At 43.9% G+C, this 567582-nt stretch overlaps 20 protein-coding genes, 2 long non-coding RNA genes, 2 other non-coding genes and 2 pseudogenes across 76 annotated transcripts; 13 read left to right on the top strand and 13 right to left on the bottom strand.

The window, feature by feature from the left end:
* Positions 1–22030: 22030 nt before the first annotated feature.
* Positions 22031–101531, top strand: Arnt (aryl hydrocarbon receptor nuclear translocator). 9 transcript variants are annotated; one of them, XM_035451943.1, is made up of 27 exons: positions 22036–22183; positions 22705–22815; positions 22974–23242; positions 25051–25202; positions 28519–28550; positions 29902–30001; positions 46126–46237; positions 50988–51032; positions 58980–59024; positions 65519–65563; positions 69805–70018; positions 73340–73553; positions 75138–75240; positions 77838–77903; positions 78885–78970; positions 81498–81574; positions 86269–86403; positions 88686–88760; positions 89774–89925; positions 93445–93555; positions 93720–93798; positions 94152–94275; positions 94466–94568; positions 94946–95093; positions 97760–97919; positions 98564–98733; positions 99614–101531. In XM_035451943.1, the coding sequence occupies exons 2-27, from the start codon at positions 22792–22794 to the stop codon at positions 99701–99703; spliced, it is 2931 nt and encodes a 976-aa protein (XP_035307834.1). In that variant the 5' UTR covers positions 22036–22183; positions 22705–22791; the 3' UTR covers positions 99704–101531. The 9 variants fall into 9 exon arrangements, with proteins under 9 accessions (XP_035307835.1, XP_035307834.1, XP_035307833.1 ...); XM_035451942.1 differs by having other exon boundaries at positions 22044–22183; positions 22450–22815; XM_035451944.1 differs by lacking the exon at positions 22705–22815 and having other exon boundaries at positions 22031–22183.
* On the top strand, positions 59031–60694 carry LOC113833184 (annotated as a pseudogene).
* Positions 101532–101673: 142 nt separating the features above from the next.
* Positions 101674–112597, top strand: Ctsk (cathepsin K). Of its 3 annotated transcripts, none has more exons than XM_027393628.2 (8): positions 101674–103340; positions 105190–105310; positions 105726–105848; positions 105930–106085; positions 107148–107366; positions 110711–110876; positions 111058–111163; positions 112028–112597. In XM_027393628.2, the coding sequence occupies exons 2-8, from the start codon at positions 105191–105193 to the stop codon at positions 112125–112127; spliced, it is 990 nt and encodes a 329-aa protein (XP_027249429.1). In that variant the 5' UTR covers positions 101674–103340; position 105190; the 3' UTR covers positions 112128–112597. The 3 variants fall into 3 exon arrangements, with proteins under 3 accessions (XP_027249429.1, XP_027249428.1, XP_027249427.1); XM_027393627.2 differs by having other exon boundaries at positions 105132–105310; XM_027393626.2 differs by lacking the exon at positions 101674–103340 and having other exon boundaries at positions 104974–105310.
* Positions 112598–129224: 16627 nt separating this feature from the next.
* Ctss (cathepsin S) lies at positions 129225–157386 on the top strand. The gene is made up of 8 exons (XM_027393634.2): positions 129225–129322; positions 131537–131663; positions 140911–141033; positions 143179–143328; positions 147238–147468; positions 149640–149805; positions 154429–154531; positions 156969–157386. The coding sequence occupies exons 1-8, from the start codon at positions 129297–129299 to the stop codon at positions 157066–157068; spliced, it is 1026 nt and encodes a 341-aa protein (XP_027249435.1). The 5' UTR covers positions 129225–129296; the 3' UTR covers positions 157069–157386.
* A 6657-nt stretch (positions 157387–164043) lies between these two features.
* On the top strand, positions 164044–191454 carry Hormad1 (HORMA domain containing 1). Its single transcript, XM_027393512.2, has 14 exons — positions 164044–164079; positions 166526–166670; positions 169131–169194; positions 170185–170221; positions 171978–171998; positions 172438–172464; positions 177175–177242; positions 177978–178129; positions 180840–181087; positions 182212–182278; positions 182357–182433; positions 184295–184378; positions 186768–186839; positions 191374–191454. The coding sequence occupies exons 1-14, from the start codon at positions 164044–164046 to the stop codon at positions 191452–191454; spliced, it is 1179 nt and encodes a 392-aa protein (XP_027249313.2).
* Positions 191455–192738: 1284 nt separating this feature from the next.
* Golph3l (golgi phosphoprotein 3 like) lies at positions 192739–220123 on the top strand. 2 transcript variants are annotated; one of them, XM_027393635.2, is made up of 5 exons: positions 192740–192940; positions 195415–195603; positions 208556–208687; positions 210684–210798; positions 217924–220123. In XM_027393635.2, the coding sequence occupies exons 2-5, from the start codon at positions 195421–195423 to the stop codon at positions 218349–218351; spliced, it is 858 nt and encodes a 285-aa protein (XP_027249436.1). In that variant the 5' UTR covers positions 192740–192940; positions 195415–195420; the 3' UTR covers positions 218352–220123. The 2 variants fall into 2 exon arrangements, with proteins under 2 accessions (XP_027249437.1, XP_027249436.1); XM_027393636.2 differs by lacking the exon at positions 208556–208687 and having other exon boundaries at positions 192739–192940.
* LOC113833221 lies at positions 216461–216567 on the bottom strand. Its single transcript, XR_003480790.1, has one exon. It is a non-coding gene; the product is annotated as a U6 spliceosomal RNA (small nuclear RNA).
* A 4928-nt stretch (positions 220124–225051) lies between the features above and the next one.
* Ensa (endosulfine alpha) lies at positions 225052–262774 on the top strand. 3 transcript variants are annotated; one of them, XR_004771817.1, is made up of 5 exons: positions 225054–225253; positions 227610–227735; positions 229602–229768; positions 260725–260811; positions 262390–262774. XR_004771817.1 is itself a non-coding variant. In XM_027393637.2 (4 exons), the coding sequence occupies exons 1-4, from the start codon at positions 225197–225199 to the stop codon at positions 240814–240816; spliced, it is 456 nt and encodes a 151-aa protein (XP_027249438.1). In that variant the 5' UTR covers positions 225052–225196; the 3' UTR covers positions 240817–240910. The 3 variants fall into 3 exon arrangements, 2 of the variants coding, with proteins under 2 accessions (XP_027249438.1, XP_027249439.1); XM_027393637.2 differs by lacking the exons at positions 260725–260811; positions 262390–262774 and adding an exon at positions 240711–240910 and having other exon boundaries at positions 225052–225253; XM_027393638.2 differs by lacking the exons at positions 260725–260811; positions 262390–262774 and adding an exon at positions 232386–233113.
* Positions 262775–262927: 153 nt separating this feature from the next.
* On the top strand, positions 262928–267497 carry Mcl1 (MCL1 apoptosis regulator, BCL2 family member). 3 transcript variants are annotated; one of them, XM_027393640.2, is made up of 3 exons: positions 263050–263839; positions 264129–264376; positions 264600–264814. In XM_027393640.2, exons 1-3 carry the CDS (start codon positions 263182–263184, stop codon positions 264651–264653), a joined length of 960 nt encoding a protein of 319 aa, XP_027249441.1. In that variant the 5' UTR covers positions 263050–263181; the 3' UTR covers positions 264654–264814. The 3 variants fall into 3 exon arrangements, with proteins under 3 accessions (XP_027249443.1, XP_027249441.1, XP_027249440.1); XM_027393639.2 differs by lacking the exon at positions 264600–264814 and adding an exon at positions 265083–267497 and having other exon boundaries at positions 263079–263839; XM_027393642.2 differs by lacking the exons at positions 264129–264376; positions 264600–264814 and adding an exon at positions 265083–265207 and having other exon boundaries at positions 262928–263839.
* A 12392-nt stretch (positions 267498–279889) lies between these two features.
* On the bottom strand, positions 279890–292000 carry Adamtsl4 (ADAMTS like 4). 8 transcript variants are annotated; one of them, XM_035451018.1, is made up of 19 exons: positions 291774–292000; positions 290729–290862; positions 289302–289397; positions 288891–288948; positions 288241–288578; positions 287491–288112; positions 287214–287316; positions 286204–286340; positions 285216–285420; positions 284826–284998; positions 284593–284704; positions 284307–284492; positions 284010–284139; positions 283527–283731; positions 283072–283248; positions 281448–281651; positions 281166–281345; positions 280781–280925; positions 279890–280643 (listed from the first exon to the last, which is right to left on the bottom strand). In XM_035451018.1, the coding sequence occupies exons 3-19, from the start codon at positions 289319–289321 to the stop codon at positions 280507–280509; spliced, it is 3132 nt and encodes a 1043-aa protein (XP_035306909.1). In that variant the 5' UTR covers positions 289322–289397; positions 290729–290862; positions 291774–292000; the 3' UTR covers positions 279890–280506. The 8 variants fall into 8 exon arrangements, 6 of the variants coding, with proteins under 6 accessions (XP_035306909.1, XP_027249445.1, XP_027249446.1 ...); XM_027393644.2 differs by lacking the exon at positions 291774–292000 and adding an exon at positions 291578–291677; XM_027393645.2 differs by lacking the exon at positions 290729–290862.
* A 4236-nt stretch (positions 292001–296236) lies between these two features.
* LOC113833222 lies at positions 296237–296340 on the bottom strand. Its single transcript, XR_003480791.1, has one exon. It is a non-coding gene; the product is annotated as a U6 spliceosomal RNA (small nuclear RNA).
* A 5391-nt stretch (positions 296341–301731) lies between these two features.
* Positions 301732–319352, top strand: LOC118239223. The gene is made up of 3 exons (XR_004772075.1): positions 301732–303284; positions 304261–304662; positions 319152–319352. It is a non-coding gene; the product is annotated as an uncharacterized LOC118239223 (long non-coding RNA).
* Positions 310462–310784, bottom strand: LOC100763656 (60S ribosomal protein L37a). Its single transcript, XM_027393514.2, has one exon. The coding sequence runs from the start codon at positions 310753–310755 to the stop codon at positions 310477–310479; it is 279 nt and encodes a 92-aa protein (XP_027249315.1). The 5' UTR covers positions 310756–310784; the 3' UTR covers positions 310462–310476.
* Positions 319353–331065: 11713 nt separating the features above from the next.
* LOC107978995 lies at positions 331066–348170 on the top strand. Of its 4 annotated transcripts, XR_004771649.1 has the most exons (4): positions 345035–345191; positions 346229–346409; positions 346494–346568; positions 346995–348170. It is a non-coding gene; the product is annotated as an uncharacterized LOC107978995 (long non-coding RNA). The 4 variants fall into 4 exon arrangements; XR_003480744.2 differs by lacking the exons at positions 345035–345191; positions 346995–348170 and adding an exon at positions 331066–331125 and having other exon boundaries at positions 346494–346636; XR_003480745.2 differs by lacking the exons at positions 345035–345191; positions 346995–348170 and adding an exon at positions 331073–331121 and having other exon boundaries at positions 346494–346636.
* On the bottom strand, positions 336802–343110 carry Ecm1 (extracellular matrix protein 1). 3 transcript variants are annotated; one of them, XM_027393659.2, is made up of 11 exons: positions 342888–343110; positions 341889–341951; positions 341650–341754; positions 341438–341518; positions 341262–341342; positions 340754–340807; positions 340149–340468; positions 339470–339844; positions 338747–338967; positions 338204–338291; positions 336802–337871 (listed from the first exon to the last, which is right to left on the bottom strand). In XM_027393659.2, exons 1-11 carry the CDS (start codon positions 342955–342957, stop codon positions 337638–337640), a joined length of 1692 nt encoding a protein of 563 aa, XP_027249460.1. In that variant the 5' UTR covers positions 342958–343110; the 3' UTR covers positions 336802–337637. The 3 variants fall into 3 exon arrangements, with proteins under 3 accessions (XP_027249460.1, XP_027249461.1, XP_027249462.1); XM_027393660.2 differs by having other exon boundaries at positions 340754–340804; XM_027393661.2 differs by lacking the exon at positions 340754–340807.
* On the bottom strand, positions 343497–361293 carry Tars2 (threonyl-tRNA synthetase 2, mitochondrial). Of its 7 annotated transcripts, none has more exons than XM_027393655.2 (18): positions 361125–361260; positions 360691–360887; positions 358362–358485; positions 356723–356847; positions 355956–356073; positions 355814–355878; positions 355480–355558; positions 354003–354149; positions 353614–353712; positions 353016–353233; positions 352173–352335; positions 351599–351736; positions 351347–351424; positions 346480–346580; positions 346214–346315; positions 346004–346076; positions 344861–344975; positions 343497–343845 (listed from the first exon to the last, which is right to left on the bottom strand). In XM_027393655.2, exons 1-18 carry the CDS (start codon positions 361203–361205, stop codon positions 343697–343699), a joined length of 2172 nt encoding a protein of 723 aa, XP_027249456.1. In that variant the 5' UTR covers positions 361206–361260; the 3' UTR covers positions 343497–343696. The 7 variants fall into 7 exon arrangements, 4 of the variants coding, with proteins under 4 accessions (XP_027249456.1, XP_035306541.1, XP_027249457.1 ...); XR_003480742.2 differs by lacking the exon at positions 343497–343845 and adding an exon at positions 345115–345311 and having other exon boundaries at positions 361125–361293; XM_035450650.1 differs by lacking the exon at positions 354003–354149 and having other exon boundaries at positions 361125–361293.
* A 755-nt stretch (positions 361294–362048) lies between these two features.
* Rprd2 (regulation of nuclear pre-mRNA domain containing 2) lies at positions 362049–423124 on the bottom strand. Of its 8 annotated transcripts, none has more exons than XM_027393648.2 (12): positions 422376–423124; positions 396988–397117; positions 392976–393076; positions 391968–392045; positions 390672–390724; positions 389474–389600; positions 386450–386625; positions 382019–382301; positions 381025–381285; positions 378011–378211; positions 369730–372466; positions 362049–362756 (listed from the first exon to the last, which is right to left on the bottom strand). In XM_027393648.2, exons 1-12 carry the CDS (start codon positions 422578–422580, stop codon positions 362717–362719), a joined length of 4392 nt encoding a protein of 1463 aa, XP_027249449.1. In that variant the 5' UTR covers positions 422581–423124; the 3' UTR covers positions 362049–362716. The 8 variants fall into 8 exon arrangements, with proteins under 8 accessions (XP_027249449.1, XP_027249454.1, XP_027249452.1 ...); XM_027393653.2 differs by lacking the exon at positions 422376–423124 and adding an exon at positions 414491–414635; XM_027393649.2 differs by lacking the exon at positions 362049–362756 and adding an exon at positions 365427–366394.
* A 9711-nt stretch (positions 423125–432835) lies between these two features.
* Prpf3 (pre-mRNA processing factor 3) lies at positions 432836–458892 on the bottom strand. 5 transcript variants are annotated; one of them, XM_027393662.2, is made up of 16 exons: positions 458757–458892; positions 456116–456306; positions 453578–453708; positions 450956–451102; positions 449333–449416; positions 448943–449163; positions 447082–447388; positions 446184–446350; positions 442886–442965; positions 440374–440517; positions 438505–438604; positions 438227–438340; positions 436583–436701; positions 436259–436342; positions 434344–434405; positions 432836–433186 (listed from the first exon to the last, which is right to left on the bottom strand). In XM_027393662.2, the coding sequence occupies exons 2-16, from the start codon at positions 456258–456260 to the stop codon at positions 433040–433042; spliced, it is 2052 nt and encodes a 683-aa protein (XP_027249463.1). In that variant the 5' UTR covers positions 456261–456306; positions 458757–458892; the 3' UTR covers positions 432836–433039. The 5 variants fall into 5 exon arrangements, with proteins under 5 accessions (XP_027249463.1, XP_027249466.1, XP_035306537.1 ...); XM_027393665.1 differs by lacking the exons at positions 456116–456306; positions 458757–458892 and adding an exon at positions 451742–451837 and having other exon boundaries at positions 453578–453709; XM_035450646.1 differs by lacking the exons at positions 434344–434405; positions 458757–458892.
* A 4641-nt stretch (positions 458893–463533) lies between these two features.
* Mrps21 (mitochondrial ribosomal protein S21) lies at positions 463534–471646 on the bottom strand. 2 transcript variants are annotated; one of them, XM_027393668.2, is made up of 3 exons: positions 471507–471646; positions 470816–470937; positions 463534–464190 (listed from the first exon to the last, which is right to left on the bottom strand). In XM_027393668.2, the coding sequence occupies exons 2-3, from the start codon at positions 470896–470898 to the stop codon at positions 464010–464012; spliced, it is 264 nt and encodes an 87-aa protein (XP_027249469.1). In that variant the 5' UTR covers positions 470899–470937; positions 471507–471646; the 3' UTR covers positions 463534–464009. The 2 variants fall into 2 exon arrangements, with proteins under 2 accessions (XP_027249469.1, XP_027249470.1); XM_027393669.2 differs by lacking the exon at positions 471507–471646 and adding an exon at positions 471225–471367.
* A 3530-nt stretch (positions 471647–475176) lies between these two features.
* On the bottom strand, positions 475177–481971 carry Ciart (circadian associated repressor of transcription). Of its 4 annotated transcripts, none has more exons than XM_035450991.1 (6): positions 481726–481971; positions 480910–481295; positions 480697–480772; positions 480304–480382; positions 480081–480192; positions 475177–475433 (listed from the first exon to the last, which is right to left on the bottom strand). In XM_035450991.1, the coding sequence occupies exons 2-6, from the start codon at positions 481252–481254 to the stop codon at positions 475377–475379; spliced, it is 669 nt and encodes a 222-aa protein (XP_035306882.1). In that variant the 5' UTR covers positions 481255–481295; positions 481726–481971; the 3' UTR covers positions 475177–475376. The 4 variants fall into 4 exon arrangements, with proteins under 4 accessions (XP_035306882.1, XP_027249467.1, XP_035306881.1 ...); XM_027393666.2 differs by lacking the exon at positions 475177–475433 and adding an exon at positions 478478–479087 and having other exon boundaries at positions 481726–481969; XM_035450990.1 differs by lacking the exon at positions 475177–475433 and adding an exon at positions 478478–479087 and having other exon boundaries at positions 481810–481966.
* A 2538-nt stretch (positions 481972–484509) lies between these two features.
* On the bottom strand, positions 484510–492447 carry CUNH1orf54 (chromosome unknown C1orf54 homolog). Its single transcript, XM_035451714.1, has 6 exons — positions 492132–492447; positions 490336–490422; positions 489250–489308; positions 488567–488680; positions 485547–485645; positions 484510–484594 (listed from the first exon to the last, which is right to left on the bottom strand). Exons 1-5 carry the CDS (start codon positions 492175–492177, stop codon positions 485550–485552), a joined length of 402 nt encoding a protein of 133 aa, XP_035307605.1. The 5' UTR covers positions 492178–492447; the 3' UTR covers positions 484510–484594; positions 485547–485549.
* Positions 492448–495928: 3481 nt separating this feature from the next.
* Positions 495929–499461, top strand: Aph1a (aph-1 homolog A, gamma-secretase subunit). 2 transcript variants are annotated; one of them, XM_027393673.2, is made up of 7 exons: positions 495929–496253; positions 496799–496969; positions 497119–497192; positions 497425–497547; positions 497701–497828; positions 498224–498347; positions 498678–499461. In XM_027393673.2, exons 1-7 carry the CDS (start codon positions 496141–496143, stop codon positions 498740–498742), a joined length of 798 nt encoding a protein of 265 aa, XP_027249474.1. In that variant the 5' UTR covers positions 495929–496140; the 3' UTR covers positions 498743–499461. The 2 variants fall into 2 exon arrangements, 1 of the variants encoding a protein (XP_027249474.1); XR_003480748.2 differs by having other exon boundaries at positions 495931–496253; positions 498224–498561.
* A 320-nt stretch (positions 499462–499781) lies between these two features.
* On the bottom strand, positions 499782–507589 carry Ca14 (carbonic anhydrase 14). Of its 2 annotated transcripts, XM_035451074.1 has the most exons (12): positions 507317–507589; positions 506205–506301; positions 503874–503894; positions 502807–502986; positions 502286–502428; positions 501977–502072; positions 501781–501847; positions 501359–501516; positions 501155–501275; positions 500915–500935; positions 500712–500796; positions 499782–500189 (listed from the first exon to the last, which is right to left on the bottom strand). In XM_035451074.1, the coding sequence occupies exons 2-12, from the start codon at positions 506257–506259 to the stop codon at positions 500123–500125; spliced, it is 1014 nt and encodes a 337-aa protein (XP_035306965.1). In that variant the 5' UTR covers positions 506260–506301; positions 507317–507589; the 3' UTR covers positions 499782–500122. The 2 variants fall into 2 exon arrangements, with proteins under 2 accessions (XP_035306965.1, XP_027249473.1); XM_027393672.2 differs by lacking the exon at positions 507317–507589 and having other exon boundaries at positions 506205–506392.
* An 8320-nt stretch (positions 507590–515909) lies between these two features.
* LOC103161662 lies at positions 515910–516182 on the bottom strand (annotated as a pseudogene).
* Positions 516183–517177: 995 nt separating this feature from the next.
* LOC103161672 (ATP synthase F(0) complex subunit C2, mitochondrial-like) lies at positions 517178–517634 on the top strand. The gene has a single exon (XM_035450972.1). It carries the CDS (start codon positions 517234–517236, stop codon positions 517576–517578), a length of 345 nt encoding a protein of 114 aa, XP_035306863.1. The 5' UTR covers positions 517178–517233; the 3' UTR covers positions 517579–517634.
* Positions 517635–521391: 3757 nt separating this feature from the next.
* Anp32e (acidic nuclear phosphoprotein 32 family member E) lies at positions 521392–536228 on the top strand. Of its 3 annotated transcripts, none has more exons than XM_027393675.2 (7): positions 521399–521776; positions 524695–524844; positions 525679–525801; positions 527700–527865; positions 528219–528388; positions 533142–533196; positions 534132–536228. In XM_027393675.2, the coding sequence occupies exons 1-7, from the start codon at positions 521723–521725 to the stop codon at positions 534200–534202; spliced, it is 789 nt and encodes a 262-aa protein (XP_027249476.1). In that variant the 5' UTR covers positions 521399–521722; the 3' UTR covers positions 534203–536228. The 3 variants fall into 3 exon arrangements, with proteins under 3 accessions (XP_027249477.1, XP_027249476.1, XP_035306667.1); XM_035450776.1 differs by lacking the exon at positions 521399–521776 and adding an exon at positions 523926–523945; XM_027393676.2 differs by lacking the exons at positions 527700–527865; positions 533142–533196; positions 534132–536228 and having other exon boundaries at positions 521392–521776; positions 528219–528371.
* Positions 536229–567582: the final 31354 nt, after the last annotated feature.

Below are 567582 nucleotides of genomic sequence, written 5' to 3'. Positions count from 1 at the left end.
AGGAAGATCAAGTCTGAGTTACATAGTGAATTTCAGGCCAGCCTGGACTAAAGAGATCCTGTCTCTATCTACTCCCCACTAAACAATGAGTTCGTGGGTTCAGAAAAGTTTTGTCTCACAATTCCCCCTTCATGCCATCTTTTACCCCTTCACTCCCCAGGACAAAGGAAGGTTTCTGTATGAGCCAGGATTCCTAATTTTGAGCAATGGAAATAGAGTCTCCTGTAATTAACAGAAAAGACATTTATTTATTTACTTATTTTTTTTTTCTGAGACAGGTTTCTCTGGGATTAAAGGTGTGGCCACCACCGAATGGCAAAAAGACATTTATTGGGAAGAAATAAAGTAGGTTTCAGAGAGATAGACTTATAAACACGTGGAAGCCAAGACAAGCCAGATGTGAAGAAACAGCCAGTGTGAGCACAGAAAGGGTCTGGTTAGGACAATGTCAGCATTAGGCATTGTTGCCTCCAGATAGCATTGGTTCTGAGGACTGCTGTTATCTTTGGGTATTGCTGCTGCTGCCAAGGCTGAATTATGAATTATTGTTATCTTTGTGTCATTTGGCATTTCATTCTGGCTAGGGCATTACACTGGCCAAGGCCAAGTCGTAAAACAGCATCTTTTCTGCCAAGGTGTACAAGAGGTAACATCTGGCCTCTGTAGCCTTCTAGAGAAGAAATGAGGTTTTGTCTCAAAAAGTCACATGAAGGAAAATCTCAATAGGGAGGAATTTTGGATGTCACCCCAAAATAAAACAAACAAAACAAAGGCCCCAAACAAACAAAAGAGGCAGGAGCTGTAGAGATGGCTCAATGGCTAAGAAGAGTACCAGCTCCCACAGAAGTCCTGAGTTTGATTCTAGCACCCATGTCTGGTGGCTAACACCTGCTTGTTACTCCGTATGGGGGGAGCTTTGACTCACACAGCACATTGAGAGCAAACACACACACACACACACCACACAGTTTCTCTGTGTAGCTTTGGAACTCACTCTGAATATCAGGCTGGCCTTGAACGCAGAGGTTCACCTGCCTCTGCCTCCCAAGTGCTGTTGTTAAAGGCATGGACCACCACCACACAACTGAATTATTTATTCTTTATTTTAGCAATAGTTAATATTTCTATAACTATGACTAATTTAGTTTGGGGTAACAGAGACCAGCCTGGTTTACATAGTGAGCTTCAGGACAGGCAGGAATACATAAAGAGACATTGTCTCAAAATAACAAAAACAAGCTGGGCATGATGGCCCAGGCCTTTAATCCCAGGACTCGAGAGGCAGAGGCGGGCAGATCTCTGTGAGTTCGAGACCAGTCTGGTCTACAAGAGCTAGTTCCAGAACAGGCTCCAAAGCCACAGAGAAACCCTGAGGGGGCGGGGGAGGAAAGTGAACTAGGGTCAGGGAACTGAGGGAGAGGGAAAAGAAAAGAAAGACTGAAACCCTGCAATATCCAGAAATGAGTACTGGGATCAAAGAGGTTCACCACCACTGCTCAACTAAATAATTTTTTTAAACACACCATTTCTTTTATTTTTTTAGATTTATTTATTTATTATGTATACAGTGTTCTGTCTGCATGTATCCCTGCAGGCCAGAAGAGGGCACCAGATCTCATTACAAATGGTTATGAGCCTCCATGTGGTTGCTGGAAACCGAACTCGGGACCTCTGGAAGAGCAGCCAGTGCTCTTAACCGCTGAGCCATCTCTCCAGTCCATAAATAATTTTTGAAGTGGTAAAAAAAAACAACAAATTGTTGGAAGCAGGTCCTGGGTGTGGCGGTGGCCATGTTGGAGGAGCTGCAGTCAGCGATGGAGCTTATGGAATACAGCTCATCTGATTGTACAGCTAAAATGAAGTGTACCCCAGAGAGGCAAAGTCCTGGGGTTTGTCTGCAGAGTTCCCCTCACCCTGCTGTGCCTGCTCCTGTGAGCTGCTACTGTGTTTTTACTGCATTTGGAATGATGTGGTTACTGTGCGAAGGGATCCCACTGTATCTAGTACAGTGTGACTGTTTATTGGGAAAATCCCCCTCCTCACTGGACAATTTACTTGCAGATCATAATGAAGATGATTTGTATAGAGCAATGATGATTATTTAGGCCTATGATTTAATTGAACTTTCTGAGTCTGCCTAAAGGATACAGTAACACAGTGATGATGATTAGGGAAATGGTTTAAGCTGCTCTGCTAGTTGCTCCAGTGAGAGATACAAAAGACAAGTATAAGAAGTCACTCCCTTTTTGCTAGATGTGAGACTTGGCCAAGGATGGAAAATAAGAGCAAGGAAATTTTATGCACTATAGACCCATGAATTCTGTCTGTGGAAAAACAGGCTGATGACCAAATCAAACAATTATGTCCCTACACCCAAAGTTAGGTCTGAGTTCCTTGGTCATGAAACTCACAGAGTTAATCACAGGTTTTGGTATGCACCTTGAAAAAAAAGTTGGGGAAGGAAATTGAATGGCTCTATTTCGTGTAAAGAAAAAGGAAAAAAATAGAGAGTTAGCTGGACCACTTGGGTAAAGCTTGGTAGGAATCTACTGCACTGAAACTGCAAACAGCCACCTACCAGAACAAAAGGAACTGAAATATACTTGGCTTGCTTAGAATCATTGCTTAGGGTACAGATGTTACGATGGGAAAACTAACACAAAAGAAAATGTTTAACTACTTGTGGGCGTCTAAGAAAATTCAAACTTGTGGACTACTTGTGGTCATAATATGATTTCCATATATATATATATGTGAATATATATATTGGTTTTTTGGAGACAGGGTTTCTCTGTGTAATCCTGTGTGTTATGGAACTCGCTCTGTAGACCAGGCTGGCCTTGAACTCACAGAGATCCACCTGCCTCTGACTCTAGAATGCTGGGATTAAAGGCGTGCGCCACCATTGCCTGGTTTGTGTAAAGATTTTAATTTGTTTTTGGGAAATGTGTAACTCGTGGTTGTGAGGTAACCTCTTTTGCATATTCTTTTGTCTTAGGTGGTATAAAAGGGATAAGAGAAAAATACAGGAGAAGAAGAAAGAGAAAAATAAAGACTTAGGTTTTGCCCCTCACATAAGCCTCCTGTGGTTTTTTTTTTTTAAGATTTTATTTATTTATTATGTATACAACATTCTTCTTCCATGTATATCTGCACACCAGAAGAGAGCACCAGATCTCATAACAGATGGTTGTGAGCGACCATGTGGTTTCTGGGAATTGAATTCAGGTCCTCTGGAAGAGCAGGCAGTGTTCTTAACCTCTGAGCCATCTCTCCAGCCCCCGTCCTGTGGGTTTAATAGTGCTGAGCACGTTTCTCTGAGCAGCTGAAGCTGGACTTCAGCATGGGGGATCATGTTTATATTTTTGAGATTTACTATTTATTTACTTATTTTATGTGCACCAGTGTTTTGCCTGTATTTATGTCTGTATGAGGGTGTGGAGTCCACGGAACTGGAGTTACAGGGAGCTGTGAGCTGCTTTGTGGGTGCTGGGAATTGAACCCAGGTTCTCTAGAAGAGCAGCCAGTGCTCTTAAATGCTTCAGCCCCAGGTGGCCATGTTTTTAATCACGCATTCCAAAGGCAGAGGTAGGAGGACATCAGTTAGTTTTATAATCGAAGTTCTAGGCCCGTGTGGGCTACAGTGTGACGGCTTATTTCAAGGTAAAAACAATTATTTTGTTTTTGGGTTTTCAAGACAGGGTTTCTTTGTGTAGCCTTAGCTATCCTGGAACTTACTACGCAGACCAGGCTGGACTTGAACTCAGAGAGCCACTTAACCCTGCCTGCTGAGTGTGGTGATTAAAGGAGTGGTTTACCATAGCACGGCTTGACAAGAAAATCTTTATGCCAGGTTCCACAGTGAAGAAACTGTGACATGACTGCTCTATGATATAACTAAGGCTTATTATAAGGTTTATGAAGAATGAGAGAGAACAACCAGAGGCATCTGGAAGAGTCCAGAGGAATGAGAGAAAGTAGACTGAACATGGCCAGCAGACTGGACATTGCCAGGGCTAGCTAGGGAAGTGGGAGTGTTATTGAAGGAACCAGCTTCCCTTTTGGCAGCCATAATGGCCGAACACGTGCTTCTATGACCTTGTCCAAAACTAGAAAGTCAGATGCCTGTCTCGTGACAAGGAGACAATCAGAAGTTAGCTGGTAGCGCTATGCTTTACGGACAAGCGCACAGCAATGACACGCAGAGCATAGCAACCACCCTGGGAGGGCCTATGGGCCATAACAACCAGTTGACCAATCAACACAGGGCAAGCCCTCCAAGCCTGGAGGCACACCAATCCTGAGCCTGTTCGTACCCCTAGACACTCCCCTTACGCTGCCCTATAAGATCTTTCCGGAGACCCTAGGAGCCGTCTTTTCTAGCTGTCCGCCATGGCAGGTGGGTGAAAGACCCGAGCTAACATGGGGTTAGCTCGTTAAATTACAATAAAGCCTTGTGCAGTTTGCAGCAAGCTCTCGAATCCGCCTGGTGATTGGGGTGACCGCGAACATGGCCTGGGACCCCGGATACTTGAGTTTTCGGGGGTCTAACATTAAGATATGGTGTGAGTAGGACCTTGGTGAGTTGGGTCCAAGCCAGACATGCCATGCAGACAGCACTCACCTGGAGAGTTTTATTTGTGGTGGATGGTGGGTTGGGGATGGGGGAGGATGGGGGGGGAAAGGAGCAGAGAGGCCTCATGGGAAGACGAGAGAAGAGAGAAAGACACAGAGAGAAGAGAGAAGAAAAAGATGAAGAAGAAGAAGGAGGAGGAGGAGAAGGAGAAGAGAAAATAGCAAGAGGTAGTGAGAGACAAGAGTGAGACTGCAAGAGTAGTTGTGTTATAAGAAGGATGAAAGCCGGGCGTTGGTGGCACACGCCTTTAATCCCAGCACTCGGGAGGCAGAGGCAGGAGGATCTCTGTGTGTTCCATGCCAGCCTGGTCTCCAGAGCGAGTGCCAGGATAGGCTACAAAGCTACACAGAGAAACCCTGTCTTCAAAAACCAAAAACCAAAACAAACAAACAAAAAAAAGTAGGAAGCCTGAGAGGTGGAGAGAGTTTAGAGTAGAGATGGAGAAGGGCTGGACACTATCGTGGATTTTGAAATGTATTTCAGGTACTTGTGACACTGGGGGAACCTGGAGGGCAGCGTGGGCTTTGATATGCTGATAGGTGCCACAGGCAGCCATATGTCCCTTCTGCCAGAGGGAAGGGAAATGACTCCATTTGGCAAATGGAACCAGTTTCACAGGTTCCTGTGGAATGCTGGCTCTTTTTTTTTTTTTTTTTTTTTTTTCTTTTGGTTTTTCAAGACAGGGTTCCTCTGTGTAGCTTTGGAGGCTATCCTGTAGATCAGGCTGGCCTCGAACTCACAGAGATCCTCCTGAGTGCTGGGACTAAAGGCTAAAGGCGTGAATCACCGCTACCCGGCTATACCTTTTCTTTTTTTTTTCCCTTAAGATATGGTTTCACTCTGTAAGCCTCACTGGCCCAGTACTTGATATATAGACCAGGATGGCCACAAACTCTGGGTCAACCTCCTACTCTGCTTCCTAAGTGCTAGAGTACAGGTGTGAACTAACATGCCTCCAAAGCCACAGAGAAACCCTGTCTCGAAAAACAAAAAACAAAACAAACAAACAAAAAAAGTGGATTTTCTTGACAGATACAGGATCAAAAACAGTACAATCCAAGTTTGTTTTCCAAATAGAGGGCCTGTTGTAGATTTTTTTTTTTCCTTTTTGTAGTTTCCTGTTTCATTTGACCCAAGTAGTACTGCTCAGGACTTGCATGGGGAAAGGAAGATGAAATGTGAATCTATTAACTAGTGTTAAATTTGGTTCTTTAAAATAAACAGAACAGCAGCATTTACAATCTTATACAAAGTCAGCCCAGCTTTGACTTCTAGGAAGATCAGTCATTTCTTTTTCACATGTTTTCTTCCCAAACCCCTTCATCCTTCTCATCTGCTGTACCCTACCACTCCTAGGGAGGGGAGAACCCAAACTAGAAAGATCCTGTTCTTCTCTCCCAGGTGTAACATAAATCTGTGGAGGCAATGGTGAAACAGTTGCTAAGACTTTGGGCTTGTATTTTGGTTATAATATGTAGCCCTGGCTCATCTGTGATGTCCAGGCTGGCCCAAAACCTGAAGCAATCCTGCTGCCTCAGTCCCTTGAGTGTGGGAATACAGGCACGCTACATATTGTCCAGATAATGAAAGTTTCTTATAACATTTCCTAAAATAAAGAAGCTATGCCCAAAATGATCACCCCCTCCAAGGACGTTTCAGTTGCTAAAACTTAACTTCTTAACTTCCTCTAGTCGTTTCTCCCACATTTTTAAGCTTGTGAGAGGTGCTACTAAACTCAGAATTACTGGAATTTTCCCCAGTAAAAATACCACTAAGAAGGCAACATGGGCAGTCTCCTACCTTTGATCAATCCATTGGAGGCCAGGCTTGTCTGTTGCTGGGGCAGTCTCCTCCTATTCAAGCACATCTTTTGGCAACCTTTGCTCTTTTTATCAACCCCTCTTAGGAAAGCAGAGTGTTTTGTTTGCCCTGTCTGACTTGCACCCTGAACGCAGAAGGTTCATGAATACTTCAACTAGAACAGAATCAAGTTTCAGACACTCCTGGGTGAGTAGGAAAATGATCCACTACATTGAATTGGAGCCCGTATCAGCAAAGAGCTATTTCTGAAACTCCTGCACAGCAGTGGGGGCTTGAATAAGAATGGTCCCTGTGGGCTCATATATTTGCATGGTTGGTCCTCAGTTGATGAGCTGTCAGAGGAGAAATAGGAGGTGTGGCATTGTGGAGCTGTGTCACTGGGAGTGGGCTTTGAGGTTTCAAAGGCCCAGACTAGGCCCAGTGACCCAGTTATGTCCCACCTGTGTTTCCCGCCCCCCCATCCTCCACCCCCTAACCCTGTTTATCTCTGCCTGTGAATCAGGATTTCTCAGCTGTTCCTCCAGCACCAAAGCTGCTGTGCTTGCCACCACCATGACAATACTGGACTAAACCTCTGAACTGCAAGCCAGGCCCAATGAAACGCTTTCCTTTATAAGTGCTGTGGTAAGCTGGGCGTTGGTGGTGCACGCCTTTGATCCCAGCACTGGGGAGGCAGAGGCAGGCGGATCTCTGTGAGTTCAAGGCCAGCATGGTCTCTAGAGAGAGTGCCAGGATAGGCTCCAAAGCCACAGAGAAACCCTGTCTCGAAACCCCCCCCCCAAAAAAAAAAGTGTTGTGGTGGTCATAGTGTCTCTTCACATCAGTAGAACACTGACTGAGACAACAGCCAAGATAACACCTCCTAGGAGGACCCATGAGTTGTACCAGCCTTTTGGTCTACACAGTGGATCTCTGAATTAGCCTCACTGGGGAATTTGTTAAGCCTTGCTTTAATGAAGAAGAAACCTCAGGGGTGTTAGCTGCTGGGATTTTCTTTTCTTTTAACATTTACCTTATTTATTTGAATGAGGGTTTCACTATGTGGCTCTGGCTGGCCTGGAATTCCGTATATAGACCAGGATGGCCTGGAACTCAAAGATGATCCAACTACCTCTGCTTCCCAAGTGCAAGGATTAAAAAGTCATGTGCCACTACTCTTAGCCTAAAGTTTATTTAATGTTTATTTATTCATCTACTTTTTTTGAGGCAGAGGCTCATGTAGCACAGGCTAGACTCAAACTTTTATATGGTAGAGTCTGGCCTTGAACATCCCATGTCTCCCAAGTACAGGGGTTATGGGCATGCACACTTGGCATCTGGGATTTTTTTTTTTTTTTTTTTTTGAGGTGGGTTTCTTTGTGTAACAGTCCTGGCTGTTCTTGAACTCACCCTGTAGACCAGGTTGGCCTCAAACTCACAGAGACCCACCCGCCTCTGCCTCCTGAGTGCTGTGATTAAAGACCACCACACCCGGCTGTGTTTCTCTCTCTCTCCCTGCCCCCCTCTGTTTTTAAATTTTTTAGAGACAAAGTTTCTCTGTGTATCCCTGGTTGTCCTGGAAGTTGCTCTGTAGACCAGGCTGGTCTTGAACTCACAGATATCTACTAGCCTCTGCCTCCCACTGCTGGAAATAAAGGCATGTGTTGCCACCACCACCTGGCATCTTCTTAAATTTTTTAAAAAATTTATTCTTTGTCAATCTAACACATGTATGTAATATATTTTGACAATATTTACGAGCCATTCCACTGTCTGCCTTTGGAACCTTTCTTTCTGACACACCCCTTCCTGATTTTTTTGTTTGTTTGTTTTGTTTTTTTAGAAGAAAACTATATTCTTTTAAAGAAAATGCAAACATCCTGGGGGGGGGGGGACTTAATTTAAGTCAAATCACATGGTTTTGTGGTGGAGCTTGCAAATGCTCCCCGGGGTCTGCAGGGAGCCGCTGTGGGCCCTCTCTCTGCGCCTGGGATTCTCTCACGATCTTCTGAGGCTGAAGGGTGCTAAAAAAAGCAGCATCCCAAGCCGGGATCTAAAAAGGCAGAGAACTGTGGCTGAAAATGCCCATCAAGGCCAAATCTCGGTGTTTCCCAGGCTGTCGCTGCTCCTTGGCTGTGAGTGCAACACAAGTAAGGCACCCTTCCCCGACAGCACCAAGGCCCTCCAAGCCCTGCCTCTGGGAGCTGAGGCCAGGCACGGGAAGGGGGCCCTGATTTTGTTTTTTGAGACAAGATCTGTAGCCCTGTTTGGCTTTGAACTCTTTCTATGTAGCTGAGACATGCAGAAAACTCCTGAACCTTCTAACTCCAATTCCCAATACTGAATTTACATGCTGTGCCATACTGCTCTATTTACAACCAATTAGTTTCTTAATTTTTTTCCCCCTAGACAGGGTTTCTCTGTGGCTTTGGAGGCTGTCCTAGAGCTAGCTGTTGTAGACCAGGCTGGTCTCGAACTCACAGAGATTCACTTGCCTCTGCCTCCCGATGCTGGCTTAGTTTCTTGATTTTTAAATTATTTTTAATGTATGCATGTGGGTTTTTTCCTGCACGTATGTCTATTTACCTCTTGCATGTGCCCATGGAAGCCAGAAGAGGGCACTGGATCCCCTGGAACTGGAGTTAATGAGGGTTATGAGCTGACATGTCAGTTCTGTGAGTTGAACCTGAGTCCTCTGGAACAGCAGCCAGTGCTCTTAACTGGTATTAGCTAGGGTCCTTGAGACTTCCCATGAAAGACCACCAGCCAGGTATGCAATCAGCAAGAGTGCTTATTAGTATTTCCAACATGTTGGGGTGGCTGCTTTTAAGCAGGGCTAGGGGGGAATTCCAGGGAGGAGAAATTGGCTGATTGGTGGGCTTAAACAAAAAGGCCATAGGATTGGTAGGTGGCTCTAGTGGTTAGGGATTTTACAGCAGCAGCAGGTTAGGGAATCTATCTTCAGCTAGCAGAAGGCTGTGGGGTGCCTGCTTATTACCAAAACTAAGTAAACCAAAACTAAGACCTGGTCCCTGGCAGAGCCTATTAGAAACCTGTCATGGCTCTGGTCTGGCTCCCTCTCAGTAAGCTCTCTCTCTAATTTCTTAATTTTTATCTCTGCTTGTTGTGTAGTAATTTCTTCTGATATAAACCATTCTAAAGGGGCTGGAGGGATGGCTCAGCAGTTCAGAGCACTGGCTGCTCTTCCAGAGGTCCTGAGTTTGATTCCCAGCACCACTTTGGGCTTTGGAGGTATCCTTACTTTGGTCTGTCATTGGTTCCCTATCTGGGTGAGAAGACAACACAACAAAACTGGAAAACTTGATTTTTTTTTTTTTAAATGGTAAGGAGTGCTTTATTTGCTACCAGGTAACTGTGAATAGTTAGAGCTAACAGGAATGGACAAGCATGGACAGGTTGTTATTGTTGTTGTTGTTGTCTTGTGGAGGTAGGGTCTCATTGCATAACTCTTGGCTGACCCTAGAACTCACTATTTGGTCAAGCTGGCCTTGAAGTCACAAAAGTTCACTTGCCTCTGCCTCTCCACTGTTAGGATTAAAGGCATGAGCCACCACACCAGGCAAATCACAGCCAATTTGTAGTTGAAAACAGCTTTCTGGAGTTTGTCATGTTCTAAGTGAAAGAACACAGAGTAACCTCAAAAATTGAATCCTTCAGCTTGAGAAGAAGCAGAAGTTGGCCTCAATTGTTGGGCTAAGTGCTGGAAAGTATTTCCTCATTGTGTTGTAACACTTGGATGTCGTTTGAAATGTTTTCAGTAATGTGTTAGTCATTTTTTTTCTGATGAATAGTGAAAATTATCATGCATGAGAAAATAAACTCTAGATGATCAAGGTATTTATAGCAGTTTGGTCTTCCATAAAATCTTTAAAAATCTATCTATCTATCTATCTATCTATCTATCTATCTATCTATCCATCCATCCATCTATCTTAGGTATGTATGTGCTGAGTGTATGTGTGTGTATCACATGTGTTTTGTGTTTTGGGGATCAGTAAAGGAGGCATCAGATCTGGAAGTGGAGTTACGGACAGCTGTGAGGCACCATGTGGATGCTGGGAACAGACCCTGGTTGCTCTTAACCACTGAGTCATGGGGCCCCCTCTGTGAAAATACTCATGATCTTCCTGAAAATTGTGGCTTTGGAGTTAAAGAGATGGATCAGAGGTGAAGGCTACAAATTTCTGCTCTCCAGAACTCTGAGAGGATACATTTCTGTCCCTTTATGTAACCTACTAAGGGAACTCTGACAATCACAGGAAACCCTTTATGTAACCTACTAAGGGAACTCTGACAATCACAGGAAACTTACTGATAATGCTGATTACCATCATACGGACACAAACACAGACGTACAACAGATTGTCAATAGGTGAATGCAAACACCATGCCATTTTGCAGAAGAGACTTGAGTATACATAGATTTTGTTATCCATATATACTGAGGATAATTATTGAACTATTGTCTATAAATGTTAGTTATTTTTTTGTAACTCTTTGCGGGGGCTACCACCCTGCTCCCAAATATATACATGGAGCATTATTCTTACTTACGAATGCCTTAAATACAAGGCAAGCATTTACCATGGAGCTACATCCCCAGCAGTAGACAGTGCTTTTTGTAAGTACAAAGGCAAACATTCTCAGCTGATAGATGGCACTGTTGTAAGGAGTACTTGTAGCTATTAGAGAGGACCCAGGTTTGGTTCCCAGCATTCACATGGTAGCTCACCTCCTAACCCTTCCCTAAACAGTGTAATAACTAGCGACCAAACATTCAAATATATTAGTTTATGTGGGCCATTCTCATTCAAATCACCACATGTGGCTTCTAGGGATGCAAAAACTCAGGCTTTTATTGTGGAACAAGCACTTTCACCCACTGATCCATTTCCCTAGCCTATCTCCCCCCCTCCCCCCTCCCCTGTTTCCCCCTCCCCCTTGTTTCTGGAGCTGAGGACCAAACCCAGGGCCTTGCACTTGCTAGGCAAGTACTCTGCCACTGAGATAAATCCCCAACCCTGCCTGCCATCTTTTTAAAGAAATTATTTTATTGCATTTTTTTTTTTTTTTAGTTTGTTTTTTGTTTTTGAGACAGGGTTTCTCTTTGGCTTTGGAGGCTGTCCTGGAACTAGGTCTTGTAGACCAGGCTGGTCTCCAACTTACAGATCCACCTGCCTCTGCCTCCTTAGTGCTGGGATTAAAGGCATGTGTCACCACTGCCCGGCTTTTATTGCATTTTTTTTTAAATGACAGGTGTCTGGGCTGGAGAGATGGCTCAGAGGTTAAGAGCACTGGCTGCTCTTCCAGAGGTCTGGAGTTCAATCCCCAGGAAACACATGGTGGCTCACAACCATCCATTATGAGATCTGGTGCCCTCTTCTGGTGTGCAGATGTTGTATACATAATAAATAAATAAAATCTTCAAAAAAAAGAAAATGTATCCTTGTGGAATTTTTTTACACATGCATGTATGTATTTGTGTGAATGAACATTCAGGTGTAGGTGTGTGTGTGTGTGTGTGTGTGTGTGTGTGTGTGTGTGTGTGACCTCTGTTATTATTCTCTCCTTTAAGGGAGAGTCTCTCACTGCCTGATCTCATCAACTAGGCTAAGCTGGCTGGCAAGCAAGCTCCCATCTTCCCAGCCATGGGGTTACATAGATAGGCCTGGCCTTTTTCTGATCTTGGGTTCTGGCTCCTGAACTCAGGTTCTCATGCTTGTGGAGAGACTGAGCCATTTCACCAGCTTCCACTTGTTTTGTTAAACCGATGAGGCGATTGAGCCAGGGCCTCCCTTTTACCTAGCAAGCACCACGCCAACTAAACCATAGCTTTATCACCTTTTGCTATTTTTCTTAAAACAGATAAATAGTATGTCATTGTTTGAGTAAGCCTTGAAATTACAAATTTCTGGAAACAGAAATCTACATTGTTTCCAAATCTTCCCTCATCTCTTTTCCTCTTCCTTTGTAAGACACCCTGGAAAACTCAGACCTCCAGGATCTCAGCCCAGGACCTCCGTCACCCCAATCACCAGGCAGATTTGAAAGCTTGATGCAAACTGCATGAGGCTTTATTAAAGTTGTTTAACGAGCTAACCCCATGTTAGCTCGGGTATTTCATCCACCCGAGATGGCGGATGGCTAGGAAAGACAGCTTGGAGCGGCTGCATAGAGATCTTATAGGGCAGCGTAAGGGGAGTGTCTAGGGGTATGCACAGGCTCACAATTGGTGTGGCTCCAGGCTTGGAGGGCTTGCCCTGTGTTGATTGGTCAACTGGTTGTTATGGCCCATAAGCCCTCCCAGGGTGGTTGCTATGCTCTGCTCATCATTGCTGTGCACCTTTCCATAAAGCACATCCAGAGCCGTAAAGCATAGCACCAACAGCTAACTTCTGATTGGTTCCTTGCCACGAGGCAGGCATCTGACCTCTTAGTGACCAAGGCAAGGTCAGACAAGCACATGTTCAGCTATTATGGCTGCCGAAATGGGGAGCTGGTCCCTTCACCTTCTCTTTCTTTACTTTCTTCCTTCCCTCCCTCCTTCCTTTCCTTTTTTCAGTTCCGTGAGAGGGTCTCATGAAACTGGTCTTAAATGTCTGATCCTTTTTTCTCCCCCATCTCCAGCCTGGCCTCAAACTCAATAGGGAACCACAAAGCTAATGTTCAGCCATTTATCTTCCTGTCTCTGTCTCCAAAGTGCTGATATTATGTACATTGGTTATTGTGCTCCACTTTGCTTCCTACCGATATGCCCCACTGTCCTTTAAAGATACAACTACTCTTGCATAGGACTTGGGTTTGGTTCCCAGAACAAACACAGCAGCTTGAAACCCTCTATAACTCCAGATTCAGGGGGATCTGATACCCTTTCTGGCCTCCACAGGCACTGCACATGTGGTTTCCATCTGGGTGCCAGCTTCCTTCATCTCTGCATGTGGCCTGTATGAGGCCAGGGTAAGGAGGAGAGTGCTTGCTTGAATTTCACCATCTGCAAAACTGTTCTTTTGCAATGCCTAATGTTAAAACAGTAGGAGAAAGAAACTAACTAGTTCTGTACTGGAAGTGCTTGCATTCATAGATGATTAGGCAGAAAGAAGTGAAAAAGGAAGCAAGATGAAACCCCACACACACAAAAAAGGAAGGAAAACCCAGAAGATGTCTGAGATATCTGAACCAAACCTTGACGAAGATCCAAAGCCCAAGTAAAACCAGAGGAGAAAAAAAAAAATCCAGGAAAACTTTTAAGGAAAGGCTAATTGTGTTAGACCCACGGAAAACTCAGGGCTCCAGGGTCTCAGCCCAGGACCGCAGTCACCCCAATCACCAGGCAGATTCGAAAGCTTGATGCAAACTGCATGAGGCTTTATTGTTGTTTAACGAGTTAACCCCATGTTAGCTCGGGTCTTTCACCCACCTGCCATGGCGGATGGCTAGCAAAGATAGCTTGAACTGGCTGCAGAGAGATCTTGTAGGGCAGTGTAAGGGGATTGTCTAGGGGTACGCACAGGCTCATGATTGGTGTGGCTCCAGATTTGCAGGGCTTGCCCTGTGTTGATTGATCAACTGGTTGTTATGGCCCATAAGCCCTCCCAGGGTGGTTGCTATGCTCTGCGTGTCATTGCTGTGCACTTGTCCATAAAGCACACCCAGAGCCGTAATGCATAGCGCCACCAGCTAACTTTTGATTGGTTCCTTGCCACGAGGCAGGCATCTGACCTCTTAGTGACCAAGGCAAGGTCATGGCGAGCACGTGTTACTGTCATGGCTGCCGAAATGGGGATCTGGTCCCTTCAATTGAAGATCTTCAAGGAATTAAAGAGGACACACAACAGACATTTAAGCAACGAGGCTATGTTGAGAGAAGCAGATGAAACACGACATAAGGAGCATGCAAAACATACAGTAATTTCTTGGAAGGTTTATTGAAATCATTCTTACTCCATACATAATGGGGAGTTCACCTTGATTTCTGTTTTATCTTATATTACCATTGTCGGGAGCCTAGAACTGATTCTATTAGGGAATTTCGGGAGCTCTGGTCTACATTGAATTGCAGATGATAGCCGATTTGCTGTTAAATAGCATATCCTCAGTGGAGAATGTCCCCTAGTTTGCATCTCTACAGAACTAAGCATTTGAATAGGCCTGCACCAGGGCAGAGGGCTAAATCTACTGGACAAGTGAGGGCAAATGGCTAGGAGGTATTGGTCTACAGGAAGAGAGAGATTGGCTGATAGGGTCTAAGAGAAGCAGTCTCAGGGTCAGGGAAGCACTGTTAGGAAACAACCAGGAAGATGCTGAATAAAGAGACTCCAGTTTTGCAGCATGGAACTGAGAGCTCTCTAAAGATGACAAGATGCCTATGTCTGGTCTTTATCGCCATTGGGTTACTAGGAATTTCCAAGTCCATGTTCCTCCACTCAGGCTGAACGTCATGGCTTCTGTGGTTTGGTGCTGAGACATGCTGGGCCACGACATACCACAGGAATATTGCTGTTTTTATTAGCATTTTCTTCACATACTTTAACCTACTTTGAATCTGTTGTTGTTAATGATTTTACACATATCTCTTTTTATCTTGTTGGTTTTTATTATATTTGGAATCATGGGCTGGAGAGATGGCTCAGAGGTTAAGAGCACCAACTGCTCTTCCAGAGGTCCTGAGTTCTATTCTCAGCAATCACATGGCGGCTCACAACCATCCATTATGAGATCTGGTGCCCTCTTCTGGTGTGCAGAAATACACATAAGCAGAATGTTGTATATATAATAAATGAAATCTTTAAAAAATAATTTGGAATAGATCTGCAGGTTTCTGGCTTTTCATAAGAGAACATTACAGATTTTTAAAACATGAGCTTCTGATGGAATATGTAATGAGATAGGTTACAATGTGAAAGACCAGCTCGAAATGCCCCTGAGCCCCCTGCCCCGAAGCTGCCGGGGCCTCCCAAGCCTTCACCCCGGCAGGGCTCGCGCCCCCGGCCCGCCCCGCCTGGCACCGCGCCTCGGGGCTGGGGCCGAGCAACGAGCACCAGATGGGCAGGCCCGAGAACGAGCACCAGGTAGGCTGGGGCCGAGCAACGAGCACCAGGTGGGCCGGAGCACCAGGTAGGCTGGGGCCGAGCAACGAGCACCAGGTGGGCCGGCACGAGGGCGAGCACCAGGGCCGGCACGAGAACGAACACCAAGAGAGCCGGCCTGGAGCCCTGCCCCTGAGCCCCGCCCGATGAGAAACACTCCGTCCCAAGGTCTCCGCCCCCAAGGTCAGCCATCAGGAAGGGAGGGGGAATTGAGTCTGTTGTACCAGACACCAGACCTTGAGAATATGCTGATCTGGAATGGCTCTGTGTCTTATTTGAACCATCCAATAGAAATGATTCTGTATTTCGCCTCATTTGAAAGACTCTGTGTTTCACCTCATTTGAATAACTCTGTACTTTGCCTCATTTGAATAACCCTGTATAGCGCCTCATATACATTGACCAATGGGAATAGCTCTGTACAATGCCTCATTAGAATTATCCAATAGAATCCCTGCTCCTAGCTTGCGCCTTTTTCCCTATATAAGGACCCCTTTCCCTTGGCTCGGGGCGCTTAGCCACACAGAAGCTAAGTCGCCCCGGGTACCCGCGTCTCCAATAAAGCCTCTTGTTTTTTGCATCCAGTTCGTGGCCTCGCTGATTCCTGGGTGTGGGTCTCCCTCTACGAAAGTACCTCTTCGGGGGGTCTTTCAAATGTACTACAAAATATTTGTGAAAGCCGAGTGGTGGTGGTGTACATCTTTAATCCCAATACTTGGGAGACTGACGCAGGCAGATCTCTGTGAGTTTGAGGTCAGCCTGGTCTACAGAGCTAGTTCCAGGACAACAGGGCAGACAGAGAAACCCTTTGAGACTGAGAAACCCTGTCTTCAAAAATAAATAAATAAATAAAAAATAAAAAAAATAATCTGTTGAAGACAAGAGGTCACTTATATATTACATAAGTGCCCATAAAAACTAGTTAACAGCTGGGTGTTGGTGGCACATGCCTTTAATCCCAGCACTCGGGAGGCAGAGGCAAGCAATCTCTATGAGTTTGAGGCCATCTTGGTCTACAGATCAAGTTCCAGGACAGGCTCCATAGAAATATAGAGAAACCCTGTCTCTAAAAACCAAAACCAACCAAAGAAACAAAAAACAACAAAACAAAAAATCTAGCTAACAACAGATGACTACACAATCTCATTGGTAGAATTATGAATTTTTCTGTTTTCTGTCCTAAAATGAACTCATATTGTTTTTGCTAAGGATAATGTAAGTTTTATAATTCGGGTTGGAGAGATGACTCATTAGTCATAAGCACTTGTTGCTCTTGTGGAGTGTAAGACCCCCCAGAAGCTCAGGCCTCCAGGATCTTTTCCCAGGACTGCAGCCACCCCAATCACCATGCAGAGGCAGAGACTTGATGCAAACAGCAAGAGGCTTTAATGAAAGGTAGACGTTTGTACAAACAGGCTCTCTCAGCATGCAGGCTAGAGAGCAGTCCTGTCCCCCAGGCACAGGTGTTTTTTTAAAGGCAAAAACCACAAGCTTAGGGAGGGGCCTCAACTCTCTGTCCCTTGAGTATGTGACCAGAATCATGGGTTCCTAGGAGGCCCTTTGTCTTGAGGGGAGGGCTGGGAATTAGATGGCCTCCTGACCCACCAGTTGTAAAATCTGCAGACCTCAGGATGTGCTAACTAATCTTGCCTGAGCAAATGGTAGCTATCTCTTTGTTTCATAGGGACCCTTAATTGTTAATTATTGACACATTGGCCGGTGGGGCAATCTGTTTCCTTCATGAGCCCCTCGGGGAGGGTGGCCATCTGGGAATTCTTGGTACCCAGTTATCTTATGGCCTTGAAAGGGAGTAATTGTTGGCGGCTGGTAAATTACAGGCACTAAGTCATAGTAGTGGCCTTAGTCAGTTTCTGGGTTAGGCCACCCTACATTCTGTTTGGAGAATTTCCTTATCTGGGCTATATTTCTTTGCTAATTTTTAAGTCTTTCAGGAAGACCTAGATTCAGGTCCCACACCCATCTGATGTCTCACAAGCATCTATAGTTCCAGTTTCAGAGTATTCAATGCCCCCTTTTGACCTCTGTGGGCACCATGCTAGAGTGTGAAGGGACCTGCTCCCCTTTTGGCAGCCATAACAGCCGAATACGTGCTTGCCATAAACCTGCCTTGGTCACTTAGAGGTCAGATGCCTATCTCGTGACAAGGAAACAATCAGAAGTTAGTCACTAGAAAGTCAGATGCCTGCCTCGTGAAAAGGAACCAATCAGAAGTTAGCTGGTGGCGCTATGCTTTACGACCCTGGGTGTGCTTTACGGACAAGCGCACAACAATGACGCAGAGAGCATAGCAACCACCCTGGGAGGGCCTATGGGCCATAACAACCAGTTGGCCAATCAACACAGGGCAAGCCCTCCAAGCCTGGAGGCACACCAATTGTGAGCCTGTGCGTACCCCTAGACACTCCCCTTACGCTGCCCTATAAGATCTGTGCACAGCGCCTTCAAGCCGTCTTTGCTAGCCATCTGCCATGGTGGGTGGATCAAAGACCCGAGCTAACATGGGGTTAGCTCGTTAAACTACAATAAAGCCTCATGCAATTTGCATCAAGCTTTCGCCTCCATTCTGTGTTTGGGGTGGCCGCCGTCCTGGGCTAAGATTCTGGAAGCCTCAGCTTTCCGGGGTCTTACAAGTGTAGTATGCAGATACATATGTAGTGTGTTAATCTCACTGACTGAGAGTAAAGACCATTGTTATGTTTTTGTTTAAATTAGATATAAAGAAAAGGAGGAAAGTGCGCAAGATGAGACATGCTGACTAGTTTATTATATGCCCAGCAGAGTCGGGAGACTAAGAGAGAAGAGGAACAGGGGTAATGGCTGACCGCCATGACCGGTAACCATAGAGACAGAGTGTGCAGGTGGGAGAAGAAATAGTGAAGCAGAAGCAGAGAGAGAGCAGAGAGTAAAGAGTGCAAGCAGCAGGGAAGTTGCAACTTTTAAAGGGAAGATTGTGCATGTGCACTGAGGTTCCATGCATGCCCAGAGTCCTCACACAGGCTGCAATGTGTGGCGGGTGATGTGGTGATGATGTAGTACGTTTTCCTGTGCGTGCCCTGATGTTGTCAGGGGGCGGGGTCTGTCTCTTAAAGAGGTAGAGCCCATCAGCATTAAAGCCTGAATCTTTCAACCATCCACATTTTTGGTTAAATTAAGCAATCTTTATTTTCTGTCAGATAGGGCTATCTCCCTAATTTGTGGTTTGAAAAAACAGCAATGAACACACAAGAAAGTTGGGTTGGGAGATATCCATAGGAATTTTGCCTTTGTAGTAACTTGGCTGAACTTCTCAAAATTATTTGGCAGATCATGTTATCTATGTTGTGGAGATTAGGGTATAGTGTGTAGAGCATGTCATTTCCAGAAGATGGGTCAAGACCTGGTCAAATCCAAGTTTTACAGAAAACAGGAATGAATTTATTTTGACCTTGTAACAATAACAATTAAAAGCATGCAATGCCGGTCGGTGGTGGTGCACGCCTTTAATGCCAGCACTCGGGAGGCAGAGGCAGGCGGATCTCTGTGAGTTGGAGGCCAGCCTGGTCTACAAGAGCTAGTTCCAGGACAGCCTCCAAAGCCACAAAGAAACCCTGTCTCAAAAACCAAAAAAGAAAAGAAAACAAAACAAAACCACACATAGATATATAATTAAATAGATAAATTATATAAAAATAAAATTTATAACATACATGTATTTTTTTTCCCGAATCAGGGTTTCACTGTGTAGCTCTGGCTGTCCTACAACTCACTATGAAAGACTTAAAAATTAGCAAAGAAATATAGCTCCCTCCCATGCTATCAGATGGGATTCTGGCACCTTGAGTTGAAAGTTGCCTACTCCTAGCCAAACAGGCATGGCTTTGTGGTATAAAGTTACAGCCTGTGGATGCTAGGGTCCTGTTATGACACTGTAGCCGGATTTCCCTCCACTGGGCTGCTCTGGTCATTCAGATTCAAGAGTTGATTACAAATTATTATGGGTTAGGGTAATAAAAATTGGTACATATTATTAATTAAGAGAAAAGGAGAGCTGGTAGGCTAACATAAATAGTAAATGGAACAAGCAGTTAAGAGGGTGCAGAGAGGCTCAGGGAAAGGTACACTCAGGATTTAGAAAAAAATCAAACGATAAGGCATTCACTTCAGCCAGGCACCCCTGAGTGAGAGTCACTGATAAGAGGGGAAAAGAAAGAGACAAAGAGAAAAAGAGAGGTTTGTCTAAGATAGGGATGTCTGACGGAATCAGAGAAAAAGAGTAAGGTAATAGAAATTTAAAGAGGGTCAAAGAAAGTCGTAAAAGTGTCAGAGAAGAATGTAAACTGTTTGCTAAGGGCTCTCATATCTACAAATACTAAGTTTATAATGATAATATAGATTAAAATTTTTTAACCATACCAGGTTAATCCTGTTTAAAGTTTTATGCCCCAAAAGAAAATTATATATTCTTGTTAAAAGGTTGTATCTGTGTTTTCTGGTATAAAAGTAAATTTTGGTACAAGCATAAAGCTAAAACAAAAGTGGTTTAAATATTTTTGCTGTCTAATGCTAACAGCAGCCAATCATTTAAGGACATAGTTCAGAATTTATCTCTGAGCTCTAGTTGGGTTATCAGGAATTCAGATGTCTTTCTAGTAAAGACTATATTAAAACTGTTTTATGGTTAAATCGGTCAAAAATTAAAACTAGTTAAAAGGTTAAAACTAGTAACACTGGGAATTGACAACATAAATTTAATAATCACCCAGGTGATAATGGTTTTAAACACATCAAGGGTGCTTTATTTTTGATATTATAACAAAAAGACATTAAAAGATTTTTAATTGTTCAAATTTATAAGGTTATAAGATATTTATGCTTATGTTATATTCTTAATGTTTATGCTTAAATCAAAGAGCTAAAAATTAAGATCACAGCCATAAGTTCCATATGCTAACAAAAAATTGAGCTGTTTATTTCTTATGGTACAGTAAGACAATGACCTAAGTTTAACAAAGGGCTTAAAATAACTTCTAAACCCATGGGTCTCAATTCTTTGGAGGTTTAAAAACAAAACTCTTTTATATGGGTAGCCTAGAACCACCTGTATGTTTATATTGATAACAAAAAAAAATTGTAATAAAAATGAAAACATCAAAATTTTAAAGATAAACCCGACAATATAAAGTCTTAGTTTTATAAAAGCTACTAACCTGTTGTAAGATATTAAAAAATACAAGTTACTAGCCATCCCTATAAATAAAAAAGTTCATTGGTTATGGTTGTTAGACCCCCGAAAACCTCAAGTATCCGGGGTCCCAGGCCACGTTAGCGGTCACCCCAATCACCAGGCAGATTCGAGAGCTTGCTGCAAACTGCACGAGGCTTTATTGTAATTTAACGAGCTAACCCCATGTTAGCTCGGGTCTTTCACCCACCCGCCATGGCAGATGGCTAGCAAAGACGGCTCCTACGGGCTCCCAAAAGATCTTATAGGGCAGCGTAAGGGGAGTGTCTAGGGGTACGCACAGGCTTACGCACAGGCTCACGATTGGTGTGTCTCCAGGCTTGGAGGGCTTGTCCTGTATTGATTGGTCAACTGGTTGTTATGGCCCATAGGCCCTCCCAGGGTGGTTGCTATGCTCTTCGTGTCATTGCTTGTACGTAAAGCACACCTAAGGTCGTAAAGCATAGCGCCACCAGCTAACCTCTGATTGGCTCCCTGTCACGAGACAGGCATCTGACTTTCTAGTGTCTAGGTCAAGGTCATAGAAGCACATGTTCGGCCATAATGGCTGCCAACAGGGAAGCGGGTTCTTTCAATGGTCAAGCTAAGTACTTATGATTAATAACAGGGATAAACCTGACTCAGTCCCCGGTATATGACTTCTAATACTATAGAGATCTGCAGAGTATGGCATTTAAAGTGCTAACTAAAAAGCTTATAATATCAGACAGATAATTCCAGATCCTGACAGTGACCCAAGGTCTCTAAAGAAGATTATGGGGCTCCATGGACTGTGACAATGCTGACCAATGAGCATGATGCTCAGATGCTAAACCTGCTGCCAGACAGGACCGGGCTCAGACTGTGGACAGGCTACAGGACACTGGAGAATTGATTTCACCACCTTTGCCTAGACAAAATAAGGTCAGTCTTTTCCATGTCCCTCTTCCACAGAGAGAAAAAACTCTCACTATATGGACCTGGCGAATATTTATTACTGCCCCCAACACTATTGAGACTTGGGTATGGCTAACTTTATATGGAATGGACCCTGTCATTTTTAAATAGATTCAGAAGTTACACAGAATTTATCCTTCTCAGAAGTCTGATAGTATTAATGATTAGACTAGCTATACACGCCGGCTTGACGCATGCTCAATCTTAGGTTCCCACAGTCCTTATTCTGCCGTGCTGGGCAGTAAATTTGACCCTGTCCGGCTACCGTTGAGCGGCCGGAAGGGCGCTCGATTTTGCTTCCGGGCCTTTTGCTTTTCCCTCTTGATCCCTCACGCGCCTTTCCCACCCCCGCTCTCTCTCGCTCTCTCTGGGTTTCTGTGTTTGTGGGCGAGGCCGAGCCCTGGAGTCGGAATCTGGGGTCCTCGTGGTTGGGAGCCGCAGTGGTGAGGAGGGCTGGCTGAGGTAGGCTGAGGCGGGCACCCCGGGGGTTTTCTGTGGGAGGCGGCAGCTGTGTGTAGACACCTGGCGGAGAGCGGAGCCGGGCGGGGGCGGGGCCGAAGGGGGCGGGGCCGACCGGGTCGGCGGGGCCGAGGCTCCTTCCCTTGGTGGCCGAGCCCCGAGCGCGTGACTCGAGTGTGGAGGTTGTGTGGCCTCTGCTGCAAGCTGTGCTCTGTGCAGGTAGCAAAGACCTCGTGTTTCCTCCTTTCCTTCCCTCCTGCTGGACGCAGACTCCGGGCCGGGTGCAGCCGAGGACCCCTTCCCTGTGCAGCAACCCCCTGCCTGGTCGTAGGAGTTACTTCCCACGGGGAAGCAAAGTAACGTAACGGGAGAAAAGGAGTCAAAACCCAAGATGGAAGTAGTTAGTTACGGCCCAGCTGTGTCCAGGTGGACGTGGTACTTCAGCTGAGACACAGCGCAGAGACGGATTCGTCTCCTTGATAAACAAGGAGCACGTTAGCTCACAGAAATACCTTCCTTTGTAGACAAGCACGCTTCAGTTTTGCGAATCATTGTTTTGGGCAGCTCTCTACTGCAGACCGGTGTTCTGCAAGCCCTCCAAGCTGTTCCTCATGCCCGTGGGTCTGTGTGAGAAGGTGAGTTTCCCCAGAAAATCTCCGGGTGGCATTCTGGTGAAGGAGGAGAGAGAACAGACTATGAACAAGAGCTTGCAGGATAGGAGTGCGTTTTATGATGAGGCTGAAATTGCCGGCTTGTTGATGTCAGAGTCATCGTGGTTCCTTGTTCTGCACAGGGCAAAAGCATGTCCTCCCTCCCTGGGTGCGTTAGTTTGGATGCAGCAACAGCTGCCCCTGACTCTGAAGACATGACTGAGCTGCAGCAGGCAGTGGTTGAAGAGCTGGGTATCTCTATGGAGGAACTTCGCCAGTTCATTGATGAAATGCTGGAAAAGATGGACTGTATACAGCAGCGCAAGAAGCAGCTAGCAGAGTTGGAGACGTGGTCGCTACAGAAGGAGTCTGAGGTGGCTTATGTTGACCAGCTCCTTGATGATGCATCCAGGTAAGGATTCATGGGAGCAAAAGTACCGTCCGTTTGCAGGCTTGTTAGGGTGATTGTTCATAGCAGAGTTCAGCCATGTGGGGCCTAACGCTTCCTTGAGATTCGCCCGCCTCTGTCTCCCTAGTGCTGGGAGTAAAGGTGTGTCATCACAGCCCTGCCTTCCTTAGTGTTTACAGTGCAGAGTTGCAGCATACACTTTTCACCCATGTGTATGGTAGCTGGTACACGGTCAGCAGTAGGGAGGTTAAAGGTTTGAATTCCTTTGTCTTCCTCCTCCTTTCTTTAGTAAGATGACCAGGAAGTGAAGATAGTAGAGTTGATGTTTTCTGTTTTTCCTTTTCTTTTTTTTCCAACGTGGGGGTGTGGTGGGGGCTGTTTTAAGACAGGATTTCTCTGTGTAACAGTAAGATCAGGCTGGCTTCGAACTCACAGAGATCTGCCTGTCTCTGTCCCCTGAGTGCTTGGAATGAAAGGCACTTAGCACTACCACCCAGCTCTGTTTTTCATTTTGTTGTGAGACAGAATCTCAATGTGTAACTTTAGCTGGCCTGAAACTTGCGGAGATCTCCAGAGTGAGTGCTGCAGTTACAGCACCCCAGCTTTGGTTTGGTTGGTTTTTTAGGGTCTCACCACTAGCAGAGTGTAGCCTTGAATTTGCTTGGTCATGATCTCCACCCTCCTGATGTTGCTCTTTTACATCCGCAGTGTTGGGATTATAGGTGTGGGCCAGCATGCCCGAGTTACGGGTTGTGTTTGGGATTGCACCAAGGGTTAAGCAATCATTCTGCCAGTTGAGCTAAATCGTCAACCTCTCAACTTGCTGTCTTTAACTGTGAAACATTAACAAATTCCAATCAGATTGCCACAGCAACTTCAGTCAACCAAGTAGATGATGTTAGTATTGCACTCAGGTGAATTTTGGATTGTTGATAAACTAGTTGAAAACTGTTGCAACTACTTACTTGTTTTGGTTTTTGGTTTTGAGGGAAAGTTTCTCTATGTGTCTTTGGCTGTCCTGGAACTCTTTCTGTAGTTCAGGTTGGCCTCAGCAGAGGATCACTCGGAAAGATCCTCCTGCTTCTGCCTCTTGAGTACTAGGAGTAAAGGCATACATCACCATTGTCCAGCTTATGTATTTTCCTTTTTTTTTTTTTTTTTTCCCCTTGGATGTAGTGTCTCTTTACATGACTCTAGCTGCCTTGGAATTCACTATGTAGACTGACTTGGCCTGGAACTCATAGAGATCCCCCTGCCTTTGCTCCTGAGATTAAAGGTGAAGGCCTGTGCCATCTGTCCTGTTGAAATTAAGCCACCTTTAAAAACCTTATTCTTAAAAAACAAAACAAAGAAACAAACAAAAAACCTTATTCTTAGTTCCCAAATCCATATAGATAATTGGTGCCAGGTCTTCTGACTTCCAGCAGGTACAAAGATACAACTGTGCCAGATTGTTTCATGAAGAAACAAGAAGCATTATGGAGAAAGCATTCTAAATAGATACTTTGGAACATGAAGTGCAAACAGTCTCTCTCTCTCTCTCTCTCTCTCTCTATATATATATATATATATATATATATATATATTTTTGTTACTGTGTTGTTGTTGCTGTTTTCAAAGGTTTCTCATTGCTGGCCCTGAACTCACTGTATTGTCTAAGCTGACCTCAAACTTAGGCAGTTCTGGTACCTCAGGCTCCTAAGTACTAGGATCATAGGTGTGAGCTCCTAGGCTTCGTATTGCATTAATGTGTATAAATTCTAACGCTTTCCCCACTGGCTTTGATCTTTTCTAATGTGTTCCAATATTAGGGCAGTGATCAATTGTGAGTCTTTGGTGAAGGATTTCTACTCTAAGCTGGGACTGCGGTATCATCACTGTAGCTCCGAGGATGAAGCTTCCCAGCCTACAGAAATAATTGAGATTCCTGATGAAGATGATGATGTCCTCAGTATTGATTCAGGTAAATGATGAAGCTTTAGTTAAAAATTCTTAGAATGGGCCAAGTGTGGTGGCATGCGCTTGTAGTCCCAGCACTGGAGGAGGCAGAGGCAGGCAGATGTCTGAGTTCCAGAACAGCAGAGCTATGCAGGGAGAGCCTGTCTCAAAAAGACCACAAAAAGAAAGAAAGAAAAAAAGTTCTTAGAATGGAAGGTGAATTATTAGAAGATGAGCAGGTAGAAAATAAGGAAACATATTGTCAACAATTCCTCATACCCACTTGCTGGGCTTATTTATTATAGAAAAAAGCAAGTTCCGTAAGTGCTATATCCTGATTGCTTCCTTTTCCCATTTCATGGATGAGGTATATTTATTTTCTGTCTCCCCCCTCCCCCCATGTTTGTGTGTGATTTACCTATCTATGTCTAAATTTCTTTTTCAGTTACTATGATAAAATGTTCTGACAAAATCAGTTAAATGGGAGCTAGGTGTTGGTGCATAACTTTAATCCCAGCACTCGGGAGGCAGAGACAGGCTGGTCTCTGAGTTCCAGGACAGGCTCCTACCCATTACAGAGAAACCCTTTCTTGAAAAACAAAACAAAAACAAAAACAAAAACAAACATCCAAAACTCAGTTAAAGGGAAAGGGACTTAGTCTGGTTCACAGGGATTCATAGTGGCAAGAGCCTGGAGCATCTGGTTCCATTGTATGTGAAGTCTGGAGACAGACTGCCTCATGCTGCCTGCTCAGCTAGCTCTCTTTCTCTCTTTATGAAGTCTAGGGAATGATAACCACCCACAGTGGGCAGGTCCTTTCACCTCTACACAATCAAAATAATTCTCCATTGGCTTTCACAGAGTTCCATTTCCCAAGTAATTTCAAATTTTGTCAATGTGACATTAATGGTCACAGTGTATGCGTACATATGCATGTTTTGGATGTGTGTGTACGTGCATGTATGTAGGTATGTATGCATGTAGAATTCAGAGGTTTACAGCTTTCTTCCTTCACTTTATTATGGAGGCAGATTCTCATTGAACCTGGAGCTTGCTAATTCTAGCATGTATAGATAGCCAGCTTACAGTGTGTCTCTGCCTTGTGAGTCCTATGATTACAGGTTTAGGATCCAAACTCCAGGACTTAGGTCTTGTGATGTAAACACTGTATCCATTGAGCCATCTCTCTAGAATTTTTATTTTAAGATAATGATTTTACTGTATCTGTGTGGTGTGGAACTTACCACATAGTGAATACTAGTCTTAAACTTGTAGCAATACTCTTGCTTTTTTTTTTCTTTTTGAGACAGGTTTCTCTGTGGCTTTGGAGATTGTCCTTGAACTAGCCCTTGTAGACCAGGCTGATCTGGAACTCACAGAGATCCACAGGCCTCTGCCTCCCTAGTGCTGGGATCAAAGGCATGCGCTAACAACTCCCTTTTTTTTTTTTTCTTTTTTTTGAGACAGTGTTTCTGTGTAACTTTGGAGCCTGTCCTGGATCTTGTTGTGTAGACCAGGTTGGCCTCAGACATACAGAGATCCGTCTGTCTCTTCCTCCCCAGGAACCACCACTGGTCGGTAGAATACTTCTGGTTTCTAAAAGCTGTGATTACTGACATAGGCCAACATACCAGATTTATGCTGTATCTTATGGTTTACCTTAGTAGGTAAATTCAGCATTTATTTGGATTCCCTAACAGTGCTTGCTTGTTTGCTTGTTTGTTTTTAGTTGTTACAGGTTTTCTCTTAAGTGTCATGCGTCTGTTTTTTACCTTGTATGGATATCTTGCTTACAGGTATGTATATCTACCATGTCTACTCTGTGTGTGCCCAGTATCCACAGAGGCCAGACGAGGACATAGGATCCCCTGAAACTGGAGTCTTGCCTGGTTGTGAGCTTCCTTGTGGGTACTGGAACTCAAGCTGTGTCTTCTGGAAAAGCAGCTGGTTCTCCCAATTGCGGAGCCATCTCCCTAGCCTTTTGTTGCCTGAGGTAAGCATTGGAAGGAATTTACTATTTTTTTTCTTTTTTTTTTTGGGGGGGGGGTTGAGACAGGGTTTCTCTGTGTAGCTTTGGAGCCGATCCTGGCACTTGCTCTGGAGACCAGACTGGCCTCGAACTCACAGAGATCTGCCTGCCTCTGCCTCCTGAGTGCAGGGATTAAAGGCCTGCGCCACCAATGCCCTACGGCATTTACTGTTTTTATCTCCTCTTTCACTACTCCTTGTCTCCAGTCCTAGAAATGGAGCCTAGAGGGACTCATATGTTACCAGAAAATGTGATCTCTCCTATATTATTCATTTAGTTGGTTTGGGGGTTTAAAAGTTGCTTTGCTCTTAAGCAATTTATTTTTATTATTTTTTTAAAACTATGTGTTAAAAAAAAGTGTTGGGAGCGATGGCTCAGTGGTAAAGAGCACTGGCTGTTCTTTCAGAGGACTCAGGTTCAATTTCAGCAACCACATGGTGACTCACAACCATCAAAAATGAGATCTGGGGCTCTCTTCTGTAGTGCAGGCATACATGCATACATAATAAATAACTAAATAAATTTGTTTTTTTTAGAGGTGTGATGTCTGTCTGTGTTTGGGAATGTGTATGTGAGTATAACTGGACTCAGCTCAGAAGAGGGCACCAGATTCTCTGAGATGTATTGTGACCAGTGTAAGCTGCTGACATGGGTACTAGGAACCATTCCTGGGTCCTGTAAAAGCAGACCTTGTGGTGCTGGAGAGATGACTCGGAGGTGAAGAGCACCGACTGCTCTTCCAGAGGTCCTGAGTTCAAATCCCAGCAACCACATGGTGGCTCAAAACCATCTGTTATGAGATCTGGTGCCCTCTTCTGGTGTGCAGATATACATGGAAGCAGAATGTTGTATACATAATAAATAAAATTAAAAAAAAAAAAAAAAAAAGCAGACCTTGTAACCAACCACTAAGCCCTCTCTAGTCCTTGGCTTGTTTGTTCGGTGTGGTGTTTCGATTATGTGTTCCTGATATGTAGCTCCCTGTGTAAACTAGCCTCCTGCTATGCAAGCATTCTACCATTGAGCCACATCCCCAGACTTGTTTCTTTTCCATTGTTTTGTTTTGTTGAGACGGTATCCCTCTGTGTATCATTGGCTGTCCTGGAACTCACCCGTAAACCAGCCTGGCCTCAAACTCACAGAGATCTACCTGCCTCTGTTGGGATTAAAGATGTTTACCACCACCACCCAGACTTTTAAATTGCGTTTACCAATAAAGTTTTCTTACTTAAAATTTGAGTTCATTTATTTAATGCTTCATTGAAAATTCCATTGCCTACATCTATATACTAAAGTTCTTTTCTTCCATAGGTGATGCTGGAAGCAGATCGCCAAAAGACCAGGTTAGTTGGGTTGGTTTTAAAAAGTTAAGAAACATGAAATTGGCTGGGTGGTGGGGGCACATGCCTTTAATAAGGAAGCAGAGGCATGTGTACCTCTGTGAGTTCAAGGCCAGCTTGGTTTACAGAGTAAGTTCAGGACAGCTAGGGTTGTATAGAGAGACCCTGTCGGAAAAAAAACCAAAATAATAACAGAAAACAATAAGCATGGTAGTGCACACCTTTAATCTCAGCTCTGAGAAGACAGAGGCAAGTGGAGAGGTGGATCTCAATGAATTTGAGGCCAGCCTAGGCTACATGGGGAATTCCAGGACAGTGAGCCTCTGTCTCAAAACTTTAGTAATAATAATAACAATAACAATAATTAATCTGTGGCTAGAATTTCGGCTTTGTGTAAAAGTACTCACTACCTTTGCAGAAGACTTGGGTTCAGTTCTCAGCACCCAAATGATCTCTTATAACCACTGTAACTCCAATTCCAGTGGATCTACTGTCCTGACTTCACCAAGCACATATGTGGTACACATAAATACAGGCAAAACACTAGTACACATAAATAAATCTAAAACAGATATTTTTAATTGTCTAAAACAATTGACAGACTTGTTTAAAAGAATATATATGAATTTGATAGGCTACAAATGTTGGTTATTTGGCACAGTGCTTGCCTGGTTTCAGGAAGCCTTGGGTTCAGTTTCCAGTACTGCACCATCAGATTTGTCCTGTTGCATGCCTATAATCCTAGTACTCAAGACAGGCAGGCAGAAAGATTAGAAATTCAGGGTCATCCTCCACAGGCCTGGACTATAGTTGACCCTATCCTTTTTGTTTCAGTTTGTTTTATTTTTTGAGACAAGGTCTGTCTATATAGCCCTTACTGTCCTAGGACTCAATCTGTAAACCAGGCTAGCCTTGATCTCTGATTTGCCTGCCTCTACCACCTGAGTGCTGGGATTAAAGTTGTGACATTACCACCTGGCTCACATCGCCCTATCTTTAAAAATGGAAGAAGCAGCTTTTGAAAGTGGGAATAATTTTGGTCTGAGCATACAGTCAGTTTAATTTCAATGTGTAATAGGCCCCATTAGTTACAGTCGTCTTGTAGATATTGCAAGAAAACAGAAAAATTGAGAAGTTGCCTCTCCCCGAATATCCAAATATAATTGAATTTGGTTTGGTTGTTGAAGACAAGTTCTTCCCAGGTAGTATTCTTTTTCCTATTTTATGTTTTTTGTAGCATTAGGAGTCACTCCTCATGTTAGGCAAGTGCTGTTTTACTGAGTCCCTGGTCTTCTCATTGTGTCCTAACTCCTAATATGTGCATCCCTCCCTATCCCCTTCTGTTTTCCTACAGCTCCGTGAAGCTATGGCTGCCTTAAGAAAATCAGCTCAAGATGTCCAGAAGTTCATGGATGCTGTCAACAAGAAAAGCAGTTCCCAGGATCTAAATAAAGGTTAGTGTTGAGGAGTTGCTAGATAGAGAGAGGTGAGTTCTTTCTGAAATGTTACTGACAATCAGCTTTGCGTTTCAAATCCTGTTCTAATTGTCAGTTTCTTTTAATGTTGTTTTTATGGCCATAGTCACTCTGAGATTGTTCGATGTGGTGACTCAGGCTGTTCACTCTGGTTCCTGTTGCTGTTAATAGGAGTTCAGAATTGTTGGTTGCGGTGGCTCATGCTGGTAGGGTATGCTGAAGGTGTTCTGTATTCAGTGTTCTGTTTCTCCTCTTAGCATAAACAATTGCGTCGTCTTGTGTTTCTGCCTTTGTTCAAGAGTTCAGAAGTGGCTAATGGTCACAGGATAACTCAGCTTTTGTTATTTCTGCACTACCTTCTTTGTTTGCTTTGATAGTGTCTTCTGTATCCCAGGCTGGCCTTGAGCGTCATATTTTTCTGAGGATGACCTAAAATTTGTGATCCTCCTGCCTTCCCTGCCTGGGATTTTAGGCATTAAATACTATGCAAGGTATATGCAGTAGCTAGATTGAAATTCAGGGCTTTGTGGATGCTAGGTAAGCACTCCCCCTAGCTGAGCTACAGCCCCACCCTACCATACTGTTCTCTTTACCTTTCCTTTCCCTAACCTATGATATCACTCTTTATACCAACTCTGTGCCTGTAGGAACCTTGGGTCAGATGTCTGGAGAACTGAGCAAAGATGGGGACCTGATAGTCAGTATGCGGATTCTGGGCAAGAAGAGGACTAAGACATGGCACAAAGCACCCTTATTGCCATCCAGACTGTTGGTATGTTTAAACTAGAGGAAGGAAAAAGGAAAGGAAGCCTGTGTGAGTCCATTGCTGATTCTTTTCCCCAGAGCCTTTTCTTTGGCTTCGTACGTTGCACCCAGGACTTACAGTTGTGTTGTTGTTTGTTTGTTTCAATTTTGTTTGCCTTTTCCCAGGGCTGGGAAAGAAATACAAAGTGAAATTTGACAACAAAGGGAAGAGTCTGCTGTCTGGCAACCACATTGCCTATGATTATCACCCTCCTGCTGACAAGCTGTTTGTGGGCAGTCTCGTGGTGGCCAAATACAAAGATGGAAATCAGGTCTGGCTTTATGCTGGCATTGTAGCTGAGACTCCCAACGTCAAGAACAAACTCAGGTACCTGGACAGGATTGTAGATTGTAGGGGAGTGGGAGCCGGAGCACATCGCCCACTCTTCATACTGTGGCCAAGATTTCATTGTCAATCCAGGCTGTGGTGGTGGATGCCTTAAGTTCCTGCACTCGGGAGACAGGGGCTGGTGGATCTCTGTGAGTTCAAGACCAGTCTGGTCTACAAGAGCTAGTTCTAGCACAGCCTCCAAAGCCACAGAGAAACCCTGTCTCAAACAAACAAACAAATAAAAAGATTTCACTGTCACAGTCGTTTTAAGGAAAAAAAATTCTTCGTGGAAAGAGTTTTTCTTTTTTTTTTTTCCCGAGACAGGGTTTCTCTGTGACTTTGGAGGCTGTCCTGGAACTAGCTCTTGTAGACCAGGCTGGTCTCGAACTCACAGAGATCCACCTGCTTCTGCCTCCCGACCGCTGGGATTAAAGGCGTGCGCCACCAATGCCCGGCTTGAAAGTGGAAAGTTAATCAAGATTTATTAATGGTTAGTGAATGCAGAGGGAAGAAGTGGAGGTTAAATGGTATCATAGCAATGTGATAGAGCAATCCATACTTGGGGACTTTGTTTTTGGGACAGGTTTCTCTGTGTAGTTCTAGCTCTCCTGGAACTCACTGTGTAGACCATGGACTGTCCTTGTACTCAGATATCTTCCTTTCTCTGCCTCCCTAGTTCTGCGATTAAAGGTGTGCATCACCACCTCCCAGTTTTGGGGTTTTTTTAACACAGTGTTTTACTATTGGCTAGAGTTGCACCGTTCTCGGTGTGCTGGAACACCTACATCAGTCATTAATTAAGAGAATGCACTACAGATCTGTCTACTGGCCAGTGTAATGTGTTTTGCAATGTTTCACTCTTGGGTTTTTGGGGTGCTCGCCATCCAGCTCCTAATTAAATCCCACATGGAGGCTTATTCTTATGCCGTTTACCTCTTGATTAGTCTATCAGGTGTTTTAGACAGGCAAAGAATCACAGCTTCATAGAGTTAAACAAATGCCACATAAACAAAAGTAACACACCTAAAATAATATTCTACAACAGTAATAGAAGTATTTTCTTCCTTTTTTCTTTCTTTCTTTTTTTTTTTTTTTTTGTGACAGCATCATGTGACTCTTGGTAGCCTGGAACTGAGTATATAGACCGGCCTGGCCTAAAACTCATACAGAGCCACCTGCCTTTGCTTCCCAGGTACTGGCATTAAAAGTATGTGCCATACTGCCAGGTTAGAGGCATTGACTTAATTGACATTTCCTCTTCTCAGATGATCCTTGATTGTGTCAAATGTACAAATTAAATAGCTAACTTGAATTTATAAAATTGTTTACCAGACATGGTGGCAAATGCTGTTAATTCCAGTATTTGAGAGGCAGAGGCAGGAGGATCTCTGTCAGTTCGAGGCTAGCCTGGTCTACAGAGTGAGTTCCAGGACAGTCAAGGCTATACAGAGAAAGCTCGTCTCAAAAAACCATAAATAAGTAAATAAATAAATAATTTAAATCTTGCTATATAACAGGCAGGGTGAGTCACATCTATAATCTAGTAGTCAAGGAGCCATGGAGGATCACTTTAATTTTGAGGATATCCTTGGCTACATGGTGAAGTCCAGTATAGTCTACGTGCCGTTGAGATCCTGTTAGCAGGTTGTGGTTGCAATTGCCTGTAATCACAGCACTTTGATTTGTGCATGCTAGGTAAGCACTCCCCCAGCTGAGCTACAGCCCCATCCTACCGTACTGCCCTCTTGATCTTTCCTTTCTCTAACCTATGACATTACTGTTTATACCAACTCTGTGCCTATAGGAACCTGAGGTCAGATGTCTGGAGAACTGAGCAAAGATAGGGACCTGCCTGATAGTCCTCATGGGATTGTGGGCAAGAAGAGGGTCTCAGTAGTTCAAGGTCAGCAATCTTACATATTGAGACCCTGTTTCAGGAAACAAACAAAGGGGCTAAAGACTGTGTTTAAGAGTATTTTCTGCTGCTACAAATGACCTGAATTACTTTTTCCAGCACCCATATATGATGGTTCACAACTATCTGTAATATTATCTCCATGGGATCAGACACCTCTGTCTACCCACCGGCTTGTACTTATATACACAGACTTAAATGTAGACAAAGTAGTACAGATTCACATAGGGTTTGAGTAACTCTTGGTTACTCAAAAATTCAAGAAAAAAGAAAATTTAAAACAAAAGTATACAAAACCTAAAATAAACCAACCATTCAACAAAAACAACTGAAGGCAACTCACCAAACTTGAAGTCAACATGGTATTTGTCCTGTCACTGTACCTCTTCTTAGTGGATAATTTATTAAATTTTTATTTGTTTGTTTATAGTTATTTATTGTGTGTGTGTGTGTACGATGTATGTATTGGGGCCAGAGGACAGTGGTAGAGTTAGTTCTCTCCTTTCACCTTTAAGTGGCTTTTGGAGGATCCGACTTCAAGCGCCTTTAGCTCTTGAGCCAGCTTGCCAGGTCTACTTATTTATTTTTCCATGTTTTTTTAAGACTTCGTGTATGTGTGTGGGAGTGCACATGCTGTAGTGTGTGAAAAACTGAGGGCAGAGCATTGGAACTTGGGTTGTTAGCCTTGGCTCTTTGTGTGCCTTTACCAGTGGAGTCATCTTCATATCTTAAATATTTGGTGAATTAGACTGTAAGACAAGGGTAGTACCATATGCTTGTAGTCCCACTTTGGAAGAGCAGTCAACCAGGAATTCAAGATCATTGTCTTCTACATGGTAAATTTGAGGTCAGTCTGAGTTACATGAGACCTTGTTTCATAGATCAGAATTAAACAACCCTTCCTCCTGCCCCCATCCACATATACATGGGAATGAATGTAATAGGTTTTGAGTGTTAGTTTCTTTCAATTTGCTTCTCACTACTGGTGTCCTTTCTGTTATTTTTTTATTTTTATTTATTTATTTTTTTTGAGATAGGGTCTTTCTACATAGCCCTGGCTATCCTGGAAGTTACTTTGTAGATCATGCTGGCCTGGAACTCACAGAGATCCACCTGCCTCTGTCTCTTGAGTGCTGGAATTAAAAGTGTTCACTACTGTGCTGTTTCAATTGTGTTTCTTGATTGGTAAAATTGTAGTTTTTTCTCATGGTTTGTGAGAAAAATGCAGTGTCTATTCTGAATTGCCTAGTTCTTACAATTAGACAATAATTCTGTGTGGATATCAACTTGCTATTTGTAAAAACTTGTCACTTTGTCCTTATCATTGACATAGGAGTACTAGTTTCATTTTGTAGTACAGACAAGACTCTCCTGAGTGCTGGTATACATGTCTTAATAATAAAGATACCTTAATTCATTGCCTCCAGTTTTGCCTGTTGACATCTTTAATATCAAGTGTTGATAATCACCAAATTCCTTTTATCCTACCAGGTTCAGAGCAATCTTTAAAAACTTATTTACTGGACTTTTACTAGGACAAAGGTCCCTTAAAGGACAAGTCTAGAAAGTATTAGAGATCACTGTGTGAAGTTGACGTATTGGAATATATAAAGAGGGCTTACATAACAAATCATCTGTAGGGAGCTTATGCGGAGGAGCCCACTGGGAAAGTGAACTTTTTAGTAAAATGCTCGTTTTCATTGCATTTTAGTGACGTCAACTTGGTCTTGAATCTCTGACGCGAAGGAGGCAGGATTAGGGAAACAGCTGGTAGGCTTCCTAGCTCCCGGGTCACTGGACTCACTGGCCTAGTCATTAGGCAGGCCCCTCTGTCGACTTGGGGTTTCTATTGGTCAGTTCTCCCTGGGAGGCAGTCTGCAGACTGACCGCGCCCATGGTACGGGGCGTGTCTTTTCCCCGGGGATGCGGGGGCTGGGCGTCCGCCATCTTGGATTCCGCGGGAGCAGTGGCGGCCGTAAGGTGCCGAGTCTGGAGTGGCTCTTCCCTCCCCTCCCCCAGCTCGGTGGCGGCTGCCCCTCCCACTGAGGGTGGCGCAGCGACGGTGCCATCTCGACCATGGCGGCGACTGCAGCTAACCCAGGTGAGGACACAGCAGCGACTGACAAGTGCGGAGAACCGGGGCTGAGCAGCCAGCCGGGCCTGGCGAAGGGTGGTGGGGGAGGGGTGTGGGGAGGCGCCTTGCCCGGAGGAGATGTGGAGCCGGCGAGGGGCGTTTGGGGGCTCTATCCCCAGACTCCTGGGGTAGCGGAGGTGCTGGGCTGGGCCTCTTCCACTCTGCTGGTGGCGGTCGGGAGTGGTGAGGTCTTCCAGCCCTGTGCCCGCTGCTGACGTCCTCTGATGTCTAGTAAGTAACTGGGCAGAGTGGCTTGGTTTGCTGAGAGTAATCTCGGCTGTAAACCTGGGACCACGCTGATGTTTCTTAAGGTCTGGATTCCAGAGTTGGAAAGGTTTACATTTAAATATAAAACTTGGGTCTTTAAGTATCTGCTCAGATTCTGGTGGGTTGCAACTCCCACTGGCCACCGTCGCCCTCGGGCTGTACTTTGAAACTTGGGGTTTACGTTTTTTCAGTGTAGTTACAGTGTCTGCTGCTGAAGGTAGAGGTTTGGGTAATGGTTGTATTTCAGGACAGGTCTTTGTCCCAGAACCCAGGTTTTTAAATCTTGCTAGGTCCAGATGGAACAATTCCTATTCTTTTGGGAAAATGTCCCATGCCGTTTGTGGATGGCCTTTTGCTTTTTTTTTTCTTTCTGTTATTTTGAGACATAGTCTCACTCTAGTCCCAGGTTGGCCTCGAACCGCTGCTGTGTCTTGTCTCAGCTTTCTCTCTACTGAAATTGTCAGGCATGACCCTTCATCACACTTGACTGCCAGTCCTCTTTCTACTATATTACAGTTATTTCTCCTTCTGAAGTATTTCATTTTAGTAGGCCTGATTTACCTTGCCATTCTCTGACAAAGTGAGTCCCTAATTCCCCAGAAATTTTATCTTCACAGCCTTTTAGAAAGTAAGGGTTTTGGAGGGAAGGGTGTGCGTGGTGGTGTTGGTTCCTGCTATCTGACATTGAAATTTATATTTTATTTCGTTTTTGCCTGTGAAAAGCAGTTGTATTGCAATAGCTGATTTGTATACAGTGGTGAGTCACTGAATAATGTACTGTTTCCATTATTTCTGGAAATAGCATTTTTATTTTTGAGACAGGGTCTCTCTTTTTTAAAGATTTATTTATTTATTATGTGTACAGTGTTCAGTATCAAATCTCATTACAGATGGTTATGAGCCACCATGTGGTTGCTGGGAATTGAACTCAGGACCTTTGGAAGAGCAGGCAGTGCTGTTAATCACTGAGCCATCTCTCCAGCCCCTTCTCTATTTTTTTTTAAGTTTTAAAAATTATGTGCATGGGAATATTTACATTGTGTGCAGGTGTGGGAGGAGTCAGAATAAAGTGGTGGATCGACTGGAGCTGGAGCTGTAAGCCATGTAATGTGGATGCTGAGAACTGACCTCAGGTCCTGTTAGAACAACACACACCCCTAACCACTGAACCTTCTCTTCAGCTCCTTAACAGCAGTTTCTTAATCCTAAATTTTTGTTTTGTTTTGTTTTATTTGTTTTTGGAGACAGTTTCTCTGTAGCTTTGGAGGCTGTCCTGAACTTGCTCTGTAGAGCAGGCTGGTCTTGAACTCACAGAGATCCATTTGCTTCTGCCTCCTTGGCGCTGGGATTAAAGGCCTGTGCCACCAACACCTGGCTCTATCTTAAATCATTTTTTACATTAAAAAAAAGTGAAATAAACTGTCAGGATTCTATTGGAGTAATTGCTGAATCACAGAATGAAAGTATGTAACTGGAAAATGTTAGGGAAAACCAGACCTGGTTGTAAAGTAGCTGATGTCTGATTTAGAGAATAAACAAGATTTCATACTGATCACACATTGCAAAATCCTTATGTAACTCTTCAGAGTGCAAAGTGTTTCTCTTGCTAAGAAGTGCCACAGATAAACAGATTTTAGTGTATAAGTCAGGATCTTTTCCAGCTGTGTGGGTGGAGCCGCCTTATTTGTTCTGTTTTTAAACAAGTCACCAGAAAGACAATCTCTTGACCAGATATTCATTTCCTGATCAATATTAGCCTAAGTTTCTAAGCAGGAAATAATAATTTTTTTGTTCTATTATTGTTATTTTTCTGAGTATTGGTATTTGAGAGGCTGTCCTGGAGCTTTCTTTGTAGGTCAGGCTGGCCTTGAACTTTCAATAGTCCTCTTCTGTCTTCAAGTGCTAACACTACAGGCATCTGCCACTGTATACAAAGTTGCAAAAAAATTGTTTTAATAAGGTGAAGAAACTCTTTTAAAATGAAACAGTTGTGGGTTTTTTGTTGTTGTTTTGAGGCAGGGTTTCTCTGTGTAGTCCTGGCTGTCCTGGAAATTTCGCTATTGATGAAGTTGGCCTTGAACTCAGAGATCTGCCTCCCTAGTGTTGGGATTAAAGGCATGTGCCACAACCACCAGGCAGAAACAGTTGATTTTGTTTACTTTCAGTTGGTTGCTTTCTTTTGAGCGTGCGTGTGTGTGTGTGTGTGTGTGTTTGTGTGTGTGTGTGTGTGTGTGTGTGTGTGTGTGTGTGTGTGTGTGTGTGTGTGTGATGCCATCTCCCTTGATGCAGGCTAGAAAGATGGAAAATCATGGGGTCATGGGAAGGGAAAGAAGCCCATTCACAGTCTGTCTGAAGATATTATTAACATTTGCTAAGACTTTTCTCCTTCCCAACTGTAAAACTGAGTTTTCTAGAAGTTTCACCAGAATCTGCTTTTGTAAAACAAGGGCATGTCCTGAACCCCTCATGTACCCTATATGGCTCCTGGTGTTGAGTCATCCTATAATTGTGTTTACCAAAAGAGGAGGGAGGACTTGTGAACTCCTTTAATCCTTGTGAAGGCAGGGGATATCTGAGTTCAAGGCAATCCTGGTCTACAAGTGAGTAAAGGCTAAGTAGTGAGACCTTCTCCAAAAAAAAGGCCAAACAACAGAAAATGGGTTCTTAGCAAACCTTTGAGATGTAACCTTTGAATTACAAGAGACTTCTAAGACACTTAATTGCTGGTCTCCTTTAGTAAACCCGTACTAATACTTTAGGATGTCTTCTCTTTGCTGAGCATCTTTTCTTTTTCTTTTTAAACTTTTGTGCTTGAAATCTGTATTGTAATTTCTTTTAATAAACTTTAATTTTGGCTTGTCCTGAAATTCTTCTCTGAGTAAAGATTTGCCTGAGTGAAGTTCCTTAAAGAGAAAGGAAGCTCTCCAGGCTGATGTCAGGGAAAGCTCTAGAACACAATCTTTGTTCCTGCTACAGCTGACGTCCTCATGAAGCCAAGGCTCCCTCAGCCTCTGGAGTGCTGGGGTTATAGGCACAGCATAGAACCACCACACCACACTGAGGTTGACCCCCTGCTGTCTATGTCACCTGTCCTTTCTGCCTTTTCTTAGGGCTACATTCCCAGCTCAAAATTGCCTTTTTCCATGCTGAGAATTTGTCCATCTCTTCTAATTTACTGATTCCTTGTTTGTTAATTCATGATAATTAAGTCAGAAAACAATGCCTTTTTGTTGCTGTTTTTCCAGCCCCTTTCCCTTTTGTGTCAAATAGAAGATGTGTGGTGGAATTTTTATTAAACTATTGAATTTTGGAAAATGAGATTCTTGACTGAAGGGACATGCTATGGGGAATGTATTATGCTCAATGAAAAGAAAGTAAATGGTTCTTATGTGAAATTTCCCCTCTCTTGAGATCAGGCTAGCCTGGAACTCAATGCTTACATAAGCTAGGTTGTCCTCAAACTTACCTTGATCCTTCTGCCTCTGCTTCCTTAGTTCTAAGATTATAGGTTTAATACCAGCCATCATGCAATTATCATGGCTTATTTCCTTAGATCAATTTTAGCGACAAGGGACATCCTTTGAATCTCCGCTCCCCCCCCCCCCAAGGTTTCTCTGTGTAGCCCTGGCTGTCCTGGAGCAACTTCTGTAGACCAGACTGGCCCCTAACTCAGAGATCCACCTGCCTCTGTCTCCCAAGTGCTGGGGTTAAAGGCATGTGCCACCATGGTCTGGCTCTTTGAAAATTTTCTATTCTATTTTTGCTTAATTGAGTTTGATTATATTTCATTGCAATTCTTGTTGGTTTTGTCTTCAAATGCCTGAAAAAAAATAACTTTTTGAAAATACTGTTGTGACCGGGTGGTGGTGGCACATGCCTTTAGTTCCAACATTCGGGAGGCAGAGGCAGGTGGATCTCTTTGAGTTTGAGGCCAGCCTGGTCTACAAAGCTACACACAGAAACCCTGACTTAAAAAAATCAAAAAAAAAAAAAAAAAAAAAAAGTACTATGCTGGTGCTGGAGAGATGGCTCAGGAGTTAAGAGCACTGGCTGCTCTTCCAGAGGATCCAGGTTCAATTCCCAGCACCCACATGGCAACTCTCTGTGACTCCAGTTCCAGGGTATCTGAGACCCTCACACAGACAATGCAGTGAAACAACAATGCACATAAAATAAACAGTTGTTTTTAAAAGTCTTAATTGTATGTATGTGTATGCCGCTCTTTCTGTGGTTTGCAGTGTGGAGGTTAGAGAACAACTTTCTAGAATTGATTCTCTCCTGTTCGTGCCTATGGTTCCAGTCCTTGGGAGACTTCTCTCTAAGCTTCATTTAAGTTAATACTTAGGGTTGGAAACATTTTTGCGTGTGTTAATTTGTGTGCTAGGTGTTGCTGTAGTGGTTAAGAGCACTGGCTACCCTTGTAGAGGATCCATTTCAATTCTCAGCACCTACATGACTTCACACAAACATCTCTAATTCCAACTCCAGGAGATCTAATGTCCTCTTGTGGCCTCTGGGCACCAGACAAACATGTGACATACAGGGACACATATGGGCAAAGCATCCATATTTGTGAGATCTTTGCGAGATGGATCAGTGGGCTAATCATTTGCTGACAAGCCTGGCACCTGAGTTCCAGGTGTGGACTCACATGGTTGCAGGAGAGAGCTGACTTATGTAGCTCCTCTAACCTCAGATATATGCTGTTTTGTGCACACACATATAATGTCTTCTAAAGTCTGCTAATGATACTTTACTTTCTTTTGGCATTAGTAATTGAACTTAGGGCCCCTTATATGCTATGCAAGTCTCTAACATTGAGTTATATTCTCAGCTTTTCTTTGTAGGTGCGTGTGTGTGTGTGTGTGTGTGTGTGTGTGTGTGTGTGTGTGCATTCACAAACAGGCCTGTGCTTGTCACAGTGTATCTGTAGTAGTCAAAAGACAATCTCCAGTTTCCTCACCTTCTGTCTTGTTTGAGACAGGGTCTCCTTTTCCTTCTTTCTTTCTTTCTTTCTTTTTTTCTTTCTTTCTTTCTTTCTTTTTAAGACTGGGTTTCTCTGTGTAACAGTTATGGCCATCCTGGAACTTGCTTTGTAGACCAGGCTGGCCCTGAACTCACTGGGAGATCATTCTGCCTCTGTCCCCAAGTGCTAGGATTAATGGCGTGCACCACCACTGCCCTGCTGAGACAGGGTCTCTCTATTGTTCACTTTTTTTTTTTTTTTTTTTTTGAGACAGGGTTTCTCTGTGGCTTTGGAGGCTGTCCTGGAACTGGCTCTTGTAGACCAGACTGGTTTCCAACTCACAGAGATTTACCTGCCTCTGCCTCCCGAGTGCTGGGACTAAAGGTGTGTGCCACCACTGCCCGGCTGTTGTTCACTGTTAAGTATACCAGACTAGCTGTGGCTTCCAGGGACACTCCTAGTTCTGGCTTCCACTTCACATTAGAAACACTGGTTACAGATACACGGTACTGTAACAGGTTTCACGTGAGTTCCGGAGATTTGAGTTTAGGTCTTCATACTTGTGCTACCTGTGTGTAAGCCATCAGCAAACCCACTCCCACCCCATTGTATTTATTTATTTGTACCTTTTTTGTTTTTGAGACGGTCTCACTATTATGTAGCTCTGACTGGTTCAGCGGTTAAGAGCACTGGCTACACTTTTTTTTTGTGGTTTTTTGAGACAGGGTTTCTCTGTGTAGCTTTGGAGCCTATCCTGGCACTCTCTCTGGAGACCAGGCTGGCCTGGAACTAACAGAGATCCACCTGCCTCTGCCTCCCGAGTGCTGGGACTAAAGGCGTGCATCACCAATGCCCAGCAAGATATATGCATTCTTAGAACTCTAGTTTTCTTGTCATCTTGAAGTAGCAATCTCTTTGTTTAGGTTTTTTTGTTTGTTTGCCATTTAGGCTTTTTTGGAACTGGATATGTGGATTAGATTGACTTCAGTACAGAGGTTTGCCTGCCTCTGCTTCCTGAGTGGTGAGAGTAAAAGCATGTGCTACCAGGCCCAATTTCAGCTCAGTCTTTTGACATTAAGTCTGTCTTAGTATTTGGCGAAAGCCTGGAGATTTGGATGAACCACAAGACTCCTAGTCCTTTTCTGAGAGAATGTCTCCCACCTTTATTGTGGAGCAGCCTTATATACAAACTTACAAAAACCCCAGGTCAAAGGGTTCACAGCAGGATATTGATTCCAGTGGGGTGAGGTCAGGAAAACAGGAGGTACCTGTGGTTATGCTGGAAAACAAATCTTAGAGACCCCATGGGGGAAGAGACCATAACCACAGCAACTCTTTTTTTTTTTTTTTTTTTTTTGAGACAGAGTTTCTCTGTGTAGTTTTGGAGCCTATCCTGGCACTCTCTCTGGAGACCAGGCTGGCCTCGAACTCACAGAGATCCGCCTGCCTCTGCCTCCTGACTAAAGGCGTGCACCACCACTCCCGGCCATATTTTTCCCCCTTTTAATTGTGGTAGATTTTATAACATGTTTTGCCTATTCTTGTTTAGTTTATGTTATTGTTATTGTTGTTTATGTTTATGTTATTGTTGTTGGATTATCACTGTGTAATGTCCTGAGGTGTAGGGGTAGATAAATTTTATTTGCTGTTTTATCAGATTTATGTGTAATATAGCCATTCCTGTAACCAAATATTGTAGGACTAAAGCTTGGGCTCTCAGTGTCAGCTGGCTAGGCTCAGTCACCTTTCACAATACACAAATTAATTGACAAATAATGATGAAGAAGCATACTTATTAATGTGGCCACTTTGGGAAAATGAACAGATAAAAGGGTCCAGTGATCCCTGAGTGTTTTTCACTACACTGACATGAGCTTTAGGTTTAAATAGAACAGTTAGGACAGTAGGCAAGAGGTTAAGCAGTTCTGGTCAGTGTCTCATTGTCTCAGATCCTGCCAGGTGGCAGAATTAAATTGTTGGTGGGCAGGATCAGTGTGACTCCTGCAAGGTAGTTTATTCTGGGTGTAGCCTCTTCATCACAGGTAATCTTTCTCATTTGGTTGGTGGTCTACCTTGTTTCAGCTTAGGGATAGTTTCAGTTCTTTATCATAAAGAAATGTATCTTGTTTTTGCTGGAATCCAACATTACTCAAGAGGACAGATTAAAGACAATGACCTAGCTCTGTGTCCTTAGCAAAGTAAGGGAGACAGAGAAACAAAATGAAGGCAGAGGCGCTTTTAGGTAAAGCAAGGGACCACATCAGCCATTGCAATATTAATTTCTAAGTATTTTAGCTTATATTTTCCTATCCACATCACAGTCTGTCACTGAAGGAAGTCAAGGCAGGAATTCAAGCATAGCCACTAAGGTGTCCTGTTTACTTGCTTGCTCTCCCATGGCTTGCTCAGCCTGTTTCTTTTAACACCTGGGACCACTAGCCCATCATTGCCTGCAGTGAGCTGGGCCCTCCTATATCAATCACTAAGACAATGCTCCATAGGCTTGCCCACATGCCCATCTAGTGGGGCATTTTCTCAGTTGAGGTTCCCTCTTCCCAGTGATTCTGGTTTGTGTCAATTTGACATGAAGCCATCTGGCATAGCCTGTAAGCCTGTTGCAGTTCTACTTTCCTTTGATTAATGTGTACATGACTTTTTTTTTTTTTTTTTTTTTTTTTTTTAGGCAGGGACTCATGTAACTGGGGATGACTTTGACCTCCCAGCCTCTGAGTGCTGGAATTATGGGAGTGTATCAATACACCCAGGGCCTCTAGCATGCTAGGCAAGAACTCTACTGGCTGAGCCATACCCCCAGCCATGTGTGACACAGGGTGGGTCCCTTTAGCAAGGACTCATGGGTAAAAAACTCAAGAGTCTAGAGAGATGTCTCAGTGGTTAAGAGCATGTATTGTTCTTACAGAGGAACTGAGCTTGGTTTCAGGTACCCATATCAGGTGACTCAGCTGTCTGTGACTTCAACTACAGGGCATCCAACACCCTCCTTTAGCATCAGCAGGCAACTGCACTCACATATGCACATATCTCCCCCTCCAGTGAAAACAAGTCTTTAAAAACATGCACTCAGAAGGGATAATTTATCAGAGTCAGTAAGAAAGAACAGGGCAGGCAAGCTGCGGATCTCAGCACTGCCAGGAGGAAGGAGATATGAAGAAGACAAAGAGGAAAAAGTCATATCCTTAACTAGAGCAAGAGGAAAAAAAAGACACCTTGGAGGACAGATGGACACACCAGAGGACTGGGGTGTTTAAAAACCATGGCACCAAAATGTCCTTTCAGAGCCAGGAGTGGTTTGTCTGCAGATTTATTTATATATTTATCTCTTTTTTTTTTTTTTTTTTTTTGGTTTTTCGAGACAGGGTTTCTCTGTGTAGCTTTGGAGTCTATCCTGGCACTCGCCCTGGAGACCAGCCTGGCCTCGAACTCACAGAGATCCGCCTGCCTCTGCCTCCTGAGTCCTGGGATTAAAGGCATGCATGCACCACCAACGCCTGACCTGTTATGTATTTATGAGACTGTTACGATAAATCTTTCCACCAAAAGCCGCCTGAGCGCTACCATCACACGGGCAGTCTCTGCCAGCCGCCTGCCCGAGTTAGGCCCAAATGAATACTCAGAAACTTGTATTAGGTACAATGCTGCTTGGCCAATGACTAGGACTTCTCATCTGCTAGCTCAGTCTTAACTATCATAAATCTATATATTTTATAAGACTTATCTTATTGGACTCCATATTGGCGTCCCTCCTTGCCGGTGGATCACATTGTGCCGCTGGAGCAGGAGCACAGAGGAAAAGAGGCACGCTTTCTCTTTCCTCGATTAGATATGAGTCTCCTTGCCATGTCACTTCCTGCCTGGATCATCACTTCTCTACTACATTTTCCAGAATCCTCTTTGACTCCTAGTCCTTGCTTGCCATTGGCCAAACAGTATTTTATTCAACAATAAGATAAACATACAAAGAAGTACATTCCCCATCATCTCCTCTTTTCTTTCTAAATAAAAAGAAGAGTAACTTATCTTTTATAATAACTGAAGAAAACTATAACCATAACTATCTGTCTTTAACTCTATCAAAGACCATAGAAGGATAATATATAAACTCTAGAATCCTCTAGTCCCGTCTACTTGCTGTCTCATTGGCCAAACAGTATTTTATTCAACAATCAATAAGATAAACATACAAAGAAGTACATTCCCCATCATGAGACAGTCTCACACTGTAGACCAGGCTGGCCTAGAACTAACTCACTGTTAGTCTAAGCTGGCCTGGGATTTGTGTGGCAATTATAGGTAGCTGAGAGTCCTACATCATGCAGGCAACAGGAAGCTGACTGAGACACTGGGCAGTATCCTGAGCATAGGAAACCTCAAAACCTGACCTCACAGTGACACACTTCCTCCAACAAGGCCACACCCACTCCAACAAAGCCACATCTCCAAATAGTGCCACTTCTTATAAGATTATGGGGGGCAGTTACATTCAAAATACAACAGTGGGTTGGTAAAGGCTACTTTGGACTAATTTTGAAGCTCATGTCATTTAACATTTTCTTCACATTTATGTGTGTGTGTGTGTATGTATGTATATATGTATGTGTATATGTATATGTATGTATGTTTTTTTTGAGACAGGGTTTCCCTGTGTAGCTTTGGAGCCTGATCTGGAACTAGCTTTTATAGATAGATCACTCTGGTCTTGAACTCACAAAGGTCTGCCTGCGTCTGCCTCCTAAGTGCTGGGACTAAAGGCATGTGCCACCACTGCCTAGCTTACATTTGTTTTTTTACAGACCATGTGTATGTGTGTTTTCTGGCAAGTATATAGAGATAGAGGACAACTTGCCTAGTTGGTTCTGTCCTTCACTTGAGTACCTAGCTCAGGTGATCAGGCTCCTGGTCAGCCTCTTCCCCAGGCTGCTCCATCTTTCTTGACTAAAATCCTGTTCTGTGTTTTCAGAAGTGTAATTATGATGTGTGCTAGAGTGGGTTTCTTTGGATCTTTCATTTTTGGAGTTTTTGCACCTTCTTGATTCTGTAGGTTTACATTTGTTGTCAAAATTAGGAATTTTCCACAAAATTCTTAGCCCTGCTTTCTTTTTCATCTCTTTTTATGACTCTTATGACTCATGTGGGCCACTAAATCCACTTTGTATAGGAAGATGACTTTGAACTCTTTTTGGTTTATCTAGACAGGGTTGGTTCTCTGTATAACAGCCCTGGCTGTTCTGGAACTCACTCTGTAGACCAGGCTGGTCTTGACCTCAGAAATCTGCCTGTCTCTTCAGTGCTGGGATGAAAGGCGTGGGCCACCACTGACCAGCTGACTTTGAACTTTTGATTTTCCTCTCTCCAGTCTTCTGAGTGCTGGGATCACAGATGTCTGCCTGGCTTGAACATTTCTTTCTTTAATTTTTAAATGTATTTATTTATTTGTAAATGTGTCTGGCTGTGGGATGTCACAGTGCATGTGTGGAAGTTAGCAGCCACCTTATGAGCCAGTTCTCTCTTCACCGTGTGTGCTATGTATTGAAGTAGTCACTGGAGTTAGCAGTAAGTACTTTTACCTGCTTAACTGTGTGATGACCCCTGGTGTGAGTATTGCTTTTAGCCAGCGTCATGATGATAATTGTTGAGGATATTGATGATATTTATTATTTCCTGACAGAAATGACATCAGATGTACCATCACTGGGTCCCACTATTGCTTCTGGAAACCCTGGACCTGGGATTCAAGGTGGAGGAGCTGTTGTACAGAGGGCTATTAAGCGACGATCAGGGTAAGTTTGAATATATATCATCAGTGTCTGTCTTGTGAAACCAACCTGACTTATTTTCCTTCTACTTGTCTATTCCTGAGCTCACTTTTTGATTACTTACTACACTGCTGTCACATAGCTAATTATTAGTCCCTGGATTTTTCCTTTTGTAGGCTTGCTATTTTATGTACATTTCTTTTAAATATGTCTATATAATTTGAGTAGATACATAGGTATAAAGAAAAAGATGGAACTGTTGTGCCTATTGCCTGTCACTTTGCTCTCATCTTACCTCACTCATAGAATCGTTTCACACATAGTGTTGGCTTTAATTACTACATTACTTTTTATATATTTCACATGAAAATTTCTAAGCAGGTTGTAGCATGAATTCTAATAGACCTCAATAACAAAAACCCAGAGTCAGATATTAGGGGGGGAAAGCTGAAAGTCAGAGAAGCAAAGCAGCCATCCAGTAGCTCTTACCTCTCCCTCAGACCAAATGGGTGATCCTGTCTCCATAAATCTCAGACAGACTGCCTAGACTGCTCAGACTGCCTGCTGCTCAGACTGACTGCTTCAGACTGCACTGAGCTCCTGTCTCCTCCCACCTTATTCCTCTTCCTGTCCAGCCATATCCCTTCCTGTCTCCACCTCCTTAGTGCTGGGATTAAAGGCGTGTAACTCCCAAGTGCTGGGATCACCTTTGTGCCACCACTGCTTGGCCTCTGGTTAATTAGTGTCTTAGCTTTACACTCTGATCTCCAGGTAAGCTATATTTGTTAGACCTTAAACAAAATATCACCATAACAGGTTAAAATTTTGTTTCCATTGATGTATTTTTTGTTTGTTTACTTGTTTCCAAGACAGAGTTTCCCTGAGTAGCACTGGCTGTCCTGGAACTCACTCTGTAGACTAGGCTGGCCTTGAACTCAGAGATCCACCTACTTATGCATCTAGAGTACTGGGATCAATATGTACACCACACTGCCCAGTGGTTTCTGAACTTTAAAGTTTCTCTTTCAATGTCTCTTTATTGATAAGCAGACAAAAAACCAAAACAAAACAAAACAAACAAGCAAAAAAACTAAAACACCCACCCACACCAAGAAAACTAAAAATCAAACAAACAAACAAAAAACACCTGGAAGGTAAAGGACTATGGCAAAGGCCAATGATTTCACTGTTGTTAAGAAAACTGTTGTCAGTTGGGGACAGTGGTGGTGCACACCTTTAGTCCTAGAATTTGGGAGTCATAGGCAGGCAGATCTTTGTGAGCTGGAGGACAGCCTGGTCTACAGAGCAAGTTCCTGGACAGCCAGGGCTACACAGAGAAACCATGTCTCAAACAATCCCCCTCCTCCCCCCCCAAAAAAAAAAAAAAAAAGAAAACCGTTGGCTTTCTTTTCTTTTCTTTTCTTTTTTTGGTTTTTCGAGACAGGGTTTCTCTGTGTAGCTTTGGAGCCTATCCTGGCACTCGCTCTGTAGACCAGGTTGGCCTCGAACTCACAGAGATCCGCCTGCCTCTGCCTCCCGAGTGCTGGGATTAAAGGCGTGCGGCACCAAGCCCAGCAGCTGTTGGCTTTCTTTAAGATCTGTGTTTGTATTCTCGAATCCATTTTGTTAAACCTACTTCTTTCCTAAGTTATTGATACTTTCTTTGGCTTGGAATGCACAATCGTTTTAGTTCCAAAAGTATTAAGTGCCAGATTTGAATGTGGCATTATTGTGTGATTGCTAATAGACTCTAAAGATGGATAGTCATTATATGTGTGTTTGTATATATAGATATATACACATATATGTATGTACACACACACACACACACACACACACACACACACACACACACACACACACGTATATATATGCCATGCAAGATAGCATATAACAAACCTAAGTGAGGTGTGGCGATCATACCTGAAATCCTAAAACTCCCTAGGGCTGAGTCAGGAGGATGTAGAATATGAGGCTATCCTTAGTTGCATAGTGATACTCTATCTCAAAACAAAACTAAAATTACAGAAAATTAACTGAAATATACAACAGAAAAAAGTTCATTATTTTTTTTAAAGTGTAATTTTGGATGGAAACAATTGGAAATAGTTCTTGAAGAAGGCTGCTTTAGGACAGTGGTTCTCACCCTTCCTAATATTGTGACCCTTTAATGCAGTTCCTCATGTTATGGTGACCCCAACCAAAACATTATTTTGTTGCTACTTCACAATTACAATTTTGGTACTGTTATGAATTGTTATGCAAATACATGATATAAAAAAGCAGTAGGATAGAACTGCTGCTTTAGGACCAGTGAGATAGCCTAGTGGTTAAAGGCACTTACCTATGAGCCTAGTTACCTTCACTTGATCCATAGAACTCACAAAAGGTAAAAGGAGAAAACCAACTCCACCAAGTTGTCCCCTGACCTCTACATGAACGTGGTACCCATATACACATACACTCAAACACAAAAAGTAGTAAACTTAAAAGATACAAGGTTCCTTTAGAAGCACCCAGGACAGTGAGTACTATTAACCACTTTTTGCTACTAAATTGTGTGTGTGTGTGTGGGGGGGGGGGGGGTTGGGGCTCAAACACACGGCCTTGTGCATTCTTGGGCTAGTTTGCCTAGCTATTTTTTGTTTTGTTTTGTTTTGTTTTTTGTTTTTTGAAATAAAATCTAGTATCACCCAGGTCTGGGACTCATGATCTTCCCCTGAATGCTAGGATTACAGTTTTGTATCACCATTTTTTTGAAAAAAAAAAAAAATACCTGAATGTGAATCTTCCCCCACCCCCTGGTTTTTCGAGACAGGGTTTCTCTGTGTAGCTTTGGAGCCTATCCTGGCACTTGATCTGGAGACCAGGCTGGCCTGGAACTTATAGAGATCTGCCTGCCTCTGCCTCCCAAGTGCTGGGATTAAAGGTGTGCGCCACCAATGCTTCTCGAAAGTAAATCTTGAGTTCCAGAAAGATGACTCAGTAGTTAAGAGTGCATACTGCTCTTACAGAGAACCTGAATTCAGTTGCTAGCCCCTCCTTTTGATGGCTCAAAACCATCTATGACTCTAGCTCCTTCTGGACTTTGTGAGCACCTGCATTCACGTGTGCACATTCTCCCAAAAGACATGTAATAAAACCTTTTTCAATGTCATGAAAGATATTCTCTTCAATAGTAAAAACACACCTAAAGAAGTGTTTGCTTTCTATTTTCTAACAAAGTCTGTGTAATTTGTTTCTGTTTTTTTGATACAGCTTTACAGCTGGTCTGGGCTCCTGTTCCTTTTGGTTCCCCTTCTCAAATGCCTGGAAACAAAAATATGTGACCACTGTACCTAGTTTGAGGCAGTCCTGCTGTGTAGCCATGTTGGCCTGGAGTTCACCATGTAGCCTAATCTGGTCTCTTACTCATGGTCCTCCTGCCTGCCTTTGCCTCCTGTGTTCCATGGGTACAAACAATTGCCACTACATCTGGGTGTGATGGCACATGTCTTTAATCTCTGCTCTTGAAAGAGGCCAGCCTGGTATACATAGTGATTGCCAGGTCTGCCAGAGCAATGTAGAAAGATCCTCTCTCAAAAAGCCAAACCACATTCTCTCTCTCTCTCTCACTCACTCACATACATACATACATACATACATTCATTCATTCATTCATTCATTCATTCATTCATTCACTCTGTGTGTGTTTAGGTCAGAAAAGAACCTGTGGTTGTTATTTCTTCACTATTTGGGTCCCAGGGATCCAATTCAGGCCTGTAAGCTTGGTGACCAAGTTCCATAATCTGCTGAGCTATCTCTCTGTCCCTTCATTTTATATTTGCAATTGTCTGGACTGAAAAGTTCCCAAAGGGGAGTTTTACTTTTACCACGTGTCCCACAATATCTGGTGTGCATGTGATCTTGTTTTCTTCTGTCTCTCACAGGGTCTGGCTATGTAGCTTAAGCTGGTCTTGGATTTATCATCCTTTTGCTTCACTTGCTGAACACTTTGAGTTAAAGCTGTGTGCCGCCAAGGCTGGCCACTTAGCACAGTGACTTGAATATAGTGTATATTTCAATTTTAGACTAACAACTTGCTGTGCCTTCTTTTCTTTATGTAGTATCATTGCTTTGAAAAATGTTTCAGAAAACTGGTAACAGGGCTTAGATTAGGCCATAAAAATGGAAAATAGATCTTAGGACTTGTTTTTTTCCAGGCAGGGTTTCTTGTAGCCCAGGCTAACCTTGAATTCAACAGTATAACCAAGGTTGACCTTGAGTTCCTAATCAGCCTGTTGCCATCTCGCATGTGACAGGATTATAGGTGTGTGCCACCTGCCCAGATTGATGCTATAAAGGAGACTTCATACACTACCAGTTGAGCTGTATTCTTAGTTGGTGAGAACTATTTATAGGTCTCTTGTATCTTCCTGGTTACAGTACTTGCCTGGTGTATACAGATCCCAGCTGGAGGGATCAGTTGTGCTGCTGCTGCTTTCCCCTGCTCCTTCCTTTTGCTTTTGAAGCAAGTTCTAATTTATGTAGCCAAGACTAGCCTAGAGCTCACTATGTATCTGAGGGTGGCCTGTGATTGTAGGCATGTGCCGCCATGGCTGTTTTCTGGGTCCAGTTACGACACGATGAAAAATATGCATCGTAGACTTTTTGGCTCCTGTCCACTTCCTTCTATTTGGGTGAGCACACAGACATCTTGTGTCAATATATTTTACTTTCTTAAGATCCTATATTACCAGTAGACTCAAGAATGTTTTTTGTTGCCTTTCTCTAGGCTGGATTTTGATGATGATGGAGAAGGGAACAGTAAATTTTTGAGGTAAGAGTTTTGATTTTTCTTTTTGTTAAAAGACTTCTGATAAAGTGACCTCTGGTCAGTGGGCTAGAGGGCTGGGTTGGCTGGCTGAGTGGGTAACAGTATTTCTACTAAGCCTATAATCTAAGTTTGATTCCTCAGCACCCACTGACTGCTGCAAATTGTCCTCTAACCTCCATATATTGGCTGTGGCACGAGTATCTCTGACCCTAACAAATAAATAAGTAAATGTCATAAAATTATTTAAAATCAGTGGGCTTGGAATGTAGCTTGCTAGAACGCTTGCCTCACATGTGTAAGGCTTTGGGTTCAGTCCTTAGTACCAAATAAGTTATTCAGGTATACTTATATGTCTTCCTGTAATGTTTTTGTTTGTTGGCCTAAAGAATATGCTTCATCCTAAAACTGTACATCTCTTCCTATTATAGGACAGTTTAGGTGTTATGTTATTTTTAGAGATAGCACCTCAGAGAGGAGGGCACAGAAAATTTAGGAGACCACCCACAAGCCAAGTTGTATATTGATTCATGACTTAAATCGAATAGCAGGCTGGGAAGATAGCTGTGTGGTTAAGGATTTGACATTGCAAATCTAAGAATAATAGTTCAGATTCCCAGAACCCACATAAATGCCAAGTAGGCATGGCGTCCTGCTTGCAATCCCAGCCTTGGAAGGTGGACTCAGCATATCCCCAGAGTAAGCTATCATGGAGCCAGTTACATTTGCAAGCTCTGAATTTGATTGAGAAATCCTGTCTCAGTGATAAAGTGGTAGAGGGATGGATGGATGGAGAAGGATTCCTGGCATTAACACATTCTCCATACGTGTGTACTCACATGTATATGTACCTATACATTCGAGTGCTGAGTTTGTTGTTATTCTTTTCCCTCATGAGCTGTGCGCATGATGAAATAATTCTGCCTCATCTTGTAAGGCAGAAGAGAGACGAAGGATCATTCCCCACATCAACTTTGGGCCTCTCCTGCATGCTCACCCACATGCATGTGTACCCACACAGACCTATGCCTATACACATGCAAACATGCATATACCCACAAATGGAGAATGAAAAGAATTAATTGATTAATTCTTACAAGTCAGTGGATTGGCTGAATCTTGCTTGAATTCCTGGTAAAACTGTGCTCAGCCATCTGGTTGATTTAAAGTTGTGCTCAGCTGGCATAGTTGCACTTCTCTCTCTCTTTCTCCATCCTCCCCCCACCCCATCTGCCTTCTCTCTTTCCACTGTCTTGTCTTCAAACAGAGCCGAGTGTGTCTGTAATACAAAGGCCAAGTTTCAGTGTGGTAACAAACCTCTGCTTCTGTGAGCAGCTTGTGTATACATGCCCTGCATCACTGTTGGAGAGGGCTTCAAAAGGATGTGGATGTTGCAAGGTATAATTTGATGATGTTCTACTCTGTCACACTCTAGTACCTGTTGACTCATCTTTTAAGTAACAGGAATTAGAGGTTTTGGTGTACATGTGTGTATGTGTGTGGTAGGGGATGGCAGAATTCAGGCCAGCCTAAAACTTGGAGCTTAAGAAGGTATGATGGTTTGAATGAGAATGTTCCACATAGGTTTGTATGTTTGAATACTTGGCTCCCAATTGGTGGACCTGTTTGGGAAGGGTTAGGTGTGGCCTTGTTAGATGAGGTGTGTCACTGGGGCATTCTCTAAGGTTTCAAAAGACTTATACCATTCCCAGTGTACTCACTCTGTCTCTTATCTGTGGAACAAGATGTGAGACATCAGCTATTCCTGCCACCATGCCTTTGCCTCTCTGTCAGATGTTTCTAGAACTGTCTGTCCAGGGGAGGCACTGCCCACAGTGAGATGGGCCCTCTTTATCAATTATGAATCAAGAAAATATCCTACAGACTTGCTCACTGGCCAGCATTAATGGAGACATTATCTTATTTGAGATTCCCTCTTCTCAGATATGTCTAGGTTTGTGTCAAGTTGACAAAAAGCAACCAACACAACAATTGAAAGTAATTCTTCTTGACATTTATTGGAACTTAATAAATGTGAAGAAGGGAAAAGATTTAGCTTTCTGGAAGTAGACAGACTTATTTGTTGTTACTTCTACATTTATATCTTTTAATGTTAAGTGCCTGGATGTTTACCTGCAAGTATGATTGGGGCACACATGCACATGGTGGTGGCAGAGTCCAGAGAGGGCATTGGATCCTCTGGAGCTGCAGTTACAGATGATTGTGAGCTGCCATGTGGGTGCTGGTGTGTGGGGTATCCATCCACCAGAGAGGATTGCTTGGACATGGATTCAATCCAATAAAAAGTCTTTATTAGCTGGCTGAAAGCTACACTGGGTATTTGGGATCCCATTGTAGCACTGAACCTTTCTCAGGGTGAGATTTTAAGTACAAAAATCTGGGTTGGCATACTTCAGTTAACAAGAACAGTTAGTCAGAAATAGGAGCACAGGAGCTGAAAATTTAGCAAAGTTAGTACATTTATAGATTCCCAAACTATGGACTTTGATGGATTAGGCCTTTGTTTTAGTTTTGGCAGATGATGCTGGCTGTGGACTAAGTTTTACAGCCTGAATGGTGCTTCCATTATGGAGTCAATTGTGCCAAGGTCTGGAGGCCTACCAAGGTTACAGTAGGAACTGAACCCAGGTCTTCTGCAAAAGCAGCAACTGCCATTTTTCAGTTTCTCCATCCCTAAGATAGATGTTTTTCAAATAGCTCTATTGGGAATTCCTTTATTAGAGAATTCTCTCTCTCTTTTTGCGGCAGCTGGGGGTGTGGGGATTCAAGCCAGGGTTTTTCTATGTAACAGCCCCAGCTGTCCTAGAACTCACTTTGTAGATCAGGCTTGTCTTGAACTCACAGAGATCCGTCTGCCTCTGCCTCCCAAGTGCTGAGATTAAAGGTGTGCACCACCACTGCCTGGTGAGAATTCTTAATTATAGTGCCATGCTATCATGAACCATGTCATATGTATGAATAGTTTGGAGGTAACTAGACTATTTTTTCTTGTCAGATGGTTTTTCCTGAGTCATTGCTTCCACAAAATCAAGTAATCATAAGTTTTGTAACATTTTGGTCCTTAGCAGATCACTATATGACTGTGGTCTCAGACGATTATAACGGAAGCTATAAAATGATTACCTTGTGACATAGCTATTATAACTTCAGAGTGAAAAATAATTCATCTTTCATGTTTGTGGTGATGTTGGCATGTTGGCCTTGCTAATCATTAAAATGTATCATATGCATATGTATAGTTAATAACACTTGATTATAAAAAATCACTGTCACTTGCTTATGTATTTGCTACGTTGTAGTGTTTATTCCATTTTGCACTGTTAGTAATTGATTATAGTACCTACTGAATGCTAGGCAAGCACTGTACCATTTAGTTATCCTAGCCCCTATTATTATTTTAGAGTGTGTCCTTTCTTATTGAATGACATAGTTTACTGTAAAACTTTGTATCATTGAATTGCCAATTTTATTAGACTTATTTAATTCCTAATAGTTCTTTTTGCTTTCTATAAAAGAAGATGAAAAACAAACATCCAAGCACAGTGTGGTGGTAGATACCTGTAATTTCAGCACTTGACGACAAAGGCAGAAAAATCTCCAGTTGGAGGTGACTTAGTTAGTTCTACTTTAGTGGATTACACAGGTGGTAAAGTGTGTGCTAAATATCATAAGGCCTGAGTTTAATTTCCAGCACCAAATTTTACTCATCCAGTTGAGTTAGTATCCACAGAGAGACAGTGAATAGTAACTTAATACAGGCATGCCTTTGTTGCAGATGTAGGGGAGGAAAGACCTTCCTTCTCTCAGCATTTTGATGACTGAGTTGATGAGACAAACTGGAAACAGGTAAACAGTAAGAGAGGCAAGCATGTACTCTGAGAGTATCCTAGGGGCCCACAGGAAAACAAAGCTGCAGTCAGTGAATTTGAGGAGTTTATATGCTCTCCTCGTAGGGAGATGATTTAAGGATAAGATGAATGGGCATTTGAACGTGGTCTTACATGGGTTTACATTTGTCTCTTGATGTCCTGTCCTATGGTTTAGTTCCTCTTCCCAGGTTGATAAATCTTCCTAGAGGGGATTTGTGGCTATAAGAGAAGTTGCCAGCAGGGGTGTATGACTGGGTATTTTAAACATTTATTTCTTTTGTGGGTATGTGGACACGTGTGCTATAGCAAATGTATGAAGGTCAGAGAATAACTTGCAGGAATAGGTACCCCACTACCACCACCATGTGGGTTCTGGGCACTGAACTCAGGTCTGCAGGCTTGGCAGCAAAATACCCTTATCTACTGAAACATCTCCTCCGTCCTCTTTTGTTTGCCAGAGCTCCACTTTGCAGTCCAAGCAAGTCTGGAAAAAATTGTGTAGTCCAGGCTTTACTCAAACTCACTAAGAGCCTCTTTTTCCAGTGGTGGGAGTACAGGCTCAAACTTGCATTCCCTACTCTGTATTTGTTTTTGTTTTGTTTTAAATAGATCTGGTTGTGTAGATCTCTGACTGGCCTGAAACTTCAGAGGTCTGCCTGTCTCTGCCTCCCAATTCTGTGATGAAAGATGTGCCCTGACATGCCTGGCCTTCCAGGATTTGTTTTCATGCTCCTTCTGATCTGAGTTGTCAGTAAGATAGAGCACTGTGTTTAGAGTGGCGTTTCCTAACTCATTTGATTTATGGTCATTTCTTTATGAACTGCCCTTCTTTCTGGGAAGACAGTAGACAGGCAAACAAATGAGATTACGTCAGTTGGACTGTGGTAGTGAGACTACTGCTATATAATTGAGGACCAGTATTAGATTGAGAATCTCAGGGGCTTTGGGGGAGGACACATTTCATCTTGAGACTGAAATGGTGAAAAGGAGGGGAAGTGGGATATCTGGTTTGGCAGAGTGGCTCAGAGCTAGACAGCCTTCCTAGCAAAGGAAAGGGAAGTACAAAGATCTGGAAGCAATATGGGAGGCATATGGCTATTGTTGGTATTATTAAAGTCCATGCTTGTGGGCCACAGTATGGGAGGGCAGTAGAGGAGGCAGTAGCCAGGAACTTTGTAACCTGTAGAAGCTTTAGGGAATAGTTTTGTTTTTATTTAATGGTTTATTTTTTTAAAAAAAACAAACATAGATTACTTTCAAAATCAGTAAAAACAAATTTACAAGTGAAAGGGAAAAAATGCCTAAAGGACATGGATAGACATTTCTCCAAAGAAAAGATATAAATGGCCAACAAGCATATGAAAAATCAACATTACTAATCATTAGGAGATAGATGTCACAACTTTACTGAGATGTCATTTTATATCTGTTCCTATGATCATTATCAAAACCAAAACAAAATAGATGCTAAGTATGGAGGCTGGGACCACCCGTTTCCAGTGGGTAGACGGAACCCAATAGCCAGGGCTGTGTAGTGAGATCTTGTCTCAGAAACAAGCAAAAACCCAGAAAATAACAAACATCACTAGAGATGTGGATGAATTGAAACAGTTGTACGCTGTGGTAATGTAAAATGGTAGTCACAATGGAAAACAATGAGCTGCTTTGAAACTTAAGCTGTTGTTAGAGTTCAGGGTCAAGCACTGGAAAGCTCAAAGCTCTAGGTTCTAGTCTTCATACCAAAAAAAATTTTTGTTTGTTTGTTTTTTTTTGAGACTGGGTTTCTCAGTGTGGCCCTGGCTGTCCTGTAACTTATTTGTAGATGAGGTTGTCTTTGAACTTACAGAGATCTGCCTGTCTCTGCCTCCCTAGTGCTGATATTAAAGGCGTGCACCACCACTGCCCGGTCCCAAAGTTTTTGTATTAGCTGTTTTGGTAAGACTTTTTTTATTTTTTTTTTGAGACAGGGTTTCTCTGTGGCTTTGGAGGCTATCCTGGAACTTGCTCTGTAGACCAGGCTGGCCTTGAACTCACAGAGATCTGTCTGCCTTTGCCTCCTGATGCTGGGACTAAAGGTGTGTGCCACCGCTGCCCTGCTAAAATAATTTTTATATTTATGTTTTGCTTACATGTATGTATTGCACTCTGTGTGTGCATGGTTCTGAAGAGGTCAGAAGATGTCAGATACCCTGAAACTGAAGTTAAAGACAATTGCAAGTTGCCATGTGGCTTCTGAGACCTGAACATGAACAGCATATGTTCTTAATCATTGAGCCACTTGCTTAACCCCTAAATTAATTAGTTTTGAGCTGGGTATGATGGCATATGCATATAATCCCAGTACTTGAAAGGCTGTGAGTTCAAATCAAGCCCAAGCTGCATAATAAGATGCCATCTCAAAAATCTACACTGAGAAGTAATGCATAGAATGCTGTCAAGATTTCTCATTGGCAGAGGTGCTTGCTGCTAAAATCAGTGACCCGAGCTCCATCTCTGCAACACGCGTGGTAAAAAGAAAGACCCAGCTCCTTTAAGTTATCTTCCAACCTCCACATCTGTCCTAACACAGGTTTGGTTTTGATGGCCTGAAACTTGATGTATCAGCCATGCTGACATTCAACTGTGACAGTCCTCTTGAATCTGCATCCAGTATGCAGGGGGTCAGTTTTGCTCCATTTTATATTTTCATACATGTGTATAAGGCATTTTGAATGTATACTCCTCCCCTTACCCTCTGTCATCCTTTTCCTAGTAATCTCCTTCCACTTCCCAACTAGTTCCTCTTAGACATTCATGACTTTGAAGGGGGAGGGCTCCGCATTTCATCTGGGTTGCTTTCCGGTAGCATGTGTGAGTGGTTATTTACGGGAACTCCTTCCCTGTGGCTACACCACTGAAGAAAATCTTTCCTAGCAACTACTAATTGGTTATAGATCCTCAAGGGGGGTTGAGGCTTTGTGAATTCCTTTCTTCTATGCTAAGATGTTGATCAACTCAATCTTACGTAGTTCTTGTAATCTCGGCTACCATGAATTCAATAATTCATTCGTCATGTTATTTCCAGAAGTGTTCCACAGTAGTCTGTCCCCTTCTCTTAATTCTAAAATAGTTTCTGTCCCCTTATGGAATGGTCCCTGAGTCTTGGAGGCTTTGGCTGTCTTCTTTCACCCCCTGTGGAGTCTTGCTATACTACTCAGATTCCTAAGTATTCTGGCCAGTAGAACTGCAAGCACATACTACCACCCAACTTAAAGCAGACTCTTTTTTTTTAAGGTTTATTTGTTTATTTATTTATTTATTATGTATACAGTGTTCTACATTCATTATCTCCATGCCAGAAGAGGCACCAGATTTCATTACAGATGGTGTGAGCCACCATATGATTGCTGGGAATTGAACTCAGGACCTCTGGGAGAGCAGCCAGTGCTCTTAACCTCTGAGCCATCTCTCCAGCCCCCCTAAAGCAGACTCTTAAGGACTTGTTTGAATATCCATATTTTTGACCCCGGTTTTCATAGAACAATGGACATTGGAAAATGCACACACACACTGTTCTGTTTTTTTTTTTTTTTTAAGCTACATTAAAAAAATGTGAATCATTATGAGTCAGGCATAGTGATTTACACTTGTAATCCCAGTATTTAGGATACAGAGGCAAAAGGGTCTCTGAAAGTTCCAAGTGAGTACCCAGGCTAGCCAGAGCTGCATACCTAAGACCCCATCTCAAAAAAAAAAAAACCAAAAAAACAAAAACAGCAACAAAAATGATCAGCAACAAACAAACAAACCCAAATATATTCCCAACTTTAGGGCAATCATGAGACATTTCATGTTCTCATCACATCATTTTTTTGTGTGTCTGATAACTTAGAAACATGACAGGTAATGGTCACCAGTTTTAAAGTTCTGTGAGTTGCTGTTAGGATCTGTTGCTTTGTGATACTTGCCCATTGGCTCTTGCCCTGTTGCATATTTTTTTACTTTTTTCTAGTTTTTATTTCAGAGAAGAACAGATAAGTCCAGTGGTTTGAATTAATCTTTTCCCTGCCTTTTCTCTTTTTAGATGTGATGATGAACAGATGTGTAATGACAAAGAGCGCTTTGCCAGGTAATATACTAGAATTTTTGGTCCTGGTTATGGAATCAAGCTGTCTAAATGTTGGATTTAAATTTTATCTGCATGAAAGTGAATTTCTCTGTTTAGTATCTTTCCTCTTCTGAAAAGTGTTGAAACTGCCTGTAATTTATGCATGTTCAGGTGAACTAGTGGTGTATTTTTTTTTTTAAAGATTTTATTTATTTATTATGTATACAACATTCTGCTTCCATGTATATCTGCACACCAGAAGAGGGCACCAGATCTCATAATGGATGTTTGTGAGCCACCATGTGGTTGCTAGGAATTGAACTCAGGACCTCTGGAAGAGCAGTCAGTGCTCTTAACCTCTGAGCCATCTCTCCAGCCCTAGTGGTGTATTTTTACATAGTGTTTTTCCATGTATGCGAAGTATAGTGGTATGTTTATTGTAACTGTAGGAACACAAACTACCAAGTTCTTGGATTTTTTTATTTATTTATTTTCAAGATGGGGTTTCTCTGTGTAACTCTGCTTGTCCTAGAACTCCCCTTGTAGATCAACCTGGCCTCAGAGATCCACCTGCCTCTGCCTCCTGACTGCTGGGATTAAAGGCAAGCGTCACCACTGCCCAGCTATAATCAAAGGATTTTTATAGAAAATGTTTTTTACTCATTTAAAGGAGTTTTTTTAGGTAATAAACTTAAATTTCTTTAAATAAGTTTTAGAAGGGGTGGGGAAAATAAGTGTTAGAAAATTATGAAATATACTTATTTTACTTTTTATTAAAGAATAATCTTTCTCAGCTCAGTTACTGGTTTTACTTTTAAAATGTTCTTGCTATGAGTTACTCTTAAAAAGATAGATACATAGAATATGGGACTGGTGAGATGGCTCTGTGTGTAAGAGTGCTCTTGCTCTTACAGAGGACTTGAATTTGGCTTGGTTTCCAGCATGCACATGATGGCTCATAACTGCCTGTAATGCTTGCTCCAGGGAACCTGACATCCTCTTTTGGCTTCTGGCCACTTCCAAATGCACACGATACATACAGACACACACACATGCACATAAACAAACAAACAAATACTTGGGGAGCCACGATGTTGGATTCCAAGTATAAGCCTGAGCCCCTGGCTACTCAGTACCCTTTGACCCCGCAGAGTATGACGTGTCCCCGGAGATGAGAAAGGTTCGGGTCAAGCCCTTTAGTAAGGGCCCAGCTTAAATGGGGTATCTGCTTCAGTAGAATGACCCCAATGCCAGATGCACATTGAAAATTCTATCTTGACTCATTGGACCTAAGCAAGATCAGCAAATGGTATCATAAAAATTTCAGACATATTCCCAAGAGCTCACTTTCAGGAATGGTGGCAGGATTTGGACCACTCATCTTCTGGTATTGTTTTCAAAACAAATAGGACAGAAAGGAAACACTTATCCGGGAGGAAAAATTGGACCTAACATTTAACCTCTCCTATTATGTTAGGCAAGGATGACTTTTATAATGAATACTTTAAACTCAATCCCTAAATCCAACTGAGGAAGGAAAGGACTTATTCCTGAACGTTGCCCCCCTCCACACACATAGTGGCACTCCGTTGCCTGTACTTGTACATGTACATCATATAGACACACACATAATTATAATAAATAAAAATTTAGAAAATTTTAGCTGGATGTTGGTGGCTCAAGCCTTTAATCCCAGCACTCGGGAGGCAGAGGCAGGTGGATCTCTATGAGTTCGAGACCATCTTGATCTACAAGAGCTAGTTCCAGGACAGCCTCCAAAGCCACAGAGAAACCCTGTCTCAAGCAAAACAAAACCAAAAAAACAGAAAGAAAATACTGAATTTTTTTGGCTGGGGAGATAGCTTAGGGTATAAAGTACTTATCCCCAGAACCCACATAAAATCTTGATACGGTATCCCAAGAGTCTGTAATCCTAGTGCCTCCTTAATTGAGAGACAGAAGAATGAAACAGGAGAATGAGAGAAGCTCATGGCTTACCTAACTGATGTGTGCAGCAGTGAACAATAAGAGTGGCTATCTCAGACCACAGGGAGGTATAGACCAACACTTGAGGCTGTCCTTTAACCTTCCTGTCTTGTCTGTCTGTCTGTCTGTCTGTCTCTCTCTCTCTCTCTCTCTCTCTCTCTCTCTCTCTCTCTCTCTGTCTCTCTCTCTCTCACACACACACACACACACACACAGTTGAGTTTGTAACACCTCAAAAACGAGCAATTTTATTTATTTTGGTTTTTTGAGACAGGGTTTCTCTGTAACGGCTGTCCTGGCACTCACTCTGTAGACCAGGCTGGCATTGAACTCACAGAGATTCTCCTGCCTCTGCCTCCAAGTGCTGGGATTAAAGTCGTGCACCGCCACTGCTAGAAGAGTAATTTTAAAAAAAAAGTTATATTTGAGTACTTCAAAACTATTTTTAATTATGCTTATGTGTATCTGTGTATGGATGTATACATGTGAGTGTGGGTGTCAGAAGAGGCCATAAGAAGACATCAGATTCCTGTAAGAGCTGCAAGCACACTTAACCATTGAGCTATTTCTGAAACCCAATAAATACTGATTTAAGATTTTATCACATCGATTGAGTCATTAGTTGACAGAGAGTGAGCAAGAGAGAATACTGCATTCCACATGTGGAGCCTAGAGGACAACTTCTAGAGGTAGATTGTTGCCTTCCACCTGTGAGTCCCAGGGATCAAACGCAGATCTTTAGGCTTGGCAGCAAAGAACCTTAACCCACTGAGCTATCCTGTCAGCTCTTCTGTGAGTACTTATTAATAGTATTTATTCATTTAATCATTGCTGATTTTGCCTGTCTAGGATCCACTTTGAGGCTGCAGATCTAGAGAACCAATAAGTATCAGGCAGAGTAGTTTAAAACTCTTAGAAACAGTGCTGGCAGGATATATAGTTTTTTGAAGAAAATAGGTAGATAGGCAGGAGGTAAGTAGCAGGTAGAAAGAGGGAGGGGGTAGATAGAAGCTGCTGAATTATATGAACAACTAAAATCATGAGTGCCTGGGCACAGAAAAGTGGCCTTCATACTAGACAAGGTATTTATTAAAACCCTTTGAAATAAATAAAATCTTAAGGATGCAAATAATCTCCAAAGTGAAAAGTTAATTATTAATTTTGTGGTAATAATCATTCAGATTCTGTTAGAAACTCAAGCCATAAAGCTAGATGTGGTTGTGTACACTTATAATCTCAGTTCTGTGGAGGTGGAGACAAGAGACCAGAAGTCCTAGGTTAAGGACTGGAGAGGTGCTCAGCAGTTAAGAGCACTGGCTGCTCCTTCAGAGGACAGGGATTTGATTCCAGCACCCATGTGGTGGTTCACAACCATCTATGAATGAGTCCAATTCCAAAGGATCCAACACCCTCTTCTGGATTCCATGGGCCTTGCATGTGTGTGACACACATGTATACATATAAGCAAAACACACCTAAAAATAAAAATAGTTAAATCTTTTTTAAAGTAAGTTGTTTGGCAGCACATGCCTTTAATCCTAGCACCTCAGGTAGGTCTCTGTGTATCTGAGGCCAGCCTGGACTACAGAGCAAGTTCCAGATCATCATTAAGGCAGATAGTATAGGTCCATAGTCTCTTGATTGAAATTCCAGAAAGCCATAACACAACTTGAGTGTTTGATTCTGCCTGTGTCCTATCCTATTCTGTTCATAAATACTGTAGTAGACAAGAGATTATGACTATTAATACTTAAAGGAATTTTAAAACAAAAATTCATTTCTTTTTTTAATTTGTTTTTCAAGACAGTGTTTCTTTGTGTAGCCCTGCTACTCTCTTTGTAGACCAGGCTGGCCTTGAATTTAGAACGCGGAGATCCACTTGCCTCTGCCTCCTGAGCACTGGGATTAAAAGTGTGCCACCACCACTAGGCAAAAAGGCTTTTCTAAATAATTTTAAAACATGACCTATTAAGATTCTGTTTTTAAACATTAGTTGATTGTGCCATATGTTTGTGGGTACTGCATGTGGGTGAGGGCATGTGCCCATAGAAGCCATAGATTCCCTGGAGATGTTTTTAAAAGGCCGTTGTGAGCTGTTAAACATGGGTGCTAAGAACTAAACTCAAATCCTCTTCCAGAACAGTATGTGCTTTTAACCTCTGAGCCATATCTCCAGTCTCTCTCTGTCTCTCTATCTCTCTCTTTTTGAGTTAAGGTCTCACCAGCCCTGACTTTCCTGGAACCTACAGGCATTATTTTGCCTCTGTTTTCTGAGTGCTATAATTAACGTAGAACACCACCACCATCAGCTTCTTTTTCTACTGGTCATTTTTTGAGTATGTATATGTGCATATAGAGACCAGAGGACAAAACAGGGTCTCACTTGTCTGTCTTGGAATGCACCAAGTTGGCTAGGCTGCTCTTTAATGAGTCCCTGGGAGCCTCCTCTCTCTGCCTTCCCAGTGCCAAGATTCCAAGTATTTTACGTTTCTATTTTACTGGAATTTTCCCATATACTGCTAAAATAATAATTGTTACTAAGCTCATTATTATTTATTATTACTATTATGCTCAAGTTTTGCTCTTTTGCAAATTCCTAGATACAACAGTTCTTCTGTGTCATTGTCCCTAGTAGCTGGCACTACAAGGCACCTTCTTCCTCTGTGTCTATCCTAAGGCAAAGTCTTAATAAGTTATTTTATTTGCATGGCTGGCTTTGTTGTCTTTGTTCATATGAGACAGTCTCATGTTCATTTGTCTTCTACCATTGAGATATATATTCCTTGTCATTATCTTAAAAATTTTTTAAATTTACCTATTTTATCTATGTTTCTTTTGCCTGCATGTAAGTCTCTGCAGGCAGCGTATCCATGTCTGGTGTCTAGAGGACAGAAGGGGGTGTTATATCTTCTAGAACTGGAGCAAGAGACTGTTGTGAATTGCCATGTGGGTCCTGGGAACCGATCCCAGTTCCTCTGGGAATCTCAGTGTTCTTAACTGCTGACCCATCTCTCCAGCCCCATTGTTATCATTTTTGACAGCTAAACCTTTTTTTTTTTTTTTTTTTTTTTTTAAGATTTATTTATTTATTATGTATACAGTGTTCTGTCTGCATGTACCCAGGCCAGAAGAGGGCACCAGATCTCATTTCAGATGGTTGTAAGCCACCATATGGTTGCTGGGAATTGAACACAGGACCTCTGGAAGAACAACCAGTGTTCTTAACCTCTGAGCCATCTCTCCAGCCCAACAGTTAAACCTTTTTGACCTGTTAATATGCTTTACTTAATTTATTTATTTATCTCTCTTAAAGTAAGTACTTACGCAGTAAATTAGGTAATACCTTATTTTTTCAATTGCTATCCCAACCCCCTTTTGGGGCGGCGGCGAGTGAGGCTTTTGAGATGGTCTTTCTATGTAGCCTTGGTTATTCTGGAACTTACTATGTGGACCAAGCTGGCCTTAAACTCCTCAAGCACTGAAATTAAAGGCATGTACCACAATACCCAGCCCCTGCCACCCATTCTTTTGGTTTTTTGAGACAGGGTTTCTTCTCTGTGCAGCTTTGTAGATCAGGCTGGCCTTGAACTCAGAGATTGGTTTGCCTCTGCCTCCCAAGTGCTGGGATTAAAGGCATGTGCCACCACTGCCCAGCTTCTGCCACCCATGCTTAATATTATCTTGATTTTTCTTAAAAAAAATTTAGTGGGGTTAGCTTTTGTCTTTCTTCAAGGGAGAAAGAATTGATACTGGTTAAACTAAGGAAAAAAGTGCTTAGGTAATTAAACCAGAATTAGTTAGATTAGGAACATGCCAATGATAGAGGATATGCAAGAAACATAGCTCTTGTTTTAAAGATATAATTTTATGAATAACATCTGGTCACAGTCCAGCTAGATGGCTCAGCATATAACCCTTGTCATCAAGACTGAGAACCAAGTTCTAGCTTCCAAATCACATGATGAAAGGAGAGAACAGACTTCACAAGTTGTCCTCTGTGGCACACAGACACACTTAACTATTACAATGGGAAAAACAGATATGGTCATATTTTTTTGTGTGCATATGTATGTGTATGTTTATGTTAGGGAATTATGTTCCTGTTTAGTTGTTTGAAACTGCTTAATTTCATCATTGTAGAATATTGTGTGTATGATTTTCTTCCCAAATTGGCAACAGCTTGGAAGAATGATCATCCCTGGTGGCTCTTGTTCAAATTCTGTATCTTTGGTCTCTATAGAGATTGTTTGAGAAAATGTTTTTTTGTGTGTTGAAATTATAATAGTTGATAACTGGCCTTGACTTTTGTCTTATAAGTTACTTTTTTTAAAAAAAAATATGGTTCTGTAGATTATAGGCAAGGTTCTTGCTTGGATTGCCATTTCCTCCCTTTTCTCTGTATCCATTTTATTTTTTTCTTTCTTTCTATTTGCATTTCATTTCTCCTTCCTCCCTTTCATCCACCCCTTCTTCATTCCTTTCTTCCTTTTTATTTTAATTTTCGCTTAGTCCATCAATTCTGTTTTTAGGTCGGATGATGAGCAGAGCTCTGCGGATAAAGAGAGACTTGCCAGGTAGGAACCATATTGAGCATGAAGCAGGTGCCGCTGCTCTTCTTACCCTTGTCTTACCCATCTTTTCTTCCCCTTTCTGTATTTCCTCTTATCTGTGGCAAAAAAAGGACATAATTGTTTTTACAAGTTTGGGTGTAACAGACACTTTGGCTGCTCCATCATAAAGTGATTGAGTTGAGTAGTGGTGGGGACTCTTTTAATTCCAGGTGTGGTGACCCATGCCTTTATTCCCAGCACTTGGGAAGCATTGGCCAATGAATCTCAGTGAGTTTGAAACCAGCTTGTACTACTGAGTGAGTTATGCGACAGCCAGAGCTGTTACACAGAGAAACTCTGCCTCAAAAAACCTAAAAGAAAGAAAAACAACAAAGAAAGAAGAAATTGCTGTGTTCATTATTTTAAATTTCTTATTTTCTCTTGATCCCATCACTGAATTCACAGATTGAAAAGGATTTAGAAATAATGTGTCAGGGGCTGGAAAGACGGCTCAGAGGTTAAGAGCACTGGCTGCTCTTCCACAGGTTCTGAGTTCAATTCCGAGAAACCACATGGTGGCTCACAACCATCTATACTGAGATCTGGTGCCCTCTTCTGGCCTGCAGGTGTGCATGCAGACAGAACATTGTATACATAATAAATAAATAAACCTATAAAAGAAAAGAATGTAGCTGTGTCCACTAGTGCTTTAATAGGAAAACAGATTACCTATAATTGCTATAGTTCCTAGTATTTAGGACATAGCACTTACTCTGCACCTCCCTATGTAGACTTACAAACTAGATTACTCTGTCAGAACTGATTGAATTCTTATAATTTCTGAGGAAAGTTTTAGCTGCCTTCGTATGGCTATTTAAAAGGTGAGTTTTCTATGCTAGAGAGATAGTTTAGTCTGTCAAGTGCCTGTTGTGCAAGCATGATTACCGGTGTTTTATCCCAAGAACCCACTAAGAAGGAGGGTGTGGGTTTATCATTATTATTATTATTATTATTATTATTATTATTATTATTATTATTATTTGGTTTTTTGAGACAGGGTTTCTCTGTATTGCTTTAGAGGTTGTCCTGGAACTCTCTCTGTAAACCAGGCTGACCTCAAACACAACAGATATCTGCCTGCCCCTGCCTCCCGAGTACTGGGATTAAAGGCGTGCACCACCAACGCCCGCCTGGGTATGGGTTTATAACTGCATATGAGTGTAATTGTAGCACAAATAGAGAAGCAGAGGCAAGCAAATCCCTCAGGTCACTGGGCAGCTTTGCTAGCTTAGTAGTCGAGCCCTGAGTCCCAGTGAGAGATTCTGTCTCAGAAAACAAGTGGGAGGAGGGTGTCTTAAGGACTAACACCTGAGATTGACCTTTGATTTTCACACACTTGTGCTTTCCTGCTCACTCATGCTCAGGCAGTGTGCACATGCACACACATTAATTTTCTGGATATCACTCTCAGATTTGGCACATACAAAGAAAATGGGTACTTTAAATTTGAGGGTAATTTTTTTCCTATATCTCAGGCAAAGTAACTAAATATAAGCCTATGAAGTGGGATTTTTTTGTATTTTGGAAAGAGACTCTAGAATCAGTCCTTCTTTCCTCTTTCAAGTCAGGGTCTCATGTACCTGTGCTGGCCTTTTACTCATGATTCTCCTGCCTCTGCCTCCCAAGTACTGGGATTGCAGGTACGTGCCATCATGTCCAGGTAAATAATCTCTTCAATCAGATTTTCTTTTGAGGGAGTACTAGGGCTTGAATTTAGAGCTTTGTGTGCTGTGGGTGAGCACTGTGCCACTCCCTGTGTTAGTTCTCTTTAGGCTACTGTCCATGGTACAGAATACTGCTTTACAACCTAACTTTTCTGTTCTGGTCTTTGAGTTGGCATGCCTTACTAGTAACTGGATCGTTAATACAAATACTTTTGCTATTTTTCCCCTGTATTACTTTTTCAAGCTGGGCCACAAATTCATTCTGTGGCTGTTTCAACCCATGTCTCCTCCTCCTACTAATGCTTCCGTCCTTCAGACACCTGATTGAGCATGATGGTAGTGAGGAAAGCACTGCACTGGGGAGGAGGACAGCTCTGGGAAAGCCATCTAATCCTTTGACTTCATTTGGCTCATTTTATAACAAGGGTACTGGTGTGCGTGCGTGCGTGCGTGCGTGCGTGCGTGCGTGCGTCTGTATCTGTGTGTGTGTCTGTGTGTGTGTGTGTGTGTGTGTGTGTGTGTGTGTGTGTGTCTGTGTGTCTGTGTGTCTGTGTGTCTGTGTGTGTGTGTTTCTCTACAGAATAGATCCCTAAGTGGTGAAAGAAGTACATAAAAGTGGTAAGGCTCCTCAGCTAGGAGTTAAAATGCAGCCTGTTCAGTTTTCTCTTCAAGGCAACCTATGCAAGCCACTGGGCAGCCTTTTAGCTTCTTAGAATTCCTGATTCTGCCTCAGTATTAATACCTTTATTATCTCAGTTGAAATCTCCATTCTCTTTGCATGCTTTCAATTACATGTCTCCCTGCCCAATTCCTGCACCCTCCATACATTTTGCCCAGGCTGAGGACCCACGTGATAACTTGTGCTCTCTTCAGTTCAGTGCACTTCCAAACCAGAAAAGAAGGTAGGACTTTTGTGCATTAGCATAACAAATGAAATTCCAGAGTCTTCCAATTCTGCATTTTAATGTCATAAGAAACTTACAATAAAGCAGCATTTAATATGCTAAGAGAATTTATACTATCATGTCTTCCTTCTTCCTTCTTTCCTTCTTCCTTCATTTCTTTCGTTCTTTTTTTCTTTTTGGGACAATGTCTTACTATGTAGCCCTACCTGTCCTGGAACTTACAGAGATCTATCCACCTGCCTCTACTTCTTGAATACTGGAATTAAAGGCAGACATCACCATACATGTCCTCCCTTTTCCCTTTCCCTCTCTCTCTCTCTCTCTCTCTCTCTCTCTCTCTCTCTCTCTCTCTTTCTTTCTTTCTTTCTTTTTTTTAGGACAGTCTTATGTATTCCAGGATAGCCCCAGACTTGATCTATAGCCGAAAATGAACTTAAACTTTTAATCCACTCAAGTGCTGGGGTTACAGGTTTACCAAATTACACCTGTTTAATGGGATGCTCAGATAAATCCAGAGCTTTGTGCATGCTAGACAAGCACTCTACCAGCTGAACTAAATTCCCAGTCTGAGGTAGTAGTTGCTACTGCTTTTTCTTCTCTTCCTTTAAACAAAAGGGGCAGGGGGCAAAGGTAGTTTTGAGACTGATATTGCTATGTAGCCCAGGCTGGTCTTCACTTTGAAGTTCATGATGATCCTTTTGCCTTAGTCTCCCAGTTGCTGGGATTATAGATAGGCTTGGCCTCATTTGTTTGTTTTTTTTCTAAGACAGGGTTTCTCTGTGTAACAGCCCTGGCTGTCCTGGAACCCACTCTGTAGAACAGAGTGGCCTTAAACTCAGAGATCTGTCTGCCTCTGTCTCCTGAGTGCTGGGTCCAAAGTTGTGAGCCACCACTTCCCAGCCTTATTTGATCCTTTAGAATAGGATATCGCTATGTAGTGCAAGTTGCCTTGGAACTTGCTGTATAGCCCAGACTGACCTCAACCTTAAAATTCTTGTGCCTTTAGTCTTTTAAGTGCTGGAATTGTACGCATGTGTTATTCATGTCTGACCTCTGTACTATTATTTCTTTCATAAGCTGTAGATCCACTTACTTAAATTGGCAAAAGTTGGTCATTTTATTTTCTAGCCTTTAGGTTTTTTAATTAGCAAACATTCAGTCAATGAAGCTGAGATTTACCCCCTTAGGAACCTAAATAATGAAATCAACAATTATTCTTTTTGTTTGAGGCAGGGTTTCTCTGTGTAGCCCTGGTGGTCCTGGAACTCACTCTGCAGACCAAGCTGACCTTGAACTCAGAGTTGTTCCAGCCTCTGCCTGGAGTTCTGGGATTAAAGGCGTTCACCACCACACCCATCTTTAACTATTATTTTTTAAAACATTTCTTTACTCTGAAGACATGGTAATTTAGAGGAAGTGGAGAGGCATTATGTACTTTTTCTTTGTCTAGACTTTGTTAGTTTGTTTCATGCTTTCTCTGCATGAGGTTGACCTGCTTGGCTTCTGAGACTTGAACAACATCAAACCTAAGTACTACATCTTTCAGCAGCTGACCTGGTATCCATATCACTCTCCTGATACCAAAGGACCAGATGTGAGCACCTAGAATGGAGCTTCTCTCTCTTTCTCCATGCAGGGAAAATCATAGTGAAATAGAACGGCGAAGACGAAACAAGATGACAGCTTACATCACAGAACTGTCAGACATGGTGCCTACCTGTAGTGCCCTGGCTCGAAAACCAGACAAGCTAACCATCTTACGAATGGCCGTTTCTCACATGAAGTCCTTGAGGGGAACTGGCAACACATCCACTGATGGCTCCTATAAGCCATCTTTCCTCACTGATCAGGTCTCTGGAACTTAAAAGTGACTCTTGTATATATGTCTAAAGTTTTATACTAATTTAGTGGTGGGATTTATTTATTTATTTATTTATTTATTTATTTATTTATTTATTTATTTATTTATTTATTTGAGACAGGGTTTTTCTGTGGCTTTGGAGGCTGTCCTGGAACTAGCTCTTGTAGACCAGGCTGGTCTCGAACTCACAGAGATCCACCTGTTCTGCCTCCTGAGTGCTGGGATTAAAGGCGTGTGCTGCCACCACCCGGCTAGTAGTGGGTTTTTTGTTTATTTTTGAGGTAAGGTCTCATGTAGCCTCCAACTCACTATACTGTCAACAGTGAAATTGAACTCATCTGTTGTCTCCACCTCCCCCGTGCCACAATGACCAGCTTCAGGAGTTTGTTTCTTGAGGAAATATCTGACCACATGGAAAAATGAATTTCAGTTCTTGACTGTTGGGGTATGGGAAGTAGACAAGAGTTGTAAGAACTATTTAGCAAGATTTTAGGTATTTTAGAACTTGAGTTGTACATACAGCCTGTAATGTGAAAGAAGGAGGCAATTTCAGAGAGGTTACCACATGTATGGAACCAGGATTCCTTGGGTTTGGATTCTGGAACATGGAAGAAATCTGTCTCAGCCCTGAAGCAACTTCCAGTTTTAACAGGAGTCTAACAGACAATCCCTGTTACTCTGTGATATGCTCTGTTACATTTGATATACACATGAAAACAGAAATACTTCCTAGAACCCCGGAACTCCATCTAAGAGCTATGGCTGTAGCTCCTTGGTAGAGCACTCACCTCCAGTGCTGGAGGCCCTAGGTTCAGTCTCCACTACTGCCAGAAGAAAGATTAAATTTGAACATAGTAAATATGTGAGTGGTAACATACGTAAATGCAAAATGATGGAAAGAGGCATATGGAGAGCAGATGGCTTCTTTGTCAATATTTTGTGTGTGATAACTATGTAACGGTGGGATGTCTAAATTTATTTAGTCTCTACACTTGAATGAGAGTGCCTATGGCTGACAAATTACATTTCAATTAAAAATCTGTGATTGGCCAGGGCATGGTGGTGCATGCCTTTAATCCCAGTACTAAGGAAGCCAATTCCAGCCTGGTCTACATGGAGAATTCCAGGCCAGCCAGAGCTACATAGCAAGACCCTGTTTCAAAAACAAAAAAGATACATGATAGTTCATACCTAGAAAGCATAAAGCCCCGAGTTTGTTCCCCCAACACCATATACAACTGGATGTGGTACCCCATAACCTGTAATTTCAGCACTAGAGTAGGAGTAAGAAGTTGAAGCCATCTTCCTAAGGGCTAACCTGGTATACATAAGACCTTCTCCAAAATAAATATATATACACATGCAATGTGTGATTACTGTGGAAAGTTTTAGAAAATACAGGCATTGTAAAGAATAAGGTAAAGGACATTTACTGTTATATCAGCATGTTCATCTAAGAATTATAGGAATATGGCTTGAGAGAAAGGAGTAAGTTCTCCAAATAAGGTGGTCTATTTGCTAGCACATGGAGCACATTTAATAGCTATGCACATAAACATACTCAGTTTACTTCCTTAGAATAGGTGCAGGAATTGATTAAACAGACCCCAGGTATGCTGCTTTTGTGGCAAATCAGATACTTTGTGATATAAGAAATATAAAGAATGGTAAAAGATCAGTGGTAGAAACAGATATGTAAATTGATAACTCAGAGCAAAGCTAGTGTTACAACAGAGGAACAGTAAATGAGCCTTACAGGAACATAGATAAAGAAGGAGAGGAATTAGGTGCTGGGCATGGTGGTACACTGCTTTAATCCCAGCAGTCAAGATACAGGCCATCTCTGTGAGTTACTTTCAATTAAATGATACTTGGAAATTATTGGGGGAGGGGTGTGGTGGCCTGGTGGGAAGATTCAGAGGTGTGAACTTGTTTTTTTTGTTGTTGTTTTGTTTTGTTTTGTTTTTTTTTTTTGAGACAGGGTTTCTCTGTGTAGTCCTGGCTGTACTGGAACTCACTGTGTAGATCAGGCTGGCCCTGAACTTGCAGAGATCCACCTGCCTCTGCCTCCCAAGTGCTAGGATTAAAGGCTTGCGCCACCACTGCCTGGCATGGATTTGGGTTTTATTTAATGGTGTAGAAACATGAGTATAGATTGTGAAGAGAAGATGATCAGAGAACAGGACTTAGGAAATGTCTGCATGTAACATGTGAACAAAGGGAGAGAACTTGGAGCAGAAATGGAGTTTCGGAAGATGCTAAGCAAAAAGGAAATTTATAGAGTGCAGTGGGTAGTATTATCAGATTGTGGAGAGAGATTGAATTTAAAAAAATGATGAGGATCCAGGAAAGGGACCCGAATTGGCAATTAAGAAGATGCAAGTAAGTAAACCCCTTAAAACAACAAAACAAAGATGGTGGTTTAGAGTGAAGATTGAGGAGTAATTGACAAGCAAGAGAGAATAGAACCATTGAGTGTAACATGCTCTCTCTGCTTTTATCCTCTTTAATCTACCCTCAAAATGACAGTAGTCTAATTATGTGTTTATGGTTCATTACTGCCTAAAAATTATACCTAAATCCTTTAATGATAACAACATACCCTGGACAAGCTGAGGGAAGATTTATATAGAATTAGGAAATTTTTGTGTTTATAAGCTTGAATGGAAACAGGGAAAGTGAAGTGATCCTAAAAAGAGAGCACAGAGGATGGGACCAACAAGTCTACTGTTAGAGGCTGGGGTGTACCTCACTTGACAGAGTGCTAGCTAGCGTGCTCAAAACCCTGGTTAATTTGACATCCGTACAGTCGGGGTGGTGCTGGCCACCTGGACTCCCAGGACCTGGTGGAGACAGGATGACCAGGAACTCACGGCATCCTTCACTAGGTAGCAAGTTTGAGTTCAGACTGATCTACATGAGAACCTGTCTTCTTGTGTTGTTTTTAAGCCAGTTATTAGCTATATGTGTTAGTTCTAATTCCAGTTCTTGAGAAGCCAAAGCTAAATGATTGCCATGAGTCCAAGTCCCCTGCCCCCTTCTAAGTGTCTCATTATTGTAAGCCTTTTTATTTTCCCTTGAGTATTAAAAGAAAGAGGTGTCGTGTCTAGCAACTTAGAGAAATAGAATACTTATTGTAAACACTTTGCCAGTGGATATTTAGGGTGGGAACCCGTGGCTTGGCTGAGGTATGACCTTCAATTCCTAATGGAGCAATGCATATATACCAAAGAATCTTGCTGCTTTCCATGACTAGAAATACATGATTTTTCAGAGTTCACTATTAACTTTGAAATATTTTCTTGACCAGGAACTGAAACATTTGATCTTGGAGGCAGCAGATGGCTTTCTGTTTATTGTCTCGTGTGAGACTGGCCGAGTGGTTTATGTCTCTGACTCGGTGACTCCTGTTTTGAACCAACCACAGTCTGAATGGTTTGGGAGTACACTCTACGATCAGGTGCACCCAGACGATGTGGATAAACTCAGAGAGCAGCTTTCTACGTCAGAAAATGCTCTGACAGGTGAGAGTTGGGTGGATAGCAAATGAGTGGGGGAAAAAAGTCTTCATTTTGCTGAGGCATTAGAGACATTTAATTCCTTTCATTGATTTGTCGAATCTGGCAGAAGCTTATAAAAAAACTTCCCTTAATGAATATACTTGTTAAATTTTATTCACATGCAGAATATCCACTGTGTGGCTCATTCTTAGAAAATGTTTCATCAGTGGTTAGGTTAATTTGTATCTTAATTATACTGTAAATAAAATAGGGAAATTAAAATGTACAGTAGTTTCTTTCCCCTGTGTTCACATAATAAAACAATTATGCATGTATTTCATCTGTTACCTGGCATTTTTTTCATACACACTTGTCCTTGACTTTCTGCTAGGTTCTATTAGAGAATGGTTATCGGTCAGTGTATAAGGTACTTGGTTGTTGTCATTGTATGTTTACTGTGTCATTCTCCCCTCCACCATTTAAATGAGATTCACTCCTTTGCCAACATTTGGGTTAGAAGAATAAGTGACATTTGTTCTAGGCAACTCTATAGGAAATTACAAAGTGGAAAACAACTGGTAGTCAAAATGCAAGAAATTCCAATATCTTCACAGTGGACATGTTCATATTTCAGTTTTTAGTTTTTCCCTTTTGCGATTTTTGTATATTTCATTTCTCTAGTTTTCTGTTTCCCCAGAGGTTACTGCTGTTTTGTTTTGTTTTGTTTTTTTGATAAAGGAGAGGATTTGTTTTCAGACAGATATGTTTCTTCATGTAAAATTACTTGTTTTTAAAGCCAGATTCCCAACTCTCCAAGCTTGAAGATAGACTGGCTAGATTGCTTAGTCGGTAAAGGAGCTTGTCATGTGAACTCAGCAATCTAAACTTAATCTATAGAACCTATGTGAAAGTGGAAGAGCAACTCTACAGAGTTGTCTTCTCCCCTCCACGTATATTAGTGGACATATACACACAACAAAAAAAAATAAAATTTTGTAAGAAAAGAATATCAAAGATGAAAATACGCCTTGCTTGGCCAGTCATGGTGACGCATACCTTTAATGCCAACACTTGGGAGGCAGAGGCAGTCAGATCTCTGGGTTTGAGGCCATCCTGGTCTGCATAGTGAGTTCCAGGACAGCCAGGGCTACACAGAGAAACTCTGTTTGCAAAGGCAAAACAAAAAACAACAACAAAAAGGACTGGAAAGTTGGCTCAGTTTTTAAGAGCACTGGCTGCTCTTCCAGAGGACCAGGGTTCAATTCTCAGCACCCACATGGCAGTTTAGGAATATCTGTGACTCCAGTTCCAGGGCTTCTGACACCTTCCCACCAAGTTAAATAAATTATTTAAAACAACAAAAAGATAAACTTCGCCTCTTGCTTCCTGGAAGTACTTTTCACTCCTGTCTTACCCAGAGACATTTGCAGTGCCATTATAGAGCTAATAGTGAGATTCCTAGAGGAGGATGGAAGTAGTTTAGGCTCAAAAAAGCATCTCTGTCTTGAACAGGAAGGCTGGGAGCCGGGTAGACACTGACGTCCTGTGTCTCTTCCCTTTCTTATGCGCAAGAACTAACTTGAGTTTGCTCTCCACATCCTTCTCCAGGGCGAATCCTGGATCTAAAGACTGGCACAGTGAAAAAGGAAGGTCAGCAGTCTTCCATGAGGATGTGTATGGGCTCAAGAAGATCCTTTATTTGTCGAATGAGGTGAGTGTGAAGCTTGGGATTGTGTTGGGGTGGGGACAGTGAGCAGCTGAGGCTTTCATTTCGGTCAAAGGCATTATCATTTAATTTCTAGATCTATATTTCTGGATACAATTGGATTACATTTAATTCTCAAGAACCAGATGTTCTGTCTGAGTTCTAATATAGTACTTAGTAAGAGAAACAACACTTAATGAATTACTCTTATGGCATAGTTGGTAGGCCTTTTGTTTCTTCCTATTTCTGTCTTCTTTATTTTCACAACTGTATATAGGGTAAGATTCATGGTTTGTATTTTATTGATTATAAAAAGGGGCTTAGAGGCTTCAGCACTTTCTGCTATTCCATCCCCAGTTTTTTGTTTTTTTTTTTTTTTTTTTTTTCTTTTTTTGTTTTTCGAGACAGGATTTCTCTGTGTAGCTTTGGAGCCTATCCTGGCACTCACTCTGGAGATCAGGCTGGCCTGGAACTCACAGAGATTTGCCTGCCTCTGCCTCCCGAGTGCTGGGATTAAAGGCGTGTGCCACCAACGCCCGGCTCCATCCCCAGTTTTATTACCCACACCACATGGTAGCTTACAACTGTCTGTTAGTCCAGTTCCAGGGAACCTGACACTTCCATTTGGCTTCTGTGGGCACCAGGCATGGAAGTGGTGCACAGACAGGCAGGCACAACAGCACACACATAAAAATGCTTTAAATGGATTCAGGGGCCTGGAGAGATGGCTTTCCAGTTGAGAGCACTTGCTCTTCCACAGGACCCAGGATCGATTCACAGTACTCACATGGAGGCTCATAGCCATCTGTGACTCAAGTCCTCCTCTAACCTCCTTGGCCAACAGGCCAACTACGTGGTGCACATAGGCAGTACAGGAGAAGCACTCAGACACAAAATAAAAATCTTTTTTAAAAAATGGATTCAGAACTTAGGAGATAGCTCAGTACTCAGTGTTTGCTGCACACACATGAAGAACCTGAACTCAATCCCCAGAACCCATAGAAAAAGCTAGACATGGTCTTTCTGCTTATCCCATTTCTGGAAAAGCTTAGCCAAATTGGTGAGCCCCGGGTCCCATTGAGAGACCCTGTCTCAAAAATCAAGGTTGAAGGGGCTTGAGTTAAGACCTTACCCCTCCCCCATTTATACATATTCAGACATCAAACTCAATATTGACATGCTTCAGTGTCTAAGTGCTGGGATTATAGGCATGTTTGTTGTTTTGTTTTTTAGAGTAAATAAAATACCTTGTGTGTGCATTGTGTATATGAATGTGGATTCATGTGTGTGGAGGTTGGAGTACAAGTTGTTGTTTGAGGTGGTTTTCTCCTTTGACCATGTGGGTTGAGGTAATTCAAGTCCGAAGGCTTGTGTGGTAAGGTAAGTGCCTTTCTCCAGTAGGTCATCTGACTGGCTATGTTTTTCAGAGTTTTGTTTTTTTTTTTTTTTTTTTTTTTGAGATGGGGTTTCTCTGCTCTGTAGACCAGGCTGGCCCCAAACTCAACAGAGATTTACCTGCTTCTGCCTCCCAAGTGCTGGTATTAAAGGCGTGGGCCATAGCTGCTACCACCACCACCACCAGACTCACAAAAGTCTTAATATTCTAAGAATTTTTAAAAAAAATTTATTTATTTATTTATTTATTTATTTATTTATTTATACATTTATTTATGTGAAAACAGTGTTCTGCCTGCAGGTATGTCTGCACACCAGAAGAGGACACCAGATATTATTGTAGATGGTTGTGAGCCTCCCTGTGGTTGCTGGGAATTGAACTCAGGATTCTGGAGGAATCATCTCTCCAGTCCCCCCCCCCACCAATTTTTTTTTTTTTTTAAGTAGTTCCTAAAGTACTGTTGGCATCCTATCACTTGGGAGTTAAAGACAGGCACATAAGGAATTTGAGATTATTCTGTGCTACGTGAGATCCTATCTCAAAACCTAGTTTGGGTTGGCAACCACAGAGATAGCATAGCAAGTAAGGAAACTTGGAAAAAAGCCTGACAGTGAGTTTGATTACTGGAACCCACATAGTAGAGAGAGAATCAACTGCACTAAGTTGCCTTCTGACCTTCACATGTACACAGTGACACACAGATCCCAAATAAATAAATTATATTTGCGCGCGCGCGCGCGCGCGCGTGTGTGTGTGTGTGTGTGTGTGTGTGTGTGTGTGTGTGTGTGCGCGTGCGTGCGTGCGTGCGCGTGCGTGCGTGCGTGCGTGCGTGCGTGCGTGTGTTTAAATGGGGATATGGCATTTTTGGGAGAGTGCTTGTTTACAATTCATGGAGTTCTAGGTTTAATACCTAACACTATATAAAAGTGGTATGTTGGTACATGCCTGTAATACCATCACTCAGGTACTGGTGGCTGAAGGAAGGGTGGTCAGTTCAAGGTACTCCCTAGCTACATAGATAGTTCCAGGCCAGCCTAGGCCTGAAGGTGCTGCCTCAAATTAAACAAAACAAAAACAATAGAAAGTTTGACAAACTCAGCTTGATTGCCCTGTTGTTCCCAGTTTAACATGTGTAGTCGGATCCTCTTATCCTACTGCTATTATTTATTATAGCCCCACAACCTTTATTTTTTGTTTGTTAAAACAGGTGTGGCAATAGCTCCGTGGACCCTGTTTGCATGAATAGACTGAGCTTTTTGCGGAATAGATGCAGGTAAAATCCTAAGCCATGAAAATCAAGAGATGGAGTTTTTTACTTTCTCTAACACCTCTCACTCTCTTTTACCTCACTCTCACTTATTTTCTGGCAATGTTTCCAAACTTTATTTATTTACTTAGTTTTGGTTTTGAAGAAAGGGTTTCTCTGTGTAGCCCAGGCTGTCCTGGAACTCGCTTTGTAGACCAGGCTGGCCTTGAACTCACAGAGATCCACTTTCCTTTGCCTCCCCAGTGTTGGGATTAAAGGTGTGTGCCACCATTGCCCTGTGGTTTCTGAACTTGAAAAGCTTCTCTTGCTCATTCTGTTTAAGAAAACTGCCTACTACTTTACCTATTTTTCTTTGTGTGTGTGTGTGTGTGTGTGTGTGGACTAAAAGCTTGGCTATTTTTTGGATGGGAAGGGGCAAGCAGTGATTAGTTTTCTGAATATTTAAGAAGCTAAAGTTGAAGATTCTTAGGCTTTGTTTCCCTTTAAAATTTGCTTTGTGTGGGCTTCTGGGGTTGCTCATCTGACAAAGGTGATCAATGCCAGACCTGACAACTGAGTTTAATCTCTGGTGCTCAAATGGTAGAAGATAAGAACTGACTCCCATGGGTTGTCCTCTGACTTTCACACACCCAACCACATACATACATAAGCAAACAAGCAAATGTGGAAAAAAAAAAAAAACTAAAGGAAAAAACAAAACAAAATACTTTGGGGCTATCAAAATGGCTTAGTAGATAAAGTCACTTCCTTTGAACTGAGTTCAGTCTTCACAACCCACAAATTTTGTGGATGGGGAAAACGGATTCCACAGAGTTGTTCTCTTCTCTGACCTCCAACCTCCACAGGTTGAGGGGGTTCATGCAACCCCCATATCATACACACATGTAGCAGTAATAAATGATTTAGATAAATAAGTGAATGAATGAATGCTCTTAAAAGACAAGTTTACTTTGTAGAATTTCCCCCTGATTAGTGTAACTCTTGTAGGAATGGACTTGGCTCTGCGAAGGAAGGAGAGCCTCACTTTGTGGTTGTCCACTGCACAGGCTACATCAAGGCCTGGCCTCCAGCAGGTAGGGATTCTCTCCTGATGTACTTCATGACTTACAAATTTTCAATACAAAGGGGTTTTTTTTTGGGGGGGGGTGAGACAGGGTTTCCCTGTGTAACAGCTTAGTGGGGGATTGAGACAGGGTTTCTCCGTGTATCAGCTCTGGCTGTCCTAGAATTTGCTTTGTAGACCAGGTTGGCCTTGAACTCATAGAGATCCACCTGCCTCTGTGCTTGGAGTGCTGGGATTAAGAGAATGCACCACCACCTCCTGGCTTTTTGTTTTTTTGTTTTTTTTTTTTAGTGGGGGGGGGGTAATCATCATTGGGGGCTGGAAAGAGGGCTCAGTAGTTCAGAGCATTTGCTACTCTTGCAGAAAACCCAGGTTCAGTTCTCAGCCATATGTTCTGGTAGAACCACCTACAGCTCCAGTTCCTTGGGATCTGACACCCTCTTTTGGCCTCTGCAGGTTTCTGTACACATGTGGTGCCCTAAACTCACACAGGCAAACACACACACACACACACACACACACACACACACACACACAAAAGTTTTTAAAGTATATTGCTAATATTACCCCTAAATATTTACAGTATGTAATATTGCATATAAAATAGATAATTATTTATTGCTAGTATGGAACTCCCGAATTCAAGCAGTTTCCCCACCTTAACCTCCTCCTGGAATTGCCAGACATGAATTAACATGGGTGGCTTATAATTCAGTTATTAGGGCTAGGAATATAGCTCAGTAGTAGAGTACTTGCCTAGTACATGTAAGGACCAAAAAAAACAACAAAATGAATAAGAAAATAACTATCCAAATTCATAATAATATTTTATACTGAATACTATGTCTTTAAGCAGTCGTGGCAAAGAAACACTGGAATTTTATTTTATTTGAGACAGGGTCTCTCCAAGTAGCCCTGGCTGTCCTGGAACTCTTTATATTGACCAAGCTGGCTGAAGATTCACAGAGACCCATTTGCCTTTGCCTGTTAAATGCTAGGATTAAAGGTGTGCCACCACTATGTCCAGCCTGAAACATTAGGATTTAATGCAATTTAATTTTGGAAAACTGAAATGGGAGTGAGGCTTTGAGGGGTAAAGGAAATGGCTTGATTGCAATAACTTGAAAGGGGGCTTTTCTCCTGAAAGTCTAGATGTAAGTAGAGTAGTTTTATTTGGATTTGGGATTAAATAAGGGATGCAGCAAAGGTGGTAGGATGTGTGAATCAGATTTTTGCTTTGTTTTAATACCTTGAACTCAAGGCAGCCTTCTACTCAGCCTCACAGCTGCCAGGATTACAGACTTGATTCTCTATGCCTAGCTAGATCAGCTTTTTAAATTGCCTGTAAGAGTTTCCAAATCTTACCTTATTATTTTCCCACTGGAAGAGTATTTTTGGGAAATAGGGATTTACAGAAGCCAGAAATCCAGAGAAAAGAGAGACAAGTTTTATTATTTATTTTATGTGTATGGGTATTTTGTCTGGGAACCACCTGTTTGCCTGGTACCCACAGAGGCCAGAAGTGGGTGTAAGATCCCCTGGGACTGGAGTTACATACAGTTGTGAGCTGCCATGTAGGTGCTGGGAATTGACCTTGGGTTCTCTGAAAGAGCAGCTTAACCACTGAGCCATTTCTCAGCCCCCATTGATATGTTTTAAGATGAAATTAACACTGATTTGGGAAATCCTACATTTGCTTTCTGACATTATAGTAATAATTTAACCTATGGTACGTTACTTGATCTTTACATCAGTTTTCTCATCTATAATTTGAGATAATATATCCTGTATATCATTATTGAGAGAATTAGATTTAGTGTAAGAAAAGCACACAGTCTCGTTCCTGGCACATACCATGTAGCTAATAAATGGGAATTAATATAATTGAGAAGTTAATCTGAATTATTGTTATGAATAATGATACATAAAATTTTTAGTCAACTTATATATAAATCATACAGTTAATGTATGTATGATCCTTATTTCTAAATAGCTATCAAGAAAATGTTTTTTCTTAAATAAAAATGAGAGATAAAGAAGTTGTAAGGGATGCACTCTTCCCTTCTGTGAATATGAATATCTTTTAGTGTTTTGGATAATTTATTTTTTGTTAATTTTAAAAGTCACAGGTAAGGCAGGAATGTTTACTTCTGTGTATAAACACACAGCATTGTAAAGTTTATGTTTTTAGATGACTTTGGCTGGGACTTGTATTTCCCAATTTGTTACAATTAAAATATTGAAACCAGGTATGCTGGTTCATGCCGGTAATTCTACCATTGGAAAGCAGAATGAACAGTCAAGGTTACAGATTCAAAAGTTCCATTTAAGACAGTTATACTCTGTCTTAAAAATAAAAATAAAAAATACAAACACAAAACAATGACTGACAATAAAGAATCTGTATAATTGATTACCTTTTTAAAAATCGTTTTATACTTAGCATCTTCATACAGAAATGTATTGGTGAGCTTGCAGTCACTTGCCTTTAAAGGGATTTGGGTTTGAGATGTCTCTGAATCTTTTCCTTCATGAAGGTGTGTCGCTCCCGGATGATGACCCAGAAGCTGGCCAGGGAAGCAAATTCTGCCTAGTGGCCATTGGCAGGCTGCAGGCAAGTATGAGTCTTCTTATCTATGTCCCTTTCAGATTAGGAAAAAAAAAAATCTTTCCAGGACTTAATTTTCTTTTACTCTGTGAATACATAGGAAAATTCCATAAATCTAAAAACCTGAAAAAATGTGTTATTTGTAGTAAACGTTGCTATTCTCAGACTTGGTAAAAATCAAGCTCATGAAAGAGGATGGTAATCTTTTTGTTGTTGGTATTGCTTCCCTGTGTTTCTTAGGTCTCCAGCTCATTGATTCAAGGTGTCTCTCACTTCAGCTTTCTGAGTGCTGGGAGTTTAGGCAGACAACCCATGCCAGGCTCCCCTTAACTCTGTTATTTTTAGCTTTGCACTTCTTACTTTTCCATTTCCAGTTAATTAATTTTGTTCCTATGCAAAGTAAAAACAATTGTTATTCTTTTGTTATTACATGCTTTATGATATATTTTTAAATTTTTATTTTATGTTTATGGGTGTTTTGCTTGCGTGTGTGTCTGTGCACAACTTGCATGCCTGGTTCCTGAGGAGGCCAGAAGAGGACATTGGATGCTCTGGAACTGCAGTTATAAAAATTTATGACCTGCCATGTGGATGCCGGGACTTGTGTAGGTGGACTTTTCTGTCCCACCAGCTGGTTCCCAAATAACTGCATAGAGACTCAATATTAATTATAAATGATCAGCCAATAGCTTAGGCTTGTTTTTAGCTAGCTCCTTTATTTATTGATTTTGCTTTTTCGAGACAGGGTTTCTCTGTATTGCTTTGGAGCCTACCCTGGAACTTGCTCTGTAGATCAGGCTGGCCTCCAACTCATAGAGATCTACCTGCCTCTGCCTCCCGAGTGCTGGGATTAAAGGCATGTGCCGCCAATGCCCGGCCTAGCTAGCTCTTATAACTTAAATTAACCCATTTCTATTAATCTATTTGCTGCCCTGAGGCTCGTTCACTTCAATTTAGGTACTTCTCATCCTGCTTACTCTGCAATCTCATGGCATCTCCTCTAACTCCACCCTTATTCCCCACATTCTCCTAGTCTGGGTCTCTCTCCCAATCTCTTCCGGCCCAGCCATAGACCAGTCAGCTTTTTATTAACCAATGTTTTTATTAAATTAATTGATTTAATAAATGTTAATAAAAATATGTTTTTATTAACATATTTACAGTGTACCAACATTGTTCCACAGCATTCCCCCCTTTTATGTAATTAAAAAGAAAGGTTTTAACTTTAACATAGTAAAATTATATACATCAAAACCAGTTAATCAAGAATTAGAGTTAGAATATACAGTCCATTTGTATTTGGCAAGATTAAAGAAAATACTCTATTGTTTGTCTTATCTTTGTAAGTATAAAGTTTTATACTTAATTTGCCTTTTATCATCATTAAGGAAAACTTTTTAAGGCTAATTATTTAGTCTTTAACTCTGTTACCTAACAACAGGGACACCTGGCTGCCTGGACAGATACTCGTCTGTAATGTTGGGACATCCACTTTAGGCCTACAGGCCTAGAATATCTGACAGACATTTCTGAGAAGCAAGAAATTTTGAAGGACTGGCCCACCCTGTCTTGGCAAAGTTTGGCCGTCCCCTTTTTTGTGTCTTGCTTGTCCAGTTTTGACAGTACACTGTCAGCAATTGAGGCAAGGGCAGTTTCTTGCCCAAATGGTTAGCTCTTTGCTGTAAGGAAAGCAAACTCCATATGGAGTTTCTTCGATGGCCATCATCTTCTTTTGAACTAAATTGGTGCTTGTCTCATTGTCAAGAAAAGTCTTACCAGGCGGTGGTGGTGCACACCTTTAATCCCAGCACTTAGGAGCCAGAAGCAGGTGGATCTCTGTGAATTCCAGGCCAGCCTGGTATACAAGAGGTAGTTCCAGGACAGCCTCCAGAGCTACAGAGAAACCCCGTCTTAGGGAGAAAAAAGTGTTGTTATTAAAACATCTTACATGCTATATTCTGTAGGTCTTTGAAGTATTTGAAGACCATTTATCTATATATATCGGTTTAACCTTGTAAACATACCTTATATGACTGCAAGCTTGATTATTGTAGATGACCAACTACTAACCTGTCTTTATTATCTTAAATAGCTTTCAAGGACTAAAACTTTACATTTTTAAATTAGCTGCATAGATACCATACCTTAAACAAGAGTAGAAACATGTATACATTATAACAAAAGTAGCATTAAATTTGTATCAATATACAAAAATCCATACCAATGAAAAATATTTGAGACTAATGGTTGTTCAAAAGTAAACTCAACAATCCACACCTTTTGTCCCATCATTTCTATGCTATATCCCCCCTTTTTCACTTCAGAAAGAGATTCCTAAATCTAATCTCCTTTGTTGAGCTTTTTTTCTGACCATGACCAATAACACCTTGTAACCAACTTCCCTATACAATGACAAACATCCATAACTCACCAAATGACCAAAGACCACCCACCCTACCTCTTGGGAATGTGGGCATCGTGTTTCCTAGACTGCTTCCTGTTTTCTGGTTGTGACAGCATCCTAGGGGACCCTGAAAAAATTAGGATAATGGTCAAGTCCTGGGAGAGCTAGTTGCATTATTTTTTGTTTAGTTTCTTTGTGATGGGGAAGTATAAAACTTATCTGGTCTTGGCTGGGTAGTCTGTGAGGCTGAACCATCTTAGCTAGCAGCTTTGAAGTTGTTCTGGATGCAGGATTTTGAGGAAACTGGAGCAAAAGTATTCTGAGAGTCTGGATCACCTGGACATCTTGTCTTCATTGGTGTCTGGTCCTTTTTTTCTGAAAACATAAACTTTTTTGGGGGGGGGGTGGGGGATTTCGAAATAGGGTTTCCCTGTGGCTTTGGAGGCTGTCCTGGAACTAGCTCTTGTAGACTGGTCTCAAACTCACAGAGATTCACCTGCTTCTGCCTTCCGAGTGCTGGGATTAAAGGTGTGCCACTGTCGCCCGGCCTGAAAACATAAACTTTTAAAGATAACATATATATCTGTATTAACACAGGTATGGACTATGTGGTGTGCACAAGTCAACTAAAAATGATTTTTTTCTTTGTAAGTCCATTTGGACTGTATAACTAAACCTCCATCCAGGCCATATGAAATGCCATATGTAATAATAAGTCATGAAGACTCTGTAGTCAACAAAATTTATGTCTCATCTAGTCTCAGAGCTATTTCCACAGAAGAGGGATCAGCTGTGTTGTAGTCTTTCTTGGTTTCTCTCATCATGTATGTAGCCAAGATTTTCAGGAGATCTTCCCCAATCAAACCTGATCTTCATTAATTTCGAAGAGAAGCATAACTTTTTGTTTCCTGTGGGAACAAAGGCATAACCTCTTTCCCAATGCAATACATTTCCCAACTTCCATTCTGAAGCCAAGACATCTCTACAATATTTAGCCTGGTTTAATTAAGCAGTCCCTTTCGTAATCCAATGTCTCTCAGCAGTTGCCATTCACTTATCAACATTAACAAAAGTGAACAAAGCACCATACAGGATCCAGATTCTCTGTGTATTTCCCATCTTTACGTGACTTTTTTCTTTTTATATTACTTTACGCTTTCTTTAAAGACTTTTTTATTTTTAAACTACTTGTTTTTTCTGACTGTCCATACCCAGTTTTTTTGCTTTCTTCCTTCCTTCCTTTCTTCCTTTCTTTTTTTTTGGGGGGGGGGTGTTTTTCTAGGCAGGGTTTCCTTGTGTAGTTTTGGATCCTGTCCTGGAACTAGCTCTTGTAGACCAGGTTGGTCTCAAACTCACAGAGATCCACCTGCCTCTCTCTCCCAGTTGCCCTAGTTTTTACTGTATCTGTTTAAAGGTTTTCTCAATGTGGACCACTTTATTGTGTACCTGCTGCCTTCTCTGACCATGTGAGCCAAACTTTAAACCCACCTTGTGGCTCTGCACATGGAGCTGGCTGACTCAAACCTGCAACCTCATCTCTCTACACTGCAGCTTGCCTGAGAGACTACAGACTAGGAAACTGTATATGGCTCTGTGTTTCTGTGTGTTTGGAACTTTACTTTTTAAGCTTTCTCAGGTCCTGTATGGAAATATGTGCCCCCATGTTGGGCACCTTATGTAATGAGTCTTTTTCTGTCCCATCAGCCAGCTCCCAAAAAATGACACAGAGACTTATTATTAATTATAAAAGCTCAGCCAATAGCTTAGGCTTGTTTTTAGCTAGCTCTTATAACCCATTTCTATCAATGTGAACTGCCTTGTTTGTACTAGATGGGTCACATTAACTTAAATTGACTTAACTCACTTGTATTAATGTGACCTGTCATGTGGGTGCTAGAACTTGAACCCAGAACCTCTGGCAGAGCAGCCAGTGCTCTTAACCACTGAGCCATCTTTAGCCCCTTGATTCTGATTCTTTTCCTGGACACAGTTAAGTTTCTCAGTAACTTGAACCATTCTGAATAATGAACACAGACTAACCAAATAAAAAGTAGGTTGTTTAGGGTTGCATTCATTATTTTCTTACTTTACTAACTTGTAGTAAAGAGAACATGTGTAGGAGTAGAGCTAGAATTTATGCCTCTCATTGGGATTGCCATTTTCATTTCTGGGTGAAACACAAGTTAAGTTCCTAAATTTGAATTTGGTAGTCTCATATATACGCAGATACTCATGAAGAAAATGTTTCTGTAAGTAATGGGATTATTTTGGCTCATTTTTATCTCTCCATTCTTAGGTAACCAGTTCTCCCAACTGTACAGACATGAGTAACATTTGTCAACCAACAGAGTTCATCTCCCGACACAACATTGAGGGCATATTTACTTTTGTAGATCACCGTTGTGTGGCTACTGTTGGCTACCAGCCACAGGTGAGAGTGGAGTTACTACAGTGTTGATACTTGGGCTTCTGTTTTCTGTTGCTAGTGTTGAGGGCACATGGATATTTAATTCCAGGGATGACCAAAATATAGCAGTCCAGTTCAGAAAAAAAGAGATGCTCTTATTTTGCTAATAGCAAAATCTAGTTTCAACTTCTACCAAGGCTATCACCCTATATAGAGAAATATAATTTGTGAAACCACATGGAAATAGTAGGTATAAATATATGCTTACTTTGGTTTTTGTTTAGGGGTTTGTTTGTTTTTTTATTTTTTTGTTTTTTGTTTTGTTTTGGTTTTTTGTTTGTTTTGGTTTGGTTTAGTTTTTCAAGACAGGCTTTCTCTGTGTAGTTTTGTAGACCAGGCTGGCCTTGAACTGATAGAGATCTGCCTGCCTCTGCCTCCTAAGCACTGGGTTTAGAGTTGTACACCACCACTGCTCGGCCTTTATACTTACTTTGTATTTCTGACATTAATATAGATAATTCAAAACTACTTATTTTAATTATTCTAATGTAACAACCCTTATTTAGGTTATTTATATAATTTACTAATGGAATAAAGCCTGTAATAAATGTAAGTATAGTGCTGGTTATTATAATGTTCTCATGCAATAGATCAAGTTAACTACCCCTGATGTACATGACCTCTGTGATCTGTATGAGCCTGGCTATAAGTATTTGAAATGGTCAGTGAAGAAGTCTTGAAAATGAAGAATTAAGTTACTTACATTCCTGATCCACCACTTTCTGTAAAGTGTTAGTGGACGAAGTGAGGTGTTAATATAGGGAGGCGTTAATTTACTGATCTATTCTGATGAGTGGCCAGAAGGGAGCTTTTTTTTTCCATTTATGGTCATTGGATTTTCAGCAAAAGATCTGACAAATGTTAGTGTAGGTATTAGATTCCATATGCATCACCACCCCACTCCCTAAAAACCATCCTACCATAGACAAAAATTAACTCAGCCCTAAATGTATAAGTACTAAAGTTGGAAATAAGCTTCTAGAAGAAAATCTTTGTGTGTGCACATAAATAGGGCCAGGGCATGATCTTAGCGGTTCACCAGATTCCATTTGTCTATTTATTTTGAGGCAAGATCTTTCATCTTGGCCTGGAAACTGAAAAGCAGTCTAGGCTTGCTGGCCCCTGAACTCCCATAATCCACCTGTCTCTGTTTCTTCTGGGATTGTGAGAATATACCACAGTTGACTTTATTTTATTTTTTATTTTTATTTTTTAAACAGTGTCTCACTATGTAGCCTTGGTTGTATTGTAACTCTCTTTGTAGACCAGGCTAGCCTCAAAATCAGAGGTCTGCCTGCCTCTGCCTCCCAGGTGCTCAGAGTAAAGGCATACACTCGAATGCCCTGCTGTATTTATATTACGAATATGTGTGAGTACTTGAGTATATGTATGTGCACCATTTGTTTATCTGGTATCACAGAGACCAGAAGAATTCATTGGATCCCCTGGAACTGGGTTCCATGTGGTTAGAACACTGTCTTGATAGCAACTGCTTTATAGGAAGTCTTGGATCAGGGATTATAAATCCTCCAACTTGGTTTTTCATTTTTAACTGCCTAGTATATGGTTTTTTCAAGAGCAAGAAGTGTTCTTAAGGGATTAGCTATTTCTCCTGCCTCACCTGGATTTCTTGAAAACATATATTCTAACAACCAAACTTAGGTCCTCATGCTTACAAGGTACGAATGTTATCTTTCTTTCCCTGTCTTTTTTTTTTTTTTTTTTTTTTTTTTCCCCCTTCATGAGATAGGTTTCTTCCTAGGCTAGCCTCAAACTGGAAATCTTTCTGTCCCAGCCTCCTGAGATGCTAAGATTTATAGAGTATGCCTGGCAAAAATTGCCCCTCTTAGATTAAAAAAAAAAAAAAAAAAAAAAATCCCCTCTAAACTGATAGTAAGAGAGCTAGTAAGATGACGTTGTGAGAAAAACTCTTCATTTTTAATTGTTCTGTTACAGTCTACAAATACAAGTGTACATGCATGTACCTTTGAATGCAACTGGAGTTAAGAGGATAACTTGCAGGAGTCAGTTCTCTCCACCATGTGGCTTCCAGAGATGTGGCTTCAGGGCATCAGGCTTTGTGCAAAGTACTCATTGCACTGTCTCACTGACTGTGGCTCTGTCTTCTTTTGTTTGTTCCCTTTTTTCTCCACACACCTGTTTATAGTAGGATAAAGAAAAGAAATAATGTTTACATCTGTAGCTGACAGATGTAAAAGTGTGTATTTTACTTTTCTCTCCCCTAGGAGCTCTTAGGAAAGAATATTGTAGAATTTTGTCACCCTGAAGATCAACAACTTCTAAGAGACAGCTTTCAACAGGTAACCTTTCTCCTGGTTTGGCCTGAGTACATATTTTGATCATTTCCTTATTCTATACACTTACTCATCAGTGTTCATTTAAGCACTGTGGTGGATACTATACTTTTCTTTATACTGAGGTTGTAGTTTAAGAAATAGAAAATGATAATACTTTGAAACTAGATAGAGTCCAAGGTCTACTGGGCTTTAGCTGCTTAATGTCTTCTATTCAACTAAATGTATCCAAGAAATTTTCTTCAAAGCGTTTAAAGTATTACCTGTTTCCCTGATCTTAGACCACAGCAGGAAATTTTCCTCTGAATTCTTTATAGATAACTGAAAGTTAACTCACTTGTAGCTAGTTGTAATTCTCAGGCCTGAGCTCCTGGAAGTACTTGGTGAAAATAATGGACGTGGCTTTAGATAATTGCTCTTTATATTTTATAAGTTAATTCCGTCCTATGGGTATAGTGACACTTAAAGGTAGAACCCCATGGGAGGGTTGAACAAGATAGTGCCATAAGGTAGTGCCTGTAGCCCAGTGGTTGGCACATAATAAAATAAGCGTTAGTTGCTAATATTCTCTATTATTAGTCTTCTGTTCCAGGAACTAAAACATTAATAAAACTAAGGCTTCCCATAGGGGTTTTGTGGAAATTAAGATTCTCAAGTTTTGAGTAAAAGAGCTGGGATTGATAAGTAATGTATAAAATGTATTTGGTGTCACCAAACTGGAACTCCTTGTAAAGACTTGCAAAGCCAGTTCATTAACTATGTCTGCAGCAAACTTCAAGGGAAACACAGAGACAGTCTCTGTGTTCCATCTTGACTATACAGTCATACATACAGTCTGCAGCTTGGGAAGGTACTTGATAGATAAATGTCCCCTTAATTTCCTCTCTCTCTTGTTTGACCATTGAAAAAGACTGGTGCTTAGAGGGCAATAACACAAGAGTCCTGAGATTCTGAAAGTGGGAAGATTATTACTTAATTTTCTTTGTTTTATGTCCACTGATGTCTGAAAACCCTTTCAGGTGGTGAAATTGAAAGGGCAGGTGCTGTCTGTCATGTTCCGATTCCGATCTAAGAACCGAGAATGGCTTTGGATGAGAACCAGCTCATTTACTTTCCAAAACCCTTATTCAGATGAAATTGAGTATATTATCTGTACCAACACCAATGTGAAGTATGTACTCTTCTGTCTTTTTCTCATGTTGGGTTTCTCCTGTGGCCACCCCTGGGATGGGGTGCTGGGTGGGACAGGGCAAGTCTTAGTGTTATCAGGCTATCTCCTCTTCAACTTTGACTTATGAAATACCATCAGTTTGAGATTCCTCATTTAACAGATTTCTATAGGATTTGATATAGTCAAGGTAGAGAGTAAGGTGGGTTTTGTTTGCTGTTGACATCTATTTAATTTGTGTCTATCATGCTGGCATGTAACAGAACATGTATGAACATCAGAGGAGAACCTGAGGGAATGGTTCTCTCTTTACCAAGTGGGCCCTAGGCATGGAAATCAGGTTGTCAGCCTGGGGACAAGTGCCTTTTCCTACCAAGCCATCTCCCTGGCTCACGGTAGAGCCAGTTTTAATAAGCAGTAGCAGTGCATGCTATGGGCAGTGCCCATGCCTGCTGCTGCTGCAGTGTCCTCAGTAAATTTATTTCTATAAGAGATTGCAAATAAAATTAAAACAGTAGTTTAAAGATTAGTTCTTGAAACGGAAAGGTTCTCATTTTAATTTTCTAAATTTGATTTACTTAGTAACAATTTTATGTTGTCTTAATTAGTTAATTGCTTACTGTTCTGGTTAAACTCAGGGATTTGCAGAAAGTAGGTAAAGAGCTGTACCACTGAACTGTTTCTCTACCTCAGGATTTTTTAAAGGGTTTTGTATTTGTTTGTTTTTGAGGCAGGGTCTTGATATGTAGTCCTGGCTGGTCTGAAACTCTTTTTGTAGACCAGGATGGCCTTGAACTCACAGATACCCATCTACCTCCCTAAGTGCTGTGGTTAAAGGTATGCTCCACTTGACTCTGCCAGTGTTTTGCTCTAGTCTAGGAGGATTTTCATCTAAAACAAAGTTGGGCAAACTTTTCTATGAAGGACAGGATAGTAAATATTTCAGCCTGGTCTAGACCATATGCTCTTTACTGCAACTACTCAGCTCTGCTGTTGTGGTATTAAATCAGGCACAGAAATGCCATGTCTGTGTCCTATAGTTTTTAATGTATATAAAACTGGTGATGGATTAAAGTTGATCCATGGATCAAGGCTTACTGCAGAGCATAGTAACATCACACTCTTATTAATTTCTGTTCCTTTTTCTGAGCTTGATTTTGTTGTTGGTCTTGTTTGTTTTGTTTATGCTTTTGCTTTTTGTTTGTTTGTTTGAGACAAGGCCTCTCTATGTAGTCCTGAATGATCTGAAACTCATTAAGTAGACCAGACTGGACTTGAACTCACAGTAGTCATTATTCTTCTGCCTCATGAGTTCTAGAATTACAGGTGTGCACTACCATGCCAAGCTTCCATCCAGCTTTATTATGAGTGTTCTGCCTACATATATGTATGATGTCCTCAGAGGTCAGAAGGGGACCAAATTCCCTTGGAACTAGACTTGGAGACAGTTGTGAGAAGCCACGTGGGTACTGGGAACTGAACCTGGGTCCTTTGCAAGAACAGAAAGTACTCTTAACCACTGAGCCATCTCTCTGTCCCCTAGCTCTCGGCTTTTTAAAAAGTTTGATTGAAATACGTTGCACAGGGCATATATCCCACCCATTACACAGGCACTGTTTTTAGTTTGGTATGCAGTTGTGCAACTCTAAGAACCATCTATTTTCAGAACATTTTTATCCCTACTCAAACCCTGAGCCCACTAAAATTGTGCATTCTCCCCTTTCCTCTGAAGTCTTAAACATCTAATTTAGTATCTCTATAAATCTGCTTATTTTGGAGATGTGTAAATCACAAAATGGTTCCTTTGTGAGTGGTCTCACTGCTTCCTGGGACAACCATGTGGTAGTATATATTAGTACCTCATTTTATTGTTGGTGCTGTGCATTAATACTATATTCTGATCACACTTTCTCCCTCTCCAAGCTCCTTCTAGCTCCTTTCCACCTACCCAATTCTCTCAACACACACACACACACACACACACACACACACACACACACACACACACACACACACAGAGGGGAGGGGGAGGGGACCCAAAACAAAATAATATAGCAAAAGATAAGGCAAAAAAAAAAAAAGATGTCCAAACAGAGCAATATGAGACAAAAAGTCTTCAAAAATACCACTTATGAACGAGTACACTTATGTTGGTCAGCTACTCATAGTCAAGGGTCCTACTTTGAAGTAAAATGAGGTTAATACACCTAGTGAGACTCCATTGGAGAAAACTAATTTTTCTTTTGCAAGAGAGTATCAGTTGCAGATAGTGTCTTGGTTGGGGTGATTTACTAAATAAGGAGACCCATTGTATTCATCAGGTGATGGACATTGGGTTATTTATATTGTCTGGCTATTCAGAATGAAGCACAAATATTCCTATGTTTTGTGTTGTCTTGCAACTCACCATGTAGACCAAGGTGACCTCAAACTCACAGAAATCCTTTGCAGACCTCCAAGTGCTGGGATTAAAGATGAGCATCACCATGCCTGACTTGAGATTACTTTTTAAATAGCAAATTGTTATCAGGGTATAATGGTGCATAAGTGGATCCCTGTGAATTTGAGGCCAGCCTGAGCTACCTAGAGCATTGATTCTCAATCTGTGGGTCATTACCCCTGGGTCAAATGACCCTTTCACAGGGGTTACATATCGGATATTTACCATACAATTTATAAGAGTAGCAAAATTACCATTATGAAGTAGCAGCAATAATAATTTTATGGTCACCACAACGTAAGGAACTGTAGTGAAGAATTATAACATTAAGAAGGTTGATCACCATTGACTTAGAGAGTTCCAGGACAGTCAGGGATACAGAGAGATACCCTGTCTTTAAAAAGACCAAACTGTTTTAATGTATACATTCATTTTAGGGCAAAAGCTCAGTTGGTAGAGTGCCTGTCTAGCATGCAGGTGACCCCGAGTTTGGTCCCTAGCACCTCATGAACTGAATGTGGTGGTGCATGTTTGTAATCTCAGTCCTTGGAGGTACAGACAGGTGATCAGAAATTAAAAGTCGCCATACTTCGGAGTTTAAGCTAGCCTGGGCTGTGGAAATCCTGTTTCAAAACAACAACAAACAGAATGAGGGGCTGGAGAGATGGCTCAGTGGTTAACAGCACTGCTTGTTCTTCCAGAGGTCCTGAGTTCGATTCCCAGCAACCATATGGTGGCTCACAATCATCTGTAATGAGATCTGGTGCCCTCTTCTGGCCTGGGTACATGAAGACAGAACACTATATACATAATAAATAAATAAATCTTTAAAAACAAACAAACAAAAAACAGAATGAGCCCTTGTTTCTTAGGACATAGTTTCAGTTGGTACTATGTTGTCCGTAGCGCAATTTTTTTTTTTTTTTTCTGAAACCAACTTCATGGGTTACCTATGGGACTGTACTTTATAAAGAAAGATCTGTTAGTGATTGCCTCCCTTTACAGGTCAATATATGGAGTTTATTTTATTGAGTCATTTCTTGTTTCCTCTCTGTGTGTTCTTGTCTACTTTATTTTCCTAGGAACTCTAGTCAGGAACCACGGCCTACACTGTCTAACACAATCCAGAGGTCACAGCTAGGTCCGACAACTAATCTGTCTCTAGAGATGAGTTCAGGGCAGCTGGCATCCAGGTGAGAAATTGTGAAGATAATAAGTTTTGTGCAGTCACCAGCCAGAATGTGGTGATTTTTTTTTGTTGTTGCTGCATGCGGTTTATGTTTTTAAAGGCCCTTTCTCCAAATTCTTTGTTAAAAATCCTTTTTATTGCTTTCCACACTGATTATTTGACATATAGGCAGCAACAGCAGCAGCAGCAAACAGAATTAGATATGGTTCCAGGAAGAGATGGGCTGACCAGCTATAACCATTCCCAGGTGGGTGTGTGTCTTCTTCTGTAAAAGGACAGTGAGCATTTCTTTAAAATGAATCTCGAAGCTGGCATGATTGGTTAGTAGTTAAGGAAGTACTGCTTTTGCAGAAGACCCAAGTTTAGTTCCTAGTACCAACAGTGGATGTCACAACTACCTGTAACTTTAGTTGCAGGTCTGATGCCTCTGACCTCTGTAAGCACTGTATTCGTGTATATATACACACACATAATTAAAAAGATAAAAACTAATCTTAAAAACTCCCAGAACCAGTGAGAATGTGTGTTTTATGTGAAATTGAACATTATTGAATTGCTACATCAACCATTACTGATGGTTTCCATTATTTTATTCCCTAGGTTTCTGTCCAGCCTGTGGCAACTACAGGAGCAGAACACAACAAATCCCTTGAGAAGTCAGATGGTCTCTTTGCCCAGGACAGAGATCCAAGGTTTTCAGAAATCTATCCCAACATCAGTGCAGGTACAGCTTTCTTCCGCAGACTCCTTTTCCAGTCTGATTTTGATTATCACTGATTGGACTGCTTCTGCCCAATTGGTAGTCTTCCAGCATACTTCCACGTAAATTACGTGCTTCATGAGTAAATAGGAATTTATTTAACTATATACTACAGCCCCTTGATGGCCCTCCCCCAACTCCTTTTGGTCCACAGATCAGAGTAAAGGCATCTCCTCCAGCACTGTCCCTGCTACCCAACAGCTATTCTCCCAGGGCAACTCATTCCCTCCTAACCCCCGGCCGGCAGAAAATTTCAGGTGAGCCCCATATGTGTGTGCTGCTTGACAGGGCTCTGCAGGATTCAGTTGCTGAATCCTCGTGCCATTCTTCCCTTGCTTTCTCTGGTCGTTTCAGACAAAGCAGTAGGACTTAACTGGACCTAGGGTGAGATGAGGAAGCTGCTTTTTTTCCTCCTATTTTTTGCACCTATTCTATTGCCTTGTTGTAGGTTCCATCTCTCTGTGTGGTCAGTGTGTGACTGTCAGTCTTTCTTATGTTTTTCAAATTTATCAGGTTTTCCTTAGCTCCAAGGAAATCGAAGGGATATAGGGATAGAATTTGGTTGTCCTTTGATTCTTAGCTTCCTTGACAGAATCACCTTTGAATCCTTTACCTCTCTATTTGTTCCTCCTAGGAATAGTGGTCTGACCCCTCCTGTAACCATTGTCCAGCCATCATCTTCTGCAGGGCAGATGTTGGCCCAGATTTCTCGTCACTCCAACTCTACCCAGGGAGCAGCTCCAACTTGGACCCCTAGTACCCGTCCAGGCTTCTCTGCACAGGTAAAGCCTCTTATCTGTCTGACCTGTATGTTGTTTTTTGTTTGTTGGGGTCTTTTTTCCCTACAAGTAAATTTATTATTGCCATCTTAGATGATACCTCCTCTCCAATTCCTGTTCTTGATCTTACTTATAATTTTCATGTTTGTTGAGAGCAGCCAGATAATTAAAATACCAGAGATACTTCCAAAAATCTCATTGTTGCCTCTGGTTTTCACATAGTCACCTTAAGTCAGAACTGCTCATTAAGAGCAGTTCAAACAGCTTTGATTTCTTTAGAGTAAATTCAAAGAGTTGTCTTTGTTTAGGACTATGTAATATAGTACCAAAGTAGAAAATTAGTAATTATATTCATTGACTATTTGTTAAAATAGTGAAAAATCTTGGTATAGTATCTATGCATATAAAATTAGGCTTATTTCTCTTGTGCATTTCTCTTGTATAAATAATACTTTAGAAAAGGAAAAAAATGAAAACTCAAACCATGCTCCAGAATTGTTCCATATATATACCTTAATTGTATAAAAACACACAGAAGGTTATCCATTTCTCCATGGCCAGGATGAGCGTTGATGCTGAAGACAGTCACTAGCATCATTTTCAGTGCTTCAGTATAATCAAGCATGCATATATTGTCTCCCTAGGAGTTACTTTAAAGATTGTAGTATTTATGAATGTCTGTAGAAATTATGATTCCACCTGGGTGGTGATGCACACCTTTAATCCCAACATGTGGTAGACAGAGGCAGGCAGATCTCTTTGAGTTCAAGGCCAGCCTGGTCTACACAGAGAGTCCCTGTCTTGAAAAACCAAAGGGAATAAAAAGAATTTATGAGTCCATAAAAAATGTTGAGGTGGTGACTAGTTTCTTAGTTCAGCTGGGTGTGACAGTACACAGCTTTAATCCCAACATAGAAGAGGCTGAGACAGGAAGATGGTGCATTCAAGACCTGCCTGGGCCACCTAGTGAGATAAACTGTCTCAAAAAAGGAACAGAACAAGAACAAAAAATACAGTGGAAAATAAAAGCATGAAGATGTTGTCCAAAGTATCAGCCATGAGTCTCTCCTGGTGAGGTTAATAATGAGGCTTCATTTCTAGTTTTTTAGTTTAGGTTTTTTGTTTTGTTTTTTGTTTTGTTTTGTTTTTTGTTTTTTTGTTTTTTGTTTTTCTTTTCGAGACAGGGTTTCTCTGTGTAATTTTGGAGCCTATCCTGGCACTCGCTCTGTAGACCAGGCTGGCCTGGAACTCACAGAGATTCACCTGCCTCTATCTCCCAAGCGCTGGGATTAAAGGCATGCGCCACCAATGCCAGGCAGTTTGTTTTTTGTTTTGTTTTGGTTTTTTGGGGTTTTTTTTTTCCATTTTTTTCTTTTCTTTTTGAAGCAGATCTAGAGTTTTTATTAAAAGACTCTTTAAATATAGAATTAAGCTGAAATTCAAGAGAAACACTCAGAAAGACATATCTATGTGTGGGCATGAACTTTCCTAAGAGTTGTCATCAAACTCTTTTGTATTACACATATGTTCCACTAAAAGGGAAGATGGCACTCTTTAGGGAGAAGAAGCTGGAAATGGAGGGAAGACAGACTGCGTAGATGATGCAGTGGTTTTTCTTTTATAGAACTCTACTTTTGGGACTGGGGAGATGACTCTAATTAATGATAAAGTGCTTGTCACTCAAGCCTTATGACCTAAGTTTAATCGACAAGACCCACTTGGTGGGAAAAAGAGAACCAACTCCTGCATGTTGTCTTCTGACACCCATGCTCATGCATGCATGTGTTCACTTGTGTGTGTGCAGACTCATGCACACTAAGTAAATGTGAAAAAGGAAAGAAAATTAAATCAGGTGTGGTGGAAAGCACCTGTATTCCCAGGACTGGGAAAGTGGAGACAGATGGCTCCCTAGAGCTTGCTTGCCAGATGGGTGAGCTGCAGGGTCAGTGAAAGATTCAGTCTCATAAAATAAGGTGGAAGCCAGGTGGTGGTAGTACATACACCTTTAATCCAAGCACTTGAGAGGCCAGAGGCAGGTGGGTCTCTGTGAATTCCAGGCCAGCCTGGTCTACACAGAGAAACTCTGCCCCCCCAAAACAAAACAAATATTAGGTAGAGAGTAATAAAGGAAGACACCCAACATAACATCTGGCTTCTATACATGCGTGTACATGCACCCACTTACCACAGATATATACGTGAACATTCACATAAGGTGGAGAACAACTGAGGAAGACACATTGGTCTTTGGTTGCTGTGTTTGTGTATGAGCTCATTGTATATAAGAATGGGTTTGTTATACTGTTTTCATGTATGTCTATAATGTATTTTTACCATAACCTCTTGTTCTACTCTAGACTCATTGATACTTCTTCCTCTTATCAACCAGCCCTTATTCTACTTTAATGTATTTTTTTTCCTTGTTTCATGACCCAGTGAGCTTAATTAACTAATTGTTATTATTTTTATTAAATCTGTAATTCTTTGCTTTTTGTACTTTTAGTTGCCTAAAAAAATGGTTTTAGCAGGAATTGGGAGTTCATCAGAAGTATACAGTTAGAGACAGGTGATGAGTTGGGTTTAGAAGAATATAGTGGTTAATGAGTATTGACTCATAGAGATGAAGTACACAATATTTCCCTTATTCTGTATCCCTCTTTCTTCATCAGGTGCCCACACAGGCTACAGCCAAGACTCGTTCTTCCCAGTTTGGTGTGAGCAACTTTCAGACTTCCTCCTCATTCAGTGCTATGTCTCTCCCGGGTGCTCCCACGGCACCACAGGGTACTTCTGCCTACCCTACTCTCACCAACCGTGGATCCAACTTTCGTAAGTTGAGATGAGAAGAAAAGTAACAGGAAAATCAACTACTAAAGAAAGAGGATTTGGTAGTTAGCATTGTTTCCCTGTATTCTTTATGTGCTGGCATAATTATAAGAAAATGCAGTCTGTTTGAAATTGAAAAACCTTGCACATGGAATGTTGAAATGGCCCATTGGGCAAAGTGCTTAACTCACAAGCCTGAGTACTTGAGTTTAGTCCCCAGAACCCATGTGTAGGAGGAGCTGACTCCACCAAGCTGTCTTCTGACCATCAATGAGCCACAACACACATGCTCACAGGTGCTATACACAAAACAGTAATAACTTTTAAAAATCCTTATACAAACTTACTATAGGAAAACTATTTCAATATTTGTAATAGAAGCCATATGAATTATTATAATATTTACAACAATCATACTACAAAAACCACATACATGTAGTGGAATGCATACTTAAATGAACAAAGAATTCTTTAGAAATGCTATCTTGGGAATGAAAGTTAATTTGAGAATGGGCTTTGAAATAGAAGCAGATAGAAGAGCAGAAGGTATATACGTAAAATTACTGACTTACATGTAGCTGTGTGCTGGTTTCTCCCCACCATTGAAACTAATAGATTCAAACTGTTTATTCTTACTGTATTTCTAGCTTCTGAAACTGCAGGACAGACTGCAGGACAATTCCAGTCCCGGACAGCAGAGGGTGTGGGTGTCTGGCCACAGTGGCAGGGCCAGCAGCCCCATCATCGGTCCAGTTCTAACGAGCAACATGTTCAGCAGACATCAGCACAACCGCCTAGCCAGCCTGAGGTTTTTCAGGTGAATAGATAAAGACTTCAGGAATAGAGAGAGGGTCAGGGAAGAGAAAGACTCATACGTTGTATTGGTTGGGGTAGTATGAGATGAGACAGAAGGGAAGACAGGATACATAATGTCAGTAATTGACATTATTAATTTAAATTATAAAGTATTATAAACATACCCATTAACCAGACCAAAGTTACTGATGTGAAGCACCATGTAAAGATGCTGAAGAAAGTTATTTTAATTATGTACAGGGATCCATATCTCAAAGTAGCTTTGGATTTAAATAGGATAATTAAAAAGTACTTGAAATAGAACATACTGATTACAGCTATAAACATCTGTTTTCACCTGAGGGGACTGCAAGATTGAATTTGATAATCTTAGACAGAGAATAAATTAGTCAAAAACAGACTAAAAAGAAGGCAGATAGGGTTTGGTCAGAAACAAATGTGATTAGACACATTTTAGATATGACTGTAGGGGTAAATGAAAGGTTGGCATGCATATTTTCTTTTAAAATGTCAAAGAGGGCTGGAGAAATGGCTCAGCAGTAAAAGAGCACTGGCTGATTTTTCCAGAGGACCCAGGTTCAATTCCCAGCACCTATATGGTAACTCACCACTGTCTGTAACTCTAGCTCCAGGAGTTCCAACACCCTCACACAGACACACATTCAGGCAAAACACCAATGCACATAAAATTTAAAGGAGAAAGGAAATGTCAAGGCCTAGGTAAAAGGAAATAAAGGAATTATAGGAGGAAGATGGAGAAGAGACTAGGAAGAAGGCTATGAGGTCAAGAATGGTAGCTTGGGGGAGTGCTGGGGGGGGGGGCGGCAGCTCACCATCAGAGTAAGGGTATGTAACCCAATCTAATCTTTTTTCTTCATCAGGAAATGCTGTCCATGCTGGGAGACCAGAGCAACAGCTACAACAATGAAGAATTTCCTGATCTAACTATGTTCCCCCCCTTTTCAGAATAGAATTATTGGGGTGAGGATAAGGGTGGGGGAAAAAATCACTGTTTGTTTTTAAAAGCAAATCTTTTGTAAACAGAATAAAAGTTCCTCTCCCTTCCCTTCCCTCACCCCCGATATGTACCCCCTTCACCCCTTGACTCTGAAGTAACATTTATAGAAGAAATGGACTGAATTCCCAGACTTTTAGGTCTTCTGAAAATCTGAGGACAGGTGAGGTTAGAAGTCCTGTTTATGTCTTCTTACCAGAAGTGTCACAGAAATGACTTGTGCTGGAGACAAGGGGCAGAATAGATGAACTGGAGACAAGGGGCAGAATAAACGACCTGACAGCCACTAATTGCCTTGGAGACTGTGGCTTGTTCTGGGTAGATATTCTGAATAGAGGAGAGGAGAGGAGAAAGACCCTCATAACTGAGGATTGTGAAATATGATAGGTGTATGTGGAGCTTTCAGAAATGAGCAATCCTTGGAAAGAAACATGGAAGAGGATGAACATGTGTGAGTGAGTGTGTGTGTGTGTGTGTGTGTGTGTTTGTCCTTGTCCTTGTCCTTGTCCTTGTGTGTACATGTGTTTGAGCCCCTCTGTTTCGTTCTTTCTCCCATTAGGGAGTTTATGCAAAGTTTGTCCCAGATTTTCTTTGTCTTTCTGCTTGCTCTTCAAAGAGTCCTAAGAAATTAATTTTTCTAGGTATTTTTGTATTTAGTATTGCAGCCAAAGAGTATTTAAATTAAGTCTTTGCTGCACTTAAACTCATGCCCATGTTGATAGGGCTGGTCTCCTACAGAACACAGTCAGTGATCAAGCAGGATTACTCGTGCTCTTTGGTGCTCTCAATTTATGTGGAAGAGCTGCAGATATTACCAGAATAGGCTGGCTAGATAAACACTGTCAGAAACCCCAGACCTGCCCATAGGATAATGCTGCATTTTTCTGTCAGAGTCACATGTGTGTTCTGGAGAGGTTATTTCTGCATGGAAACTCAACTTCTTGGATTAGCTATCTGAGTGGAAGTCCTCACCGATGAGGGAATAAACCAAATAGAAAGCCCTCCTATACATGTCCCCTCCTTCCTGTTGTCAAAACAATATTTAGGTCTTCCTGAAGTCTATCGTTCTTTGCTGCCTCTCCAAACTCAGATTTGGGTTTTGCTTTGGAACATAAATGTGAGTCTCTTTGTTAGTTGGGTCCTGGACTCAAATTTCCACAGGGTCACTTGATAATTATAGCCATAGAAACGCAGATATGAGCTACTGCTTTCAACCTTTACTGTCCTCAGGTGCATCTCACATATATGTAGCCCCCCCCTTTTTTTTTTTTTCTGGCTCCTGTCAGTATCTAAGTGAAAGATTAAACTAATATGGAAAACATCTATTAAGTGTATTCATAGGGAATGAGGAGCCAGGATGGAGAGACTCATGGAGAGGCTGAGGGAATGTTACATTCTAAGTTTCCCTTCATTTGTCTACAGTCTGGTGCCAGTCAATAGAGTGGAAAGGGAGGCTATTTTTTTATTCTAAGTGCACACATACAGTATACATTATATATTTATATCACAATTTACTGAACCAAAAAGTTGAGTTTCCAATGAAATATTTGTTTTTAATAATCAACTTGTTTTTAAATGTGATCAGAACTATAATGTACAGTTATTACAGGGCTTTTGAAGAAGGGGAGGGAGGGAGAAGCTACTCTGAGGGTTTTTTCTGCTTTTCCTTCAGGGTTTTATTTTTGATTGTTTTTTCTTGTCAGCCATATGTGCTAAGCCTTACAGTGGCAAAAATAATGACATGTAGCAAAGATTTTAAAACAAAGTATTTTTTCTTTTATAAAGTTTATCGTGTTGTGTGATGTTGATTGCGGCTTCCTTATCCCTGTCCAGTCCCTAGATAACATACATGCACAACTGAAAGAATCCATAATTGGGCTCAGATACACCAGCATAAAGCATGGTCGAGTCTTGATTTCGGGAATTAGAGATCATAGGGTCCTGATCACTCAGCACCCTGTTTCTTGCTTACTTACCCTCCTGATCCTGACACATCGTGAGTAAAGTCAGTAGACACACTCTGGTCACACTGGGAGTGGGGGTTGTCTAACCTATTACAAGATGCTGGGAAGAGCTCTTGGAATTTGCAACCACTTGGGGACATGTGAATGTCTTACCCCCTGTATTTCCTCCCAATTGAAAGGAGGTAAGGGGATTGTCAACTTTAAGCTGTGCAAATGTGGATCTGAGCTTCCTCTACATGCGTGACGGGTCATTGGTACCTCTTGAAATCCAAAGGCGAGCCTGGACTCTGGAATTGGGGTGTTCGGAATCCAGCTAGAAACTGAATCTGGATTTGCGGCAATGCCCTTTCTATTCCAGGGTTCCTCACATCTGTTTATGGAATTCAGAGTCATGGTTGGCTGAGCTGGAGTCTTATGATGTGCCACATGCATGGATTTTGGGGAAGTGTTTGGAGATGATCTTGTGACTGGACCTAGTTGGGGATTTTAATGATTGAGATGCAGTGCTCATCAGATTCTACCATCTGAGAGTTTAGTGGAGTCACATGTATATCCGTCAGCCCGTCGTGGTTGATCCAAGGGTTGTAAATAATAGATGTTACATTGGGTGGCTTGCTTTCTTTTCTTAATGCTGCATTTGGGTCGTGAGCCTTGGGCTGCATGACGCTAGGCAAGCACACCACCACTGAGTTATGTTCCTCAGTCCTCTTTTAACTTCCATTTTAGACGGGAGCTCACCAAGTTTCCTAGGCTAGGCTTGAACTTGTAAGTCTGCTCTTCCTTATTCAGAGACAGCATCTCACTATATAGCCTTGGCTGACTTCAGACTCACTCTGTAGAACTGGTCTGACCTTGACCTCCCCTGCCCCTGCTGCCTTGTGCCAGGAGTGGGGTAAAGGTGTGCCCACAGCCAGCTGTGATTTGGCTTTAGATTCCTGACTGCCTGCACCATTACACACCTTCAGCTTTCTGTTTACTTTAAACCATTTCACCCTGACTTTCTGCACAGCCATAATGGGTTGGAACAGCTCCTCCCTGCCCAGAAACAGTAACATTAGCCAGCAGTCACAAAATTTTTTTAAAATGTTTAAATTGGAGCCTTCTATTGCCGTATATTGCTCTTTGGTGTGTCTCCACCCCCCCCCCACACACACACCATGTGCACGTGGCTCTGTGCCCCCTATCATCTCAGAAGAGGATCTGAGACAGAGTTGAAAATGGTTCAGGGGTTGGGGTGGGGGTAGGCCATGACTAAAAGGGTAGAAAACGATGGAATTCTCCAATAAGACATTCTGAGAAGGGGTGGAGACAACTAGATCTGTGTCTTTTTCATTTCCTCACCAAAGCCTCAATATGAATAATTTGCTGTCATATTTTTCCCCCAAAGAGTCAGATGAAACTGAACACTTAGCAGCTCTCAGGAACTTTGTGCAAACGTGTGTCCATCCTTCCACCCTAACCCCCCTCTCATCCTATCCCTGCCTCCCTCCCTCATCCAAATTTTCCAGCCATCGCTGGAGTTGACTTCCGCAATCCTGATGGAATAAATCTAGCCACCCTTAGTCTCCCACTCACAGTAGCCACACTTGCTGTCTGAAAGGAGCCTAGACAACAGATTCTCAACAACAGGTATCGTTTTTAACTTCTGGATCTTTCTGCATCTCATTCCTACCAGTTACCTTATTTTAAGAAGAGAAGGGATATAGTTGGTTGGGGATGCCTGAATAAAAAAATTGTATTTAGTTCATTTTCAGGCTAAATGCAAATCTTTAGGATTCTATGTATGACTGTGGATGTGAATGACGATGTGATTGTTGGTGAGAGATGAGGATTCTGTGAGCCTGCCTCCAAAGTGGATTCTTTCTGCAGCTCTGCTTAACTAAAGGGTTAACTGACTCCCTTGCTCCTGAGGAAGAGGAATAGTTAATGGCCACCTCCAAGCCTGTAACACTCTGCTATTAAATGCTCTGCTGGATATTTTATTGCTTTGCAAAGAGTACATAGAAGTGTAGTCAGTGTTGCACAAGTCATATGATGTGCTGGAGACAGGAAGTGGTTTTTAAACTTAAGAATTTGCAATTAAGTCACTGCAAGAAATTAATGAAGCCAGAGCAAATTCCTGAAAAGTTGTGAATTGTGGACTTGGTCATTATAGAATATTGTCCTTCTGTCTTGCATTTTCTTCTTACACATCTGCGGCTTTTGTCCTGTGAAGCAGCCACGTCTCTGAAAAAAAAAGAAAAAAAACCCATGGCATCTGGTTAAGATTAGAACCATTTCCTGCCTAAAGAGGGAGAGGATTGAGGAAAGGAGAAAATGGATAGGGCAAATGACACAGTGAACATATCTTAGATAAAAACTGCAAATTAGCCCTGTTCTTTCCTGGCAAGATCTGGCAAAGGAGGAAGGATGCCATGAACAAAGCAGGAAGCACACTGTAGATGGAACTGTCTCTAACCACGTTCACACTGTGCTTATTCTGTCCTCACTGGGGGTATTGGAGAAGAGCAGTGCCCAGCCTTTCCCAGTCACCGGCTCTGGTTGTCTGCCATGTATGCAGTTTTGATGGAACATCTTTGAGTTGGAATAATTGAAATCAGATGTCCCAGCACCCCACCCCCACTTCTGCCCATTATTGCTTTATCATGAAAATCGCCTGCAATTCTTTGTCTGTTTTCCACATACAGCCAACATTGCCAGCCTTATAGTTCAAAAGAAGGGATTCTTAAGCTAGGCATACTAACTCATGCCTTTAATCCTAGTGCAGGGTGGAAGAGGGGACAGACCTTTGAATTCAAAGCCATCTTGGTCAACATAGTGAGCTCAAGGCTAGACAAGACTTAGAGACTTACAAAGCAAAACCATATCTCTAAGAGACTTACAAAGCAAAACCATATCTCTAAAATCACGTTCCTGTGTGTGTGTGTGTGTGTGTGTGTGTGTGTGTGTGTGTGTGTGTGTAGTTCTTTTGGGTTTATGAATCCCTTAGGATTAATGCATGTATGTGTAATTTTCTGGTAGACAGAACTCATTTTTATAGCTCCTAAAAAGTTAAAAGGCACCTTTGTTGTGACTTTAAAAAAGCTGCTCCAGAGAGAATGACACCATGTGACAGAGTTCAATCAGAATGGTTTCTTTATTAAGGGAAAATGATTGTAAAAAGGGAAGGGGGTGAGGGGGAATCAGCCTCCATGGACAGGAGCAGTGGGCGAGAGAGGAGGGGAAAAGAGGGGAGGGGAGGGAGGAACAGCCAGGCGGGTGGGATAGGTGAGCAGGGCCCTTTTAAAGGGGAACATAGTGAACAGGCACAGATGGTGCTCTTAGTGGCAGCCTCTGAGGCATATACTGTCAGAACCCCAAAGGCAGGCCAGTACAAATGCCTTCCTGGTAATGTGTCTGCCATCATTTCCACACCCACAGGCTGGCTTAGACTGAACCTCCTGTCGATGGAAGTCTCCCCTAATTATTCCTCTCACAGGATGTGGGTGTTCAAGTTTCTGCTGCTACCCATGTTGAGCTTCGCTCTGTACCCTGAGGAGATGCTGGATACCCAGTGGGAGCTATGGAAGAAGACCCATAGGAAGCAGTATAACAGCAAGGTGCCTGGGGCCTGCAAGGGAAGCAGGGAGGAGGGCTGGGGCTTGAGGCCTCTGCTTTAGTTTTAGATTCCCTTCAATCAGAGTACAGTGCTTTGCCCCAAGCAAGCAGTCCCTATTGCCTAACTCTCCAGCTGGCTTTACTTTTGTGCGGCAGGCCCGCTGGAGGGATGGCTCAGGAACATCACTGAGTCCAGTACCCAGCACCAAAGATGTGTCTGTGCCGTGTGTATGTCTCATTATAATACTATTATGCTATGGTATCTCTAGAACTTTGCATATGTTTTTTGTTTTTGTGTGTGGACCTTTAAGTTCCCCAGCTAGATTGCAAACTCTTTTTGGTTATGGTACATTTTTCTCCTAAAACCTACCTATATAACGACACACAGTCAATGAATTTATTGACTGTTATATTTAGGTGGATGAAATCTCTCGGCGTTTAATTTGGGAAAAAAACCTGAAGCATATTTCTATCCATAACCTTGAGGCCTCTCTTGGTGTCCATACGTATGAACTGGCCATGAATCACTTGGGAGACATGGTGAGTTGCCTCTGGGATCCAGGCCCACCCACTGTTTTTACCATGGTCCCTGCTAATGCTTGGCCTTCTGCTTTGTCTCAGACCAGTGAAGAAGTGGTTCAGAAGATGACAGGACTCAAATTACCACCTTCTCACTCCCACAGTAATGACACTCTCTACATCCCAGAGTGGGAAGGCAGAGCCCCAGATGCCATCGACTATCGAAAGAAAGGATATGTTACTCCAGTCAAAAATCAGGTGTGCTTGCTTGTGTGTGTGTAGGTAGTCTGGCCTGAACTGAGGTATATCTTATGCTACAAGAATACATCATATTCTATTATTTAATCATTACCTATTTTGTATATATAGGGTTTTTTTCTGCTTTTAAAAACTTACAGTATTACAACAAGCATCTGATGCATATATTTTTGTGCTCATGTAGAAATATTTGTGCAAAGTAAATTCTAAAATTGTAGTTACTAGGACATAGAGAATTCTCCCCCCAAAGGTTTTTACAATATTAGATTCTTATCTGCAAGAGAATCTCAGTTTTCCTAGGATCTTAACAGCACAGGGCTGTGTCGTCAGTAAGATGAATTATTGATATAACATTCATTCTACAAATACCACCCTTCTCCTAGAACCAAGCAAGTAGGGTGCTAGCTACCTGGTAAAGAGTCAAGACTTCCTCCTCAAGAACTTCTTATTCTTAAAAAACAGAAAATCTGGGAAAAAGACAATTGTGCAGTCGAGGAGAGTAGACACTAATAATAGCTGACGATTCCTGAGAGATCTCTGTGCACAAGGAGTTTCTGTGATTTACATGTCAGTGAAGTCTCTCACTGCTCACAGGAGTCAATACATTAACTATAATACACTCCCTTTTCTGTTCTCACATTGCTCAGGCTGGCCTGCATCTCAGTATATGGCTGAGATTCACCTTGAACTCCTGATCTTCTTGCCTCTGCCTCTCAAGTGATGGAATTACAGGTATGTCCAACTAAGCCCAACTTATTCTCATTTTTAAAGGTAAGGAAACTGGGACACAGAGAAGTTCAGTAACAAATCAAGGTCACAAAACTAGTGTGCAAAACCAGGGTTAGACTTCAGGAGAACTGTCTCCAAAGCCACAAAGTACTGTACTTGACTCCAGTTAAAGGAAACAGTTATTACAGTTGTTATCATGGGGAACGACAATAAGGTTCACAACAAAACCAGCATTTGTGTTGAATTCACAAAATGTGTGAACATTTTTAGGCTGGTAGAAAGATGCACCCATGTGAAAATCCATGACTGACAGTTTTTCTGTATGTCTCTCAGGGTGAGTGTGGTTCCTGTTGGGCTTTTAGCTCTGCAGGTGCCCTGGAGGGCCAACTCAAGAAGAAGACAGGCAAACTCTTAAATCTCAGTCCTCAGAATCTTGTGGATTGTGTGTCTGAGAATTACGGCTGTGGAGGCGGCTATATGACCACTGCCTTCCGGTATGTGCAGACGAATGGGGGCATTGACTCTGAAGATGCTTATCCATATGTGGGTCAGGTGAGATGACACCCACCACAGTGTGGAGGCTGTGCGGGCTCTTCCCCCAGCATAACTTTGTTTCCTGTTGTTGTATCTGCTTCCCTCCCTCCCTCCCTCCCTCCCTCCCTCCCTCCCTCCCTCCCTCCCTCCTCCCTCCCTTCTTCCTTCCTTTCTTCCTTCCTTCCTTCCTTCCTTCCTTCCTTCCTTCCTTCCTTCCTTCCTTCCCCATCTCTCTCTTTTCTTTCTTCCTGTTCCTCCTTCCCCTTCTCTTTCTTTCCCTTTAATTTTTAGACAGTATCTTACTATGTATCCCAAGCTAGCCTAGCTTGGTCCCCTTTTTTTTGAGACAAGATCTCATATAGTCCATGTTGGCCTTGAACTTACTAAGTAGCTGAGGATGACCCTGAACTTGTCTTGCCTTGAGCTTCCCTGCTAGGATCACAGGCCTGGGTCCCACACATGGCTGTCCCACTTTCTTAATAGAATTGTCTTAGAAAGCCAAGTTTCTATAATATAGGAAAACTTTGAGCCATCTCTCCAGCCCCATTGGGTTTTTAATATAGTTGGGACTGATAGGCAATAGAATTCTTTGTGATATGGACCATTGAGAGAGGACCAGCAAGTTTTAGTGGTAAAAATGTTGGTGACTATCTGCTAAGGTGTGTCCTAAGCATATTTTCTTAAAAGGTTGGCTTATCCTTGATATTTAAGGAGATATCACAACATACTCAAATTCCATACTGCAGTCTGTAATGAAACCAGTATTTTATAAAATGTATTATTGTGTGTATTCAGCATGTTTGTATGTGCAGGTGGGCTGGTGCTATCTTGTGCAAGTAAAAGCCAGGGAAAACTTTCTGGATTCTCTCCTTCCACCATGGGCCCTGGGGGATCAAACTCCAGTTATCAGGCTTATTAAGCAAGAATTTTACCCACTATGACATCTAACCAAATGAGATTTAGCCACCAGGCCTGCTAATCTGGTGCATGCATGCACTCATGTAAGACTTAGAATACGGTATGTTTCTTTGGAACAGAATCACCTGGGTTTGAAGGCATCTGTATCTTAAAATTTACTATGTAATGTCCAATTGTTTTCCAAAACTTCTAACTCCTACCTACAGTAAGTAAGTGATTCACAGTCACGTCTTCAACAGTATATTTCCCTGGCTATTTGTGTTTCTTCTTGTAAACTGCTACTTAGGGGCCCAGTGGGCATGCTGTAATGGGAGGTGGGGGCAAGAGGATTAGGAATTCAAGATCATCCTAAGGTACATGGTGAATCTGAATGTAGCCACCCTGAGCTACAGGAGCTCCTATGCAGGGAAGGATGGGACAAAACACCAAAAACCAAAATAAAATGGAAAAGAAGGAGAGACACTCTATATAGAGTCTAGTTTGTTGTCTGTTAATTTACTGACATTACTTAACATATTTCCCAGTCACCAATTAAAGGATATATTTGAGAAAAGTATAAACTAAAGAACTAATTGACAACTTGCATCTTTTTAGAAGATTTTATTTTACGTGTATGAGTGTTTTGCCTGCATGTATGTAGATCATGAATGTGCCTGGTGCCCCAGAGGTTAGAAGGACATTGAACCTCTGGAACTGGAGTTACAGATGCTTGTGAACCACCATGTGGATGCTGGGTGCCAAGCTTAGGTCCTTTTGACTTCTGAGCTGTCCTTCTAGCCTGGCTTACATGATTTATCCAGCTCTATATTAATCATTTGTTAAGATTTTTTTTTTGTCCTGGGGTTTTGTTTGTTTGTTTTGAAATTGTGGTCTAGACTGGCCTGGGTGCACACAGACTCAGTCTCTCTGTCTCCTGAGATGGGTCAGAGTCTGGGCCATGGCAGGTCCTGATATTCTCTGAGTCCATTCACAAGACACTTCATTTCATTTGTTATTATTATATTTCATTTGCACAAGATCTTCTCTCTCCTTTTTTCTTTCTTCCTTCCTTCCCTTCTTTCTTTCATGAGATCATGCAGCACCAAGGCTTATCTAGAATTTGAGATCCCCTTGTGTCGTGCTGAGATCTCAGGGATGTGCCACACAATTGTGTCCTGTTGATCTGAGAAGTGTAACACCAGAATCACGTGGCAGAGAACAAACAGGTTTTGAGAAATTAAGGCAGTAAGTCACTGTAACCTTAGACTATCACATCAAATGCTGACAGTACTTTTGGTATTAAATCTGTGTTCTTATAGATACAACCTTAGGGTGTTAAAGGACTAGTGTGTAGCGGATTGCTGCCACAAAGAGCATCACCTTGACAAGACCTCATATTGTTAGCGAGGCTTGCAAAGCTTGCATGCTCTTAGAAGGTCAGAAGTTAAATTACTTAGTTATCAGTTCATTTTCATGTCATTTTACATACTTATTTCTATCTCTGATGAAAACATAAGGTCTAGCTAAACTCTTTACCCCATACTAGCATTCCTAAGTTGTATACAGAGGGTCAAGGCCATCTCTTGAACTGGGCTTGTTGTTGGCAAACTCCCCACAGAGCAGCTGGTACCTTCCTGCCCACTGAACCTTGCATATGCTTCATAGGCAGAAGATAATTTGCATTTTAAAAAAACTCTTATTTGAAAAATCTTTTCCTATCCTGCATTAGTAAAAACAGTCTCTTGAGATGGGAGAGGTGGGACATGCATGTAATCCCAGAACATGGAGGTAGAGGCCAGAGGGTCCAGTGGTTAGGGTCATCACTATATAGCTATGCACTGGGTTGAGGGCCAGCCTGGGCTATGTGGTACCCAGTCTCAGTAAGAAAAAGAAGATGGCCGGGCGTTGGTGGCACACTCGGGAGGCAGAGGCAGGCGGATCTCTGTGAGTTCGAGACCAGCCTGGTCTACAAGAGCTAGTTCCAGGACAGCCTCCAAAGCCACAGAGAAACCGTGTCTCGAAAAACCAAAAAGAGAGAGAGAGAGAGAGAGAGAGAGAGAGAGAGAGAGAGAGAGAGAGAGAGAGAGAAAGAAGATGGTGATGTGATGACAAGGGGCTAGAGAGATATCTGAGTGATAAAGAAAACGGTCTCTTTTGGAGTTGATTTTTGTGAGTGCTAGAAAGCAGGAAACCACTTCCCCCCTGCATTTTTTGTTTTTAGTTTTTGAGACAGGATCGTACTGTGTAGCCCAGGCTGGCCTTGAATTCATGACAATCTTCCTGCAGCCTCTTGATTTCTGGGTTTACAAGTGTGCATCACCAAACCTGGCTTCTTTACATAGTTTTCTAAAATGGTAAGACCCAAAGACTAGTCCATTACCTCTAACATTGGTTGACTTTCTTACCAACTTATTGCCAGTTGTTTAACTGCAGTCCTATTCCACCCTTGATTTTCTTTTTTCCAGGATCAAAGTTGTATGTACAACCCAACAGCAAAGGCAGCTAAATGCAGAGGGTACAGAGAGATCCCTGTGGGCAGTGAGAAGGCCCTGAAGAGAGCAGTGGCTCGGGTGGGACCCATCTCTGTGTCAATTGACGCCAGCTTGACCTCTTTCCAGTTTTACAGCAGAGGTGAGAGCCTCTTCCTGTGCAGCCCCCTCTGCTAGGGTGCGGGTGTGCTTGCGAGAGAGAGGCTTGAGTACTTGGCCCCTGCTGCAGCGCAGGGCATCTCAGTTGTAAGCCCCGACTGAGACAAGGGAACATGCAGGACCCCTCAGGTTGCAGAGAAGCTCACCCACAGTTTGTTTCGTAGGTGTGTACTATGACGAAAATTGCGACGGTGATAATGTGAACCATGCCGTGTTGGTAGTGGGCTATGGCGCCCAGAAGGGAAACAAGCACTGGATAATTAAGAACAGGTAACAGTGAGAGAGAGCACTGCTGCCATCTGACCACCTCTGCAGATCTGCCTCCCACTTCAGTTTGTGACAAACCCTGTTTTCTAACCACACTGTCCTAACACATCCCACTTTCCCACCTACCATCAATTTTACGTCCTTCTGCCTCCTCCCACGCCCACAAAGTGCATTCGTCCCTCACGTTCAGTCTCAATCACCACCTGTCCGTCACGTTTCCTCCTCTTTCACCTCTCCTCCTCTGGAGACCGGGTAATGTAGCTCCTGCTGGCCTGAACTCACTGTGTAGACCAAGCCAGCATGGAACTCGCAGAGAGCCACCCGCCTCTGTCTCCCAGGTACTGGGATTAAAGGCCTGCGACAACACACCCGGCAGTCTCCACTGTCTTTAAAACCTGTCTTAGTTTCTTCTGTTGCTGTGATAAAGTATTCTGACAAAGTAACCTACGGGAGAAAAGGCTTATTTCGCAGTCCCAGGGCACCGTACATCAAGGCAGGGGTCTAGGCCATCAGGGTTTGAAGCTGCTGTCACAGCACAGCCGAAGTTGGGAACAGAGAGATGAGCACAATGGATGCTGGTGTTTGGCTTGATGTCCCCGTTTTCTACAGTCCAGGGTCTGTGCAAGGAATAGTCTCCCATCACTTAACATTGTCGAGATTATTCCCACAAGTCCATCTCCCAACTGATTCTAGATTCTGTTAAGTTGACAATTAACACTGTTACAGAACCAACCTGGGTAGCACACCTTCTTTCCACGTCATGGCTTTAAGACTTACTCAGTTTTTATATTATTAGTGAACTACAGTAAGCGTTTTAAGGACTATATAAATTAAGGTGATAAGTATCTTTCTCCATTGGTTCTACAGCTGGGGAGAAAGCTGGGGAAACAAAGGATATGTTCTCTTGGCTCGGAATAGAAACAACGCGTGTGGCATTACCAACCTGGCCAGCTTCCCCAAGATGTGATTCCAGCCAGCCAACCCATCCTGTTCTCCTGTTCCTTCTTTGATGGTGCCATGTATCTGTGTATTTTGGAGGGAGTTAACAAAGCACTCCTGAAGCGGATTGTTGTCACGAAGACTGCTTAGTTTCTCTTCATTGGTGCTCCCAGTGACACCTCTGTAACTTTGCTTCTCTCCACCCAAGCCCCCTTTCTTTGTGGACACAATAGGAAACTCTCTGAGAGTTATATTTAGACTCTTAAGCTCTCTGGCCACAGACTCACCTGATGCTGTGCAGACAGACACTGGAGGTCCCCAGCAGGCTGGAGGGACTTCCCAAGTCCCTGTCTCCCATATGCTCCAGGGCACATTTCTGTTTTCCACCAAGATCCACAAACTGATTCATAATTCTTTGACAAATCTACACAATAAATATGTGTGCTTTTCTTTCTCTGAATTTAAAATAAAGTATCTCATTTACAATTTAATAAGTGACATTGCATCTACACTGGTGTTGGATATGGTGCTCACCTGCATTTATAATGTACTTACTGTATCATGAGAACTGTAAATTTCTGGCCCTAAGAAGATCTTTCAATATTTAAAACTGCCATGAAGCTGGACATAGTGCACTGTGCCAATGGTACCAGTACCCGAGAGACAGAGGCAGGGGGATCACAGCAGTAACTGACATGTATACCTAAGCTTTCAAAAATCAGATTTGGTGGTGCACGCCTTTAATTCCAGCACTCGGGAGGTAGAGGCAGGTGGATCTCTGTGAGTTCGAGACCAGCCTGGTCTACAAGAGCTAGTTCCAGGACAGCCTCCAAAGCCACAGAGAAACCCTGTCTTGAAAAACCAAAAAAGAAAAAAAAAAAAAATCAGGTTTCCTGAGGTTGTTTTATTGTATTTTATTTTTGAGACAGAGTCTCAGTTAGACAAGGCTGTCCTCAAACTCACTATGAATCTGAGATTGATGATGAAGTGAATTCCTGGTCAGAGATTTTTTTTTTTTTAAGAAAAATAAACCAGTCTTATATGTAGCATATGCTGGTCTCAGACTCAAGATCCTCCTGTCTCTACCTCCCAGAAATGGGGTTGTAGTCTTGTGCACCACCATGCAGGACTGAAGATGCCTTATAATAGTTTTTAGGTTGTATTGCTGCTAGAACAAGGGTTCTCAGCCTTCCTAATACTGCAAGCCTTTAATACAGTTTCATGTTGTGGTGACCCCCATTCATAAAATTATTTTTGTTTCTACTTCATAATGTAAATCTGTGTTTTCTGATGGTCTGTGATGACCCCTGTGGAAGGGTCTTTCAACCCCAAAAGGGTTGCAACCTACAGGTTGAGAACCACGTTCTAGAAGAATAAATTAGCACAACGTGTTTTTCCATTTTCCACAAAATACTGTTATATCGTGACAAAGGTTCACAGTTGGCCAGGCTATGGTGGTACACGCCTTTAATCCCAGCAGTCAGGAGGAAAAGGCAGGCAGATCTTTGTGAGTTCAGACCAGCCTGGTCTATAGAGTGAGTTCCAGGACAGCTAGGACTGTTACACAGAGAAATCTTATCTTGAAAAAAATAGTGTTCATAGTTACTGAATATTCATATTCATTGTCATGCACTCTGGTTTAAAATATTTTTAAATTTAGCCAGTTGGTGGTGGTGCATGCCTTTAATCCCAGTACTCAGGAGACAGAGGCAGGTAGATCTCAAGGCCAGCCTGGTCTACAGATCAAGTTTCAGGATAGCCAGGGCTACACAGAGAACTCTGTCTCAAAACAAAAACCAAAGAAACACAAAAACTGAATATGCATTTTGAATTATTTATTTTATATATATGGGTGTTTTGTCTGCATGTATGTCTGCCATGTGCATGCCTGGTATCTACACAGGCCCGAAGAGGGTATCCGATCTCCTGGGGCTGGATTGTGAATGTTGAGAGTCAAACCTTTGGTAGAGAGCTGCTAGTGCTCTCTGTAACATGACAAAAGACCCAGAGACAGATAATGGGGTTCAAAGCAAAGCAGCCACCAGCCACCAGCTCTCACCTCTAGCTCAAGCTGAAAGGGCTGTTCCACACAGGAGCACTTCACCAAGTCTCAAACTGCAGTCGCTCCTCAGTGCGGCTGGAGAACAAATGCCTCATACTGAATCCTTGCTCCTGTTTTTTATTCCCCACTAGTGCTGGGATTAAAGGTGTGAGCTATAATTCTCTTTTAGACTGATTCAATCTTGTGTAGATCTGGGAGGTCTTGTACTCACAGAGATCCATCTACCTCTTAACCCTGAGTCCTAGGATTAAAGGTGTGTACCACCACCTCCTAGCTTCTGGCTGCTGGGATTAAAGGTGTGTGCCTAGGGGCTGGAGAGATGGCTCAGAGGTTAAGAGCACTGACTGTTCTTCCAGAGGTCCTGAGTTCAATCCCCAGCAACCACATGGTGGCTCACAACCATCCCGTTATGAGATCTGGTGCCCTCTTCTGGAGTGCAGATATACATGGAAGCAGAATGTTGTATACAATAAATAAATAAAATATTTTTTTTTAAAAAAAGGTGTGTGCCTAGTTTTCTATGGCTTATGGCTGACTTTGCTTTCAGACAAGCTTTAATAAATCAAGTAATATATCACTACAGCTCTCAACCTCTGAGCCCTCTCTCCAGCCCCCAAGTCACACTTCTTTCATTCTTGGCAAACCCCTCTTCTACTTTTTTGGCCTTTAGGATATGCCAGGTACATATAGGGTAGCATATGCCTCTGTGAGTTTGAGGCCAGCCTGTTCTATATAGTGAATCCCAATTCAGCCAGCCTACATAGTGAGATCCTGTCTTAAACCTCCCCACCCCAAAATACATGGACGTGTAGCAAGCAATATTTAAGCTTAAAGCAATGGAAAAAATCAGTTCTGCCTTGAAGCATGTCATAGATCGCTACATATGGTCATGCCATGCGCCTGCAGTTTTAACTCTTTGAAAATCACTTAAACCCAGGAGTTCAAAGCCTGATGACACCACAGCAAATGTTTCAAAAAAAAAAGTCCAGAGAGTAAAAGATACTGAAATGCTAAAGTAGTTTGTGGTAATGCATACCATTAATCTCAGCCCACAGGAGGCAGAGGCAGGTGATCTCTGTGAGTTTGAAGCCAACCTGGTTTATGTAGTAAGTTCCAGGACAAACAGGTCTATGTAGAGAGAGATAGTCTCATAAAAACTAAAAAAAAAAAAGTTTAAAAGCAGGAATGTAGTAGGACATTAATAAATATTTATAGTGTAATAAATACAACCAGTGATTGTGAGAATGAGATACTGCTCATAACTACAGAAGTAAGTAATGTAAGTAATGTATTGGATTTTAGGTGGTGGCTTTAGTGACAGCACGAGGGGTGTGGCAGGGTGAAAGTTCACACAGCCGAAGGTTCTGGGGGAGCTGAGGCTGGCATGGCTCACACCCAGTGCGGAGTACATAGTGGAGCTAAGATGAGAGCAGAGGAGGTGGCTCCTGGGAGCCTCACATGTTCAGTGTGTACCAGAGACTCACCGGCAGGTAGTACATATCAAGCATTTTTTGAACAACTAGAAAAAAAAATCATGACCAGATCTGTACTTTAATAATATTCTTTGTGTAAACAACAAGTGATGAACAAAATGAAGAAGCAAAAGACTAGAGAAGGCCTTAGTGTGGGACACTATTCCAGGGGATGTATAAATATCTCACCCTAAACAGACACAAGTACTGATACCAAAGTTCAACTTGGTGAGCCAGTGAGTTTTATTGGGGTTACTTAGAGGACCATAAATGACTCAAAGGCAGTTGCACCACCAGGTCCCACCTCAGAATGGGTGACAGCTCATGAAAGGTGAAAACCCAGAGCTCACCGCTAGAATGTTGGTAGTGCTTTCCAGGCGGCTCGGCTTGTCTCGGTGTCTCCCATCAGTCTTTGCAGCATATATGTGCTTTAAAAGTAAGGGGCCTAGCAAATCTGGTCAGCTTCAGTGTCTTCCTGAAACTGGTGCTTTGTTCACTTTCTGAGCCAGTAGAATGGGATGTTTTACCTCCTTTAGATCATCTGAGTCTTAAGGAGCTTTCTTCCAAATAAGGTTCTAATCCCAGAGAAAACTGCTGCATGAGCCTATATTTCATTGTTCTCTACATTTGTTCTGTTGCTCCTCAAAGGGGGAATAAAATCCTTCACGGAAGAACAGATCCAAACCTTTTCCCAAGTTTAAGTTTAGCAGACAGGGAAGAGACGAAATTGCACCCAAGATGAAGCAATTAACCCCAAGTGTGTAGGTGTGAGAGCACATTGAACAATCTACAAAGCTTTACAGTGTTGGGGATCAAACCTGTGGCCTCACCATGCAAGATAAGCATTCTTTTGATAAGCAGTGTTCTCAGGCCAGCAAATGTAAACACACACACACACACACACACACACACACACACACACACAAGATATATATGTATATATATAATCTGAATACTCTTATTGAGTGTTGAAAGGACCAAAGACAAGCTAATAAAATATCTGATTCCCTATTGGATGACTTTGTAAAGAATTCTCTTGCTTTGTTGTAGAATTTACTTCCCCATTTCTGTCTGCCTAAAGAATATCCTTTAGATTTCTGATTTTTGAAGTATGTGTATGTCTATGTGCGACTATGTCTAGGGAATCAAACTCAGGGTCTCTCTCTCTCTCTCTTCCTCTCTCTCTCTCTCTCTCTCTCTCCTCTCTCTTTCTCTCTCTCTCTCTCTCTTTTGGAAACAGGGTTCTGTGGCTTTGGAGCTATCCTGGAACTAGCTCTTGTAGACCAGGCTGGTCTCGAACTCATAGAGATCTGCCTGCCTCTGCCTCCTGAGTGCTGGGATTAAAGGCATGTGCCACCACCAACCCAGCCAAACTCAGGTCATTTTACTTGGTAGCACGTGGTTCTGGGCCATCTTGCAGGCGTCTTGCTAGTTTCTTGATAAGTGTTTTTCAGGGAAGTTTGCCTTTTATTACATTTTGGCAGGTTAAAATGGGGTTATTGGGGCTGGTGAGATGGCTCAGAGGTTAAGAGCACTGGCTGCTTAGAGTTCAACTCCCAGCAACCACATAGTGGCTCACAACCATCTATAATGAGATCTGTTGCCCTCTTCTGGCATGCAGTCAGAACACTGTATATATAATAAATAAATAAATCTTTAAAAAATATGGGGTTATTTCCAATACATCTTGTAATGGGTTTATTTGTATATATGAAAGATACTGATTTCTGTCTCATACAGCTACCTTATCTTGAATTTTTTCTTTGAGTTTTTAAATTGATTCTCTTTAATTTTTTTGAGTATGTAAGTGTATAAACACACAGAGCTAAATCTTATCTTTTTCTTTCCAATTTTCTCTAGTTTATGTTTTGTGTATTTGCATCTCTCCAAAATGATAGTAAGTAATGGGAATCAACAATCTTGATCCAGAAACATAATGGTTTTGTAGTGCAATGAGTCCTACTGTGGAGATGTGTAGGAGCCATCACCCCCAATGATTCAGATTCAAGCCTTGAGACCCAGGTGACGGAGGAAATGACTCCCTCAACTTGTCCGACTCACACACATACATAATGAACCCATAAATGTAAAAATACACATACTTATTTAGCTCCCATTAAACAAATGTTACTCTCAGTGTTTTAGGTTATAACTAACATTGCAATTAGTAGTTGATATTTTGACACAGTTTAAAATGATTAATTTGTCAGTCTTTTTAGTGCTTTGTGGGAGTGCACACATATGTTTGGATGTGCTTTCTTTTGTGTATGTGGAGGTCAGAGGTCAACCTTGGGTGTTATTCCTCAGATGCTGTCCTTCCTTTCATACAGTCACTCACTTGCCACAGACTTTCCAAGTAGGTGAGGCTGGCCAGTCAGTAGTCACTAGGGAGTCTCCTATTCTTCTTCCTTAGCCCTGGGATGACAATCATTCATCAATACCCTAGCTATTTTTTAAATATTAGTTTATCTGATTCATTTCCCTCCCCCCCCATGTATGTGTATGCTCTATTTGCATTCTTGGTACCCAGGGAAGCCAGAAGAAGGTGTTGGACCCTCTGGAGCTGGAGCTAGACAGTTGTGAGCAGCCATATGGGTGCTTGGAACTGAATCAAGACTCCACAAAACAGCAAGCATCTCAACTACTGAGCCATCTCTCCAGGCATCACAATTGTTTGTTAAAAATCATTTGCTATTTAATCCAGTTGCTTAAAGAACCTTTTCACTGTTAGTTACTTCAAGTCTGGACCAAAGCAGCTTTACACACTGGATGTTATCTAGTATACTGCAGGGTCAGCAAGATGGTTCAGCAAGTAAAGACACTTGCCATCAAGCCTGGGTACTTGCGTTCCATCCTCAGGACCTACATGGGGGAGGCGGGCACTGACTCCCTCAAGTTGTCCTCTGTCCTCCACACATATTTTGTGGTACGTGCACGCTTGTGTGCACACAAACAATAAATACATGTACTGTTCGAAAGGTATGCTTTGTTCTTTAACTGTCACCCTTCCTACTCCCATCCTCCTCATACACATACTTTTTTTCTTTAATTTGTTGGGTGCACAAAGGTGCTTATTCTCACGGACAAGCACTCAGGAAAGCAGGAATGTTGAACATGCAGATTGTCTTTTCAGTGAAGAAATGTATAACCTGTTTTTCCACCCAGAAGGCTGGGAATGGAGTTGATTAATAACCAAGCTCCCACTAGCAGGACAGGAGATACTTAATAGTCTAGGTGACATTTGCATTATCTGTATCTCCAGGTTCCCATAACCAGGACCATAGGTGGCTGATATCCCAGATGAGCTTCATGCTATCTGTATGACTGAGAACACACAAGATCCACCCCAGGTCCTTGACACATGTAGCCTTTCTTTAGAACCCATCTTCATGGAAGAGGTGGCATGTACTTTGAGAAGTGTGTCTCACGTGCACAGGGGATTGTGTTACACCAGGAAACTTTTTCCTAATTGTACCATATTGAAATATGCTTACAATAAACTGCGTGAACCGACATCGGCTAACTATGTTGTGCTGAACCGGATTTCCTTCTTGCCCATGTGGACCATTTACTCTGCCAACCCTGGTGTCTGCAGTAACCCATACATTCATTGATTTAATAGCTCATCAATATTATTGATTCAGTAAAGTGGTTTGATTAATTGCTTCCTCTCTGTGCCCAAGGTCCCAGTGCTCCCATTACTGAAATCGATACTGTTTCTCATAATCCTTCACAGACATGGTGAGAAGGATTAACACCTTCTCATCATGGTAGGTCTGGTCAGACCAGCAAGCTCCATTCTCTGATCTTCAGTCTTTCTTTGTACAAGCAAATATCACCACAACCCGTTCTACTGTTTTTGTTGTTGTTTTGGTTTGGTTTTTCAAGACAGGGTTTCTCTGTGTAGCTTTGGAGCCTGTCCTGGAACTTGCTCTGTAGACCAGGCTGGCCTCCAACTCAAAGAGATCCGCCTGCCTCTGCCTCCCAAGTGCTGAGATTAAAGGTGTGTGCTACCGCTGCCTGGCTGCCTTTTAGTTATATGGGCATTATTGAAACCAAGAGTTCTGTGATAACTTTCATATTGTTTATGTTTGACTGCAGTGTCATTGGAAAGCTTCCTTGAGTCATTGACAGGCTTTGTATTTACAGTCCACTTGTCAGGGACTTCAGTAATCCAGTCCTTCACTTTGTTACTTTAAGACAGTCTTAAAGTCTTTATTTCCTGAGACTCTTAAAAAAAGACTTCTTTTTATTTTATTTTAGTGGAGGAAGGAGGGAGGTGAGGAAACGCAGTGCCCTCAGAGGCCAGAAGAGGACACAAGATCTCCTAGAGCTGGAATTGCAGGCATTTGTGAGCCACCTAATGATAGAAACTGGGATCCAAAGTCTGGTAAAGCAATTAGCCCTTCTGCTAAACCATCTCTTCAGCCCCCTGAAGCAATTTCCATGGATAAATTTTCTTTTTTATTGTAAGATAGGCTCTCTCTCTAGCTTAGACTGGCCTGGAACTTACTCTATAGCCCAGGCCAGCATCAAACTTGTGATTCTCCTGCCTCAGCTTCCCCAGTGCTGTGATTATAGGCATGCATCATGATATCTGGTCTATATATGCTGGTATTTTCTCTGTGTGGCCAAAAGACCTTATGTATAGGAAATTCATTGAAAAACAATCAGAACTAATGAAATGAGCTTGACATAGTTGCAAAACACAAAATCAAGATAAGAAAGTCAGTCAGGCATAGTGGAACACATCTTTAATCCCAGCACTTCGGAGGCAAAGGCAGGAGGATCTCTGTGAGTTTGAGGCTAGCCTGGTCTACAAGGTGAGTTCCAGGACAGCCAAGACTGTTACACAGAGAAACTCTGTCTCAAATGGAAGGGTTTGAACTTTCCCATTTTTACAACTCAGTTCTCTGAGAGGGGCAAACAGGTGTCTTTCCTAACAAAGGGCCATTTATCAACAAATTACCTCCAGGGATGAGAGAGAGAACACAAAGAAGGCCTGGGTCAGCCCCACAGTGTCTCAAGGACAGTTCCTGCAACCCCTTGAAACTTACCCAACTATGTCCAGAGATAAAGCCTCAGCCAATTAAAAGAATACTAATGTAACTGCTGCTTGCTTATCCAAGTATGCTTGAGATGACCTAACTGTCCCTGAATTTCCACTAGCTGTGTGTGCTAAAAGGAGCCTGCACCTCTCAGGGTCATCACTGTTTTATACAGGTGAACAACCCCACGGATAGTGGTATAATAAACGCTGTTTTCCTCTTACATACTATTTGAGTCTGGAGTCTTCGGCATTTTCTTGGTCTCCTACAAGACAGACAGACAGACAGACAGACAAACAGACACACACACACACACACACACACACACACACCACACCCACACACACACACACACACACACACACACACACACACACACACACACCACACACACACACACACACACACAGACACACACACTGGTTATTTCCTTATTAACACACTGAAAATGACATTAAGAAAACTATTTAAAGTAACATCCAAAAGAATAATGAAAAAACCAAAAAGCGCAAAAATTACATTCTGCAAACCTCCAAGTTTTGTTTTAAAAAGTTAAGAAAGGCTGGGTTGCACACACTTGCAATCTCAGCTCTCAGGGGGCAGAGAGAGGCAGGAGGGTCAGCATAAGATGGAGGCCTGGTCTTTATGGTGAGTTTATGGCCAGCCAATGACACATAGCAAGACTGTCTGTAAAAGTGAAATAAAAAATAAATATAAGGAAAAGGAAAACCTAACTAAACTCTAGGTATGGTAGTTCATATGTGTACTTCCAGCTCTTGGGAAGCTGAGGCAGGAGGATTGCTGCAAGTTCAAAGCCATCCTGGACAGAGTGAGTTTCATGTCTATCTGGGTTAATAATGATATCCTATAACTCTCTAAGAAAAAAAGGAAAAAAAAACAAATGGAAAGGTGTGCAAAATTTGCCAGGCATTGGTGGTGCATGCCTTTAATCCCAGCACTCGGGAGGCAGAGGCAGGTGGATCTCTGTGAGTTCCAGGACAGTCTACAAAGCCACAGAGAAACCCTGTCTCGGGAAAAAAAAAAAAAAGTGTGCAAAATTTAAACAACGAATTATCAGTGACTTGATAATTTCACTCTAAGATACAGATCCAAAAGAAAGCAAGAATTCAGACAGAGAGTTGAACACCTGTATTTTAGAGGCATTTAAAAAATAATAAAAGTAAGAAAACAAGGAGCCGTCAGACAGATGAATGATCAATAAACAGATGAACTACTGTTCCAAACACTGAAGTCACTGTTTCAGTCATGAAAAATGCTGAGCTGGGAATGACACATGGAGGTGACACACACCTACATTCCCACAGCAGGGCTGAGGCGAGGAGGACTTCTCCAATTTCAAGGCTGGCTTGAACTAAGAAGTGAGTTGGAGGCTAGCCTGAGCTATTTAGCAAGATCCTATCTCAAAGAGAGAGAATTCTGCTGTATTCTATCACGTGTTTGAACATTGAAAACACGTAAGTGAAGTGCGCAAAGCAAAACGTTCCCATGGTATGCTTTCACACACTGGAGCGATTTAATACGGTCAAGTCAGAGACATGAAGCAGAACAGAACGCACAGGGGTGGGGGGTCAGTGGGGATCATGGCTCCTGCTTAATAGGAACGCAGGAGGTGGGAAGATTACAGAGAGGGAGGAGCATTGCCTCGCAAGTGCTTGGATTATAGGAGCACTCTCCACGGCACTCATTCCCACATAATTTAATGCTACGTTTATCAAAGAGTTTCTTAGCGAACTACATGTTAAAATTGTCCTATTTATTTATACTATTTACTCTGCGAGTAAATAGTATACTTTACATTTTAAAGATGTGTCTTTGCCATACACCTTCTGATTGGTTTAATAAAGAGCCGAACAGCCAATAGCTAGGCAGGAAGAAGGCTGGGTGGGGCTTCCAGGGAAGAAAAAGGACTCTGGAAAGGAGAAAGGCATACCCAGATGGGATGAGCAGTATGGAGATGAGGTAATGAGCCTCGCAGAAGAATGTAAATTAAAAATACGGATTAATTTGTTGGGCATTGGTGGCGAATGCATTTAATCCCAGCACTTGGGAGGCAGAGGCAGGCAGATTTTCTGTGAGTTCAAAGCCAGCCTGGCTTATGGAACAAGTTCCAGGACAGGCTCCAAAACAATGCAGAGAAACCCTGTCTCAAAAAACCAAAACCAAAAACCAAAAATCCGGTTTAATTTAAGTTATAAGAACTAGTTAGGAGCTGGGTGATGGTGGCACATGCTTTTAATCCCAGCACTCTGGAGGCAGAGGCAGGAGGATCTCTGTGAGTTCGAGGCCAGCCTGGTCTCCAGAGCGAGTGCCAGGATAGGCTTCAAAGCTACACAGAGAAACCCTGTCTCGAAAAACCAAAAAAGAAAAAAGAAAAAAAAAAAAAAGAAAAAGAAAAAAAAAGAACTAGTTAGGAACAAGCCTAAGCTAAGGCCAAGCTTTTATAATTAATAATGGTCTCTGTGTTGATACTTGTGAGCAGGTGGCCCAAAGAAAAATCCAACTACATGTATGTTACATGCATGTGATTTAATATGTAGGGACATGTATACATGCACACGTAGAGGATGACACTGTGTGCCTTTCTCTATCTTTAATTATAAACTGGCTGATGGCTCAGGCTTCTTACTGACTAGCTCTCTCTTTATTAACCCATAACTATTAATTTGTGTATTTCTATATGACCTCATCTTACCCGAGAATGGCTGGACCTCTTACTCCTTGGACAGCTACGTGGTGTCTCTCTCGAGGCCACCTTTCTCTATCTTTATCTTCCATATTCCTTTAAAACAGGTTATCTCATTAAACCAGAAGCTAGGCTAGCTGGCCAGCAAGCTCTTGGGATCTGCCTGTCCCCACCCCGAAATTCTGGGTTACAAGGACATGCAGCCGCACCTGGCTTGATACATGGGTGCTGGGATTCAGACTTGGGGCCTCGATGTCACAGAACAAGCCCTCTTACTGTGCAGCTCCTGAGCCCCCCACATCATCCTCCCTAAATCCTCTATGCTAAGCCCACTACAGGCCCCCCTCACTTCGGAGGGCTGCTTGGAGGGAGAATAGTAAGTGGGCTGTTTTACGATGAAAATACTATCTGCTATTAAATCTCCAGCACAATCATGTAGATTAAGAAGCAAAAAGCAGCCATTGTGTCATCTTAAAATTCAGAGCCTTTTAACATTGAGTAAGAAAGTTCCTCAGGAAACCTTGGAGCAGCCATTTCAAGGTCATGAAGCAGAGGGATGATTTCAAGTCAGAGAGGACAAGGCGGCTGCTGTGCAATGCTTCCCCATTCTGCTTTCATTTCCCCCTCCCAGTCATTCTGGGATTTTGCCCTCATCTACAAGGTGCCAGTGTTCTAGCGGCCTGCCTCACTCTTTTCATTACTCTAGACAAATCAACATGGAGTGTCTGGCATGCACCATTCCAGGGGAGATCTAGTATACAAAATCCAGTTTGCTGTCTTGGAATGTTCCAGAATGATCCTTTCTTTCTTCTCTTACGCCGCCGGAATGTGATACCCCTATAACTAAAGACCTTAATCAACATATGATCGTAGTTATTCTGAATTCCCTTATTTGACCACCCACCTCAGCATGGGCTTACTTTATTTCCTCCAATTCCCAAGTGCTGGGATCACAGCTTTGTGCTGCCATAACCACTTCAGATCTTGTATTCTTTAAGTTAGCTGGAAGGATTAAGTGATGGTAAGTGACATGGTATGGAACGAAGTCATAACTTTGAGCTACAATTTGTGGGATCACAATACCACAGACAAGGAAAAGTGAGTGGGGGTCATCTGGGACGTTGGAAGAGGCTTCCTGCAAGTTCTCGAAATGTGGAGGTCAGGGAATAGAGGAAGCCACCCTTCCGGAAGGGGTAAGAGTGTCTGGACAAGGAGCAAGGCCGGTGAGAGCATGACTACAGCAGATGGGGGTTCCCAGGAAGACCTGCTCCATGTTGAGTACAATACTCAAGAACGGGCAGTTTGTGGCGGAAGAAGCCTTAAAAGCATAAAGGACATTTGCTGCCCAATCATGAGGACCTGAGTTCAAATCATCAGTCAGCTCCCACATGGAAACCCAGGTTGGGAATGTAACCCCAGAACAACCAACTGGCACAGACAGACCTAGTGCCGGGACTCCCTGGCTCAGTGAGAGACCCTGTCTTAAAAGAATAAGGTGCACTTCACATCCTCCTCTGGCCTCCATAAGCACAACACACACAGACACACACACACAGACACACACACACACACACACACACACACACACACACACACACACCACGTTACATGAGTAGATTTAAGCCACACATGGTGTCTCATGCCTGTAATCTCAACACTTGAGAGGCTGAGACAGGAAGCCCAGACGGGGCTAAAGGCAGAGTGACACCCTGTCTCGAATAAGTAACAAATAAAAAAAGATTTCCTGCTGGCCCTGGGAAGCTGCTGAGCAGTGAAAAGGACTTGATGTACAAGTCCTAGGGTCAGAGTTTAGAGCCCAGTACCCAGGTGACAAAGCAGCCATAAAAGCCTGTGCCTTCAGCTCTAAGGGACCCTATGTCATCTTCAGGCTTTCACACGGGCACAGGTGTGCTGAGCTTGACCTAAACCACATTTAAATATAGAAAATAATTTGAGCATGTGGAAATTATGATCAAGATATTGCATGAAATTTTTTCCAATTTTCTTTCTCTTCCTTCTTCAGAAGAGTCTCATGTGCCCAAGTTGGTCTTGAACTAACTGCTCAAGACAAAGAATGATCTTGAATTCCTAATCTTCCTGCCTCTACCACCCAAGAGGTAAAATTATAGATGTGTATCACCAAACCCTATTTGATATTTTTTTTATCTTGTTATCTTTTTTTTAAGACAAGGTTTCTCTGTCCCTGGCTCTCCTGGAACTTACTCTGTAGACCAGGCTGGCCTCAAACCCAGATCCACCTGCCCTGCCTCCTGATTACTGGGATTAAAGGTATGTGCCACCACCACCCAACAGAAATGATTTTTTCTTTTAGCCTTGTCTTGCTTAGTTTTTTGTCAACTTGACACAGGCTAGAGTCATTCTGGAAGAGGAAACCTCAACTGAGAAAATTGGCATGCCTGTAGTGCATTTTCTTGACGGATGATTGATGTGGGAGGGTGTAGCCCACTCTGAGCAGTGTCACCCTGGGCTGGTGGTCCTGAGAACTATAAGAAGGCAGGCTAAGCGGGCCAGGAGGCAGTATTCAAGGCCATGCACCAGCTCCTGCTTCCAGGCTCCTTTCACGGTATTCCTTAGTGATGGCCTGTGCTACGGAACTGTAAGCTGGAATAAACCCTCCCCTCCCGAGTTGCTTTTGCTCATAGTGTTTTATCCCGGCAATAGAAACTCCAAGACAATGCTCATTTCCCACTGAGGAAACTGAGCCATGTATGTTTCAGAGAGCAAATACATATAGAGGGAATAAAAGCTAAAACACCCTCATCAAAAAAAAAAAAAAAAAGTGTAAAATCAGATATGTAGGGTCAGGTGGTGAAGTGCTTACCTTACAAGCACTAGGAACGGGGATGGATCCACAGAGCCAAGAACAGACTCCAGGCATGAAGGCATGCCCTCGGAATCAGTGCTGAGGAACAGAGACAGCAATATTCCTGGGCTCACTGGCCAGCAGTCTAGACTTATTGGTGAGAACAAGCCAGTGGGAGACCAACTTAGAGGACTGTGTCTCTGTGGATGGCACTGGAGGTTGTCCTTAGGCCTCTGTGCACACACTCATGCATGCACTCCTGCACACCCATGAACACACACACATTAGAGCACAACAATCTGACATATAACAGAAGAACAGAGAAGGTGGGGGGTCTGTGGTTACTGTGGATTTCACAATTATTTTCTCCTTATACTTCCTGTTTGTAGCCTGAGAGCAGCAATTTCCCAGTCTGCCCCTGAGGCCCAGCTCTTGTTTTGCTGCTGTCAACACTCTTTCGGCTATCATTTCTGACCTATCTATTTGGGTACTACAGTTTCTTTAAAAGTTGCAGAGAGGGGGCCGGAGAGATGACTCCGAAGTTGAGAGCACTGATTAATCTTTCAAAGAACCCAGGTTCGATTCCCATTATCCTTGTGGCAGCTCACAATTGTCTGTTACTCCAATTCTAGAGGTCTGATGCCCTCTTCTGACGTCTTTGGGCATTGCACACACGTGGTTCACATATATACATACACACATGTGGACAAAATACCCATACGCATAAAATAAAAATAAAGCTTTATTTTAAAACATTGCAGAAGGCTTCCAGAATCTTTGGGAGTCCAGAGTCAGTCAACCACAGAGAATATTATGTAACTGTGAGCTTGTTATCCAATCACAGAAGGAAGGCTGATGCTCCAGCCATGATGTTGACATGAACACTAATTTGCACAGTTGGCTCCAGGAGTCAATGCCAGAGCTGCTGCTACACCACCCTAACACAGCCCTCACCAGAGAGGGATTTCGTGGTTCTAGTTCCTTACAGGCTGATTTGTAAAATGAAGTCTTTTTATAGAACAAAGCCTACGTCATGCATCTGAGCCTGAACTGAGTGGGGCCTTAGATGTAAGTTCTGACCTCAACATGGAGGAGTAAAATTTGTAACATGGGAAATTCTCCAGATGGAGGCAGGAGGATCAGGAATTCATGAGCAGACCACTGCATGGCACGGCCAAGAAGAGTCTGGGCTAAGGAGACCCTGCTTTCAAGGGCCAGGAGAGATGGCAGTTACAGGAGCATGGGCAGCTCCTTTTCAGGACCTAAGGAGATAATAGCCATCTATAACGTCAACTCCAGGGGATCTGACACCCATTTCTCGTCTCTAAGGACACCTGACTCATGTGAACACAACACAGAGATACCTACAAAGAGATTCCAATATATCCATAATTAAAAATAAAATACATCTTTAAACTAGAAAAATATATTTAAAAGTGACGTTCAGGAGCTAGGCCTTGGCGGCGCATGCCTTTAATCCCAGCACACAGGAGGCAGAGGCAGGCAGATCTCTGTGAGTTCGAGACCAGCCTGGTCTACAAGAGCTAGTTCCAGGATAGGCTTCAAAGCCACAGAGAAACCCTGTCTCGGAAAAAAAAAAAAAAAAAAAAAAAAAACAACGAAAAAGTGACATTCAGTTTAGATGTCATCATGGTTTGTGCTTGTATTTCTTTAGTATATCTCTCTCAAAAATATATACACTAGGCAAAGGCACTTGTCACCAAGTGCCTTTTCAGTCCCTGGAGTAGTCCTCTGGCCTCCACATGCACACTATGACACAGGTTCACCACACACACACACACACACACACACACACCTAAAAAGGATAAACACTTGAATCATTTCACAGTACAGAGGAAGCTATGACATCCAGGAGTTTCAAAATAATCTGGGTAAAGAGTATAAATGAAACAATTTGGTCAGTTACTGACAATTGTTGAAACAAAATAATAGTTTCAGAGGGACTTTCCTGTTTTACATTTTGTAGACAAAGTTTCATGTGACCCAGGCTTGCTGGAGACTGGCGATGGGTGCAGTAAAGGCTGATCTTCTTTCCTCTGCCTTCAAAATGCTGGAATTATAGGCATGTCACACCATCTGTGGCCATATCTCTATTTTTACATATTTGCATCATTTTAGATTTAAAAAGTTGTTTTCGATAGGCTATCCCAAAATGCACTATGTAGCCCAGGCTGCCTCTGTCAATCTTATGACAGTCCCACTGCTGATCCTCCTATGAGCCTCCACATACATGGCTTATTTGTTTTCAATGTATGTATGTATATCAGATTCATACCAGAAGAGGGCATTGGATCACCTGGAACTGGAATTACAGATTCACCATGTCACCATGTCACTATGTGGATGCCGGACCCAAACCTGGGGCCTCTGTCAAATCAGGGAGTGCTCTTAACCACTGAGCCCTCCTTCCAGCCCTGCTCATTTTGAAACAATCTCTTGTGGCTTGAGTTGGCCTTGAGCTCCTTAACTTCCTGCCTCCAATTCTAGAATTAGAGGCATAGACCACTATACCAGGCATGAGTAAAATGTTCTATTTTAACATTTTAAATTTTCAAATAGAAAAAAAAATCAGATAAGCAAAGTTAAAAGACCAGTGGAAGACTTCGAGAAGGTGGGATTAGTATATAGCCCTGCCAGGGATCGCTAGCCAGAACCTAGTAAAAATAGTCCCTGCAGACCGCTGAGAAAGGAGCTGAGATTTGAGAAGCCCAACCCCAACATCTTTATAACAAAACTGTTCCATTTCAGAGCCAACTGACACTGTGAATTAAGTGGATCATGAAAATGATGCAGGGTTGAAGGATAACCTTGTGCTACTCTCCACTGAGGGCATCCAATTGATGGTCTCTCCGCAGCCCACTGTGGTCACGTGGCTCTAAGGTGAGAGGGAATGAGCTGGAGGCAGCTAGCTCGTCACGTCAGGGTTTATGTGAAACCGAAATGAAAGTTCACTTCCTCATTGTGGATGCTTCATGTGACAGGCTCCAAGTTCTTTTTGAAGTCAGTCCAACCAGCCTCCTGCTGCCTGGGACATCTTTGGAGTGAGGACCACGTTTCAGGGTGACCATGGGGACTCCTGCCCATGCTACCATGTAAGTACTGTCTGCTTTGTGATTTGTTTTGTTCATATATTTGGTCTTAACAGTTCTCTATCTTCTCATCAGCCGGGCGGCCAGGTTTTCAAATCTTTGCTTTCAGGAAGTAAGCTGAAAACAAAAAATCGTGTTGCCCCCACTGGCCTCTGATTAGGGAGCATCTGTGTAAGAGGTTCCTAAGGCCTGGGTTTCTGTGAAGTGTGAACTAAAGGCTCACCTGGTTAAAACCCAAACTGTTCTGAATTTAAAAGATCCAGTTCCAGGTGACTACTGAATTTCTGTCAAATAAAGAAACAGAGTGAGTGTTGGGTGTGCTATTGTTTAGAGACGGTCTCACCTCTTAGATCTGGCTGCCTTGGAACTTGATATGGCCTCAACTGTGTGGTGAGTGTTTTCTGCCTCCCCTCTGCCTCCACAGTCCGGGGGTCACAAGTATAGTTTCTATGCCTGCTGAAAAAATGATGTTTTGGGGTACCTCCTTAGAAACAGATATTTGATTTGTTGAGGAGAAAAGTGAAAAAGGAAAATAACCTAAGGGTGTACAATCGAAAAACTGAGTCGTCTTTTATCTATCTGTAAAGGTGTCTAAACATTTATTTTATACTGAAAGCTTATCTGTTGGGTTGTTTGTATTTACTTTGGTGTTCAGGGTCTGGCCAAGGACTTTGCACCATCACTGGACAAGTACTGTGAGGTAGAGCACTATTTGTTGCTTTTGGAGATTTGGTCTATCTATATTGACCAAACAGGCCTTGATGCCCTTTTGCAAGCAATCCTCCTGCCTCAGCTTTTTCAGAAGCTGCCTGCCATTGCACCTGGCTTGTTTTTGAAATTAAATATTAGTGAGGTACTAATACATGCAATACATGCACACACTGGGTTGTCGTGATTTAAATATTTAAATGGCTGATCAAGACAGAGGCATGTCTTCGTAAGGAAGGTTTCTTTGTTTTGTTTTTGTTGTTTTTCAAGACAGGATTTCTCTGTGTAGCCTTGGCTGTCCTGGAACTCACTCTGTAGACCAGGCTGGCCTCAAACTCACAGAGATCCACCTGCCTCTACCCTCCTGGTGCCAGGACTAAAGGTGTGTGTGACTGCCTCCCCAGCTAAGGAAGTTTTCTTTAAGAAAGGAGAAAGGAACCAGGTGGTGGTGGCACACGTCTGTAATCCCAGCATTCTGGAGGCAGAGGCAGGTGGATATCTGTGAGTTCGAGGCCAGACTGGTCTACAGTGTGAGTTTCAGAACAGCCAGGGCCACACAGAGAAAGCCTGTCTCAAAAAACAAACAGGAGGAGAAGGAGGAAGAGGAGAAGGAGGAAGAGGGAAGGAGAAAGGAGGAATTTCCTTGACTAGGTTTGTTGGAAAATCCTGCAGTCTTTGATTTTAACTATCTGAGTATGTTTGGGGGAATTTTTTTTTAAGTTTTATGTGTATGGGTATTTTGCCAGTTATGTGTTGTATGTGCACCAAGTGCGTGCAGTACCCATGGAGACCCAAAGAGGGCGACAGCTCTCTCTGGAACTAGAGTCACAGAAGGTTGATTGCTGTGGTGTGGGTTATGGGAATCGAACCCTGGTCCTCTGGAAGAGTGGCCTCTTACTCAAAGAGCATCTCTCTAGCCCTGCTTGAGAAATTCTGAAGGTATTTCCTTTTCTTTTTCAGACAGATTCTATCTACATTGCTCTGGCTGTACTGAAACTTGCTATGTAGACCAGGCTGGCCCTTGAACTCCTAGAGATCCACCTGCCTCTGCCTCTGCCTCCTGAGTCTTGGGATTAAAGTCATATGCCACTGCCCAGCTGTGGTCCCTTCTTAAAGTATTAATATAGTATTAAAATATTCAGAATAGTATTTTGGGCATAATTGCTTCTTCCTCCTGAACATTCCAGGAAGTTTCGTGTATTATCCTAATTTACAGGAGTGTGTTCCTTTGATAGATGTTGCATTGTTGCTTTCTGTTTTGAGACCACATTGCCACATTCATGGTGGTGGTTCATACCTGTGCCTGTAATCCCAGCACTTGGGAGGCAGAGTCAGGCAGATTGTTAACAAGGTCAAGAGTAGCCTAGGCTGTGTGGTGAGTTCCAGGACAGCCTGGGCTATAGAACAACCTATCTTTATAAATTAAAAGCAAGCAAACAAAAGGAAGCTGGATGATCAAAATACACGGAGCTAACTGCTATGCTTCCTCTGCTCCCTTCCCGTAAGCAGTACAAGATGGCTGTTCTGGGTGCCCATGGTGTGCTGCCTGGCAGGAGACCAGCTGCAGAGAGACCCGACCCTGGACCACCACTGGGATCTCTGGAAGAAATTCCATGGCAAACAATACAAGGAGAAGGTAGATGGGGTTGCTTCAAGAGCAGCGTGCTTTTGCGGTGTTGTTTTCCCCAAATGACGTTTGGACAAGCAATGCTTTCTAGAAGTACTGTATACTTTTTTTCCAGCAATATGCTGCTTTGAGTAGAAACACAGCACATTCTTGTTGCTATGGAGCTCATGTTACAGTGTGAGAAACAGTCAATAGGCAGACATAGTGCCAATGGTGACAGACAAAGCTCATACATGTAAAGAAAGGCAGGGAAAACAGGGGGACCCAGAGGACGGTGGAAATGTGGTAGGAGGCTGAGGGAAAACCCAACAGAGAATGAGACATTTTAGCAGAGGGCTGATAGAAACATGGCAACAGACAAAATGGGCGAAAGACAGGAACGGTCCTGAGCCAGGGGAATGAGTACAGGGTTCTGAGGAAAGCCCACATTTGGCACATTTGAGGAACAGAAAGTCTTGCTGTGGAGACAGCTCAGTGGGTAAAGTGCTTGTCATACATATGAGGAACTGAGTTCAGATATCTAGATCCCAGGAAAGACTGGCACAGTAGTGTGTCCTCCTAATTTGAGGTGGAGAAATAGCTTAATGAGCCATCAGCCTGGCACATGTGTTAGACTTTTGCTGCAGCTATCGGTGGAGAGAAAAGAAGCTACAATTGAACAACCCACATGGAGTTTATCGACAAGAGAAGAGGGCAGGATGGGGCTGGATTGTCAGCCAACCCAACAAGAGACGGAGAGAGAGAAGGGGGCGCTGGACCTTTCAAAGGGAAGACGGCGCATGTGCACTGAGGTTTCACGCATGCACAGAGTCCTCATGCAGGCTGTAATGTGTGGCGGGTGTACGTGTGATGACGTAGCACGTGTCCCGCCCGTTGTTAGGGCGCAGGGTCAGCCAGGTGTATATCCTAACAAGATGAAGGGTCAAAAAAGAGACCCCGTCTCAAAGTGTAGAAGAGGAAAACCTCTGACCTCTACATGAACAATGTGGCCTAAACACACACACACACACACACACACACACACACACACACACACACACACACACACACACACACACACACACACACACATTCACAGAGAAAAAGTAAACATTTAAAAATTTATGTGGATGAGTGTTTTGCGGCGTATGTCTGTGCACCATGTGTGTAGTCCCTGTGAAGGACAGAAGAGGGCGTCAGATCCCCTAGAACTGGACTTTCAGGCAGTTGAGATGCCAAGTGGGTGCTGGGAATCAAACTGGCTCCTCTGTAAGAACAGACAGTGCTCTTAACTTCTGAGCTAGTCCTCCAGCCCGGTTTTTTTTTTTTTTTCCTGGTTTACTAATTTTATTTTATGTGGATGAATGTTTTGCTTTCATGTATTTACATGCACTGCATGCACACCTAGAGGCCAGAAGAAGGCATCAGACCCCCTAGAACTGAGGTTTGGGTAGTTGTGAACTGCTGTGTGGGTGTTGGGAACCAGCCCTGGGTTCTCTGCTGGGGCAGCAAGTGCTTTTAACCACTGAGGAGTCAACTCACTAGCTCTATATTTTTAGGTATCTGCTGGTGTGTCTGTCTGTGCGTGTGAGTGTAGGTGCCAGGAGACCAGAGGCATTGGGTCCCCAGGAGCTGGAGTCACAGGTGTTTGTGAGCTGACTGATTTGGGAGCTGGACCCAAACTTGTGACCTCTAGAACAGCAAGTGCTCTTAACCGTTGATCCATCGCTCCAATTCCATAGGGAATAATTCTAAAACTCCTCATTGTGGTCCCTGCCCACCAAAGTGCTTCAAGATAGAATTTTTTTTGACAGGGTCTTAACACGCAGCTCCAGCTGGCCTGGAACTGGCTATGTAGGTCAGCTTGGTCTCAAACTCATGGAGATTTGCCTCTGCCTTCCTAGGGCAGGGATTGGAGGCACACACCATCATGCTCAGCTAGATAGATAGGGTCCTGAATCTCACTTCTCACTCCGGTTTTTGGCTTTTATTTCAAAGCATACTTGTTGGTTGTTCTTAAAATGTTAACCATAACTTCAAATAAGTAGGTCCTGTAACTGTGGGATGTCTTTTGCAAATTAGCAAATTAAATCAAGATATGTAACAGTTTGTCATTATTCTAACTAGCAGCTGTACAACAGGCAGGTCACGGCAACTGACTCCTCCCACTGAGAGTCCATGCCCTCGGATCCCCCAGCCGAGCCTACCCGTCATGCTACTCTCTACTTCTATGAGTTTGGCTTTTTATTTTTTTGTTTTATTTAATCATTTATTGGTGCTGTAGATAGAATCTAGGGCCTCAAGCATGCACGGCAAGTGCTCTATCTGTGAGCTACACTCTGGGTGACTTAGATGTTTGCAAATCCTACATATCAGTGAGATCTTGTGGTTAAGTGTACTTCTGTGCCAGGCTTATTTAGCATAATGTGCTCAGACTCACCCATCTTGTTGTGTATGACAGGGTCCCTCCTTTTAAAAGACTAAAGAACATTAGATTGTGTATATATACCCCATTCTCTTCATCTGTGCCAAGACTTATGGGTTGATACTGTATCTCAGCCATTGTGAAAGGTGCTGTAGTGAACACAGGAGAGAAGATCTCTCTTCCATGTCCTGAATTTGTTTCCTTTAGATGTTTATCCAGAAATGGGTTGATAGGACATACGGTAGGTCTGTCTATAGTGGACTAAAATATTTGTGTTACATTTATTTATTTATTTATTTATTTACTTATTTGTGTGTGTGTGTGTGTGTGTGTGTGTGTGTGTGTGTGTGTCTACCACTAAGCCATTCCTCCAGCCCTTTATGTATTGTTTTCTTCTTATATACTTTCTAAAGTTGTGTTGATGGTGTGTGTCAATGTCTGTGTGTGAGTGTGCATAGGTGAATCCATGAGCAGGGCATTGCATCACCTGCAGCTGGATTATAATTAGCTGTCGGTGCCCAGTGACACCGGGAACTTAACTGGGGTCCTTTGCAAGAGCAGCAAGTGTTCTTAACTGCTGAGCCTCTTCTCAAACCCAGTTTGGAAAATGGTTTTCTTTTTTTTAAAAAATTGTTTTATTTTTGGTTTGTTTGTTGGCTTTCTTAGTGTTTCTGAGACGGGATCTATTTTCATAGCCCTGGCTGTCCTGGAACTCTCAGTGTAGACCAGACTGGCCTAGAACTCACAGAGATCCATCTGCCTTCAAGTGCTGGGATTAAAGGCATGTTCCATCCCACCTGGCTTATTTTTACATTTTTATTGATTTATTTTCTGTGTTATAGCTCCTCTGAGACACTCAGAAGCAATCTGGGGGAGTTCTCACCTTCCACCATGTGGGTTCTGGGTTGTCACACTTGGCTGCAGGTGGCTTTGCCCACTAAGCCATCTCACCAGTCCTGTTTTTCATTCTTTAATCAATTGTGAATGATTCTTGTACAACCAGGTTAGGGCCCAGTTTCATACTTCTGTGTGTGGATTGCGATTCCCACACTGTTAGAGCAATGAGGTTGTTCTATCCCTTTCTATGCCATCTGTATTTGCTGAAAATGGACTGGGCATGAATGCATCTGTTTGTTTCTGATCTCTCTGTCGTGTTACACTCTCGGCCTGTGTGTGCTTTGGTCACTGTGGCTTGTGGCGCCTTGTGAGATCAGAAACTGTCCGTGAGGCCTCCACTTCCGTTCCTTTCGCCCACCACTTGAATGTTTGAGGTTATCGGCTCCACATAAACTTTCAGGATTTTTTTTTCTGTGTTTGAGAAGAATGCTATTGGAATTTTTACAGGGATTATGAGTCTCTAAATTGTTTTGAATAGTTTGGAGATTTCAATGATCTTATTCTTCCAATCCCTGGATATGTGCAGTGTATCAATTTGAACTTCTTTCACTACCATTTTACAGTTTTTAGCATACAGCTGTCTCTCCCAGATCTGCATGTTCTGAATTTATGGATTCAACAATCTATGGACTGAAAATATTCTTTTTATCTGGGCATGGTAGCACACCCAAGTACTCAGGAGGTAGAGGCAGGAGAATCAGGAGCTCCAGGTCATCCTTGGCTACGTAAGGAATTTGAAGCCAGCTTCAAATTACCAGATCTCATGATGGAAGGTGGAAACCAACTCCACAGAGTGGTCCTCTGGCTTCCACACCTGTACTACACACACACATACACACACACACAAACACACACACACACAAACACACACACACACACACACACACACACGCACGCACGCACGCACGCACGCACGCACACACACACACACACACACACACAACTAAATGTTAAAGATTGAACAAAACAAACACATCTCACCTAAACACATGCAGACTTTAAATATTTACGTCTCTGTGTATCTATGTATGGGTGGGTGTTTGTGAATGCAGATGTGTGAGAAGGTGAGAAGAGGGCACAGAGTTATAGGTGGTAGAGTTACAGCCACCCAACACGGTGTGCTGGGAACGCAACATGGGTCCACCGCATGTTCTCTTAACAGTCCCATAGACTGTTTTTTTTTTTTTCTCGTAACATCCCTACATGCCAGGCGTTGGTAGCTCACGCCTTTAATCCCAGCACTTAGGAGGCAGAGGCAGGCAGATCTCTTTGAGTTCGAGGCCAGCCTGGTCTCCAGAGTGAGTGCCAGGATAAGCTCCAAAGTTACACAGAGAAACCCTGTCTCAAAAAAAAAAAAAATCCCCTACACAATACAATATAGCAACTATATTATAATCCTATACCTACGTAGGTAGGTAAATTATATGAAAGTACTTCACTTTTTGTTGATTTTCTTGAGGCAGGGTATCACTGTGTATCATTTGTGAATTGCTTTTATTTTTATTTCATGTATATGGGTGTTTTGACTGCATGCATGGCTCTGTACAACGTGCATGTGGTGCCCAAAGAGGTCAGAAGGGGGCATCAGACCCCTTGGAACTGGAGTTACAGATGGTTGTGAGCAGTCATTTGGGTGCTGGGAGTAGAACTTGGGTCTTCTGGAAGAGTAAGTAGCCAGTATCCTTAACCACTGAGCCATTTCTCCAGCCTCTGCACTGTATCTTAAGCTGGTGTGAAAGTCACTGTGGAGTCCAGGCTGACTGTGAACTCTCAGATGCCTTCCTGCTTAACCCCGAGTGTGAGTCATTATATTTAGCTTACAACTCTCAAGGGATTTGAGCAACCAAGGATATTTGCATTCTTGGGAAACGGGGTCTGATTCTTCACGGTTCCTCACAGAGTTGCACTGAGCCTTCACTTCCTTGACTGAATTTATTGCTAAGTATTTTTTTGCATGTGTGTGGGTATACATGTATGTACAGGTATGTATGTTATACACATACATATGTGTATGTGTATAGAGGCCCAACCTGGACATTGAAGAGTCCTCCTCAGTCACTCCCCACTGACTTATGGTTTCTCAACTGAACCCAGAGCTCGTCAGTACAACTAGTCTAGATAGGGAGCTTGCCTTGGGAATCCCTGCTCTCTGCCTTCAGGATACTGGAATTACAGGCAGACTGACATGCCCACTTTACATGGGTATTGGACATCTGAACTCATGTATGAATGCTTGCATGGCAAGCACTTTATCCATTGAGCAATATGCTCAGCCCCCTAAATATTTTATAATTGTTTCCTTGATATCTTTTTCAAAGTGTTATTTAAATATACAAAATGCTACTAATTTTTGTAGATTGGTTTTATATCCTGAGACTTCTGAATCTGTTTATCAGTTTAACAGTGGTGTGTGTGTGTGTGTGTGTGTGTGTGGTTTTGTGGTATGTGTGGTGTATGTGTGTGTATGATGTGTGTATGTGTGTGTGTGTATGTGGTGTGTGTGTGTGTGTGTGTGTGTGTGTGTGTGTGTGTGTGTGTAGGCCAGAGATAGACAATAGATTTTTCTTTCTTTTTCTTTCTTTCTTTCTTTTTTTTTTTCAAGACAGGGTTTCTCTGTAGCTTTGGAGGCTGTCCTGGAACTAGCTCTTGTAGTCCAGGCTTGTCTCGAACACACAGAAATCCACCTGCCTCTGCCTCCTGAGTGCTGGGGGCAATAGATTTCTTTCTCAATTGCGCTCCACTTATTTTTTTGAGGCAAGAGCTCAACTTCTGGAAGCAAATCCTCTTATTTCTACTTCCACAGTGCTGTGATTACAGGTGAGTGCCTTTGTGTTTCCCATGGATGCTATGTTTATAAAGCTGGGCCCTCATAATTCAGCACCAGCACTTCACTGGTGAGCCATCTCTCCAGTTCATGGACATAGGATTTATGGGTAGCTTACCTCAATATCTAATCTCTAAATTAGCTTATTCTTTTTTCTTTTCCTATAGTTTTTAGATTTATTTTTACTTATTCCAATTTTTTTCCTCTAGAGTTTGGGATGTGTTCATCATGTGTGCTCATTATGTCTATCTCCAGGGTTATTCTAAAACTCGTACACGGGGAGAGGGGCTGTGCCAAGACTGAAGCAGGACAGACAATCCTGAGTGTTTCTCACTGGGGCGGGGGATGGCTTTGTAGATCTCTGGAAGGGTTTCAGCTAACAGGGGAGGCACTGGTGTGGAATATTATTCTAACTAGGCAAAGAGGTGTTACATTTGTGTATGCTGCATTGTTTAATGATGTAAGGATGTGTGTTTAATTATATATATATGAGTTTCATTTGTTGCACCTTGCCTGCCTAAAGCACCTAAGTAGTCTAATAAAAAGATGAATGGCCAATAGCTAGGCAGGAGGAAGGAGGGTTGGCAAGGAGAAAGGATAAACAGGAGAAATCTAGGCTGGAGGGGAGCGAGAGAAGAAGAGAGGAGAGAATGAGGGAGAAAGAGGAGAACATGCCCAGGGCAAGAAGCCAGGCAGCTGCCAGTCTGACATGAGAAGCAGTGAGGCAAAAGGTAGATGAAGAGAAGCAGAGTAATTTAAGTTAAAAGAGCTATCCAGAAATGAGCCGAGCTAGGCTGAGCATTCAAAACTAGTAAGAAGACTCAGTGTCATGACTTGGAAGCTGGCTGGTGGTCCAGAAGAAAAAGCTTGATACACAGCCCTCTGCACATTGAGTACATTGTAGTCTGTGGAAACCCATCTCTGAGAGGACAAGAAAAGTCAATAGTTAACATCATAATTACCTCTAGATATATTACAATAGTAGAACCCAAATGACTGTCCTTAGTCAGGAGTTGTAGCACACACTGGAAATCCTAGCACTTGGGAGGTAAAGTAGAGGAACGAGAGTGAGCCATCTGCAGTGAACTTAAGACCAACCCAGCAACGTGGAACCTTGTCTTAAAAAAAAAAAAAAACCTAAAACCTACAACAATACAGAAAAAAAGCAACCATGCCAATGTAAAGTGTGTGTGTGTGTGTGTGTGTGTGTGTGTGTGTGTGTGTGTGTGTGTGTGCGTGCATGCGTGCCAGAGAGTACTGCACTACACGCATGCAGGAGCCTCTGAATGTCAGAAGAAACACTGAATCCCAGGAACTAGAATTACAAATGGTGGTGAGCTACCTTGTGGGTCCTGGAGCCAAACCCAGGTCCTCTACAAGAATAGTAGGTGTTGTTACCACTAAGCTGCCTCTCTAGCCCCAAATCAGTAATCTTGAAAATAGTTCTGAGACATCCACAAAGAAAGCAGCATACAGAAGTAAAATGGAGCAGAGTGCACGCAAACAAAAGCTGGAGACATGAGAGTTTGAGGCTCCTGAGTGCACCTAAGAGTCCAACAGAATGGTGGATAAATGATGCATGAAAAGATGTTGTTAAGAATTTTCAGCTATAAAAATATTCCTGAGTCATCAAACCAAGCTAACGGGGAAAAAATGTAAAGCCCCACACCAAGACACACATAAGGAAACACAAGACTTTTAAGAAAAAAATTACAAATGCCAATGAGCCCAGTTAGAACAGCAGTACTGTAGCCAGGTGTGATGACACATTTGTACAACCCCAGCACCCAGTAGATAGGCATAGGAGGACATTGAGAGTAGCCAGCATGGGCTACACAGCAAGTCTGAGGTCAACCTAGGCAAGAAGAATTAGGACAGCCAGGGCTACTTTAAAATATCTTTAAAATAAATAATAAGCTGGGTGGTGTTAGCACCTGCCTTCAGTCCCAGCACTCGGGAGGCAGAGGCAGGCGGATCTCTGTGAGTTTGAGACCAGCTTGGTCTTTAAGAGTTAGTTCAAGAACAGCCTCCAAAGCCACAGAGAAACCCCGTCAAGAATCATGAGTGTTGTCCCTTCCAGCACCACCACCACCACCAGAGACCACCAGGAGTCCAAGTTCATATGAAAAAGCAAAGAGCCTTTATTGCAAGCTCCATCTTGGACTTTCCATCCATTCCAATGCAGCCAGTGGAATGGAGAGCCCCAAGCTCAGTTGTGGCAGGGTTTTTAAATAGTAAAGGGTGGGGAAATAGGGAATTCTGAGTTCAGATGGGGGTTGAATTCCTGATTGGGCAGGAGTAGGGCAACAGGAGTCCTGTCAAACAGGGATTGGTGTTGGTATTGCTACAAGGAAATTGGCAACCTATATACAAGTTATGCTAGTTATCTTTAACGTTCTGGAACATCTGGCACTTGTTTGTCTCAATCCTGATTGGTCCCTGGGTTTGGAGCCATTGTAAGGGCGAGACCTAGTCCCTAGCCTGCAGCCTGTCATGGCTGTACTGATGTTAAGTTAGGCCTCCTCAAAAATCTAGAGGGATTAGAGCATGTTACCTGTAAGGGACACACATCAAACAAGTTTCTAAAGTTTGGAGCGTTAAGAAGCAACTTCACAATAAGTAAAGGAGGAAAAAGAGAGGAAAATTCATTTGTGTATATCATATATTAATAGGCACCTACAAATTAAGAGCAAGAATTTAAATTAACATGTGAGTTTAGCAGTTGTTTTGAATGTAGTCATTTGTTTATACACTTCTAGATATATCCACACTTAGTGGAATACTATCTGGGACACTGGAAAGATGACCCAGCAGCAAAGAGCACCTGATGCTCTTGCAGAGAACCCAGGTTTAGTTCCCAGCACCCACTTCGGATGGCTCACAGCCACCTGAAACTTTAGTGCCACAGAATCTGATGCCCTCTTCTGGCCTCTGTGAAGACCTGAACCCACACACTCATACACGTGCATGTGCGCGCGCGCGCGCGCGCACACACACACACACACACACACACACACACACACACACACACACACACACACACGGTGAGACAGAGAGAGACATGTGCACAGAGAGAATTTTTTAAATTAATAAAGTAAATTCCTCTTGCATTCATTTTCCTTCTGTTTCAGAATGAAGAAGAAGCCCGACGCCTCATCTGGGAAAAGAATCTGAAACTTGTGATGCTTCACAATCTAGAATATTCTTTGGAAATGCATTCATATAGCCTGGGCATGAACCATATGGGAGACATGGTAGGTAAATCACAAACAGTCCTTATTTCATGACTGGACAAGTATGATTTCTGTACCACCAAGAGTAATTTGAAGGTCTATTGGGACGATAATAAAACCAAAGGAGACTGTATAGCCAGGGCTGCAGTGTGGCCTAGTGGCAGAGTACACTTCTCCCCTGCATTCAAAGTCCTAGGTTTCATCCCTAACACCACCATGAAGAAAGAGAGATCAGGAAGGTGGTGGCACAAGCCTTTAATCCAAGCCCTCGGGGCAGAAACAGGGGGGTCTCTGAGTGAGAGGTCAGCCTGGTCTACAGAGTGAGTTCCAGGACAGTCAAGGCTACACAGAGGAACCCTGTTGTGAAAAACAAACAAAAAGAAAAAGAAGAGGAGGAAGAGGAGGAAGAAGAGGAAGAAAAGGAAGAAGAGGAGGAGGAGGAGAAAGAAGAAGAAGAAGAAGAAGAAGAAGAAGAAGAAGAAGAAGAAGAAGAAGAAGAAGAAGAAAAGAAGAAGAAGAAGAAGAAGAAGAAGAAGAAGAAGAAGAAGAAGAAAAAGAAGAAGAAGAAGACTGGAGATATGCGCTCAGGGGTAAGAGCACTGGCTGTTCTCACAGAGGTCTTGAGTTCAATTCCCAGTCGCAACATTGCATCTCACAACCATCTATAATTGTAGTCCCGTGAGATCCAATGCCCTCTTCTGGTGTGCAGAAATACATGCAGACAAAACATCCATATACAAAAGATAAATAAATATTTTAAAAAGTGAAAAGAAAAAGAAAGATAAGATGAGTGCTGGAGTCAGTGAGATGGCTCCAAGATATAATTGCTTGCTGCCAAACCGGGCAGCCTGAGTCTGAAAGACACTGAAAAATTCTTATTTAGTTTACTTTGGCTGAATTCTTAAAAAACAAAACGAAACAAAACAAAAAACTCCTCTTCCATCTTTCCCTATCTGATATGGTCTCATGTAGCCAAGGCTAGAACAGTCTGTGTAACTGAGAATGACCTGGAACTCCTTCTTCTCTTGCCTCCAGAATGCTGGGGCTATAAGTCTGTATTACCACATCCCACCTGCCAAATCCCTTCTTTACAGAAAATTTAAAACTTACAAAATACTGAGGCCAGACTGGTCTACAGAGTGAGTTCCAGGACATTAGGGCTATGCAGAGAAGCCCTGTCTTGAAAAACAAAACAAATAAACAACAAAAACGAAAACAAAAACCCCAAAATAAAAATGAAAACCAAAAACATTACCACCAACAAAAATGTACGATGCACTCAAAATTAAGAATCACAATACTTAAAAACAAAGAGAAATGTCATACCTGGGATATATTTCAGTGGGTAAAGAGCTTGTGTGCAGGGCTGTGGAGACATGGATACCTGCGGCTTTGCTGGCAGGTGGTGTAGATGAAATAGAGTTCCAGATTTAGTGAGAAACTCTGTCTCAAATACTCAGGTAATAAGGTAGAAAGTGATGGGACACAGAAAATTAGCTGGTAGCCTAGTCTCTCTCTCTCTCTCTCTCTCTCTCTCTCTCTCTCTCTCTCTCTCTCTCTCTCTCCCCCCCCCCCCCCCCACACACGGGTTGCTGGAGGAGAAAATAAAAACAAGGAAGAAAATAATCTTAGTGCTTTGGGAAGGGACATCTTGGCAACCAATTTCTACTTAGATGTAACAATATCCTTTGTAGTTCTCTCGATCATACATGGCTTTGTAAGATTCTGCCTTTCAGCCAGGCAGTAGTGGCGCACGCCTTTAATCCCAGCACTCAGGAGGCAGAGGCAGACAGATCTCTATGAGTTTGAGGCCAGCCTGGTCAACAAAGCTACACAGAGAAACCCTGTCTTGAAAAATAAAAAATAAAAATTAAAAAAATATATTCACATTACAATTCTTAGGATTAACAAAAACAAACAAAAGGAGCCAGCATCGCCAGGTGAAGGCACTTGCGGTGGAAGCCTGACAACCTGGATTCGATCCTGGGTACCCAGATGGTAGAAAGAGCATACTGACTCCTTCAAGTTGTCGCCTGACTTCTTCCACATGTGAGCCATGGCACGTGCGTCCCAGCCCCACAAACACGTGCACGAGAAAGGAAGGAGTAACCGAAGGGTATAGAATTAAATGTTCTAAGAGAAATGTGCTGTTTTCTTGCTTTGCAGACCAGTGAAGAGGTCCTTGGTCAGATGAGACCCCTGAGAGTTCCCAGCCAGCGGCATAGAAACAGCACCTACAAGTCAAACCCTAATCAGAAACTGCCCGATTCTATGGACTGGCGAGAGAAGGGGTGTGTCACGGAAGTGAAATACCAGGTGAGCGTCACAGCCACTGAACCCTGGTCCGAGCACTCCCTTCCAAAGTCTAGCTGCACATGCCTGTCGTGATACTCACTGTCTCTTGGCTACTTTCTGGTTGTTTTTATTATCCTCTCTTTTCAGAAAGTTCTTTTTTTTTTTTTTTTTTTTTTTTTTTTGAGACAGGGTTTCTCTGTGCAGCTTTGGAACCTATCCTGGCACTCGCTCTGGAGACCAGGCTGGCCTCGAACTCACAGAGATCCGCCTGCCTCTGCCTCCCGACTACTGGGATTAAAGGTGTAGGACACCACCACCTGGCTTCCAACTAAATTCTGAGGGATTTTTGTTGTTTGTTTGTTTGGCTTGGTTTTACTTATTTATTTTGGCTTATATACATAGCCCAGGCGGGTCTCAAATCCATCTTAGCCCCTTATCAAATATGTAATTTGCATGCTCAGTCTGTACAATATTTTCAATCAAAAATTATTATTATTATTATTGGTTTTGCAACACATAGTTTCTCTGTGTAGCCCTGGCTGTCCGGGAACTCTCTCTGTAGACCAGGCTGGCCTCGAACACACAGAGATCTGCCTGCTTCTGCCTTCTGAGTGCTAGATTAAAGGCATGTGCCATCACTGCCCAGGTGATCAAAAAATTCTAAGCACAGAAACTAGAAAGTTGGCCCAGCAGTTGAGAGCACTGACTGTACTTCCGGAGGACTTACGTTTGGTTCCAACACCTACAACAAGCAACTCACAACTGACTGTAACTTTGGCCTCAAGAGATCCAATGCCCTCTTTTGGCCTCTGAGGGCACCTGCACATGCATGCATACATACGCATACATGTATGTGTAAATAATAAAACAATTTTTTTTAGCCGGGTGGTGGTGCACGCCTTTAATACCAGCACTTGGGAGGCAGAGGCAGGAGGATCTCTGTGAGTTCGAGATCAGCCTGATCTACAATAACTAGGTCCAGGACAGACTCCAAAGCCACGGAGAAACCCTGTCCTAAAAACAAAAAATAAAACAAACAAAAAAAAAACAAACAAAAAAACCCTCAAATTTTTGAGACTCTTTGATAATAATGTTTGAAAACAGTTTTCCTAGGGTTAAAGCCCTTTTGTTTGAGGCATCATTTTGTGGCAGAACACTGGAGTTCAAGAATGCCGAACATCACAAATGTCAATGAACAGAGATAGGAACTGAATCTTTTAAAATTAAAATTTTAAAATTTATTAATGTGTACACATTTTGCCTCTCTCTCTCTCTCCATCTCTCTGTCTCCCCTTCCCCCCCCCCCGTGTGGGTGTGTGTAGGTGTGTGAGTGTGTGTAGGTGTGGGTGGGTGGGTGTGTAGGTGTGTGTGTGTGTGTAGGTGTGGGGTGGGTGGCTGGGTGTAGGTGTGTGTGTGTGTAGGTGTGTGTGGCATATGTGTAGGTGTGTGTGGTGTGTAGGTGTGTGTGTGTGTGGTGTGTGTAGGTGTGTGGTATGTGGTGTGTAGTGTGTGTGTGTGGTGTGTAGGTGTGTGTGTAGGTGTGTGTAGGTGTGTGGTATGTGGTGTGTAGGTGTGTGTGTGTGTGGTGTGTAGGTGTGTGTGTGTAGGTGTGTGTGTGTATGTGTGTATGTGTGTAGGTATATGTGTGTGTGTGTGTAGGTGTGTAGGTGTGTGTGTGTGTGGTGTGTAGGTGTGTGTGTATATAGGTGTGTGGTGTGTGTGTATAGGTGTGTGTATGTGTGTGTGTGTGTGTGTGTGTGTGGTGTGTGTGTGTGTGTGGTGTGTAGGTGTGTAGGTGTGTGTGTGTGGTTTGTGTATGGTGTATGTAGGTGTGTGTGTGTGTGTGTGTGTGTGTGTGTGGTGTGTAGGTGTGTGTGTATATATAGGTGTGTGGTGTGTGTGTATAGGTGTGTGTATGTGTGTGTATGTGTGTGTGTGGTGTATAGGTGTGTGTGTGTGGTGTAGGTGTGTGTGGGGGGGGTGTGTGTGGTGTGTAGGTGTGTGTGTGTGTGTGTGTGGTTTGTGTATGGTGTATGTAGGTGTGTGTGTGTGTGTGTGTGTGTGTGTGTGATGTGTGTGTGTGTGTGGGGGGGGTGTTTCTACCACATGCACGGAATGCCTGCAGAGGTCAGATGAGGGCATCAGGTCCCCTGGAACTGGAGTCACTGAAGGTGGTGAGCTAACACATGGGTGCTGGGCACCAGAACCTGGCCCTCTGCAAGAGAAGCAAGGACTGTTAATCACTAAGCCGTCTCTGCAGCCCCAGAGCTGAATCTTTAGGCTGCGTTTTCTTCTGTGAATTGCTGGCCTGAGAAGGTAGCAGGTGGACATTCTGGAAGTCTGTCTTGCTTCTCATCTCTGGCAGCAGGCTTTATAGGGAGTGGAAATGAAGCAGTCAGTCGTTCCAAAGTTGAGCCTTAGCCTCCGCTCAAGTGGTCTGTGAGACTCTTGGTCTTAGTGCCTCCTCCCTACCACCTTCTGAGCATGTCTCATTATCACCTCTCTGGTAGCTGGTTTGCCTTCTTCCCAGGCCACTGAGCCCTGCTGTTCTCCTGTGGTGTCACCTGGGCTAGTGCACTGACTCAACAGCTAACCATTCACTGTGTGCCCTGGCCACACTGTTTACAATGTGTAATGAAGGCTCCTTTCTACAACATGAGGTCTGAAGAATACAAAAGTGTGTTGTTTTAACTTCAGCACAGTGGCTGTCCCTTAATCTAGTACTATCTCAGCCAGCAGTGACAACTCCATAGTTACCAACCCTCTTCTCTAGCAGCGTCCTGACTGCTCAGGCTACAGTCTGTTGGGAATTCTGTTCCATCAGGCACCAGCTCTGTGGCTGCCTCTAAAGGTAGCTTTAACTAAATCTCTGTCGTTCTATTTGTAAATAAGACTCAAGCATCAAAGGTTGGGGTGAAAACCTGCTAGCTCAGAGAGACTGAGTTGCAAATAGCTAACCTTCTCTCCTTGCTGGAGTCTTTGAAAGACCCATGCTCCTTTGCCAAACCAGAAAAAGCTACAAATCCACTCCAAATCCTCCCTACTACTTCCTGTGTCTCTCTGTCTCTCCTGGAGGCCCTTAATGCCCCATGATTACTTTCTGTCAACTAGTTGCTAATGCATCCTCCTGACCCAAGGTTAATTTTATTTAGTTAATGCAAATGCAAACTCGGGGTTCACAGTGTGATCAAATATCCCCCAACTAAAGTGCCTCTCCCTGTCCCTCCTGCCTGGCTCAGTTGGCCCCGAGTTATTCTGTCTCCTCTCAAAATCGTTTTCCCATTGAGTGGAAAAAAGAATTTAAAAAGGAAGGACATGGCTGCTCCTAGGTATGGAGGAGGAGAAGGTTTATTGTAGATATGAGGGAGAGCATAGCCAGAGGCAGGGACATTTGGGGGGGGTCAGAGTGCACATGATCCTGAGCCGGACCATGTGAGGAGAGGAGGGAGGGGATAGGCGAGAGCCAGGAGAGTCAAGGGTAGTCTAAAAGGGCCAGATACCCAAAATAGCTGGAATATATGAGAAAAGGCAGCTGGAGGAATGGCAGCCCAGCCTCTGGGCTGGAGAAATTTACAGTAGGGGATGGGATATGCCAACCCCATACCCTGTAACAGGTAGGGACTGGGGGATGCTGGGAGAACCTGGTGGCCAGATCTGCTTTGATATGTTAACCACTCGTCCTGGGTTTAAGATCTGACACCTGTTGCATCTGTTTGCTGAGAGGAGAGGATAGTTGGGACTTTGAACATGTTTGGTGTGTACTGTCAATGCACTCGAAATGCTTGCTGTAATTTAACCTCCTCCACCAGGGCAGGACCTTGCCTGGACAATGAGAGACAATGCTGGAAGGAGCTTTTCGTGGCAGAGCTGGAGCCATCTGCACTGCGGAAGCTATCCTTACTGATTCTGAGACTGACTTCTCTGTTTCAGGGTTCTTGTGGGTCCTGTTGGGCTTTCAGTGCCGTAGGGGCCCTGGAGGCGCAGCTGAAGCTGAAAACAGGGAAGCTGGTGTCTCTCAGCGCACAGAACCTGGTGGATTGCTCTACCGAAGAAAAATACGGGAATAAAGGCTGCGATGGTGGCTTCATGACAAGGGCTTTTCAGTACATCATCGATAATGGTGGCATTGACTCAGATGCTTCCTATCCCTACAAAGCCGTGGTACGTCACGCATGTCTCCTGTGAGTTCGTTCCCACCACTGCCACACTGGCACCGACAACACAACTGCTTGACCCCTTCTAGAAACTCTTTTCAGTAGCAGGAGTTCTCTTCGACATGCCCTGACCATCTTAATCTACCCGTGGGTTTTGATGCTTGTTTGTTGCAGTCCAGGCTGGTCTCCAATTCACATCATAGCTGAGGAGATTCTGAATTTCTGTACCCTCTGCCTATACCTCCCAAATGCTGAATTATAGGGGTTAGCCGCCAAGCTCTAAGAAGAAAATATTTTCAAACAAGAAGGTAGCATTCATATTTAAATACAGGCTTAAAGAAAACATTTTAAAAAGCTTTCTGTGTATTATCTGATATTTAGCTTTTTAGTCCTGCAACCTTCAATGCTTAATGATATTCTTGGGTCATCAGCAAGCTTGTTCTCCCACTTGAAAGGCTCAATAATGTTATCCTCGTTGCTATAAGACTTTCATTTTGTTTTCTTACAAATTCTGTTGAGTAATATAACAAAAAAAAAAAAAAACGGAAAAGAAAAATTATCCCTCCAGGGCTGGCAAGATGGCTCATTAGGTAAAGGCACCTACTGAAAGGTTCAGGCTTTAATGCCAAGTCTGACAACCTGAGTTTGATCACTGGTCCCATGTGATAGGAGAAAACCAAGTCCTGTAAGTCATCCTCTGACCTCCACACTACATAAATAAATGCAATAAAAATCACATTTTAGGGGCTAGAGAGGTTGTTATGATAAAGCGCAGGGGTAACCATGTCGGATTCCATGGCAGGTGAGGTTGACTGAGGAGGGACAAACATGCCAGGCAGACAGCTTAAGTGAGAAGTTTTATTAGAAAGGGGAGGGAGGGGGAAGGAAAGAAAAGAGGTAAAGAGACACAGAGACAGAAACAGAGATAGAGAGAAGAGGGAGACAGGAAAAGTCTTGTTTGCCCCAGGGGAACAGCAGGAAAGAGAGAGCGTAAGTGGGCTGGGGGGTCTGGTTTTTGTTTTGTTTTGTTTTGTTTTGTTTTTCAAGTCAGGGTTTCTCTGTGTAGTTTTGGAGCCTATCCTGGCCGTCGCTCTGGAGACCAGGCTGGCCTTGAACTCACAGAGATTCGCCTGCTTCTGCCTCCCGAGTGCTGGGATTAAAGGCATGCGCCACTAACGCCCGGCTGGGGTCTGTCTTTTAAAGGCGTCATTTGCACCTGCGTGCAGACTAGTAGCCATGGAACCCTGGGTACTGCTGAGTGCATTCTGCCAGGTGACAGGGCAGGCCAGCATAATGCCTAAAGTCTTACAGAGGTGGCTCAGTGGTTAAGAACACTGGCTGCTCTTCCAGAGGACCTGGGTTCAATTCCCAGCACCCACATGGCAGTTCACAACGTTCTGTAACTCCAGTTCCAGGGGATCTGACACCCTCACATAGACAAAACATCCATGTACATGAAATAAAATTAGATAATTAAAAAAATCACAGTTTATCCAAGCAGTGGTGCCTTTAATCCCAGCACTTGAGAGGCAGAGGCAGGCGGATCTCTGAATTCAAGGCCAGCCTGGTCTACGGAGCTAGTTCTAGGACAGCCAGGACTACAGAGAGAAACCCTGTCTCGAAAACATAACCAAACAAAATCACATTTTTAAAAAATTATCATTTGAAAACTTCCTACCTTGGGCATTATTACTTTGGTTTATTTCTTTCAGTCTCTTTTCTGTTATGATTTTAGGGATAAACACAATCATATATTTAACCAACAGTAACCTCCTGGGTTTTTTTATTTGTTTTTTGCTTTTGAGACAGTCTCACTACATAGCTCTGGCTGTCCTGGAACTCACTCTGCGGACCAGACTGGCCTTGAACTCATAAGAGATGCACCTGCCTCTGCCTCCTGAGTACTGTCTCTGGGGGGTTATGTTTGTTTTGTGCTATCTCATATAGCTCCAGCTGGCCCAGAACTTGGCTTATAAGCCTATGCTACCATTCCCAGTTTGACACAGTGTTTAAACAAACAAACAGAAAAACCTGGAGCAAAACAATAAAGGGGGTGGAAAGAGAGGAACAGAGGGAGAGAGGATCTTAGCGGGTTTAAAGGGGTAAAGTGGAGGGTGGGGAGGAGTCATGTTTGAAATCCAGGAAGCTGAAGTAGACTTTATGCTTGTTTATTTGCAGGCTGAAAAATGTCACTATGACTCAAAAAGTCGAGCTGCCACATGTTCAAGGTATATGGAGCTCCCTTCGGGTGATGAAGAGGCGCTGAAAGAAGCTGTGGCTAATAAAGGACCTGTGTCTGTGGGCATTGATGCCAGCCATCCTTCCTTCTTCCTCTACAAAAGTGGTAAAAATGGAGGCGCTGGCCTCTTGTTATTTGCTACGCTTGGGGTGTAGACTGAGCATCCCACTGGTGAAAGCTTATTAGTACCCCTTCACTAAGTTCCTCATGTATCTTATTCCATCCACTCAGTAACCCTAATTACATGAACACTGCTTGGCAATACTAATCTGCCTCAGGGCTGAAGAGTTGGCTTAGTGATTAAGAGCAAAGGACCCAGATTCAATTCCTAGATCATACCTCCTCAGGCACCAGGCAGGCATGTGGTGCATATCCAGGCAAAAACACTCATACACGTAAAATAATAAAAATAAATCTAAAAACAAAATTAAGGGGGGGAAAAAAAGGTTAGCCTAAGCCACTCAGCCTGAAAGTGGTGCTGGATTAAAATGTATGCAATCTAAAACCATGAGACAGGCTACACAATCCATACATGAAAATAAGTTGTGGCTAGGGTTGGTGAGTGTGTCTGTAATCTTAGCATTTTTGGAGACAGAGGTAGAGGGATAACAAGGTTGAGGCTTGGGTTACACAGTGAGACTATCAAAAAAGCAAAAATAAAGCAAACAAAAAAATTAGTTTTTTTTTTTTTAAATACACCAAGAGTACATTATATGAACTAAAAATCAAAAGAGGACTTCCACTTACAACTGGGGGTGGAAGTAATGATAAATTTATCTAGAGAGCAGAAGGTGCTCTAGTGAGACTCCAAAGGATACACCCAGAGGTGAAAGCTATACCCTCTGTTTACAGAATGGACCTAAATATCAATCCAATTCTTTGCAAAACTAGATAGAATAATCCTAAAGAGTGTATGAAACCGTGAAAACCCTCAATAGCCAAAGCCATCTTAACAAAGGGAGCAAGACAAGAGACTGCATTCCTGAGTTACAGCAACCAAACAGCATGGTGTCAGCATAAAAACAGACCCCAGACCAACAAAACAGAACAGCAAGACCCTCTCTCAAAAACACAGCCTGGCATGTTAGCACATGCTTGTAACGCTAGCCCTTGGGAATCAGAGGCAGGATTACCTCAAGTTTGAAGCCAGCCTGACGAGCCTTGTTAGGCTTCTATTGCTGTGTTAAAACACTGACCAAAAGCAACTTGGGAAGGAAAGTTTATTTGGTTTGCAGTTCACAATCCATCTTCAGGGGAATCCAAGGCAGGAGCTGAAGCTGAGCCAATGGAAGGCATTGCTTACAGGCTTGCTCCCTCCTCATGGCTTTCTCAGTTTGCTTTCTTATTCCACCCAGGAGAACCTTCCCAGGCAAGGCACCACCCCCAGTTGGCTGAACCCTGAACCCTCCCACATTAAGCATGTTTTCAAGAAAATGACCTACAGATTTGCCTCCAGGCCAATCTGATGGTTGCTGGGAGCCATCCCCAGTGGTGGACAGGTCCCAGCCAAGGATGTAAGGAGTTGGCAAGGGAAGGAAGTGAGCCAGACCATGGTGGTCGGGAGAATATTGCAGCCAGAGTGCTTCTTTATTTATACAGAATTTAGTAAGTAAGGATACATTCATGTTGTTCCAAATCATAGGTCATTCCATTTTTGGTTTTGGACATGTGTTTAACATTTTCTCTCATTCATCTTTTAGTCATCATTAATAAACTATGACAGAACAGAGTTATCATTTCCAATCATTTTCCCTCAAGTTTTGACATCATTGATAAACAGTTATTTTTCATAACCATTTTTACTCATCAACCCCATAACCCAATTTTTAAGAATCTAGAGGCAGCAGGTAGTGGTGGGGCATGCCTTTAGTCCCAGCACTTGGGAGGCAGAGGCAGGCAGATCTCTGTGAATTCAACACCAGCCTGGAGGTTCTCCAGGACAGACTCCAACGCTACAGAGAAACCCTGGCTCAGGAAAAAAAAAATCTAGAGGCATATGACAGCCTGTTTTTAGGTTGGTAGCTTTTGTAGGTACAAGGACACTGGACCAAAACAATCTTCAAGCCATCCCAGACATGCTGTCATATCCCAAGCGTGTATTATTAACTCTTTTTTTGTTTGTTTGTTTGTTTTTGTTTTTTTTTGAGACAGGGTTTCTCTGTGGCTTTGGAGGCTGTCCTGGAACTCGCTCTTGTAGACCAGGGTGGTCTCGAACTCACAGAGATCTGCCTGCCTCTGCCTTCCGAGTGCTAGGACTAAAGGCATGTGCCACCAACGCCCGGCTATTATTAACTCTTAATGGTCAGAGTGCCCAGGGAATATCCTCAGGCCAAAGCTGCTGCAGTTATTATTCAAATTCTGGCATATTACAATGTTTACATTTTATAGAATATGTTTATCATCTTTCTACATCATTCTTTGCCCATCAGTATAAGTCTCCGTGTAGGATAGATATAACTTCCACTAATCTAATTTTGTTGTTGTATATGCCACATAATCACCTGAGTGTACAGTGGAAAGAGGCTTGCAATCTGAACTGTGGCTGAATCTTGTTAACCTTTTTGAGTTTACTGTGTTTTGAGTATCTTGTTCCTGTGTAAGTACAGGGACGGATGCTCCAAGAATGTCTCATAGTCTTCATAAAGAGACCTCTGACTTCTTTATGTGTGTCACAACCTCCAAGGCATAAGAAAGACCTTCAAATAAGTAAGGATATCTTGTAAAAGTGGGAGTGGTAGTGTGTTCAGGACTTTCCTGGGGAAGCTAGCAAGCAGTACTCCCGGGAGAAGGCATAAATGATTCATAAGAAATTTTCCATCAATCCAATATTTCTAAATTGTACAAATATTAAAAGTCTCAGCCAAGAAGTGGTGGTACACACCTTTAATTCCAGCACTCAGGAGGCAAAGGTAGGTGGATCTATGTGAGTTCAAGGCCAGCCTGGTCTACATAGCTACACAGAGAAACACTGTCTCAAAAAAAAGTCTCCCAAGTATACAACAGGTGGAGATAAAAACCAAAGTTAGCATGGCAACCATCATGTGGCTCAGCTTGTTGGATTTTGTCAAACAGCTATGCTGGTCTTATGACTTTTGCTGTTCCCATCAGATATGGCTGTTCCAGGAGGAGGCATTTTCTCAATTGAGGTTCCTTTCCCCCAAATAATTTAGCTTGTGTCAAGTCAATGAAAAACTCACCAGGACACTGACTAGATAGTGAGGATTCCTAATGTGTGAAATTATCAATACAGAGTCAGGTAAAAATACAAGGGAATTTAATTGGGAAAAGCCTTCCTTACAGAGCAATCTAGCCAGCCAGCAGGGCAGCAGTAAGTACAGCAAGCCGAAGATGAAAGCGAAAGCAGGGCCCCATGTAAGCGTCCCTCACTCTTAAACTATCTCTATGTCACCTTGGCCATGCCCTCACAGGCGTGGTCAGGCACACCTGTAGCCAGCCCCTAAGCAGGTGTGGCTACAGCATCCCCTACAGATTCCAGACCAGCCAGGACTACATAGAAGAACATGTCTCAAACAAACATATAGATAAAAGATAACCTAATGCTGGTGACATGGAGAAAACAGAACCTTTGCACACTGATGATAAGAATATCAATTCTTATATAGAATATATAGAAATTCCCCAAAAAGATAAAAAAAAATAGAGCTATAATTTGACCCAGCAATTCCACTGCCAGGAACATATCCCAAAGAAATCAAATCAGTATAATGAAAAGACATCTCTCAAGTTCATTGCAGTACAACCTAAGTGACCACCAACTGATGAGTGGATAAAGGAAAGATGGCACATATACAACGTCGGATGCTATTTGGCTGTTAGAAAAAAAGAATGCAGGAATGGGAACGTGGCTCAGGTAGTAAAATGTTTGCTCACTATACATGAAGCCTTGGGGTCAGTGCCCAGCACACATATATACTGGGCATAGTGGTACAAGCCTGTCGTCTCAGCTCTTGGGAAATGCAGCCAGGAGGATCAGAAGTTCGAGGTCATCTCTGACTACTTATCAAGTTTGAGGCCTGTTAGGGGACCTATGTGCCACCCTGGCCTTAAGCACTATGGAAACTTAAAGGAGGGCACATAACACTTCTCTAAGGTTGACACTTAAAACTGTATACACCCTCATAAAAGCTCAATGACACAGTCCCCGAGAGTCCAATAAATACAGAACTCTGTATTATACACAGTAGAAAGCAACAATAGGCACTAAGGAGAATTTAATAGAAAAGGCTCAAAGGGGACAAAACAATTTATGAACTTATACAAAGAAATACAACTGATTATATATAAATTAGGAGAATTAGAAAAAATGTGCTGGCCAGGGCTGGAAAGATGGCTCAGAGGTTAAGAGCACTGGCTGCTCTTCCAGAGGTCCTGAGTTCAATTCCCAGCAACCACACGGTGGCTCACAACCATCAGTTATAAGATCTGGTGACGTCTTCTGGTGTGCAGACATACATGGAGGCAGAATGTTGTATTCATAATAAATAAATGAATCCTAAAAAAAAAAAGAAAAATGTGCTGAATGAATATAATAATTTTTTTTGATGGATCAGTCTCAAACTTGTCAGGGAAGCAGTATCAATGTTAAACAACTGTGATGTCTAAATCACTTTGTCATATCTCCAAGATCCTTATAAAAAGTAGTTGAGTGTCCATACGTTGTGTTATCCTGTAGCACTTGCCTCTTTCTCATCTGTGGTTTATTCTCAGGTGTCTATGATGAGCCCTCCTGTACTGAGAACGTAAACCATGGTGTACTAGTGGTTGGCTATGGGAACCTTGATGGGAAAGACTACTGGCTTGTGAAAAACAGGTAATACATTTGCACATCAGTGTCAGCTCCATTGTCAGAACTGTGGGGGGCGGGGGCATCAACAAATGTACTCTTGCTGTTAGGATGCTGGTCACCATAGCAACAAGGATGAGCATTTACTGGGGTGGATTTTAATAAGAATGGCCCTCATAGGCTTAGTCATCAGGGAGTGGCACTATTGGAGAAGTATTACAATGATTAGGAGGTGTGGCTTTGTTGGAGGAAACGTGTCACTGGGGGTGGGCTTAAAGCTTTCAAAATGCCAGGCCAGGCCAAGCCCTCCCTCCCTCCCTCCCTGTCTGTCTCTCTCTCCCTCTCTCTGCTTGAGGGTCAGGATGTAGCTTTTGCCTACTGCTCTAGCATCATGCTTGCTGCCATGCTCCCTGCCATGATGGTAATGGACTGACCCTCTGAAACCGTAATCAAACTCCTAATAAAATGCTGTGGTCATGATGTCTCTTCACAGCAATAGGACAGTGACTAAGGCACCCACCTTCATCTTTATTTTTACAATTTGTCTTCTATAATACTTTTCATTCTATTTTATATCATTTGGTGTTTTGAGATGGGGTCTTGCTATTACTCCTAGATGACCTGGAACTCACTATATCTTCCAGTTAGCCTTGAACTTACGGCCATCCTTTGTATCTGGCTCCTGAGTGTTGGGATTACAGATGCACACTGCTATTCTCCACTTGCTTTTCTTATCACTCCAGCACTTAGGAGGTGGAAGTAGGTCATTGTTGGCTACACACAAAATTCTAGGCCAGCCTGAGCTACATGTGACCTGTCTTCATGTCCCTCAATAAAATAAAATACAGACTTAAAATATCCAAAATGCAATTAAAAAAAAAAAAAAGACCAACCATATGGCTCAGTGGGTAAAGGTACTGTTGTCCAGCCTTACAACCTGAGCTTGATCCTACATCCTGCATGGTGAAAGGAGAGAGAACTGGCTCTTCCAATTTGTCCTCTGACCTCCACTAACTCAAGCCTCCCCCATAGAGAAAAATGTAGTAAAAATATTTTAAACCAAAGCAGCTTGAACATTATCTATTCTGGAAAATAAAATCTCTGAATGTTTGGAATAAGTAAAATGCTTTTTTTTTTTTTTTTGAGATTGGAACTTACTGTGTATACTAAATTAGCCTGGAACTCACAGAGATTTGTCTGCCTCTGCCTTACAGGTGCTGGGATTAAAGGCGTGCATCACTTGTATGCCTGTTGCCCTCAGAGTTTAGAAGAGGGAGGCATCAGCGCAGAACTGCAGTCAAGGATGGTTGTGAGTCACCATGAGGGTGCCGGGAACCTAACCAGGTCCTCTGCAAGAGCAGCCAGTGCTCCTAACCATTTAGCCATCTCTTCAGCCACTATGCTGCCAAACTATTTTATAGATTCAGAGCCAAAGAATTTTCCAACTTGAATATAAGTTGGGTGCTTATGAGTAGTTGTGGTAGCCATGAAGACAGACTTGATTTTCATCCTCAGCCCCGTTCTGGCTCACAGTGACCCCCTCAATACTGCACTGCAGTGTATAACTCATAAGCAAAATGAGTACAACTTTCAGAGGGAAAAGGGGAAAGAAGAGGCTGGAGAGATGGCTCAGCAGTTAAGAGCCTTTGTTGCTCTTGCCCAGGACCTGGGTTCTGTTCCTAGCACCCAATCAAGAGGCTCACAGCTGTCCTAGACTACAGTTCCTGGGGCTTTGAGGCCCATTTTTAGACTCTGTGACACTCATGTGCATATAAACTAGCAGGCACGCATAATAAGACATAAATTATTTTAAGATAGTTTAAAGCTTTATTTCTAATTATGTGTGTAGGTGTGTGCACAGGAGTGCAGGTGACCAAGATGGCCCGAGGCATAGGATCCCCTGGACCTGGGTTACAGGTGGATGTGAGCCTCCTAACATGGGTGCTGGGACTCAAACTCAGGTTCCCTGGAAGTCCAGTATGTGTTCTTAACCACTGAGCCATCTCTCCAGTTCCTGAATCTTTCTGCTATGGGAGGAAATATGTAAAGCCAAGACTTTGAAGCACAGTTGGGTTTTCCCACATGGTAGCTCACAACTCTCTGTAACTCCAGGTCCAGGGGAATCTGACACCCTCACACAGACATAAATGCAGGCAAAACCCCAATGCACATAAAATAAAATTAATTAATTAATTAAAAACATATAAGTGTTTTAGGGAGAAGCAAAAAGATAATTTTTTTTTTTGTTTTTTCAAGACAAGGTTTCTCTGTGGCTTTGGAGGCTGTCCTGGAACTAGCTCTTGTAGACTAGGCTGGCCTCGAACTCACAGAGATACTCCTGCCTCTGCCTACCTCCCAGTGCTGAGATGAAAGGCATGCGCCACCAACACCCAACAAGATAAAATATTGATAATACTGTTTTGTTATATTAATTTATAATTTTGTGCTCTTTCTCTTTTTATAGCTGGGGCCTTCACTTTGGTGATCAAGGATATATTCGGATGGCAAGAAATAATAAAAATCAATGTGGGATTGCTAGCTATGGCTCTTACCCAGAAATCTAAACAAGGTCTTCTCTTTCTAACAAGCCATGAAGATGAAATGCACTCTCTTAATTTAATTTCACCTGCTCTGTCCCGAAGAAACAAATGTGTCATGACCAATTTGTATTTAATGTTCTAACTAGGTTATAGTTCGTTCACTTTACAACTTTCTCTCTGAAAAGTCTGCGAACAAGAATGTACTGTAGATGGAACTCTATCAGAGTCCATTCCTGGGATATTCATGTTTGTTCTTTCTACCCCTTACACCTTGCTATCTTTATGTTTTCTAATAACCATAATATCCATGAAGTGCTTAATAAATCAGTCATTTCAAATCTCTGTTTTTGTCACATACCGTTTTTTTCAGGTTGTCCTTAAGTAACCTTTATACCTTATCATAAGCATGGCTATGTTAGTGATGAGCTATAGCCACTGTGATAAGGAAAATGTTATAAAAACTAAAAAATGCTGTGTGTAGTAGCTCACGCCTTTAATCCAAGCACTTGAGAGGTAGAGGCAGGTAGATCTCTGAGTTTGAGGCCAGCCTGGTCTATAGAGTGAGTTCCATGACTACATAGAGAAACCCTGTCTTGAAACAAAACACTACAAAATGTTGTTATAAAATGTCCAGAAGACGAAGTTGTATTTTGATTCATACAATTATTTAATAAATGTTTTAAATTTGAAGCACATAAATGGTTAAAAGTAAAGCTTTTTTGTTTTTTGTTTTTGTTTTGAAAATGACTCAGTGGTTGAGCGCACTTGCTCCTTTTGTAGGGGACCTGGATTCATTTTCCAGAACCCACATGGTGGTCCCTAATTCAGTTCCAGGGGTCCACTGCCTTCTTCTGGTCTCACTGAGCATCACACACACACATGATGCACATAAACATACACAGGCAAAATGCTCATAAAATTAATTCTTCTTTTTCAAAAAGCAAAGCTGGTTTTGAACACCTTTGAAGAATTAGTTACTTATTTCTGTGGTGTTGGTGATCAAACAGAGTCTTCCATATGCCAAGTAATTTCTCTACCAGTGAGCTATGCCACTAGACATGGGTCTAGGGAGGAAGGATTTGTAACAAGCATAAAGATGGGTTCTATTGCATGAGAGACAATGCTCAGGATTTTGGGGGGATTCAGGTGAAGACTGGCTCCAAGGGATATTGAAAGATCACCAGGTCGGTAGACAACATCCACTCCAGCCTTCCAGGTGTACGGGCATTGTTTCCTTCCTTTGAATAAGAAAGCCTGCTTAACTAGCAATCCTGGTTTCTCTAGTGCTTTCTGTGTGTCCTTTACACTCACTAAGCCCTGGGATCTATTCCCAGGGCTCTATAAACTGTGTGGCCACATGTGGAGGTTAGAGGATGACTTGCTAGAGTCAGTCCCTTCTTAATATGCTGGGCTATATTGGAAATTTAATATGCCATGTTTCAGTGGTATAGTGGCCTCCTCTGTCCACACTGATATTTCTTGTGATCTTGGGAAAACCAACTGTGCCTAAGTCTATTTCCTCATCTCTTAAACAAACAAAAACCCCCAATGATTAAAACCAAAAAAAAAAGGGGGGGCAGGGGAGAGGTAGAGAGGAATGGGGGTGGGGAGAGGAAGAAGAGAGAACGCAGGAAGTGGTGATATCTGTCTCTCTTACAAGGCTCTTATAGAAGCAATGTAATACTAAAACAATGAATTTGAAAATTCTTGGAAATTTTTAAATGTGAGAAAAAAAGTGTGGTAAACGTTAGAGCAAGATTTTCACCATATCTTTTATTCTGAAAACAAGATCCTAGTCTTCATTATTCTTCATACATCTGAATGTGGGGGCCTCTGAGACCACCAAGGCCAGCAGAGTGTTGGTCCATGAAAGGAAAGAAGACAGTTTGGTTCAAAAGACTTAGTAGCTGGCATTGGTTTAAACTTTCAGAGTCTGATACCAGGTCATTTATTTTTAGGCATATTTAAGTACAGCACAATTGGGAACAAAGTTTTCTGGTGATAACTAATCCGGTGTACATAACAAAGCTTAAGACATGACTACATTAAAACTCTTTGTAAAGTACAAGTGACATCTTCCACAAAGATAGATTGACTGAGGAAATGAGCTCAAGATAGCAAGCTTCTAATAAGGGTCTGGGGGAGGATAGCACTACAGATTAACTGAGACAACCTCAAGATAAGGTCTGGGGAGCTGGTGTGGCCTGGCCACACAGATACTGCAAAGGTCACCACATCTGTTCTCAGATTTCTGGGTGGAAAACAGGTCTGCACACCTCTCCCTTTGAAAAGACAGCTCTGTGTGTTTAACATTCTGTTTTCCCTAGTATTTATCTGTGAGCACAAGGACCTACAGGCCTCCTACACTGATTAACTTTGGGCAGGCCTTTTCCTGTCTGTGGTTTCCTCTTGATGAAAATATATCAAAGTCTATGAAACAGTACACAGTAAAGGAAGAACCGTCCACTACCATACAGTCTCCAACTACCTTTCATGCTGTTTTTCCATGGTTAAAACTGATCTGTTGGAGTCTGGAGAGAGATGGTTGACTGGTTAAGAGCATTTGCTGCTCTCACAGGGCACTGGGGTTCACCTCCTGACACCCACATGATGACTCACAACTATCTGTAACCCTGGTTCCCAGGGATCCAAAGCCCTCTTCTGACTTTCAAGAGTACCAGTCATACACCTGTGCACATACATACATGCAGACACTTTTTTTTTTTTTTTTTTTTTTTTTGGTTTTTCGAGACAGGGTTTGTCTGTGTAGCTTTGGAGCCTATCCTGGCACTCACTCTGGAGACCAGGTTGGCCTGGAACTCACAGAGATCTGACTGCCTTTGCCTCCCAAGTGCTGGGATTAAAGGTGTGCGCCACCACCGCCCGGCACATGCAGACACTTATACACACAAAATAAGTAAATAAATAAAAACTTCCAAGTCTGTCTATAGATGGCAGCTAACACTAGTCAATAAGCACTGTACCCCAAAGAAAAGCTCAGTGACAGAGATTGCTGATCCACAGAGAAATAAACCTGAACAAAGCCACGACTGTGATGCCTGAAGCCAGCCCTGCTTCCTGCAGAATAAAACCACAACTGACTGAGGCACGACACATGCTGCTGCATCACTGTGAGAACCACAGAACCTCCATGTAGAACATCCCACCCACACACTCCCCGGGCTCCATTAGCCTTCTCAGACAGCTTTTTTCCCCTCTAGAATGGTGTTGTCTTCCCTAATGTTTATTTATTTATTTGCCTATGTGGGCACATATGCTAGGGTGCACATGTGGAGGACAGGGAACATTTTCTAGGAATAGTTATCAGTTCATCAAGCTTGGTAGAACCTGCCTTTACCCACTGAGCCATTTTGACAGCTTGGTGACTGTGTTTTCAAGATAGTTGTGTGAGGCAGTGCTGTTGGTGAAGGACCAGCAGTTTGGCAACCACCCACAAACTTGAGTGCCAGTACTGATAATCATCACTCCAGGGGAGGGAGTGGGAACTTGGATTGGCATGTAAAACAATCTTGTTTCTAATTCAAATAAAGAAAAAAAAGTATTATTAAAAAAATCTCAAAAAAAAAAAAAACAAAAGAAAATCACCACTCCAAAAATAGAGCTTAATTTTGTTTCTAAATGAGACAAATTGTTTTCAAAGCTACCCCCCCTCCACTGTCCCCAGTTAGTAGAAATAGCTAAGTAAAATGGTGACATATGCCTGTACCTCTAGTGTGGGGGCAGGGTAAAAGCAGGGAGGATGGCCGTTCAAGGACCAACTTCAGCTAAGTAGGGAAAAGAAGATAGAAGTATTGGGGCGGATGAGACGCCTCAGCAGATAAGAGTGCCTGGCAACTGAGCTAGGAGAGAACCGGCTTCGAGTAGCCTCTGATTACCAACCACAGGTGCTGTGGTGTGAGCATGCCCGATATTGTCCTCTGGCCTCTCAATGAACGGCACAGGGCACACACACACACACACACACACACACACACACACAAATAATACTAAAAATTAAAAACAACCTAGTAGCAGAAATAAAACACACACTCACCACACACACACACACACACACACACACACACACACACACACACAAATAATACTAAAAATTAAAAAAAAAACTAGTAGCAGAAATCACACACACACACACCACACAAATAATACTAAAAATTAAAAACAACCTAGTAGCAGAAGTAAAGCACACACACACACACACACACACACACACACACACACACACACAAATAATACTAAAAATTAAAAACAACCTAGTAGCAGAAATAAAACACACACAGAGAAATACTAAAATTAAAAACAACCTAGTAGCAGAAATAAAACACACACACAAATAATACTAAAAATTAAAAACAACCTAGTAGCAGAAGCACACACACACACACACACACAAATAATACTAAAATTAAAAACAACCTAGTAACAGAAATAAAACACACACAGAGAGAAATAATACTAAAATTAAAAACAACCTAGTAGCAGAAATAAAACACACACACAAAAATAATACTAAAAATTAAAAACAACCTAGTAGCAGAAATAAAACACACACACACACACACACACACAGAGAGAGAGAGAGAGAGAGAGAGAGAGAGAGAATACTAAAAATTAAAAACAATCTAGGAGCAGAAATAAAACATACACACACAAATAATACTAAAAATTAAAAAACAACCTAGTAGCAGAAATAAAACACACACACAAATAATACTAAAAATTAAAAACAACCTAGTAGCAGAAGTAAAGCACACACACACACACACACACACACACACACACACACACACACAAATAATACTAAAATTAAAAGCAACCTAGTAGCAGAAATAAAACACACACACTCACACACACACAGAGAATACTAAAAATTAAAAACAATCTAGGAGCAGAAATAAAACACACACACACACAAATAATACTAAAAATTAAAAACAACCTAGTAGCAGAAATAAACCACACACCACACACACACAATACTAAAAATTTAAAAAAAACCTAGTAGCAGAAATCACACACACACACACACACCACACACACAATACTAAAAATTTAAAAAAAACCTAGTAGCAGAAATCACACACACACACACACACACACACACACACACACACACACGCACGCACACACACACGCACGCACACACACACGCACACAAATAATACTAAAAATTAAAAACAACCTAGTAGCAGAAATCACACACACACACCACACACAAATAATACGAAAAATTAAAAACAACCTGATAGCAGAAATAAATGCCTAGGTAATCAGACCGTAGAACAACTGATTTCCTCAGATCATCGACTGGACAGCGGGACTAAACAACACGGAAGACGGGATAACAAAATCCAAAGCCAGAAAACAAGCAAAGCCAGGAGGAGCCAGCGGCGCCTGGAGACGCGGCGGTCTCTAAGGAGCGGCGCGCCTGCGCGTTGGAAGGTTCGGGCCAATCAACGACCGGCCTGAGCCTGCGGGAAGAGCGCTCCCGGCAGGCCTTGCGGCGCAGCTTTTGGCGGGAACGCTGATCTCGCCTGCAGGTCAAAGGGCGCGCTCCTCGTGCCGGCGACAGTTGGCGCGCGTGCGCACTGGGCGCGCGTGCCGCAGCGAGTGCCGCACTTCGCGCCTGCTTCCTGTCGCTGTCGCCCGCGTCTCCCAGGCGTTGCGTAATATGTGTTTCCTTTGGGGTTGGGTCTCGTAGCGCGGTCTCTGCCGAGTCTCCTTTGTGTGTCCCCGCGCGCGCGCTCAAGGTTCCCGTGGCGTGAGGGGCGTCGACTGAGAGGTTTTGTGCGTTTGTGTCCCGGAGTTCGCTGAGGGGCGACGCCGCCATAGTGCCAACGGCTTCTTCAGCCGTGTTCGCGCACTCGCTCGCTCGCTCGCTCGCTCTGTGGCGGCTGGCTGCTGGTTGAAGGGTGTTAACAGATGACGCGGGACCAGAGCGCAAGGAGATTTAAATTTAAAGACAGTTGGGACTTGGGAGTCAGTCGTTAGAGGAATTTGAGAGGCGGGCGGGTTTGAGGCCGCCGCCGCCGTCTACACAGCGAGTCACAGGCTAGCCAGAGCTACGCAAGGAGAGCTTGCCCCAAAGTATAAGCAAAAGTAAAATGTTAGAATAAACGAAACTGGTGGCGCTGGGGAGGTGGAGGCGGGCGGGGAGTTCCAGGTCAAGCCCGGTGTGGTGGTGGTGCACTCATTTAGTCCCCGCACTTTGTTCCAGGTCAGCCCCGACCTCGAACTAGCCAGAGGTGCATAGGGAGAGAGCCTGTGTCAAAAGAAAAGTTCAGTATGATTCTTGCTTGGAGTCCAGCCTGGGCTACATGAAAGCCTATCTCAGAAGAATTTTTAAAATCTATTTATGAAAAAAATCAATTTATGTTGCCTTAAAAAAAAGTTTACATTTTTTCGGTCGGGGGGAGTGGCATACATTGTACTGTGGCACTTGTAGAAGTCAAAGACTTTGTGGGAATCTATTTTCTCCTTCCACCATGTTGGTCCTACCATCTCGGATCAGCAGGGTCTATAGAAGGCAAGCTCCTTTACCAACGAGCCGTCTTGTGCCCTCCCCGCTTTGCTGTTATGGTTCCAGAGTAGACAATGTATACTGAGCCCTGATAAAGGAATCATCTGATTTGAATGAATATTTTTTGATATACATTTTTTTAATTACAAGGCAGACTCCCCCCAAAAAAATATCAGAAAACAAAACAACAACAAAAACCCCAGGGTCTCAGGTAGCCTAGTCTGTAACTTGCTAACTAGCCAAGGATAAACTTCAACTCGTGATCTTCCTGCCTCAGCCTCAAAAGTGTTAGAATTACAGCATGTACTACAAACTGGGACTATACATTGTCATTTTTAAAGATTCTATTTTATGTAAAATTCTAAAATTTTATTAAGATAAAAATTTGAGTAATAAGAGTTTTAGGGTTAAAAATGAAATCTGAAATTAAAATTTGTATTTGTGTTACATGGTTGAAGAAAATGGCCACTATGCAGTTGCGGAGGACGGCTTCCATGGTATGATTTCTTTCTTATAATTTAATATGTATTAATTTAACTGAGTTTCTTTATTAATTTTTTTTTTTGAGGCAGGGTTTCTTTGTGTAGCCCCAGCTGTCTTGGAAATAGCTCTGTAGACCAGGCCAGACTCCTGACTGCTGGGATTAAAGGCATGTGTGCCACCATGGCCCACCTTAGCCATAATTATTTTACTGTTTAAAAGTAACAAGTATTTGAGGTTTTAATAATACCAGGACCCCGCTGTACTTTAAGGAAAGAAGTAATGTAGAGTTTTTTTAGACATTGGTATGTTACCATAAGCTGTTCATTCAGTGGCATCTGCTCTTTTCCTTGGAGCTCTCATCAGCCAAATGTGACAGCTGTAAAGTGCAAGCAAGAAAGTAAGGTTTGTCCTGTTTGCTTCCACTGGGCCATTTGTGTATAAGCCTGGTGCTTGTGCTTTGTTTCAGAGGATTTTTTTCTTAATAATGGTGTTTAGCTACTGTTAATGAAGAGAGTGAATATTTAGAACTGTGCCACTAATGAGAGGAAATTCTATATAAGAGAGTATTTCTTTGTTGTTGTTTATTACTATTATTATTGATATTATTATTTAAAGATTTGTTTATTATGTATATAGTGTTATGCCTGCATGTATGCCTGCAGGCCAGAACACCAGATCTCATTACAGATGGTTGTGAGTCACTGTGTGGTTGCTGGGAATTGAACTTAGGACCCCTGGAAGTGCAACTCTGAGCCATCTCTCCAGCCCCCACTATTGTATCATGATTTTAGACATCATCTCACTACATAGTCCTGGCTGGCCTGGAACTCTCTATGTAGACTAGACTCTGCTCACAGAGATCCACCTGTCTCTGCCTTTTGAGAACTGGGATTAAAAAAATGCATATGCTACCACATCTAGCTCAAAGTACATCTCTTTCCTATTTATAATGTATGGGTTGTTTGTCTGCATATGTCTTGTACTATGTGGAACTAATGTTATCGACAGTTGTGAGCCACCATGTGGATGCAGGGGATCAAATCTGAGTCCTAGAAGATCAGCCAATGCTTTTGACTGCTGAACCATTTCTCCACTTCTTAAAGTGCATTTCTTTATAAAAGTTTTATTATACATTCCTTTGAACCCTTTGCTTGAAAAGCTAAATCAAGTCTCATATAATGCTTTTTCACTTGTATCCTGAGTACTCTAGCTGTGGGCCGGTAGTGTATTATACCTCTGTGGATGTAAAATAGCTGCACCTGCTATTACATGACCATGGTTTGTTAGAGCTACTTTTAACAGTGTTACTCAAGATGTCTTCTTTGCAGATGATGATTGAGAAGCTAATTTAAAAGAAAAAATATGGTGCAGGGTACCACAGTTAGAGAACTGTTACTTTCTGAAATTTCGTTTTTTACTTTTTTTTAATGGACATGCTACAATTTTCTTTGGATGACTACAGAACCTGTGAAGTTCTTGCTACTTTTGGTGCATAACATACCACTATTATTTATCTTTTAATATAAATATTATTATAATTATAATAATACATATTAGACTTTTTGAAAAATTTGTCTGTGCTGTCAGCCTCAGAGAAAAGCATCCCAGTTTAATTTGTTTTTGTTGTACAAAAACTAACAAGCTGGATTGGTCTAGAATCACTGATTTTTTTTCATTTGTACAACAGTAATATTAAATATGTAAGGACTTAATTACATTGGTTTTATTATAGAAACTAGTAAAATATTTGCTAAATTTAAAATGCCCATTTGACTAAGTAAGCATGGTGGCACATGCCTTTGATCCCAGCATTTGGGAGACAGAGACAAGTGGATCTCTATAAGTTTGAGGCAAGCCCGGTCTTCATAGAGGGCCAGCCAAGATGACATAGTGAGACCCTGTCTCAAAAAACCAAACCAAACCACCATGGTCATTCACATTTAGTTTACATTAGCTATTAATGAATGTTATTCCACTGCTGTTTTAAATCTTTTTTATTCCACTGCTTTTATGAAATTGTTTATAGAAGTTCATACTAGAAAATGTCTGTGACTCAGAGACAAAGAAATTATACTATTTGCATAGAATCTTGCATTATATTTAATCTGTGTTCATCCTAGTCAATGATTAAAGAATTAATATTCTCTGTTATTTGCATTTTTAGTTAATATCAAAGATTCTTTTGTTTTGTTTTTTTCAAGACAAGGTTTTTCTGTACAACAATCCTGGCTGCTCTAGAATGCTTAAGACGTGTGCCACCGCACCCTTCAATCTCAAGGATTCTTAAGACTGTTAAACACATTTTGCTTCATTTTTGGACTGTTACCCTAAACACATTTTAAAGACTGCAGTGACTTTCTGGGGATGATGATCTTGGAGAATTGTTTGGGAAAGCGCTTATCCAAAACTGTGTTCTCAACAAATGTCAATTAAGATACTTTAATTTCTCTTGAATTTTAGAGTGCATTGGTGTTCCCCAATAAGATATCAACTGAGCATCAGTCTTTGATGTTTGTGAAGAGGCTCCTGGCAGTTTCGGTATCCTGCATCACCTATTTGAGAGGGATATTTCCAGAACGTGCTTATGGGACAAGATATCTGGATGGTAATTTATAATATTTGAGATCTTCTTTGCTTTTTTTTTACTTAGAGAATGTGTTTTGGTAGTAGTTTCATTGATGTAAAGTGTACAGTTCAATTATTAAGTGCTCACAGCAGCATGCAATTACCACCATAATTTTAGAACATTTCACCACTCTCCAAAAGAAATACATCTATAATAAATCATTCTCCTCTCCAATCTTTCTAGTTAGAGACAACTACTTTCTGTTTCAGTGAATGTACCTACTATTCTGGATATTTTTCATAAAGGGAATCATGTAGTATGTTCTTTCTAACTGACTTATTTAATTCACCATAATGCTGTAACAAGAACTAATAATTGATTTCCTTCTCACTGCTGAATAATATCCCAGTGTATGGCCATACAAGCCAACTTAGGTTGTTTCCTTTTTTGTGCTCTTAATGTGTGAAGCCACATTCATATGCAAGTTGTGGTTTTTCTTTGTTTGTTTCTTGCTAGACATCAAACCCAGGGCCTTATACATGCTTAGAAAAGTGCTCTTTTACTGTGCTATGTTTCTAACCTTCAAAAGTTTTTTAGGGATATCGAATACTTTAGAAACCACTTAATTATAATTTCCCCCTCAATTTTGCAAGATATCTTCACCTGACATAAGACCTCTAATAATTTAAACAGATCTAAAACCCTGTTATACCAGGCAATGGTGGCACACATCTTTAATCCCAGCACTCAAGAGGCAGAAGCAGAGTGTAACTACATTGTAATCCCTGTATTACCTGAAAAACTTTATTGGAATAGATAAGCTGTAAAAAAAAGTATACAGTTGAAAGAACATGAAAAGAACAGAGAATAGGGGCTGGAGAGTGGCTCAGCGGTTAAGAGCACTGCCTGCTCTTCCAAAGGTCCTGAGTTCAATTCCCAGCAACCACATGGTGGCTCACAAACATCTGTAATGAGATTTGGTGCCCTCTTCTGGCCTGCAGGCATACTAGCAGGCTGAACACTATACACATAATAAATAAATCTTAAAAAAAAAAAAAAAAAAAGAACATAGAATAAAGGAGGGAACCATCAAGAGAGCATGAGTGCCTTTTCCCTAAACCCTCTCAGTTAGAAAAGTCTTAGCTTACAACACTGTAGATTCCTTTCAAGGCCCTGTGCTGCTGGAGGCTGACCCCCAGACAGCAGTGATTATCCCTGTTTATTAGATGAAGAATCTAAGAGTGATGTTCTCAGTCCTTTCCAATTGTTACATGTTGTGTCTCTGCAGAGTCTTTATCTTTGAGAGTCAAATTTTGGCCCAGTTACACATTTTTCAGTAGAATGAGTTCATAGCGAACATTCTAAGACTGTTGGAAAGTTATTGTATGAAAATATATCTAAATTTTATTTAATTTATGATTGTTTTGCCTGCATGTATGCATGCATGCTATATGTATACTTGGTGCTCTTGGAGACCAGAAAGGGTATCAGATCCCCTGGAACTACAATTAGCATGAGCTGCCCACTTGAGTGCTGGAAATCTAACCTAGGTCTTCTGGAAGAGCAGACTATACTCTTAATCCTGAGCTATTTTTTCTGCCTCTCCCTGCCCCATTTTTTTCAGAGTATTACTTAGGTAATCCAGGCTGGCCTTGCACTGGTTATATAGCTGAGGCTGGTCTACAACTCTGGGTTTCTACTTCCTCTACCTTCTTAGTACTGGGACTATAGGCATGCACCACTACACCCAGTTTACTTGGTGCTCAGAATTTAACCTAGGACTTTGCAAGCCATTTACAAACTACTTACCAACTAAGCTACAGAAATAGGAAAAAATTTATTCATCAACTTAAATTCTTAATCATTATTATGGCATTTTACAATGAGTACCAATTATTTCAAAGCTGCCACTAATAATATTCATATAATGAGCCAGGTGGATGGCACACACTTGTGTAATCCCAATACTGGATAGGTTAAGGTAGGGGAACTGTTGGGTTCAAGACCAGCCTAGGCTATATAGTGAGACCCTGCCTCAAAAAATAATATACCCATAATTTATAGCTAAAGAAAGTAAAAATAATTTAAAATTTACTGTTGAAGCCGGGCATTGGTGACGCACCCTTTAATCCCAGCACTCGGGAGGCAGAGGCAGGCGGATCTCTGTGAGTTCGAGGCCAGCCTGGTCTCCAAAGCAAGTGCCAGGATAGTCTCCAAAGCTACACAGAGAAACCCTGTCTCGAAAAAAAAAAAAAATACTGTTGAGGCTGACAAAATGGCTTAGCTATTGAAAGGCACTTGCCACCAGATCTGACAATCTGATTTGGATCCCCATAACCCACATGGTACAAGGAGAGAACCAGCTCCCAAAAGTCTGTGGTTGCCACACATATGTGTTTTGATACATGTGCACCCATACATATTCTCATGTAACACAAATAAATATGATTGATTAAATCAGCTATTTCTAAGTACTTCTATATTTCATTTTTCATTTAGATCTTTGTGTCAAAATTCTGAAAGAAGATAAAAATTGTCCAGGTTCTTCACAGTTAGTGAAGTGGTAAGTTAAAGAATACTTAAAGGAAAAATAATCACTACATTTTTTGGTACTACTTTTCTTTTTTCTTTTTTCTTTCTTTCTTTTTTTTTTTTTAAGACAGGGTTTCTCTGTGTAGCTTTGGAGCTTATCCTGGCACTCCCTCTGGAAATCTGCCTGCCTCTGCCTCCCGAGTGCTGGGATTAAAGGTGTGCGACACCAATGCCTGGCTGTACTACTTTTCTAATCATACTTTTTGTACATTGAATACTTTTCAATGTATAACCAGATTTTAGTGACTGACCGTTTAGTCCAAGTACCATGTTTTTAGGTCTTTGGATTTATGTATTTTTTATTTCATGCTCCATGTAAATAGGATTCATTTTCCTATTTATAACTCTACAAATAACTATTAGATTTTATAATTTTCCTTCCATCCTCCATATCCATATTTCTGCTTCCTTGTTATGGTTTTTCTTTTTTCTTTCTCTTTTTCTTCCTTTTTTTCCTGCTATTTTGACACAGGGTTTCTCTTGTGTAGCCCTGGCTGTCCTGGAACTCACTCTTTAAGCCAGGCTGGCCTCAAACTCAGAGAATCACCTGCCTCTGCCTCCCAAGTGCTGGGATTAAAGGCATGCACCACCACTGCCTGGCTGGTTTTTCTTTTTCCAAGATTAAAAAAAAAACTTTAATGTGTGTGTGCCTGAATGCATGTATGTGTATCTTGTGAGTTCAGAAGCCATAGAAGAGCAAAAGAGAGTATAAGACCCTGCAACTGTAGTTGTGAACTGCCTTGTGGGTGCTGGGATCAAAGCAATAAGCACTGTTAACCACTGGGTCATCTCTCCATACCCTGTTTCATTGTTTTATTTTGTTCAGTTTTAAGCTAGTTAATAAGAAAGATGCTTTAATTTAGTTAATTTTATTTTATAAGGGTAAATATAGAGATTTATGAAAAGAACTATTTTCTGAAAATGCATTGAATATAAAAGTGAATTTTTGACTTTTTTTTAGGATGCTAGGATGCTATGATGCTTTACAGAAGAAATATGTAAGTCTTTAGACATCTCTTCTTCTCTTCCCTATAGCTACAACGGGAGTTACCATTAGTAATTTAAACTAACTTGATATAGATCAGTCTCAATTATTACAAAAATTGAGCATTTGAATAGTTTAAAGATTTATTTTTATTTATTTATATGGATATACATGTGTGTGCTCATATCTGCTGGTGCTCATGGAGTCCAGAAAAGGATATTATATATATATATATATATATATGCTGCCCATTATGGCTGCTGGGAACCAAACTCTGGTCCTCGAGAACAGCAAACACTGTTAAATTTTTGAGACAAGATCTCACTACATAGTTTCAGACTGGCCTGGAACTTGCTATGTAGACCACACTGGCCTTGAACTCACAAGAAACCAATCTACCTTTTCCTCCCCACTGCTAGTATTAAAGACATGGGTCATCATACCTGGCTGCATTTGAATATTTTAAATACCAGTCTTAAGTTCATCTAAGCTAATGCAATTAATACTAAAAAAAGTTGCCAAACTATGTTTTAACAAATTAGCATGCACTCATTAGTATTAATAGCACATATTAACTTACAAAATTGAATTTAAATGTTTTTAAATATTGTATTAGTTTACATATATTCCACAGCCATGCTTATGCTAGTATTTTAATAATTTGTTCTTTTTTGAAACAGAAAAAAAAAACAAAAAAGAAAGAAATATTTATGCACACTGTTAATCCTAGCACTCTGGAGGCAGAAGTAGGTAGATTTCTGTGAGTTCAAGTCCTGTCAGGGATACACTGTGAGACCCTCTCTCACTTGATAATAATAATTATTATTGCTTATTGCTAGTCATGATGCTACATGCCTACAAACCTAGACTTGAGAGGTAGAAACAAGAGGATCAGGAATTCAAAATGTTTTCTACCATGTAGTTAATGGCAATGTAGGATACAACAGTATTTACTTCTTTACTGTTAGCTATTGCTAGTTTACCAATGCTCCTGTGTTCCAGAATGTATATAGTGTTTCATATTTACTGTCTTAGAGACTAGGCATAAAAATTATGCTAGAACTGGACTTCTTTGTATATATTTCTTAAAACAATAACTATGTTAAAAAAGGCTTGTAGTCTATTATAAAATCTTAATTAAAATTAAACTATTGCAGTACAGTAGTGGTACACACCTTTAATCCCAGCACCAGAGAGACCGAGGCAGGCAGATCTCTAAGTATGAGGCCAGCCTGGTGTACAGAGTGAGTTTCAGGACAGCCAGAGCTACACAGAGAACCCCTCTCTTGGAAATAAGAGAAGGGGGAGAAGGGTGGGAGGGAGGGAGGGAGGGAGGGAGGGAGGGAGGACAGAAGAAAAAGGAAGGAAAAAAGAAAGAAAAGGAAGACATGTTGAATGATGGCTATGCTAGTATAGGCCTTTAATTTTAGCACTTGGGAGCAGAAGTCAGTGGATCTCTATAAGTTCAAGGCCAGCCTGGTCTATATAGCAAGTTCCAAGACAACCAGGACTAGTTAGTAAGATTCTGTCTCAAAAAGCACCACAACCCCTCCACACACACAAAAGAAATTTTGAGATAGAACAAAAATTCTTCCTTGGGGATGGGGAAACACTAAAGGTTGAATTCAGGGTCTTGCATGTGCTAAGTGGGTGCTCTACTGCTGAGCTATGCTCCAAGCCCCTGAATGAAAACAAAGAATTTTTATGATCCATCATGAAAATGCATTTTATAGAATGCAATTAAGATTTTGTTCTCTGTTGTATTTCAGCTAAGGATGATCATTCTAGCTGTAAGTACTTTTATATTGTATCTTTTAACACTTAAAATTTTCCCTTATTAAATGACACTGAAACTGTGAGATGATTTATGTCACTTTATTCAACTAGCTGATGTATCTAGTGGGGGGAGTTAACTTTTTAAAAAGATTTATTTATTTTTATGTGCATCGGGGTTTTGCCAGCATATATGTCTGTGTGAGGGTCTCAGATCCCCTGGAACTGGAGTTTCAGACAGTTGTGAGCTACCATGTGGGTGCTAGAAATCGAACCCTGAAGAGCACTTCTAACCACTGAGCATCTCTTTAGCCCCAGAGAAAATGAAGAAAACTTCTTATTGGGAGAGTCATTCTGGTTTTTTGTTTTGTTTCATTGACCAACTCAATACTTTAATGTCCAATTTTGTTCTTTCTGAATACTATCCTCACTTAATTGTAATTCGTTTCTACATAGGTATACACCAATCCAGAAGATCCTCGGGTAAGTGTGCTTGAGTTAGAAGTGTTAGAAATGTAATGCTTCTAATATCTAAGTTCTTTTAAGAGTTAATGCTTCTTGGGTTTTTGTTTGTTTTTCTTTGATTTCTTTTTTGAGAGAGTTTTTTTGTGTAGCTCTGGCTGTCCAAGAACTCACTCTGTAGACCAGGCTGGCCTTGAACCCAGAGATCCATCTGCCTTTGCCTCCTGAGTACTGGGATTACAGGTGCATACCACCACTGCCCAGCATGCTTTTGTATTTTAATCAATATACTTCTATATTTTTTTCATGTTTGAAACTTGTAAAAGTTTTGAGGTGAGGCATGGTTTGTATTGTTATATTTTAAAAGATGCATATACTCACTGCTAGAGATTTTGTAACTGATTTTAGCCCATGAGCCCAATAAACTATTAGAAATAACCTATGTTGCTTGACTTCTGACTCCATACAGTATTCTTTTACTGTTGAGACAAGGTCTCCCTGTGTAACCTCGGATGGCCTCAGATCTGCTGAGTATCTGAAGAGGACCTTGAACTTCTGATCCTCATGCCTCCTGAGTGCTGGGATTTACAGACTTGTGCTATCAAGCCAGATTTCCTGTATCATAGGCAAGCCCACTTCCAATGAACTACAACTTCAGCACCTTTCCCAGACAGAGACTTCTTTCTTAGCATAGACTGGTCTGAAACCCACTATGAAACCCACACTACCTATGAACTCCCAAAGATACTACTGCCTCCACCTCCTGTGTTACAGGCATGGGTCACCACACTCAGTTTTGGGGGGATTAATATTATTTTTATTTTGTTGTTTTACTAGAGATGAATCTTGAGCCTTGAACATGCTAGACAAGTTCTCTATTACAAACCACACCCCCAGCCTTCAGAAGATCTTGTGTGCTTATTCTATAATAGACTTTATTTTTTAGGGCTTTATGGACATTATCCCTCATCTATTTGCCATAACCTAATTAGAATTATCATCACTACTTTACAGATTAGGAATGTGTGTTTTGTGTATCTGTGGTGCATATATATACAGGTGGTGTATGAATACATGTTGGGTGTCCTGCTTTATCCTTATTCCTTTGAGATAGATTCTTTCTCTGATCCAGGAGCTAGGCTGTTGGCCGGCAAGCCCAGTGAACTTCCTGTCCTGCTTCCTCATGCAACCACACTCACCAGTTTTTACATGGGTTCTGGGGATTTGGAATCTATTGCTCATACTAGTGTACCAAACTCTTTTACCAGCTGAGTAAAATCTCAGGATTCAAGGTTTCTTACCTAAGGTTGAGTGGCGGACAAAACAAAACCAAATTTGAACTAGGAAAACCAGCTCACCATGTGATGGTTTTAACTGTTAATTAAAATGTAACATTTCACTTAGTCCTGGAAGCATATTTAAACTGATCAGGGCTGAGGATGTGGCTCAATTGGTAAAAAGCTTGTTGAACTTACACAAAGCCCTAGATGAAAAAATAACACTAGGTATAGTAGCATACACCAGAAATCCCAGAACTTGGGAATTACAGTCAGGAGGATCAGAAGTTCAAGGTTATCCACTACATAGAGATTGAGGTCAGCCTGAGATATACAAAACTATTATAAATAAATGAAATTATTTTTAAAGAGAAATTATCCTCTGTTCCAGAGTGTGTACTGATAGGCAAAGAAAGCAAAGTATTTCCAACCTTAGCTGAGGCACTATTGGTAGTAAATGGTTGCTGGGAGAATAAAAGTCATTTTCTTCAGTGGAGTAACCCATGACTCCTAGTTAAACACAGTGGATTTTTAAAAATTATTTAATTTTTTATGTTCATTTGCTTTTGCCTGCATGTGTGTCTATGTAACAGTGTTGGAGCTCCTGGAGCTGAGTTACAGTGGTGAACTACCATGTATGTGCTGGGAATTTGAACCCAGGTCCTCTAGAAGAGTAGCCAATGCTCTGAACTGCTGAGCTATCTCTCCAGCCTCATAGTAGATTTTTAAGCTAAATATTCCAAGCTTAAGGAAGGCTGACTATGAGTCTTTTCTTTGAAACTCATGCCAACAAGTAATGTTTAATATATGTCCATAATTACAAAGGGGACTGTTTGAGGGAAAGGCTATGGTTAATTTTTCAGAAAATATTCATTACTGGGTGGTTTTTTTCTCTTGAAAAAAAAGGTATTTTCAAAGGTATGCATTTTTCCATTAGCAGGTAAACAGTCTTATTGTGCATTAGTGGTACTTATTAAATATTGTGTGATATCAACTTTGTTAAGGACTCTTATCAAATTAGCCATTTGATAATAACGTGGAATTTTTAATACAACTCCTTTCTTAGCTAGGGAAATAGAAAACTTAAATGGTTTGCATGTGGTTATAGCATAGCCAGGGTTAAAAACCTCCTGAATACCAGCACTCAGGAAGTAGAAGTAGGCAGATCTTTGTGAGTTCAAAGCTAGCCTGGTCTACATACCCACTTCCAGGCCAGTCAGAGCTACATAGTGAGACCCTGTCTTTTAAAAAAAGTTTTGTTTTTTTTTTTTAAGCCGGGCGCTGGTGGCGCACGCCTTTAATCCCAGCACTCGGGAGGCAGAGGCAGGTGGATCTCTGTGAGTTCGAGACCAGCCTGGTCTACAAGAGCTAGTTCCAGGACAACCTCCAAAGCCACAGAAGAAACCCTGTCTCAAAAAACCAAAAGTTTTTTTTTTTTTCAATCTGTTTTTACTGGATGTGGCAGGGTGTAGGGAGACACTGTAGCCCCGCCTCCTAGGAGCTAGGTACAGGTGTGCTTGACTATGCCTGTCAGGGCGTGGTCAGGGGAGGTTCAGGATGACGAGTGGGGAGTTCTTAAGGGGGCAGCAGACACGTGGGAGCCTCTCTCTGGCCTCCCTAGCCTGCTATCTCTGGGTACGCTCTGGCTTATGCTTGGCCGGTGTTTATATGAATAAAGATATCTTAACCTCACGTATGTATTGTCTTCGCTCACGCTATACCTGGCACCCAATGTGGGGCACAAACCCACAACTCATGCTATAGCGGGGCATGGCTGCTATTACAGCACTTAGGAGGTGGAACCAAGAAGAATTAGAATTCAGAGTCAGTCCTTGGCTACATAGTGTGGTCAAGGCAAACCTGGACTCATGACAAAGTAATAATGATGAAAATTATAATAAGCTGGGTGCTGGTGGCTCACACCTTTAATCCCAGCACTGGGGAGTCAGAAACAGATGGATCTCTATGTGTTCAAGTCCAACCTGGTTCACAGAGCTAGTTCCAGCACAGCCAAGGCTACACAAAGAAACCCTGTCTCAAAAATATCCAAAACATAAATAATAATGGAAATAATAATAACAAAATAAATCCTATGCTTAGTATCTGTCTTAGTTCCTTTTCTGTTACAGAGATTTGGCAACTTATAAAGAATAAAGGCTTAATCCATTTATGATTCTGGAGGCTAGGATCTAAGGTTATGAATTTATTCTAGTTGTAGAGGCTGGGCTTTGTCTCTCTCTCTCTCTCTCTCTCTCTCTCTCTCTCTCTCTCTCTCTGTCTCTCTCTCTCTCCCCTTTTACACACACACACACACACACACAATGTGGAAGTGGAAGATAGAGACATCTTTTTTTAAGGAACACACTTGCACAATATTTGACTACTTCTATTTAATTACTCATGAGGGCAGGGTCTCCTTAACCTAATGGCTTTTGACCAGTTCAACACTTTTGGGGGTTGAACGACCCTTTCATAGGGGTTGTCTTAAGACCATCAGAAAACAGATATTTAATTTTATGGTTGCAGAATCACCGCAACATGAGGAACTGTATTAAAGGGTCCAGCATTAGGAACGTTGAAAACCACTGCCTTAACCTAATTATTTCTTTAAAATCTCCTTCCTTTCTTCTATATAGTCAATTATAATATAGCTGTGTCAACCCAAAGCAGCAACTTTTGTATTTGATTGCCCTGTCTAGTGGGCTCATTTAAGTTAATAACAAAAATGCTATAGATGTGATGGGAGTCTACCCAATGCAGTCTTTTTGCTTTTGTTTAGCACTAGTTGATCAAATTGGCTTCAACTGCTTTTTCTGATAAAACAAACATCCTAGATACTGTGCAAAATCAGTCTCAAGAATTATGACTTCAGCTTGGTGGTGGTGGTGGTGGCAGCAGCGCACACCTTTAGTCCCAGAACTCTGGAGGCAGAGGCAGTCGGATCTCTGTGAGTTTGAGACCACCCTGGCCCTCAAGAGCTCATTCCAGGACAGCCTCCAAAGCCACAGAGAAGAAGCCCTGTCTGGAAACCCCCCCCCAAAAAAAGAATTATGACTTCAATTAAAAGATTCATCTTTTTTTTGCTTCCAGAAAAAAATTCCATTCCTCAAATTGTTGCACTGGGGACTTAAGTTTCCAATACATAAACTTTGCAGGCAATTCAAACCACAGCCCTTACCCACTCTGCTGAGATGTGGTTCCTCCCCAACTTGCCTGCTGAAGCTTTCCTACTATTTAGCATCAGTAACAGGCATTTTATTGAGTCAGGCACTCTCCCTCTCCAAAACTAAAGCACCAAATCCCAGACCATCAGCATTAACTATGAGAACTTGAAAACTCCAGTGAACCAATAGGAATTAACACATTATAGAAAACTGCATGTTTGAAGTCATATAAAAGCAATGGCAGTGAGAACTGTGCCTGAGTTACATAACTGTAATGTTTTCTATTTAAGACAATTTCAGAATGTTACCAGTTTAAGTTCAAGTACACAAAAAATGGACCAATCATGGACTTTATAAGGTATTGTTCTATAGTTTTATTTTTATATTATCAATTGCTGCTTATTGATGCTATTTAGCTAGACTCCAAGGTTATTTCTGAAACTTCTCAATCTCCCAGTTAGCAATTTTGCTTTGCAAAATGGAGTAGTGAAATGTGAGGTCAATGTGGTTGTGATATCTATCACCCGTTGTTGATCCCCAGCATTTATTTGACTATTCTGGCTGCCTAGAGTGGTGCTTGCTCCCTTCCCTTATCATCTGTCCAAGTGATTCCTTCCCAATGCTTCACACTCAGTGAAAGAGGACTGCCTTCCCTGATAGTGGAGGACTGTTCTTCATTCAGGGATTATGAGTAGCTGTGATTTTTCTGCTAGAACCCCCAGACAAGCTCTCAAAATGGAGCAAAACTTAGAATGCCACAAGACAAGATTATGTGCTGAGTTTATACTATTTAAATTACAAAAAAAGGGATTTGAATGGTTAGAAATGTAATTATAATCTATCATTCATTTCCTTTAAATACTTATCTATAAAATTTGTATTTGTTTTGCTTATGTAAAATTTATATTTAACTTATAATAATGATGTTAATAGTGATACTAAATTTTTATAATAGTGACATTAAAGTATTTTGTGGTAACTTTCAACCTAATAACAATGTTTTAAAAGAATAAAATCTCAAATTGTTAAAATGTGGAATAATATTAGAAATCATAAGTCTTAATGAAAGAAATTATTTCTGATTCTTTTCTAGCAAAAATCAAAACAATAGATCTAGTGCAACATCTGCTGACACCAAGAAAGCAAGTATTCTCCTCATTCGGAAGATTTATGTCCTAATGCAAAATCTAGGACCTTTACCCAATGATGTTTGTTTGACTATGAAACTTTTTTACTATGATGAAGGTACTACTTGCAGTATGTCTTGTTTTAGTTTTATATTTCAAAAAATTGGTTTCCACTTTCAATATTTTTGCACCTAAATTGTTAGAGTCTTTGAAATTAGAAAACTTGCATTTAATATGAGTATTTGAAAAAGAAACATTGGGGACTGGGGAGATGATTAAAAGGTTAAAAGCACTTGCTGCCCTTACAGAGGACTAGAGTTTGTTTCAAGAACCAATTATATTAGGCTATAAAATTGCCTGTAACTCCATGTCCAGGGCAATTCAATGCCCTCTTCTGGTATTCCCAGACACCTGTGCACCAAGATAGACAGTCAGATAGACAGGCAATCATACACACAAAATGAATAAAAATCAATTATATATTGAAAAACAAAAATGTTGCTGGGTGGTGGTAGCACATGCCTTTAATTCCAGCACCTGGGAGGCAGAGGCAGGTGGGTCTGTGTAAGAGGCCAGCCTGGTCTACTGTTACAGAGAGAAACCATGTCTTGAAAAACCAAAAAGGAGGAGGAGAAGGAGGAAGAGGAAAACTAAAACAAAAGATGTTTGCAAAAGTAGGATTTAAAATGCATTTCTTGCCGGGCAGTGGTGACGCACGCCTTTAATCCCAGCACTCGGGAGGTAGAGGCAGGTGGATCTCTGTGAGTTCGCGGCCAGCCTGGTCTACAGAGGGAGTGTCAGGATAAGCTTCAAAGCTACACAGAGAAACCCTGTCTCGAAAAACCAAAAAAAAAAAAAAAAAGCATTTCTTGGGGCTGGAGAAATGACTCAGCAATTAAGAGCATTGGCTGTTCTTCTAGAGGACCTGAGTTTAATTCCCAGTAACCACATGGTGGCTCCATCATCTATAGTGGGATCTGATGCCCTCTTCTGGCCTATAGTCGATAGAGCACTTATATACATAAAATTAAATCTTTTTTAAAAATGCATTTCATTTCTCTAGTGATAAAAAAAAATCTATAGGAAATGTAACTTACCCATAATTAAAGAAATGAAATAGTGAAATTACCATATTGGTAAAACTTGTGAATTTCCCATATTTTCTCAATATGTGCTCTTAGACCTTCTTGAGAGAACACATACAGGAGCAAAGTTTTCAGAAGACATGTCAGTATCAAAAAAATGTTGGCTTTCAACATTGCATTAAGGATCTGGGCAGGTCAGCCAGGCTACATTTAGAGTGACATTCCAGCTACTACATTCTAATCATCAGCCCCTTGTTTTGCTCTTTTCTCCATTAGTCATGGTGCAACACCAGAGGGGCTTACCCACAGAGATCCTTCTGCCTTTGCCTCCCGAGTGCTGGATTTAAAGGCATGTGCCACCACCGTGCCTGTGTTCTTACCTGCTATATAAGGATATAGTTGTCTGTTTCCTTTCTAATACAATTGTGTTTTGATTTTAAAACTATTTTATATCATCTTTTTATAATTTTGTTATAGAGAACAGGAAAAGAAATATACAGTGTTTCTTTCAGGTGTATATAATGAATAAATACCTCATAACTGGGGGGAAAAAGGTTTTGGTGGCAGTTGAGTGGTGGTGGTGCTCACCTTTAATCCCAGCACTCGGGAGGCAGAGGCAGGCAGATCTCTGTGAGTTTGAGGCCAACCAAGTCTACAGAGTGAGTTCCAGGACAGCTAGGGCTGTTACACAGAGGAAACCCTGTCTCAAAAATTTAAAAAAAAAAGTTTTAGTTTTGTGTTGCTGGGGCTTGAACTTAAGGCTAGACAAGCATTCTACCATGAAGTCATATCTCTCCAAATTTTAGTATTTTAACTTACAAATTATATACCTAGAAAAATATTTTGAGAATAGCTTGCATGAATATTCAAGATTATATATTTATAAGACTTTTCATTATAGCAGTGGTTAAAATAGGAACAAAGTAAAAACAAATAGAGTGTCTCCCTTGGAGACTTGAGTGATTAAATTATGTTGCACCCATGTTAAAAAAAAAAATACTAATGAACCTTTAAAATCACAGAGGGGCTGCAGCAGTGCTCTTGTTACTGACTAGCCGTTTGCACTTGCAAAGTAGTGAAAAAAGAACTAGGCATGATCTCCCTGAATTTTTAAAGAATGTTTAAGGATATATTTTATAAAACATATACATACACGTGAAAGATTACTATCATATGTTCTATGTAACCATAAAACATTGTCATTTTATTACATGCATGGTATTTTTTAGAACATAAGGCAACAACAATAACAATAACATCTTTTTTTTTTCTGGTTCTTCGGAGCAGGGTTTTTCTATGGCTTTGGAGCCTATCCTGGAACTAGCTCTTGTAGACCAGGCTGGTCTCAAACTCACAGACATCCACCAGCCTCTGCCTCCCAAGTACTGGGGTTAAAGACGTGCGCCACCACCGCCTGGCTCAATAACACCTGTATGTGCCTGTTCAGTTCTGAACATTTTACACTTTACTATTTTATATCGCAGCGACCTCTTGTGTATAGATTATTATTATTTTCCCCTTTTGACAAAGAAACCAAACCAAGAGTGATAATTTGCTCACAGTCATGCAGCCAGTAAACAAAACGAATGTTACCCTTAAGGAATGAGGACTTTGATATAGGAGGTGCATCTCTACATTTCAGCTTAGGTTTTTCTATCTGAATTTAATCTTGCTGTGTTCTTATATGACTAGCTCAGCTTTTTGTTTTATAAATGGTACAGTTTTATACTTCCTTTTTTGCAGTTACACCCCCAGATTACCAACCTCCAGGTTTTAAGGATGGTGATTGTGAAGGAGTAATATTTGATGGCAACCCTACATACTTAAATGTGGGAGAAGTCCCAACACCTTTTCACACCTTCAGATTAAAAGTGACCACTGAGAAAGACCGAATGGAAAATATCGATTCAACCATATTAACACCAAAACAATCAAAAATACCATTTCGAAAAATTCTAATGGACAAAGATGATGGAGAAGATGAAAATCATGTAAGTGTGAACATACTTAAAGAGTTATAAAATACAATGGTAGCAAACGCTGACTTTGATAGATCTTAATGTTTCTATAAATACTGTAGTGAAATCATAAGGTTGGAAGAACTTTGAGACAGGATCAAATGGCTGCTATACAGGAGATCAAATTCTGATTGCTAGGCCTGTTCCTTGAGCACCTTATTTGCTGTGCCATCTCACAGGCTCTTATTTTTAAAAGACAGGGTTCAGGGTAGCTGCTGAGTTGCTGTGTAGCAGAAGCTATCGTTGAACTCCTAATCCTCCTGCCTCCACCTCCTAAATGTTGAGATTGCAGTTGTGAACCATTATGCCAGCTAGGATCTTTGTAGCATTCTTTAAAATATTTGAGTCTATCCGGGCAGTGGCGCATGCCTTTAATTCTAGCACTCAAGAAGCAGAGGCAAGCAGATCTCTGTGAGTTCAAGACCAGCCTGGTCTACAAGAGCTAGTTCCAGGACAGCCTGCAGAGCCACAGAGAAACCCTGTCTCAAAAAACCAAAATAAATTAAAAAATAAATAAAAAAAAATATTTGAGTCCCAGGATGAGAGAAATTGTTCAGTGGGTAAAGTTCTTGCTACACAAGCATAAAGATGTGCGTTATCAGTTTCCCAGAACACATGTAAAAGCTGCGTATGATTACACAAATCTGTAACCCTTGCACTGGGAGGGTTGGGGCTAGAAACAGGAGGATTCCCGGAACTTGCTGGCTAAACACTCAGCTCCAGGTTCAGTCAGTGATAGACTCTGTCTCAAAAATACATAAATAAGCTTGGCATGGTGGTACACACCTTTAAGTCCCAGCACTCAGGAGGCAGAAGTATACAAATCTCTGAGTTCAAAGCCAGCCTGGTCTACAATACAAACCAAGTTCCAGGACAGCCAGCGCTGTTAGACAGGGGAACTCTGTCTCAAAAAAAAAAAAAAAAAAAAAAAAAAAAGGTTGCCTTGTGGTAGTAATTCTAGCATCATTTGTATTTCTAGCAAGCCTAAGATAGTTGTATTTGTCCTTTACATAAAGCAAATGTGTTCATTAATATTCCTACCTAATTATTTTCATTTACTCCTAAAATGTGTTCAATTTTTCTTCATATTTATATAGAATAATTTTGACATTAAAACTAAAATGGATGAGCAGAAAGAAAACTTGGGAGCTTCTGAAATTAAAGGTAAGAAGCTAACAAAAAATGTTTATTAACTACCAATTTCAATTTTATACCATTTTAACTGTCTTTTTTTTTTAACAGAACCAAATTTAGATTGTAAGGGAGAAGAAATTATGCAGCTCAAAAAAAACCCAAGTCCTTCAATTACTCATTGTCAGGTAAACTTGGTAGTTCCAGCTGGCTTTCAATTTTATTTCATCTTGTGTTACCTTGTTTGAGACGGGTTCTTAGCTAGATGGTAGTGGTGGCACATGCCTTTCAGATGGATCTCTGTGAGTTCAAGGCCAGCCTGGTCTACAGAACAAGTTCCAGGAAGCCAGGACTGTTACACAGAGAAACCCTGTCTCAAGAAACAGAGAAAGAGACAGGATCTTACAATATAGCTCTAGTTAACCTAGAACTCTCTATACAGACCAGACTGGCCTCAAACTTGCAGCCATGTTCCTACCTCTGCATCTTGAATGCTGGTATTACAGATGTGAACCATCACATCTGGCCTTAAATTATTTTTAAACTTGTTTATGTGCATGAGTATTTTGCCTCTGTATATTTATGTGAACTATATGAATGTCTGGTGCCCATGGAGGCTAGAAGAGGACATCAGATTCCCCTAGAACTGGAGTTACAGCCAGTTGTGAGTCCACTGTGTAGGTGCTAGGATCACTTGTCTTCTGTAAAGAGCAGCCAGTGTTCTTTACCATAGAGCCATCTTTCCAGCCCCTGTGTTAATTCTTTTGATTTGGTTTGGTTTGGTTTTTGTTTTTCGAGACAGGGTTTCCCTTTGTAACTTTGGAGCCTATCCTGGCATTCGCTCTGTAGACCAGACTGGCCTGGAACTCACAGAGATCTGCCTGCCTCTGCCTCCCGAGTGCTGGGATTAAAGGATGCATTAATTTTTTTAAAAGATGGTTGCTTATATGCTTATTTCACTAGTCCTCAGATTTTCTTATGTGTTATAGAATGAAAATATTTAGATAAATTATTATAGATAAAATTATATATTTAAAAGGTTTTTTATTATATCACTGTGAATTTAATTAATAATAAACCTTAAGATGTTTGTAGAGGGCTGGTGAGATAGCTCAGAAGATAAAGGGACTTGCTACCAAACTGTATGACCTCAGTTTGATTCCCAGGACTCAATTCCTTCAAGATCTTTATGTTAAAGTCCTCTGATCTTTAACATATACGCTGTGGTTGTGGTGTACATACTTCTTTCCCCAGTAAATAAGTAAAAAAAATTTTAATGTTATAGACCCTAAGAATTTCAAAACTAGATATAATCTTACATTTGTTTTTTTGGTTTGTTTGAGGGATTGAGAGAGGGTCCTATTGTTATGATAAATCGAGATGGGAACCTTGCATGAGGGACCTTGGCAGATTCCATGTGGGGCAAGGGTGACCAAGGTGGGGAGACAAACATGCCAGGCAGAAAGAGCTTAGTGAGAAGTTTTATAGAAAGGGAAAGAGGAGGGAAAGAAAAAAGAGGTTAAGAAACACAGAGACAGATGTCAGAACAGAAGAGGGAAGCATGAAAAGTCCTTTCTGCCACAGGGGAACAGTAGAAAAGAGAGGAGTGGGAAGGAGTGTAAGTGGCAGGGTCTTTCTTTAACTTGGTCCTTTGCACCTGATCTGACCAGGATACTGCCTGAGTGCACTCTACCAGGTGACAGGGGCAGCCAGTATAATGCCTGAATCCTTATACCTATTATGTAACCTTAGCTAGCCTGAAACTCACTAGACTAGGCTGGTCTCAAATTTATGACAGTCCTCCTTCTGCCTATTATTCGTGCCAGGTAGTGGTGGCGCACGCTTTTGATCCCAGCACTCAGGAGGCAGAGGCAGGTGGATCTCTGTGAGTTCCAGGACAGCCAGGGATACACAGAGAAGCCCTGTCTCATAAAACCAAAAAGAAGTATGAGCTACTATCCACCACAAGATACTAAACTTTATATGATTAATATTTTGGGCCCCACTTATTATGGTATGCTATATGGTTTTGTGAAATATCTTTTCTAGGTTGAACAGTTAGTCAGTAAAACATCTGAACTTGATGTGTCTGAAAGCAAAACAAGAAGTGGAAAAATCTTTCAGAGTAAAATGGTAAATACTCTTTGTAATTCCCCTTTCATGTGTGAATTTATTTTTCTGTATTTTTTGTTTATTTGGTTAGTTGGTTGGTTTTGTTTTGAGATAGGATTAAAGTGTGTGCTGCTACCACCTGCCTGTTATCTAGACTCTTTTTTTTATTTTTTTATATCTAGACTCTTAAGGGAAGTATTCTAGAATACCAAAAGGTTCCCATGTTCTAATTTGTAAATTATTTACAAAATTGATTACATTACAAATTGATCTTTTGTAGATTTCTTGCATAAAATAAACATTATTAAGCAAAAATAACAGTTTTAGTTTCCATAACTAATTTTACTAAATAGAAGTTCATATTTGATTTGGTTTTTCAAGACAAGGTCTCAAGTAACCCAAATTGGTGTTGAACTCACTGTGTAGCTGAAGATGGCTTTAATTCTTGCTCCACCTGTTGCCTTCAGTGAACAGTGACTATAACTGCATACTCCATGCCTAGCTCATATTTTATTTTAGACATTTATGTTACTCTCAAAGATTCAGGAGTGGAGAAAAAGCATTCTATAAAATATATGCAAAGTTAAGGGACAAAGAACTTACTTTGTCAGTGATATGCTGGAACATAGCTTCCTAACACCCTGTTCAGTGACATCACGATGGCAGTTTGAAATTGGACATTAGGAATACTCACAGCATAGAAATCAACAAATGCCTCAGGATGTCTCCCATAGAGCTGATTGTAAAAAGAGTCTCAGTGATTATACTACCTTGCTTATATGTCTTTTTCTTCCCCACATTCTCAGGAAGTTAAAACTAGCTGAAGGCAATAATCAAGCTAGTATGCTGATGAAAGCATGAAAGAAAGAAATGTAAGCTGGGTGTGGTGGTGCACACCTGTTATCCACCTGTTAGGATGAATATCTTTCACTAGGATATAAGAAGAGAGGCAGGGGGCTGAAGAGATGGCTCAGAGGTTAAGAGCACTGACTGTTCTTCCTGAGGTCCTGAGTTCAATTCCCAGCAACCACATGGTGGCTCACAACCATCTATAATGAGACCTGGTGCCCTCTTCTGGGGTGTAGACATGCTGGAAGAACACTGTATACTAAATAAATAAAATCTTTAAAAAAAAAAAAAAGCCGGGTGGTGGTGGTGCACGCCTTTAATCCCAGCACTCGGGAGGCAGAGGCAGGTAGATCTATGTGAGTTTGAGGCCAGCCTGGTCTACAGAGTGAGTTCCAGGACAGCCTCCAAAGCTACACAGAGAAACCCTGTCTCAAAAAAGAAATGAAGGAAGAAAGAAAGGGGGAAAAAAAAGGATGTTAGCAGTGTTGGGAATCCAGGGCCTCACACATGTAAGATACTGAGCTATACCTTCAGCTGAAAGGGCAATTTGAAGCATAAAAAAAGATGTATCAGGTACAGTACCAGATACCTATAATCTCAGCACTCAGGAGGCAGAAACAAGAAGGTTGTCAATTTTCAGCCAGCCTGGGCTACATGTTGAATTTGTGTCTACATAGTAAGATACTGTCCAAAATTTTTTTTGAAAAAATTCTGTTAATAATATAAAACAAGAAGTATGTCTTTTTAGAGAAAAGTAATATTGACAATTTTCCACTTTCTTTTTTTTGGGGGGAGGGTTTTCCAGACAGGATTTCTCTGTATAGCTTTGGAGCCTATCCTGGCACTCGCTCTGGAGACCAGGCTGGCCTCAAACTCACAGAGATCTGCTGCCTCTGCCTTCCAAGTGCTGGGATTAAAGGCATGTGCCACCAACGCCCAGCAATTTTCCACTTTCTAATATTTATCTTAATAATTATGCATATGACATTAATTGCTATTGTCAAGAAGTAGAAAAAAATAGCCATACAATAGAATCAGCCATAAAAGGAATAAAACATCAATATACCTGCAACAACCACTTGAAGGCATATACCAACCACAGAGGCATATACCATGATTTTACTCATATGAAAGTCATAAATTACAGAGAAACCGTGTCTCAAAAAATCAAGTCAGAATTTGAGGTCAAACATGATGGTGCATGCTGTTGTTAATCCCAGTACTAGGGAGACAGAGACTGGCAGATCTCTGTAAGTTTCAGGATAGCCAGGGGGAGGTAGAGGGGCAGCTATTGAAACAGAAAGTGTTAGGAATGGTAGGAGATTAAGAGATAAAGAGACTGATAGCTAAAGGTGGGCTTCCAGAGTGATGAAGTGTTCCAATACTTACTATACTGGTAAATTATGCAATTCTGAATACTCTTAAAATTATTGAACTGTACGCTTAACATAGGAAAATCATACGGCATCTGTATTGTGTGTCAGTGCATACGGTTGAAAAAAATCTGTTGTTGCCTGTTCCTTGAGAAATAATGAAAGAGTAATTTTTCTGTGTTTGGGAGGTAAATGGAAGTCAACAAGGACAAACTTCTAAAGAATATCGAAAGAGAAGTCTTCGTCAGCCAGTGAAAACAGTAAGTCTAATGGTAGTGTATGGATTGAATAAAATGGCAAATATCTGAATGACATGACTGTAAATTAAATAACTGAGCATACTTCAAAGCTCTGATACTCAAAACTTGTTCAAATATCTGAGGCTTCTGGATGTGATAGGTCCTTCCTGTAATCCTAGTTCTTGGGAGACTAACGCAGAAGGATTGCCAACAGTTCAAGTTCAACCTGGCCTACACATTAAGTTCTAATCCAGTTTGAGCTTTAGTGTGAGACACTGTCTCCAAAAAATAAAGGGCTTTTCTAAATGTGAGTAGCTCCTGCCCATTCCATGAGCAAATCAGTTATTAGAAAAATTTATAAAATAAAAATCTGTATCTGAAAAAATATAAGTACAATGATACAATGACCTAAGAATATTCAGGACATTTGGGCTATACAATTAAACAGAACTTTCTGGAGATCAAAACTAAGAGAAATAACAAAGTTGTCATTATTCACGTTTCTTAAAAATATAATATCTCGGGGCTGGAGAGATGGCTCAGCAGTTAAGAGTACTGAGTGTTCTTCAGAGGACCCGGGTTCAAACATTCCCAGCACCCATATGGCAGCTCACAACTGTCTATAACTCTAGTTCTAGGGGATCTGATACTTTCACCCCAGTGCACATAAAATAAGGTTAAGTAAAAAAAATTTATATATATACACACACACACACACACACACACATATACTGTAGTTTTTCTATTCTTGGAAACTTACTTTACTGAATCTGATGATACATTTGTCATTTTTAAAAATACTTATATTTTAACTAGGATGTAGTGTGAATCCATGAGAAAGAATTTATTTAGGTAAAGAATAGGGACAATCACTCACTGATACAGAACCAATTAGACACCACTGCTGATCCAGCTACCTTGTCTATTTCTGTCCAGGAGTGAAGAGCACAAGTAGCAAGCCACCTGCTCCACTCCCACCACCCAAGAGAGTGCAGAGCAAGAGAGAGCTCTCACACAGCTTTTAAACTGCCACATAGGCTGCCCCAAATGTCATTGACTAAATGGACTGAAATCTCACAACACTAGGGTTTGAATATTATTAGACAACTGAAAAACTGGGATGTTGGTAGTAGAGTGCTTGCTTAGGTACTTTGAATTTGATTTCTAAGAACAAAAAGAATTTAAACAACTGAAATGTTTGAAACATCCAGGTAGTGATGGCACAGCACAAAGGAGGCAGAGACAGGTGGATCTCTGAGTTCGAGACCCACCTGGTCTACAGAGTGAGTTCCAGGACAGCCTCCAAAGCTACACAGAGAAACCCTGTCTTGAAAAACAAAACAACACAAAAAAACCAACTGTTTGAAATGTTTAAAGAGAATCTAAACTATATAGGCATTTAGTTAATGTTCTTTTGATTTAGAAACAGGTCTATGTAGTCCAGGTATGACATTAAATTTCTAGTCCTCCTTCCTCCATCTCCTGAGCGATGGGACTATAGGTATGCACCACCACAGGCAGTTTATGCAGTGACTATAGAACCCAGAGCTTCCTGAATGTTGAGCAAGCACTGTATTGACTGAACCATTCCCTAACTGGTATTTAAAAACAAAATAAAAAAGGTTCTATTACATTTATTCATTCATTCATTCATTCATTCTGCATATATTTGTACATATGTATATGTGTGTGTATTCACTTGCCACAGTACACCCATGTGTAGGTCAGAGGACAACTAACTTGCAAAACTTGGTTTCCTTCTTCTACCATGTGGGTTCCAGGGATCAGACTTAAGTCATCATGCTTATTGGCAAGTGTCTTTACCCACTAACTCATTTCACCAGCCCTCCAGTTAGTTTTCTTTTTTTTATTATTATTTTATGTGTGTGGGTATTTCACCTGGATATATGGCTATACACCACATACTGAAGTACTGGTGGAGGCCTGAAGAGAGCATCAATCTCCTGGAACTGAAGTGTAATAGACAGTTGTGAGCCTCCATGTGGGTGCTAGAAGTCAAGCCAGGGTCCTCTAGAAGTGTGTCCAGTGCTCTTAACCACTAAACCATTTCTCCACATCCCCTGTTTCTTAGTTAGGGTCCTATTGCTGCAATGAAATACCATGACCAAAAAAGCAAGTTGGGGAGGAAAGGGTTTATTTGGCTTACATTTCCACAGCATGTTCACCATAAAAGGAAGTCAGGACAGGTGCTCAAACAGGGCAGGAACCTCTAGGCAGGAGCTGATGCAGAGGCCATGGAGGATGCTGCTTACTGGCTTGTTGCCCATGACTTGTTCAGCCTGCTTTCTTTTGGGTGGGTGGGGGGTCTAGACAGGGTTTCTCTGGAGCTTTCGAGCCTGTCCTGGCACTCACTCTGTAGACCAGGTGGGCCTCAAACTCAGAGATCCACCTGTCTCTGCTTCCCAAGTGCTGGGATTAAAGGCATGCGCCATCACCACCCAGCCATCCTGCTGTCTCATAGAACCCAGGCCACCAGCCCAGGGATGGCACCACCCACAGTGTGCTGGGCCCTCCCTCATTGATCACTAATTGAGAAAATGCTTTACAGCTGGATTTCATGGAAGCATCAACTGAGGCTCCTTCCTCTCTGATGACTCTAGTTCGTGTCAGGTTGACACACAAAACCAGTCATATCCTGCCAGTCATTATTTTTAATATACATCATTTCAGAAGGGAATGGAGCAGGATGAAGTGACATATTTATGAATTTCTCAGCAGATGAGTAGATAAATCAGAAGGATGACCATGAGTCTGGGGCTAGTTTAGATTTCATAGTGAGTTCCATGTCCTGAGCTACCCAGTGAAAAAGAAAGAATGGAATAACTTTACATTCCACTAAGACATTAGGTTTCGGGGGCTGGAGAGATGGCTCAGAGGTTAAGAGCACTGGTCCTCTTCCAGAGGACCTGAGGAGTTCAATTGCCAGCAACTACATGGTGGCCCATAACCATCCGTTATGAGATCTGGTGCCCTCTTCTGGTGTGCAGATATACATGGAAGCAGAATGTTGTATACATAATAAATAAAATCTTTTTTAAAAAAGACATTAGGTTTCTTTCATTTCTCCATTTCTTAAGATTTATATGGCAAAGTGGTGGTTCACACCCTTAAGGGAGACACCCTGTCTCCAAAAACCAAAAAGAAAAATGTTAATATGTGTGGATGTTTTGCCTCCATGTATTTATATTCACTGCATGCATGCCTAGTGTTCTGGAAGTCAGAAGAGGGTGTTGAATTCCCTGGGACAGAAGTTATAGATGGTTATGAGCCATCTGGATGCTGGGAACAGAAGTACTCTAAACCACTGAACATCTCTCTAGCCTCCCAAAGATTTATTTTTTTGTAAAACGTATATGTATGTATGTATGTATGTTTGGCCAGGAGTAGTGGTCCACACCTTTGATCCCAACACTCAGGAAGCAGAAGAAGAACTCGAGTTCAAGGCCAGGCCAGTTTACATAGTGAGTCTCAGGCCAGCCTGGTCTATATAACAAGTTCCATGCCAGTCAGGGCTATATAGTATATCCTGTTTCAAAAAAAAATGGCTGGACATGGTAGCACATGCCTTTAATTCCAGTACACAGGAGGCAGAGGCAGGTGGATCTCTGTGAGTTCAAAGTCAGCCTAGTCCACATTATGAATTCCAGGACAGCCATAACTACGTAGAGAGAACCTGCCTCAAAACAAAAAAGGATGTTTATGTGTTTGTGTCTCTGCATGGATAAATGCACCTATTGTGATTAAAATCTTTATTCCCTTTTCATTTCTCCAATTTTTTTTACTATTTCAATGATACAATGTTTTTCCTTCTATCTACAACAACTCAAGTGAATATATTACCTTTTGTGAGTATATACTTTTAGCAGTTACTCATGAGTAACTTGTATGCCAATAACGTACTCTACTTTAAAAATATCCTATTTTAGTAGAAAATACCTATGTTGAGCTGTAGTTAGTAGAATGCTTGCTTAGCATGCATGGAGCACTGTGTTAGACCTTCAGCACCACATCAAACGGTATGTAGGAGCATAACCCTATGATCCCAACACTGAGTATATGATGAGAGACAAGAAGTTCAAACCAACTCTGCTATATAGTGTCTAGGAAGCAACTCTGGGCCACATGAGACTGTTGTAAAAACAAGAAAGAACAAGATAATGGTGGCACCTGTAATCCCAGCACTTGGGAAGCAGAGGCAGGCAGAGCTCTGAGTTCGAGGCCAGCCTGTTCTTCAGAGAGAGTTCCAGGACAGCAGGGCTACACAAAGAAAACCTGTCTCAAAAAAGGGGTAGGGCTGGAGAGATGGCTCAGCGGTTAAGAGTACTGAATGCTCTTCCAGAGGTCCCAGGTTCAATTCCTAGTACCCTAATGGCAGTCCACAGCTGTCTGTAACTTCTGTTCCAGGTATCTGATGCCTTCATACAGACATACCTGCAGGCAAAAACACACCAATGCTCATAAAGTAAAAATACATAAATTATAAAAAAAGAAATTAAAACTAGAAAGTCTCTAAATAGTTGTGTTCTTTTGACAGGTCCTTCATTTCTCGGAATCTTCTAGTGAAGAATCATCGACAAAAAGAAAGAGAGTTAGTGAACCAAAGGAACATACCTAAAAATTCTTTTTCTTATGCATATTTGCAATTCTCAACATTCATACTAAAAGATGCTGTATTATTATTTGAAAGTGTGCTTTCTGTACCTCTGAAAATTATTTTGTGGTTGACACAGTTATTACACTAATGAAAGTTTTAGCTATTATATTGTGTCTACCTGACCTATCCAAGGGAACTTTTAACTAAACCAAAGTACAAATGTCATCATTGATTTTGCTCATTATTCACTGAATCTGCCTTTCATTTTAAAGAAAGCTTTTTAAAAATATGTATTAACTTTTAAGGCTCTGCATTTCTGAAATGTTTATTCTGGCATTTAAATTTTGTAAGGATTCTCTTTTTACTTATGTTAAAGCTGTAGCATTTAATTGGTGTTATTAAAATTATGTTTGATATTTTGATATAGTGTTATTAGCATGATATATAACATTCAATGTATATTTAGGGCAAAAAGATGACTGAAAGCAATGGCTAATAAAAGACTGGCATTTTACTAGCATGATTAAGATACTCGGTGTTCAGGCTCTTTCATGGCTTCTAGTTTTTAATTAGCAGAAAGAAAGTGTTCAGCTATTAATTTTGATAGGATTTAGGTAAGTATTATCTTGCAAGAGTTGAACACACTTAGAACTTCTGACGAGAGACCTGAGACCTAGTCCCAGCCTTGCCATTTATTTCCTTTGCTTCAGAAAAGGCAAACCTAAAACTTGATCGGTTTGTGTCTTGTAGTTTCAGCAGCCATATTCCAAAACGTCCAGTAGCCACAGGATTATCAAAGTGTTCCATAGGGATGTTATGTGTGTGGTGGTAGGAATGTGCCCATGCTGTTCAGTGTAAACCCGGTAACGTCCACAAACTGAGTCAGATCAGGTTTTTCTAGAGTCCAGATATCAAGCGGGGTGGGGTGGGAGGGGAGGTGTTATTTACTCTTAGCCTTATTGCTTGAATGCCAACATTTCTTACCCATTCGTGCCAATACAAAAAGCTACAAAACACACCTGCTACACTGAAATTGGCCAACAGAGTCTTTCGTGATTGGCAGCATTTGTTGTCTCACGGGATACTTTGATTGGGTAGTTTCGTTGGGGTGGGGCGCAGCCTTTTCCTGGCCTCCACGGAGGTTCCTTCATTGGATTGACCAGCTGTCAGGTTGAACGCAAACCTGCCTCCTTTTGGTGATGTTTGTCTGGATCGCAACACAATAGCCGGGAGGGCCTCCCCTCGTAAGCTCCGATTGGTTAGACTCAACCTTGGGGGGTTCTGATTGGCCCACTGAAGAAACACCAAGGTAGGTTGCCTAGTGATCCTGTGGAAGCTGATGTGTTATTCCCTCTCTGCATCGAAGGATCAGGAAGTTTGTGCTCTCTGCGTAGCTGAGAAGTTTTTCACCTACTAGTACCGGGCTGGGGTAAGGGAAACAGGTGCCCTTCAAAAATAGAGTGCGAACTGCAGCCTGCGTCCTACTGCAGCCCCGGAACAACGTCAGGTAAGGAACAGAAAATAACACTTCTTAACGTCCAACAGAACTGCTCAATGTTTTACTTTAGTGGTTTTTACTTATCTATTGTTGGTCTTCATGTCTTCAGATAAGGTGTTTTAACTAATAAGTGTCCTCAAAGAAAATTGCCTCCATTCCCCTCGAGGGTGTAAAGTTTCTTGGATTGGGTTTGGAAATAACCCCGACTCAATGCCAAGTAGAATTAGTACCCTAAGGCATTGTAACGTGTTCTGCTCTTTCTTCGCTTTTCTTACTTCCCACAAAAAAATTATATTTGAAATATATCCTTGTATGAATTATTTGTAAGACACTTGGTGTGTATTTCTATTTTTAATGTTCACATGCTTTCCTGAATATCCATTTTAATGAGTATATATTTATTGAGCAATTACAATGTTAAAGACACTGTGCTAGTTGCTATGGAGAACATAAAAACTCAAGATGACAGTATTCCAGTCCTCAAAAAGTTTAACGTACAGCCATAACAAAATAGGGACTATAGTGAATATTTAAAGGGAGTAAGTATAAATAAAATTCTGTTAAAGTATAGCTGAAAGAAACCAATTCTAATCATGGGACATATGCATAATGTAGAGATAGGAATTCACCTTAAGGCTTCACAGTCTTTGGTAGGCCTTCAACGACTGGGCAACATTTAGGGAGGAAAGTGAAAGGGAGAGAACCCCAGAATAACAAAGATCAGAGGCAGAAAGAAAACAAGACATGTTTGATAAAATTGTTGCACGTTTTTAATACCAGCACTCGGGAAGCAGAGGCAGGAGGATCTCTATAAGTTCAAGGCCAGCCTGGTCTACCGATCAAGTTCCAGGACAGGCTCCAAAACAATACAGAGAAACCCCGTCTCAAAAGCAAAAAAAAAAAAAAAAAAAAAAAAAAAAAAAAAAAAAAAAAAAAATTGTTGCAAGGTAGAACTAGACGAAGCCATAGCACCTTTTATATACTACTCTTTTGATCTCAAGAATATATAATTGCTGATACTAAGTGCTTGTTTTTAAAGATAGAAATTGGCATTTACATTTGTGTAAAATGTGCTAACTTTAAGCTTTATCACAGGTGATTTAGAGTGTAATGCTGAATAAAAAAGGGTGTATGCTCTGATTTTTTCCCCCATTGCTGGGAATGGCACTTAGGCCCTTGTACATACTAACACAAACTGTAACACTGAGTCACATTCCAACCCCGTTTTCTTTTGAGAATTTAATAATCTTTTAACAGTCTTGTTGGGGTTTTTGTTGTTGTTGTTGTTGTTACAGCTTTTTGTGTATTCACAAGATAGCCAGCTAGAACAAGAATGCTAAGTTACTATACTTGATATTCACTTAAGTGTTATACTCTGGTGCTTTCCAAAATGAATGCATGAAATGAGTTGTTATGATAGAAAAAGAGAAAACACTGGGCTGAAAAATACTGGCTCAGTGTTAAGAGCACTTGTTCTTACAAAGGACCCAGGTTTGATTCCCAGCATCCCACCATGGAGGTTTACCACTTCCTCACACACCAGGCATGCATGCAGTACACAGACATGCATGCACGCAAAAAACTCATATATACAAAATAAAATACATCTTTTAAAAAAGAAGGAAAATGTTAAAACATGGGCATGGAGAGATGGCTAAGTGAGTAAAGGCAATTGCTACACAAGCCAAGCAACCTGAGTTCAATCCCCAGAACTCACATAAAGGTAGGATAGAGGGCCCCAAAAAGTTGTTCTCTGCTGGACAGTGGTGGCGCACGCCTTTAGTCCCAGCACTCGGGAGGCAGATGCAGGCAGATCTCTGTGAATTGGAGACCAGCCTGGTCTACAAGAGCTAGTTCCAGGACAGCCTCCAAAGCCACAGGGAAACCCTGTCTCAAAAAAACAAAAAATACAAAACAAAACAAAAAGCTGTCCTCTGACCTTCACATGTGCACACGTCATAAGAACCCACAAATATTATACAAACACAATAATTTAAAATATTAAAATGTGTTCTTGTCATGTATAATTTTTGTTTCATAATGTGCTATTAACTATAGAAATTATAAATTGTCTGTACTCGGGCACATGCTCGTGAAGTTTTGCTATTCCATCTTACTTAACTTGGGGACCCATTTTAAGAAAGAGAAGTAACAGTGGTAGAAATTCACTCCTGGGTTGTAGGTGAAATAAGCACACTAAAAAGATGATCATTTCTAATGAACTTTTAAATTACTGATCACTTTTCATTGCTTTCTGTAATTTAAGCTGTTATGCTTTGAAAAAGAGAGCATGTTATCCAGTGTTTCTATTTACTACTTTCTGTATTTGTGCTTATACATTTTCCTGTGTATAGAGTGTCTGTGTGTGTGTGTGTGTGTGTGTGTGTGTGTGTGTGTGTGTGTGTGTGTGTGTATAGGTCTTCTGTGGACTTATATTTACTTACTAAAACACACACATATTTTTCACATCTCTCCATAAACAGGTGAGAATGACCACATTAACTCACCGTACCCGTCGAACTGAAGTCAGTAAGAGCTCTGAAAAGAAAGTAGAAAGTGAGGAAGACACTAATCAAGAAAGGAGTCCAGATAATGAAGACCCTGGAGACTCTAAGGATATCCGACTCACTCTTATGGAAGAAGTATTGCTCCTGGGACTAAAAGATAAAGAGGTAATGATATTATGTTTGCTAAGTTTAGCTTGAAGACACAAATCTTAGAATGTTTTAGGAAGTAAACTACAGCCACATTGGAGTTGGAGGAACATGGGAAAGAGAATATCTGCAAGGTAAAATCCAGAAATATAAGTTTTTGATTTTTGTTTTGTTTTTTGAGACAGGGTTTCTCTGTGGCTTTGGAGGCTGTCCTAGAACTAGCTCTTTAGACCAGGCTGGTCTTGAACTCGCAGAGATCCGCCTGCCTCTGCCTCCCGAGTGCTGGGACAAAAGGCGTGAGCCACCTCCGCCCGGCTGAAATATAAGTATTTTAAGTATAATTTAATTGCAAAATTATGGAGGACAAAGATGGATTAGCATAGTGTTAGTACTTGTAGCTTCCCAGCTCAGTTTGATGGTGGAGTAATGATCTCTTACTAAAGTAAGAAAGAGGCCCATTCAGTCAAGTCTTCTTGAGCCTGGAAGAAAAAGTCTTTTGTTGTTGTTTTGTTTTGTTTTCTGAGACAGGGTTTCTCTGTGTAACTTTAGCTGTCCTGGAACTCTCTCGTAGGCCAAGTTGGCCTCCAACTAGAGATCCACCTGGCACTGTTCCCCAAGTGCTGGGATTAAAGGTGTACATTACTATTCTGTCTAGAAATCTTAAGAGACAAGAACAACAGCAGGTATGGTGGCACACACTTATGAGCCAACTATTCAGGATATAGGGGCAGGAGCATCTCCGTGAGTTCAAGGCTAACTTGATCTACCTAATGAGTTATAGGCTAATCAGGGCTATATAGCAAGACCCTATCTCAAAATTAAATAAGCAAATGCTAACAAATAACAAGGAATCTGTATATGGCTATCTGTTTACTAAAACAAATAATGACTGAGTTTCTTACAGTAGAAATAATATTTTTCAGCCCAGGATTTATGATATACATCTATAATTCCAGCACTAGGGAGTTGGGGCAGGAGGATCAGGAGTTCAAGGTTATCTTACACATATACTGAGTTCAAGACTAACCTGAAGTACTTGACAGTTTGAAACCCTGTCTCAAAAAAAAATCATAGGGGATCCAGGTGTGGTGGCGCATATCTTTAATCCCAGTACTCTGGAGGCAAAGGCAGGATGATGATCTTTGTGAGTTCGAGGCCATCCTGGTCTACAGAGTGAGTTCCAGGACAGGCTCCAAAGCAATACAGAGAAACCCTGTCTTGAAAAACCAAACCAAAGCAAAACAAACAAAAAAGTTTATTATCCCAACGCTTGGAAGGCTAAGCGTAGTTAGAAAGTTCAAGGCTACCCTATACTACATAGTGAAGCCAAGGCTGCCTGGATACTTCAAGACCCTGTCTCAAAAGCAAAACAATAATTTTTCTTTTCCTTTCTTTTTTGTTTTTTGTTTTTTTGTTTTGTTTTTGGAGACAGGGTTTCTCTGTGTAGCTTTGAAGTCTGTCCTGGAACTCTCCTGGCTTCATTTCTTTATTTCTGAATTTCTCCTTACTCAGAAAATTTAGGCCAGGTTATGTTATGGTTCTGGCATTCAGGAATCTTAAGGCAGTATAGTCAAGGATTCAGTGTCAGCGTGGGCTACATAGCAAGTTTGGGGACAGCCTGGATTACATGGTGATCCTGGTGAACAATTTTTTTTTTTTTTAAGTTTTTATTTGAATCTCATGTAACTTTGGCTGTCTAAAAAGACTCAACATGCACAAACTGGCCTTGATGATCCTCCTGTCTTCACCTCCAGAGTTCTGGGTTAAGGCATGTGCCACTGTGCCTGGTTTATGAATGCTGGTGATTGAACCCAGGGCTTCATACATGCTAGACCAGTACCTTATCAAATGAGTGACATTTTCCAGTCCAACAATTTTCTTTCATTGTTTTCTATTAGAAGCAGGGTTTTGCTATTTATTCTTAACTGTCCTGGAACTCACTAGCTAGACCAGACCCTCAAATCCACAGCAATCCTATTTCTATCTAGAGAGAACACTTACTTTATAGTAGAATTGGTCTTGAGATAGTTTCCTGAGTGCTGGGATTAAAGACGTGTGCCACCACCACCTGGCTAAGAGCTCTGATACCTATAAGAGTCCTGGCACTTGAGAGGCAGAGGCAGGCAGATCTCTGTGAGTTCAAGGCCAGCCTGACCTACAGATCTAGTTCCAAGACAGCCAAGGCTACTCAGAGGAACCCTGTCTTTAAACAAAGAAAAGAAAAAAAACATGTAAGAACTGAGCCTATTAATTTTTAACTTGGTGATAATTTATTTATTTATTTATTTGGTTTCTCAAAGCAGGGTTTCTCTGTGGCTTTGGAGGCTGTCCTGGAACTCGCTCTTGTAGACCAGGCTGGATAATTTTTTTTTTTTAATTTTCACAATTGTTTGTTTGAGTTGTGTGTATATTGTGTGTGTGTGGATATGTAAGCATGCCACAGTGTACATGTGGAGGTCAGAGAATAATTTTTGAAAGTTGGTTCTCTTATTCTCTGATAATAATTGTAGGTCTACAAAAGCTAGTTCTAGGATAGCCTCCAAAGCCACAGAGAAACCCTGTCTCCAAAAACTAAAAACAAAAAAAAAAAATTGTTTTTTAAATTTATCTAGAATGTGTGTGGTTGTCTCCTCCCACTATGTGGGTCCCATCGATGAAATCTAAGTTGTGAGGCTTCATGGCGAGCACCCTTACCTGCTGAGCCATCTCACCACCCCTTTTGGTGACAGTGTTTTAAATTTACCTTTTCAGAGTTAGGTGTAGTTGCTCACACCTATAATTTCAGCACTTGGAAGGCTAAGACAGGAAGATTATCCTAAATTCTTGGCCAGCCTAGGCTACATAGCAAGACCTTGTGTCAGTTAACCAAAGCATGGGCTAGGAATGCAGCTCAGTTAATAAAGTGCCTCCTTAGTATGCAGGAAGCCCTTGGTTTGACCCTAAGCACAGATATCCCAAAGCCCTCTAGAAGGGGAGTAAGGAAGATCAGAAATTTAGGGTTATCCTGGTCTCCAGAGTGAGTCTGAGATCAGCATAGGCTACATGAGAACATGTCTCAAAAAAATTTTTTTTAATGAAAATTTTTAAAAATTTGAAGGTCTAATTTAGGTCACTACTTGCGTTTTCCTTCTAGTTTCTTGATGATGCATAATGAACACTGAGTCTTTCAGCCATTAGCTCATTGTGAATAGTGCAAGTATATTCCTTTGCATTTGTGTGTGCACTTTATATGGGCTATTAAAAAAGAAGAACTTTGTCTTGTTCGTTATTATATCCAGCTTTACGCCCAAAGAAATGAGCCAGAGATCAAAGTCCTGTTTTGACAGCAGGAAAATAAAACTTTAGCTGCTTCCTTAGAACCTCTCCTGGTTCCTCCTAATTCTAAAATGCCCATTGTTCTAAAATATATGATACCAAAATTAAGATAAAGCCACCTACTACTTAAAATTGAGCCTTTGGCTATAACCACTGAGCCTATAAATTTACTGTGAGCCTTTTGTCTCCTTCATAGTTTGACTAGATTGAGCATTTTTTAAAACTTTGTACCTTTCCTTGCTTGATCTTGCAAGGCAGAGAAAATGTTCCCTTTATGGGAGTCAAAGCAAGATTAACTATCTGGTAGTTTATTGGTGGAGCTTACATTTAAATTTACCTTAAGGTTAACAGTGGAGCTTGAAAACAAATATCACACAAACACATCAAAGATTTATTTGTTTATTTATTTATTTATTTTGGTTTTTTGAGACAGGGTTTCTCTGTAGGTTTGGAGACTGTCCTGGAACTCTCTTTAAAGACCAGGCTGGCCTTGAACTCACAGAGATCCACCTTCCTCTGCCTCTGCCTCCCAAGTACTGGGATTAAAGGAGTGTGCCACCAATGCCCAGCTTGAAAGATTTATTTTTATGTGTATGAGTGTTTGTCTGCATTTATGTGTACTACATGTGTGCAGTACCTGCAGAGGCCAGAAGAAGGCACTGGATCCCCTGGAACTGGAGTTACAGATGATTAGCTGCCATATGGGTGCTGGAAGTCACAGAGATCAGCCTGCCTCTGCCTCCTGAGGGCTGGGATTAAAGATGAACACCACCACCACCTGGTGGTTTGGGGTTTTTTAAATGGTCTCACTGGTCTTGGAAATCACCATGTAGCCCAGGATGGCCTCCATTGTTTGGGGTAGTTGTTTTTGACACAGGGTGTCTTTTATTGTGGACTGGTGTTGATCTCTAGCCATGGATGACTGTGAGCTCCTGATGATTCTGCCTCCACTTCTCCATTGCTGCTGGGGTGACAGATGAGCACCACCACCATCCTCAGCTGGATGCCTGGTTTTAAATGATGCTTTACATTTTCTTTTCTTTCCTACCTCATTTCTATTTGCCACCCTCAGCTGCCAACTCTAAGATATTTAACATTTGTGGTTGTTTTAAGGTGTGTCTTCCAGGATGTTTGACTAAGGAAGGAAGGGCACTTTGAATACTTGACTAATTGGAATTCCATATAAAAGTGACTCTTTGTATATAATGAACGCTTATTGCTCAGGCTCTTTGACAGTAGCAAAATTATAATAAATATGTATAATCTTTAACTAAAATGTTTCTCTTAGGGGTTTATTTAGAAATATACTGGCAAAATGATATTAACTTTCTTTTCATCTTTTTTTTTTTTTAAGACAGTTTTTCATTTATACCAGGCTGGCCACAAAATCATAATGTAGATGACCTTAACTTTCTAGTCATTCTGCTTCTATTATCCCAGTGCTAGAATTACAGCAAGAACCACTATACCCAGTTTGTTTTTTGTTTTTTATGCTGGGACTCGAACTCATGCTAGACAAGCACACTACCAAGTAAGCTACATGCCTTGCCCTCCTTTTTCTTTTTTTGTTATAAATAAGCATATGTTAAGTTAGAAAAACTGGGGGCTGGAGAGATGTCTTAGTGGTTAAGAGCACTGACTACTCTTCCAGAGGACCAAGGTTCAATTCCCAGTTCCCACATGACAGCCCACAACTGTCTGTATCTCTAGTTCCAGGGAACCCAACACCAATACATATAAAATAAAGGTAAATTTTAAATAAATAGATAAATTAGAAAAATTACCTACTAACCTATTTATAGTAATCATCTGAAAGAAATTCTGTTTTGTTTTGTTTTGTTTTTTTCAATACAGGATTTTTTTAGTGTAGTCCTGACTGTCTGGTTGTCTAGTTGGCCTGGAACTCACTTTGTAGAGCAAACTGGCCTCTAACTTAAAGATCTGTCTATCTCTACCTCCCAAGTACTAGGACTAAAGTTGTGGGCCACCATACCTGGTTTAGGCTTTTACTTTTAAAATTATAGGTTTTCATGTGGGCTTTTTCTTTTTCTTTCTTTCTTTTTTGTGGTTTTCTTTTCTTTCTTTCTTTTCTTTCTTTCTTTTTTTTTTTTTTTTTTGTGTGTGTGTGTGTGTAGTTTTTCAAGACAAGGTTTCTCTGTAGCTTTAGAGCCTGTCCTGGAACTCCTTCTAGAGATCAGGCTGGCCTTGAACTCAAATAGATCCACCTGCCTCTGCTTCCTGAGTGCTGGGATTAAAAGCTTGCACCACCACACCCCTGCCAGGCCTGAGACTTTTTTTTTTTTTGGAGTGGGGGGTACCTTTTCTTTTTAAAAATTACCTACTTTTATAATCAATACAAAACAAAACTACTATTCAAAATTCTCATTTGGCCAGATATTGTGTTACGTGGCTTTAATTACAATACTCAGGAGGTAGAGGTAGCAGGATAGCTTTCCATTGCAACATGGTCTGCACAATAAATTCAAGGCTAGCCTGGGCTACAAAGTAAGACCCTGTCTCAACCCTTCACCCAAAACGAGTTTTAAAAGTAAACTGTCAGTGGGTGGTGGTGGCATAAGCCTTTAATCCCAGAACTTGTGAGGCAGACACAGGCTGATCTATGTGAGTCCAAGGCCAGCCTGGTCTACAGAGCAGTGCCAGGATAAGCTCCAAAGCTACACAGAGAAACCCTGTGTCAAAAAAACAAAAACAATAAAAAACAAAACAAACAAAAAGCTGTTATCCTGCCAGGTGTCCAGAGACAATCCCCCAACTGGTACTGAGGTAGTGTGCAATTCTGTCTCTTTTCTCTCAAGCCCAAAAATGTTTTCTTTTTTCTTCCTCATATGTGTAGCTTCTGGCAATATATTTTAGTGATTCAAAGGTGACCTTTGTGTGTGGTAGCTCTCCCTGCTTGGGCATACCAAGGTATTGGCCCTTTAACACAGTCTTTAGTACAAGTAGTTTGAGATTTCACCAAACTATTTATATGAAGAGAAAAGAACCTTGGCAATGTAAGGAGTGATATTTTCCTTCCCCCCAGGCTACTCTACATCTGATTATGACACAAATGTACTCTTTCAAGATTCTACCCTAGTAAATGATATGATGGTCTGTGTTGTCATCTGTGGTCTTCATAGATGGGACATATGCCTACCCCTTTACTTTTCTTCAGTCATTATCTTTTTAAATTGATGTTATAGTTCCACAGGTGCTTTTAATTTTTAAGCTAAGTATGTTTTTACACTTTTTTCTATTGCATATTAGTAAGTTTAATGACTCATTTGGAGAGTTTTTTACATGTCTTGAGATGCTGTGATGGGAAAGAGTAATATTTAAAGGATTCCTATGAACCTAGAGTATAACTCAGTTGGTAAGAGTCCTTGCTGAGTATTCACAAAGCCGTGAGTCCAGTCACCAGTAAATAGTGGTGCACATTTATAATCCAATATTCCAGAGGTGTAGGAGTAAGTAGTAGGTTCTGTTCAGAGTTACCCTTAACTATAGTGAGTTCAAGGCTAACCTGGACTTTATGAGACCCTGTCTCAAAATAAAAAATAAAAAATAAAATCTACATTGGTCACTATAGTGTCTATATTTACAGTGCTTCTTTTATATAATTCTGTTGGCAATATGAATTGTCCTTGAAACAGACGCTACATATAGCAAGGAAGAAATGGAAAAGAAAACTTCCCTCCAGTTAATTCTAACCATGATGTTTGCACACCTGTTGGGGTTATATATGCTGTGCCTGATTCAACTGTCTGTTCTGAAGTAAATTATAATTTAACAATCTAATTGGACAACTAAATTGCATAAAAATCAAGTATTTAGCTAAAAAACTACTCTATACTGTCCTTAAAGAGGAATCAACTGTGTCTGTCCCTGGAGTGGGCATGGCTTGAGCAGGAGAGGAAAGTATAACCCTGCCTTGGATCAAAGATCTCAGGCCCTCCGGAAATTTAGAAATGTCTCATGAATGTTTATGACCCTAGCTGAGGTTTTTGAAAGCTAACATATTTGGTTACATGCTTTTTCCTACTTCAGATTTTTGAGACAGAATCTCATATAGCCTGGTCCGGCCTTTAATTCCTGTTGTTTCCACTTTCCAATGCCCAACAAACATTTCTTGAATTCATAAATTATGATTGAAAGTTTGCTTTCATCCCCACCACTACAGGAAAAATAATTTTATTGAGTAGATAATATATGTCTGTCATATAGGGTATCATTCTCTTTTTTTTTTTTTTTTTTTTTTTTTTTGAGTTAGGGCTGGCTTTATACTTAGAGATCCTTAAGTGCTAGGATTAAAGGCATACATCACCATGCCCAGCAAAGATATTCTATTCTTAAGATGTAGTGAGAACGAACAAGCTAGTCATGATATAACAGAGGTTAGAAAAGGAGTGTGTATATAGGCACACTCTGGAAAGGAACATAACCCAGATGATGGAGTGGAAAGAGAAACAGTGTTAGAAAATGTTATACAGATGTGAGCCCTGCACTCAATCCTGAAGTGCAAAGAGAAGTTGGAGAAAGAACAGTATTGGCTCCGAGTGTACAAAGGCATTTAGAGCACTTAACAAGAAGGGGTAGGGGCTGGGATATGATACAGTTCAGTTTCCAGTCCCCAGGCACATAGACAACAAGCATAGTGATGTGTGCTTGTAATTCCAGTACTCTGGGTAGAAACAGGAGGATCAGAAGTTCAAGGTTATCCTTAGCTACATATTGAATCCCAGGATAACATAGGCCACCTGAGATCTTGTCTAAAGAAGAAAGAAAGGAAGGAAGGTAGGAGAGGGAGGGAAGAAGGAAGGAAGGAATCAAGGAAGGAAGAAATCCAGAGCACTCAATAAAAAGTGGGGTGGGCCTGGGTAGGTAGCTTAAGTGCTAGAGTGCTTGCATAGGTTTGATTCCCAGCACTACATATACCAGCTATGGTGCTGAATGCCTGTAATCCCAGCACTTTCAAGGCAGGAGAATTGCCTCAAGGCTAATCTGAGCTACCTAGTGAGTTCAAGGCTAGCCTGGTCTGTATAGCGCAACCCTTTCAGGGGAAAAAAAAAGTCAATTGATAAATAAAAATAAAATCATTTAAAAATTTATAACAGGGCTGGAGAGATGGCTCAGAGGTTAAGAGCACTGACTGCTCTTCCAGAGGTCCTGAGTTCAGTTCCCAGCAACCGCATGGTGGCTCACAACCATCCATTATGAGATCTGGTGCCCTCTTCTGATGTGCAGATATACATGAAAGCAGAACGTTGTGTACATAATAAATAAATAAAATCTATAAAAAAATTTATAACAAAAACATGGGGTTAGAAAGATGGCTCAGCAATTAAGAGCACTGACTACTCTTCCAGAGGTCCTGGGTTCAATTCCCAGAACCCACATGGTGGCTCACAACCATCCAGTTCTACCCTCTTTTCTGGCCTCTGTGGGCATCAGGCATGTCTGTGGTATCCAGACATGCATGTAGGCAAACCACATACATACATACATACATACATACATACATACATACATACATACATACATACAGAAACACTTAAAATAATTGGTGATAGCTAAAATATAATGATCCAGAAGAGAGAGACCCGAGAGCAGCTGGTCTCTTTCTATAGCTCTGTTGGTAGGAATTAAGCCCTGACTAGATCCTCAGGACGGCATAAACTGCATAAAGCTAGGATGGTGGCACATACCTCTGAACCTGGGAGCAGGAAGAAACTTTTTTTTTTTTTGAGACAGGATTTCTCTGTGTAGATGAGATTAAAGGTGTGTGCTATCATGCCCAGCATAGGAAGAAACTTTTTTTTTTTTTAATTTTTTTAGGAAGAAACTTTTTTCTTTTCTTTTTTGTTTTTTATTAATTTTTACAAAATTATAATTTTATATATCAATCCCTTCTCCTCTTCTCCCAACCCCCCCCACCCCTCACCTCCTCCTTCCTCCTCCACTCCCCATGGAGGATAGGGCCCTCCACAGGGGTTCCCCAAAGGAAGAAAACTTTGTTTTTTTTTTTTTGGTTTTTCTAGACAGGGTTTCTCTGTGTAGCTTTGGAGCCTATCCTGGCACTTGCTCTGCAGACCAGGCTGGCCTCGAACTCACAGAGATCCACCTGCCTCTGCCTCCCGAGTGCTGGGAATAAAGGCGTGCGCCACCAACGCCCGCTAGGAAGAAACTTTTAAGCTACATAGTTCGAGGCCAACCTAGGCTGCATTAGTCCCTATTTTAAATATAACTAAGTATGGTTCAGTCATTAAGAGCACTTGTTGCTTTTTCAGAGGACTCAGTACCTACCTCCCAATCATCCATAACTCCAGTTTCAGGAGGTCTGACTCCCTCTTCTAACTTCTGAAAGCACCAGGGATGCACATAGTACACATACATACAAATAAGCAAAACACCAAGAGACATAAATAAATCTTTGGGTTTTTTTGGGGGGGTTGTTTGTTTGCTTGTTTATATTTATTTTTGTTTTATGTGCATTTGGTGTTTTGCCCGCATATATGTCTGTTGTGAGAATGTCAGATCTCTTGAAACTGGAGTTTCAGACAGTTGTGAGCTGCCATGTGGGTGCTGGAAATCAAACCTGGGTCCTCTGGGAGAGCTACCAGTGCTCTAACTGCTGAGCCATCTTCCCGGTTTCTTTTTTGTTTTGTTTTTTGATTGGTTTTGGGGGGCTACTCTACATAGCCCTGGCTGTCCTGCAACTCACTTCTGTAGACCAGGCAGTCCTTGAATTCAGAGATTCACCTGCCTATGCCTCCTGAGTGCTGGGATTAAAGGAATGCACTACCACTCCCTGGCTTTTCACATAAATAAATCTTTTTTGTTTGTTTGTTTTTTGAGACAGGGTTTCTCTGTGTAACAGCCCTAGCTGTCCTGGAACTAGCTCTGTAAACCAGGCTGGCCTTGAACTCACAGAGATCCTTCTACCTCTGCCTCCCTAGTCCTGGGACTAAAGGTGGGCACTACCACCACCCAACATACATTAAAGTAAATAAGTAGAGGCTAGAGAAGAGACTAGCAAGAAACTCCTTGGTTTGAATGTTATGATAAGCCATTTAGACTCAATCCTGAAAGCTAAGTAGAGCAATTGAAACATATTTAGACATGGGGACATGCTAGTCTCATATCTGCTATATCGATGAGAAATGGCCTTGAATACCTGATTTTCCTGCTTTCAATTCCTAAATTCTGGGATCACAGTTATAGGACACCATGCCCAGCTTTAAAAGTTTTAAAATAAGGACCAGCAAAGTAGCTTAATAGATTAAGCACTTGCTATCAAGCCTGATGGTCTGAGTTTGATCCCAGGTTCCCATAGAGAGGACAGGTGATTCTGAGAGTTATCCTCTTCTTAGGCATTATTGTATGTGTATGTATGCATATGTCCACGCACACAAATATAGTCAAAATTTTTTACATTTATTTTAGCATAAGAGGTACAGCAGTCAAAAAACAACCTTTGGGAGTTGGTTCCTCTTCTACCACATGGGTCGTGGGGCTGGAGTTGAAATCATCTGGCTAGGCAGCAAGCACTCCAACCTGCTATAAGCCTCTTGCCAGAACACTGAGCAGTTTACAATAGTTAGGTCTTCCGATACTGGCCATAACTGCTCCATTAAATCCATCATGATTATTTGCCTTTTGTTTGGAAATTCAAAGCCTGACCCTATCCATCTTGAATCTCAGGATTTTTCTTTAAAACTTTGCGTTAAATAATCCCAGGAGATGGAAACAAGATTAGGAGTTCAAAGCCAGCCTCTGTTACATAAAAGCAATCTCAATAAACAGCAGCAACAACAAAAACAAAGCCCTTGAGCTTTATCTCCTGAATATATCTGAGATATCTGATATTTATAGCTAAGAACAGAAGTTGGATGATTTTCTTCTCCCAGAAAATTCTCAGTGCAAATTAAACCTATCCTTCAGTCCCCCAGCTCAGGCCCTGTAGAGGTATGTCTGTGCGCTTAACACTGACTTAAAATTGTAGGACTGTTATACAAACTAAACTTATCAGCTGTTTGAGCCTATCTCTTCATCTCTTTCAGTTCAGCTTTTATTTAAGTTTCCATCTAGATTCTTGGCTCCTTTAGGTCGTGGCTGTCTTACCTCTTGGTGTATCCCCGTGTCTCCTGGGAAAGATGAACGTGTATTTTTGTAGTCCAGGCCCTGTGCTCAGCCCTTCCTCATATAGTGCATTATATTGAGACATCATAACAAATTACAAAAATAGATATTAGTGTCCCCATTTTACCAATAAAGACATTGGACTTAGGAAAGGTTAAGTAACAAGCCCAAGGTCCTTAACTAATCAGTGGGTTTGTCCTGTGCCTTTTGTGCATCAGAATAGTTTGTTCAGGTGGAGATGTGGCTTAGCATGTACACAGCCCTGAGTTCAGTCACAGTACACACACATAAAAAGAGACACAGAAAGTTTGTAAAACATACATACCTAGATGTTATGGGATATTTGCATACTGTGTGAAAATGTATTTTCTGTGATTGGTGTAACAAAAAGTTAATAGGTAGGCAGGAGGTATAGGCAAGATTTCCAGGGAGAGAAAAGAAGAGAAGGAGAATCTAGGTGCACAGGATGCCAGGAGACGTGGAGAGGAAACAGGAGGTGCACGATGAAAGAGAGGTAACGCCACATGATAGAATGCAGATTAATATAAATGGGTTAATGACTTGTTATACCTAGATCTCTAGGAAGAGCAACAACAACCAAGCAATAGATATAGCTTATACTTTCATTTATACCTTTTCCATACACTGCTCTGCAATTCAGAGCATCTTACAAACCTTTCCAAAGGAAAGCTCCTGCCATGGAGATGGCTGAGTGTGGAAAGGCAACTTAGTACCAAGCCACATGATCCTCAGGACTCAAGTCGTGGAAGGAGAGAACCAGCTCCTGAAGGTTTCTTGCATGACCCTACCTCACACCATAAACAGATAAATAAATGTAAGAAAAGTATTTGTTTCAAACCAGAACTCAATTGAAATCAAAATCTGACATGCCAATTTTCAAGTAATAGCAAAGTAATAGGGCCATGGTAGCGCACACCTTTAATCCCAGCACTTGGGAAGCAGAGGCAGGCAGATCTCTGTGAGGCCAGCCTGGTCTACATAGCGAGTTCTAGGACACAATCCAAAGCTACACAGAGAAACCCTGTTTCAAAAAAAAAATAAAAAAAATAAAAAAAAACTCAAAAGTTCAACAGAAAATAGTATTTTGGTTATTTAGATTAAGGCAATTATTACTGGTTAAATTGTTCAACATGGTGGAAGGAAAGAACTGACTCCTAAATTGTTCTCTGACCTCTGTAGGCTCACCATGGCACTAATGTAGAATAAACTGTGTGTGTAAAATAAAAATTAGATTTCAGTGACTAATGAAACATTCTAGTGGTCAAGGGATGGGGCTCAGTAGTAGAGCACTTATTAGTATGTATAAGTCCCTATGTTCTGTCCTAAACACTGCTGAAACAACACAACATGCCCTCATCTTATTCTGTACCTTGCTTTGAGTTCATGCAGTGTGATGTGAAAGTAATCACAAAAATATTACATCTTATTCTTAAGGTACTGACTGGAAGTCAGTATTACTTTAAGAACATCCTTTGTTTTCTTTTCCCTTTCCTAGGGCTACACATCTTTCTGGAATGATTGTATATCCTCTGGGCTTCGAGGAGGCATCCTGATAGAGCTGGCCATGCGGGGTCGAATCTATCTGGAACCTCCCACCATGCGTAAGAAGCGACTCCTAGACAGAAAGGTACAATATCCTCTGAATGATGGAGAGTCAAATACCAACAGTACATTTCAGAAGAATAAGAATATTTGAGGACTGAAGAGATGGTTCAGCAGTTAAAAGTTCTTGTTCTTGCAGAGGACCTGGATTTGGTTCCCAAACCCACATGATGGCCAACAACTGTCTCTAACTCCAGTTCCAGGAATCTTAGTTTCTTATGGCCTCCACAGGCTTTGGTCACCTGTGGTGTACTGCTGTGGGATAATCCTTCTGTGTGCCGTGAATGTTTTACTCTCATTGGTTAATAATAAAGCTGATTTGGCCTATAGCAAGACAGAATGAGGCTAGGCAGGAAAGCCAAACTGAAAATACAGAGAAGGATGGAGTTGGGAGATTGGAGCTAGCCTCCAAGGAACAAGATGAGCTAGAGGACAAGTAAAGCCATGAGCCATGCGGCAAAATGTAGATGAATAGAAATGGGTTAATTTAAGTTGTAAGAGCTAGTTAGTAATAAGCCTGAGCTATAAGCCAAACATTTTGTAATTAATATAAACTATTGTGTGATTATTTGAAACCATGTTGTTGGAACAAAAGAAAAACTCTGCCTCCAAATACAGTGCACAGAGTACATACATACAGGCAAAACACTCATATACATAAAAAAAAGAAAATTTGAATAATATACACTGGCTCAGTTGTCCTATTGTCTAGTTGGTTTAGTTATATGGAAAAGAATCAGATATCCTTAAAGAGTCATAGAAGCATGGTTTTGTATTTTTTCCAACACAAAGTCACATTTAGGATGCTATTGATTATCTTTCCCTCTCTGTGTATGAAATAAAATATAATGTAGACTAAGGAAATCATGAGTCAGGCCTGTCTTAATCATCCCAAGATATTCTCTGATAATCATTCAGATCTATTACATTTACTGAAAATCCCCTTCCCCAGGCAGTGGTGGCTCAGGCTTTTAATCCCAGCACTGGGGAGGCAGAGGCAAACAGATCTCTGAGTTTGAGGCCATCCCGGTCTACAGAGTGAGTTCCAGGACAGCCAGGGCTACACAGAGAAACCCTATCTCAAAAACACAAAAAGAAAGGGAGGAAGGAAGGGAGGAAGGAAGGAAGGAAGGAAGGAAGGAAGGAAGGAAGGAAAAGAAAATCCCCTGCAACAGATGAGCTGTCTCTTAGATAAACATTTCTTAATCATTTCTTTTCCACTCACAATACCTGCCCCCAAGTACTCTATTATATTCTTAGATAGAACCATCTTTTAATACATATAGTATTTGGCACTTTTGTTTGTGACAGGATCTCACTGTGTAGCTGTCCTGAAAGTCACTTTGTAGGCCAGGCTGGCCCTGAACTCTCACAGATCTGCCTGCTCCTGCCTCCTGAGTGCTGTGATCAAAGGCATGTGTCACTACACCCTTTGACACTTTTTGCCACTCCCCTACTTGACATTCTTGGCCTTTTTCAGATTATATTTTTTCTCTGACTGTATCCTGTTTCCTTTAATTCCCTATTCCCTTATAGCTAAGTCTCAGTTTGTATTCTGTTAGGTGATTTTTCTAGCCTTTTGGAAATGCCACTCACCTTTTCAGCTGTATTACCTCCAGGAAATTCACTTCCAAATTTGTAGACATTTCTTTAGCTTTAGCTTCCAGGAACATGTTAACTATTGACTAGACATTTCAACTTGGCTATCCCAACACAGTCAAAAGCCAGGCTTGACAGGTTCCCCCAAATTAACTTCTGATTCTCCTGCCTTTATTTGTGGTTTTACCAGGTGGTTTTCCAAACTTAGAAAGATACTATGAAATCTTTTGTCCATAATATATATATATTTGCTACTAGGTTCCACTTGAAATGTAATTTTGCCTACTGTGAAGTCATACTACATATTAAACTTTTCCATGACATGGGCCATATATTCTGCTTCCTCACACTCCTAACCAGCATATTGTACACTAAAGGATTTGCATTTGAGTAAAGCAGTGTCTTCTGTTTCTTTCTTTAAGGTCCTGCTAAAGTCAGACAGCCCAACAGGTGATGTTTTGCTGGATGAAACTCTCAAACACATCAAAGCAACTGAGCCAACAGAAACTGTCCAGACATGGATAGAGCTACTCACTGGTGAGATGACTGAAAATAACACCCAGATTCCACCCTTGGTTATCTTAGACTGCTTGTAAGGTTAGAGGAAAAGTAGAGAAGTGTAGCATGCTAGGTAAGGTTAAACAGCACCTAAAGCTTTCCAAACGAGTCAGCTTATAATCTGCAATCCTACTCTGAAAGGTTTTTTATTTTCTGACAGGATCTCATTTAGCCCAGGCTTGCTTTCAACTTGCTGTGCAGCGAAGGATGACCCTGAATTCCTGATCTTCCACCCACTGGGACAAGCATGTGCCATCACATTCAGCCGATAAGAGCTCTTGACAGTTTTACTTTGTTGGGCTTTTTGAGACAGGTCTCACTATATAAACTGAGGTGGCTTGGAACTCTCAACCCTTGTGCCTCAGACTCCCTACTACTGAAATTACAGGTAGATAGCATCCAGCTTAACAGTGTTCTTCAATGGGACTTGATTTTGTTGTTTTTGTTTGTTTGAAACAGGGCCTCAGCATGAGAACTTGTAGGCCCCAAACTAATAGAGATCCTCCTGCTTCTGCCTCCCAAGTGCTAGGACTAAACCTTTAGTGTGCACCACTTTATCCAGGCAAGGAGCTTTTTTTTTTTTTTTTTTTTTTTGAGACAGCATCTCATATTCCAGATTGGCCTCAAACTTGCTATGTAGCCAAGGATGACCTTGAAGTTCTAATCCTATTGCCTTCACCTCCCAAGTGCAGGGATTATAGGCATAAACCATCACCCTAGTCATGTGGTGCTAGAGATCAAAGCCAGTACTTCAAGGATGAAAGGGAAGCACTGGACCAGCTGAGCTTCATTCCCCAGACCTCCTCAAGAAACTGTGTGTGTGTATCCTTTAGGTGATTGACCAGTATTCGCTCAAATTGTTAGACTTTTTGATTAGTGTTTCTACCTGCCAAACTATTTCACCAGCCCTTTTTTAAAAGAAACATTTATTAAAGCTTATTATTCTTGAAAAAAAAAAACTTTATTAGCCAGGAATGGTGGTATACATCTGTAATCATCCTAGCACCTGTGAGGCTGAGGCAGAATTACTGATAGTTCAAGGTCAGTCTGGGCTACATTTGGAAACACTATCTTAAAAACACACACAAAAAAAGGGACTAAATCCCCAACACCCTCCCCCAAAAAGTATGTACATAAAAGACTAAGGTAAAAACTGGAGTCCTGAGAGATGGCTCAATGGTTAGAATGAGTACTACTCTCAAAGAGGATGCAAGTTCAGTTCCTGAACCCATGTCTAACGCTTACAACCCCTGTAACTCTAGCTCCAAAGAATCTGATGCCTTCTCTGGCCCCTTTGGGAATGTACATGATCACAAGAGTGTGTGTGTGTTCTTGTATTCTCGTGCACACACACTAATTTTTTTTTATTTAAAGTTAAGCCAGCTATAATAGCAAATGCTGGTAATCCTACCATTTGAGAGACTAAAGAAGAGAGGTTCAAGATGAGCCTTGTATTCATAGTAAAACCCTATCTCAAAATAGTAATAATATTTATTGAGATGGCAACCAGGACATTGACATAGATAAAATCTTTCTATCTTGAATCTCCCAGAATTAGCTGTTTTTACAACTAATATTTTATGAATTTATGTATCACATTTGTTTGGCCATTTAGCTGATGGATATTTTAGTTACTCTACTTTTTTGGCTATTGGGACCAAGGCTACTGTAAACATCTGTGAACAATTTAAAAATTTTTTCAGCTGGGCATGGTGGTGCATGCCTTTAATCCCAACACTCAGGAGGCAGAGGCAGATGGATCTCTGTGAGTTTGAGGCCAGCTTGGTCAAAGTGAGTTCCAGGACAGCACACAGAGAAATCCTGTCTCAAAAAAATATTTTTTTCTTGCTATGTTTTTAATGCATGTACATGCCCCTCCCCCACCCCACCACCATAGTGTATATGTGAGGGTTAGGGGACCACTCTGAGGAGTTGGTTCTCCTGTTTTTGAACTGAGGTAGTCAGGTTTGGTTGGAAAGTGCCTTTGCCTATGGCCCCATTTGTGGACCACCTTCTGTGAGTTCAAGGCCAGCCTGATCTATAGAGATAGTTCCAGGACAGCCAGGGCTACACAAAGAAATGCTGTCTCTAAAAATAAAAAAAAAAAAAGAAAAGAAGGCTCTTGTTGGACAGTTTTGTCAGTCTGTGCTTTGAGCTAATCATTTTACTTCTGTGGACTCCATTTCTTCTTACTTTAAGTTGCTGTTGATCTCAATGCAGCTCTGTTGTGAAAGTCATTTTCTCAGGCCACCTTCCAAGACTGCCTCTTAGTACCTAGCGTTAGATTACATATTTTTCCTTTCTCTCTACATGTATCCTATGTGGAGTTCATTGAGCTCAAAATGTGTAGGCAGATGTTTTTCATGAAATATAGGATTGCCTTTTTTTTTCTCTCCCTTTCTTTCCCGTCATCTCTTTCTGTACTTTTTACACATGTGTCTGTCCTCAGGGTACCTCACATTTCTTGGAGGCTCTCTTTAGACTACATAATCTCATTTTGTATTGTTAAACAGATTTCACATAGCCTTGGATGGCCTCAGACTAGCTCAAACTGCATAATCCCTACTGTCTCAAAGATTCACAGTGCCTAGCTCAAACTGCATAATCCCTACTGTCTCAAAGATTGCTGATTCTTTCCCTAGCTCAAGTTTGTGACTGGTTAAGTACATTTTTGTTTTGTTTGTTTTTCAAGACAGGGTTTCTCTGTGTAGCTTTGGGGCCTATCGTGGTACTCGCTCTGGAGACCAGGCTGGCTCGAACACCTGCCTCTGCCTCCCGAGCGCTGGGATTAAAGGCGTGCGCCACCAACGCCCGGCTGTTAAGTAAATTTTTTATTTTGCTTTTTTTTTTCTCTCAAACTCCACAATTTCTGTATAGTTATATAGTTTCTGATCACTGTTGAAATTTTTTTCTAATTTTTATTTTAATTAAGAGTCTGTGTCTATATGTGGAAACATTCATATGACTGCCGATGCCTGCAAAGGCCATAAGAGAGTATAAGACTCCTCCACCCCATAGTAGCTGTCATTATAGGCAGTCATGTTTGACATAGGTGCTGGATCCTCTGTAAGAGCTATGTGTATTCCTAACCACTAAATAAAGCATGTCTCCAGTGTTCTCTCTGTCTCTCATATTTAGTCTTAACTTTAAGTCTTAAGAATTAGAATAAGCCACTTCTTAGTCAAAGGTTTTGCCAAATACATGGCAAGAAGTAATTTAAGAGAAGAGAATTAGGCCAGGCATTGGTGGCACACGTCTTTAGTTCCAGCACTCAGGAGGCAGAGGCAGGCAGATCTCTGTGAGTTGGAGGCCAGCCTGGTCAGCAGAGGGAGTTCCAAGACAACCTCCAAAGCCATGCAAAGAAACCCTGTCTCGGGGGGGAAAAAAAAAATGAATGAAGAGAATTAAATTTGGTGCAAGTTTTGAGAGTATGCTACTGTCTGTCCTAGGAGGGGAGACATAGCATTGGAAGTGGGAGGCAGGAAGCAGAGGGATGAATGTTGGTGCTCAAAAGGCTTTCCTTCGTCTCCTTCTACTTAGTCTAGGTACACATCCAATGTCTAGATTGGGTCTCTCCTTCTCAGCTAAACCTTACAGACATACCAGAGGTGTGCCTTCTAGGCAATTCCTTTTTATTATTACTAAATTTTTATTTATATAGTTGGTGTGTGGGGTGTGCACAGGTCAGAGGCAACTTATAGGAGTCAGTTTTCTTCCACCATTCAGGTCAGAGTCCATAGATTGTCAATCTTGGCAGCAAGCACCTTGACCTACTGAGCCATCTCAAAGGTGTGTATGCACATGCTAACATGCCACTGTACCCATGAGGAGGTGAGAGGACAGCTTTCAGGAGTTGATTCTCTCCTTCCACCCAAGGAGGGATCAGCCTCAGGTCACTAGCAAGCACTTTTTACCTGCTGTACCTTCTGGCCAGCCCTCTCCTGGGATTCTAAGTCAAGTCAGCAATGAAGAGTAACTGTTGCATCCCTTTTAGACAGTTACATGTTGTTGTTGTTTTTTTTCTTTTAATGTGTATGAGTGTTTGCCTATTTGTATATTACTGTATTACATGTGTTCAGAGCCTGTGGAAGTGAAAAAAGGGTATCAGATTCCCTAGAACTGAAGTTTCAGACAGTTGTGAACTGCCATTGTGGGTGATGGGAGCCAAACCCAAGTCCTCTGGAAGAGCAGCAAGTCTTCTCTATTTTTTTGATGTTTCATTGTTATTTAATTGTTGTTTACTGATACAAGGTCTCATATTGCCTAGGCAATATGTATAGCTGAAGATGACCCTGAAGTCTTCATGTTCCTGCTCTGCCTCCCGAGTGCTGGGATTTCTGGCATAGGGCCACATTTCTGTCCCATTTAAATGTTATTGTTCTTTCTTTGGTGCTGGGGATTCATTTTAAGGCCTCACACATGCTAAGCTTCTGAGCTGGACTCCAACCCCACTAATTAGATTTTTTTTTACCTTTTTACTGTTGAATATGTGTGATACATGATTTTAACAAAGGTATCACAATTCAGAAAGTTTACCTTTTTACCTACCTATATAAGAATATGGGTTAGTAGCTTGGGAATTCCTTTTCTGTTTTCTTTTCTGTTTTCTTCTGGGGAAGTCTTGATTATGAACACAGCTTGCCCCTTCTGGTGCAGAACTTCTCCTCAATGTTAGAATGGGACAATTAGGTTCCCAGTGTTGCTAGCCTACCACACTGGGAATCCAGCTTCTGTCCTTTAAGCAACGGAGGCAAACATCAGTCTTCTCAGCTTTACCAGGTCAAACAGAGCTTCTGCAATATAGAAAACCAGCATTCCAGGAGAACCAGGAAGAGTCTACCAGAGATGCATGATTAGATTTTAAACCTAGCTTCTTAGAGTTATAGCAACCTATTATCTAGGCATGGGAATGCACACCTGTACTCCTAACACTTGAGAAGCTGAGTCAGGAGAATCACTAGTTTGAGGTCAGCTTGAGCTACATAAGGAAATCAAAGCTACCAGGTATATGCTGAGATGCTGTCTCTGGGAGTATATTGGTTACTGTTATGTGTTCTGTCAGAGGTTTTGCTTAAACCCCTGGGGTCAGTGACATCATCTAATCAAGTCCCAAATTCTGTTCCAATTGCTCCTGAGTGTGTGCATCTAGTACAAGCACACACCCTTGCACCCACCAGGGCTGACCATGATGCCAGCAGGGTTTTCCTGCATTTTCCTCTGGTTACTGTTAAATTCTAGGAGGTTTTGCCAGTTGATATTTGCTCTCAGTATCCTGGCAGTTGTTTTGCACCAAGATGCCCATGGTTTTCAGTAATACCTTTAGATTTAGGATTTTCTATACTTGATCAAATGGACTTCTCAGGTACAGCTGTGGAACCCTTCCTTCAGGCTTTTAGTCCACTTCTCCTAGTGTGATACCCTCTTACTGTGTTTGTAGTGGAGGAGTGGCAGCCTCTCATCCTCTTGGCTCTCCTTTTCTAGTCTAAGACCTCTATTCTTCAAAGAAGTTAGAATGGGACAATTTGAGCCCCAGTATTGCCAGCCCACCACGCCTGGATAGGCCTTCCACCTGATAAGTAGAAGAAGGGGACTTTAGTCCCCTTATGTGTTATTTTTATAACATATAAATTATATGTTATTTTTAAATATGGAATGCTTCATGAATTTGCATGTCACTCTTGCTCAGAGGCCATGCTAATCTTCTCTGTATCATTCCAATTTTAGTATGTGTGCTGCTGAAGCAAGCACAGTCTTTTCAGTTTTACCAACCCAACTAGAACACATTTGATATGGAAGAGAAGTCATCCCAGAAAGACTGGAGTCTTGAAGAGAATGGCAAAAAAATAAAAGAATAAGGGCTGGAGAGAGCCCAATCGGTAAATAGCTTGTATTGCAAGTATAAGGACATGAGTTTGGTCCTCAGAACCAGGGGGTGGGGGGAGGGAGGGAGAGAGGAGAATAATCTAGGCCAAATGTCTGCATTTATGATCCAAGTGAGGAGGCTAGCTTGATGGCCCACCAGCCAGTCTACTGAAACAAGCTGTAGGTACATGAGAGACCCTGTCTAAAAAAGGGGGGAAGGTAGGGCTGAATGACACCTGAGGCTATTCTCTGATCCATGTTCTCTCTCTGTGTCTCTCTCTCTGTCTCTCTCTCTCTCTCTCTCTCTCTCTCTCTCTCTCTCTCTCTCTCTCTCTCTCACACACACACACACACACACACACACACACAAATCCAATAATGATGAACATCATAACAGAGAAACCAAATATGAACTGAAATAAGGGGCCAGAAAGATAGCTCAATTGTTAGGAGTGCTTTTCTGCTTGTCCAGAAGACCTCACCCTACATCTGTGTCTGGTGACTCACAACAACCTGTAATTCCAGCTTCAGGATATTCAACACCCTCTTTTGGCTTCTGTGAACACCTGCAAACATACATAAATACAAATAATTTAAAAAAAAAGTTTTGTTTTTGGACACAGGGTTTCTCTGTGAAACAGTCCTGACTGTCCCAGAACTCACTCCACCTCAGACATCTGCAAAGAAAAACTGCCTCCCAAGTGCTGGGATTAAAGGAGTGCACCAACACCACCCAACAACAAAAAAATTTTTAATGACAAATATAAAAAATCTGGAAGACTGTTTTATCAAGCGAAAGTACTTGCTGCCAAGCTTCACAACCTGAGTTTGATCCCTAGAAGCTACAAGGTGGGAGGAGAGAAACTAGTACCATAGCACACATGCTTTCATGCATGCTAAATCATAAATAAGTATAAAAAAATTTACTCCTTGAGCACTAGCATGGAAACCCATGGTGATATGTGTGCACATGTCAGTACACGTGTGTGTGTGCATGCAGATATGTGTGTCTGTGCATATGTATATGTGTATGTGTGTGTGTGCCTGTGTGCATTCATGTATGTGTGAGAACAATTTTTGAGGGTTGTTTAATGTAAAATATAGTTGGAGTCAAAACCAACACATAAAGCACAAAGAATGGTTTAAAAAAGAATTGACCTTGTTCCCCTATGGATGGAGATCATGCTTTTAAACAAGGTTCAAATAAAAAACTGACTATTTGTTTTCCTCTGTTTACCAAAGGTGAGACATGGAACCCCTTCAAATTACAATACCAGCTGAGAAATGTGCGAGAGCGAATTGCCAAGAATCTAGTAGAGAAGGGTATTCTAACCACAGAAAAGCAGAATTTCCTGCTATTCGATATGACCACTCATCCAGTGACCAATACAACAGAGAAACAGCGACTAGTGAAAAAGCTTCAAGACAGTGTGCTAGAACGGTGGGTAAATGACCCTCAGCGCATGGACAGGCGAACACTGGCACTCCTGGTGCTGGCCCACTCCTCCGATGTGCTAGAGAATGTCTTCTCCTGTCTGACAGATGACAAGTATGATGTGGCAATGAATCGAACCAAGGACCTAGTAGAACTGGACCCTGAAGTAGAAGGGACAAAGCACAATGCCACAGAGATGATCTGGGCTGTGCTGGCAGCCTTCAACAAATCCTAAAGCTAGCAGGCGGGTTCCTCCTTTCCCCTGCAGGCTGGTGACTGTCAGAGACCCCATCACTGAGTTTTGTCTAATGAGATATTGTCATCATTTTTTCCTCTTTTTTGAATCAGACTCATAACTTGGGAAGGACAACCTCAGGGCCTCTTCATGGGCCATGACCATTCTAAGCAGACTATTTCTCCTCATACTTCCATTCCATACCCGAATGAAAAGGGGTTAGCCCATGCACATTCAATAAGCATCTCCTGTTTCTGGGTTTAGTTTCAGTGTGCTCTTGGATCAATAGGAGTATCTATGAGGAGGTTAGAGTTTTATAGCAACAAAATGTGAAGATGAAGAGCAAACAGTATATTCATTTATTTTTCTCCCTGATTCTCTCTGACTCTGCTAAACAATGTTGCTTAACGACACATCACTGTCTCTTTGAATGAAGGGCAGTAGAAAAAGGCTAATCTTTGGAGTAAATGGTCCCTGAGATTGTATGTCCTGCCTGTGATTTTTTTTTTATCCTTATCTAATGAAAACACTCCAAGTTTGATGACCTGAATCCCATAGTTGTAGAAGCAGAAATATATTCCACACTCCATTTTAGCACTATCCTGCTTTCACAATCATTAAGACAAAGTTTGAATTTAAAGAGCAATGTGCCTCAATCACCTCCTTTATACAGCAGCATTAGAACTTGTAAAGGGAAGCAACAAAATTCACATCTTTGAAGCCAGATGTTGGGGGACATACCTGTCATCCTAGCACTTGGGAGATCGTGGCAGAAGGATCTGGAGCTGAAGGTCAATCCAGCTAGATTAGTAAGTTCAAGGCTAGCCAGGGCTGTATGAGACTATCTCTCACTCAAAAATTAAAGAATTTTCAGCCTTTATCATGTGACTGTCTTGTTTGCTCCAGACTACTTCAAACGTCTCTACTCTGATTAAATTAAGGGAATTGTAGCCAAACTCCCTATCTTCATAATCTCCATTTTTATTTCATATATAAATTGATAAATTCTCACTATTTAAGGGCTTTGACAATAATTCTGTTTATATTTAGTCTACAGATACCCTCCAAATTGTGTCTTCTTTCAACACAACCATCATTCTGGCCAAATCTCTTTAAATGTTTTTGCTTTAGTAGTGAGGGTGAAGAGAGACTTTGATAGAAGAGATCCTATTTAGATGGGTTTTAGAGTGTCAATGGCAGCTGATACAAGCCTATGTTTAGGGGCTCTGAAGAGGCCAGCACTGCTTGTGCTGATTCTAAGTACCTTGTTGACTACTGGGGAGAAACAAGCTGCCAGACAGCCAATAGAGATGACTTGAACTCATACCAAATCCTGCTCATCAAAAGTAAATTGCTCTAACTTTATCCACTCCCCTGAACCTACCTAGATCCATGGACACTCTCCAATTCATCATTATTGTTTTCATTTCATATGTCTCTTAGATAAGTTGTAATTTGAGAAGCAAGTAGAGCCTTAGCCTGGCTCTCTAGAAGTACAAAAGCCAGCCCATGTGCTATCTAGCGGCTTAGCTTGTCTTCCCATTGGAAAAATTCGGCATGAATTGAAACCAGGTTTTCCTGTGGAAAGCTTCGCTCGATTAGGGGAATAGAAGTTGAGTTCTTTCTTGCAACTCTCAGTGTTTATTTTTATATGTCCATAAAATGAGGATGTCTTCACTTCAAATCTGTGTAATGTTCACTGCCAAACACTCATTTAGTGTATAATTGCTGTCACATTTCTGTACAATAAAGATCAGTAGTTGTGCCTCTGGTCTCTCTGTACATTGTTTATAACTTGATTAATTGTGATATGTATTGACAGGGCACAGCAGTGCTGACCTGGGCTCCAGCTAACATCCCAGTAGGGTCTCCATCTCAATCAAAGTAAGTTTCTCAGTAATACCATATTACCATTGAGGAGAATAGGAATGACTTCTGTGAATACATTTCAGATGACACGAGTTTATCTAAGAGATGAACCTAACAATGCACTTGATAGCTAATAGACCAACCAGCTGTAACCATTAGCTTATAAAAATGTAACTGTGCCTATGATTGGCTTATTGTTCTTCCCTCCCTTAGAATGTCTACAGCACAAGGAACAGGAAGAAATGTATTTAGAGTGGCTATACTTTGCTGTGTAAAATGAAGCATGTGGGCCGGGCAGTGATGGCACACGCCTTTAGTCCCAGCACTCAGGAGGCAGAGGTGGGTGGATCTCTGAGTCTGAGGCCAACCTGGTCTACAGAATGAGTTCCATGACAGCCAAGGCTATGCAGAGAAACCCTGTCTTGGGAAAAAAAGAAGAAATGAAGAGAGGAGAAGGAGGAGGAGGAGGAGGAGGAGGAAGAAGCAGCAGCAGCACCACCACCACCACCACGTGGGAACCAATTCTCCTCTTAATACCTTATGAGTCCCTGGGATTGAATTCCTGTCATCAGGTTTGGCCGCAAGTGCCTTTATCTGCTGAGCCATTTCTCTAGTCCTGGTTCCTTGTTTTTTAACTTACTGCTTGTACAAATAGTCAATTGGAGAAACATAGCTTCCTCACCCCTGTATTCAATCTACCTCTAAAGTAATAAATCACACACATGCACACTCACACATGTGGCCGTTGACTCCCAGACCCTCTTTATTATCTTAAAGTCTTTTATTTTGGCTGGGCAGTCGTGGCTCAAGCCTTAAATCCCAAAAGGCTGATCTCTGAGTTCAAGGCCAGCCTGTTCTACAAAGCGAGTTCCAGGGCAGCCAGGGCTACACAGAGAAACCCTGTGTGTGAATGTTTTGTCTGCATGTGTACCACATTGATGTAATTCCAGTGGAGACCAGAAGAGGGCCTCAGATCCCCAGGAACTGGAGTCCCAGATGGTTGTACATCTTGTAGGTGTAGAGAACCAAACCTGTGTCCTCTGCAAGAAATACCAACACTCTTAACTCCAGGCTTCTCCCCATTATTATTTCTCTTTTCAAAATGTTTTTAAAGACAGGGCCTAAGTTTCCCAGGCTGGCCTTGGATTTGTAATTCTCCTGTTTGAGCCTCCTGAGTTTCTGACCTTAGAGGCCTCCTATACCAGGTCCAGCTTCTCATGTACTGCTGATTAAGGTTTAGTTTTGTTGGGTTTTTTCGTTTTGTTTTGTTTTCCTTAATTTCTCTCTTTCTCCTCTTCTCTGTACCCCCACCCCATGCAGTACTGAGATTAGGGCTTCAGCATGCTAGGCTAGTGCTCTACCACTGGCCTGTGTAAGCACAGCTCTGTTTTGCTCTTAACCACCACGTTTCTAGGTCTCTCACCTGATGATGGCAGTAGACTGGGGCTAGACTGCCCCTCTCTAGTGTCTTTCAACCTAAATTTCTGAACATTTGTATTCATCACCAACAAATTAACCCTGCTGAAGATTCAATTAAGAAAGCATTTCACTGATTTGTCCTGTTGTTTCTAAGTGATCTTTGTCAGGAACACTTTTTAAAATTCCTACAGAGCTTTATAAACATTTCTATTATGCTTATCAGACTTTGCCTTGTATAGTAATAATCTGTGTTTTCCAGTGTTTCTCAGAGAAATAAACCTAATGCTATGACAAATGAACAGGTAGCTCCCAAGCCTATCTGTCACAAGAAGTTACCAAAAAACAATTTGTTGTGGCATGCCTTTAACCCCAGCTCTCTAGGGGTTCAAAGCCAGTCTAGCCTGTCTACATATCGAGTTAAAGCCAGTCAGAGCTACACAGTGAGATCCAGTTTCAGAAAAAGAAAAAGTGGGCCTGGGCTATGGTGGCACAGGTCTTTAATCCCAGCACTCAGGAGGCAGAGGCAGGTGGATCTCTGAGTTTAAGGCCAGGTTGGTATTCAGAGTGAGTTCAAGTACAGCCAGAGCTACACAGAGAAACCCTGTCTGGGGGCAAGGAGGGAGGAAAGGAAAAAAAAGAAAAAGTGAAGCTGGCAGTGTTGTTATTGTATAGGCTCTGATTTTGGAAATTTAGTATACAACAAGAGAACAGTGGGTTTTTACTATCTAGACAGTGCCTGTAGCCATTATTCCTTGTTTTTATTTGTTTGTTTTCTGCTTTGTGGCAGGGTCTCCATATGGCTTTGGATTCACTATGTAGCCAAAGATGGCCTTGAACCCCTGATCTCCTTGCCTATGCCTCACAAGTGCTAGAATCACAAGTGTGGTCTTATGCCCAGCTGTTAGTGGTACACTCTTAGTTGGGAGCCAAGGAATACGACAAAATCACCCTAAGAGTAGCAGCCCTGCTGGAGGCAAATGTTTACCGAGTGTAACAACTCTGCTCCAGCAGGGGAGGGCTTCCCCAGCGAAGTTATAGCTCTGCTCTGCTTGGACTTCCTTGAGCTCTGGGGAAAGTTGTTAATTTTGTGCTTCACTCCACTCCTACAAAAGGAGGTCATCACCCAAACCTCATTCAATAGAGTCACCAGGAGGGTGGCTGCCTACAATGATGGCAGCAGCAAACTGAACTGGGCACAGAGCTTTATATAGAGTTCCTTGGACAGCAGTGGAGCTTTCCAGGGTGGCTTGGGATTGCTGGGGTTTTGTGCTCAGGGATTGGTGGAGTTTTGTGCTGAGAGACCTCAGAGATTGGTGGAATTTCAATCCTTGTTTCCCAAGTCAGGGTGTTTTTCCTTGGCCCTATTCACCCTACAGTTAGATCAGTTATTCAAAATATAAATATGTAATACTTTTTTACGAATACTCTTTGAAGACTTGATCCTGAGAATTAAAATGCTTTGTAGGGCAGGGGCTGCCTTTTGTATGTATTCCTATAAAATAATGACAGATGCTCAAGAACTATTCTATTTCTTTGGTTGCTTTTGGTTTTTGAGACCAGGTCACACTGTGTAGCCTAAGTTAGCCTCAAACTCAGGAGATCCTCCTGCTTCAGCGTCCTTTGTGTGGGTATTACAGACAAGAACCACCACACAGGTTAAGAACTGTTGTTGAACTATGATTCTGTTTGCATTAACAGGTCAGGTGTAGAGGAAAAGGACCAGCCAAAACAAACATACCCTGAGCAGAGCCAAAGAAACACACTTGGCCCTTCAACAAGAGCCAAATGCACCCTGACCCTGAAACTAGTGCCAAAGAAACACACTTTGGCCCTAGAATTGGAGTCAATGAAAGAAATACACCCTGGTCCTAAAATTAGAGTCAAAGGGCTAAAAAGGACCAGTGAAAGAAACACACTTTGGTCCTGAAACCCCTGAGCACGAAATCTAGCCAATCTGAGCTCAGGGATTGAAATCTGACCATTCCCCACCCTGGAAATCTCTTCCCTTGGAAAAACTCTGCCCCTAAGAAGTCCTATATAAACCCTGTGCCTGTTCAACTTGTGGCTGTCTGGCTGTCCTCTTCCACCCTGGCAGAGGCAGCCACTCTCCTGGGTTCTTCCCTCCCAATGAGTCTCAAGTGAGGTTTGGGTGAGACCTTTCTTTGCCTGAATGGAAAAGAGAAATAACTTTCTACCCGAGACAGCCTGGGCACAGAGGAGCAGAGCAGGGCTGTTAACACTTTTGCTGAGGGAAACCTTCCCCTAGTGAGGTGGAGTTGTTATACTCTGGGGGACTGGAGCCAAACTATAACAACTTGGCTGCTGAAGCCCTCCCTTGTCTGAGCAGAGCTGTAAGCGGCAACACTGTGACCTGTGGTATTCCTTGGCTCCCAGAGCTGTAACATCAGTAGTTGTTGGCTCCTGAGTGCCAGAATACCTTTCCATCGGAGCTACCATAATGCTTAAAACAGGTATTTAATATATGTGCTAAATGGCCGGGCAGTGATGGTGCACGCCTTTAGTCCCAGCATTCGGGAGGCAGAGGAAGGGGGATCTCTGTGAGTTCCACACCAGCCTGGTCTACAAGAGCTAGTTCCAGGACAGCCTCCAAAGCCACAGAGAAACCCTGTCTAGAAAAACAAGCAGTATGCATGTACGTATGTATGTATGTATGTGTATATGTACTAAACATTTACCATACATCTAGGACTGCACTGCTAATTTCAAGGATTTACATCTCTACAGAATGACTTTGGTTGGTTGGTTGGTTTTGTTTTTTCGAGACAGGGTTTTTTCTGTGTAACAGTACTGGCTGTCCTGGAACTCGCTTTGTAGACCAGGCTGGCCTTGAACTCCCTGAGATCCGCCTGCCTCTGTCTCCCAAGCGCTCGGATTTTATAAAGGCGTGCAGCCACCACCGAGCCACAAAATGACAATTACAATGCCTACATAAGGACTGAAGTGTAGAACGAAAGGCATACAAGCCAGTCTGGTACAAGCTCGCACTGAGTCCCCGAAACTGCTGAATATCAGTTTGTCCTCCAGTTTTTCTTTCTGGACGTCTGAAACTTCCTTCGTTAACACCGCTCAACGCTTAATCCTTTGCACCAGGGTTTCCATGTTGGCCCTCCAGCTTGACATTCGGAAACCAGACCAGGACCAAGCGAAGAAACCGAAGGAAGCTTCTGCCCACTCAAGAAGCAGAAATACCAAACCTAGCGGCCCTGCCCCTGAGCTCCCCGCAGCCTTCTAATTGGCTCTCGTGGCTTGCTCTCTCCCAAGCCGCGTTCCGGCTGGCCTGTCTGCTCTGATTTCCCCCACCCACCCCCAGCCAACGCTTATTGGTGTGTCGTTACGTCATTGCCCCATCAAGCCCTCTCTCATTGGCTCCCACAGGAGGGGGCGGTCTCAACGTCACGGGCTCGGGCCGCCATTTTGACTGAGCAACCATAGTGACAGGAGCCGAGGCAGCAGCTCAGGTTGTCCCCGTTTCCCCTCCCCCTTCCCTTTTCCGGCTGACTTCCCCGGGCCCTGCACTGCACAGTCCCGGTCCTGCCATGTCCCAGAAACAAGAAGAAGAGAACCCTGCGGAGGAGACTGGCGAGGAAAAGCAGGTGAGAGGAAGGGGGGGACGGGGGTGGCCGCGCGGGCGGGATCCGCCCCCGCCGCCGCTGATTGGCCGCCTCTGCCTCGGGCGCCATAGGGGTTGGCTACTGCTTATGTCGCACAGGCTGCATTTCGGCGCGGCCTGGTGCCCTAATGTCTATTAGTCAAGCTGATTGTCATTCTGAGGGATCCCCTTCCTGATTGGCCAGGAAGCCTTTTAGTCAGTCTGTGGAAGCTGTTCCGTAATTGGCCGAGCTCTGGCGTGGGCGGGTATTTGGAAAGATGAGGCGAATGAAAGGGGGCTGGCTGGTGGTCCTGGGTTACAAATGGTTTGATTATTAGAGGTGAGTGACCTAACCACCAGCCTGGAACTCATCCTTCATCCACAGAAAGGTACCGGTTAAAGGTACCTTTAAAATAAACCAGACATTTAAAATAAACCAGAATTGGGGGAGGGGAAAAGGGTCATTATTACCTTGGATAAGTTCAGGTGGCAACCTTCCTCAGACCTCTTTTGATAGGGATGGTTTGTTGTTCACTGCCAGTCACTTGCAGATCCCCTTGAATTCCTCCTCAGTGGGATACAGTCTACCCACCATCGCATGATGAAACCACTAATGCCAACTTCTGCGGCTCTATATTTGAGTTCTTAACACTTAACTCAAGGATTCATTAAATACACTTTATGTTCTGTCAGTACCTGATTGTCAAGAGCAAATCCACTAGCCAGGCGATGATGGTGCATGCCTTTAACTCAGAAGGCAGAGGCAGGCACATCTCCGAGTTCCAGGACAGCCTGGTCTACATAGTGAGTTCCAGGACAGCCAGGGATACACAGAGAAACCCTGTCTAGAAAAGCAAAAACAAAATAAACATCATTAAAGAGCAGCAATGGAAGCTGGAACTATAAGTAAGGAGTAGGCTGTTTTGTTAGCATAGGGAGGCTTTTGGGCCCAGTACCGAAAAAGAAAGCAGCCAAGTGTGGCACACCCAAAGGCTTGTGATTCCAGCATTCCAGATGCTGAGGCAGAAGGTTGCTGCAAGTTCCAGGTGCCTTGGGCATTGGAGTGAGACTCTGTCTCCCCAGAATAATAATAAACAAATAGATGTACACACAAGAAGCAAGAGGCCAACCAGGGGCAGCACACATTTTAAATCCAGCACTAGGGAAGCAGAGACAGGAAAATCTGAGTTAAAAGCCAGCTTGGTCTACATAGAGAGTTCCAGGCTAACCAGGGCTACATAGTGAGACTCTGAGGTGAGAAGCTCTGTAAACAATTTGAGCTTTGATGTTTCCCTAGACTAGGGTAGGCATTAATCTTTTTATTTATTTTTTTATGAGACTGATATATGAATACCACAGTGAAACTAGTTTCTTTTTGAGGTTAAAACTAATGTCACGTTAACTGTTTACCGATTGCCTGCCTACATTTATGGAAATGGATTACTCAGATGGATATCTTTGGACTAGACCACATGCCTAGCATCCTCCACAGTGAGACCAGATGGCTTCTTAGAGTCTGAATGAGGAGGGAGCCTCTCAGAAGACTCAGGTCCTTTGACCTGTAGGACAGCCAGAAACTCTCCTACTTACCTGGTATTGCTAAAAGGCCTGGCCAGTTCCTTTTGTGTCTTGCCTACTATTGTTGCTGAGTGAGCTGTCAGTACTGAGTAAGCTCATGATTCAGGAATCATGTTTAGATATCACCTTTAGCCTAGTACGAACAGGTCACTGGGGTGATTCCCTGGGTGTAGTGTAAGAACTAGCTTGTCTTTGTCTTCACTAGGTACAGTTATTGTAAACCTTAGGGAACTGAACAAAGGTCTAACTTTAAGATCTGAGGAGCTGGAAAGATGGCTCAGTAGTTAAGAGCAGTTGTTGCTCTTTGTTTGAGACAGGGTTTCTCTGTGTAGGCCTGGTTGTCTTGGAACTTGCTCTGTAGACCAGGCTGGCCTTGAACTTAAAGATCCACCTGCCTCTGCCTCCCAAGTGCTGAGATTAAAGGTGTGTGCCCCCACTGTTTGGCTGTACTTGTTGCTCTGCAGAGGACCTGGGTTTGGTTCCCAGCACCCATGTGGTGGCTCACAACCATCTGTAGTTCCAGTTGTAGGAGATTTGATGCCCTCTTCTAAATCCTGAGGGCACCAGGCATACATGTGGTACACATACATACTTGTATGCAAAACACATACACATAAAAGAAATAAGTCTTTAAAACATACACACTCTAAAAAGAGCAGAGTGGAGATGGCATGTTTACAAGCTGATAAAATATCCAGAAAATAATTGATAATTTAAAGGTTATCAAGTATTAGAAGTCATCATTTTTCAGTCTTTAATTTCAGTTGGCTTGTTTTCTTCAGGACACACAGGAGAAAGAAGGTATTCTCCCTGAGAGAGCTGAGGAGGCAAAGCTAAAGGCCAAATATCCCAGCCTAGGACAAAAGCCTGGAGGCTCCGACTTCCTCATGAAGAGGCTCCAGAAAGGGGTATGGGGCACCTTTACTGTGGCACCTTGGGCAAAGTCTGTAGAGGTTCTGCTGCATGTCTTCCAGTAAGGTTGGTTATTGGGTGGTAATAGAGATGACTTAGAAACTTGAAAAGAGGAAAACAGATTATTGTGAATCTGTGGTTATAGGAAATGAAGGTTTAGTGTTGGGCATTTGGGTGGGTGGTAGACAGGGGCTGCAGGAAGGGTGCTAGAGACTGGAAATGAATTTGTGCCTGTGCATTTGACTGGTTGAGTGGTGGTAAGGTGAAGAGTTGTGTCCTCATTAAGACTTAAGAGACAAATTTAGAGCGATTCATGTCAGAAGATCCAAAAAATCTTCAACTTGAGCAGTAGGTTTCTTCAGACTATTGATACTAGCATTAGACATTAACTATACTCCCAAGAAACTTACATTAGCTGGGTATGATCTCAGTACCTAAGCTGAAGCAGGAAGATTACCAAAAATTCAAGAGCAGCATGGTCTACATGGTAAGTTTCAGGACAGCCTAGGCTAAAATGAGACCCTGCCTTTAAAAAGAAGAGAAAAAGAGGGCCAGCCAGGAGGTGGTAGCACACATCTTTAATCCCAGCACTCAGGAGGTAGAGGCAGGCGGACCTCTGAGTCTGAGGCCAGGCAGGTCTACAGAGTGAGTTCCAGGACAGGCTCCAAAGCTACAGAAAAACCCTGTCTTAAAAAACAAAACAAAAACCCGGGCTGGGTGAGCAGTTAGAGAGCCAAAGCTTCATTCCCAGCACCCATGTCAGGCAGTTGACAATTGCCTGTGACTTCAACTCCAGGACAATCTGACCCCCTCTCTGGCTTCCATGGACAAGTGTACATGCATAAATAATTTTTTTTAATGTTTAGAAATAAAAAAAAGTACTTGCCTTTAATCCCAACACTGGATAAGTAGAGACAGGCAGATCTTTGTGAGATTGAGGCCAGCCTGATCTAATTGTAAGTTCTAGGACAGCTGAGGCTACATAGTGTGACCCGTCTTCAAAAAATAAAATAAAAATAAGAAACACACAGTTCTTTTTCATGTACAGAATGATAAGATATGTACCCCAGGGGAATGCCCTTGTTCAGCCTGGGTTCAACCTGTAAGATCACAACAGTTTATTTAACAAACCAACCAGAATGGCCTTCCCATCTACCTCTTGATCAGGTGTCTCTCTACCACAACTGACAGGCAGACTACAGGGATTGAGCTGGGGTGTATGGATGGGATGGAGAGGGACGTGGCTTCCTCTGGAGAATCCCAGGAGCTCTGTCTTAGTCACAGATGATGGTGTGGTGCTGATTTACATCTTATCTTCCTCAGGCAAGCCAGGCGTAGGCAGACTGTCTCACCATGGGACATGTGTGGGAGTGGTGCGAGTCCGGAAAGCACACTGCCTCATGAGCAAGCCCAGTTCCTATTCCTGGTCTGGGAGAATCATTTCTAACTCTGAAAGCTGGTTTTTGACTGGCTCTGGTTGCAGGTAGCCCCAGATTGACCCTTCTTTGAATCTTAGTTACTTGTTCCCTTTGCCACCTAAGTAAGGTCCTCATGAAACTGTTGTGAATGAAGTAAGTGGTTCTGATTGAACCACCCTTTGCCCAGTAAGGTACAAAAGGATAGGAGCTGTCAACCAGGTTCAGGAACAGAACTGCCCCTTAAGCTGCAAAGGTATGTGTTTCTTGTAGGAAAAGGTCAGAACGTGCTAGGAGATGTCAGTCCACGTGAGTATTGTGGACAGTGTGCATGAAGAACTTAGACAGCTGGGTTGCATGAGAGCCTTGCTGATGCCAGACCTGAGTTTCTGTTTGTGAAGAACACCAGAGTTACACATTCATCTCAACCTCCCTCTTGTCTCTTAGCAAAAGTACTTTGACTCAGGAGACTACAACATGGCCAAAGCCAAGATGAAGAACAAACAGCTGCCGAGTGCAGGACCAGACAAGAACCTGGTGACCGGTGACCACATCCCCACCCCACAGGACCTGCCCCAGAGAAAGTCCTCGCTCGTCACCAGCAAGCTTGCGGGGTAACCTGGGCCCCTCTCTTCCCCTTCCTCACCCACTGGACCTTTATATACAATAGGCAGGGAATGGGCACCTAGTCAGAGCTCAGCTTGCCATCCAGGGAAGACATTCTGCTGGGGGCTTAGGTTGAGGAGGGGCTCTGAGTTCATTTCTTTGGGTAATTTGAAACTTCTACACCCTCACTGTAGCCCAGTAGAGACCCAAAAGTAGGAAAGAGAAGACTGTATAGCACTGCAGCTATTTCTGTGCTGAGAAATGTGAGGCCTCCTTTGGGAGGAGCAAGTCCTTGGACAGGCTGAGTCTAGAGCGGTGTGGTAGGTTCAGTGTCCCAAGGCTGAGCTGACGTGTTGGAAAGGTAGAGTGAAGGAGACGCTCTCTGTGCTTCTAAGTGTGTTGTCCCTTAGGCTCTGTGCTTCGTGTTCCCATCGTGGGTGTTTAGAGAAACTTCAAAGAGGAGAAGGGATTTGCTTGCCTAAAACCACAGTGCCCACCTAACCTCTGCTGTGTCCCTCCAGCTATTGCCCTGCTTCTCAAGGAATGTAAAGTTTGATGAAAGTTACTCATAAAACATTGGTGTCTTTTCTCTTCCAGCATGTTGCTTTAGAAAGTATTATGGGGTAGTGGGAAGAGTTTAGGAGTCGAAATACCTGGGCTGCAGTTCTGCCCATGCGCAGCAGCACTGGTCTGTGAGCTTGGCTGGGTCATGTGGCCTCTCCGGATTGTGTTCCTCATCTCTAAAGAGAAGGGAACATGTAGGCTAATTCTGACTCTAAAATCCCACACCTGCCGCAACTGCTGCTCATCATAAAACCAAAACTGAGGCAGGCCCATTGCCAGGCCTCAGCTCTGCAAAGCCAGAAATACAGGAGGCAGGAGGGATGCTATGTGGGAAGAGAGAAAGTTTGAGATTTAAGGGCCATCCTTCAGAATCTCATAGGTTTCATAGCCTTCTTGAGAGAGGATGGGGAGAGAGAACAAACCTGAAGAAGCTAGCCTTGGAAGTTTTTTGACTCTACCCGTTTTCCTGGGTCTACAGTTGACCCTAGCTGCTACAAAGCTGCTCTGGCAGCAGATTGGATGGGCCTGAGGAAATAGGCTCAGTCATGTGGCATTCTTGCTTAAGACATAATCAGATGCTAGGTGTATGTAAGGCATGGAGGAGGAAGGGATGAACAGAGTTGGCCCCCAGGAGTTAGTGCTCCTACCAGCTGGAGCAGCTGGTCCTTAGCAGATGATTCACTGGTGGAGGCTGGAGAGAGGGTGTGGGGAGGGGAGGCAGCAGCCTGTCTTGCTGTGTCATCACTAGTTTGGCCTGGATCTTACTGAATACCACCTGCTTGTTATCGAGAGGACCTGAGTGAGAACTGCTAAAAGAGCAGAAGATGCAGTCAGTCTCCCCTTTACAGATTCCAGTGTTTCCGTAGAATGTCTGGCGAGTTTGTTGCTGTGTGTGTCAGGGAAGAGCATGTAAATATGCTGTCCTCCTGACTGGCCGCACTGGTCTCTGACTCTCATTCAGATTGGATAGGAGCAGGTTGGTGAGGAAGGAGTGGAGAGAGCAGGATCCCTGGTCTCCCTGGCCCCTAAACTCCTTGACTCTCATTTGTAATTGTATATAATTTTTGTGTTTTTTGCTCCATTTTCTCATGCTGTCATCCTCAAGCTAAAGTCCATGTGGGGAGGGGACAATGCTGAACATCATTGTATAGTTTCTTCAGTGTCCCAGCCATGTTGTACATAGATATGTCATGTTATTATATATATAAATATATATATAATTTTGTACGTTTTCTTCATCTCCGATCTTCTCGAATTCTGTACCTTTTTCTCTTCTGTCTGAGCTGCCTTCTCTATTGGTCAGTTTTGTGTCTTCAAGGTTGGTGTTCACGGTGAGTCTGGTTTTTAGGAAGGCACAGGAGGAATAGGGAAATCAAGCTAGCTTGTAATCCCAGCTGTTCAGAAGGCTGAGGCATGAGAATTTGGTACTTCAAGGCTAGCCTGAGCTACAGAGTTGAGTTCAGAGCTGGCCTTGAGAATTTAATAAGACCCTGTCTCAAAATAAAAAAGCCAAGAAAGGGCTAGAGAATATAGTTCAGATGCACAGTGCTTTCCTGTCACACAGGAGACCCTAGTTTCAGCCTCCAGTAATATACACAGTAGCTAGTGGGTACACACACGCAGACACCCACTCGTGAGTGCACATGGGGGGGGGATCAAAATCAGACTATCACTCTCACTCTTCCATATTCTGAGGAAGAACGGTCATTGCTGTTTAGTTCCTCTCGACAAGTGTGTGGTCTGCCAGTCACCACCTCACTGCTGTGCTTCCCTCTCCACCGTTGCCAGTGGCTGTGTTGGCATGGCCTCTGAGACAGGCATCCTCCCCCTTGTTTTTCTGGTTTCCATGAGTATGTCAAAAAGACAGAAAGCATTCTGTTTATGGATAGGAAAAGACAGTTCCTTATGATTAATATGCAGGTATATGTCAGGTAGCCTAATGAAGTACTTGGAGAAACTGTGGGGTCGACACTGGGATGGAAATCAAGAGGGTTTCCCCTTTTTACTTGACAGTGTCTTTTTGTTTGTTTGTTTTTTGTTTCTTTTTGTGTTCATCCACAGTGGCCAAGTTGAATGATGCTGCCTGGGGCTCCACCAGATCGTGAGACGCTGCCCTCTTGGGGTCCTGTGCTGGCTCCTGCCCCTCCCTGCTTTTGCAGCCAGGGGTCAGGAGGTGGCCCAGGTGCAGGCTAAAGAGGCAGAGACCCCTGCCCACTGGTGTCCCAGCACATGGAGCCACTGGGCTGAGCACCAAGACCTTGAACTTTTTTTTGTTTGTTTGTTTTACCTTTTTTTTCCAAATAACTGTTGAGAGAAATTTCATTGAAATCTCAAGGGTGGGGTTGAGGGGGTGGAGTGAAAGATGTGGGGGAAATGTCTCGGGTTTGTAGCTGGTAAAAAAAGACAATTTCCTATCATTCTCCTTAGCCACAGGTTTGGGATGGAGGTAAGGTGAAGAGATTTTCACAGACCAATGACAAGGGCTTGAGTTCAACTCTGAAGAGAGATGGCAGTATTTGAATGTGGCTAGTGACCTGGAGTCAGGAAAAAGGAGTTGTGCTCATCACAGTAGACGCAATTTCTCTGGTTCTGCAGAGCAAGCTGAGGTTTCAGTGTGAATTGTTCCTTTAAGAAAAGTGCTGTCCTTGAAATAGGTTTGCTATGGGGAGAAGGGCAGTGAGTGGGGAGCCCCACAGAACCCTGGGGAATTTTTTCAGTATTTAAAATAAAATAAGAACAACAACAACAAAAAAAAAAAAAACACCCATGGAAAAAACCAAACCCAGAAATACTCTGAAGCAGTTGGTGTGTTTTATTGGGGTTCGGGGGGTGAAGATGTGATTGAGGGGGGAGATGGGTGTGGTCCCTGAGTTTGCAAGAACACAGGGCTCTCTCGGAGTAGACAGTCTGCGCTCCTGATTGTCACTTGGGAGAGGGAGCCAGAATGTTGGTGCACAGACCAGGCCTTTGCTAGCCACTGACCATCTCTGTAGCTAATACAGAAGTTGCAGCACCCTATAAAATGAGAGGTTCGGGGTACGTGATTAAATGGTGTATTACCCAAAGCTGAGTCCAGACTCAGCAGAAATGGGGCCCCATTCTTCTTTTCCCCTTCAGTTTCTATTCCAGAGTTCTGTGTCTGTGGAAGAAATGCAAGTTCTTAGTAATAAGCAAAAGAAGCTGGCCTTTCTGTCCTGGCCAGCAGAAGGCAAGTGACCCATCCCCACATGATGTCCTAGCCTGCCCTCCTCAATTCCTGCCACTGAAAGCCACTAAAGGGAAGTGCAGGAGACAGCTGAGTGAAATCACCAGTTTTCTGGGCTGGGAATGGGTCCACTAGGAAAGAGACCTTGCTCTCAGTATCCATGACATTGTTTTTCTTAGTTGAGCTTTCCAGGTAAATTTGTAACTGCTTGAGATGCTCTGGCTTTCTCTTCTGACTCAGCCAGGGGATTGGGAGGCATCCTAAAAGTTTGCGCTGCTGAACAGTGAGCCCGGTTGAATGAAAGAGCATTAAAAAGAAGTGTGCTGAGCTGGTGCACTGGCGCACGCCTGGATCCCAGCCCTTGGGAGACAGGCAGGGGGATCAGGAGTCCCAAGGTCATCATCAGCTGCATAAACATAAAGCCCTATTTTGAAAAAAAAAAAAAAAAAAAAAAAAAAAAAAAAAAAAAAAAAACCAAAAAAACAAAGTTGAGCAGTGCAAGTACATGCATTTGACTGCTAAGCCACACATGGATCTTCATCATGCTCTCCCAGATGTTCATTCCCTCTTTCGATCGATCGATCGATCGGGTTTGCAAGAGGCCAACTGGTCAACCTCCACCTGGACTTGGTGGTGCTTACTTGTAAACCTAGTACTCCAGAAGTAGATGCAAAGAGTCGCATGTCAAGGACATGTGAGAGGACTCTGTCTCAAAGCAAAAACCAGTTGGTTAAGGGCACTTGCAGCCAAGCCTGAGTTTGATTCCTGGAACCCACAACAGGGATGAGAACCTATTCTAGCACCCAATAGAGGGCACTGTCACATGCAGGATGACGTGTACACCCAACAACAAAAACACATGCAAAAAAAGTTTATTGTGTACCTGAAACAATTAAAAAAAAATTCAGTACTTTGACAGGAATAAACTGAAAGCTGTGTATTCCTGGTGTAAGCAATGGTGCTATTGCATGGAGACCATGACATCTCTTAGTTCCAAGCCTTTTCCCAATGTCCACCAAATGTGTGTGTCTGAGGCGTGGGAAAGCAGTGTCAGAGCATCCAGACAGTGCAGGTTCATTTCCATACAAGTGAGGAAGTTGAGGTATGGAAATAAGTTGCTTGGAAAGCAGCAGGCCAAGGAAGAGCTGGTGTTTTTTAGTATCTAACTGTGGTGGTATAACCTCCCTGCTGTCCAGGAGTCCCTGGACCTTAGTTACAAGCATTGTAATGCAAGCATTACAAGCATCTCTGGGTACTAAGAAATGGTTTTGGATACTTACATATCAGTTTTAAAATTTGCTATTTGGAGCAGGGCAATGATAGCACGCACCTTTAATCCCAGCACTCCCGGAGACAGAGGCAGGCAGATCGATCTGAGTTCAAAGCCAGACTGGTCGACATAGTGCGTTCCAGAACTGTTGGGGCTACACAGTGAAAACCTGACTACAAAAAAAAAAAAAAAAAAAAAAAAAACAAACAAAATTGCTCTGTAGGTAATGCACTTGCTGCACAAGCCTAACAACCTGGTGAACTCCCAGAACTCACAGAAAGGTGGGGGCAGAGACCTGACTCCTCAGAGTACAAGCACATACATGTAATAAAATTGTTTTAAAATAGGGCTGGACTTTGGCATGGTGGTGGCACACACCTTTAATCTCGGCCCTTTGGAAACAGAGACAGATGGATCTCTTACGAGTTTGAGACCAGCCAAGGGATACATAGTGACTCCTGTCTCTAAATAAATGAATGAAAAATAGAGTCTGAAGTGGTTGTGTGGGCTTTTAACCCTTCCCTGGGGAGGTAGAGGCAGGTAGACCTCTGAGTTCAAGGTCAGCCTGTTCCACATAGTTCCAAGACTGCCAGTGAGACTCTATCACAAATATCTTAATTATTACCATCTATTCTTTATTCATGCAAGGACTCAAGCAAACAAAGTAAACAAATTCTGTAACCAACATTTTTCTCAAATACTTTCCTTATGTAACCTGGGCTGGCCCCAAACTTGGCTCCTGCCTCTTCCTGTGTGCTGAGGTTGAAAGCAGACTGCCACACCTGCACTTGGCTCTGCTGATTCAGCCAGTTTTCTGAAGTTTTTATCACACAAGAATTGGGTGAAGGTTGTGATGATTGTGACAACAGACCTGTCTGTCACCTGAACCTTTGTATGTGCAGTGGCAGGAATCAAGTCACTAATCCACCAGTATTGACTTTAGTGTTCCTACACATAGAAAAAATAGATGCCTAACAAGGTGGCACACACCTGTAACCCTAGTAGTCAAGAGACTGAGGCAAGAGGATTGCCACAAGTTCAAGGCTAGCCTGGGCTACATAGGCCACCACCACCCAAAAAAAGTAATGGTACACACAAAATCTTAGTACTGAGGAGGTAGATCTAGAAAATGAGAAATTAAAGGCCAGCCACATGCCAGTTCTCAAAGGCACAGGTAAGGATGGTCTATGTAGCTAGTTCTAGGCCAGCCAGGACTGCATAGCAAACTGCACCTGCTCATGCAGCTCTTATGACTGCCCTGGAGGAAACCAGAAGGTGGAGGAGAGGTCTCTACAATAAGATGCTGCCATGCTTATGATCCAACAACGGGACGGAAAACTCGAGAAGGCAGCATAAGCTCACCGGGGTCCCTGTGCATAAGGCCAGGCAGGGGACTAGGCAGTTCAGCCCCCAGGAGAGAACATCCAGCTGAACATGCGTGCTGGCATACAAGCTTGAGCCTTGAAAGGGAGGGAGGGTTTCATCGGTCCAGCTCAGTGGCCATTTACTAAGTGTTGAGAATATGCCAGGTACCATGCTAAAACATAAGGTGGATGATCCATGCCACTGCTCTCAATGAGATGACGCTGATAGGGAAATTGCAAGGGAATAAATGCCATGGTAGCATCACATTCTAGCAGTCATGGTCCATCTATGTGGGGATAGAAAACAAAAAAAATTCCTGAAGCAGGCTTTCTTGGACCACCAGCTCCCAAATTGTTACATGGAGACTTAACTATTATGAATGTTCAGCCTTGGCTTAGACTTGTTTCTAGCTCTCTCTCTCTCTCTCTCTCTCTCTCTCAACTTAAATTAACCCATTTCTATTAATCTGTGTGCCTCAAGGCACATTTACCTCATCTGAGTATTGTCCATCCTGCTTTCCTTTCCTGCTTCCTAGCTGGCTGCTCCCCATCTCTAGCTGGCTGGCTGGCTCCCCTTTGCTCTCTGCCCTCCAGCCTTGCCTACTCCTCTTCTGCCTAGCTATTGGCCATTCAGTTTTTTATTAGACCAATCAGGTGTTTTAGGAAGGCAAGGTAAAACAGCAACACATAGTTAAACAAATCCAGCATAAACAATTGAAACACATCTTTACATTGTTAAATATATATATATATATATATATATATATATATATATATATCCTGTTACACAACAGTTTCCCAAATAGTTTGAGCAGTGTTGTCAAGCGCCGTGCTAAACAGATAAATAGGATCAACTTATTCAATCCTCAGCTCTGTAATGTAGGTTCTTCTGTTTTGCCTTGTTTGGGAACATCTCCTGCCCTGGTCTGTAATTCCAGTTCCAGGGGATCCTACACCGTTTTCTGGCTTCTATAGGGATCAGGCACACATACAATTCACATACATATGTACAGGCAAAACACTATAGACAAAGAGGAATGGGGGATACAGGCATGGTGGTGCATACTTGCAATTCTAGTGCTTGGGAGGCTGAGGCAGGAGGATTGAAAGTTCCAGGCTAGCTACGATGTATTAAGACTCTCCAAATGAACTGTGTGTGGTGGCAAATGTTTGTATCCTAGCACACAGTCACAGAGGCAGGAGGATCACCACAAGTTTGAGATCGGCCTGGTCTACATAGATGTATAAAGGGAAAAGGGGAAACTGGTCATGTGTGAGCTCCTGGCACATGGGTCTGAGAGTAGAGGTAGAACGCACTGAGGTAACAGCAGAGGGAGCAAAGACTTCGTGACGAACTTCTGACAGAGAACAGCTTCAGGAGACCAGGATGAGGAAGACACTGGCAGAGGCGCAACCCTGGAAGGGTGCAATGGCAGGGACAGAACCAAGCAACTCTGCAGACTCTGGGCCAGACCGGGCTATAAAGGAGCTGTCGGCTCCCAGAGGGTGATATGTGTGGCAGGTATAGGAGCCACCAAGGGGATTTCAAGCAGGGGGCTGCTCCTGTCTGTTTTAGATGGGTTTATGCCAAATTGTGGAACAGGAATTTATTTTTTGTTCATTTCATCAAGATGCACTCACCTGTGTGTGTGTGTGTGTGTGTGTGTGTGTGTGTGTGTGTGTGCAAGTGGAGGGCAGAGGTCAGTTGCAATTGGATCCGCCCCCATAATAATAATAACAATAACAATATTATAACAATAATAAGTTTTTATTATTGTTATTACATTTTATTTATTTAGTGGGGGTTGGTGGGAGGAGGCAAGTGCCACTCTACACTACCAGAGGTCAGGGATAGGCTGTGGGAGTTGGTTCCCTTTCTGCTTAGCTGGTCTGGAATTTGTTAGGTAGAACAGGTTGGCCTTGAACTTTCCAGAACCTCTGCCTCCCAACTGCTGAGATTAATAGGCATGTGCCATTGTGCCTGGCTAAAGAATGGATTTAATGGCAGCATGACGGCTTAGTTTTAACCCTGGTTTTGATATTTTGATTTGGGGGCAGAGGTGATGTGTGACTGCAGGTGTGCATGTGTGTGGAGGGGGTGCATAGGACAACCTCAGGCATCATCTCTGTCACTCAGGCACATGCCACCACACCCAGCATTTACATGGGTGCTGGGAATCCAACTCTGGTCCCCATGCTTGAGTAGCAAACACTTTATGCACCATGTGCCTAGCTGGATTTTTTTAACTTTTTTTTTTTTAAAGATTTTATTTATTGCCGGGCGTTGGTGGCACGCCTTTAATCCCAGCACTAGGGAGGCAGAGGCAGGTGGATCTCTGTGAGTTCGAGACCAACTCTGGTCTACAAGAGCTAGTTCCAGGACAGCCTCCAAAGCTGCAGAGAAACCCTGTCTCGGAAAAAAAAAAAAAAAAAAAAAAAAAAAAAAAAAAAAAAAAAGATTTTATTTATTTATTATGTATACAGTCTTCTGCCTGATGCCAGCAGAGGGCACCAGATCTCATTCAAGGTGGTTGTGAGCCACCATGTGGTTGCCGGGAATTGAACTCAGGACCTCTGGAAGAGCAGTCAGTGCTCTTAACGGCTGAGCCATCTCTCCAGCCCCCTAGCTGGATTTTTTAAATTTAATAACATATTTATTTTTATGTGCATGAGTGTTTTACCTGCACGTATATACATGCACCACCTTTTTGCCAGATGACTGGGAGGGGGTCAGAAAAGGGCATTAGAGTTCCTGAAACTGAAGTTACAGCTCATTATGAGCCAGCCACCTAGTGGGTGCTGGGAATGAAGCCTGATTTTGTTTACATTTTATTTATTTGTGTGTGGAGTGTGTGTGTATATAAGTACCACAGCATGTGTATGGAGGTCAGAGAACAACATTTGGGAGTTGGTTTCCCCTCTACCTTGTGAACACCAGGGATCAAGCTTAGGTAGTAAGGCTCATCCACCAGCCCAATCTTTTAGTTTTTGTTGTTTTGTTTTATGCTACTCTAGGCAAGTTTCTTAAACTGCCTCACTTATGTGTAGTGATGTGCGTATCTACCATACGGAGTGCAAAGCACGTGAGACCCTTCAAAGGCCACAGCAGTGTACAAATATGGCTCGGTCCTCAAGGGGTTCCCTGTCTATGGGAAATAAATAGACAGAGCTAAGCTGGGGATATAGCTCAGTGGTAAAGCACTATTCTAGCATACACGGAGTCCTAGGTTCAATCTCCAGTACCGTATACACATAGGTAGGTAAGTAAGTGGGTAGGAAGGTAGAATAAATGCAGGGATTCTGGACTGGAGAGATGCGCAGTGGTTAAGAACCCTTGTTCTGCAAGCATGAGAACCTGAGTTCAAATCCCCAGGCAAGGCTGTGCTTCAGCATTGGAGGGCTGAAATTGGCAGTCCGCAGGAACTCACTGGCCAGCCAGCTGAGCAGAAATACAACCCACTGTTTCAGTGAGAGACCCCATGTTGGCCCAATAAGGCAGAGAATGAAAGAAGAAGACACCCAGCACCCTGCTCTTGCCTCCACATTCGCGTGCACCATGTACACATGAATAAAAAAAGAACACAGAGCTTCCATGCTAAATTTGAAATAAAACAGCTTGCTCTGAGCACATGTAGAGGCAGGCGCCCTCTCAATCTGAGAAAGGCAGAAAAATGGTTTTTAAAAAGCAGGTCTTTAAGCACTTCGGGCCAAGTGCTGAGCTTCCAGGCTCAAACTATATACAGGATAGGAACTTAAAAGTTGAAGAACTGAGGCAATGAAGATTTGGCCTGCCTATGACTGTATGTCATGAGCCAAGAGGACTAGTAGTGCTGAGTGGGAGGGGAGACTAGACCAGCAGAGCTTCTTGGAAGAGAGCATTGGAGCCACTTGAAGAATGAACAGGAGATGAGGTGAGGAGAAGGTATTCATGGAGGTTGCAGTCAAAGTGTCACACTTTGAGGGATCTCTGTACGTGTCAGCACACATTAGGTGAGGTAAGATTAGTCATGGGGGGGTCACAGGATGGAGGGGTACACAAAAATGTGACTGCACGCTCACCAAGAGCTCACTGGCTGGCCTTGGCTGGTCCTGGCTGGCTCTGAGCTCCTAAGTCTTCTTCCTGTCTCTGCTTCCTGGTCCTGAGCTTACAGGTGTTCACCTCCACTTCTGGATCAGGAACATCCTCTCACACAAGGCCTATTGTAGCTGGTGATGTCACTCAGTGAGTGAGTGCTTCTCAGCACAGGCCCTGAGTCTGATCTCACAAGTTCCAGTTCCCCCTTGGCTACACAGGGGGTTCAAGTTCAAGAACGGCTTAGACTACATGAGATCTGTCTTAAAAATGGTTTTCTAAGATGAGATGTAATGGTGGGGTAGAATTTTTATGTAGACATTAGACTGGGAAAGTCATCAAGGAGGGACAATGTAAAATGATTCAGAGATACTACCTTCTGCAAACTAAAAATAATTCATACAAGGGTGAGGCTAGAGATGGGAAGAAGGAAGCAAGAGATGGATCATAAATGGCCCTTTGAACTTTACCCTAGAAGCACTAAGAAGCTATCTGAAGATTTTGAGCCAGATGTGGCACACGGGCATGGAGGCCGAAACCAGAGCATCAGCTTCGCAGGGCTGGAGAGAGGCTCAGGGTAATGGCCCTGGCTGTTCTTGCAGAGGACCTGAGTTTGGTTCCAGGAAACTTACAACTGCCTGTCACTCTAGTCCCAGAGATGTGACTTCCCTGACCTCCTGAGGGCACATACACACATGCACACCTACATAGAATAAAAGATCTTTTAAATAAAGAAAACTTAAAAGTTGTCTTAAAGAAGCCAGCCTGGCCGGGCGGTAGTGTTGCACACCTTTACCCCAGCACTTGGGAGGCAGAGGCAGGTGGATCACTATGAGTTCAAAGCCAGCCTGGGCTACATAATGAAACTGTTGAAAATACAGCTTACCTGGTAGAGTGTGTGTCTAGAGTACACAAGCTCTAGACTCAGTCTCCAATACCATATAAAGCTCTGTGTGATGGTACATGACTATAATCCCAGCATTTGGGAGGCAGAAACAGAGGATCAGAAGTTCAGGGCAGGCCTGGGACACATGAGACACTGTCTCAAAAAAAGAAGAAAAAATTGGAGGACCTAGGCATGGCGGTTCATATGTGTTCACATGTGGAATCCCAGTACTTTCAAAGGTGAGATAGAATGATAGAGTTAAGAGTTAGCCTGGGCTGCATAGCAAGGGAGTTAGGGATTTAGCTCAACAACAAGCACTTGGGTAATATGTACCAGCCCCTGGGTTTGATTCCGTGTGCCCTGGAGCTCGCTCTGTAAACCCTGCTAGGCTCAAACTCATGGAGATCCACCTGCCTGACTCCCAAATGCTAGAATTAAATGTGTGCACCAGCACACCTGGCTCAGATTTCTATTTCTTTTTTTTATTTGGTTTTTCAAGCCTGGGTTTCTCTGTGTAGCCATGGCTGTCCTGGAACTTGCTCTGTAGACCAGGCTGGCCTTGAACTCAAAGAGATCCACCTGCCTCTGCCTCCCAAGTGTGGGATCAAGGGTGTGTGCCTTCAAAGATTTATTTATTTATTTATTGTGTATACAGTATTCTGCCTGTATGTACATCTGCAGGCCAGAAAAGGGCACCAGATCTCATTACAGATGGTTGTGAGCCACCATGTGGGTGCTGGGAATTGAACGCAGGACCTTTGGAAAAGCTGTCAGTGTCCTTAACCACTGAGCCTGGCTCTGTAACCCACCACCACTTATTTTTATATATTCTTATATTTGTATGTATTTTATAAAAATATATTTTTAGCCAGGTAGTGGTAGTGCATGCCTTTAGTCCCAGCCCTTGGGAGGCAGAGGCAGGAGGATCTCTGTGAGTTCAAGAGCAGCCTGGTCTTATTATAAGAGCTAGTTCCAGCATAGTCTCCAAAGCCACAGGGAAACCTGCCTGGAACACCCCCCCCCCAAAAAAAATATATATTCCTACTCAGAACTTTGGAAAATGTAAAAATAGTGATAGTTTCTTTAAAAGGTAAACATCCAGGCCAGTGTGGTGGTATACACCTATTATCCCAGTACTCAGGAGACTGAGGAAGGCGCATTGCTGCAAGTTTGAGGCCACTCTGATCTACAGTTAGTTCTAGGCCAACCTGGGCTCCAGAAAATCCTTTCTGTACATATGTACATAGTACATACACTTTGAATTTACCATGCAATGTAGTTTGCTTGTTTGTTTTATTTTAATTGTTAATTATATGGGGGAGTGGTTAGTATATGCATGTGAATGCAAGCTGCCTGGAGCTGGGGCACAGGCAGGGGAGGAGTCAGACCCGCCTGGAGCTGGGGTCACTGGCAGTTGTGAGCCTTCCCATGTGGGTCCTGAGAATAAACTTGTCTTCTACAAGAACAGTGTGTACTCCACTGAACTGTGTCTCCAGCTCCTCTCTGGCTGTTTTGGGGTTGGTCTCTTATGTACCACAAGCAGGCCATGAATAGTAGTGATCTCCTGACTCTGCCTTCCAAGGGTTATCAGCCTTCACCAAAACATCTGGTAAATTTATAGCTGTAGCACTAATTAGGGAAAACAAGTAAATACTTTCACACTCAGCTCAAGTTGTTAAAATGCTTTTTGTTTATTTCAATTCATTGTATTTATTATTGTAGAGTGAATTTAGCCATACACATTGTTGTAATTTAAGAAAAGCAGCTTTTACCGGGCATCGGTGGCGCACGCCTTTAATCCCAGCACTCGGGAGGCAGAGGTGGGCTGATCTCTGTGAGTTTGAGGCCAGCCTGCTCTCCAGAGCAAGTGCCAGGATAGGCTCCAAAGCTACACAGAGAAACCCTGTCTCCAACAAACAAAACAAAACAAAACAAAACAAAAAACCTTTTGGGTTTTTTAACCTCAAACTTGCTGGCCTGGAACTCACAGAGATCCACCTGTCTCTGCCTTCCAAGGGCTGGGATTAAAGGTGTGTGCCACCACACCTGGCTTTTAAATGCTTTTTAAAATTTATGTGTGTTTGTGTATGCATACAGCATGCATTACAGGGCTAGAGGAGGCTAGAAGATGCAACTGGAGCTAAAGGTGGCTGTCATCCACCTGATGTTCATGTTGGAAACTGAACTCAGGTCCTCTGCAAGAGCAGCAAATTCTTCTAACCACTGAGCCATCTCTCCAGCCCTTAAATGATTTTCAAAGTAATAAAGACGAGGTCAAGGACACCTTGGGCTGCCGAGACCCTGTCTGAAAGAAAGCATTGAAGATGAGCCAGCAGGGGTGGCAATGGCTGCAATCCCAGGCACTGAGGTAGGAGGCTAGTGAATTTACATAGCATGAACTGCAGAGTGAATTGGGGTCAGGGTGCAGAGAAAGCTCAATGGTTGAAAGTACTGGATGTTCTTCCAGAGGACCTGGGTTCAATTCCCAGCACCCACATGGCAGCTCATGACTGTCTTTAACTCCAGTTCCAGGGAATCTGGTACCCTCACACAGACATACATGTAGGCAAAACACCAATGTACATAAAATAAAGATAAATCTTTAAAAAGATGAAAAGGACCTAGGTACAAAAGCATGTTCCCCCCACCATGTCCAGCTGCAAACATTCTTCCCTTAACTGCTGAATCACCCGTATCACTCAGTACCACATGCAAGGCTTCACCTTTGCCAGTCGATTAAAATTGATCTTAGGAAGGCTAGAAGTTTCAAATCAAGTAGATACTCAGTCCAGGAGGCCGAAACCAGGAGATCTCAAACTGAAAGCCAATCTGAACTTGTTAGCAAGTTTGAAGCCCGCCTAGTATAAAGGGGGTGGGGATAGACACATTTGAAGGGTTGAGTGGAAAGGATAAGTAGGCATTGAAGCCCATTCTGCAATGATAGTAACTCTAAACCTGGCTCTAAGGAGAGCGTGGGGGTGAGAGCCCAGGTGCCCGTGGTTCAGTTACATAACAGCCGCACTCTGCAGACAATTGCTGAGCTCTCACTGTGTGCCAGGCTCTTCCAGATGCTCCATTTAGTATGGGTGGGAAACCAGCAGAGTAAGAAATTAGTTTTAAGGAGACGGTGTGACCCTTATCTTGTCTGGACTGACAGCAGTTTTTGATTGGAGGTAGGCAGTTGATGGCTGTCCTTCTCTGGCCACCACAATTTTCTTTATAAAGAAGGCTGTAGATGGAACTTATCCAGGCAAGTTACTACTGAGCTAACATCCTTCCAGCCCTGTAAAGTCATATGTTCAAGTTGCTAGTTGAATTGCAGTGGAAGTTGTGTGGGAGTTTTAAAAAAGCAGCTAGAGAAGGATGCAGAAGAGAAGACGAATGGGGGAAAGAGCCAAGCAAAGATGCTGGGTAAAAAGGACAGAGGAAGCCAGGACAGCGAGCATGGTGTCAGTGCTCTGGCGGCTGAGACTGCACATGGAGACGGTCTCCCTGAACAACCAAGGGCTAAGGGACAGACTGGAGAGGAACGCGTTAGTTCTCTGGCAGTATTCAGCTGCCTGGGCAAAAAAACGGATTGGCAAGAGAGCAAAGGAGCAAAGTTCCTTGTGACCGGTGGTTTGAAGACTCCACCTGTTCTAGATAGATAAGCCCAGGAAGTCATAATCAACAGCTCAACAGAAACCTTTACAGGTTAAAGAATAAATGATTCAGAAGTGACGGAAGTGAGTAGCCCGGAAGTGCCTGACAGCATCACCACTGGTGTTGAAATTTGAGTCTGATGGGCTGGGAACATGAGGTGCAGGAGAGGCCCAGCTTCCCGGGACTTCCCACGTAAGGCCTGTGAAGCTGAGGATTTGTGTATCTGAGGGTTGTTCTGTCATTTTTGGAAGATGCAGTCTTCTTGGTTTATTTTGAGGAGGGGTGTCCTGAAGCTGAGGCTGACCTGGACCTCCTTAAATTTGACCTTGAATGGTTCCCTCCCCACCTTCCCCCTCCCCCACTCCACTGCCCCGACACAGGCTTCCAGCCACAGCAGTTTTGTTGGTGGTAGTTCCCCAAGAACACCAGTAAGATGTTGAATTGGGCTGGAGAGATGGCTCGGCAGTTGAGAGCACTGGCTGTTCTTCCAGAGAATTGGTTTCAATTCCCGGCACCCATATGGCAGCTCACAACTGTCTGTATTCGAGTTCTAGGGGCTCTGACACCCTCACACAGACATACATGTGGGGAAAACCCTTAATGCACATGGAGTAAATAAATAAATCATTTAAAAAATTAGCACAGACACTTTTTAAGTTTGTTTTTGTTTTTCGAGACGGGGTTTCTCTGTGTAGTCCTGGCTGTCCTGGAACTCATGCTGTAGACCAGGCTGGCTTTGAACTCACGGAGATCTGCCTGCCTCTGCCTCCTAAATGCTGGGAGTAAAGGCATGCGACACCACCGTCCAGCATAGTACAATTTCTAAGAAGAATTAATGAACTGGAGAGATGACTCTTGCAGAGAACCCAAGTTCAATTCCCAGCATCTACATGACAGCTCACAGCCATCTATATCTAGTTTTAAGGCACCAGGCACATGTGGTGTACAGACAGACATGCAAACACTCACACACAAAATAGTATTTTTTAAAAAGTTAAATATTCATAGATACTATGTCTAAAAAGGAGAAAAAAGTACATCGGCCTGCTAATCTCTGGCCTCTGGTGGAGTCATCTGGGTCATAGAGTAGTTTTCAAGGTAGGATCTTAATCTCATTACATTGTTGTTATTAATGCATGTTAATGATACATAATAGTTTTGTTATGACACTTTATACATATATGCTAATCCTGAAATTTGAGTGAAGCCAGTTCTACAATTTTGAGCCAAATCTGAAGCAAGTTTTAATTAAATACTGGCCAGGTTGATGGACTCTGGCCAGGACTGCACATGCCATCAGCAGAGTCTTTACCCAGGAAGGCCCTTGGTTCAGGCTCCAGGGCACCCAACAGATAACAATATGCGGAAGAGCCACAGGGTGGCTGGCGCTTCTGTAATCCCACACAAGGACGGATAACGGAGAAGGGTCAGCAATCCACGGCCATCTTTAGCCACATGGCAGCTTTCAGTCATCATGGGTTACATAAAACCCACCTTAAAAAAAAATTTAAAAATCAGAATGGAAATCCAAGTGGCTAGGAAATTCTATATGCCGAGCCCAGAGACTTCAAGGGATGGGGAAAAAAATTGAGCGAAATTAGCCTAAATTTTCGCAAATTTGTAAGACTATTTCAAGCAGAAGAGAAGCCAGGGGCAGGGCAGACTTGGGGAAGGGCCTCCACACAAGTGGAACTGAGAAACCTGAGGGAGTAAAGTTGCAACTTCCTCCTGCTGAATCCACCCATGACCTCGGCCCCGCCCGCTGATGACCTCGGCCCCGCCCACTGGTGACCTGCGTCTCAGCCACAGGAAAATTCTAGACCTCGATAACAGCCTTTTCCACCCTGAGCTAAGTGAAGCGTAGCCTGGAGCCAAACGTACATGCAATAATCAGCTCCCAGTTGGGTGCTGTGGTGTGTGTGACTAATCCCAGCTACCACAGGAGGATGCCGGGAGGGGGCGCACTCAAAAGTTGGTTTAGTATTAGCCAAGGAGCCCCTTGGTGCTTGCCTCTCAGAATGCTGAATGGTAGCATTAAGTCCCGCCTCTGAGAAGATGTTGGAAAAAAAGAAAACAGACTAGAAGTTTAAAGAAAAAAAATAATAAAAGGAGGTACAAAGAGCATGTTAGCCAGACCAAAACAAATGGAAGAGAACTTTTATTCAATATTCAACAAACACTAATTTTTTAGATTTTATTTTATATTTACTTATTTTATGTGTGTAAGTGTTTAGCCTGCAGGCATATATGTGTGGCACATGTGTGCCTGGTACCTAAGGAGTCAGATTGTGACCCTCCATGTGAGTGCTGGGAACCAAACCTGGGTCCTCTACAAGAACAAGTGCTCTTAACAACTGAGCCATCTCTCCAGCTCCAAACACTAAATTCTTTTTTGGTTTGTTTGTTTATTTGGTTGGGTTTTTCTTTTGGGGGGTTTGGGGGAGTTGAGACAGGGTTTCCCCCGTGTAACAGCCTCGCTATCCTGGAACTAGCTCTATAGACCAAGCTGGCTTCAAACTCAGAAATCCACCAGCCTCTGCCTCCCAAGTGCTAGGTATTTGGTTGATTCATTTAGTCTTATTTTATGTGCACATTATTTTATGTGGCATTATGTAACTTATATTTATTTTGCCTGCATGTGTGTCTGTGTGAGGGTGTAAGATACACTGGAACTTTAGTTTCAGACAGTTGTGAACTGCCAAGTGGGTGCTACTATTTGAACCTGGGTCCTCTGGAAGAGTAACCAGCTCCCAAACACTAAATTTTTAATGCCAAACATTAAACTACTGTGTGTGGCTTCCTAAGTCCTTATAACTTTTGGTTCTTCTGTCCTGGGTTTTAGTGTCTATCTGAATACTAACGTGCAATTTTGTGTCGCAAATGACTGAGTTTTATATTCTTGGTAGCTTTTGGTTTTTTAGATAGGCTCTCATGTAGCTCAGGCTGGTCCCAAGTCCCCAAGTGGCTAGCAATGACCTTGAACTCCTGGAGTTAGCACAGGAGGCTGTTCCTTTAGGCCAGTCCCCCAGCCTGAACCAGGGCTTGCTTCCTGCAGCTGTGTCTGGGGCAGGGAACTAAGGAGCAGTCTTGTGATGAGCCAGCTCTTGCTTTAGGACACCTGGCTCCTCCACGCCCTTTGTCATCGTATCTGCTGTGCTGAACCCAATCACATGAAGCAGAACTTTCTACCCTTCCTGAAAGGCTTTAAAAGCTCAGATCTCACCTTTGTTCTGGGGATTTTGGTTTGGAGACACTTCAGGGGGATTTTGCTTAGGGAGGCACTCTGAAAGCCCCTCTCTGAAGAGATCCATCCCCATGCCACCCCCTCATGGTGGTACTCCCCCTGCCCCGCCCCGTCTCATTCTCACTTTTTTTTTCTTTTTGAGACAGAACCCTGGCTGTCCTGGAACTTGCACTGTAGACCAGACTGGCCTATGTAGACCAGGCTAGCCTATGTAGACCAGGCTAGCCTATGTAGATCCACCAACCTCTGCCTCCCCAGTGATTGATTAAAATCATGTACCACTCTGCCAAGCCTTCATTCTCACTCTTTCTTTTTAATTAATTCTTTGAGAATTTCATACAATATAGTTCAGTCTTATTCACTCCAGCTCCCTCCCCTAACTCCTCCTAGATCCATGTCCCTTAGCCCCCTTCCTTTGTGTACTCTTTATTTCACTTTATATTATTGCTTGGCTGTTTTGTCTGCATGTTTGTGCACCATTTGTGTGCCTGGTGCCGAGAGAGGCCAGAAGAGGATGCCAGATCTCCTAAAACTGGAGTGACATGTGGGTACTGGGAATCAAACCCAAGTCTTCAGGAAGAGCAGCAAGAGCTCTTGATCACTGAACCATCTCTCCGGCCTGTTTATTTTTGTTTCTTTTTTCTTTTCTTTTCTTTTTTGTTCTTCTGTTTGTCGAGACAGGGTTTCTCTGTGTAACAGTCCTGGCTGTCCTGGAACTCACTTTGTAGACCAGGCTGGCCTTGAACTCATAGAGATCCCCCTGCCTCTGCCTCCCAAGTGCTAGGATTAAAGGCATGTGCCACCAATGCCTGTTTTTGCTTTATTTTTTAAATAACCCATCAACTCTACTTTGTGCTGTGCAGTTATGCCTGGGTGTGGGGCTGTCCACCAAAGCATGGTCAACCTACCAGGACCACTTAAAGAAAGCTGTCACTCCCTCCCCAAGAAGCTGGCAGTTGTCCGTGTAGCTCTCCGTTTAGGGGTGGAGCCTATTATAACACCTTTCCAATCCTTGCTAGATTCCTAACTGGCTTGGTCTTAATGAAGGCAGCCACATGCTGATGTGCATTCATGAGGGCAGTGGTCCTGAGGACCACCCAGGTGGTCCCCACCCCCACCCAACCTGTGGCCGGTACACTCTTCCCTAAGCCTTGGGAAGGGGGTATGGTATAGATGTCCCCATTCGTGGCTAATAACTCCACAGTCACTTATTATCTACTCTTCGGTCACTTGTGAGTTTGTGTATTTATTAACCACCATGCACTGCACAAAGTTCTCTAATGAGGTCTGGGAGCTGCCTGCACGTATCTATGGCTATGAAGACATGAATCTTTGAGTAGTTTGATACTATGTCCATTTAGCAGAATAATAGTTGTATGTTCACTCCTGGGGCTTGTGAGCTCCCAAACCATGGGTTCTTAGCCAGGTTTATAGTACTAGGCACGAGTTTCCTCTTGTGAAGGAGGCCTTAATCCAGTAAGAAAGTGGTAGGTTACCACATATCACTCATGCCACTATTGTGCCCGTCTCGTTACACTCTTGTCTTTATTGCAGGTCACGAAGGTCAGGGCCTGGTAAGGCTGTTGACTCCCCACCCCCAAAAAAAGAAATATGCTAATGCTAATGCTAATAAAAATATGTTTTTTAAAAGACCTAAAGGCCCATGAATAACTGTTTCTGGTCTTGCAAACAGTAGCCTTCCACATGGTCCCAGGATCTAAACCAATGCCCCAGTTGTGGGAATGCCCCGTGTTGCTCACTCACCTTTGAAAACCTCCAATGACTAAAGTGTGAGCTCTCTGAGAAGGATGCTAGCTGCAGACATGGTGCTGCAGCGCTCACCTTCCAAGCAAGACTGGAGAGTGGGTTTCACCTGGGAGCACGGGGTGGAAAGACTATGCATAGGAATGAATGTCTGTGTGGCCCAGCTGCATGCTCCTGAGCATCCGCTCCAGGGGACCCACGCTGGTGTCCAGACACCATGCCCTGCTGCACTAAGCACTCGCCAGGGATGGGAACAGTCCAGGTGAGCGCAGAAAGAATGGAGTGTATATACACAGAGTGGAGGTGACTCAGCCGTAAACAAGAATTAAAGCCACACACACATATTTGATGTGGAAGCAGAAAGAGACTGTTGTTTTGTGCAATGAATCTATGCTAATCATTTTATTTACATATTTCTATTTATTTATTTTTGAGACAGAGTTTCTCGGTGCTAATTATTTTAAAAGAAGAAAAAAATGGGGGGAGGGGCATGGTCTTATGTATTCTTGCCTGGCCTAGAACTCACTATGTAGCCAAGGATAACCTTAAATTTCTGGTCCACCTGCCTCTGCTTCTCAAGAGCTAGGATTACTCGTGTACCACCATGCCGAGTGTGTGGTACTTGAACACAAACGCAGGATTTGTGCATGCTAAGCCATCACTCAACCACCTGAGCCAGAGCCGAAGCCTCTGTGAACGCTTGTTTAATCTATTAGAAAATTTAGCTGGGAAAGACTGAGATGAATAGAATTTACACAGAACATCAACTTTCCTCTCCCCGCTCCTGGACTCCCTCCTTGGTTCACATACTAGCATCCTTTTGTGTATTTGAAACAAAATTTCAATATTAGCTCAGGCTGGCCTGGAACTTCCTGTTCTCCCACCTCTGCCTCCTGAACGCTGGAAGGGTCACGTCTATGCACCAATAGACATTATTACTATTTTCAAAATGACTTTTGCTTTTAAAATTATTTTTCGTCTTTATGCATTCATTTTGGCAGGGGCAGGGAGCACATTGCAACGGTTGTGTGTATGTGGGGGGCCAGTTCACTCCCCCCACCAGTTCAGTCCCAGAGACGGAACTCCAGCCTTCAAGCTGGAGGGAGGTGACCTTACCCTGCTATTTTGACCTATGCTTATGTTTTTAACTAGAGCCAAAAGTCAGATAACAGGACTTCAAACATCAAAGTGGGGCGTGGTACTGCACACCTGTAATCCCAGCACTTGAGAGGTGTAAGCAGGAAGCTCAAGAATTCAGAGGCATCCTTGGCTACACAGAGTCTGAGGGCAGCAGTCTGGGCTACGTGAAAACCTGGAGGGAAAGAGATTTCAAATATCAACAGACTTATGAGGGAGGGTTTTGTTTTGTTTTGTTTTGTTCTTTTGGCAGAGACAAATTGTGACTAAAGCCACCCCATGTGAATACTAACTCAGCTTCGTAGAGGAAAGTCCTGGCGAAATTCAATTGTCATGAGTCTTTGACATTAAGGGTCATGTCAAAATGCTTTTTATGATTAGGAAAATCTTAGTCATTCTCCAGCTTCCTCTATCGGATTTCTGAGTCACTTCCTCTTCTATTGACCCAAACTTACAAGAAATACCCATGATGGGTGTGGTGGAGCATGCCTGTGGGACAGCTACTTAGAAGGCAGAGGCAGGGGAATGACTTGAACCCAGTGTGAGGTCCACCTGGGCAATACGGTGAGATCTGAAAAGGGAGGGGGAGGGGAGGAGAGGGCAGGAGCAGGGGAGCCACTGATGGCTCTGTGACATAGTACTTGCCTGGCATGAATGAGTCTCGAGGTCACTGCCCCGGCTGGACATGCTGGAGATGTGTCCCTGTTGGTAGACTGCTTCCCCAGCACACAGAACGCCCTGGCTTCAGCCTCCTGCACCATACCCTGGAGGAGGTGGCACACCACTATCGTCTCAGCACTCAGAAGGTGGGTGCAGCTGAACTCAGAAGTTTAGCTACATTGTGAGTTCTAGGCTTGCCTGAACTATTGAGACTCTGCCTAATATAATAAAAGAGAGAGAAAAAGGAATATCCGAAAGTTCAGGTTTTTTGAGAATTTGGGAACTAGTAGGGCATCAGAGATCAGAGTTCTGTGTAGTCACTACAGATGACGTAAACAAGGTTGAGAAATCACTCCATCTTCGTGGCTGCATGGCCTCTGTCACGCAGCTTCTAACCAGACCCTCTCCGTAGAACAGCTGACTTTTTTGTTGTTGTTTGTTTTGTTTTGTTTTCGGAGACAGGGTTTCTCTGTGGCTTTGGAGCCTATCCTGGCACTCGCTCTGGAGACCAGGCTGGCCTCGAACTCACAGAGATCTGCCTGCCTCTGCCTCCCAAGTGCTGGAATTAAAGGCGCGCACCACCAATGCCCGCCAAACAGCTGACTTTTTAAAAAGATTTTTATTATTTCAATTATGTGTTTGCATGTGTGTCTGTGCTGAGGATGTGCACGTGAGTGCTTGTACCCGTGGAGGCCAGAATAGGGCATCAGATCCCATGAGCTTGAGTTGCTGGTGGTTGGGAGACACCAGACATTGTGCTTCAAACCATACTCACGTCCTTTGGATGGAGCAGGAAGTACCCTTAACCACTGAGTTAGCTCTCCAGCCCCTGATTGGCTGATTGATTGATTTTTGGTTTTTGAGACAGGATCTTGCCCTGACCTTGCAATAGTCTTCCTGCCTCAGCCTCCAGGTGCTGGAATCACAGGTGTCCACCGTTGTACCCCAGCCCTGAGTGAGTGGATCCAAGGCAAAGGTGGACCCCGATTAGATCACAGTGTAGACCCCAGGCTCCAGTGTAGAGTACTTTTATTAGAAGTAAACTACAGACTACTCAAAATGCAGAGGCAGGAGGATCACAAAGTCAGCCTGGACTATGAGGCCCTATTTCAAAAAAAAAAAAAAAAAAAAAAAAAAAAAAAAAGGAGAGAAAGAAAAGAAACCTCACAGAGCAGCATCTCTAACTGAGGATTGGTCAGTCTTTCTTTTGAGCAATGCGATGTAACTTTTGTTCTGAGGGCTGCCCTGTGTCTTTCAAGATGTTTACTAACATTGCTGGCCAAGTGTGACTACTCACACCTGTAACCTCAGTACTCTGGAGGCAGAAGCAAGAGGATTGCTGAGTTTGAGGTTAGCCTGGACTACCACAGTACCAAGCCAGCCATGGGGAGAACCACAAAAGCTGTCAAACATTGTCACATGTGCCCTGGAGTCCCCTAGTAAAAACTCCAGGTGCTGTCTTGCAGAGGGAGACCCTGCTCTTCACCCTGTCCTTGTGCCCGCCTCTCTTCCCACTTCCTCAGGGGCTACCACACCATCAGATGTTGTAGATGTTGTAGAGTTCCTGCAACTCTAGAGGTTGCAGGAATGGCTTCCTGATTAAGAGCACTGAGGACTCTTCTAGAGGGTCAGGGGTTAATCCCCACGCCCACACAGCAGCTCGTGTCTGTGACTCTAGTCCCGGGGGACACCATGCACTGGTCTGGCTGCTGAAGAGCACACTTCCAGACACACATCCAGACAAAACACCCCTACAGAGGAAAAAAAAGGTGGAAGTCTCCCCCTTTTCTCCCCTCAGTGGGTGGCCTCGAAAGTGGCACCTGGGGTGAAAATGGGAAGCCACAGCTTCTGCCCTTCCTCTTGCTCACGAAGGGGATCCCCCAGTTGGATAAAAGTTTACATAACTGGTAAAAATAACACAAAATATTTGCAAAACTTAGCTTTACCCATGAGTGCTATTAAATCAAGGTCAAGGCCTTGAGCCTCTTCTGCGCTAGGGTACTTAGGTCATAGGTCAGTAAACAGTGCTGGCCTAAACCAGGAGCTGGCTTATTTATGATCCCAGGAATCAGGACTCAGAGGAAGGATAACCAGGAAGGAGTTCAAGGCTGCTTAGACTTCATGAGATGCCATCTTCCCCCACCCCTACTTCCAAAAAAAAAAAAAAAAAAAAAAAAGAATTAAAGAGTGTCTCCCTGAGGCTCTGGGTTTGATCCTCAGAATCAGCAAATTTAAAACAAAGCCCTTTCTTGCTGGGGCCGTGGAGGCAGGCAGGAGGATCTCTGTTAATTCAAGGCCAGCCTGGTCTACAGAGTAAGTTCCAGGACAGCCAGGGCTTTGTAGGGAGACCCTGTCTCAAACAAAACAAACAAAAAAAGTCCCTTTCTTGCCGTGAGAGGCAGTAAGGATAGACAAAAACGCTGCCTTAGACTGGGAGGTTATATGAAGATGTGTGTATGATTTTTTTCTTTTTGAGATGATATGTCATCATGCCAGGCAAGATTTGTGTTGTTTTGTTGTTATAGAATAAGATAGGATCTCACTGTGATGCCCTGGCTAGCCTGAAACTCAGAAAGACCTAGGGTTAAAGGTGTGCAGCACCTCGCAGGGCTCCTGAGGTCTGTTAAGAATTTCCTCCTCTGAGAGAGGAGGAAAGTGAGGCTGGCAGAGCCAGAATGCAGGCTCCTCTGAGGTGCAAACACTGTTTGTCCTGCATGATCATCATCCTTGACTTGGAGGGACCACTTATTCTCCCTAGCCTATACTTATTTAGGTCCTTGACCACACTTAAACTATTCAAACTGTGTAGTCATAGGAAGGCAGGAAACAGATAGAGACTTGTCTAAAGCCACACTAAAACATGCACCAAGCTGAAGAGCAGTTTTTGTTTTTCTGCTTGGACTCCCCCCCCCCTCAATTTGCTATTTTTCTGTTCCTTCTCACTTTTTTGTTTTGTTTTGGGTTTTTTGTTGTTTTTGGTTTTTGAGGCGGTTTCTCTGTGTAGTCCGGGCTGTCCTGGAACTCAGTCTATAGACTAGGCTGGTCTCAAATCCAAAGATCTGCCTGCCTCTGCCTCCTGAGGGCTGAAACGAAAGGTGTGCGCCACCAACGCCCAACTTTTATTCACATTTTCATCCTTTGCTCTCCTGCTTCCCTGTGCTGGTTCCCAAGTCACTAGCACTGATCTGAACCACTCCTTTTCCTTAGGGAATTCACAGTTTAAACAGAATCACTGGAGGATTGGAGGAGGGAGATGAATAACAGCTAAGTATAATGAAATAAATGTATGGAAACAATGAAATCCATTAACTTTGCATGGTAATTAAAAAACAACATTTGGAAGCTGGGAGTTGTGGCACTTGCCTTTAATCTTAGCACTTAGGAGGCAGAAGCAGGTGGATCTCTGAGAGTTCCAGGCCAGCTTGGCTCACAGAGCAAGTTCTAGGACAGTCAGAGCTATGTAGAGAGATCCTGTCTCAAAAACACTTGGGCTAGCTATCGAAGCACCTTTAATCCCAGCACCACAGAGGCAGTCTGCATAGCAGGGTTCAGGCCAGACAAGCCTATATGATTTGTTCCATAAAAACAAAACAAAACATGTTAATTAGCCAATAGTTGTGGTGCACACTTTTAATCCCAGCACTCCAGAGGCAGAGGCAGGAGGGTCTCTGTGAGTTGGAGGCCACAAAAGGAGTTCCAGGACAGCCAGGGCTACATAATGAGGCCCTGACTCAAAAAACAAATATTAGGGAACTATTTAGCCTTCCCTAATAGTGGTTTTGACTTTATAAGCCTCTGACTAATGTAATTCACAGCATTCACTGGGGATCCCGATGGACCAGCATCCATCATCCTGATCAGTATTTAATAAAGTTTGCTTCAGGTTTGGCTAAAACATGCTACATAGAGAATTTGAGACTAGTTTGGGCTACATGACCTTGTCTGAAAGAACAAGTCATAAATACCATACTTGCCTGCCTATGGGAGAGGACGAAGGGAGCATAATTCTTGTGGGTTTTGCCCTTTGCACTGTACAAATCCTGTTCAAGAGGCTGACTGAATGCATAATATGCTGTTACTGCTACTACTGCACGGTTTGTGTGACATCCATGGGAGTTCTTAGGAAATCACACACACACACACACACACATACACACACACACACACACACACACACACATTGTATTTTCTTCCTTTGAGGGGTGAGGTGGACAGAGATGTTTGTTCCTGCTTGACAGGGTTCCACATAAGCCAAGCTGGTCACAAACTCAATGACCTGGAGCCCCTGAGCCTGTGTCTCCCTCTCACCAGTCCTGGGATTATAGACATGTGCTTCCATACCTGTCTCTGGACTGCTACAGGTCTAACCCAGGGCTTCCTGGATGCTAAGTGAGCACACTGCCCCATGAACTGCTCTGTAGCCCAGCCCTTGTATTTCATAATCCCAGAGGATAGGTGATTCCACCCCAAAAGTAAGTAAGATGGTCTCTTCTTTAATTTGATGACCATTATAATGACTTGGCCTATAAAGCATATAGACACCAGATGAAGGACCAGGGAAGGGCGGGAGGTAGGCCAGTGGGGCCTTTCGCATGTAAAAGCACTTGCTGCCAAGCCTAACAACCTGGGTTTGAGCCCTGGGACCCACATGGTGGAAATCAAGAACCAAGACCCACAAGTTGGCCTCTGTGCACAGCCCCCATATATTCATACATAGTATAATAAACTTTAAAACGATAAGCTGGCTGTTTCAGCTGTGTTATCAAGACATATAGACACGATTTCTAGTGGGAAACATCAACAATAATGAAGATTTGTTTGGTTTTTCGAGACAGGGTTCCTCTATGGCTTTGGAGGCTGTCCCGGAACTAGCTCTCGTAGACCAGGCTGGCCTCGAACTCACAGAGATCCGCCTGCCTCTGCCTCTGCCTCCTGAGTGCTGGGATTAAAGGCGAGCGCCACCAACGCCCGGCTCAACAATGAAGATTTTTATGACAAATTGTCAAGAACTAGTTCCATAACTCCTGAGCCCTTTCATCCATTTCAAAGGATTTGGTTTTTGTTTTCTTTTGTTTTTTTCTTTTGAGACAGTATCTCACTTTGTGTTCACGCTGGCATGGAACTCACAATGTAGCCCAAACTAGCCTTGAATTTTCTGTGATTCCATTGCTCCAGCCTCCTGAGTGCTGAGATTATAGAGAAGAGCCAACCACCAAGCTTGGGTCTTGTGTTACAATCCTGTAACCCTAGCACTTGGGAGACTAAGGCAAAGAATTCAGGGCCAGCCTGTGCTACACAACAGCCAGACCCTAACTGAAAACAAAACAAAAAGTTCAAGGGTTGAGAGTGTAGGACTAGTAGTAGAGTGCTTGCGTAGCATGTTTAAATCTCTGGGATCAACGGCCATCATGTACACACATGCACACATGCACACACAGCTCCCCTACAGAGAAAACAAAAACTACAAGCATGCACTTAGTCCCATCTAATCCCTAGGAGAAGCACAAAACAATGCCTGAGACTTTCTTCTTCTTTTTTTTTTTTAAGAGACATATTAACCAGTTTATTATAGGCCCGGGAAAGCTGGCAAGAGAGAAATAGAAGAACGGAACAGGACAGAGAGTGTGGAGAAGAGAGAGAGCGAAGAAGAAACAGAGACTGAGACTTTCTAAAAGACTAAGAATATGGGAAGTCCAAAATAAAGGCCAGATAGCAACAGAGCTTAGGTAACAAATTAGAGTCTGGGAATGTACCTCAGTTGGCAGAGTGCTTGCCAGTGAGCATGAGGCCTAAGAGAATCAGGAAGTAGAAAGCCATCCTTGGCTGCAGAGCAAATTCAGAGCCAGCCCTACAACCAGATTGTGCCAAAAGTTAGAGGGCCTATGCCAGAGCATACATCCGTCTGAGAAGAGTCCTCGGCCACTGGGGTGAAGTTCACAGAGCCGGGGAGGACAAGACTAGAGCCTGATTCCTGTGGTATCACTGAGTCAACACTTAAGCATTCTTAGTCAGAGCCTTGAAGGACATCTGCTCGAAGCCCCCTCCCCAGGCAGTCTCCCACCCACCCCGGGAAGACAGCTTTATGAGATTTCTCTCTGACCAACATCCCCACAGCTTTTCCTGCAGTGTCAAATTATTTATCTTCTTTGCATTCGATTCCCATGAAATCAAGATCATTCCTTTTACTCAACAGTATGCCAAGGCACCTTTTCGTTATATCTGCCTCCTAAATAAAACAGCTTAAAAGACGGACATTTTAGGGAGTTAGGACTTGTCAAATATGGCTAAGGCCCAGGGAACTGAAAACAGACTCCTACAGTTAGGTGGGGCCCTGAATAAATAGTGACATTATTTACACGAGGAAGCCAGCTCATCTGGAGGCTTGTGCCTAGAACAGCACACCCAGAGTGTTTGCATGACGCTCTGTGCAACGTCGACAGACGAAACAGCGAGGTAACGTGCCTTCTTCAAGGACATCATCAAGCTTGCCGAAGGCCTCCTCAGAAAAGCTTTGGAACATCCTAGCTCTTTAAAAATTCCATTTAATCAGTATGCTTGAGTCCTGCCATCATCATCATTGCTTGAATAGCCTTGATCAATGACCTGAGCTCCCCATTTCTAGCATAGTTGGAGGATGCAGTCCACAGAAGTCTGGAAGGTCATGCTGCGTGTCTCAGTGCATCTTTCCACAGCGTCCACGTCAGGTGATGTTTCCTCTCAACATCACCAGCATCTTAAACTCTCTTCACTTCATTATACCCTCAGGAGTTGAAGGACCACTTCTCTCAACTTCTCATCTTGATAAAGCTACTACTTCCTTCTACTCCAGACCAAGTGGAAACCTGGTGTCACTCTCACTCATGTCTAGACACTAAAGTGTGATCCAGCTGTGACCTAAGCCGGCCAAGTAGCGCTAAGCCATCACTATCTCGTACCTCCATTCAGATGGTTTAGAACAGGCTAGCCGTGAACTCACTGATCTCCACCTGCCCCTGTCTTCCAAGTGCTGGGATTATAAACATGATCTTTATTTAAAAGAAAGAAAGAAAGAAAGAAAGAAAGAAAGAAAGAAAGAAAGAAAGAAGAAAAAAATCAGAAAAACAAAACAGGCTGATCTTAAATTTGCTATGTCACTGGAGATGACCTTAAACTCTCGACCTTCCTGCCTCCGCCTTTCAAGAACTGGGATTACTACTATGCCTGGCTATACACTTAAAATTTTACCATATTGAAAATTGTCCTAATGTAACTTATACTCCCATCCATCTAGTTTGAATGCTGTAGGAGCTAGGCTTGGTGCTGCAGGCCTGTGAGCCGTGTTACTATAGTGGCTGAGACAAGATGGTGGAAAGTTCAAAGTCTCCTTGATCTATAATGTAAATTCAAGACCAGCCTAGGCAGTTTATGAAACCTTGTCTCAAAAACCCAAACAAGAAAGTTGGATGAGACTATGTGGAGTCAGTTAAAGGGGACCAGCAAAAGTGGGCTAGAATGAATGGGGGAGGAATAAATAGAATGATGGGCTGGAGAGATGGCTCAGTGGTTAAGAGCACTGGCTGCTCTTCCAGAGGACCTGGGTTCAATTCCCAGCACCCACGTAGCAGCTCACAGCTGTCTGTAACTCCAGGGGATCTAATAACCTCTTCTGGCCTCCATGGGCACTGCACACATGTGGTGCACAAACAGGCATGCAGACAGAACATCCATACACATAAAATAAAAAAAATGTTTTAAAAAGGAGAAATATAATACATATATGTATAGAAGCATCCCAATGGAAACCATTACCTGCCTCAAAAAGTTAATTTTAAAAAGTGAGTATCCCTAAAAAAATAAAATAAAGCCGGATGTGATGGCACACACCTTTAATCCCAGCACTCAGGAGGCAGAGGTAGGTGGATCTTTATGAGTTTGAGACCAACCTGGACTACAAAGCAAGTTCCAAGTCAGCAAGGACTGTTCCACACAGAAACCCTGTCTTGAAAAAATAAAATAAGCCAGGCATGGTGGCCCACATGTGTAATCCACAGTGTTTCTTTCCTGTGGGGGCTGTCTGACATGGCACCCTGTGAAGGCTGGAGAACAACTCGGGGAGCTCTTCTCTCCTTGTCCGGGTGGTAACCACCCTGGGATCCAGCGTAGACCCTCAGTCTTGTTGGCAGCCATCGTCTTGTGTTTCTAAATGTAACTTTCCCATTCCACCTCTCATTGTAGGTCCCTGGCGTTTCTCTTTCTGGTTTTGCTTTGCTTTAACTTGTGGTTACTTTGGTGTTTGAGATAGGATCTCGTGGAGGAGCTGGGAGTCATCATATAACAAGATGGTCTTTGACTCCTGATCTTCCTGCCCTCTGCCTTCATGTGACAGGCGTAAATCACCACTCCTAGCACAAGCATTTGTTTTTGTTTTGTGGTTTCTGTTTCTGGGAGACAGGCCTTTCTGTGTAGCTCAGGCTAGATTTGGATTTAGAAGCCTGTCTTCAGAATCCTGCTTACAGGTGTGTACACGACAGCCATGCAGAGCTTTACTGCTTGTCTCCTGTGTTGCAGCAGAGTCCTCGTATGTCCCTTTGCCTCCAGCCCCGTCTGTCGATTCATCCTAACCCCACAGTTAGAATAATGAAACTGAAGCAGAGCACACACTAACTGTGGTATTTAGTGTCATGTTTCCCAACTGCCTACAAGAGTCCAAATCCACAGTAGGCGAAATCACAGCAGAATTAATTAGCTCAAAGCTGTCCTGAGCTACACAGCAAGTTCGAGGCTAGCCTAGGCTACATGTGACCCTGTCTCAAAAAACTTTAAAAGGAGGCTGTTGAGATGGCTCAAGGGTTAAGCCAGCATGCTGCTTTTCCAGAGGACCCAAGTTTGGTTCCCAGCACCTAAGTTTAAGTTTGGTGGCTCACAAACCCCTGTAATGACCCTGATGTATAAGTGCACCTTCACACATGTGCACATACACACCATTAACAACAATAAATATATGTTTTTAAGCTCAGGCTGAGTGTGGCATCTCATGTCGTGACTGTACTCCCAGAATGTAGCAGACGGAGGTAGGAAGATGGCCCCCAGCTGGAGACCAGCTGGGCAAAACTGTCTTCCCTAACGCTCTCCTTCACCCAGCCCAAATGAATTTCTCTAATTCTATCATCATTCCAGTTGTTGATGCCTCCTGTGTAACCCATTGCACACTGTGATCAGCTACCCCGCTCCACACTGTGATCAGCTACCCCGCTCCACACTGTGGTAAGTTGTTGTGCATGATTAGAAGTTTCTTACAGAAATATTCCTTAGTCACTACAATTCAAAATGCTTCTCTCCATACTCCCTGCCACATCCTATAAAACTGGGACTCTAAGCCAGGTGGTGGTGGTGCACGCCTCTAATCCCAGCATTTGGGAGACAGAGGCAGGTGGATGTCTCTGAGTTTAAGGCCAGTCTGATCTACAAGAGCTAGTTCCAGGACAGCTAGGCCTATGCAGAGGAAACCCTGTCTCAAAAAGACAAAAACAAAAAACAAAAAGCAGGGACTCTAGATCCTGCCTTCAAACAATCCCTGTCTCCATACTAAACTGTGATTTAATATTTATATATTTAATGCAATTGTGTGGAAGGGCAGAGGACAACTCTCTCTGGGATCAGTTCTCTCCTTTCACCATGGATAGTACTCAGGTCCTCAGGTTTGGCAGCAACTGCCTTTACTCACTGGGCCATCTCCCCAGTCCTAATTTTTGTGCCTCCCAAGTTCTGAAATTAAAGGTATGCAGCCATTTTATAGGGTTTTGAACCCAGGATTTTATGTTAGGCAAGCACTCTACCAATTAAGCCATATTCCCAGCCTGAAATTTTAGTTTTGTTGTTTTATTTGAGATAGGGTCTCACTATGTAACTCTGGCTGGCTTGGAGCTTGCTATGTAGCTCAGGTGTCTTTTTTAAAAAATTTTATTTATTATGTATACAACATTCTGCTTCCATGTATATCTGCACACCAGAAGAGGGCACCAGATCTCATAACGGATGGTTGTGAGCCACCATGTGGTTGCTGGGAATTGAACGCAGGTCTTCTGGAAGAACAGTCGGTGCTCTTAATCTCTGAGCCATCTCTCCAGCTCAGGTGTCTTAGTTGGGGTTCTATTGCTGTGATGAAACACTATGACCAAAAAACAACTTGGGAAGGGTTTATTTGGCTTATGCTTCTACACCAGTGTTTATTGAACACACCAGGAACCTGGAGGTTGCTTTTGCTTGCCTCCCCTGGCTTGCTCTGCTTGATTTCTTATAGAACCCAGGACTGTCAGCCTAGGTATGGCGCCACCCACAATAGGCTGAGCTGTCCCCCATCAATCGCTAGCTAAGAAAATGCCTTACAGCTTGATTTTACATCGTCGGTATTTTCTCAATTAAGAGTCCCTCCTTTCAGATAACTCTAGCTTGTGTCAAGTTGGTATTAAGACTAGCCAGCACACTGGTCTAGCCTCGAACGTTGATCCTCTACCTTTTTATGAGGTGCTGGGGATCAACCCAGGGCTTCCACAGCGGTAGGCGAGCTCTCTAACAACTGAGTTATACCCTCAGCCATTATAAATTAGTTTTTATTCAGCAGGTTCACTATGTAGGCTAGGATGATGCTAGCTTCTGAATTCCCTGCCTCTACCTCCCCAGGGCTAGATAAGGACTCTACCAACTGAGCTACAGGCCCAACCACCATAAATGATCCATTTTTAGACTTTATTATTTGTGTGTGGGGAGGGGGGGTGAGGAGCTGGACTCTAGTGGCAGCCATTGGACAACTCTGTGAAGCTGGCTCGCTCCTTCCACCTTTAGGTGTGTTCTGGGTATCAAACTCGGTCTTCGGGTTTGGGTCTCAGTGGCAGAAGCCTTTTGCCAGTTGAACCTTTGCACAGGCTCCACTCCATGAAGCCGCCTCATTTTGAAACACAGGTGAGAGAGGACACCAGTCTCCAACAGCGCGCTCCTGCTTACTCAGATCCTTTACTACCACCCCCAACTTTCCCCTCGATTTTTCAACAAGGATCAATGGTGATGAGTGGTACAGGGGGCTGGAGAGACGCCTGGCGGTTAAGAGCCCTGGCTGCTCTTCCAGAGGACTCGGGTTCGACTTCCACCACCCACATGGGGCTCACAACTGCAAATAATGATGATGATGATGATGATGATGATGATGATGATAATAAATTTTTAAAAAGTGGTGTGGCATGAAAACGCGACGGGTAGTGCAAGCCCGTCACGCCGGCAGCACGAGAAAGGCTAAGCCGGCACCATCTGACGTCCGGGCCAGCCTGGAACTCGGAAATCGGCCCAGTGCAGGCGCTCCCGAGCAGGGCCGCTGGGACTGAGGTGCCGGAAGGAACGCGCGCGCCGCCAGCCGCGGCGCCGTTAGGTAACCGGCGCGCACACCCGCCGGAGCCGGCGCGGCACGTCCGGTCCGCTCTCCGGAAATCACGCCCCTTCCCTTTTACGGGAAGTCCTGGCTTGCGTCAGAGCGGCCCTAAGGCGGCGGCCGGGAACGGCCTGCCCCACTCCTGACTTCCGCCTGCCTCGAGTCTGGAGTCCCGGCCTTCCCAGCTCTCGTCCCTCAGCCTGCGGCGTCCCAACATGTTTGGCCTGCGGAGAAACGCGGTGATCGGCCTGAACCTGTACTGCGGCGGCGCCAGCCTGGGCGCGGGCGGCGGCTCTCCGGCCGGGGCGCGCCTCACGGCCGAGGAGGCCAAGGCGCGGCGCGAGGGGGGAGGGGAGGCCGGCCTGCTGCCCGGCGCGCGGGTGGCCGTGCGGCCGCCGCCCGTGGGCGCCGAGGACCCCGACGTCACCGCGTCGGCCGAGAGGCGGCTGCTCCGGTCGCCCGGCCTCCTCGCCGTGCCGCCCGAGGAGATGGCCGCGCCGGCCTCCGCCTCCTCCTCCACCGCCGCCGCCGCCGCCATCATGTCCCCCGAGGAGGAGCTGGACGGCTGCGAGCCGGAGGCGCTCGGCAAGCGGCCGGCCGTGCTGCCCCTGCTGGAGCGCGTGAGCAGCGAGGCGGCTAAGAACCCGGGCGCCGCCGGCTCGCTGCCCTCCACGCCGCCGTCGGCCGAGGAGGAGGAGGACGAGCTGTACCGCCAGTCGCTCGAGATCATCTCGCGCTACCTCCGGGAGCAGGCGGCCGGCGTCAAGGACGCGAAGCCGCTGGGCGAGGCGGGCGCGGCGGGCCGGAGGGCGCTGGAGACCCTGCGGCGCGTGGGCGACGGCGTGCAGCGCAACCACGAGACGGCCTTCCAGGGTAAGCGGCGCCCGGGGCGGGCCGGGCCGGGCCGGGGCGGCCGTGCGGGAAGAGCCCGAGCCTGGCGCTCGGCGACCAGAATGTTCTGGCCGTGAGTCATTGTTTCCGCCCATCTGGCAGTTGGGTTCAAAAGCCGGAAAGGGTGGGATGTCAGTGTCGGCGTGGGGTCCGCCCGAGAGCTCCAGAGCCGGCCCAGCCGGGTCCCCTCGCCGTGGGTGGGCAGAGAGGGGGTCGTGCCCCGCAGCAAGACAAAGGAGGCCATGAGGTTGCATGCTTTTCTTCTTCTCAGGCATGCTTCGGAAAATGGACATTAAAAACGAAGACGATGTCAAATCTTTTTCTCGAGTGATGGTCCATGTTTTCAAGGATGGCATAACAAACTGGGGCAGGATTGTGACTCTTATTTCTTTTGGTGCCTATGTGGCCAAACACTTGAAGAGCATAAACCAGGAAAGCTGCATCGAACCCTTAGCAGAAAGTATCACAGATGTTCTTGTAAGGACAAAACGGGACTGGCTTGTCAAACAAAGAGGCTGGGTAAGTTTGCCTTAACGGTTTAAACAGTGGCTGTGGAGTGGAAAACGGGGTGCGTGCAGGATCTTTATTTACTCATTTATTTTTTAAACAAAGCTCTCCTCCCCGGCCCCAGACCTAACTTATGTATCTCTGGTTGCTTGATGTTGGACGTTGTAAGTGGTAGGTCCAGAGAAAAGGTGCTATGACGGTCTTGAATTGTACCAAAAGGTCTTGTATTCTGTAGGTTGTTCTTCTAATTCAGTTGGATAATCTTCAGAGCAGTGGATTCAAACCGTGAAGAAGTAAGAGTCACCTGTGATGACTAAATTACATCCCCAGTGGGCCCCTCATTTTAATCAAATGGAGACGGGGTATAGCCTGCATTTTAGAAGTTTTAGTACCCAAAGAGCTCAGGTGTGAGGTGTACGCAGCCTCATTAGGAAACACCGACCCACGGGAGAAATACTACAGGGGGATCTGAAGAGAGTGGTTAGGGTTTTTGTCTTCTACCATGTCATGGGGGCCCTCAAAATTCTTATGTTCAGAATTAGTGTAACTTGTGAGTGGTTACTCACTGAAAAGAAATGTCTGTCTTGCATCCCAGGAGTATAGAATAATTGGTTCCCCATTGTTTTGGGGATGTTTTAATTCACCCTTTCTCTGTATTTAGTGTTACAACAGCAGAAACCCATACTTGAAAAATGTGCTTTTCTTTTTTGTTTTCTAGGATGGGTTTGTGGAGTTCTTCCACGTACAGGACCTAGAAGGCGGCATCAGAAATGTGCTGCTGGCTTTTGCGGGTGTTGCTGGAGTAGGGGCTGGTCTGGCATATCTAATAAGATAGCCTTGTGAGTGCAGTAGGGGACTCTTAACTCCAGCCACCAAACCACATGCTTCTGTGAAAACAAATGTATTTATGAAGTTGGACTTGAAGCTGCCCGGGCTTTAACAATCCAGGAGTTCCACTCTAGCAACATAGCCAGAAAGAAAGCAAATGGCTACAGGATTGTGGCTAACAAGAATAAATACATGGGAAAAGTGCTCCCTCTTGAAGAGTTACTATCTGAAAGAAGCCAAGTTTTCACTCAGCAAATTTTGGGAGGCCTTGGAGGAGGACTTGTAGATTGAATGGAAGTGGTAGGTGGACAGACTTGATTTCCTTGTCTAGAAGAGTGGCCAGTCCTCAGGCTAGTCATAGAGCTCAATAAATGTGCAGAGTCCATCACTCTCCTGTGGTGTTGAAAGAAGCACTAATGATGGCGGTGATCTGTGTAAGATGGATTTAAGCTACAAGGAACCAGGCCATGACTAGAAGCCGCAGTACTGTACAAGAATGTGAAAGGAGGCTCTGTGGTGAGCTTTCCCAGGTGTACTTCTTGACAGAGTCCAAGTGCTCAGGACGTGTAGACCTGTCTACTTTGGCTTGGTTTTGTGATAATCTTAAGTTTATTAGCCTAGTAATGGCCAAAATACTTGACTTAAGGTTCACTAATTAGTTACAAAACTGAAAAGCCTCAATTTTTAAGGTAAACAACATATAAAATGTATTTGTCTGTAAAAATTGTATATATTTTTACAGAAAATCTATTTCTTTGGATATAAAACGAGGGACTCCAATTTAGTTTTTCCATACCCTTTTGAAATTTGCAACTTCTCTAGTTAGAAATCTATTTCTTACAACTTTTTAAAACTTTGTCATGATCAGCTCTAGAGTATATACAGAACCAGTTGTGTGCGTGGACTGGTTGTAGTGAAACAAATCGGATTCATAACTATGCAGGCTTAATTTTCCAGTCTGATTTTGTATGTGAGGATCACAGATAGATGTAAGGAATTTGACCCCCTGTTGACTTTAAATTGTAAAGTGGTTTGGTAACACAGGCTAGACTCATAACCATGGTGCTATTGACAAGGTTTACTTGTTTGACACAAGTTTAAGCCTGGTGGTGTCAATAAAACAAATATGTATTTCTTTTCTACTAATGATTGCCAAGCTTTGTTTTGAATTTCTGTATTAGTCTGTAAATGTCCCACCTGTTGTGTTAACCTTTACTTCCTCTCCTTTCTTTACATACTGGCTTGTTACAATCCTTCTGGTCCCTCTAAATATAATCCAAGTCTACATTTCCTCCCTGGAACCCCTACCCCTACCCTCCAACTAAGAACTTAAGTGATCTCCCTCCCATCCTATCAGTCAGCAGAACTTTGTCTCCTTAGAGGGTAGTAATACTTCCTCTTTGAGCCCTATGACCAACAGTAACGGGTATGGGGGTGAAACTCCCTTTCCTTGGATTGGTATCTTCCACTGTTTATCCTATTGGGCAAAAGTCCCCTTGGGAATTTCAGAAGTTGGAGTGAGCTGCATCATACATAAGCTTTTTCTACAGTTTGCTCCTAATGTCAATATGCTCGCTTAAATTTAGAGAAAGGTTTTTTTTTTGAGCCTCAGTTATATAATAGCCACTGGTAAACTGAGGTTTCTGTTTGAGCTAGGATCATTTGAAAGCTTCAGTCTCAGAATGTGACCTTTAGTCAGGACTGCAGATAAAAATAGTCATGAGTCAGATGACTAAGAATGTACTGGGGAAGAAGTGCCCTGCCTGCCCATCTCAGCCACAGGTCATCTTGCTGGAGCCATTTGTACCTATGTATTTATCCTTGGTTATAAATTGCTTATTTATGTTTATCTCTTGGACTTACAAGCACTTTATGTAGTTTAATTAACCCTACAGGTTAAGGTGACTAAAGGCTAGTGCCCCGTATCCAGTTGTGCGAGTTTGTGTTTATACAGACAGGTGTTTTAGTGCCAGGGCCATGAAGACTTGCAGAGCCCAAGTGGTTGAGAAAGGGGTTTTTTATTTAGAGAAGAGGCACAATGGTCTGAGTGCTGACTAGCTGAATAGTTGAGACATCCTCCAAAGTGAATAGGGAGAGGCAGCTTGGAAAGATGGTTCTCAGCAAATTCTGTTTGTCTTACACTTCTCTCAGGGAAAAAACCATACAGTCTTCAAGCATCCATGTACATTCTACCTGGGGTGGTGAATACCTTCATTCTGGTAGAACCAGCATTTTTAACATCTGTTCCCGAAAGGGTTAGGACCAACTGCAAGTTAATGTGGGTTGTAAAAAAAAAAAAAAAAAACTGTGTTTCCCTAACTTCTGTTTCTTCTCCTAAGGAAAAAAAATAAAACCTTTTTTTTTTTCTCCAAAGTAAGGTGTGGTGTGGGTCTTTTCTTATCGCCTTCCTTCCCCCCTTATGCAAGTCTTTTTAGGGAAGTCAGCTGAGCAAATACATGTAAGTGAAGTAAAAGTTGATTTGCCTTACAGCAAAGTAATAAGAGTGTACAATGTAAATTTGAAGTCTTGTGTTTAATGTATTGCTGCTTAAAGTAGTTCTTTGCTTTTTTTGGGTGGTGGAAGAGAATGATTTTTGGTTTCCTTTGGGACAGTCTCAAAATAGCCCAGGTTGGACAATCTTAAACTCTGGCCTCTTTAGTGCCACACCTGGCTTCCTTGCTGACAGGTTTCTTGTGTCTTAAGTTTACTAGCCAAGGTGATTGACCTTGAATTTTTCTGTTCCTGCCTCCACCTCTGGTGGTTCTCTGCTTTAGCTGAGATGGGTGTGTGCCTGCCTTGGGGTGTGTTATCCCAACCTACCCCTGTAAGGAGTGTACTTGGAAAAGGCCCCACCCTACCCCAAGTGCTGAGAGTCAAGCTCAGGACCTTGTGTGTAGTAAGTTGGCAGGCTCTTAAGACCCTGAGCCACACTCTTATCTTAGTTAGGATGTGACTCTGGGCCTAGTGGAACCCAGGGTTTGGTGCATGCTCCATGGTCACTCTCCAGCCGAGGTACAGGCACTACCCACCAGTCCTTGTTAATGCAGAAGTCAAAAGCTCCTGTTCATGAAAATAATTTTATCTCCTGAGTTGTATCTAGAGGTCAGTTCAACTTGGAAGTCGAGGTTCTCCTTCCACGGTGGGACCTGGGGGATCAAACTCAAGGCTTTGGTAGCAAGTGCCCTTTCCCACTGAGCCATCTCACTAGCCCTATTTGATAGAGTGTTGTGTTCACTTGTTTTTTTAATGTAAAAGGGTTCACAAAGCAGTGACTCCCACACCCACCCCTTCTGAGATGAAAAAGATTAATAATCACCTGAGGTTTTAGTAGTTCTTGGTATTTGTCGGTGCCTCTCCTTCCAAGAAGGAGGTGAGAATAAGCCAGTTTGAAGAACTATCCTGCCTTTGTTGTCAAATACCTTGAAAGGGAGCCGAATCACCATGGAAATGTGCAAATTTGAGGTTTGCATAACTGGTTTTCAGCCACAAACACCAAACGCTAATCATGCAAAGAGCATCCTGCACCGTCTCCTACTCCGTTTTGTCTGTTTAATTATCTGTCCCATCTTGCATGAATTTCATTACCAGATGACAGTAAATTTTTATTGGTTTGTCTTGTCTTTCCCCACATACACAGGGTTTCACTGTGTAGCCCTGGCTGTCCTAGAACTCTAGACCAGACTGGCTTCGAACTCAGAGAACACCTGTACCTGCCCTCTGAGTAGTAGGATTAAAAGCATGTGCTGCCAGCGGGCACTAACGGAAAGCCACTTTGTGCTGGGCATGGCGGCTCATACCTGTGACCCCATCACCCGTAACCTTTCCCATAACCCTGTCAGGCTGAGGCAGAAGTACTGCCTGGAGTTGAAAGCCAACGTGAGCTGCATAGTGAAATTCTTAAAGGGGTGGGGGAGGGTTGAAGAGTTGGCTCTGAGATTTGGGGGCACTAACTGGTCTCCCAGAAGGCCTAGATTCATTTCCCAGCTTCCATGTAAGGCAACTCGGAAAGTTTTGTCACCTAAGTAACTTCAGCGCCAGGAGATCTGACTCCTTCCATCTTGATCCCTGTTCACAGGGACACAAAAGGAAAAGAAAGGGATCCATTTGTTGGGAATGTGGTTCAATAGCTGTACAGAGGCATGTTGGGACAATGACACTCAAGGAAGGGTAACACTTAACATGCTAAAGCCCGGCACACACCTGAGATCCCAGCAGGATTACATCAGATCCAAAGCAAGCCTGTGCTATAGAACAAGTCACTGGAAAGAGACAGGCCCCCAATTCTTGGCCTGGGTTAAGTTACACTTAATACTGTTTCGGGGGTTTGTTTATTTTTAAGTTATTTTTGATACAGGGCCTAGGCTTGAATTAAACTCTGGATTCTCCTGCCTTGGCTTTTAGGCTTTTATGCCACCGAAATGGGTCCCATTGATGCTTTAGGACATGAATCTGTTCATGCACAGTCCCTGTACCTTAAAAACTTGAATCAAAGCCGGACGTTGGTGGCGCACGCCTTTAATCCCAGCACTCGGGAGGCAGAGACAGGCGGATCTCTCTGAGTTCGAGGCCAGCCTGGTCTACAGAGCGAATGCCAGGATAGGCTCCAAAGCTACACAGAGAAACCCCGTCTGGGGGGAGGGGGGACGACACTTGAATCAAGCCAGTTTTCCTACAACTGCCCCGGGGGAGTCTGAGGCAATGCTGTGACTTAGAGATTGGTCAAGGTCATCACAAGGTTCTGTTTCCAAGAAAATATCTTAAAAGTAGATGTAAAGGCTGGGAGTGGTGGTGGTACACCCTCAGGACGCCTAAGACTGGAGAGGGCGCCTTCAGGATCACACATTAAAGGTCAGCCTTTGCTTCACGATTTTGAAGCCGGTTTAGGCTGACTGAGAACTTGTTTGGAGAAAATAGTAAAAAATGGATGTGGTGGCACATATCTTAATTTCACGAACACTTAGGAGGAGCTTAAGGCCAACCAGGACTTGAGGAGACAACCCACCCACCCGGTGTTTGACACAACTAATGTTCAGTTCGCTTTTTTTCCTGCTGTGGAGGTCCAAGTTGTGGCCTCCTGCCTCTGCCCCTCAAGTGTCAGGTGTGTGCCTGTGCCAGCTTCAGAACCCAGGACCTGCTGAATACTAGGCAAGCTGTTATTAAACAGCCACCAATCCTTTCATTTTCAATTCTTGTTTTGTGATTTTCCGGTTTTTCCCAGTTGTGCTGGTAAGGGTGCTGTAGTTTAGACCAAAGCCTCCTGTGTTGGCCTGTTCTTTCCAAGGTGGGGGTGTCACTCATTTGTTAGGGTGTATATTTAACCTTTGCAAGGACTTGGGTTCAGTCTTGTGTCTCACTGCCACCCTGCTCCCCCCTTTTCTTGAAACTCGGTAGCACTCTAGCCCAGGCTGGGATCGAACTTGGGATGATAGTTTTGACTTAGCCTCAAAAAAGCCCTGGCATGAGGTGGCCATAAGGCCAGCCTAAAAGATTTCTCTAAAACAAGTTTTGGTAACTAAAGGATCTTACAAAAATTAGAGTGAAAAGAGTGCCTTTAGTGTGTAGCATGGCTACTGCCAGCCAGACAACCGAAGCACGAGCAGTCCCTGAAGCAGAAGACTGCAGAATGAATGCTCTAGTCCTTCTGTGCTTCAATTGTTCAGTGACTTCAAAACTGCCTTCGTGGACCCCGGCTCCCAACCCCCACGGAGATTTGAAAACTTGGTTCTATCTTAGTTCACAGTAGTTACAGTGTTAGTTCAGCTTATCTCAGTTATGTGAAGCTTCTGGGAGGGGGAGGGGCACCGCCAGGAGCCTGATGATGACTCATACAATGCTTGACTATTGAGTGGGTCTCCCCCAGCCCCCCCCAGCCCCCCCCCCGCTGGGGGTGGGAGGTGGGGTTTGGAGACTGGATTTGTCTGTGTTATAGTCCTGGCTGTCCTGGAATTCCCTCTGTAGACCAGGCTGGCCTTGAACTCAGAGATCTGCCTGCCTCTGCCTCCCTAGGGAGTGCTGGGACTAAAATCCTGCGCCATCACACCCAGCTTTTTTTGTTTTGAGATCAAGAGTCACTGTGTTGTTCAAGTGGAACCCAGACTCTAGTAACTCCCATACCTGTGACAGGAGAAGGGACTGACATCCAGTTAATAGTTCTTTTTTTGTTTGTTTTTTGAGACAGGGTTTTCTCTGTAGCTTTGGAACCTGTCCTAGAACTCACTCTGTAGACCAGGCTGTCCTCGAACTCACAGAGATCCGCCTGTCTCTGCCTCTGGAGTGCTATGTTGGGATTAAAGGCGTGTGCCATCAACACCCAACCCAGTTAATAATTCTTTACTAGTGATTTGAGACAGGGTCTCATGTACCCCCCCTAGGGCTAGCCTTGAACTCTCTAGTTGAGGCTTTCTGGTTTCACCTCTCAGGGGCTGAGACTAAAGGCCTGTGCTATTGCACCAGGCTATGCTATAATAGTTCTAAGGAGGTGGAACTAGTTTGGCTTTTTCTGAAATGCTTTCTATAGCCCTGACTGGCTTGCAAATCTGTGTGTAGACCAGATTGGCCTTGAACTTGCAGCCATCTTCCTACCTCTCATGTCTTGTAACTTTGTGTTTCTACAAAATAGTAATAGTTCTTACAACTGGGAAATGTGTTAGAGCCCGTTCTAAGTACCATTGATCCTTAAATTACCACAGCCAACTTTACAGTGTTTTGAAAACCATGAAGGTTTTTTTGTTTGTTTCCTTGTTCATTTGTTTGGGAGTAGTGTTTTTGAGACAGGGCCTCACTATGTAGCTCTGGCTGGCCTGGAACTTGCTATATAGACCAGACTGGCCTCAAACACAGTATCACCTGCCCCTGCCTCCCAGGTGCTTTCTCTCTCTTTTTGGTTTTTTTGAGACAGGGTTTCTCTGTTTAGTTTTGGTGCCTGTCCTGGCACTTACTCTGTAGACCAGGCTGGCCTCAAACTCAGAGGAGATCTGCCTGCCTCTGCCTCCTGAGTGCTGGGATTAAAGGCGTGCGCCACCACCACCCCCTCCCCGGCCATCCCACTCTATTTTGAAACAAGGAGGTTTCTCTTTATAGCCTTAGCTGGCTTGGAACTTGCTATATACACTGTTGAACTAGGCTGGCCTCAAACTCCCAGAGATCTGCCTCCCAAGTTTAAAGGGATTAAAGGTTTGTAGCCCAGCCTGATTTTATTTATTTTTAACTACCTGTGTATGGGAGGGGGTTATGTGCATGTAAGTGGGTTGGATCCCTTGGAGCTGGAATTATAGGCATTTGCAAGCCACCTGTTATAAATTCTGGGAACCAAACTCTGGATTTCCACAAGAACTCTTAACAAAGTCTAGTCTGCAGTTTTACTTTTTCTTTGGGGGTAGTCAGCCCTGTACTTTAGGAGGGGAAGAACTGATATGACCCCCCACAGTCTACTCAATGGACTGTGGGAGTGCAATATTACAAGGTATATTAAGTGCCTTGTCTTACTTGAGACATCCTTATTCCATGGGCTCAGTCTTCCAAATGTTGGGATTATTGCCATGTCCTTATCCAAATTTACTCAAGAATAACCTATAATACTAGAGCTCAAACCTCACAGCTAACTAACGTTCTTCACCTTCCAGACTTTCACAGCCAGGGAAAGCACACATGTTTTTGATCACAGGACCACCGAGAGCTACGCTCTGCAGAACAAAATTTAGTAAGAACAACCCTTGAAAGTTACTAAATGCATGGTGTCTCTACTCTAAATCTTGTTCCCGTGGGAGACTCAATTGCTCCTCTTCCCATCCCGATTCAGAAAACCAGTTTGCTCTGGCTGCCCAGACTTCCCCACAGACTGCATTTTTCTTGCCCATGAGCTCATTGTTTTGGCTCCTTTGCTGGTATAAATCCACCCAGACTGCTGGGGAGATCTCAGCTTCTGGTCCCCTGACTGGCTGGGGCTGCATTCCATTCAGAATTTCACCACCCCCCCCCCCACTTGATGTGGTCACATGTGTATGTTTGTTGATTCAAGTTAGCCTGGGACAAGGTGTGCTGGGAAAGAGACCAAGAAAATAGTCACGGGAAAAGCTTAACTGTATTGTCTTGGGAGAGGTTTGCAGCTTTTGTGAAGAGCACGGTTTGCTTGCTGTGTAGGACTCAAACCTGTAGCAGTCTCCTGCCTTAGCTGCCAATTCATGCCAGAATTATAGCATGAACTACCACCATGCCTGGCGTCCTGTACATAAGTTATTCCTGAACCCCCTCTACCTATAACCTGGCATGCATTCTTTGTTCTGCTCACGTCTCCATTCCTTAGTGTGCCTGGAGCAATCTTTGCCTTGGAAATGGGGTGGGGGTGGGACAGCTGGGCTGCAGCAAAGAAGCAGCTGTTGGGTTTGTTGTTCACGTTTCCTGAGGAGGATGATAGTCTTGTTTATTTCCTTTTGACCCTGAGAACCCAGATCTGAGAAGTGCAGTCCGCAGGTGAGGGCTGTGCAGAGGGTGTTTCTCCTAGTGTGGATTAATAGTGGAAGCTTGAGATGTGTCCTCTTGCTCTCCCTCTGCCATCTCTTCATTTAAAAGAAAAAGCCATAAGTTAATGCCAAAATTCCAGCACATGAGAGGCAGACACAGGCCAGCCTGGGCTATAAGGAAAATAAAAAAAACAACCTGCAGACAGCGGCTGTGGGAAGTGAAGTTTTGTCATTTCTCAGAAATCCCTCATGAGGCAGTGAAACAGAAACAGGGAAACAACTGTGTTGAAATGAAGAGAGAGAGAGAGAGAGAGAGAGTGTGTGTGTGTGTGTGTGTGTGTGTGTGTGTGAGTGTGTGTGTGTAGATCATGTGACTTATTTTGAATGTTTCTGTGTGTGTGTGCTGGGGATCCTTGGACATATTAAACACAAACTCTCCCACCAAGGTGCACCCCAGCCCTGATCCAACATTAGCTGCAGGAACAGCCACTCTGCAGAACACCTGGGTGATGCTGGGTGTAGGGAGCCCTGTTGCCTGCCCCCTCCCCCACCTCACTTTGGTGGTTAAAGTCTGGTCTGAAATGGAATTTATGCCTCTCTGTCTGTGTTGTGAACTATAAAGCACATAGCAGTTCATCCAGGAGTGGTGGCGGCACATGCATTTAATCTCAGCACTGGGGAGGGAGGCAGAGACAAGTGAAGCTCTGCCCGGGAGGCCAGCCTGGTCTACATAGTGAGAACCTGTTTTAAAAAAAGGAAAGAACTGGGGTCTGGGAGCTGGAGATGTATCAGTTAAGAGTGTTAGCTGATCTTGCCGAGGCCCGTAGAGTAGGTTCAGTTCCCATTACAGAGTTGCCTGTTGTTCCGGCTTCAGGGGATGCAATGCTCTCACCAAGGTCTCTTGCAGTGGCTTGTATATACACATGTATACACACATGGCATACGTAAATTAAAAAAAAAAAAAAAGAAACTTCAGGAGAATTAAAAGAAGAATGCATCAATGCTGAGTGGAAGAAAAACATGTAGCATAAGAATTTGACCAAGCCGGGTGGTAGTGCACGCCTTTCATCCCAGCACTCAGGAAGCAGAGGCAGGCCTGGTCTACCAGAGCTAGTTCCAGGACAGCCTCCAAAGCCACAGGGAAACCCTGTCTTGAAACCCCCACCTCCCCAAAAAATGAATTTGACCAAAAGTCCCAAATAACAGTTATTTTCAAAAGAAATGTCATTCTATTGCTTTTAAAACAGCATACTGAGGGAACTGAGCAGTGAATTTGTAGGGCGGGGTGTCCTTTTTTTGTTTGCTTGTTTTTCGAGACAGGGTTCAACTCTAGCTGTCCTGGAACTCCCTTTGTAGACCAGGCTGACCTCTAACTCACAGAGATCCATTCCCCTGCCTCTGCCTCCTGAGTACTGGGATTAAAGGTGTGTGCCGCCACCACCTAGCTGGAGTCCATAATTCTTACTGCTTACAATAACAACAACAACCTGGCCCAGCTCCCACATCCCAGGGCTACTGGCAACAGCCTGCATCATCAACACCTGGCTTGCGTTTTAAAAATCTTACATTAAGTAATTACTACCTTTTTTTGTGTCTGTCAATGGAAACACCTATGTGCCACATCACACAGGTAGAGAACAGAGGTCAACCTTCAGGAGTCAGTTCTCTCCTACCCTGTGGAATCTAGGAATCAAACTCCAGCAGTCATGTGTGGCAACAAGCAGCACCTTCACTCACCAAACCATCTGGCTCGGCACATGGAGGTAGGGGAGAGGCGCAGGTGTGAAGGTCAAAAGATAACTTGTAGGCCTTGATCCCAAGGGTCTATCTTGGCATCAGTTTTGGTGGCAAGTGCCATGACCCCCTCAGCCAATTTAATAGCTTGACTTGCATTTTTAAAAATGGTTAGTAAAAGTCTGAAAAGCATTTTGTGATGTGTGGAAATATTATGAAATTGAAAGTTCCAGTGTCCTAGATTTTAATGGGAACACAGCTTTGCTCATGTGTCTGTGTTCATCACTCCTGTAGTGCAACCCACAGAGGTGCATAGTGGCAGCAGAGGTGATGCAGCCTGCAAAACCTAAGATTGACCATCTAGTTGGATAGAGAAAAGGTTGCTCAACCTTGGACGGCACAAAAAACAAGTCTCATTTTGAGAGAGGCTAAGCATGGTGGCACATGTCTGTAATCTCAGCATTTGGGAGGTAGAGGCAGGAAGATCTGGAGATCTGGAGTTAAGTAATGCTTAATTTATAACTTAAGCTATAAGAAACCTTGCCTCAAAAACAACTGGTGCATGCCTTTAATCCCAGCACTTGGCAGGCAGAGACAGGGTGGACTGTCTCTGACTTCTAGGCCAGCCTGGTATATAAAGCAAGTTCCAGGATAGCCAGGGCTACACAGAGAAACCCTTTCTTAAAAAACAAGAAAAAAAAAAAAATGGAGAAATGGCTCAGGGGTTAAGAGCGCTGGCTGCTCTTCCAGAGTTCAACTCCCAGCACCCACATGGCAGCTCACAACTGTCTGTAACTCCCAATCCAGGGAATCCAACACCCTTACATAGACACACATGCAGGCAAAACACCAATGCACATAAGATAAAAACAACAACAAACAGGTGAGCAGCCAATGATCAGTCCTAGCGAGGGCAGGGCAGCTTTGCTGTAAGAGAAAGTAAGGTAACCCCGGGGCATATGGACACACCGCCTCCCTTGATAGGTAAGCCCATGCCGCGCCTTTCCCTCAGCACAAGGATCCAGGCATACAGTGTGCTGCTGCTCTCTTATGGCAAAGCCTACAAGAATCTAATGTGGAGCCAGGAGATGGCTCAGCTCAGCAGGTAAAGGCACTTACTGCCAAGTGTGATGACTTGAGTTCTGATCCCTGGACCCACGTGGTAAAATAAACTAACCCTGGAAGTTGTCCCTGACTTCAGCTGTGGGGCTTGAATGCTCCTCCCACACACAAATTCGGGGTGTGGGGTGGGGTGCTGAGTCCTTCACAGCTGAACCAACAGGTTTTGGTTCTCAGACAGGAAGTGGATGCCCCATCTATCTGTTTCCCTCTTGTGGGAGTGGAGTGAAGGGGAGGGTCTCTTTCCGTAGCCCAGCCTGGCCTAGAACTCTTGATAATTCCCAGCCTCAAGTGGTGGTGCAAAGTGGTACAGCAGGCCCAGCTCTCTGGCTTCCAAACCTTCCACCTCAGCCCCAAACACCCGCCTTTGAAGTTTCCCCCCAGCTCTCAGGTGAAGGAGCTGAAACTCAGATTGGTGACTGGTGCTGAGGCTAACCCAAACTGTTTGTGTCTTGTCAGACTTAGGTACTTTCCTGAGACTTTTTACTTCCTGTACAAAGGTGCTTTTCTCACCTCCTCACCTTCCTGCAACAAGCAACCCTCTGGGAAGACACCCTCACTCAGCCCAGAGACACGGTGGGTTTGAAAGGTGCTGGGTTTCGGAAAGGGACACTCCCACCTCCATTCAGATCTCTAGCACAGTGCTCAGAGCTGCAAGAGAAGCCCCCCTGATTCAGTTCACTGGTAGGAGAGGAGAAAGCAGTCTGTAAAACGTTGGCTTTGGCATGGTGGCACGCCCAGCACTTAAGAGGCACGGGAAACTAGGCAAACCAGAGCTGCAGAGGGCAGGTAAGAAAAAGGAGGGCCAGCTGAAGAGAATCCAGGAGGTGGCTGTGGCTCCTGAGTTTTCTCCACCCACATCCTTGATCTTTAACGTCCACTTGGTCCTCAGCTGTAGTCTTCCTGTGGGTTTCTTGAGAGAGAGAGAGACTTGTGTCAGACATTCAGGCACTGGGCAGCAGCCTGATATTTTGTGCTCTACTCCACTCCTGACCAGAAAGTGGAGTCTCCATGAGTGGACATGAAGGGAATGTTGAAACTCCATCAGGCCCACCTTTGCAGCTGTGAGCACCTACCTGCTTACAGGGTGGCCTAGCCAGGTGGTGAAGTCTGGTCGATAAATTTAGGAGAAAGGCTACAGCTTAAAATGAGTGGGTATTTACCCCAGGAAGTTGAAGCAAGGGGGAGGGGAATCCCTACTCACTGGAGCTTTTAAAAAATAATGCATGACCCAGGACTTCATGCATGCAAAGTAGACTCTCTCCCTCAGCTATGCCCCAGCACAGCTGAGTTGAGAACCAGCTCCTCCCCCAGCAGACACTCAGCAATGAGGCTATGTGTTGGCCTCTGCATGCTTGAGCTCTCTGCATGTCATTTGCCCCTGTCACCACCACTCCCATCTTGTCTCACAGGTCCAGTTCCTCTTAAGTCCTTCCCTAAATTCCCCTCCTGCATCAGAACCAGGGGCTTCACCACACCAATCTGCCCTTTGGGTTTTAACTTCCTTACTCAGACCCTCTAAGGGTTCCAGAGGTCAGCAAAGCAGTGTCTGGCCACACTGCCTTGTAGGGTGCGAGGGGAAAGGTTGCTGTAAGTCAGGTTCCTTTCCCAGGCATGTCCGCTTTGACGCCATACTGCGCTCAGTGACCACAGGACCATCCTTAGGGCCTGCAAGGACCCTTCTTCTTTACAGTGAGCAAGAAGAGGGCAGGACCTCCCCTCTCCAGAGTAACAGGCAAGCTCAAAGGCTATCTGGAAAAGAAAGGAGGTGTTCATGATGTTGAATGAACCCTAGAGGGCTGTGGCTGTGTTCTCCACCTGTGATTGGCTGTCAAGTCCAGACCAAACTCTGAACCTGCCCAGCAACAGCCCTAAGAGGCCTGAAAAGGGAGGGGAAGTCAGCTGAGCTGCGGCCTCCACCCCAGCAAGCCCTGCTTCCAGGAACTGATGGGAGGGCCTGGGACCACAGCCACCCTCGCTTGCCCTTGGGACTCTGCCTTCACTGCCTGTGTCTATAGTCTGGTCCCCACTTGGTGGGCCCTGCATCTTTGACTTCCCTTCCAGGCTCACCAGAGAAAGAAACACATCTGACATCTCTTCAGAGCAGGGCATTCTTTCTTTTTTTTTCCAGACAGGGTTTCCTTGTGTGCCCCTAGCCGTCCTGGAACTAGCTTTTTGTCTACAGGCTGGCCTTGAACTCACAGAGATCCACCTGCCTCTACCTCTTGCCTCCCTGAGTGCCTCAATACCTCCCAGCCGGCCAACGCAGGACATTGTTGTAGCCTCCTTGCTTAAGCCCTGCCTTGAACCAAAAGTCAGTTGTTTTTTTTTTCACCCCCTGGTGTTTTGTTTTGTTTTGTTTTGAGACAGAGTCTCACAGTATAGCCCAGGCAGGCCATGTGACCCTCTTGCCTCAGTCTCCCGAGTGCTGGGATCACCCTGTGGGTACATCTCCCTCCCCTCTTCCGCACCCACTGTCCTCCCACTATGCTGTCTTCTGTCTGCTCAGCCACACACAGCCCAGGACAGCCATGAACTAAAGGGCTTCGCTACAGTTGAAGCTCCTGCTTCTAGGGAATCTAGACATGATCAGGAAACAGCAGTCACCGGGTGGAACTGTCTGCAGGCCTCTGCTAATGGCCAAACTCAGTGTGCTGGAGAGGCAGGGGCGGGATGGAGCTACCTCCAGAGGCACGAACTCAGCTCTCAGAACTATAGCGGTCCGGGAACGGTTTGCACGGTGGAAAACGCTGTCCCCTTCCCATTGCCTTAGAAAGTTATTTACTTTGAAAGAAACATGGGGAGGGGAGGAGGAAGGAGTGATGCCTAGTGAGGCATCTCTGAGGAATGTGTCTCTGGCAGGACATCCGGTACTGCCTTGGCCACTCCCCCCTCCTCCTGCAGTCCCGGGGAACCAGGCTGGGCTCGGATTCTGCTGAGCAAGTCTCGGCCACGAGCACCCATGGGAAGCAATAAGCCAAGTATTGAACAGGGAAGTGGGTAAAAGAAGACAAGCCAAGGCCCAGGCGAGAGGACCCCCACACGTACACTGAGCCAGCCTGCTTGGCTCTGAATTGAAAAGTCCTTCTGGGTTCCTGCAGACCACCCACCGGAAGAGCCTACCCGAAAGCCCACCACAGACTCTGCGGTGATCCAAGCACGCACCCATCACTACCCCTAAACGGGAAGAGGTAGTGGCCTCTAGTGGCCAGTGAGCCGTCTGCAGTTCTGGGGCCGCACAGGATCCCCAGCCTCTGAGCCAGGCGGCTCTGACGCACCCTCCACAGCCCTGGGGACGACCCTTCCTCCCGTCCCTCCCCACACCAGATTCTGGCAGCGCACTGCTCAGATGGCAGGGTCCTCGTGAGGATAATGAAGAGCAATGTTTGTCACAATCAACTTTAATAAAAAATAAATTAGTTCTGGGATGGGCGTCACCAGTGTGAAGTGGGGGCCGGGGCTAGGGTGTCTTAATGCTGACATCTCTCTTTTTCATCCTCCTCACACTGGTCCCTGCTCTGGAGAGGTGTGGTCCTTCCTGGGCAAGGTAGGGTAGCAGGGGTCCCCTAGCTAATGAGGGAGGGATGAAGGGGTAGGAACAACAGGGTAGCTTAATGGTGTGAGGCCTGGCCTGGAAATGAGGATTGGGACATAAAATTGGAACTTACAGGGCACATGCTATGTAGCTCAGACTAGCGTGGAAAAAGAAGGCATCCGGGAAACAGGTGTTGTGCACTTCCCCCTCTTCCTCAGTTTGCTTTTTTGAGGAAGTGACACATACACAGGGGCAAACACCCAGGCAGGCCAGGTACACATCCCAGGGTGTCACATTGTAGTGCAAACCCAACAGCAGGTCAACAGTCACCTTGTCCTCTCCCCCTAGAGGACATCCCTGGTGAGACCCAGACCAGGTGAAAAGCCAGAGGATACAGAGTGGGATAGTCAGCGGGTGGCCAGTGGTGGCATAAGAAACCCATGAAGAAAGGATCTCTTGGACCCATTTCAGGCAGGCTCCAGCTGGGACCGGTCCAGGACGTGGGCACATGAGCGGCAGCAGGTAGCTGTGTAGTAGGGGTAGACGCAGAGCCGGGCCTGTACCACCAGGGGGCAGTGTGGAGAGCTGTCCTTGCATTGGTCATCTGGAGACAGGTCAATGGCACAAGGCAGCGCTGACATCATCCCTCTCAAGTGTTACCCATTCCCACCAGCCCGTCTCACATCTGCCCACATCCCAGCCAAATCCCCTCCACTACGGGTGGGCCGGGAAGCTCTTTACCAGGGCGCTGGTTGCAGGGTTGGCTGTTACAGGACCGCTTCCTGGAAGGTCGCAGGCGAGGAGGACATCGGGTGCTGAGAGTCTGATTGGCACTCAGGCACTGGACGTCCCTCGTCTGCATGCCTCCCTGGCAGGAGCGAGAACACTGGGGAGACCATACCCATCAGATCAAATCTCTAAAGTTTCCAGGGCTGCTCCCCTCCCTCTCGGAAAGATAGTGGTGGGACATTGTAAAATCCCAAATAGAAAGGGTCCACCAGTCTTCCTAGTCAACAGGAAGTGGGACGGCATGAGAGCTCAGCCGAGGTGCCCAGGGCAGTGCACTGAGAAAAGCCCTTCTTGTTAGAGGCCCAGGTGGAGCAGGACAAGGGAGCCAGGCACTCACCGGACTCCAGGGAGTAGAAAACCATCGGTCCTCACAGGCCTGCCCCTGACATGGCTGCAGGGCAGGGGGCCTGGGGAGGTGGGAACAGTTGCTGGGAGACGTCACATTGAACTCAGCTCCCAGTTTGGACACACAGATGATGTCTCTGTGCTGTGTGCCAGACCCACACTCTGAGGAACACTGTAAGGGAAGGGAAGAGAGACCACTCTTAGTCCCGATGCGGGACTCACGGGGACTGACTTCCCTCCTGTCCCCCATCTCCAAACCCTCAACTCAGCTGACCTCACTCCAGGGCCCTGTGTACCAGCGCCATGTCCTCTCACAGGGCCCTAAGCTGCAGGCGCGCATGTCAGGAGGGCGGCTTCTGAGAGGGCAGCCATGCTCAGTGCTTCCTGCTCCTGCTTCCTGGTCCTCCTGGAGGGTCTCCCCACTCCTAAGGCAGACCACAGAGCGTCTCTGGATTCCTGTCCCGCACTCAGCTGAGCACTGTTGAGAGGGAGAGTGGCCTGTGTGAAGGGAGGCTGCTGGTGACTGGGACTGAGGTGGGCAGGGCCCACATCCCAGGAGTTCAGGAATGCCCTGGGGTACCAGCCTGGAAGGGGAGACAGACTGCTGGACAGTTTCCAGACTGTCCTTAAACTTGGTATGAAGCTGAGATAACCTTGGATCTCTGATCGTCTTGTCTTTACCTCCTGGGTGCTGGGATTACAGGTGTGTGCCATTACACCTGGTTTATGTGATACTGGGGATCAAAAGCGGGGCCTCACACGTGCTACACAAGCACACTACCAACTTAGTTGCACCCTACCTAATTTTTTGTAAAACTCTATAATTACTGTATTATGTAATTATTAATATTTATTATTATTACTTTAATAATCAGGTTCTCTTATGTAGTTCTGGCTGTCTTGGAGCTCTCTTGAAGACCAGGCTGTCCTCAAACGCACAAAGATCATCTTGCCTTTGCCTCCTGAGTGATGGGATTAAAGGTGTTCCCCACCACATCCAGCTACTGTGTGACGTGTGATGCAGGTGCATAGGAGTGGGCTGTCTTTCCACTGTAGCCTCCAGGGACCTCCTCACTCAGGTCGTCAGGCCTGCCCAGCAAGTACTCTTCACCTACTGAGCCATCTCGCCAGCCCCTCTACTGTTCTACTTTGTTATTGTGCCTGCGTGCGTGCCTGCGTGTGTGTGTGTGTGTGTGTGTGTGTGTGTGTGTGTGTGTGTGTGTGTGTGTGTGTGTGTGTGTGCCACAGATGCCCACAGAGGTACCAGATCTCCTGGAGCTGGAGTTACAGGTAGCAGTAAGCCACTTGATTTGGGTGCTGAGAACTGAACCCAGGTCCTCCAGAAGAGCAGGAAGTGGCTTAACTACTGAGTTCTCTCCAGCCCGTTGTTTTTTTTTGTTTGTTTGTTTCTTTGTTTGTTTGGGACTTTTTGTTATTGTTGTTGTTGTTGGTGGTGGTGGTGTTTTTTTTGTTTTGTTTTGTTTTGTTTTTTGAGACAGAATCTCATTTTGTAGCCCTGGATGGCCTAAAACTCAGTATGTAGACCAGAATACTGGCCTCAGACTCACAGAGATCCAGCTGCCTTAGCTGGGATTAAAGGTGTGCACTGCCTCACCCAGCCTGTTTTTATTTATTTATTTATTTAAGACAGGTTCTACTACATCTCATGTGGCCTGGAACTTACTATGTAATCCAGGCTGGCCTTGAACTTGAGCCAGTTTTCTCACACCAGCCTCCCAAGTACTAAAATGACAGATGTGAAATGACTCACTTATCTCTGAGTTCCTAGGTCAAGAAAAACAAAAGCTTATCAATCCATTTTGGACAGGCTGTGCCAGGGTGGCCTGGAACATGGTCACCAGGAAAGCCTGACTTGCACAAAGAAGTGTGGGGCCCACCTTGGAACTCCAGTCACTGTAGAACCAGGCTGTGGTACAGGGTCCCATGTCACAGGCCTCTCTGCTGGGCGGTGGGGGGGGGCCCGAAGCACACTCCTGCTTGCTCACTTCGTCACCATTGCTTCCAACGCACCGAACTTGCCTGCTCCTCTGACCCCGACCACAGCGCACAGAGCACTGAAGGATGAGAGAACAGAGACTGGGCATCAGCCATCGTCCTCCAGTCCTCCTACCCTCATCCTCCAGCCTTCCTACATAACCAGGGCTTTGCAGACTGAGGGAGCGGAGCACAGGGCTCCAGGCTGCCAACCCCAGTGCATCTATCTGAATAATGTTGGGCTATATGTAGGCCTTGTTAATAAAGTTTCTGATGACAAGGAAAATGGTGGAAAAGTCACTGCTGTAGCTCTTTGGGGTCCACTTCTCAAGGGTCCTCCTCGCCTTCACCCATTCACCTGGCTCCAGGGGGAGCTAATCTCCCAGTGGCCACAGAGGTGCAGCTGACAAGGCTGAGTGACATTGGGCCGGGGGAGATGTCCACAACGCTCTGGGGGCACAGAGGAGCCACCGTCTCCAAATTCTTGTCTGCAGAGCAGCTGGCGGTGCTGGGTGCCAGGGCCGCAGGACTGGCTGCAGGAAGTCCACTCACCAGCCTCCCAGCTGTGGACATAGGCAGGGCAGGGGGAGAGATGGGTGGAAACGTGTGGGCATGCCAGGCTGGGACCTTCAGAGGAGAGGGGCCATATTTCTAGCTGGGAAGGAAGCTGCCAGGGTTTCCTTACAGTTGAGGGGGGTGGGTGTCAACCTTTTCTAATCTAATGTCTCTGCAGCCAGGAACTATGATATTGCTACAGAGTCCAGGTAAGAGCCTGAGGGTGGGAGCAAGTCCAGGGCCATTGTGTTTTAAGTATCTAACCTTCCCTGTGGACCATACTCACTATGGGGGACACGGGGGCCCATGGCAGGGTTCAGGGGAAGCTGGGGGTCTGGCACCCATGGCACAGTTCTGTTCATCCAACTCCTCTCCTGACTCACGGGAAATGCAGAGGAAAATGGGGTGCCAAACACCTGAAGGGAATAAGAGGGCAGCCAAGGGAGGCAGGAGCTCAGAGCCCAGTTCCAGTGAGGTTCCAGACACGGTCCAGTTCAGACCCACGATCCAGGATATAGACTATATAGATACACAGAGTAGGGATTTGGGCTGAGGTGCCAGCAAGACAGACATGAAGTCTCACCTTTGCCACAGGATGCCGAACACTCAGAGTGCCCCACCTGCTTCCAGTATCCCGCTGCAGTGCCCAGGGATGTCCTGGTGTGAGTCACAACAGGCACTTGGGGAATCCGCACCTGACGCTGGAGGGTGCCTGGTGCCCGAACTGGGCGAGGAGCTGAAGCAAGTAGGGCTTCCCCGCTCAGCATCTCTGCAAGGGAGTCCAGGGGCCAGGTCAGATGCCGCCCTGCAACCCCGGAGCCCCTTCACAGCCGCGCCCTCCTCTTTTGGTCTGAGGATCCTAGTTTTACCAGGCTGAAGTTGGAAGGCTGGAGGCTTCGTGGAAGGGCTCTCTAGGACTGCAGGAGGGGAAGCAATGACATACTGATAAGAAACACCTGGGTTGTCCTCTTGAAAGATCATCTGAGGAGAGAAAATAACAAATGTTTGGGGCATACACCAGGTTTTCCCCCTATTTGACCCCCACTGCTCTGCCCTAAGGGGCCTCCCACTCCAACAGCCCCATCTCCTGCCTCAGGCTCACATAGACATCCACAGGCTGGGTGGTAGGGCCTTCAGCTGACATGCTCTCCCCCTTGCCTTCCTCCCGAGGAGGACGGTTATACTGGAAGACAGTCCCGACGGCCGAGTAGGACCCTGGAGGATCCACAGCCCAGTTTCCATTGATAATGGAGCGGCCCCCTGGCCCTCGGAGTGCTGAAAGACAGACCTGAGCTGAGTGACAGTGGTGTAGTTTCCACCTGCCCAAAGCCTAGGGACCTCAGCCATCCACCTTCCTCACCCTCTCCACCAGGCTTGGGAGAAGGCCACCAAACTCTTCCTGTTTGGCCTTTGGCTGTGCTGAAGAGGGTGTGGAAGGCAGATCAAAGAAACAGGGTGGACCAAGACTTAGGACTGAGGGCCAGTTTCTCACCGAGGTAATTGGAACTGGGTCGGAGCTGGGAAATCTTCAGACGGGAAGCTCCTGCAGGGATCCACAGAATCTTCTGGTAGCCCAAGGGGCCCCCTCGATCAGTGAGGTTTCCCGAAACGAGATGACAGGTAGAGCCATCACCTCCACAGACTCCACAGCCATCTGGACGCCTGCCAGAGCCAAGGATCCCATCACAGCCGGGGCTCTGGGAAAAGTGAGGTGAGGCAGGGGCCACACAAAAGCCAGGCACACCTCACACCTGGCCCTACTCCACCCAGGGCCCCCAGCGCACCCCCTGCCCTGCTTGACAAGTGAGATGTTCTGTGAGCTCCTCCAAGCATAGCCATGTCTGGTGGGATCCTTCCTACAACACACCCCTTGCTGGACAGCAAGAACCTTCCCTTTGGCCACCTCAGTCTGGTGTTTTCACTGTTGTAATAATGAATTAAAGGAGGGTGTGTGTGTGCGTGCCCATGTGCAAACCAACACCCTGCCCTCCTCACCAGCACCCTGCCCTCCTCACCAGCACCCTGCCCTCCTCACCAGCACCCTGCCCTCCCTCACCAGCACCCTGCCCTCCTCACCAGCACCCTGCCCCGCTCACCAGCACCCTGCCCTCCTCACCAGCACCCTGCCCTCCTCACCAGCACCCTGCCCTCCTCACCAGCGTCCTGCCCTCCTCACCAGCACCCTGCCCCTCTCACCAGCGTCCTGCCCCTCTCACCAGTGTCCTACCCCCTCACCAGCACCCTGCCCTCCTCACCAGCACCCTGCCCTCCTCACCAGCACCCTGCCCTCCTCACCAGCACCCTGCCCTCCCTCACCAGCACCCTGCCCTCCTCACCAGCACCCTGCCCTCCTCACCAGCATCCTGCCCTCCTCACCAGCACCCTGTCCCCCTTCACCAGCACCCTGCCCTCCCTCACCAGCGTCCTGCCCCTCTCACCAGTGTCCTACCCCCCTCACCAGCACCCTGCACCCCCCTCACCAGGCAGCGTCCTGCCACACAAATGTCTAGGGATCCAGGCTGACACAAGGTCCCATCCTGGACCTTTTCGGTGTGATGGACATAGAATCGGAAGCCCCGGGGGCGGCAGTTCAGTTCACAGCGCTGGGAACCCTGAACTAAGGGATGAGATATAGGATAGTTAGCTGGGGTCCCTGAAGGAGGAAGCCCTGGCAGCATTCTGCCTTTATGGCATGTGGAGCACCCTGAAACTGCTGTGGAGGAAGAGGCTGGGAGGGGGGGTGTTCCCACGCTTAGGGTTTTTATTATGCTGTGTGGTCTCAAACTTATGAATTTTACTGATTCTCTCACCTTATTTTCCTAAAAGGGGGAAGTTCTGCACTTGGCCATCAAGAAGGTTTGTTTTTTTGTTTTTTGACTGTGTGTGTATGTGTGTTTTTTTTTGTTGTTGTTGTTGTTTGTTCCTTGTTTGTTTTTTGGTGGTGTTGTTGTCTTATTTTAAGTGTGTACAGGAATGGTCAGTCATGTATGAGTCAGAGAACATCTTGCAGGTGTAGGTTCTCTCCTTCCATGATAGGTCTGGAGACCAAACTTGGGTCATTAGGCTTGAGGCAATCTCCTTTTGCCCACTGAGCCATCCTGCCTTTCCTTAAAAGGGTTCTTGACACCTGTGATTATGAGTTCATAACCCATGAAGGTTTGTCTTGGTGTCAAGCTGACATGGACCCAAGTCCAAGTGGACAGTAACTTGGGAGCAACTGTTATGATACCATAAAGATAGTAGCTCTCTGTTGGAACCAGTGAACCAGTCATGTTCACACCCGCTCCCGGATCACAGCCAAAGGGCACCTCTAGACAGCCCCCTCTCCCAGCCCGTCTCCTGTCCTGACCACCCACCCATCATTTTCTGAAAGCTTTTCTCCTTCTCTAGGCTGCTTTGTCTCTGATGTGTCCTGAGAATTAGGACACAGGAGGAAAAGAGGGGCCACCCAAACTTGAGTCAACCCTGCCAGGGGGACTAGAAACTGCACCTTCAGTGAAGGGCTCCCACTGGTACAGCTGGCCCATGAATTCCTGGGAGTCAAAGGCTGCACATTGCAGGGCCCTGGGGTCTGGCTGCTCAGGAGGGCAAGGCTGAGGAGTCAGATACACAGACATCAGCGCTGGAGAGGAAACGTGGGGTGCAGGCCAGGGCTGGACTGGGGCTTGGGGACATCTCCACAGACCAAGGCTCCTGCCCTGAAGTTAGATAGACCCACCACCTTTAGCACAAGCTGAGGACTCAGGCTGGGGACCCAGAGATCTCACCTCCTGGCTGCAGGCTCTCAGCTGCTCATTTTCCCCAGAACATTTTGGAACAGGGCTACTGGGAGCAAAAAGGCTCCAGAGGGGGCTGGAATCTCTTGTCAGAGGCAGCCAGCCATCTGGGGACCTGTGAAAACTCCCTCGAGGTCTCCCGTGTCCCCTGCTCTGCTGGCCTCTACTCCGGGGGACAGAAGGGAAAGGATGAGGGTGCCGCTCTGTTCCCTGGGGACTGTTCCAACCCTGGGAAGTAGGCATTCGTGGCCCAGGGGATCCCTGGAAAGACCTACTGTCTCCAAAGAAGGACATGGGTGAAGGAATCCCTGTGTCAGAGGGAGCAGGACTGCTTCTGGGGGGCACCTCTATCTGAGTGCTTCCTGTCCTTGGGGTTTCCGCTTCGGGGGAGCGGGAGGGGGCATGCAGTTCAGGCAGCTGCATTTGAGAGCTGTGGTTTGCAGAAGCCAGTTCTGTGCTTGGAGGCTGGGATGGAAGGGCCTCTGCCCATGTAGAAGAGTTCTTGGGTTGCTCGGGTCTGCTGGGATGCCTGCGGCTCCGGTGCAGTGGCAAGGCAAAAGGCACTCTCCCATAGCCAAACATCCCTGGCTTGATAGGGTCTCGACCCCGGGACCTGAGAGGATGGTGCTGACTCAGAGTCGACTTTTAGCCTGTCTTCCCCAGTCCATGTCCTAGAAGGTCAGCCTGCAGAGGCGAAGCCCCCGTGCCCCTCCCTGTTCGGCTCTGCCCTCAGGGCCTCACCTCTGGGCCCCTGGAGTCTCCTGGGTCTTTTCTCTCCCCAGATGAGAAGCAGGACCTTGAAGAGGGCCACCCCTTCCCCGAGGCTGTGGCCTGTGCAGGGACTGGGGACCCCGGGAAACCTGGGGTCTAGAGCTCTGACCCCGGGGCCGGAGGGCTTCTGGATGTCTTGGGGGTCGGGGAGGGAGGGGTAGGCCTGGGCGCAGTTCACATGTTCGGCTCCTGCGCTGCACTCCCACCCCACAGGGCTGGGAGCAGGAGGCCCACCGGCCCCAATGTCCCCAGAGGCCCTCAGGGGCCTGGCCCTCCTCTGCTGGTGTCTGAAGAGAAGGTCCAAAGAGCTACATAGGAGAAAAGGTTAGAATTAGTGTCGAGGTTCAAGGGTTGTTAGTTGTCCAAGGTCACATGTACCGGTAGGGCTGGACTCCAGCCTTGTGTGTGTGTGTGTGTGTGTGTGTGTCTGTGCGCGCGCGCGCGCGTGTGTATGTTCTTTGACTAAAAGAGAGGAAATTGGCAAGGGAGATGGGTGGGCCAAGCCTGGTACACAGGGCTGAAGTCTCCCGTGGGAATGTGAAGCCTCCCGATAGGGCAGGCTAGGGTAGAGTGGAGGGACCCTGAGCAGGGTAGCAGCCGATCACTTAGCTAGGGCTCACCTCCTGATTCCGGCAGAGCTGAAGAAGAGGCAGAAACAGCATTACACATAACCAGAGCCTGCACACCAAGGGGGTGGGGGACTTTAGAGGGAGCCAGAAGTGTTACAACATAGCCCTCCCCCACCCAGGCTCCCCACATCCTGGCTGCCAACTTCTCAGGAAGCAGAAGTTCCTTGTCACTTGCCAGGCCCCTTCTAACAATCCCTTACCTTCTCTTTTTCTTTTTTTGGTTTTCCAAGACAGTGTTTCTCTGTGTAGCCCTGGCTGCCCTGAAACTCTCTCTGTAGACCAGGCTAGCCTCAAACTCACAGAGATCTACTTGCCTCTACCTCCCAAGTTTAAAGTGTGTGCCACAACTGCCGGGCCCCTTCCCTGCTCTTACTATTAGAGACTGACAGCCCTTGCTCTTACCTGCCCAGCCAGGTCTCCATTGCTCTCCCTTGACTGCCCCTGGGCTGGGAGGCAGGGGCAGGTTAGCTACTCTGGCATCTGGGCACGGAGGATACTCTGAGGAAGAAGCACAGTGGTTACCCCTGCAGATTGCCGGAAGACTAAAGGGCTGTCCCAGCACAGCACCAGCAGAGTGGAGGGAAAACTGGTCCACCCCTCTAGGACCTAAGGGTGGGAGCAATAAGGAACACTGTCTTTGTCATCTGCTGAGTCAAGGGTGGGGGTCTGACCTCAGCCTTCCAGTTCAGTTTAGTTCCCTCCCTGTGGCCCAAGATGGACTTAGCTCCTCTGGAGGCCCGAGGAAGGGCAGGGTGGAGGAAGGGGGAACCAGGAGGTTCTTCCTCCCAGAGCTCCAGGACCTAGAGGAGGCAGGCTATGCCAGGTACCCCTATGAGGTACCAGAGGGCCCTTGACACCAAGTGTGGGGGCAAAAGCCTTAATCCCACCATTTGAGTCGGGGAGCAGAAGATCCAGCCTGGGTGATGCAAGACCCTTATCTCAAAAAAAAAAAAAACAAAAAAACAAAAACAACAACAACAACAAAAAAAACTCTTTCCCCCTTAAAAAAAAAAAAAGTAAAAATAAAAATAAAAAACCCGAGTATTTGTTTCCTACCTGCCTCCCAGACCTTTCTCCCTCTCTTAGATAAAGCTCCTTATGAAGGAACAGCCAGGCACATCTGGGTGACCACAGGCACTTTTTTGTCCAAGGGATAAACTAAGTGGGCTAATGGCTTCATCTTTAGAGAAGAGGCGGTGACTTAACCTCCCTGTGGGTGCCAGCATCCACGAGGCCTTGGCTCGTGGCAACCTAGTTCATGTACAGCTAGTTTTCTTCTTCTTCTTTTTTTTTCTTCCGATGTTCAGCCAAAATGGCTGGGCACTTAGGAAGGAGAGAGATGCAGCCATAGCTGCTCATCCTTCCCAGTCACCAGCTTCGCCTTCTGGTATACCCGGGAAGTCCACCCTGAAGTCTAGCCTTGAATGCTGTAGAGAGGGGCTTCCATAGCCTGTCTCTCCCAAGGCCCTGTCCTCCAGCCCCCTCCTTCTCTTTGAGGCCCTTCCCACCCACACCCCTCATCCCATCTCAACTCTGCTTTCCAGGAAAAACACTGTTTCTGTTGGATCTAAATGGCACCACCAGAGGAATCCAAGCATTGCTGGCCAACACAGGGCCAGCTCAGGGCAGGCAAAGAACAGAGGGAAAGCAAAAGCTAGCCAAACCCCCACTCCCGGGACCCCAGAACTTGGGAATTTGAAGACAGGAACAAAGTGGCTGAGCCCTCTCCTTCCCCTTGCTGGGCCAGCCACTGAGGTCCACAACAGCCCTGGTGGAAAAGGAGCCATGTTCAACCCCTCGAAGTTGGAAGAAGGAGTGATGGGCACCACCTGTCTCTCTCTTGTCCGATGCTGGTCCCCTCTCCACCTCCTGCTTCTCTCTGCTCCCCCAGGTCTGTCCCTGCTGCCTCTCCGTGGTCTACCCAGTACACATAATCCTGTCCTGAGCTGGCTTTGGCAGCTCCCTGGAGAAGTGAGGGGTGGGGGGTGATGAGAGCTCCTGGGGCCAGGGCCAGGCCTGGCTCCCTCTCTGGAAAAGTCCACCCCACCCTCCCCTGCATAGGGAAGCAGGAGACTCCCCCTCCCGGCACAAATGCATGCTTGTTGTGCCAAGGGTGAGGAAGACAGAAGTTGGAGGTGGCCACCCTGAAGTCAAGGTGGACTCTGGTAAGGACCAGCCTAGGCTGCTCCTGCTCACACCCCACACTGGGCCGTTGACAGCAAGGAAAGTGACCTGTATGGAGCTAACCCCTTCACCCTTGGGCTCGCCTCGGGCAAATGAGCTAGGAAGAAAGGAGCGCTAGTAAGGGCTGGACTGGCAAAGGGGAGTTGCTGTCCTGTTAGAATTCCATCCCAACAGGTGTCTGTCTTTCCCCCCAACCTCTCCCAAAAGGCTGTGCTGTGCGAAGAGCCCCACCCGCATCCCTCCCGGACACCCTATCCCTGCGTTCTCGGAGTCAGGCGTAGGGGTGCATCCTCCCGAAGCCCCTCGGGGAGGAGCGGGTGGCGCCGGCTGCAGGGAGGTCCCGTATGTTTTCCAACTTCACTATGTGACTTAATAGGAATCTTGGCTCAAGCCCTCGCCCGGGTAATGGGACCAGACCCCCTCCCCAGGAATTCGGCCCAGGGTCCGCTGTTCCGTGACCATCAGAGCCCAGGCGGGGGTCGGGGAGGCTCTACCTTCTCTGCGCCCGCTCTCTCCAGCTGCCCTCCTCGGCCGCCACCAGGGCCGGGAGCCCGGGGACAGCGCCGCCCGCCCGCGGCAGGCTCCTCCCCGTGCCGCCCGCGCCCCGCCCGCCACGCGCCGGCCCCCGACGGCTAGAGGCCATGCGGGCATCGTTCCCGCCCCCACCCCAGGGTTTGGGACCCCACCGACCCTGTCAGAGCAGCCTTCGGGTGGAGCTTGTACACGAAGAGCACGGGCAAGGGGGATTTACAAACTGGACCCATGTGGCCCTCCTCAAGCTGAGATCCACCGAAGCCGAGGCCCTCTCCTCCACGCAGCCCGTGCCATCTCCTCCTCTTTTCCCATGCTGGGCAGTGAACCGTGTGGCTCTGATGGCCGAGGATGTCTGTGAGCCTCGGTTTCTTCATCCATAAAATTTTACACCCCGGAGCTTAGCGGAAGGAATGCACGTTGAATTATGAGTCAGACAAATTTGGATTTGAATTTCAGCTCGAGAGCTTGCCAGCTCTGTGGTCTTTCACTAGCACTTCAACATCAGTGCGGCAGCAGTGTCGTCTGTAGAATGGGAGACTTTGATGTGTATATTAGGCTTGGAAATGTTTGTCCATCTTCATGTGGAATAATGACTCAGAAGGAGTGCCCGAGTGAAGAAGAAGGGATGAGAAAGAGTTTTACCTTTTTATGCTTTTTATTCTATTTATATTCTGCTTGTACGTCTTTTCGTAGGTAGATGTTTGTTTATTTGTTTGTTTATTTATTTTGCTGTTGTTGTTCGTTTTGGTTTTTCTGAGACAGAGTTTCTCTTTGTAACAGGTCTGGCTGTCTTGGAACTCACTCTGTATACCAGGGTGTCCTCGAACTCACTAGATTCTCCTGCCTCTGCCTGTGCTGGGATCAAAGGTGTGTGCCACCACCACCTGGCTTGGTTGTTTATTTTTGAGGCAGGGTCCTACTATTAAGTCCTGAGCCACCTGGACCTCACTATGTAGAGATCCACCTGCTTCTGCTCCTGGAAGTGTTGGAATTAAAGTCGTACACCACCATATCAGTCCAACCTTGTAAATTTTTTTTGAAAACATACTGGGCATGGTAGTGCATGCTTCTAATCTCAGTTCTTGGTGGACTGAGGCAGGAGGACCACTGCAAGTTCAAGACCAGCCTAGGAAACGCAGCAAGTTCTAGGGTAGACTGGCCTACAGAGTAAGTTCCAAGACAGCCAAGGCTATTACACAGGGGAAACCCTGTCTTGAAAAATCTAAAAAAATAAAGCAAAAACACCCAATCAAGGTTAAAGAGATGACTCAGCCATTAAAGGCCAGGTTCACAACCTAAATGTCAAAACACACAAATATAGAAGTTTTAGCAACATTGTCTTGTGACCCCACAAAACAACAGAGGCCCTTGGTGCCCCGCCTAACACTTCTTGTATAGCTCTTGCTGAGGGCATAGAAGTTAGTCTCCATCCCGAAAGTGCTCAGTCTAATAGCACAGACCCTGCCAGTGAACATTGACCACTTTGGAGTTAATATGGGGCTCTGTGGACGCAGGAGCTATCTCAAAGATGATGGGTGTGTCTATAAAACAGTCCTGGGGCTGGGGATGTAACTTAGTGAGCTTTACACGCAGGAAGCCCAGTTTCCATTCCCAGCCCTGAAAAAGGCAGAATGCTACTGTTTGTTTTTGAGACAGGCCCTGTGATAACAATAGGACAGGTTGATGGGAACTCACTGTGTAGCCCAAGCTGACCCCAAACTTGAACTCTGGCTTCAGCCAGCTGAGCATGGGATTACAGTGTTGGGATAAGCCAGGATTTTTAACCTTATTTGAAATTTAACCTGCATATTTTGTTTTCTCAACAAATCCCTACATTCCTTCAGGACAAGTGCTGCTTACACATTTTTATTTTTCAGGCTCTGTATCATGGTTTGCAGAGTTACAAGAAATATGTGAATTGGTGGCAATAAGTGTGATCCTAGCATTAAGGAGGCTGGGGCCTGCAGAAGCATTGTGGGTTCAAGGCCACCCTGGAGAAGGAGGCTCAAGAAAGGGAAAAGAGGTTTGGAGTACTTGCAAGGTCACTGGGTTCCATTCCCAGCACCCACAAGGTGGCTCACAAATGTAGTCCAGTTCCAGAAGATCCAATGCCTTCTTCTGACCTCCCTGGGCACCAGGCATGCCCATGGCACATTCCAGGTGGTTGTTGGGAAACAAACCTGGGTCTTCTGCACAAGCAGTAAGTAAGCACTTTTAACCACTGAACCATCTCTCCAGTTCTATTTTTTAAAAAAGGTTAAATAGAGCCGGGCGGTGGTGGCACACACCTTTATTCCCAGCACTCAGGAGGCAGAGGCAGGCAGATATCTATGAGTTTGAGACCAGCCTGGTCTACAAGAGCTAGTTCCAGGACAGCCTCCAAAGCCACAGAGAAACCCTGTCTCAAAAAACCAAAAAAAAAAAAAAAAAAAAAAAAAGATTAAATAAATAAATCGAAATTAGTAATTTTTTTGGGTTTTCGAGACAGGGTTTCTCTGTGTAGCTTTGGAGCCTATCCTGGCATTCGCTCTGGAGACCAGGCTGGCCTTGAACTCACAGAGATCCGCCTGCCTCTGCCTCCCAAGTGCTGGGATTAAAGGCATGCGCCACCAACGACTGGTGAAATTAGTATTTTTTTTTTAATGAATCACCTTGAGCTAATTTTAAAGATTTTTTTATTTTAGATTTGTTTAGTTTGTGTGTGTGTGTGTGTGTGTGTGTGTGTGTGTGTGTGTGTGTGTGGGCACGTGCGTGCGCACGCGCACATGAAAGCCAGAAGAGGGTGTCAGATCTGTTAGAATTGGAATTGGAATTACAGGTAGTTGTGAGTTGCATGATTTGGGAGCTGGGAACTGAACTCAGGTCTTCTGCAGAGCAATAAGCACTCTTTTTTTTTTTTTTTTCAGGATTCTATGTTCTATACATACAGGGTTCTATGTATAGCCCTGGCTGTCCTGGAACTCACTCTGTAGACCAGGCTGGCTTCAATCTCATAAAGATCCACCTGCCTCTGCCTCCCAAGTGCTGGGATTAAAGGCCTGCACTATTAAAGGTAGCTATCTTCCCAGCCGAGCCCCCTACCCTAATTTTTATTGAATTATAAAATACTCTAATTTAGAATTTTTGACAAGTCACTAAAAACACCCAAAACAAACTTTAAAAACATAAAGTGTGTTGGATGATGGTGGTGCACACCTTTAATCCCAGAAATTGGAGGCGAAGGCAGTGGCAGGTGGGTTACTGTGAGTTCGAGGCCAGCCTGCTCTACAGAGCAAGTTCCAGGAAGACTAGGGCTACACAAAGAAACCCTTTCTGGAAAAACAAAACAAAAAACAAAACCCACAAAATAATACCCAAAACCAAAAACCAACCAAACAAACTACCAAAAACAAATCAAAAAACCCACAAAGCTATCACAAAACATGACAACAGCCTCCACTGGAGCTTCTCCTTAACACTGCTCAGATCCTGGGTTTGCATTCCTTCCTGAAGAGCTTGGGAGGGCAATGGTTAATGCCATCTCTGGAGGAGTGGCTTCTCCAGGACTTCTGTGGACACACAGTCCTGACCTGGAGAAGTATTTATAGAGCTGTCTTCTCCGGGAAAGCCCCTTTGCCCAGGCTGCAGCAAGGGCAGAGGATCAAAGTTCTGCCTCCCCTCAGGGTACAGGGTGGGGAAAGGGTTTGAGGACAGGCTCTTTCAGTGGGGACCCTGACTGTCCCAGCCCCTTACCTGTGAGGACACTAACTGCAGGACAGGCAGGCTTTACCAACTGAAGGGGAGCTGCTGGAGTCAGGAAGGTCCTGCCTTTGACATTTGTAACTGCTGAGAGCTGAAGGTCACAAATAGTCCTTTCCATTAAGAGATGGCCAAGCACCAAAGAGATCCACAGCTGTCACCTCCCTGGACTTGGTGGTCTAGGGAACTTTCCAATGCCTCAGCAACTGATGAAGGCTAAGATTAAATTTGTGGATCCCATCTTGAACATAAAAAGTTTTTTTTCTTTATTTCTTTTCTTTTTTTAGAAAGATTACATAAGGGCTGAGCCTAAACCAGACATGGTGGCACACTCCTTTAATCGAAACATTCAGGAGGCAAAGGCAGGTAGATTTCTGTAAGTTCAAGGTCAGCCTGGTCAACAAAGCAAGTTCCAGGAAAGCCAGAGCTACACAGAGAAACCCTGACTTGAAAAACCAAAAAAGGAAACAGAAAAGGGCTGGGCCTAGTGTTCATGCCTGCTATCCCAGTGTTTGGAAGTTGGAAGCAAGAGGATTGCTCCAAGACCAGTCTAGGCTACACAGTGAGTTCCAGGCCAGCCCAGGTTAGAGATGAGACCCTGTCTTTAAAGAATAAGCTAAGGAAATTATGCAAGAAGTAGATGTTCACTCAAAAGCATCTCTGGAGCAGGGACAAATAGAAGACAAAGAGTGCTGACCAAGCTGGGCATGGTACTGTGCTTGTAATCCCAGCATTTGGAAACTGGAGTCAGGAAGATCCAAATATATAACATAGCCAGGCTAACCAAGGCTGTCTTATACCATGATAGGCACAAACAGACAACAAAAGCAAATCAGACTTTGTGTTCAAAACAGAACATCCTCTCTCTTTTTTTATTCTTCAAAAATAAGGAATGCTTCATGAATTTGCATGTCATCCATGCACAGGGGCCATGCTAATCTCTGTATTGTTCCAATTTTAGTATATGTGTTGCCGAAGTGAGCACGGAAAGTCCTCTCTTTGCTGGCGAGCTTTCAGATAGCGCCACGAAGGCTTCTAGGGCAGAGACAACATCAGTGTGCCCAGTGCCGAATGCATAGTCTGCATGTTACATGCCAGGCCAGCTCTGCCTACAGGTGCAACAGCAGGGTAAATAACAGCTTCCTGGTGGAAAAACCATGCATCCAGGAGGCCACAGGCCCTGCTGTGGAGCCTGCTCTTATTATTCTGCTAAATGGCCATGCTGTCAAATTGCCCTCTGGAGTTGTATGTTCGCACACAGACTTGGGCTGATCTCAGCCTTCGTCAGAGATCAGTGGATCAACGGCAGTAGGCAGATGTCAGTGCAGAGATAAACCTGGCCAAGGTGCTGAGGATGGGAGACTGAGTGAGGGCTCAGCACTACATGTCTCATCTTTATTAAGCTGTCCCTCCAACCAGGGCTCCAGCAGGAGGAGAGGGAGTAGTGCAGTGAAATGCTGTCTGCTGGGTGTGACATGGCTGTCAGTCATGAAGTCAAAGCTTGGCTACCTACACAAGATTAAGTCATCTAAAATTCTAGTATAGATGCTGTGTGTGCATGTGTGTGTGTGTGTGTGTGTGTGTGTGTGTGTGTATGTGGTGTATGTGTATATATGTGTATGTGTGTGCATATGTGTGTATGTTTGTGTGAGTGTGTGTGTGCATGCGTGGGGTGTGTGTGTGTGTTTTTGTGTGTGTGTGTATGTATGTGTCTGTGTATGCTTTCCAGACCCTACCCCAAAGGTGTTATATGCAAGGTTATAAAAAAAAGCCAGGTGTGGCAGGGCGTTGGTGCCACATGCCTTTAATCCCAGCACTCCGGAGGCAGAGGCAGGCAGATCTCTGTGAATTTGAGGCCAGCCTGGTCTACAAGAGCGAGTGCCAAGATAGGCTCCAAAGCCACAGAGAAACCCTGTCTCAGGGGGTGGGGAGGGAAGCCAGGTGTGGTAACACAGGCCTTTAGTCCCAAGATTTAGGAGACAGAGGCAGGCAGATTTCTGAGTTTGATACCAGCCTTATTACCAGGACAGCTAGGGTTACACAGAGAAACCCTGTCTCAATGCTCCCCCCACACACCACCAAAAGAGAGAGAGAGAGAGAGAGAGAGAGAGAGAGAGAGAGAGAGAGAGAGAGAAGAATACACACTGCTCTTGCAGAGGACTTGAGTTCAATGGCCAGCACCCACATCAGGCAGCTCACAATCTCCTGTAACTTTAAGGAATCCAACACCCTCTTCTGGATACTGAGGGTACCTGTACTCACCCGGGCACAACCCTACATGCGTGCACAGACACACACTACACACATAATTAGAAAGAAAATAAATCTGAAGAAGAAGAAATGAAGTTGGGTGAGAGGGTTTCTCTGTGTAGCCCTGACTGTCCTGGAACTCACTCTGTAGACCAGGCTGGCCTCGAACTCATAGAGATCCTCCTGCCTCTGCCTCCCGAGTGCTGGGATTAAAGGCATGCACCACCACCTCCTGGCTAAGAAAAAATAATTTTTAAAAACCCAGAGCATACTGGTTCAATAATGAGTTCCAGAGGTGGCTTGACAATTAAGAGCACTGGCTACTCTTGCCTGAAACCAGGGTCAGTCCCACGTGGTAGTCACAACTCTCTGCAACCCCAGGTGTAGGGGATTCCATGCCCTCTCCTGGACTCCGTGGGCACAGACACCATATGGTGAATTTACATACATCCAGGCAAACATTCAAACATAAAATAAAAATAAATCTTAATAATAAAAACAGCACACCCGGGGAGCTCTTGGTCCCCAGACTGATAGCTGGGGTACCAGCATGGGACTGATCCAGACCCCAGGAACATGGGTGTCAGCGAGGAACCCTTGGAAATCTACGGGACCTCCTGTAGAAGTTCAGTACTTATCCCTAGCATAGGTGTGGACTTTGGAGCCCAATCCACATAGAGGGATACTCCCTGAGCCAAGACACACGGGGGTGGGCCTAGGCCCTATCCCAAAGGATACGATAGACTCTGATGACACCTTATGGAAGGCCTCACCATTCAGGGGGAGCAGAAAGGATATGTGATAGGTAGGGCTTTAATTGGGGGGGGGGACCCAGCACACTCTCAGGGTATACTCAGTGTCCAAGCTGAGTGGTAGGGCTTTGCAAGTCCCCATCAAAGCCCTGGGTTTGACCCCCAGCACCTAAGCAATAATTTAGTGACAGACAGCATGTACTCTGCCTGGGGCGGTTGCGAGGATTTTGTACACATATGTAATTCTGTCCTAGTTGTAGCCCAGTACGATGGGGACTGTTAGTCTATTTATAGATACACAAACAGAAAGTCCCAAAGCCAACTATGATGGCCTGCAGGTGCCCTTCTTCACGGGAGCTCAGAAGCTTGAGAACACCCTGAAAAACTGAAACCCTGCTTCTGGAAGAAGAAGAAAAGACAAATAAATCCAGTAGATTTCCCTCAAATCTTACAACTACAAAGAGAACCAGTTTGCAACCCCTCATTCTCCTTCTCGGCTTTCTTTTTCTTAAGATTTCCTTATTTTTATTTTCTGTGTATGGGTGTTTTGTCTGCATGCATGTTGTCTATGCACTATGTGTATGCCTGGTGCCTGAAGAAGCCAGAGGAGGGTGGCAGACTGGGACTAAAGCTACAGAAAGCAGCCACATGGATGCTTGAAATCAAACCTGGGTCCCTCAGAAGCGCAGCCAGTGCTCTTCGGCACTGAGTCGAATCCTGGGCCCTTTCTCCTTGTATTTCTAGTCAGGTACTGTTATCCATGAGTATGTGTTTGTCCTAGGCCTCAAACTTGCTGTGTAGACAAGAATGACCTTAAATCCCTGATGTCCTTGTCTCTACCCTCCCAGTGCTGGGATTACAGGTGTGGGCTATCTCAGCACTGTTACCTATGTGTCTTGTGTACAGGAAAACTGAGAGATTCTGATAAATTTACTCAAAAGATTCTTTCTTGCCCAGAGTATCTAATCCCTGCACTGACTGAGGTCCCAACTTGCCTGGGCTACATAATAAGGTTAAGTCTGGTTGGGTGTTGACTTAACAGCATGTTAAACTGAGTTATGCTGTGACATGTTGTCCTTAAAGGAAGTGTATTAAGGCAGAACCCAGTAAGGAATCCGAAGCTGTCTGTCTCTGGTGTGTCGTCATGGCAACCATTTCCTGAACGTCTGGCCTTTGTCTTTCCTCCCCTCAGATTCATGGTTTACTCATCTCTGTTCCATTCACAACTGTTACACGCCTGGCTGGTCTCTAGACATCATTTCCTGGTCTGTCACATTGTCCCACACTGTCCTTTCTCATTGATGATGCCCTTCTGACCTTTAAACTTTGACTTGGCTTTGCTCACTCCCACACTGTTCCTGAGGGAACTTCCACCTCCCGTTCTCATCCCAGGTGCCCAGAAGGTGGACACTCTACCACGTGTACTCTGTGACTACCCACCTTACCTTGCACATAGTAGGTATTCATTACATGCTGTTGGATGAGCCCATAAGCAAGACGTGCTGAGCACCGCCTAAACAGCTCTGGCTACATTCCAGCACTTTCTGGCTGTTGTCTCTTGCCATCATGGGTGAGCTGGTTCTTGGGTATTGAGACAATGAAGAAACAGGACATGACCTACTGGGTAAGATGAAGACTGAGATGTGGCTGGGCACTCTGGACTCTCAGACCTGTGCCCTGTGAACTCCAAACTTAGTCAGAATCTCCAAAATCAGAACATTTCCTGATTTGATTATTGTCTCCCAGCCAAGCCCAGGGGTCCCCATGCTATGTGTGTCTGCTTGCTGTTCAGGGCTCTCCAAACAGGAAGCACATACCTATGGGATTGGACGAACTGATCAGACATGACTTCGAGAGGCATTAGGGTTATGCAGTCATCAGTACTATGATAATTATGTTAAGTATGTTTGAATGTCTATAAATCTCCCTACATCTCTGCTTGGGAAACAGGACCACTAATTAGATCTAGCTTCTGTATTAGGCTTCTAGAATGTTCTCTGCTGATTGGAAAGGTTTCTCAGGTGATGTTCTTTGGTATTGTCTTGACATAACCATTTTACAGGTTTTTGAAAATGTATGTATTTATTGTATGTGTGAGTGTTTTACCTGCATGGATGTGTACTTGGTGCCCAGGGAGTTAAGAAGAGGAATGCCCTGGAATTGGAGTTGGCCACCATGGAGGTGCTGGGAAGTGAACCCAGGTCCTCTGCAAGAGGAACAAATGCTCTTGACTGCAGAAACATCTCTCATTCTAGCCGGGTGGTGGTGGCGCACGCCTTTAATCCAGCACTCGGAAGGCAGAGGCGGGCAGATCTCTGTGAGTTCGAGACCAGCATGGTCTACAAGAGCTAGTTCCAGGACAGCCTCCAAAGCCACAGGGAAACCCTGTCTCGAAAAACAAAACAAAACAAAAAAACAAAAAACAACAAACAAACATACAAAAAAAACCAACCAAACAAACAAACAAACAAAACCTCTCATCCCCCATTCTACATATTTGATCAAATGGTAGCTATTATAAGGGAGGAGAATGAGTAACTAGGGACCCCCCTCCCTCAGACACAGCCATCATGGAGCCCTGTCCTTAGGGTCTTAGGTACCAAGTAGCCACAGATGTGGTTATCTGGCTGGGAATCGCACAGTAGGACCCAAGACTGTTGCTACTGGATGGGCAGAGGGCCTGGAGACACAGGGAAAGTGCACCAGAGGCAGCTTTGCCTTCTGAGAGGCATGCGACCTTGAGCAAATTAAGCTTCAGCTCTCCTCTCTGTGAAGTCTGCACTAAGAACCCAGCTTATCTATTCATAGGTTGTCATAAAAACTAAACGAGAAAGCACGTGTATGAAAGCTGTAGTCACATACAAAAATAGCACAATGTTATTGTTAATGATGCTAAAAGAAAGAAATTATTTTTAGCTGATATGCTATTTAAAGTTACCTGTCTTATGCCTGGTGGTGGCGCAAGCACTTGGGAGGCAGAGGCAGGTGGATCTCTGTGAGTTAGAGGCCAGCCTGGTCTACAGAGAGAGTTCTAGGACAGTCAGGACTATTACACAGAGAAACCCTGTCTTGAAAACAAAAACAAACAAACAAACAAAAAAGTTACCTGTCTTGATGCCTGTGGGTTTGGTTGAGGATGCTTCGAGTCCAGTAGGACCCCGTTGGCCTTTACTCCTGACAGCATATTTATATTTTCAGCCTGGGTGACCTTGCTAGTCAGTAACGGTCACACCTCGTACAAGAGTCTCTAGGAGACTGCGTGTGGCTATCTGGATGAAACCCCTCTTTTGTTTTTATTTGTTTGTTTGTTTGTTTTTCTGAGACAGACCAGCCTGACGGTAGACTTCTCCAGCCTCTGCCTCCCCAGTGCCGGGATTAGGGGCATCGAGTTAGGACCTCAAGCATTGTGGCACCAGGGCTGAGCTCTGTGATCTCTTCTCAACTCAGCAGCTTTCCTGTGCCACGAGGATTCTGGCCTGGAACGTATACTGAGGCGTCTCCCTGGCTTTTGAGGGAAGATACACTAACAGAGAGGCAGGACCACTGAAGGATGGTGGACACTTGCCTAGAGGTGGGGACTCAGGCTGCGGCCCCAGAGTGTGTGGAGAATATAGAGAAACATATTGTCCCATCCTTCAGTCTGGAACTGCAGTTAACTACTAACCACAACTGAACTGTGACCAATCCCCGATCAATGGCAGATGCTGGAGTAAGGGCAGGAAATAATGCATTCTGTCTGGAGTAAGGAAGGTTATATAAATCCACCTTCCTTCGCAAAGTGTGTTCTGGAAGAGCAGGATAATGTTGTGGTAACTGGGCCCGACACTGGGCCTGTCCAATCATCCAAGAAAGTAAACCAAGTATGCTCCATGCAGGGTCCAGGCACACAGAGAGGTCAGCCCTGAAGGTGACAAGGGCCCTGCCAGTCATTAGAGGGTGGTGTCTCCTTAAGAATTAGGGAGAAAAGCAGGGAGATGGTGGAAATGAGCAAAACAAATTATTTCATCCCTGATGCCTCCAACAAGGCATCTTTTCATCCTGGGCTGTGGCAGCCTGAGCCTCTGGCCACAGGTCATCCTTATCATGGGAATCGTCCCACACAAGCTTTGTTCTGATGCCTAGACATTTCCTGTGTTTCCAGAGAGAGCAGTTCAGTGTCCAATTAATCTTGACAAATTGCTCCGAAGCTTAAGAACAACAGACACAAAAAGGTAGAAAGAGGGCACAGCATTCCACTCCGGCCAGATGTGGGCCGGGCAGCCACAGGAGAGACAAGAATTTCATACATACCAATGGCTTGAAGTCAGAAGTAAGAGAGTCTCAGCCTGCTGTGAGGGAAACAGGCTGAGGCAGGAGGTAACTTGTTTGGCCTCTGACCACAGGCCTCAGCCCATCGAAGTGGACAAAGGGTGGACCAAAAAGGGGCCATGTCTGCTCGGTGCAGGACCTGTCTTATTTGTTCACAGCCTTCCTTATCCTGCCAGCTGTTGGATCTTGCCCTGGCTCTTGGCCCCATAGCTCACCACAAAACTCCTTCCTGCCGGACTCTGCCCCCTTTGCAGTTTTACCATCCCAAACGGACTGAGCACCCCAGTTAGGGCCCAAATACCCTCAGAACTCTCTGTGGACACAAAACTCAGTCACCAAAGAACACTGTCTTCTCCTTGGTACCAGTCACTCTGCCCAATCCCAGGGGCCTCTTGTCCACCCTAGGACACCTCTCATTGTGTGTCTGACTGTTCCCCTCAGAGAACGTCCTGCTCACACACATGAGAGAGACACCTGGCTCTGACTCCTGAGGGAACTTTGCTGGGAACCAGACATTGGTCTGCACCACAGGCCGAGATATTCCAGACAAGTCCACTTTGATCTGTTTCCTGTAGCAACAAATTTCCCACCCAGGAGCTTACTGCTCCTTTTGTTCCAGGTAGGTTTTTCTTTGTTTTTTTGTTACCTTGATACAGGTTGGAGTCATGAGGGAAAAGGAACCTCAGTTGAGAATGTGCCCCCATCAGATTCCCGTAGGTCAGTCTGGGGGGCCGTTAATGACTGATATTGGAGGAGGGCCCTGCCCATCTCTTGTGTATGGTGCCACCCCTTGGCTGATGGTCCTGGGATTGTATAAAAAAGCTGGCTGAACAAGCCAGTGGGGACAAGCCAGTAAACAGCACTTCTCCGTAGCCTCTGTTTCCCTTTCTGCCTACAGGGGCCTGCCTTGACCCTGTTGATGGACTGTGACCTCTATGTCAAATAAACCCTTTCCTCACTAAGTTGCTTATGGTCATGGTGTTTACTAGAATAATAGAAAACAAACTAAAACAGAAATCGGTGCCAGGTTTTCGGGAAATTGCTGGGACAGACCTGCCCACATTTTGAGGAGGATTGTGGAAGGACTTTAGAACTTTGGGATAGAAAAGCCACGAGCGTTCAGAACTTGGTGGGCTGTTTTAGGAATTAGGTAACACTTTGAGCAGTGTGGCAATGGGGACCTGGCTTGTAAAGTTTCAGAGGGAAATAAAGACACTGTCAGGGCCACCCATGCGCCATTTTATATTAAGAACCTGTGGGTCTAGTCACCTGGGGCTGAAGAGTCCTCAGTAATTAATAAGAGACCAGACCACTGAAGTGAAAGCCTTTACTTTACAGGGACAACTGACACTGGTTAGCCAAGGCTGTGATTAAATCAGCTGTTATTGAGAAGAGACCAAGGCCGGGCGTTGGTGATGCACGCCTTTAATCCCAGCACTCAGGAGGCAGAGGCAGGTGGGTCTCTGTGAGTTCGACCAGCTTGGTCTACAAGAGCTAGTTCCAGGTCAGCCTACAAAGCCACAGAGAAATCCTGTTTTGAAAAACAAAGAGACCAATATCATTGAGGTAAAAATCTCCTGGGAATATTTCCGCAGAGTCGGTACGTGGAAGCTGTGTTCCAGAGGGGGGCCCTGGCTGCATCACAGCTGGACTTGGTAATGTGTAAGAGTCACTCAGGTGATACTGGTTTTGAAGATATGAAGAAGTCATGGAGAGCAGCTGAGGCTTGGCACTTGGGCTGGAGTCCCTGAAGATAGTCCCTGATAGGCCATTGGTGAAGGCATATCCTCAGTTGGAGTGGAGATCCTAATAAATTGGAGATACCAGGACTGTTGAATGACCCTGAGGACAGCAGCAGCTGTGGTTTGGAGCTGGCCTGAGCCTATGAGAAGTGCTACAGAGAACAGAGCCAGAGAAGTGGAGCTGTCCAAGTCCTTTGGAGCCCAGAAGATCTTGAATGAGTCCCACACTGTCCCCTCTTAGCTAAACAGTCTCCTGTAAGTTATTTAGCCTGTTGCTTTCCCCTTTGGCCCCTGGGAGGGACTGGTAACCCAGTAAGACTACCTCAATAGAGATAGGTAACCATTTTTAGAAGCACGATGTCACATGTCCAGTGACACCTGGGCAACATCCATAGATAGAGGTTCAGAGAGACCCATAGTCAATACGCTGCCTAGCATGGCACCTCACCAAGTTCCATGCCTACCCTTCCTCTGTCTTCTCACCAGCTCTGGGGATGGAGCGCTGAGTCTTGCTCATACTTAGGTACTGCTCAGCCACATACCCAAGCTGTACAACGGCACTCTAGCTTCACCATGTAATTTTATTATCCTCAAGACATTGTGAAGTAGGGTCACAGATTAGTGGGGTGAGGTCTGCCCATTTCCAGCCCAGCACTGCCACCACCTGCAGGGAGCCCAGGATCCAGGCAGCAGGGAGCAGATGCTTCTATTTCATTTTTATTTAAGTGTGTGTGTTTGTGTGAGTTCATATCGTATGTGTGCTGGTGTCCTCCAAAGCCAGAAGAGAGGCCCTGGAACTACAGTCAAGTAGTTCTAAGGGGAGTGAGGGCTGGAAGGCAAACCCAGCTCCTCTGGGAGAGCAGCAAGTACTCTGAACTGCTCAGCCATCTCTCTAGCCCATTTATTAACTTATTTATTTACTTACTTACTTTTGTTTCTTGAGACAGGGTTTCTGTGTGGCTTTGGAGGCTATCCTAGAACTAGCTCTGTAGACCAGGCTGGCCTCAAACTCACAGAGATCTGCCTGCCTCTGCTTCCGAATGCTGGGGTTAAAGGTGTGTGCCACAACCACCTGGCTCTATTTTATTTTTTTTTAATTTAAAAATTTTTGGATTTTTGAAATGGTATGTTGGTGTGAACGGATCAGATTGATCTGGTATGGAGCTTACCCTTGATTGCCTTTAACTGGCAATCCTCATATTTGTCCTCTAAGGGCTGGGATGGCAGGCTCCTGGCATCACACACACTCCTGCTTCAGCGGATGTTTTCCTCAGAGTGGCCTCCAGCATCTCAGATCAGGGAGGGGCAGGCCTGAGTTCAGATCATCCCCTTCTGACACACAGGAAAAGCTCTGAGATTGCAAGGTGCTCCAGGCCACAAGGTCCATCAATGAGGTCCATCAGCACGTAGAGGATTAGCTTCCTTGACAATGTGTGCAAGGTGGCCTGTCAGCATGCATGTCTGATCTCCAGTTGCTGCGTGCAGATTGGATCTGGGCAGTGAGTCCATGAGCTCTGACAGTCCCTTTGGTTTTTTTTTTTTGTTGTTGTTGTTGTTGTTTGTTTTTCCAGACAAGGTTTCTCTTTGTAACTGTAGCTGCTCTGGAATTCACTGTGTAGACCAGGCTGGCCTTGAACTCAGAGATCTGATTGCTTCTGCTTCCTGAGTGCTGGCATTAAAGGTGTGCACCACCACCGCCTGCCTTGGGTCAATTTGGTTTTTGTTTTATGTGCATTGATGTTTTGTCTGCATGTATGTCTGTGTGAGGGTGTTGAATCCTCTGGAACTGACATTACAGTTTGTGGGTGCTAGGAATCAAACCTGGGTCCTCTGTAAAAGCAGCCAATACTCTTAAACACTGAGCCATCTCTCCAGCCCTCAAACTCACAGATCTGCCTGCCTCTACCTCCTGGAGTGCTGGGATTAAAGGCATGCACTACTGCTGCCTGGCTATCTTTCTCTCTTTCTCTTTTGTTTTGACAACAGCCTTTCACTGAATGGGATGCTCACTAATTGGTTAGATTGACTGGCCAACGAGCTCTCAGAAACCACTTATCTCCTCACCCTCTATGTCTAGGTTACAGGTCTATGGCATCACACCCATCTTTTACAAGGACATCTGAGATCTGAACTCAGGTCCCCATGCTTACACAGTAGGCTCTTTGCTGAGCCATCTCCCCAGGTTCCATTTGTTTTGCTGTGACAGAGTCTTGCTATCTCCTGACAATCCTGCCACAGTTTTCTTGAGTGTTAGGGTTGTAGGAATGAGCCACTCTCAGGTTAGTTTTTAATTTAGATGTCAACGATTTAATCACTTTGAACTTTTAAAACTTTGATCTTATTTATTTATTCTGCATGTAGCCTTGACTTTAAAACACTTTGTCTATACAGTTTGAGGGACCTGTCAATGACTGATTATATCTCAGTCCTGGCCTAAGGTTTCTGGAGGTTTGAATACCAAGCAAGGCTGTGGCTGCTACTATGGCTGCTACTAGCTGACGGCTGACAACAGGTGAGTCCTCAGAACTGGCCAGAACCAAGCAATCCAAGCCAAGATTCTAGAGAGGCTGAAGAGAACATTCCCTTCCTCCTCTCCACCTATGAGGAGGCTGGGTGTAACCTTAGGCAGAGCCTTTAAAGAAAGCAAAAAGGACTGCCAAGCTGGGCACAGGCCCTTCACAAAGCCACCGATGCTCTGAACTTAGCCAAGTGTTCATGATGTCTGACAGCGTGCTAGGCCAGTCAGGCCTGGCTTCTCTCCAAGAAGGTGAGGGCTCAGTGGAGCCCAGGGTGTAGGCAGAGGAGGACAGTGGCTTTAGTTACCTGAGCAAAGGGCACTATTGTGTAGGGGTCTCTCCAAGAGCTGTGCAGCAGTCTTCTGGGAAGTTAGCCAGGGCCTTGGTGAGGCACAGGCCTCCATAATAAGTTCCCTGGTGTTGAAGTGAGAGAGCAGAGGTCAGCAGAGCTGGGGGCCACCCAAGGACCTTGAGGGAGGTGTATCACTGTCCCACCTGGAATAAGAGTTCAAGACCAGCCTGGTCTACAAGAGCTAGTTCCAGGACAGCCTCCAAAGCCACAGAGAAACCCTGTCTCGAAGAAAAAAAAGAAAGAAAGAAAGAAAGATTAAGGATACAGAGGGGGTCCCCGCAGAGCCTGGGAAGACATCAGCACTGTCCACCACCCATCTCTTCTCCAGTGAGTCCTTTATAGGGGTGAGATTTATTATTCTCTTGCTTTTGTTTGCTTTGAGACAGGGTCTTAACTATATAGCCCAGGCAAGCTTGGAACTCACTTGGTAAGCCAGGCTGGCATTAAACTCATGGCAATCCTTCTGCTTCATCCTCCCAAGTTTTGGGGTTATAGGTGTGAGCAACCATGCCCAGCTTATTCTTTTGTTTTTCCCCCTCATTTTTGCTTGTTTTCTTTTACAATGCTAAGCCTCTAAACCAGACTCTTGTTCATATTAGGCAATGTTTACTGGTTAACAGTCCTGATGTTGCTTTCAGGTTTTTTGTTTGAGACAATGTTTCCCAGGCTGGTTTTCGGCTCCCCATCCCCACCCCCCAGGGGTCTGCCTCATCTTCCCCAACAGCTGGGACTTCAGCTCTGTGACACCCGCTATTCTTCTGTTCTTTACTGAAAGCATCAAAACAGTCCCACCTCAGGGCCTTTGTTTAAGTTAAATTTTTCAACAGCTGTACTGCTGACTCCTGGCCACTCAGTGCAAATATTATTTTCTTGAGAAAGAGCCCCAGCTATCCTTTCTAGCTTTGGGTACCAACCTATTTCCACATCCTTCCTATTTCATCATCTCCTTTTCTTTTTAGAGATTTATTTATTGTTGCCTGGTGTGGTGGCCTATGTCTTTGTCTTCAATCCTAACACATTGGAGAGGTGGCGGCAGGGATGTCTCTATGAATTTGAGACCAGCCTGGTCTGTTTGGGTGTTTTGCCTGCTTGTGTAGCTAAGCACGATGCAGTTCCTCAAGAGGCCAGAGGAGGGCGTCAGATCCCCTAGAACTGTAGTTAGTTACAGACTTCTCTGCTGCCTTTTGGGTGCTGGGAATCAAACCCTGGTCCACTGGAAGAGTAATGTTTGGTCCCAACCTCCAAGGCCCCAGTATGGCAGCTAACAATGACCACAAATGACAGTCTGGGCTCAGCTCAAGCTGGACCCTGACAGGGTAAAGCAGAAAGTTTGCCTTGGGATAGACAAAAACTTACACGCAGCAGTCTCCTGAAACCTATGAATGAGTTTCTGTCTGCCAGGAAGAGCCCTTTCCTTACCTTCCCCTACCAAATAGAGAGAACAGGGCATCTAGTTCCCTATTAGCACACAGCTGTAACACTATCCCACAACCTCCGAAACCATCACCTGAACATCTAGGCTGTTCTGGCTTGCACACCTCCTCCCGGAATCTGCCCCTCTCTTTATAACTGGCAAGGCTTCCCTTGCCTTTTTGCTGTCCCCTCCGATCCCTGAGAGATGGCCTTGGCTTCACTGCACCCTCGGGTGCAAGCAACAAGGGCTCATTAACTGCTGAGCCAGCCCTCCAGCTTCTCTTCATTTTCATTTTCTTTTCTCCATGGGGCATCTGACGCACTTTGTTTTTGTTTTTTGAGACAGGTTTTCTTCCTGTAACAGCTCTGGCTGTCCTGGAACTTGCTTTGTAGACCAGGTTGGCCTCGAACTCATAGAGATTCACCTGCCTCTGCCTCCCTGGTGCTGGATTAAAGGTGTGCACCACCACTGCCTGACATCACTTTTATTTATTTATTTTCTTTTACTTTTATTTTTTTAAGACGAAGTTTTATTGTGTATCCCTGGATGACCTGGGACTCAACATGTAGCCCAGGCCAATCCTCCTGCCTCTGCCTCTGCTCTGCAGTTCTGGGACTTGAAGGCATGAACCAGCACTATGGGCAAATTCCTTTGCTTTTTAGTCATTTACAGTTTATCTTCATTATCAGGGGTTGTTCCCCAGACTTTGCCCTTGCCTGACACATTTCTCATATCTTTGAACAGGCTTGGCTCACATTACACTCAGCAACTACCCGGGGTACCGCACAGGGCGGCTAGATCCCACCAAGCCCTGCTGCTCCCAGAGGCTGGCACCAGCCGCTGCTCCGGGAGGCTCTCGGCAGCTCCAGAAAGCCCCTGGCTCAGTTTGCAGAGGTCCGGTCTTTCTCTACGCAGCCTGGCCTCCCATTCCTACTTCGCCTAGCCACTCCTTCTGTAATCACCATCTAACAAAAAGTCTTTTGTGATTTTCTGCCTGGGGGATTCATCTGAGTCAACTGCCACAGCTATTCCCTCGGAGCGAGTCCAAAGGTCTGCTCAGCGTTTCCTACACTGAGGCCAGAGCCCCGCCCTAAGCCCCGCCCTAAGCCCCGCCCCTCACCCGGAGCTGGCACAGCTCGCGTGCCCTGGAGTCTGGGGAAGCCGAGAATCACGAGACCAAATAAGCAAACTTAAGGCGGGGTACTGTGAGATCCCGGGGGGCGGAAGGCTGGACCTGAAACCAGGAGGAGACTGCCGGCACTGGGCTATGGCGTGCAGCCTGTGGGGTCCGTCTTGGCTTCTCTGCTCCAAGTGCGTCAGGTAGTTTTATCACCGACCATTTCAAGCAGAGGTTCCAGAAAGATTACGGATAACCTTGCTCGGCTTTTGGGCATCCCAGAAAGGATACTCTTCTGTCTTGGCAAACTACTTCCTCATTGCCAAGCTCCTCACCCCATCCCTATAAGCAGTCCCAGCCAGCTCCCCCAAACCCCTGCAGAACCCCAATATCCCTTGGGAGAGAGGCTGCCTCTTGCTGAGTGAACTAATAAACACAGCCCCAGCTGTGTCAGGCTCCTGTGTTTTCTGTCGCCTGTCCCTTTAAGCTGTCTCAGAAATCTTACAGCCCCAAGAGATGGCCTTTTGGCCTCCTACAAGTCTGCCTTCTTTGCAGACATGACAGGTTGCCCTGGCTGCAGGTTGCTAAACACATTTGTAATTTTTTTTTTACGTAAATTAACCCATTTATTAGAATCTAGCGGCTAGGCAGGTCTCAGGCAGTCACACTTCTACTGGTCTTTCAGTTCCTTCAGTCTTCTGATGGCAGACTTCACTGTGAAAACAGATGCAGTGTTGTAGGTCCAGGCCCCACCAGCCACTGTTTTCATGCAGGAACCACAGTGCCAGATGTCAACAGCTCGTCTCTTCATCTTGGTCTTGCCACAGAAGGAGCAAGTATACTTGGCGTGCTGGCTGATTTCAATTTTCTTCACCATTTTCCGGAGGGAGGCACCATAGCTTGTCCCGTATTTCCCAACGATCCCGACCTTCTTGGTGCGTTTAGCCATGTCGCTGGAACCTAAGCCCAAGCCCGGAGAGCACATTTGTATTTGTGCATTTGTACTTGCACACTCAAGTTTTTTGTTTATTAGCATATTTTAATTACCTGTAACAATAGGCTTCATTATATTTTCATACGCAAATATAATGCATTTAATCATATTCACCCCAATACTCCCTTATCCTAGTTTACTTTCTGTTGCTGTGATAAAGACTATAACCAAAGCAACTTGGAGAGGAAAGGGTTTATTACATCTTACAGGTTACAGTCCATCACTGATGGACATCAGAGCAAGGTCAAGGCAGGAACTCTGTGGAGAGCTGCCTTTGTCGGCCCAAAAGATGGCGCCGGCTTCTGCCTCCCACCATCCCGAGGGTGAGAGGTCTTTGTGCTGGACAATTTCTTATCTGGCTAAGGCTGGGTTTCAGGCCTGCCTCCCTGTATGTGGACCTTTCTGCTTTCACCACGTGGCAGTCTGGGGTGGGCTGCCAAGGGCCTTTTAAGCAGAGGGTCGGGTTTCCTCGGGGGCCCCCAGAAGAAGATTGTACAAGGCTCCTGAAATAAACTGCAGGAAGAAGAGTTCCCGAGTTGTGTCTTTCTTGCTGGTCAAGATAGGCGCAGCAGAACCCGAAGCAGGGGCCGGCCACTGAAGAACACTTGCTGTGTTGTAGCTAGTCTTTCTCTGTCCTGCCTGCCAGCTATCAAATCACGATGTGCAGACTTATTTGTTACTTATGAAAGCTCAGGATAGGATAAAAAGAGTATTAAATCTACTAAAAAATCAACTGCTAGCCAGGCAGTGGTGGTACATGCCTTTAATCCGAGCACTTAGGGGGAAGGGCTGGCGGATCTCTGTGAGTTTGAAGCCAGCCTGCTCTACAGAGTGAGTTCCAGGACAGCCAGTGATGTTACACAGAGAAACCCTGACTCAAAAAAACAACAAAAAGTTTACATTGGTATGGATTTTTGTAAATTAATACAAATTTAAGGTTATTTTTGTTAGAACATACTGTACATGTTTCTACAATTATTTAATTGTACCTATGCAATGTACAATTTCTAGTCCTTGAAAGTTATTATTACAAACTATTTAGGATAATAAAGAAATGCCGGTGAGTAGTTAGTCACCCGAAACAATCAAACTTGTAGTCATGTTAGGTATGCTTTCAAGGTCAAACAAATAAAGACAGACAGATGGTCTTCAAACACTTCAGAGTTCTACAGAATATGACATTTAAGATGTCTTAATAACATAAGTCTTTTCATGACAATGAGACATGCCTGCTCCTGGTAGCACCAATTTACTTCAAAAAAAAAAAGGATAATGGGGCTTGGCAGAGATGGCACATGCCTTTAATCTTACTTAGTACTTGGGAGGCAGAGGCAGGCGGATCTCTGTGAGTTTGAGACCAGCCTGGTCTACAAGAGTTCCAGGACAGCCTACGAAGCCATAGAGAAACCCTGTCTCAACAAACAAACAAACAAACAAACAAAAGCAAAAAAAAAAAAAAAGGATAATGGGTATCTGTAACGTGAAGGTTTCTGCCCCAAAGAAATACACAGATGCTATATTAGTATAAGGCTGTTGGCTGGTGACTTGGGCTTCTTATTCTTTGTTTTTGTTTTTTGATTTTTTGTTTTTGGTTTTTTGAGACAGGGTTTCTCTGTGTAGCTTTGGAGCCTATCCTGGCACTTGCTCTGGAGACCAGGCTGGCCTCGAACTCACAGAGATCCACCTGCCTCTGCCTCCCGAGTGCTGGGATTAAAGGCATGTGCCACCAACACCCGGCGGGCTTCTTATTCTTAACCTATAACTACTAATCTATGTACTTCCACATGGTCTTGGCTTACTAGACCTGCAACTCCTTTGCCTGCTACATGAAGACTGCTCAACATCTCTGCAGAGAACAGAGCGATTTCCTGCTTGTCCCTGTTTATATTCTGATTCTGCCCAGCTATGTCACTTCCGGTCTATCTGTACAGACCTCCAGACCTCTAGTGGCAGTTTCTGTCCAGCTACATCACTTCCTGGGATCACATGACAACTCCTCTCTGCCTACACTTCCCAGAATCCTCCTTGTCTCCTAGTCCTACCTATCATCCTGCCTGGCCAATCAGTGTTTTAGTCATCAATCAATAAGACAAACATATACAGAAGAACATTCCCTATCAGGTATCAAACAACCTCCGTATGGAGTTTGCTTTCTTTGTGGCAAAAGTTAGCCACTGGGCAATAAACTGCCCTTACCTCAACTGCTGACAGTATGCTGTCCAAACTGGATAAGCAGGACACAAAAGAAAGTGACTGCCAAACTTTGCCAAGACAGGGTAGGAGAGTCCTTTAAAAAATTCCTGCATCAGCCGGGCAGTGGTGGTGCATGCCTTTAACCCCAGCACTCAGGAGGCAGAGGCAGGTGGATCTCTCTGAGTTTGAGATCAGACTGGTCTACAAAGTGAGTTCCAGGACAGCCAGGACTACACAGAGAAACCCTGTCTCGAAAACAAAAAAATTCCTGCTTCACAGAAAAGTCTGTCAGATATTCTAGGTCTGTAGTCCAAAGATAGATGCCCCAGTGTTTCAGAGGAACCCTGGGGTGACTGTAGATGGAGTTTCTGTTCTGCCTGGTCCCACAGCTGCTTTAGCACCAAATAAACACACCGAGACTTATATTAATTAGAAACTGTTGGCTGATGGCTCAGGCTTCTTGCTGGCTAGCTATCTCTTAATTATTAACCCATTTCTATTAAACTATGTATTGCCACAAGGCTGTGGCTTACCCTTAATTCAGCACATTACTTCTTCAGCATCTACATGGCTTCTCCCTGGTGGCCTCTCTCTGCCTCTTCTCCCTAGAATTCTCCTCGTCTGGTAGCCCCACCTATACTTCCTGCCTGGCTACTGACCAATCATTGTTTTATTCATCAACCAATAAGAGAAACCTATTACAGAAGGGCATTTCCCCCCTCAGGTGGCTGTCCAGGCAGCCAGATGTCGCTGCCCTTTCACAGTGTTGTAACTTGTTTGCTCTGCACTTCCTGTTTACTCCAGTTATATTATATCCTTCTCAGCTCTTTGATAGGGTTGAAGACTAGATAGTTTTTCTTAGTCATAACAGAAAGTAAATTAGGTACAAAACCCTGGACTCAACAAGATAAACTAGACAATGGAGTATTTTCTCTGAATTTGCCAAATGCAAATGGACAGGACATTGTGAATGTAATTCTTACCTGATAATTGTTCATATCATGTATAGTTTTACTGTGTTGCCTTTTAATTTAGACAGAAAGGGGGAAATGTTGCACAATAATCTTTGTACACTGTGAAGATATGTCACTCTGGTTGATTTAATAAAAAGCTGAACGGCCAATAGCTGGGCAGGATTTCCAGGCAGAGAGGACACTGGGAGGTAGAAGGGCAGAGTTGGGAGGAGGGAGACTCAGAGAAGCACAATAGGTAGGAGATGAGAAACAAGCCATGAGCCATGTGGCAGCCCATAAATGAATAGAAATGGGTTAAGTTACAAGAGCTAGTTAGAAACAAGCCTCAGCTTGTTTCTATTCCTATTTCCCCTTTTTTCTTTTCAGAATAAGATCCCTGAGTCTAATCTCCTTTGCTTAATTTCTACCCTTATTATGAGCAATAACTTGTAACCACTCCCCAAATGATAGTAAATATCCATAATCCACTGAACAAACAAAACCATCCACCCCACCTCTTGTGAATGTGGGCATCATGTTTTCTAGAGTGCTTCCTGTTGTCTGGGAGCGATGACATCTTTAGAAAACACCGAGAAAGCCAGGCTTTGGCGGTGCATGCTTTTAACCTCAGCACTTGGGAGGCAGAGGCAGACGGATCTCTGTGAGTTCGAGACCAGTCTGGTCTACAAGAGCTAGTTCCAGGATAGCCTCCAAAGCCTCAGAGAAACCCTGTCTCAAAAAAGAAAACACTGAGAAAAGTAAGATAATGGTCAAGTCCTGGGAGAGCTTGCAGTTGTCTAGTCTTGGTGTGATAGGAAAATGTAGGGTTTATCTGAAGTCTTGCTGTAGTAATCTATGTGGCTCAACCATCTCAGCCAGCAGCCTTGAAGCTGTTCTGTATGCAGAACTCTGAGGAAACTACAGCAGAGGCATTCTTCGAGGCTAGTGTAGACAGAGTTCCTGTTCTGCCTGGTGCCACAGTCATTTAGCCCCAAATAAACACACAGAAGCTTAGATTAATTATAAACTGTTTGGCTGATGGCTCAGGCTTCTTATTGGCTAGCTCTCTCTTAATTATTAACCCATTTCTATTAAACTAAGTATTTCCACATGGCCTTGGCTTACCAGAGAATGCCCGGACCTGTTACTCCTTTGGCTGCTACATGGTGTCTTTCTCAGCTTCTCTCAGCCTTCCTTTTCCCAGAATTCTCCTAGTCTGGTAGCCCTGCCTATACTTCCTGTCTACTGGCCAATCAGTGTTTTATTCACCAACAAATAAGCAAAACATATATACAGAAGGACATTCCCTCCTCAGGCTAGATCACCTGGACCACTCATTTTCATTGATGTCTGGTCCCCTTGCTCTGAAAACACAAAAACTTTCAAAGGCAGCATACATATCTGCATTAACACAATTATGGAATGTGCAGTGTGAATAAGTTAAAGATGATTTTTTTCTGTTTGAACAGGTAAAAAGCATCTGCCAACATTCTAAGTTCATTTGTACTATATAATTAAATTGTGAAATAGATGCTATCCATGCCATATGAAAGGATGTCATGAGGACTATGTAGCCAACAAGATTTATCATGTCTCATCTCATCTCTGAGCTGTTCCCATGTCAAAGGATTAGCGTATACATCCCCTGTCCCGTCCCGTAGTCTTTTTTGGTTCTTCCCACAGGTCTGTAGCCAAGATCCTCAGGAGGTCTCCCCCAGTCAAATCTGATCTATTAACTTGGAAGGAATACACAGCCTTTTGTTTTCCATGGAAGCAAAAGCATAACCTCTTCCCCAATAGAATACATTTTTAAATACCATTTCAAAATTCAGGCATTTCTAAAGTATAAAGGTTGGTTTAATTCAGCATTCCGTTCTACAACCCAATGTCTCTCAGCAATTGTTGTCTGTTCATCAGCATTCAAAAAATTCAGAATTAACAAAGCACCATATAAGGTCTAAACGTCCTGTGTTTTATTCCCCATCCTTACATGGCTTATTTTTTTATTTTACTTCTCTTTTGGTTTATTTTTAAACTGTTTATTTCTTACGACCATCTATATTCTTAAGCCTACCCACATTGTTAAACATACTGTAACCCGTTTAGAGTTTTTTTCCCATCTGAACCTGCTTTACTGTGTATCTGTAACCTTTTCTGTCTGCATGAACAAAATGTAAACTGCCACACAGCTTAGGCAGCTCAGGCCTGCAAGCAGCTCACGCCTGCAGGCAGTGGCCGGGAGATGTGTCTCTGTACAGTGGTTCACATAAGAGACTGCTGGACTAAGACGCCAAGTTTGCCTCCATTTTTGTGTTTGGAAACTTTTTTTTTTTTAAGTTTTCTCAGGTCTTATGTGGAAATACTTGCCCAGACATTGGATACCATATATAGTTAGTCTTTCTCTGTCCCGCCTGTCAGCTCCCAAATAATCACACAGAGATTTATTATTAATTATGGAAGCTCAGCAAATAGCTTAGGCTTGTTTCTAAGCAGCTCTTATAACTTAAATTAGCCCATTAATTTATTAATTCACATGCTGCCACGTGGCTCATGGCTTGTCACCTCATCTCCTACAGGTCGTGTTTCCCATGCGTCTCCTCAAGGCTCTGCTCTTCTTGCCAGTGTCCTCTGAGCCTGGAAATCCTGCCTAACTATTAGCTGTTCACCTTTTTATTAAACCAATCAGAGTGACATTATCTTCAAAGTGTATAAACAGATTATCTGACTGACAACATTATGTAGCCTAAAATGACCTTGAGTTCTTGCTCCTCTGGCCTGTGTTTCCTAAGGCTGGGATTACAGAGGCCACTGTAGGGACGTGATGATGGCTCTGTTATTGCCTGCCAGAAATGAACTCCTCTACTGAGGTCATTGTAGTGCTCAGACCTGAGTAATAAGTTACACAGACCTGAGTAATAATTTACACAGGTCCCCTGTGTTGGCTATAGAAACTTAATATTAACCTTTTTGCTCTGGAATGCCTGGGAGAGCCTAGTGGCCTGCAGGCTAGATAAGGACAGGGTAATGGGCTGTGAGGTGTTGACAGCTGTCTTTGCTTCTTTGGTTTATTGCTATGGGAAAGGGATGAAATGGTCTTTTTATCAGTATATATCAGGAAAGAAGAAACAACTAAGCAAAGGAATACAGTTTCCTGCCCAGTATGGACTCCGTGGACAGTTGTAATACACACCTTCCTGGTGTCTGCCTTTAAAACCCACCTTACCCTCTTCATCTTGGCATGCTGTTTGGATCTAAGGCTGCTGTCCTTCTGCTAGCAATAAGAGTAATTTAATTTAATTTAAATTTGAATAGAGTCCAAGTCTTTGGTCTTTCCCAGTGGATTTGAACAAACACCACACCACACCACACCTAGTTCATCTCCTTTCTTTCATCAGGGGAACTTAACTCAGGGCCTCAAGTGTGTTCTACCTGCAAGTTGTTCCTGGTCTCTCTGGGTCATGAACCTTCTCTTTCTGTAAAGGTGTGAGTGCCAGGAAATCTCTGACTCACGGAATCCTTCCTTTCCTTCACTCAGCAGCTTTCTGTCTTGCAAGCATTTCTCTGCAGGTCTGCTTTCAAGGCCTGTGATGGCTAAGGCATCCCACTTGGTACCCACCAGCCTCTGGCTATGACTCCAGTCCCTGTAAATTCCCAGTAATCCTGACCAGTGACCCCCCAAAAAATGTGCTGTCCTGACTGTCTACTTTTTATGATATGACTACTTGCCTTTTCTCTTTGCTTCTGTAACTCACTTACACAGATACCCAAAGATTGTTTTGAGTTGTCCTAACCACTTAGTTTGCCAGAACAGAACAGTTTTGCTTGTTTGCATAGATGTTGAAAGTCTTCTGTGGTTTTCCCCTTTAACAGTCCTTCCCCAGCCTGTGGTGGCACACACTTTTAATCCCCAGCATTCGGGAGGCAGAGACAGGCAGATCTCTGTGAGTTCAAGGCCAGCCTGGTCTACAGAATGAGTTCCAGGACAGCTAAGGCTACACAGAGAAACCTTGTTGTCTCAAAAAAAATTTTTTAAACCTTATTCTCCAGCAAGTTTAAGGTTAGCTTGAGCTACATGGGACCCTGCCTCAGAAAACAAAAACAATTGCCTGGAGAGTTGGCTCAGAAGTTCAGAGCCACGGCTGCTTTTTTAAAAGACCCAGCACATACACATGGCCACTCACTCCAGTTCTAGGGGCCAGATTCTATCTGGCCTAGAGACACACGTTGCACAGTCATACATGCTGGCAAAATATCCATACATGTAAGTTAAAATAGTTTTAAAACATAAATCAATCAGTAAATGAAGAGCATGACTGTGGGTGCTGTGGAGGAGATGTCTGTCTGACATAGTAGCCATGGTGATCCCCATTTCACCACTCCCAGGGCTTTGTGACCCCAAAGTGAAATATCTGTAGAAAAAGAAAGCCAGGGATTCTTGTCAGGGAATGCCAAGAGGAAGGGGACAGGGAAGAGCCCTGGGTTTAGTCACTTCCTCTCTCTGTGGCTCAGTTCTTCAGTCTGTGGGCTGCGGTGAGAGACACGTCTGTGTGAAGATGCTTTGTAAGCTGAGAAGTTTCCAGAAGACTCGGAGGCAGTGGGAACCTGGTGGAAAGGGCCTGACTTCTTAAAAAAAAAATTAGCCCCAGGGCAGTGACTGTAACAGAGCTCCATCTGGGAATGTGAGTCAGCCACCAGAGTCCTCAGAGAAAGCCTAAACCATCACAAAGCGGTTGCTGTTGTCACCAATTTTATTTTGTTTTATGGAGATGGGAACCTTGCTGTGTAGCCCAGGGTAGCTCAGACTTACAGCAACCCCTCTGCTTTAGCCTCCCAAGTGTCAAGATTAGCATGTGCCACCATGTACCTCTCTCTTTCTTCTTCTTCTTCTTCTTCTTCTTCTTCTTCTTCTTCTTCTTCTTCTTCTTCTTCTTCTTCTTCTTCTTCTTCTTCTTCTTAATCTAAGACAGTGTTTCTCTGTGTAGCTTTGGCTGTCTTGGAACTTGATCTGTAGAGCAGGCTGGCCTGGAACTCACAGAGATCTGTCTGCCTCTGACTCCTCAGTGTTAGGATTAAAGGTGTGTGCCACCATCACCACCACTGCCTGATTTATCTATTTCATTTTTAGAGATCAGAAAATGAGGCTCAGAGTGATCAAAACCCGGCAACAATAATATTTTTACATGTTTATGTATTTTGTGTATATAGGTGTTTTGTCTGCCTGTATGTCTGCATACCAGAAGAATAAATCAGAATCCATGAGCCCACAGCTATAGACTGCTATGAGTCATCATGCAGGGAATTGAACTCAGGACCTTTGGAACAGCATCTAGTGCTCCTAACCACTGAGCCATCCCTCCCTCCAGACCATTAGTAAGAATTATTAACTAAAAATAAATGGTAGCTGTAAATCAAGACCCTGTTTTTCTTTTTTATCTCCTGTCTCTTAAAGAAAACAAAGCTGCTTTGTGTGTGAATGCTGACCCTGGCTCCTCAGTGCTGGTCATACACACCTTGCACAGCCCATTACATGTTAGCACCTCCTTTAACCGTTAGGCCCCCGAAAGAAGAAAAATCCCCAAGGAGCCAAGTCATCTCCTCAAGGTGCCACAGCCCAAACCTGTGGGCCTGCCGTCTTCCCCTCCGCCTGGGTCACACTCCGGCATGAGGACAAGCGGGATGTGCCTGCCCTTCAGTCAAGCCCGACCCAGGGCCGCGGGTTCTGGATGATTGACCTCTCTAGAGTGTGCGCGCGCGCTCTGTTACATCCTAGGGAATTCGTGGGCTCCCTTTAAGCTGTAGTCTAATCCTAACTACTGGGCACCTAATCGATGAGGGACACTTCTAGGACGGTTGCTGAAGTCTAGGAATAGTGTTCAGTCTGCAACCAAAAGACAAGCCATGGGGCTGAAAGAGTTCATTTACTGGGAAGAAAAAACCCACACTTGCTTCCACGCGCTCTGTCTAATACAAAGCAGCCTGCTCACAAGCCCTCGTTTCTGGATTAATCTAATCAGCTTCTCTCCCACACCCAGGGTACTGCGGGGGAAATCTCATAATTTTGCCGGTTTCTGCCAAATCACATTTATGGTTCCCAGGCCCAGTGCAGTCCGTAGGCTACTTGGCAGCTCTTTCCTGAGCAGAGCGCACACACCCAGTCCCCACAGCGGCCACCTCAAAGCCCTTCTGAGCGATCAATTAAGTTTAAAGGTTTTTCTGTCGTTGAAGAGGCACAGTGGCACACACTCTAATTGCCACCTTCAGTATTTTTTTCCCGATCCCGCCCACCTGTTTTTTGTTTGCTCAGAGAGGGTCTCCTGTAGCCCAGGCGAATTTCAAAGTTGTTATGTGGACCAGGCTGACCTTGACTTTCCCATTCTCCTGGCCTTCTTTAACCAAGTGCTGGGGTACTGCCTTGTTTCAGCACACTTGATTTGTTTTTCCTTTTCTTTGTCTTTTTTTTTTATGCATTTTTTTTAAAAGAGCTGGGTGGTGGTGACCTTTAATCCCAGCACTCAAAAGGCAGAGACATGTAGAGATCTGGGTTCGAGACCAGCCTGGGCTACATAGAGGAACCCTGCCTTGAGAAAATAAATGAATGAATAAATGAATAAATAAATAAATCATAAAAAATAAAAAAATATTTTGGGAGGGTTTCAACTTGCACTGCAGACTTGAACTGATAATCCTCCTGCCTCTGCTTCTCAAGCTGGGATTACCATACCCACCAGATAGATGATCACCTTTATCTTTTCATTCCTGGGGTCTCTTACCTGACACTGGGGGTGGGGGGGATGGGAGGTGTTAGGACATTACACTCGATGCTGCAGACATTTGAAGAAGTAAAACTGATGCACTAAAGGACTTACTAATAAACCTGCCCAGGAAATATTAAGTTACCTGAGGTAGAATTTAGCTAAAGGAAGGCTGAATCCAGTGACTGGAGTCAAGCAGCACTCATTAGAAAGTGTATTAACAGAAAATTTGTACCATCCTCAAATCACAGAGCATGCCTCTCCAGAGCAGCTCGGGGAAGTACCTCAAGGTCACAACCAAGTCCTGGCTGCCATCAAATCCTCTCACTCTGATCAGGAAAGCATAGCTCTACAGATGGGCAAGATGGACCTTGGTAACAACTATTCAACAAGAACAACATTGGTGCGGCTAGAGAGAAGGCTCAGTGGCTAACAGCACTGACTGCTCTTCCAGAGGATGTGCGATCAATTCCCAGCACCCACATGGCAGCTCACAGCTGTCTGTAACTCCAGTTTCCAGTTGCAGGGATCTGACACCCTCACGCACAGAAAACAATGCACATAAAAAAAAAAAAAAAAAAGAGTACTGGCAATATATTTGCTGTGTCAATCTCTCCCACTGCTCCAGTGTCCAGACTTGCAGTCTCCCTCTCAGGGACTTTAAATTGTTCAAATTGTAGCCTGGGGCCAGGACCAGAGCGAGGTTTAAGGGTGACAGTTTATCTGGAATGCAAAAAGCCCATGGTGTGTAGGTGGGGATTTCTGTCCCACCAGCCAGCTCCCAAATAATCACACAGAGACTTACTATTAATTATAAATGCTCAGCCGATGGACTGGAGAGATGGCTCAGAGGTTAAGAACACCGACTGCTCTTCCAGAGGTCCTGAGTTCAATTCCCAACAACCACATGGTGGCTCACAACCATCCCTTATGAGATCTGGTGCCCTCTTCTGATGTTCAGATATACATGGAAGCAGAATGTTGTATAGATAATAAATAAATAAATAAATAAATATTTAAAAGAATAAAAATAAATGCACGGCTGATAGCTTAGGCTTATTACTAGTTAACTCTTACATTAAATTAACCCACATAGTTATTGTTGAGATTTTGTAAAAGTTTAAAAATTACAAAAATAAAGCCTCGAGATGGGGGCCGGCGCCAGCGCGATGGAACACGAACCATGGAGTACATTAACCATAGAGCTTATTACAGGTAGGGGTGGGGGAAGAGGAAAGAGGGAGAGAGAGAGACAGAGACAGAGACAGAGACAGAGAGGTAAGAAGAATTAGTGAAACAAAGATAGCAGAGGAGAATGATGCGAGCTAAAAAAAAAAAAAAAAGGCGGGGGAGCTCGCACACACGCAGTCCTTATGCAAGTCCATACTGTGTAACAAGTGACGTGGCGATGACGTGGCACGTCACTGTGCATGCCCCACCCGTTGTCGGGGCGGGGTCAGCCTGGTGTTTTAGTCCCAACAGTTACTATCTACACTCTACCATGCGGCAGTACCTTTTTTCAACATCTCCTGCTTCCTCTGCGTCTGGTTGCCGCCCCCCCCCCGCCCCCGCCTTTCTTTATGTCCGAAAGTCCCAACTAACCTCTACCTGCCTAGCTATTGACCATTTAGCTCTTTATTTTATTAAACAAATCAGAATGCACCTTGGCAAAGACACGTCTTCATAATGCAGAAAAAGATTATTCAATAACAATGGTGTGTTTAAGTTAGTGAAGCCTTCTATTCCTAGCCAGCTCCTCTTTGAGCCAGAGCTGGACGCAATAACTTCTTCCTTTATTAACCCCTAAGTGGACCAGGTGATTTCTCTGTAAAGAGGCAGGTTAATCCTGTAACAGTCTACCCTTCTAGAACCAGAGACAAAGACAGCTACTCAACAAACAATTATAGTTATAATGAGGAGAACTTGAGGGAAAATAGAGAGGACTCTAGAATGCTGTGATATGCCGGCTTCAAGGATGTCTCCTTGAGAAAATGACATTAAAATGGACTCTTGAGAGACATGATAGCTATAAATGCTTGGAGCACCTCCTGGGAAGAGAAAGCTTAAGGATAAATGTGTCTCCCACACCAAGACAGCCTAAGGATTCTTGCCATTTCCATAGCACTGGAAGAGAGTTCCAGGATATAAATACCGACTCAAGAATACCCAGAGCCAGTTTTTGAGATAGGACCCACAAGGTAGAAGAAAACAAGACTCTGAAAAGCTATCCTCAGACCGCCCCCCCCCCACATATACGTGTTTACAAAATAAGTAAATAAAGATGAAATAAAAAAAATATCCAAGGCCATCAATTGACAACTGTAATTTCTTTTTCTTTTGGTTTTTCAAGACAGGTTTCTTTGTGCAGCCCTGGCTGTCCTGGAACTACTTTGTAGACCAGGCTGGCCTGGAACTCAAGAGAGATCCATCTGCCTCTACCTCCTGAGTGCTGGGATTAAAGGTGCATACCACCACCACCTGGCTTCTTCTTCATAAAAAAAAAAAAAAAAATTCATTACTTTATGGGTGTTCTGCCTTCATGTATGTCTATGCACCATGTATGTGCTGGCTTCTGTCACCCATCAAATTTAACCCCAGGCTAGGTGGTGGTGGCACACGACTTTAATCCCAGCACTCGGGAGGCAGGGGCAGGTGGATCTCTGTGAGTTCGAGGACAGTGGGGTCAGCAGAGCTAGTTCCAGGACAGGCTCCAAAGCCACAGAGAAACCCTGTCTCGAAAAACAAAAGCAAAAACAACAAAAACAAAAGAAGAAGAAGAAGAAGAAGAAGAAGAAGAAGAAGAAGAAGAAGAAGAAGAAGAAGAAGAAGAAGGAGAGGTAGAGCCTGGTCTACAAGAGCTAGTTAAAGCCACAGAGAAATCCTGTCTCAACCCCCTTCCCCTTCCCCGCAAAAAAGAAGTGGAGATAGAGTGTAGGGCAGAGCAAATTTGGATGTAAAAGATTTGGGGTCATTTGTACTGTGGCAGATGTTTCCAATCGTGAGAATTTGGAAATCAAGTGCGCCAATTTTTGGCCAGTGATCTGTGCTGAGGCCGATCTGTTTGCAGTCTGAGGAGACAGAGCGCACGTCGGAAAAGGGGAACTCCACATAGGGAATTTCTATAAGCTCCAAGAGGGAGCCCAGAGAGTATGCAGTGGCTCGGAGGAGTTGCAGGAGGACGATAGTCCTGGGAGATTCTGGGGAGAGGAAGCAGGCATCTCCAAGGGGGGTTGGGAGTGGTGGAGGACTCAGCAGGAGCTGAGGAACTGCAGTTCCTGCGGGGCTAGGGCAAGAGAGAGTAGCTGAACTGAGGTGGATAAAGTGTCCTTATGACATGGATTTACACCCGGGGTGTCCCCGAGTGGAATGGGAAACTTGTCAGAGAAAAATGTTCCAAATCAGAGAGGAAACCCATCACTTCCCCCATGACCAGGGCCCAAGAAGGGTGAGAGGAGCTTCCTGGAACATCAGTGTGGCTTTTGTAGACAAGGCCAGCAGTAGAGGAGAGGAGAGGGCGGCTAAGGCTTCTGGGGGAAGGAGCGGGGTGGTGTTAAGTGTCTTTAGCCGAGCAGGCCAGCATTAAGAGATGTAAGACAAGCGCTCAGGTAGGTGTCCTGGCGGGGTGTAGAAGATTCTAGGAGTCAGAGAGACACCAACAGCATAGACAAGAAGAAAAATGGTTAGAGCACGTGGAGGGGAGAAGAAGCTGAGAAAGCAGACTCTAGAATTTGGAGTTTTGGCTGTTTTATTTGGTGTTTCCAGACTTCAAGACAGGATTTCTCTGTGTAGCTTTGGAGCCTGTCCTGGAACTCACAGAGATCTGCCTGCCTCTGCCTCCCGAGTGCTGGGACTAAAGGCATGTGCCACCACTGCCCGGCTTCTACCTCCCCTTCTCTATTATTTCTCAGTGCTCTGCTCTCAAAAATCTGCAAAGACTATGCTGTAGACTCTGTCTCAGGATTTGTTGGTTTTTTGTTTTATAATAACTTACATATTTTATGTGCATTGGTTTTGTGCCTGCATGCATGTCTGTGTCAGATTTTGGAGTTACAGACAGTTGTGAGCTGCCATGTGGGTGCTGGGAATTGAACCCAGGTCCTCTGGAAGAACAGCCAATGCTCTTGAACACTGAGTCATCTCTCCAGCCCCCTTTCTCAAATTTACTGGAAATGGTGAAAAAAAACAAACAAACTAAAAACCTAAATCATATTTACTTAATAGATATATGGTCCACAAACTCTATAGAGATGTGCTGAATATGGCATTTAAAATGTATAATAAAGTTTCCCATAATATTCAACTCCTAATGGGAACCCTGAGGTCTCCGAAGAAGACTGATGGGCACGATGACTCTACCTGAATTGTGGTACCACTAACCACTGGGGAAAAGTGCCCGTGCCTTGCTGGTAACCAAGGCTCTGCCCAAGCTGTGGACACTTGTGGGTGATTGCCCTACTCTGCATAAGTTCAATGCCCCAAGTTTTTCACAGGAAAAATATCTTAGACCTGGGTCTGGCAGCTGAAGGCTGATGCTGCTCTGTGTGGTAGCTGTCCCGTACGACAACTGAAGACCAATCACTGCCCCCAGCAAAGTCCTCGGGCCCGAGGGAGCCCAGGGCCACAGTCTAGGTAATGGGTAAGTCTCTGTGATTTTACTTGTTTCTTTTTTTTTTTTTTTTTTTTTTTTTGGTTTTTTCGAGACTGGGGTTTCTCTGTGCAGCTTTGGAGCCTATCCTGGCACTCGCTCTGGAGACCAGGCTGGCCTCAAACTCACAGAGATCCACCTGCCTCTGTCTCCTGAGTGCTGGGAATAAAGGTGTATGCCACCCACGCCCGGCGTAATTTTACTTGTTATGTAGACCATGTGCATTATACCTCCAGCTATAGTTTATACTTTTCAGGTCTCTGATGCTATTGACTGTCTAACTGTAATGCTAATGGCTCCCCCAAAGTTACAACTGCCCTCACTTCATGTGTGAAAATCAGGCCTTGGCCTCACTTTCCTAGAGCTACTGCGTCTCCAGCTGAGAAAGACAAACAGTTTGCCTTGCTACCAGACTCTGAAATGGATGAACCTGCAGGTGCTTTTAACCAAGAGTCAGTTTTGGGTCCCTAAGTTTCTACTGTGACTCAAAGGCATGGGTCTCTTGCCCTTTCTACAATTCAGAGTTCAGTATGGATTACAGCCAGTGGTAATGCTAACATATCTAAGACTTTTATTTCTTTTTTGTAAAGTTAAAAAAATTCATGTAAGCTTCAGAGAATCTACTTGGATCCAGCTGTTCCCTGTGTGTTCCCTCTTTCAACAACCTCTCAAGACAGAAATTATTTATTTGATTTTATATGCATGAATACTTTGCCCACATGTAATGTTTTCCATATGTGTGCCTTGGAACTGGAGTTACAAATGGTTATGAGCCACCATGTGGGTGCTGAGAATTGAACCTGGGTCCTCTGCAAAAGCAACACATGCTCTTAATTGTTGAGGTTTTTTTTTTTGGGGGGGGGCCGTTGTTGTTGCTGTTTGTTGTGGAATATTAGTTGAAGATGTGTTACATTCATTCAGGCTGTGGAATAATTGTTTAATGATGCAAAGATGTGTTGCATTTGTTTAACTCTATGAAGCTGTGTTACTTTGCCTGCCTAAAATACCTGATTGGTCAAATAAAGAGGTGAACAGCCAGTACCTGAGCAGGAGAAAGGACCCGGGGCTGACAGTCAGAGAGAATACATAGGAGAAAAAGAGAAGAGAAGCAAGAAAAGGGGAAGAGGAGGAGGACGGGAGCCAGCCATGCAACCACACACAGAATAAGAAAGAAAGGAAGGAAGGAAGGAAGAAAAGATATACAGAAATAGAAAAGGTAAAAAGCCCAGAGGCAAAAGATAGACAGGCTAATTTTAGTTAAGAAAAGCTGGCTAGAAATAAGCCAAGCTAAGACTGGGCAGTCATAAGAAAGAATAAATCTCTGTGTGATTTATTTGGGGGTGCGGTGGCAGGCACCCAAAGAGAAAAGAGTAAAAAAAAAAAAAGAAGGGAAAAAAAAAACCCAACAGCAATTGGTTTTTTTTTTTTTTTTTTTTTTTTTTTTTTTGAGACATTTTGGTTTTTCTGTATAGCCTGGGCTGTCTTGGAACTTGCTCTGTAGACCAGACTGACCTTGAACCAGGGTGGCCTTGAACTCATAGAAATCCAACTGCCTTTGCCTCCCAAGGGCTGGCATTAAAGGTGTGGGCCACCACTGCCTGGCTGTTTTTGACAGGGTTTCACTGTGTAGCCCTGAGTGGCCTGGAACTCACTGCATAGACCAGATTAGTTTGAACTCACAGACCTGCCTGCTTCTGTCTTCTGAACGCTGGGGTTAAAGGTATGCACCACTGGGCCTAGATAGAAAACAATTTTAAAAGAATCAGAGACTTCAGGGCCTGGAGAAAGGGTTCAGTGTTCTACTCTTGCAAACCTGAGTTTGTTTCCAGCACCCATATTGGAGGATGGTGCAGGTGTACAAGCCCCCAAAAGTGCAGCTGCAGGAGATCTGACGCCCTCTCTGGCTTCCATGGGCACTTGCATTCACATGTACACCCCCTGTTTAGACTGAGGATTTTGGCACCAGATATATAAACTAAGGGCATGGCCACGCCAAGGTATGGTTGAGGAGAAGGTGTCTACTGTAGATATGAGGGAGAGAGCAGCCAGAGGCACCTGGAAGAGTCCAGAGCAGGGAGAGGAGTAAACTACACATGGCCAGCAGACTGGATCTGGCCATGAGAGGAGAGACAGAAAAGGAGAGAGAGGAAGACAAAGAGTGTGGGCAAAGGAGGCCAAGGGAGGAAGAGAGGGGCGAGAAGAGGGAGCCAAAACAAGAAGACAGGAGTGCCCTTAGCTAAAATAGGATTATAAGGGACTGAGAACTGGGGCGGGAACTACAGAAGTTTAAGGTAGTGCTGAGAAGAACCATGGGTATTTGTTTTGTTTTTTAAAGGAATAATAATAATAATAATAATAATAATAATAATAATAATATAATAATAATATTTTTTTGTAGTTTCAAGACAATGTAGGCCTGGCTGTCCTGGGCAGTCAGTATACATACCTGTGAGCTCAGCCCTGGGCAGTGAGAGGCAGGGGGTTCTTGAGTCTGAGGCTTAGACTGATACACACAGCCAGAAGCTGCTCAGGAGAAAAACAAAACAAGTCTCCCTGAAGGAAGATGATACTGCCTTGGGCCTCACAGAACTTTTTTTCTTTCTCCTCTCTGTCTCCATGTCTCTCTTTCTGATGAAACCTTATGTAGTGTGGGCTAGGCTCAATAGCCTATGGGGCAGAGGGTAATCGTAGATTTCAGATAAGCCTGTTTTCACCTTTCAAGTACCACCATGCTCAATTTAGTGAATTTCTCCAGTTTTTCAAAAGCAAAATTTTATTATTGGGTTTTTTTTTGTTTGTTTGCTTGCTTTTTTCCCCTTTTTTTGTAGACAGGTTCTTACTATTTGCTCTGCCTGACCTGGAACTCACTATGTAAATCAGGCTATCCTCCAACACAGAAACCTGCCTGCCTCTGCCTCCACAGTGCTAAGATCAAAGGCATTCTCTACCACTCCTGGTCAAAACCATTTTTTTTTTTCACTAAACCTGGATGTGGGGGACTGGAGGCATGGGTCAGTGGTTAAGAGCACTGGCTGCTCTTCCAGAGGACCCGAGTTCAATTCCCAGCACCCACATGGAAGCTCACAATTGCCTGTAACTCAATTTAGGGGAACTGACACCCATGACAAACATCAATGCACATTAAAACAAAAACAAAACAAAACAAAACAAAACTGGACACAGTGGCATCTATCTTTAGTTCCAACACTCAGGGGCAAAAGCAGGCAGATCTATGGGAATTCTAGACCAAAAGGGAAAAAAAAAATCATGCCTAGTAGGCCGGACACCTGAGTTCAATCTCCGGCACAACCCGGGCATGGTGACGTAATCTCAGTACCCTGGAGGTGGAGGCTGAAGAATCTGAGAACCAGGTGTTGAAGGTCATCCTTTTGAGTTCAAGACCTGTGAGTGTGTGTTTCTAGACAGGGTTTCTCTGTAGCTTTGGGGCCTGCCCTGGAACTAGCTCTGTAGACCAGGCTGGCTTCAAATTCACAGAGATCGGTCTGCCTCTGCCTCCCAAGTGCTGGGACTAAAGGTGTGAGACACCACCACCCGGCTGTCTAAGTCTTTCTTAACTCGATCCATATTCCAAGCCTTTCCCTCAGGTCAGAAGCTCAGTAGCTATAGTAGGCATGTAGCTGTGGGCCACGGAATCTCATTTTCCACCCAAGGAATTTCAGGGGATGGTGAACTACGTCCAAGTTCATCTGAAGGCATGCCCACAGAGAGCGAGTGTGACGGCCTCTTCAGGTCATACAGGAGTTATTTATTTTAGATTCATTTTTACTTTAGGTCAATAGGTATATTGCCTGCATGTATGTCTGTGTGCCATGTGTGTGCAGTACCTGGAGGTCAGAAGAGGGCATCATATCCTTTTGGACTAGTTATAGACCATTGTGAGTTTCCACAGGAGTTTTTGAAAAACTCCATAAGCCATTTAGAGGTCCTGGAACAGCCCCGGGTCTGTTCCTGAGTCGGGGAGTGTGGATGACGGAAGGCTACCTATAGACATTAAATGAAAGATGGAGACATAGGATAGTGTCAGGAGGGTCCTTACTGAATGCCTAGTTTATTCATGTATCATCTTAAGCAACCAACCATAGGTGGGGATAATGGCAGAAGACTTCTCTTATCATATATGAAGGGCAAATAGCAATTACTTCTCTTAATCCTGCACATATCACTTGGCATTCAGGCAAGTGATATGTGCAGGTATCACCTAGCCTCCAGGGAAGAGTGTAAACTCACCTGGGCCTAGGTCTATTGTTATTTAGATGGAAGCCATTCACTACCGAGGCTAGGGCATTCTGCAGTCAAGAAGCTAATATCTTAAAGACAATAGGAGTGACTTGAGCTCTCTGAACTCAGGATGGAATAGATTCCCAATATATGGGAATGTGGTGTGTGTGTGTGTGTGTGTGTGTGTGTGTGTGTCCTGGGATTCACACCAAAGGGTAAATGTGTGAATCAAACGCTCTACCATTAAGTTACATCCCCAGCTGTATTTGCTAGTATTTTCTGTTGCTGTTGTTTGTGATTGGTTTTGTTGTTGTTTTGGTTATTTTCAACTTGACACAAGTCAGGCTTTTCTGGGAAGAGGGAACCTCAACTGGGAAAATGCCTCCATCAGATTGGCCTGTAGACAAATCTGTAGCATATTTTCTTGATTAGTGACTAACGTGGGAGGGTCCATCTCACTGTGGGCAGTGCCAGCATGGGCAGGTGTTCCTGAGCTGAGTAAGGAAAGAGATCCAAATCTGGGCGTTGGTGGCGCACGCCTTTAATCCCAGCACTCGGGAGGCAGAGGCAGGAGGATCTCTGTGAGTTTGAGGCCAGCCTGGTCTACTGAGCGAGTTCCAGGACAGGCTCCAAAGCTACAGAGAAACCCTGTCTGGAAAAACAAAAACAAGCAAACAAACAAGCAGACCCAGCAAGCTTGAGAAGAGAGTAGGTAGTGTTCCTCCTCTGTCATCTCTGTTTCAATTCCTGACTTGAATTCTTGCCCACAATTTCCTTCTCTGTGGACCTTAAGTTGTAAACTGAAACAAGCCCTTTTCTCCTCAAGTTGCTTTTGGCACAGCAGCTAGGATACTTGTTCATTTTCATTTTTTGAGACAGGGTTCTGCTAAGTTACTTGGTATGGCCTGGAACTTCTTCTGTGGCCCAGTCAGGCGTTAAACTTGTGACCCTTCTGCCTCAGCCTTCTGATTAGTTGAGAGCAAAGTTGTCCGATGCCCAGTGCTCTGAACTCCTTTTATCGTGAGTGATCTCAACCTTGGTCCTGCTGCCTGGACCTCAAGTGCCTGGGTCACAGATAAGCACCAAATAGGTTTGGCGCTGTTGTCTCATCGTTGTTGTTTTTCTTTTTGTTTGTTTGTTTCTTGAGACAGAGTTTCTCTGTGTCCAGCCCTAGCTGTCCTCGAACTCTCTTTGTAGGAACAGACTGGCCTCAAACTCACAGAGATCCACCTGCCCCTGCCTCCTGAGTGCTGGGATTAAAGGCATGCGCTACTGTGCCAGGAACCTCGTTGTTTTTTCTCTTTCTTTTAAAAAAGTTTGAACATGTACATATTGTATGTTGAGCACATTGTCTGTACCCTTCCTCCCCCTCCCCTCCCATTAGTCCCCTTTGTCCCAAGTTTTCTTTCTTTCATGGCTCATGCCAGCCCCACCCCCACCCCACCCCACCCCCCACCCCTCCCCCCAGGCTATCTATGAATCAGCTGCTACTCCATCCCAAGCCTGCCTACTTCCCAGCATGGACTGACCTGTGAAACTGTAAGTAAGTGCCCAATTAATTTATTTCTTTTATAGAAGTCAGCCCTAGCTATGGTGTCTCTTCACAGTAATAGAACAGCGACTAAGACACTAACTTGATATGATTGTCTCTCATTGAATCCACTTTTCTGAAAATGGAAAATAAAATAAAAACCCATGTGGGGGCTGGGAAATGGCTCAGTTGGGAGACTTGACTTTATATCTCTAGCAAGCATGTGCACACACACACACACACACACACACACACACACACACACACACACGAACACACATAGGCACACAGGCACTTGCTCTCTCTCTCTTCTCTCTCTCTCTCTCTCTCTCTCTCTCTCTCTCTCTCTCACACACAACAACACACACACACACACACACACACACACACGAACACACATAGGCACACAGGCACTTGCTCTCTCTCTCTCTTCTCTCTCTCTTCTCTCTCTCTCTCTCTCTCACACACACACACACACACACACACACACACACACACACACTCACACACACTCTCACACACATGTACGAGCATGGTGCCTTGTGCCTGTAGTTTCAGTTTTAGAAAGGCAGAGATGGGAGACAGGGACCATCTAGAGCTCCTTGGCAAGGCAGCCTGGGTAAATCAGTGAGACACCCTGCCTCAAAAAGTTAAGTTTGCTGAAGAAGCTGATGTCTCCTCTGGCCTCTGTGTGCTAGAGCACACGTGTGGCCCTCACAAGCACATTCCATGTTTTCCTTATCTAGTCCTCTGTTGTTGGACACCTAGGTCGGTTCCATCACTTGGCTATTGTGGACAGTGCTGCAATAAACATCAGTGAGCAAGTATCTCTGACGTGTTGAAACACCCATGAGTATAACAGCTGTGTCATAGGAAGAACTGTTCTCACTTTTCTGAGACTCCTCCGTCCTGATGTCCACACTGGCAGGACTAGTTTTCAGCTCCACCAGTGGTGTATAAGGTTCCTTTCTGTCCACATCCTTGCCAACACTGGTATTGTTTGTTTTCTTAATGACTACCATTCTGACTAGGGCGAGATGGAATCTCAAAGTGGTTCTGTCTTGTGTTTCTCTGATGGCCAGGAAGATTAAGCATTTTCCATATTCTTGGGCATTTGTGTTCCATGAGACCGGTCTGGTCTGTTCATTTCACAAGTCCATTCCTTGGGTGGGTTGGCCACTTGTTTAGTTCCTTGAGTTCTTTGTGTATTCTAGATATTAATCCACTGTCAGATGTATAACTGGAAAAGACTCTTTCCCACCTGCAGGCTGTCTCCTGACTCTTTCCTTTGCTCTACAAAAGCCTTTTAATTTCATGAGGTTTCCTTATCCAATTTAGACTTATTTCCTGAGTAACTAAAGTTGGGCTCCTTCCTTCCTTCTTTCTTTTCTTGTTTGTTTTTTTTGAGACAGGGTTTCTCTGTATAGCCCTGGCTGTCCTGGAACTCACTGAGATCCGCCTGCCTCCTACCTCTGCCTGAGATTAAGGCATGCACCACTATGTCTGGTTAGTCCATAACATTTAAGAAGAAACCAGCCAACAGTGGCAGTGAATGCTTGCTATCCTAACACCTGAGGGTGGAGATGGGAGTTAGGATTTGAAGTTGGTTCTCTCTGTGTAGCAAGCTGAGGTTAGCCTGGTTTACATTAGAGTTATCTCAAAGAAAAAAAAATCAAGAGATGCTGTGAACTTCAAGTTAAAAGCACTTTAAAATTTTATGAATATTTGTAAATTCCCACAGAAAAAAATTTTTTTACAAAAACCATAAAGATTAGAAATTCTGGTTAAGGGGCTGGAGAGATGGCTCATTGGTTAAGAGCACTGGCTGCTCTTCCAGAGGACCTGGGTTCAATTCCCAGCACCCACATGGCAGCTTGTAACTGTCTGTATCTATAGTTCCAGGGGATCTGACACCATCATACCAATGCACATAAAATAAAGTTAAATTATTTTTTAAAAAAGAAATTCGGATTAAACAGGACTTTTAAAAAAACAATTATGAAACAGAAGTTGGTGTAAACCTTTAATCTCAGCATTTGGGAGGCAGAGGTAGGTGGATCTCTGAGGTTGACAACAGCCTGATCTACAGAGTGAGTTCCAGGACAGCCAAGGTTATATGGCGAAACCTTGCCTTAAAAACAAAAAACAGAGAGCCAGGCATGGTCCATACTTAAAATTCCAGCTCATATGCCCTTTAGGCTAGAGGATCACAAGTTCAAGGCCAGCCAATCTTAAATAGTTAAACTGTCTCTAAGTAAAATAAACTTAAAAGTAACAAATACATGAATGTAAAACCTTCAGTAGGTTTGTGATATATTTTGAAATATTTCTATGTAGCTAATCAGCATAACTCTAAGTAAATGGAAACAGCAAAATGTTACTGAGATTAGGTGCTTGGGAATTTTGGAAGTGGCTTAATTGGATCAGGCTCAGGAACCTACTACAATGTCTCCTTGTAAGGGAGGCAGGGCGGTTGCCTGGTGTCTGTGCTGGGCTCGGGCAGTAAACACCAGCTTCAGGCAGATGTGATGCCACGAGCCACACCACCAACCCTTGGGTCTCTTTCCTCTTCTCTTCTCTTCTCTTCTCTTCTCTTCTCTTCTCTTCTCTTCTCTTCTCTTCTCTTCTCCTCTCCTCTCCTCTCCTCTCCTCTCCTCTCCCTTTTTTTCTTTCTTTCCTTTCTTCATTTTTGTTTTGTTTTGAGTACCTTGTCTTGCCTCAAACCCACCTTGTAGACCAGGCTGGCCTCACACTCACTAAGATACACCAGTTTCTGCCTCCAAATGTTGGGACTAAAGGTATGGGCCACCACTCCCTGACCTCTTTATTTTTATATTATTATTTATTTGTTTTGGTTTTCAAGACAGGGTTTCTTTGTGTAACAGCTTTGAATGTCCTAGAACTCACTCTGTAGACCAGGCTGGCCTTGAACTCAGAGATCCGCCTGCCTCTGCTTCCTGAGTGCTGGGATTAAAGACATGCACCCCCCCCACTTTATTGTATTATTATTGTTATTTTATTTGTTTATTTATTTATTTGGTTTTCAAGACAGGATTTCTCTGTGTAGCTTTGGAGCCTATCCTGGCACTCGCTCTGTAGACCAGGCTGGCCTCGAACTCACAGAGATCCACCTGCCTCTGTCTCCTGAGTGCTGGGATTAAAGGTGTGCTCTACCAAGGCCGTTTATTATTATTATTATTATTATTATTATTATTATTATTATTATTATTATGTGTCCATTTTATTGTTCTTTGCTTTATTGCATTTCATGAATACTTTTTTTTTGAGACAGGGTTTCTCTGTGTAGCCTTGGAGACTGTCCTGGAACTTGCTGTGTAGACCAGGCTGGCCTCAAACTCACAGAGATCTGCCTGTCCCTGCCTCCTGAGTACTTGGATTAAAGGCGTGTGCAACCACCACCCAGCTATTACCATTTTTTTGAGCCACAATGTTTTTTTAATTATAAAAATGAATTTTATTCAAATTTAAGCATAGATCTCATCTTGAAACAAAGATCTGTGTGCTTAGGATCATGGAACCCATCCTCTATTTCTACCTAGTAGACATGAAACTAATTTCCAAGTCTAGTGGATAATTGAGGCTTAGATTACTTTAATGAACTATTAAAATTAAAAGTGTTAGGCTGGGCGTTGGTGGCGCACGCCTTTAATCCCAGCACTCGGGAGGCAGAGGCAGGTGGATCTCTGTGAGTTTGAGGCCAGCCTGGTCTCCAGAGCAAGTGCCAGGATAGGCTCCAAAGCTACACAGAGAAACCCTGTCTCGAAAAACAAAACAAAACAAAATTAAAGTGTTAGGCTGGAGAGATTAAGAACACTGCCTGCCCATTTGGAGGTCCTGAATTCAATTCCCAGCAACCACATAGTGGCTCACAGCTATCTGTAATGAGATCTGGTGCCCTCTTCTGACCTGTAGGGATACATGCAGGCAGAACACTATACACAATAAATAAACCTTTAAAAAAATTAAGTGGCCAAGTGGTGGCGCATGCCTTTAATCCCAGCACTCGGGAGGCAGAGGCAGGCAGATCTCTGTGAGTTCGAGACCAGCCTGGTCTACAAGAGCTAGTTCCAGGACAGCCTCCAAAGCCACAGAGAAACCCTGTCTCGAAAAAACAAACAAACAAATGTAATTTAGCTTTTTTATATGTTTTGTCTGCATGTATGTCTGTTCTTTGCATGTATGCCTAGTATTCATGGAAGCCAGAGAGGGTATTTGATCCCATGCAACTGGAGTTACAGACAGTTGTGAGCTGCTGGGAATTGAACCCCGGTTCTCTGCAAGAGCAGTCAGTATTCTTAGTCACTGAGCCTCTCCCTAGCCCCTTAAGCTTTAACTGTTCTGTGGAATTCAGTTCTCCTCAAGAGCTCTCCTGTGTCTTCCATAAACTTAAATTTTTTTTCTTCAGTTCTTGAAGACAGGGTTTCTGTGTAGTTCTGGCTGAACTGGAATTTGCTCTATAGCCCAGGCTGGCCTTGAACTCAGAGATCCACCCACCTCTGCCCTCTGAGTGTTGGGATTAAAGTGTGGACCACCACCCTGTTTAAATTCTTTTTTTTTTTTTTTTTTTTTTTTTGGTTTTTCAAGACAGGGTTTCCCTGTGACTTTGGAGGCTGTCCTGGAACTATCTCTTGTAGTCCAGGCTGGTCTCGAACTCACAGAGATCCGATCCACCTGCCTCTGCCTCCCGAGTGCTGGGATTAAAGGCGTGAGCCACCAACGCCCGGCTAAATTCTATCTTAATAGTTTATTTTCACATCTAATTGCTTTAATTTTAACACTTCCCCTTTTCCTTGGTAACAGCAACTTTATGCTGTCCAAACTCACTGCCTCGTTACTAACAAGGCTTGCGTCTTAGCCCTTATCTGGTTCCTTCTTCTTACTATTCTTTCTACTTCCCTTCTCTCCTCCCAACACACTGTGAACCACCGCGGGCGGCCAGGGACTTCGACATGGAGCTGTGCTACAGCCGGCTAAAGACAGAAGTGTCATCAGGTGTGACTTGGTTTCCCCAGCTCACTCACTCACTCTGGTCAGAATGCGTGAGACTTCTGAGCAGGCGTACTGGAGCTCTTGAGTTCAGGACAGGGGCTGGGGTGGGGCGATGAGCAACGACTGCCTGCTTATTGGCCCTAGCGCTGACAGACAGGAAGGATCTGCTAAGTAGTTGCTTAGGAACAACCACCGACCAAAAAATAAATAAATAAATAAATAGAAGGCTGTGGTGGGGCAGGAAGCGGCTGGTGTGGGTTGGATCCTAGCCAGGGTGCATGACCGGCCGTGGTGCACCCTTTCTGCCAGAACTGGGACTCGGAAGTCTGTGGCTCTGGAAAGATGTGCTGCCACCCTGGTCACAGAGGACCCCTGTCCCCAGGAGTATTCTTTCATTCCCAGCCTCAAGGCTCAGGGTTGTGGGGCAGCTTCGGAGGGTTTGGAGGTCCCCGTCACTGCCCTTGTCTGGTTCATCATCAGGGCACATCCTTTGCTCTGAACTCCCAGTGGCCTTGTATCCAGCTAGCCAAGGAGGACCACCAAAGAGTAAGAGACTATGCCAGTGCCATGGGCTGTCTGAAGCTCAACCCCACCCCACTCAGAACATACTGGCACCCTGTACAACACTTGTCATGAGTACGAACAGGTTCTTGGACTGTGAATGATCAGGGCAGAGGCTGTGTTTTTAAAATGTGTATTTTCCAAGTCTTACATGATCATAAATGGTGGTTCAGCAAATTGATAATGAGCCAAAGTGGGAACTCTTAAGGGTTGAAAGTGATTTAAAATGCCAGATTGGGGCTGGGAGATGGTAGGTAAGTGCTTGCCACTGAGATGGGATCTCTAGCCCTAAATGAAAGCCAGAGGTGCTGGTGTGGGCCTGTGAGTCAGTGGGCAGGTGGACCCTTGAGGAGCCTCAGAGCTCAGCTGGGTCAGCTCGGAAGCCACTGAATGAATTCCAGATTCAGTGAGAGACCCTGCCTCAACAAGGTGACGAGCATAGACAGACGGCAGATTAGGACATCTGGCCTCCCCACCATATGTCTGCACGCCTACATGCACACGTGCAGAGAGACCACACAACCTGAGCTGGGGACATGGGGACATAGCTCTGTGGAAGAACATGTTTGGTTGTCAAGAGGCCGACTCCATCCTGAGCACAGCAAAATTAAAATGCCAGTTGGGCTGTGGCTCATCAAAAACATGGACTCCATCTTTTTCACTTTGAATCCCAACAGCATGTTACTGGGGTGGTATTCTTTTAAAATACTTGATTAAGGTCATGATGACGAGTGAAGGCAAGCCTTTTAGCTATGGTCCGACCGCCTGAGGAACACCTCCTGTTCAGAGTGGAGACAAGGCACTGGGCTAGGCTTTGGGAGTTTAGGAGGGCGTGTTTGTGCGTTAAGGACAATGAGGATGCCAAATCCAAGAGGCATTTATTGTAATGAGTGTTCAAGGAGGGTGGAGTAGGGTGGGGTTCCTCCATCTAATCCTCCGAGGCTCAGGGTGACTCATTTTTCTTCCTTGGACCCAGGGGCGGGGTTGACATTTGTTTCTCCAGTTGGGTCCTGCTCCCTCTGGCCAGTGGCATCCCCAGTGTCTCCAGACACTAAAGCCACATTTCTCAGGTAGTTGGTATTGAAGCAGTTGGCTTGTTCGTCCCCAGGAGACAGGTTACAGCAGAGGGCAGGATCTTTCCAGGAGTTCTTTCGGGGACCACAGAGATCCTCTATGAAAGCTAGTTTCTGAAAAGGGAATGTAAAGCAGAGATAATTGGGGAGGGGGCCCTAGATCTTCCTTTGGTCATCGTCTGCTGCTTGCTTGCTGGATTTCCTCCTGAAGCCTAGAGACTATGCAAGCTTCTCCAGCACAGCAAGATTCCTTTTGATGGACAGATGTGCACATCTGGAAATGCCAGACATTTGAGGCCCAGGGCAGGGATCAAGGTCAAGTCAGGAGGGAAGGCATCTGGAAGGCTGAGAAAGGCCTGGTTCTTTCCTCCTCTGACCTCTGTGACAGGGTTGAAGGACTAAAAAGAAGGGCCACCTCTAACTCAGCCTTCTCCCCACACACTGACCTCTTCTTCGCCACAGCAGGCCTGTTCTGGGAAGGGCAGAACACAGCAGCGGGCAGTCATGTTCTGGATCAGTCCAGGGATCTGTTTACTATGGTTGGTATGAGAGAGGCAGGAGTCAGGGTCTGGGCAGTCTGTAGCATCCAAAGGCTCTCAGGGCCACAGACAGTGGCTTATGCCTATTACTTGGGGTACTGAGGCAGGAGGATTGGTTCCGTTCAAGACCAGCCTTGACCTCAGAGTGACAATTCTTTTAAAATACTCCCCCACCCCACCCCCACCGGGTGGCGCATGCCTTTAATCCCAGCACTCAGGAGGCAGAGGCAGGCAGACCTCTGTGAGTTCCAGACCAGCCTGGCCTACAGAGTGAGTTCCAGGACAGCCTCCAAAGCCACAAAGAAACCCTGCCCCAAAAAACCAAATAAATAAATAAAATACCCCACACACAAACTATCCAAATGGTTCTGGGAGGTTATGATTTTGTTTTCCCCAAGAGCACCCCAGGAGGGAGGAGGTTTGGACAGTCAAGAGTTAGGTAAGACTCACTGCTTGGTGAGAACTCTTCTATTTCCACAGAGATGGCCCATGAGATTAGGGGTGACTCGGCTGAGGTCAAGAGTCAAGATATCCCGGTCATAGTTGGGATAGGGAGCCCGGCGGGAGAAGCACTCATCACGGGCTGGGCTAGGAGGGTAGTGGCAACATGAGTGGGGGTGGGTCTTTATAGCCAGCTCCCGATCACAGTATTCATCCAGGGTATCTTCCCACTGTGGACCAGAGAGAGAGAAGTCAGAGGCCTGGCTATGGACCCCTTCCCCTCACCACACCTTATCACTGTCATCTATGAGACGAGGCCCCAGAAGGGTGGGTGAAGGACTAGAGCGCTGGAGACAGCTGCAGATGTGTGGCCTGGGACGGTGGGAGGGAGGGAAGAACAGCCTAGTGCTTAGTTGGCCACTGGAGATGAGCTGCAACAGTAGGTACAGAGGGCAGCTGGGGCCAGAGCTGGACGGCTGGATGGAAGGCAGACAGATGCATGTGTGGGGTCACGGGTGGGCGAGCCCAGGATGACAGCACGAAGACTCAAGGTGAACAGACTCAGACGACAGACACAATGGACGGACGGACGGACAATCACAAGCAGACGGATGCAGATGTGCTCATGGGGAAGAACATGGATGGATGGATGGCTGTAGAGTCAGCAGTCGGAGCTGGGTGGACAGGTGGGCAGGCAGACAGGCTTCTGAGGTGGCTGGGATGCCCACTTACAGCATTCCGCAGGCAGGTGTGGTTGTGGCTCTGGCGGCAGCAGCGCTGGAACGCCATCTCCAGCCGGGTCAGAGCCTGCAGCTGCCTCTGGATGGGGTCAGTAGCTGGGAGGTTTCGTGGCACAGAGCGGAAGCGTCTCAGGAGACAGATGTTTTTGACATTGTCCAGAGTGGGCAACCCCGGGGGGAAAGGCAGTTGGGGCCCCGAGGACATGCCAGTCTGGTGGGTGGGGCAGGGCTGGCGCAGGTAGTGTGGTTGAGGAGCCTCCTCCTGGAAGCAAGAGAATCGCTCCTCCCCCCGCTGTTTGCAGCACCGGTGGGGTCGGGTCTTGACAGAGAACTCGGCCTCACAGAATCTGGTCATTGTGTCCTCCCACTAGAGTGAGAGGGGCAGGTCAGCCCAGCAATCCATCGTCCATATTCTTGCCTTCCTCCCAGGTTCCAGGAATGGGACCCCAGTCAGATAAAGAAAGCAGCATGGCTGTCCCGTGCTCTCCGGACATACCGGGGAGGCCTTTGAGGTAGAGCCAGTGAAAAAGACCCGAGGCTCCTCTGCAGCCAGGGTGAAGTGTCTAGCCCTTAAGCACGCACGCAGGCAGTTACACATGCATGCACACACACACACACACACACTGTCTGGAGGCTGAGACAACCCCCGGCACCGGCAGTCAAACTCTTACCACAAGCTTTGCACAATCTAGGCGGTTAGTGTGGCTGCGGCAGCGACAGCAGCGGGAATATCCAGTCTCCAGCAAATTGAGGGCCTCTCCTTGGCGACTAAGGTGGGAGTAGCCAGTCTGTGGCAGGTTCCAGGGACCATACACCACGTGTTGACGCTCAGAAAGGCAGATTTGGTTCAGATTGTCTGGAGAAGGCCGTCCAGGAGGGAAGCCATCCAGCCGGTAGCCCCAGCCACCTCTCCGACCCTGTTGGCAGTGCTGGGCTGGATTCCAAGATCGAGGTCCTGGAGAACCCTGGACCACGGAAGGGGCTGGCTTCTCTAGAACAGGGAAAACAGTGGGGAGGGGTACGCTAAGGTTGGATGAGCTGGAAGAATTGGAAGACCTTGGGTTGAAGAGAAAGGGTCGGGAGCATGTGTGGGAAACAAGAAGCTAATCTGGGCTCCTTACCGTCAGTCACTGAAAGGGGAAGGTAACTACACCACGAACCTGGAGTGCTCAGGCTGCATTAGCTCCTTCCTGAGGCTCAGGGGCTGCTTCTCTCTCCAGGGGTCTGAGCCTGAGGGCTAATGCGCAGGGAGGGACAGACAAGTGCTATCACTCACCCTCTTTCTGCCCGGTATGGATGAACTCTTCCTGCTGTTGGGCATATGGGTCTACTTGGGTAGAAGGAGATGTGTGTAAGCAAAAGGTGTGTTGGGATGGGCACCTCCTAGTTCCCATGCATGAAGAAGCTCGGTAGAGGAGCAAGTAGAAAACAAATGCTATTTTATATCATTTAATCCTATACCTATGGAATAGGCATTACTTCCTACCTTCCTTCCCTTCTCTTTTTAAAGAAAGGCTTCATGTACCCACAGGCTAGCCTTGAACTCTGTATGAAGTGGAGGATAACCTTTCAACATCTGATGTTCGTGCCTCCTCCCAAGAGCTGGGATTACAGGCCACTGCTGCCACAACCATTTGTTGTGGTGCTGGGGAACAAACCCAGGGCTACGTTGTTGCCAGATAAGGCTCAGAGCTCCCCACCCCGCCGCCAGACAAGCTCAGAGCTCCCCACCCCGCCGGGCCTCCAAGGCCCTCCCTCGCTCTGGAGCAAAGCGGGTCACTTACTTTCCTTCTGTTCAATCGAGACTTGGGGAGGGGGCTGTTTTTCCTGCAGGGGGATGGCTTCTTGAGGGGTAGGAGGACCCACTGCAAGACGGGTGAAGGCACAAGGGAATGGAGATCAGACAGGTGCCAGCAAGAAGAGCACGGTGGGATGGGCAAAGGGCTAGGACAGCACCCACCTTCACTTTTTACAGACTTGGGGGAAGCCGGCCACTCTTCTTCCTGGACAAAGGGCACTTCCGGAGACGCAGGGGGCTCCACTACAGAATGGGCAGTGTGAGCAGTCTACCCCTTCTAGCCAGACAGCAGTGGGGTGGGGGGGCCCTTCTTCCCCACCTGAAGAGTAGGAAGTATGCCGCTCAGGGCAACTGAGGGCTTGTGGTGGCCTTACCTTCCCTTTGTCCCTCAAAGAGAGAGTCATGAAGAGAAGTTTCAAAGTGGTCATCCACTCGGAGTCCCCGTGTTTGTGGTGGGGAAGGGGGTGCTGCATAGCCCACTAGAGACAAGAGGGCAGACAGTCAGAGCCTGTAACTCCTCCTAGACCCCCCCTCCCCCGCCACGCTTGTTCCCTCCACACTACAGCTTCTGTTGTCATTGGACCTGGTTAGTTCTTGGGCAGGAGGCTCTCACCTTCATGAAGGTGCAGGAAGAGGTTCTCTGGCTTCATCTCTCTCTGCTCTGAAGGCTTGGAGGCTGGAGGAAGAAAGAACAAGTCATAGGCAGTTTTGAGAGGTCCTCTCTTGGTCCTAAGCAGGATGGCGGGGCCATGGGGGCCGAGAATGTAAAAAGCCCACTGTGTGGGAGCTACTGTGTGACCTGTTCCCTTTACTCCCATGCCAACCTTGATGTGAGTGCCTGGGCTCTGAGAAAATCTGAGTTTGTTTCTAAAGGGAATGTGGCGTGTGGCTGGGAAGGGAGGTAAATGTCTTCCCTCACTATCTCCTTTGGTTGGGGCTTGTGGCTGTCCCCCCATAGCCACTGCCCTGATGCTCCTCTAGCTTTCAGGGGACCCACCTCTCCCCAAACCTCCTCCTGCAGGCCTTTCAAAAAGGGACTTCGAGTAGAAAGCCCAGCTAAGTGTTCCTGAGTGTGTGCTGATCAGAGGACCACTGTGGAAGTCAATTCTCTCCTTCCTATGTGGGTTACTGGCATTGAATTCAGGTCACCAGGCTTGGCAAGTGCCTTTACATACTAAGCCATCTCACTGGCCCTCCTTTAGCCATCTGACTTCCTATCTAGAGTGGGCATTCCATTTTGTTCATGCTCCAAAGCAGTGTGTATATGCTTGGTAGAGGGTGAATGTGGATATCCCTAACTCGACTTCTAACTAGTGAGTCAAGACTCCCTGGGTCAGTAGACTGGTTTTGAGCAGCCTGAGGGCCTCTCTTTCTTCCTCACCTGCCTCACAACTCCCTCCTCAGACATCTCCAGGCCCCTTAGCCTGTAAATTCACCTGTCCTGTGTTGTCTATTTGGCTCCAGTTTTTGTATTTCTTAGCAACTATCTCCAGCCATCCCTCTTCTGCCCTAGCCCCACTGTGAGCATGTCCATAAAAAGGCTCAGAAGCCAACTGGTGATGAGCTATTTGGAGCCAGGCTCCTAAGCAACTGCTACCCCACCCTGACTCACCTCCTGCAGAGGCAACAGAAGCAAGGGCCAAAGAGGCCAAGATCAAGGCTGCTCTGGATATGGTCCCCATCCTGGGGCAAGAACTGGTCACTGGTCACCCAGAAGCTTGTCACAGGTAGATCTGGACTTGAAGGTTTGGGCCAGTTGCTGCAAGCCTGCTCCTCTCAATGCTGCTACTGCTGTTGTGAACTTCAAGGCCTGCTGTCGCCCTTTATATGCTATCTCCCGCCCTCCTGTTTCCTGCCATGACTCAGTACCAGCTGCTCCTCCTCTCACAGCCACTCCCCTCAAACTCATCCTGGAGCCTCCTTGGAAGACTGGGAGTAATGGAGGTGATGGGAGGGAGCATTCACGGGACCCCAAAGCAGATGCAGAGAATCATGGAGCAAGCTGACATGTGGATCCTTAGTCTGTGCCTCAGCGCTACATGTGTACACTGTCCTCTGCAGAGAAGGGTCTGACAGACTCCTCAGCGGGAGTGGGTTTACTCTCGGGTGGGGAATGGCTGCCTCAGGCAGTTCCTCACTATCTCCTTTTCCTCAGCCTTGGGGCAAGAGGAAGACAACACAGGAGCCCCCTTCCCATTTGGAGTCAGATGAAGACACAGGCTTGGCTTCAAGTTTATTTTTTATTCTCCTCCTATGTAAACAGTACAGCATTCCTTCCAGTGCACAGCCCCTCAAACCAAGTGCATTTTCAGGAAAGCTATCTGAGGAGTCTGGGACATTCTGGGCTGCCAGTTGGGCTAGGAACTCCTATGGTAAGGGATAGGCAGCTCTCATGAGTCTATGCCTCACCAGTGAACAAACTCAGAACATTTCTTCGGCATTGGGGACCCTGGCGTTCTGTAACTCCAGCAGCCTCTGCACAGACTCGGCCAAGCCTCGCTCCCCGAGCTGCCGGTTCTCTCGAGTCCGTATGTTCACAGTTCTCTTACTCTGCTCTCTCTGGCCAACCACTGCAGGAAGAGGAAAGAACTGTAAACCAGGAGGAATTCACCCCATGGAGGATTTCCTTTTGCTTTCCAGAAACTTCAGAGTCCTGGTCTTTAGAAAGGGTGGGAGTAGAACCTAGACATGGCTTAGAGAAGTCTACGTTTAGTTGTGCTTGCTCTGCTGCTGTCTGTCCATCGTGAGGAGGTAAGGGAATGATCTAGACCCCGCTCCCCTTACCATTACGGGTCAGGAGACCAGGGCTGGAGAGTCAAAGACAAACAGATGCAGAGCCACACACAAAGAAAAATGTGTGTGTGACCTGGGGAGGGGTACAATACAGGAAGGGGAAAACGGGGTGTGGGGGGAAGGGGTCAGGGAGGGGCTGTGGCAGCTTGCTCTTAGTGTGGGCAAGACAACTGGCATCTGTGATTCCCAGTCAGGCGGTCTGGCCGGGGAGCTTCTGCTTCTTGCCTTCAGATACCCAACAGCCAGGAGCCACTTCCTTCCTCAAGGCCTTTCTTGTCCCCTGGAGCTGCCTCCACCCACACAACAATAAACAAGGCTAATTCATTAATGCCTTGAATGGTTTTTGGTGCTGGGATCAAGCCCATGCTTCAGTACAGAGCTACAAGCCCGGCACTTGGTTTACTGATAATCTTCCTACATATAGTGCGGACCAGCTTCAAACTTTTGATCCTCCTGCATGCACCTCCAAAATCCTGGGATTAGAGGTGTGCCTACCACGCCTGGCTTCAATTAATGTCTTCCTACCCCTCTGCTGTCCCTTTCTCTCTGAGGTTTGCTTGGTTAATTAACTTAACAGAAACATCCTACGGGAGGGTTAATGAGAAGAAAACTGTTGTGAGGGATGGAGGAGGTTGTGGGAAGGAGCAATGGAAGGGAGGCAGGTTAGTCAGGCTCCTACCCAGCGCAGGTAATGAGCCCCAATTAATTCAATGTACACAGAGCCAAACAATAGATTTAATACAGAGAATGCAGAGCCTGGGGCTCTGAGGTCCAAAGCTAACCTTCTCTTACCAAACTGAAAATTGTAGTGGGCAAGCTGGGCCCGGCGGATTCTCCTGCTGAGGGTCAGTCCAGAGTCAGCATCGAGGTCACTGACGAGCCCTGCAGCCTGTAGACATTGTTGTACCTGGAACATAGGTTTTGTGATGGGTAAACTTATTTTTTTCTTTTCTGTTTTTTTTTTTTTTTTTTGGAGACAGGATTTCTCTGTCTATCTCTGGCTGTCCTGGAACTCACTCTGTAGACCAGGCTGGCCTTCGACTCACCTGCCCCCCACTCCCCCCAGTCCTGGGATCAAAGGTGTGTGCCGCCATCACTCGGCTGGTGATGAGTCAACTTCAGTGTAAGTTTGAGCTATGACAGGTGGCCACTATTCTTCTCAGTCACTTGCCTCGTCTCCCACCTCAGCTCTCTCAGGTGTTTGCCGACTCTCTTCTGAGACACTGAGGCCTCCTTCCCATCCCTGATACACAACAAATTGTGAGCTTCTCACTGAATGAACCTTCAATTATTCTCTGGGCTCTGCTTGCTGTTAGGCAACCACCGTCCCAACCAGCTGTTTAACTAACTCTAGCACTTTCCATATTCTTAATTTCCTTAAAAGACAACTTCATGCAGCTCAGGCTATGGACCCATGGATGAACATGGACTTTTGGATGCTTGTGTTTCTGCCTCCTAAGTGGTAGGATTGCAGCATGCACCTGGATGGTGTGCTGGGGACTGAACTGGCTGCTTTGTGCATAGCAGATAAATATGCTACCATCGGAACTACATCCCTAGACCCAACCTCTAACTTTTGAAAAAGGGTCTCACTATGAAGCCCAGGCTGGACTCAAACTTGTGACCCTTCTGCCTCAGTTTCCAAGCACTGGTGCTGTGTGTGTGCTACTATTCCTGGCCAGCAATTCTCTTTAGAAAGGAAAACTAAATCAACACAGTTGTGCTCTGTTGGCAATATTAAGCATCTATTAACTGCTTTTCACACATCTGTACAAGGCAGGAATTGGCTTTGTTTCTGAGATACGGAATGTTCAGCACACAGGACAGCTGCCACTCAGGCCCTTCCTACTATCCCGAAGAGCCTCTCCTGCCCAAGGATGGGGGTCAGATGCCCTCCTCTTCCTGTTTTTGCTCTCCCCCTTGTCCTCAACTCACCTGCCTGGCATATTCCTCTTGCTCTGTCCCCACAGGGATGACTACCACCTGGAATGGGGACAGCCACAGGGGCCTGTTGGGAAGATACGGGAGGAAATTATTCACTGACTACAGGGAGATGTGGGAAGGAAATGCACAGGATAAGGCCAGAACCTAAGGCGTGAACTGGGTGGCTGGAGAGAGGACAGAACTCTGGTGTCAGTGACTCACCACTTTCCCCCACAGCTTTCCGCCAGCACTCCCAACATCCTCTCCACAGAACCAAGCACTGCTCGGTGGATAAGGACCGGATGCTCCAGGGCCCCCATCTGCCTTGGAAGGAAAAGGGGAAGGAATGGAATGCTGGAGTGCCACAAACTGAGCATCCTGAATCATCTTTCAGTTATCAGGAAACATCTCTGATGCGGTAGGGTGTGGGGCAGGGGTTGGACCAGTCTGGGGAGTGGGCAAAAGCAGAAAGGGCTGAGGTTCTATACCCCTTGTACTGTAGGTTAAATCTCAGCGGCAGTTGGAAGTCAAGCTGGATTGTTCCACATTGATGGGGCCGACCCAGGGCATCATGGAGGTGCACATCAATCTAGAGGAGAGGGAAGGGAGAGGGAGAGACATCAGACCCAACAGCCTCCAATATCTTCAGCAGCTATCGCCTCTACTACCCATGTCTCAGGCTAGACGGAGAGCTGACCTGATGACCCACACTGCTCCCCTCCTCTCCACCTCCCCAAACTCTTCATCTTAGAGACCTACACCCGATATCCTGCCATCTCCCTCATGGCTGACTTCTGAGTCTATCGCTCAGTCTGATCACTCAATCCTCCACCACTGGATCTGCAGCTCCTTTTTTCTCATCCACAGGCCCCTCCATGCCCCCCATTCTCCGCTCTACTCAGCTGTGACCTCTTCTAGTTCCCTTCCTTTCCCTTGCTGTTTTGCTGTCAGATCAATGTGGCAAATTCTACCCACTAAGTCTTCTATTCTCCTACCTCCTTAGCCTTACAGAAGAACTGCTCAGTGCCACCCAACATGTCACAGGCCAAAGCAGAGACTGATGCCACTACGGAAATCGGTTTCAAGATTCAGCTGGTCTTCTACAATCCCTTGGCTGCCCTCATCAGCATTTTGCCTATTCTCCTTAGGGATTTTCACATTCTTTCCTCTCTTGGCCATAGTTTTTCCTTTTTCTTTTTTTTTTTTTTGAGACAGGGTTTTTCTGTGTAGCTTTGGAGGTTGTCCTGGAACTCACTTTGCAGACCAGGCTGGCCTCAAATTCACAGAGCTCCATCTGCCTCTCCCTCCCAGCTGCTGAGATTAAAGGCGTGCACCACCACTATCAGGTTTCTTTTATCTGTGTATGCCTGTGTACACACGTGTGTGCACGGGGCTATAGAAGCTTACCCTGGGTCTTCTATTGTTCTCAGTCCTTATTCCTTTGAGGCAGTGTAATGGTCACTGTCAACTTGACCGGCCTAGACTCACCTAGGAGATGGGCCTCTGAGCATGCTTGTGGGGGACTATGTTGCTTAGGTTAACTGTGTGTGGGACCATTCCCTGTGAGGGGGTCCTGGATTGTATAAAATGGAGAACCTGAGTTCAGCACTGGGTCCATCCATTGCTCTCTGTTCTTGATTGTGGTGCAGTGAGATCAGCTTCATCAGGACTATACCCCTGAACTGTGAGCCAGGATTCACCCTTCCTCCCTTAAGTAGTTTTTGTCAAGAGTACCTGATCACAGACAGCACAGGATAAGAACCTAAGACAGGGAGGATCTCTTCCTGAACCTGGAGCTCCTCCGCCCCCCCAGTGATCTTCCTATCTCCACGCCCCACAACACTAGGGTGAGATCACAGGCATCTTAAGTGTGTGCTGGGTTCCAAGCTCAGGTCCTCATGGCTGTATAGCAAGCCCTCTAACTCAGAACCATCTTTCCAGCCCCATTTTAATAAAACACTATCTTAGATTTAACAAAATTCAAAGTTTATCACTGACTGCTAACTTTATAGCCTGGGTGCATTGTTGAACTTTTTAAATTTCTTAACAAAAAGAAGTGTCAAGCCCTCACTTAAATGCCTCTGACTTAAAATTGAAAATAAGTTTTTTTCTTGGGGTGGGAGGGAGAACTGTGGTTGGAATGTAAAATGAAATTAAAAAATTTGTTTTAAAAAAGTTATTATGTTCATCCAGGCATGTTGGTGCACACCTTTAAAAAGAGCACTAAGAAGGCAGGTGGATCTCTGAGTTCAAGGCCTGTTTGGTCTTCAGAGATAGTTCCAGGACAGCCAAGGCTACACAAAGAAACTCTGCCTCCAAAAAACAAACAAAAAAACCAACATCAGGGGCTGGAGAGATAGCTCAGGGGTTAAGAGCACTGACTGTTTTTCCAGAGGTCCTGAGTTCAATTCCCAGCAACCACATGGTGGCTCACAACCATCTGTAATGAGATCTGGTGCCCCCTTCTGGCCTGCACTGTATACATGATAAATAAATAAATGTTTAAAAAACAAACAAACAAACAAAAAAACAACAACAACAAAAAAAGATTTATTATCTTTATTTGTGTGCATGTACAGTGAATGCCATTTGTGTTTGTGTGACCATGGAGGCTGGGAGAGGGTGCCAGATCTCTTGGCACTGTAGTTTGGCAGTTATGAGCTGCCTGATAGGGGTACTGAGCAGCAAACCTAAGTCCTCTGCAGGACCAGCAGCTGCTCTTAGCCACTGAGCCATCTCCAGGCCCAACTCTGTTTTGTGTTGTTGTTTTGTGTTTTTTTTTTTTTTTTTTGAGACAGGGTCTCACTGAGTAGCCCCGAATCCACAGAGATCTGCTTCATCCGCCTCTCAAGATTAAAGTGCTAGGATTAAGGCATGCATTGCACCACCAGATCAGGCCCCAACTCTTCTGAATTTTTAATTTTTTTGATTTTCAAGACAGGGTTTCTCTGGGTAATAGTCCTGGCCGTCCTGGAACTAGCTCTTATAGACCAGGCTTTGAACACACTGAGATCCCCCTGCCTCGGCCTCCCAAGTGCTGGAATTAAAGGTGTGAGCCACCACCATCCAGCCTCCAACTCTGACTTTTTAAGAGCCAAATTCTTTTTCCCCTAGTATTTTGAGACACGGTTTTGTTATATGACTCAGGCTGGCTTGGAACTCAAGATCCTCCTGTCTTAGTCTCCTGAGTGTGGGGTTATAGGAATGTACCAAGATTATTCAGTATTTTTTTTTTACACTTATTTACTGTATGTGTATGCGTATGGGATGAAAATGCAGAAGGCAGAGGACAACCTTTGGAAATTGGTCCTTGCCTTCCACCATGCAGGTTCCAGAGGTTGTTTTTGAGACAAAGTCTCACTATGTAGCCCTCACTAGCCTAAACTCAATATATAGACCTGGCTAGCCTTGAACTCACAGATGTCTACCCTCCTCTGCTAGTGGGATTAAAGGTATGGGCCACTATGCCTAGCTATAGATACATCTTTTTTTATTTTATTATATTTATTTATTTTTTTTATTATTTTGGTTTTTGTAGACATGGCTGTCCTAGAACTCACTCTGTAGACCAGGCTAGACTTGAACTTACAAAGATCCACCTGACTCTGCCTCTTGAGTGCTGAGATTAAAGGTGTGTGCCACCACTACCACCGAACTTAGATAAACATTAAAAATTTTTTTTAAAATAATTTATTTAACTTTATGTGCTTTGGTATGAAGGTATCAGATCCCCAGGAACTGGAGTTACAGACAGTTGTGAGCTGCCATGTGGGTGCTGGGAATTGAACCTGGGTCCTCTGGAAGAGCAGCCAGTGTCTTACCCACTGAGCCATCTCTCTAGCCCCTTAAAAATTTTTATTTTTATTTATGTGAATCCATATTTTACCTGCATGTATGCATGTGCACACATGTATGACTAGTGCCTGCAGAGGTCAGAAGAGGGCATTCACTTCCCTAGAACTGGAGTTATAATGTACGATTGTGAGCCAACATATGGGTGTTTGGAACTGAACTCAGATCTTCTGCAAAAGCAGCAAGTGCTTTTAACTGCTAAGCAATCTCTCCAATTCCCATAAATAATTAAATCTTTAAAAAGAACAACACAGGGCTGGAGAGATGGCTCAGAGGTTAAGAGCACCGACTGCTCTTCCAGAGGTCCTGAGTTCAAATCCCAGCAACCACATGGTGGCTCACAACCATCTGTAATGAGATCTGGTGTCCTCTTCTGGCATGCAGATATACATGGAAGCAGAATGTTGTATAAATAATAAATAAATCTTTAAAAAAAAAAGTAAAATAAAAAGAACAACACAAACAAACAAAACTATAAAAACAAAACTGAACAAACCTAATACCCAAGCTGGGTGTGGTGGAGCTCACATGGAATCCTGGCACTATGAAGGCAGAGGCAGGATGTTGAGTTGGAGGGCAGTCTAGCTACACAAAAAGTTCCAAACAGGCCAGGCAGTGATGTCATACACCTTTAATCCCAGCATTTGGGGAGCAGAGGCAGGTGAATCTCTGAGTTCGAGGGCAGCCAGGTCTACAGAGTGAATTCTAGGACGGCCAGGGCTACACAGAGAAGCCCTGTCTTGAAAAAACAAAACAAAACAAAAAAAAAAACAACAAAAACAAACAAACAAACAAAATAAGTAAATAAAGTAAGTTCCAAAGCAATCTGTGCTCACATGAGACCACCCAAGAAAACAAAAAAGGTGTCAACACATCTAAACTCACAAGGCAGTCTCACTGCCTTATCTTCTTTCTTGTGGTGCTGGGAATCAAGTCGAGAGCCTATGCAACTTGTCAAATTGTTCTATCACTGAACCTTATTCCTACTGACCTGGTATTGAGATTAGTCTTTTTTTGCTACCCTCAAATTCCAGGGTTCAAGTGATCCTACCTGAACCTCCCAGGGAACTGCAAGTACAGCTTAGTGTCCACAGCAGACTCCTAACAGCCTTTGTGGTCAATTCAGCAGACACACACAAAGGCCTTTTTGCCCTATACTTTTACATTTCTTCTAACTTGCTATGTGGATTTGTACCCCACCCTCCACCCTCTGACTATACCATTCCCTTCCAGAGAGAGCTCTTCATGAGTAGACTGGAAACCGATTCCTACAGAAGGTCTTTCCTAGACTAAGAGTAATGCTACACCCCTGGCCCTCTCACAGTAGCTGTACAGCACAGGTCCACTAGGCTGACAGGGCCTATTTACCTACCTCAGCCTTCATGAAACTCTAAGCTACACAGGGCAGAAGTGTACCGCTCTGTTTTATATCCTACACAAGTTTTAAAACAGTTCTTTGTAGATACAACTTAAACAAGCAGACTAAGTACAACTCCAGCTTGCCTTAGGTCCATAGAAAGCGCCATCTCCAGGGTTAAGGTCCCAGGGTTCTCCAAACTCCTCCAAGGCTTGTTGTAGGACCTTAGAAAGAACAAGATGAGAAGAGCATGCAGGAACTAATGAGCAAGATATCCTGCTGGTCCATGAAAATTAACACCCATACCTTGTGCCTTTATCTGAAGATCTTGGCTACCATATCCCTCCCTCTCTACTGTAGACCAGTTTATCTGCTTTGCTTCCCTTTCTCCTACTCACCTGCTCAGCCTGGTCCCACAGGTGAGGCTCCCCTAGGAAACCAGATGGCCGGGTAGATAAAGCCAAGTGGAAGGAAAAACCAAGAACAGCATAAACAGATCGGAGAAAATCAAGGCAGCCTCGGATCTCTGCTTCCAGCTAGAGACAGGAAGTCAGGATGTCAGTTGTATGCCAACTAGAAATCTGAGGTGATGGGTAGTTTTGGAAAAAATGGAGACAGGTGGAAAAGTGGGACATGAACAGACGGACCGACCCCCACACATGACATGACAAACAAGTCAGGACCAGAGGGACAGCTATACTCCAGTATAAGAAGGCAACTGGAGCCTTAGATGCAGCTTGCTTGTTGCTGGAGATGCAAGCTTGCTAGCATGCACGAAGCCCTGGGTTTGATTCCTAACACCAAATAAACCAAGCATGGTAGCACACACCAGCAATCCCATTACTCAAAGGCAGGAGGACTAGAAGTTCAAGGTCATTGTCAGCTACATAGTACATTTGAGACTACTTAAGACCCTGTGTTAAATTTAAAAAGGCAAAGGAAGTCAGCCCTTTGAAGAACAAGGAAAATCACCTGATTTGGTGCACAGAAGATGTGAGCATCGTCCTGTTGGAAGCGCCATAGGCGTGTTAATCCTCCCAGACTGCCAGAGGCCTCAGCACGATGCAGGACTCCAAAATCAGCCAGCCGCACAGGCAGTTCCCGCCAGGATCTGGGCCGGTGGGCGAACATCAGGCTGAGGTTGGGATGGGAAGGGGTTAGGGCCAAAGGGAAAAAGACCTAAGGCCAACTGTTATTTTTCCTACTAGGCCCATTTTCTTTGAGACAAGGTCTTAGTATGTAGCCTAGCCTGGCCTTAAGCTCATGATCTCTCTGTCTTTGCCTCCCCAGTTCTGAGCTTATCGCTGTGTGCCACCATGCAATACTAGCCATCACCATCTCTTAGCACACTCTCCCACTAAATCTTGCCAATCCTATCATTAGTGTCAGGTCAAAGGTCAAATTTCAGCAGGGTATGACAGCACACGCCTTTAATACTACCAGGCAGAGACAAGTGGATCTCTGAGTTTGAGGCCAGCCTGGTCTACATAGTGAGTCTGGGGCCAACTGAAGCTGCAGTGAGACCCTGTCTAGAAAAAAAAGTTAAACTCTTAGTCACACAAGAGCAGGTATCATGTACTGTGCCCATATTCTGTGATGGGTACAGAGCCTTGATATTACCTAATGAAACAAAGGCCCAAGAAATGGACTAATTTCCCAAAATTCACTTGGGTAAACTTGAGTCCACTGTAGGTAGATTCAAGACCCAAATCAGATGCCTCAATATTCTTTCCAAGGTACTTTCTACTAATTTACATTTTTGTGACCTGTTATCCCAGCCCCAGGAGGAGCCAGGCTTCCAGGATCCCAACTCACCAGTGTGCAGGACAATTCATGGGCTTGAGAGCAAGTGCGTCTTTGGGACACCTGGCAGGGTGGCCACTCTGAGAGATGTCAGGACCATTAGTGCCTGGGGGCTTCAGGGAAAACATGTCTGCCCTATAATGCTCCCAGTGCCCTGACTGTTCCCAGAGTTTTGTAGAAAACAGCGTGGGAGTTTTCACCTCTGAGAAACCACGTTGGGCGTACTCAGCCTGCAAAGGTGGATATAGACACCAAAAGTCACTGTAACTGGAAGGAGAGGAGACAGAGCTTTGTGATTCTCTTGGGGACTCAGATCATGCTGACCACAGCCACAAACTATTAAATGCCATTTCAACTGTCTAAGCTGCTTCACTGTAGACCACACAACAGCAATACTTTGTTAAAAGTCACCAGGATTATGAAACGTTTCTGTTCTTTTCCTCTGACACAGAATCTTGCTGTGACCCAGGCTGTCCTCAAACTCATGATCCTTCTGCTTTACTCTTTTATGCTGGGACTACAGTCATGTGCCACCATGCTTGAGCCAAATTCAAACACCTTGATTTGCCGTGGGCCCCATTCCTTCCCCCTGCACATGTGCCCTGCTTACCCTGATGAAAGTCACCAGGGCATTATAGACTCTTGTTCCTCGTGGCAGGAAAAAGCAGCTCCCAGGGCTCAGTTCATGGAAGAAGAAGAGCTCCTGTTCCTGGGGAAAGGATATTATGTGTCAATCAAGAAGGGGAGGGCTTTGGAACTAAAGAAGCAAATGACAGAGCTGCCCCCTGTGTTAGCTGAACCTCTGGGCAAATTCACAATCACATTCTTTGCCCAGGTGTTTGGCTATAGCAGGAAGACAGCCCAGGCTACATGAGACTCTGTCTAAAAACACCAAAACTGAAACAAAAATCAAGACAAAAACAACAACAAAAAGTCCACATCCCATTCCTTCATTTTTCACCCTCAGCACCAAGTTTCCCATTCTTCTGTGCTCTGTACCTTCCCGATGCGCCTGTGGTCTCTGAGCTCTGCTTCCTCCCTCTGTGCTTCCCAGTCCCTCAGTAACTCTGTGTTGGGGAAAGAAATGCCCGACACTCTCTGCAGTGTCTCTGGAGCTGCTGAGGACCTCCACAAGGCTGAGGAGTTCTGTGAGGGGGCAGAGGCACGGAAGATGAAGAGCACTGGAGGCACTGGCCTTTCTGTCAGGCCTCTAGGATGCTCTTGGTTCAGAGGTACCCTCACTACCAGTAGGATGGCATCTTCATCCGTTGCATCACCTGGATCCTATCTTTTGTGCATTCTGGTCAGATGCAATATCACACAGCCCACTTTTTCTCTACATTCTCATTGCCCCACCAACACCCTTATGTTTAGTTCTACTTCCTAACTAATGACTGCTTAGGAGAAAAACTAAACTATGGTCAAATGTCAGTCTGTCCACCATTCCCTATTAATATGCCATTCAGCTGCTAGAAAAGTCAACCTTCCACACCCCATCCTACTCCTAGCCATATGAAATTCAAATACCCACCCCTGCTTGCTCTTTAACTATTAATAAGAACCTTTGCTGTTGTTTTTAAGACAGGTCTCGCCAGGCGGGGGATGGCACAAGCCTTTAATACCAGCACTCGGGAGGCAGAGGCAGGCAGATCTCTGTGAGTTCGAGACCAGCCTGGTCTACAAGAACTAGTTCCAGGACAGCCTCCAATGCCAAAGAGAAACCTTGTCTCGGGGAAAAAAAAAGGGGGGGGAGGGGTCTCAAGTAGTGAAAGGTGACCTCAGATGTGAGACATCGCTCAAGGATAACCTTCAACTCCTAATCTTCCTGCCTCCATTTTCCAAGTGCTGTGATCATAGGCATGTACTAGCATGCCTGGCTTGAAAGAACTGACAATTTATAGCCTTTTCTTTAAACACTATCTTCTGTGCCTGCTAGCTGGCTTTGTTTCTATGGCGTGGCTTTACCAGTGGTACAGGAATAGTCAGTCTCGATTTTATATATAGAAACAACAGGTAAGGAGATTTGGCCTCATTAGTGCCAGAATGAGATGCTGCTATGGCTCAATTTTCAGGAGGTTTTTTCCTACACGTCTGCCTGTTTCTTGCTACCTTCCATTCCATCCAGTAACACAATGTCTAGGAAGAGCACTTTCATGGAAGGCATGTCCTTGCCTTGGGTGCTCTCCCTAGTATCTGTCAAACAGGGGCACCTGTCCTCCTGGACATGGTCCTCTCTACACATGCCTTCCTCGTATCGTGATCTTGCTTCATTTCCTTTAATCCAGACCCAGACTGGGGAGTCTAAATTGAATTCTGGACCCTGCCATGAAACTTTAAGATTCCAGAAGGGAGGAAACTGTCTTTCTCCCAGATGCCCTCATTAGCCATGAGGGCAGAGAAGGGGCTTGGAGAGGGTCTCTTCCACTCTGCAGCTCTCTCCTGAGAAACAGGAGTATCTACTACACCCACAGCTCACCGTCAGCAGCTTCAGTGCTCCAATCTGTCCGGTGTGCCGAAGATGGGGTCCCCGGCAAAGATCAACTGACATGCCACACCTGAGACAGAGAGGCTAATTAGTGCTCCCCAGGTTCTCCTGTTTATTTTTCTCCCTTTCAAGGCCTTCAACTGACAGACTGAGGTGTTGAGGAAGAAATGTTTTGCTGATAGAGACAGCAATGACAGATAAAAGCCAATTCCTCTTCCAATGTCTTTTTCTAGAGCAGTACAGATTGTCTGCCATCACCCTCCCTTTACCCCAGCCTCGGCCTCCGTATAGCTTCCCTGTTTTCCTCACTGTTGACAAGGCTCACCCATACACTGTTGCTGTTGGGCCAGTCACTTTCTCCTCGATCACATGAAGCTTAAAGTGGTTATCCTAGACGAAGGCAGAAAGGGAGCATGAAGCTACAAGGACATCCTAGATGTTATTTCTGTTGTGCACTGCCAACTCACCTTGAAGAGCTGGCGAAGCTGATCCCGAGAAACTTCTAGCCTCCGGAATGGTTGTGCAGCAGCTATGATCTCCTGGCAAATCCGCTCTAAAAGGGGCAACTCTGAGCTTCGGACTGTCCTGGAAAAGGGAATTTGTGGACTTGCTTCTTCAGAGACAACCCCTGAGTGATGCACATTAGTTAGGAAATAAAATTCTTCCCTTTGACAAAGAAATGTGCAATTACTAGCAAAGACAAATCTCAGAAAAAACAAATAGGAAATTAAATATAATTTTTGTTTTTCAAGATAGGGTTTCCTCTGTGTAGCCCTGGATGTCCTAGAACTCACTCTGTATACCAGGCTGGTCTTGAACTCATAGAGATTCATCTGCCTGATTGCTGGGATTAAAGGCCTGCACCACCACACCAGTATAAATTTTTTTGTGTGTATGGTAATTGAGGATTGAACCCTATGAACCCTAGCTCATGCTAGGCAAGCACACTATAGGCAAGGCAGGAGGATCATGAGTTCAAGACCAGCCTTGCCTACAAAATGAGAAAGGGAGAGAGGGAGGAAGGAGAGGAAGGGGAGAGGGGGCAAAAAGAGTATGTGTAATAAATTCATGAGGATTTGAAGAGGTAAGTTTCATCAGAGTCAGAAGAGAGCCCTCCTAGGGAAGGGATGCCAACCTCTGGTTAACACTGAGACCTCTTTCCAGCCTCTTTAAACTGAAATTACCCTGAGACCCTGGAAACCACCCCAGAATAAATCTTCTTTGGACTGCTCACCGCTCTTTTCCCAGGAAGAAATCATGGTAAAAGCCAGATTCCGTACTTGGACCTCGGCAGAGAACAGCACCCATTTGTTGCTCAGCTGCTGCACCCAGAACATGGGCACTAGAGTGCCAGAGTACCTGGAGTCACAAGAACAAAGTGAGCTCACCAACTGCTCTCTTGAGTCCCAGCTCTGGCACTTTTTTCAGAGCTGGCTGGGAAGTTGCTGTGCTTGTGATAGGACTGACTGCTCCAAAACGGAGAGCCTGGAGTTCTAAGGATGACTTTTACACAGTAAAATGTTGTCTTCAATGAGGGGTTGGAGAGATGCACCAATGGTTAAGAACACTTGTTCCTGCAGAGGACCAGGTTTGGTTCCCAGCACCCATATCAGGTAGCTCACAACCACCTATAACTCTGATTTCAGGGGATCTGACAATCTCTTCTAGGCTCCACGGGCACCAGGCATATATGTACACACACACACACACACACACACACACACACAGAGGCACTGAGGTGTACACAAAATATAAAATCTTTAAAGAAAGCAGAGAGCCAATGTTGTTTTTTCTTCTGCGTGTTTCCTGAACCAGGGGTACAGAAGCAGGAGGCACTGGCCTTCTTTCCTACTCCCGTAAGCATTAGAGCTTTATCAATCACTACTTATAAAGAATGTGGTTCTAACTGGCTGTGCTGGCACACACACACACACACACACACACACACACACACACACACACACACAGAAGGCTATGATTGGAGGCTGAACTTGGGTACATAGCAAGACGCTGTCTTAAAAACAACAACAATAACCAAACAGCAGTTCCTTAAGTTCTGGTGTTGCTACTGTTGTTATTGTTGTTTGTGTGTGTGTTGCTACAAACCAGGACCTCACCCATTTAGCTATCCTCAGCTTTTGTTTTGCATTTTAGTGACTTTTTTTTTTCCCAGTCAGGAATCTAGTGTGATGGAACTATTCTTGGATTTGTTCACTATTCACATTTAGATGATAAAAAAACAAAACAAAACAAAAAACTGGATTCTAATAAACAAGCTCTGTGATACCTGAGCTGACATGAAATGAACAAAACAGAAGGCCCTAGGTTTTGTTCTCAGTTATGGAAACCTATGAGAACTGAGTGCATGTCATGGGTGACTTACACTGTATGCACTCAAGAGCTGAAGAGGTTGAACAGGCACGTTATCTTATATTTCTCAGCTTACTCTCTCCCTTTCACTAGCACACAAGGTATTTGCTTAATAGAATAATGCTAAGTAAATGCCTTGATCAACACTCCAGCTTCATCAGAATTAATCAGATGGTCAATTCAGTCTGCCATAAGTCTCCCTCTTAGTTTCAAATTGAGAAACTGAAGCAAAAAAAAAAAAAAAATTTAGAATTTCCCATTTAAAGATCATTTAGCACCAGGTGGTGGTGGTGGTGGCTCTCGCCTTTAATCCCAGCACTCGAGAGTAAGAGGCAGGAGATCTCTGTGAGTTCAAGATCAACCTGGTCTACAAATCGAGTTCCAGGACAGCCAGGGCTACACAGAGCAACCCTGTCTTGGGAAAAAAAAAGAAAGAGAGAGAGAGAGAGAGAGAGATCAGTTAGCTAACTAGGTTCTGTACTTGCTATATGTAAGAAACTTACCGATTTGCCTTCAGGGGAATCAAATGTCAGGAATCTGACGTGACAGTCTGTTTCCAAGGGTCGCTCTAGATCATAAAGTTCTCCATTTACTTCAGCAGCTACTGCACTATCAGCCAGTGTTGAACTGTAGTAGTGAGAGGACAGCAGTGATGGGAAAGTGACAGTTACAATCCACAAGGACAAGGGGCTGATTGATACCTAGCAACTGTAAATTTGTCATGTGGAAATAAGTTTCCAGAATAAAACGTTATTATTCCTTTACCCAATGGATAAAGAAGGGCAGAGACTCTGAAACTATAAAGATAAATCTTCAAGGAACTTCCCCACTTTTAAAGATAGGTCTTGGGGACTGGACAGATGGCTCAGTGGTTAAGAGCACTGGCTGCTCTTCCAGAGGACCCAGGTTCAATTCCCAGCACCCATAGGCAGTCCACAACTGTCTGTAACTCCAGTTCCCAGGGATCTGAAACCTTCATATCAATGCACATAAAATAAAGTTAAATAAATTATTTTAAAAATGAAAAAATAAAGATAGGTCTTGCTACATGGCCCAAGCTGGCCATGAATTCTGGACCTCTCGTCTCTACTTTCTGAATGCTAAGATTTCAGGCCTGCACCACCATGCTTGGCAAGAAAGGCTATCCAGGTATAGTGGCCCACCCCTGTAATCCAGCACTTGGGAGGCTTTTCATGAGATCCTCTTGATAAAGGGAGGGTGGAGCATAGTCCTTATGAAACACCATGAGGTTTGACTGGGTCTCGTGGCTCTTCTGTAGCCAGAAAGTAAGAATATTCTTTCTGATTTCCATTACAACTTAGCATGGCCTTGCCCATTCTCTCCTCATTCTCTTTAGGCAGCTGGTAAGATTTACAGCTTTTGACCACCCTGGATGTTTTTCTCTGCCCCCCCCTCCTTTTTTACACCCCCCCATGCCCAAACAGGTTTCTATGCATGGCCTGGGCTGTTGGGCTGTCCTGGAACTAGACCAGGCTGACCTCAAACTCACAGATCCACCTGCCTCTGCTTACCAAGTGCTGGGATTAAAGGATGTGCCACCACTGCCTAGTAGATGATATTTTTCTTTTAAAGTCAAATAAAATTGTCCTTGAACTTGAAAAGAAAAAATATGGGTAGGATAAAACCTAACTTAATCTTTAGAGTTCTTGTTTAGCATGCAAAAAGACGTGGGTTTGATTCCCAGTCTGACATAAACTAGGAATGGTGGTGCACACCTATCATCTCAGAACCCAGGATGTGGAGGCTGAAGGGTCAGGATGTTTGTGAGATGGTAAGGGTGCTTGCTGTCAAGTCTGACGAACTGAGTTCAATCTCTGAAATCCACACAGTGGAGGGAAAGAACTTATTCCTGAAAGTTGTTCTCTGACCTCCACACACACAAGCACTAGGACATTCGGACAGGGACAGGGACACACACACACACACACTAAATGTAAAAAAAAAAAAAAAAAAAAAGACAGGATCTCTCTACACAGCCCAGGTTATCCCAGAACTCACAGTATCCACGGGGCTGGCCTTGTACTGAGAGGTCCACCTGCCTCTACCTCATGAATGCTAGGATTAAAGGTTTGCACCACCACACCCAGCAAACAAAAATTTCTTTTAAAAAATGCTTTCTTGCGGGGTGTGTGTGTGTGGGGGTATAGGTGTGTATTCACCCTTGGGAGTCATTAACCATGTTTTGAGAAACAGGGTCACTCATTGGCAAGCAGGGAAGGCTGGCTGGCCAGACAGTATGGGGATCTGCCCGTCTCTGCCTATCCACCACTATACAATAGCATGTCACCACACCTACCCTTTTTATTTTTAAACTTAAAAGACTACTTCATTTGCCGGGCGTTGGTGGCGCATGCCTTTAATCCCAGCACTTTGGAGGCAGAGGCAGGTGGATCTCTGTGAGTTCGAGACCAGCCTGGTCTACAAGAACTAGTTCCAGGACAGTCTCCAAAGCCACAGAGAAACCCTGTTTCGAAAAACCAAAAAAAAAAAAACAAAAAAACAACAAAAAACTACTACTTCATTTATTTATTGGGGGGCCATGCTACAGTGTATGTGGGGGTCAGAGGACAATTAGCAGGAGTCAGTCTTCCACTTACATGGACTGCAGGGATCGAAGTCAGGTCTCAGGTCCCTATGCTTGTGTGTTATTAAATGACTGAGTTATTCCCCTCTCCCCGAGCAAAAACTACCTTTCTGACAGGAACCAAAGAAAAAGAAACACTTAAACAAGAGAGTGTTTTCTTTTCCTGACCAGGTGCAGAGAAAATAGTGGACAGAAAAAATTATTTTAGGTTGAGGATGGTTTGATACCTGATCTGCTGGGCCAGCTGGTAAGGGGTTGTGTTCCACGCAACAGCGTCTACCTTCTGGCCTTCAGGAAGCGATATCTTAATAGCCCGGGGTTTCTTCTGTGTCATGCTTGCTAACCTTTTCACCTGAGCGGTCCATAGCTCCTCAAAAAGGCCAAGTCGCTCTGCCAACCAATGTGGAGGAGTCGGCACTGACGCCTGAACAGAAAGGCACACGTTAGGAGGTTATGTCGGGCCGTTTTCCCACCACTCCGCCATGAGGGTGCTGGGGGCTGTGGATGTCTAAGTAGTGTTGGTCCTAAGGTGACACTAGGTCTTAGGTTGGGGATTCAAGGGGACCGCACATTTCCGAGTGTGGGGCAGCAGGGTCCGGGGGAGGACAGACAGCCCGCTCCCGGGACTCTGCTGGGCTGGACGGTTGGGAGCTTTGCGTACCTCATGCACTGTGTGCAGCTCGCAGCGGCGGAACCCCGGGAGCGGGAGCCCGAGCCCGCGCCACCTCAGACAGACACCCATTCTGCCTCAAGTCGGTACTTCCATGCTCAGATCACCGCTTCTTCCTCACCAGACTCCTCATTGGCTTCTGAGTCAATACTGTCCCTTCCTATTGGACAAAATACCCGCCACTCTTGTCAGGTACCACCCCCAAGAACTCCACTGAGGTATGTCCCCCTCACAGCAGCGGTTGCTTTGGGAAAGGTTCCGGTTGACCGGAAGGTGGAAGCTATTGCACACACCTGCAGCCCGATGCCCAAAAATGGCAGGAAGAGGTGCAACTTTGAGGGCAAGGGCAGACCTCCTGAAGGAAGGAGTGGAAAAAAACAAAACAGGAGTGGAAGTTAGTCATTTTTCTTTAACCATTTCTTAAACATCCTTAAAGCAGGTGGGAAACAAGAGCATAGAATCTACTGTAAATCCTGGTGTGGCATTAACTAAGTAGTTTTTGGCAAACCGTTTCTGTAATCTCAATTTTCTCATTTATAAAACGAGAATAAAAGTATCCGTTCCAGCTGGGTGGTGATGGCATACTCCTTTAATCCCAGCATGTAGGAGGCCGAGGAAGGCAGATCTCTGAGTTCGAGGCCAGCCTGGTCCAGGGCAGTGAAGAGCTGTTACACAGAGAAACCCCGTCTGGAGGGGGTTAAACAAACAAACAAACAAACAAAAACTATCCGTTCCCATTGTTGAGATGCATCTGATGTAAATAGTTCAAGTCTCAGTGCTTGGTATATGGTAATGAGCATCAGCAGCAAGATGCTGTTAATACCATTGGCTAGAACAACTCTAGTTAGTAAGACTGCTTCTAACTGCCAAGGCATTCCATGGATCCTTCGTAGTCATGGTAGAGGGGCTTTAAGAGACATTTAGAAGTGGATTTTATTTTTTGTCACTATTATGGAGGTGTATGAAGTATCTTTGTGGGTGTGGGCAGCACAGTTGTGGAGGTCAGGAGCCGACTTTCCGTCCTTTCACCTTATGTGGATTCTAGAGATCGAACTTAGGTTGCCAGGCCTTTACTGGTTCCAGATATGGAATTTAAAAATCACAGAAGATAGCTTAAGGTCAAAAGTGCTGATGAATCTAAGGCTTGCAGTCTTCCAGCATACCAAGTCATTTCTATAGTTTACTCCCAACAGACTCCCTGATCACCTTAGAGGCAACTGACTCTGCTCCTTACATAGGCTTTGTTCCTCTCATTACTACTCCAGCCTTCATCTTCCTTTATTCTTTCTTTTATCCTTCTCCATTAACTGTAGGATACAGGTTTGGCTATATTTAATTAGCTTTACACAGTAAAAACAGAATCATGGTCAGATGTGTGGAGAAGCATAAGGGAAAGCGAACTTGTTAGCACCTGTTGAGGTTCAATTAATCCCCTCACCTGGGGGTAGGGACGTTTAGTCCATTTCCAGATTTCGATGGTGATGGAATCAAGGGGTCTCGTGGAAGAGTTGTCAGCAAAAACTGCTTAACCTAGGCTTCCACAGAGGCCCAAAGTTCTGTCTGGAGAGGGCAGTTGACTTGAGTCATACGCCACTCTGGGGCTCCATCTTCTGATATGACATCCTGAAATACAAAGAGAGAGACAAGGCTGTGGGGAGGAAGATATTATGTGTATGTGTGTTCCTATGGTCAGTGCACAGTTAAGTGTTTTAACTAGCATTCAGAAAGAGGAGGCGATGGCAGACCAAGATTTTCTTGTGGCGATGTAGTAGAGGCAGGGTAGTGTCATATGCAGGCAACAAAATGGTAGGTGCTCAATAAATAACCTGAGTTAAATATGTACTGATCACATCCTGACTGGAAATCATAGCTTTTGACACCATTTTAAAATTATTCCAGTGTTCTCCTAGATCAGAGGGATGCCACCCTGTTTGACAGCTCCTTACAACCATCCTTCAACACTGTGTGCAATGTACTTGGCTGATGTTGATTGGTCAGCTACCACATCATCACATATGTAATTTGTGTTGCAGTGGAGGAAGGAATGTTGTGTTATTCCCTCAGCCATTGTAGCAAACCAAAGCAGCTAAGGCCAATGCATTAATTATTGGCTCTTCTAGTGTATGCCTTGGCCCTGGGAGGATTTTTAAGTCTTTAGTCTACCTGGATAACATCTCTAAACTTTTTTTCCCACCCCACTCCTGTCTGAATCCTGAGGTGCAGCACTATTTCATAAGTCCACCTCATTCCTAGAACAACCTGGAGGCAGAGTTCTTACACTCCCTTTAAACCATGGAAAATGATCCCAAGGCCAAGTCCTAGTCTGTCCAAACCCACAGCCTGAGTTGCTCACACTGCCACAATGACTCTCTAAGGCCATATTACTCATAATGGATCGTGCTTGGTAACATGGATTTGCTTCCTTTTCTTTCCTGACTCACATGACTCAGACACTTGTGACCAAAGAGCACTTTTAGTGAAGAGGTACTTTCAAGAAAAAGTCAAGAAATGTGATGTCTCTCAACTTGCCTCTATGGACTAGTTACAGAAAATGAGTGGTCCACAAAAGCACAAGAAAAGTCTGCAATAAAGAATGTTCTAGAACCTTAATCAAATTTTAGGCACTCAGATTTCTTCTACTCTTAGACCAGGCATCCTCAGTTGGCTGAAGTTTGTTAAAGGCAGGTATTATCTTTATAGCTTTAAACAATTTACAACCATCCCCAATGAGTACTCTTCATTTATCAGGATCAGTACATAGCCCTCAAATCCATTTTAGCTCTTGGAAAGCAAATTCTACTTATGGGTACCCAAAATGTAAAAAGTCTTTGCCACTTTTTTTTTTCTGGGGACACGGGGTCTGAGCCTCACAAATGAGAACTCTGCTATTCTTACAGGTCCAGCTCATCAAGCAAGTGCTGGGAAATCAGGTTTAGATAAAGGATTCATTAGTAATGTCTGTGAAGGTCTGACATGGGACCAGTTTTGTACTTTACTAACCTCTATCGCCCTCAACAAGGACTAGCTGCTCATATAGGGCACAGGCTCTACCATATGAAAGGGGAAGGGAACAGATGAATGCCGTCAATGTCCTTTCTTCCCATTCTCACAGATACGCCCCCCCCCAAAAATAGTAGTCATCAGGTTCTTTCTTTTCCACACATCAGTTGACAAAGGACTTCATCATCTTACAAATACAGAAGAATACAATGAGATAAACGAAAATTTTGAGAACCTTTAGTTTGCCATGAACCCAAACAAATCCAGGGTAGACTGGGTTAGCCAACATCCTTTTGAGTCAACCGTGAACAGATGTGGCTTTGGTTTCTCAGTTGGCACTACAGATCTCCTTAGTGCCTCCACCTGCCTAGGTGAAAACAAAGGGACAAGGAAAACAAAACAAATAAAAAAGCAGAGAGGCTGGGATACAGTGTAGTTCTTAGTATGTATGAGGTCCTGAGTTCAATGCCAAGTGCGGGTACTCACTGGAACAGGAAAAAATCCAAACCAAATTCCATCTCAATCCCCATTGCTCCTGGCCCAGGGCCTTTTAAATCCTAAGCAGCGCCTGTACAAATTAGCCTGTAACCCCCAACCCAAAAAAAAAAAAAAAAAAAAAAAAAGCCAACTTTGTAACTAAGGAAAGCTTTCTTCTTTTCACAAGTAACTCAGATGTCTAGTTTTATATCACACTTCTTCCTCTCCTTTATGTTCTCCCCTTCAGAACAGGATGTTTGTTTTAGAGACAGCTTCCCGGTGACTGTCTTGAAGCCTTGTCTTTACAGTCTCAGTGAGTTACTCCTCAGCAATTGTGAACAGTAACTGATCAGACTTGTCTATAGTTAGTTACTCATAAGCAAGTATGAGAAACACCCTAATACCCCCAAACTCATTCTGATGATGTTACTAAGTCTACACACAAGAGGAGGTAGCTCATTCCTACTGTGTGTGATTGGACAGAATAAAACAAGCTGCAGGAAGGGAAGAGAAGCCATGTAGTTTTCAATACCATGCCCAGAGGCCAATGAGGAAGTCTAAAAAAGGTTGCTCCTTCAGGGGCAGTGTATTAGGGTGACCAATTGCACTCCTAAGTGGAGACAAGGATGAATAGGTGAGCCAGATTCCAGAATCAGTATAGTGGTACACCCTGGCAGCTGGGTGTGTTCCCTAGACTGCTGCCATTTCTGAGGTCTTATGACACATGGAGCTTCATGAAATTGGGGCTGCTATTCAAAGCCTTCTACCCTGCCAGTGACCTAAGCCTGGCCCAGATGAAGTGACTATCCCTTGAGATCCCTTTAAGGAAACATTCCATTTATTAAGCCTCATTGGGTTATGAAAAAGGATGGAGTAAGAGAGAAGGGCTAAGTATGGTTTCTGCGTGACAGATCAATCATCAATATGTGACGAAGGACAGACACAGTTGACCAGAAGGACCCTTTCACATATATTTCCCCCAATTCTATGCTTGCTTTAAAAACGTTCTCTGAAGACTAGAGATGTGCTTCATTGGTAGGATGCTTGCTTACAACGCACAGACCATGGGTTTTATGCTCAGCACTGCAAGCATAACCACGAAAACAACCTTTTCTCTTGGTTCACAACTGTACAATATTGGGAAAAGACACAAATAATCTATACAATATATCCCACTTCAATAGCAGTCACTCCCTCAGCACCTTGATCTCATCCCACCCATTACAATAATACCGAGGATCAAACCAAACACCCACAAGGCCACGAAGATCCTAGAGGCCCACAGAGACTTCAGTGACCACAAGTGCACAAGGCAACAGAGGACAGCTGGGAAAGTTCAACGTGAGAGGGGAAAGTTAACCACACAACAAAGAAAACCGTATTTTATTAAACTGGAAAACAAAATATCGGAGACAATTTCCCCCCCCCCAAAAAAAAGCTGGGCGAGGTTAAGTGCAAGTGGCTATAAAGAAAACAGACGGTTGGTCTGCGGCACATATGGTATGTGTGGGCACACACACCACTTTCTGTCCTTCCCACACACCCCAGGTGAAAAGCCAGTACAGTGGCATCTTCAGGGCTATCCCCCAGCTTTTCTTTTCTGCATTCTGTAGCCTGTTTCTCCTTTGGCCCTGGACAGTCATGCTGCATCTTCGACGGAGGAAATACAGCATCTCTAACCACAGGTCTGTGCTACAAAGCTGCAGTTTTGGCTTCTGGAGAAGAGAAGTTGTTTCTGTTTGCATTCACCAGAGAAGCCAGGGGCCCTTGTTCAAAGCTCCAGTCTCAAAAGAAAAATATCAAACCTTTAGAACTAGTTATTTTATTAAATGATATTAATACACATTCCAAAAGGATTTCATTGTTGTTGTCTCTAAAGCATGTACTTGTTTTCCACACTGAACACGTGAGAATATCAATCCAACATATCTACTTAAAAAAAAAATCTTAACAGGTAACCCCACCAATTAAAAATATGGAGGTGGGGAGGGGGGAGCAGTAATTTACAGCCGCTTCAAAACCTAACAGCTGAAGCCTAACTGCATCAACAGTAACAACAGGACTGAGTGGATATTCTGCAGTAAGAAAGCTGAGCCTATTCACATTGTCTAGATAGACTTGCCGTACCTTACATATCTGTTGTTTCTGGTATCAGAAACGATAAAGGTCCTCCACTGCTCACAGCACCCTCCAGGGATCAAACCCAGTTCTGTTGACCTCAGTTTTTGAGAGGGCAGAGAGGTGCAGGGAGGAGCTCCCACCTATGCTGACTAGAAAATAAACTCTCAGAAAACCTTTAAGGATCCTATTTCTGGTCTAGCATCACTGAATTCTGTGTGATACTAGCGTCTTCATAGAATTCTTTGTCTGTGGTTTTACAATGAGCACCAAGAACCTTAGTGACAACTACGCATTCTGCTTCATATGACTCATGTCCTTGCTAAGACACACTATATTGTGCATTCTTTAAAAAATATCTTGTTTATTTTTTATTTTTTTTTTTTGAACTCAGGGTGAAATACAAAAGTCAGAGCATGGTACGGAGTTTAAATCACAGACACAGAAAGAATAAAATCCCTTGTTTTTATCTTTATGAATAGCAGAAATGTCTTTTGTTTCACTATATCACATATATACAGTTGTCTTCATTTAGTATTGTAGACAGATTTCCTTAAAATATCCGACAGCATCATACAATTCTCACTTCCACCCTGAAACACACTGAAGATTTTGTGGCAAAAACAAAACAAAAAATACCCCACAAAAACCCAACCCCCATAAAGTCCACTCCTGAACTGGACAAAGTACTCCTGTCATGGATTGGCCACTATGCTTCTATGCTTTTGAGGACAATTATCTTGCTCAACATTCCAGAAACCACTTTCCTTATACTCCCATATTTTCTTAGAAAATTAAATGGTCAGAGAGCCTTTTCAAGTAAACAGTATGTTTAGCTTAAACAAGAGCGGTAGAAATAATTCACATTCTTTTATTCTAGACTGAAAAACAACCCCACTTAATTTCTGGGGGAAAAAAAAAAAAGGATCAATTCTGAAAGTCACAATTCCCTGACCACCCGCCCCCATTCTGTTTGATGCTTTTTTACTAAACAAATGTCTTAAGACTCAATATTTAACTACACTTCCTTTACTTTGCTATGCTATATACCCAATCCCCTTCACAAGCTCATGGTATCAGGCATTTTTGTGGGGAGAACTACAGGGCAGAGAGGCTTGAGAAAGGAAAAAAAAGGGGGAACTGGCTCAAAATGGGAATGTGAATGAGGATGCTGTCTGCTGCACGCTTACACAGACCCAAGATTAGGTTGGACAGCTTTTCTTCTGAAAAGTGGTTTGTTCTGAGATAAAGGACTGCCTTCAACTGTGTGCCCCACTTTCTTCCATCTTTACTCCCCTACTAAGGAATTCAAATACTTCTTTACTTCCTTATGTTCTATCTTAACTTGTTAGAATTCCTTCAAAAGCTCAACACATCATTTTACACACCTACCTGGAGATCATCAGCATTTACCTTGGTGCAAAACACCAACAGAAATTGTAGTAAGCAGTATTTGCTTCCCAGATAAAGATAAAAGCACTCCAAGCACAGTGATTGTCTTTCCCCTAAGTATTAGATGCAGAAACACAAACCTTTAATGCAGGAAAGAAAGCTCTTCCTTCCATAGCAATGACCCAGGCAAAACATCTTATCAGCTGACATGAGGAGGGGTAGGAGGTGGGCACTGAAAAGATCAAGTTGCTATCTCTGAGGGCCAACTTGGCTTCATCAGGACCCCACTTTCTATACAAAGATGGCCAACAATACCCACCTGTCTCTAAGACACACCTACAGAGTAGCATGTAAGGATACCACTCGTCTCCTCTGAAACAGTAAGAACAGGTGAATACAGGACTGAGAAGAGGGAAATGCTAAAGACAAAATATTTCCCTTTCTCTAAAGTTAATGTTTACAGAAAACCACCAGTGAGGCAGGTACCATAGTAAAATAAGTGTCTACTTATACATTTAAGAAGGCAGGGATATTTGACCTACACCTGTTTAACAATATAGTCAGAATTAACAACTGAGGGAGAAAAAGTCAGGGAAAGCAGGGGGCAAGGGCTTAGGACAGATATGTATATGTATTTATATCCAAATGTTTCCTACTTCCTTGCTTACAAATGATCCCGTTCCCTAGCTTTACATACTGTGATCACTGCTAATTTTAATACTGAAATTATATTCAGCTTTTTCATTTAAGGAAGAGACTTTTTTCTTTCTTTTTGGGACAAAGTTCCACTATATAGCTCAAGCTGACCTCAAACTTGCCGTTGTCTTCGCCCTGCCTCCCAGCACTGAGGTTGTGGGTGTGGTGGCACCCAGAAAGAGAAAACTTTCTGTTACATACAATAAAGTTTGTGCTGTCTCAGATTTACTGCTTGGTAATAGTTCAGAGGATGATGCTGAAAAAACAAAAGATAAAGAACTCTGTTTCAACATGCCTTTAGAATAAAGCAAATACACCTGGCAGGCCCAAAACTGCCCACATTTTGTCCTTTTGCAAATACCTCTTGGCCTTCAGCAGGGCAGAGAATTCAGAGAAGGGAGCCAAGCCAGTCACTGGAGTTGCTTAGCTGGAGAGGGAAGGAGACAGGGATCCTCCCACTACTGTTAGCAAGGCCAAGACCCAAATGACACCCCAACATTGCACATACTATTACCTCTACTGACCGAAGTTTTATTTCAAATGTAAGTTATCTGTCCAATAGATGAGATAAAATATTGTTTTCTTCCCCACTCCCGAAACCCCCAGCCAAATGAAATGGCTTTGGTTATGTTTACCTTTTTTTTGTTTGTTTGTTTAAGGAGAAAAAAAAAAAAGAAAAACACAAACAACTTGGGGAAGGTCCTAATCGCAGAGAGGAGGGGGAAATAGTAAATTGTTACCATGTATGTTTTTTGAATTTGGAAGGGAGGCCCTTCGTTAAAAAAAACAAAACAAAACAAAAAAAAAAAAAAACAAAAAATCGAGAGGAAACAAATAAAAACAAGAAACCAAACTGCTACTTCCAATGCTCTCTAGACTGTTCAAAATGCCTTTCCCTGATTTCCATCAGTACCTGGGAGGGAAGAATGGGCGTTTTGGTGCAAAGAACGGAGGGCCTCTAACAAAAGGTGGCCGGGGTCTCTTTAAACTGTGGAATGGATCTCTGCCGAGAAAAGCTTCCCTAGGCCGAAAGTCTGGCCGGGGACTCCGTAAAATCATACCACTCCGGCCGATGGCGTCTCTGTGTGCAGGACCCAAGGGAAGGCCACTGCTGCTGGTGTTGCCTCCCCCACCTCCTCCAAGGGCAGGGCCCAAGTGCTCCAGAGGGTGGGAAGGCAGGCTCAGGCTCTCTCGTGCACGGCTAAGACCAGGGCCATTGAGGTCCCTGGGTCCTGTGAGGACCCCAAAATGCTCAGCCAGGGTCCCTTGAAGGAGGGAACTATGGTCCTTGGGAAAAACTGCCACAGGCCCAGTCACTCCATGCTCTGGCAGTGGTGGAGTTGGGAAAGGTACAACCCCAGAGTGGTCAACAGGGGGAGGAGGAGGGGGTGGAGTAGCAAAGGGAACACCAGTCCCTCCACTGCTGCTAAGTTCCCCCGGGGGTGGGGGAGGGGGTGGGGGAGGGAAAGGAACTCCGCTGTGCTCTCCTGGAGGAGGTGGTGGGGCGGCATGGGCCAGAGACGCCTCCTTTGGAAAGGGGTTCGAAAGATCCACAGAGGGCAGATGAGTGGGCGCCTCTCGGGAGAAGATACCACCGTGATCCTTAGGAGGAGCTGGTGGGGCAGATGATGGCCCCACTGGCTCTCTCTGAAAGGGTGTCCCGTGTTCCAAGGGGGATGGGGGGAGATGATGCTCAAATGTTGAGTTGAAACTGCTGGAACGAAAGCTGGCGACACTCTCCTGAAACTGGGGCGCCCGCTCCTTGTATGGCGTCGTCTTAAAGCCAGTGAGGCCTCCGCTGCCCCCACCCCCAAGGGATGCCAACTCAGAGGCACTTGAGGGGCCATTGTCAAAAGAGCTGCCTGCTGTGCTCACATCAAACCAACCTACTCTTGAAACCTCCCGCCCATGTCCTCTATTTCCCTTCCCAGGAACTCGTATGGACTCTACTGTCTGTATTGGCTCCCCTGACATCCTCCTGTTGGCTGCATTATGATAACCCAGAGTTTCTATGGGGGCCCCCTTTTCTTCTGTGCTATCAGGCAAGTCTAAACAGGAGGAAGAGACTCGGGTTTCTATGCGATAGTGTTCTTCCTGTTGCTGTTCAGTGGTAGGCAAGCTGGGCTGGGTGAGGTTTGACAGACTGACACCATCACTTGAAGTACCCTTGTTGGGGGTCTGGCCAAAATGCTTATCATCTGAGGGTTTTCGAGAGGCATTTTTAAGCATATTCTTAAACTCAATCGTCGATGTGGTAGAAATGGTGGAGGCCAGGACTTTCTCCATGCCTGAAGTGGGTGGGAGGCCCGTTGGAGCGGCAAGGGTATTCTGCGAAGAGAAAAGGGAACGATGGGGGACTGAGTGAGGAGAGTCTGGGTACTGCTTCTGTGGCAGAGTGAGATGGCCAGTGGTGGACTGAGACAAGCTACTGTGGTTGGAGTCAGGGGTGAAAAACGAATCATTCTTACTCGGTGATGGTGACCGGTCTGACCCAGGTTCATTCCCTCTTATACTGAAGGCACCAAATAGCCCAGGGGGAGATGAGAGATGGTCACAGTTCTCACTAGAGTCTAGGAGTGCCCTTACAGATGGAGGAAAGGCAGACTTTACCCCAAACTCTTGGGCCCTGTGGTTATAACTGGACATGATTGGCTGGTAATCGGCGGTGTCAGAAAGTTTGCTTGACTTCAGGATGGATTTGGCTGGTTTCTTCTCTAGGTTCATCATGGCAGAGGGTGGAGGCCCTGAATATTCAAAATCTCGATAATCCTCATCTTCCTGGAAAGAAGTGTCAGGGAAGAACTTTTCCTGTGAAGAGTCCATCAGGGAAGATGGTCTCTCGACTCCCTCAGGTGGCTGCTTGTAGGAAGCATCACTGGCCAGGCCGAAGGGCCGATATGTAGACACAGAATTGGGGAGCTCTTGGGAGTAGCTTTCATCTCTTCCAGGGGGTGGTGATCTTGTACTGCTTGGTGTTGAGGAACCAGGACTGATGATCTTAGACAGCAGGGACATGGTGTCTACACTGCTGGATGTGGGCTTGTCCATCATCTCATCCTGGGTGGGTGTCCCACTCCGTTCATCCCGAACAGGGGTGCCATCGATGTTGTCAGCTGAAGTGCTAGTAGGACCACGCTGGAAGTCTGAGGAGTGGCTCTCTGATGGGGCACTGGATCCCAAGCTGCTCAGGATTGGGATGTTTAAGTTTAACCCACTGAAACCAGGGTTACCTTTTAAGAAGTTGTGGATCTTCATTTCCAGGCTTGGGGAAGTGGACTCTGATTCCAGCTTTGGCTTGGAGACTTCTGAGGATTGGCACATGGCAACTTCAGTAGGTGGAGCAGCAGGGCTAGTATTGTGGGTACCTGTAAATCCTAAAGAACTGGATGGTAATTTAAAAGTAGTGCTTGGGAGCACTGGGCTTTGCCCAACTGATGCCTTGCTTGCTGAAGTCGAAGAGACTTCAGAAGTTGAAGAATTGGGGGAATAGCCGAAGCTTTTGGAAATAAAAGACTGGGTACTGGAGAGCACATTTCTCCCCTTTATGGCAGAGCTGGTGGTGCTGGCAGGGGAGGCCGTAGAGCTCTGGGATGTAGCTTCACTGGCTGGCACTGGGTTCCCAGTAACACTCTGAAGTAAAGATGACAGGCCTGTAGAAACACAGATTAGAGGGGTTAAAAAGAACAACTACGAACATCAGAACGAAAACAAGGCAGGCTTATTAGATACTATCATTCACTCTGGTGGGAACCAGATAGACTTTAAAATATGAAGTTAAAAGGAATCCAGACTAAACAGGCAGTGACTACATGTCACAGAAAACATCAGGACAATTTATCAATTTAAAACAGTGAAGCATTCAGAGAGTCCCTGAACAATCCAGACACAAGTCCAGTACTAAAAGGTCACAGGAAAGAGGGATTTTGCATGTCAGAATCATTCACAGCTTAGCACAGCATTCTAAGCAGTATCTGTGTCTGAGCTGTGGAGTCGCTCTAAACACAGATGGATGTTCCCACCCTCCCACCCATCACAACTTACTCCAGTGTTACCATGCACTGCTGTTTTCAATAAGAACACATACAAAATTCAGAAATCTGCTTCAACATTTTTTCAACAAGTCTATCTCTTGCAGTTTTACTGTCACTTTTAAAATTATTGTGTGTGTGTATGGTTGTTTTGCCCTCATATCCTCATATATGTCTATGTACACTTGAATGCCTGAGGCCCAAAGAGGCCAGAGAAAGGTATTGAATCCCCTAGAACTGGAGTTACAACACCTATAAACTACGCAGGTGCTAAACATCATCTCTCCAGTCCTGTCTTTTTAAATTTTTTTATTTTTATTATTTTTTTATTTTATGTGCATTGGTGTCAGATCTCATGGAACTGGAGTTACAGATAGCTGTGAGCTGCCCTGTGATTGCTGGGAACTGAACCTGGGTCCTCTGGAAGAGAAGTCAGTGCTCTTAACTGCCGAGTCATTTCTCCAGGCCCAGTCCTGTCTCTTTATGAGGGGCGTAGGGTTCTCATGTAATACAGGCTAGCCTTAAACTCTTAATCCTCTTGACTCCACCTCCTTAACGCCGAGATTTTAAGTGTGTACCATAACACTTAGCTCCCCCCCCCCCTTTAAAATTCAAGGTTATTTAATTATTTATTTTTGAGGCACGGTTTCAACTACATAGCTCTGCTATGTAGACCAGGTTGGACTTGAACTCATGGAGCTCTCCCTGCCTCTGCTTTCTGAGTACTGAGATTATAGGCACATGCCACTACAGCCTGGCTCTTTTATTTTTTCTAAATTATTTTTATTTATGTGTATGTGTGTATATTGTGTGAATGTATGCCATATGTGTTCTGGAGCCTGGGGAGGACTGAAGAAGGCATTAAATACTCTGGAGCTGGAGTCACTACCAGATACGAGTGCTGGGAACAAGAGCAAGACATGGTCTTAACTGCTGGGCCACTGTTCCACCCCTCTTTTGGTTTCTTTCCAGTTTTTCTGAGACAGAATGTTGCTATGTAGGCCAGGCTATCCTCAAACTTTCAATCTTTTGTTCTCTTAAAAAATGTAGGGATTACAGGCGTGCATCACACAGACAATGCTTTCAAGACCAATTTTGTTTGTAAAAGACAGCAATGATAAACAGAAAAGCAGGAACCACAAAGTCTTACAAAGCCAGATCAATAGAAGTGCTGCTCTTATTATACAAAAATCCACAATTCCTGTTTTATACCTAGGAAAGCCCAAGAATTATTGATCAGTACAAACTGACAATGATGAGATTCAACCCTGTACACTGACAAACCTCAGAATCATGGAAAAAGAATTCATTGGTTCAGGCTGAAGTTAATGAAATCAAAGTGCTCCTGAAAATAAAAACAAACCCCTGGATCTCCTTATATAACCAGAGTGGGCTCAACCCAATGATATTCTTGTCTGCCAAAATTACAAATGTATTCTGCCATGTCCAGGCAGAAAAGTCTACAAGACAAAAAACTGAAAAGTAACATAAGATCCTCTTAAGCAAGTCATATTTTGTCAAATCTACTTACTTTACAGTCATAAATGAAAATTTCATTTCTTACTAAATCAACCAAAACTATCTTTTGGTAATGAAACACCTAAAGAAAATATTCCTGATACTTCAGTAAGTGCTTCTTCAAAATATCAATTTAAAATCATATTTACTAAGGGATTTCAATTTTTTCAATTCTCCTTGATTTCCATTTTTTATAATTCTGTATGGTCACATGCACAAGTGGACCTATAAGTAGAATCCAGAGGTCAACTTCAGGCATCAGTTCCTCAGGGGCCATCCACCTATTTTTTGAGGCAAGGTCTCTCACTGGGAACTGGGGCTAACTGATCACGTCAGTCAGCTGGACTGCAGGCTCCTTTTGTCCCTGTCTCTCTGGTGCTATGACCACAAGCACATGACACCATGCCTGATTTTAATGTGGGTGCTGGGGATTGAGCTCAGGTCCTCATGCATGCAGACAGCAAAATTACCACCCGAACAAATCCTAAAGTTAATCAAGTAAATGAGCCTCATCATACCATATTCACCTAACACACGTCATTAAACTTCATGGTCACCCTTCTCTCCTACCGTCCTCCCTTTTGCTGGTCACCTTCTTCTCTGCAAACAGTAATTCCATCTGCTTTCATGGCACATTTATTTCACCCCCAACAAAGATCTTTTCTTCACCTCTCATGGATTTCTAGTTTAACATCTACATAGACACAGACACAATTTATTATGCCTTTGAGAGAAAATATGGTTATTTGTCTTTCTGTGTCTGACTTACTCTGCTTAACACAATGATTTCCAGTAACACCCAACTCCCTGCAAATGTTGGTTTTCTTATGGTCTTCATAAAATTAAATTAAATGTGCATATGTACACATTTTATCTATCTGTGGAAGGGTGTTTAGGCTGGTTCCATTTCTTGACTACTAAAAGTAAAGCAAAATTAACTAGGACACAGAAGAATCTCTATGGTGTGTTCATTTCAGTTCAGATGTAGACCCAGGAACTATCATATCTGAATTCAATTTTCAGACAGGAAAGTTCATTCTGGCTTCCATGGTGGCTGTGCCAGTTTACAAACCTACAGGCCTGGACATAAATTTTACTATTATTATTGTTTTTGCTTTCAATGAACTAAGAGAGTGCTCTACACTAAGCTACACTCCTGGCTCAAGTCTGTCTTTTGGAGGCACTCTTGCATCATACCCCAGGATGCAGTAGCACTTGCTCCTTAGCCTCCACTGGCATAAATTGTGATCCTTCTGCCACTGCCGCCCAGGTAGGGGTCACATGCACTGTGCCTGCCCTTTGTTTATGTACTCTTTTGTTTTTCAAGACTGGATGTTCTAGAACTCACTATATAGACCAGACTGGCCTCAGACTCACAGAGATCCACCTACCTATACCTCCCAGGTGCTGGGACTAAAGGCATTCGGCACCACAGCCCATTATTTATTTATTTTGTTTTCTCAAATAGGCATTTGCTACACAGCCCAGGCTAGCCTTGAACCCATGGCAATCCTGCTCAAATGCTGGGATTACAGATGTGAAGTGTTATGATTTTTTAAAAAAAGAGATTCAATATCATCTTTCAGATAATGTGGACATGTTCTTCCACAGACCAGTGTTTTGCAGGTAAGGCACTTGATGCCAGGCCTGATGACTTGAGTTGGATTTTCAGCACTCAACATTGTAAAAGTAGAGAACCAATTTCCACAAGTTGTCCTTTGATCTCCATAAGAAGTGAAGCTCATATATCCCCATAAATAAATAAAAATGTAGATATTAGATTTTTGTAATATGTAAAATTCTTTTTTGTCACTTAACTACATTTCTTTCATCTCAACACGCCGTGAAATCTTTCTTTTGAAAATTTGTCAACAGGATTATGGATGACAAAAACAGAATAAAGTTCTAAGAAGTTTCTTTCCTTCCTCCTTTCCTTCTTTCTCTTTTTTATTCCGAGACAGGGTTTCTGAACTCAGAGAGACACACCTGCCTCTGCCTCCTGAGTGCTGCGATTAAAGGTGTAAAAAAAATTGTACTCTGTGGGCAGTGGCGTCACATGCCTTTAATCCCAGCACCCAGGTAGGAGGATAGCCTGATTTGCAGAGCAGACAGGACCTAAAACACAGTGATGCATCTATGTGGAAAACTAGTATGAGTGATTTAAAAATTTTTACTGTATCTGCAGCATAGCAGTAGAAAGGGAGAACTCAAAAGCACTGTAATCTCACTTGAGCTACTGTTGTAGATTATCAAACTTTTTCTGTGCTTAAAAAAAAAAAATCTCCGGGCATTGGTGGCACACATCTTTAATCCCAGCACTTGTGAGGCAAAAGGCAGGTGGATCTCTGTGAGTTTGAGGCGAGTCTGGTCTACAGAGCAAGTGCCAGGACAGTCTCCAAACCCACAGAGAAACCCTGTCTCAAAAAAACAAAAATCAAAAACCAACTAAACAAACAAAAAAATCAGCATAGGGCTGGAGGGATGGTTTAGAGGTTGAGAGCACTGGCTGCTACTCTTCCAGAGGTCCCAGGTTCAATTACAGCACCCAAATGGCAGTTCACAATTGACTGTAACTCCAGTTCTAGGGGACCCCACACCCTCACACACACATACATGCAGGCAAAACACCAATGCACATAAAATAAAAATAAATTACAACCAACACACAAAAAACAAAAACAGAATCGCATCATTTAGTGGCTGGAGAGTATTCTATGCATTATAGGATATTTAACAACATCTGTTTGACCAGGAGTTACAATGCTGACACTATTCTGGACTTTGTAATTAACTGCATAATTCTGAGATGCTTAAGAAGGGCTGTGTAGGTACCTGGAAAGTAAGAATTGAAAGATCAGGGTTGATTCATGAAAAACTGAAGCAGTTTTATGTACAAGACATAACTGGGAAAGGCAAAAAGAGAAGTTTAAATGAGGCAGCAATAAGAGAAGAAAAAAAAAAAAGGATGTATTATAGGTCAACATTAGACATCAATACACACCATGAGGTGGTGGCGAATTCCTTTAACCCCAGCACTAGGGAGGCAGAGGCAAGTGAGCAAGGCCACCCTGGTTTACAGAGTGAGTTCGAGGACAGCCAGGACTACACAGAGAAACCCTGTCTTGAACTCTTGAACACACCCCACCCCCCCCACCCCCGGCAAACAGGCTCGAGGGCCCGCGCACGCGCGCGCGCACACACACACACACACACACACACACACACACAAAACAAAAACAAAAAACCAAAAAACTTAACACACACTAACCTATACTAAGAGCTAGGATTAATTGTAACCCCCAGTGGTGCCATGGTACAGATCAGAGTATTAAATAATCATGAAATCTGGTTTTTAGTTTCAGCTCATCACAGATCAGATAGACTTGTGACCTTAACCAACCATATCACCTCAATGAGCCTAGTTTTCTTACCTGAATGGGAGCATAATAGACTAGATAATATTTAGTCTGTTCTAGTGTTGGCATTTTCAATTCTGTAAATGCTACCTCATAAGTGATAACTAAAGAGGCACTGATAAATTAACTATATTGTACATTTCATGGCTTTGGATGCCTGAGAACTAGAATCCACGGCCACACTGGAGGCAAACATTCACTATTCATGTCCCTCTGGCACATGTCAGTTTACCTTGAAGTGCAGGGGCTGACTGTGTCTGCGTTTTAGAAAGAGCAGAGAGAATGCTCTCAGGGGTGATCTCCACCTTTGAGAGGATATTTGCCAGAGGGTTGTGAGGTGTTGTTGTGGCAGGTGTAGGTGTTTTCAGGCCACTGGAGAGGTTGCTGGGACTGGTAGGCGTTCCTGGAGAAGGTCTTGATGCAGAACTGACACCTGGTGGCAGAAAGATGAACTCAAGAAAGTGCAAAACTCAATCCATGACGCTTTCCAAACTCAATGAATGAGTGTTTAATAGTAATTCTTGTGACTGATCTACACAGATAGTGCCCATTTTGACGCATACAAAGAAGAGCATCTGAAAATATGACTGTTCTATTAGGAATATTCTTAAAACAAACAAACAAACAAACAAACACATACTGGTTTCTGGAGCAGCAAACAGGCAACCTACTTCTATCCCAATGGTATGACTAGGTGTGTGGTGGGGTATGGTGGTCGAGTGTGGGGGTCAGGAACCAGGGCCTTGGGTTGGGGGTAGTTTTGATCAGAGGCACTACCACTGCGGAACACTGTCAGTACAAGTCTATGTTATTGACAAGAGTTTTTCTTCTGAAACAGCCTTTAAAATGACATTATACAAACAAACTCCTTTACACTTTTACACTTCAAAACATTGGGTTGTTATTAACACAGTAAAAAGGTAAATGCAGACAGGACAAAAACATTTAGATTTCTTACAAAATGACAAAAACCATTATGAGCAGGTGTTTTACAAAGAAATATAAATAAGCAAATGGAAAAAAAGCCTTTAATTAAAAGAATAGATATTATCTTTTCAAGACTGATTGTGACAATGGGAAGGATTAGGAACAATTAAATTTCCAAATACTAGATATATAAAACAGTATACTCTCTTAGATAACAATTTAGTTCTAACACATGAAAATACTTCCAGTTGTGCAGTGGTGGCATACACCTTTAGTCCCAGCACTCTGTGGGCAGATCTCTGAGTTCAACACCAGCCTGGTCTATAGAATGAGTTCCAGGACAGCCAAGGCTACAGAGAGAAACCCTGTCTCAGAAACAAAAACAAAAACCAACCAAACACACACAGAAATAGGGTCTCACAATATAACTAAGGCTGGCCTAGAATTCTCAATGCTCCTGCTTGGTTTCCTGAGTGTCAGTGTACCGTCTAGGTCACATGCTAATCACCCCACCCCCCAAATAATAAAGTAGGCAGTGTTCAGATGAAAATAGTATTTGTAGGCCGGGCATTGGTGGCACACCCCTTTAATCCCAACACTCGGGAGGCAGAGGCAGGCGGATCTCTGTGAGTTCAAGACCAGCCTGGCCTCCAGAGCAAGTGCCAGGACAGCCTCCAAAGCTACACAGAGAAACCCTGTCTCGGAAAACAAAAAACAAAAAACAAAAAAGAAAGAAAATAGTATTTGTTTCCCTATCTTTCTGCAGCTGTGTTATACATATTCACATATTCTTTCTTTCTTTTTTTTAAAGATTTATTTATTAATTATGCGTATAGCATTCTGCATCTATGTATGCCTACACACCAGAAGAGGGCACCAGATCTCATTATAGATGGCTGTGAGCCACCATGTGGTTGTTGGGACTTGAACTCAGGACCTCTGAAAGAACAGTCAGTGCTCTTAACCTCTGAGCCATCTCTCCAGCCAGTACATATACTTTCATTGTTGTTGCTGCTAATGTGTGGATAATGGAGGAGCATGTGGAGATCAAATGACAATTTTGTGGAATCATATCTCTCCAGCCACCTTTATAAGATACTGAGAATTGAATGTAGGGCTCATCAGGTTTGCACAGCAAGGACCTCAGTATTCTTTATAAAGCAAAAAGCAGAAAACATGGTAATGTCTAATAACAAGGATTATCCTACATTATAAGTTATTAAAGTTGACGTAAATGAATTTTAATTTCTCGCGCGCGCGCGCGTGCGTGTGTGTGTTTGTGTGTAGACCAAGTGACACTGGGTGTCTTCTTCTGTGACTATCTAATTTTGGAAGATGGTGTCAATCGTTGAATCTGGGGCTTGAAGTTTCTTCTAGACTGATTGCCAACTCCCCAATATCGACTTGTCTCCACTCACTCCAAATGGGGCTATAGGCACACGTGGCTAAGTCAAGTGTTTATGTGGGTGCTAGTGATCTGAACTCAGATACTCATACTTATGCATCAGGTACTTCACTCAATGAACCATTTCCCTACCCACTTTCATCTTTTTTTTTTTTTTTTTTCCCCCCAGAAAGGGTCTCATGTAGGCCAGGCTATCCTTGAACTCCTGATTCTCCTGCCCCTTCTTCCAAATGCTGAGAGTATAGGTGGGCACCATCACAACCAGCTGTTTAGATGAGTATGTAATAACATAAAAATGTGCGATATATACTTAAGTTTTTAAATAAGCGGGCTGAAAAATAACATATAAAGTGTTTATTTTTTCTTAGGTTTTTGAAACAGGGTTTCTCTGTATAGCTTTGGAGCCTATCCTGGAACTCACTCTGTAGACCAGGCTGTCCTAGAACTCACAGAGATCCACCTGCCTCTGCCTCCCAAGTGCTGGGTTTAAGGATATACGCCACTGCTGCCCAGCCAATGTTTCGATTACTAAAAGAAGTATTACAAATATCTAATCCATCAAATCAGCACCCATTCATATGTATGGGTGGTTTGCTTTGGTGTATTAAGATTACTTTTGAGCTTTTATATGTCTATCCATTTGTTTATGGTCTGGTTTTTTTTTTTTTTTTTTGGTTTTTGAGACAGGGTTTCTCTGTGTAGCTTTGTAGACCAGGCTGGCCTAGAACTCACAGAGATCTGCCTGCATCTGCTGGGACTAAAGGCATGTGCCACCACTGCCCAGCCCTGTTTATGTATCTTCAATGAAAAAAATTTAAAGAAATTTCACCACCACCACCAACAAAACACCTTGATGGTTCAATTAACCCAAAGACAAAAATCCATGTTTTACTGTCCTCACTGGGATCACTTACCCGTGTTCTTCATGACTGATGTTAAGCTGCTAAGGATGGAACTGATTTTTGCCAGATCCACATTTGCCAAGTTTGGTAAAACCAAAGCTGGGGAAGGGGACAGAAGAGAAGTGTTCATGGGCTTTGGAAGAGGTGGAGTTGCTGTCGTGGGCACAGGTGCTGGGGCACACGGTGAGGCCTTTGAGACACTTTCTGTTGACTTTGTGGGTACAGAAGTGGAGACAGCTGGTTTTTCCAGAGGTTTTTCTTTCCTGTCCTCCACTGTTTGAGAAAACAAAAGAGCATTCTTTCATAAGATAGAGATACACAGATTAATAGCTATGGGTTAAGGCAAGAAGTGGTGGCACATCCCTTAGGCCCAGCGCTTTGGGAGGCAGAGGCAGGTGGAGTTTGAGGCCAGCCTCGTCTACAAAGTTACACAGAGAAACCCTGACTGGGGGAGGGGAGGGATTATGGGTTAATAATTAAGAAACAGCTAGCCAATAAGAAGCCTGAGCTGCCAGCCAATCAGTTTATAATTAATATAAGCCTCTGTGTGTTTATTTGGGACTAAAGTACTGGCGGGACAAAAACTTCTGTTCACAAAAAAATCTTTAAAGTAATAAATTCTTGGAATATATTTTGTTTATTTCAATATATCCATTTTTTGTTTTGTTTGTTTAAGACAGGGTTTCTCTGTGTAACAGCTCTGGCTGTCCTGAAACTCACTCTATAGACCAGCCTGCCATTGAACTAGCAGTGATCCACCTACCTCAGCCTCCTGAATGCTGGAATTAAAGGCTTGCACTACCACCACCTGGCTTATAGCCAAAGTATTTTTATTTCAGTAAGGTATAAAAATAATTTATGAACACTGAGCATACAGCTCAGAGCTAAGTCCTTGTGAAAAGCTCTGGGTTTGATCTCCACTACCATGGAATAGAAAGCCTGATTAATTAGCAGGAAAGCAAAGTCAACACCGAATAAGCTACTTAATAACCATATCAGGACTTACCAATGATTTTTGATCCATCATCTTCCACATCTGAGAGTTCCATGTCTTCCACATCACGGTTATCTGTCACAGGCTCAGGTGTAGCAGACTTGTCACTCTCCATGGTTGGTGACTGGGATTCCTCACCTCCCATTCCCTGAAATGGAGACTCAGAACCAGTTGGGGAAGGAGCATCCATACTTGGAGAAGGGACTGGTGATTCCTCAGGGTCAGGAAGGGTTGACTTCAATTGATCCAACTTCTTCTTTAAGTTGTTAACTCGGTTAGCGAAGGTTTTATAAGCCTAAAAGAGAAAAAAGAAGAGCTTATTTCTCAGAGAAAAGGAACTCCCAAGCACTATTTTTTTTGTGTGTGTGTTTGTTTTTGTTTTTCGAGACAGGGTTTCTCTGTGTAGCTTTGGAGCCTATCCTGGCACTAGCTCTGGAGACCAGGCTGGCCTCGAACTCACAGAGATCCGCCTGCCTCTGCCTCTGGGATTAAAGGCGTGCGCCACCAACACCAGGCTCCCAAGAACTATTTTGACTATGATCAGATTTCCTCATTATTATTAAAAACAACTAGCACAAGAGTATCACCATCTGCTGAGCCAGAGTAGTCTGGGTATCCTCCTTGTGTTCAGTGAACATTACAACCCCACAGTCGTCTGAGTGAGAAATCTTTTAAAACTTTCTTTCATTATCATTGTGTATGTGTGTGTACAATGGATACAGATGGGCAGGCCATGGTGTGTATGTTTAGATCACAGAAAAGCTATATGAAGTGAGCTATTGCCTTCCATCTTTATGCAGGTTCCAGGGATCAACTCAGGTCTCAAAAGGCTTGTCTACACAGTGCCTTTACTTGCTGAACCTTTGCCCAATCAGTTAGAAATGCTCGATCAGTCACATTCATGAACCAGTACAGTGATTATTTACTAAAGTGTTTACTTTAGTCAGATTTCCTCTTTTTAGCCCATTATTCCTTTTCTAAGTGAGTATTGTATTCAAGATCCCACAGAAGTTATGTTTTCCTGGATTCCTCTTGTTTGTATTAATTTGTTTGAATTTCTTTGTTTCTTCTGACCTTTGTGTATATTTACCCTAACAATTCTGATGAGTCCTGTTAAGGTCAATTAATTTCATCTAGTAAAAGCGGTCAAAAGTTTTTAGGAAGAGGACCAGAGTTGTCATCCTAACATACTCATCAGTTCACCACTGTTAATGTTAATGCCAATAACTTGGTATAAATCCAAGTATGTCTCTCCTTTTCCTTATTATTTTACTGTGTGTATACATGTGTGTGAATAAAACATGCAACACGACATGCAACTTTTGGAAATTGGCTCTTTTCTACTAACCCAAGTGTTCTGGGGATCAAACTCAGGCCATCAGGCTTGGCAGCAAGTGCCTTTATCTGCAGAGCCATCTCAATGCCCGCCCCCCTTTATCCCTTGATTATCTTAATTGCAAAAATCTTAAAGCTGGGTACTTTAAAATATTATTTTGTGCTGGGTGGTGGCGAACACGTTTAATCCCTGCACCCGGGCGGCAGAGGCAGGTGGATCTTGTGAGTTCAAGGCCAGCCTGGTTTACAGAGTGAGTTCCAGGACAGCCAGAACTGTTTCACAGAGAAACCCTTGCTCAAAAAACCAAAAATAATTGTGTGTGTGTGTGTGTGTGTGTGTGTGTGTGTGTGTGTGTGTGTGTACATGTTGGAGAGCATGTGCAGAAGTCAGAGAAAAAATTGTGGGAGTTTGTTCTTTCCTTCCACTGTTTAGGTCCCAGAGCTCAAACTCAGATCTTTAGGCTTGGTGGCAGGTGCCTCTACAAACTGAGTCATTTTCCCCTGCCTCCTTTTGCTTTGAGTGTTGAACCATCATCACATTATAGGTATTACTTTATTGTGGCTAGAGTATAAACAGAAGGAGAAATGAGGGAGCAAGAAAGCAAGAGAACAAGGAGAGAAGCACTTAAGGGGTCAGGCACCCAGCCAGCCATGAAGTAGGAAGGAAAGTAAGATATACAGAAGAAAGAAAGATAAAAGCCCAGAGGGAAAAGGTAGACGGGGATAATTTTAGATAAGAAAGCTAGACATTCATAACGAAAACTAAGCCTCTGTGTGTGACTTATTTGGGAGCTGGGTGGTGGGCACCCCAAAAAGCCAAAAGACCAAAAATAACACACTATAACAAACAAACTAGGGGGAAGGGAAAGACCCCTCAAAAGCAAAACCAAAAAAGGCCCCACCAAAATAAAAAGAAAGATAAAACCCAGAAGTAGGGGACAAGTCTCCGGTACAATGTTTGCTGTGTGAGCCTTAGTACCAGGGTTCAGAAACCCAATACATACTTAAAGATTGGTGTGATGCCTGTAACACAGTGCTTGGGTGGGGGTTTGTCCAGCCAAAACAGGAAGACCCCCCCACCCCAAGGACTTACTGGCTAGCCAGTCTAGCTGAAACAGTAAGACTCAGGGTTAGTGAGACAACCTGCCTCAAATAAAGAGGAGGGCAGCAGAAAAGCCTTCATGATACATAAAACAGACTGCTTTTGTAGAGGACCCGGGTTTACCCATAACCTACAACATGCACATGGTCCACAGACAGACATGTAGGCAAAACACATAAACCTGAAGTCAACAACCTTGGGCCACCATATGGAAAGTGTTGGAGCATCCAAAATCTAAGTGAGGAATACTAGTAGGAAGGCCATGAGGAAAGCTAAGCTCTCATGTTAGTAGTGCCCCTTGCTCTGATGCTCTGATTTTGGGAAACAGTGTAAAAGGTTGAATATCCAGGCAAAAGGACACAAAGTGAAGGTACACAAAGCTGTAAAACATTTAACAGTCTTTTTAGCATAGGAAAACAAAAACTGGACACACAAAAGATAACTACTTTGACAAAGGAAGGATGAAATTGGCTCACACTTTAATTTTGTTCTCCTCCATGGTATTTTCTGAGGGCCTGGGAAGCTCAGTAGATGAAGGCGCTTGCTGCCAAACCTGACAACTAAAGCTTGCTTCCTGGAGTGCACAGGTAGAAGAGAACCGACTCCCAAAAGTGGTCTTCTGATGTCTACGCATGTGTCTGTCCATCAGCTCCCCCACCACATCACACCCAATTAAGAATAATGTTTTGTTTTTTCTTGGGGGGGGGGTGTTGTTTGTTTTTCAAGACAAGGTTTCTCTGTGGAGCCCTGGCTGTCTTGGAACTCACTCTGTAGACCAGGCTGCCTCTCGGCCTCCCAGTGTTGGAATTATAAAGGTGTGAGCTACCACTGCTCAGCTTTTCACACATACTCCCCCCTCTCTATACGTACGTATACATGCACATATATAATTTATATTATATGTATTTTGAATAAAAAATATACATGTTTCATTAAATAATATATAAATTATACACATTAATTTTGGGGTTAGGCATATGGGTGTGCATATGCCACAGTACACATATAGAAGTCAGAGGAAAATTTGTGGGAAAGCTGGTTTCCCCCTATCACGGTAGTTCCAGGGACTGAATGCAGTTCATCAGGTTTGGCAACAAGTGCCTTTGCCCTCTAAGCCATCTCACCAGCTCCCAAACTATTATATTCTATGTACAGAGTCATATTATGTTTTCACCTAGTCTTAGTTTTCATTTATAATATCGTGAACTTCTAAAAAAGACGAAAAGAAACAAAGAGGAAAAAGAAACATCAAGGCATGATAAGCAAACAATCAAAATCGGAGGAATTGTTACCATGAGTTACTATAGTAACCAGGCACGTCCAGAGGTTGGAGGAAATCACCTCATGTTAGATGAAGCCGAAACCTTTAATTAAAACATTCTAGGAAATGACTCCAGGCTGTTCTTAAGGTCTATCCCCTATGGGAATAAAGTCCCCATTTGTGTCTTCTGTTGACCACTTGCATGTTAAAATTACGAGGGTACCGCTAGTCATTCAGTGTAAAAAAAAAAAAAAAAAAAAAAAAAAAATGTGTATAGCCTGGTGGTGGTGTATGCCTTTAATTCCAGCACTCAGGAGGCAGAGACAGGCAGATCTCTGAGTTCCAGGCCAGTCTGGTCTGAAGAGGAAGTTCCAGGACAGGTTCCAAAGCTATACAAAAAAAACCTGACTCAAAACAAACAAACAAACAAACCCTTTAATAGTCCAAATGTATAGGGCACTATAGAAAGAATATAAATATCACACACACACAAAAGGAAAAATGGGAGAAAATGAAATACTAATGCACAATGGTTAGACTGTTCATGAGTGTCTGAAGGACCCCTGTCTTAATCCAATCAACACCACTTTTTACCAGCTATGTCTTGAATAAGGACACTAACTATTCAAGAGTAATTTCCTCATCCATGTCTAACGTCTAATGCTCCTCAGTGTTAGCCACCCTATGTAAACAGTGTCTGACACACACAGTAAGCATTCAATATAAAATAGCTGCAATTACTTACATTGGCCACCACTTTCACTTCCTTGTACTGTGCTTCATAGAAAATTCCGGCGTTTTCCAGTGCTTCTGTTAGTGAGGGCCCATGTCTCACCTGCTTATCTAAGCCATTCACAAACTCCTCTAGCTTTGAACTTGCCTCTTCAAACTCTTTGGAGAACTTCTTTCCCCCTGTTTTATCTAAAAGAATGGAGAAAGTATTTATTTCAAAATTAGAAAAGTAAAAACATTAATCTTAGCTAGATGGTGGAGGTGCACGGCCTTTAATCCCAGCACTCAGGAGGTAGAGGCAGGCAGATCTCTGTGACTGGTCTACAGAGAGTGAGTTCCAAGACAGCCAGGGCTACACAAATAAACCCTGTCTGGTAAAACAAAAAATCCAAACATTTATTTTTAAATTTTATGTGTATGGGCAAGTGTTTACATGTATGTACACTACATGTATGCCCTTGGATGCTCTGGAACTGGAATTACAGTTCAATGGTGATGAGTCACCCAGCATAACTGCTGGGAACTAAATCTAGGTCCTCTGGAAAGACAAGTGCTCTTAACCATGAACCACCTCTCTAGCCCCATTGGTTACTTCTTTTAGCTATACGCCTCCTTAGGAATATCAGAAATATGCTCCAATCTTCTTTTTTTTTGGGGGGGGGAGGGCGGCGAAACAGGGTTTCTCTGTAGCTTTAGAGGCTGTACCGTAAAGTAGCTCTTGTAGAGCAGGCTGGTCTCAAACTCACAGAGATCCACTTGCCTCTGCCTCCTGAGTGCTGGGATTGAAGGCATGGGCCACCACCGCCCGGCTAAACTCCATTCTTTTTACTTGTATCTACTTTCTGTAGTGCAGAAGGTTCTAACATATGTCTCTTCATGAGAAACTAAGGTTCAGAGAAGTCAAGTTATGGGCATTCACTCTGTCTTTGCCTTTCATCAGCTACACAACTTAAGCTACTAATCTCTTCATGGGGGTCTCAGCTTTTTTATAGGACACGTCCAGATTATAACTGGGATTAAATTAGATGGCGTATGTTCAAGTTGAAGTATGGTACAGTGGACAAGGCTGAATTCCATGGATAATATTCAAGTCACTCCAATCAGTAAGTGCATTCATTATCACTTACTCTATTCTGCCAAGACTTTTTGTTCTTACTCAATGGATACACCCTTAGAAACATTACAGAAGAAAAGCCCAGGCATCCTCATCTTTGGTGACTACATGCACATTAGCAAATTTATGTCACTGTTGTAAAACATGAGCAGAGGCTAGAAGCACCATCTAGGTTGCTGTAAGCTGGGTAAAAAACAGTGTGTCCTGCTTTCATTCTTTTCCCTATCATGGTTTAAGCACAAAGCACTGTAGAAGGCAGATGTTAGGGTTAGCTACAAGAGTATGGCTGGTTTTGTTTTAGGGGGAAAGTAGTCTTGTTCTAATTTATGGTCAACTTCCTTTCCCCTTCTTTATAGGCCCTAGCTGCAGTGGATAAACACAGCCACCCAGTTGTTTAGACTATGTTCTCTAGCCTAGTCTAACTTAATGTAAACAATGTAGGTGACAAGCTTGATTGTTAGAACCAAAATGGGAATATTAAACACCACTGCCTCTCACTAATAGCGTTATGGCTTTACTATCAAATGTAGATTTACCTCTTGGGGGGAGCGACTTATGACTATTTTGTATGGCTTATCTGGAAACTTCTCTAGATCTTATGTTCTATGACTTTAATCCCAGCACACCAGATGCAGAAACAGAGACAGGCAAGTCTCTGAGTTCGAGACCAGCCTGGTCTACAGAGTGAGTTCCAGGACAGCCAGAATTACACAGAGAAACACTGCCTCGAAAAAAAATCAAAAAGCAAACAACCAAAAAATCTTATGTTCTAGTAAAATATTGTTATTCTATGAATAATTAAATAAAGCATAATACAGAAGCAAAACAGACACAAAAAAGAACAGCTAATTGTCATTTATTCACTATTTTAAAGATATACATCAAATGCCCATAAATGTGTATATTTGTTCAAGCATTAGAGTATAGAAATAGTCAAGTAAAATATAATCTCTAATTGAAGCAGGCTTATCTTCTAATAAATTATGAGTATAATTATATACAATTCATACTATAAAAAAGGAGAGGAATTGACTAGATTTTACAAGAGAATAGATTAACCTTACTAAAGAATATACTCAAACCAATTAACCACAAAGGGGTAGCAAATTTGTTTATACATAGCAAGAAAGTGAAAAGAGTAAGAATTTATATACAAAGCCAGGTGTGGTGCACAGGAGGCAGAGGAAGATAGAATTTTTAGTTCAAGCCTGGTATACAGAGTAAAACCCTATAACAACTCCCTGACTCCAAAATGAAAAAATGGGCTAGAAAGATGGGCTAAGAGCACTTGCTGCTCTTGCAAAGGGCCTGGGTTCTGTTTCTAGCATTCCATGGGGCTTACAACAATCCTTAACTCCAGTCCAGGGGATCCAATGCCCTCTTTTAGCCTCTATAGGCCCCAGGCACAGATGCCATGCACATATAGACATTCCGGCAAAATACTAATAAAGTAAAATAAATAAATCTTAATCCCCCTGTCCCCCCCTAAAAATCCACAAAACCTATCCCCCTCAGGGGAATTTATTTGTTTTTGAAGTTTATACAAATCAAACTGCTACCTCAATGGAACATAACTGCTTCTGAAAATGCTTTACCTGAAGGGGTTGGGGAAACCCTCCCAACTTCTCTTTAAATACTCAGCTGGTGATCCCACCCAGAACCATGGCTGAAGTTCTTTTCATGGCACACACCAGTCTGAGTATCTAAAAATCAAAGATCTAGAAAGAAAACTAAGCTAATGGGGTGGGGGTGAGGGGTTACAAGACAGGGTTTCTCTGGGTAGTCCTGGAACTCACACTGTGTAGACCAGGCTGGCCTTGAACCACAAAGATTCAACTACCTCTGCCTCCTGAGTGCTGGGATCAAAGGTGTGCACCACCTGGCTACTTTGAGCTACTTTATTTAAAAGGATGTGTTTGTTACCTTTTAAACACTTCAGAGTTTCTGTGCTGCAAACATCCACTCTCATAGTTGACAACTGTTTCTCCTTCAATTCTATCTGATCTTCTGAGCGTTTGTACATCAATAATTCTTCAATGAGGGCCTGAGACTGAACACAGAGCACAATCAATTTTCATTCATAAGATCAAATATTCTCTCCCCTAGATATGTAAGACTAATAACTAGCAAAGCCCTAAGAGGAAAAAAACAATTTTCTTTTACATTTACTCAGACCAACAAAAAGCAATGTTCAATTCATGCCAAAATTATATTCTGAGTTACACACTTATTTTAAAACTTACTGTTAGGTTTTTTTTTTTTTTTTTTTTTTTTTTTTTTTTCCGAGACAGGGTTTCTGTGTGGCTTTGGAGGCTATCCTGGAACTAGCTCTTGTAGACCAGGCTGGTCTCGAACTCACATAGATCCGCCTGCCTCTGCCTCCCGAGTGCTGGGATTAAAGGCGTGCGCCACCAACGCCCGGTTTACTGTTAGGTTTTTTAAGACAGAATCTTACTATGTAGCCCTTGCTCCAAAGCCCTTGCTCCAAAGGCTGGCCTCAAATTTGTCCTTGCCTCCTGAGTGCTAGGATTAGCCTTCACAATCACAACCAGCAAGTTATAAAAACAAAACAAAAACCCTTTTATTCAAATTACCAATGTTCTTAACTTCTGATTTATTTTTATCATCTGTACATGTGTGTAGGTACATAGCATGAGCACGTGTAAAGGTCAGAGGCTAACTCCTGCAGAAGTCAGCACTCTCAATTCATCATGTGGATTTCAGGAATCATACTCCTGGTGGCTGTCTCCCCAGTCCCTATTATTCAATTTAATTTACAGATATGGGGTTAACACTGAAAAGAAAAGCCGCTTACAACATCTTTAAATTTAATTAGGTCTATAGTCTTGTGCTGTTCTAAGAAAATTTTAATTTAGTAGCACTAAATTTAAAAAAGAAGGCTCCCTAGTAACATGAACTAAGCAGAGAACTCAGCTGGCAACAGATGTTATAGAATGTTATTTCTCCACTAGGGAAACACACAGAATTCAAATGTAATCCTATTCCTAATCCTATTCTGGATTCCCCATGTACACATGAGCAAAAATAAATATGACTGGGAATTGTGGTTTGCAAGGTAAATAAATGGTCTTTGGTATACTTAACAAATTCTGGAACTTACCCGAAACTCAGCAACTATCTTGGATTTGAGAGCAGCTTTTGGATTCGTAGATGCTGTTGAATGAAAAAGAAAATCATTAATAATACAGCACAAAGACTTGACCAAATCCAGGATTCTGAGATGTAGATTTAAGGGTGTACTCTGCAAACATACAGCAGCCATGCACACATAAATCATAATATAATCCACAGTAAAATAATTGACTATGAAATTTAAGTACTCCTAAATATGGCCAACAGAAAAATAAACTATTTAGACAAGTCTAACAACTTACCTCCAACAGACTTGTTAAGTCCCAGAATTCATGATTTGGAGACACCGAGGTAGGTACATGAAGCACCTCCTTCTCCTAGTCTCATCAAATATAAGAAAATCTCAGTATTTCAATGTAAGAGTGTCCAGGAACAAAATATCCAATTAATCCTGAGCACTGGCCGAAGAAAATTATTATCAACTCCAATCTGGTTAAGTTTGGATTTTATTTATTTATTTATTAGCTGACTCAGTTCATGGCAACAAAAGGCTAAATGAATTATCACTGCAATTGAACTTTGGCCAAACTGATGGCTCCGTTGTTCCTAAGCATGCAATGAATGACCAAAAGGATGCCAGAGGATTCCCTTAACCATGATGAGTATCAGATGCTTGATGGAGCAAAACATCCCAACTCTCTTGTTTCACCTCCCAATTCTCCACTGTCCTTGACCTTGTTCCCTCCAAACCTTCCAGTCTCTCGACATTCCTCAGTTTGCCCACAACAGTCTAAACATGCAGCATTCCACTCCCTTGGTATCATGCTGGGTAAATACGACAAAACACACCAGGAGCTCCAGATAGAGAATGAGTTTCTGGCCAAAATTGGAGGCCCATGTCTAATCTGGTAGTGTATCCCCAAATCTGAAGGCTTTCATGGCTCTCAGAGAAATGCTTCTCAATGCCTAGTCTCCTCTTCAGCTCTGTGGTGTAACACCAGCCGCCTCTAACTTCGCACATCTCTGAATGTGGAAATTAGCCTGGGTACTAGCAAGCTTTTTTTTTTTTTCTTCTTTCAATCCCCCAACTACTCTTGGATCTTCGCTCAATTAAACCCTTTTTCTGCATTTCCTCTGTTTAAAAGTAGTTTTTAAAAGAAGTAACTTCATGCTGGCTTGATTAGTCTAAGTCACTGGGAATCGCCCAGGCCTGGGAATACAGGCTTGCCATGGTTTACGCCAGGTACGGTGTCAAATGGTCTACATTTTCTTCAGCTCCAAGAGGAGGAGGTAATTTTATATTAGTTGAGATTTTGTTCCTTACTTTGTGATTTCTTCCACTGCTTATTCGGTTGTTTGTTCAGATTCTCTTTCAGCTGCTTCTGAGTTTTGAAAGTGGTACCTGGAAAACATTGCAGTTTTTGCAGTCTGGCATTATGGGAAGCTGTTCTGTCTGTCCACTTCAGTGCGAAAATTGTGGCATGAAAAAAGGCAATCCAAGACTGTGTAGTTTCTTTCATTTTCTTTTATTTTTATAAAAACAAAAACAGAAAACACCCACCAAATCTAAGAAGCTATTAAATAATGTAATTTAACAATTAATGGAACCTCCAGTTATGAAAAAGAATTGGCAGAGGCTTAAAATAACAATTACTTTTGAACATTTTGAACAAAACACAAACTTATATGAAGGATTCAATAGCTTCTTAGACGGTGTTCTTTTAAAAGTAAAATTCTAGTGAAATGATGATCATGGCAATCATTATCATCAACTTCTATTTTGTGATTTAATCACATAAATGTTACATGTAAGAACTAATGTACTTAAAACATATACACACACGAGAGAACACACACACACACACACACACACACACACACACACACACACACACACGTGCAAGAATAGATACTACAAATCTAAGTCAAATACAGCTTAGAGATTATCCAAGCATTCTCAGCACCAAACAACTTAAAGATGTGAAACCATGCCCCAACTTTTCCCAACAGTAAGAAGGCAAAGCAGTATTTATTAAACACAACCAATGAATAGTTTTAAATACTTAATGAAAGCAAATACAGGAAAATAACCAGATGACTATCATCACTTAACATGCTTGATGTTTTTAATCAGCACAGACAAAGATCCAACTACCTATCCCAGCCAATTCTATTTTCAGTCTAGATATTCACATTTTTATATATTTAATTTTAAACAAATAAGGCCAGATTCTCTCAACCGTTTAGTATTATATAACAGGACTAGATCTATGGATGGAGACAGAATTGTAAAGACTGACTTAAATTCTTTTAGGAAAGAAGAGGAACTTACTTAAAGCTTCTCTCAATGCCACAATCATGTCTTCTGGGTACACATTTCTATCTTCCCAGATTTTAAAGATTCGCTCTATTGACTTAGAGACAGATGGATCCCTGGAAGAAAAGTAAATATAGAAATGAGGACACACCCTCAAACTAGTAATCTGTGAATAAAGTTACCAACAACTTCCTATTATGCAGATTTCTTGTGTTATATATTTTTTAATTTTCAGAAACAATCTGCTTATTTCTTTTATGTGTTTTATCTGCATGTACACACATGTGCCATGTGCATGCCTGGCACCCCAGGAGGACAGAAGTAGGTGCTGGATATCTTGGAACTGAAGCTAGGGATGCTTGTGAGTCACCATGTGGGTGCTGGGAACCAAACCTGGGTCCTCTGGAAGACTAGCAAGTACTCTTAACTGAGCTAATTCTCTACCCGTGTGTATGCCTTTAAATATTTATTCCTACACTGTTTATTGTTAAGGAAAATTTCCTTATCCAACATTTTATCAATGACTAAAATGAGGTTACAGGTAATAAACCTTAAGATGCTTGTGAAATACAAAGAGCTAATCAACACCTGGCATTACAAAGGGAAAGATGAATCTAAAGAACTAAAAATATGGACTAGAAAGATGGCACAGCAGGGCTGGAGAGATGGCTCAGAGGTTAAGAGCACCGACTGCTCTTCCAGAGGGCCTGAGTTCAATTCCCAGCAACCACATGGTGGCTCAAAACCATCCCTTATGAGATCTGGTGACCTCTTCTGGTGTGCAGATATACATGGAAGCAGAATGTTGTATGCATAATAAATAAAATCTTTAAAAAAAAAAAGAAAGAAAGAAAGATGGCACAGCTATTAAGACTATGCACTGCTTTTGCAGAGACCCCTGGGGCAGCTTAAAATTGCCAGTAACTACAGCTCCAGGGATCCACACCATCTTCTGGCCTTTAGGACACCCCACACATGTAGCATATACTCACATAGACACTTACATGGAGAGGGGAAAAAGGGGGTATTTATTTTTGTTTTTTGAGACAGGGTCTCAACTCTGTATCCTTGGCTGGCCTGTAACTCGATATGTAGACCAGGCTGGCCTTGAATTGAAGAGAGCCACCTCTGCCTCCCAAATGCAGGGATTAAAGTACATACTACCACCGTCAAGCATTTAATGCCAGCACTCAGGATGAAGAGGCAGGTCAATCTCTATGAGTTTAAGTCCAGTCTGGTTTACAGAGTGAGTGCCAGAAGAGGCTCCAAAGTTATACAGAGAAACCGTGTCTCAAAAAAAACAGACAAAAACAACAACAATGTAAAAAACGTACATATCACCATGTTTGGCATAAAAAGAAATTTGAGTTGGATATTGTCAACACACACTTTTAATCCCATCACTTGGGAGGCAGAGGCAGGTGGTTCTCTGTGAGTTTGAGGCCAGCCTGTTCTACATAGTGAGTTCTAGATCATCCAGGGTTATACATAGAAACCCTGTCTCAAAACAAACAAATGAATAAAAACCAGAACAACCCCCCAAGAGGAAAGAAAAATTAAAAAACAATTCTGTTTTAAGGAAGAGCTTGATAAAAAAAAAAGCAAAAATGGCCAGGCAGTGGTGGCGTGAACCTTTAGTCCCAGCACTTGGGAGGCAGAGGCAGAGGCAGAGGCAGAGGCAGAGGCAGAGGCAGAGAGGCAGAGGCAGAGGCAGAGGCAGAGGCAGAGGCAGAGGCAGGTGGATCTCTGTGAGTTTGAGGCCAGCCTGGTCCCCAGAGCAAGTTCCAGGACAGCCAGAGCTACACACAGAGATACCCTATCTCAAAAAACAAAAGAAAACAGCAAAACTCAATGGAGTTATGGTGGGGTGGTCCTGGTAATGCCAGCATAGGGGAGGCTGGGACATAAGGACCTTGAGTGTGAGATCATGCTGACCACTGCAAGAACCCACCAAGCCTGATGAACTGAGCTCTACCCATGGAACCCACATGGTGAAATGAGAATTAACTCCTGAAAACTGTCATCTTATCTGACCTCTACATGTATGCTATGGGATATGTACACACATACACAAGTAAATGTAATAATAAAACAAAAACAAAACAAATGGTGCCACAGAGAGTTGAGCAGTTAAAAGCACTTATTGCTTTTGCAGAGGGCCTAGTTCAGTTCCTTTCACCCATACGGAGCTTACAATTGCCTGCACTTTCAGCCCTAGAGGATCTGATGACCTCTCTAGCCTCCACTACCACCAGGAATGCATGTGGGGTGAGTGTGTATGTGTATGTGTATGTGTGCATGTACAGGAGCACGTAACATTCATATGCATGAATAAAACTTTAACAAACCAAAACAAAGAATGGCAGGTAGCATAGTGACAAAGCACTGGCCTAGCAAGTGCTCATATGGAAGACTCTGACTTCCATACTCAGCACAAAACAAAACAGAATACAAAAACCAAAATAACTGCATTAGGAAATACTGGGTTTTCTTCTTTTTAAGGTTTATTGGGAAAAAAAACAAAAACAAAAAAAGCATCAATCAACTCCATACTACAGCACATGTTCTAAGAAGAGGATTCCACCCCTAAAAAAGAAGAATCAATGAGCTACACCTGGTGGTATATGCCTACAACATCAGCAACCAGGATGCTCATTTCCACTTAAAGGCTAGTCTGGGGTACATAGCAAGACTATGCCTTTAAAAACAAAACATGGGCTAAGCATGGTGGTACACACCTTTAATCCTAGCACCACAGAGGTTCAAAGCCAGCTTGTTCTATAGAGTGAGTTCCAGGACAGCCAGAGCCATGTGGAGAGACTGTCTCAGAAAAACAAAACACACAACCACAAAATAAAAATCCAAAAGAAAAAAAGAGAGAGAAAAAGATAGGGTAGAGTAGGAAGAAGGAAAGAGAAAAGGAGGGGTCAAATTGGTATGATCTCAAAACTTAAAATAAGGACAAAAGAATGAGAGAATATTCTAACATTCTAATATATTCATCAAAAGACAAAGTAGAACCATAACTTTTTTGTTTTGTTTTGATTTTTGAAAGATTTTATTTATTTATTATGTATACAGTCTTTTGCCTGCATTCGGACTAGGCCAGGCAGTGATGCTTGTTTTGTTTTTTGAGACAGGGTTTTTTTTTTGTAGCTTTGGAGGCTGTCTGGAACTCACTCTGTAGACTAGGCTGGCCTCGAACTCACAGAGATCCACCTGTCTCTGCCTCCCAAGTGCTGGGATTAAAGACATGCGCCACCACGGCCCTGCAAGAACCATAACTTTTTAAGCAAATCTATCAAACTATATGGACACTAAAGTGTAAGATTAAAAAACTGCAGTTTTTTTGTTTGCTTTTCAAGACAGGCTATCTCTGTGTAGCCCTGGCTATCCTGGAACTCTCTCTGTGGACAAGGCTGGCCTCAAAATCACAAGAGATTTCCCCCTGCTTCTACATCCCAAGTGCTGATTATATTCAACTTTTATAAAACTCTAACTCTGATGTTTTCTAAAGGTTTATTAACTGGAACAGACAGACATATTTTATTTCTTCTCATATTTTTATGCTGAGATTCTTCCATTGCTTAAAAAATGTGTAAACTGGCCGGGCGTTAGGGGCCAGTGAGTTTGAGGCCAGCTTGGTCTCCAGAATAGGCTTCAAAACTACACAGAGAAACCCTCTCTCGGGGAAAAAAAAAAAAATGTGTAAACTGAAGAACACTAAAAATTAAACTACAAATGAGCACAGAGAAAGAAATGAAAAATAGAAATCCCCACACCTTGCTTTGCTTTTTTGAGACAAGGACTCATTGTGTAGCCCTGATGGCCTCAAATTCAAGAGATCTGCCTGACTCTGTTCCCCAGGTGCTGGAATTAAAGAACATGCCACTACTCCTGACCATGAACAAAATAGTTTATTTGGATATTGAAATATGCACAATTATTCAAGTCCTTGCTAATGGGGGCGGGGGAAAGAAAAATTTGAATTTTCTTAAATCCCAAAGCACAGTAAGGATTTACTTACTTCACCAGAGCAGCCGCTTCGGGAAGGACATCAGCAAACGATTCACGGAATATGATTGCATTTTTCCTTTTACAATTCTGTATGACGTCATTGGCAAGGTAAAAGAGATTCAAACGGTGGGGATATGTAGCTAGAGATGAAAGACAAAAAAATTACTTTATACTTAGTACAACCTATTCCAAATATATTGTTTTCAAACAGCTAACGTTTTTAAAATTACTTTTTATTATTTTAAGCTTATGGGTGTTTTGCCTGCTTGTGTATCACATGCATACAGTACCCATGGAGACCAGTAGAGGGCATCAGAACAGCCAGTGCTCCCAACCTGTGAGCATCTCACCAGCTCCAATTAACTGTTTTTATATGAACTAACTAATTATATGGATGGAATGGTGAATAAACAATTAAGTAATGGATTAATTTATCAAATGTACTAAAACCCTAAACCATTTGAGGTTAAATTTCTGTTCAAGGAACTCTTCAAGTACATTATCTCACTCTGCAGATGTTTGGCACTAAATCCTTTAGTGGCTTTAGAGAGGCCAAGACAAAATAAAATTGTTTCTCTAAATATTTGGGGCGGAGGGGGGGGGAGGGAGATGAATAAACTCAGACTGTTACAAAAGTACAAGTTCTATTTACTGGCTGAAGATATTTTAATTATCTGAGTGTTCTGGGGGTAATCTGACTCCATAGATGCATGAGTTAAGCTTTTCAAAGGCTCAACCTACCTAAGGTTCACTGTCATGTGCTAGGCAATTCCAATATTTGCATAGATGACCCATGTTTCTATGATTCCGAAGGTTTCTCAATCCCAAATTCAGTAACTTCTGAGATCTCCCCATACCCCTTTCTCTTTTTATATTCTCTATTTCCACTATACTGGTCTACAATTTCAGACATCAGTTCATTTTCTAACTCCTCAAACTCTTTCAGAATTCACTTACTTCTGTTAATTCCAGAGTATCTGATACATTATTTAAATTTAAATAAATAATAATAACTAAATAAATTTAAATAAATATTTAAAATTAAATTTAAATTATCAAATCCCTCATTTTCTTTTCCTTCTCTACCTAATTTAGTTTTCTACAACATGCATTCAACAAAATCCTAAATTTGGATTATTCTACAAGAATGCTTTTACTGTACCTTTCTTTGCTGTTTTTTTTTAAGATTAGATTTATTCATTTTATTTGTGTTTGGCCTGTATGTATACATGTGCATCATCTCTCCAGCCCCTTCTTTTCTCTTCCTTCCCTCCCTCTCTCCCTCCCTCCCTCTCCAAGGTGTGGTGGTTTGAATGAGAATGGCCCCCATAGGCTCATATATTTGAATGCTTAGTCACCAGGGAATAGAAATCTTTGTAGGATTAGAGGATTTTGGAGGTGTGGCCTTGTTGGAGGAAGTGTGTCAAATGGGGGCAGGCTCTGAGGTTTCAAAAGCCAACTCCAGGCCCAGTCAGAGTCAGTCTCTCTGTCTCCCCTGTGGAACAGGATGTACTTCTCAGCTAATTCATGACCACTCCTTCCGGCCAGCCACCACGCTCCTCCCTGCCATAATGATAATGGACCATGCATCTGACACTAAACAAGCCTTCAAATGCTTTTTTTTTTTTTTATAAGAATTGCCTTTATCGTAGTTTTTTTCACAGCAATCAAACAGTGACTGAGACACAAGGTCTCACTCGATCTATGAGCCTGGGATTTGGAGGGTGGACCAGGCTGGCTTCAAACTCTGGAAATCTGCCTGCCTCTACCTCCAGAGTTCTTTTCTGTTTTTGAGGTAGAGTCTTGTATAGCTCAAGCCAGTCACAAATCCCTGATCCTCTGGACTCCACCTCCCAAAACTGACATTGCGGGTGTGTGCTACCAAGCTTTTGCTGCACCTTAATTCTGCTGTTAGAGTCTACTTTAGGGAAAGTATACCAAGAAGGGGAGTAAAGTCCTCTGAGCTCAATTCCCTTCCTCAACTGGACCCTAGGGTTAACAATGCCTCCTCATGATCTTCAACATTTGCTCTAAGACGGTATTCCACAATATACCATGCATCGTACCCTCTACAGTACTACAGCTCTCTCAGTCTTAGGAGATAAGCATACACAATATTTTTATAAACAAAGTAGAAACCATTAAATGAGAATTATCTTCTCTTAAAACACAAGAAGCATCCCGATCTCATTACCCAGAGGAATTCTGACACTCTCAGTGGAAGCCTGAGACGCTGAACAACTAAAAAGTTCAAAACAAAGACAGACAAGCGGCAGCAACAACCCCAACCACCAAATCAAAAAATAAAACACTGATCCAGGGGTGGTGGCATATGCCTGCACTCCCAGGCCTAGCGAGTGAGGAAACAAAGGCAGGAAGACTAAGGTTTCAGGGTCATCCTAGTGTTAAATAGCAAGTTTGAGGTTATCCTGGGACATATAAGACCCTGTCTCGAAACAACAAAACTCCTAAAATACTAATAACTGGAGAACACAGGAGTTCTCTGTAATAGTCTTAAAGTGTTTTTGAAATTTGAAATTTAAACTCTTGGATTACAGGTATGATCTTAATTTCAAACTTCAAAATTAACTTACCAATATGACATATTTGATTTATTTTTTACCTGTCTTGCCTTTTCTCAAGAACTTTAAGCCTCTAAAACTGGATTAGAGGTATAGTTCCATGGTAAAATAGCTAAACTAAGAGTGATGAACGGGGCAGTGGTGGTGCATGCCTTTAATCCCAACACTGAGGCAGAGGTGGGTATCACTGGGAGTTCAAGGCCAACCTGACCTAAATAGGACGCTCCAAGGCAGCCAGGACTTAGACCTGTCTCAAAAAGAAAAAGAAAAGGGAAATCAAGATTACTCAGATTCCCTGGGGTTTGATTGGGAGGATTGTTTCCTAGCCTAATCCCTAAGAGAGCAAGGATTTTGCGAGTTTTACTTACTGCTGGATTCTAATCAGTTTTCCATATCTATTTTTTTGTTTGTTTTACTTTTTGAGCCAAGGGTCTTACTAAATTAGCTCAGGCTGTCCTTGAACCGTTGCAAATGCAAGAATTGCAGGCCTCCCCCTGCATCCATGTACGGGGGTGGGGGGTGGGGTCTTGCTCCTATGAGGCAAGTAATCTACCAATAACACCCTAAACTAACCCTTTCAAAATTTTTTTAAAAGTCTTGAGATATAGTCTCTAAATTTCCCAGTCTATCCCATAAATTTGGGATTGTCCTAGTTCAGCCTCCAGAGTGTGCCACCATACTTAAGTTCCTATTTCTTTTTAAGATTTTATTTATTTATTATATATACAACATTCTGCTTCCACGTATATGTGCACACCAGAAGAGGGCACCAGATCTCATAACAAATGGTTGTGAGCCACCATGTGGTTGCTGGGAATTGAACTCAGGACCTCTGAAAGAGCAGTCAGTGCTCTTAACCTCTGAGCCATCTCTCCAGCCCCCAGTTCCCAGTTCCCAGTTCCCAAATGAAGGAAAAATGAGAAGAAAAATTCAGAGGAAAAGAAAAGGAAAACAATGAGTAGCCTTAATTTATCTTGGTTAGTCACCCTCTAAGGCTTCTGATATGACAGCATAGGTTAGACAGACAGGGCCTAGACCCTGTCTAACATAAGGAGGCTATAAAAGAAATGAATCCAGACAGAGTCATTGTTGCAAAATTAACCCCTCAACATGCTCAAGCTAAGCGCTCAAGTTTTTATTTTTTAGTTTTTTAAATCACTATGGAGAAGAAAGAGGCTAACAGGAAAATGCGGGCTATTCATTTTGTTTAAGATAGAGTCTCTCTCATACCATCCAAGCTGGCCTCAATTTGTTATGCATTTTAAGGATGACCTTGAGCTGAACCTCATGCCTCTCACCTCCCTAAGTGTGATTACAGGTGTGTACCAACCTGCCCAGTTTTATGAGGTTGTGGGAATCAAATCCAGGGCTTTGTGAAGCACCCTAAGCAAGCACTATCAAATGAACTACATTTCCAGCTGCTGGATTGCTGATCTAAATGTAGTAATATAAAAATAAAACTGTTAACCTGGTAGCAGAAAAACTAGGTAAATTTAACGATAATATTAATATTTTATGTCTACTTGTCAAAGATGTTCAGGGGCAAAACCAAAAGATGGCTCAGCAGCTAAGGACAATTGCTCCTTTTCTAGAAGACCAAGGTTCACAACTGTTTGTGACTAAGGGTTCTCTTATAACCATACTTTGAGTACTGCAGGCACGGGGTACATACATATATTCAGGCACTTACACAAACACAGTAAATAAATAAATATTAAAAATAAAAGGTTAATCGAGGGCTGGATGGTTCCTTGGTTAAGAGCACTAGCTGTTTTTACAGAGGACCAGAATTGGGTTCCCAGGACTCACACAGCCCTAGGGGATCTGATGCCCTATTCTGGCTTCTGTAAACACAAACATGGTACACAGACCTATATGCAGGCAAAACACTCATACACATATAATAATAATAATAATAATAATAATAATAATAATAATAATAGTAAATTTTAAATGGTCAAGGACAAAGGCAATTAAACAGAAAAAAATCTGGGACCATAGAGAAATGCTAAAAAAGAAATGGAAAAACAAGTATCTTTATAAAGACAAAGAGACAGAACAAGTAGAAAGTACAATTTTTCCTAAATTTGTTGGTGTTCCAACAAATACTTAGAAAATTTAACTGTTTACTTGTTGAATGAATGCAATGTTATCAATTATATTTTATAGACTCATATTTCTTAGCAAGGTTTTTATGGGAAAAAAAAGCTGGGTGTATTGACATATGCGTTTAGTCTTAGCACTTGGGAGGCAGAGACTCAAATGGACCTCTGTGAGTTCAAGGCCAGCATGATCTTCATAGTGAGTTCTAGGACAGCCAAAGCTACAAAAAGAGACCCTGTCTTGACAATGAATAAATATTGTGGATATTGTAATTAGCAAACAATTTCAGATACTTTCAAGTCCAATTTCATCTTAGGTCATACTTACAGAACCTAAGTCCTTAGTAAGTTGATTTTAATATACACTGAAAAGGAGAACCATATCCAACCTAAAATTCCAAGTAGTCTAAATTATATAAGACACCATCAGTCCAGGGGCCATGGAGATGGTTCATTGCTCAGACTTCCACCTCTCTCTCTCTCTCTCTCTCAAACACACACACACACACACACACACACACACACACACACACACACACTGAAAGAACGAATGACTGAAATTAAAACAAAAAAACACCACCAGTCCAGGGACTAGGGAGATGACTAATGATAACAGTGCTTACTGCTCAAGCATAAGGTTCTGAGTTTGAATTCATAGTGGGATGTGAATTCAAAGCTGGGGATGGCTAGGCATGCCTGTAATCCACCCCAGTGATAGAGACAGGTGGATCCCAGGAAACTGCAGGAAAAAAACTTAGGGGAAAGACAAGCTTTAGTTTCAATGAGAAATTATCTCAAGGGAATAATAAAAATGATAGAGTGGAACAGCAAATGACTTCCCCACACATATACATGAGTATACACATGTATAAACCACACACATGAAAAAGAAAAACAGACATCAGTCCACCAAGGTCCACTCAAGAACATTTACTGTTTTTCAGAAATGTAGCTCATAAATTAGCTCTAACAGTCAAAAGAGAAGTAGAATCTAAATACTTGTTAATAGAGCTGACTTACTAAATCTTAAAAAATGAACATATCCATTATCAAATGGAAAGACCTTCAAAAAAATTTTAAAGATGGTTTAAATGGCCTCCCAGCACTTGGGAGGCAGAGGCAGGTGGAGCTCTGTGAGCCTGGTCTATAAGAGTTAGTTCCAGGACAGCCTCCAAAGCCACAGAGAAACCCTGTCTCGAAAACCAAAAAAAAAAAAAAAAAAAAAAAAAGGTTTAAATGCTAAAGGAAAACAAAAAACTAGTGTGTCGGCTTTGAATTTTAATTTTCTGAAGAGAAACATAATATGGTTGCTGTGTAACTGGTCTCCATAATCTCATAGTGAGTGGCTCTATGGTATGATTAGGAGGTGTGGCCTTGTTGGAGTGGGTGTGGCCTTGTTGCATTCCTGGGGGCTTTGTTGTTGTTTTTAATGTGCATGGATGTTTTGCCCTCATGTATGCTTTGGTGCCATATGCATGCCTGGTGCCCTCAGTGGCCAAAAGATGGTGATAGAACTGGGGTTAGACAATTGTGAACCCCTATGTGGGTATAGGAATTGAACCAAGGTCCTCTGGAAGAGCAGCTAATGCTTTTAATCACTGAGCCACCCTTTTAACCTGGTTAACTGCACTCTTAAAGCTTATACATATCACAGAATCTATCTCGCTATGTTCCACAGTCTTTCATATTTTTTCCTTTCTTTTTTGAGACAGAGTCTCATTCTGTAGCCCTAGCTGTCCTGGAACTTGCTGTGTATGCTGTTTTCCTGGAACTCACAGAGATCCTCCTGCCTCTGACTTCAGAGAGCTGCGATTAAATGCATGAGCCACCACATCAGGCCTCTCAGGATGGGTTTTTTTGTTTGTTTGTTGTTTGTTTTTCAAGACAGGGTTTCTCTGTGTAGCTTTGGAGCCTATCCTGGCACTCGCTCTGGAGATCAGGCTGGCCTCGAACTCACAGAGATCTGCCTGCCTCTGCCTCCCAAGTGCTGGGATTAAAGGCGTGCGCCACCAACGCTCGGCTCTCTCAGGATGTTTTTAATTCAAAAATATAATCTTCTTGACCTACAAAATGGTATACAGTAATTAATTCACCTGACTTTTAAAACAAATTCCACTACTGAAATGGGGTCATGGTTATGAATATCTTTAATCCCAGCATTTGGGAGGCAGAAGGAGAAGTAGGCGGATCTCTAGGTTAGAGGCCAGCCTGGTCTACATAGTGAGTTCCAGGACAGCCAGGGCTACACAGAGAAACCTTCTCTAGAACCCCTCCACCCCCCTCAAAACAATCCACTAAAGGCAGGCAGTGGTGATACATGCCTTTAATCCCAGTGCTCAGGAAGTTGAGGCAGGTGAATTTCTGAGTTCAAGGACAGCCAGGACTACACAGAGAAATCTTGTCTCACAAAAGAAAACACTAATACAAATTTAGTGTTAATTTGGGTTTATTCCCGTAATTACTAATGTTTGTGCTCAGCACTATATGTGGTTGTTTATGCCTTCATCAAAGATGATTTATTTTCCTTCTCCCAAAGAAATCGTCTTTAAAACTCATTACCTGGGGCTGCATAGACAGCTTAGGGTTTAAAAGCATTTGATGCTCTTGTAAAACACTCAAGTTTGGTTCCAAGAACCTACTTAACTCCAGATGCCTGGGTTCTGACACCATTTTCTAAACTCCTTGGCCATGAACATACACACATGCCCAAGCACATGAACACACTCTCTTAAAAAAAGAAATATTAGGGCTGAAGATATGGCTCAGTGATTAAGAACAATAATCTTACAGAGCATTGGGTTTCAATTCTTAGCAGCTCATAATTATACTCCAATTCCTGGTGATCTGATGTCCCATTCTGACCTCTGTGAGCACTAGGCATACATGCAGTGCACAGACATACATGTAGGCAAAACACTCACACACACACATTAAAAAAAAAATTAAACTATTAAAAAAACCAAGTAACCCCCCAAAAAAGATACCTTAATTCAAACCCAACACCAGGTAGCCCCTCTTGTCCAGCTGTATGACCCTTCCAAACACTGCTTTCCTCATTAATACAAGATGCTAATAATAGTTTGTATCTGTTTAAAACAGTTGTCAAGTCCACCATCTGATACATGACTGCTAAAAATATGAACACACAGTTTGCTTCTGAGTGATGTGATTGATTGATTTTATATATATATATGTATGTATGTATGTATGTATGTATGTATATATATATGACACTACACAATTCTTCTCAGGCGCACGACAGACACCAACCCCATCTAGTTCAATTTTCTCTTATTACCCATTCTTCCCAAATTTCTGGCCACTAAAGATGCAAAGAACTTATCTTCTGAATTATTCCTCTAATTATACCCACAACATTCAAGTGTCACGCCTGTCAAGTTCTACTTTCTATATAGTTCTAGGATATTTCTCCTCTGTTTTAATTCAAACATTTTTGGGCAGATTATGTAATAGCCTTCTAACATTTCTTTACTATATGTCACTATGTAGTTCAGGCTGGCCTTTTACTATTATTTTAGTAACCAATATCAGTTTCAGATACTGCAGTTTGTTCTCCTCTTTTAAATAACAGAGCACAGAATTTTTTCCTTTTATATGAGACAGGATCTATGTAGGCCAGACTGGTCTTAAACTATGTAATCAACTAGTCTTCAACTCGTGATCCTCCGGCCTCCATTCCCAAGTGCTGAGCTATATAGACCAGGGATACGTCTGGCTTCACAAAATACAATAATATTGGTATAACACAGCAGCAGCTTCATATCTTTCCCACTAACTCACTGTCTAGCTCAGGCTGCCTGTAACTTGGTATGTAGCTTAGGCTGGCTCTGATCTTGTTTGGATCCCCTGGTGCTGGGATTACAGGTACATACCAAGATTCATTATTTGATTTTTTTTTTTAATAGGGCCTCACCAAGTAGTCCTAGCCAGCAACAATCTCAAAAACCCACCTGCCTCTGCCACCACACCAAACTAATTTCTTGCTTGTTTTAATGTCACATATCCCTAATCTCACTTTCACCACAAGTCCTACCCTGTTGCCACCAAGCCTGGGAAACTCCCCTAACTCACTTCTCTATTATGATCATCGCCTTTTCAACTTTGAAGTCAAGAGTACTGGGCATGTATCTCGGGAGAGCATAACAATGCCTTGGGTTTAATTTCTGGCACCCCCTTCATACCTCAGAATATGGACCTAAGGAGAAAGAATTATATCATGATTGGAGCAATGGTTCCTAAATTAGCCAAGAAAAAGTTAGAAGTTCAGTCTTCTTTTCTTTTTCTTTTTGGAGGCACAGGCTCATATAGCATAGTTTATTCCAACTTATTACTAAGCCAGGAATGACCCTGAAATCTTCTGCCTCCGCTTCTAAGTTCAGCAATTTTGAAGTGCTAGCCAAACAAATGGATCTGAAAGAACTACTTACTCGAGAGGGTTAAATGTGGCAGAAGATAATGAAATCCAATGCAGCCAAGTACAGTGCATGTAGCAACTACAAAGGTGCTTCAGGCAAAGACCAAACTCAGATGCAAAGCCTGCAGCAGCTAATGATTGACCTTTGAAATTATTTTTATTTTATGTGTATGGGTATTTTACCTGCATGTATGTCTGTCTGAGTTACGTGTGTGTGTGTGTGTGTGTGTGTGTGTGTGTGTGTGTGTGTGTGTGTGTGTGTGTGTGTGTGATGCCCAAGGCCAGAAGATGGTGTCAGATTCCCAGAACTCAAGTTACTCAGAGAGTTTTAGGCCATGTGGATGCTGGGTCCTCTGGAGAGAAGCAAATGCTCTTAACTGCTGAGCTACCACTCAGTCCCAGGAGCTAGTGATTTATACTTTAACGATAGTCTATGTTTTCATACATTTTCACAAGCTCCAGTTTTTATTACATGCCCTAGAATATGATCATGTATGATGTATTAAATATCTGGGCCTTGCTAGATTGATTTCAGCTTTATAAATTCTAAAGGTTTTGAGTAAAATCCACTTAAAATTTGAGGAATTTGGTAGTGTATACCTGTACTCTCAGCACTGACATGCAGGGGGATCACTGTGAGCTCAAGACCAGCCTGGTCTACATAGTGAGTTCCAGGCTAGTCAAGGCTGCATTGTGAGACCCTTTCTCAATACAAAAACTAAGCAAAGAGCTCAAGGACAGCCTGGGCTACATTAAGACCTTACACTAAGACTGAAAGGTTAAGAGTACTGGCTGCTCTTCCAGAGATCCTGAGTTCAATTCTCAGCAACCAAATGGTGGCTCACAACCATCTATAATGAGATCTGGTGCCCTCTTTTTTTTTTAAAGTTTTTTTTTTTTTTTAAAGATTTTATTTATTTATTTTGTATAGTCTTCTGCCTGCATGCCAGCAGAGGGCACCAGATCTCATTTTAGGTGGTTGTGAGCCACCACGTGGTTGCTGGGAATTGAACTAAGGACCTCTGGAAGAACAGTCAGTGCTCTTAACCGCTGAGCCATCTCTCCAGCCTGAGATCTGGTGCCCTCTTTTGGCTTGCAGGCATATATGCAGGCAGAACGCCGTGTATACATAATAAATAAAAAATCTTTAAAAAACGGCATTCTTGGGCTGTAAAGACTGCAGTTAAGAACACTGGCCATTCTTTCAGAGAACTCAGGTTTGCCACCCCTGCCCCTCTTATTCACAGTAACTCCAGTTTTTAGGGGCCAGGTACTGTGATGATATTTATGATTTATTAAAGCTTGCCTGAGGATTCAGAAAGCAAAGTCAGACACAAGCCATAGAAGCGAGACACACACACACACACACACACACACACACACACACACACACACACACACACACACACACACACCCTTCCTTTAATCCTAGGACTCAGATCCTAGACAGATCTCTGTGAGTTCAAGACCACCCACATCTACACAAGATTGATCCACTCCTAAAGAGAAACAGCTCACACAAAGATGATCTCAGGACCTGAGATCATACACCTTTAATCTCAGCATTAGGGAGGTATATAAGACAGCAAGACATTCAGTCTCAGGATTCTATAGCTATGCTGAGGAGAGGCAGCAGGATCAGCCTATTCAGCCTGAGGAAGAGCTACTGGTCCACTACTTTGCTTTTCTGTTCTTCAGCTTGAAGTTTGAACCCCAATATCATATCAGTCTTGAGCAACACGGTACACACACACACACAACACACACACACACACACACACACACACACACACACACACACACACACACACACACACACACACACACACACACACAGAGTAACTCCAGTTCTTAGGGGTCTGGTAACTTTTCCTGGTCTCCATAAACATTTTTCACACACGATGCACAGACATACACGTAGGCAAAACACCTATGCACATAAAATTAAGGGTTAAAAGTTGGGTTTTTAATTAAAAAAAAAAAAAAAAAGGCATTCTCGGGGCTGGAGAGATGGCTCAGTGGTTAACAGCACTGGCTGCTCTTCCAGAGGACCCAGGTTCAATCCCAGCACCCACATGGCAGCTCACAGCTGTCCGTAACTCCAGTTCCAGAGGATCTGACATCTTCACATCAATGCACATGAATAAAATTAAATAAATTTAAAAACTGCATTCTCAACAGCACCATATTTTGGGAGATGCATGATCATAAATCTCCAGTGCTATTTTGTCACTACTTTGCTATATTCTATGCACACTTATTTGTTCACACATGTCCTGTAGTCTGAGAAACCTAAGATGATAGAAATAAATTATTTTATTTAACTCTAATAATAAATAATAAATAGAAATAAATTAATTTATTTTGTTCAACTCTAGAGATTGAGCCAAGAGTCTGAGACATGCTGAACAGTTTGCCTATGAGTCATATCCCTAGTTCTTGATATTCATAACCTAGTTGATCCTGTAATACATTTGTACGAGAATGCTCTACAAATGAATTTCAAATGCTCTTCACTCTCCTGTTACCAGGCTTTTACTTGTTGGGTCTAATCTTAAAACTCTTGTCTCAAGATGGACCCTCCCACTTCAGCATTTTAAGTACGTGGAATTACAGACATGTGGCACCATGCGCAGATCATCTCATTTTCTAAAGATTTATTCAGCCAGGCAGTGGTGGCACACACCTTTAATCCAGCATTGGGGGGGGGGGCAGAAGCAGGTGAATCTCTATGAGTTTGAGGCCAGCCTGTTTACAGAGCGAGTTCTAGGACAGCCAGATGACACAGAGAAACCCTGTCTCGAAAAACCAGGAAAAAAAATCTATTCATTTTTGTTTATGCCTATGTGTGTTTGCTTGTTCAACTCTCTGGAACTGGAGTTACAGATGGGTGTGAGCTAATGTGTGGGTGCTGGTCTTTTCCAAGAGCAGAAAGCACTCTTAACTGCTCTAGCTGCCTACCACCAGGTTTTAAAAATATCATAAACCAGGAGTGAGACTGAGGCTGTAGTTCAGTGGCAGAGAGCTTGACTAGCATACATGAAGCCCTAGAGCCAATCCCCAATACTGCCAAAAGTTAAGTATTAAGTAAATGAATAAACTGGTGTGATACTACTTACCAGTAAACCCAGGACCAGGGAAATGGAGGAAGAGCAGAAGCTAAGCTCATCCTCCACTACAGAAATCAAGACTAGTCCTGACTACATATATACCTTCCTTAATCCCAGCACTTGGGAGCCAGGTGGACTTAAGTGAGTTCGGGCCAGCTAGGGTTATATTGTGAAAAAGCAAAAACCAAAAAAGGAGGAGGAAGAGCTCTCAAAGTGAGATATGGGTTCAGAATTAAAAATCCATTAATCGTCAGGCGGTGATGGTGCACAGCTTTAACCCCAGCACTCGGGAGGCAGAGGCAGGTGGATCTCTCTGAGTTCGAGGCCAGCCTGGTCCTTTCTATGCTGTATGCTGTCTCACTTGAGTACTGGATGTGCCGTGGTAAAGCAAACAGCCTTGGTTGGGAACTACCTTTTAACTGGGGGTGGAGAGTGTCATGTCTCATATGTACATATAAAAAGTATGTACATATAAAAAATAAGCTAGTATCTTATAAGAAGGCTATTAAGAAAAGAAAACAGGTTATATGATAAGAAGGCAGGGAAGAGCTGGAGAGATGGCTCCACAGTTAGGAGCACTGGCTGTTCTTCAGAGGACCTGGGTTTAATTCCCAGCACCCACATGGCAGCTTGAACCTATCTGTTAATTTTAATTCTAGGGCTCTGACATCTTCACAGAGACATACATGCAGACAAAACACCAATGAACATAAAATAAAAATATATTACATAATAATAATAAAAAAAGACCAGGTGGTAGTGGCTCACACCTTTGATCCCAGCACTCAGGAGGCAGAGGCAGGTGGATCTCTGTGAAGCCAGCCTGGTCTACAGAGTGAGTTCCAGGATGGCCAGAGCTACACAGAGAAACCCTGTCTTGAAGGACGAATTTCAAATATCTCAACTTAAATAGTTTGAAGATTTTAGTTTTTACTCTTGAGATCATATGCTTCTAGCTCTAACAGTTTGTAAAAAGTAATTATACCAATGGCAGCATTTTATGCTCTTTGGCAAAATAAGTTGACAAACTTAAGATTTCACACATTAAAAAAACAAAAAAAACAAAAACTAAATTTGGGAGACAGTTCAGTTGGTGAAAGTACTGAAATGGGTGAGGTGGCTCTCTAGGGCTCCCTGGCAAGGCAACCAAGTACTATGCTAATGCTAGTGAGAGATCCTGTCTTAAAAAGGGCTGGGGACCCTCAGCAGTTACGAGCATGGAAATGTGCAGCTCTTTCAGAGGACTTGGGTTAGACTGCCAGCAACTACATGGGGGTTCACGACCATGTGTGACTCCAGTTCAAGAGGTTCTGATGCCATCTTCTGACCTCTTTGGGCACAGCATGCACATAGTATACATACATATATGCAAAGAACTCAAACACATTAGAAAAAAAAAAAAAAAAAGAGGTGGACACCACCAAGGATGCTCTCTGGATGAAGGCTACCTAGTATACCCATTCATATGAACATACACACACATAAGTTAGTTGAGCTGGATACAGTGGTACACATCATAACCCCACACTAGGAAAGTAAGACAGGGGAAATGCTAACAGTTTTTGACTAACATGGGCTACATACATAATTCCTCATTTCAAAATTGAACAAAAGGAAGCAGCAGTAGTTTGCCCCACATATTGTTAGGTCCTGTGTTCAATTCCTAGTGCCATAAATAAATAAACAAATAAATAACCTGGTGGCTGGACTTCTAACCCCTGGCACCTATATGGTGGGAGGAGACAGCCAAGGTCCTGCAAACTGTCCTCTGACCTCCACATAAATGCCATAGCATGCAAACATGCCTGCACACATGCAAAACACACAATGAATGAATGAATGAATATAGACATCCTGTACACTGGCCCAGTCTGATATGTGTAGTTCTCACCCTTCATCAGTAAAGCTTCTTTCAGCAACAGACACCACAACTCGTCAAACCACAGAAAATAAGGGGCTGTGGGTTGGGGTTGCCCAACCAACACATCTACCTCACAATTCCTATACCTAAGGTCCAATGAATATCCTGAAAGCAAATACAAAGATTTAAGAGCCAGAGGCACAGGACACCTATTGCTAAATAGTGTCCCCTAGGGATGGCAGGGAAAATAAACCAATAAAACCTCAAAAAAAAAAAAAGGTTGCCTGAACAAGATCAGCATAATGACAGCACAGTTGATATGCTAACTTGGACAGCAAAATTTCCCTATGGCCCTACCCCTACATAAAGAGCTACAGGTGGTCAATGGCTACTGAGACAAGAAAAACTAGTTTCCTCCATGGATGAGCCCTATACATGTACATAGTTAACTGGAGTCAGTAGGTATATATACATGTACACACACACACACACACACACACACACACACACACACACACACACACACACACACCAATAATTAGAGACCATGAATTTGGACATAGGAGGAGTTTAGAGGGAAGGAAGGGGTGGGAGTGATGTATGAAGTCTCAAAAAAGGGGGTAGGGGCTTTGAGATGAACAATACTTGTTCTTGCAAAGGAACCAGGTTTCTAGAACCAATATGATGGTTCACAACCACCATAACTACAGTTCCATGGAATGTGACCCCCTCTTCTGACTGTCACCAAGTTCCAGAGACAGACGGTTCACATACACACATGCAGGTAAAACATTCATACACAAAAAATCAGAAGAAAAAAACTTAAGGGATGATGGGCTAGCAAGGGTGCTCAGGAGTTAAGAGTACTGGCTGCTCTTCCAAAAAAAACCCAGGTTTGATTCTCAGCACCCACATGGCAGCTCACAACAGTCTTTAACCCCAGTTCCTGAGAATCCAACAGACAAACACACATGCAGGCAAAACACTAATGCAATGCCAGGCAGTGATGGCATGCCTTTAATCCCAGCATTTGGGAGGCAGAGGCAGACAGATCTCTGTGAGCTCAAAGCCAACCGGTTCTACAAAGAGTTCCAGGACAGCTTGGAATGTTACACAGAAAAACTCTGTCTCAATAACAAAACAACAAAAAATTATCTTTATCTTTGAACTCAGAGATCCACCTGCCTCTGCCTCCTGAGTGCTGGGATTAAAGGTGTGTGCCACCAATGCCCGGCCTAAAAATTATCTTTATCTTACCCTGAAAGTTTTAATGTTTCAAAGCAAAGAGGAATAGTTGCCTTTCTAAAGGGAGTAACTAGATTCTACTACTACTTTCTGTACAAGATGTATATTTCTCCTGTTCTCCAATTAAAATCAGTGGGGGTGTTGGAATCTGCAATACCACAAAACACCAACTATTGTTCTTTTCTAACAAGTAAATGAAAGTCTGTCTAACTGATGTGTATAGTTCTTGGGCTGTTTTTACTATCATCTCTGAGGTCATTCTACAAATTAAACCTCCCATGAACTTAGTTATCACCATCAAACCTTTTTTTCCCCTTTCATTTATTGTGTGTGTGTGTGTGTGTGTGTGTGTGTGTTTGTGTGCACCATGTGTGTGTGTAATACCTGTAGAGGCCAGACAAGGGCTCTAGATCTACAGGAACTGGGATTACAAATATCTGTGAGCCACCATGTGGGTGCTAGGAACTAAACTCAGGCCTTCTGCAAGAGCAGCCAGTGCTCTTAATCTCTGAGCATCTAGTTCCACAGTCAAATTTTTACATATCAAATATCCCCACTGAATTTTTGGAAGTATCCTATTGCATAATAAGAACCTGGGGGAAAATAACTAGTTGACAAAAACCTAAGAGGAAAAAGTAATTTGGGTAAAGCCATTATTCGTTAGTTTGTAAATGGCAAGAAGCCACATCACCAAGAATAAATCAGTAAGCCAGACATGGTGGAACACGCCTTAAATCCCAGCACAAGGGAGGCAGAGACAGGTGAAATCTCTGAGTTCAAAGCCATCCTGGTCTTCAGAGTCTGTTCCAGGACAGCCAGGGCTACAGTGTCATTCTGCCCAGTGTATTCACTGAGTGGTAGCTGTTTCGTAGCATCAGTCATAAAGTTAGTGCTGCATTATCTGTTCTGTCTCCCCTTTGAATGTCTGCATCACCTTTTCTTGATTCCAGTGCATTAATACGTTCATGGAGACACAGATAATATTTTTCCATGTTTCTTAGCAATGGTTCAAAAACACGAACATTTTTCTTTCTCCTGTGTTTCAGAGTGGATCTCAATGTGTGAGCACTCTACTATCGACTTTCATAGTCAGTCCCGCCCAAACATGAAAGTTAATTATTATGTCTAGAATATATTAAACATGAGTTTTGTTGTTGGTACATAGCCCTGGCTATTCACAGTCCTCAGGTCTCAACTTCCTAGGTCCTCTGGCAATTCAAACAATGCACGGAATAAACTAAAACAACTTCAAATTAGTGACTTTTACATCTGTGGATTATATCTCAAGGTATTTTAAAAAGCAGACACCCAAAAATTTAACATACTCAAAACTACATTTATGGTCTACCTTTCAAAGCGTGCTCCACTTGCAACCTTCACCAGTAACCACTAACTCTTGTAGTCACTGAGGCAAAAATCAACGTCATTCAGACTACTCTTCTTGCTCCACATCAAATCCATCCAAAGATATGTGATATCCTTGTATGGAAAGGTTTTTATGAAACACATCACTACTTACAATGAACATACACCAATAAGATATAAATAATAAGTAAATCTTTTTGGCCAGGTATAGTGACTCACATTCAGCTTTCAGGAAGCTAAGACAGTATGACTGATAAAAGTCTGAGGCCAGCCTGGGCTACATGGTGAGTTCAGGCCAGACTGAGCTATATAACATTAATTAAAGACCTAGTTGCAGCCGGGCGGTGGTGGTGGTGGTGGTGGTGGTGGTGGTGGTGGTGGTGGTGGTGGTGGTGGTGGTGGTGGTGCAGCACACCTTTAATCCCGGGAAGCAGAGGCAGGTGGATCTCTGTGAGTTCAAGACCAGTCTGGTCTACAAGAGCTAGTTCCAGGACAGTCTCTAAAGCCACAGAGAAACCCTGTCTCGAAAAAACAAAAAACAAAACAAGAAACAAAACAACAACAACAACAAAAAACCAAACAAACAAAAAAAGATCTAGTTGGATCTACCTGGAAAACTCAACATTACTTTGCATCGCCTCTCACCACAAGCCGATCCACACCATTAACATTTTACAACAGAGGACACCAGTCATCTAGTTAACTAGTGTCCTTGTTTCTGCAGTAAACCAGAAGAACCTTTTAAAAACTTAAATCTGAAGCAAGTCATACAGCTCAGTTTGTTAGATTTATTTTATTCTATAAGTATTTTACCTGTGTATATATGTGCACCACATGTGTACCAGGTGTTCACAGAAGTCAGGTTGTTGGATCCCATGGAACTGGAATTATTATTGATGGCTGTGAGCTACCATGTGAGTGCTGGGAACCATCCATGTCCTCTGCAAGAGCAACAAGTACTCTTTCTTAACTGCTGAGTCATCTCTCCAGCTCCTATAGCAGCTCAGTTTGTAGAATGCTTACCTAGCATTCACAATATCTGAGATTCTATCACAGTCACACATCAGTAATCCTAGCATGTGGAAGGCAAAGGTAGGAAGACCAATCCAAGAGCATTATGGCTAGCAAGGGCTATACAAGACTATCTCAAAAAAAGAAATATCAGCTAGCATATATTCAGCCCTTGGTTCAATCATACACATGTACTAATATAAATCAGATAATATCCCTCCTCTGCTCAAATGGCTCTCAGTATAAAAGTCCTGGGCTATGGATATGGCTCAATTCATAGAGGACTTGCCTAGAATTCACAAGGCCTGGAGTTCAATCCCCAGCACTATGTAAGTTGGGCACAGTGGCACATGACTAAAATTTTAGCACTCAGGACCTAGATGCAGTAGGATTAGGAATTCAAAGTCATCCTCAGCTACAAGGTAAGTCTGAGCCAGTCTAGGTTACAAGAGAGACTGTCTCCAAAAAACAAAACAAAACAACAACAACAAAAACCACTCACAGCCGGGTGGTGGTGGCGCACGCCTTTAATCCCAGCACTCGGGAGGCAGAGGCAGGTGGATCTCTGTGAGTTCAAGACCAGCCTGGTCTATAAGAGCTAGTTCCAGGACAGCCTCCAAAGCCACAGAGAAACCCTGTCTCAGACAGACAGACAGACAGACAGACAGACAGACAGACAGACAGACACACACACACACACACACACACACACACACACACACACACACACACACACAAATCCAATGTCCTTAAAGTGCCTACTAAGACTCTTGATGGGCTGGTTGTGGTGGCACATGCTTTTAATTCCAGCACTTAGGAGGCAGGGGCATGACTGGTCTACAGAGTGAGTTTCAGGACAGAAAAACCCTGTCTGGAAAAAAACTAAAAGAGACTGGCAAGATGGCTCAATGGTCAAGACTGCTTGCTGCTTCTTCAGGACCCATGTCGGGTGGCTCACAACCTTCTAATACTCCAGCTCTGATGGATTTGATATTTTCCTCTGGCTTTCATGGATATATTCATGCAGAGGCACATTGTACACACTAAGACACACACATACACAAGTTTTTTTCTTTTAAACAAAGAAGACCCTTGATCTATTTATTGCCCCTTTACCCTCTCTCTCATTATAAACTCTGAACTGCTAATAAAGCCCTATCTTAACTGTTTTCCAGCCACAACTGTTTTTATTGTTCCTTTAACTCACCAGGCATACCCTAGCCTCAGGAACTTAGTGTTTTTCTGTTCTTTTGACTATTAACTTTTTTTTTTTAACAGATTCCTTTTTCTTAAGATTTATTTATTTATTATGAATACAATGTTCTCCCTGCATGTCTGCCTGAACACCAGAAGAGGGCACCAGATCTCATTACAGATGGTTGTGAGCCGCCATGTGGTTGTTAGAAATTGAACTCAGGACCTCTGGAAGAGTGGTCGGTGCTCTTAACCTCTGAGCCATCTGTTCAATCTGGCTTTTAACATTATTTTATTATATGTATTTTGTAGATACGTGTGTGCCATGATATATATGTGGACAGCGCACGGGAGTTAGTTCTCTCCTTCTACCATGTGGTTCTGAGAACAAAACTCAGGTTGTCAGACTTGGTGGCAAGCACCTTTACCAACTGAGTCAATTCCTAAAAACACTGCCCAATACCTTGCCTTCTTACTCAAATGTTACCTTCTCAGTCTCTTTACCACTAATCTGATATTCCAACCTCCCTTACACTTTGCATTCCCTACTAATGCTTTACAGCATTTGTCACCATTTAATAGATTTAATTATTTTTTTATTTTAAAGATTTTATTTATTTATTATGCATACAACATTCTGCTTCCATGTATATCTGCACACCAGAAGAGGGCACAAGATCTCATAACAGATGGTTATGGGCCACCATGTGGTTGCTGGGAATTGAACTCAGGATCTCTGGAAGAACAGTCAGTGCTCTTAACCTCTGAGCCATCTCTCCAGCCCTAGATTTAATTATTCATTCCCTCTACCTGTTGTCTGTCTTAACTCACTAGAGTAAGTTGTTTGACAGGGAAATGCCTTGCCCATTGTGTTAGCCTGCAATGTCCTCAGTTCCCAGACAGTGCCCAGCAGAGTAGGTGTCCTGTAAATATTTGTTAATGGTTAGTAGGTACAGATGTGCAGTTAGAGGGAGAGATAATTCTCTTGTTCTACAGCACAGTAAGGTAACTAATTATGCTAGACAACAACTGTATCTCAAAATAGTTGGTACAAGTTCTTCTGTTCTTTTTTAAAGGTTCATTTGTATTGTTTATGTATCTGTCCATGTCAATATACATGCATTTGTGTGTGCCGGTGCCGCCCACAGAAGCCACAAGAGGGCATAGACCCCTTGGAGCTGAGTTGTAGGTGTGAGATGCCCAATAGTTTCTGCAGTCCAAACTTTGTTTTCATGATAGAGTAACAAGTGCTCTGAACTGCTGACCCATCTTTCCAGCCTCTTGTAGAAGATTTTCAGTGTTCCAAATGCAAAGATATGATGTCTGAGGTATCACATAAGCAATTACCCTTATTTATTCATTACCTACCATATGAACTTACTGAAAAGTCACACTGTACCCATACATTTGTAGAATTATTATCTGTCATTTAAAAACAAAAGCAGAGTGGAGTGGTGGCACATGCCTTTAATCCCAGCACCTGAGAGGCAGAGGCAGGCAGATCTTTGTGAGTTCAAGGCCAGCCTGGTCTACAGAGCTAGTTCCAGGATGGACAGGGCTGTTAACACAGAGAAACTCTGTGTCAAAAAACCCAAAAAGAAAAGAACAGTCTGGAGAGATAGCTCAGTAGTCAAGATCCTCTTCCAGAGGATCCAAGTTCAATTCCCAGCATCCACACAGTGGGTCACAAACATATGGTATACATACCTACAAGTAGGTAAATACTCAAACACATAAAAAAATAAGATCTTTAGTTAATTTAATTAAAATACAAATATAGCACACTAAAACTGTATATTGTCATTAATAATTTTAACAAACTGTATATTGTCATTAATAATTTTAAGTGTACTGAAAATAATTATTGGAAGAAGCAGATATAAGTGAAGTGACTTATAAATAAAATTCATCTTGGAACTGGATGCTCATTCTAGTTATGTGGGAGGCTGAGGCAAGAAGATCCTGAGTTCAATGACAGCCTAGACAACACTCCAACTCAAAACACAAACAAAAAATACATTTTGTAACTCAAAGTTAAATGCGGTATCTACTTCATCCATATTATTCATACACTATGTATGCATGGTAGTATTGTTATGCTCTGCAAATCTAGCCTAAGTATCTGCTACAACAGATAGATAACAAAGAAGGGAAATAATTAAGGGAAGGGCTACATTTCAGACACTAGACCTGCACAAAATAACACCATGTCTTTGCAAAGTATAATAATCAAAGGTAAGCTAGCAGGCTGGCACCTCAAGATTCTGGGCTCAGTCCCAAGCCCTTTTACCCCACAAAATATATATGATACCACATTGAAGTCTCTACTGACCAGCATATACTTCAAACACTATGTGACCAAGACTTCCTTTTATTATTTAATGTAAGTGAACATCACCTTCAGAGAGGTTTTTATTTAGTACACAGCTTACATATGTTCAATTTCTTTCTCTGTATCTTTGGAGCCTGTCCTAGAACTCGCTCTGTTGACCAGGCTGGCCTCGAACTCACAAGAGATCCACCTGCCTCTGCCTCCTGAGTTTAAGGGATTAAGGTGTGCACCACCACTGCCCATCGTGAACAGGAACTTCAAGTTCAAGTTTTCTCTTTCTTTCTTTCTTTCTTTCTTTCTTTCTTTCTTTCTTTCCCCCCCCCCTCTCTCTCTCTCTCTCTCTCTCTCTCTCTGCAGGTAGGGGTTTAAGACAGTATGGCTCAGGTTGACCTCAAACTTTTAATCCTTCTTCCTCAGAATCCCCAAATGCCAGGACTGCAGGCATGTGCAACCAAGTCAAATGCAAGTATTCTATTAGCCATTTTGCAGTTTATTTTGGCAAATATTTACTGATCTATATCAAGGGCTTGGGGATAGAAAGACAAACAAGACACAGCCTTGACATTTGTGAAAAATAGGCAATAAATATATAACAAGTAAATACAGTAATTTAGCATGCTGAAAATAAGATGATATACCTGCAGGTGTGGTGCTGAATGTCTTTAATACTAGCTCTCAAGAGGCAGAGGCAGGCAGATTGGTAGGTCAGGAATTGGAGGGAATTGGAGGTCAGCCTGGTAGACATAGCAAGCCCAGGCCTGTCAGGGCTATATGCTATACACAGTGAGACTCTACCTCATAAACAAACAAACAAACAAACAAACAAATAACCAGGTATAGTGGCCTACACCTTTAATCCCATCACTCAGAAGGCAGAGGCAAGTGTATCTCTGTTGTGAGTTTGAGGCCAACCTGGTATACACAGTGAGTTCCAGGGCAGCCAGAGCTCCAACAGTGAGATCTCATCTTGAAAAACTGAAAGAAAAAAGGAGGAGGAAAGATAGACTAGGATGAGAAAAGGCCTTCCTGAGAAAGGTTATATTTGAGAGGAGATCCACATGAGAAGGTGGCAGGATCTGAAGAAGCCCAAGAAGCAGGTAGTACAGGTGATACAGGCTCTTGGAGGGGCCACTGTACAAAAAACTTTAACTTTACTGCAAACAGTATATCACTGGAAGGCTAAAACGTAGAGGCATGAGTTGGGCATGGTGGCACACACACCTCTAATCCTTTAACACTTCATAAGCAGAAACAGGCCAGCCTGGTCTACAGAGCAAGTTCCAGGACTACAAAGAGATCCTGTCTTTATTAAAAAAAAAAAAAAATTGTAAAAGCATAATATCTGTTCATACCATAGAAAGATCACTTCAGAAAATAAGTACAGTGGTGAATAGCTACAAAACCAGCAACAGACTGCAGGTTGGAGACCAATATGGGCTACACACGGAATACCAAACCAGCCAGGGTAACCCAGACAGACAGAAGATAATAAATGTTATAGCTATGCCTAGATGAAATCAATGGAACCTGACTATGGAATACAACTTCAGGAAGCATGCTAGCTTATTAAAGTTTTTTCTTTCCAATGCATAAAAAGTCTGTTATTGTTACTACATATCGTAAGATTAAGGATACAATGAAAATATCTGAGGACTTGAGGTGTATGTAGTCCAGTGGTAGTGCTTGCACAGAATTCAGGAGGCCCTGAGTTAGATGCATCATAAAATGACAGAAAGAAAACATATCTTGAATATCTAGCACAGTCACTTAAACTTAACTGACCTCCAAATGACTAAATATTGATGTCAGAAGAAAAGGGAGATGAAAAAGCAGCATCAGGAAATGGACAGAGAGATTGAGAATGCCCAGTATCTACCTCACAATTTTACCTAAGCAAATTTAGCAACCACACTATGTCACGATGTACACAAAATTAAGTGAAAATCCAGACCTAATACACCAACTATTTGTGTCCTACTCTTTACCACTCAGGCTTTCTATGACAGATATCTTTCAAGTGTAAATACACATGCCCAAAAATTATTCTTAGTCATTTTAGAAAGTTAAATTCCACTCCACTATGAATTTGATAGCAAGTTGTAAAAAGCCAAACACATTTAACTTCTTTTAAATTATGTAGAATTCACTTTTTAGATAATTGCTCTCCTACTCTTAGTACCAACAAAGGAAATAAGCTCAGACACAAAACAGCAGCAGGGGCAGGAAAAATTCTGGTCTCACTGCTGACTAGGAAAAAAGAAAAGTGTTAACTGTCACTTGTGATCCCAGAAAGCAGAGATAGGGACCAACTTATTCTTGAAAATAATATAACCAAAGGGTTGAAGCACTAGAAACCAACAGTGGGGAATGTAAAAATGCTTCATAATTTAACCCAGGGTGGAAGATGTTCTAATCACATCGGCACTGCTTACTACTACTGAGGTACCAAATACATCAAACACTGTTTCAGAGTTAATGACAGATCCAAACCCTAACTACATCATTTTACTGAGTAACCTTCAGCAACCTGACATTTCTGAGTTCTTAGTTTCCTCATTTGTAATTCAATAGATTATAAAGTACATTATAAGGTTAAGGAAATGGCTGCCATGCAGCAGAGACTTAGTATGCGTGTCTTTGAAGGTGGCAGCATATTTGATATTGCAGATCTTAATTTTACCTCTTGGCAAGAAATAAATGAAAAGATCTGATATAGTAAGCAGAGATTACCTAATTCTGTCTTTTTTTTTTCTCGAGTATCTTTTGCAGCACTATATTTCAAAGAACCAGAGAACAACTGCCCCATCAATAACTTTTTGAAGTTTTATCCATTTGTTCACGATCAAGTAAACTAAAAAATATTACAGAAGCAAAGACAAATGGGCAGTAAGAAAACGGTTAGCACTGACAAGAGGCTATAAGGAGCCTTTACTCCCAGAACTCAGAGGCAGAGGCAGGTGGATCTCTCTGAGTTCGAGGCCAGCCTGATCTACAAACGAGTTCCAGGCTCCAAAGCTACACAGAGAAACCCTGTCTCGAAAAACCAAAAATAAATAAGTAAATAAGTAAATGAGTCTATAAGGATAGAAAGCAAACTAAAACTCAAATAAATATGTATGGAATTGGGATTAAGGCTGCTTGGGATTTACTATCTAGCCCAAACTGGCCTCAAACATGTGACAATCCTCCTGCCTCAGCCTCCAGAATGGCATGAGCCACCACGCCCAGTTTAGCAAACCATATTTTAGAAGACATCTTTTCTATATTAAAGAGGTGATGCGGGGAGAGTCCCACAGGTTGAAGGCAAAAACAATCAAAACCCGTATAGGGCGGGGGGTGGGGGGAGGTAAGTATTATACGCTAAAATAAATAATACTAAGAAATCTACACTTCCCGTTTTGATTGCCTATGCAAACAAACTCAATTCTGTAAAACGTCCTTCGGGTGATCAAAAGTGGTCGGATACATTCTATGCTTCGGTACCAAGGATAACACTGATAACAGTTTCTCAGTTGTGTGTCGTCGGTATTTCACTCTTGCAAACACAGGTAAAGGGAAAACAGGTGGTCGCCTCACAGCAACGTTAGAGCTCATACTGCTGCTTCACATTCAACCTCCTCAAAACGCAAGACAAGTTTTACACTTATTAATCAAGGGAAGGCCCCTTTTCATACACATCCCAAGTTTCACGTCGGCGGAAAAACGCGGAATGGTCCCACATAATCATCCGGCGAAGTGAACAGCTTAAACCACAGCTTGACGACTACTACCAGGAAACCCAGAAATCATTAACACGTCAAGGCCTATAAGGAATAAACGGACGCTACAATTTCCGTGGGGGTTCAGGAAAAAAAAAAAAAAAACCAACAACACACCTTACAGGGCTCGGAAGGAAACACGTACATCTCTATGGGTCTAGGCCCAACGGCCCAAGGTCACGCCAAATGAGACGCTAAAAAAAAATTCCAAGCGACGAGCCCCCTGCAGACCAGGGCAACCCTGCCTAGCAATGGAGTCTGGGCTTGGGAACACCCGCGTCAGGGCTGTAATGGGAACCCCAAGTGGGTGCAGCGGCCCCGTGGGCAACCCCCCAGGGTATTTGGGGCCGCATTTCCTCCATCTCCCCGGCACCCCCCTTCCCGGTGGCCCCCCCACACTCACATCTCCGGAGCCACTTCATCCAATGGTAGACGATTGTGCTGTGGTGTTTCTTGTTCTCTATACACCAGGACGACAAGCCTTGAATGGATTCCATGGTGTTGGTCACCGACTGGAATTTTCGGTCCAACGAGGACTCCAGGGCCCCGGCGGACGAGGCCGACGAGGAGGAGGCCTTGCTGCTGCCTCCGCCGCCGCCGGCCGCCATCTTCCCGGTTTGCACAAGCGCCGCTGGTCCTCTGGCGGCGGCGGCGGCGGCGGCAGCGGCGGCGGGAGCGGGCAAAACAATCACTGCGAGTGCGTGAAAGCCGTAGGCGGGGAGGGAGGCCAGGGGGTGGGGATGGGGCGCGCGCTGGGCTCCTCCGGAGGCAGCAAGACTGGCTGCCCGGCACGCTGGCGGCTCCCACACGCTCCGGGGAGGGGCTGCGGGTCTCGAAGGTTGGTCACCAGGGCTCGGGGAGGGGGGGGGGTCGTGTTTATACCAGTAGTCGGGAGAGGACTACGCGGAAGACAGGACCTGCGACGCCTTTCTAAACGCCCAGCGCCGAAACTAAGGGTTTTATCCTTGCGGCCCTCAACTCTCAAGGCCCTTCCCTCATCCCGTCGGCCGGACTCCGGCGAGCCACGGGCGCCTTAGTACCAAAAACGGGATACGACCAGGCCGTCCCTTCGGTTGCAGAAAGCTTTTCCTTTGGATTCCCTACCACAGAGAAGGCCCAAAGCTACCTAGTCAGAATTTTTTTTTTTTTTTTTTTTTTTTTTTTTTTTTTGCAACGCAATAGCAGCAATGGACCAGCGGAGAGCAGCGCGCACGCGCGCGGCAGCCCCGCCCCTCCGCTTCCTCCTCCACCTTGAGGGCGGAGGCAGGCTGATGGCTCCGCGATCTGACCAATCCAGGGAGGGGTCGGGAAGCGCGCGCAAGAACCGGCGGCCCTGGACGCCGAGGAGGCGCTGCGTGACTTGTGCGCCTGCGCGTTAGGTCTGCGCGTAGCAAGCTGGGAGGAAAACCTGGCGAGGAGCCGGGCAACGCGGGACGCCAGGAGGCCCGTGTTTAGTGCTCCGCCCTGCGCCTTTCGCTGCTCGCTTGGATCCTCTAGCTCGCACGAGGCGGGGAGATTCCCCCCCCCGTTTTGTGGCCGCCGTTTCTGGCAGCTGCATCCGCTACCACCCCGAAATCGGGGATGGACGCGCGACAAAATGGCTGGCAGCCGCCTTGCGGCGTGGTGAGAGGTGCGCATGCGTCGGGTCCAGTGAACCGTTCCCTACGCAGACTCCTGGACTAAACGGTGTCGCACACACCCCCGGTGCACCGGTGACACCACTCACAGCCCGTCGGCCGCCCGCATTCTAGAAAGCTGGAATTAAACGGAAATTTCTCTGTAAAAGTCTCCGAGACGAGGAAAGGGTAGTTGACAAGATGTGGCTTCTGTGGTCGGTTATGATAGCCTCACAATTGCTATAGCTGGCAAGTCTCAAGTATTGCGTTTATTAGCATAATTTCAGATTAGCCGTTACATGTCACCTGCCTGTGTTAATCTCTTGGGGAAATTTGGAGGTTCGTGTATTCCTAATAAATAGAGAGGTTTCACATTGAGTATTCATTAATGTCTTTGTGCCAAGAACTGCTTTAGGGTTGGGGACATGATAGCAAAGCAAAAACAAAATTCCTCCGGGCCTGATCGATAGCAGCGTCGAACCCTGTGTGCCAGGGAATAAAGAGGCAAGGAATAGGAGTAAGGGAGAAAGACTTGAGTATATGCATAAAAATGGTGTGAACCAGTTTTTAAAAGGAGATACTTGGCGGGGCAGTGGTAGCGGCACATATTTAATCCCAGCACTCAGGAGGCAGGTGCAGGCGGATCTCTTGAGTTTGAGACCAGCCTGGTCTACAAAGTAAGGACAGCCAGGGCTGTTACACAGAGAAACCCTGTGTCAGAAAAAAAAAAAAAAAACAAAAAACGTGTAAGTGGCTGGGGCTGGAGAGATCGACTGGCTGCTCTTCCCAAGGTCCAGAGTTCAATTCCCAGCAAACACAAGGTGTTTCACAAGACCATCTGTAATAAGATCTGGTGCCCTCTTCTGGCATATACATGCATGCATAATAAATAAATCTTAGAGAAAAGAGACACTTGAGGGGAAAAGCAACCAAGCACAGATGGAACGGGAGAGCTGGAAAAGAACATGAAGTGTAAAGTCCCTACACTAGGACTGCCTTAACATTAAGGAAGAACAAGGAAGCCAGTGTGACTGGAAGATAATAAAGCCAATAAGACAAGGGGCAGAAGAGGTCAGAAGGGAAGAGGGCTCTGTTTGGACTTGAAAGCCTTGAGACAAGGTTTCTCTGTATAGCCCTGGCTGTCTTTGAACTAGCTCTGTAGACCAAGCTGGTCTCAAACTCACGGATATCCTATATGCCTGCCTCCCAAGTGCTGGGATTAAAGGCCTGTGCCACCATGCCTGGATGACTTTGGATTTTTTTTTTCTTTTTTTTTTAGGTTTTTCGAGACAGGGTTTCTCTGTGGCTTTAGAGGCTGTCCTGGAACTAGCTGTTGTAGACCAGGCTAGTCTTGAACTCACACAGATCCGCCTGCCTCTGCCTCCTGAGTGCTGGGACTAAAGGTGAACTTTGGGTTTCCTAAAAGAAATTACAACAGTTTTAAAGACTGTAATGACTTTTAAGATCCTAGAATAAGACAACTTCTCATTCTATACCGTGGATATTCTGATGAGCTGAGCAGAAGCTTGGCATTGCAGATAGAGAAGAGCCGTGGAAAGAAGAAATAGAACTAAAAACAGATAGATTGTTTTTAATATATTTTCCTTCCAAAGGTTAAAATCAGGACTTCCTTATCAGGCTGGCTGTAACGGACCAGCTTGGGGATTTGACTATGAGCTCTTTTCTGGTTTCTTGGGAGCTCAAAATAAACAACTAAAGTTTGATCACATGGAGCTTTAATGTGTGATTCCATTTTGTTTTGCCTGTGGCCAGCAAGCTCCAGCAATCCTCCTGTCTTCCCAACACTAGCTGGGGTTCTGGGTTTGCAGACACTAGCTGCCACATTGCATAATGCTTCAGAGATACACCAGTTTACCAAGTGCTTCACCATGAATGGCAGTTGATGGTCTTTTTTTTTTTTAAGTATTGTGTATACAACATTCTGCTTCCATGTATATCTGCACATCAGAAGAGGGCACCAGATCTCATAACGGATGGTTGTGAGCCACCATGCGGTTGCTGGGAATTGAACTCAGGACCTCTGGAAGAGCAGTCAGTGCTCTTAACCTCTGAGCCATCTCTCCAGCCCGCAGTTGATGATTTTTTTTTTTTTTTCCCAAGACAGGGTTTCTCTGTAGCTTTGGAGGCTGTCCTGGAACTAGCTCTTGTAGACCAGGCTGGTCTTGAACTCACAGAGATCGGCCTGCCTCTGCCTCTGCCTCTGCCTCTGCCTCCCGAGTGCTGGGATTAAAGGCAGGTGCCACCACCGCCCGGCTCGCAGTTGATGGTCTTAACTTTCTATTTTTCTGTTGGATAATGTAACAGTTTCAGAGCAAGATTATTGAATCCCACCTGCCATTAAGGCTGTCTCCTGGGGTGGAAATGCCAGAGATCAGCCTTGGGGTAAAAGAGGGGACTCTAAGCCTTTGAGTTCAAGAGTAGGTAAATAAAGCACTTCGAGTTTTTTTACTATTAAAGCAAGCAAAACATGAGGTGATGTTTACAGTTAGCTTAAGTGAATACAAAGACAGCAAGGGAATACACTTGATGTTATGTCTTACCATCTTTGGTCATGTGAAAAGACCCAAGAATATTCCTCCCAGGCCTTTGTCTTTCCCACAGAGATAATGTAGACATGCCGGGGCATTCCCTTCATGTCCTTGCTTTCAAGTGCATTCACTTAACATAGTTTATGCAGTTCTCTTCTAGAGGGCTACCTTGTGGGAAGAACATTCTGCACTGTGCCCCATCCATAGTTTACAGTAAATTCACAGTGTTTCTTACACAGACTCTCACACAAGATGTCTAAAAATCAGCCTACTTGGCTGGGCATTGTAGTGGCACACACCTTTAATCCCAGCACCTGGGAGGCAGAGGTAGGCAGATCTCTGTGAGTTTGAGGCCAGCCTGGTCTACAGAGAGAGTTCCCTTTCATCAGGGACATCAGGGCTACACACAAAGAGAAACTATCTAGAGATGGAAAAAAAGACTACTGAAATTTAGCCTTTTCACTGGCTTCAATTTCAAGCATTTTTCAAAACCTTTCCAGTTTGACTCATTATTAGATGAGTTAATGCATGTAGAATGCTTAGAAAGTGACGTCAATTGCTGTTACATGCATATAAACCTCTTGTGAGCTGCCTGGTATCAATGCTAGAAACTGAACGCTGGTCCTCGGGAAGTGCATCCTGTACTCTCAGTGGTTGAACGATCTCTCTTTTCCTGCCCCAGCCTTTTTTTGTTTTGTCCCTTCTGTTCTTGGAGTCAAAGTTACAGCCTTTCCCATGCTATACCCCAAGCCCATTTAAGTCTTCAGTTGTTACTTTGAAACAGGGTCTCACTTTGTAGTCCTGGTTCTCCTGGAGCTCAGTGTGCAGACCAGGCTGGTCTCAAACTGTCAGAGATGCACCTGCCTCTGCCTCTCAAGTGCTGGGATTAAAAGTGTGCACCACCACTTTGCCAACTTAAATTTTTTGTTTGTGTGTTTGTTTGAGACAGTGTTTCCTTTGTGTAATAGCCCTGGCTGTCCTTTGTAAACGATCCTGCCCTTGAATCCACAGGGTAACCGCCTCTTCCTTCTCAATGCTGGGATTAAAAACAGGTGCCACCATGCCTGGAAGCTAAAACTCATTTCCCTTTGCTGCTTCTCCCATTTTTCCCAAAGATTTGGTTTATTACCTACATTCAGATTTATTTAAGTTGAACATCCTAGCTTTTATTGGTGTTGTATTTGTTTTGAAACATTCTCATGCGCCACAAAACAAGGCATGCACCACAAAACAAGGCATGTGCCACAAATGCCCGGCTGACCCTGAATTTCTGATCCTCTTGTCTCCATCATCACTGCCTCCCTACTTCTGGGTTTGCAGGCATGTATCACACCTAGTTTCCTAGTTTTGAATCTACCCTTTGCCTCTACTTATCAAACCTCAGATGCTCTAGACTCTTTGTTAATTCCCATGCCTTCTGAGACTACTGTTCTTATGAGACAGGTGCTTTGGCTAACTTAGCTACAGAACCACGTGACTACCATTGTTTTTAATGGGTCATAAGACTACCCAAGGCAACCTATTCATTTTTTTTTTTTTTTTTTTTTTTGCTGTGACCAAATATCTAACAACAAAAAAGCAACCTATAGGAGAGTTTGTTTTGTCTCATAGTTTGAGAAGTTATAGTCCACCATTACTGGAAAGCAGAGAGGTGCTGTTTGCATTACTTCTGTGGTCGGTCAGAGGGATGGATACTGGTGCTCATATTTCATCCACCTGGTTTCTTTTATTCACTCTGGGGCCCCCAGACCATACCCACTGCCTCTCGTCCCTTAATTAAACCTGAAGATGCCATCATAGACACTCCCAGAGGGGTGTCTTCTGGAAGATTTCAAGACTAGTCAACTTGATGATGAAAGGTAACCACCACTTCTTGGTTCAATGCTTTTGTTTTGCACAGTGATACCCAACACACCTCCAAGTTCTCTGTTTGAAAATAAAAACAGCTAGGTATATTGACATGCATACATAATTCCAGGACTTGAGAAGCTCAGAAAGAATTCCAGGCCAGCCTGAGCAAAGTGTAAGACTCCATCGAGAGAGAGAGAGAGAGAGAGAGAGAGAGAGAGAGAGAGAGAGAGAGAGAGAGAGGAGAGAGAGAATCTGATAGATCAGTGGTCAAAACAGCATGCCTGAACCTGAGCATGTACACATGCATACAAATAAGACCGAAAATGTTATTTCTTGTAATTTACCAAGTTAAATACAAGTTCTCTCCAATTATTACAACCCAACTTTTCAATAATGCCTTCCCTCCCCTCCCCATGATTTTTTGTTAGCATATCTCAAAAATTTCTAGTTAGAATTATTATATATAGAATGTTTTCTTCCCCTACCATGACTGCTTTTTTCCCCAGTGCCAGAACAAACCCAAATCAGAAAGCACAATACTTTTCAAATACTTTATTTACTACTTAACAATAGACCACAAATTTTCTATTATTTTACATTGTTTTATTTTTATTTTTCTCAAGACAGGGTTTCTCTGTGTAGCCCTGTCTATTCTATTTGAAGGAAAAATATTTGTATGTTTTTATTATCTTCAAAAATATTGACAATTGTCATACATTGGTGGCGCACCCCTTTAATCCCAGCATTCAGGAGGCAGAGGCAAGCAGATCTCTGTGAGTTTGAGGCCAGTCTGGTCTATAGAGTGAGTTCCAGGACAATCTCCAAAACAATACAGAGAAACCTTGTTACGGAAAAACCAAAAAAAGAAAATATTGAAAATCATAAGCTCAAGTTCTCCTAGGCTACAGAGTGAGTTCAAGGCTAATATGGGCAACTTAAGATACCTATTAAAGTAGTTGCTATCAGGCTAGAGAGATGGCTCAGCTGTCAAAGGCTAGGCTCACAATCAAAAATAGAAAAGTAGTTGCTATCACCAGGCAATTGTGGTGCACCACTTTAATCCCAGCTCTTGGGAGGCAAAGGCATGCAGATCTCTGTTGAGTCCGAGGCCAGCCTGGTCTACAAAGCTACAAAGAGAATCCCTATCTCAAAAAAAAAAAAAAAAAAACATAAAAAACACCAACCAAACAAATAGTTGCTATCGTCACACACACACACACCCTTCTCCCCAAAGGACACATCAATATCATCAAAAACTTGTATCTTGGGGTTTTTTTTTCCCTTTTATTTTATGTGCACTAGTGTTTTGCCTGAATGTATGTTTGTGAAGGTGCCAGATCCTCTAGATTTGGAGCTACAGACAGTTGTGAGCTGTCATGTGGGTGCTGCGAATTGAACCTGGGTCCTGTGGAAGAGCAGTCAGTACTCTTAACTGCTGAGCCATCTCTCCTGCCCCTGGATTTTTTTTTTCCAAGACATGGTTTCTCTGTATAGACTTGGCTGTCCTAGAACTCATTCTGTAGAACAAGCTGGCCTCAAATTCACAGAGATCTTCCTGCCTCTGCCTCCTGAGTATTGGGATTAAAAGCATACTTCACCATTGCCTGGCATACATTAGGGTTTTTTTTTTAAGAAATTACTTGTGTATTTGTGTGTGTGAGGAGTTCATGCATGTCCCAGTATACTTGTTAGAGGGCAACTTACAGTTGTTGTTCTCTCTCTGTGAATTAAACACATTAGTGATTAACTCCAAGTTACCAATAATGTGCTTGTTTTGCATTAAGAAATCAAATCACAGGCCAGGCTGGGCAGTGGTGGCGCATGCCTTTAGTCCCAGCACTTGGGAGGCAGAGACAGTTGGATCTCTGTGAGTTCTAGGCCAGCCTGGTCTCCAGAGGGAGTTCCAGGGCAGGCTGCAAAGCTACAGAGAAACCCTGTCTCAAAAAATAATGGAAGAAAGGAAGGAAGGAAAGAAGGAAAGAAGAAAAGAAGGAAGGAATCAAAGCACTTCCCTCTTGGGGTCATTTAACTAAGAGTAAGTCCAGATTTGGATTCACTACTTTGTTTCCTGTGTCTTCCATCCTGTCTCTGTGTTGAGTGAGTCTGTTTCTGTTTGTCTCTGACAAAGGGCTTTGCTGTCTTTACTGAACGGCATGGGAAAGGACAATGGGATACTTACCAGAAAGCTTCAACAGAGTTTTACAAGGGATTATGTCATTGACTCCAAAGACCCCAGCTAACCCAGATAGAAATATTACAAACATCAATATCTATCACCCCACATCCAAATGGTTTTTTGTTTTTTGTTTTTCGAGACAGGGTTCCTCTGTGGCTTTGGAGCCTATCCTGGAACTAGCTCTGTAGACCAGACTGGTCTCAAACTCACAGAGATCCGCCTGCCTCTGCCTCCCGAGTGCTGGGATTAAAGGCGTGCGCCACCAACCCTGGCTCCCAACACAACATTTATGGTAGATAATCATTTTAGAAGACTGCTTTTAATTTCTGTTTTTGCTGCTTTCAGCAAGTGATACTCATGTACTATGATGGGTCATGGACATGGAAGAGTAGCTAATTTAAGCTTACAGCTATATATTGACTTAGGATGTAAAAGATGATTATGTGAAAAGTGTAAGGCAAGGAAGCTTGGTTGTAATATTGTCCTCTTAGAGGCAGGTTAAACAGTCTGGGTGGATTGTCAGTCTTAAATGACCTCAAGATATACTGTTAACTCTGGCTATGAGGTCCAGCAAAAGCTCCAGTCTCCTAGAATGTGAGCCACCATGTGAGTACTGGGAATTGAACTTAGATTATCAGGCTGGGCAGCAGGCCATTTTGACCTCTTTTAAAAAATAAAAGACTAGGTGGTAGTGGCAAATACTTTTATTTCCAGCACTCAGGAGGCAGATTTCTGTGAGTTTAAGACCAGCCGGCTCTACAGAGGAAATTCCATGGCAGCCAAAGCTACACAGATAAAAACCCTGTCTCAAAAAACCAAATCAGGGGCTGGAGAGATGGCTCAGAGGTTAAGAGCACTGACTGCTCTTCCAGAGGTTCTGAGTTCAATTCCCAGCAACCACATGGTGGCTCACAACCATCTGTTATGAGATCTGGTGCCCTCTTCTGGCCTGCAGATATACATGGAAGCAGAATGTTGTATACATAATAAATAAAATCTTAAAAAAAAAAATGGGCTAAGGTTTTTTGCTGTTTTTGAGTGTCCTAGTTCAAATGAGATGGTAGCACAGCATTGTTGGTGAGTATGGGAACTTTAGGGCTTGGAGCATTGCTAGAGGAAGAATATCATTGGGGTCCAGCCTTTGAGGATTTTATAGATTTCCCTGCTTCCTGTGTACAGGTGAAATGTGATCAGCCAGCTTTCTGTTCGTCTACTTGTTGTCAGGCCGTCAATAGATTCCTCCTTTGAAACCATAAACCAAAATAAACTTTGGTCATGGTGCTTCATCACAGCCACAAAAAAAGTAATTAGTACAGGGGATGTTAGAGATAGGATCTCACTCTATAGCCCAGGCTGTCCTGGAATCATTCATATCAGGCTTGGCCTTGAATTTGCAGGGATCTGCTCCATAGAGCCTCCTTAGTGCAGATTATAGACCTAAAAAAGCCATTATGTCTGGCTTTTTGTTTTAAAGACAAAATGTTAAGTTAGGTGCTGGGGATGGAAGTCAGTAGGTATAGTGTTTGCCTAGTATGTACAAATCCCTGAGTTCCCTGGGCATTGGTGGCCTTCTCTGTGGCTTTGGAGGCTGTCCTGGAACTAGCTCTTGTAGACCAGGCTGGTCTTGAATTCCCAGAGATCCGCCTGCCTCAGCCTCTGCCTCTCAAGTGCTGGGGTTAAAGGCTTGAGCCACCAATGCCCACCAATGCCCGGCTTTTATTTTACTTTTTATGTGTGTGTTTCATTTACATTTATGTATTCACCCCAGAAGTGTGCAGCTAGCTAGAAAGAGTTCAGTCCCCTAAAACTGGAGTTGCAGCATACAGTTGTGAGCTTCCATGTGGGTACTAGGAATCAAACTTAGGTCCCCGGAAAAGCAGCCAGTGCTTTTAATTGATAAAACTCCTCTTGAGCCACTACAATTTTAAATTTGGGGGAGGGGTATGTGAGGGAAGATAAATTTATGTGTGTGTGAGGGAAGGTGCCCTCAGAGGCATTAGATCCCCCCGCCCCCCAGGTCATAGGCAGTTGTCAGCATCTCATTGTGGATTCTGCATAACAAACTTGGGCCCTCTGCAATAGCAGTATGTGCTCTTAACCATTTCTCTAGTCCTCTACAAAGAAGTTCTTAAAATGTTTTTTTACAAGAGCTAGAGAGATGGCCCAGCGGTTAAGAGCACTGTCTGCTTTTGTGGCAGACCCAGGTTCAATTCCAACACCTACATGTCAGCTCACAGCTGTCTTAATTCCAGTGCTGTCTACTGTCCTCCTTGGGCGTGCAGCATGTAGTGACATGAATAGTCAAAACATAAAATTACAGCCGGCTGTTGGTGGCTCACACCTTTAATCCCAGCACTCGGGAGGCAGAGACAGGCGGATCTGTTTGAGTTCGAGGCCAGCCTGGTCTCCAGAGCGAGTACCAGGATAGGCTCCAAAGCTATACAGAGAAACCCTGTCTCTAAAAACAAAACAAAAAAAAGTATTTTATCATTCATCTCATAATTGCTTAATATCACCTTCTGATTTACTTGCTTCAGAAAACTGTACTTATCATTGTGCTTCAGGATGAGGTCAGATATTTAAAGACTTCAACTGCTGGGATCCTAGGTAAAAAGAATATCACCCACAGAACTAAACCCTAATACCTATTGCTATATGAAAAACATCACACTAAGTTTAAAAATAACTCTTTAATCATATGCACATACAGGATGAAGGGTAGCACCAGGCTGACTGGGTAAACAAGGTAGTCTCTTTGCCCCAATGACTGCCTGGCACAGTTCTGAGATCACACTCGCAAGGGGGGACAGGTTGGAAAGTAGAGTGAGAAGGCAGAGGAAAAAAAGGCCAAGGAGACACAGGGCTAGCAGTAGTCTCAGTCAGTAGACTCCAACACAGATTCACTTAGTGCAAGGTCCCAGTAGTGTTCAGCCCCATGCTTTTTGAAATGCTCACGAGCCATGTTCTCTGTAGGGCACTGTTTAAACTTCATCTCTCCAAAGCTCCGGTCTTTGGCCGTACCCTAGGTAAGAAGAAAAAACTTTGTTTACTTACTTGAAAGCAATAACTTGTTATTAGGCCACATTGCCCTTGAATTACAAATCCTACCTCAGCATCCTAATACACCATCATGCTGAGGAGAGACAAGAATTTTAGTAAGCTTTCTAACTATCCCCCAATTCCAGTGTTGGGAATTGAACTTAGAGACTTACTCATGTTAGGAAAGCACTCCACCACTTCAACTTACTTAAACAAGACATAGTTTTTTGTTTTTTTTTTCTTTGAAACATATTTTCTCTGTGTAGCCTTGGCTGTCCTGGAACTTGTAGACCAGGCATGCCTTGAACTTAGAGATTTTCCCTGCCTTTGCCCCTGGGCACTGGGATTCCGGGATTCAAGGTGTACTGACATAATATTCTTTTGAGAGACCTGATAACATGTGTGTAGCAAAATGACTCACTGACATGATTCTCTGATAATTATAACCCCATCTTATAGATATTTGCATGATTAGACATATGGATTTCTGGTTTTTTTTGTTATTGTTACTGTTTTTAGAACCAGAACTAAAACATCCCCCCCCCCCCCCGTGAGTATTAAGGATTGAACTGGTGTTGTCAGTCATATACTGAGTCTATACTGAGTAATATTACTAGCCTTCAGCACTCTTTCCCAGCAGGAGGTTGTAAGCACCCCCAATGTGAGTGTAGGGAGTTGGATTTGGGCCTGTTTTAATTCATTCTCAATCACACCAACAAATCAGGGAGACTGAATAACACCCATATTTAATAGATAAGGCAAAGGAATCTGTCTGACTCAGATCGAATAGCTGACTGACACTCTGTCAGCAACCTATTTGTTTTGCTGCAGAGCTGAGGGTCAAACTCTGGATTCCAATGAATATTAGAGAAGCACTCTTGTCACTGAGCTACACTCCCAGGCTACACACCCATCCACCATCAGATTCTTAGATCTAGCCCTATGTTTTACTACACCCAGAGGGGGAAAATAAAATTTACTCCCCTCTCACATTCAGGCTTGGAAATATGTAATTTCCAATTGAGAATTTGTATTCTTAACATCAGCACTTTTTAAAACATTTCCAGTTGGTATGTACTACAAATTGCTCTAAATATTCCAGCTAACTTTCTATTTCAGCATTTTATAAAGATTACCAACCTCCCATACTAGTACACATTTGTTAGTTTTCTTCACAGCTTCTTCATCAGATTCCTCATCATCTGGAAAAGACAGAAGAGCTCAATCTTTCTTTTGTTTGTTGAGACAGATTTCACTATATAGACCAGGCTGGCCTCCAACTGACAGAGATCACCTACATCTGCCTCTCAAGTACTGGGATTAAAGGAGAGTGCCAACACCACCTGGCTCTGTTCTTTTTTTTTTTTAATTTTATTTTTTTTTGGTTTTTAAGACAGGGTTTTTCTGTGTAACTGTCATGGCTGTCCTGGAACTCACTCTGTAGACCATGCTGGAACTCAATGGGATTAAAGAAGAGTACCACCACCACCTGGCTTTTTTTTTCTTTTTCTAAAAGATAGGGTGTCTAACTCTGTAGCTTTAGCAGGTCTTCAATTTGAGACCATCCTCCTGATGCAGTCTACTGAGTGCTGGGATTACAAGCTTCAACAGTCATGCCTTACTAAACATCTTTTCTTTCTTCACCACTCCATCCCCACCCCACAGCCCAATGCCCAGGGCATTAAACATGGTCAACAAATACTTAACCACTAAATTCCAGCCCTAGCTCCAAAGTAGCTTTTCTCTGGCCAAGCAGGATGGCCTATGCCTTTAATCCTAGCACTTGGAAGACAGAGGAAAGAAGATCCCAGTTGAATATGAGGCCAGGTAGTTTTATATATACAAAGTTTCAGACCAGCTAGGGATACATAGTGAGACCCTATCTCAAAACAACAAGCCAGGAGGTGATGGAGCATTCCTTTAATATCATTGCTGGGGAGGCAGAGGCAGGTGGATCTCTGTGAGTTTGAGGCCAGCGTGGTCTACAAAGAGATTTCCTGGACAGCCAAGACTGTGACAGAGAAACTCTATCTCAAAAAAACAAAAAACCTGCAAAAAGTCCTAAAAAACAACAACAAAACCCAAAGTATCTTTTCCTGATTAAAATAGAAAGCTGTTCAAAGACAGCTTTCTGAAAATGTTTTTATGCACTCAATACTTTAATTAAAGACAATTGGGGGGGGGTGTTGGATATGTAGGTCACATCTCCTTAGTGGTTTCAAACCCAAGATCTTCCTATCTCCATATTCTGAGTGCTGGGGTTGTGGGTAGATAACACTAGAGCTGGAGCAAATAAAAACACCAACTTTTTTTTGAGAAGGGAACTCATGTAGCCTAGGCTGCTTTAAAACTGCTACATAGCTCAGGATGGCCTTGAGCTCCTAGGACATCCTCCTGAGTGGTGGGATTACTTGTGTGAACCACCATGTCACAGCTAACAAGAAACTTTTGACTAGCCAGGCGGTGGTGGCACATGCCTTTAATCCCAGCACATGGGAGGCAGAGGCAGGCAAATCTCTGTAAGTTCAAAGCCAGCCTGTTCTACAGACTGAGTTCTAGGACAGCCAGGACTGTTTCATGGAGAAACCCTTTTTCGAACACTCTCCCCTGCCAAAAAAATTTTGACTAAAGAATAATATGGAATATATACTGTATAACATGAACGCATAGCTTGCTGACTTTAAATATACTCTTAAAACCAGAATTACAACCAAGACAGAGAGGGAAGCCACCTGGGAGAAAATCCTTAAAGGACAAGTAAAAATTATTTTTAAATTAATAGTAGTATGTATGATAATGTATAATAAATATTGCATAAGCATATAGCTGTACTGTCTAAGTAAATCAGCCTACGTGGGCAGGGTGGCACACAGTGCTTAGAAAGTAGAGGCAGGTGGATTTTATAAATTCAAGGCCATCAGAGGTATACAGTGAGACCTTGTCTCTGAGTAACTCAGTGTCTGAGACTGTCAGGAAGGGTGAAGAAGAATAGACAGAGTACACTATCCCCACCTCCCACAGCGCTCCCATTTAATCCCTTCTAACCCCAATTCACCATCTCCCTTTGTGTTAGAAGTCTGTTCATCCCACTTTATCCGATGTAGCATGAGACGCTTAAATTTCTTCTGGGCCTTGGGGCCTGGAAAGAGAATTTTGAGAGTTGCAAAGACTATAGTAGAAAGAACCTCTGAGCTTGTCTAATGCTCAGACAGTACTGGGTAGGTAAGCTAACCCCAGGAACCAAAGTGTGACCTTCTACTGCAGTCCACACAGAAACAGACACACATCAGATTCTCTCCCTTCTCCCCACAATGCCAATCACTTCAGGGCCAGGGCTGTCTAGGGACAGTTTCTTTCTCTCAATGCTGTGCACACTCACCCCCTTCCACTACCACCACGTTGACATCCTTGTGCAGTACCACCACCCCTGTCAGGTACAGCTGCCCAGCATTGGCCTCAATCTTGAACTTCTTGGCTGGGTTGCTCAAATTTCGAACTCTAGAGGAGGGAAATTTTAGTTACGTCTTCAGCTTACCATCAAAGCTGCCTGAATGGAACTGCAAATAAAGAAGGGTCTCAAGTGTTCATCTTTCTAAAAAAAAATCAAGACCTTCAACACAGAACTATATTTCTACGCTCTTGTATATTCCTTCCTTCCTTCCTTCCTTCCTTCCTTCCTTCCTTCCTTCCTTCCTTCTTTTCTTCCTTCTTTTCTTCCTTTTTTTAGTGACAGTGTCTCATTATGTGGGTCTGGCTGGCCTGGAACTAACTCAGTAGACCAAGCTAGCCTAGAACTCAGGAGATTTGGCTGCATATGCCTCCCAATACTAGTACTATATTTCAGCAGAGTAAACAGTTAGAATTTACTCCATGAATGAAGGAGAGGTACTATCATCCAAAGTATTTTTAAGTTCATTGTTTCAGAAGGTATAAAATCTTTAAATTCTGTCCCCTCTAGATGCCTATAACATTGATGCCATATATTCATGAAAATTTTCTAGACAGAGACATCAAAAACTGTAGACAGTAATTACCTATACACAGTGGTCCTAAGAGATAAGAGAATAGGGAGGGGACTCTGTCAGTAAGTGCTCCCTCATACTATTAGAATTTGTCTTGTTACTTTCCAGCCTGGGCTAGCCAAAAACTTGCTAGGACAGGTTAGCCTTAAGCTTGAAACTGTCCTGTTTCTCCTAAATGCTAGAATTACAGGTATATATCATCCCACCAGGTCCAAAATTTTAATCTAAATAAATACTAGTTTTATAACAATGCACCACTTCTGACAAAGAATTAGTTAATAGAAATAAGCACATTTAGGTCGGGTGTTGGTGGTACATGCCTTTAATCCCAGCACTAGGGAGGCAGAGATAGGTGGATCTCTGTGAGTTCCAGGCCAGCCTGGTCTCTAGAGAGAGTGCCAGGATAGGCTCCAAAGCTACACAGAGAAATCCTGTCAGGAAAAACCAAAAAAAAAAAAAAAAAAAAAAAAAAAAAAGCACATCTAAAAGATAGAAGGCACACATGAGATAACCAAGAAGAATAAAATGAACACAAAAGTAAAAATATATTTCCAGGGTACAAATAAATATATTTTGGAGTAAGGATGGAAGGCTTACTACAGTACATCAAGATAAACACAGAACTGAAGGGAAAAAAAAAAAAAAAAAAAAAGTTACAGCTTGGGACAGCCAGAGCTGTTACACAGAGAAACATTGTCTGAAAAACAAAAAGCAGTCAAAGAAAAAAAAATTAATGCTTTCTAGAGGAATAAGGTATTTTATACTTCACAAAGGATGAATAATGTGGTAGGTATGCTTTAAGGCAAGTGCTTCTGCCCTAAGCATTGGGTTATGATGGAGCACACCTTCACTATCAGGACTGGGGAGGCAGAGGCAAGTGGATCTCTTAAGTTTGAGGCCAGCTGTCTACATGGTGGGTTCTAGGACAACTGGGACTATGTAGAGAGACCCTGTCTCAAAAAGAAAAAAATTTAGAGACAGTTGCCTATGTGGACACCTACCTATACACAGATATGTGCACCCCCTGTGAAATATCTTCTTTAAGCTTTTTAATTTTCTTGACCTTTCTCTGTTCTGCTGTAAGTTTTCGGGCAGCGTTGGCCTCTTCGTGCGCTCTGTCGTGACAGGAAGGACATCCACAAGTGAGAAAGGCATTGCAGATCAGAGGCAGGGCTAAGGGAAAGAGAGAGCAACAGAGGACTCTCCCCTCCCTCCAATATGGACCCCAGGAGGGTCTGGAAAGGCAGTGTCCTGGGCCCCACCCACCCACCACACTTACTTCTGTCTCTTTGCCATCTGGGCTCTGACGTGGGCTTCTACCTTCGTAGGGTCTTGGACCGCTTCTGTTCCTAATACTCGCATTAAATTTGAGATTCTCACTACAAAGGAGAGAGGACAGCAATCAATCTCCTAAGTTATTTCTCTAGCTAGGACAATCTGTTTTGTTGTTTTAGCTCACAAACATTGCTTATTTCAAATCTCTGTTCAAAATTCACTTTCTACAATAATTTCTACCCTGAAAATCCCACTCAGTTAATGTGATTTTGTAGAAGATCAAACTATCTAAAAAATTCAGTGATTTTTATCATGAAAAAGCATTTATCTCTCATTCATCTGCATTAAAAAAACAAACAAACCCTATAAACCAGGTTGTGGTGGCGTATGCCTTTAATCCCAGCACATGGGAGGCGGAGGTGGAGGCAGACTGATCTCTCTACAAAGCAGGTTCAGGACATCCAGGGATACACAGAAATCCTGTCTTGACGTCTCTCCACTACAAAGACTTTAGTTTCATTTAATGTGTATGAATGCTTTGCCTGTGAGTATGTAAGCACAGTATGCAGTACCTATGGAGTCTAGAAAGCATGTGAGAGATGGTTCAAAGTTGCCATCTAGATGCTGGGGGAACTGAACCTAGGTCCTCTCCAACAGCAGTCTGTACTTAACCACTGAGCCATCTCTCTCTAGCATTTGTTTTCTTTTCTCTCTTTTTTGGTTTTTAAAGACAGGGTTTCTCAGTAGCTATGGAGCCAGTCTTAGAACTTACTCTGTAGATCAGGCTGGCTTCAAAGACATGTGCCACCACCCCCTCCCTGGCTATTTTTGTTTTCTTGAGACAAAGTCTCCCTATACAGCCTTGGCTGGCATGAAATTTGCCATCCCTAAACCCCAGATCTCAAGTACTCAGAAGTCGGGGGAGTGTACATGCTTAGTTCTATATTTTTGAAAAGTCTTTTTTCTTTTTTGAGAAAGGGTCATTTTCTATGTAGCCATGGCTGACCGGGAACTCAGTATATAGACCAGGCCAACCTCTGCCTCTTGATTCCTGGGATTAAAGGTGTTCATAACCATGCCCACTTTTCGTTTGTAAGTTTGGGTCTCACTGTGTAGCTATGACAGGCCTGGAACTTCCAGTGTAATACAGGTTAGTCTGTAACATGAGATCCTCCAGTCTCACCGTCCCAAAACCTAGGATTACCAGCCAGTGCCATCATGCCTGTCTATATGTTAAGAATCATGTATAAAATTCCATAAATATGGACAGGAGGTGACGCACGCCTTTAATCCCAGCACTTGATAGGCAGAGGCAGGTGGATCTCTATGAGTTCCAGACCTGCCTGGTCTACAAGAGCTAGTTCCAGGACAGGCTCCAAAACCACAGAGAAACCCTGTCTCGAAAAAAACAAAAACAAAAAAACAACAAAATAAATAAAAATACATAAAAATCCATAAATACCACAACTATTGTCTTCATGATTTTTTTTGTTTATTTTTTTCTAGAGAGAGTTTTCTATTTAGCCCTGGCTGTTCTGGAACTCACTCTGTAGACAAGGCTGGTCCCAACCTCTGAGATCTGCCTGCCTTCATGAATCTGAAGACTAGCATCCTTTCTGTAAACTGTAGGGAGCCAATACAGCAAATAATGCTTAAAAATAAGCGCTAAATGACTTCTTTAATAAAATGTCTTGATCTGTCATAAGAAAACATAGCATAGATTACAAAAAGAAAAGAAAGGAAGAAAAGAAACTGTGAATGATTCAGAGAAACAAACAACAACCCCCAACCAGTTAAAGTGCCTCTCGATGAAAAAAGACAGACTAATTGACTGACTTGACTTTTGTGGTATCAGGGCCAGCTAGACACTTACCTTTGGGTTCAGGAGGAGGCATCAGACCGAGCCTGACTTTCTCTTGTAGCTCCTTTTGTGCTTCCCTCCTTGTTTGCCTCCGAAGCTTCTTCTGTTCCTTTTTTGTAAGATATACCCCAAGGGTAACTGGTGTATCATTGTCGACTATGAGAAAGAAAAAACGAGTTACCCAAGCTTAAGATCACAGAAGTATTTAGGTAAGTACCCATCACATAGAACAACAGAGGGAGGAAGTTGAAACAGTCTTTCTTTGTAGTCCAGGCTGACCTTGAACTCTACCTACTGTTCCCACCTCAAAATTGCTGGGATGACAGGCATTCACTAACTGTGCTTGGCTTATTAGTTACTAAGTGGTGAGAGGGATAATTTGGTTACGTTTTACTAAATATAAGTATTAATCTCTGAAAAAAAATGTTCTAGGTTGTTTTTCCTTTAATAGTTGAATACTTTCACCAAATGAAATGTGTAAACCGTAGCCCTGGTAAGGATTTGGAGAGGTAAAAGTTTCTAGAATTTTAGTCAGGCAGTGGTGGCCTTTAATCCCAGCACTAGGGAGGCAGAGGCAGGCGGATCTCTGTGAGTTCGAGATCAGCCTGCTCTACAAGAGCTAGTTTTAGGACAGCCTCCAAAGCCACAGAGAAACTCTGTATCGAAAAACCAAAAAAAAAAAAGTTTCTAGAATTTCACTCAAGTCCTACTTTCTGAACTTTGCTGTTTCCACGGAATACAATTTAGAAACCATTAACCTACAGAACAATAAGTTTTGTCTTGGGAATGAAGCTATGTATGTTAACTACTATACAAATACCACCTCAATTTTAGTACTAGGAAACGGGTGGGGGTGGGAGGGATCCCTGTGGAAGGGGCTGGCTAAAGAGATGGTTCAGTGGTTAAGAGTAATTACTGCTCTTCCAGGGGACACAAGTTCAATTCCCAGCACCCATATTAAACACCCCCCCCCCCCCCCCGCCCTCCCCGTGTGTGTGTGTGTGTGTGTGTGTGTGTGTGTGTGTGTGTGTGTGTGTGCTCGTGTGTGTGTGCGTGTGTGTGTGTGTGTGTGTGTGTGTGTGTGTGTGTGTGTGTGTGTGTGCGTGCGTGGGTATTAGTATATGTGTGTATGTATATATGGGCACACATTCTGTAGACCATCTCATAGAGATGTACCTTGCCTCTGCCTCCCATATACTGGCATACTACCACTGCCAGACCTCAGTGAGCACATAATTTTATAAATATCAGCTGTTCTGTGAGAAAATTCTCAATGCTCTAAGTGACTTACTGAAGACACTCAACTACGGAAAACAGACACAACTATAACCTCTGCTGTCTCCATCTTCAACTATACACATTACTCAAGTTAAAAAAACAAACAAAAAACCTCCCTCTTTTGAGCTAGGGTCTTCATATGTATCCCATGCTTACACTGAATCACAAGTCTCTACAGTGGTGGGTTTATAGACATCTACTAACACATCAAGTTAAATCACCTCTTTTGACTGAACTACTGGACTTTTACTATTAAAAAAAAAGAAAGAGAAAAAAAAAAAAAAAAAAAAAGACTCAATGAAGACCACAAATGGGGGCCAGCAACACATGACTCACTAGTTGTACACTGACTTCCACTTGAGTGCTATGGCACTTGTGTGTCTGATTGCATATTCTCGTGGGGGTCATTGCTAGGAAAACTGTCTAAACAAATTCCAGATCATTTGTGGAAGTGGGTGAATTAGCATGCATCACCCATTTTTCAGTTTTTCAGACTGGAGACCTTTGGGTCCCCAACAGACTCTTCACCACTCCACAGCTTTACCCCCACCCAGGTACAGGAACAAACAAGTAGGCTTACATGTATTTAACAAAAGGCATAATGGGTATCTTAAGAATTAGTTAGATTTTAATGCTAACAATGCTAAAGAAAGCCAGGATATGAAACAACCAAAATAGACAGTAAGGGGCCTGGTGGTACACACCTCTGCAATCAGCACTCAGGGGGCAGAGGTAGGAGGAGTACCAGGCCAACATAGTCTACATAGTGAGCTCCAGGCCAGCAATGCTACAAAGTAAGACCTTTCTTTAAAACAAATAAACTAACAAAAGAGTAGAATAAACAAATAAATAGTAAAAGCAAACACAAAATGATGTCAGGTGGACAGTTTTCAGTAGTGGTGGAATCAGCATAATGACAAAAGTCCAACTTGTGATATCCACCATTGACACAGACCAATTGCAGATGAGGCTTTGATTTGATAATTAATACTTAATGTTGTTCAGCATCATCAGCTGGCTATACTATTTAACTTAATTAAAATTTAGAATACAAGGCTCTCAGCTTCATGGTACAATTCAGTTTTTAAGTGCCCAACAATCACATGTGGACAGAATGGCTTACAGGTTAAAAATAATAGGCAGAGAACTCTTCCATTCTGTGTAAAGTTCTATCGGTTAATGCTGCTCTAGAACCATAACCTATAATATTGGATAATCATAATATATTGGATAATACAAACATTACCTGGAGGGTTAAGCTGGGCTGGATGTTCAACAAGATTTGTGATTCCAAAATAATCTTCTCTCTTGGGATTTTCCTCTGTACTAAAATTGGAGGAAGAAGAGAAAACAAGATATGTGGGTAGAGATGATATCAAGAATAGCCTAGAGTCTCTATGGGTCCTAGTCTATTTATTACACACTCCCTATCCCAGGTACTTAGGTTACACATTAGTTTCAAACTGAGAAAAAAGGGTCTCAAAAATGCTGGACATGGCCCAGCATTGGTAGCGCACGCCTTTAATTCCAGCACTCAGGAGGCAGAGACAGGTGCATCTCTGTGAGTTCGAAGCTGGCCTGGTCTACAGTGCAAGTTCCAGGACAGGCTCCAAAACAATACAGAGAAACCCTGTCTCAAAAAACAAAAGAAACCCAAAAAGTTGGACATGTTCTTCATACTAGCCTTTCCTAATCTCAGCATCCACCCTAACATCCCTGATAGGTAGCATATTTGCTTTTTCTTTCTTTTCTTTCTTTTTTTTTTTTCCCAGACAGGGTTTCTCTGAATTGTTTTGGAGCCTGTCTTGGAACTTGCTCTGTAGACCAGGCCGGCTTCAAACTCACAGAGATCCACCTGCCTCTGCCTCCTGAGTGCTGGAATTAAAGGCGTGCGCTACCAACGCCCACAGCTCATATTTGCTTTTTCTGATTTTATTTTTTAATGTGCATTGGTATTTTGCTTATATGTATGTGTGTGTATGGGTGCCAGATCCGACACACAGATCCCTAGAAATGGAGTTATTGACAATTGTAAGCGGCTATGCAGGTGCTGAGAATTAAATCTGGGTTCTCTGGAGGAGCAGCCAGTACTGTTAACTACAGAGTCACCTCTCCAGTCCCAAGCATATTTTCTTTTTTTGGTTTCTCAAGACAGGGTTTCTCTGTGGCTTTGGGGCTGTCCTGGAACTTGCTCTTGTAGACCAGGCTCTCACAGAGATCCATCTGCCTCTGCCTCCGGAGTGCTGGGATTAAAGGCTTGCACCATCAACGGCCCGGGCATATTTTCTTATTAGTAACAATGAGTCTCTAAGAAGCACACTGACCAATAGTTTAAAAACAAAAACAAAAACAACAACAACAAAAAAACACAGCTCCTAAAGTCATGTATCAGTATGATGAACAGATACAAAGTTCTCCAAAAAAGTTCTTGTCTATGTACATATTCATGTGTATGTGTATGTACATGTTCATGTGTATGTTGTGTATGTGCGTGTACACACCAGGGGAGGCCTTTTTCTACGTTCTCCACCTTATTTTTTGAGACAATTCCACTCTCACTGAACCTAGACCTTGCTTATTTGGTTAGACTGGCTTGCCAGTAAGTTAGAAGGATCTTCCTGTCCCTGGGCTCCCTAGAACTGGGATTACAGAAATGCACCATTATACTAGGCCTGGCACACACGAGGGCATGCTCTCACACTGGCTGTCTTGGAATTTCCTTTAAAGACAAGGCTGACCTCAAACTCACAGATACCCACCTATCTCTGCCTCCCAAGTGCTGTGATCAAAAGTGTGCGCCCCCACTGCCCGGCTTTATTTTAGTTTTCATTTAATGGTCTACGTGCATTTATATGTGTACCATTATATGTGCTGGTACCTACAGGACAGAGGAGAAAGTCAGATATCCTAGAGCTGAAATCGCAGGTGTTTGTAAGTCATCATGTGGATGATGGGAACCGAATCCAGGTTCCCTGGGAGAGCAACAAGTGATCTTAATTACTTAGTTCCACACCTGGCTTTTTTAACTATTGAATTCTGGTACTAATGCCTGAACAGCAAGTAATATTTTACCAACTGAGCAAGCTCCTCAGTCTATGCTAATAAAGCTTTATTATCATTATTTCACCCACCAATTAAGAACTCTTGCCTTAGAGGCAGGAATATAGCTCTGTGACAGAGCACTTAAACCACGTGAGGTTCCAGCTCAATTACTAATACTTAAAAAAGACACCAGCAATGGCAACACACACCTTTAATCCTAGCAACCAGGAGACAGGAGCAGGTGGATGCCTTTTTGTTCCATGCCAGCCATGGTTACATAATGAGACCCTATCTCCCACCCCCCTCGTGGTGGTAGAAATAAAGCCAGTGAACTCCTTTAATCACAGCATTCGGGAGGCAGAGGCAAGCAGATCTCTGTGAGTTTGAGGCCAACCTGGTCTACAAGACATTCAGAACTGTTACACAGAGAAATGTCTTCTCAAAAAACCAAAACCAAACCAAACCAACCAAAAACTCAAAACCAAACAAAAAAAGGAATGAAAAAAAAAATCAGTTATAAAACAAAGCAATAGGACTACTGAGCGATGGCTCAGTGGTTATGAGCATTTCTGCTTTTCCAGAGGACCTGGGTTCAGTTCCTAGCACCCACACAATGACTAGCTAGAACTCCAGGTCCAGGACATCTGACACATTTTTGGTCTCAACTAGGCAAACACGTGGTGTACATACACACATTTGCAAGGTATTCAGGCAAAACATTGCTGCATATACAAAAAAAAAAAAAAAAAAAGCTGATAGTGGTGGCACACACCTGAAATCCCAACACTCCCACAAGAGGAAGAAAATGTGTGATACAGTGGAAGTAACAAGAGAGATCCTCTTCAACAATGGGGGAAGAAAAACTGACTCCAAAAAACTGTCCTCTGACCTCTACACATGAGCAGAGGCACACCTGCACACGCACACACTTTGACAGAAACACACATTTAAAGGAAAAAAGCTAAAAAATCTTTTTTTTAAACCCTTTCTGTCTTTTTGGTTTTGTTCTTTTCTTTCTTTATAGGTCTGGGGATTAAACCCAAGTGCCTTCTACATACTAAACAAGTGTTCAACCACTGAACCAGGTCCCCAGCCCTACAAATGGATCTTTACAAACTTGTAACATATATAGAATACATACTAAGAAAAAACGTGAGGCACAGGCAGGCGGATCTCTGTGAGTTCGAAGCCAGCCTGGTCTACAGAGCAAGTTCCAGGACTGTCTCCAAAGCCATACAGAGAAACCCCGTGAGAAAAAATGTAACTCTAAAAGGTGTCAAAAGAAAACAGGTGCTAGGTTCATCTCTCTGCTCTGCAAAAATAAAGTAGATACATGTTCACTCTTGTATTATTTGTCTCTGATTCTGGCACACTCGCCCCAAAAGCAAAGTAACTCAAGAAGGTTTGAAAATATATGTATGTGCAGTTATCTATTTCTTTTGCATTTAAAGTGTTATTTAATGCATCTGTATCATTTTTCTAGTAAGAACTAACAAACTCACAGGTCAAAGCCATTGGGTATGATGTAAGAGTCCCACCACTCAATTTCAGGGATATCGCCTTCCTTTAGCTCCTTCTTAGGAGCAATGAGGGCAAGCCTAGTCGAAGTATGAATGCCTGTTTTTCTAGCAGCCTGTGAAATCTCTGCTTGCAGCTTCTCCAATTGAGCCTAAAAACAAGATAAAACAAAATAAGAAGGTAAATTGGAGAAATGGAAAGTCATAGGATTACAAATTTAAAAACACTCCTTGTTAAAATCTTTATACCTAATGCAATGAATTCATAACTTTTATGAAAGATAGGAAAGAAATTCTGCTTTATCTTTACTTTTTATTTTTTGAATCAGGGTTTCTCTGTGTAACAGCCCTGGCTGTTCTGGAACTCGCTTTGCAGAACAGGCTGGCCTCAAACTCACAGAGATCCGCCTGCCTCTGCCTCCCAAGTGCTGGGACTAAAGGCGTGCGCCACCACTGCCCAGCAATTCTGCTTTATTTCTTTACTCAGTTTATCTACACACTCACTCTACCTCTCTCCCTTTACTCTATAGTTTGCAGCAGATATGCATTAGTAGAATTCTATGAAAACCTCACTTTGAGAACAAAAAGGTCAATTTAACTGACTATACAGTCAATTCAACTTTCCCAAGTACACTGATTTTCTGTAGTAAATTTTACCACCAGGCTGTCTTTCATCAGAAGTCAAGACAAAGGTTTTGAATTGTTTTCCTCAACTGTCAATCTATGGGAAAAACTTCTACACAAGCAGAAAGTAGTCAGGAAAAGAAATATGCTAACATAAAAAGTTCTAGGAATACAGCACTTAAATCAATTACTCATTGTTTTAAATTATACTAATTCCCCAAAATAATGGAAGCTGACAGTGTCTTAACTTCTAAATTACCTTTGTCCGTAATCGTTGAGCAATCTTTTCAAATTTGCCCTTGTCATGGAATTTAAAAGTACGTCTTTGGCGCTGAGAAGGGGCAATTGAAACTCGGGGGTCAAAAAAGGTATTGGATTCCATGTCTTCAGATGGTTTTTCTTTCAGTTGTTGCTTGAACTGTTCCCTCTTTACAGCTCGAATATTTGCCTTTAGGGTGGGCATCCGATGTGTCAGCTCGATCTCCTTGCCTGTTGCATCTACAGTTCGACCTTGTTCATCTAGGATCAGCGGTGTAGGCTTAGTTTGATCTTTTAACTCTACTTTTCTGAAAAAACAGTCCGCAAAGAAATAAATCTTAGATGTAGCATTAGAGCAAGCAAAACCCACAGGAAACAAAGAAACCAGCCTAACCAAGACCATTGTGTAAAGTACTTTTAGGAAGGCAACCCCATTAATGCTTAGTAAAATCTGGATTTACAACATCAAGATGGGGGCTAGAGAGATTGCTCAGCAGTTCAGAGTACTTGCTGCTCTAGCAGTGGGGCTGTGTTTTGTTTTCCAGCATTCTCTTGGGCTCACAACAGTCTGTAACTTGAGTTCCAGTGAATCCAATGCCCTCTTCTGACCTCTGAGGACACTAGGTACTCATGTACTACACAGATATACATGCAGGCAAAACGTTCATACATGTAAAATAAATGAATCTCAAAACAATAACAAAACCAAAGTAAATTAGTCAAGTTTTTGTTAGCTAAAACACAAACTAGCTGGGATTATATCTCACTATTAGAGCACTTGCCTATCACATTCAGGTCTTGGGCTCTAACCCCAGCAGTGAGGGAAAAAGTCCACAAAAATATATCAAACTGAGTATCTGGATACAGGGCATAATAAAATGAAATCAATTCTAAAATAATGCTGAGAAAAATCTGTTATCTAATCTTATTTTATTCCTAAATTGTTTTCTTAAATTTTCAGGTTCTCTGGACTGGACTTACAGATGCTGTTAAAGCCAACCTGTGCGTGCTGGGAACCAAACCCTGACCCTCTGGAACAGCTGAAGCAAGTGAATTACTAAGCCACCTTTCTGCCTGCCCCGCTTTTGATATTTTATGTACATGGTGCTTTTCCTACATGTTATGTCTGTGAGAGAGGGTCAGAGACCCCCTGGAGCTGGAATTACAGACAACTCTGAGCTGCCATTGGGTGCTGGGAATTGAACCTGTGACCTCTGAAAGAGCAGCCAGTGCTTTTAACCACTGAGCCATCTCTCCAGCCCCAACCCCTACCTTTTTTCGTGGTGATAGTGGTGGTACTGTGGATTAAGAATCCACAGACTCCTGTGTGCTAGCCAAATGTTCTACTACTGGGATACACCTCTTACATCTACACCTAAATTCTTGAATCAGTCTTAAACAGAGACAGGGTCTTGCTGTGTAGTCCTGGTTAGCCTAGAACTTGTTATGTAGACTTGGCTAGAATTCATACTTGCCTCATTCTTCTTGGCTCTCCTTCCTGAGCAATGGAACTGCAGGTATGTGCCACTACATCTCATCTGTTCTAACATATGGTCTTACTCAATATTGTTTAATGGCTCAAGTTCTTGAGTGATAAATCCAGAAACCTGATTCTACTCTTACCTTCAATATTAGCTGAAAAATATTATTTTAGTCTACCAATTATAAACAGACAACAAACCCATCAACAAAGCCAAAAATAAATGTAACTGGTATTTAGACCATATATCAAAAACATGAAATGATAAGAAATTACTTAATGTTCTTTGGGGGTAAAAATCAGTAGCATTCAAGTAAATTTCGTTTAATTTACTACTCCTAAAACTTCAGAAGTGATAAGGGATTCTGTGAAAGATACTCACGGTGGAGCTATACCCATGGCATGGAGATTAGCCAGGCCCACCATGTTGGCATTGCCAATAAGCCCTGGCTTCAAAGCCAGCTGGGCTTGAATTCGGGCTTGTAGTTCAGCTGCTTTCCTTGCCTTCTCAATAGCATCATTCATAAAAGTAGCGGCCTGGGAGGGCTGAATAGTGTTGCCAATTGGAAGTCGCTCTGGTTGGGAAGAAGAAGGTGTCTTTGGCTATAAGATAAAGATTAAAAGAAATCCAAGGGTTTGAAATAGGCATACAAATATATACACACCTTGATAGACTATGGTAGGTAATTGTGGCACTTTCTGGATTCTCATGTGAACGAATGACAACAAATCTTGTGCTAAATATTCTTTCAGAATAATCTGAACACAATACCTGAGGTGTAGGGGGGCTAATGAAACTCAGTTGTTTCTTCCTTTCCTCAATTTGTCGTGTTGCTGCCTCCATCATCTGTTTGATCTGTTCTCCAGAGGGAAAAATTGGAAAAGATCAATTTCTCCCATAAATGTTCCCAATGAAAATGCATTCAGTTCTAGAGACCTAAAAGTTTGTGAATGTTACACACACCCACTCACCCCCCACCCCCCCCACACACACCCCTGCACCTTAGAGAAGAAAATTCAGTAAAGAGTAAGGCAATGCTGGTTCACGCCTTTAATCCTAGCACATGTGAGGCAGAGGCAGGTGACTCTGAGGCCAGTCTGGTCTACCAAGCGAGTTACAGGACAGCCAGAGCTGTTACACAGAAACCCCCGTCTTGGGAGGAAAAAAAGAAAATTTAGCAAAGATAAGCCTATAAGATTAAGTGAGCTGGAGCGACGGCTCAGCAGTAAAGAGCACTGGCTGCTCTTCTGAAGCTCCTGAGTTCAATTCCCAGCAACTACATGGTGGCTCACAACCATCTATAATGAGATTTGGTGTCCTCTTCTGGCTTGCAGGCATACATGCAGGCAGAATACTGTATATATAATACATAAATCTTTTAAAGAAATAATTTAAAAAAATTAAGCACTACAATTTTTCAATCTTTCCCCCCAAGGTTGGACTGGTATATTAGGTAGTATACACCATTATGGTGACTGAAACTCAGGTAGTGAGTTTCGAACTGTGCCACTTCCTGCCTGTATTACATTGGATAAGGTTATGAATATCTTAACCTCCCAAGAATCTAAAAGGGGGGAAAGTAATGTATGCACACTTCCTACCAAATTACTACACAAGTGGGGGCAGGGTTGGAGAGATGGTTAAGAGCTAAAACACCAACTGTTCTTGCAGAGGACGTGAGTTCAGTTCCTAGCACCCACTCAGTGGCTCATGACCATCTCCTAACTAGTTCTAGGGGATCTGACACTTCTAATTTCCACAGGTTCCTACATGCACATGGTGTACATACACATACTTAAGCATGTAGACATAAAATGAAATATGCATTATTTTTAAAAAAAACATGTTTACCAGCCAGGAACGTTGGTACACACCTTTATCTCGGTACATGGGAGGCAGAGGCAGGCAGATCACTGTATGAGCCCAGTCTGTTCTACACACAGGGAATCACAGGCCAGCCAGGCTAAATAGTAAGCCTTGTCTCAAAAAATAATCATGCTATCAGCAGATCAATTTCTACTGTAGGTAACCATGGAGAAATGGTGCCAGCCTCTTTAGAGTTGTTTCTATAAACCCCTTGTTGTTTCCTAATGAAGTTCAGAAAGAGTCCTTGACTCTTAGGACATAGTCAAGTCTAGTGCTATCATTTCATTTAATTTCCCTGATGATAAAGTAGACAACTGGGTAAACAATGATGTACACACTAGGTATTCAATACATACAATTTCAATAATCCTTAGTTGGACTATTTCTGATCAAACCAAGGACTGCTAGAATATAAAGCAGGAAAAACTTCCCCAAATGGTTAACACTAATTCAAATGAAGATCACAGTGAACATGGACCAATGTTTTTTGTTTCAACTCACAACATCACTTTGCTTCTTTTAACTAACCTGGAGCTTTGTTAGCATGCCAGGGCTTTCTGATGGAGGCCCAGGGATCACCTCTGGCTCCTCTTCTACTTCCTCAAAACGGGGTATTCGCCGCTTCTTTACCCCTGATGATTCCTTTGAGATTTCAGAGTCATCACCGAACACCTCCTAAGGGAACCCAAGATGAAAGAAGAATCGTATCCCTCCCTAGGGAAAAAGGGAAGAACCATCCCGACCCTACAAGTATCCTGTGTTTTCCCAGGGGAATATGACACAATCTTTCATACAGCTTTCAAAGGGTCTTCTAGACTCTCCACCAAGTGGACCATTTCACCCAACTTCACCAATTTCCTACCCCATTCAAGCAAATTTCATCCCCATGTTTTTATAATGTTCCCATCTCAAGATCTTTGCCAATGCTACTGCCTACATTGAAGTGATCTTCCTCTAAATCCTTTCCCATAAATCCTGTCTAAAACTCACCTCCTCCAGGAAGTTTTGCTCATTATCATCTCATCCCACTCTGATCAACTGTTCTTCCACATCCTCTTAAGCACTTACAGCTTGGTTCATATTAGATTACATTATATTGCTGACACTGTTTGCCAAGTGTTAGGTAATACTTTCTCCCAATTAAAATCTAAGTTCTTTCAGAAAAGAGGCTTTTTCTTTTTTAGTATTCCCCAATAACATTTCCTTCTTATCATACAATGGGAACTCAAATATGTTGACTAATTTGCAAAATGAATTTAATAGGACCAAGAGTGGCCAACTGGAGGGACAATGGGAAAAAGCAAATGTACACACCGGTGGTAGGCTTTGGGTGACATCCCCTCTTCACTAGGAGGGCTCGTGTTTTGCAAGGACATATCCTCAGCCAGGGGCGAGCGCTTCCTGGAACTCCTACAGTTCAAGAAAAAGGACTCTCCCATAATATATTGTGTGGAGTGGGGACTTGAATGGACCAAAAATGGGACCCATATCCCATGCTATCTAGATTCTCCCTCAAGAAACCATTTCTACTATCCCACCCAATGTTGTCAATGCATTCAGAGCGTGAGCTTGGCACTTACAGTGGCATAGTACTATCATAACATAATCTTCAGTGTGGTGATCTGTTTGTGAACTAATCATACCTCTTAAGGTTAACACAAGTCTGAAATTCTATAATCAGTTCTAACTGTTACTCAGGTTTTATAATCTGTGGCTGATTTACTGCAACTCCTCACTTTTAAATTGCAGACTAATTTCAGGTAAGGACCATATCTGATTTCTCTAATCACCCTATGCTGTAAAAACCAAAGGGAAAGGAGTTTCTATATAGAGTCTTGAACCTATAATGTGGCCCCAAGCCCCAGGCAGTCACTACTTATCTTTTTGTGTCTCAGGACCAGCAATTGATACCGAGGTATCTAAAGCACTTTAGAGTGAGTATGATGGTGCGTGCTTAGAATCTTAGCACTCAGGAGGCTGGGTCAGAACCTGAGTTTGAGGGCAGCCTGGGCTTGGTGGCAAGATCTTGTCTCAAAAACCCAAAACAAGGGCTGGAGGGATAATTAAGAGGTTAAGAGTGAGTATGGCTCTTCCAAGGACTAGTGTGGTTCCTAGCACGTATATATATGGTTGCTCAAAACTACCTGTAATTCAAGCCCCAAGGGATTTGACACCCTCTTCTGACCTTTATGGTCATCTGTGTGTATACACATACATAAATAAAAATTTTAAATGAATCTTTAAAAAAATCCATAAACAAAAGAAAACATATTAAAGACAAAAACAAGCTGATCATGGTGGTACACACTTGTAACCCTAGCACTCAGAGAATCACAGTCCAAGACAGGCAGAGCTAGCTATATAGTAAGACCCTATCTCAGAACAAACCAACCAAAAACCCAAAAGAGGCAAAAGAAAGTCAGACAGAGAAATGGGCTACATTGGGGAACTGAGATAAGATCATATATAAAAAGACCATGACTATACTGTAACCACAAAATAAGTACTTAGCAGAAAAGGGAGTATTTCTAACTCTTTCACACATCCCACTCATGGAGCCAGTAACCACATACAACAAATGTGGACTATATGGCAGTTAGTTTCAGGCATCTTATCTACAAGTATATTAAATAGAAATCTTTATTAATGAACAAGACTAAGGTCCACAGTCAGGAAGCAGTGGAGATATGATGAATCAACTTACTAGACTTTAAGTAGACCAAGATTCTTAGATCAATCAATTTATAGGTAGTAGGTAAAGAGGGAATGGTGAAAATAAAATGTATGAATAAAGAAAGGACAAGCTATCAATTACTTCCTTGGACTATTTTAAATGAACCTTTTTGAGAAAGGTTCAGGGTGATGGAGATAATATAAATCCTACCCTTCTACTTTAATGTCTGAGGCTCCCTCTTGAACACTGGGTGTTCTATTTTGTTGTTGTTTTTAACTCTATTTGTTGCAGTACTGGGATTGAGCCCAGAACCTCATGCATGCTGGACAAGCACTAAGCTCTCTATTACTGAATTTTAACCGTAGCCCTCACACTAGGTGTTCTAATAGTAGATGTCAAAGTGTAAGCAGGTATGCCAGCACATTTCTTATTCCAAACACTCCTGAGCTTATTATTATATAGTGACCGTAACCTACCTTTAGTTCTCGTTTTCTGCTTCTGTCACTGCTAGACTTGGAATGTCTAGAGCTTCGACCTTCCTCCACAGCCTCAAACAGCTTATCCACAAATCGGAGAGTAGAATCATCAAGAAAAGGTTTCAGGTGATCTGACAGGAAAAAAGAAGCCACAGATTGAAGAGGTAAAAGTATACAGTTCAATACCAAACATGTAATAAACAACAGACTAGAATAAAAGGGAAAAAGGTTTTACTCTTCATTTCTTTAAGGTATTGTTATTTTATTTATTTATTTATTTATTTATTTATTTATTTATTTGGTTTTTCGAGACAGGGTTTCTCTATGTAGCTTTGGAGCCTATCAGGCACTCACTCTGGAGACCAGGCTGGCCTCGAACTCAAACAGATCCACCTGCCTCTGCCTCCTGAGTGCTGGGATTAAAGGCATGAGCCACCAACAGCCGGCTGTAATTTTATGTTTTGACTATTCATGTCACTACATGCTGCACGCCCAAGGAGGACAGTAGACAGCACTGGAATTAAGACAGCTGTGAGCTGACATGTAGGTGTTGGGAATTGAACCTGGGTCTGCCACAAAAGCAGACAGTGCTCTTAACCGCTGGGCCATCTCTCTAGCTCATGTAAAAAAACATTTTAAGAACTTCTTTGTAGAGGACTAGAGAAATGGTTAAGAGCACATACTGCTATTGCAGAGGGCCCAAGTTTGTTATGCAGAATCCACAATGAGATGCTGACAACTGCCTATGACCTGGGGGGCGGGGGGATCTAATGCCTCTGAGGGCACCTTCCCTCACACACACATAAATTTATCTTCCCTCACATACCCCTCCCCCAAATTTAAAATTGTAGTGGCTCAAGAGGTGTTTTATCAATTAAAAGCACTGGCTGCTTTTCCAGGAACCTAAGTTTGATTCCTAGTACCCACATGGAAGCTCACAACTGTATGCTGCAACTCCAGTTTTAGGGGACTGAACTCTTTCTAGCTAGCTGCACACTTCTGGGGTGTATACATAAATGTAAATGAAACACACACATAAAAAGTAAAATAAAAGCCGGGCATTGGTGGGCATTGGTGGCTCAAGCCTTTAACCCCAGCACTTGAGAGGCAGAGGCTGAGGCAGGCGGATCTCTGGGAATTCAAGACCAGCCTGGTCTACAAGAGCTAGTTCCAGGACAGCCTCCAAAGCCACAGAGAAGGCCTATCTCAAAAAACCAAAAATAAATAAATAAAATAAAATAGCTTCAGACACATTATGTCTTTAGTTCTAGTACTCAGGAGACAGAGGCCAATTAGAGCTAAATAGTGAAATCCTGTCTTCATAACTAAGTAAATAGTTTTCTTCTCGGAATTCCCAATTCCTGATATACTTAATGACCCTGCTATATGAGGTAAAAGGTTCTAATTTTTTTTGGAGCACAAAGTAGTAGAGCCAGATAAATCTGCTTAAATTAAAATTCAAAGTTTAAGATGAGGGCTGGGAAAGTAGCTCTTTGGAAGAGTACTTTGCTTGATAGGCACAAAGGCTTGGGTCCCCAGCACCCTAAAAGATAAATATCACATCATTTAAACTTTTCATACACAACAAATCAAAGGCAACTACCAGCAAACCCACCTCCCTGTACCTTTTCATGCATCTTATTAGACTTCCACACTCTAAGGCATCAATCGGATCAGGCTATTTGACTGAACAGTGCTTCCTAAGCAAACTTGATTTAGGTGACTTGGGATGGTGGCCAAAGACTGATTTATTAACGTGCCACAAATAATAAAGAGAGAGAGAAAAATTGGTTATTTAAGCTCTTCCCATTATAACAGAGGGAAAATAAGGAGAGAGGGTATGGCTCAGTTGGTACAATGCTTGTCTAGATTCTGGTTTCCTCCATCTCCAGGACTGCAAAAGTCAGGTGTGATACATGCTTATAATCCCAGGATTCCGGATGTAGAGTAGTGGTCCTCAACCTTCCTTTAATACAGGTCCTCATGTTGTGGTGACTCTAACCATAAAATTATTTCATTGCTACTTCATAAGTGCAATTTTGCTACTGTTACGAATTATAATGTGCAGGACACAGCTGTTATGTGTCCCCTGTGGGGTCAAAACCCACAGGTTGAGAACCACTGATGTAGAGGAAAGAGAATCATAAATCTTAGGCCATCCTCCCCTACATACTGATTTGGAAGCCAGGCTGGGCACCACTGAACCCTGTCTTATAAACAAATAAACAAACAAATAAATAAATAAGGAGTAAGGAGGGTAGTACACACCTTTAACCCCAACACTCAGGAGGCAGAGGAATGTGGATCTCTAGGAGTTCAAGGCCAGCCTGGTCTACATAGCAAGTTCCAGGCCAGACAATGCTACACAGGAGACGTTGTCCCAAAAAACAAAACAGGGGGTAGAATGGGGAGTGGGGAGAGGTTTGCTAGTCTGACCTTTTCTTTGATTTGCTTATAATAGAGACAATCTGGGGCCATTCAATTCAATGTATGGAATGAATTTATACCTTAAGTCAAAAGAATCAGAAAGGTACATACCAGCCGCCTTCTTCTTATCCATGCCCTTTCCCACACAGTTCAATGCCGCTGTGACCACTGTGGGCTCTGAGAAACCCAGCACTCTCTTCACTGTCTTCTCTATCCATGGTTTCAGCTCATCCAGCTCCCGCTTAGACAGAGCCATTGGGGGGGGGGGGGAATGATAGCTCAAACGGGAAGAAATATTACACCTAAAAATAAAACAAACAAGAGTCAGAGAAAAATCAGGATAATGGTTAAACTAGGAAGGCGTGATTTCCCCATTCCCATTTTCAATCCCTAGTCATGTCCCTCCACTTCTTATGAAGGGAAATATTTTCCCCAAAAGCCAAGCTTCAAAGCAGAAGGAAGCTATCCCATTAGCTGTTTTGGTTCCCCCAACCCAGACAGGGTTTCTCTGTGTGACTGCACCGACTGTCCTAGAACTAACTTTGTAGGCCAAGCTGACCCCCAACTCAGAGATCCACCTTCCTCTGCCTCCTAAGTGCTAGGATTAAAGGCATGTACCACCACCGCTCAGCAACTTTTTTGGTTTTTGAGCTAGGGTCTCACCATGTAGTTCATGCAGAATTTAACACTGGTAATTCTCCCGCCTCTACTTGCCCAGTGAGGGATTCTGGGACTACACCACCATGCCCTACTCATTTGATGTTTTAATTTTAATTCAGGATCAGTCATCAATGCTATCTTAAGAATAAAAAAACTAGGAATAACCTAGTCTGAGGAATGAGTTCAAACTTCTGACCCTGTCATACAAAGGACAAACAGAACATTAAAGAGTCAATCTAGCAGGCAGTGATAGCGAACACATTCAATTTCAGACAAACCACAAACAAAAAAAGAGTCAATCTAGAAGACAACTTTACTATTGCTTCTCCTCTGGAAGACATTCTTTAACTCAGCTCTGACCTAAGACTTTTTTTTCTAAGGGATACAAGAAAGGGCTTATCCAAGTCAGTCCTCCTGTGTCAAAATCTCATAACCCTTATGAATGCTGTCACAATTCTCTGTAGTTTTATTCATGGTGGTGAGCATTCTATATACCAGTAATTCAATATCATATGCTATAGGACTTGTCAGCTGACTTAATGAGAATAAACCCTAAACTCAAACTCTCAAACAATCCTCACAAGCACAGAGAAAACTTCACTTCTGATTTTCATCCAAATAGCTGTACAGCAATCAACGAACCGCACTGACCTCAACTTCCCAGCTGACCTCCCCTAAGCACTTGGTAGGATCTGAGAATTATGCTTTCAAGATGTTTTAAGACATCTAGATCATACAAGACTGTAATCCCTGCACAAGGGAGGTAAAGACAGGAGAATCAGAAGTTTGGGTCTAGCCTAGACTACAGAGCTCAAAGTCGCCCTAGGCTACACGAGATCTTGTCATAAAACAGAAAGATGAAGTCTAATTAGCTCCTGAATTTTTTGTTTGTTTTGTTTTGTTGTTTTTTTCCAGACAGGGTTTCTATGTGGCTGTGAGGCATGTTAGTTCACACCTGTACTCTAGCACTCAGGAAGCAGAGGTAGGAGGTTGACCCAGAGTTTGTGGCCATCCTGGTCTATATATCAAGCACTGGGCTAGTGAGGCTTACAGAATGAAACCATATCTTAAGGGAAAAAAAAAAAAAAAAAAAGGTGTAGCCGGGTAGCGGTGGTGTACGCCTTTAGCCTTTAGTCCCAGCACTCTGGAGGCAGAGGCAGGCTCGAACTCTGTGAGTTCGAGGCCAGCCTGGTCTACAAGAGCTAGTTCCAGGACAGCCTCCAAAGCTACACAGAGAAACTCTGTCTCGAAAAACAAACAACAACAAAAAAAAAAACAAAAAAACAAAAAACCCCCACTAAGCACCACCCTTATTTGCCCTTTGGCAAATAAGTTAATTCCCTAGAGCCTCGGTTTACTATCTTAGGAAATGGGAACATTTGACATAGCACTCCATTCAATAAATACTTAAGGACACAGACAGCAGTGATCAAGACAGTCAAGAACCCTCATGTTAGTGGGGCTTACAACCCACTACAATTGAATTAACAGGCTAGAGTGTAAGCAATTTCAAAATCCAAAGTAGTAGGTGAAGCGTATTAGCAGATTGGATGTGAGCCCGAGCATTGTACTAACAAATGAATGTCTTCAAATTCGACCCGATTCTTCATAAACGTGCAGACGAGCAGGCAATGGCTACAAAAGTTTCAGTTGCCAGTGTTGCCAGCAACCAAGTGTTCAACCGTAACAGCGAGAGGCGGCATCGTCGGCGGGGGGTTGGAGGAAGGCAGGACGCTCTCTGATGAATGAGCATGTAGCAGAACCCCAGCTTCCGAAGGAAGAATCCCTTACACTACTCAGCTACGAGCCCTGGTGTCCCCGTGCTTCCATCTTAACTGTCTTTCCACTGGCCCCCGCCCCAGCGACTCCGACCCAACTCCTCACCTCACAGCAGGTCTGCCCACCCTGCTCCTTCCCGCCCCCGCCCTTTCCCTCCAGCAAGCCCATTCTGACTCCTTCCCCCAAGACCCGGGCGCTCCTCTCAGCCTGCTTCCCGCCCAGCCTTCCCGCCCGCCCGCTCCTCCCCGGACTGAGCCACGTCCAGCCGCTCACACCAAAGGCTATCCTCTCGGGGCGCGGGGCCACTACTCACCTCACAAACTTCAGCCCCTGAGACGGAGCCCGAACGTTACACCGGAACCGGAAACCTTCCAGTGGCCCTACGGCCCGCCGTCGCTACCGCCACAGCCGCCGCCACGCTGCTACCCCCACAGCACGTGACCAGGGAAGGCGGGACCACGGCTGCGCAGCCACGGTATTCTGGGACCGGCGGCGAGGCGCATGCGCAACGGGATGCTAATGATTAACCCATTGACTGCCGGCGGAGCGCGGTTCCTACGTTAGTCCCGTCATTACTGCTGGAGCAGAAGTCGGTTGGGAGCGGTTTCCCTCGCGTCAAGAGTTAGTGCGCTAAAATTACTGCTAGAACTAAAGGTGGGGACTTCCACATTCGTGCTCAAAAATGTCCTTTCTTGTAAAAACACACAAAAAAGTTACAATCACTACCATTAGCCACCCCTCAACTTTTCCTCCCTAGTCTAACGCAACAAAAAGAACACATACTCAAAGCTATCCCCATGGCTTTCCATCCACCAGTGAAACACCAACAAGACATGCCTCGCTTCCTATGCATGCCCTGCTTTAATTTCATTTTTATGCTTATGAAGATCTAATTTCCCCACACTTAGTATTTTGATTGCTTACTCAGGCTCAGAGTGTGGATCACTTCCTTGCTTGTCGCTTTCCGCCTTGCGTTGCTCTTTACAAAGAAACCTACAAGATTTGCAGCCTGCTCTCCGCGTTTCTGTTCATATGGGCCCAGAGAAACCTTTCTGGCCACCCTATTTAAATTTTGATACTCGACACTCTTGATTTCCTTTTATTACTGTACATATAGTATAATCTATATTCATACAAGTTTACTTAGGCATAGACCTTGTTCTCTGACTCCTTTGTTCACTGATATATCTTAAATACTTAAAACTCACACAATTAAGTACTTGTCTACCGTGGCAGGTCCCCAACTACACCCCCTCTCCCCCTACACACACATGCAATATAGAAAAACTTTAACGAAAGGAAATTCTTCTGGGAAAGGTGGGGGAGTGGATTTCAGTTAGACGAGGGACATCAAAATGCAGTTAGGTAAGCGAGATTATTTCGGGTGTGCTACGGCATGTTGGTGCCCAGCTTTAACTTCATGTTTATGCTCATAAATACACAATTTGCCAGTACTATTGTTTGTTTTGCTTTGAGACGGGGTCTCATGTCATCTAGGCTGGCTTCAAACTCAATATGCAGTGGAGGATGGCCTTGAACTCCTGATGTTCCTACCTTCATTTTGTATTTATTATTTATTAGTTTTTTGTTTGAGATGGGGTTTCTCTGTGTAGCTCTGGCTGTCGTCCTGGAACTCACTATGTAGACCGGGCTGGCCTCAAATTCAGAGATCTGTCTGCCTCTGCCTCCTGAGTACTACTAGCATTAAAGGTGTATGCCACCACCAGGCCTAGCTTCATTTCTTAAAAGACTGAGATTACAGGCCTGAATCACCAAACCCAGCTCTCACAGTTTTTGTGTACTGTTGTACCCATCCACTTCTGTCCCTTATGTCAGTATCCCATCTAGTATGTTTTAATATATTATTTAATGCTCCTGATACCCTTTGAAGAAGAGATTCCTGTTTTCCTTCTCTGGGGTCTGTTTTCTTCAGATTGGCTTTGAATTCCTGTGCTCAAGCAACCCTTATTTTGCAGTTTAAATAGTTAGGACTATATGTGTGTGCCACTGTGCCTGACTCCTTTCATCAATTTTTTTTTTCTGAACCTTTTTGAGACAGGGTTTCTTTGTGTAACAGTCCTGGCTGTCCTAGAACTCACTCTGTAGACCAGGCTGGCCTCAAACTCAGAGATCCTCTTGCCTCTGCCTCCCAAGTGCTGGGATTAAAAAAGTATGAATGTTTGCCTGCACGCCAGAAGAGGGCACCAGATCTCCTGACAGATGGTTGTGAGCTACCATGTGGTTGCTGGGAATTCAACTCAAGGACCTCTGAGCCATCTCTCCAGCCACCAGCCAGAAAACATGGAGGAATCACAGCCAGTAACTGAGAGACTAATACTTACTTTAAATTCATCTGATTAAATAGTGAAAATAAAATCAGTTCCTCTAAAAACATTTCCCATATAAAATTGAATCTAGATTGTTAAAAAGCACTGAAAAATGGCAAGTCATGTTGGCTCAGGCTTTTAATTCCAGCACTTGAGAGACAGAGGCAGGCGGATCTCTGTGAGCTGAAAAATTACACAGTGAGACCCTGTCTCAAAAAAAAAAAAAAAAAAAAGTGCTGAAAGAAATTTAGAATAATTTAGAATTACTGGAAATAATCCCAATAGAGAAACCTGGAATATATTAATCAGAACACATTTGGGGGGGAAATCCATTTTATACTTGAGAAACTTTCAGCACTATCATCAAGGACCCTTTTTGTCAGATTCTTTTGAAAGCTAAGATGGGAAAACAGCCCAAACCAGGTGTGTTTGTTTAGAGACTGCACACTGCAGACGGTCCCTCAAGCTCTGAGCACTTGAGCTATGGCAGCAGAAGTCTCCAGCTTTACTCACATGAAGTGAGCAACATGCACAGGTGCTGAGACAAAATGTGGCCCCAAATAACCATCTTGGGGTTGTGCTGGATAGGAACAGGAGCAGTTTGTAGAAGCAACCCATGCTTAGTCTTCCCAAATGGAAGTTACTGTCAAAACGGCTGCCCTCCACAGACTGCATTTTGTGATATGCTGGCCCTAGCTGTTGTACATGTCCATGCCACCCTACCTTGTCACTCAAAAGGCGGGCTTCATTCTGTTCTGTCATGCTACCCTAGCAGGGAAATTTAGCTGGGCAAGGTGCCCCATGCCTGAACTAATGACTGGGCTCTACTATTCAGGAGGCTGATGTAGGAAATTATTTTTTTGTTTTTGTATGTGACACCAAAGACAAAGACAACAAAGCAAACTGTACTTCATGGCTATGGAAAACTTCTGTGCATTTGGTTGGGCATGGTAGCAGATGCCAGCAATCCCTTGGGAGGCTGCACCAGGAGAAAGTTCCAAACCAGCCAGGGCCATTTCACAACAAACAAGCATCAAAGGAAACAATCAGTTGAATAAAAAGATAACCCAGGGTGGACAGCAACATCTGCATGTCAGGGATCTGATGACAGACCTTGTCACGAGAATGAAACAAACAAACTCCAGACTGGTGGCCAAAAAATAACTTCTTCAAGGGAGATGTGGTGATAAGCTCATGAACGGGCTCAGCAGCAGCTCTATCAGAGAAGGGGCAAACCTGTAACATCAACTGGAGAGGATCCCCCAGCTAGAGTATACCTTTGAGACCAGCTAGGACTCTAGAAAGCTAATGTGTTTCACCACAAGGGGGCAATGTTTACACGCTAATTTTAAATTCTAGCCCTTAAATCCATGCAGAGAAGGTAGTTTCCAGGGAGAATACCAGCTAGCCTTTCTGCCTCTTCTACAGGTGCGGGTGTCAATTCCTGGAATACTGGAGATGCTCCAGTCACGAGACCAAAAATGGGAAGCAGATGGCAGCAAAGAAACAACAGCAGGCTTTTTTAGTGGGGTCAGAATGCTTCCTGCGGGAAGGTGCTGGCAGTGGGAACTTCCAGCTAGAGGCTGAATGCATACAGGACAAAGGTTTGGCTCTAGCAGGAATTATAACTACCCACAGCACCATTAATGGTTTGCTAGGCTTGCCCTTCCAATTCAGACCTCAGGTCCTACAAGCATTGCACAGGTCTGACGCTGACACTGTACTTCTCATTCCAAGCACCTCTACTTTCTTTTCACTGTTCATTTACTGCTGTTTTTTGTTTTTTTGAGACAGGGTTTCTCTGTGTAACAATCCTGGATATCCTGGATCTTGCTTTGTAGACCGGCTCGCCTCAAACTCACAGAAATCTGCCTGCCTCTGACTCTGAAGTGTTGGGATCAAAGGCGTGTGCCACCACCACCCGGCTCATTTGCTGCTTTATGATCCACCTAGTGCATTTTCCCTCTGCACTCCCTCTCTTAGCCCCTCAGAAAACTCAAGGACAGAAACAGAGTTAGCCTTGTTAGGTTTGTTCTTGGGATTCTATTGGACAAGGATTTCAGCAGTTCTGTGTTCTAGAATTTAGTAAGAATACATACATACTTCTACTCAGAGGGTCGAGGGTTACTTAGTAAAGAGTCTCATCTGCATTTCCAGTGAGACTTGCTTTGGGGCTCACAAAAATTGAGCAGGAAACACAGTCTATTTTTTACAGCTGGAGCTTTTCCTGGCCTCCCCTAGACTCTGTGAAACGGAGTTTTAAGATTCTAAAAGCACAGCAATGTAGCCGGGAAGTGGTGGAGCTCATTGTTAATCTGGCCACTCAGGAGACAGAGGCAGATGGGTCTGCAAGTGTGAGGCCAGCCTGGTCTACAGAGTGAGATTCTGTGTCAAAAGAACAACAAAACAACCTCTTCCACAAACAACAAACCCAAACCAACCAAATAAACAAACAAAAAACAAAACAGCAATTTAACTAAATACTAACTACTTCACTTACTTAATTTGATGAATATTTGGCTTATATGTATGTCTTGTGTACCACATGTGTATCTGGTACCTGTGGGGTCAGAGAAAGAATTCCCTTGGACCCGGAGTTACAGTTGTGAGCCACCAGGTGGGTGCCAGGCATTGAACCCAGGGCCTCTGAAAGAACAGCCAGTGCTCTTAAAAAGATGAGACATCTCTCCAGTTCCACATTCACTAAAATTTTATTTATATTTTCTGTATAAAATGTTTTGCACACAGACAAACCCTGTCTTGAAAGACCAAAAAAAAAAAAAAAAAAAGTTTTGAGTATGTGTACTACGTACTTCCAGAGGCCAGGTGACGAGAAATCCCCTGGAACTGAAGTTAAAGACCTTGTGAGCCAGCCAGTAGGTGTTGGAACCAAACCAAGGCCCTCTATAAAGGAGCAAGCTCTCTTAATTGCTTAATATACACATTTTTGTCACCATGGTTTCTAGAACTTTTACAAATCTTTATAAACAGAAACTTTACCCATTACATAACTACTGATTGGCCCTTCTTACTGGCAACCAGTATTTCTGCTCCTATTCCATTTTTTGATTAATTTTTTAAATAAAAGTGTCCATTGTGGACTGATGAGATAGCTTCTATATGTTTAAGCCTTCTTGTTCCTGTGTGATTGAGTTTACTGAAGAGAAAGGTAACAGAGAATGGGGTTGGATGAAGAAAAGACATAGCATTAATGGAGGCCTTCTATCCATCCGCAGGCCTTAGCTGCCCTGCCACGGATCTGCCCGGTTCTTCCGCATCAAGAAGTTAATCTTTCGAGCCATCTCCATGTTGTAGATCCTCCGGCATGTTTCATAGCTCTCCCGCTGGCGGCGGCGGCAGGGTTTCTCATAATAGCGCCTTCGATTTATGACTTCGGTAAGCCCATCAGTAGCGAGGATTCTGTGTAAAGACAAGCAATGAAGTCAGGTGCTGTGGCTCATCACTCTTCTTTACAGTTTCACAGCCCATCCTGGGTTTGAAAGACTTACAGTGGGAAGTGGTAACAGCACAGCACGGACCTCTTTCCAGAGGCTCCAGTAAGAGCCTGTGAGGTAGACTTAAAAAGTAACCACAGTTCTTGCTCGTAGGGAGCTTACAGTCAGAGTCATGCTTTTGACTACCACAACACACCTGCGATATGGGACAGCTTCCCATGGGGACAGTGGCTCCCTGTGCAGTGCTTTTTAACTACACGAACATTTTGGAAACCTCACATGAAGCTGGGTACACAGAAGCAAAAGCAGGCAGATCTCTGTGAGTTGGAGGCCAACCAGGGCTACATGGAGAGACCAGGTCTCAAAAACCAAACCCAAACCAAACCCAACCAAACCAGAAATGAGGTAAGCCATTTGTAATTAAAGAAAAAACAAAAAACTGAAGTGATTCCTACTGAAGAATGCAGTTCCTCCCTCTTTATATTTCAGAACTGATGTGGTGGGGGAGCATGTCTGTCAGCCCAGGACTTGGAAGGCTGATAGAAGAGGATCTCAAGTTTCAGATGGGCCTTGGCAACTTAGATCCTGCTTTAAAATCAAAATAAGTAAATAAATAAAAGGGATATAGCTCAGTAGTAGAGCACTTGCCCCACAAGTATGAACCCAGGCTTAGAGGGAAAAAAATTCTTTTGACATAATTGAAGTCTGAGCAAAATTGGGGGTCTACCTAAATATAGGCCCTTATCGTATCAGTGATACTAATGGGAGCATTATAATAGCCTCACTCGGGCTGGAGAGACATCTCAGCCATAAGAACGATACCTGCTCTTCCAAAGGTCCTGAGTTCAATTCCTATAGCAACCACATGATTGATGGCTTACAGCCATCTGTAATGAGATCTGGTGTTCTCATCTGGCATAGAGGCATATATGCAGGCAGAACACTGTATATGTAATAAGTAAATACATCTTAAAAAAAAAACCTCACTCACCATTTTTCCAATGCATCAGGTACTCCAATCACATGGCTTTGTGTGGACATGAGTGTGTGTAGGTGCTTGTGGAAGCTAAGGGTCAACTCCAGAATCAACCCTCAGGTCCATCCACCTTACTTTTGTGGAGTGTGTATGTGTCCTATATGTGCTTTTGAGACAGGCTGTCCTATTGGCCTGGAGGGTACCCAATGACTGGGCCAGGCTGGACAGACTTACTTAGACAATGTGGGAAGGAGGGAGCTGGGTGAGGCTTCTCAACCAGGAGAAAGAGAAAATGGAAGCCAAGCAGATGAGGTACATTGAGGAAAGAAATCATCTCAACATCCAGGCATTTCTTTTTTCCTTAGTGCTGGAGGTGGAACCCCAGAGTACTGATAAGAATGGGGTGCACGCCTTTAATCCCAGCACTTTTGAGGCAGAGGCAGAGACAGAGGGGCAGAGCCAGCCTGGTCTACAGAGTGAGTTCCAGGACAGCCAGAACTATTTTGCACAGAAACAGACGCGAAAACAAAACAAGAAGGATGGGGCTTGGGATGTAACTCAGTTGGTAGAATGCTTGCCTAGCATGAAAGGAGCCCTGGGTTTGATCCCGGGCACATAACACAGTTGTACACCTGTAGTTTGCCAGCACTTGAAAAGTAGAGGCAGTAGTTCAAAGTCATACACCGCTAACCTAAGATATATGAACCCTACCCTCCACCAAAAAAAAACCACCCTAAAACCAACCAAATAAACAAAACCAAAAGAATTCAAGAAGTAAAAGCAAAAGGGCTGTGGGTGTAGTTTTAGAGGTAGTGTTTGCTTATCTTATATGCAAGGCCCCTGGCTCTAGTTCCCAGTTCAGGGGGTGGAGGTGGGGTAAGCAACTTAACAAAGCGGAGGACGTAGCTGAATGGTAGCATTTTGGGCAAGGTGTTACTAGAGCCAATTCTGTTTGCAAAGATAGTTCAAGGACTAGCACATGAAGAGCTTAGTGTAAACAGATCAGCTTGGAGTTCTGGTGCCTGGCAACCTTACATGAAGGGGAAACCAGCTGCCAGTTTTAGTAAAATTCAACTGATTATATAAAAGGAGCTGCGCTACTTAAAAGGGGAAGCTGGGGGTGGCAGATTCACATGTCAGTGTAGCCAGCCTACGTTAACCAGCGTGTATACACAAGGAGCCCAGAAGCTGGCCAGGAGGAAAAGGGGTCAACTGGGCATGCTTCCAGTGTGCTAGTCTTTCCTAGTTTGGGGGCCAGCCAATCACACAAGGCTTCCTAGCAAGCCCTGCTCTCCATAGCCGCCTCTGAGAGCTCCAATGAGCCCCTGGTTATGTAACAGGCGGTTCCTGGCAGTCCCTCTGGACAGACACATAGGCTTTTTCCTTTGTAAGGCTCCCTCGGTGCTCCAAACATAGTAAAGGTTTAAACGCCTCTCTCTCCTCTCACTTTTCCTGCTATTGTAATCAGATCACAAAACAAGTGACTTATTTTTAAACTACAACCATCAGAAAGTTGAGAAAGATAAGAGAAGACTAGAGTGAGAAAGGTATATAGAAAAGGTGACCAAAAGGGGGAGACACTAAAGAACAGTCAGGAAAAGAAATGTAAGAGTAAGTAAGTCAGGAAAGATGGCATGTAGCTGGCAAGGAGGACCAGGCACTCCAAGACTCCACATGTGAGCTTACACATTATGGCCTAGAAAAGTACCCTAGGAGCAAACTATCTGCTCACCCCCCAGCCCTTAGGCTAAAATACAATTTATAAGATATTTCTGTCACATTATTGTAAGATTAAAAAACAAATAGAAATGCAGCTTTCTTTGCAAATATATTTTTAGACTAAAAGTGTAGTTTTTGAGACAGGATCTTAAGTATCTTGGGCTAGCCTCTTACTTTATTTGTATCCAAGGATCCAACCTTGGATTCCTTACTTTCCTGTCCTAGCTTTCTTGTGCTGACTAGCATTACAAACATGTGCCACCCTAACCAGTCTACTATTCTTTGTTATGTTTGTCCTTCCCGCCCCACCCCCCACGGGGTTTCTCTGTGTAGCTTTGGAGGCTGTCCTGGAACTTGCTCTTGTAGACCAGGGAACTCACAGAGATCCTCCTGCCTCTCTCTGCCTCCTGAGTGCTGGGACTAAAGGCATGCGCCACAAATGCCAAGCTCTTGGTTTGGTTTTTCGAGACCTAGTTTCTCTGTGTAGCCCTGAGAGTTCTGGAACTTGCTGTATAGACCAGTCTGGCCTTAAACTCAGAGATCTGCCTGCTTCTGTGTCCCAAGTACTGGGATTAAAGTTCTGTGTCACCTTTGCCTGGTACAAGTCTGTTTTTAAAATGCAGCTTTCTGAAGAGTGACTTCAAATTGCCAATACATTCTCCACACTGTGCCCCAAGCCACACAGTTTCAAGTTCATAAGGAAGCCTAAAAGAGGTTAACCCTCAGCGTCTGAGTCCAGGGGCCATAATTTCTTCACTTACTCTTTGAAGCACCTCTCTAACTGAAGTCTTCCTTGTTTTATGGAATCTTCCTCCTTCCTGGTAGTCTCCTGTAGCCCAGCTTTGCCTCAAGCTTGCTACATAACCAAGTATAACTTGATCCTCTTGATTCCCACTCTGAATGCTAGGGTTACAGGCACAGGCCACCATAAGACATTTTCTATGGATTTGCTGACCAAGTGCCTTTCTACCAAGTGAGCTATATGCCCAGATCATATTTTTTCTTCTTTCTAGGCAATATAAGCTGCCCCCTCAAACTGATAGTTTCCTTGGTGTTTTAATAACTTTGGTTAAGAAAAAAAAAAGTACATTATGTCCTTTTTATTTTATGGGACTAGGTTTGTGAAGCTCAAGATTGGGATCCTCCTACCTCAGTCTCTCCAGGGCTGGGACCGAAAGCCTAAGTCATCACTCCCAACTGCTTTGTACTTGTTTATTTACTTATTTATTTTCTAAAGGAAACAGGCTGGGGACTCAGCTCAAAACTGGAAGTGCACTCCCTGGCATGTATGGAGTCCTGGGTTCCATTACCAGAGCTGCAGAGAAGGAAGGAGGGGTGTAGGGGTGTGTGTGTGTAGAACACAGGTCTATAACCCCAGATTTAGGAGATAAGGGCAAGAGGATCAGTAGTTTAAGGTTACTCTTGCTTATATGGTAAACTTGAGGCCAACCTGGGCTACATTAAAAAAAAAAAAAAAAACCCAACAAGATTCATTAGAACATGATCTGAAATAACACCCGGCCAGATGGTAGACCACATTCAGACAGCATCTACTTTTCTTTTTTTTAATTTTTTAAAAGATTTTTTTAAACTTATTATGTATATAGTATTCTGCCTGCAGGACAGAAGAGGACATCAGATCTCATTACAGATGGTTGTGAGCCACCATGTGGTTGCTGGGAATTGAACTCAGAACCTCTGGAAGAACAGTCATTGCTCTTAACCCTGAGCCATCTCTCCAGCCCGAACAGCATCTACTTTTAAGATTATGGTTTTATGTGTATAAGTGTTTGTTTTCATTTATGTCTGTTTGAGTGTCTATGCCTGGTACCCACTGAGGCCAAATAATGGTGTCAGATCCTCTGGAACTGGAGTTACAGAATGTTGAAAGCCAGTATATGAGTGCTGAGAATTGAACCTGGGACCTCTAGAAGAGCCTGTACTCTTAACCACTTAGCCATCTCTTCCAGCCTCTACTTTCTGTCATTTATTTATTTATTTTTCTCTCACTAACTACTTAGTTTCCAGGAAGGATTGTATTTTTATTTAATCTTTATTACTTTTATTTATTGCATTTACTTAGTGTGCACATGCTATAGAGTATTTGTGGATTAAGGAAAAATAAATAAAAAACAAACAAGCTCCCTTGTAATGATTAAAGAAGATGGTGATCTGACTTCAATAAAAAGATGATCACCTCCTTCAGGCAGGGGATGATAAATATTTTATTTCTTTTCTTTTCATTTGTTTGAGTCAGGGTTTCTCGGTGTAGCTTTGGAGCCTGCCCTGGAACTTATTCTGTAGACCAGGCTGGCCTGGAACTCACAGAAATCTGCCTGCCTCTGCCTCCTGAGTGCTGGGATTAAAGACATTTGACACCATGACCCAGCTATACTTTATTTCTTATGTTTGCTTTATAACCTTGAAAGTAGAAATGAGGAATACACTCCATTGCACAAAATGGACGGAGGAGGTATTGCTGAAAATGAGCAAGAGGTGAAACGGAGTAGGCTGGGTTGCAGGGCACTCTCTCTTTGAAGCAATCTTCACGTTAAAAATAGAGCCCAAGGAAATAGGAGGGAAAAAAAAAAAAAAGCTAAAAAGACAGGCATGATGGCACACATCCCAGCACTCAGGAGGCAGAGTGGATGGGTCTCAGTGAGCTCAAGGTCAGCCTGGTCTACACGGCAGTTCCAGACCAGCCAGAGCTACAGTGAGATCTTCTCTCAAAAGACCAACATTTCCACCCCCTTAAAAAAAAAAAAATTAAGGGCTGGAGAGATGGCTCAGAGGTTAAGAGCACCGACTGCTCTTCCAGAGGTCCTGAGTTCAATTCCCAGCAACCACATGGTGGCTCACAACCATCATCCCGAATGAGATGCCCTCTTCTGGTGTGCAGACATACATAGAAATAGAATGTTGTATAAATAAATAAAATCTTTAAAAAAAATTAAAACAAACAAAAATTGCCAGGCAGTAATGGCTCAGCGCTACATCATTTTTTAAGTGTATGTATGTATGTATGTATGTATGTATGTATGTATGTATTTTTGTTTATGTCATCTGTGTGGGTTCCTGCAGAGGGCATGAGAGTATCAGATCCCTGACATCAGTTGTGGGTACTGGGAACCAAACTTGGATCCTCTGAAAGAGCAGCAAGCACTCTTTACCGTGGAGCCATCTCTCCAGCCCCTAGGTATTTTTTGCTTATTCTGTAACCCTCCTTTGAACTTGTAACGACTTCTCATCTTGATTTGTTTCTCCGAAAAATTAATCTTTTCTAGGGGAGCACATAAGTAGTAGTAGACATATAAACTCAGGACTTGGAAGATGGAGGCATGAGGATCAGGAGTCAAGGTCAGCCTTTGCTATCCTGCCCATTCTCGGCCAGCCTGAGCCACATGAGATGAACAAAATAACAAAGGAATTGATCTTCTCCAGTAGCTTTACTCCACAAAAACTGTCTCATCTATTTTTCATGCACTATGCCTCTTGTTGTTGTTCTTCATTTCCTCTCTCTCTCTCTCTGGGGAGAAGTCAACTGAGACAGATCCTAATCCAAGTAGCCTACACTATTCTCAAATTCTTCCTGCTCCATCTCCCAGGTGCTGAGATAGGGAAGTGCACAGGCAGGCACAGACTACCGGCTCTTTCCAAAACCTCAAAACCTCAGAGAGAATTCGGGTTCATCAAGGGATGGTGACTGCTGGCTGGATAAGCCCCATCAAGTATGATTTGGGGAAGAACTTCATTGTTTCAATAGTAAATTGGGAGGCTAAAAAGTGCCCAAAGCATAAACACTATGTTAGGACCAGTCTGAGAATACTTTATGTGGGAGTTAGCTGGGTGATGGATAACCCTACATTCTCACAAGCAAAACCCTGATTCTTTTTACCTGGTCAGGGTCCTGTATGCACCTTCCACGTTCCCGTCCTGAACCATCACAGTCCTGGCAATGAACTTCAGGTGTTTAGCCATGGCCTTGCATTCAGATCTTCATTCTCTAGGACCTACGGACTGGACAAGGATTGGAAACTGGAAAATCAGTAAGTAAACAAAGCCAGAGTCACACAATACCACAGGTAGTTTTATTAAATCTGAAAGTACAGCCTCCTCAGGAACCCATGGAACCAGGTAGGACGAATTATTCACATCTAAGAAAGTGCGGGTAGGTCTGGAGAGGCGGCTCCCTAGCACGCACATGGTGGCTCACAACCATCTATCTGTACCCCCAGTACAGAGGATTCAATACTCTCTTCTGGCTTCTGTGGTCACACACATACAAGCAAGCAAAATAGTCATACCCGTAAAATAATATCTGTAATTTTAAAAGCAGGGCGGTGGTGGCGCACGCCTTTAATCCCAGCCCTCGGATGGAGAGGCAGGCGGATCTCTGCGAATTCGAGGCCAGCCTGGTGTACATAGCAAGTGCCAGGACTACAAAAATACTGTCTCAACACTGGAAAAAGGTAAAACAATGTAATTTGAAAAACCGGGTTTTCGCAGCGAGACTCCACCCTGGACCCTCTAGGGACCAGGAGGCCACGCGAAATACCGTCCTCCCGCCACACGCGCGATTTCCTTACCTACGGCCTCAGCACCCAGGACTCCAGGGCGCCCCGGACCGGAAGCGGAAGCTACGGAATCCCCGAGGCGGGCGGGAGGAAGCCGCGCTGAAGGGCACCGACTGCTGCGGAAGCCGTGCCTAGGGTCAGTCCTTGCGAAGGTTCGCTTCTGGGCGCAGGCGCTGAGCTCTGCGCCTGACAAAGTCAAAGGAACAGCGTCCTCGCCTTCTGTGGAGTCGCGGTCCTTGGGTGTGCGAGAAGGTCAGCCCGATCCATGGCTCTAATCCCGCTAAACCTTTACTAGATGTGGGCGGTTTCGTTTTCTGGGTGGGAAATGGGAAGCGTCCTGAGAATGTTCTCTATTTTAAAAGGACAGATCCGGGCGGTGGTGGCGCACACTTTAATCCCAGCACTCGGGAGGCAGAGGCAGGCGGATCTCTGTGAGTTCAAGGCCAGCCTGGTTCCAGGGCTACACGGAGAAACCTTTCTGGGGGGGAGGGACAGATCTGCTCACTGGGTGACAAACAGATCCACACCTAAAAGTTCATCAGCCTAAAAGTTAAGAAATTACATACTGTGAGTTCCCCATTTCATCATCCACCTAAGCCATTTCACTAAATAAAATGGAATCACTAAAGAAAAGGGAAACGCCTGTTGTTTTTTTGTTTCTCGATGCCAACGTTGTCATTTGTTGCCTTGTAAAACCCGGTAGAAATTTCTCTTTTTTATTTCTTCCACACTGTCTTGACAATCTTATGTGTATGCTGTCCCCATACCATATATCGATGTACGGTTATTTACATGGAACAGAAAAACCTCCCCACAACACACATAGATGAATCTTTCATCTGTTATTTCTTTAAAAGATTTGTTTTTATTTTATGTGTATGTATGTGTGCCTGAGTGTATGTGTATGCACCTGTGCATGTAGTAGTCAGTGAAAAATAGGATAAGCATTGGATCCCTGGAACTGGAGTTAACAGGTGGTTGTGAACTGCCATGTGGATACTGGGAACGCAACTTTTTTTTTTTTTTTTTTTTTTTTTTTTGGTTTTTCGAGACAAAGTTTCTCTGTGGTTTTGGAGGCTGTCCTGGAACTAGCTCTTGTAGACCAGGCTGGTCTCGAACTCACAGAGATCCGCCTGCCTCTATCTCGCAAGTGCTGGGACTAAAGGCGTGCGCCACCACGCCCGGCAGAACTGTTCTTAACCATCGTCAGTAGGTACTCAGACAAAACTTAAGCCTGCCTCGTAGTAAGCCAAATCCAAAGTACCAAAGTGAAGCTACACTAGGACACTATTATGCCTGTCAACAAACTTTTAGTTGACTATCTAGCCTCTGCCAGGCACTGTTGATACTACTCCGGTGTCTCTTGTGCTACTGCAAGACAGTATATAGACACAAATTTAGACTGGGTAGCATATAATAAGTGCAAAATTAATTATATGAACAGGCACAGAATACGGTGGAAAGGAGTTCTAGTTTTTAGTCATAGTCTGAGAGCCATCAGGTGTATGACTTTGAGCAAGTTACTCAAACCAGGAGTTTGTACTTTTTTGTATTAATAAAAATATTGGAATGCTATCATGTTTATTTATTGATTGTGTATGGCTAGTTTGGGCTCCAGTGGTAGAGTTGGGTAGAAGAAATGGGGATATATGACCTACAAGTATTTGTGATCTGGATCCAGTTTCTTATTTGTAAAATGGCACTAGTAGCTACTCTATTGCTCTCAAAAAGTTTGTCATAAGAATCAAAGGGGGTAAGATATAGGTACTTTGCGAATTTTTGTTTTAATTTTTAAGGTTTATTTTATTATAAGTGCGTGAGTATTTTGCCTGCATGTAGGTATGTGTACTATGTATGTGTCTGTCTGGTGCCCATGGAGGTCAGAACAGGGCATTGAATCCCTTGGGTCTTGAGTCACAGACAGTTGTGAGCTACCATGTATGTGCTGGGAATTGTACCTGGGTTTTCTTTCTTTGCTGCTGCTTCCTCTTTTTCCTCTTCCTCCTCTTCTTCTTCCTCTTCTTCTGATTTATTTATTATGTATACAATGTTCTGTCTGCATGTATGCCTGCAGACCAGAAGAGGGCACCAGATCTCATTACAGAAGGTTGTGAGCCATCATGTGGTTGCTGGGAATTGAATTTAGGACCTCTGGAAGAACAGCCAGTGTTCTTAACCACAGAGCCATCTCTCCAGCCCCAAACCTGGGTTTTCTACAAGAGCTCTTAACTGCTGAGCCAACTTTCCCACCCCTTTGTTAATTTTCTTCTTTTTTACTGGATTAAAAAAAAAAATTAATGTAGCCAGAGGCAGGCAGATCTCTGTGAGTTCAAGACCAGCCTGGTCTACAAGAGCTAGTTCCAGGACAGACTCTCCAAAGCTGCACAAAGAAACCCTGTCTTGAAAAACAAAACAAATAAACAAAAAAAATGTCTTTTAATGTATATGGGTGTTTTGTCTGCATATATGCCTGGTGTCCAGGGAGGCCAGAAGGCATCAGGTTCCCTGGATCTGGATTTACAAATGTTATGAGCCACCATATGGGTGAGGGGAATCTAACCTGGGTCCTCAGGAGGAGCTGTCAGTGCTGTTAACCTCTGAGCCTTCTGCCCAACCTCATTGCCCCCAAGTTTTAAGTCTAGTTATCTAGAAAAATGTTGTCATATATTTCATTAACAGAATAGGAGATTAATTAATTCTGTGTACTCAGGCTCAAACACAGACTTGTGTATTTGTGTCATAGCATATAGAGGTCAGAGGACAACTTGCCAAAATTGTTTCTCTCCCTCCACCAGGTGGGTCCCATGGTTTGAACTCAGGTCATCAGGCTTGGTGGTGGCAGGGGCCTTCACTCACTGAGCTATCTGACCAGGCCTTTTATTTTAAAGACAGGTGTGTGTATGCTTGCTTACATGCCCATGTGTGAATATGTGTGCAGATATATGAGGACAGGAGTGTGTATGCTTACATGCCCATGTGTGAATGTGTGTGCAGATATATGAGGACAGGAGTGTGTATGCTTGCTTACATGCCCATGTGTGAATGTGTGTGCAGATATATGAGGACAGGTGCCTGCTCCTGTGCATGCCATTCCAGAAGGGGTCATTAGACTCCTCAGAGCTGTATGGGCATTTGTGAGATGCCCATGCCTGGCTTAATAGCTGTTTCTGGAGTCCCTACCCTAGTCCTTATGATTAGATAGCAACTGCTCTTGACTGTCTAGTCATCTCTCCAGTGCTCCACACTTGTTTTTAAAACAGTCTAAGCTGGTTTGGAAGAAGATATGTACCTGAGGATGGCCATCAACTTTTGATCCTCCTGCTTCACGTCTCAAGTGCTGAGATTACATATACACACCACCATACCCAGTTTTATGGGGTGCTAGGGATCTTAGCCACAGCTTTGTGAAGACTTAGCAAGCCCTTTATAGAGCTAGCTATCTCCCTAGCCATAAAATGCTGATTTTTTTTTTTTTTTTTTGCTGGTTGTCACGTTTTTTTTTATTGAAATATTTTCTCTCTTTTTTTTTTTTAAGATTTTATTTATTATGTATACCACATTCTGTTTCCATGTATATCTGCACACCAGAAGAGGGCACCAGATCTCATAACAGATGGTTGTGAGCTACCATGTGGTTGCTGGGAATTGAACTCAGGACCTCTGGAAGAGCAGTCAGTGCTCTTAATCTCTGAGCCATCTCTCCAGCCCTTGAAATATTTTCTCTTGTTTCTTCTTAACTAGCTGGGCATTCCACTACACCACTGTTGATGTCATCAATGATGCCATGAGGGTGGCGGCCATCCACATTACAGCCCACAGACTGTGTAGTACCTAGGATCTCTTTAATAGTTCCAGAAAGTTCTCTGGCTAAAGACCGGTGCCTCATCTGACGGGCAATGCCGACAATCTCATCGAAAGTGATATTTCCACTGTGTTTAACTGCAGAATAGAAAACAGAAGGGTGGTTTTGCTTTTTAAATGCTTTTTGTGCAATCTTCTGATACAAGACCCTATGGTTTCACTTTACCCATTTCTAAAATACTGAAATTTTAATAAATTGTTTTTGTTTGTTTTTTTCAAGGTAGGGTTTCTCTGTGTAGCCCTGGCTGTCCTGGAACTCACTATGTAGACCAGGTTGGCCTCAAACTCAGAGATCCTCCTGCCTCTGCCTCCTGAATGCTGGATTAAAGTTGTGTACCACCACGACCACTGTTGCTGCCACCATCACCCAGCTATCACTTTTTAATTAGATTTTGTTGTTGTTGTTGTTTGTTTTGTTTTTCAAGACAGGGTTTCTCTGTGTAGCTTTGAAGCCTATCCTGGCACTTGCTCTGGAGACCAGGCTGGCCTTGTACTCACAGAAATCTGCCTGCCTCTGCCTCCCAAGTGCTGGGATTAAAGGCATGTATCACCACTGCCCAACTGCCTACAAGGGTCTTTAGACAAAGGCCTTGAGTCCTGTTGCTGGACTCTTCAGTAATTTTTGTATAAGCAGTATATAACTAAAACTCCCTAGCAAAAACTTATACATTCAGTGTACCATTTTAGGGCAAATATTAGAACAGGAAATGAAGATTTAGCATCTATCTAATTTGAGGAAATAATACAGACAATAAAAAGTGCAAAGTTAACAGATCGGATATATAGAGAGAAAAGCTAAAACTAGTGCCTTGGAGAACACCCACACTCTGGGGTAGGTGGAAACAGGGCCATTAAGAAACTTAGAAAGTGCTGCCAGTTGGGTAAGAGGAGAGTTAGGACTGTGTGCAGTCACAAGATCTAAGGTAGTAAAGTTCCAGAAGGCAGCATTGTGTCAAGTGATACAGTGCATAACCTTTGTGAAGGCGCATGGGTTTCACCAATGATTAGGTGAAAGGTATATTATAAAACACCGTAGTGCTCATTTTGTGGGCTCATTAGTTACTTTGGAAGGTGCAACAAAATGAAAGTAGTATAAGCTAGGCTGCCAGCGATTAACTACAGTGGTCATGAGGTACTGGAAAAACCACTCTGGAGCATACTGGGGATGTGGGCTTTGTGGTAGAGCACTTGCCTAGCATGCATGGGGACCAGAGTTCAGTCCCTAGTACTAGGTGGGAGTGGGACTGGGGAAGAACTATAGAGCGAAGAAGAGAAAGAGGATATCTGTAGGCTCAAGCAGTATTTTCAGTAAGCCAATAACTGATGGCACAGGGAAGTAATTATGGATAGCAAATATAAATTACAAAAGTTTCACAAATAAAAGGAAATCCAAGGGGCTGGAGGGATGGCTCAGCAGTTAAGAGCACAGGCTGCTCTTGTAGAGGACATTGAGTTCAGTCCCCAGCACCTACATGGTGGCCCACAAGCATCTATAATTCCAGCTCCAGGAAATCCAATGCCTTCTTCTGACCTCTTTATGTACCAGGCATGCATGTGGTACACATACATATATAACGTGATGTTACAGGTTAAAATATCTTTATTCAAGTAATACCGGCCAAGCACAAGCCAGAGCGCGCATAGAGGCAGCAAGCTAGGGAGGCCAGAGAGAGGGGGCTCCCCACGAGTCTGCCCCCTTTAAGAATTCCCATCCCATCATCTTGAACCTCCCCTGACCACCCCCTCACAGGCGTAGCCAGGCACACCTGTAGGGCTCCTAGGAGGCGGGGCTACAGTGTCTCCCTACATACATACATGCAGGCAAATAATCATACACATAATAAAAAAAAAAAGAGGGACTTGAACGCTCAGCAGTTAAGAGGACTGCTGCTCTTCCAGAGGACCTGGGTTCAATTTCCAGCACCCACATGACAGCTCAAAACTGTCTGTGGATCCAATTCTGGGGATTTGACACCCTCACACAGACATACATGCAGGCAAAACACCAATACACCTAAAATAAAAATAAGTAAGTAAAATGAGCCAGGCATGATAGTTCATGCCTCCTTTAACCCCAGCACTCAGGAGGCACAGGCAGGCCTGGTTTGTGTAGCAAGTTTTAGGCCAATTAGGGCTACATAGTGAGACCCTGTCTCCAAAAAGAAAAATGTATATACACAATCCATCAAAGTCACACATGGAGCCAAGAGTGGTGCTTCACATCTATAATTCATGGGGCACCAGGATCACCTTGATTTCCAGGACAGCCTGAGCTACGCAAATAAGGTTTTGCCTTAGAAAGGAGGTCATGCTTTCTGAAATAAAGGGAGGTGATTTATTTCCCAGCAATGGGGAAAGCTGTCTAACTAGTGAGAAGTGCACTGAGCAGCTAAGAAGCAATGACTAAGATGACAGAATTATCTGATGCACTGGAAAGGCTGAGGATGAGAGAGGACATGGTTTTGGTAGGAACTGAGACAAATTAGAAAGAAACAAAGTCATAGCTAAGGGTAGAGAGCCATCCATTTGTGGACTTCTCACTTGAGTAGCTTTCCTTTGCTTAGCATGCACACATTTAGCAGTTATTGATGTTTGAGTAAGGATTATGGCCCAGAGTCTGAGTCCTTCTATCCCAACCTCAACAAATTCTAGGGCACTGTGCCCTCTTCAGAACTGGCACCCCAGTGGCTGTTTTGACTTTCGCTCTTCTGGAGGCAGCAGAAGGTTACATAGGCATTTACCCCCAAGCATCAACAGCTCCCATCAAAGCAGAGCTGAGCCAGAGCAGAAGAACCTGCTTGTCTGGCCAGCTGGAAGATTCCACAGGGAGACATACTAGTTTCTGAGTGTGAACAGAAAGAAAAAAAAAAAAAGTAACAAACCCAGCTCAGCTCTGAACCTGAAAGTGTCCCAGGGGTGTCCCCTAGGGAAGCAGCAGCTACAGGGCCCCTCATAGGTTCTGTGTTATCCCACTCACTCTACCTTATGTAGCTCATATTTACAAACCCTTCTGTCCTATCTTCTTTTCAGAAGCACAGTGGGTAAGATTTATGGTATTTATGGTTTTCAATTTACCACAGTCAGCAAGTGTTTAGGTAAAAAAAAAAAAAGTCTTTAATTAGAAAGGAATTATTTTTCCTCACCACAAATACATTAAAAGTAAAAAAAAAAAAAAAAGCACATAAACATATATTTACACAGATTGGAAATTGGAGGACAGGTGTAAAGCCTGGGTTGGGGCTAAGGACCAGGAGCAACTGCAGACTCTAGGTGTCCTGTAGTCATCTCTCTTACTGTGGTAGGTAGAACAGGGGGACAGAGGGTACAGCTCCAGTCTGATGGCAGCGTTACTGGCAAACTATGGTAACAAGGCCCCTCTCGAGACAGTTTCTTCAGATCACCAGGGATGACAGGAGACAGTGTAGTTGGTGGAATTGGAGTGCCTAGGGCAGAGTGGGTGAAGGGCTGTCCTCCTTTCTGGAGGACAAGGATGACACCAATGCTGGCCCCAGTGCCTATGGAACTGTGGGCTGAATTGGAGCCCTGGGAGCTGAGAGGAGGGTTACAAATTGGAGTGCTATGAATCCAGGTGAGGTTCATAGCCGGCCATTCTGTGAGATGCCATGGCTGCTTTGGTTTCAAAACTAAATGTCCTAGCTGTGTTTGGCCCATCTTCTCCATGAGAGGTGCAGGAGAGGAAGCAGCTGAGTCACTGTGGTGGCTTGGGAAGTGCTAGAGAGTGGGGAAAGAAGGAAAAACAACTGTTAAGAAAGCTTACAGATTAGCTCCCCTTAGCTTGGACCTTTGCTGTCCTTGAGAACTCATTGTGCAGTGCAAACACACATTGTTTTGTGTAACAGGTGTGTTCTTGCCAGGTGATGATTAAGTAAAAATTTTAGCAATCAAGTAATGCTTCCACTTATTCAACCAACAGTTAGGGCGAGTCTGTGTAACACATGTGATTAGGTTATTAAAAATGGACAAGATAAAACAGTCCTACAGTTCTCACTATTTACACAATGATTTCTGTTCAGTTTCTTTAAAGTACTTTTTTGTGGTGTTAAGAAAATCAAACCCAAGGCCTGCTGTGTGGCAGGAAAGCATTCTAATAAACCCCAGCCCCAGCCAGAGAAGTGTAAGTAAATATAAGTCTCAATTTCTGTGTTGGAAATCCTCATTTTCCATGTTTAGTTCTTCATGAGGCCTGATCTTGTTACTTATTTTTTAGTCAATTATTTTCACATCATTAAAAACTATAGTTGATTTAGTTGGGCACTTTTAACCCAAGCACTCAGGAGGCAGAGGCAGGTGGAGCTCTGTAGCTCCAGTTATTCTGGAGCTACAGAGAAACCCTGTCTTTAAACAAAACAAAGCAAACAAGCCCACTATAGACACATAAGGCTTAGCCAAGGATATTTTGGCAGGAGTCAAAAGTTGGAGAGGGGAGGGTTTGGATGGGTGCAAGGAGGAAAAGATTTGTAGAGGAGAACTGAGACAGGTAAGCCTCAACAGGAGGGTAGGGTTAAATTTCGTAGGGGCCCAACAAAATACAACCAACATCTAGGCTAAATCTAAAAATCATAGTAATGCACAAAGTTAGACATTCCCTTCCCTGAAAAAAAAAATCACAAAACTTAAGGAAAATGAGAGGGGGAACACATTTCTCCATGCATAGTCCATTTCTTGATTCTTCTCCCATCTCTTCCTTGGTTTTTAGGTTCTTACCTTGCTTATCTGATGCCTGCTACCTCCTAAGGATGACTTCTGGGCAGCTATTCGAGGAAACCAAGTCTTTAACATCCCTTCCACTTGCAGCAAAGTTCCTAGATAACGCTCTCTGTGAAAAAAGGATAATTATAAAAGTCATTAAGTATGAAAAGAGATGTAGAAAACTGTACAAGCCTCCCTCAATAAGATACTGAGGAGAGGAAGAAATAGGGAAACTAACCCCATCTGAGGCTTCCGCAAAACACCCACTATACGCTGGATCCGGTCCATGGCCACACTCTGCTGGAAGCTACTCAATCCTAGGATGAAAGAGAGGGGGTGATCAGAGGGTATGGGATGTACCTCAGTGCCAAAGAGCTTGCCTAGGATACACAAGGAACTAGGTTCACTCCCCAGCATGAGAGAAAGCAGAGATGGGGACTGAGGTAAATGTAAAGACAGAGATAGATAGGAGTTGAAATGGATTCACCCAAAGAATTAAATTACCAATGAAAACAGGGAATTAAGTTACAGATGCCCAGGTCCCAAAGAGAGATTTAAGAAACATGTACATTTCACACAGGAAGGCTAGCTACTCCCTCTCGCCCCCAAATGTAATCAGTCAAGTTATTACCTCTGTCGAAGCGGCCCATTTTTAGTCCATTCAGCAGGTCTGTAAGGGGCCGTATGAACCCTTGGAGTTCTTCACACTGTAGGAAAACAGCACAAAGACTAAGGGACCAGCAGTGGTTTTTCTTCTGTCATGTATCTGACAGCCAATACCATCTTGTTAGGGTCAACCAATGAGGTGTTTGACACTGCACCACTGTCTCCTGCTTTCTCTTACCTTTTGAGCAAAAAGCAGGTCTCCCTCTGTGGTACATCCCTGAGTGTGTAGACTGGTCCCCAGTTCACCGTCTCTGGACCCTTTGACCCTAGATCCTCGCTGTTCCAGATGAGATGCTGTATGTTGGTTACTAGAAACCCTGAGTCGATGTCTGCAGCGGATAGGGCCTGGACTGGGCCGGGAACCTCCCCTTTGCCCAACATCCTCTGGCCTGAGCCCATGGGCACTCTTGCCCTCCCTCTCATTATCAGAGGGGAAGCTAAAGTCACTGTTCACAGGGGATGTAGAAAAAGACGAGGAGAGAGAGGAGGAGCAATAAGAAGAAACGCTAGATGGAGAATCCATAGGTCCAGGAGCAGGAGTACCAAAAAGATCAGAACCTGCAACTGAAAAACAGAGCGAGGAGTTTGAAATCAGAGTCAAAGGATCAGGAAAGGGATTGGGAGACTGGGGTGTTCTGAATAGGGTAACACGATTTTTTCCCGTTCTCAACAGAAACAAACCAAAAAAAAAAAAAAAAAAAAAACCAACAACAAAAAACCCTTGTTTTTTCACCCCCATTCAAAATCCAGACCTCCGGCCCACGCAGAGCCCTTGACCCCACACAGCCTTTCTTCCCTTGGGTTCAGATTGAATACCCGACTTTACACCTTCCCCTCCGTCTGCTGTTGTGGGCTGTTCCCTGCCAGACCTCATAGTGAGCTTATCGACCTAAAAAGCCACCGGCTAGTGGCTGATCTGCGCACCCAAATCCACTTAAGGTCTCTATGGGTCCCGCCCCCACGAACACCCGTTTCCATAGCTTTCGCATCTCACCGTCAGGCGCCCTGCGCCGGTCAGTCTATGGTCGCGCCTTCCAGGTGATGCAATTCCTCCCAAAACCCAGATCTGCGGTCTCACCAGCCCACTCCGTCCGTCCGTCCGTCCGTCCGTCCGGGTCAGTTTTCCGGAGCGCTCCGCTCTGGTCTGCACACCTGGGTCTGTCGGCTCAGCCCCAGTCGGTATCCAGCTTCTTCAACGTCTGTGCCGGTCTAGCCGACCCACCTCCGCCTCACTCTGTGGGCCCCGCCCCTTCCCCCTCCCAGACACGTGCGGCCCTGCACGTGCCTCCCCCTGCGTACACAGACCTTGTCCTCTCATTGGATAGCTTGCCGGCAACACGTGATGGTACATACAGACACTCACAGCCCATTTGCTACGGCACGCGGGGGCTCGGCCAATAGGGAGGCAGCCAAGCGGTGATTGGCTGGGAGGGAAGCAGTCGATGCTCCGCCCGTACATGCGGCTCCTCCGGTGATAAAAGGGAGGATGGAAAAAAGTGAAAATGAGGGAAGGGGCGGAAAAGGGCGGAGCCCGTAGCCTTAAATAGGACGGCCCTGCGCGGGAGACCGCGCGGCTGGAGTGTGCCGACCGTGCCACGGAGGCGGGGCCTCGGGACGTGGGCCCCTCTGAGCGCCTCCGCGCACGGGCGCAGCACGTGGGAGCCCTCAGCAACTCGTGTCCGCAACGTGTGTGACAACGGACGTGTGACGCCGGGCATCCGTTCCCTTGTCGGCGGCTCGCCCTCGTGACTCCCCGCTCTTTCATCCTCCCCTCCTCGTCTCCTAGTTGGGTGCCTCCTGCCCTGCTGGGCGAGGAGGGTGGGGACTGCAGCCGGAACACCGCGTCCTCTCCGGGGCTCCCACCGCGGCTTCGCCAGCCGGTTCTTACATAACCTGCCACGCATGTTACCATCTCAGATGCCAGGCCGCCAAGACTCTAGGGGTCAAAGCCGAAGTCGTCCCTGACTTTTCTGCCCCGGGCCCTTCGGACCCTTCAACTCCGAATGCTCTGATTCTCAGCACAGGGAACAGGGTAAAGTAGATCTTTGATCCAGAAGGTTATGGTTTGATCTGGCTCCAGTTTATTTGTTCCTTTGAGAAGACTGGAATGAAATTGAGGAAGGAAAAGAGCAAGTCCAGAGTCACCAACAAACATTAACATCCGTTTCACCATATCATAGTTACAACAGGACCTTGTAGGTTGAAGACAACACAGGGATCGCAAGGGGGCACTCTAGTGCTGATTAGGGTAGGGAGAACAGAGACTTAAAAATTTTTATTGCATATTCTTACTAAAGTTGGACAGAGATGGTTTGGAGAATGCGTGATTGTTTTAAATATATTCGAATACTTTTTACTTATATTTAGCAATGTGGTATGGTTATTTTAGAAAAAGAAAAAGGGTTCTAAATTAAACTTAAGCACTGTTTCCCCAAACACAGTTTCAAGACATCAAATAAAATATAATTAGCAGGGTGTAATGGCTCATTCCTGTTGTAATCATAGAGGTTGTATGCTGGAGATCGGTTCAAGGTCAGCCTGAGCCACATGGGACCATTCGAAAACAATAAAAAAATAGAATTACAGGCTCAGAATTAACCTGTTATCCTTGAGTATTCTCTTTTCTATTCCAAACTTTAGATTTATTTACAGGGTATGATTCCTTCTAATTAATTGACATATAATAAAAGGGGTTTGTTTTGTTTTTCCCGAGACAGAGTTTCTCTGTGTAGTCCTGGCTGCCCCAGAGGAACTCTTTGTAGACCAGGTTGGCCTGGAACTCAGAGATCCGCCTACCTCTGCCTCCTGAGTGCTGGGCATGCACCACTACACTGGTTTCTAATTCTTTTTCTAATCTGCCCTTCATGCCTCCCAAGTTTTGGTGTACACATGGGCGTTGACTTTAGAACAGACCGTAATTAAGAAATAGACAAAACGGGAGGGGAGAGGGAGTTAGAAGAAAGAGAAGGGGATAAGAAGAGAGGAGAGAAGGACACGAGGGAGCAGGAAGATTGAGCAGGGGGAAGAATAGAGGAGAACAAAATAAGAGATACCATAATAGAGGGAGCCATTACAGGTTTAAAGAGAAATCTGGCACTAGGGAAATGTCCAGAGACCTACAAGGATGACCCCAACTAACAATCTAAGCAATAGTGGAGAGGCTACCTTAAATGCCCTTCCCCGATAATGAGATGGATGACTACCTTATATGCCATCCTAGAGCCTTCATCCAGCAGTTGATGGAAGCAGAAACAGACACCCACAGCAAAACACTGAGCTGAACTCCAGGAATCCAGTTGTAGAGAGGAAGGAGTGATGAGCAAAGGGTCAAGACCAGGCTGGAGAAATCTACAGAAACAGCTGATCTGAACAAGGGGGAGCTCATGGACTCCAGACTGATAGCTGGGAAACCAGTATAGGACCAATCCAGAACCCATGATCATGGGTGTCAGATAGGAGACCTGGGCAGTCTATGGGGCCTCTGGCAGTGGATCAGTATTTATCCCTAGTACATTAATGGACTTTGGGAGCCCATTCCACATAGAAGGATACTCTCTCAGCCTAGACACACGGGGGAGGGCCTAGGTCCTGCTCCAAATGATGTGAGACTTTGAAGATCCCCCGTGGAAGGCCTCACCCTCCCTGGGGCGCAGGAAGGGGATGGGGTAGGGTGTTTGTTGGGGGCAGGGGAGGAGGGGAGGGAGTGGGAACTGGGATTGACATGTAAAGCAAGCTTGTTTCTAATTTAAACTAAAAAAAAAAGGAAAATGTAAAAAAGTAGACAAAACTTTTTTTTCCTTTTATTTTTTCATCCAACTTCTTGCCAAACTTTAGTCTGAAGAGTCATAGCAGCCTTCTCTCACCTGGAGGGAGGGAGGATAAAAACAGGGTCAGGTGACTCGTGTTTAAGAAGACACACTGCTTTTTGTTTTGTTTTGTTTTTCAAGACAGGATTTTTTTTTCTTTCTTTTTTTTTTTTTTTTTTTTTGTGCAGCCCTGGATGTTTTGGAACTAGGTTTGTAAACCAGGCTGGCTTCAAACTCAGAGATCTGTCTGTCTCTACCTCCCAAGTGTTGGGATTAAGAGCATGTGCCTCCACCAACACTGACAATTAGCCAGCTAAATTCAATTCCCCGAACTCATGTCAGGTATTTCCCAAATCCCTGTAACTCCCATTCTGGAAGCTCTGGTGCCTCAGGCCTCTTAAGCCCCCCACTCATGTATACACATCACTCCTCTATACATAGATATAATTAAAAACAATAAATCTAAGAAACAATAACGAGGCCAACGAAGTCTCCCCTGCTCCCATCTCTATGCAAACCCCACAGATTTCACGTTCTGAAATGGATTCAACATTCTTTGTTGAGAAAGATGGGTCCCTCTCGTGCCTCCCTCCTCCTTCTGCTGAACTTTGCCTCTTGGCTCTACAGGGTTGTAAGGCACACCCATTTTGACCTCTGGCACCTGCCATAACTTCAAACATGGCCAGAATGGAATCAGCCTTGATTTTTCCAGACTTGTTGGAAGCTTGGAAAAACCTCCTCCATTCAGCCCACCTCTCTCTTAGGAGGTCTTGAAAGCCCTCCCAGATCAGAATATATAATATATATGTTCATATATATATATATATATATATATATATATATATATCACAAAAGTCTTTGCTTCTACTTATTCTAAATTTCTTCAAGATTAGATAATTAGATATTTCTAAATGTGATCCCAGTTTTTCCCTTAAGCATAGGAGAACTGAGCAGGTTGGTAAGAAGTACTTCATAGCACCCCCACCAAAGCCAGTGGCTGCCCTCTTACCTTCTACATAAAATGCATCCCCCCTTGAAGGAGGGTCCATAAGAGAAGACAGGACACAGAACTCTGCAGACTGGACATGGCATCATTCTGATCTGGACTCTGCTAAAAACACCCCCCCACACACACACAAAATAGGTCATTGTCACCCTTCCTAGCAGTTCCCATTCCAGGAAGATAGCCACCTCTTTACAACAATCCCCTTTCGTCCTTACCTCTGGTCTCTAAGGAGACTCAGTCCTCTCCCCATCACGGTAAAGAACTCTTCCTACTTGGGAGGCCACATTCTCAATGGCATTCAATGTTTTATCTTTTGTGTACATGACTTTGTGCTAGTCACTGTGGTAGGTGCTTTGGGGGTTTATAAACAAGACATAGTTCCTGTGCTTAAGAGGAGCTTACCATCTATAGAGCACCAACTATACATTTAAAAATGTGTGGGTTATTTACTGTCAGGCTTTGCTTGCCAATCCTACTGGTTCCTCCCATTTGTGTTCAATTGCATGTAGGCTGCTTTTTGGTCCCTTTGGTTTTTTTTTTTTTTTACTTCATATTTTCCATATATTTTGTACATTTCCTCATAATGTTCATCATCACACACACCCCACCATAGGGATGAAAACCAGAGCTTTGCAAATGCCACTTAGCTACATCCCAACCTCCTCTCTCCTCTCCTCTTTCTTTGTTATGTCTCTCCATAGCTCTGGCTTTCCTAGTACTCACTCTGTAGACCAGGCTGGACTGGAACTCACAGAGATCTGCATGCCTCTGCCTCCTGAGTGCTGAGATTAAAAGCATGTGACACTACACAAGCCTTCCTTATTTTTGAGATCGGTTTTAGGTTCTTGGTAGCTTTTGATTGATTGTATCGGGCTTTCTCTTCTGGTCTCTATAACCCAAAGTTGTCTGTCCACCTGCCTCTTCCGTTCCCTTGGTTGATTGCTCTTCCTCTACTGACTTAGTCATTGGCCTTTCTACTTTCACAACTACAACTTTGCCCTTAGGTATCTACTCCTGATCTAGCTCAGGGGCCTTTAGAACGCCCACACAGGACTGTCAAAATTATCACTTCCCTCCTAAGCCACTCTGGCCTCCAACCATTTGCCCAAACATGTTTATTAGATTCTGTTTCATGTGTACATGTGCATGTTGGTGTGTGTATGTGAGCATATGTGTAGAAGTCAGAGGAGGACATAAGGAGTGGGTTCATTCTTTCCATCACATGGATCCTGGGGATTGAACTCAGATCATCTTGGTGGCAGACATCTTTACCATCTGAGTCATCTCTCTGATCCTCTCCAAACATGGTTAAAGTCTGTAAGTTATTTTAACTCTTCATTATAAAATTATCACTGAAGAGAAGTATTTTCTTCTAACTTAATTTTTCTGCTCTCGATTTATACTCCATTCTCCTAGTCCAGCCTTTTAGCAGGTGTTTCTAGGACAGTGTAAACTTTTCCACTATGCATCTTGCATATAGTCAGATGAAGAGTTTCCTAAATCTTGATTCCATTTTCTTCACCCTGCTGGAGGACTTACCATGATCTTTATTGCTTATCAGCCCAAAGTTCCAGCCTGACAGCTCAGACTATTTATCCCTAACTTGATGTATATAATCAAAAAGAATGTGTGCAATTTTTTTTCTTTTTTTCAAGACAAGGTTTCCCTGTGATTAAAGGCGTGCACCACCACCGCCCAGCAACTGGTGTAATTCTTTTTACATTTATTTATTTAGGTGAGAGGGCTTGGGATAGTACATGTGTGGAGGTCAAAGGGCAACTCTTGGGATCTCTTCTATCCTTCTACCAGGCAGGTCTCAGGGATCAAACTTGGCCCAGGTCCTCAGGCTTGTTAGCAAGTGCCTTTGTTTGATGAGCCATTTTCACTGTTTAAAAAAGTTTTTTAAGACAGAATCTATGTAGGCCTGGGTGTCCTGGAACTTGCTGTGTAGACCAAACTGGCCTGGAACTCAGAGATTCACGGGCCTCTGTCTCTAGAGTGCTGGGATTATAAGCATGTGCCACGACGTCTGGTCATTTTTTTTGCCAATGGTATCTTGCTGTATCATTTAGGCTGGTCTTGCTTCCATCCAACATCCCCACAGATGACATATTCAGAGTGTTTCTCTTCCTCACTCTCTCCTGCGAGGAAGCCTCCTGTCCCCCAACCCCACATATAGTGAAAACTTTATTCTTGAATTTCCTTTTCAGCCCAACCCTTGTACATATTTTTTGATTTATACTGTTTCCCTCTGTAAACTTTTCTTCTGTCATACCCTAGTCCCCAGATATTGCTATTTGTTCCGCTTCCCTTCCCTCAGCCACTTTCACTCTTGTAGTAACTATTCTTCCTAATTTTGTTTGTCCTTTTAGAACACCTAACAAGCAAAAGCTGTCTCAGTCTTAAGAGGTATCTAAAACAAAATCTGGACCGGCTCAGCAGGTAAAAGCACATGCCACTGAAGCCTGACAAATTGACTCCCCAGAGTTGTCCTCTGGCCTCCACACATGTGATGTGGCACAAGTGTGATACCTGTTCTGCTGGTTTGTTGACACAAACTAGAATCACCTGGGAAGAAGGAATCTCATCTGAGGAATTGTCTCCATCAGATTGGATTGTGGGAATATCTTTGGGGGAATTTTATTGATTAATGATAGATAGGGAAGGGGCCAGCCTGCTGTGGGCAAGTGACATAAAAATGCAAGCTGAGCAAGCCAGTAAGCAGTGTGCCTCCAAAGTCTATGCGTCTGTTCCTGGCTTGAGTTCCTGCCCTAATTCTTTCAATGATGATATGTGACCTGGTAGTTGTAAGATGAAACAAACCCTTTCCTCCCCAAGTCGTTTTTGTTCAGTGTTTTAGCACAACAAAAGAAAATCAAATTAGAATACCTACATGGAAGCATTAGTTATTTGGTTCTCCCTGCTACAAAACCCACCCTCTGTTTATTCTATGTCACTAGGCCTGGGATCTGTCAGGCTAAGAGATGTCATACACCCTCCTCCTCAATCCCCATTTGACTCACTGGTTCTGTTGTCACTGGTCTCGTGGTTACAGGATTCTGATGGTCCACAAGTTCTGTATGAAGACTAATGGTAGTCTCTACTGCTTCCGTTGTTACCTCCTTTTCCAACCTGTTCTGACCTCAGTAGGATTGGGAAACAGTTACCATTTCTTCCATCTAACATCCCCACAGATGCTCTATTTAGGGTTTTCCATCTTTTTCTTCAATCAAGCCTCCTACCCCATCCACAACCCCACATGACTAAAATTTAAGATTAGGGATTGTCTGAGCCCAGTGCTAGCAAGGATTATGTATGTATTCCACTCAAGAAGTCCCTTGATTGCCCCTGCTTCATGTGTTAATAAGCCAGCTGACTAGCTTCCGTCTTCCTTCTCCCAGCTACAGTTAACAGGTCTGTTTGGGACCCACTTCCTAGTTTCTACCTGCCAGGTTTTATTTTCTTACTTGTTTTCTTTTTTTTCCTGGGACAGTCTTACTAAATAATCCTGGCTATGTAGCCCAGTCTGACCTTCAGCCCATGGCAATCCTCCTGCCTCTGCCTCCCAAGTGGTGGGATTATCGGAGTGAACAACCATCCTAGTACCAATTTTCATTCTTGCTAATCAGTTACATTCCTCCTGCACTTCCCAGTTTCTGTTTGACAGTTATTTATCCTGACGCTCTTAGATGGAGAAGTCACTCACCAACCTGTCCTCCGACTCAAACATGGAGTAATCAACAGTGAAGTTTGCACTAAACTCATCTGGAGAAGAAAAAAAAAAAAAGAAGAAAGAAAGAAAGAAAAGGGGAAGAAACTGCTCAGAATATTTCATGCTCAGAATACTCGACCTTACCTAAGTTATAAAACGTGTTGGTACAACCTACTTCTAGTTATTTTTAGTGTCAAAAATGTTTGTGAGTTGGAGCTGGCAAGATGGCTTAGTAGTTAAGAAAATGTATTTCTCTTTCAGAGGACCTGGGTTTAGTTTCTAGAATCCATACTGAGCAGTTTTCAGTCTCTCTCAACTCCAGGTCCAGTAGGATTTGACACCTCTGATCTCCATGGCAACTCTACTGACGTTACAAGTACACACTCCAATATACATAATTTAAAATAATAATGAAAACTAAATCTTTTTTGTTTTGCTTTTTGAGACAGGGCTTTTCTGTTTAACAACCTTAGCTGTCCTGGAACTCACTCTGTAGACCAGGACAGAGATCCAACAGCCCTTTGCCTCTTAAGCACTGGGATTAAAGGCATGCCTTATCACACTTGGCTTAATCTTTTAAAATGGCTAATATGTATAGATTTATGCTGTCAATCTAGTGTCTAAAGTAATTTACAAATGGGAAAATTTCCAAATTATCCCAAACATTTTCCAAAGAATAAAAATATAATGAGTTTAAGAGGCTGGAGAGACAGCTTAGAGGTGAAGAACACTGGCTGCTCTTGCAGAGGACCTGGTTTCAGTTCCCAGCAGCCACTTGTTGGCTCACAGCCATCTGGAACTCCGGTTACAGGGGATTCAATGCACTCTTCTGATATCTGTAGGCACCAGGCATACACACAGACACACTTGCAGGCAAAATATTCATACACATAAAATAATTTTTAATTTAAAAAAACACGAGCTTGAGAAAAAAATACCAAGAGTCTTTATAGGTCTTGCTCACAGCCAAAATTTTGTCTGATCCCCGTGTTCTGTTGCAAAGTGAAGGGCAATCTCTGAATTAAGTATTACCCAAATCTCCTCCTACCCACTAAGAGGCAGAGCCTTTCTCATACGCACCATAATTAGTGGTAACTGTGTAATAATAATATGCCACTTGGTAGTAATCATCCTCTTCCAGCTCTTCTTCTTCCTCGTATTCCTGTCCTGCAGGGACAAGAGCTACATGTCAAAAGCATCTGGAGCTCCTTAGCAACAGCACACATGGAGTTGATCTCAGATCTCTTAGTTTTCCTACTTTCTGCCTCCTCTCCAGAGGTCTCATCTCCCTGCCCCTGGTCCTCCAAACCCACCCAGTCTCCTGACTCCCAGCTCGAGGAACTCCTAGGACAGAAACCAGATCCTTTCACATACTCTAAGCCCCAAGGGAGATGTAAACCTTTTATATGTGGAAGACAGAGACCAGAAATTTAGAAACTCATATAGATTCCATATGCTCCCAAATTTTTGATACTTGGGAGAGATCTTATCAGCATTTCTCACACAAACAGTAACAGCTTTTAGATTCACTTCTAGTTTCACTGCTAACTAAGCAGAAGTTTGAACAGTCCATTTATATCCACCGCCCCCAACCCCACACTTTTTTTTTTTGAGACAGGGCTCTCTACACAGCCCTGGCTGTCCTGAAACTCACTGTGTAGACTAGTCCAGTCTTGAACTCACAGAGATCTGCCTCCCAAATGCCAGGATTTAAGGCGTGCACCACCACAGCCGGCCTCACATCGCCTTCCTTAAAATGAGTCAGCTGGACCAAATGACCCTTCATAGCTTTTCTTCCCTTCCAAAACTAAAAATGTGTGGCACTGATAGTTGAATCCAGAATTCTAGGCCTTCTGTTAAACACATTCCACTAACCCCAAACTAAGGACACAGGATTTAAAGGAAAGGAAAACAATGAGACACACCTGGCAGACTGGAGAACAAAGAAGGGAAGGAGCCAAGCTACTCTTGGGACTCTGTCCCTAAAGGCAGCCAGTTTTCTACTATCCTGTAAGGCAATCCATATTTATGTCTCTTTTTTTAAAGACAGGGGTTCAGTAAGTATCCCTAACCAGCAAAGAACTCACAGAGATCCTCCTGTCTCTGCCTCTAGAATGCTGGAATTAAAGGAGAGAGCAACCACACCCAGCTTGGATTTGTTTTTTGATATAGGGGGTATTTATTTATTTGAGACAGGGTTTCTCTATGTATCCCTGGATGTTCTGGAGCTTGTTTTGGAGAGCAGACTGGCCCCAACTCAGAGATTTGCCTGCCTCTGCCTGAGTACTGGGACTTAAAGGGGTGAGCCACCATGCCTGGCTGAGGGGGCATATTTTGAATCTGGAGCTAGCCAGGGACTCACTGTGTAGATTGACCTTGAATTTTTGGTCCTTTCCCTTCTATGTCCCAAGAACTGGGGCATGTGGCATCAAGCTTGGCTCTCACACCTATGTCTTTCCTAGTAAGATTGTGTGTGTGTGTGTGTGTGTGTGTGTGTGTGTGTGTGTGTGTGTGTGTATGTATGTGTGTGTGTGTTTTCCCCCATTCTATTTTGTGGGAAGGAGCTACTCTGGCTTCTCTCACTAGTTTCACTCCCTGGCTTCTGAGTTTGGTCTTGCTGAAGGAACTCTGTTTGGGACTCCATCCTCTGTCAATCAGCCTTCTCTATTCTGACAGGATTTGGCTTTGCTTTCCTTTTGCTTTTACTGGCTCCACCTTCCAGATCTTGACTTTGCCCCCAACCCTGGACTCCAGCAGCTGAGAAAGCACCATCACTCCCGGCTGGCATGCCCACTTACCTTCTCTTTACATCTTTTCTCTCATCCCGTTTATAAAGAAGAACTGGTACAAAAGCTCAGGGTCAGAAGTAGACTTACCCAGGATAAGTGGCACAACAAGGAGGGCTATAAAGAGGACATCCATCCTGGATTTGGCACTATCGCTGTGAAAGGAAAAAGAGGAAATTGCACTGTTTCCCACCGACCGCACTTACCCCGCCTCCCGCTGCTGTGAAGCTGGGAGGGAGCAGGGATTCTTCTTCCAGGGGATAAAACTCTCCGCCTACTTGCTCAGTAGATCTGCTACATAGCTGCTGGACTGAGGGGCAAGCCAGTCTGATGGATGCAAACAATGTTACTCTTGGACAGCCCCTAGCCCTAGATTAGGCCCACTTGGGACTTCCACTACTGGGACCAAAGTTTATACTCTCTCTCTCTCTCTCTCTCTCTCCCTCCCTATTTCTCTCCCTCTTCCTCTCCCTCTCTCCCTCTTTCCTTCTCTCTCTCCCTCCTCCCCTCCAAATCATCCTAAAAGTTTTTTTTTTCTTTTGGTGTTTCAAGACAGGGTTCTCTGTAGCTTTGGAGGCTGCCCTAGCCTTGAATTCACAGAGATCCTCCTGTCTCTGTCGAGAGTGCTGGGATTGGAGGTGTGTGCCATCAGCCTCCTACTTGCAATCCTTAACTTACCATTGCCATGCACAGTTGTTCTTTACTCACAATCTCTTTTATCACTGGGAATGATGAGAGGAAGGGCTGAGGACTTTTTCTAGACAGTAAATAAATTGTGCCTCTTCTCTGCCTGTCTTGGCTGTGGAGGATGGGCGTGATGTTTATGAACCATTGTTTGACTCCCAAATCTCCTTCTGCATTGCTGCTGATAAAAATCTCATAGCTGTCAGGTCCAAAGGAAGCTCCAGTTTCCCCACCTCCAAAAGGCAGTTAGTTCATATATCCAGAAATGAGCTCATCCTGGACTATAGGAGTATTTCTGGAAGTTAGATTTAAAAAGCCAGCATTCCACAGGAACTTGTGAAACTGGTTCCCATCTAACAAATGGAGTCATTTCCCTTCCCCTTGGCAGAAGGGACACATGGTTGCGGGTGGCACCTATCAGTTTATCAAAGCCTATGCTGGCCTCCATGCTCCCTCAGGATCACAAGACCCTGTTACACATTCCAAAGCCTGCACCAGCATCCTAGCCTTTCTCACCTTCTCTCCACTATACTCCCTCCAGTTCATGGGCTCCCCACCCTCGCAGCTACTCATTCTTCTTGTGACCCAGCTTTCTCACTATGCTTGCTCTAGTCTGTTATTCTTTTGTTTAAAAAGAAGAGAAATGCTGAGACATGAGACATAAGACATGTTTATTATATGGCCCGGCAGAGTAGGGAGACTAAGAGAAGAGGAACAGGGCCAGTCGCCATAGAGAGAGCACATAGGTGAGAGAGAGAGTAGAAAGGAAGCTGAGAGGAAACAGACCGGGAAACAGAGAGAGGAAACAGAGCAGAAACAGAGAGCGTAAATGGGCAGGGACCTATCTTTTAAAGGGGTCCTCTGTATCTGTGTGCAGACTTAGTTCCCATGGAACCTTGGGCTGACCAGGGTACTGCCTGTTCCACCAGGTAACAGGGGCAGGCCAGCATAATGCCTGAACCTTTCATATTCTCTACCCTACTATTCTCCCCTCTTCTTGCAGATAGCCCTGGCCATGCCTGCTTGCCATGTTCAGTTTACTTCTCTCTCTTCTCTGAATTCTTCCAGATGCTGCTGGCTGTTCTCTCTCTCAATAAAACCTCAGCTACCCAATGGTGTGGCCAAGTTGGCAGTTTCTTTACTGTACTCCCTTGCATACAATAGCCAAAGCCAATTACTTTTCTCCACTTTGTGTTGACCTCACCCCTTTCCCCCAACTTTTTAGACACAGAATGGAAGAAGAGAGGAACCAAACACCATCTCTCCTTCTGCTAGGTGCCATGCCTGTCTCCTACTTTCAGACACACGGCACCTTCCTTATCATTCTGTCTGCTCTGGTATTTTCTATTTTCATTCAGTTCAATTCAGAAGCAATAGCATATTTATTAAGCATAATGAACTAAGTCTAGTCTTATAGGCAATTGAGACCTCACAGACAAGACAATTAAAAACAAAACAGTGCTAGGTGTGGTGTCAAGGCCCTTTAATCCCAGCACTCGGGAGGCGGAGGCAGGCGGATCTCTGTGAGTTCGAGGCCAGCCTGGTCTCCAGAGCCAGTGCCAGGATAGGCTCCAAAGCTACACAAAGAAACCGTGTCTCATGGGGAAGGGCCTAGGCCTGGCGCAGGATGATGTGGTTGGTAGACTTTGGGGAGCCCCTTTTGAGGGACTTACCCTGCCTGGGGAGTGGAAGGGGGGTTGGCTCGGGGCAGGTGGGATGTTGGGGGGAGGGGAGGGAGAGGGAGAAGGGATTGACACCTGAAGCAAGCTTGTTCCTAATTTGAACTAATAAAATAAAAATACTGAAACAAAACAAAACAAAAAAATAAACTGTGTCTCAAAAAAAAAAAACAAAAAACAGAAATCCTGTTGCAAAAAACCAAACCAAAACAAAACTAACCAAATTAACAAAAAACCACATACACACACTAAACCTAACCAAACCAAATAAAGATTAGAAGAAATCAGATGACAAAAATGATCCCAGTCAACTATTTACCTACATTTTGACATAAATCTGTGAACTTTGTTAATTTTGTAAAACAAGATATAAAGCAAATACATGAAGAAAATAAAGTATATTTAAAATCCCACATACAATGGGCTTGGTGATACACACCTTCAATCCCAGCACTTGGGAGGATGAGACAGTCGGATCTCTGTGAGTTCGAGGCCAGCCTGGTCTACAAAGTGAGTTCTAGGACAGGCTCCAAAGCTACACAGAGAAACCCTGTCTTGAAAACCCAAACCAAACCAAATCAAAAATAAATAAATCACTTCCAGGAAGCCTGGTTTTCTTCAAATAATTTCTGTAGTTTGTTGTTGCTTTGATTAAATTCTGAAAAACAATTTTCAGGTATGATCCCATTGTAGGATTCCTTTGCTTAGGCATCTCCTAAGGGCCAATCTGCCCTCATACAAATGATGATTCTTTCTAATATGAAACCCCCCGTCTTGAGGAAAAGACACCACTCAAGTTTATTTTTCAGAATATAAATATAAATACAGGAAGTATGACATCAAAGGAACTAAGCAGCTCAGAGTGGGTGGGGGGAGGGTGTCATTTCCCCTCCTTCCCATTGCTCTTGTTGCTTTTTGACTCCTGGATTCTTTCTAAACGTTTTCTTAACTTTTCTCTCCTGGCTCCTCTTGCTGCTCTGCTTCTGTCATTACAGAAAACGGGCAAAGTCTTCATTTGAGACAGACTGTACTACATAATTCCTATACGAGGCTGCTCAAAGAGCTCCAATTTTTAAGCCCAACTTTGATCCCTTAGGGTGCTTCTCTGGGTCATTTCCTTTAATTCAAGCAAGAACAATGCCAGTCCCTATCTTCCTACAATCCCTATCCTGGGCTCTTTTTTTTTTTTTTTTTTTTGTCTCTAGATTCAAAACGCATCTTTGCTCGCCAAAGCTCTTCTAGAAACAAGAAGGGTTATCACCCTTCTCCACAGTAAAGAAAAGAGAAACCGTCGCCAAGGCGCAAGCGAACCCAGGGATACTTGTCCTGATTGGGCCCAGTCCCGACCCACTCTTTTGGAGCCACTCCCAGCACCAAGTGGAGGGCGCTAAGGCTCGGGAGACTACAACTCCCAGAAGGCCACGCTGCCGCGCCCCCGTCTCTGCTGTTCCGCCCCATCAAGTATTCATTGGCCTTCCGGGGGTGGGGATTAGATGGGAGGTGGCCATGGGGCAGCGACCGGGGGTTGTTCCCTCTTCGGCTTCCGTAGACGAGGTCGGGCGGACCTTCGTCCGGGGTTTCGGTGCCCCCCCTTCCCCTTCCCCGGGGTCCGGGGGTGACATTGCACCGCGCCCCTCCTGGGGTTGCGTCGCCGCCCCACGCGGAATACCCCCCGGCGCGCTGCTCCCTTTCGCCTCCCTTGGCCGGGGCTCCCTCCCGCCCCCAGCTGCCCAGTCATGGGGGCTGCTGTGTTTTTCGGCTGCACCTTCGTCGCGTTCGGCCCAGCCTTCGCCCTTTTCCTGATCACTGTGGCAGGAGACCCGCTTCGGGTCATCATCCTGGTCGCGGGGTGAGTAGCGAATGGTGGAGACGGGTCCAGTCGTAGAGAAAACGATGCGGAAAGGGCTGGAGGAACTGGGGTGAGCTTGGGAGCCTGAGTTTTGGGGGACAGAAGTAGGAAAAGGTTGGACAGGGTCAAATCTGGGTCTAGGCAGTTTTCCGCAGTCGGCTTCCGCCTTCCAGGGATTTCACAGATGACTCCCATAGTCCTCCCGGCAACGTCAGAGAAGGCCCAAGGCCGAGACCAGTGAGGGGGCTGTGCTGACCTCGGCCAGCTGAGAACCTAGGAATGGATACTTTGCCGGTCCGTCCGAGCCCGCACATTTTGACTCTCATCTCACTGAAGACTCTAACCAGATTTCTTCCCTTTCTGCTGCTTGCAGATTCCTACAGATGAGTCTGTTGGTGAAGACACTTATCCTATCTGGTCCCTGTCTTCCTGACCATCCGGAAGTCTAACTTCCACTTTTCATGCTGCAGCCTTGGCTGGTTCGCTCCTTGATTTTTCTGGCTGCCCCTATCCTTGCCTCTCTCATTGCCCTTGTGTTTTCTCAGAGCCTTTTTCTGGCTGGTCTCCCTGCTCTTGGCCTCTGTGGTCTGGTTCATCTTGGTCCATGTGACAGACCGATCAGATGCCCGGCTCCAGTATGGTCTCCTGATTTTTGGTGCTGCTGTTTCTGTCCTTCTACAGGAAGTGTTCCGATTTGCCTACTACAAGCTCCTTAAGTAAGGACAAAGGATGATCTGGAAGGGAGAGGGGACAGTGGTGTGCATTGTGGGAAGTGGGCCAGCCCTTGGATGGTGGGTGGAGTAAGGGTCATTAAAGGTAAAGGAACATCCCTGTCCTCCCTAATATTTCCTCTCTTTTATCCCAGGAAGGCAGATGAGGGCTTAGCATCACTGAGCGAGGACGGAAGATCACCCATTTCCATCCGCCAGATGGCCTACGGTGAGCCAAGGGAGAGGGACCAGAGGAGGGAGTTGGACACCCCTCCTCCCTTTCAGGGTAATCTAAACATCCACATGTGCTAAGTATTTTTCTTCATACTTGGCATCCAAGGAGAGGCAGTCTGGAGGGAGAGTAGGTATGGTAGAATTTTCACTGGGCATGGGGACGCGGTACTGGTGATGATGCTGTGGTGATCTTGGTTGTTGATGAGAGCCTCCCCCCCCCCCCCCAGTTTCTGGTCTGTCCTTCGGTATCATCAGTGGTGTCTTCTCTGTTATCAATATTTTGGCCGATGCACTTGGGCCAGGTGTGGTTGGGATCCATGGAGACTCACCCTATTACTTCCTGACTTCAGGTAAGGCTCGCTTCTAATCTCGCCTTTATGCCCTTTCCATCCCTGGCCCCGATCTGACTTATTGCCCTTCCCTGGGAGACTCCTCTGGCTCAGCATCTCAGGAGGCTGGGAGAAGGTCAGGGACGCATCTCCTCCCCATCTCCCTCCCTGCAGCCTTTCTGACCGCAGCCATTATCCTGCTCCATACCTTTTGGGGAGTTGTGTTCTTTGATGCCTGTGAGAGGAGACGGTACTGGGCTTTGAGCCTGGTAGTTGGGAGTCACCTACTGACATCAGGACTGGTGAGTTGGAGATAGGGGCCTGAGTCAGGGAGAAAGCATTTCATGGTGAGTGGGATATGGGGTATATGTTCTCACTTAACTGACCTTGGGTGGAGTCCAAGAGGTGAGTCTCCAAGGCTCTGTCACCTCGGCCTTAGTTAGGCCACTTGCTATGGGGAGTAGTCTCACTTGCTTGGTCAGACAGATTCAGAAGGCCTGAGGTGAATAGGAGGAGCTGAAGCCTTTGAGGAAATCTGAAGCCAAAAGTCCCCTTAACTGCAAGCTTTTGGTGCTTGGAAGGGAAATCAGGGTCTGAGTAGGATGTCTGGGGGAGGGGGAGGTTCACTCAGAGGTACAAAGTTAATGTTGGGGTCAGGCGGGGGAGAATCTAACCCCTTTTCTGTCCTCATTCTCAGACATTCCTGAACCCCTGGTATGAGGCCAGCCTGCTGCCCATCTATGCAGTCACTGTTTCCATGGGGCTCTGGGCATTCATCACAGCTGGAGGCTCCCTCCGAAGTATCCAGCGCAGCCTTTCGTGTAAGGACTGACTACCTGGACTGCTCGCCCGACAGATCCCATCTGCCTGTCCACTGCCCATGACTGAGCCCAGCCCCAGCCCGGGTCCATTGCCCACATCCTCCGTCTCCTCGCTGATGTGCCCCGCTACCTTCCGGGTGTGGCGTTGTCCATTTGTGACCTGTAGTCTCTAAGCTTTATCAGGAGCAGCCTGGGTGCAGCCCAACAGGGACTGGTGGGTTTGAATCTGCATTTCTCCCCACCACCTGGGGAGCCCCTTGTCCAGGTCTCCCCATGTGTCAGTGCTCTGGTCTCACCCTGCCCATGACTCACCCCGCTTCCCCTCTGCAGGCCGACGGCAGGAGGACAGTCGGGTGATGGTGTATTCTGCCCTGCGCATCCCACCCGAGGACTAAGGGAACATGGGGGGGACCCCTGGGCCTGGGGTGCCCTCCCGATCTCCTCGTCCTGTATTTCTCCATCTCCAGTTCTGGACAGTGCAGGTTGCCAAGAAAAGGGACCTAGGTTAGCCATGGCCCTGGTGATGAAGTCACTGGAGGCTCAAGGGTAGATGAGTTCAGTTTTCCTGTATCTCCTGCCCAGACTGGACATCATGGTCTTTTTCTCAGGTCTGAAAGGAACCATTTTTGGTATGATAAAGACCCCAGAAATGCCTTTTTTTTTAAAGTGGGGAGAGGGAGGAGGTGTACTGGGAGCCTCCTAACCTCCTTGGGCTGTATTTTTGCTCCTGAAACTGCTGATCATGGCTCATTTCTATCTCTTTTTCCCCTTGGTCCCAGGCCCTGGGGAAAAGGAAGGAAGTGCATGTTTGGGAACTGGTACCACTGGAACTTACGTTTTAATGTCCGTGACCATTAGCACCCCTCCTCTCCCCAAGGTGAAGTGGAGGGTGTTGTGGGGGTTGGCCCACTCCATGGCAGTGTCCCTGGAGGAGATAGACTACCATGGCATCGCAGGCCAAGAGGGCAGACATTTTTCTAGTTTTTAATTGGGGTGTGGGAGGGCTGGGGAGGTTTTCTATCACTGTATCATTTTTCTGCTGAGGTTGGGATGTCCCATCCTTTTAATCAAGGTGATTGTGATTTTGACAAATAAAAAGGACTTTATAATTGTGGGGGAACTTGGCTTTTAAGAGAGGGGATAATAGATTGAGATTTCTAGCCCCTTGCGGCTCTGGTCCATCCTCCTATCTAGCCTGGCAACCAGTGTTCACCATTGGTAGCTTTGGTGTAATGACGGAAGCATTGGTTGGTGGTTTAGCTTGTGGAAACTGAGTTAACTTTTCCTAGAAGTAGATTCCTCCTTGTCCAGGAATAGGATACAAGGAGTTAATCCCCCAGTTTTCTTTTTCTCTGTCTGTCTCTACCATCCAGAGGACAGTAGAACTCTCCCACCCTTGAAAGTTCAAGACAGGCCAGAATTAAGGTCAGAAACTTGAATTTTCAAACATATATTGAGCAAAAAATGACTAAAATTCCAGCAGCAGCTCTTTTTCCTAGAGGAAAAGTATCGAGATATGTATCTAGGTGTACCTAGGAAAGGCCTCGAAGGTGAGGGTATCAGGGCATGTCCTCAGCTTCTTCATAGCTACACATTAAAGCAGGGGCCTCCCGACCTGCTCATCCTTAAACTGGGTCCTTGCTTCTCTGGTGTATGAGTGGGGAGGTGGTGTCTAAAAGGACATGTGTCTGGACTGGTAGTCCAGTCCCTGCACCCCTTAGAAAGACTCCCTGACAGATGTGAGGGAAGGCATCCATGTCATCTTGAGACAGAGTTTAAGCCTCTGTGGTAGCCCGTGCTGAAGTGAAGACCACACTCTTCCTGTTTCCTAGCCTCTTCTTCCTGGAAGGAGAAGCAGTGGTTCATGGGAGTGACTATAGTGTCCCCAAGTGAAAATTAGGTTAGGATAGGATAAGATAGGATAGGAAATACTTATAAAAAAAAAAAAAAAAAAACCTCAATATGTTTTCTGATTATGACCTTAAGTGTGTCAGCGTGCCACAAACTGAGCTATAGCCCTAGCTCTGGCTGTCTCAAAACTCACTATGTAGACCAGGCTGGCCTTGAACTCACAGAGATCCTCCTGCTTCTGCCTCCCACATGTTAGGATTAAAGGTGTATACCACCATGCCAGGCTGAGAATGCATTTTTTTGTTTGTTTGTTTTTTTCAGACAGAGTTTCTCTGTGTAGCCTTGGCTTTCCTAGAACTCACTCTGTAGACCAGGCTGATTTTGAACTCAGAGATCCTCCTGCCTCTGCCTCCCAAATGCTGGGATTAAAGATGTACACCACTACTGCCTAGCCTCTGAGAATAGTCTTTAATAGAAAATAAACTACTGCAGGGATAGAAAGTAGAATCTCACCTAATTTTTCGAGCAATGAAATAAACAGCTAGCAGAAGGCAGAGACATCCAGCCAAGATTCCCACACCTAGACCCAGCATCTCTCCTAGGGGAGATAAAGATGTTAGTCCAGTAAAGTTGTTAGCACAGTCTAACAGGCACCGAGTCTTTCCATTTTTGCTGGGACCCACACCCCCTCACATTTCCATATGGGGCTGTCTTACCTGTGGTATACAATGGTCCCACTGTAGAGGAAGAAAACTTGGGTTAGGGGAGTTTCAGAACATCTTCCCATTTGGAAGTTCTTGCTTCCACACCTGGAAAATGACCTGGCATCATGACTGGGGGTGGCTCCCAGTCCAAGTATGTGGGAATCCTCCCTTATCCTTTTCATGCCCAGGGCTTGACTATTCCATGCCTTTGAGTTCCTCAGTTTCCCATCTCTTCGGAGCCCTGCAAGTCACCTGGGATGAAAGAAGCAAAGATGGTCCTCTGGTTGAGAGGCTGGGGGACTCTGTAGTTTTGCACGAGGGGCTCAGGTCCTTCCTCTTCTGTGGAGAACAGTGTCCCCTGGAGCTTTTCTAACTGAGGAGCAAGAGGGTAGATGTCACTCTGGGACCTGGGCAAGGTCTGATATTAAAGCAGCTGTTCGTCTGTCCACCACTCACCTGTCCCAATGACATCTGGACCTTCCTGTTGAAGACTGTCCAGAGTACACTCTGGTAGCAGGGGGGAGTTGTGAGCGAACCATTGTAACGGAAGAACTGGTCCAGCTGTTGGGGGAACAGCTCTCTCACACTGAAGGGAGGCACTGAGGTTGTCTGATCTAGGGAGAACAGCAAGAGTCAACCTTCCTGGACAGGATCCTTCTAGGCAGAATGCACTACCAACTCTCTGCCTCCTCCCCAAGCATCTTAGGTTGTGAAAGTTTCTCTGCAGTTGAACTCTTTAGACAGGGTTTCTCTGTGTAACAACAGTCCTGTCTGTCCTGGAACTCAGAGATCTGCCTGCCTCTGCCTCCCAAGTGCTGGGCATATGCCACCACCTCCAGGCTGCAGTTGAATTCTCACTGTAGGTTTTTAGGACTCACCTTTGTGTCTTATTTCATGCAGATGACTCAGAATGTGATCATAGGCTGGATTCTCAGCCTCACCCACCTGTGAAGGGAGTGCATGGTAGAGTAAGAGTGCATGGGTAAATACCACAGAGAGGCCAGCAACAGAACAGGCCTGAGGGATGTGAACAAAAGGGAGAGAGAGACCTGAGAGGAGTTAGGGGTTACTGACCTCAATTAAGATGCCTAGGACAGCAAGGCCCTGAGGCTTCTGAGCTGCCTCACTCAGGCTGCCGTAGGACTCGGAGTCATAATGGACCACATGGAGCTGTCGGAAGGGAGAAGGAACCCAGTTACTACTCCATGTTTCTTCTTTCTTTCCAGGGCTTGGACTTTTGTCACCACCGCAATTCCCCAATCTAAGTCTCTGCCCCCAAAGCTTTGCCTCTGTCCCTTCAGTATGACTTTTTAAGGGTACAGATCGATCCTTTCTACAAGATCAACTGAATTGCACCCTCTGCCTCCCCTGTCCTAGTCATACCTCTGCAGCGGTGGCCTCACTGTTGATCTGGTGCTCCGAGCCCTCTTGGGATCCTTTCTGACCCCAGTGCAGGTGGAGCTGGGCTGCTGTGTATTTTCTGGGCAGTCCACCCAAGTGCAAGGTGTGGGGCAGGGAGAGCTGCACTGTGAGGAAAGGGCGACGGAGGATTGGTGGAGGAATGTGGGCAGTTCCCACCTCAACCCTCAACTCGCCACCGCTGGGGACATTTGGCTGTCCTCTCCCTTCTCCTTCCCAGAGTTGCCTGGCTCCTCCCAGGCTGTGACTTTTCTAGCAAAGTGGCCTCTGTAGACCAGGCTGGCCTTGAACTCCCAGAGATTTGCCTTTGAGTCCCCAGTGCTAGGCCCAGTTAAAGGCCTGTACCACCGTCAGCCTGGCTCTGAACTTCATTTGTCCACATTCATTAGTGGAGTATTTGAGATTTCACAAGTTAGGAGTCTGTTCCCTCTGGCTCTTTAAGGTCTGAGCTAGAACCTGTAGTTACTTGGAGTAGAGTCTTTTACCTGTATGGCCGTTATTGTGTAGATCCAAAGGCTCAGTACCAGGCTGGTCATATCCATGGGGCTGTACAGCAGGCAGATCAGGGTCAAACACCACACTGTCTGTCTGGATGTCGATGGGAGACTGGGCATTGCCTCCACACTCAGGGTAAGAGGTTGGCCAGTGGTCCTGACCATGTGGGCCTGGTGGAGGGGTAAGTTTCATGGACATTTGTCCTGCCCCATAGCCCCAGCCACCATTTAGTACTCCCTGCCATGTTACAGTAGAAATAGAAATCCACTTCTCTCCACCCAGTGAGTAGGGCTGAGTGAGGTGGGTGGGAGTCCCCTAGGCTGCAGCACCCTTCACCTCCCCAGGAGCAGGGGCGATTCTCCAGCTGCCCTAATTAGTGGGGGAGTGGTCCCTTTCACTCACCTGTTGTTTGAGAACAATGAAGCTAAATGAGAGGGAAGAGGAAATAGGCAGGAAGCCTGAATAGTTGGAGGGAGAGTCAGAGCGGACAACTGGCCCTAAACAGATGAAGTATCTCTGAGGCTCCCTATCAAGAAGTCTTGGGGTTCAGATATCCTTTCTATCATTCTCTTCTCACTCTCACACTGGACCTTGCTTTGACTCCAGAGAAGTCTTTAATCAGAAGTTCAGAGGGATCGAGTTCCACTGTCCCTAGAGTCATAGTATCCTGCCAGCCTCTTCCTCCAGACCTCAGGCTGTCCAGTTTCAGAGATAGGTTGGGGATAGGACTGTTGGGGGAGGGGGGCAAAAGAATAGCAACTGAGCTCATTGTGCCTCTCCCCACCCAGTTCCCTTCATTTCCACACGGATTTTCGATTTACGGAGGATTCGTTGGCTTTCCTGCTGAATCAGCAGATGTGGGATTTAATGTTTAGAGCAGGGTCTAGTGGCCACCTGTGTAAACCCCAGGGCTTGTGTCTGTGGGGTGTCATGCAGAAGAGGGCTAGTGTGTGAAGCTCAAGGAAAGCTTTTCCTCCTCCCCAGGACAAGTCTTCATGTCAGATGAGGGGGTCCCAGGGTGAAAGGAGTGCCAGGCGGCCTGGAGGTCTGCTCTCACCTTCGTATGTCCAGTGGTGACCTGTAAGAGAGTGATTTGGTCTGAAGCCAGTGAGTGAGCACAGCCTGGAGCAGTGTCCTGGCCTCCGCTCTCCTCTCCCTCCAGGGCCCCCTCCTTTTCCGCTCCCTCTCTCCCCTCTACACTCCAGCACTTCCCATGTGAAGTCCTGAAACTGGACACCTTGGTGGAAAGGTCGGGGGTCCTATTTAAAATAACTAGCCAGGCTGTGCCCTTGGTTAATGAGTAAAGAGGGAGGAGCAATGAAAAGAGATAAAGCCAGGAGACTAAAATTAACCTGGATCCAAGTGTGCAGGCTGCCCAACCCTTACTTTTCTCCAGCTGGAGCCAAGTCAGTGTAACGATTAGAAGATTGGGGTGGGGTAGGGTAAGTGTGTGGGCAGAGGGCTTGGAAGGATAGAGAACAAAAGAGGACAGAAAAACGTTCAGTGTGTGGCAGTGCCGAACGACAGGAGGGGCTAGAAGTCCTCTGCCTTGATGCACCATTGCACAGTGAAGGCACAGAACTTTCAACAACAATTTGATTTCTTCCTTTCTGGCCATACTTAGCTCTACAGCAAAGTCCCCCTTCATCGTGAACCTCGGTTCCTGCACTTTCAGATGGCTCAAGGAAGGCAGGAGTCAGACTAGGGTCTATTCTAGGTTGAGGGTGGTGGGTGGGTGGGCACAGGCAGCCAGGCTGGCAAGGATAGGATGAAAGTGAAGCATTGTGTGTAGAGAGGAGAGCTGCCAACCGTGTCACATGCCAGGCTCTCATGCAGTTCTGTCTTGGCCAAAAAGCTGGGGGTCTGTGGATCTAACTACCCCCCAGGGCTAACCTGCTTTGAGGAGAAAAGGAAATCTAATTGTAGATTGGCTTGTATTATTTAAATCTAGAAACTGAAAAAAAAATCCTAAATTCGTTTTCATCTTTATTAGTCCTTTATTTGCTTTGTTTGTTTGAGGCAAGGTTTTGCTATGTGGTCCATACTGGCCCAATGTTCACTATGTGGTTCAGGCTGATCTCAAGAACTTGTGGCAATCCTGCCTTAGCCTCTTTCTTGAGTGCTGGGATTGCAAGCATGTGGTACAATGCCTTGCGTCTCTGTTGTTCCTTTAACTGTTCAGACTTGTAAGATGTTTTGGCTCTCATCCTTGGTCTGTCCAGCAGGCTCATTCCTCAACTCAAACGACTCTGCAAAATAGCTCAAGTGGCAGGACGTGCTGGCCTTCACCTTTAGTCCCAGTGCTCAGGAGACAGAGGCAGGTGGATCTTCCAGGATAGCCAGGGCTACACTGAAACCCGGTTTTGAAAAACCAAAAACAAACCCACAAAAAAGCCAGAGTGGGATTGGAGGCATCCACTCAGTCACTGTCTGCAGGTTACCACACAGCTGAGTGCCCTGGCTCTGTGAAGGTGCTTGCCCTTCCTATTAAATGCTCTAGGCCGACTCGTATCTATTTTCCCTCTTTCTGTTTTTCTTCTCAGAAGAGATTTTGACTCCATTGGGTCCCTTGGTTCCATCTGCCTCCTGCCTCTTGCTCTCAGGATACTCCTCTCCCACTAGTTCCTCCAACAAACCTTAATGCCTAACCTACTATGTGCTGGGTACTGAATGAGGCCTGTGAGGCACAGAAACGGGGTATAGAAGCCAGGCACAGTGATGCTATGGGAGGCAGAAGCAAGAGTCTAACTAAGCAGCATAGTGAGTTGGAGACAAGTCTGGCTACAACAAAACCAACAAGCAACAACAAAAAAGAGTTATAGGTGTCCCTGAGGTGTTCCTGAGTCATTTCTCAATATAGTCTTACCCTATCTCTCTCCCACTCCTGAAAGTACACTGTAAAGGGCTAGTAACTAATTCTATCATTGCGTTACTTTCAGGGAAATGGACCAATTGGTTAGTTTCTCTGTACACCTTGGCAGGTAGTGGGATTATCATCTGATCAGGTGGGAATCCGGGTCTGAGTTGGGCAGGCTTGTAGTATGTTCTCTTCCCACCCCTGTTCTCCCTAACTAGCAGAGTGCGTGAACAAAGGGCAGGAGGACTGCCTGGGACTAGGGCAGTAGGGAAGGAGCTGCACAGAGAGCTGTAGCCTGCCGAGTTTCCCACACATGTCAGTAGTCACACAGTGGCCCTGTCTTCTCCGCTGCTACAGCAATAGCAGGACAAGCTGGGCTAGCGAGGAAAAGGCAAAGAATGGGAGGGATCTCCTCCATACTCTTACAGCGCCCTCCCGCCGTTTCCCCCAGCCCCTAGGCGTCCCTTTACACCTCCTCCCCCACTTAAGTACACATGGCTTGGACATTAGCACAGACCCAGTTGTACCTACCCCCATCTGCAGCCAGGATCCAAGTCACCTTTAACAGGAAAGCGAAGAACAACATATTATCTCCACAGTGGTACACAGGGGACCAGGAATTTGGGAGCTGGGAGAAAGAGGTGGGGAGGGAGAGAGAGAGGAGTTTCTGGCGTCTAGCTCTTTTCTTCTCTCTCTCTGCAGGCTTTCCAGGGATTTGATTTTCCTCAGGTTAGAACGAACTTCTGGATCCCAGGATAAAATCTCTCTCTCTCTCTCTCTCTCTCTCTCTCTCTCTCTCTCTCTCTCTCTCTCTCTCTCTCTCTCTCTCTCTCTCTCTCTCTCTCTCTCTCTCTCTGTCTCTCTGTTTGTCCCTCCGTAGTCTCTACACCACTAACTGGCCAGCAACTTCACAGTTGCCTCCCGCTTTTAAGGTGGCTCTGAACCGGTGTACGTGAGGAGGGGGGTGGTGCCTGGGCTGCAAGCGAGCAGCTCCTTAAATAGCGGATTAGGCATGCAGGATGGCCCTGCGGAGCCCAGCGCCCTGGCCCTGGCTCAGGAGCCCAGCTGGAGTGAGCTCTTCCTTTGCCATTTACACTGCCGCTGAGAAGGGTGTCCCCTGGATCTCTCGGGCAGGGAAGGGGGGTTTCGCACCTCTCTCCCAGGACACTGTGTTCTCATTTGCCTGCCTGAGGAGCACATCCCTGGGTGGTGTGGGACAGCTGGTGGGGGACCTGTTTCCAAACTCAAGAGAAGCTGAGCCAGTTGGGACCAGGAAGAATTCAGACTTGGGAAGTAGAACAGAATTTGGGGGCTCGAGGCGCAGGTGGGGAGTGGGAAGTCAAAGTTTAGAGTCTGGATTGTGGCGATCAAGAAGTGGGGCGAGGAGAATTTGTCTTTCGTGCTGTCTTTCTCCGGTGCCTGTCACCACCCCTTTCCCTTGGTGAGGCTTAGGTCCACGTGCCTGTGTAGCCTGGGGTGGGGGTGCGGTTTTGTTTGCCGTATAAAGCCCATTTGTGTGCACAGCGGGGGAGGGGTTGTCACAGCACCAGGGAGAGACAGCATTCTAACTACCAGACCCAGCCACCTCCCTCCCCGGGGAGCCCAGATCTAGGGCGCCTTTTGTCACTGAAGAGGACACTGACCCCTAGCAGAGAGGCCTGGGCAGGAGGGGCGATGGGTGACTGTGGAAACAATTACTGTCACCATGAGAAAAAGGCGGACTCCAGAGAAAGAGGGGGAGGGGCCAGAGAGAGGCCATGTGACTAGGGGGGTGAGGAGTCCAGGGGCTTCCCGCCCACCCAACAAAGGGTCGCAGCGGGTCCAATGGGACCGAGTGAAACCTGCCACCGTGGAGTTAGCCAGTGGAGCATGGAGGCTGCATAGCGTCTCAGGAATGTGAGCTGTTGTGCGCTCCCCCACGGGACTAGAAATCCTGATCGGAATGTACATCCTAAATCCCTCATTAGTGAGTGTGAAAACCACAGATACTTTCAAGCTAGATGGTGAAGCTTCTCTCTCCTCCATACCCTTCACTCACTAGCCTAGGGCATGCACGTACGTGAGGTCTTTCTGCCCTCCTTGCTCCTAACAAGTAGCAATAAATAGCCAAAACAAAGGGAGCAGAAGCCAAACAAGGGCACAGGATAAAAGCCAAATGAACAGAATAATGCATGTGCTGGGTCATCACTCCTGCGGAGACAGGAGCTCCGAGCGCTTTTCTGTCCCGTGACGGAGCTTCAGAGCAAGGCTGGGTTTTTGTTTTTGTTTTAAATGTATTTTTTTTTTAAATGCTTTCAATGCTTTGCGAATTCTTCATTCCCTACAGAAAAGTTTCCGTCTTCAAGTCCCTCCAAAGCTCCATTCATCCCATCTAGGAAGAATAAAAGATGTAAAATGTAAGCTAAGGCTCATTTGGAATTGGGGGACTTAATAGGAGGTGGGATGGGAGAGGGTGAACATATTTCACAAATTAGAAAAGAAGAGGTTGGGATAGAATGACCCGGGTCAGGCCAGGGCTCTCCTGGAGCATCTGCGACCGAGATCCAGCGTCCCATGCAGGAAGTGCGTCTCGCCTGGCGCCACCTCCTGGCTTCTCTATGAATTTAAACATTTTAAAACGTGGGATTCCTCTGGACAGCAGTCAGCGCTGGGGACTTTGGGGACTTTGCCTTCACGATTGAACATTGCTTCACAAAAGAAATCTTAGCCCCTAGTCAACACTTCTCCTCTCCGGGAGTTCTGATTCCCCCAAATGAACAAAGGCTGGTTTCTAGGCAAGGGAGAAAGAACTGCCCTCCTCCGACTTGACTTTTTGTTTGGTTCTTGGGCGTTACTGTGAGTGAACACATTGCTTTCTAGCTGTGTTGATTTGGAGTAGGTGCAAAGGCATTGATATGTGAAAGGGGAAAGGAAAAGAGAAGAAAGAAGAAAAGGTGACCAAATCATACGACCTCCTCAGGGTAGTTTTTTTCTCAAACCCCGAGTCTTTGTTTAGGTCTTGCCCTTCTCTCTCCCAAGCCCTCTTCTCGCCCTGCACCTGGCCCCAAAGCCCACCAAAGCCGAGACATTCCACTGCCATATGGCGCCATCTCCTGTCCTTGCAAAGCAGTGAAAGGTGAATGTCAGATCAGTGTTACTTTTTGTTTGTCTATTCTTAAAAGTTGGGCTCAGAGGTTAAGAGCATTGACTGCTCTTCCTGAGGTCCTGAGTTCAATTCCCAGCAACCACATGGTGGCTCACAACCAACCGTAATGAGATCTGGTGCCCTCTTCTGCCATGCAGACAGAACACTGTATACTAGATAAATAAACTCTTTTTAAAAAAGGTTCTTAATTTAGATATTTAAACTCTGCTTTAGAATGCTCCGGTAGCAAACCCACTCAGGGCCCTGAGTTTGCCTGGTAGGGTACAAGGAAGTTCAATAAAGGATGGAGTTAGGTTCAAACAACAATCAAGGCGACGGATTAGATGGAATTAGATTTTCTAGAAAAACCAATAACAAAAATGACAGACAGAAAACAAGCATACAAAAAGAAATCCTAATAACGTTGTTGAGATGATGTAATGAAGGTACAAACATTCTAATTTGATAAGTAATCCCATTTAGCTTGTCTCTGACTCCTCAGTCCTGATGCCCCTTCAGCAAACACAAAAGTGTTTACAAGGCCAGGGGATGGTGGCCCATGCCTTTAATCCTAGAATTCGGGGAGGAAGAGGCAGACAGATCTCTGTGAGTTTGAGACCAGCCTGGTCTACAAGAGCTAGTTCCGGGACAACCTCCAAAGCCACAGAGAAACCCTGCCTCAAAAAACCAAAATAAATAAATGAAGTCACCGAGGAATAGGTCCTCTGGGTCATTCTCACAGTTTTCAAATCCAATAGATGCTGAAAGAGAATCTTGTAGACAGAGAATGGGTAAATTTGTTTTCAGAAATATTGCAGGTTTTTAGTAGATATAATTTGTTTTTTATGTACATTGATATGTGTGTGTGTGTGTGTGTGTGTGTGAGAGAGAGAGAGAGAGAGAGAGAGAGAGAGAGAGAGTAGGACACCCTGGAATAGGAATAGGTTACAGACTGGTTGTGAGCTGCCATGTGGGTGCTGGGATTTGAACCTGGGTCCTCTGGAAGGGCAGCCAGTGCTTTTAACCAATGAGTCATCTCTCTAGCCCCACAGTTTGTTTGTTTTCTTTTTTTTAAATTAAAAAGTAATTTTCTGTCCTGAATTGATTACATGGAAAGAACACTGTTAGGTTTCTGAATACTTGTGGATTAAATGAATGACTCTTATCAGTGGAACAGTTACTCGCTTTCGTCCTGCCTCTGGTGTTTCATAGACCTGCAGACCAGCAGGGCCCTTAGGCATCCATCCAAACTCCTTGTTATGCTCAGTGGAGAATGAATTTTGAGGGATTTAGGGATTCAGCTGTGGTTGATGAGAAAACTGCTGGGCTAAACCAGAAAGAGAACCTAGGCCCCCCAAGAACATTCCTGTACACCACTGGCTCTCTCAAGCATTGGTGAGCATTAGAGTCACTTGAAAAGCTTGTAAACACAGAGTTCCTGTGGTTTAAAGGTGTGGGCCACCACTGCCCAGCTATTATTATTATTATTATTATTATTATTATTTTATTTTTTATTTTTATTTTTTTTTTTGAGACGGGGCTTTACTCAGTAACCCAGGTGGGTCTGGAACTTAAAGTAATCTTCTGGTCTCAACTCTTGAGTCAACAAGCAGAAGAGAGGGGAACCACAAAGTCCTGAGTGACTGTGTATTGTTGACATGAACTCAACCAGGTGCCTCAGACCCGTGCAAAGGGCAAAGCCTCCCTCCAGCTCAGAGGGATGGCAAGGCTTTATTTCTGTGGGAGTACAGATGTTGACAATATACACAGAAGCTATCAACAGCTTCCTTCCAGATGCCTGCACCTGAGACTGCTCCTTACAGAGACCCCCTCAGAGATTAGCTAAAGCCCCTCTTTCTCCTTTGTGGTGTGTATGATAGAGGCCCTGCTCTTGCCTCTTCATCTTAGGTCACCTCAGGCAGGCCAATCTTAAACTGAATAGGTGAGAGATCCGAGACCTCCACTGGAATTTGGTATGGATTAAAGCTGGCCTTTAATGTCTGATCCTACTGCTTCTACCTCTCACATTCTGGGCTCACCAATGTGTGCCACCATATTTGTTGAGAAACTTTCTTTTCTTTTTCCCCCCCCCAAGACAGTGTTTCTTTGTGTGTAGCCCTAGGTGTCCTGGAACTCACTCTGGAGACCAAGCTGGCCTCAAACTCATGGAGATCCGCCTGCCTCTGCCTCCCGAGTGCTGGGATTAAAGGTGTGCGCCACCAACGCCAGGCTTGTTCTGCTGACTCATCTATCTATATCTTTTCTTGACTGCTGCCAGAAAGCACGTTAGAGAGATTGACTTTTCACTCCTTATTTCTCTCTCCCTCTGCTCCACCTGTCCCTCTGGGTGCTGGGAACTAAAGTTAGGACCTGTACATGCTGGGTAAACACTAACCCTGAGCACACACTACTCATCCGTTTCCTCCTTTCATTTTTGTTGTTGTTACTGTTTTTATTTTATCCCCCTCTCTCAGATGAGGGCCTCATTGTGTAGCTCAGATTGGCCTTGAATGACAGATTTTTCTGTAGCACTGACGTTTTCTGAGTGCTGGGTTTATGGCATTTTTTCAATGGGAACTGAACCCAGGGTCTTTGTGTGTGATGGTTTCAGTCTCAGCTCTCTTGTTACTTCTTATTTTGAGAAAGAGTCTCATCCAATTGCCCAGGCTAGCCTTGAATTTATCTGCTTTCCTGCAGTCTCTCCAGTGCAGGGAATAAAGGCTTTTTCAAAGAACAAAAAGAGAGCTGGAGAGATAGCTCAGCAGAGAAGTGCTTGTCTAGCAAGTGTGAGGAGGAGAGTTCATATCTCTGGAGCCTGTGTAAATATGGACAGGTTTGGTGGCTGGGAGCCATCAAGGAAGACTTCATATACCTTGTAAACTTGTGGTAAACTTTGGACACACACACACACACACACACACACACACACACACACACACACGGACACCATACATCCACACACAAAACATGCACCCCCCCCCACAATAATAAAGAGAAAAGAGAAAAAATAGTACTTGTAGTTGGCCTCAGAATAGTAGGGAATATCAGATCTCAGCAAAGAATAATTAGTTTTCCCCCTCCTTTACTATTTAATTTTTAAAAATGAAAGGCATTTTCATTATAAAATATTGTTTAATAAATTAACAATGTTATAAAATATTTTAAAAACTTGGTTGGAATAAAATTTATTTCATCTGTATGTAAACAAGATATTTAATAGTTGTTGTTTTTTTTTTTAATAAGGTCTTACCACATAGCCCTGGCCTGGCACTCACTATGTAGATCAGGCTGGCCTGGAATTCGCCAAGATCCAAGTGCTGTGATTAAAGGCATGCACCCCCATGCCCAGCTAATTATGGCATTTTGAAAATGCATGTTAAATCAGGGGCTGGTGAGATGGCTCAGGCGTTAAGAGCACTTGCTGCTCTTCCAGAGGAGCAGAATTCACTTCTCAGCATCTATGCTGGGCTGCTCACAACCACCTCTAACTCCAGCTTCAGGGCTTCTGGCCCCATCTTCTGCTTCTACTGACACCTGTACAAACATGCATCCATACTCAGACACACCAACACTGCTTTTCTTTCTTGTTTTCTTTTCTTTTCTTTTCTTTTCTTTTCTTTTCTTTACTTTTTTTATTTTTTTGGTTTTAGTTTCTCAAGACAGGGTTTCTCTGTGTAGCTCTGGCTGTCCTGGAACTCACTCTGTAGACCAGGCTGGTCTAAAACACAGAGATCCCCCTGCCTCTGCCTCCCAAGTGCTTGCCAGGATGAAAGGTATATGCCACCACCACCTTGCCATGAATATATTTTTTTAAATATGTGTTTTACAGATAAGTTAGACTGTATCCCAGATGAAACAATGCACAGAGGAATAAATGGACTTAGTCATCAAGATTTATTTTTTTAAAATTTTTTCCATCGTATATAATGTTCAAACAATAGAAGCAAATGCTAGAATGTCCCTAAAGTAATGCAATTCAAAAGAAAAAAATCAATGGCCAAGAGTGATGAAATGTTCCTTTAATTCCAGTACTCAGAAGACAGAAGGATCTCTGAATTTGAGGCCCGCCTGATCTACATAGGGAGTTCTAGGACAGCCAGGGCTACATGGACTAGAAAGACTCTGTCTCAGAAGAAAGAGAAAGAAAAAAAACTAAGGATGGTTCTGTGGTTAAACCCTCTTTGAGAGGGCTCAAGTTCAATTCTGACAAATTGAGCACCTGCACTCTCACACACACACATCTCCTCATACAGACATATGCATAATTTAATTTAATATTATGTCAAATAAATCTTAAAAATTAAATCTTTATAGGCCAGTTAGAATCAGTTAGAATTCATGGCACAACAAAAACAGCACAGTTTATTTTAACAACATGGAACAGAACATATATGAAAATAAGTCATCACAAGCCAGTCTTAGTCTAGTCCACAATAAAGGAACTTTATATAAAAACCTAAGCTAGAGCTGGGTGGTGCAGGCGCCTGCCTTTAATAACAGCTCTTGGGAAGCAGAGGCAGGCGGATCTCTGTGAGTTCAAGGCCAGATTGGTGTACAGAGTTCCATGACAGTCTCCAAAACAATACAGAGAAACCCTTTCTTGAAAAACCAAACCAAACCAAAAACCCTAACCTACAAATAAAGGCTAGTCCTGTGAAGAATAAGCTGGACACATTTCAGATGCTTTTGGAGGGGGCAGGTAGTGCTAGCTTTTACAATTTTATTAGAAAGGGCTTGTGAGCAAAGACAAAGACTGGGTAAAAACAAACAAACAAAAAACCAAAAACAAACGAAAAACCCTGAGCTGTTGAGTCCCTAGGAATCCCATCATAATGGTCACTGTGACCAAGGGAGGAAGTGCAGTTATAGCTGCTTTCTTCATGTCCTGGAGACCCGACAAAGGCTCTGTCTCAAGGGCAACCACTGCAGCCCCCAAAAGCTCATTGACAAAAGGGATAGTAATGGTGTTAAATAAACCAGGCACTAAAGCGAATGGAAGCAAACCGGACACCTCATGTGCAAAGGGAGGGGGTGAGAACCGAGGGCAATGAAGACCTGTGTCCTTTTCCCTCCGGGTCACGACTGCAAAAGGAAAAACAAGCCAAGAAAGTGCTCAAAGGACTGAAAATACATGGATCATGTGCACAACTTGTATCTTGCTTAATATAACTTATTTTTGTAATCAATATCCCCCTTTAATTGCTGAGAAAAAGTAAAGCCACTCTTGGCATGGCCCCTCCTCCCAGTTCAAAGTGTCATATGAATCATAACTGGGTTGCAATTATGATGCCAGATAAAGGTTGTTTATATGCAGTGGTTAACATGCAAATAACCTTTTGGGCAAACTGGAATCATGGCATTAGGAAACAGGTAAGAAAGCTAGTTTCTCTCTATATAGACTGGTGGCATCTTGATCGTAGTTGGTGGTGATGAAGACATTTGCTAGGCAGATGGGTAGGGGCTGCTTACTCACCAGACCTCATCACTCACGAAGTGAGTCCACTTGCTTTCCTGTTAAGTGTGCTCCTGTGGACACTATTCTTTCCCATGGCCATCGTTGATGCTGGTACACAAGGAAAGGCAAGTGAACACAATTAAGGGGAGAGAGGTTGACAACCTTCCTTACTGACACAGGTATACAGAGAACACACAGATTCATAACTCACCACCACGCATTGCTAATAAAATTTCCAGATTCAGCCTGGCATTGGTCATGCATGCCTTTAATCCCAGCACTCGGGAGGCAGAGACAGGTGGATCTCTGTGAGTTCGAGGCCAGCCTGGTCTACAGAGCTAGTTCCAGGACAACCTCCAAAGCCACAGAGAAACCCTGTCTTGAAAAAAAAAAAAAAAACCAAAACAAAACAAAACAAATAAATAAATAAAAATTCCAGACTCAGCCAGGCGTGGTTGCAGATGCCTTTAATTCCAGCACTCAGGAGGCAGAGGAAGGTGGGTCTCTGAGTTTGAGGTCAGCCTGGTCTCCAGAGGAAGTGCCAGGATAGGCTCCAAAGCTACACAGAGAAACCCTGTCTCGAAAAACAAACAAAAACAAAAACAAAACAACAACAACAAAAAAATTTATGCTTTTGACTGGTAAATTTAAGAAAAATTTGCCCCGGGCTGGAGAGATAGTTCAGTGGTTAAGAGCACTGGCTGTTCTTCCAGAGGACCCATGTTCAATTCCCAGCACCCACACGGCAGCTCACAACTGTCTGTAACTCCAGTTACAGGGGATCTGACACCTTCATAAAGACATACATGCAGGCAAACACCAATACACATAAAATAAAAATAAATAAATCTTTAAAAAATTTTTATTATTTTTAATTACTCATATTTACATAGCCCTCCCCCAAAATAAATAAATCTTAAAAAAAAAGTTACAAAAAGAACAGTTTACCCCTAATGCTTAACAATCAGCTTGATAGCTAGAAACCAGAGTCTCTCAAGTATTTTGCCATTGAGTATGTCTTTTCCTTCCTTCCTTCCTTCCTTCCTTTTTTCTATTGTTTTTAAATTTGTTTCTTTTGTTTTGTTTTTTTAGAGACAGGGTCTCAATAAGTAGCTCTGGCTGCCTTGGAATTCACTACTATGTAGACCAGGCTGGCCGAAAACTCACAGAGATCCTCCTGCCTCTGCCTCTCAAGTGCTGGAATTAAAGTCTTGTATAAACATTACCTTGCATAAATGAGTAAATTATTTAAAGACTAAAATAAACATTTTTTAGATAATGTATTTTTATTTTAAGCTCATTGGTGTTTTGCCTGCATGTATGTATATCTGTGTGAGGGTGTCAGATCCCTAAAACTGGAGTTACAGACAGTTGTGAGCTGCCATGTGGGTGTTCGGAATTGAACCCAGGTCCTCTGGAAGAGCAGTTAGTGCTCTTTTTTTTTGCCTCGTCTAATTTTTATTCAACTGGGAACAGTTGGCAACATGGCTGCTTATCTTCTTGCAGTCTGAGCTGGAGAAGGAAAACCGAGGCAGGTAAATAGATGGGAGACATCTGGCCTGACTTGGTGGCCGCAGGAACACCACAGGTCTTTGACACATTTCAGTCCTTCCTGTCATAAGGCGGCTGTCAGGAGGTCCCAGGACCCTGCCGGAGCTCACTGGCACTGAGCCAGGGCAGCTTTGATGGCGGTCACCAGTTTCTAACTTGCTTTCTGTATCTACATAGCCATCACCTCTCTTCTTGGAGTGAACCAACTTCCCTGCTACTGTCACTTCAAAGAACCCAGTGACCTGGGGAGTCCCCTCGCCCAGATGTCCAGGCATCCGGGGAACTCACGTTCTAGCTTCTCCTTGAGCTGGAGATACTTGGGCTTGTAGCTTCAAGCTCCACAATACAAGACTCAAACGGTGAGGATCATTGCTGCAGATCGTATCCCCGCACCGCCCTCGAGGACCCGACCGACGAGCAACAAGGACGTTGAGGTCGCAGTTAGTGCTCTTAACCCCAGAGCCATCTCTCCAGCCCATAAAAATTTCAAGTAACACCCAATTAGGAAGAGTTGAAAATTTTGTGGTACAGGTCTGGATTCCCAGTTCTTGGGTGGTTGTAGCAAGAGGATCATGAATTTGGGGCCAGCCTGGATTACCTAGCAAGACTATCCAAAAAAAAAAAAAAAAAAATAATAATAATAATAATAATAATAATAAATAATAATAATAATAAAGCAATAACAGCAATAAAGGTAATAGCTCTCAAAATTCTCCTGGTTGGAAACAAGCATGGCTTACATTCTGTTATTTGTCAATCTGAGACAAAAATCTCACTATGTAGCCCAGGTTGGCATGTAACCTTGGATCTTCCTCTACCTTCCAGGTACTGGGATAGATGACTCTGCCACTGTGCCTGCCTAACCTTCTGATGATGACCTTTAACTTAGGATCTGCCTGCCTTCAGGGTATATCACTATGCTTAGGTTACCTTCTCGGGGAGATCTAACCCAGGGCTTTTTGCAGACTACGCAGGTGCTCTACCAACTGCGATATATGTCCACAGCCACATTCTGATATCTTAGGAACTGTTTTCTGTGACGCTACATATAAATGCATATGTTTTAGGTGCATATACATTTTAGATTTTATAAAGAATATGCATAACTTGTGAAAGTTATTCTCTATCAATTAATATAGGTCCTTCCTTGCCACAATGACTTTATAGTATTGAAATAGCATAATTTTGCCAGGCCTGATTTGGCAGGCTTGAACTCAGCTGCTTTGGGTGGGTGATGCAGGAGAATTGAAAGTTTAAGACCTGCCTGGAAAACTGCGCTGCATAGTTTATGTCAGCTTGACACAGCTAACGTCATCTGAGAGGAGGGAGCCTCAATGAAGAAAATGACTCCATAAGATTGGGCTATAGGGCCCTCTCTGTCTTCTCTACCCCGGGAGCAGCTCTCCTGCCTTGGCCCCTCACCCCCAAAAATGTATGCCTGCTCCAAGTTCATCTCCACCCGCTCCTTGATCAGTAGCACCTCTCAGCTGCTGAGTCGTCCCCTGTCTGCAGTGGAGTTGAATCGACCACAGACATGGACGGATGAGGGCCTCAGCAGCTTGGCAGCCCCTCGGCCTCCAACCTCACTCATCCCTAGCCGCGCCTTCCAAACCAGCGTCATTTCCAGAGACATCGACACAGCCGCCAAGTTCATTGGGGCTGGGGCTGCTACAGTTGGGGTGGCTGGCTCTGGGGCTGGGATTGGGACTGTTTTGGGGAGCCTCATCATTGGTTATGCCAGGAACCCTTCTCTGAAGCAACAGCTCTTCTCTTAGGCGATTCTGGGCTTTGCCCTCTCAGAGGCCACGGGGCTCTTTTGCCTAATGGTGGCCTTTCTTCACCATGTGAAGCTGCTGTCTCCACTTCCACCTCCCGTAGTTCTTTTGTGTCCCGTCTGCCCTGTGTGTCCCTTTTCCTGTACCTCCCCAGGAGGTCTGGGGAAAGTGCTTGGCTCAGGGTTTGACAGAGAGAAGACAAATAAATAGTGTATTAATAAGAAAGAGAGAGAGAGAGAGAGAGAGAGAGAGAGAGAGAGAGAGAGAGAGAGAGAGAGACTGGGCTATAGGCAAGCCTGTAAGGTATTTTCTTAATTAGTGATTGATGTGGGAGGGCCCAGCCCATTGTGTGTGGTGCCATCTCTGGGCTGGTGGTCCTATCAGAAAGCAGGCTGAGCAAGCCATAAAGAGCAGGCCAGTGTGCAAAACCCTCTGGGGCCTGTGCATCAGCTCCTGCCCCCAGGAGTTGACTTTAATGACTTTTTACAGTGCTGAAGTGTGAGCCAAATAAACCCTTTCCCTTCCAACTTGCTTTTTGGTCATAGTGTTTAGTCTTAGCAATAGAAACTAGGACAGCAACTTAGTGAGACCCTGTTTCAAAAGTGAAATGTAGGTTTTAGGATAGAGTTCGGTGGTAGAGTGCTTGCCTGGCATGTGAAAGTCTGAGAAGAAGAAAGGGAATGATATTTAGTTATTCAATGTTTGGTGCTATGGATTGAACATTAGGGCCTTTTGCATGCTGAGTAATGCTCTCCCAACAAACTATACCCCCAGACCCAGACTAATCTATTTCACCCTTCCTCTGTATCTAGACTAAGTCATTTTCAGTTTTTATCCTCTAACAACAATTAGAATACTCTCATTCATATATATTTATAAACTTGTCCAGCTGTTGCTGAGAAGTGGACTCTTAAGTGAGTAGTGCAGTTTTTCCTTCAACATTTCACCTTGAAAAAAAGTTAATTCAGGCTAAAGGAGGTATAATTTATATGCAGTAAAATCACCCTTTTTAGTGCACACTTCCATGAGTTTTGACAAATCCATTGGGTAACTTACCCCATAATCAAGATACAGAACAGTTTCATCACCACCACCCTTGCAATAAGTCCCTTGGGCCCCTTTGTAGTTAACTTCTCTTCCCACACTCATCCTTTGGTAACCACTGTTTTCTGACCCTATAATTTTGGCTTCCTCAGCACATCTTATGGATCAAATTACACATCCTTTGGATGTGGCTTCTTACACTTAGCATCATTCCTGTTGCTGGGTATAGGGAATTTGCTACACTTTATCACTGAGTTTCTCTGTGTGTAGACCACATTTGCTCACTTATTGGCAAGCTGGAGAACATCTGGTCCGTGTCTAGGTTTGCAGTATTGAACCACTTTCAATGTTGACATACAAGGGTCATACTGTAAATGCATGTTTAACTATATAAGGGACCGCCAAACTTTCCCACAGTGACTATAGGGGTTGTCATCCCCACTAGATGTATACGAGAGCTCATTCTTGTTTTTGTGCATATGTGCATGCTGTGATGCAAGCAAGTGTGTGGATACAGACATGTGGAAGCCAGAAGACACCCTTACATGTCATTCCTCAGAGCCTTGCTTTAAAAACTTAATATTTAAATACTAAGATAATCTTAGAGATATATGAATGTTGCTGTTAAATTGACTTTCTCCCTTTAATTTGGTCAGGGATCCCAGCAGGTAAGATGCTACCACCCAAACCAGGGCGGTGGTGGCTCACACCTTTAATCCCAGCATTTGGGAGGCTGAGGCAGATGGATCTCTGTGAGTTCAAGGCCATCCTGGTTTACTCTCATCAGTTAAATCTCTCTGGAAACACTCTCGGAGACATACCCTCTAGGTGATTCTAAATCCAACCAAGTTGATGAGGAAGTTCAATCATCCTAACAACCTTGGCAAAAAATAAATTTATTAATAAGTAGGAAAATATACTTATTAACTGTATAACAGAAGAGCATATGAAAATTCTATAGCTAGGTTTCTTGCATTGAATGTGTCTGTCTTGTAACTGTGTACATTGGATTTGTAGGCTAGATTGCTGTGGAACTAGATGAATTCATATTCTTTTAGCATAGGCCAGGAAAAGTAGATACAAGCTTAAAGACCAAAGATCCACTTACCATGCTTTGTTGTGTTTATGGATAGTCTATAAATTCAGTGTCTAGCTACATACATAACATTATTATTGTTAACTATCCTAGCAGGGGTTAGATGAGCAGATATCTGTTTATTGTATCTTATGCCTAGTAGGAATATGAAACTGTAGAGGATGTCTATCAAGGTGGCTCAGCAGGTAAAGGTGCTTGCTGCCAAACCCGACAGCTTGAGTTTGAACCCAGGAACTAGCTCAGTGGAAGGAAAGCACTTGACTCCTGCAGGCTGTCCTCTGACTTCCTATACATCGCAAAATAAGTAAACAAGTGTAAAGAAGCTTGGCGATGTTGGCACACGCCTTTAATCCCAGCACTCTATCTTTCATTTTATTTTACATTTTTTTTTGGTTTTTCGAGACAAGGTTTCTCTGTGTAGCTTTCCTATCCTGGCACTCTCTCTGTAGACCAGGCTGGCCTCGAACTCACAGAGATCTGCCTGCCTCTGCCTCCCGAGTGCTGGGATTAAAGGCGTGCACTACCAACGCCCGGCTCAGTACTCATTTCTTACTTAGGTTTTCAGTTTTTGTTTTGAGATAGAGGCTGGCCTAGAACTCACTTTGTATACCAGGCAGTTCTGCCTGCCTCTCCCTTCGGAGGTCTGTGACCATTATGCTTCGTGTGTACCATTATGCTTCGAATTACAGAAACATTAAGTAGACTTTCTTTTTAAAATGTATTTGAGTGTTTTGCTTTAATGTATGCACACGCACATCTGGCCCTGGAGCCTGTGAAGGTCAAAAGAGGCTATTGAATTCCCTGGAACTGTAGTTATGGATGATTGGGAGCCCTCATGTGGGTACAGAACCAGGGTCCTCTGCAAGAGGACATCGTCTCTTCAGTGCCTCACATACACTTTAAAAGAACACTTTAAGTAGATTTCTGCAGGAAACTTACCAAAGGGAAATGGGAAATTGGAAATTGTGTTTTCTTTAGGCCCGTGCTGCTTTTCCTCCAAGGTCCCAACTATTTGCCAGCGACAAATGACCTCAGTATCAACTCCCACAGGACAGTTTTATTTAAAGGTTTCTGACTCAACGTGCTAAACTCAACTGCTTCCAGAGTCGTTTCGCCTTTGACAGTGGAAGTTAAAATACCTTCTTTATCACGCTCTGGTGAACGCCAGGGCCGTTCGAGACGGGGAGGTGTCCCGAACTCGCTGCTCTTGCGTTGAGTCCCTGGCTCACTGGGTAAGCCGCATAGCAGGGAGCTTGTGCTTTAAGACTACCGAAAGCTCTGGAGTGCGGTGCGCTGGATGACCGACCCGCTTACACCCTGGGGACGCCAGCGACGCCCTTTCCCTTCCTCTAACCCCGAAGCCAGAAAGCCCTCAAACAAACAAAAACAAATTCAATAGACAGCCAAACCGTCCCACTAGCGAGGGAAAGCGCGCCAATCACACAAAGAAAAGGAGGGGGGCGACTGGGATTCAAAATCGTTTCTCCGGGACGTACATCCTCCCGGACCTATCGGAATTAACTGCGCGCTTGCTCAGAGCCAATAGACCCCGAGTTTCTGGTCCGGGGCCCCCCTAACGACGGATGGGCAGTCCTCTAAGCCAATGGAGTGGCGCGACGCTAAAGGCTCGGCCAATGCAGTCGGGAGGTGGGTGGAGCGTAGGCCAGGGGGTTGGCGGTGCCGTGTCATGGAGGCTCAGTCTCGCAGCAGCCATTGAAGGGGAAGGAACTGCGGGCGGGCGCGCGCGTGTCTCTCTCTCTCTCTCTCTGTGTGAATGTGTGTGCGTGCCCGTGTGTGCGCGCGCGGGTGTGTGGACTAGAAGGTGGGGGCAGCCGAGTTAGTCCCAAGTCGTCGGACTCCATTTGCTATTCTTTTCTTTCTCCCCCACACCCGGGTGGTAGTGGGCGTTCGTCTTTGCGTCTCTTTTCATTCATCTCCAGACCTTTAGGGGTGTTTTAGGGTTGGGGGCAGTGGGGAGGGCAGGCGAGGGGAAAGGAGGAGGACATGGAGATGAAGAAGAAGATTAACCTGGAGTTGAAGAACAGAGCCCCGGAGGAGGTGAGATGACTCAGCCCCCACCTTCCCCTCCCGCCCTGTGTCGCGAGGGGTGGGCTTCGGTGGTCCCGGTGGGTGCGCGGGGCGGACTGGGAAACGCGCCCCCACTCGCGGTGGGGGCGGGGTGTTTATTTTAAGTTTTAAATCGCCAGGCTTCTTGTGCTTAAAATGGCGAAGGGCTTAAGTTTCTAGGGGCATTTTCCCGGGCGCGCGGGGGCTCAGCCCCTCGGCGTCCCCGCAGTCTGGCGGCCCGGCCTCGCGGGGGCGGGCGGCGTGGGCGCGACCCCCGGGCCTTCGCCACCTGCGAAGTTGGTGTAACTTTCCCGCGGTGCCGCCATTCGGCCGGCCGCGGCCCGGGGCGTGGGTCTCGGGCCGATCTGCACCCTGCGCTCCCTCCGGCGGTGCCCACTCGCGGGCGGCGCGCGCCGGGCCGGCGCCGGCGCCGGGCCCGGGCGGCGGCGGAATCCCGGGACCCGACGGCGCCGGCCGCGATCCTCGTGGCGCGCGGACCTCTCTACGCAAGCCCGTGGCTCGTGCGAGCCGCGCAGTGCCGTGTGCGGTCGTCGGGAAGACTCGCGGGCTGGGAGGGGCCCCCGGAGGCGTCGCCTTCGAGCCCCCCGCCGTCGGGTTCCCTTGCGGTTCCCGCCAGGTTCCTGGGTCGGAAGCTTGGGCCGCGGCGGGCGGTGACGGCGCCTGGGGCTCGCCGGTTCGCGGCTGCTTGAAGACGAGGGACAAGGGACCGGCGCTACGGTGGTCCCTTGACGCCCTAGCAAAGGCGCCGGTCTGCCCGGCCTTCGCAGTCACCGTGCAGAGCTACCCGTGCCTGAGCCCTGTTCTTTTCTGTGGCGGGTTTGCGGGTTTCTGCCGACTTCAGCCGAGAGCGAGGTGGAGGAAACATTGTTTCTGTAAGGGTTATTATCGCTGGGAGAACTAGAAGTTTTCTAGAGCTTTTTAGAAGATTCTGGAATAACTCAAAGTTAAAAAGCTGTCCATCAGCAGGGCATGGTGACTGATACCTGTAATTCCCAGCCTTTGGAGGCCGAGGTAGGAGGATGGCTGCAGGTGGGACTCTGTCGAGCAGGGCAAAACAAATCAAAACAAGCAGTTTCTCATAAGCCTTAGGTGCAAATGTGGGCCTCTTCCCGCATCCTTTCGCCTCCAATTTGGAGAATTGCGGGACATTGCCATGGTGTAGTAACAGGTTTATATAGACAGTTTATTTTTATTTATGTTTTTGGCTTTTTAAGACGGGGTTTCTCTGTAGCTCTGGCTGTCCTGGAACTCCCTTTGTAGACCAGGCTGACCTTGAACTCGGAGATCCACCTGCCTCTGCATCCCAAGTGGGCCACCACTGCCCGCTATATGGGCGGATTATAAAGTGCCCAGTTTACTTTCTCCTTGGAAAACTTGTAAACTGGGTTGTATTGTTTTAGAATCCAAATTTGCAAACAGGAGTCCCAAGACAGTGTAGTGGCGTATTCTGGCGGAAGAACTGGGTTTCTGACACTGGATGTACAAGGCCTCTTGCTGAGCTCTCTTAGCCCTGGATAAGACTGGAATCCAAAGGCTTAAGAGGTGCCTGGCGTGATAGTGCACGCCTTTAGTTCAGTTCTATAATCCTGACACTCCGGAGGCAGAGGCAGATGGGTCTCTGAGTTTGAGGCCTATCTGATCTACAAAGCAAGTTTCTGGTCAGCCAGGACTAAATAATGAAATGCTATCTCAAAAACAAATGAACCGGAGGGTGGTTTCACACACCTTTGGTTGCAGCATTCACTTTTAATCCCAGGGTTTGCAGGCACAGATATCTGAGTTCGAGGCCAGGCTGATCTACAGAGTGAGTTCCTGGACAGCTAGGGCTACACAGAAAAACCAAAACAAAAAACAAACAACGCAAAATAAAAAAAAAAAAAAAAGGCTTAAGAATCAAGACACCCCACCATACTGAGGGTGTGACCTATTAATGCAAGTCATTTTTTTTCTAGACCTTGGCTTCCTGGTCTCTAAAAGGGATGTTATGGTTCCATTTCTGCTCATTGGAATAATGATTGCCAAAGTTACACCCAAGTAGAGAAGATGGCATTTGTTGTTCCTGATTTTTAGCCTTTAAATAAACATTTTTGTACTGGGGACAGAGAACCAGGATCTGATTAGGTCTATTCAGGTGCACTGGTAAGTTTGTTACTACATCTGGGATCTGGGGTTGGAGTGATGCTCAGTAGTCAAGAGCACTTGTTCACATGGTAGCTTCCAACTGCTACCATTCCTTCTTCCACCTCGGAAGGCACCAGGTATGCATAGAGGTATCCATATGTAGGAAAAACACCTGTACACATAAAATAAAAATAAGCCTACAACTCAGATCTAATAAGAAACCCAGTTCTGAGCTGGAAAGATGGCTCAGGAATTAAGAGTACTGGCTGGTCTTTGGGGGACCAGGTTTGAATTCCTACAACCCACATGGTGGCTCAGAACTGTCTGTAAGTTCAGCCCTAGGAATCCGACACCCATTGCTTCCGTGGGCATTGCATGCACAGGGTACACAGACATACATGCAGGCAAAACCACTGTCTGTCTATCTGTCTTATCTACCTACCCATCAAACAAAACAAAAAAGTGACCCTCCCCCTTTACTACCAAGTTCCAATGTTGTGGTTGGTATTTTGGTTTGGTAGGTTTTTGTTTTTGTTTTTTTAAACAGGGTCTTTCTCTCTGTAGCTTTGGTTGACCTGGAACTATTTAGACCAGGTTGGCCTCGAACTCATAGAGATCCGCCTGCCTCTGCCTCCCGAGAGCTGGGATTAAAGGCGTGTACCACCAACGCCCAGCGGGATTGATGTTTTTAATATTTGTGTTTTTAGAGTGTTCAGACACAGGTCTATTGCTATGCAGACTAACTGTTAATATGTTTCTTCTGACAGGTGACAGAGTTAGTCCTTGATAACTGTTTGTGTGTCAATGGGGAAATTGAAGGCCTGAATGATACCTTTAAAGAACTGGAGTTTCTCAGTATGGCCAATGTGGAATTAAGTTCCTTGGCCCGGCTTCCCAGCTTAAACAAACTTCGAAAGGTGAGTTGGGAGTAGTTTGTGGACACCATGGTTTTTATGCTGAGGCTGGGTGGTGGTGGTGCATACCTTTAATCCCAACGCTCAGGATTCTTTCTGAGTTCGAGACCAGCCTGGTTTACAGAGCTAGTTCCAGGACTAGTAGGGCTGTTACACATAGAAACCCTGTCTCTAAAAACCAAAAAGAAAGAAAGAAGAAGAAAAGAAATCTTTAAATTTCTTGAGATAAGAAAAGGGAAGGAGACTAGAGACACGGTTCAGTGGTCAAGAGCACTGGCTGCTCTTCCAGAGGACCTGGGTTCAATTTCCAGCACACAATTCCCAGTCACAAATGTGACTCCAGCTCCAGGGGATCCAATACCCTCACACAGACACACATGCAGGCAAAACACCAATGCACATAAAATAAGAATAATTAGTTAACTAATTAATTAAAAAGAAAAGAGCTGGTCAGTGGAGACACATGCCTTTAATCCCAGAGCTCAGGAGGTGGAGGCAGGCAAATGTCTGAGTTCAAAGCCAGCCTGGTTGGTCTATAGAGTGAGTTCTGGGACACAGAGAGCGCTAAAAAACCAAATACCACCAAAAAGAAAGAAAGAAAGAAAGAAATGATTTTGGAATTAGTTTCAGCATTGCTTAGAAATTTAAATTAGACTGGATTTAGTATCTGCCACTATCCCTCATCAGAAAGAACCTCGGCTAAGCTACTGTGCAGGGTTCTGATCTGTTTTTCAGATAGATGGGAACTGAGGAAGTCAGAGAAATGACAAATGGTTTTCTTCAAATGGGTCCTCAGGCTTCATGATTCTTGGTTTTCTCTCCATGTTGAATCTGTAGTTGGAACTTAGTGACAATATAATATCTGGAGGCTTGGAAGTCCTGGCAGAGAAATGTCCAAATCTTACCTACCTCAATCTGAGTGGAAACAAAATCAAAGACCTCAGTACAGTGGAGGCCCTGGTGAGTAGAACCACTGTCTCTGGACTTCATTTTGGGATTAATTTATTTTATCTGGGGTTTGTTCATATTCTATTTTATTGATCTCTGTTTAAGTTTGGAGTTTTCTGAAATACCTCTTGTGATCCAGATGGCTGCTTTTCTTTAACTAAAATGTCCAGCTGGGCTTGGCACTCAACACTGAGGCAGAGGAGGAGACACCAAGGTGGAGCCTGTGCTGCAGTGAAGCCCTTCCTTAAAAATAAAGGCCTCAGCTGGGTGGTGGCGCATGCCTTTAGTCCCGGTGCTTGGGAGGCAAAGGCAGGTGGATCTCTGTGAAATTGAGGTCATCCTGGTCTACATAATGAATCCCGGGACAGCTATCTCTATGTAGAGATACCACTACATAGTCTCAATCAATCAAAAATAAAATAAAATAAAGGCCTCACTCAGTGCTGCTCAGTTTTAAAGGCACTTACCAGCAAGCTGGAAGACCCACTTCCAAAAGTTGTCTCTCTCTCTCTCTCTCTCTCACACACATACACACACACACACACACACACACACACAAGCTTGTGGCATATGCATGCATACTCCCCTTCAATATAATTAAAATGTAAAAAAAAAAATCCAGATAATTTTTGCATCATCAACAAATTAATTTATTTTTTCTGTTTTTATTTATTTTTTACATTCCAATCCCAGATTCCCCTTTCTTCTCTCCCCCGCTATTTCCCTCACCAGACAAATTTATTTACAAAGGACTTTACTCTGATTTTAAGTGTCAAATATCTTTTTAAACACCTATTTTTTCTTCTAAAATAAGGGGACACATAGTACCTTTTGAGGTACTAAGAGGTATTTTCTGATGATAGGAGCAGAAGATGAATAATATAAAAATGGAAAAAGGGTGCCCAGACTTACTTTTGTTTCATTAGAGTTGGCTGTGTGTGTGTGTGAGTGTGTGAGTGTGAGAGAGGACGACGTGTTACATTTTGTTTCATTAGAGTTGGCTGTCTGTGTTTGTGTGTGAGTGTGAGAGGTCTCCTTGTTGGAAATGGCTTTCTCCAGTGGTGTGGGTTCCAGGCATTGAGCTCAAGTTGTCAGGCATGGCAACAGGTAGAGAGGTACCCTAGCCCTTGTCCTCAGGTATCTCAAGCAGTTTGGTGTGATGTGGTACTTGCCTGTAATCCTAGTACTTGGGAGGATAAAGTGATTGAGGGTTGGACTACGTGATGAGACCCTACCCTGTCTTTAAAAAGCAAAAGACTTGAGGTTAAACTATGGAGACACTTGGGTGCTGGTTTAAGGTGACTGTCATGTGCTTGTGCCACCTTTTGTTCTTTTAGTTGTGTGGTCTTTGTAGCCGAGGTTGGTCTCTTAACTCTGATCCTCCGACCTTGGCTGGGTTATAGGTATGTACCCCACACTTGGTGTGTTGTTGCCTGTTCTGCATGGATTCTGTCAGCAAAGATGCCTCAGGTGTTTGTAAGAACAAGCTGTAAGACAGATGCTAGGGGTGCAGTCCTGACAGCCAGAGTTCCTCCATGCTGGACTCACAGCGGTGACTGACAGAGCTGGCTGTGCTTGGTAGAATGACCCCTTAGCCGGGTGGTGGAGGCGCACGCCTTTAATCCCAGCACTCTAGAGGCAGAGGCAGGCGGATCTCTGTGAGTTCAAGACCAGCCTGGTCTATAAGACCTAGTTCTAGGACAGCCTCCAAAGCCACAGAGAAACTGTCTTGAAAAAAACCAAAAAAAAAAAAAAAAAAAGAAAGAAGAAAAATGACCCTTACAAAACACTAAAAATGAAAAAAAAATATCATTCGTTAACTTCAAGTATATGTTTTTCAGATCTTCCATTAAAATTGAAGAACATGGTGTTTAAAATCTTTATTGTAACCTCTAACTTTACTTTTTCAGCAAAATCTTAAAAATTTGAAAAGTCTTGACTTGTTTAACTGTGAGATCACCAACCTGGAGGATTATAGAGAAAGTATCTTCGAACTGCTGCAGCAAATCACATACTTAGATGGATTTGATCAGGAGGACAACGAGGCACCCGACTCAGAAGAGGAGGACGAGGAGGGTAATGGTTTTTTCTTTTCTTTCTTTCTTTTTTTTTTTTTTTAAAGATTTTTATTTATTTATTACGTATACAGTCTTGTGCCTGCAGGCCAGCAGAGGGCACCAGATCTCATTCAAGGTGGTTGTGAGCCACCATGTGGTTGCCGGGAACTGAACTCAGGACCTCTGGAAGAGCAGTCAGTCAGTGCTCTTAACCGCTGAGCCATCTCTCCAGCCCGGTTTTTTCTTTTTGAGACGTAACTCCTGCTATTCTGGAACTCACTAGCTAGCCTTGAGATCTATCTCCTGTGCCTCTGGGTGCTGGGATTAAAGTTGTGCCCAGCTATTTGCTCATCTTTAAAATGTTTTTTAAAGATGGAGATGAAGATGAGGAGGATGAGGAAGAAGATGAAGCTGGGCCACCTGAAGGATATGACGAGGAGGAGGATGAGGAGGAGGAGGAGGATGAGGACGAAGCCGGTTCAGAAGTGGGAGAGGGAGAAGAGGAGGTGGGCCTTTCATACTTAATGAAAGAAGAAATTCAGGTGAATGGAAACTTGATATTTGTACACAAGGCTGAGTACTGTAAAGTGAGTTGTGCGTTATTTCCTAACTTGTGGGTAAGCATCTGTCCGTCTTCTCTTCCAGCTTCCTACTTACTGGACGCTCTATAGTGTATCCAGACAGCCATGAACACTTGGTGGCTTTTTTAGTTTTTAGTTCAAGGACAGTTTTATTGAAAAAACAAAACAAGAAACTCCCAGGGTAGGCAAGCTCTAAGTCCCAGCAGCTCCCTGGAGGAGAATGGAGGGGAGAAGAGAAAAAAAACCAAAGCTGGCATTGAGGTCAGACACACTTTGGACAAGCAGTCACGTGGCAGGGAAGGGGGCTTCAGAGAAGGAGTATGGAGACCCCAGTTATCAGAAAAAGTATTGGTTTTGGCCAGCATCCAAAGAGAGAAAGAAAAAGGCAAAGTTGCCTCTTTCTGACTTGGGTGGGCTTCAGATGGGCAGACTCAGCCAGATGTCAAGGTGGCTCCATTAGAACTGTCATTGCTTGTTGCTTTTTATCTCAGATAATTGATTCTGCCCCCAGTGCCATGGGATGGTGAAAACATTTTATGAATCTGAGTCTATAAAGTACCTAGTTCCTTGTTGGCACATTATAGACACTGCAGAGTCCTGGAATAATGTGTTCCCTCCAATTATCTCTTCTTGCTTTATACTTCTGCATCTCCCAGTAGCTTTCCTCCTCCTTTTTTTTTTTTCCAAGAAAGGGTTTCTGTGTGTAGCCCGCCGTCATGGAACAAGCTGTGTAGCCCAGGCTGGATCTCAATGACAGCTTAGAGCTATCCTCTACAGTGCGCCTTTATAGTATGCCGATGATAAGACCAATACTTGCCTTCTTGATAGATGCCACAAAGCATGCATCATTATCTGTAGTTTTTCTTAGGTAGTGATGGTTAGGTAGATAATATCTGATGAATGGTTCTTATTTTCCTGATACTATTTTTAAATTTGAAATGAATTACAATTTGTTATTATACAATGCTCTCCCTGCATGTATCCCTGCAGGCCAGAAGAGGGCACCAGATCTCATTACAGATGGTTGTGAGTCACCCTGTGGTTTCTGGGAATTGAACTCAGGACCTCTGAAAGAGCAGCCAGTGCTCTTAACCTCTGAGCCATCTCTCCAGCCCTAAAAATTGCACTTTGAAGTGTATGAATGTGTGGGGATGGACTTATTTTACTCTGTACCCCAGGCTGGCCTTAGACTCATACACTGCATGCTGCCATTGAATTTGTGGCGGTCCTCTGACTTCTGCCTGCTGAGTGCTGGGATCACACAGACATTCACCACTCCTGTTTTAAAAGTTACTTTCAACCAACTGTGGGATAACTTACATTTAGGTATATTATTCTACTGAATGTTTGGGAATATTAACTCAAAATGACATGGCCAAGCATTAATCAGAAATCTCTGAAATATATATAGCATTAAGTTTGTGTGGGGCCAGGAAGCATTTTCATTCTAGATAGGATAGTTTGGGTGTTCAAAAATGAAGTCTTAGCTTAGCTAGGTATGGGGTAGGTCATCACCATAACCCCAGCAGAGGGTGAGGCAAGGAGTTTAATGATAGCATAGGCTACCTAGTATGCTCTAGGATAGCCTAGGCTACAGAGGAACCTTGTCTCAGAACAAACAAACCAATAAACCCAAAAGTTCTTGTTTTTAGGAGCTAAGTGCCAGGTAAGCATCAGACTTCTGGTAATCAAAAATAAATAAGAAGGAAATGGCATATTTGATTATGCATTTTATTTTCCTTAAAAGTTATTTATTTTTATTATGTATGTGTGGGTATTTTGCCTACATGCCTGTCTGTGTACCGCCTGTGTGAATGGTGACTACGAGGCCCAAAGAGGGCATAGTATCCCTTGGAGCTGGAATTACAGCTATTTGTGAACCAAGTGCTGGAAGCAGTACCTAGGTCCTCTTCACTATTAATCGGTGAGCTATCTCTACAGGTGGTTATTTTTCCCTTTTCAAGATGGGGTCTTATTGTGTAGCTCAGGCTGTCTTTGAACTCATGGTCCTCCTGCCTAAGCTTCATAAGTGCTGGGATTACAGGCTTGTGCCATCACACCTGGTTTCTTGCTTATTTATTTATTTATTTATTTTCCAGACAGGGTTTCTCTGTAGCTATGGAACCAGTCCTGGAACTCACTTTGTAGACCAGGCGGGCCTCAAACTCACAGAGATCCTCCTGCCTCTGCCTCCCGAATGCTGGGATTAAAGGCGTGCGGCACCACCGCACTGATAAAGATTTATTTATGATGTGTACAGTGTTCTGTCTGCATGTATGCCTGCAGGCCAGAAGAGGGCACCAGGTCTCATTACTGGTGGTTGTGAGCCACCATATGGTTGCTGGTTATTGAACAGCTAGTGCTCTTAACCTTTGAGCCATTTCTCCTCCAGCCCATCTTATTTTTAAGAGAAAGAGAGAGAGAGGGAGGGAGAGAGAGAGAGAGAGAGAGAGAGAGAGAGAGAGAGAGAGAGAGAGAGAGAGAGAGTGCACATGTTGTATGCATGCATGCATGCATGTTTCTGTTTTTGTGAGTGTTCATGTTTGTGAGTATGGGTCGTGACATGCATGGGGAGATCAGAGGACAGCTTTAGATATCAGCAGGAATCAGGACTACAGGTGTACATTGCTGAACCCAGCTTTATGTGGGTTCTGGGGAATCCAATCTCTGTATGATCACATTCTGAGTCATCTGCATGAAATAAGACACAAAGTTGAGTAGTAGTGGTGCACCACTGGAGAGATGGCTCAGCCATTAAAGGCTAGGCTCATAACCAAAAATTTTTCTTACTTGTGTATATCTTTCTTTCCTTCTTACTCTGCGGTGGTGGCTGGCCCTGACGTTTTCTTATTCTCTTGCTGCTGCTTTTTTTCTCTTTCAGTTTATACTCCCTGCCTGCCAGTCCTGCCTATCCTCCTTTCTGCATCTCTGTTGGCTGTTCAGCTCTTTATTAGACCGTCAGGTGTTTTAGACAAGCAGAGAATTACAGCTTCTCACAGTTAAACAAATGCAGCAAGAACAAACGTCACACATTTTAAAATAATATTCTACCACACTCTAGCAGTCAAAATATAAGTAATGAAAGTCTTCCCAGCCCTGTTTGTGTAGGCGAGTATTTAATGTTGAAATAATTCTGTTGTCTCTTGTATATTCACTTCTGGTACCCTGTTCTGAGTCTGGCAGAATAAAATTGAAAGAGTGACAATAAAAGAAGGTGTAAAAACTAGAAAAAGAGAAAACGGAGAGAACGGGCCAGTGATGACTTAACTGGTAAAGGCACTTTCTGTGAAAGCCTGGTGCCCGAATTCAGTCACTGGAACCTACAGAGGTGGAAGGAGAGAACTGGCTCCACCAAGTTGTTTTCTGACCTCCACACATGTTCTATGGCATGTCCCCACACAGGAGCACACATGGCGACAATATATTTTTTAGAGGGGCGAAAACCATCTCCCATTTTAATAGGCTCTAAGGGACTGGACAGATAGCTCGGTTGGTGAAGTGCTTACCTTTCAAATCAAAGTGCATCCTTTACTCAGAGCCCTGCTACACAGAGAAATCATGTCGGTAGAAACCAAAACCAAACAGTAAAACTGTGATGGTGGCATGTGATTGTAATCCCAGCCTCAGAGAAATGGAGATAGGTGAGTTTCTGGGTCAGTATAGGCCACATGGCAGGTCTAGGCTGGTGAGGGGCCCCATCACCTAAAAGGTGGATAGCAATTCTAAGGAACAAAATACCAGGGCGTATCCTCTGGCCTCATGATACCTGTGTCCATACATATGAATCCACACATACGACCATGCATGTTTAAGCGTGAGTGCACACACACAGGGTAGTAATGATGGCCATGCTATCTATAATCTCAGTTTGGCCTGGAACTTGCTCTGTAGACCAGGCTGTCTTTAACTCACAAAGATCCTGCCTCTGCCTCAAAAGGCATGCACCACACCACTGCGCCTGGTATTATAGTGTCTTTAATATACTTGTAATTTGACGGGAGGGGCAGATGAGATCAGCTGGCATTCTCCTTTTGGTTGATAATCAAAAAATTTTCAAAGTTTTAGAACATTTTGGGTTCCAGATTTCTGGTTCATCTTTATTGATTGGAAAACTAAGGTCTAGAGGAATACATTTATTTATTCAACATGTAACTGTATTTGGTGTTAGGGTTTATTTAGATAATCTGTGCCTCAATCTGTAGAGTAGCTTATTTTTAAAATAGTAAAGACCTGCTATTGTTATTGTGAGCAGAGTGGCTATTTAAAAGTAAGCTGGACAAAGTGGTATGTGCCTGTAATCCCCACACTCGGGGTGGAGCCAATACCGTTACTAATTAAGAGGTTATCCTGGGCTGCATTATGCGACCCTATCTCAAGCAAGCAAGTAATTCAAATTCAAATGTATCTTTCACATTTGTGCTGCAATATTACAAACGCTCACTGGCCCTTGGTGGCTTTGGTACTGCATAGCATGGCCCAGCACAGAGAGCATTTGCACTATTGCAAAAAGTTCTCCCGGACAGTGTTAGTCTAAAGCATAGCCTATGTTTATAAAAGTCTAGATGCCTTGTTAGGTTCAAAAGCAAAGCAGACAGAAACTGTCTTTTTCAGAACCCAGCTGAACTATAATTTCTTTATTCTTGTTGGGATTTGTTAAACAGTAAAAATCTGAGTATGGTTCGTTTGTTCTCACACTGAATCTTTGAATTTGAAGGATGAAGAAGATGATGATGATTATGTTGATGAAGGGGAGGAAGAGGAAGAAGAGGGTAAGTTGCATCAGCATTAAGCAATTCTGAATCTAAAGATAACCTATGGGATGGGATGTTGAGGACTGAGTGTGATGGGGATTACCCTTGGTTCCTTTGATTTTTGTTATCATAACATGCCTTTGAGAAGTAGAGAAGTGTTTGAAAGAGTATATTCATTCCGCCTCAACAAAACAAAAAAGCCAGCTTTTAACTTGTATTTAAGAAACAGAAGTAAAAGCCAGGCATGGTGACGAATGCCGTTAGTCCCAGTACTTGGGAGGCAGAGGCAGGTGGATCTCAATTTGAGGACAGCCAGATCTACAGAGGGAGTTCCAGGATATCCAGGGCTACACAGAGAAACAAAGACAAACAAACAAACAAACAAAAACCAGAAATGAAGTAAAAGCTTGTGTTCACTTTATTGCACTCTGGAATCTCATTTTGCAGAGCGGGGAGCCTCAGTTTAGAGAGGAATGGCTGGACCCAGGTGTCCCTTTAGTTACCTCTTTAGCTAGTTCTTCAGAATGGTGTTTACCTTAAGAAGCACAGGGCTGGAGAGATGGCTTAGAGTGTAAGAGCACTGGCTACTCTTCCAGAGGTCCTGAGTTCAATTAACCCATGGGGCTCACAACCATCTATCATGAGGTCTGATGCCCTCTTCTGGTGGGCATGCAGAACCTTGTATACATAATAAATAAATAAATTAATCTTAAAAAAAGTAAAAAGTCACATTGATGTCAAGCACTTAGTTTCTTGACCTGTGTGTTGTGGCTTGTCCATGTGGTTTGTTGGGTTCTCTTGAGTCTGCTTATACTCTGAAATTGGAAGGAATTTCAGAGTGGAAACAATCATTATTTTCTCTTGCTATTAATTTTTTAACTAAGATTAAAAGCTTTGTAACTTAACAAAAATTCATTTGTTAAAATTAAGTGTCTTTTATACTTTCATTATAGAGGAAGAGGGTCTTCGGGGAGAGAAAAGGAAGCGAGATGCTGAAGATGATGGAGAGGAAGATGATGACTAGATCCCTCCAGGATGAGGGTGCCTGGCGCTCCTGGGCGTGCAGTAGAGCGACCATATGTCTTTGTTTCTTCATGTATGATAGCTGTCCCTTTAGGAGATGATGTGTAACTTTTTATAGGAAAAGTGTGGTTTTACTGTCTTGGCCTTATCATTCCGATTAAGATTTGCTAGTCTGTTAATCATAATGTAAGTAGAAAACAATTTTCATTCATCTTCCCATTGTGAAATTCTCTAGCACTGTATTTAGAATCTGGATTTTTATAATTCATGCTTAATGTATTAGACATTTTTAGCCCATAATTAAAACATGGTTGCTTTTACACAGGTGTAGTTTGGTGCATTTCATTCATAATGTTTTAAAGTAATTTATAAATTAACAAATTACACTCAGCTGTAATATTAATGGCAATAGTCTCTTGAATGACAAAGCTGATTGATTTTTGTTTTTAGAGGTGATCCAGGTGTCGATAGCTTGAAGGCAGTTTTGGGGGCTGGGGTGGTATTTGAGGACTTTCCTGTCACAGTTTGGGAAAGCAGAAGCAGAGTGAGGGGGGTTCTTTTCAGCAGCATAGGCTATGGGCTCGGAGGTTCTCTTTAGTGATACTGCTCAAGGCTGTCACAGAATGATTTTATGGAAGTTCAGAGAGCCATTGCTGTGGGTGGTGCAGTGCCAGCAGGTGGCTGGGTTTCAGATTTGCATTCTCCCCCAGCTGTTTCTCTGACTTCACCTTCCATTGCTCCATTCCTCTCAGTACCTGAGTGGGTACTCAGGACACTGCAACCATCTGTGACGTGGGATAGTTGAGATGCAGTGATGAGCATTAGGAGTGTTAGGAGACAGGCTTCGCTTACCATTGACAAAACATGAGCCTGCTGCGTTAGGCTAAAGCAGCACATTCTCCTTCCTCAGAGGCCAGACCTCTGATGAGAACTATATTCAAGTCTAATTACTAAGTTGTTTTCCTAGGTGACTGGATACCAACGCTGTGAAGTATTTATTACATTTCTGAGTGCAACCTTTAATTATTCTTCCTATAGTTTGAAAGTGTGATCAAATATAGCATTTGATTGGAATATAATGTCAGTTGGAGGACTGTTGGAAAATCAATATTGAAGTCAGGGTTTATTTCACATGGATGTCTGCTAACAATAGAAAAACATTTGGGGTAAGGCTATGTGCTTCTTCATGGATACTAAATAAACATGAGGAGACAGGTCCCTTTTGTCCCAGAGGATCCATGTTCTAGGCAATTTCTTTTTAAATCTTGGCTACTAATTTTTTTTCTTTTTGTATATCTAAATTTTTTTTTTAAGTTAGTATCAATAAATTAACTGAAGTTCTGCCTCTATTGGGACACAGAAATTGTTCATAATAGTAGGGCTGTTGCTTTTTTAAGATGTTTGGCATGGTGTTTTAAAATAACAAGTATGAAGTTATTTGCAGAGATGATAACAAGGTTGCATATCTGACTGAAATAAACGTGTGGTATATTCAGTGCCGGTACTGGGGTCTCCAACAGACTAACACTTTACTCATCTCAATAATAGGAATGTCTGCTTTCAGTCCCTAGGAATTCTCTTGGCACACTATGCCAGGTTCAAAATAAATGCTTATTTTTAAAAAGGAAATCTATATTGACTTTTTTATCAATCATCTATTGTGCAATCAAAATTAGAGTTCTTGGGTTTAAAAACAACAAATAGGGCCTCCAGATAACTATTAAGACTTATTTAGCTTTGTGGGTGGTATTTTCATGCAAATAAGCAAGGGTGGGCTTTCTATTCTGTACATGTTCTGGGTTCTGTTTTATCACTCTCTCTGTACTGCGTGTGTATACAGTATGTTAAGTCCTTAGAGACTTTGAATACTTTTGTGCAACTGTATTTTGAGTAAAGCCACCACAGTGTTAAACACAAGGACAGGCAGTACTGATTGTGTTCCTATTTCGGGTTTTTTTTTCTGACTGCTGTAACTTAAGTTTTGAAACTGAATTGCTTTGAATAAATCGAAGAATTGTTAATAATGATTAGCTTCAGTGTTTGATGTTCACTCTTCAGTAATACCATCGACTGTTTCAAAGGTCTTTAACAACAGAAGTGGCTTGAAGGCTACTCAGACTTAGTTGTGACACCCTACTAGGGCAGCGGTGGCACATGCCTTTAATCCCAGGCGCAGAGGCAGATGGATTTCTGAGTCTACAGAGTTCCAGGATAGCCAGGGCTACACAGAGTACTGTCTGGAAAAACAAAAAACCCCTCATCTCCCTCAGTAATCATTTCAGAAACTAAATAAAAATAAAAATTGATCCTGGATTAGCTCAAATTTACCTTTAGAATAGCAGGTTGAGCCAGGAGTTTATTGCATATAGGTGAGCAGGTACTTATAAAATGCTCACAGAATTACCATATAGACATGGGTTTTCTAGAATGAGAACCCAAGCATTTTTCCATAGTATCTTAATTATTACATAGGGTTTTTTGTTTGTTTTTTGTTTTTTTTTAAATCCCTAGTTTTGGGTTTCCACTAAGTAATCTTTAATATGTTTTGTTTGTAGATGATTCTGGGATGTATTTTGTTAAGTTAGATATAAGTATAATGCTAAGTAATGTTTTCATGGTTATGGCTACATATTGAGAATTTTAATTATTGAATTCTGTTTCTGGGGAGAAGGGAAGTACTGAATTATTTTTAGCTACAGGTAACCAAAATTTGTGGTTTTTGTCTTTTTTTTGAGGGGAGGGGACAGTGTCACTGAATTCCTGGCTGGTCAGGAACTCTAAGTAGACCAGGCTGGCCATGAACTCAGATTTGTCTACTTCTGCCTCCCAAATTCTCAGATTCGAGGCAGCGCCACTACCAAGGTTGGTTTTGTCTTAATGCTTTAAAGACATCAACAACTTGATGAATGCTTCATGCCTGTAATCCCAGCATTTAGGAGGCCGAGGCTGGAATAGGATTGCCACACTTCAAGGCTAGCCTGCATTCCAGAGTGAGACTAAAGTTTGTCTAAAAACAAACACTGTTTCCTTTTAGGAAAATGATAGAATCATAGTTTTGGGTAAAATTATTAAATAGTGAGGGGTTGTGATTCAAAACTTTTCTTTTTTCTTTTTTTTAAGATTTTATTTATTATGTATACAACATTCCGATTCCATGTATAGCTGCACACCAGAAGAGGGTACCAGATCTCATTACAGATGGTTGTGAGCCATCATATGGTTGCTGGGAATTGAACTAAAAACCTCTGGAAGAGCAGCTGGTGCTCTTAACCTCTGAGCCGTCTCCCCCCCCCCTTTTTTTTTTTTTTTTTTGAGACAGGGTTTTTCTGTATAACAGCCCTGGCTGTACTGGAACTTTCTTAGACCAACCAGGGAGGCCTTCAACTCTGAGATCCTCCTGCCTCTGCTTCCTGACTGCTGGGATTAATGGCTTGCGCCTGCAGACCTTGTTTTTCAAGTCAGTTTTTCTGTGTACTCTGGCTGTCCTGTGGATCAAGCTGGCCTCAAACTCAGAGATCAGCCTTGCTTTGCCTCCCTAGTGTTGGGAAAAGTCCCCCCCCCAAAAAAAAAAAAAAGCTGGGCGGTGGTATTACATACCTTTAATCCCAGCACTCAGGAGGCAGAGGAGAGGGATCTCTGAGTTCGAGCAGGACAGCCAGGATTACACAGAGAAATCCTGTGTGGGGAGAGGATGTCTTGCTAAAAACTACACAGAGACAGGGTTTCTCTGTGTAGCTTTGAAGCCTATCCTGGCACTCATCTGGAGACCAGGCTGGCCTTGAACTCACAGAGATCTGCCTGTCCCTGCCTCCTGAGTGCTGGGATTAAAGGATTGCGCCACGAACGCCCAGCAGAACATTCTTAAGTACTGTTTATTCCCTGTTCTGTTAATGAGAGAGTTTGAATTACATTTTTATCTAGTGCTAGAGATTTCTGTTTCCAGCAGTAGATTTAGTGATATTTTGCAGCTGCCCTTAATAGCATCCTTACTCCTGCATTCCTGTCCACATTCTAATCAGCCTGTGGCCTGAGGACCCCGAGTGTGTCTGTGGCTGGGCAGCTGCTTGAGTTTCTGTTCTATTGGCTAGTCTAACTTAAAAGAAAACAGATGGCGTCACAAAATGGAAATTGCAAGGCGTGCTTTTATCACAGGGGAATCTTTAAAGTGACTAAGATGCTGGTAAAATTTATTTCTTTCTTTAGAGACAGGTTCTCACTGTGCATACCTGGCTGGCCTAGAACTCATGGATCCACTTGTTTCTGCCTCCCACGTACTTCAGTAAGATGTGGCCTTCTATGCCCAGCCTTGGTAAGAAATACTTTAAAAAGATTTATTGATTTCTAATTTATGAGTATGTGTGTGAATCTTCAGATCCCTTGGAACTACTCCTACAGGCTATGTGAGCTGGTAACTGACCTGGTCTTTTGCAAGAGAAGCAAGTGCTCTTAACTGTTCCCACTCCTACAAGTCTTTTCCTGGTCAGATCCTGGAATAACCCAGATTAAGAAAGACTCAAAGGCAAGTATGTATTTCAATTAATTTCATGAATCCCCTCTCCCTTTTTTTTTTTGTGGAGGCATCATTTGGACTTGGCTACTTAGAGAAACATTGACTCCCATCTGCTCTAATGACTGACATAGGCCACCAAACAGACCGTTGTTGCCTGCTTTCTCCAATTGTTGTATTAAATACTTAGAGTGTAAGAGCAGCCATGATCTCATCCTTCCCCGTTGCCGGTGACTTTGGCCTGGGTAGGCTTACTTCACAGCCCTCTGGGCAGTGTGGGTTCTGCCTCCACAGAAACGGGTATGCAACTTTTTGACATCAATGATGTTGGCTTTTACAACGTTCACACTTGAAAACATGAAATCAAGTTTTTTGTTTTAAGGATAAACAAACCTCAGTGTTTTAAGTTTGTGATTTTATATTAGGCTACATGTTGGCTATCTTTGGCAGCATGGGGCCCATGTAGAGAGCTGTCAGAACCATTGGAAAAATTAATAAGGATCTGCAGATGAAGCTTTTAGTTTTGAGTCTGGCCTAGGCGGGCTTCAAATACTTCTGCTTCACTCAGAGTGCTGGGACTACATGGCTGAGCAACTGTACTGAAGAGCCAGTGGGCACCGCCCCACTTTGCAGGCCTGCAGCTAGCCGATGCAGGGGCAACACTTTTTAGAGCTTTTCCACTCTGCCCGCCCGCCTTCCTTTCCCAAGAATATTGCGTTAAACCCATCTTTGCAGCGCTGAGAATTATTTGTAGATTAGTAAGCCTTTCTGGATAGAACTAACATTGAAGATTTTTAAAATTCAAAGTTGGTGGATTTTATTTATTTGGTTGGTGTTTTGTTTTCTGGTTTTTTGTTTTCGAGACAGGGTTTCTTTGTGTAACAGCCTTAGCTGCCCTCGAACTCAGATCCGCCTGACTCCGTCTCCGGAGTGCTGGGGTTAAAAGGGTGCTCCTCCAACGTCCGGCATTATTATATTTTGCTTTTTAACAAAGCCGTGCATATCGGAATGAGGCGGGGTTCTCCGGCTGCAGCTCTCAGGATGAGTGAGACCCAACCTTTAAGGAGACTCCTATAGGCCGTTTCCCACCGCGATCCCCGGGCGAGCCAGCGTGCTGCCCCAACGGGTCTTGATGGGCTTTGAACAGGTGGTGACATTTATCTAAATGCTCTTGCGAGTCGGGCCTCTGCCGCAATCCCTGGGAACCCGGGTCCCCGGTATCAGTTTTCCGTTTTAGGTGCTGCTTCTACAGCAGAGCGCCCTGCAGTCGATCCCCGGCCCAGACGAGGGTTTGCACGAGGGTTTGCGACCGGAGAGCCAGCCGGGCGCTCGGTACCGAGCGAGCCAAGGCGGCTGTGACGTCACCGCGCGCGCCCTGGCCGGCTGCACCTGCCAGGCCCGGGCTCCTCTGAGTCAGACAGGGTTGCCCGGGGTCTAGCGGGAGACGGGGGCCGGACCGCCCCCGACCGCCCCAATCCCGTCACAGGGACGCCTTCGAAACTCGATTGGGCCGCAATCGCCGCAGCGCCGGTCACGTGGCGCGGCTTCCCGCGCGCGCTTCCCCTGCCGCGCTGGACGCCTGCGCATGCGGAGTCGCGCCGGAAGCTTGGCTCCTGAGCTTCCGCAACATCATGGATCCAGCCGGCCCCCGGGGCCGTTCTTTGTCGTCGTTCCTGTCTTAAAAAACGTTTGCTTTACGATTCCTACCTTCAGACACGGAGTCTTTCCGAAATACGACACTGGAAAATGTTGCCCAATCCTGGTTAGCCAGCACTCGGAAACAGCAGCATTACGTGTCCAAGAAACGAGAGCTAGTTTTATTTTTACTATTTTAAAAAGTCATGTCGATGTATATGAGCGGTTTGCTCGCGGTTTGCACCATGCGTGTGCCTGTGCCCACCGAGGTCAGCATCGGGTGTCGGATCCTGTGGAGCAGATGCTTGTGGGCTGCAGGGGATTCAGTCCTGAGCTGGCTGAACCACCAGCCGGTGCTCTCCACCCACAACTAGTTTTTAAATAAAAAGTTTACGTTGGGGGCTGGAGAGATGGCTCAGAGGTTAAGAACACCTGAGTTCAATTCCCAGCAACCACGTGGTGGCTCACAACCACCTGTAATGAGATCCAGTGCCCTCTTCTGGTGTGCAGATAAACATGGAAGCAGAATGTTGTATAAATTAATAAATAAAATCTTAAAAAAAAAAAGTTTACATTGGATGTATTTGTGGGTGTGTGTGTCTCGCAGGAGTGGTGCTTTCTTCCCCTGTGGGCCCTGGCGAGCAAGCCAGGTAGCAAGTGACTTTACTGACTGAGCCGTCTCAATGGGCTTTCACATCTGCTTAAGATCTGTATTTGGAACTGAGGACACTTTTGCTTTTCCACCTTGCGGGATCTGTTCCAGTTGACCCTAAGGTCTTCTTTTTTCACCGACCTTGCCCTCGTGTCCTCAGGAGCTACCCTGTGCCATCTATACCCCTTGCCCTATCCCGAAAGTTAGAACTGCCAAGCTGATCAAACTTAAAACCCGTCGCCGGAGGATGGTGGCCCAGGCCTTTAATCCCTCTGGGTTCCAGGCCAGCCTGGTCTCCACCAAGAGTTTCAGGACAGCCAGGGCTACACAGAGAAACCCTGTCTCAAAAACAAAAACAAAACGAAAGAAAAACAAAAACTAGATCAGTCAAGTTGAGCAGTTACTGGGTGGGAGCACTGAAAAATGACACCCAGACCACACACAGATCAAGTCTTACCCACACAGGCTTTCTTTGCCGGAACAAGCGATTCTATTGAGGGACTTCGTAAAGATCAGTTGAAGAATTTGAACTTATTTTTTTGTTTCCTTCATTATGGATGAAGGTAGTTTGTCAGAAGTAACAAAGAAGCAAAGCTGTCCTTAAATTCTTCTTATTAGCCAGGCGTTGGTGGTGCACGCCTTTAATCCCAGCACTTGAGAGGCAGAGATAGGCGGATCTTTGTGAGTTCGAGGCCAGCCTGGTCTCCAGAGCGAGTGCCAGGATAGGCTCCAAAGTCACAGAGAAACTTAGTTATAAATTAGTTAACAGTTACAATATATAAAAAGATTTTATAGTGATCTTCTCTACCATGCAAAAAGAAAAAGAAGAAACTCCTAGAAAACAAACAGGGCAAAACACCTTTTTACTGGTGTCTTATTGATTGATCTGACCAAAGCCATGTGTTTTCCTGAAATTTCCAGCTCCCCTTTCTACAGTGTGAGCCAATTGGAATGTTTGCTTTGGGGGCCATAGATTGTACTCAATGTCTACCTCTTCCAGAAAAATAAAAATACAATGGAAATATTTTAAAGAATTTTTAGCTGTTTCCAAGATGGGGGGAAAGAAGGCAAGAAAACGGTTTAGTTGTTAATATTTAGGCATTTGTACTGGGCTACCTTTGGGGTTCTGACTCGATACACCCTCAGCTGCTGCCACTAAGAGCACCACCCGTTCCCATTCACTATGTTCCCACCCCTCTTTCTTTCTCTCCCTCTCTCCTCTCCTCCCCCTTCCTCCCCTTTCCCCCTCTTTCCGTCTTTCCTCTCTCCCACTGCTCCCCCTTCCCCTTTCCCTTTTTACAATCCTTTTTCCTTCATAAGAAAAACCCTCTGCTTGGACTCTGTTACATGATGTCTTTCTTGAACTACTTTTTTTTTTTTTTTTTAAATCACAGCATTAGTCCCTTCACGAACCCACCAGTCTAAAACAAACAAAAAAAATGCATAAAAGCAAGAAGGTTTTGTCTTTTGGGGGGAGTTGGGGTGGGGGAAGAGTGGTTTTGAGACAGGGTTTCTCTGTGTAGCTTTGGCTGTCCTGGAACTTGTTTTGTAGACCAGGCTGGCCTTGAACTCAGAGATCCTCCTGCCTCTGCCTCCTCTGCCCAGCAAGTTCTCATTGCCACAGGTTTCTTAAAGTCTGTTTTCTCTCTACAAACACCTCACTGTTGAAGGGGAGGGAAGATGACCCATGGTGCCTGCCAGTTCAGAGGGGGACAATGGACTGTCACTGGTATCGAGACACTTCCTCCTCACTACCTGTATGGTCTGCACTTACAGCTTATATTTCTTTATCTCTTGTTTTTTTTTTTTTATAATGCAGACTTCAGAATGCTTAGAGGCACAGTAGATGAAATTCTGCTCTTGTTGAGCAGACTTCAAAAGCTGGAACAAGCTTTGCCATCTTTTTGGTGAGTTTTATAATAAACACTTCAGTATATCCTTTTCTTGTTATGTTTCAGTGGACTGTACACCAGGATGGTCCCCTTCCTTCTTTTTTTGAGACAGGGTCTTACTAATCCAGGCTGGCTTGGAAATCACTCACAGAGATCCACCTGCCTCTGCTTCCCTCATGCTGGGATTAAAGGCATGCACCACCATGCCCAGCTTGACACAGTAAGAATTTAAGAAGTTTTATTGCTAGTTTGTTTTATTTTCCCTTTCTATCTCGAGGAATTGTATGTTTAGCATTGTTCTGGCTCTGCCGTGCTATTAAAAAATAATTGCCAGCAGGTGAACTTGATGTCAAAGCTGTTTTCTCAGCCTGTAGCATCACACTGGTCTTTCCAGGAACCTACTTTCCATTTTGTCTCATATGTTTTTTTTTTTTTTTTTTTTTTTTGTGGTGGTCTGCCTCTAGGACCTTATTCTGGATATCAGAACATAAATTATGCAGTGGTGGCTAACAGGCTTTCACTCCACATCAGATGTTATTCGCTGTTTTCACTTTACACAACTGAATAATTTGCTTCCCTTTTAGTCTTTCTGTGTTTCATCTTTACAAGTCGTTTGTGATTCACAGATGAATAACAATGCAGAATTACACACAAGTCCTTTTCGAGGCAAATACACTTGTGGCCACCATTAAAGGCATCACACTTAACAAACACGAATACCTCTGCTTAGGGCCTCTGAGCAGCAGACAGCAAGGTGAATAATTCATAACTCTGGCTTTGAAGAACAAAGTGTGAACCAAGCTTTTGAGCAGCAGAGAAACAGCAGGCAGAGAGATGGCTGAGCTGACAGCTTGTACCCAGGAGGCTGACAGGATGCCAAAACTTCAATTTGCTCATTTCAGGGAAGGTCTGATTGCCTGTTTTCACTCCACTGTGTTACTGCGACACCCATCCATTTGTGACTTGATCTGGAGACTCTGCTGTTTTAGCTGACTGGAGTCTGTACCCAGTATTGACAAACCGACTTGCAGGGAGGTTGTATGTTTGCATTGACTGCAATAGTTTTGCTTGATCTGTGTTCTAGATTGACACTCTAGAATGGACCTATAATGCTATATAGAATTCTTGTCACAGATGTGCTTAACATTTTCTAACAATCAGGCTACAAAAGGAAGAAACAATTAATTTTAGCAGTATATTTTATTTAACTCAACAAATCCAGGTATTATGATTTTAACACATGAGAAATATAAAAATTATTACTGAAATTTAATTTTGTACAAAGTCTTTACAGTCTGGGGAGAGTAGAGTTTTATGTCTCAATATGAATTCGCCACATTTCAAGTACTCGATGACTAGGTAGAGATCTAGCATGTTTTATGTCTGGGAAGAGGTTACTGAGAAGCAAAATGAATGAATGGGCTGGTGGCTCTCTAGCTATTGTGCCATCTGCTCTTGAGAGAGATTTTCTAAATGAATCTGACAAGTTTATGCTTCTTTTGGTTCATTGCAATCCATTTTTCTTTATAATATACTTACTTTTCACTAGCAGGTATTTTTTAAAAACTTCTTTAAAAAAGGTTTATTCTTTAATATTTTTTTCATTCTATGTGTATGTATGTCTGTACACCGTGTGTGTCCCTGGTGCCTGAAGAGGCCAGTAGAGGGCATGGAATCTAGACAAAGGAGCCCCCCAAACAGAAAGACTATTCTATCTCTGGGCCTTCCAGCTCTGGGCATGGTGCAAGAGCTGAGTGGCAGGGATGGGAGGGTTAGCATGAACTGGGAGTTATATGGGAGAGGGGGCCTTGGACCTTCTCCTTTTCATCTTCTGAAGTTATATGAATCAGTTTAGATATTGAAATTGAATGTTCCCAGTTGAAGCCCGCTGTGGCCATTGTCCAGCATGTATTGAGGCCAGATTAGAACTGGTGTGCCCTATCTGAAGTCTCTCAAATGGCACGTTTTTCAGATTAGACCACAAACAGGCTAAGGGTATGCCCTTTCCCACAGACCATGGCAGGTGTGGAACCAAGGTAAAAATGGGGTTTTGAATTGATCAAACAGTCCTGGAAAGTAGGAAGGGTGTCTCCAGACTTGCACATTTCCAGGCTTAGAGGGCACTGAAAGTTCCTAGTGAGAGAGTCTCTCAGTGAAATGGAGGCAAGGGGCTGCTAGAGCCCTTGAGACCTAATGGGTGCCTCCCAGTTAATTCCCAGTTACTTTGTCTCGATGTTTTTGGCTGTGTTGGATGCATGGAAGAAGAATTCCCATATGGATGTCAGACTGTCAGAATGAAACAGAGGAGAGAGTGGAGGGAATGTAGAGGCAGAGAGTGGCAGAAAGGGCTGCCTGAGCACGATGGATGGCTCACTTGGGTGGGCACATGGATGAGAACAAGGGTTCTGTGTGCAGGGCTTGCGACACCAGTGGACTTCCGATGTTCTTCCCAGGTTTCAGCACCAAATTTTAGATTTCTAAGGCAGTGTAAAGGGACAGAGGTAGAAAGAGACCAGTGTGTGACCTTCAACAGATGGAACCATGTTTATTAGCACACACAGCGAGGGCAGCCTCTCTCCCTTGGGAAGTTGAGAGGGTCCACCAAGGGAAAAAGCTGGCTGCCACCCTTTATAGGAGCAGCATGAGGGGCTTGGGAATAAGGAAATTGTTGCAGCCATGGGGGGCTATGTGTCTCCAGCAGTCTCTCCTTCCTGAAATTATTAACCCAAGATGAGACCGAGTATCTTGGGAGACAGGCCTTCCCAACAGACATCCTTTCTGGGTTGATTGATAACAAATTGACTAAGCAAAGGTCATCTCATAGGAATCCTGTCGTACAGTGAGGGACTCTATCAGAATCCTTTGAGACTGGACTTACAGATCGTTGTGAGCCACCATGTGGGTGCTGGGAATTGAATCTGGGTCCTGCAGAAGAGCAGCCCCAGCTCTTTATCACTGAGCCATTTCCCCAGCTAGATTTATTTATTCTTATTTTGTGTATATGAGTGTATTAGCTATGTATATATATACCATCTGTGAGCCTGATGCCCATGAAGGCCAAGACAGGGTTTGAACTGCTACGTGGGTGCCGAGAACAAGATCCATGTCCTGTGTTAGAGCATTGACTGCCCTTAACTGCTGACTCATCTCTCCAGCCTTAATTTCTTTGTTATGTTTAATTATATTTGACTGCAGGCTAATCATTCTACAATTTTTATATTCTTAAATCTCTGCCAAACTTTCTTTCAGGGCATTGCTGCCTCCTATATTGGAATAATTGTGTCTTTTTGTTTTGTTTTGTTTTTTTGAGACAGAGTCCCATTATGTAGTTCTGGTTGTCCTGGAACTCACCATGTAGACCAGGCTGGCCTCAAACTCACAGAGATGGTCCAGCTTTTGCCTCCTAGGTGCTGGAATTAAAAGCTTGTGCCACCACACCCTAAATGGGATAATTGTGTTTTTAAAAATAAATAGCTGTGTGTTGTTGGTGCACATCTGTAATCCTAGCGCCTGAGAAATTGAATCAGGAAGATGGAAGGTTTGAGTTGAATATAGTAAGCCTTATTTCAAAACAGCAATAAAATGCAAGCATACTCTCTTTTGTAATGAAATGTAACCATCAGAATAAGGGTCTTACTGGGTTGGAGGGATGGCCCAGTGGTTGAGTGCTTCTTACTTCCATAGAACTTCAGTTCCCAGCACCCGTGTCAGATGGCTCACAACCACATGTGATGTCATCTCCAAAGGGTCCAAAGTCATCTGCCCTCTGTGGGTACCTGCACACACTTGGCATACATGCACACACATTAAAAAAAAAGGTATTAGCATGTCATTAATACCGTACCCTTAGCCCCCCACTCAAACATTACCATTTTCTCTGTCTTGGACATAATTTATGTGTCACAGAGAGGCAGTCAGGTGTCTTTTCCAAAGGCAGTTTATTGTTCACACATGAAAAGGGGGAAACAACTCCTGGCCAAAATCTAACAACTTAACAATCTAGCTCTGAATGATACCATTGATCTCTGGAGGCAGAGTTCACTCACAGACATTGGGCAGAGGTGGCACAAGCAGGTCACAAATCTGATTGCCCAGTGCACAGCAAGCCATCATGTCCACCTCCACCTGTGGAAAGAACAGTGAGAGACTCTACAGCTGATGTTCCTTGAAATCGGCAGAGGCTAGCTGTCATGGTCTTAGTTGTGCTTAGCCAGGCCAAGCTGGGTGCCAGACACTCCACCATCACCAAGATCAGAGCCAAGCCAGAGGCAGGAGATGCAGGTAGACGATGTGGCCACTGGAAAGGTTTCTAGAATGTGTGGTTTTGTCGGGGTGCGCAGGAGAGCTGCCTGGAGCCCTGGTTTTATGGCTCTTCTGAGGCTGTGGGAGGCTTCGTTTTTTGGTGTAGACTTTTGGTGCAGGCTGCCTGTTCTCAGGGTGTTGCTGGTTACACACAGATGCTTGTGTTAGTCAGTGAGTTCTGAGGTCAGGACTTTGAGCAGGAGCAGCCATCTTGAAAACCTCTCTCCTTTGTTTTCTTGTTTTTGTTCTGAGTGTTGGTTATGTAACACCCTTTAGTGAAGCGACAGGGCAGTTCTGAGTCATGTGTTTCTAGATTGATTTGTTCTGACTCTTCAGTCTCCTCAGCTGAAACAATTTCTCAGTGTTTTTCCAGTGTTCAGGAGCTTGATGCTTTGCCTTCTGGTTTTTGAGACAAGAGTCTCAAGTAGACCAGGCTGGCTGTGGATTGGCTATCTAGCTAAGGATAACCTAGAACTCCTGATCCTGTCTGTTATGATAAATCTCGTTGGAGGGGAACTTTGGCGGATTCTATGTTGGGCTAGGTTGACCGAAGCCAGGAGGACAAACATGCCAGGCAGACAGAGCTTAAGTGAAAAGAAAGGGGAGGGAGGGGGTAAGGAAAGAGAAAAGAGGTAAAGAGACAGAGAGACAGAGAGAGGACAGAAGAGAAGAGGGAGACAGGAGAAGTCCTGTCTGCCCCAGGGGAACAGAAAGAAGGAACAGGAAAGAGGGGAGTGGGAAAGAGAGCGTAACTGGGCAGGGGTCTTTCTTTTAAAGGGGTCCTTTGCACCTGCATGCCTGAGTGCATTCTGCCAGGTGACAGAGGCAGGCCAGCATACACTGTCTTCCCCTTCCATGTGCTGGGATTACAGGCTTGTGCCCCCGCACCCAGCCCAGCTGCCTTGATGCTTTTGAAGGTTACAGGGCACTTGAGCTGCTTGTGGCTGTAGGAGCTGATGTTTTCCTGTTTTTAGCTCATGAATTAGTGTCACTAACGGCCCCAAGTTTCTAAAGCAAGGATCTGAGAAGAGAATCCAGAATCTCCTGGGAGAAGGGCCTCTACATGTGCTTGTGGGAGTGTCTTGATTACATTAACTCAATCTAACTGTGGGGACCTGGGCTGTGTAAGTGAAGACACCAGCCGAGCTGCAGCGTGCACACACCCACTGCACTCTTCTTCTGAGAGCAGCCATGTGGTCAGGTGCTTTGAGTTCCTAATTCCTGAAAAAATTGTTTTAGATTTATTATTTCATGTGTATGTGTGTTCTGCCTGCACCACGTGCCTGAGGAGGCAGAAGAGGGTGTTGTATCCCCAGGAACCGGAGTGAGTTGGCATATGGGTGATGGGGATAGAAACTGGGTCCTCTTCGAGGCCAGCCTGGTCTCCAGAGGGAGTGCCAGGATAGGCTCCAAAGCTACACAGAGAAACCCTGTCTTGAAAAACCAAAAAAGAAAAAAAAGAAAGAAAGAAAGAAAGAAAGAAAGAAAGAAAGAAAGAAAGAAACTGGGTCTTCTAGAAGAGCAGCCAGTGCTTTCTCTAACCCCATAAATAATTTTTTAAAATGTATTTTGTGTGTGAGAGCAGGTGCCAGATCCCCTGGAGCTGGAATTATAGATGGTTTTGGGTACCAGCATGGTACTTGGGAAGAGAGGTGGTGCCCTTAAAATTTTATTTTATTTTTTTTTTTGGTTTTTCGGGACAGGTTTTCTCTGTGGCTTTGGAGGCTGTCCTAGCTCTTGTAGACCAGGCTGGTCTCCAACTCAGAGATCCACCTGCCTCTGCCTCCCGAGTGCTGGGATCAAAGGCGTGTGCGTGTGGTTAATTTTTTAAAAAATAATGATGACATTCAGTCCTTTTATCATTTTAGATGAAAATACTTTGTCTAATCTTTGTCTTCCTATTTGGGTTATATGAAGGTGTAAAATATTTATCTAGTTAACCATTTTATTCCTGGTTTATCTAGAAAGTGTTTTGTCTTCCAGAGATGAGAGCTCAGTTAATTCTGCTTTGTTCTAGTGATTCTTGTTTTGATTTACTTTTATTAACCCATTAACCATCTGGAATTAGTTTGAGAGCATAATGTGTGGTCTGGGCTTAAACCATTTCCTGAAGTAACATCAGTAAATGTTATTTGGTTCAAGCTGGGACTCACAACAGGAAGGTCTGCAGGATGCATGGGCCATTGACTCACCATCAGGAGAATGCTCCGTGTGCCCCAGTGCACCCGGTGCAATGTGCTCAAATGTAGGGGTGACCTTGACAGTGCAGCTGAATTTACGTACCAAATGGCCTGAGCTTGCATGCCATCTCACTAGGGAACTCTAGTGGCTACGGACATCCCTGGATGCCTGTTAGCTCCCTATCAGAACTAGGGCCATCCTTTGAACAATCTTCTTGTCTCTGCATAACCACAAATTTTGAGTCACTCCAACACCATACATTATTGAGAATCTGTCCTGTTGTCAATGATTTGTGATGTTCCTTTAAAAAAAAAGCATATATTACGTTTTTATGGATTCTGTTTTACTTTTGTCTAATTATTTTGCAATAGTGATGTAGGGAGCAGAGGCAGCCTTGAGTGAATGTGTAGAGTGGATGAAGTCCTCAGTGAATATGTATTGTTGGCAGGGGCATGACCATGCGGAGGACCTGTGTCTCAGCCCCATGGGAGTGGTAAAGCCTTTTCCCAGGGTGAGGCTTACAGTTTCAGAGGTTCAGTGCATCATCACCATTGTGGGACATGGTGGCGTGCAGGTAGACCTGGGCTGGAGAGGTAGCTGAGAGTTAATACCTCTTGATCCTGAGGCAACAGGAAGTGAACTGAGACACTGAGTGTGCCTTGAGCATAAATGAGATCTCAAAGCCTGCCTCTACAGTGACACACTTCCTCCAACAAGGTCACACCTACTCCAACAAAGACATACCTCCTAATAGTGCCATTCCCAATGAGCTTATGGTGGCCAATTACGTTCAACTACCATATTCCCCTCCCTGGTCCCCATAAACTTGTAACAATATCATAATGCAAAAACCATTTAGTCTAACTTCAAAAGTCCTCATTGAAGCATTTATCTAGTTATTCTTTGTCAATAAAAACTCAGGAGAGGGAAATTGGAGTAAGAACCTAAATGATCAGAGAAGTGGCTGAGAAGCAACCAGTGACCTCCTCACTCTCTCCTTCCTCCATCCTAAAGGGCATGCCTCACTCCCTACTGCTCCTGTGTCTCTCTATGTGTCCTTGGTTCTCCAAAATCTCTATGGCTCATTTTGGTGAGCTAGTAGCTAGCTCTGCCCTCTGACTCAAGGTAAACTTTATTGGCAGCCTTGGGAGTGTCAGACTTCGATTGAAATATCCCACAAAATCCCAGCAATCTCTTAACTGTAATCCCCTATAAAATCAAAATCAAAAAGCAGGTCACAGTGCCGGGCATTGGTGGCACACGCCTTTAATCCCAGCACTCAGGAGACAGAGGCAGGAGGATCTCTGTGAGTTCGAGGCCAGCCTGGTCTCCAGAGCGAGTGCCAGGATAGGCTCCAAAGCTACACAGAGAAACCCTGTCTCGAAAAAACAAACAAACAAACAAACAAAAACCAAAAACAACAACAACAAAAAAAGTAGGTTACATACTTCCAACACATAATTCCAAAATGTAGGGAAGGGAGCATAGTGAGGAAATACTGGACCAAAGCAAAACCAAAACCCGGCTGGGTAAACTCCAAACTCTGCATCTCCATGTCAGATGTCGAAGCTCTCTTCAGATCTCCAACTCCTTTCAACTTTGTTGACTGTAATATACTTCTTTCTCTTGGGCTTCACTCCCTCTTAGCAGCTCTCCTCGGCAAGTATCCTATGGCTCTGGTATCTCTAACATCTCAGGGTCTCCAAGGCAATCCAGGCTTCTCCTTCACAGCTTTACACAATGGCCTCTCTCTGCCTCCATGCAGGGACACCCTGATACATGCCTGACCACGCTTTTGTTTGAAGAAGTATGGACCATAGGACTATGGATTAGAAAGGCAGTTGAGCCGGGTGATGGTCAGGCCTATCACAAAAATACCCCAACTTCTGTCTTGGTTAAGGTTTCTGTTGCTGTGAAGAGACACCATGATCACAGCAACTCTTACAGAGGAAAAGATTTAATTGGAGTTGGCTTACAGTTTCAGGGGTTTAAGTCCATTATCATCATGGTGGGACATGGTGACATGCAGACAGATGTGGTGCTGGAGAAGGAGCTGAAAGATAATATATCTTGATCTGTAGGCAACAGGAAATGAGCTGAGACACTAGGTGTGGCTTGAGCATATATGAGACCTCAAAAACCCCTCTGCAGTGACACACTTTCTCTGACAAGGCCACACCTACTCAACAAAGACATATCCACTCCCAGTGAGCTTATGGAGACCAATTACATTCAAACTATCACAGAAGGCAAAGCCTTTCTCTGGTCTGAGCAGAAAGTTGACAGTGTATGCAAGTACCAGTGTGTGCAAAAACTAGTAACTACAGAGTACTAGCATTCACTGTACTGTACCTAATAAACACTCTAAGGTTCTGGGTGGTTGGTGCTACTCCATCAGAATGCACACAATCCATCTAGACCAGCTTTTCTACCCATATGCCTTTCATTTTTTAGTGTCTGTCCTTTCTTCATTCCCTAGTCAGGTGAAGGCGCCAAGCCATGCTGGCCACAGTAGCCTAATATTATTAAGATCAGGCTTTCAATTTTATAAAGTTAAAACTAAGTGTACAATCTGATCTATAAAGGATATAAATCCTATCATTTAATACAGTATTACTATTCTTTTCTTTCTTGCTTATTTTTTGGGAGACAGGATCTCTCAACAGAGTCCTAACTGTCCTAGAACACACATCTGTAGACCAGGTTGGCTTGAACTCACAGAGATCTGTCTGCCTCTGCCCTCCTGAGCATTGGGATTAAAGGCCTGCGCCACCGTGCCTCACTGCTTTTCTGTAAATCTATCTACTTTATGTGTATGGGTGTTTTGTCTGCATATATGTTTGTGCATCACCTGTGCCCCTTTTAGAGGGCATTAGATTCCCTGGAATTGGAGTTATAGACCCTTGTGAGCTATCATGTGGGTGCTGGGAATCAAACCTAGATCCTCTGGAAGAGTATCCAGTGCTCTTAAGCACTGAGCCATTTCTCTAGCTGCATCAGACTACTATTCTTATTTCTGAGTTTTAAGTCTTATTTCTAATATCAGTAGTCATTACTAAGCAATGCTGAATTTTCATTCTGTGGAATCTAAATACTGTTTTCCAAGAAAGACCAAACTGTCATCTATGCAAATTAAACTGTAAAAGAATATGGTGGGAACTTCCTTTTAAATGTCACTCCCCTCAGTTGGCATCCTCCCAATTCCTAGGAAGTCAGCAGGAGCAGTTATTTGTACTAAAAATGGAATACACTTGGAAGTACAATCTGTCTGGGGGAAAGTGGTGGTAACGAGTGTAGAGTGCATTCCTGGAAGTATCTGTTATTAAAATTTAAACAACTGAAGGATGCTCTGTTTTCCTCCTCCCTCCCTCCCTTCCTCCCCCTCCCTTTCCTTTCCTTTCTTCTCTGTCACCAGAGCCTCACGATTAGTTCAGGCCGACTGGAACTCATGGTCCTCCTGCCTTAGCTTCTCAAGTGCTTAACCCTCAGCTTCACGTTCATTCTTTTTCTTTTCTTTCTTTCTTTTTTCTTCTTGAGACAGGCTCTTACTCTGTAGCCCGGAAATCAACCCCAGGAGTCAGGCCTCACTCCCTATAGTCCCTCACGGGACACAGTGAATAAGCTGAGTGTGCTGTGGTCCTGCAGTCCCACCACCCCTAACCCTGTAGCTGCACTGATCCCAGCACCCTGATCCTAGGCCCAAGACAACCTTGAATTAGAGCTTTGTCTTCTCTTGCCTGGTGACTCCTGGCATGTAGGCTAGGGCACACAGTGTGGAATGTCACACTACTGCTGCCCCAAACCAATAAGGTCAGGAAATGAATTATCTTTGTTACAGAAGGGTCTGTCTGTCTCTTTCCCCTCAAGACTCCATCACACTATCTGAGATGTCTGTGTCTCCTAAGGGACCTTTTTCTGAACCTTAGGGATTGCTCCTTCCCTTCAGGTTCAGACCATGGCTGCCTCTGATTGTTCCATCTAACATTTCTGATAAAGCATAACCGTTCTCAACTTCCTGTCTATGAGCCTGTAACAACTTTTAATGTTTATAAGGCAAGTGTTGCCATTCTCCAGAGAAAAACAGACACATTTTCTTACAATGATTATAAAGCTGAATACTGACATTTGTTTGCAGAAACATCTGACTTTCTTTCTTCCTCTCTCTCTCTCCCTCTCCCTCTCCCCCACCTCTCTCTCTCTCTCTTTCTTCTGAGACTGATTTTTTTCCCTTTGGCTTAGCAGCTGCACATGAATCTACTGATATATTTTTTAATTAATTTATTCATCAGTAATTTCATCGGTCTGCCACTCCCAGATTTAAGACCAAAAACAGGTCTGTAAGAAGCAATTTGAGAAGCACTAGCAGGCAGAAAAAAAAAGACCAAATAAAACAAGAAAATACTTATGCTCTCTTCTATATAGACCTGTACCCAGCCCTTGGCAAATGGAGGCAAGAAGATCAAGGTCATTCAGTTACATATTGAGTCCATAGCTTGCCTGGGTCCAGGCAACCTTTTCGGGGTGTTAAAGAATTAGAAGTCTTTGTTTTAGTTTTGGCAGGTGGTTGATGGGGTATGTCCTTCTATATAAATGTTTCTCTTATTGATTGATGAATAAAACACTGTTTGCTGTTTGGCCAATAGCCAGTAGAGGCAGGAAGATAGGCAGGGCTGGGAGATGAGGAGGATGTTGGGGAGAGAGGCAGAGAGGTGCCATGTAGCCACCAAAGGAGTAACAGGTCTGGGCATTCTCTGGTAAGCCAAGACCACGTGGAAATACATAGACTTATAGAAATGGGCTAATAATTAAGACAGAGATAGCCAATAAGAAGCCCTAGCCATTACAAATTACAATTTTATAAAATTACAATTTTATAATTAATATAGCATCTGAGTATTTATTCGGGGCAAGGCAGCTGTGGAACCAGGCTGGAAAGAAAAACTCTAGCAACAGGCAGTGATGTCTATCTGCTGAGTTTTGTTGCCTGAATTGTACTTCCATCATGGAGTCAGTTGTGCTGAAGTCTGGGGCCCTATAACAGCATATAAATTAAAAAGCTTCTTATTTTCTTCTCATTTGTTTTAACAATCTTTCTAAAATAAGAACTCAAGAGTGGGTACAAGAAAATTTGTCTAGTTCCTCCTCTTTAAAATTAACATTACAGGGGACTGGAGAGAGGGCTCAGTGGTTAAGAGCACTGGCTGCTCTTCCAGAGGACCTGGGTTCAATTCCCAGCACCCATATGGCAGCTCACAACTGTCTGTAACTCCCAGATCTGATACCTTCACACAGATAGACATGCAGACAAAACACCAATGCAAATAATATAAAAGGTAAGTAGATAAAAATAAAAAAATAACATTCCTTAGTTTTATTCCCAGGGAGGCAAAGACAGGTGGATCTTTGAGTGCAAAGACAGCCTGGTCTACAGAGTTAGTTCCAGGACATCCAAGGCTACACTGGCCTGGCTTAACGATGAAATTTTTATGATCAAACTATTTGAATAGAGCAGTTCAGGAAAACTGCCCCCCTCCCCAAAAAGGATTTCTCCATGTAACAGCCCAGAATGGCCCAGATCCCACAAGAGGACATGGCAAGCTCCTGCCCCTCGTTTCTTTCGCCCTTAGACCTTAGCCTGCATGCACATTTGGGTGGTTGTTCTCGAGTGTTCTTAGACGGCATGAGGGCCACGTGCTTACAGATTTTAAACACTGAAGCTGTTTTCTTCAACAGAAGAAATTGATGCCTGTTCAGAAGGCTGGAGAAGATGTTATTTAATAGCCTAGTGATCGTTTGTTATTCTGTGGAGCCAGCCCTCACCCGAACCCCCCTTACCCTGAGCACCATTTCTCCGTCGATAGAATCCATCCTTATGAAAGGTGTCCATGTACTGTGCAAAAGAGTTTGCTATTCTGCTTAGTACAAACCCTCCCTCCCTAGGCTCTTATCCTGGGCACTGTTTCTCAGTCAATAGAACCATCCTTGAGGAAGAGATCACTGGTGATTTGAAAAAGACACGAATTTTGCAAGAGAGTTCCAATGTACTCGTGCCTTAAACTTTGTTGTGATAGTTGTCATGAGGAAACTTTACCCCCAAATTTTACTGTGTTTAAATATGTAAAAACTTAACCGCCCAGGGCCAGACTCCAGAAGTTTGAAGCAGCCTGGCTGTGTGGTGCTGATCTGAGCTTCCTTCTTGCCTCTTTGGTTTGTTTCCCTGACGGCAGCAGAGCTTGCAGACACCTACTTACTGTTTGTAATAAAATAAACATAAGAAAGTACAGTGTTTCAAGTTGTGCTAGCAAACTGCTGAGTGCTGAACTGATGGTTGGCTGGACAGAGGTGTGCGTTGGCTTGCAGCAGGTGTCTGAAGAGGGGGCAGCTTTGTGAGGGACTCTACCTTTTAACTTGTAGAATCTGCCCTTACTCTGGGTATGTGGTGTCAGGGAACTGTCACAGCACACACAACGATGAACATAACAATGGTAGTAATTACTCTACTAGTCCCCTCACCCCTCATACTGTCTCTTCTAAGTTACATTCTTCATAGATTTTGTGGGACTGTCGTATTTGAGGGCTCATAGCTCCCTATATACCTCTTTCCCAAATGTACAACTTAGTAACAGTTCTGTATGTGAAAGTATTCTGTGTATTTTCATTATTTACTCATCAAGGTCCTCTACTCCAATCCTGCCCCCACCTATTTAAGACATGGCCTTGAGCTTGCTGTCATTGTCTTAGTCAGTGTTCTGTTGCTATGAAAAAGACACCATGACCATGGCAACTATTATGAAGCAAAGCATTTAACTGAGGCTTGTTTACAGTTTTAGAGGTTTAGTCCATTATCCTCATGGCAGGGAGCATGGTGGTGTGCAAGCAGAAGTAGCTGAGAGTTCTATATCCTGATCCCAAGGCAGCAGGAAGAGAGAGACATGAGCCTGGCAGGGGTTTATGAAACCTCACAGCCCATCCCCCCCCAACTTCCTCCAAGCTCACACCTACCCCAACAAAGCTACACATACTCCAAGGCCATGGCAGTCCTCAAGCATTCAAATATATGAACCTGTAAAGGCCATTCTTACCCACACTGTCAGTTATCAAGGGTAACTGTCTCTCTCTCCTTGCTGCCTTGTCTGCCTGCATGGCACCATGTTTCCCACTGTGGCAATAACGCTGGGAGGCGCTACGACACCTGGCTTTGTTGGTTCTTTTCCCATGTGTTACTTCCATTCTTGCCTAAATGTAGTCTATTTTCTAGTTTCACCCGATTTCTCTTTACTGTATGTTGTAGGGGGATTTGTGTCTCCCAAAAAAGATATATTTAAGTCTCAATTTCACTTATGGATGTGGTCTTCTTTGGAAATAAGGTCTTAAATTATGACGTCATATTGTATGGAGACTGGTGTCCTTGTAGAGGAGAGGAGATACATAAGCATAGGCCTAGAGGAGGCCACACGAAGGAGACAAAAACACTCCATGTTTCAGTGGAGACAGAGACTGAGGCAATGTGTCTGCAAGCCAAGAAATGCCAAGGACTGGAGTGCCACCAGATGCAAGCAAACCCGTTGGGTGTCTCTTGGGGAAAGCTTGTCCTCTGAACATCTTGATTTCAGATGTCAAGCTTTTAGAATGGTGAGACAGAGTTCTGGGTGATTTAAGCCTGTAACATTTTGTTGCAGCTGTCCAAGAAAAGAACACACCATTTCTTTGTGCTCATGTTTCCCCCTTCTATCTAGAGTGTCCCTCATCCCCAGTTGTCAAGACCTCCAGGCAAGCTATTTTGAGACACCCCCTCCCCGAGATAGTCTTCCTCTGTGTCTGTGGGTTGCTTGTCTTCTTGCTGTTCAGGGAAAACTCCAACAGCCAAGGAATCCTCTTTGTTTAGAGTTCTCTTCAGAAAGTTTCATGAACTGGATGCAGATTAATAAGCAGTATGGTTGGAAGTGGGAAGCCAAGCTGTTTAGTTTGGAGTTATTGAGGGACAGCTTAGGAGTGTGTCACACTTCACTAGGAGAGTGCTTGTGATCATAGGAATGTGTGTGTGTGTGGGGGGGCTGCTGGCCTCTTGGGCACCGTGCAGTGACCCTACATCGAAGCAGCTCCTACACAGGTGACCTGGTGATGAAAGAGGAGAACATACTGCCGGGATTTATCTATATTAAGGAGTGAGGTCTACTTTCCATCATTCACCAAGTTCAGCTGTTGCTACAAAGACAACTGTTTCTAACCACCCCTAGGAAGGCATGCTTTCTGCTGCAGGGTCACACCAAGAGGCACTGTTAACCTTGCCCCTTTGTCTTCTGAAGTCAGATTCTGCTTTTGGAATCCAACTTTTGCCTGTTCAAAGCTGGTATAATTGGCTCCTGTCTTAATTAGGGTGTCTATTGCTGTAATAAAACACTATGACCAAAAAAAGAGAGAAAAAAAAGCTGACACTTCCACAGCACTGTTCATCCCTGAGGGGAGTCAGGACAGGACTCACACAGGGCAGGAATCTGGAGGTGGGAGCTGATGCAGAGGCCATGGAGGGTGCTGCTTACTGACTTACTCTTCATGGCTTGCTCAGACTGCTTTCCTTCTTTCTGTTTGTCTTTCTTGCTTTCTTGCCTGCTTTCTTACTGCTTTCTTACAGAACCCAAGACCACCAGGCCAGGGATGGCACCACCCACAATGGGTTGGGCCCTCTCCCATCAATTACTAATTAAGAAAATGCCTTACAGCTGGATCTTATGGGTATGTGTTGGCCCCTGGCTTACAATTTTGGAATGTATTATTTACTTAAAGGTGAATGCTAAACATATTTTAGGAGAAGCATGACAGTAATTAGCACCTATAAAAAGGATACAAGGAGGAAGGTTTTTTTGAAATGTGTATTGGGTGTCTTATCTACATATATGTCTGTGCACCAAATGCATATGTACTGCCCAAGGATGCCAGAAGAGGGCATCATATCTCCTGGGATTAGAATAACAGATGGTTGTGAGCTGCAGGGAACTGAACCCTGGTCCTTCAGGAGAGCAGAAAGTGCTCCTGAAGCTCTCTCTCCACCCCCACACATGGAGTTTTATAACAATCAATCTGATGAGATGCAATTATTCAAATGCAGAAATTCTAACAGGATAAGGTACTAAAATCTTAATCAACTACTCCTGTAGCCATTTTCTATGGTTGCCAGAACAGATTCCCCCAAACATCATGAACAGCAACACAGATCAATCTTACAGTTTTAGAATCAAGGCCATTTTGAGATCAAGATGTCTGCAGGGCATCTGGAGAATTTAGGAGTGAACTTTCCCCTTGCCTTTTACAGCTTCCAGACACAACTCACATTCCTTGTTTCCTGAACTCTTCCTCTTTGGAAGTGGCCATCATGTCCCTCTGGTCTTGGGTTCCTCCATCGTGTTCCTTTCTCTGCCTTCCTTGTGTCCCCCTTTCACTCACAAGGACTCCTGTGATTGCAGTGGCCTGGACTTAGCCCACCTTGAACTCCTTCGCCCCACCTGCAACCCTTTTAGTCCTCTACAGTGACATTCACAGGGTCTGGGACCGAGGGCACAGACTTCCTGTAGAGAGGGAGGCCCAGTGCAAAGTGCTGTGAAATTAGCAATGGGTTCTCTTAGCCGAGTTCTAGAATTATTTGCTTAAGACAACTTCCATATACTTTAAGGTAACGTTTCAGAATAACTTGAACTTTTAACATAGCTGGGAAAAGGTTCCCTGGTGTGTGGTGACATGCAGAGCTTTCTCTATCTAGTCAGAGCACAGCTTTCCAGATTTCATTTCCATTTAGTTGTGACTTTTTTCCCATTGTGTTTGGGTATTTTGCCTTTAATTATGTCTGCACACTACTGTGCCTGGTGCCCACAGAGGCCAGGAAGAATCAGATCCCTCTGGAAATGGATTTACAGATGGTTGTGAGTCACTATGTGGGTGCTGGGAATAAACCCAGGTCCTCTGTAAGAGCAGCCAGTGTTCTTAATGGCTGAGCCATCTCTCCAGACTCCTGTTTAGCTTTTAATCTAGCCAAGTCACACACATTTCTAGGTCCTAGTTTTAAATGTACATCCTAAATCATTCCTTCAAAACATAAAAGTCTAAAGACTCAGTGATTTCCTCTACAGTGTATTCAGAAGACTGTCTAATTGCATCTAATTAGAGAGAGATGGGTGAAGCCAATAGAAACAGCCAGTAAAGCAACAGCTTCTGGAGTGGGGCAGGGGGTGATCACAACTGCTGGTGTAGCTAATGGGCCTCCCTTTCAAGCTTCTTCAAACAGGAGCTTGACAATTGTACAGTTACACTACTAAGTAACACGCTATAAAATAGTATAAATATGCACGTGTCAGTAGAAAGTGACAGCTGGCATAGTGGCACATTTGCCTGTAATCCCAGCACTAGGGAAGCAAAGATAGGAAGAGTTTTAGGGTAGCCTTGGCTACATAGTGAGTTTGAGGCCAGCCTGGCCTATATAAGACCCTGATTAATAACGGAAGTGAGGGACGGTGCTGGAAAAACATCTCAATGGTTAAGAGCTGTGACTGCTTCCAGGACCTACATGAAGGCTCACCAACTATTTGTAACTCCATTTTTAGAGGATGCGACGGCACCTTCTGGCCTCCAAGGACACTGCACACAAGTGGCACACGGATGAATGTTCAGGCAGTATACCCGTATACATCACAAAAAAATAAAAACAAAAACAAAAGAAGCAGTGTAGCTTTGTAAGATACAAATCACTTGGCTAGAAGAACAAGCTTTGTTTCCTAACCTCTCGTCTCAGTCAGCCAGGGTGACCTGCTTCCTGGGGACCGTTTGGTTGCCACACCTGAACCGGAGTGGCCCTGCACCTGGTCGGTAGATACTAGAGTTGCTGCTAAGTATGCCACAGTGGACAAGACAGCCTGTGGCAACATCAAGTCCTAAATGTGAAGCTGAAAGAAAAAAAAAAAAAGTGGGTTAGTGAGATGTGATTTGATTTTTAGCCAGCGTTTAAGTTTTTATTATTCAAATACTAGCACTAGAGGGCACTGCCTGCCCAGAAGTTACAGTTTCTGTGGTGGCGAGGTCTCTGCAGAAAATGAAGTGACTTAAGTGACCGGGAGATGGCTAAAGAACTGTTAGAATAGTAAATCCATAACGGTCTTAGCGGCTACTGCATGTGAAGCCAGGAACGGCAGAGCCTGCAGGTTTCGTTTTTTGTTTTCTATAATGCTGTCTTGGGAGCTTTTGCCAGACGAAAGGGGAGGATTTCGCGCAAGAACACTCACGTCATTGGCACCTCCTCAGAGCAGGTGATGGGAGGCGCGATTCCGGGCTATGAGGATCACCGAAGCGCTGTGAAGTCGTATCTGGAACAAGGAGCCAAGCGGGCAGGCACAGCCCAAGGCTGATGGGTAAGAACCGGCTTGTTGCCTGTTGCTCTTTCAGGAGATCCAGGTTTGGTTTCCAGCACGCACATGCTGGCTCACAACCATGTGTAACTCCAGCTCCAGGGCATCCCCTGTGGTCTTCTGACCTCTGTGGGAACCAAGCACACATGGTACACAGACATACATGCAGGCAAAACACTCACACACATTAAAAAAAAAAAAAATCTAAAAAAGAACCAGCTTGTAGCTTGAAGCCCTTCAATGCTCAAGGGTGCCACCCACAACAACAGTCCAGTCCTGAGGTTCTGTCCAACTTTAAAAAAATGGAACAATTGCTTTTCTTTTTTTAGTATCAGGTCCATAACTGAACTTGTATGTTTGGATTTTTAAAATAAAAAGTGTCTCTCGGGGTGGTAAGATGGCTCAGCAGGTAAAGGTGCTGCTTGCTGCCAAGCCTGGCCACCCAATTGGACCCCTAGGATTCACATGGCGGAAGGGCAGAACTGAGGCCCCTGCAGTACACACCTCCTCATGTGTACTGTAGAACAAGGTGTCCGCTCACGCAAGATTAGTAAAAAACAAAAACAAAAAAACAACGGTCTTTCCTCACATTAGCTCTCTACTAAATACTTAAGATGTACCACAAGATTCCAAGGATGGATACCCATAAACTTGACATTCAACTTAAAATCTTAGCAATCTGAGGGAAGCCCACACCTCCTCACCCTTGCCCCCTGTCCGCCCATCTCTTCTCCAGCAGCATGCTACTCTTCTCAGCTTCTGTCTGCTGTGGTCCCTGGAGTGATACGTTTGAAACTGAACATCTCCATATGCTTTTTTCTGCTTGTACTAAGTATGTTAGATAGGCATAGTAACATCGAATTCATGCATTTTTAAAAACTTTATGCAAACAACCTTGTAATTGTTCTGTAATGTGTTTTTCCCAGGACATTGGCTTGTAAGAGTTACTTATGTTGGGGGTTGGAGAGATGGCTCAGCAGTTAGGAGCACTGGCTGCTCTTCAGGAGGACCCAGGCTCAATTCCTAGCACCCACATAGCAGCTCACAACTGTCTGTAACTCTAAGAGCTGATACCCTCTCACAGACAGACATGCAGGGAAACACCAATGCACATAAAATAAAAATAAATTGTAAAAAAAGGAGCTTCACCATTAAGAAAGTGTCACCTGTGTTGACACACTTAGTTTTGGAATTGTATGTTTTTGCTTTTGCATGTTGCTAAGGCTTTGGGCATTTGCATATTTGCCCATGCAGAGAGTAATGCTTTGAGCACTTTTCTTTATTGCTGAGCTTTTTCATATATCAGACTTTTGGGAAGGAGGGAGCTGGCTAAACCAGGCATTGGCATGTGGGTCCTCCACCTATTTTTTGTAAGATGGCCTTTACATTTCTAAGAGGCTTTAAAAAATAAAAACAATTAATTTTTGTGATATGAAATTAATGTTGGGATATGGAATATTATTGTTACTATTTTGACACAAAACTTCAAATTTGAATGTCCATAAATAAACTTAGACTGGAACAACAAGCTGCTGGATAGATAGGTAATACCTACAGCGTTTGGACCCTTGTGAGTAATTGTTACAGAGCAGATGAGCTGAAAAGCCTGAAGTCCTTTCCATTGGACTCACAGGGCACAGGATTGCCTCTCCTGCTACATGCAGGGAATGGAATGGCTGGGCCATATTTTTACTATATTATCAATTGAATCTGAATTTAAAAATGCAAAATCCTGTAACCTAGAGCATCAAAGTGTTTACTTTCCAAAACTATTGAACAATCATAAAGTGGATTCATTGACTCTTAGCTTCCATTTGATTCAAGAAATAATCGTTAGACGTTTCTCTGATGCGGCCCCCACCTCCTCCAGGTGGCTACTGGCTGCTGCAGCATCATTGGACACATTAGGCTTCTCTCTTGGAAAGAATGCTGAAAACGGGAAAAGCAGCAGGCAGATAATGGCCGACTATAAACCTTGTCTTACTTTAAAGGCCACTTTTAAAGCTGGGCATGGCAGTGCCATGACTGTACCAAGCATGGGAGGAGGACTGAGAGCTCAAGGGCAGCCTCTCTGTATACCCAGCCCCAGGCTAGCCAGGGCTGCATAGTGAAATTCTTTCTCAAAGAGCTGAACAATAAGAGCTGAGAGCAAAGATGCTGACTACATGACCACCCTTTATCTTGCTGGCTCTCAGAACATGTCATCTGGAGGATGGTACTTTCTGTCTGCTCTTCATACTGTGCCTGTCTCTAGTACATCATGGAGGCTCAGATGTGGTTGTTGAATGAATGAGTAGGAAGAACACAATTCTTTAGGGTAAACGCTTGAAATTCACTCAACTATTGGATATTGGTAATAGTAAGCAACACTATGTATGTGTGAATGCCTGATATTCCAGAGGGTCACGAGTTTCAGCCAGCTTGGGTTACATGAAAGTTTGTCTCGAAAACCAAACCAACCAACCAAACAAAAACCCAAATCAAACAAAAACCAACATTGTTTTAAAGTAACATCGCTTTAAGTACCTATTTTCAACATTCAAGTCTAACCTTTAAAATATGTTATTTGTAGAAAACATTGAGTTTCAGTTCTTCTTAGGCACTCTGCTGTCTTTCCGGGGCTGTTAGTGTTCACGCAGGGCAAGCTATTCTACTAAGCCATCAAACAAAGCATGGAGATAAATTCTCTGTAAAAACTGTGTGGCATGCTGGGTGGTGGTGGCACATGTCTTTAGTCCCAGCACTTGGGAGGCAGAGGCAGGCAGATCTCTGTGAGTTCCAGGCCAGCCTGGTCTCCAGAGCAAGTGCCAGGATAGGCTCCAAAGCCCCAGAGAAACCCTGCCTACAAAACCATAACAAAACAAAACAAAACACTGTGTGGCACAAACCAAAGGATAGGAATAAGTGAAACAAGATAAAAACAAGCAAACTCAAAAAAATAAGTTTTTGGGGAACTGTTTTTAGGGATATTTGTCAGTCTGTATCATTTTGGGTAGTAATGTCAACAAACTTGGTTAAATGTGAAAAAGACTTAAAAAAACAATTTGTTAAGGTGAAATTCACAGCCCCCCCACCCCCCACCCCCCCCACCCCCGCTCCAGAGATGGCTATGTTTAAATTTTGAGAGAGACCTTGTTAGTCTGGAAAGGGTGGGTGGACCACAGGTTTTAGTTTTTGGTGCTCTAGGACACCAGGAACAGGCTGCTCACACTGGCTCCCTCTCTCCCTCCTAATTAGTGCTGGTTCCTCTGAGAGGCAGGGCTTTCTCTCTCAGCTGAAAGCAGGGACTTCTGGGGCACTTTAAACTTTTTTCTTCCCTCCCCGTTTTAAAGGGGCCCCTCGCCTCCGTCTGTCACTGCAAGTGCACCCAAGCGCAGAAGGGAAATGCGAAGCGAGACAGCTGTGCGCGAGCCTTCGCCTTTTAAAGCAGTTGACAGACAAATGGCACAGGGGTCCCTGCTCTTGCCAGCTGAGGACTTAGCTTCCAGAAAGCGCCCCTCTAGGGGAACAAGCGAGGCAGTGTGGAGCTGCTGAAAGGCCTCTTTGAGGCCACAGCCCGGGGCTCTTGTAGCACATTGTCTGGTATGCGGCGCCCTTCCGAAACCGCTCTCCACCGTTCTGCACCCAACACCCCCAAAGCTCAGGAATCAGACCCCCCTCCCCCCCACTACACTTGGTGTTTCAAGCGAAATTCTCAAAAGGTATTTGCTCTTGTTTGTCTTTGTTTATCTTGCGCCTCTGGGGGTCGGACAGGATTCCCACGCTCACTGGGCTGAGCACGTGGAAACTCGTGTCCCTGGCGTCCCTGACACTGAGCCTGTGGGAACCGAAGTCTGGGCTGAGGCAGACAGAAGCGCAGGAGTGGAGGGGGATGCAACGCCTTAAATCATTTCTGCTGGTTCCTTAGCTTTCATGCAGATTCGTTTCGAGAGATTTAAATTAACACCAGAGAACAGTTTTCTCAAGGTTTCCAAAGTCACTGAACTGGTATCAGTGAAGTGGCAGCAGGATCCAGAGACTGTGACAGCTCCCTTCCCGGGGAGGACACAGCCATCTGATAAAGGCTAGCGAACCACAGTTGCCATTCCCGCACTAAGATTTTACCAGGCCATGGTGCGTCAGACTTGAGAAACAATGCGGCCAGAGGCCCTGAGCTTTGAGGAGTCCAGAGCCCTGGAACACACTGTGGTCAGCACCCTGTACCCTACTCTCCACAGAGCATGCCATGGCCGGCACCCTCCCCTTAAAGGGAGCTCCAAATCCTGAAGACTTGTTCCAGAGAGTTAGATAGACGCCTGTTGAAGTTGGTTTGTGGCTGTTACGGGGCAATTCAAGCCAATACTATGCCCTGGACCAGCAGTTCGTTCTCCAGTGACAGATCCAGAGAGAGAGAGGAGAGAGAGAGGGAGGGAGGGAGAGAGAGAAGGAGGGAGGGAGGGAGGGAGGGAGGGAGGAGGGGAGGAGAGGGGGAGGGAGGGAGGGGAGGACCAGGAGAACAGAAGATAAAGAGAATAGAAGAGAGAGAAGATAAGAAAGTTTGGGATCAGGAGGTCTTGTACAAGTTACAAGCATGTTCTTTGTTTTAGAGAAGGAGCTGAGTCCTTCTTCGTAAATCAGGGCCTAGGGAGAGCCTGGGTTTGTCAGTCCAGCCTTTAACAGTGTTAAACGAAAAGTCTGTAGCCACTGCTCATGGGGAGAGCTCATTTGCTGGAACATCGGAAAGTGTGGCAGATTTTCAAGACAGTATGGTCCTGACATTGCAAGACAACTTGATTCTGGTCTTCATTGTTTGGTGTGATGTTTAAAAAAAAAATCACATCCTTCAATTCAAGTATGAAGAAGGCTATAAATACACCCTGGATCAGAGCATGTGTCTGGCAAGTGTCACTGTCAAGCAGGCTAGGCTGTAGTGAGAGGGAAGTATGCTGAAAAACCACTGTTCCTAATTACAGTGGAAGCCACCAGTGCCAGGCACTTAGGATGGGAGACGTGAGTTCAAGTGTGCCATGGTTTCTCATTTTTCAATTTTACATACAGATAAAACAGAAAGTGCTCTTGTTTTTTTTTTTTTTTTTTTTTTTTTTTGCCTTTTCGAGACAGGGTTTCTCTGTGTAGCTTTGGAGCCCATCCTGGCATTCACTTTGTAGAGCAGGCTGGCCTCAAACTCACAGAGATTCGCCTGCCTCTGCCTCCCGAGTGCTGGGATTAAAGGCGTGTGTCACCAACTCCCAGCTGGTGTGTTTGCTTCTTAACTGGAAGAGTAACACACACCACAGTGACATCAGAATATACTGGAATGTATGTCTCTTTAACAAATGCCGTGTGTGTGTGTGTGTGTGTGTGTGTGTGTGTGTGTGTGTGTGTGCGCGCGCGCGCGTGCGCGTGCGCGCATGCGCATGCATTTTAGAATTTTTGTGCCTTTCAAAGCTCATATTCAATATTTTTCTTTTATAAAAACTGGAATGCACACTTGTTCTTCCTCTACACTGTATCTGGCTGTCTTGTTCTTTTTAATGCCTGTCCAATAGTACACTGTAGGAATGTGACTTGTTTATCTATTCATGATTGTGTGTATGTACTAGGAATTTAATGAGCTCAAGGCTTCTGGCATACTAGACAAGCACCCTGTCACTGAGCTACATGCTCAGCCCATTTTCAGTGTTTTTATTTTGAGACATGCTCTCATTACATTGCCTAGATTGCTCTTGAACCTGCAGTCTTCCTGGCTCAGTCTTCTAAGTAGTTTGGATTGTAGGCCTATCCTTCCAGGCCTGATTATCATAATTTATTTAAATTGGACTCCAAAATGATGGACAATGGGGCTGTTTCTAATTTTCAGCATTTGAAAATATTTTAGAAAGAGAAAAGACACCAATTAATGAAGGGAGAGTTCAAGGCAGTCAGAAATATTTGCACTTTTCTATGTTGAGGAGCCTCTTTCCATCCGCTCAGGCTACAGAGTGAGTTTTATGGGGAGGGTAGGTCAGGGGTGTTCATGCAAACCTTTTAGTTTATGTGTAGACCGGAGATGTGAGGTAGGACTGGGCATTTCTCACAGGCATAGATTATAGCTGGCCATGCCTGCCACTCCATCAATTGAAGACCCCCAGGAGAGGAGGCAATCTCCTATGAGAACACCAACCATACAGCCTTCATCAGGGTGCCTTCCCGTCCAGAGATGTCACTGTGCTGGAGCCACATTGACCTGTGATCAGTGTTTCTGTGGACACTCTTTCCATAATAAGAAACATGTAGTATTTAACACACACACACACACACACACACACACACACACACACACACACACACACGTGCGCACACATGGCCTATGGCTGAAGCAGACAAATGAGGAGACAAGCATTTGTTTAAGGCCATCTCCCACTAGTTCCCCCTTTTAATTTATGTACATTGCTTCCTCTCTCTGCTGATGACAGAATTGTTTTTTCATGTATCCAGTTTTGGGTAGTCTTGGCTACCATCTCCAATGTAATTTCCAGTTGGCTCAAGTTAATGAGCCAATGCAGGGAAAGGACCTGTGTTTTATTTTACCAGAATGAAATTTAGATTTAGTAGATATAAACAGATCTCATCCTTCCCATTATGGAATTCTTACTGTTATTTCTTTTTAAAAAACTGGTGTGTGTTGTTTTTCAGTAATTGTCCACCTTCTCAAACAAGACAGGAAGTGTTCATTGGCTTAGAGCTAGCAGAACAGGCTAGGCTAGACTGGTCAGGGGGCCCCAGGGATCTGCTTATTTCTGCCTCCCCAGTGTGGCAAGCATTAACAACTGAACTGTCTCCTTTGCTCCAGATTGCTGTATA

The sequence above is a fragment of the Cricetulus griseus genome (genome assembly GCF_003668045.3).
Source record: "Cricetulus griseus strain 17A/GY chromosome 1 unlocalized genomic scaffold, alternate assembly CriGri-PICRH-1.0 chr1_0, whole genome shotgun sequence".
Taxonomy (NCBI): domain Eukaryota; kingdom Metazoa; phylum Chordata; class Mammalia; order Rodentia; family Cricetidae; genus Cricetulus; species Cricetulus griseus.
The sequence above is the reverse complement of the archived record's forward strand: the minus strand, read 5'-3'. Positions and strand labels throughout refer to the sequence as shown.

Bases quoted from the DNA above. Each gene is read 5' to 3' on its own strand.
- Mrps21 (XM_027393668.2), bottom strand. From the start codon at position 470,898: ATGGCTAAACACCTGAAGTTCATTGCCAGGACTGTGATGGTTCAGGAC. The intron at 464,191-470,815 runs GTAAAAAGAATC...GTCTTTACACAG, and splicing joins GCATACAGGACCCTGACCAG to AATCCTCGCTACTGATGGGC.
- Anp32e (XM_027393675.2), top strand. From the start codon at position 521,723: ATGGAGATGAAGAAGAAGATTAACCTGGAGTTGAAGAACAGAGCCCCG. The intron at 527,866-528,218 runs GTAATGGTTTTT...TGTTTTTTAAAG, and splicing joins AGAAGAGGAGGACGAGGAGG to ATGGAGATGAAGATGAGGAG. The intron at 533,197-534,131 runs GTAAGTTGCATC...CTTTCATTATAG, and splicing joins GGAGGAAGAGGAAGAAGAGG to AGGAAGAGGGTCTTCGGGGA.
- Ctsk (XM_027393626.2), top strand. From the start codon at position 105,023: ATGGTGCTCTTAGTGGCAGCCTCTGAGGCATATACTGTCAGAACCCCA. The intron at 105,849-105,929 runs GTGAGTTGCCTC...GCTTTGTCTCAG, and splicing joins TGAATCACTTGGGAGACATG to ACCAGTGAAGAAGTGGTTCA. The intron at 110,877-111,057 runs GTGAGAGCCTCT...TTTGTTTCGTAG, and splicing joins TTTCCAGTTTTACAGCAGAG to GTGTGTACTATGACGAAAAT.
- Golph3l (XM_027393635.2), top strand. From the start codon at position 195,421: ATGACCACATTAACTCACCGTACCCGTCGAACTGAAGTCAGTAAGAGC. The intron at 195,604-208,555 runs GTAATGATATTA...TCCCTTTCCTAG, and splicing joins TGGGACTAAAAGATAAAGAG to GGCTACACATCTTTCTGGAA. The intron at 208,688-210,683 runs GTACAATATCCT...TCTTTCTTTAAG, and splicing joins AGCGACTCCTAGACAGAAAG to GTCCTGCTAAAGTCAGACAG.
- Ecm1 (XM_027393659.2), bottom strand. From the start codon at position 342,957: ATGGGGACCATATCCAGAGCAGCCTTGATCTTGGCCTCTTTGGCCCTT. The intron at 341,952-342,887 runs GTGAGTCAGGGT...TTCTTCCTCCAG, and splicing joins TTCTGTTGCCTCTGCAGGAG to CCTCCAAGCCTTCAGAGCAG. The intron at 340,808-341,261 runs GTAAGTGACCCG...CTTCTACCCAAG, and splicing joins CTCGATTGAACAGAAGGAAA to TAGACCCATATGCCCAACAG.
- Tars2 (XM_027393655.2), bottom strand. From the start codon at position 361,205: ATGGGTGTCTGTCTGAGGTGGCGCGGGCTCGGGCTCCCGCTCCCGGGG. The intron at 360,888-361,124 runs GTACGCAAAGCT...CTTTCTGTTCAG, and splicing joins AGCTGCACACAGTGCATGAG to GCGTCAGTGCCGACTCCTCC. The intron at 346,077-346,213 runs GTGAGTCACTGA...TCTTCCCAACAG, and splicing joins GAAAGCTGTGGGGGAAAGTG to GCCCCTGTGGCTGTCCCCAT.
- CUNH1orf54 (XM_035451714.1), bottom strand. From the start codon at position 492,177: ATGGATGTCCTCTTTATAGCCCTCCTTGTTGTGCCACTTATCCTGG. The intron at 490,423-492,131 runs GTAAGTCTACTT...TTGTCCCTGCAG, and splicing joins TGTTGTGCCACTTATCCTGG to GACAGGAATACGAGGAAGAA. The intron at 485,646-488,566 runs GTGAGTCAAATG...TGTTTTTAGCAG, and splicing joins GACCAGTGACAACAGAACCA to AGTCCAGATCAGAATGATGC.
- Prpf3 (XM_027393662.2), bottom strand. From the start codon at position 456,260: ATGGCTCTGTCTAAGCGGGAGCTGGATGAGCTGAAACCATGGATAGAG. The intron at 447,389-448,942 runs GTGAGTATCTTT...CTGTTTTTTCAG, and splicing joins GCCATGGGTATAGCTCCACC to AAAAGTAGAGTTAAAAGATC. The intron at 440,518-442,885 runs GTAATGTTTGTA...TCTTTCTCATAG, and splicing joins AGCCCAGCTTAACCCTCCAG to TCGACAATGATACACCAGTT.
- LOC100763656 (XM_027393514.2), bottom strand. From the start codon at position 310,755: ATGGCTAAACGCACCAAGAAGGTCGGGATCGTTGGGAAATACGGGACA.
- Adamtsl4 (XM_035451018.1), bottom strand. From the start codon at position 289,321: ATGGAGACCTGGCTGGGCAG. The intron at 288,113-288,240 runs GTGAGGCCCTGA...CCATCCTCTCAG, and splicing joins GAGACTCCAGGGGCCCAGAG to GTCCCGGGGTCGAGACCCTA. The intron at 287,317-287,490 runs GTGAGATCTCTG...CTGACTCCTCAG, and splicing joins TGAGAGCCTGCAGCCAGGAG to CCTTGCCCTCCTGAGCAGCC.
- Aph1a (XM_027393673.2), top strand. From the start codon at position 496,141: ATGGGGGCTGCTGTGTTTTTCGGCTGCACCTTCGTCGCGTTCGGCCCA. The intron at 497,548-497,700 runs GTAAGGCTCGCT...CCCTCCCTGCAG, and splicing joins CTATTACTTCCTGACTTCAG to CCTTTCTGACCGCAGCCATT. The intron at 498,348-498,677 runs GTAAGGACTGAC...TCCCCTCTGCAG, and splicing joins TATCCAGCGCAGCCTTTCGT to GCCGACGGCAGGAGGACAGT.
- Ciart (XM_027393666.2), bottom strand. From the start codon at position 481,254: ATGGATTCTCCATCTAGCGTTTCTTCTTATTGCTCCTCCTCTCTCTCC. The intron at 480,773-480,909 runs GTAAGAGAAAGC...GTTTTCCTACAG, and splicing joins ACCTGCTTTTTGCTCAAAAG to TGTGAAGAACTCCAAGGGTT. The intron at 480,193-480,303 runs GTTAGTTTCCCT...CTTTTTTCACAG, and splicing joins TTGCGGAAGCCTCAGATGGG to AGAGCGTTATCTAGGAACTT.
- Ctss (XM_027393634.2), top strand. From the start codon at position 129,297: ATGGGGACTCCTGCCCATGCTACCAT. The intron at 131,664-140,910 runs GTAGATGGGGTT...CTTCTGTTTCAG, and splicing joins GCAAACAATACAAGGAGAAG to AATGAAGAAGAAGCCCGACG. The intron at 143,329-147,237 runs GTGAGCGTCACA...TCTCTGTTTCAG, and splicing joins TCACGGAAGTGAAATACCAG to GGTTCTTGTGGGTCCTGTTG.
- Hormad1 (XM_027393512.2), top strand. From the start codon at position 164,044: ATGGCCACTATGCAGTTGCGGAGGACGGCTTCCATG. The intron at 170,222-171,977 runs GTAAGTCTTTAG...GTTGTATTTCAG, and splicing joins ATGCTTTACAGAAGAAATAT to CTAAGGATGATCATTCTAGC. The intron at 186,840-191,373 runs GTAAGTCTAATG...TTCTTTTGACAG, and splicing joins TTCGTCAGCCAGTGAAAACA to GTCCTTCATTTCTCGGAATC.
- Rprd2 (XM_027393648.2), bottom strand. From the start codon at position 422,580: ATGGCGGCCGGCGGCGGCGGAGGCAGCAGCAAGGCCTCCTCCTCGTCG. The intron at 392,046-392,975 runs GTAAGTTCCTCT...AATGTTTTCCAG, and splicing joins GGCATTGAGAGAAGCTTTAA to GTACCACTTTCAAAACTCAG. The intron at 372,467-378,010 runs GTAAACTGACAT...GTGTTTCTACAG, and splicing joins GTCAGCCCCTGCACTTCAAG to GCCTGTCATCTTTACTTCAG.
- LOC103161672 (XM_035450972.1), top strand. From the start codon at position 517,234: ATGTATGCCTGCTCCAAGTTCATCTCCACCCGCTCCTTGATCAGTAGC.
- Arnt (XM_035451943.1), top strand. From the start codon at position 22,792: ATGCCCGTGGGTCTGTGTGAGAAG. The intron at 22,816-22,973 runs GTGAGTTTCCCC...TGTTCTGCACAG, and splicing joins CCGTGGGTCTGTGTGAGAAG to GGCAAAAGCATGTCCTCCCT. The intron at 94,276-94,465 runs GTACAGCTTTCT...TTTGGTCCACAG, and splicing joins CTATCCCAACATCAGTGCAG to ATCAGAGTAAAGGCATCTCC.
- Ca14 (XM_035451074.1), bottom strand. From the start codon at position 506,259: ATGTTGTTCTTCGCTTTCCTGTTAAAGGTGACTTGGATCCTGGCTGCA. The intron at 502,073-502,285 runs GTATGACTAGGA...CCCTTCCGACAG, and splicing joins GTGAGGCCACCGCTGCAGAG to CTCCATGTGGTCCATTATGA. The intron at 501,276-501,358 runs GTGAGTGGTGGA...CTTGCTCCTCAG, and splicing joins TCCAGATGTCATTGGGACAG to TTAGAAAAGCTCCAGGGGAC.
- Ensa (XM_027393637.2), top strand. From the start codon at position 225,197: ATGTCCCAGAAACAAGAAGAAGAGAACCCTGCGGAGGAGACTGGCGAG. The intron at 225,254-227,609 runs GTGAGAGGAAGG...TGTTTTCTTCAG, and splicing joins AGACTGGCGAGGAAAAGCAG to GACACACAGGAGAAAGAAGG. The intron at 227,736-229,601 runs GTATGGGGCACC...CTTGTCTCTTAG, and splicing joins TGAAGAGGCTCCAGAAAGGG to CAAAAGTACTTTGACTCAGG.
- Mcl1 (XM_027393639.2), top strand. From the start codon at position 263,182: ATGTTTGGCCTGCGGAGAAACGCGGTGATCGGCCTGAACCTGTACTGC. The intron at 263,840-264,128 runs GTAAGCGGCGCC...TCTTCTTCTCAG, and splicing joins CCACGAGACGGCCTTCCAGG to GCATGCTTCGGAAAATGGAC. The intron at 264,377-265,082 runs GTAAGTTTGCCT...TTTGTTTTCTAG, and splicing joins TTGTCAAACAAAGAGGCTGG to GATGGGTTTGTGGAGTTCTT.